The sequence below is a fragment of the Serinus canaria genome, chromosome 2, assembly GCF_022539315.1.
Source record: "Serinus canaria isolate serCan28SL12 chromosome 2, serCan2020, whole genome shotgun sequence".
NCBI classification, from domain to species: Eukaryota; Metazoa; Chordata; class Aves; order Passeriformes; family Fringillidae; genus Serinus; species Serinus canaria.
The window spans coordinates 34,986,077-35,526,762 of record NC_066315.1 but is presented as its reverse complement, the minus strand read 5'-3'; the positions used below and the strand labels follow the sequence as shown (position 1 = coordinate 35,526,762).

The 540,686-nt window shown below is 40.1% G+C and overlaps 9 protein-coding genes across 21 annotated transcripts; 5 read left to right on the top strand and 4 right to left on the bottom strand.

Annotated features, from left to right (window-relative positions):
• Positions 1–7,270: 7,270 nt before the first annotated feature.
• Positions 7,271–37,347, bottom strand: GALNT15 (polypeptide N-acetylgalactosaminyltransferase 15). Of its 2 annotated transcripts, none has more exons than XM_018909568.3 (11): positions 37,120–37,347; positions 35,632–36,177; positions 30,048–30,214; positions 29,137–29,341; positions 20,752–20,919; positions 20,021–20,138; positions 19,072–19,266; positions 14,192–14,323; positions 13,050–13,151; positions 12,063–12,200; positions 7,271–11,111 (listed from the first exon to the last, which is right to left on the bottom strand). In XM_018909568.3, the coding sequence occupies exons 1-11, from the start codon at positions 37,143–37,145 to the stop codon at positions 10,965–10,967; spliced, it is 1,944 nt and encodes a 647-aa protein (XP_018765113.1). In that variant the 5' UTR covers positions 37,146–37,347; the 3' UTR covers positions 7,271–10,964. The 2 variants fall into 2 exon arrangements, with proteins under 2 accessions (XP_018765113.1, XP_009084346.1); XM_009086098.4 differs by lacking the exon at positions 37,120–37,347 and adding an exon at positions 36,385–36,728.
• A 120,617-nt stretch (positions 37,348–157,964) lies between these two features.
• ANKRD28 (ankyrin repeat domain 28) lies at positions 157,965–277,907 on the top strand. 5 transcript variants are annotated; one of them, XM_050971630.1, is made up of 29 exons: positions 157,975–158,058; positions 182,050–182,143; positions 204,991–205,074; positions 225,659–225,737; positions 236,035–236,105; positions 238,955–239,155; positions 239,794–239,881; positions 242,982–243,124; positions 244,201–244,413; positions 250,273–250,351; positions 250,779–250,893; positions 251,310–251,392; positions 253,783–253,846; positions 255,145–255,213; positions 256,749–256,889; positions 260,110–260,221; positions 260,859–260,885; positions 261,769–261,843; positions 262,837–263,038; positions 264,462–264,549; positions 264,949–265,066; positions 265,668–265,887; positions 266,924–267,011; positions 267,107–267,190; positions 267,701–267,846; positions 268,020–268,102; positions 268,241–268,323; positions 270,622–270,713; positions 275,917–277,907. In XM_050971630.1, exons 2-29 carry the CDS (start codon positions 182,102–182,104, stop codon positions 276,201–276,203), a joined length of 3,177 nt encoding a protein of 1,058 aa, XP_050827587.1. In that variant the 5' UTR covers positions 157,975–158,058; positions 182,050–182,101; the 3' UTR covers positions 276,204–277,907. The 5 variants fall into 5 exon arrangements, with proteins under 5 accessions (XP_050827588.1, XP_050827587.1, XP_050827586.1 ...); XM_050971629.1 differs by lacking the exons at positions 157,975–158,058; positions 182,050–182,143 and adding exons at positions 202,100–203,887; positions 271,768–271,907 and having other exon boundaries at positions 275,917–276,125; XM_030226558.2 differs by lacking the exons at positions 157,975–158,058; positions 182,050–182,143 and adding exons at positions 202,109–202,351; positions 202,539–203,887.
• Positions 277,908–283,842: 5,935 nt separating this feature from the next.
• Positions 283,843–324,344, bottom strand: BTD (biotinidase). 6 transcript variants are annotated; one of them, XM_050971635.1, is made up of 6 exons: positions 324,209–324,344; positions 294,607–294,752; positions 292,941–293,150; positions 289,637–289,871; positions 287,576–287,725; positions 283,843–286,306 (listed from the first exon to the last, which is right to left on the bottom strand). In XM_050971635.1, exons 3-6 carry the CDS (start codon positions 292,952–292,954, stop codon positions 285,119–285,121), a joined length of 1,587 nt encoding a protein of 528 aa, XP_050827592.1. In that variant the 5' UTR covers positions 292,955–293,150; positions 294,607–294,752; positions 324,209–324,344; the 3' UTR covers positions 283,843–285,118. The 6 variants fall into 6 exon arrangements, with proteins under 6 accessions (XP_050827592.1, XP_050827591.1, XP_050827589.1 ...); XM_050971634.1 differs by lacking the exon at positions 324,209–324,344 and adding an exon at positions 295,001–295,111; XM_050971632.1 differs by lacking the exon at positions 324,209–324,344 and adding an exon at positions 294,930–295,057.
• HACL1 (2-hydroxyacyl-CoA lyase 1) lies at positions 294,175–314,620 on the top strand. The gene is made up of 17 exons (XM_009086093.4): positions 294,175–294,321; positions 295,257–295,361; positions 298,281–298,321; positions 298,877–298,957; positions 301,665–301,737; positions 302,224–302,301; positions 303,277–303,371; positions 303,769–303,881; positions 305,549–305,684; positions 306,817–306,922; positions 308,314–308,397; positions 308,691–308,792; positions 309,679–309,833; positions 310,984–311,142; positions 311,443–311,550; positions 312,144–312,330; positions 312,697–314,620. The coding sequence occupies exons 1-17, from the start codon at positions 294,265–294,267 to the stop codon at positions 312,727–312,729; spliced, it is 1,713 nt and encodes a 570-aa protein (XP_009084341.3). The 5' UTR covers positions 294,175–294,264; the 3' UTR covers positions 312,730–314,620.
• COLQ (collagen like tail subunit of asymmetric acetylcholinesterase) lies at positions 324,063–365,392 on the top strand. Of its 2 annotated transcripts, none has more exons than XM_018909566.3 (17): positions 324,063–324,278; positions 336,551–336,660; positions 338,535–338,630; positions 341,463–341,507; positions 342,268–342,294; positions 343,669–343,740; positions 346,153–346,215; positions 347,128–347,154; positions 347,779–347,823; positions 348,541–348,576; positions 349,444–349,524; positions 352,794–352,890; positions 354,591–354,730; positions 357,495–357,614; positions 358,198–358,318; positions 360,509–360,611; positions 362,593–365,392. In XM_018909566.3, exons 1-17 carry the CDS (start codon positions 324,173–324,175, stop codon positions 362,660–362,662), a joined length of 1,359 nt encoding a protein of 452 aa, XP_018765111.1. In that variant the 5' UTR covers positions 324,063–324,172; the 3' UTR covers positions 362,663–365,392. The 2 variants fall into 2 exon arrangements, with proteins under 2 accessions (XP_018765111.1, XP_030095743.1); XM_030239883.2 differs by lacking the exon at positions 324,063–324,278 and adding an exon at positions 328,693–328,780.
• Positions 365,393–373,553: 8,161 nt separating this feature from the next.
• On the bottom strand, positions 373,554–404,698 carry PLEKHA8 (pleckstrin homology domain containing A8). Its single transcript, XM_018909770.3, has 14 exons — positions 404,571–404,698; positions 394,445–394,561; positions 393,544–393,699; positions 391,704–391,828; positions 390,093–390,251; positions 389,130–389,170; positions 388,303–388,460; positions 385,642–385,801; positions 385,152–385,237; positions 384,464–384,522; positions 383,099–383,229; positions 382,527–382,597; positions 381,210–381,271; positions 373,554–380,298 (listed from the first exon to the last, which is right to left on the bottom strand). The coding sequence occupies exons 1-14, from the start codon at positions 404,608–404,610 to the stop codon at positions 380,101–380,103; spliced, it is 1,563 nt and encodes a 520-aa protein (XP_018765315.3). The 5' UTR covers positions 404,611–404,698; the 3' UTR covers positions 373,554–380,100.
• A 589-nt stretch (positions 404,699–405,287) lies between these two features.
• FKBP14 (FKBP prolyl isomerase 14) lies at positions 405,288–417,801 on the top strand. Its single transcript, XM_030232452.2, has 4 exons — positions 405,288–405,511; positions 408,307–408,458; positions 411,113–411,240; positions 412,548–417,801. Exons 1-4 carry the CDS (start codon positions 405,303–405,305, stop codon positions 412,704–412,706), a joined length of 648 nt encoding a protein of 215 aa, XP_030088312.1. The 5' UTR covers positions 405,288–405,302; the 3' UTR covers positions 412,707–417,801.
• Positions 417,802–425,512: 7,711 nt separating this feature from the next.
• SCRN1 (secernin 1) lies at positions 425,513–463,272 on the top strand. Its single transcript, XM_030227115.2, has 9 exons — positions 425,513–425,564; positions 436,569–436,728; positions 448,346–448,527; positions 453,595–453,797; positions 456,420–456,614; positions 458,214–458,379; positions 460,228–460,408; positions 462,561–462,720; positions 462,963–463,272. Exons 2-8 carry the CDS (start codon positions 436,570–436,572, stop codon positions 462,717–462,719), a joined length of 1,245 nt encoding a protein of 414 aa, XP_030082975.2. The 5' UTR covers positions 425,513–425,564; position 436,569; the 3' UTR covers position 462,720; positions 462,963–463,272.
• A 148-nt stretch (positions 463,273–463,420) lies between these two features.
• Positions 463,421–503,458, bottom strand: WIPF3 (WAS/WASL interacting protein family member 3). Of its 2 annotated transcripts, none has more exons than XM_050971351.1 (8): positions 503,377–503,458; positions 489,241–489,410; positions 475,183–475,315; positions 474,458–474,586; positions 472,221–472,976; positions 470,477–470,623; positions 469,655–469,756; positions 463,421–468,746 (listed from the first exon to the last, which is right to left on the bottom strand). In XM_050971351.1, exons 2-8 carry the CDS (start codon positions 489,355–489,357, stop codon positions 468,706–468,708), a joined length of 1,425 nt encoding a protein of 474 aa, XP_050827308.1. In that variant the 5' UTR covers positions 489,358–489,410; positions 503,377–503,458; the 3' UTR covers positions 463,421–468,705. The 2 variants fall into 2 exon arrangements, with proteins under 2 accessions (XP_050827308.1, XP_030082964.2); XM_030227104.2 differs by lacking the exon at positions 503,377–503,458 and adding an exon at positions 501,841–502,213.
• Positions 503,459–540,686: the final 37,228 nt, after the last annotated feature.

Sequence of the window (540,686 nt, the reverse complement as noted above, 5' to 3'; positions counted from 1 at the left end):
CACCAACCTCAGAATTTGTTTCTTGGTAAACCTTACAGGTATCCCAGTAGTTAGGACTGCTTGGTTATCTCCTGTGCATACACAGATCGGGGGATGATGTATAAAAGATGCATACTGGAAGAATTTAATCTGCCCCCTAAAAACACTCTGATTCTTGCAGATCCTTAGATCTTTTTCTTTTTTTCCCTTGATATTTTTTTCAAGTTTAGGATTTTTGTAACTGAAGGAGAATTCAAATAAATCAGCAACCAGAGTAAATGCCAAACAACCTCAGTTAAACTTTCTCAGTGTTTTAAACTAATGGACCCCCTTCTCAGGATATTGTGCCTAACAGGATTTGATTGTGCTTTCTCAGACAGAGGATTTCTGTCAGTACCTCTGCCAAATGCACGGTCTCTCAGAGGGAGGATTTGATAGAGATCCAGGTTAAGTCAGCCTCTTCATGCAGAGACAACAACTGCCAGCCCCACACAGGCTGCAGCGGGGCCACCCAAATGTCGAGTTTCCACTGAGGAAGGCCAAGTTCCCCATATTCTTTTTAATTTTTGCAGCCGTAGCAGGGCTGTGTCCTTGGGTTCTTTCCATGCCAAATAAAGTGTCTGCACATTTTGTCTAGTTCACTTTTGTACAGCTGAGGCCTTTATAGCAGAGGCACCTGCAAAAATAGAAGTCTGAAGAAACAGATCCATTTCTGACAGGTTAACCAACCTGAGGAGTAAGAAATTATTGTGCTAGATCTGTAAATACATTTGCAGCTTGCCTTGCAAGGGCAGCTTGTGAAAATTAAGCTGGCTGGGAATATCCTGAGCCTTAGGCATAGAGCACCCTCTGAGACACAGCTAATATAAAATGCTCCGAGGCAGATCCTGCCATCCAGCACAGCTGTGTAAATCTGGAGTAACATAGGCTGCTTCAGGGATGTTACTTCAGATCTACTTCACCCAACAGAAGAGCAGAATTCAAATGAATTACCCATGAAGAGAGAATAAAGAACATGTGCAGTAAATAATACATTTCTGGGTTTTCTGCCCTTCCATGACTCTCTCTCATAAATGTTTCAGCCTCCTTTTGAATGCTGCTTCACTGTGTCAGCCAAAAAAACCAGACTGAGCAAGTGCATTTCAGTGTCGTTCACATCTGAGGCTCTTAATGGCTCAGGGAGAGGCAGAAGCACAGACAAAACCATGATTTCTAAGAGCATGACATTGTCCTCACCAGAGCCATAATGCCTCAAGACACATTCTGTGACAGCTCCTGGTCAGATAGAGTTCCCAGTTTGTTCATTTTTTTATCTCTTGTAGAACTGAAATATAGATTGGAGAGAGGGGAAGCAATTTTTTATTAATAAAAATCAGTTTTGTCCCAGAGTGTCAATTGAAGCATTTCAGCATTTATGAAATGATTAATTTTATTCTGAAGAAGTCAATATGAAGTCTCAAAGTATTTCTCACCCTACGCTATCCTGCCACGCTGGGTGGCACTTGATGCCAACCTTGAGTAGTTTTGGTTCGTCCAAATTTTTCAGGGGACGTTACTTAGTGCATAATGAATCTTATTTTATCTTTTCTTTTATTCTTTACATTACAGTTTAATTCTTTCTATTAATTTTATTTCAGCAGCTGTACAATCTCTATTACAATAGCCTCAAGATATAAGACACCTGATTAGAATTAGCCTCTGTCACCATAAGGTGACCTTGCTTCATAAGATCAGGTGCATCCAGTTGTGATCCCCACAACTGGATGCACCTGAACAGTCCCTGCTGTGTTACACATGTTCTTGATGTTCCTGAGCAGATGCCCAACACTAACTTGGGAGCAAAACACCTTGGTGAGATTTGAGGAGCTATATCCACACCTGGAGCTACATCCACACCTGTAATATCCTTTTCAGAAAATCTGAAACTACTCAGTTTTATTAGTCTTCTTTCTTACTGAGGTGATTGTCCTATTTTAAACTTCTCAAATGTTTTTTATCAATATGAAATACTGTTTACTTTTGCTCATTCTTGCACTTTCCAAGTCTTTACTGTGCAGATTCTTTCCTGCATTTTCTTCCAGATGTAGCATATTGTAATTTATTGCTTGTGACTGCCAAGAAATGTCATTTCCAAGACTGTTCACAGTAAATGAGATGAGCCTCTTAATAGAGCATGGACAAAACCTCAGTTACAGATTTGTGCATCTCTCTGACATGTCCAGCTAGAAAAAGAGAAATCTTGGTCTCAGTAAACAAATGACCACCTGCACATTCTCACTATCTGAAAAATACCTCCTCCATCTTGTCAGTTCTTCTGGTACTTGCTCTCCTGTGTTCTCCATTAGGACTGTCTTTTTATTGCCAGAACCAAGAAAAAAAAGGATATGGTCCTCCTGTGTTCTTGATAGCTGTAGACTTTTTCCATATGTAGGGGGTTTACTAATTTTGCTATTTATTTTGCAGGTTTCCTCTAAACATTTTAATAATAGAGTTGCACTGATGAGACCTAGTATAGGAGCAGGTATAAATTGTTCTTGCCCTTTTTTCAGCTTAATATTCTCTTCTGTTTAGAGTGCCAGATCCACAATGGTGAGGGATTTTAACAGTACTGGCACAGCTGCAATGATCTGGCAAAGGGGTGCAGACAAAACCCAACATTTTTTGTTGTCAAGAGTCAAAATGGGAGTTATCTGGAGGGACAGATTTTCACAGTGTGCTGTATACATTTCCAGTGTTTATCAGTCTTCCTACTGAGAAGCAGAAAATTTGTGGTTTTACCTGTCATCAAGAGTCACTTTGAAACTCCATAATGAAATATCAATAATTGAGAGTAGCTGTTTGCTAAAAAGATTATGACAGGCATGAAATAACAGTTCCCAGCAGCTCTGAATGTATTTTATGTCTTGGACATTTTCCTAGCAGACTTCAGTCTTTCATTGAGTTAGGCAGTAGGAGCCCTGGATTTGGACACTTATGCACAGAAGAATAGTAGGATGTTTATTGGGGTGCTGGAGGGGAGAAAGTAGAGCTTTTTTTTATAAAATCAGTGTATCATGATGTTCCTTGGTTAGCACAAAAGCATAATTTCCTTCACAAGTGGAGAGGTCTGCTTCAGTTTATTCTTTTTGCAGTATGCTGTATATAAAGAGAAAGAAGATGAGATAATTCTTCCTGGAGAAAATCCAGAATTTTAATTAAATGGCATTTTCACATTTATTTCTTACTGGCTGGGGTTCATGGCCATACTGGCCAAACTTGCTTTCATGTTAAGAGCTTTCCAGATGACCTTCTCCAACAAATGCCTTTTTTTCTGCCACTAGAGGTCCTAAAACCAATAAAGAATGGAGACTAACATACCTATTAATTTGGGACTAGAACATTTTCACAAGCTGGACCTCAGTGTCTGGTCCCTGAAACCCAGTGTGGGGGACAGCATGTTTTACTGTTAATGTTAAGCAGACATTTGTCTACCTTGGCATGTTGTCTTTAAATCCAGTGTACTCAAAAATCACCAAGTTTTTCAAATTCATGATGTCACTTTATGATCTGTAGTCTTTCAGATAGCACACCATGTTCATAGACTTCTACATCTCCCTTTTTTTTAGGCTTCTTGCCATTTGATTCATGTTTTCATGCTTTTCACTCTAACACAGTTGCTAATTCAAAGTAAATATGAGGGATGTTTGAAAATGGACATTCTTATGTAAGCTGTTTCTGCCAATAGCTGTAACTTTATTTAAATCAACACAACATCAACATGAACCACATGAAATCTGACACCATTACAGTGGTCTAGGTCTGAGAATAAAGACTTAGGTTTTTAAAAAAATTACATCACAACCTTCAAACCCCTTTCTGTAATTAATTGCTACTAAACACAGCAACATTTGCTGATAAATGAAGTGGCCTAACTTTGAACTCCAATCAGAGATTTTCAATTGTTTATGTATCTGGTTCAATTCTGCCTCTGAGTTTCACAGTCATTTCATAAGCCATCCTCATTCTCATTTTACCTGCTCCCACTTTAGGAAGCAAATAAGTTAAGTTCTACACATGAAACTGTAAAAAAGCCTTTCCCTGTCAGGCATGTAATTAGGAACCAGTACTAGCAACATAAACCTGAGGCTTCTCTTATTGTAGTAGCCCAGCTGGGTTGTTCTGCAGTCCTCCAGTGCCATAGAAAGAAATGGATAGAAGTACTTGGGCACTGAAATTAAATTCTCCTCTTCCCATTTGCCTCTATATTCTTTCTGTTAAAAATCATCCTCATTTTGCTGAGTCTGCAGTTTTTGCTGGCATGTAATTGTTGTAGACACGTTCACAAGAGCTAGCAGTCAAAATCCAGGAAAACAATATTTCATCAAAATTTGCCAGCATATTGAAAGCAAGACAGCCCAGAGGAAAAGGTTGTTTCTTATGATGGGCAACAAGGAAGCAGAGCCCAGCACCTTGCCATGGGCAGCCGGGCCTGGGGACCTCCCTCGTCACTGCCTGTGTGAGCATCCCAGCTCTGTTCCAGAAAGCAAAGGAAATCATGGGTCTCACTGAAAGCAAATTCAGAAACCTTGGAAACTCCTCAAAATGGAATCACCACTGTCTGCCAAGTCTGAGCATCATGTTACATCTAATCTTGAATGAAACTGCCAAAATTGTATATTTTATAGAAAATGCGGACATCTTCTTGCAATTAGCAAATTATGGTCTCATTGTTCTTTTGCTTGTCGAGTTCTTTTCCAGTGTCAAGACCTATTTTGTTTCACCCTTTCCTCTCATCGCTGATTTAAGAGTTGTTCTTGGCACTAGAGAATCTTAAGAGTTCTGTCACAGGCTGCACACAAAAGGTTGTTCCAGGAGCTGGAGCTGAAACCGCACAACTCAAAGTTATTTCCTCAGCGTCAGCACCGGGCTCTGTTCCTGGGCTCGTGCGTGTGCGAATCTGTGCAGACACCACAGACTGACCACGGGTTGCTGCACTAGGAAATTAATGTTTCCTTTGCTTCTGCAAGCAAAGGAATCAACAGCAAACTGCCCTAAAGAAGTGGCTCTTGCCGCCATCTGGGGGCTTGCTGTGGCAGCCATGGATCCATCAGCTGGACTGCATGGGCTCAGGGAGCATCGGTGCTCAGCCAGACTAAGTGGTCTTCCAGGCTCTGTGGTTTGTTGACTGATTTGTAAGTGAAGGCAGCTCTTGGCATCACAGATGATAAGTTTTTGATAAGTATGACATGTGCACAAACTAGGTAAGACAACTGAAAGCCAAGGGTTTACAAGACATGTCCAATGTGAAATTTATTGCAAGGCTTACTTTTTAATTGACATGATGAATTCTATGAGTCTGCCCACTTGATATTTTGATTATTAAACACTGCTTACTCCTTGGCTCCTGATTTCTAAGCAGGCAAAGTGTGTGCTAATAAGAGGGAAAACAAAAGAAGACGACACAAATGCAATGACCTGTTGTCTCTGTAGGACATGTTTTTATCCAACATTTTGATTTGGCTATACTATAGCTTTTGACCACTTTTGGTTTGTTCAGTAATCCCAAACTAGATGTATAAAGGGTGATATATCTCCCAAGCAGCCTCCCAAGGGCATGTACTCAAGTATAAATGTCTGATGTTGTCCATCTTGAACTCCTGATACATCAAAGTACCAGCTGATTTTCTTTCGGAGCTGCAATTAAATTTTTTGTGTAATTATTACAGTAAATGATAGAAAAGAGACTGTAAAAAAACCCAGTTTTCACCTAATAGCATAATAAGAAGTGAATAAAAAATACCATGAAAAATACAGTACTAAAGGATGTAATCCTTTCTGGCTCATTTAGGCCTGTAAATGTAAGTGACATTATTAGATTATTTGTTAGCAGTCTGTAAGACTGAAGGACTAATAAATGCAGAAGCAGTCTTTTGAGTAATTGTACAAAATAGATTAGTTATTTAAAAGTATATTTAGTATTTTTATAATATGCAAATTTTCAAAAAGTTAATTACTTTCACCTTTTTCTCAATTTGTAACACAAAATTAGCATTGGTGTAAATAAATATCACAATAGTATTACCAAAGGTCATGGACTCTAAGAAAGGTCATTGTGCATCTACTTAGAAACTGAGTAATGCATTCAGCCCTCAGGCTGGTCTGTCTGTAACTTAGGTTCAAGCTAAGAAGAACCTTGCAAACAATTGTGGCACCTGTATCTGTTCTGTTTACTGAAAATTCTGCTCCAGACTTCCAGCCTACTCAGCAGAAAGATATAGAAGAGTTATTATTAAAATTAGAGTTAACATCTTCAAAATATTATAGAGACACTTCTGAAAATTTAAATTCTTATTCCTTTGGGACTAGATCATCCTTTAACACAGCATCCTACATAATGGGGTCTCTCAGTCTGTGAACAAAGAAGCTGTCTTGGAAAAGTGTGCCGTTGGATTTAACTCATTTGAGGAAACTGCAGATGGTAGCAAGTTTGTTCTTGGCTGTCATCTTTGTGCCTAAAGTCAGATGTTGGGGGAATCTTGGAAGAGCTGGGCACCGGGGTTGGGCTTCTGGAAGGGATTTAGCCTGGGTACCCTTTGGGATTATTTTCCTTCCACTTAACTGCAGTATAAAATTTATACATGACATCTAAATTAATTATCAAGAAACCCTCTCTAATCAGTAGAGAAAGCAAGCATTTCTAGATAGTAATTTACCCATATTGGTTAAATATTTGCCATTGATTACCTCTGGAAATGTACTCTGCTCACCAGTAGAAGAAACTTAGACAACTGCCTTAGTTGTGACTACTGTTCAGGTGGCCCCAGTTAACAGAGGTGAATCCTGTTCCATGTGTTTAAAGCATAATCATCCCCAAGAGTGATAGCTAATTAAAAAAAAAATTAAAAAATTAGCATCTAGAAAGATAGCAAAACCACCATGGCTGCTATCTCAAGTCATGTAGCCAGATAGTTTTTCCAAAACATCCTTCCAAAGCACCTGGTGAATAAGCAGCTGTGAGCTGCCTGAACGGTGTGCCGAAGTTCACGCTTTCCAGGAACTCTGTGTTTGGAGTACTTATTCAGACCTTTCCAATTAAACCAATGAATTATGGCAAAGGTCTGCAAAATCAAACCCCCTCTAGATGCTGACAGGGGCAAGTCCTCCTCAACATTTCTGTAAGACTGTCAGGTAATGGCTGAATGAGGGTATTGCCCCTGGATGCTTTCTGACCGGGTTTTTTGCAGACCAGCTCTGCTGCAGCATGAGGAAAACAAGGCATTAACAAATCATGACACAATGAAGGAAATGAAAATATGTTTCTCTTTGCACTGATACACTTTATTCAGGGCAGACACGTGCAGTTTGCATAGCTTGAAAACATGAGCTTAAAAACATGTTAGCCATTTGCAAAACACTCCTTTTTTACTCTCTTCCAATATGTTTGCAGTTTGAATCAAACTGCTTGAGATAAAATGAGATACAAAGTCAGAGTCTGAAAGCTCTCACTCACATGTTACCTTCCAGCTGTTATGGAAACCTAGGCTGTTACTGTTCTTATCTAGGACTCCTGAAAGTAGCTCCATTCTTTCCTGGGGATAGCAGAAATGGAAGCTATTGCATTTCAATCAGCAGTATTACAGCTCAATGAACATCTTCAAGGCAGCACCTGGAATCACTTACAGGTGGACTGAGAGATACCCTCAAGATTTCTGTGCTACAGGATTTAGTATGAAGGTTGATAAACCTTCTGTCCCCATTTAGACTTCAGGTTAACAGATGGACAGGAATGCTGCCATTGTTTCTCTGTGCCAGTGATGGTACCTCACCTAACAGGACAAACCCCGGCCTACAGCCAACATCAACTGCATCAACTGGGACGTGCTTTAAAAGTACTCTGAATAGCATTTCAAGTCTTTCTTTTCTTCCACTTTCTTTCCAAAGTCTTTCTTTCCTCTCCATGAGCTGGGAGAGGAATAAACTAGGTTGTTTAGTAAGTGCTGTCAACCAAAAGGTGACCTGTTCTTGAATCTGACCTTTTAGCTCAGCTTCATGGGTGGGTTTGGCTCAAAGCACTGTGCCTGGATTGTGAAATTCAAAGAAACAGGTGGAGTTACATTATAAGGTATTTATTTGTGTTATGCTGGAATTCCTTTGCTCTTGCCTGAGGCTTTGGAAGCTTTCAAAGTTTAAACTGCTTCATTCTTGCATTAAACATTTTGTCCTTGCATTTCTCTCCTGTCACAGGAATTAGTGGAACCTGAAATGTTGACCATGTCTAAATAGATAACTGAAAGTAATTCTATGTTTTGTGGCGCTCAAAGCATCATTGTGTGCTAGTATTGCATGAAAGATGGGTAAAAATGAGAAAAACATACCAGCATGCTTAGCCACCATTCCTTGTTGAGCCCAGTTCCATGAGAAGAGTTTAGCTGATGGATGTAACCACAGGGGCAAAGTCTAAATGACCGCAATGAGGAAACAGTGCTGGTACAAGCAACCAATCCATTTAAAGCCACATAGGAAGGAAAGTAGGAAAATCAGGGATAGATATTTTCCCTTTGTTTTTTTTTTAATTTGTGTGTACTAAGTTATATTTATATTAAAGGGAAGTGTGCTCCACAATCCATGTCCTCTTCTGGCCTGTGCTCTGGAATTTAGTTCCCTTGGAAACCAAACACACATTTACTCTGTTACTAAGTGAAACAAATGCATTAACAATTATTCCCCAAATGGTACTGCACCATAGATTTTAATTTTATTTTTTGAAGAAGTATTAGGTAACATATTTTTCTATGGTACATATATCTACAGCAAACCTTCTTTTCTAGGTTTTTAACACTATATTAAAAAGTAGTATAAATGAAGATGTCCATGTCTCTCAAATTCCAAACATTTCCTCTCTAAACCAAAAATCTTTTCATTTTTCTTTGTGATAAATATCACTTGTGGTCAATTACCACATTTGTATACGCATTTTTTAACATTTACCTAAATTCTGAAGGAATTATATTCCCAGTGTAGTGTCCAAAATATAATAAATAATACATAATTTAAAAACCTAGTCACAATTTAAAATCAAGGCATCACATGTCATTAAAACAGCATTTTACTCAGCATTTATGCAATTTAAAAAATTCTTTTTTCTCACCCTAGATTTGGGCAATGGTCAGGTATCACTTGTGTTCTGGAAGAGGTTGCTATCATCATCTTAGCTGAAAATTAAAGCATTTTCCAGAATGTCACAGGAAATTTTAAATGACACAGCAGAAATAGTAATAGATTCTGATGCTATCAAAGAAAGTATAAGTGGTAATCAAGATGATTGGAGTGATGCCTGAACACAGTGTGGAATTTTTAGCACTCAAAGTAGACAGAGAGTTAGACTCTGGGAGATGTTTCGGACAACACAACAGAGTAAACTCTTTGTGTCCTCTGTTGTAACCAATTTTATATGCTTGATACCAATTTATTATGATTTACTGAGACCAGGTAACTGGAAAGCTCTAAGAAGAATAATCTGTTACTCCTTCCTTTCTCTGAAGTTTAAACAATGTGCTGTACATTTAAAAAAAAATCCCACAATTTTCTGTCTCTTGAAAATAATGCAAAACCTAAGTGAGTTTCATTAAAGACGCCCTTCCCCTTTAATATGTACATAGGATTATGATTGATTTATACTATAAATCAGATGTGGTGTTGATGTGGGAAGACTCCCAAATCTTTGTTCTTCTTTCTTAGCAGGCTCTTGGGAAGTGTCATCATTGACTTTATCTTCAAAAAGGAAAGTACCCTAATGAGATACTGAATTGAAAGTTTCCTTGGCTAAGTTAATACTGTGTGAGTCCATTCTTGTTATTTAACCTTATCTCTCATTCACTCCTTTGAAAGACAGCAGGTCAGCAGCAATGCAGGCTCTACAGAAGAAGCTTCTTTAGAAAATTTGGTCTTTTCATGATCATCTTGAAGCCTCACGACAGCAAGAATCTATACAATTTTCTTGGCTAAAACTGACAGCTTGAAAGACTTAACTCAGGCTGCAAGCAAACGGAAGCAAATCAGTATTTTCTTCCTAGGTAGCCACTGTTGAAACTGGCTGTTTCCCTTCACTTGCTGTTTTCAGCCAGCACTTCTGTTACTGTAATAATAATAATAATAGTAATAATAATAATAATAGTAAGCTCATCCCATGGCTTTACAAGAGCAAATGGATGCTGCCAATTCTTTCTATTCCTAAATAAGCAGAGAAGTTGTTACCCTCCTACTACCACAAAAGTTTCCAGAGGAGCTGTCCTTAAATATAATTAAAACAACAATAAAAAAAGTTGTTAATATTTCAGTCTCATTCTCCCATCCAAATTAGACTGTGGACAAGGATTTAAGGAAGAGTGTGCCAAACACTGAGGACTGTTAGTAGTCCAAGTCAATTAGAGCAATTAGTGCCTAATTAAGTGTTAATTTATGCTCTGTGTAATCTCACAGAGAGTAGAAATTTGGCTCAGGTTAATTGGAAAACAAAATTTTTGCCATTGCATGTGGAAACACCTATTACTTCCATACATACAAAACCTACTTTGTTTTATATGAGTCGAGGGCACTGTAAAACAAGGCTAAACTCCTGTCCTGGTTTAGCTGGCTTCCTCTTACAGTTTCAAGAATCTCACTTTTTTTCCTGTATCCTGAGAAGTCACAGCATATACTGAAGACAAGCTGTCTGGCAATTTTCCATGTTTCCATCAAAGGGCAAATTTAAGTGTCTTCTGCAATAGCAGAGTTGAGAATTTATTGATTCTCAAAATCTCTCTATTCCCTGCTACACAGAATAAATAGAGGTTTTAGCTAGAGCTGGATTAACCAAGAGCCAGGCTTTTAAACAAGAGAAATTCCTGACTTCCCTGCATGCTACAGCAAACACAAACATCTTTTTGTCCTTGCAGGAAATGCATCTTAAATCCCAAGCAGAAGTAATGTTCAACTTTGGAGACTTGACCTCTGTAGAGACCTGCCAGTCACCTCTGACGTAGCCCATGGGAGCGCTCAAATTGCCACACCTGATTTGCGTTCTTGTTACATGCACACAGAAACAAGTCCTTCTCATCTTCACTCTGTGCTGCCTCTATGCATTTGCCAGAAAGGACATGGACAATCATTCCATTCTACAAGATGAGAGAAGAAGGGAAAGAAAGAACAAATCAAAAGTAAGGGATTTCCAGTAAAAGCCAGGCCATGTTACAGAAAATTTATATACAATATATCACCGGTAATAACTGGTTGTTCAAATATTTTTTTAAGCAATGCTCCAAACATGATGACTGGATTTAGCTTTCTTCCCAGAGCATGGTGAATATTCGTTCACCATGAAGCTAACCTTCACCTTTTGAAGCTAACATGAGTGGTAGGTACCGAGTTCTCTTCCACGACTGTTTTTTCCTGTGGCTACGGGTTGTCATCAGCACCAGCCTACAGGCTACAACATTTCATAAAGCCCAATGCTTGCCTTAGGAATCAAACAAAATTACAGTAGGACTGTTCCAGATTGCTGGATCCCTACAACTACAGTAACTGCTACTTTCCCAGGCTGTCCCAGTGCATGACATTTTTCAGTCTTGTTGAGGAGTTCCTGTTCTACTGGGTAAAGTTCAGTGAAAAACAGTGAATTCCTCTAACAGGAAGTTTGGTCTTCTCTTACCACGCAGGAGAAAATTTAATGTTTCCCATTGTAAGCTCCACAAAGGGCTCTCATTTGTGAGTGGTCAGAATTTCCAAACCCTCCCTCAGTCTGAAAGGAATGGGAAAGGATTTGCCCTGCTCTTATTTTCACAACCACTGATTCTGATTCTATTCAAATAAGGCCACTAAGACAAACAGGTAAAACAAAGACAGGATTTTAGGTAGGATTTCTGTTTGTATTTCTAAACCAAATGCTTTTTACATAGACAGTGTTAGTGGGCAAGAGTCATCCTATTTTTTTCTGAGTTAAAAAGGTACAGAAGTGAAATTTGCTCTTCAGGTACCTCATCCCTTCCTCACACACAAATCTGGAAATCACCTAGTGATCCCACAGCCACCATCAGCTGCCTTTCCCCCATGGCAGAGCCAGTACTGACCTCCTGGACATCCCAGTGCTGGTTGCTGTTGTCTGTCTCCTTTGTACAGTTTTGAGGGATAACCTTCCCGTGTCTGACATCAAAGCAAAGCAGCGGAGCAGAACCAAGCAAGATTTCCTTCATGTTATATTCAAAGTGCTGGGGAAGGAAGGCTTTGTTTGAACAATGATGGATGGACATCCCAGTTCATTTTTAAATGCTAATTCTAAAGACAGTTTCCTGTACATGTTTGTTAAGATGCAATCCAAACATGAGTTAAGAGACCCAACAGCCTTGACCCCTCAAGCAGTTCCCCCTGCTAGCTAATTCTGGCATAACTATTTACCTAAGGAAAGGCTTTGTGAACTATGATTATGTGTGACATAAACCCACCCTGTCATAAAATTTTCCAGTTTCATAAATATTTGAACAGAAGGGTGTTTCTGACAGTGTCTTCACATGCTGCAGTTTGAAATGTGCCTGCAGCTCACCCTGAGCTAGTCCAATGCCAGCTAGGGAGTGTCTTAGACTGCAGTTTAGGCATTAATCTTCAGATTTAGTCACTGGTAGGTATCCCCTCCTCCCCCTCTATATTTTGGACTTGTTATGTATTTTTTACTCACAAGCTTTCTGTTCCCTAGACACTACCAAATGTACTAAACAAATAAGCCCTTAATTTTGTCTTCTGGAGCAAAGTGTGGGTATCTGCCTCAGTGACACACGTGGATATTGGCATTTTTTGAATGGTGCTCAGCTGTGGAAGAGTGGGCATTGTTGCTTTAGCACATGCTAATTTTGAACATGCCAGTATTTCCACTAGTGTCAACCCAGCCCCTCACATGTTGGGGGCTGGGTTGACACTAGTAGAAATACCCTTACATGTTGGGGTGCCTGTCTTCTGGGAATACTGGGTTGACACTAGTGAAAAAGCCCTTACATGTTGGGGTGCCTGTATTCTGCATGGCTCCCTAGCTCTGACAGTGCCCATACACTCAAAGTATACCTTACCTGGGTGGGACTGTCACTGCAAGGGGAGAGTTCAATAGACCCTTCTGCAGTAGCTCTTCCAGGCCTGTAATCTGCACAGAAGCCAACACCAGTATTGTAAAGCTGTAAGTAAAGGTTTATACTGAAATAAATCACAATTGGATACAAACAAAATACCTTCAGCTAACATTTTGTGATTGTATCCCTTTATGATATATGATTTTGTTCATAAATCAGGCACTATTTCTTTTGTTTCAGACTTGATCTTGCATATTGATCTTGCAAGCTAATGTGATATAAAAGGCAGTGTTTCACCAAGGGTCAGTTACCCAGTGAGTTTTGTTTAAATTAGAGAGATCCACTTCTGGGTTTAACTATTATGATAATTAAATGAAAGGTATCTAAATGTTTATGCTAGTGGAAAATTGCACTTCAGTGGGACACTGTAGTCAGAAAAAACACAAGATATTCCTAAAGAAAAGAAACATGACAATTCCTATGATCCACACTCAGTTCTTATACTTTTCTCAAGCTAACTTTGAAAATAAAGAGCACATAAAATAGTAAAAGGACACAGTAAAATCTGGCTAAAGATAGCTGAGTGTGAATTAATTAGTAGACCTTGTTGCCTTGTCGGGGGAAACTCCCTTCCAGTAAGGCTGCAGGGAATAAATTAATATTTAATTAATTGTAACTATCAACTATGTGTTTAAAAAAAAAAACCAGACATTCCCTGTCCTGTACACAGTCAGCCAGGGAACTGCTATTGCTATCACTTCTGTCCTTTAGGAAGTGCAGGACTGAAGAAATCCTTTTTTTTCTCTTTGTGCACATGGGTCAGCACAGAGAGATCTTGGCTGCTGTCACTTCTGCCATCTGCACAAGGCAACACCGTTCTTTTCCTTTACTAATGGCACCTGAAGAACCTAATGTTAGGATCTTCTGAGCTGTGACACTGAACTGAGTCAGACACTCTGGGTTCAGTTCCTGGCTGGTTTTCAATGTTTATGTGAGAATTTGGGCCAGCTCTTTGTCTTTTTCTTTCTCCTCCCACCCTGGTTGCATTGCCTGTTTGGACCGAGTACTCAGAACATGGAAGTGACACTGGAGTCTTTGAACAATGCAAAAAAGAAGGTCATTCTTTATGGTGTGTTTTCTCTTACCTTGCCAGAGAACCTTGGTGTGTCTCCAGGTTGGGAGAGTTCAGGGTACACATTTGAGAGAAACCACTGGAAATTTCTACAGCCCAGTCTCTTCTGTAGCTGAAGGCGCTCGCTGCAGTCTGGCTTCTCTGCCTTTATGGAGTAAGGGAGAAAGGGCAGCAAGGTTATTGGTGTATTTGTGTTAGAGATGCTAGTAGTAGAAATGACTACACAGGAATTATTTCTACCACGTTTTCTATCCTGAATGTTATAGATACTTAAATGTATCTCTTATGACATATGCAAAGGGGGAGATCCAGCTTTAGCCTTCCTCAAGCTTTGTGCTAAAACAGCCACAGTCTGGCATTGTGACAGAAGTGTTTTGGAAGTGGCATACATTGTGAAAATAAGTATGTCCTCTAAAATTATTATTATTATACTGCAAGATAAGTCAGTCTTTGTCATATTTTTATTTTAAAATGTCAGGACCAAGTTTGATAGTTGTTGCACTGAAATTCAGTGGGATTGTATTAGATTGCCATTTAATATAGAATTTTTCCCATTGATAAAAACTCAATTTCCTGGCCTTTAACAGCCCAAATTACCCAGATGCTGTCAGTCGTCTATGATCAGAAGGAATAAGTGACAACAGAATTTAACCCAAAATAGATGACAGACCCAAGTCTATCACCTATTATCTGTCTATTATCTGACAGTTACTAATTCTAATGAACAAAGGTGTTCTGCAGCTAAAATACATAAAACCTTTCCTATGATTTCTCTATTTTCTTGAATTATAAAGACACAATATCAGCTCTCCACTTTCCTGGTAGCAACTCTTATGAAAAAAGACAAATGTACTGCAAAGGCTGACAGGCTGAATATTTGAGTGTATTTAGCACTAAAGATGACTAATGGGGTTCTCAAAACCTCTAGGCACTTATGTGTCTAATTCTGCAGTTTCAAAACCACACAAAATGCTTTTCTAAATCTCTCAAGTGCCCAAATATTAAAAACATCTAACAACCCTTAAAAGTTTCTCTCCTCTTTCATGCCAGCAGTAGATCTCCCCTCTTCATGTTTCTACTTTTTAAAAAATGCAGTTTGTGATGGGATTCCAGGAAATTGGTCTGGATTTCTTCGTCAAAAATTAAAATTGGCAATGTAGGCAGAGAATTTCCCATAAATAACTTTTTCCCCAGACCAGCTATTTCTCTGTATCCATAAAAAAGAAAGAGAAGGACTTTGCAGTATGGAGAACAAGGACAAATGAAGGGCCTTGGTGATCCAAGGTGAGGTGTCAGTCTCTAAAGGCACGGATCAATCATTCCATATGGCACTGTTTGCCAAACTTTGTTAACTCCACAGGCGAAGCTCAACGGTTGCAGTATGTTAAAGAGAACCTCATACTTCAGTGTCAGTCTTAGATTCAATAAGTGTAACAACAAAGCTTAGCAATTCTGCACCACACAAACCTGTCCTCTAGAGGTTTTCTTGGAAAAGGGAGAGAGAGAAGTAAATGCTTCCCCTAAAAAGAGATGTCTCTCATGAGACCCTGCCTTGGCTGAGGAAGGCAGTGGCAGTAAATCTCATTTTATCATACTAGTTACAGTCTGCATTTGATGCTGAATAAATGGTGTAAATAAGGTAAAGAAAGTCATTGTCCCGGTAAACCAATCTGAAAGAAAACTGTGCTTGTAAATTCAATATGCAAACCACACAAGAAAAGGAGCAAAAGAGCTGGTGGCTGAAGTAGTAAAGAGCTGGGAAGAGCCTAATTAATCTGTTTAATGCTCACACCACAGGCATTCTGTGCAAGATGTGATTCAGACAGTAAACTAAGAAGAGTTATAAAGCCACCTAAATGGGGGTCACTGGTTGTTTTCTGCAGTGAGCAATGGGGGTGGTGAAGACTCACGGAGAATTCTATAATGGCCCATAGATGGCTCTGCTCACCCTTTCAGCACAATAAATCCCCTCAGGGCCCTTTGCCGCTTACTGGCAATAATGTCCTTGCTTGCCTGTGCCTTTTTGAATAACATCCCGCTGCACTGACAGGCTAAAACATCGGCTGAGAAAGAAAGGAACACACAAAAAGGGCCATTTATGTTATGGTATGCTGCACACAGAGATCATAAAATTGATCATTTGAGGGAGCATCATACTCAGAAGTAGTAAAAATATTCTGGTTAGAATAAACTCAGGCAAAAGGTCATGCTGCTTACAGCTAGCAAGCTGTATCATTGGTGACTGTAGTTTTTAGTAGAGAAAATTGCTTCTGAGCTGACAAGAAAAGCCTTCAGGAAATTATTAAATGACTTAAAGACCTCGCTGCCCATTTTAAAAGGCTTGGTCTAGTGGCTATAAACCTTTGTGAATCAATTGACAAGCTCCTGGCCAGTGAAGTTCAAACCTGCAACACAGACAAGGAGGGAAGATCTTTTAAAAATATGTGAAAATAAGAGTAAAAAAGGAAACACAATAGTTCCAATCTCTACAATTAGTAGGCTAACTGGAGAGGCAGATCCACTGGTGGAGCATAAGGAGATCAGGCTAGGCAACAAGAGAGAAGTCACACTGATTTACAGTCATGTTCCTCTACCCACTGTAATGCAGCTCCTGCTGGATCTGCTTTCTTGGGTGATGGCCAGCCCTGAATGACTGAAGCATGCAGGACAGGTATTACTGGTGCTCACCAGTGCAGGTGAGCTCATTAAAGCCATCAGGATTGGTGGCAGCCTGGCCTGTAGTGACCAAGCCCTTGACTTTGTGATCTCAAAGAGTGTGAGCCTGGTGAGGAGCAAAGTCAAGACCCTGAACTTTGCAAGACCAAACTTCCAGCTGTTTAAGGAGCTGGTGAAAAAGAACCCTTAAGAAACTGTCCTTAAGGGCAGAGGTGCTGACCAGAGCTGGCAGTCTTTTAAAGCCACTTTTCCTATAGTGCAAGAGCTCTTTATCCTAGTGTTTAGGAAATTGAGCAAGGCCGGCCAGAAACTAGCATGGCTGAGCAAGGATCTGCTCCTCAAATAGAGGAGTAAGAAAGAAATGCACTGACTGTGAAAGCAGGGACAGGTGACCTGAGGAAGGTACAGGGATATGGTTTGAATATGTAGGGATGGGGTCAGGAAAGCCAAGGCAAAGCTAGAACACGACTTGGCAAGGGACACAAAGAATCACAAGAAGGGATTCTATAAATACATAGGTCAGAAAAGAAAGGACAAGGACAGTCTATCCCCCCTTCCCGCCGATAAGCAAGAAGAGTGAACTGGTGGCGACTGATATGGAGAAGGCTGAGTGCTATTTGTCAGTCTTTGCTGGCAGTCAGGCTCTCCATTCTCTCAAGACCCTGATCCTCTGAGTGAGTGGGAAAGGGGAAGGAAGTCCCTCACCCTATAAGGGAAGAGCAAGTGGGGGATCACTTGATGGAACTGAATAGAAGTGAGGGCTTCAGGGAGAATTGAGAGCAGCCTCCCAGTACCTAAAGGGGACTTACAAAAAGGAGCAGTAGTTTTAAACTCAAAGAGGGCAGGTCTAGATTAGTTATTGGGAAGAACTCCTTTACTCAGAGGATGGTGAGGCATTGGCACAGGTTGCCCAGAGAAGCTGTAGATGCCTCATCCCTGGAAGGGGATGAGGCATCATCCCTGAGGCCTCATCCCTGCTCAAGGCCATGCTGGATGGGGCCCTGAGCAGCCTGATCTAGTAAATGGCATCCTGGCACACAGCAGGAGAGTTGGAATGAGACGATCTTTAAGGTCCCTTCCAACCCAAACCATTCTCTGATTCTATGAAATGCAGCAGCAAATATGAATGGGAAACTGCACAGCACCTACCTGTGCTCTGCCTAAATGCTTTCAGTGAATTTTTTTCTCCTTAAAAGCCTGGGATTGTTAAATGAACAGGAAGATAAATGACACATTTTCATTCAAAACTGCTTACAAGTTTGTCCACTGCCTTGTAGAAAGAATATGATTACAAGAAAAGGTACTGGAGCCAGAGAATTCCTGAGAACTGCAGCAACATTAACATTATTAACAACATTAACTACAGCAACATTCCCCACAGCTGCAAGACTCCCAGTAAGCAAACATCCACTTGTTTGTAATACAAGGGATATAGAGTTCCTTGACCACTGCTGATCTGCCATGGAGACTGTACTTAAAAAACAGGTGACCTTCCTGTAGTTATTGGATGGTGTGTAACCTGCAGATGGTTCAACTGTAGGTGCCTGCCAGGGTTACATCACACATCTACCTGCAAGCCTGCCCTAGCTTACAGGCTGCTGGGAACCCAAATTCCTGGAGGAATGTCTAGTAAGATGTCCTCACCATGCTTCTAAAGAAAATGCAACTTGCAAATAGTGGTGTGTTGAGGTCTGACTTTCTCAGTTCAGTTACTTCTGGATACGTCAGTTCAGGGGGAAAAAACAGATCTTTTTTGTCACTAGACTACTCAGATATGTTCCCTTCCAGGAGAGACTATAATTTGCCACTTGCCTGTGAATAATACTGAATATCCTCAGGAACCATATGAGGAAAACCAGTAACTGAGAATGAACCCTCTAGGAGAGTCTTTTGAGCACACAGTGCTGCAGGCTTCCACTTCAGATGCATCACAACCCTCCATGTACTATCAGTGACAAAACAAACCACAGCTTGTTGGGGAGTCATTTGGAGAAGAGATTATACTCCATAAGGTTTGATAACTTCAGCACAAAGCTGAATTTAGGCACAAATTTCTCTCTCTCCTTCCTGATCTGACAGCTCTTTCACTGGAAGGTTAGGTTTAATAAAAAGATTATCCCCTGCATCTGATGGCTTACAGACATCCCCATTCCTTTTCCTCTCCCTTCACCTATCTCAACACAAACCTCAGAAACAAATCTCTATAGATGTTTTTACCTTGCTGATTAAGAAAGCCACTGTGTCATGCTTGTAGAAGTTCTCTTTAAAGGAGCCCAGCCAGGTCTCTGCTATTCGGATTTTGTTCCTCACAACGGCCTCTTCATAGGAGAAAGCGGGGGGGAAGTGATTTCGATAGACATGCCCAACTCGGGAGCATGGGATGATTTCTACAGAGCCACCACAGAGCCAGGTCTGAAACACAGGTGAAAGCACAAATAGAGATTACCTTATTTAGATTACTTCTATCTGAAAGGGAGAAGCTCCTTTACTCTAGACTCTGCTTCAGGAAATCCTGGAAACAGCAGGAGCATTATTATATGCTTCTTCATACATTGCTCCCCACAGACACAGAGAAGACACTGGGCATTCAGACCTCTGATTTGACCCAGAATGGCTATTTATATGCTTTTATGCTTTTCTGTGCACAAACAGTGCAGAGTAGTGGAGAGATCTGGGTGCACATCTTTTCTGGGACAATAAAAACACTATGCCCTTTGTGCCTGCAATTTTCATTGTATTTCAATATCAGTTACTCTTTGTATTCAGCAAAAATCAATGCAAAGGATTTATTATAAACAATTTGCTATTACAACTACAGGCTGGCAAAGAAATAAAGCTACTCTCCCTTTGGTGCATGTTAACATGCCAGAATAGAAGAGGCAGTTTTCAGAGGGTGCCAAAAGCAGTGACTCAGGCCTCAGGCAGATAGTGATAGCCAGCAAAACTTCCTTCTTCTGACATAATGCTCCTAACTCACAGCAGCTGCATGCTCTTGTATAGTCCTGACAGGCTGTGGAGTGTGGGGATTGATTTCTGCAGGGAAGGTTGCAGTGTCCATAACCCAACTTTTCTGCATTGTTTTTACAAATATCTTCTTACTTTTTCACTCAGGTTCCTTAAAATTGCAATAGTTAACACAGCTTGATGTTTTAATTAAGGTCCTTACCCTAATAGATAGTTCCAGGTTTTCTGCTCCCCACATAGTCATGTCAGAATCATAAGCTCCAGTATTTTGGAAGTAATGTCGATCCATGGCCACCACTGCACCAGCTACTGCAGGACTCCTGTGAAGAAAATAGTTTGGAAGTGAGCACCTTGATTTATGGATAAGGAATTACACAGAGAGTGAATATTCCACCATTTCCATAGAGAGAGTATTACAAAATGATTCAATACTGCTCCATATAAGCTTGAATGGACTGATTATCTAACCAAAATAAAGGACAACTGGAGTGTAATTCTAGGATTTGTTTGGGGAAGGGAATTAAGAGGTGAATTATCAAATAAGATTCAGAACAGTGGGGAACATTGCACACATGTACATTCAAAATAAGAGGTAAGCAGATCATGACTAAGACATCTTTTTTAACTCTGTATGACATGTCTTTTGCTTTCCCTACAACCCCCCACACCTTGTCTAGTCAGGCTGCACTCTACTTGTGTTGATGTGTGGAAAGTATTTGTCACATTGAAAGTGTAACTGCAGTCTAGTTAGAATGATTACCAAAGGCCAAGACAAACAGCACAAACAAAAAACCTATCCCTTAAGAGTTATTAATTGAGCATGTATAAGTAACCACACCTTTCTGTTGTTAGCTGGAAGATGACCCAAGATGACCCAAACTGTTCAGTTTTGCTGCTGAGCTGAGCAAGGCACATTGTCTGATGGACTGTTACCTGATAGGGCTGATGGGAGACAGTCGTACCTTCTCTTCATGCTCTGGCACTGGTTCCCAATGAAAATCTAATTTCCAATCAAAAACACCTCGATGCAAGCCCACAGAGTGATAGTACTGAAAGGTCTTCCAGTCTATGACATCTATGACAGGGGAGACGACACTGTTTCTGAAGAAGACAATACCATTTATTTCCCAAACCAAAACATAAACAAAGTCCATTCCTCTCTTAGTAAACATTAGTTCTCCTCTTTGACACTGCCAATCACAAGCACTCCTCTAAATGCTGAGTGTCCTTAGTTTCCCAGCTGACAGAAGCTCATGCTGGGATTCCCATGCTTGTTGTGTGGGAATACTGAGCATGCAATGAGGAATCTAAAAATCAATAATTTACTGATACCCTGTACCTTGCATTGTCATTTAACACTATCTAGGATTTTGTTAGGAGTTAGCCATCAGAATTCTTATAAAGCTATTTCACATAGAGGCCCCAGCCTCTGATGCTACAGGCTCTGCATGGATACAAAGTTTATAGCAGATGATTTTGGCCTCTCACCCTTTACCATCCTCTGATTTTCCTGTAAATGTTGCACACACGTCCTGAGTTTGTCACATCAGGCCAATAAAGAGTGCACTTATCCTTAGTTTGTTTTGCTGGTTGTTTTGAAAAAAATATTTATTTCTGAGCTCATAAGCCAGTGCCAGTTTTTATTTTATCACAATCTTAGAATGCTCTTGCAAACGCACTGTCACAGGTTGGAATCTACTTTTAAGAGAAAGAATAGAGCCATTACACTGTAAGTGGCAATCCTTGAATTAACTTAAATTTGAGTCTGAGTAAATTTTAAGTCTGAGAAGAGGTACTAGACATTTCCCTATGGCAAAGTCACAGTATTTCACAGTGTACTTGCACATCCTCTTGGAATTGACTGGTAGTTCAGAACAGCCTTTAGTGTTCCTTGTTTTCAAGTCAACAATATATCACATTTGGAAATTTTCAGAGTATGAAATAGTATTAGGGACTGCGGGGAAAAAGTATTGAAGAATAACATTATCCATTTCTTCTCGGTTATGCTAAAAGGATAGTCTCTGGTCTCAGTGCAAAGGCTGGTCTATAGACAGAAATTCTTCTGGAGAAAAATCAGTAATATTTAAGAGGGATTAAAGTACACTGGAAAAAATTATTGTTTTAGAGAAGGAATATCCATGTAAGAAATTATTCCCTAGGAAAAAACTTCCTGGTAAAACAGAGAGAGAAACATGAAATGGTCAGTTTGGGAGCAAAATGTAGATGTTATCTCTTCTTTTAAAATGTATATGTTGGTCAGAAATCACAAGGAGAGAAATTTGCTTGAAACATAAGACTGTCAGTGAAGAAAGGACATCTCAGAAGTCTCCAGTGCAGTGAAACATTTGTATTTTTCCACGGCAGAGGCCAGAACCAGCTAAGGAAGATGGTAGCTCTGGGTTATGTTAATGTAATCTTGAAATACCTTCTCTGCCTCTACAATCACTAGAATAATGTTTTTTTCAGTTTTAGAGTAGGGGGAAATGCCCAACTCTATTATTTTAAAGTTGACATTTCCTGTAGAGGATTTTAGACGTCTACACAGAAACAGACTACTGCTTGCTAGTTGAGAGTACAAAGATGAACCATGAAGAGGATTGCTTTAAAATAACCCAGTTTTTTTTCGTAGTAAGAGCAGACTGTCCTATGATGAGCTTAAGCCAGGACGATTTAGAATAGAAAAGTGATTTTGTTTCTCTGCTCAGGTATAAAACTATCCTTTATAATATGCAATAATAGGCACTCTTAGAAACAAGCATCTAGTTTACAAACAGGTGAGAAAATGTTATGGAAACACGCAGCATTTGCAGGCATATACATCAAGGCAGTGAGTTCCTGTCGTCCTTCCCCAGGACTCAAGAAGAAATGGAAAGAAGTGATACTAAAAATAATAAAGTTGATACCCTTCCTAATGATGTCCCTGTGATACAGTTTTGTATCCATGACAGGAGAAACCACCCAGGACTCAAGCCAGCAGGGCCCTTTCTACTGGAAGCTTTACCCACTAACATCATGCAAAGCAAACTACCTGCTTCTAAAAGTTCCTAAAGGTAGTGTCCCACTGGACTCATACAAACAGGCATTTCTTTTCTTTGATATGCTGGGGGAAATCCATCTGACAAGTTAAATGGATTTTAAATTACTAAATGTCAAAAATGAAAAGTCACTGTAACAGTAATTTCTACAGCCTGCTGCATTCTCCAGTGTATGAATATTTCTGACAACTGCCTGGTTGGAAGTGTAGATGCAGCTGCATAGTTCCCACCTCAGTTTGCTGCTGCTTGCTGAAACCCACACTATCTATTGCTACTGGTTTATCCATTCTCATTCAGACAGGACTGAGGAAATAATGACCCCAGGGTAGTTTATGTTATGATTTCAGATTCAAGAGGGAAATATCAGGAAGTCGTATTTGTGTAGAAGCCAGAGGCAATGTAGACTAAACTACTCAGAAGACCTTGACCATGCAGAGTAGACCACATGAACTGATCCAGGATAGTTCAGTTAGAGACAATGCAAATACAGACACACTCAGATATATTCTAGATCAGATGATCCAAACATTTCGGACTATCCTACATTTTCATACCATTGCAACTATTTAAAACCTGTCTTTTTTTTGAATCCACCTTAAATGTGTTGCCACTATAAAGCTCCAAACTCCAGCGGTGCTTCTGGCATGAGTGTGATTACTCACAATCACACTCATGTGAGTGTGCACCACAGTAGTAGTTCTAGTTATTTGGCATTGATTCTTCAAGATTTCAATTCAAGAAATATACCAGTAAGGACATAATGGATTCTGATAGCTTGGAGACCAAGCAATTATCCAAACTATCTTCAAATGATGACATAGAAAATTACAGTGTTTAAATTGAAAATAACTTACAGGAATAGGCCATGTTCTATCCTGGCTAAATTCAACCATAGACCATAACAAAATAAAATCTGATCTCCTTTCCCACAAAATTATACAGTAAAAACTGATAACTGTGTTTTAGAGCTACTACTTGTGTTGCTTTTTCAGAATGCCAAGATTAACAATTTTCAAGGGTATGTTTGTAAGAGTCTAATTCTAGACCTTCAATTGGTGTAAGTGTAGTATAGTTAAGATGTAGCTCTGCTGAAACCAAGAGAAACACACCTTCTTAAAACTAAATATGAGGAGTGTCTTTCTGATCTGAAATAGAAGAATCTAGTAACTTTATCTTGTGTGAAAATTGGTCAATATTCAATTTTAATCCTAATCAAGCAATGCTTGATTAGGATTAAAATTGAATACCCATTTTTTTGTTGGTATGATTAAAAAAAAAAAGCTGTTTTCTGCATATTCAAAGAAGGTTTGACATTTGTGTAGTTATAAGCGCAAATTTGCAGTAGATGGTAATTGGAAGATGTTCTCAGCTATTCTTGTTTTTAACTGGATAACTGGCAGACAGCAGCTTCTCGGCACTTTGAAACGAAACACAAAATACTGCTAATTTTACTCTGTGGAATCTGAGGGAAGGGAAAAACAGGAAATTCAAATACAACTAGCAGCAAAGCTTTGAACTGTTTGACTAATTTGTGAATATTTCAAATGCTTGGAACTCACGCAAATTACAAAAGGTCACAATTCCATGAAAAAGAGCAACCCAAACAAGAACAATTTCCTGGTTTGGGATTTCTTTACCAAATACAATTGCAAATGAAATATCTTCCCATGACCCCTTACAGTCAGCATGGACATTATGTTCTTTTCTAATTTTAAACTAAGTAACATGGGGAGAGGAAGATTTAATTAATGTATAAGTTTTGAAATATTGGATACACTTTTTTTTAAAGTGCTTTTGTATTGATTTATACTTTGTTTTGCTGGGAAGGGAATAGATTTTTATCTGTTTAAATCTTCCTTTAAATAAGGAGAAAAAGAAACCCCTAAACACCAAACATAAAAATTATGTATAATCCTCAACCTATTTCAGGGTGTGTGACAGCTTGCAAGAATTAGATAGCTAAGAAATCCAGGCAGTCCCAGTCCTGTGCTTCTGCATGCAGTCAAAACTTCAGTAAGTGAGGACCCAAGCTGGTTCCACAAAATGCTGCATTTCCACTGAGAACACCTTGCTGGCTAACTGAAGTCTTAGAAATACAGACTGCTTGAAATTAGATAGGGTTAATAAAAAGATAAAATGCAGTGAATAAGGAATGTTACAAAGAATTACTTAAATACTGCCTTACAGACCAACTCCAGACTAACTTAGGGCATAGGAACAGTCTACTCGAATGGGTGGAGTATTCATATACTAAGCACTAAGCAAATCTCTGCAAAGCAGAGTGGTAAGGGTGTGCTTTATTGAAAACTAATTTTTGAACCTGCCTTTTTTTTTTCTAAAATATTAAAATTTGTGTGTAGAGTAACAAAATCTATAGAGGTAACTAACACATTTTAACACTGGACAGTCAGGGCACTGAGCCATGAATTATGCTTAAATCTTTATTGCTCCTGTGTTTAGCAGTAATATTTGCCTTTGGCTGTAGACTCTTGTCTTTATTTTCTTTGCCTCAACTTCTTTAAAATAGGTCACCTTCTGATCCTGATCAACTGTGAAAGATTGTAAAGAGATAGCTTATCTTTCCATAACCCACCATGTAAATGCAGAATATTTACTGAATTTGAAATGAGTGTTATTGACAAATGGGGGATATAAAAGGATCAAGCAAACACAGAAATCTCAGGAAGTAGCTGTGACATGTGAAGCGTATGGAAGGCTTCCAAAACAGGGAGAGCAGCATGGAATTGCATGCTCAGATGCTGGGTTGTGTGGGCTCTGAATGGATAACATCACATTTCCCCAAGCCTGTGAGAAGTTAGAAAACAGATGGCTTATGTATTTGGTAGCTCAAAAAGCTGGGATATGGGCCACTGAAAAGTGGGGAATCAGAATAAAAGAGATGAAGAAGCTGTTCATCTTTAGTGCAAAATATTTCCTTCCTCTCTTGTGTATTACCATAAAATCAGAACTCCACTGAAAATTTCTGGACAGCAGAACTCTTTCTATTCCTGTATCTACAAGCAGAAGCTTCCATTTGTTCCTGATGGGAGCACACAGATGATGAAACATCTTTCCACTGCTATACTAATTTCTTATTCTGTTTATCAGCATTTTCATTAAAGATTAGTGACCTAGAATCACAGTGCTAAGTAGAGGAACTTTGAATTTTAGAATTTTAGAAAATAAGCTTTTTTAAATAATTTAACAGGTTTCTGTTTCCTAATCTAATATTTGAGCTGTGGTATAGGCAGTGCTCCAGCACAGAGAGAAACAGCCCTTGCAATGAGGAGCAGGGGAAAGGTCCTAAGGTCCAACTACCCCTTTGCAGACCAGCCCTCTGTCCATAGCTATAGTGCCCAGGCCTCTTTTACAGGTGGAATTCCTTGTTAAGGATATCATCAAGGTTCATTTTGCTTTCATGAAGCATTTTAAGGAAATATGGTTTGGATTTTTTTTTTTAATCATTCTGTTTCAGCCCGGTGGCCACTGCTTTTAGATCAAAGGAACAACATTTTTAAGGCTTCATGGCACAGTTCATTACATGCCCCCTCTGCCTTTCCCTGCCTTTGGACAGAATACAAAATAGCAGGTCTGCAGTCTCCTGGAGAAGATGACTATAATAATGGCACAACCGCATTATTATGCACCATGCTACTCACCTGGAATTAGCCTGGAACACAAACAGTTGTCAAATGAAATGATCTGTGGGGGCAACTCATGTAGTTTTCTAAAATTGTCCAGGTACCTACGGTATTCATCCTTGAATAATCAAAATGTCAAGGAATGCTTTAGAAACCACTGAACCATGCTCTAGGCAATATACCAAGCTGATGCACAGCTTCCCAGTCAATTTATTAGGCATGGTTCACAGAACTAGTCCCAGTCAGGGTGCTCAAAAGTGTATATTCAAAGATTTTGGAATGACTTAATAGTTTTTTTTTCCAGAAAAATAAATTAGATTGGGTTAGTGAATAAAGCCATCAGGTAGGGATATGAAATGTCATTACCTAGAACAAGTCAAACGTCTGGTATGTATTTCTGTATAAATATTTCTATGCTTGTAAAAGTGGGATAATTTTTCTTATATTTATCCTACCGTCTACTAAAAACTGTGAGTATTTCTCTTGTATGTTCAACTCACAGTGAAATCTCAATCTGGACATCTCTCAGCATCACTCTAAGATCACAATAATAGTGACACACTTGTATCAGGAGTCTAAAAAATTAGGCTTAATCACTATTTTTAAAGTTAAAACCACTCTATAGCTCCCTTAAGCTCCTGCAAAGGTTTGAGCTTTGAAAGACAGCATGGTCCTTGCCAGCAAACAACTCACTCACCTAGGTGATTGTTTTCCCATCCTGTCCCTCCAGCAGAAGTGTATGAGTCACAGTTTGATTGGTACATTAAGAAGAGGAAAGATGGATATTTCACCAATCACTCTCAACTTCCTGTGCTCTCCTCGCTTGGGTAGTCTCAGGGAGTGCACATGATTCAGTTTAACAGCTCCTCAAGTGCTAAATGAAGCCAAGTTGACTATGCTAGTGCCTTACATTTCCATGGTGAACTCCATGCAAGCATTACAAGCAATTTACGAAAAGTCATGAATTAACTTCTTTATCAAGTCAGTGTAATTGTCACCATACTTCAGCTGGAGAAAGAGGGACAGTAAAGGAAGGTGACTGCCAGGTGACTTAGACCTTCTTTTCCCTCCTCAATGGAGGATGTCACAGGCTCTCCTCACTAGCAGTGACAAAGTTTCCAGGGTCAGACACAGTGACTGATACAGCACACAAAAAGGGATGGCTTAACCCATACTATTATCCAATCAGTTTTCTATCTTTGCTTCATTAATTCAATTAGATATTAGCTAATTCACTGTTAAATTCTGCTCTCCTGGGGTAATGAATGAGCATATGGGCCCTCTAAAAGAAGAGAATTCCCTTCTCACCCCCTGGTGACAGTGCTAGAGAATCTCTGAACAATAGCAGACTTGGAGGCTTTGCATTCCCTCAGGAGGGATAATTTTTGACATTGTGGGGTTGTGGGGTCCTAACTTCTTTCTCTTCTTGTTGTAATTCTCCCTTCACTACAGCTCTCCTCTGAGACTTTTTGTAACTCTTTTAAATTCAGCAATTTCAACACCCCTGAATAAGGACTGGCCAATCAATACACACAGTAGTTTTGCTTGAACATCAAAAATAGACTATAGATCAAGGCAGAAGAATCATGAAGTATATTCATAGTAAACCATCTAATTTGTCAGCAAACAAAAAATAATCTGCTTTTCCAAGGAGGACCTTTATGAAAAGAATATTCCTGACATTCTAAGGCAGCATTACTCTTGCTTCCAGTATTCTTAATGTTTTCATACTAATGATGTAATAATTTCTAAAAGCTCATATTAATTCTCTTGTAAGCAAACATAATAAGCCATAAAAGCAGCTTCTTCCAGTGCCTGGGAAAGCCTTTGAAGGTGTTTACTATGACTATTTAACAGTCTAGTAAGAGTTTAAAGATCTTTTTTTTTTACCCTCTCTAGCAATTATTTTTTTCCCAAGTGACAAGTTAATGTACAAATTTTTCTTTCAAAAAAGTCCCTTTAATAAAAGATTTTCTGACATGTAAGCCTAGAAATATTTGCAGTGGTTTTAATGTCTTCAAAGGACTGCATAGATGAGCTAAGTTGTACATTAGAAAGCAGGCCCAAGAACCACCCTAAACATGAAATACTCAGAAATATGAATCTCTACTCTGTTACTTTGGGGTCAGTGAAAGTACCTGTGATTAGCTAGACCTGCCTAGATTGCTCTGGACGTCTGGGCTTTTTCTGTGGAAGAGAAATGACAGCCAAAAGGCAACGTTGGTACACACCCAAACTGGCTCAGGAGGACAAAGCGTTTTATTCTTGGCTCCATCACTGAGACAGCTAAAAAGCAAAAACAATGGAGTCTTGCAGTAGTTTTCTCTGGTGGATGTTTGCCGATTTACAAACAGGTTGAGACGGAAACCACTTTAATTCAGACCACCAGGAAGCCTTCTAAAGCTTCTAAGCTCTAGCTGGATACAAATTCTGAAATTTACACAGGGTGTAAAGTGAGGGTTATCAACTGTGAGACCTATCCTGCTTCCCACATATCCGAGTGATGCATATGCTGATAAGGTAGAAAATAAAAGGGATGTGACCAGAAGCAAGAAGGTAACCAAGGGAGGATTACAAAAACCGCCCAACACTTTCCAAACACATCCCTTTCAGCAGAAATCAGCATCCCCAGGGATATTTACCGGCTGCTGGAGAGCCTGGCCAGGAGGGGCTCCAGCCAGCCCTTCTGACACTCGCAGTGGGAATCCATGAAGATGAGCACATCCCCGGTAGCCCGTGCAGCTCCTAGCATCCGACCTCGGATGATTCCAAGCCTCTTGTTGCTCCGGATGAGCTTCACACCATCCAGCTTAGAGATGTATTCACTCAGAGCTGACTTCAGGGGCCCTGTCAGAAACAGAACAGTCACTGAAATGTTTTAGCTTTGATTCAAGTTGTTATAGTAAAGAAACAGGTAGGAGGAGATGCTACTTCTTGCTGGGAAAATGTTTCAGGGGCATTTGTTTTAAATGGCCAAGTAGGCCACATTTCAAATATTTCTACAGCAGCATGATGTCAAAGGGAAGTAGAAACTAATGGAAACTGAGATTCACAAGTTATGAGGCTATTCCTGTGGGAATCTTAATAGCCTCCTTTCCTGTTTTCAGCAAAAGGTGGATGCTCTCATCATCTCATAAAATACACAGATGAGAGTGAGATACTACAGGTGTTTGACTTTCCCAAGCACTTTGGATTACTTTAGCAATGTGGACTTTTCCACTCTATGCTTCAGCCAAAATGCAAGTCTGGAAATTATGACAGCAGACCTGGTCCAGTGGGAATCCTAAGATTTGCATACTGTGATCTTATTTTAAAGTAAGAAAGTTCAGAGTGGTTGTAAATGATGTGGGGGGAAAACAGAAATATATTTCAAAGTTGAAAGGCTATGCTGAATTCTAGGGATGGATAGTGAAACCTAGGCTCTGGGCTGTGCTTAGCTTGCTTCCTGAGAGTCCTCTTTGCCTCTCCTTTCCTCACACACTTCTTGGAGAAGGACAGTTTCTTCCCCAAAGTTTTGGAAAAAAGAACTCACATAGAGAGAAATGGGAGCTACCTTGCTGGCTGAGATCATCAACTAGGATGATATCCTTGAGGAAGGCCTTTGGGGCTGTATCCATAATGCTGTGCACAGTTCTCAGCAGAGTAGACCAGGCTTCATCATGGAAACAGATTATGACACTAGCAGTAGGCAGAGTGGAGTCATATTTTTGCTGTAGGCACCTGCATGAGTGAAATGAGGAAGACACTGGAACCACTGGAACAAATGTCTTTTTTTTTTTTTTTTTCTCAGAGCAAAGTTGCAAGCAGCACCTAAACCTTCAGGGGTAGAGAGCAATTTAAGATCTCAACTCACATCTAAGAAAAGGAAGTACTAAAGTGTCCAAAACTGGAATATGGGAATGGTCCATATAAAAATTATTATACAAAAAGAGGAAAGTATTCCTGTGTTCTGGGATAGTTTTTTCCGTGCTCTGTCTGCCTCAAAACCCAGAGCTCAAACAGAAATGGTCCAGAATGTAAAAAAAAAGTGAAGATAAGTAGAGCAGAGAGAGGTATAAAGCAGGTCAGCCAGTTTCCACCATTTTCCACATTTTCTCAAGTAAGAGAGAAAACAAAAATTGCAGTACAATTAAGACTAACAAATAAAATAACTCATCTGCACAACAGATCAGTATACCTGTGGATTACCTGACCAAGATCCTAGTGAATGAAGCCAACATCTCAGTCCTTTATGCAATGACATGGATCCTTATATGGGCCATGATTATAAATACAGATACATTTATGAAAGAAAATGTATTTTCACGATAAAGTTTGTACAGGTTGCTTTCCCAATGAAAATGAATCATTGCTGAATGAGACTCCCAGCTGGGAGTCAGTGTGCAATCAAACCAGCAGAGCAGTCTGGAAGTGGTTGCCATGGTGCAAAGTGGAGAATCCAGTTTTTGGGGGTTGTTCCCTCATTGTTTTTAATTGTCTTGGGCTTGGAGAACACTGCCTGCAGAGAGACTCTGCCATCTTATCTTTGTCTCAGGAGGCCACGTGGCACTGGGTAAGGAGAGGGCCCACCATTTTGTCTTGGTCTCGGGAATAACTGCGACACTCTGCCAAGGCACAGGTACATCCCCCTGCCATCTTGTCTTTGTCTCAGTGGCCATGCAGAGCTAAGCCAAGGTGGTGAATGCCTTTTGTGTGTAAAACACCTTCTCTTTTTGTATACTTTTGTTATTAGCATTGCTGCTGTCACTGTGTGTTTCTTTACTCCATTGCTGTTTGCTTTCAGTAAATTGTTATCTCAACACACAGTCTCTCCTTTGTGCCTCCCTCACCAGAGGGGGACAGGGGGAAGTTTAATTCTCAGCTGATGTTAAACCACCACAATAACTCAAACATTTAAAGATGACAAACATTTCCCATTCATCCTCACAGAAGCTATATATGAAAACCACCTATTCTGGTATGAGGGTGCACATTTTCCAGAAAATGCCTTCAAATGTCCATTGTAGATATGCAAAGACTATGTTTATATAATGCTTTGCTGACATTAGAAAGCACATTTGAAAAATCTTTATATTTCCCAAATAACAGTCATTCAGTGTCCGAACTCATTTAACCTCCAGCAGCAGGAATTTCTTCAAGGAATTACACAATTGGCTGAATGTAGCCCATTGTTATTTCTGCATTTTTGTATTGCCAAGCAAATAATTATACAGATTTTACAGTGGTTGTTAAACAATTGGCTACTCAGCAGAAATTCATGCAAGGGATATAATTTTACTGTTTCTGTTTGTTAGTGTTTTACCTAGTGCTTCCCTTCATGGACTGAGGTTCTGTGCTGCTAGACACTATCCAGACACAAAGCTGCTAATCACTTAAGAGATTCCATAGTCTGAATGATTTAATACACCTATTATTATAGATGCACTTCTGGGAATACATATTTAAAATGAGGACAACCTTAATAATTAATTGTATTTTTCATATTTTCAATAGTTCACTTTTTTTTTTGCATAGAAAGGAAAATTTTCTTGATGATTTTTACACTGTAATTAATCTATATTGTCCTTGGTTTACTAATTTTGTGTAATCAACAATACTATTACCTCACAATTTCATATAAGGTGATTGTTTCAATTTTCAGCTAGATCAAGAAAAGAATACTCTCATGACTTGGGAGTGAGTATTTTCAAGCAGTAGAATTGAGAAATAATTAAGAAAAGTGAAGATGTGATGGAGTCCTTTTACTACCAGGCAGTTTCTAACCAGAAACATTCTATAGCTATTAGCACCTAGCTGCTAGTACTGTGGTTATAGCAAGAAAATAAGGCTGTTGTGAAATCTTAATTGGAAAAGAATTGAAAATAACAGCACTTGAACACATAACCTTGGTGGCGAGTGCTTAGTTGCCATGGAGATTGGCAAAGACTTGCAATATAGATATCTAATCTTCACAAAAATGCACAAGGGTACGGGTATACAAAAATACTTTCCCTGTAATTTGGAGCAGTTTCATAGCTTGTCTATGATAAATTGGCATTTCATGAAGTCAGGGCTGTGACTGATATGAGACATAGTGATTTAATCTAATTTGTGAAAAACAAGGAATTGTCACATGCAGCAATGAACAGAGAGCAATTCTGACAAGGCAAAGGCAGAGCTGACAGGGACTCCCACTCACCTTCAGGAAAATATTTAATTGAGATTCAGCTCCAAACAGTACTCCAGAGGAAGCTATACTTTGGTAACGAAACTTCAAACTTTTGTAGATACCTTGTGAGTTTCTTTTGCCATTTGACACTCAAACCCAATAGAGGAAAACAGACCTTTCTTTTGGGCAGAACCCCCATCATAAAAGTCACAATGGCAGGCTTGATTCAGGTGTCCAAGGAAAGTGTCAGTCCAGTTGGAGCAACTGATAGAAGCAGAAAGCATTTTGAGGGATGAAGGTACCTCAGAGCATGGGCTGCTTCTCATGTGATATTTGCCATCCAATTTCAAGTGACCTGAGGGAAACGGGGTCTATGGAGGTAACTCACTGAAACATCTCTAACTGGATGGCTTCCCTCTAATTAAATAATAATAGGCATTGTGATAAACAACATGATGCAAACCGAATAGAGACACAGTCTGATTCTGGTTTGCTCTCTTTTTACACTGCTGCAAAACCGGACTGACACAGTTCTGAGCCAGGCTCCCATAGTAAACTACACCTAAAAATCATCATTGTGGTTTGTGTGTTGTGCCATAAGGGACAGGTCTGGCTTAGACGTATTCTGCTCCAGGTTTATGATCTGGATTTAAATCAGCCTCAGATGCTGACATTTGGGGTTTCTGGACTCTGTAAGCTGTTTGGGGTTTCTGGACTCCGTAAGCTGTGTGTTACTCTTTAGGCTGTAACTAGTGAGACAGCAAAATCCACCTAGGAGCTCTGAGACCATGGCTTAAAAATTACCAAGATCAGAATTAACTAAAGCTGTATCTTGTTGGATGGCCCCTTCAGCTGCCAAAGTAAAACTGTTTTTTTGGCTTTCCACCAAAGACAGTAAACTAGGGTAGTCATTCCCCTTTGAACATTACATAGTTTGAAGAGTTAGCAGTGAAGCATGCCAAAAAATAACTGAAATAACATCAGCATGTCATTATTTAATGGAGTTAACCAAATTAACACTGAACCTAGTCAATAAGTACAGAAAACACTCTTTCATTTCTCTTTCTTTGAGACTGTTCCCTTAAATTAGAGCTGCCAGCTGTCTTTGAACATGTGAAAAAAAAAATATTCTGTGTCTGATGTAAAATGTTTTCTGGTACATCTTTCCACCGTGTCCCAGGAGAAAATGACAATTGTTTTTGTTACAGGAGACAAGACACCACTCACATCCCTTTCCCTTCCTCTGGGAAGGGAAGCATATCACAGAATGAATTAGGTTGGAAAAGACCTCTGAGATCATCAAGTCCAGTCTTTGAGTGATCATCACCTTCTCAAGGAGGCCACAGCACTATGTGCTATGTCCAGTCTTTCCTTAAACACTTCTAGGTTCAGTGATTCCACACCTCTCTGGACATTTCATTCTAATGTTTTATTGCCCTTCCTTTGAAGAAATTCCTCCTAATGTCCAACCTGAACTTTCCCTGGGGCAGCTTGATGGTAGAAACAGCTCAGATCCTTTTTAAGAAGTGTGATGAGCAGCCCTTCCTGGGCAGCTGGGACAACTGACTGTCCAGTCTCCAGACTTCAAATGTAACACCTGGGGCTTCAAACGCAACATTTTTTCACAGTGGCCTTACAGCAGCGGCTGTGGTGTTGGCAGAGCTTGTCTGACACACCAATCTCCACGTTCCTTCCTCCCGGGAGTTTCCTTTCAATACTTGCCACAGAATCACAGGATATTCTGAGTTGGAAGGACCCACAAAGATCATTGAGTCCAGCTCCTGGCCCTGCCCAGGACACCCTAAGGGTCACACCATTTGCCTGAGAGCATTGTCCAAACTCTCCTTAAACTGTCCGGCTTAGTGCCGTGACCACTTCCCTGGGGAACTGTTCCAGGGTTCACCACCCTTTGGATGAAGAATTTTTTCCTAATATTCAGCCTAAACCTCCCCTGACACAACTTCAGGCCATTCCCTCGGGTCCTGTCACTGGTCACCACAGAGAAGAGATCCTGCCCCTCCTCCTCCCCTTGCGAGGAACCTGTAGAGAGCAATGAGGTCTCCTCTCAGTCTCCTCTTCTCCACGCTGAGCAAATCAAGTGACCTCAGCCACTCTTCACACGGCTTCTCCTCCACACCCACTGGCACCTTTGCTGTCCTCCTCTATAGCTTTATATCTTTCTTATATTGTGGTGCCCAAAACTGCACACGATATTTAAAGTGAGGCCACACCAGTGCAGAGTCGGCTCCACTTTTATGAGTGACCATAGGGTCACTTTTGTTCTTGGAGAGATGAAAGCCCCAACTCTTCACCCATTCATCACTTTGTAAGCCCAGTGACCCTATAGCTCTCGCAGATGGGCTGAGAGGGGGACTGGCCGAGGAGGGAAACCGCCTCTCCTACTCGCCAGTTCGTCGCGGGTTCCTCCCCCTCTGCAGCCCAGCAGCCGGACAGACAGACGGACGGACAGACGGACAGACGGACAGACGCAGAAGGGCGGGGCCCGGGGCGCTCCCTGCTCTGTCGCCCCCTGCACCTGCCGTGAGGCGGGCGCCGGTAGGGGGCGCTGCCGCCCGCTCGGCCTCAGGGCGCGGCGGAGCCGGAGCGGAGCGGGGCCGGGCCGGGCCGGGCCGGGGCTGCGGGGGCGCCGCGGCAGCGCTCACACCGCCCTCACCGCGCCCACGGGCGCTGCGCTCCGCGCTTCTGCTCCGCTCACCCAGCGAGCCGCAGCTGCCCCTCCCGCACTGTGCCCCCCTCCACCTTTGCCGCCCGCCGGCTCTGAGGGCTTGAGCCGCCTCCCGAAGGAGGCTGGGAGCGTCTCTGGTCTGAGGAGCGGAGCGCCCGACCCGGAGCGGGAGTTCGATAGGAAAGACGCAAGGTCTAGAGGAGGAGAGGTGCGGGGTATGCAGGAGGAGAGGTTCGGGGGGGACGCGGCGGCGGGGAAGGAGTCAGGTTTTCCCCCAGAAGTGAAATAGGGTGTTTTACTTACAACGGGTGTCGTACCTCAGGCAGGTCCCGGCGCAGCGCGATCCGCTCGCTGAGCACCTCGTTAAAGCCGTGCGTTTCAAGGCCGAGCGGCCGCTCCCCCGCGGCAGCCCCTTGCCCATCCTGCAGGGGAAGGGACAGCGGCTGGGACTCGGGGCCCCCCTCTGCCTTCCCCTCCGGCCGCCTGCCCTGCTGCTTCACCACGCGATAGCCCTTCCTGGCCCTGCTGTGGTTCCTTTTGCCGGTGGGCGACATGACGGCCATGATCAACTCATCCTCCCGCAGGGAGATGAAAGGCGATAGACCATCCAAAGGGTAATACTGCTGGCTCTCCTCCTGCGTTTCCAGCATCTCTTGGGTCTCCACAAAGTCCAGCTGATACCCTTCCCGGGGGTTGAACTCCACAGGCTGGAAAGTCCCTTCCTTGCTCTGGTTGCTGGGTGGTGGATTCAGCGTTGTAACCATCAGTAGTAAAAACCCCAGCATCAGAAACAGCAAAAGAAACTGCAGCTTGCGTGATCCATATCTGCACTTCTTCCTCAAGAACATACTGTTGGTGACAAAATTATACAGATGGTCATGTTAAATATCACTTGAATCTTCCTCAGATTTCAGTCCTCGGGTTGCACAAAAGCCCTGGTTTTCACTATCTGCCAAGAAAATTTTTTTGCTCCCTTCACATTTCACTGATGCCATTTCATGCTTTCCTCTCTATTTACAGAAAAAAAAATAACATTCCTATTAATATTGTACTTACTGTAGTAAAATGTAGCATGGATCCAGTGAGATAAAGTAGATCCTTTATTATACGGAGTCCCAGGTTAGTTAGGAAAGTGCATGCTTTGCTGATTGAAAGAGTAGCTAAAGCTTTGATTTTTTTTTTTTTCCCTTTTAAAATTCTAAGTTGAAAGAAATCCCATTTCTCATAGTTTCTTTCAAGGGTAGATCCTGCTTCTTCAAAGTTTCCAATTGCTGCCTGTATTGAAGCACTGTATCTCTGAAAGCAGATCTGACAGCTCTCCCCCGTTCAGAGGCTTCAAGTTAACTGTGATCAACAGATGAGAAGTAGTTGGTCCCTGACTTTGTTTCACACATAACTACGGCATTCAGTCAGGAAGCACTTTGCCAGACATAATACAGAGCAATGTGTGCGTCTTTCTCTTGGTCCTAATGCCCTCACTGTGCTTGTCCTATCAAATCAAAACTTTGCAAAAGCTGTAAGAGGTGAAATACAAGAAGCAGAATGTTGCATTAGAAAAGAAATCAAGGCACACCACAGACTGCTGTAGGTTGGAATAGCTGTAATAAGCTAAGAATGCACAGAGCAAGAATCAAGAATTTTATAAAGTCAATAAAAGATGGAGAGCACATGTTTTATTTAAGGTTAGATTTATTCATATGATAATGTGTTAGCTGGACTATTTTTAATATCAAATAAATATTTACAGCTCTAGGGATTTTTAACATTGACATAAGGGTGCCAAATTATCACCTGGCAAGCTGAAGTTGTCTCCTCATCCATAAATCTGATATTGCAGGGCAAGCAGCACTTCAAGTTTTCGTTAGTCCAGGAATAACATATATAAAAGCCTGGGCTGGAACAACAACCACTGACACTGAGAGAAAACAACTTCTGTGATTAAAAGGAGGGCTCAGTCTCTGAGGTCTGTTTGCTCATACTGCTGGCATGGGTACTACTGGGCATGGACTGTGGCATTTTTTGCTGCAGGATGAGTGCTTGTCCAATGGGAGAAGGGGTGAGACAATCCATGTGCTTCAGCATCACATGCCTCTTGGTCTGGCAGGCAGAGATCAGGGATGGATGCAACCCAGGTGTTGCCACGCCTTTTGATGCTGGGGGCATGGGATGTGGTATTTTTCATATCATGCAGTCTTTGGTGAGCAGAAAGCTCCTGCTACAAGAGGCATGTGATTACTGGAGAACTTCCACATTCACAGATTTAAAAAAGGCCCTACATTTCTAGACATTATAGCTAAAAGAATAGCCTGAAGACAGGCATGCAGTATACTCTAAAGGAAGCCAAGGATATATTATTTTTTACGTTCTTTGCTATTCCATCTAAGATGTCCTGTAAGTTCAGACTGTGGTTCCTGGAATACAGCTTCCAAAAAAATTGAGAGGACACCTACTTTCTAATTAAAATGCATCACAACTTTCAAAAGCAAGGACGGTATAGAGCACCATAAGATTGCTGGAGGCATGTAGTATCTCACTTCTGTGTGCACTCCCCTAAGCAGCTTATACAGAATGCCTTGAGGGAGTGTGACTGGTCTGCTGTGTCTTGGCACCTTCCCTACATCAGCTGTTCTTTAAAATATACAGAACTGCTTTAATCATATCTTGGAAAGAAGGAAGATTGAGCCAGTATTTTCATACTTCACCATTGTATGTATCTCCCTTTTTTAGCTTAAATTCACACAAAAGTTACATCCCAACTCACCTTCAGCCCTGAGAATATTACTTTTTATCCTGCTTTTCATAGGGAAAAAGAAGTATTGATGGTTTCAATTCAATAGGGAGGCAGCACACATTTGCATTAAAAAAATCAGAGCTCGAAAGCACTCATTTAAATAACAATGTTTCAGCCATAGAAAGACAAAATGAAATGGAAATGAAGAGACCTGTCCGAGATGTTCTCCAAAAAGCTGGTACAGCGACTTGCAAAAGGTTCAGTTCCACAAAGTCCCATTATCAGGCATATGGAATAAAATTAAATTAAATTAAAAGGAGAAACCTAAGAGTGGATGGAATAAATGGGAGAAAGCATTACTTTCTCTTTTCCTTTTTTAAATTTTCTGGGCTACCTGAGTATTTTTATTTAATGTTATTAATATTTTTTCTCTGGTTAAAATATTTTAACAAGATGCTGTAACAAGTCTGATCAAGATAATTCCAGCCTGCGGTAGAAATCGCTGTATGAATTCTGTTCCAGTATGTTCTGTATTGCTGAGTAAATCCATCTCAGCTGAATTTCAGCTGCAGATGAAAAGACACCAAATTAACAAATTTACAGCAATCTTAGACACTTTTGGGACAGAGCTGATAGGTAACATTATCACTGAAACATGCATGTGGAATCCAGCCTCTTAATATATCCTGACCATTTTAACAAAGAAGAAATGAACATTTGCAGAAGATGTTTATTCAGTCTAGTCAATTAAATGTGCAAGTATAAAACACTGGGTAGCACACTCACTGGGTAGCACACTTCCAGAGCCTCTCTTCCCTCTTTTACACAACAAGCCTTCCTGAACCAATTCCCATCAAACAGTGTTTTTCAATCTTATCTCTTAAAACAGTGGTTTTCCACTGCCATCATATGAAAAAGATATCTTCTTTCCAATGCATGAGCCTCCCTTTAGTATCTGACAGGACATGTCTTGCTTCCTTCAGTGCATTTGAAGAACAGCATCACTGTTATGATCTCCCCACACGGAAGTCAAGAATACAATATCCTTCATATTTTTCTTTACACTTCTGGTTACTCAGACATGCTACAAAGTAGGCCCTTCACTGGGATACAGAATGTGTTGCTCCTCTTGTCTAGTTGTTGATTCCGTTTCCTAGGATGCTTTCCTGCGCATCCTTTGATGGAAGGGGAAGGAGCACTACATGGCTCAGGCTCTACTGTCAGACCCAGAGCCATTGCCTTCATCCTGAGGTCCAGTCTTTTAGGTACTGCAACGTGCAGGTAGCCCACAAACAGGCTGCCCACAAAAGGTATTGTTGTCCTTGGACTACTGCTGTTCTACAGCAAACACTAGAGCTCCTGAGTCTGTGGGAAAAGAACATTTTACAGGTTGTGCCAAATACACCAGCAATTGCTCACAAAAAGGGCCAGTTTGCAGTCAGTATTGGCCAGTGCCAGTATTATGTTGACTTTCCTGCTGGTCAATCCATGCAAGAGCTGAAAGGCTTGTATTCCTACCAGGCCTGTTCAGGTAGACTCAGTGGTAGAATACCCAGTGGTATAAATACCTTCAGCAAATGCAAAGTCAGTTATTGACTTCCCTAAGAAAATATTCACCATCCTTCACTGTTGCAAATATTGCTCATTAATTGCCAAGAGCTGGGACATGAAATCAAATCTAGGCCTCATTAATTCAAAAGGTATTAGGAAACACAGTTGCCTTATTGCAGAGCAGCAAACCTTTCAGTCACTGTTCTGTAGCTGTTTGTACTTACCCTTTCCTCCCCACCTCATTTTGGCTCGCATTTTTGTGTAAACCACTCTGCATCACATACTTGTTCAATATTACGTGACATGTTATGTTATCCGTACGTGAAGAAACACCACATACTTTCAGTGTGCAGAGCCCATGTTTAACTGCCAGGAAAATAACAAAGCAAGAACAAATCCAAGGCTGGATGGAAGAAAGAGTGTGTGGACAGGTCGTTACTGACTCTTTAATAAACATCTTGGATTGATTTACACTCCTATGCCAAAAGCAGATGTGCCACTTCCATTTAAAGACTCAACACATAGAAGCACTCATGGTTTCATAGCTGCGTGTATTGTATGCCACAGCTCTTTGTGCTTGTAACAATGGCTTTATTTGCACAGATGTGAAGAAAGTCAGTGCATAAAATGAGACCGTTTACACGGTGCACGGGATTTGTGGTGGTTTTGTAACTAAGTAACTTTCCCCATTCTTCCAAGAATATAATAAGGAATATGTGTTTTTAGATCAGAAGAAGATATCATTTATTTGCAGGTATTGTAGATGGTTTGTGTGCATGGCATTATAGCAAACATTGCTCATTCAATGATATTTTCTAATAGCAAGTTAACAATAAGAACAGGTTCTGTGGAACTTGCTTTTGAAGGCTATAAAAGCTTGATAAAATCTGTTCATCACTGGCAGGGAATTTGGCACTTGAATTGTGATTTATGTTTGCCAACCTGTCAGTGAAGGAAATGCATCTGAAATTTCATTTTAAAAGATTTCTACTCATAAATCATGTCCCGTGTAAAATGGAGCATGGAATCCATGGACCCTTGCACTGCTTTTCAAAAGCAGTTCTGTGGGCATGAAGGTCAGGCACACAGGATGGAAAGCAAAGGGAATATATATCACAGGAGGGACAGCTTCTGGATTTACTGCGTCCCAGCCTCTGGCTAACTCAGAAATTGTAGCTCTCAGGACATTAAGGGCAGTATTGTGTACCATGCCTAAAACCTAGCCTCTAACACAGCCCTACGCAGCTACCAGCTATCTGTGAGGGATGAGAACTGTTGATCATCATTAACCCCCTGTCATTGTTTGAGCCTGGCACAATGCCAGTGCCCCCACGAGAATACTTCTTTCCCTGGCATCCACTGTGAGATGTGATCAGAGACAGAGCAAAGCAGGCTCCAACTTAAGGTTGAAAAGGAAAAAAAATTTATTAAACTAAAACTACAAAGAAAAACACACAGAACACATAGAACACAAGATGAAAACCTTCCAAATTTCTTCCTCCTCCCCCCACCAAATTTCCAATTCCATTACCACCCTTTAGATAATCAATTCTCAATTCCTCGAGAAGAGAGGAGTCCCTTTTGTACCACTGACTTCCCCAGGAAACAGTCGAAACTTCTTGTGTTTCCGTGTCACGTGTGGCACCGCCCGGAGAACATTTGCCATCGTGACCTCTTCCTTCCATGTCCAGTGCTCTCACCACTGCACATGGACCAGAGCTGCTTCTAGGGTTTTTCCCTTTAAGGATACTTTGTCCAGTTCCAAAAAGAGCATAGTCCCTCTCCTTTTGGGACACCTGTCCCCCCCAAATTTCACCCCCTGGAGCCGAGGGGTCTCTTGAACAGAGATCATCTTCTTCTTCTTCTTCTTTGAAGATGGAGGGCACCACCACCACCCTCCTCACCCGTCGTCTCTGTTCACACACCTCCACATCACCGCACTCTCCCGGCTCTGAGCCATCGCCTCCCCCTAAATGCAGTCTCTGTGTCACAGGAACACCAGTGGTTCTGCTGTGGCTATACAAGAAAAGTCCAGCCCAAGGCCACTCCATCATCTCCTCCCACCTAGGATTCTTCTCAACATCCTCTCAATCTCATCAACTTCAGGAGGAATCAGCATTTGCAAGGTTTCCATCCTCCCCAGAAGGGTTAAAAGTCCCAGGCTCTGCCGGTTTGCTTCATAAACTCCCACGCCTGGCTGCCCTGCTGGGCACTCCCCCCTTCTCCTTCACGCCAGCTGTGCTATCACAGCTACCGGCTCTGGCTCTCTCTCCCTCCCTCCAGGTCGGGGAATGGGGGATGGCTGCCCGAAGCCCTTGCAATGTTCTCCTCCACCCTTCGGCCCCAGCCTGGCCTACCTCCCTCCGGCTGCATGGCTCCCCTCCCCCCCTGCCCTGCCAAGCTCGGAGCCGGGCAGGGAGAGTTGAGGGTCTGCTCAGTCCCAAACCAGAACTCAAAAAGAGAAATTCCCCTGGGAGTTCACAGCTTTTAACCCCCTGTGTTCTCAGAGGTGTATCCATGCCCTCAGTGGACAGACCAGGTGCCAATATTAAAATCTGAACACTGATTGGCTTGACCACACCATCACAAAAAACTTCATTTCCTCTCAAACCACGACACCCCCCTAGAAAATACATCTGAAGTGCTGTGGGCAATACACAGGCCATCACCACCTCCTGCCTCTTAATCAACCACTATTAATATCCTCAGGCTGGAGAGGGTTCTGGATACATTTAATCCCCAGTACCCCACCCTCAGGTAATCTGAATCCAATTTTGAACTGGTTGTGACTATTTTAGTGCCAACATCCTTCACTAGAATATCATCCTGTATTGACCATAAAATCTAACCCACCACTAGGAATAGTGGGACTAAATAGTTGGCTCTAAATTGCAGGTGAAAATGGAAATAAGGTGGTTTACTCTTTCAGAGTGGCTGACTTGGCCTCTTTGGCTTTAAAAAAATGAAACAAATGACGTAAGGGAAATAGAGCCTTCATGTAGTATTAACACCAGTGGTGTTACATCAAAGATAAATTCAGCCCTACAGTTGGACGGTCATAAGAAGGAATTCCCCATGATGGGTACCCACTGGGGATCTCTACCTGCAGAGTTTCATTTGTGGTTGTAATTTACTTCCATGAAACAGGCCTTTAAACCATTTACAAACAGAAATCCCAAAAAACCTGAGTGATGCTTATGGTACCCACAGCAAAGCCTTTTTTCTGCACCAAGGACTCTTTAGCTGTTGGGCAGCTTTAACTTCATGTCTACTCCGTTTCTTTCTGCACATACAGGTGGTATATAAACAGCACGTGTCTCTCAGACACTCTAAATACGGCATTTAAAAGTCACAATATTCATATGGGAAGCCTGTCCCCATAGAAGGTATTTTTAGTTAAAATGGTGTTTAGTGAAGAGAAAAAGCTTTAAGTGGTTCTGGCATTTCTTCACACATTTAAGTTCTTATTGACATGCGGTTGCCTACAGATTGCTCCTGTTTCAAGGCATTGGTCACCCACATCACCTAAGCTGGAAATTACCTTTTTTAAATCCTCCTAAATAGTTACATATTTGTGTGTAGCTGGTATAATAAATAGTTGTTCTTCAGTTACCTGCTGAGTATTAGATGTTGGATTCATCAGGGCTGTTGGCACAGAGTATCATGAGGAGTGAATGATGTCACTCTTGCTGGGGGGGGTTGGTTCAGAGCTGAGTAAAGCACAAGTTAAGTCACTGCAGGTGTGCAGCTTAATGACCTGCAGTTGAGTAGCAAGTGTGCATGAACTGAGAACACAGAGGGCATGTTTGGGAATGTTATTACTGTGGAGGAGCTGAAGTAAGTGGATGGATGTGTGAGGTAAGGCTACAGTGGATATTATTTTTTGTACTTTCATTTTTAATATGAGGAAAACACAGAGCAAATGAAAGTAAGCTATGTTAATATTACAGGTGTGTCAGTGGGACCTATGACTTCTCTGTATTTCCCAAACAAGATTTAAATTCTTTAACAGTTTGGGAGAGGAAAGTGGAAAATGTTAATTTTTGCAAGCCTGTTTCCTTTATAAGTTCTTTTTGTTTCTAAAGTACCAATTTTAAAAACACGTTGCAAGAGTTAACACTGAAGTTATGATGCAGTTCAACTGTGTGCATGTAAAAGTTTACTTTCAGGAAGAAAGGCCTAGACTCCTTCTACCCCCACTCTCTGCCCTGTTGAACTGCAGCTCATGGTGGGATGGATATTCTGTAAAATATGGAACCATATGTACTGATGTACATCTTGAAAAATGTTTGTTCAGGAACCCAAAACAAACCCTGTGCTTTTCTTTAAATTTGTTTAGGATCATCAGTTTTTACATACAGTAAACATTAAATTTAAAGTAATATCAGAAATGAAGCTGGGCTTCATGCCTAAGATATTCTAAATAAAGTAGTTATAGCTCAGAGATGAGCACTCTCACTGGTATCTGTGGGAGCTGTGTGTGGGCTATGCATTTAAAAGCAGGATTGAATTTAGGGCAAAAGATGGAAAGGAAATACCTGTGTATGTATGCTTATAGAACATCAGTCTGTGGATATGCTATGCATGTGTGTGTACATATAACAATACAAATATATAAAATAAAATCAACCCCATCTATTCTCATATATTTCCATGTGTTTTATCCTACAATCCTGTCCTATGTGCTCTGGTTGGTTTGCGGCAGGGTTACTAAAGAGAAGAGTTAACTAATTGTTGAAGATACTTCCTTTCTTACTTTTTTTTTTTTCTGCAATAGCTAAAACCTCCTATTTTCATTCCTTTAGCAGTATAGAACTGAATTCTGAACAGTTGAATTAAGTATATGACTTTAATATGTCAATATACTTTTAAAACTTGCCACCTATATATGTTTCTGGTCAACAGTGACACTCTGGGAAGGTGCTCAGTAATGCCTGGAACTTAGAAAACCTTGTTTCCATTTTGTGACCATCACTGTGGATCTGGGTTTGTTTTGGAACAGCTATTTTCTCAGCCTTAAAATTGGATACCCAATGACCTCGATTCAGGAAATCTGCTAAGGGACATGAGACTCCTTTGTTTACTGTCTTATGAAAATACCTTCACATTGGCAAGCCATTAAAAAGAATAAGAGGGTGGAAGGAAGAGGCAAGACAGCTGAGATATCTGGTAATTTGCTGCATTCCCTGTGCAAGTCTGTGTTTCCACCGCTCTGGTGGAAAGGAAAGGAGTGTCCTTTCCAAACATATCCTTGGCAGGAGGTGAGGCACAGAGCTACAAGAGACACTTGCTACAAGAAAAGTCTCTGCCTGCCTTTAGTTTGTAAGAGTTTTCTGTGTGATTTTCTGAGCTTTCTTCTTGACAGAAACTTAGCCAAGAATGGGGATTTTGGAAGCCAAGTTTATAAGAATTAGGATTGTCATAGCAACAAGTTTAATCTCTAAAACTTCTACTTAGCAGCCTAGAAAAGGGGCAGAGGTGATGGAAGATAGAGGCTGTGGTCACTTCTGACTGCCAAATGAGAGGCAATAGGAGCAGTCATAAACAGTTTTATTACTCTGATCACAAGCAGTCAGGTTGTTAATACTCATCAGTTAATATTTTGAAAGATATAGCTGCAAAAATATCAACCAGATTGCAAAGGTAATCGAGGCAGGAATTTATGACTGTCAAGTGCCAGGAAAACTGCTGTCATTCACCAGACTCTGGACATGCTTTGCACTGCATAAGAACACAAACTGAGATATGTAACTGATTATTCCAGTTTATTTTTTGGATGTTTGTGACTGAAGTAAAAGCTTATTTTTATTCTCTTACTTAATTACTGCATATGGTACTAGAGAACTGTGATTTTTCCCTGAATCCTTTCTTTTTCATGCTGGGTCTTGATCTGTGGTTTCATTTTGTTTTGGCTTTTTAAAAAATTATTATTATTACTGTTTTTTTTTTTTCTTTCTGTTTAGGGAAAAGGCTCTCTAGGCATAGGTGGAATACTTGGTTTGTGAAGGTGGTTAGCAGATGCAGTCTGAGAACCCATCTGGGAGGTTAAGCCTCGCAGAAATTGAAACAAATAATAGAGCTGGTAAATGAGGAGAAAATTAGTTAGTAATTTGAGCAAAGTCTTTGTCTAAGTATATTGAGTGCTTCTCAGAAATCACACTCCTGCCATCTATACAGTGAGAGACTGAAAATATGAAGCAGACAATTTTGGTAGGAAGAGTCCTACTTTTAAAGGTATACATGGGGATAGCATCCTTTTCTGAAAATCCTTGTGAGTGTAGATTTATGTTATGTTAGGTGAACTAGGAACCTGGACTGTTCTTTTGCTAGCATCAATATTTTTGTCATCAGTCCCAAAAGAATAAGCCCATGTGATTTTTGGGACACTCTTTTGGGAAACAGTGGTTCAGAGATTCTTCACCAAGGGAAAAGAGAGGGAAGAAATTTTTCAGTAGATGTTAAAAAATGGTCCTGAAGGTTTCTCAGGACTTTTCCTATGTAAGAAAGGCAACATGCAGGGGAAGAGATCTTCATTAGAATCATCATGAGAAACTTTTAATTGGGGTCAAAGATGGTGAGAATTTGGCTCTGCCATATCTGAACCCAAACCCACCAGTTCCTGCCCTAGATAAGAGTCAAGAACAGCATCTGGCTATGCCCCTGGTCTGCTGGATCACTTCAATCTATTAAGACTATCACTTCTGCCTTACAGGAAACCTGTATCCCCACCCAGCTCTGGGTTATAGAAAGGCTGATCTATAGTCCTGAAGCAAAGAAGCTTACAAGCTGGAAAAGTGGCTTACATTTTAAGAGGAATTCTCCAAACCAGAAGGTAAAGTGAGTGTGTGTGTTCAGAGGGTGCTGTTCTGGAAACCATCACTCAGCAGGTATATAAGCAAAAATAACAAGTCTTTATAGTGGTTTTAATAAAGTGCACTTTATAGCACCTTTCATCTTCAAAGAATGAAATAAATTTATTGTTGGTATAAACCCATGGGGACCAATGAAGATGAAGAAGGGAGTGCAGTTGCCCCTTTACTAATCAGGGTCATGGTTCCACAGGAATATTATTTTGTACCATGTCAGTAACTATTACAAAATCTGGGAGGCTGCAGTATGAATTTAGCTGCAAAAGGCAGACTGAATCTTGTGACTGCAGACTTAATGGCCATCATTAGGTATAATATATATGCATAGCTGCAGTACACTTTTCCAAGATTCTGGAAAGATCAGTTGAGTAACTGACTACAGGAGTGTAAAATTTATACCTCATCTCACTAATGACTACTTTTATTCCTACTGCATGCAGTATGAAATTCTGTAGATCATATTACACATAAAACTGCACCTCATTCTCTTTCTCACCCTCTTGCACAGCATCATTTTCAGTGCCTTCCTTGACAGTATGGAAGCTGTCAAAGTTCAAATTAAGGAAGTGAAGCACTGGACATAATACAGGAATCCAAAAAGAAGCAATGCACTTATGCCTGTTAGTGAAGCAAAGGCTTTTGGAAATGAGAATGCAAACAATATGACATTTCAGCAGGGCATAGAGAACATTTCTTCATGTTGCCTTAGTCATTTTATGGTGTGGAAAAGGCACAAGGCCAATATATGAGGCTGGGTCTCTGTTTTCCCCTTGGCTCTACAGAATGAGAGTGCAAGCTAATGCATTTTGCTTGGCTCCTGCAAAGAAGTTCAAGGATCCCCTCTTTATCTGAGCAAGCTTTGGCAAAATCTGCTTGCATTTTGCTTTTATAGTGGGAACTTAACACAGAATTCAGATTACTAATGGCTGGCAAACTAATATGCTGGAATGTCTCAGATATGACTAATCTATGTTTCACCTCTGATGTTTTATTAAGGGGGGAAGGGAAAAAAACCCTCCGAAATACTAGCAAAGGAAGGAATAAACTTTACATTAGGTAGTGGCTTACAATACACAACCCCAAAACCTAACAAGGTGGCTACGAAACTGTCTCACTGCTACCAGTATTTTAATAGACTGTGGATGGGATTCTTTAAGCAAGGTCTCATTTAATTTGACTTGTATGAATTCTTGGTGGAAGAGCTATTGTCCATATAAAAGTAGCTGGTTACTGTGAGACTTCTTGCAAATACATCACAAAGTTTAATTTTAGTTATAGAATCATGCAGGAAGGGTAGATTCCAGACTTAGCTTTCAGATTACCTTATTAGAACTTGACTTTAAAAATGAATGGGTGGGCATTGTCTAACATGAAAAAAATTATATCCCTTCATATAAGTAACACCTTCTGTATATTTCTTAAATACTTAAAATATTTTGTTCTCTTCTGGTAATGTAATGCACCAAGTTTTTTGTTGTATGGTATTTTGTCTCTGCACTCATTTAGGCTTTTTGGTTTTTGTGAAATGATCGTCTGTTCTTGGTGTATAAACATTGCAAGGAGTGGTAACCAGGAAACCCATATTGGTATTAATGGTAACTGCAGAGTAAGCAACCAGGAATTCCTTTGGAAGTTGCACAGACTGCTCTGTTACTTGTTACTCTGTAAACAGCACTAGAGCATATGCCTTGTGGTTTGCTCTATACATGGAGGAAGGTAGAGAGAATTAGCAAACTCCTTGAAAGTTGCTTCAGAAAAATCTAGTGAATGGTGACAGAGCCCTGGAAACTGCACAAAAGCAGGATATAAGGAGATATGGACTCTTCCCTACTCCTCCCACATAGCCTTTGCTGGTGGATCACTTACTTGTGTATTTCCTGTATTTCTGTCTGTTTAGATTTCTACCTTCTCCAGACAGGACCTGTGTTATGTCAAATGTTCACACAGCAACCCTCCCATGCCAATTTTACCTTAACAGTAGTTGTGTAAAGGCTGGAGTTACTGTGGACAGCAAATTGAGAAGACACATTCTGGAGTAGGTGCTTCCAGCTTGGATCAGGATATCATACCTTGAGTCCCCAGTTAGATTGTGTAGCATCAGGCATAACAATAGCCAGAATGAGGCTCTTTTGCAAAGCTGTACAAGAAAGTGACCTAACAGCCAGATGTACATGGAACTGACTGATGTAAACTTGCTTTAGCTGGGAATGACAAATTCCCCAAAAGGAAAATTTACTCATTGAATGGGTTTGCAGAGATGTTTTTTACAAAGAAGATCAAAATGGCTAGGATGTCTCAACATAGAAGGAATTTGTTTACTGTCCTCCATTGGTTCTTCTAAATGTGGGGTCACTCACCAGGACTTTCAGAATGCTGTGGAAAGAGCTAGTGAAATGCTGTTACAGCTTAGCGTGGCTGTTAACATTTACAAAATCTTACTTGTTCTCCTGCAATATGTAATAATTTCCTTGCTGTTCACTGTAATTTTTTAAGCTTTGTCATGGATAAAAATGACCTTCACAAGGAGTTTAAATCCTTCAAACTTGCTGATAAACTTGTTCGCCTCTTAAAACAGTACAGTCTATACTGTTGCTTTAATGTTTCCTTCTAGGTGTACAGTACTAGATAGTACATGGTGAAATCACATAATTTATACAGAGATTGTAATAAAAAATCCTAGGTCAATAATGTTACAAGCATAATTCCTGCAAATGATCAGAGGACTGTGCAGTTTGTTCCTCTCCCATGCAGATGGCAATCACTACCACAAGACTCTGTCATCTCCTCTATTTCCTGACATACTTGTATAAAACTGTGCCAAAATGGACTGTCCCATGCTGTCTTCTGTTTCCACTGAACTTAAGGCAAATCCACAGGTTCCCAAGCTACCTCAGCTGCTCCACTCCTGTGGCATCGTGTAGAGTGGTGAGTAACCTGTGGTATGTGAGGATCTTGCCATTGCCTCCCAATACTCAATGTTTTGTGTGGAAAAAACGCCTGCCATGGCTAAGAGGGTAGACCTCAAACCAGAAGGGCATCGATGAGTGTTAATAAATAATGCTGGATACTTTGTATTTCTTAATGCAAGGGCTGTCTGTAAGTCAGAGAGCCAACTATTCATAGACTGAGGAAATGCAGCACAGGCTGGCAGAGGTCTGCACCCATGATACATCTGTCTCCATGATTTGTGCTCTTTGTTCAACCTGTGTCATTGGAAATATGAGATGCATGTGCTATTGCTCAATCTCTGCTTCGTGCCAAGGAAGGACTGAGGCTGAAGAATGATTTATAAGCAAAGGAAAAAGCAGCAGCAAACTTCTTTCTTTGGACCTGTTTTTGTGAGGGGTGTGTTTAGTGACAGGGTGCCAGGCCACATGTCTGAGGCCTACAGCTGTGGTAAAGGATAATAGTGTTTGTTTTTGTGGTAACAACTTTTAGGGTCACAGAGGGAGATTTGTGATTATGTTTGGAATTGTGCAATGAGTAAAGTGAGGGGCAAACAGGTTGAATCCTATTGAGGACTGTTGCTCCCAATGCTCAATCACACTTTATTCTTAGTATCCATAGCTGCTCTGTCCATGCAGGTGTGGGTAGCAGTGTGGCAACCTAGGCAGCAGCTGGTGTGAAACATCAGCATGTATGTGCCAGTGGTGCTGGCTTTCAGTTAGACAGCGGAGGAGGTGATTCCTGTCTGTCCCATGATGGGGCATGGCTGGTTGTAGTTGAAATCTTGAAAGCTAAAGAGTCAAGTGTTGCCTGCACAGCTGAACATCCTGAGTCTTGTGCAGAGCCAGTTTTCCCTCTTCTTCCTGGCTTGCTAAATATAGAAAAGGGGTGTTGAAACTGCTGGGATGACCTGTTGAAGGTGTGGCTTGGTGTGCTAGGCAGCAACAGTGTTTGGTTTGGTATTTTTTTTCTCCTCTGACCCAGCAGTCACTAGGCTTGTGTTCAAAGCATGAGTGCTTGTAGCAGTGTGGAAGGAGGGTGGTCTGCAAAGGGTGGCTTCTCTGAAACCTGGATGGAGCTGTGTTACTGTCAGATGAGGATGAATGCTAATGTACAGGTCAGAGGTGGTGAGATGGCAATTTAGAGGGTGCTTCCCTTCTGGTGCCAAAGGGTTTCTGCTGTGGGTATAGTGCACACAATTTGAGCACTTGATGTGTGTCCACATGTCTCCAGACAGCTGTTTAGTACAGCAGTGCTGATGGAGAGTCCTGGGCCAAGAGCTTCTTTCAATGTAGGCTTAACAACCTTTCATATATTTCTGCCCAAACAGGTCATATTGCAACAATATCAAGTTGTGTATGAGTAAGAGTTATTCTCTTCCAAGTTGTTAATGTATTAACTTCATGAGGTCAGTTTAGTCAAATGTGTTTTGAAGTTTTCCTGCTTGGCAAAGACTTGTCAAAGTGGCAGCTCCTGGGTTTGCTGTTTCTCTGGAGAAAACAGCAAAGACTCAGAAAAACACAACTAAACTGTACCCAATCTACAAAACTTATGAGAAGTTCACATTTATTCGGGCAAATACTCTTTGAAATGGTGCTTACTTCAAGCAGTGCAACTGTGTCAAGTCACTAATTCTAAAAAGAGAAAAGGGTGGAGAGGAAAACAGTTTTGAAGCGTTCATCTAGAAATGAGCAACTAGCTACAGGAATGTATGTTTTATGGTATATATTCTGTTTGCACAGAGATGTAGTGCTTTTAAAGTTAATCTAATGGCAAATTAAGTCAAAATAAAATTATAATCGTGAAAAAAAATATTTTCCTGCAATAGGAATGCCTTCTTTTAGGGAACTTTTCCTGGAAATCCTTGTTGCAAACAAATACTATCTACCAACTTGTTCCCTATTTGTGTTGGTTAAGGATTCAGTCTGCATCTCACCTAGCTTTGTGTCTGGAAGTCTTTCCATTGTTTTCAGTCTATGCGAAATTGGGTTTCCAACAGGAAACTCCAAGATTCCAGCAAAATCATGTTCTGTACATCACCTTGGACTGGTCTGTTCTTATGTCAGGCAAAATATACCTTCATTTCTCCTGCCAATCTCATCTCAGTGTTACACTGGGCATTTTTTTGTTTGGTTTTGTGTTTTTTTCTTCTGAAATATAAATGTCTATTGCCCTGATGCTTTCCCTAAGGCAGGAGACCACTGACATGTCTCCAAGTTGCTTTTTGACTGCTATGCGAATGAATTTATCCTAACAACAAAGCAAATGATTTCTTATATTCTGCTCTGTTTGCTGTTGTACAGAGTTTGTCAGAAATTAATACTGCAGGATGTCCCTGTGTGCTTTGCCATGTGGAAATGGACAGGGTGTCATCAGGGTTTTGTGATGGTTCGTGGATTGATCTCAGGGTGCAAAAAAAAACCGACACGGTACAAAGGGGTTTGCAATGATAATCAAAACAAATGCACCTTTATTGAATGATCACAGCAAAATGCAAAAATAGAGAGATTAAGGGAGAGAAAAAGACAGAGAGAGAAAAAGAGGGGGATATAGCTACCAAATGTACAGATGAAGTCCTTTGGTCCAGTCCAGTCAAGGATCTATCTGCCTGTTACGTCGGGGAGATCTCAGGGATGCAGTTCATCTGGACTCCAACGATACTCTTTTTCTATGGGGGTTAGCGCTATCTATACCTTGTGAGAAAACAGGTATTTGAGTCTTGTGAGTCATATGCACAAAATCATTCCCAGGACACTGAGAGCTCTTGGGGTTCCTAGTCAGATGCAGGGTTTCATCTTGCCTGTTTACAGCTCTCTCAAGCTGTAAACTCAACTCAAGCATAAATTTGTAACAGTGCAGATACTCTTGCTTTCAGCCTTCTAGCAAACAGTTGCATCAGGCAACCATCCATTCTCCTCTGGTGTGTCTTAATTTAAGACTGTTAAATATGGATTAGAGTCTCATTCTATAGCTTTCACAGTAGGTGTTTTATTTTAACACCACTTTTCTCCAAGTCCTTAATTGAGGCTAATGGGAATTGCTTGTTACATTTCTACGCTTATTGCAAATGATTTAGACCCACACTTGCTAAGCTGTAGCCTGCTGTTAGACATAGTTGTGACATTTCTAATGAAAATGATATTTAGGCTCACTGCTACAGTGTGGTCATTTTATTAATGTTTTGCACAAAAGCACAAGACAAGTACATTTTTTTTTTCTCTCCTAGCACAAAAAAATCTTTGCTTGTGTTGCCTTGGAATCAAAGACGAGCTTGCTCAACTGAACAGCTCTCTGTGTTTTTGGAAGAAGTCTTGCTAGATTCCCTCTGTGTCTCTTTAAGTCCAAAATTAGTCTGTTCTCATGGTCTGGGCTCTGGCTGATTAACTCTGTAGTGAGAGAGTGGGTACAGTACATCAGCTAGTTCTAACAGTATGATTTTTTACACTTACTTTGCTAGTGCCTCACCTAAGCTTAGGGACATCCATGCTATTTCTACTTTTCAGACGAAACAGTGTGCCTCGTTTCTAACCTCATTTAAGAGATATGCTTGCTCTTTGGACATGGATTTCTTTGCCTTGTTTCAGGAGGGGAGCTGATAAAAATCAAATCTGGCTCCTCTATGCTCCTGCATGTCATGCCAGGGAGCTTTCTAGCTTAGTTTCAAGCTAGAGGGCCTGAAGATCCACTGCCAAGTATTTAGTGAGGGAGAATTATAAAGATGACTGTAGTTCAGGTTAAAGTTATTAGATTCTGTTCTCTGTATGTTCAAGACAAATATTCTGTACAGATGTATCATTTGAGCACCCGATATCTATCATTTCATGAGGCTGCAGGTCACAACTGTGGGGACCTCATTTATTGTCTTTTGTTTTTCTGTGGAAAGTGCCATCCTTGCAATCCACTCAAGGTGTCATCTCAGCAGATGCAGTCTTTTCTCATATGGCTGTAGAGGGTGGCTTTCTCTAGCAAAAGGTGCTGTGCTTAAGCAAACCATCATCTCTACCGCTATTTATGAAAATCTTTCACTCAGGAATCAAAGACCCAAATTTAGAAGCATAAATCTTGAGATGCAAAGTTCATGTCAGTCTTTTTATGCAGTACTACCATATAACAGGTTTTGTATATTGACATTTAGTCTTAGATGGGGTTTTTTGCTTGTTTTTAATCTTTGCAAAATCTTCCTTATGTTTTGCTGCCTTGGGGAATATGACAGCAATGCTTATTTTAGATGAACATCTTAACTGGATGATTTTGACCTGTGGGAGGCAATCAGTGGAAATAACCCTGCAATGGATCTTTAGACTGTAGTAAAGCTCATCATAGGAAAATGTTTCTCCCATCTGGAGGTTTCCCTATTATGTCATAGGGGTGACAGACTGTCTGGAAGAGGGAAGGCTGTTGAAAGGCTAGGATATAACCTGCTTGACTCTATTTATATAAGACATCACAGTGAGCTGCATCTAATCTTTGTTGCTTCCGTTCTAAATGGCACAGTACTTTATCCCATTCTGAAAGTCTGCCTTTGCTCAAATGTAGTGTGCCAACATCTTATTTCAAGGGCAGTTTTGCAAAAGTTGGGACTGCTGTGTGTTAGCCCAATATATTCCTTTTTTCTTTTAATCATCCAAAAATTCAGAATGTTTCAATAACACTGAGATCATGGGATCTATTTCAATCATTCTATATGCCATTGCTGTAAAAGAGGCAACTTTTGGTTTCTCTTTCAAAACAAATATGGCTTTAAATTATGACTTTTCTCCATTTTAATGTAGCCACTATGCCATTTTTCAGATCTGACTCCTCTGTGGAACAGCCATATCTGGTTTTCACACTTAATTTTACTAATAATTTCGTCCTAGATTAAGTGATGCTTGGAGGCATTAAACTGGGTATTGTTCTTGTCTACTGAGCTGCCTAAATTGCAGATGTTAAAGTTGTATAAACCCACTGAAGTTTGCACAGCTATTGGAAGGCACAATATGAGATGCCAGGGTCAGTACAGCTGCAGTATGACTGTTGTGATACTTTAGCAGAACTACAAGCTATGATAAGTTAGGTTTATTTTCAGATTTCAAAGTGTTTATAGACATGATAATCTAAAAAAGGGAAGGCTTAGAGTTAATGGTTGACATGGATATGACACAAAGAAATAGAACTTTGCAGTGCTACATTAACAGAGTTAAAGTAGAGTTGGCAATCACATTTCATATGGAAAATTGTATTTCAGGCTTTGATATACCCTATAAAGCAAGAATAGGAAAATAAGATTTTCACATGATATTACAGGATCCTTAGCAGGAGAGGCAGATGAGGCAGTGCAGAATTGCCTGCTGCTTTAGTCTTTGTTTAAATTGCCTGCCTCTTCTTGCTGTTAACATTCAGAATAGCTATACACTGAACTCTAAAGATACTTGCTGACTCTGTATTTGACAGCTGAAAGATCCTTGGCATATCTGCTGATGCACTTTATCTGTGCTTTTATTAACATGTGTTATCTCTTTTTGTTCTGTTTAAGACTGGATTACTTCATCCAGATCCATCATAAATAGAAAGCATTATTGCAAGCACAATCATCTAGGGCATAAGAGGAAAAAGCTTTACCTTCTTGTATAAGTTGAAACTTTCTTATACAATTATTAAATGGATTTTTTTCCCATCAGATTTTTTGTTATTGTGACAGCTGAAAGAGTTTGATATTGTATTTTTCTGAATAATGTATTTCTGATTATTTTAAGAGGGTGTTTTCTTGAACATAAATGAAATCCCATCACAGCAGCTGTAGTTCTTAAAATGCTAGCTACAGAGCAACATGCTCAATGTTTAATTAGCTTTGCCATATTATTAACATCTCTTTAATATTCACTCAGAAGTACTTGGCTGTTAAAATGTAGAAAAGCTAATGGATGCATATAGCTGATTTATATGCATAAATTAGTATAAACATGAAAAATACAAACGGAAAATGTAGGCTAAATGCCCAGACAATAATTTTGACAGCCAGCTTTGCCAGACTGTGGAATCAAGCCTCCTTGCAAGCAGCCTTGAATATCAGAAGATACCTTGTGGCATGCAGGGGAAAAGAGATGTGGTTTTGCCAAATTCTGGGCTGAATGAGCTGACATTATTTGATTGCAACTGTAGTGGCCTCTCAGCTGAAGGCACTGCTCAGGTGCTTGCCTTGTGAAAGGGTTGAGACTTGCAGCTTCAGGTGAGAGGATGATTTATGCTTTGTCTGACAGCCTCTGAGTTCAGGGTTGAGAAGAGGATCTGAAAAGGGGCAACCAGCAGACACTGTGGGTAGAGAGTGGCAAACTGTCTGTGCAAGAGAATGGAATTGGAAGCAGTGACCTTGGGAGGTTCTGCTGCTGTCCCAGGTATGCTACAGAACACTCCTCCCTACTCGGTGTGGGGGTGGCAGAACTCATGCCAGGTGCTTTGCTTTGGGTGTACTTGTGTCCTCTGGATATCCGGACAAAGCGCTGCTCAGAAATAAAACCTTACCCCAAAGTATTTTTCTGGAGCAGGAGGTCTCATGACTTCTTCTCATTATAGGACAGACCGTTTGCAAGATCTGAGTCTAATTCATATCAGAGGTGATGATTTGTAATGAGAAGATTTACTGACTTACAGCTGTGACTTGTCCAGGTTTTTTTTTTTGTGACTTGTCCAAGGTTTTTTCCCTCGAATGTATGAACCACTTTGAAATGAACCATAGAGGGCAACTAAAAAAATAAAAAAGTGTCTGTCTTTTTTCTTTTTGTAGGAGTATAGGACAAAAGGGGATAAAAGCCCTCACCTTCCTTAAACCTACCTTTTCAACTGCCAGCATTACTATGCCAAGAATGCCATGGATCATATTTTTCCTGGCTCCTTTGAGGATTTATTCTGCTGCATTACTCAGTAATAAGAACAGTTCTCAGTTGTTGTTTATTTGGTGGTTACTCACTGTAAAATCTTTTAGATATTTTGAAATCCATTTTCATGTCTTCTTGTGAGTGACCCAGCAGTGAATCTTCAAACAAAATTTTGCCCTGCCAGTCTCACGTTCAACTTGAGTTTGTTAAAGTTCTTGCCACTCAGTGAATGACTTGTTTGCAATGTGCCTTTATCTCATTTGCTTTCCTTGGATCAGTTGAGGAACAAAAGAAGAGAGCAACTAATGCTAGGGGTGCATAAATTACATGAGTGGTACTTAAATATGGCTGTAAGTAGACATCTCTGGAGAATCAATAGAGAGAAACACTTCCCCCAAAGCTTGTTCTACAGTGCTTTAGGAATAAATAACACTCTCTGTAACACTTCTCTGCAGTGAAGTGGGAGAAGGAAATGGTTGGGCTTTACATCACAACTCCTAACTCACTGAGAGAGAAAACCTGTCTGATGTTTCAGACATAGTCAATATTCCTGCTTCAGCTGTTCCTGATATACTTCTTAATGTCATCATCTCCTATCCCACGGAATGCTTGAAACTGGAGGAGGGGAGTGAAGTGGAAATAGTGATCCTTGCTTCCTAGCATTTTAAAGACATGAGGACATGCTTGAGACATTAATATTTTTTTCCTCCTTCTGCTATTCTTCTCATATTCTTTGTCCCCTTCCTTTTCTTTCCTCTAAAAGAGACTTCAGTGAAAGAAGAACAGGAAAATTCACGAGCTTTCTTTCCAAAACTAAAATTAAAGGACATAGGAACCAAAAAAAGAGCTCCTTTTGTTTCTCACTGCATAAATAGCCAAAACATGTTGGCAGTCAGTCAGCATGGCGGGTAAGGTACTTGCAGGCAGATGACTGTAAAGCTATCAGATTTACAGGGCAGCTTGACGTAAATGTAAATTATGCACCATTCATATTGGGCGGGTGCTAATTGAATCCATACATCTATTTAAATTGTATTCCAAGAAGAAAGCTTCTTCCAGTTGGATGCTGGCAGGGTGACAAGTTCATTGCCTAATTTTGTAACTTTGTCTTTGTCCATATTTAAAACTGCCGAACTCTAAGAGAAGATAAGATGTCAGTGTTGGGTCCTTATCTCTTACTCAGCTGCTGTGATTCATGTGAGGTACATTACAATATGCTGAGGAATTGTATTATTGAACAAAAGATTCAAAGATCCTCTTTAGAGCAGAAGATGAAGTGCAAGGCTACTTGGCGTCCATTTAGAGAAAAAAGAACAATAAATAATATAATTATATGGCTTTACTTGTGTAACCTTGGAATGTGTCTGACAATTGCATGCCATAATTTGTTTCCTTCATTCTGAAGGCAAAACCCTGCAAACATTCCCACACTACTGTCCGACCAGAAGTAACTGTGGCACCTGAATGGCAGAGGTACAAAATCTTATCCTTGCAGGTTCAAGCTGTACTAAAGCCAAGGCTTGCTGCCATCTCACTGATATATTAAATGCCAAGCAGTTGAGATGAAGAAACTGTTACTTCATCCATCTTCCTTGACTGAATGCCCTTACATCTTGTTTATTCATGAGTATTTAGAGACATTCCTCAGTGTGGGCTGTGTAACTGCAATTTTGTCTCCTTGGAGTTTGTATCCTGGTTCGCTTACTTCATTAAACACTGTTTTTGCATTTAAGGCAATGCTGTTTGTTACTTAGTTCATTGCAGCCTGTTTCAGGGAAAAGTATAGAAACCATAATTAGAGGAACAAGTGCAAAATGGTAGGTGTGCAATAGGCCGGGGGGAGAAGCATGGCAAGAAATTGAAATTTACTCAAGGAATTGATTGGGCAGGGAAAAGAGCAAATTTTGCTGGCAGTGAGGGCAGGGGAATAAAGCCAAACCCAACTTCCTAAAATAGGAGGATAGTGATGATGGAAAAAAAATTATAAATTCCTTTATTAGTGTGTAGCATATTTGTAGGGCAGTTTCATTCTTGGGTGGCAAGACATGGCTGATTACCAGTTAGAGAGAATAAAAGAGGGAATAGGTTGTAATTGCTTAAAATTGAGTAATAAAGGAATTTGGTTCCTTTTCTGGTCAGCCCTATGATAATACTGAGATTTCTCTGTTTTTTCTCCCTATTAGTTCCCCAACAGTAATCAGAGTAGCCCGAGCTGATCAAGCATGGAGAGAACTGTTACCAAATCTTAGAGTTCTCAAGTCTGAACTCACTATCTTGCATCTAGGATTCATTTAATTCTTATTTTCAGCTATTTTGGAAAACCCACAAAGTAGTATAAATAGCACACGTGATTTCCAGCTTAGTGGAGTCATAAGGGCCCAGTACTAGAAAATTATAGAAGTAGTTCTAGAGTGTCAGGCAGTTGTATTTGACCCCTATTTCTGATACAAGATGTGAGATGAGTTGGCCTTCTGGACAAGAGGCCAACTAGGGCCTCTAGGCCCTAGGACAAGAATTAAAGGACAAGAGTTTCAAAAGTAACCTCAAACTCGATGTGCACACCAGCAGCATGTTTTCAATGCAGAGTGAGGAGCAGATGATACCTGCAGGTTTAAGTGCTTTGTACCAGAGCTGGAAAAGCAAATGCTTGTGTATCACATAAAGTTAGGTTCCAGTAAAGAAAGTAAAACAGAGCTCTTGGGTAACATGGAACATCAAGGATCAGTTGAAATCAGTTGAAATCAGCAAAAATCAGTTGAAATGGCTCTAGTTCTCACTGCCCTATGGAAACTGACAGATCCTTCACAGTGTGGGTGTAGGCTGGGCTGTTTACCATGAGGACACCTTTCTTCATTGTCTTTATTGCTGTCACTTTTCACACTTGCCCACAGGATTTTGAGTAGCAGGATTTGTAAAAGAGGTGTAAGAAATAGCCTCAAGCTTTGTTGGCTGAAAATCACCCCGGTCTGTGTGTTGGCACTTGAGAAGTGTGAGTGGAGGGCTCGAACAGGTCAGGCTGTGGCCTCTGTCCCACCTCAGCTGTGTGGGCTGCTGTGAGAATTGCTGCCCACAATGGTGGAGGAGGCTTTTAGGACAACTGTGGTGCCAATCCCTGTGCCTGCATGTACATTCCAGGAGGGAATTTGGTCTTACTGAATGTGCCCAGCCACATATGGAAGCTAACATTCCAACCACCCACTTGGTGTGACAGATCTCTCTGCTTGTATATGTCAAGCCTCACCAAAGCAGCACAAAGTGGAAAGTCTTAACTTACTTGCAGGTTCTTTCCCACAGCATTTTAGCATGTAATGTGTTATAACAATGCTGTCACATTGAACAGTATTGTGGTATTTTTGTGTTCCTTTCTTGAATTGACTGTCTGGGCTGGATTCCGATCGTGGTTACAAGAAGCTGTTCTAGATTTAGGTGGTGTGTATTGAAAGTGAAATCCAGCTGAGGGACAGGATGAATATTATGCTTAACTGAAAAGCATGTGCTTAACTGTACCCATAACAAAGCCACAACTTGTCAGCTCTGGAGGCATGATAAATTGGGTTGATTAGTGCCAGGAAAACCGTATGGGATTTTTTGTTGTTGTTGTTATTACCAGAAATGTGAAAGCAAATTTTCCATGAAAATAGGAACCACTGGTGTTATTCTGGTGTAGATAGAAACAATGCCAAATCAACATCAGCAAGTAGGAAAAAGAAAAAAGAAAGATAAATGCATATTCAGAAAACAGTTTATTAGAAATAAAAGTTTAGGTAACTGATAAAAAGCTGGACTTTTCCTACCCCAACTGCAGATCAATATTCCAAAAATCTTTCCCAGAATTAGTATGTAGACAGTGTTTATAAGCTGAAGTCTGTTCATAAGTTTAAAACTCAAGAGCAGGCATCTAGTGCATAGAGAGTTTTATTCTTTCATCCTACTCCTGTGTAGGGAGTAGGATGAAAGAACCAAATAGTCTGTCAATGGTGCATGAAGATTTCTGGCCTGTAAACAGAATGAAGCCTCTCTTTTCCAATGGCATTGGGTTCACTGTTGAGTGTGGAGTTAATGGCTGTGCAGGGTAATTGAAAACTGCACCATACAGCCCTGCCTACCACCAGAATAAGCCACAAATCCTGCCAGGCTGGGGAGGATTAGGCATTGGCGGGCTACAATGTGTTTAGCAGCATTTCCATCTTCTTCCAAATGCCAGGAAATTGCTGTATTTGTGGTCCTGTTCAGCCTTTGGTAGTGATGCATTGATTGTTCAAAGCTGTCTTTTGTTTTCCTTATCCTTCTGTCTCCAAAGACAAAGAACTATTGTGAGTCTGCACTCTCAGCTCCTCATAATTGCAGGTCACTCTATAACAACCTTTTCAGGATTTGTTTCAAAAACATTTTTGGAAACCTTTATTTAGTATTATTTAGCATCATTATGCAATTCAGTTCATCAAAAAGTGTGGATGCCATGGGACAGGGAGAGAGAAATGGCAAGTGTTTCTCACAGCGGCTCGTGAGAAGTTTTGGGGAGCTGGAAAGATGTGATAACCATTGACTATAAACAATTTGCAGGTGCTGTTTTTCTACTTTATTTTTCTGTTCCTCTCAAGGACAGTGCGTGAGAAAGATGTTTCTGTTAGTTAGCCAATAGAACAGACTCTATCGTACCACTCTATAAAAACCACGCCGTTCTTTTGAATAAAATCCTTCTTCGCCTTTGCTACGATCCTGCCTCTCGCCTGTTCCTGCCCCGACCCCGGCGCATGAGTGACAAAAAAGTACTGCTTAAGTCCTTGGCTGGTGGACATTCTTCATTCTAACATGAAGTACACAAACCAAATGATCACTTTTTAAGAACAAAAATTTTCTTTTCAATTGGTGAAGCTTCTAGTTTTTCCCCTTTTTAGAAGGAGCAAAAGCAATACATCAGCATAATGGAATGAAAACTGCACAATTGGTTCCCTTAGGGAGCAGTGATAGGCAGAGATGAAACTTGGGTCTGGCAAAACTCATTCATTTGTATCATCATCTCATGGTCTCCTTATACATACATTACTTTGTTTATTTATTAAACACTGGCATTCCTACAAAGAGAAGCATTTGTTGCATTAACTTATTAAATTTTGTGTGCATTTCAGCTGCTGGTTTGTTTCTTTCTGTGCAAACAAGAAGGAAATTTGTCTTCTTTTCTTCTTTGATGTGTGCTCTTTACTGTCTCAGTAATCTCCTCCAAAACCTTTAGTATAATGGATTAGGCATACTCATGCCATCTGGCTCTGATCAGATCAGGATTTGTGATCTGTGAATATCTGGAGGGCTAAAATCAGTAAAAGCAAAAGCTTTGAACAGACTTCATTGACTTTAGTTTCCTAAGTTCTTTGGTTAAGAAGTTATGTGGCTTGAAAGAGTGAAACACGAAAACAGCCAAAATAAATCCATCTAACTGAGGTAAGACTCAGTAGGTAATGCAACCACTCTGCAGGTGTATTATATCTGAACCTCATGAATATTTTATATAATTCTTTGTAGAATAGCTGCATACTCTTAAAAAAAGCAAACCAACAAATCAACCCTCATGAATGATTTATATGAAATAGATAACACAGAATGGGGAAGGAACTGCCTTAACAATTTCACATACAGAACACAGCAGGCCAACTATAGGTTGATTGAAAAGTGATTTTCTGTGCTGAGGTAGACTGCTACTTCTACCATAAACAAGATTCAAACAATGCTCAGCAAACACCAAAAAGGCAACAAAGCCAAAGGGGCTCCACTAAGTGTTACTTCTAAAGGTCTTTTTATCATATGTTCTCACTCTTCTCTCTGTCTGCAGTTAAAGGGGACTTTTCCCCTTCTTAAATCTGTAATCCCATAGGCACTACCACCATTGCTGATGGGCTTGGCCTTGACCAGTGGTGGGTCCACCTTGCAGTCAGCTGCCCTGGAATCCATCAGATATAGGGAAAGCTTCTGGCAGCTTCTCACAGAAGCCACCCCTGTAGCCCCTCCTGCTACCAAAACCTTTCTGCACACAAACTCAATGCAATAGGTAGCCAAAACCTTCCCTTTGAATGTCAGAGTTGCTCTGACAACTCAAACCAAAGTAAACACACAAAAGTGCTGTAATCCTGGTTCATTTCCTTGGGAGCTGACAAAGGCCAGGGTGCTCCTGCTGAAGGAAGAGCAATAGGGCATCTGAGGTATGACTCACAATTATGGACCAACAACTTTCCCATTCTCTCTTTAGGACAGCAACAGGGCAATTTCAAAGGTTCACAGCTCTTTGGCTCTGCATCCCACTTGTGCCCACTTTTTCTTCCTTTGGTAGGAACAGTTCAATTTCAGTTCAAATTCCTTATTCCAGGAGGCAAAATCTGATTTGTCGATCTTGCTGAGAAGTCCTGAGGTTTTCCTGTTTATAACCATGATGCTATGGGGATAGAGAGTATTTTCTGAACATTGCTAGTTTTCTCTGTGTGTTCTCTGTGTTTCTGATTCTCATTTGACAACAAAAGCTCAATGTTTCCTTGCAGCTAATGTTAAACCTGGATCTTTCCCTGAATGTCTTCATGGGCTTTGCTAATCACCCCTAAACACTTTTTCTCATAGGGGCTCTTTTGAAGCTGTTTCTTGGGTTAAAATGACCAAGTTTGCAGAAGACCTTGTAATTGGAAAGGGATTGAACAGAATCAAACTTTATGGTCTTTCTATAAAAGAAAAGAACAGAGTTTTGAGACTGCAAGTTAAAAGAGTAATTATTTGAAATCTTACTCCTGGGGAGACAAAGTAGTAAACACTGTTACATAAATGAGGGTAGGAATATAAGCAGCAACTGCACTGTTACAGCCTGGAGTTGTTTTTAACTTCTTGCATTTTTATTGAGGCAATACTGTTTCAGCGCTGCCTGTCCAGGGAAGTGTAACCTAATAGCCTCTGGTCCTTTGCTGCATTCAGTCAGCAATCACTTTGTATGCATTATTTCTTTAAATAAATTTTCAACTGCAGAGCACTGGTGGTGTAAAAACAAACCAAAATTATGGAGGCTTTCCCCATAATCACACTTGTGTCACAACTGACTTTATCTATCCAGCCTGTCATAACAGAGCATCTATTACATTTGAATTGCAATCTCATTTCATGTTGCTGATAAGTGTTTTTCTAGATTGCAGGGGAGGAAAAAATTTGTTTTTTGGGGAAAGTGAGATGCTGTCATAGGAAAACAGGTAGGAACCCTGAAACTGTGGCATGACCAGGGAAGTGTAACCAAGACATTTGCTGTGGCTTTTGCTTCCTCAAGCTTGCTGCTCTGCAGCAGAGCATAGGGCTTTTGCTCAAAGCCAGCATTGTCACTGCTTTTCTTTAACTTTCATAGTCCTGTTTTTCTTTCTTCCTTTTCTCTCTCATTTACCTGGAATGGAGCTCCTTTGACCCAAGGACAGTGTTGATGCAAAATCTAGCCCACAGGTCTCAGAATTTACAGGTGCCTCTAAAGCCTGACCGTAATGATAATTTTCATTATCTAAATAATTGCATTTCCTTTAAATTTTTCTCACTGTCATTTGAAAAGACCCAAAATAACCTTGTTCAGATCAGCATGCCCATAAGTTTGACTCAGAAATTTTTTTAAAGTGTTGAAGCATTAATGTGTTCAGTGATGCTGCAAAGCCTGTGCAAAGCATAGTATATTCTACTTCTGTCACTTCTCAACCTTATCAGACCTGCATTGATCTTAAAACCTGTAGTTTGTGGCATAAAGACCTATTTTCTACCAAATGAAGCACATTTCAAAAAATGTTTAAAAGATCCTCAGTCTCTTTGGAACTGAGTTGTTTGGAACTCTGAAAATAGAAGTTCACTGTTGGAATCCAACTGGAACATTCAGTGATGCTCCACATTGACTTTCCATCCAGAAAAATTTTAGTGAAAGCTCCAATGAACATAAATTTAAATGAAAGTTCTATTCCCTGGATTGGAGGCAAATAATATTGTTTTGGTTCATATTAAAAGAATTCTTTTGTTGATGCTCATGCAACATATTTTGTGGTAAGCTGGAAATACGAACAATCACCAAAGGCTGTGGATAAAAAGTTAGAAACAGCTAAATAGAAAAAGGTTGTGCCACTGAAAACCAGTAAGTTTGGTATGTTTGTTAACATCTGGATGCTGTTTGTGAAGAGATGGAATGATGGCTGACAGGGGCTTGGAAGGAAAAAAAGCCCTAGAAGAGTATTGAATTTCCTATGCCTGTTTTCATGCAGGCCGAAGCAGCACTTGACTGAACTGGTGCATTTTACAACATCTGAAGCAGCAACAGAACAATTGTAAAAAGATGTAGTGATGAAACAAGGTGAGGTGGTTCTACTACTTCTCTCTTAAATTGAGACAGAGCACGTTACTTGGCTAAAGAATGTGCAACAGATTATGTAGTCTGCCTTATGGGAGGAAAACACCCATCCCTTTCAGAGATTTCTTTAGACTTCAGGCATTTATTGAAGCCTGTGCATTGATATTTTGTCCTGCTTCATAATTGCTGGGGAAAAAGCAGTTTTAAAAAAAAAGAAGTGAGGTCTCTACAAGCAGAACTATTGCTGATATGCTGATATTCCTTCTAGCCAAAGCTCAGGTGCAAGGTGGGATACCAGGGAGATGCATGGACATCACTACTTTAGCACAAAATATGGAGGAGGAGAAAGCTTGGGCAGATAAAATCCTTAGAGAGCATCTCATGTCTGTTACTATCTGCTTCTCTACAATATTGAAAAATGTTTGACAACTCTAGGATTTTTGGACACTTTGCAAATCAGGGACGCGTTCTAAAGATTACAAGAGAGGAAAAGATCACAATGGTCCAGCTCTAATAGCATCTAATTTTGCACATCTACAGTTATAGAAGCAGAGCTCATAAAGCTCAACTTTGGAAATGTGTTTAATATGCCTTCATTGCAAGCCTCTCCAATAGCAAAACTTTATGAACAAGAAAATTCATTTGTCTAAGCACTAAGTTTGATGTTAGCTAATAAGATTTTGTGCTGGCTGCCTCATCTTATTTCAGTTTAGAAATACCTTCAGCTGATGGCTGAAACCCTGTCTCTATTGAACTCAATGATAGACTCCTGTGCATTTCAGAAGGAACAGGATTTCACTCCATATGCTTTTGCAATGGAGATTAAACTGTTATGCTGTCCATATAATAGCTTTTTTGTTCTTTGAATCAGCCAGAACTTCTTTTTATCTATGAATTATTGCCAGATCAATTTAAGAATGGTGCATGCATAAAGCAAATAGTAAGGAAAACAATGAATTTTAAAAACAAAATCCAGAAGTTTTCCATATGTTAATTGTCCACAAGCATAGCCATCTCTTTATTTATGGCTGTAGTTTAGCAGTTCTTTAACTGTTTCATTTCTTAAATTACTACTACTATCTGTACTGATGGAGTAGGTCCCTTACCATACCTAGCACAGTGAACAGGATATAATAGCAGTCACCTTGACCTCAGTGTACAATGTCAAGGATGCAAAGCTCTGTTGCCCTGTTTTGATAGATAAAACCTGGAGGAAAGGGAGATTGTTTTTTCCAGCTCAGACCATAATGTCTTTTTTCTATGCCCTGGTTCTGTTTTTCAAAAATGCAGGTTTCTGCCAAAAATGACAATTTAAAGGGCAGCACTGAAAGGTGTTATCACTTTCTAGATTCATAAGTGCCTAAGAGCAATGACTTTGTTTACAAAAAATATTGGCAGGCTTTGCTTTCTATTATGAGCAGCTCAAGATATCACTGGCATATTGCTGAGAAAGAAGCATTTCATTCAGCAGACTTTTAACTCAATAAACTGCATGGCATTGTAGGGGAGAAGGAGGAAAGAGTTGTTCTTTCTGAAAGGGAGGTGCTTTAACTCTAAAGGTTTGTTTTGCTGTAAGAAAAACCATCCTTGCCCCTTTTCTGTATTTCCACTTCCCAGATTTAAGAAGGCAACACTGACTGATCTTTTCTAAATAGTCTCTGCTCTAATTGTTCACAGTTTTCCTTCAATTCCTAGTCAACAGTCCTTACAGGATAGAAATAAAATGTGTAACAGGCAGAAGGGAGTTACCAGGGGTTGAAAATAACAATCACGTTGCCCAAGATGTGATACCAAATCATTAGGCTATTGGCCTGCCCTCTGCCATTTCTCTCTCCTTTAGGGTTTCAGGTATGCAGCTGTTTTATAAAAACTTGTATTGAGCATTTCACTGTGCAGTATGTGCAGCTCATTTATTTTGATTCAGAGTGTAATCCATTTGCTGCTTTATGAGGTTTTGGTGCATGTCTTGTGCATGCAGCTCTGGGAATTATGTTCCTGTAGGGATGTTGTCTATTAATAGCTCTGCAACGTAGAGACTGACTCTCTGGGAGGCTGCTGTGATAAAAAGCCTTATTACAGAAAGGTCATGTGCTATTTCTATTAACTCTTTTGATGCAATTGAGAAAAGTCTGTAGCCTAATAAACTGAGGATGAGACTGGAGCTGGGGCTGTAACCATGAGAGTAATACCTCCAATAGCCTTGCAAAGACACAAAGGGCCAGATCCTGTACCTAAATCCCACCAATCACACCAAACTCAGGCTAAATGAAATTAGGAAGTATTTAGGTAACTAAAAACTTTTGAGTATCTGGCCTTCTGAGCTTTTATCTGCTTGTTGAGTAGGACATATAATACTCATATTAGCACTGATGGAATCAATCTATGAATAGGGTGTGGTTGTTATTTATGCAAATATCTTAAAGAGAAAGCTACATCCAATGCCAGACTTTGGTGTTAAGATATAATTTCCCTGTCATATTTACTAAATATCTCTGCAAATCCTTCCCTAAAATAAATAACTATTTTATCTGTTAGGAGGTAATGAAGTGCAAGCATAAATAATTCAGAAATACACAGAAAATGGTGGGCCTCTGGACTCCAGTGTTGATTTCTCTGACTCAGGCTGATATATGCCAAGTTTACTTAAGATCTTTTATTTATGTATGTGTCTGTGTCTACAGTTATATGGAACTCTGCTCAATGATTTAGAAACCCTGCAATTGAATGTTACAGAACACACATCACTTTCACAGCAGTTTGTGGCAGGAATCCCATGAGAAATGGTTGAGACAGCATAACTTTGTTGCCAAATAATAATGTTTAGTGACTCAGAAAGTGCCATCTGTTATATAGACTCATAGCTTGAGCTCTGCATATTGAAATAGACCTTGAAACATCTGCAGGTTTCCTCGTCATGTTTAGGCTTAGGCATCCACCTATCTGGAATCTCCTACCTCATCCTCAACCCCTCCCACAGAGATATTCACATATCATGGCTGTTTGGAGTTTTTAACCTCCCATAGCATACTGCCAACCATATTCACTTTCAAAAATATCTCTGATGTCATGCTCTTGAACTAATGCTTCATTTCAGCCACTATAACCCGATATTTCTGTGGTGTTTCCAAGATGAAAATTGACTTTTGAAATATAGACTTTTGAAATCCTGAGGGGGAAATGAGAGTCGTACCACCTGAAGCACCAAATGCTCTTGTCCAGATTACAGTGTTTGTCAAGTGGGCTGCTTTGCTATTGGGCACCTGGATTCACCGCAGCAGCCCCAAGCATATCTCACACTGAGGAAGCAGCTGTGCAGCCCTCTCTGGAGCTGCTGTCCACTCAGCTTGGCATTGCCCATCTGCTCTAAGCCTTGCTCTCTGGGTGCACCTTGGTAGATAGTGTGTGTGCCTGAAAATGTGCTGCAGAAGAAGACACAAATGCTCTCTGGTAAAATTGCAGATCTTCATCAACCTGACTCTGAAGTCTTTTGTGTGTTGTAGTCAAAAAATTCAGTCTGGTCTCTTCCCACCCTCCCTGCTGCTTGCCACTTCTCATAGCACAGAAGTAACCCCAGTCCCAGTGAAAAATGCTGAAGGAGGAAAGTAGGTCATGGCATTAAATGATGAGGTGTTTTGGTGCCACTCTCTCTCACACTGTTGTGATCTGCTGTGCAGAATCCAAACCAATCCCTGTGCACAGGGATCTTCCAGGCAGAGGTGAGCCTGGAACCTACTGAACAGTCAGCATGGCTTGTCTTTCATCTCAGATTTTCCTTCTGTTGGGGAAGGTGAAGAAGAAGGCAAGGAACAAAGGCTGGAAGCTGAAAAAAGCATTAGACCTGATGGAGATCTGTGTAACACAGCTGTGAAATACAGATCTGAATGCATTGGTGCAGGGGCACTTGTGAAGGCACATTACATGCTCTGTTCCATTCCTATTATGTTATAGTTAGAATGTTAGAGGAAGTGACAGCCGTATGGTTTTGATGCTTGGGTTTGTTTTTATACACTGAAAATGAAGGTCAAGGAATTGAGAGAGAGCTCCAAATCACAGTTCAGCCACAGGCAATGCCTTTCTATTTGTTTATTTTGTAGATGTTCCAGTATTTATAAAGATGTTGTAGTCCAGGAAAATGTCCTAATACATTTATATGATATGATATTGGCTAAGAACAGGAATAATCTACAGCAACGCATTAGGTTTAGCCAGAAACTGACCCTGTCTAAAATTACCACAAGATTGAAGTATCTTACCAGAAGAATGGCCATGAAGAAACCTTTTCAGAAGCACAGAAGGAAGAGATTTTCCTTCTGATATTAAAGAGAAATAAGATCTCTATAAAGGAGTAAATTATATCTGCAGATAGATTCCCTCATGGACAAAAGCAATGATTCCTCTAAAACAGCTTTGCACAATAGTAAACTTTCATTTCTTGCAAATGATTTTTTTTTCTGCTCATTACACAAAAGGAGACATTGTTTAATTACTTCCAACAGTTATTCACATTTTGAATTTACAGGAAGATTTGAATTCTTAATAATGGTGATGACTCATGAATTAAACATCCCTGAGAAGCTTTCATCTCTGTCTCACCAGTGAAAATCCAGTTATTTGATCCACAAACAAACCACACTGCCTTTCCCCTGTTTACAGATGGTAATGTATCTGGTGTAGGCACAGTGGCAGATATTTGAGCAGCTGGGGCTTTCCTTTGAAAGCACAGGTAAAGGGAGAGGTGCAGGAAGAGGACTGAAAATGGAGGCAGGGCCACAGAGCTGCAGAGAGCTGAGATGTTGCTGTGGCCCTTGGGACAGCCAGAGCAAAGTATTAAAACATAGGTCCAACCTATACTGCTATAGAAGTTTTGCTGTCTTGGAAGTGTCAGTGAGAGCCTTTTCCTTATGTGGCAATAGCAGCATAGCCCCAGTGCAAAGATCATCCAAAAAATCCCTTTGCTGCCACAGCATGTTCTGCTTAAGGATTAGATACAAGCCATGGGAGCAAAAGGACTTTATTTTTGGCCATCTCCTGATTGTGCTTACCTTAGGAGGAATAGCTGGTGTAGCTGTAGCTTTTAAATGCAAAAGGGCCATAGAGCAACAATTAGAAGCATGTCTTCTCTCATTTTTTTCCAGGTCTGATCATGGCATGTGGGTGGGTTACAGATTAATTAATGATTTAATTTTTGCTAAGATAGATTAGTTCAGCATTGTTGCACCAGCATTTAGTTGAAAATAGAATTGCTTCAGTTTATATACAGCACATAAAACTGCCTTAGTACTACATGATTAAAGAGGGGTGAGTGTGACTTGAATATATTGAAATTATAAATTAAATATCAATTGATATATTGATATTGAAATTCAATATATTGAATTTATATATAACAGATTTTCAGGAGGATTTGTGGGACTTAGCAACCAAAAAATCTATATCAGGAAAACTGTAGGAAATTTGGTCAAAAGTGAACACACTTTTGAGGAGGCACATGCGCGAATAAGGTATGATACAGAATTATCATTGCTTTTCCAGAGGGATCTCATCCTGTGGATATTTATTAGAGACTTCTGTAGGGTAGTTACTAGCATGTGTGAAGAGCTGATTTAGTAGGTCTGAATGTCCAAAACAGCTTTTGCCAAACACTTGAAAAAGAGCAAAACTACTGAGCAATGTGGTTGTTCTTATATAAGTCTGCAATTCATTAAGAAACAGGAAACAAAGAGTTGGATGCTGTGGCCTAAAAATAAACACTTTGTGTCACCTGGGATGCTCCATGATATCCAAGACATCTGCATGAAGCTCTCAGACAAGACCTGGGATTTAAGGGAAATGTGCTTGTTGGCACTGTACAAACTGTACAGTACACAAAATTGCATACAATGTTTTTCTTTATACACTGGATCTCACTTGAGCTGTTGATACAGACAGTGGGTTTCTGCAGGGAAGGAGAGCACTGCAGTCTCCTGGACATGAGTGTTAGAGCCAGTGCTGCCTGTGTTGTTCATGAGTGACCTGATAATGGAGGGATAGACAATGATGAAAGGAAGTTTCAGGGAGCAAACAGAGATTGCCACAAAATGGTGTAAAAAGATCACATTTCATAACTAGGTGATAAAGTGCCATCTGACCCTCACTGCTGATAAAAGCAAAGTAGTGCACTTTGGAGAGCAGCCCCAATTTCACATATACAGTGATAGGATATGAAGTAGCTATTGGCAATCACAGAAGACCTTGGAATAATTTTGGTCAATTCTGTCAAAATGTCTGTTGAGTGCTCACTGAGGATCAAAGAGGAAAAAAAGTGTATTGTTAAGGAAAAAAAGGTAGTGTTAAGGATGGAACAGAGCAGAAAAATGGGAGAAATAGGAGTGCTGCTGTAAGAGTCAATGGTGTGCCCACCTCATGGATCCTCCATTCCTAAAAGGGATGAGTAAAGAGAAAGGTAATAAAAATGGAAGGCAACAGTGATCAGAGGTACAGAGTAGCTTCTTTCCAAGACATGATTTAATAGGTTACAGGTCTTCATCATGAAAAAGAAATTACTAGAAGGAAAGAATATGACACAGAGCTATCAAATAAAGAGTAGCAGAGAGGTTGTCAGGGAGAAGGAATTAATCTTTTTCTCCTGCTGTTACATGCAGCCAAGTGAAAAAACAGGTTGAAAAGTTCAGAATAGGCTGGGGAATTTTCTTCCGTGATACCTAGCTAAGCTCTGGCAGCCTTTGCCACAGGGCATTGTGGGGACCGAAACTCGACCCACGTTCAAAAGAAACCACAGGAACTCATAGGAGCAAAGTCCATTAGCACTTAGGATACATGAGCATATGCTTCTCCTTTGGGAAGTCCTGAAGCTGTTGATTGTGGGTGTGTGTTCTGGCAAAGCACCACTGTGTGCTTAGCCTGTTTTGATAGTCTGACTTCAGCATCTCTTACCGGTCTCTGGGCAAGAAAGGATAATGAGCTAGAGGATGCAATAGTCTGGCCTAGTATAGCTGTTCTTACTTCTCTAGCGTGTCTTTTTCCCCTGTGAGAGAAGTGCCTATTTGATTCAACAGCTCCCCTGAGATACAGGTGATAAAAACAATAACTTACATCAGGAAGTGAGTTAAGCTTCAATCAGCAGTGTCCCAGTTTTCCATTCTGCAAACCTGTGAGACAGCAAGCAATACCAGCAGTACAGGATATTAATGCTATTTCTTATCTACTAATACCTTTCACCTTTTTTGAATGCAGCATTTCTCTAAAAAGCTTCAGTGCTCTAGTGATCTCTTGAGCTACTTGTGTTTTGTCTTGGTGTGAAAGTGAGCTCTTCATCCAGAAGTGAAGGAAACTTAACAATATATTTTAGATCTTATTTGGAGCTCTGTTAACCCAGTTGAGAGAAATACTCCGTGATTATATAGATTTTACAAAAGTGGGGGGTGGATAGAAACAACACCTCTTTTTTTTTTCATTTCTGCAGTGTGAGCTTCATAATCCTCACAGTGTTAATCTTGCTATTCAGCTAATCAGCTCTTACCTCCAGCAATATATTTTGAAATAAATTTTTCTCCATTTCTGATTTCTGATGCTCCAATTCTTCAGTTTATGATGCCTTTGTGGGTTGGCACAAAACTCTCCAATTTTTGCAGATACAACTGCTAAGTTGTTGATAAGATATTATCAAGAAACTCATGTGATTATTTTTTTTCATATAGGTTTTGCTTGGTCTAGCCAGCAGGAGAAGTTATTGGGAAAAATTGTTAACCAAATGCTCTCTGGTGTTCTCTGACTCCCTTTCTCTGCCATAATCAAACAATGTGCAAAGCAATCAGTTAGCAAGTGGCCCTGTGTCCACCAAATATTTATAGGCATGAATGACAGCAAGCCCACCTTGTCCTCCCTGGTTTGTTTTTCAGTTTTGGGGTTGGGGTCTTTAGATAGATAGTTTTTTGGGTCTGGATTGTTTTGGGGTTTTTTGAGTATGGGTAATTTTAATGAGTTAGAAATGTTATCTCAAAGGAAGTTAAAATCCATATTAAAGTAGATCATCACACAGGCCACAAATAAGTAAAAAAAACAAGTTAAAATACTTATTTTTTTTAATCATAATTCTTCAATATTTTCATTGGACAGTGCTGGAGGAAACATGGTAGGGCAGAGATTTAATGGCAGAGTGAAGTCAGTGATCCTCACTTACCTGAGATCAGAGCTCTGCAGAAGTAAACAGATGCATTCAGTGCCTGGGACCACGAGGGCCAATGCCTGCTGTTGTGGGTTTGTATTATCCATATGTTTTGGGGGAACCTTCTGTCTTTCCTCTATTTCTATTAATGCTCTTAAAGGAGTAGAGAGGTGAACTCTCACTGGATTGCTTTCTTTGAAAAACAGCAATCTTGTGTGTAGTCACTGCTTAAGGATATTGAGATCTTGGAGAAAGACAAACATCCCTAAAAGCTATGAATTTATTTGGAAGAAAAGAAACCATTAAGTAGGAGTATTTGCTCTCAAGTCAGTCATCTCAGGAAAGACTACTGATGATTTGGGGACAGAATTGCATTATTGTTATCACAAATTCATATCTGGTGCAATAAATAGAATTTTTCATTTGACACTTTTTCTCCCTCAGTTTTCAGAGTAATGGAGAAAGTTTCTTTAGAATCTAGATAATGAGCTTTGCAATGAGGTGGCCTCAGGAAATGTATGAGTTAACTGTCCTCTTTTATGTCTGTCATGGATGAACAAAGAGTGGTTGGAAAATTTAATGGAAATAAAGTATCTGCTCTGCTGAATATGGAAAATATAAGCATGGACAATCAAACTATTATTTGCTATTTGAATGCTGTGGTTACATGGCATTGCTCACTTGGGAAGGTATAAATTGAATAGTTTCACGGTGCAAGAGCACTAATTATGCAGGAAGTGTCTTGGAGCAGAACTAAATCCTACAAACAGCCTTGCTATACCATCACCCCTTACCAAAGGTGAAACCAAAAATCATTCCTGTTTCTCAATGACACATCTAATAAGATCCTGTTGTGTTAGAATGCATTTCATCCTGAATGTGGTTAAAATGTCCTTGCTAGAGAAAGTCCAAGTATTTGTTGCTGGGGGTAGCCAACAAATTGACAGAGCATACTGTGCTGCCACAGCCATCAGTAAATCTCAGTATTGAATTTGAACTTGACAGTTTTTCATTAACTTTATTACTTCCCAGAAAGTTCACACTGGAGGGCTCAAATCTATTTTGTTCTGTCCCAAAAGCTCCCAATAGCTTGTGGATCTGGCCATAGTCTTGTGTTTTTCTCCTGTTTACCCTGCTCCAGGTTGGACAGTGAATGTTAGAGGTTTACAGTGCTTTTATAGCCTATTACTATTTTTGTGATTCTATAGCAACTAAAATCCTTGAAGAGGATGTGGGAATTTTCTGTCCATTTTTTTTTTTTTTTTTGACAAATATCTGTCACTTGGTTTGCCTACTCATTCCCTTGTTACTGCCTACATAGCCTTCAGGTCTGCCCTGGAAAGATGGAAAACTCACAGAGGCAGGAGAAAACCTACTCATTAGTGCTGACATTTAGAAGCTGGGGGTGTATTACACAATTTGGCTGCCTTGTGGGGAGCAGATTATGACATTTCTGCTTCCCTCTGCCCCTCACTCCCATCCCTGCCCTGTGCTTCATCATTTCTCCTCAGTTTTACTGATAAGATTGTTAAAAATAATTTTTTTGGATGCTTCACTTCTGAAAGAGATGGCAAGTAAAGAGAAGCTTGTATCTCCCAGTGCAAGGATCCAGTGGTGCAGGAACAAACTGCTTTCTCTGCTTCAGGCTGGACTAGATCCCTTGAGCTACTCAGGGCCCATCATGCCAAACACTGTCCCTACATACACATTCCTGCTGATCCCTGATCAGAATGTATGCAGCAACTGCACATAACCAGGGACAACACGCTCTCAGATGAGGAGGTGATGGGTGAAATGTCCAGCTAACTGGCTGGACAGTCACTGCATGCTGACTCCATGCCACCCAGTAGCTAGCTGAATGCCCCACTGCCCATGCAGTGAAGTTTTCCTAGAGGTGTAGGCACTAGCTGAAGCCAGAAAAGACATCAGTGCTGTCTCAAGGATTTCAAAAGGAAATGACAGACACATGGTGGGAATGCTATCTGTCACTCTAGGCATAGGTGTGTGGGTGTTATTCTGTATGCATGTTCCCAGGCTGAGGATGTTGTTGGTAACTGTATGGCACCAGTGACTGAGAGATTTATTTCTGCTTGCATCTGAGTGAGTCTTTCTGTTGAAGTTCTCTCTGAGGTGACATGTGGTGTCAATGCTTGGCAGATTGTAGAGCTCACCAATCTGGCTCAGGAAAACATAAAATCTGATGCTGAACCAAGTGAAAACTGTGTTGAATTGCTTGGGTAGCCTTACATAGAAAAATGTCATTTTGTGTCTGTGAGGCCGTATCCTTCTGTGGTCACAGCTGAGGGTGGCCATGCTGCTTTTAGTAGAACTGCTTTACCAACACCTAGGTGTCAGAAAGGCATCAGCATCAGCAGCTCACTGCTCTGCCCCTGGCTGTGCTTCCTGGCCCAGAGAGCCTTGCTAGATTTCCTTCTCATTCTTGGGAGATTTTAAGTATCCCTGGACTGCAGTTGTCCACTGAAGTCTGGTGTTAGGTTATATAAACTGCACAATGGAGATGAATATGATCATGGTACAGCAGAGTGTAGCTACAGGGCTTTCTCTGGGTTGACTTGAAGGTTGAATTCATGGAGACGATTTGAGCAATTACTGCCCTTAATTTACGCCACCAATTTTTTTCACCAATTTTTTTTTTTTCTTTGTCAGTGTCAAGCAGAAATAAATGTGATCGTGAGCTGCAGCTTGTAAACAATGCATAAATTCAAAGTCAGTGATTTTATTTCACGGTAATGTGTCAGACTGTAAACTCTGGCAAGTAGATACTCCATCTGACAAACTCTTCTGCAGAGGTGGCAATATTTGAAACAGGGTAAAAAGAACAACTGAGGGTCAGCAAAACAAGGTTCATGTTACAAATCAGAAGCTATTTGTTTTGTGAGAGAGATGGATGAAAAGGTCTTGATGTGGCTCAGGTTTTAAGCTTACGTAAAGGGGGCCATCTTTTTCCAGAGAAGCTGACATTTAACTTGATGTAATTTTCCAATAAGATACTAAAAACTAAGGTCTTTGACCTAGCAGGCTGATGGCCTGTTGGAGTATCTCCTGGGAGCCAGTGTTCTAGTAAACAGAGCTTACAAGTTCAGGCAACACTTACGAATTTCAGTACTTTTATCAAAGCTTTTTAAGCTGTTTATAATTTATGGGCAATTCCAGTTCTGGGTTCAGTTATGCAGCTTCATACCCTGTACCTGCTGGCATTTTAAGAGTGCCCTGTACTTTGTGATGGATGGCATTCCCAAAGTGCTGAGGGGACTCATCAGGGTGGTGCTGCCTCAGGCTACAGACAGCGATTTAGGATCTCTCTTACACACATTTGGTTTGATTTGATGTGCTATAGGAAGTTCACACACTCATCTATGAGACTCCTCCAGGCTCTGTTGAAAAAGTCTTCCCAGGATATTTCCAGCCAGGTTTTGCTTTGAAAGCTGCTGCTGAGCACTGCCGTTCAGAGGTTTGTATTGCTTTGGGTCGTTTGCCTGCTTAAATACCACATCCAGTGCAATGCTGTAAACAAGGGAACAAACAACTACATAACTATGATTCCCAGGAGAGAATGATCTGTTAAAAGGGAAAAGTGCTTGTTTTGTCACAGCTGAATTACTAATATTCCTATAAATTGCTTCTCTGGGGTTGTGTAACGTGTTTGGCAATGTGGCAGTAAGAGATGTTGAAATGGGGAACAGACTTAGAGGAGTAGAAATGGAAGGAAGCCAAGCCAAAATACACAGTGAGCCTTTTCCAAAGACAGGTCAGCAATGATCCAAGAGTATTCCCACAAAATGGAAGTTCAGAAGGGAACTGTAAGCAGTGGAAAATATTGCATGCTCAACTTATGTTACGAACTTCGGTCACTCTGAGTTCACTGCAGAAAAAATGTTTCTAGAGCTAAAGTTCTTTTTATTCATTTCTTTTCCCCTTTTCTTCTCCTATATTTAAATACTTTTGTGTTAGGTAAACTAAACTTGGAGAAAAAAAATTAACTGTTTTTCTAACACAGGGAACCTTAACAATAACAATACTACAGAACTTTTCACAATAACATTCGTTAGGATAATACCTCCATTTTTTCTTAGGAGGAAGGCAGCTTAAAGGAGAAGTTTTATGGGGTATGTTTCCACTTGGCTTTTATCTTTATTTTAGGCTTGAAAATTACTTGCTGTCTTGCTGGTTTCTACCATTGATGCTCTGTGCTTGCACACCCCTTCTGCGAGTAGGCTCCCAGGAAGAAGACTTTGTCATGCTTATTAATATTTAGCTTGTCTTTATTTGTAAAACTACTGTTTGCAGTTTGCATATCTGGTAGCACTGTGTTGATATCTAATCACAAACTAGATGCAACCTGTGCTTTTCTTTTGTTTCAAAATAGACAGAAACCATAAGAAAAGATCAGAGAAAGATCAGCCTGCTCTACAGCTCTGACACTACAAAGAGAAAAGACAACCTGGTAGTACTAACAGCATCAAACTTCTGGCACTGATTACACTCCTAAGTTAAGCATTATTAATGGAAACAGAGATGCTTCCTTTATTGAGAAAGGGATTTATAGCAGGAGTGTATTTTAGATAAACTGGCGGACCCTTAGGAGGTACATCTGACTCTCTCTATTACCCACAGAGAACCTGAAAGACTTATTGTAGGCATCAGCAATTAGGTCATGTGAATATCCACCTCCTCCTCAATTTTTCAGTAAATAAGGAAATGCTGTATCACACTTGTTCATGGGGTTTTATTACTCTTCAGAAAGCAGACCAGACATCTTTGTTAATTGTGCCTGCTCACACTCTTACAAATTAAAAAGGGGTCAGAAACCCTTTTCTCTTTTCTGACATCTATAGTTGGTCAGGTTTCCCATCTCTGTTTTCTTATCCCTGTGCTCAATTATTCTGTTGTCCCAGAGAGACCTTTACATGTTATACACTCAAAGTGTCTCCAGGCTAGAAGCTTCTGCACTTACTTTATATTGGAATTGAAGTAAAAGAGGGGAAGAAACATCTTCCTGACTTGAACAATTCTAGACATTCCACTGATTTGCAACTTGAGACAGGGAAATTCATTCTGCAGGCCAGTCACATTAAGGTGGTTAGCCCTGCTAGTGCTCTGATCCCTAGGCTGCTGCCATGGGAGATCTGAGGTCAAACTCGGTCTCCTGGCTCATAAAAACCTAAATAATTTGGGATGTAACAACTGCCAGTTTTGTCCTGCCAGTGCATTAACAGAGCTCTTGTCCACCCTGCCCTTTAGTGGTTACTGTACACCTCTGCTCTTTGGGCTTTTTTCTCGTGGAATTAGGTGTGTGATGCCCCATCTCTTGGGTGGCTGCTCAGCCACGCTGAGGATGTGGGAACTATGATTCCTTGCAGTGTCTTGTTTTTTCCAGGCGCTGCCACAAGGAACTTGTTTTTAGCCTTGGTAGAAAGCTCCCCTTCTCCCAGTTGTGAGAATTCAACCTTTTACTGATGTAGCTGGTTTACAGTTACAGATTTCTATACCTCTTGCCTTTTTTTTTTAATCTGTTCCTTTAAAATATGCTTTCAAATGACATGTTGGTAGTGTTCCCTGTGTGATGTGACCGTGGGGATTAGAGGTATGTTTTTCTCAAAGACATGTATCAAGAAAAGCTCATTATTTGCCTTTTCAAATTTTGTGCACTGGGGTCTCCAGCTGCTCTGGAGAGCAGCTTCCTGGCTGGAATGCTGAGTCCATCATCCTACCACCTCTACCAAGGAGAAAGAGATGAGCTGGCCTTAGAGCTCATGGAGAAGAGAACTGTCTGTTGGAAAACCCAGATTATTTCAAAAGCAAAATGTCTAGTTAGGGTGAAAAGCCTGAAGGTGTATTCCACAGAATGGCAAGTGAAGAAAAGCATTTAGTCAGATTGGTTTTATGGTTTTTATATTATTTGATGGTAATATTCAAAATATTTTGGAATAGTTTGTTGTATAGAGTAGGAATATTCCCTTCTAGCTCAGGGCAGAATGAGCCTGTGTCCTCTCCTCTGATGTTTACAGTTTGACAGTCTCATGCCTCAGTTCACTACAGCATTGCTCCCCAGATGACCTGGATGTCTTGTGCTAACCTATAATCAGAATTCCCATAAAAAGCAGCCTTGATCTCACCACAATTTGTGATAAAATGCATTGAAATAAGATTGGAGATAGTGCTTCAAACTGCAGCTCCCCAAGTCTCCAAAGAGAGAAAGAGCAAACAGCTTAATTCAAAAACTCAGAGATGTGTGTTTTAAGTTATCTTACCTCTTGATTTTTACTTTTTTTTTCTCAAAGATAAAAGTGAAAAAGAAAGAGGAAGCTGACTCTGGGGTGAGGGGTTTTTTGTGATCTTAGGAAGAACTTCAAAAAGTTGCAGCTTCCTGAAATATTTTTATACACCTTATAACAAAAATAACAATACAAAGTTCAGAATTAAACAAATTCCAACCCATAGGTGTGCATGAGAATGGAAAAAGAATAAGTCCAAGGTCTCCAAGGTCATGTTAAAAGCAGAAGTGAATAAAAACTACTTAAATATGCGTTCATCTTTGCTTTTTTTTTGTCTGCAGATCCCACCTGTAGTAACACATACAGCTCATGGAGTACAAATTATGTGCAGTGGGCATTCATGTGGAAAATCTGTATGGCTAAAGCATCCTGGCAAACCACAGTTCCTGCTGGGTGAGTTAAGAGTCTGTCTTGAAGGAATGAGGGATTCAAAACTCCCCATGCAGGTGAGTGTAAATCTCTTCCTCCTTTCATGGTTTTCGCTTTGCTGGTGGTTTTAGTTCCCAGTTACAAGCATTCATTGGAATGAAATGAGAGACTCAAGGTGCTGCTGCATGGTTCATTAACCCCAGGAGTTGATGGAGTCCTTCTTTGCTGTGGTTTCCATGGTTAGGTCTGTTCTCTGGAGTGATCCTTAACCTGCTGCCCGTCTCACCTGCACCACCATAAAGGGAAGGTGCAACCCATGTCAGTTTGCAGAAGGAGCAATATCTCATGGCTTCTGAGTCATGCCTTAAAGCCCAAAGGGGCTTTTCTTGCATTGCTGTTTTCTGTACTAAGCAATTTTCCAAACCAAGATCTCTGAGCACATTAAACTTGAGCTTTTTATTTGCTTTTTCTGTATAGTAATGAGTTGAAAGTGTTTCTGTATTATGTAATGATATAATTCTGTGTTGGTTTTTTGGGATTTTTTTTAGTTGATTTGGGGAGGTTTTTTGTTTGTTTTTGGTTTTTTGTTTGTTTCTTTGCTTGTTTGTTTGGTTTTTTTTTTTTTTAAATCTAGAAAATAGAACCCTCACTGCTGTGGTGAATTTATCCCCTAAAAATTTGGGCAGCCCATAAGGAAGAGATGGGATGATGGTGATGATGATGATTTGTTAAAATTAGTCTACCCCTGAGCTTCTGGCAAAGGATTGCAAAGTGTAATTTATGCAGCAGGCTTCAATAATGCAGTAAAAATATACTCGTAATGTAGATACACATGGCTGAAGTTAACTGCCTCTTTTAAGTTTTCCAAACGAAAAATATCCCTTTTGCTTCAGCAAGCTGTGAATATCATCTTAAGGGTGAAGCCCAAAGCAGGTGATTCAGCTTGATCAACCAATCCTTTGGGAAAAAGCTTTTGTCTTCAAGGGCCATTAGAAAACTGCCACAAGCACATTGAATTTCTACTGAAGACAAACCCCAAATCTGGTCTGGGATGCTGAGGTGTTGCTGCCTGCAGTCAGCTGGCCTCATGTCTTTGCTGTTGTAGGCTGTAAAGCACAAACATCTGGCCTGCCTAGGTAGACATGGAGCAGCTCTGCTGCCAGGACTGCTCTACTGCTCTACAGTTTGTGTGACCTAGTCAGGAGCTGTGTTACCTCTCTGTGCTGGGCAGCCAAGTACCATCACAAACTGCAGACTTCAACTGTGAGGCTTTTAGCAAGTCACAAAAATGGCTTTGTGTCTTGCCCTGGATGGTTGAAATTGCATCAGTGCACTCTAACTCTTCCAAGCCATAAACTCCCTGGCAGTTGGTGCCAGGTTGCACTGCCAATGGCTGGTAGAGGGAGGGACCCTCAGCACTCCCTGGGGTTCCCTTAGGACAGTCTCACAGGCTGAGCTGCTCCTTGGTTTGCTCACCTGTGGCTGCCCAGAGCCCACCTGCATGGAAATGTGGTAGGCACTGCCAGGGCAGTGTGCCCACCTCACTACAGGCTTGGTGCCCTCTGAGGTTGGGGCAGCACAGCTCTGCACAATGAGGCAGGGATGCCACATGTGGTTGCTAGCATCCACTTCACATGCCAAATAAAATTCCTCAGCAACAGAAAACAGAAGTTATGACAGCAGGCCAGCTACATATCCAGATATACAGGAATATGTCCTTTGTTAGCCTCATGTAGGGCTATTGGAGAGAAGTTTTGGACTTGTGATGGTTTCTTTTAGCTGAAACAAGAGGCAAAATTCTACTCTGTGAAGAGCACCTATTTTTCGAGGGCAGTCATTCATTTAATTTAAAAATATTTAGTTTATCCCCATGTTTTGCTCTCTGGAGAAGGCTCAGCGATGTGAACATTACTCATTCAAACCTCCACAGAAGTTAAACTTGATAACTATGAAGTTTCAAGGCCTTGCTCTGCACAGGGTAAATTGTGCTACTGAAGTCAGTAACACTATACACTTGCACATCTGCTGAGCATCTTGTCCACAAGTATCTGCAATAAGCCGGCAGTGACATTTATTTCATAGAATGAGATTGGATTTTTTTTATTATTGCTCTTCATATCATCCAAGATACACACATCAGAAACTGATTCTCTTCCTCTGTGTCTGTCTGTTCTCACATGAGAGCTGTCTCTGAATGTGACTAGAGTATTGGGCCTTTAGCCAATCAAGCTAATATTTTACAAAAGGACATATCAGGCAATGTAAACTGCCCTCACAAGGAAAGTTTACATGTCTGAAATGTCTAATGCTTTTTTAAACTTCTGCCTCTCTATCCACTGCCAACATTCTCCAAGAGAATCGTGCTTCCTAAGGCGTCCTTTCCGACTGTAAATTATTCTCACATATCTAGCCAGAAGACAGACTATGTAGTTGCTGGCCTGTCTCAAATGGATATGGCAGGTAATTATTAGTCTCATTAGTAAACAATTCACAATCAGCTACAAATTTTTGGTTTAATTGAATGCATGACAGAAGAATATATTAAACTTTAATCTGCAGTTTCATTAAACAAGTGAATACATTAAACTCTCTCTGCAGTTCCATAAGCAGCAGAGGAGCTAACATTCAATTCACTAGGAGTTATTCTAAGTCTTCTAATCTGGGGTTAGTGAAGAACTCCATTTTCCTTTATTTCCTGTATTCTGCTCTTTTGAGACCTGAACAAAACATCACACCCCAAGATGATCATGTTTGTGCTCTATTGGGAAGCAAAACTAAAAAAGTGTGCTAGATTTTCATCGTTCCACCTACATTTACTGCCATTCTCAGATATAATTTTTCTCCTCCTTTGGCTCACTCTGCCTCTCCACTGAGGATTATAGAGTTCCTTTAGAAATTAGCCCGTGCTGCAATTGCCAGAGAAATCCTTTTTCTGGATTCATGGTTTGCTATTTTTTTCAGCATGTAATAATATGTGCATGCCCAGGGACTCACAAAAACCTGAAGCCTCTTATTATATGTTCCCCTGCTCCTCTCACAGGTGCATAGAATTTAAATGCTGGCTATATGTTTTTAACTCTTATGCAGGCTTCAATACACTGATTTTCGCCTCAATCTCATCTGGTTTAGGTGTGGGGTTTTTTTCTGCAACACCTCTCTGTCTCAAGTCATTGTTTCGTTTGCTCTGAAAAGCTGCTCCAATCCCCACACTATTTTTGGAAGCTAAAACCCAGTGCCATGCAGAAGTTAAAATACAGAGGCCTGTGCTGTATCCAGGACCAGAACAGTCAACTCACAGAAGCAGCTTTGTAAGATACAGAGGCCTCTAGGATGAGGGCTGTGGTTTTGATACTATATATGTGCATTGGCCTGTGCCTGTATTGCTTTCCTTTGTCTCACTTTTTCTCATTGTATTTGCAAGAACTTACAATGCTCTTATTTTCAGAAATAGTGGCCTATTTCTAAAACTTTTATTACACAGGATTTCAACAGATGATAGTCCCAGGTGTGTTGTCCTGAAGGTTAACACTCCCTACCTATGCAAACTTAGCTTATCAGGTTTTTAAAATGTGATTTGAACAATATTTGACACTGTTTTTTCCTGAGACAGCCTAATTATAATTCCCTGCATATGAAGTAATATCATTCAAATCACAGCTGTCACAAAACTTAATAATCAAATTGCAATCCAATGTGTGACATTATGCTCAGCTGGTTTGTCATAGGTATTATATATAGAATTTATGTATCACATATTCTTTAGGAGATCTGGATAGTTACAAGAGTAATGCAGAACCACTACCCAGGGTCAGCATCACCAAGAAGTCCCAGGCCAGGCTTGTACCATGGATTTAATGTTTGCTTCCACATACCAGTATGTGTAATTTCAGACTGTTTTCGCTATGCCTCTTCTGTTTTAAACCAAGTTTTCAACAATGGGCTTTTAAAAAGAAGTTTTCCAACACTAAAAGCAGACAGTCATCTATGATACTTCTTTACTGTCTGTCAGTTTCTCTTGCTTTAGTGTCCTCTTGCCTGCACCAAGTTTTACATTGTCCAGAACTTGGTATAACTGTTGGTTGCCACCAGAAGACGTGGTTCTTCTCCCTCCCATTCCCTGTTGTGCACAATCTGGTTACAGTAAACAGCTGCTAAATATCTGGTCAGGAACTGGTTCAGTGAACAATTCAACATAATACTAATCCCCCACAACAACAGCTAGTTTTGTTGGATGTGAGCAAGCTGAACAGATGGAGCTGGACTGATGCATGAGATGACAGCAGATGCTGCAGCTCCAAAGGAAGATGGGGAAGGATGGCCTTCTCTTGGTGGCAGCTTATTATTACAGCACATCAGCTATAATGCACAGCTGTGCTCTATTTTCTTCCTCCTACAGAAATGGTTCCTGTTTTCAAAAGGTTTTCTCATCCTCTGCACTATAATGTGTTTAAGTGAAATATACACTTTGATATGTTTTCAACACAAAAAGAGATATTCCATTTCCATAGGCAATTGCAAACTTTTCTATTTCTCATGATTTTCTTTCCTCTTACAGGGAGGCTGTCTGAAGTTTCACCCATCTGTATTCCACATGAGTCAACTTTCTCTGCAAAATCTTTATTTTAGATTCAGATGTCACATTAATCAATGTAGTCATGTCCTGTTTGTAATAATCATCTCACCTAAATCCAACATAATATTCCAATCAGTGGAAGTATGTAGCTCTTGAATTCTGATATTTTTTCCTTTCCTTAGCTAAATTTTCCTTTATTTGGAATATATATGCTTTGGAATAGTTTAGGATAGAGTTTTTTTCCTTTTCCCAGTCTGGTGTAAAAATGTCTGGTTTTCCTGCAGACAGACAAGTTTTTCCCAACAGTTGGACACTGCATTGCTCCCACGTGTGCTCCTTACCTCCTGCAAGGTTGGGCTGCTTCAGACTTAGTAGAATAAGCACACTCAGTTGCCTGTGCTGAGGGTTTTCCCACCGAGATCTGATAGGTACAATCTGTACATCAAATTAATCTTTGTTTCTTCCAAGTTTGAATCCAGCAAGCTTTTAAAAGTTTGGGTTTCTGATCCCCATTAAAACACTGATGTGACTAAAAGATTGTAACCAGTCCAAAAGAAAGTGTTGGGCTGCACAGCTGACATCTTTGATTCTCTGGAAAGTTATAGCTACTTAAAGTCTCTCTAATGCCTAAGAAATGGGAAAAAAAACTACAAAAACTATGTTGCTTTGTGCTTGTTTGTGTGGTTTTGAGGTGTTTTGTTTGGCAGTGGGGTTTTTTTTGGAGCTCTGTACCTTGTCACAAAAAGACTATGTAACTACACAAAAAACATTGAGGAGCTGGAGTGCAATCAGAGAAGGACAACAAAGGTGGTGAAGAATCATATGGGAGGTGACTGAAGGATCTGGGATTATTCAGAGAATAGGAGGAGAAAAGGAGGCTATGGGGGGCGGGGGGGGGGGGGGCTTTACCAGTCTCTACAACTATCTGGAAGGAGGTTGTAGTGAGATGGGGGTTGGTCTCTACTCCCAGGTAACAAGCAACAGGACAAGAGAAATAAGCCTCAGGTTGTACCGGGGAATGTTTAGATTGAATCTTGGGAAAAATTTCCTCACTGGCAGAGTTGATAAGTGCTGGAACAGGCTGTTCAGGGAAGGGTGGAGTCACCATCCCTGGTAGTATTTAAAAGGCTTGTTGATTTGGCACTTAAGGACACCGTTTAGTTGTGGACTTGGCAGTTTTAGGCTTATGGTTGAATTTCATGATCACGCAATCACAGAATGGATTAGGTTGGATGGGACCACAGTGGGTCATCTGGTCCAACCTCCCTGCTCAAGCAGGATCATCCTAAAGCACATGGCACAGGATTATGTCCAGTTGATTCTGGAATGTCTCCAGTGAGGGAGACTCCACAACCTCTCTGGCCAACCTGTTCCAGTGCCTGGTCTCTCACACAGTACAGAAGTTCTTCCTCATATTCAGGTGGAACTTCCTATGCATCAGCCCCTTCTCCTTTTCTCTAGTCCTATTGCTTGGTCTTTTCCAACCTAAATGATTCTATAATTTCAGTTGTAAAGTTGTTTCAGTCCTGGAAAGTTCAGAGTAGTCCATGTTTCTTGCATACTGGATTTTTTTGTTTGTTTTTATCGCTCCCTTTTAGAAGTCTTTTTTCTATCCTTACCCCAACTCCACTAACTTGGCAGCAAGGTTAGGTGCCATATAACCAGAAGTGAGCACCAGAACTTATGCCTTAGAGGGGTTGTTTATATAACTAAGAATCATTAGCCTAAAGTTTCTGGAATGGAAGGAAAGCTGAGCTTGTCTGCTGTTGGAGCCTTCAAAGCCAGAGCTTGTCTGGCTTTGAAGGCTCCAAGTCAAAGCTCTGTATGACTAAACTCCTTCTAGACTCCTGTATTTCAGCCCAAGCCTTAAAGGCTAGATAGCCTTACAGCTAAAATAATTTGGTAGCTCTGCTATTGATTTGTGGATGAAAAAAGCAAGAAATTTGCTCTAAACTTGCAGCTATGTGATTATCTTTCTAGGAATGGCAGTCACAGCTTTTCTAAGAACCAAATAAAAATGGAGCAAAGATTTCATTGTTCTGCTCTCTGTACCAGCATTCACATGGCTCATGCCCATGTCTATTAATACACATTATGACTTTAAAAAGTGACTTGAAACTAATAAAAATAGGGATAGTTTCCATAAAGTGCTGCTCTCTTTCTTTTCCACTGAACAGACACAGAAATACTTTGGCTCATGTTAGATAACATGGTGAAAGAGAAAATGCTTTTTCTTTGATCCATAAAGTTTGGACTGCAATGTAAACCAGATGGAAAAATCCCAGCAGAGAATTTTCCTTTCTTTTGACCATTGAGGGCCATCACTCCCATCACATGAGCTCAGAGAACCCTTGAACGGCTCTAGCATATTTACAAAATGAGTTGGAGTAAGAATTTTATTGTTTGAACACAGTGGCTGCATGGAAATAATTCAATCATATACCTATCCTATTGTCTAAGGAAAAACTGAATTGTATAAAAGACCTTTCACTCTAGCATGCATCTGAGGCAGAGTGGCTGGTGCCAGGAAATCAGGAAATTTGTGGAATTTACAGTTTGACATGCTTTGTTTTCAGTTGTCCTAAACACTATAGGCAGCTCAGTGCGTCGATGTCAGCTATACTTCATAATTTTGTCTTACCTTACTGCAAACAATTTTAATAAAATGTGTATTAAATTAATCCCAGTTTAACCAAAACAGTTTCAAAAGAAAACAAAACAAATTGTAAACTGAAGTGGAACAATCCTGAAATACAATAAGTTTGTAACAGGCTATTTATCAGACACATATGTTCCACCTCTAGGTTTTGCATGCTGAATATATTTCATACAGATACATATTTGCTGAAAAAAAATACTGTTAGGGAAGCAAAAACATACTGATGTGTAAAAAAGCTATGTCAATACTTTATCTAATTCTTTAAAGAGTCTCTTTTTAAGACTGATATACTGGCATTTACTTTACACTTTCTTAGCACTTTGCTTATTTATTTATAGTTTTACTACACTGATGCTAAAACCTGTAGCAGTATTCTTATGGTCAGCTCCCAGTCATCAAGGAAAAGCAGTGTCCCAGATTGCTTTGGTTGTGTTCAGGATCTCCCCCTTCCACATACCCCTTCCACCTCATCAGACATCACCATCCTAAAGAAAGGCCCTACTGAAGTATTTACACAGAGTGGCCCATCACAAGACCCACAGAGAAATATAAGAAAGATAGCTCTCTGGAAAACTTTTATATTAAAGGAGCACAAAGCTCTTGGTGCCTGGTCTGTCTTGGCTGTAGCTGTCTTATTCACACCAGTCATTTTCTGATTGAAAATTCAGCATTAATGGCGCTGGCCATTTCTGTGGCACATATGGATTTCTGCTGGTCTCAGTAGTGACCAGCAAAGGGAGGACCTCTGTTTTAACAGATGACTCCACCAAAGGCAGGGGGGCTATAGCCTTATGTTGCTGCAGCTCCACTGTTTTTAATGGATTCATTGCAATACTAACATGAACTAGAGCTTGGAGAAGATTCAGGGCCAGACACGACCCTGCATAGTGAAAATGCTTCAATCAAACTTTTTCTGTGGTGGGACTGTTTGTTGGCTGTACAAAGAGTTCAGATCCTGGAGTGGTGATCACAGGCAGGCAGATGTACTGCATTACAGAAACTGCTGTGCTTGGCACTTCAGGGTGGTGTCTATTGTCTTTGCAGGAAGAAAAAACCTTTGCATTGATAAAGCTTTCTGATTCCAATTGTGCAGAAAGCTTGTTCACCTGGATTGGGTGCTGCATGCTCGGGTGTTAAACTTGCCAGTGTAGGGAGAGCTGCATTCCCTCGTACAAGCACATTAGATAACTCATCTACCTTTAAAGTGATCATGGCAGTTATTTTGGAGACTCATTTGATTATGTAAATACAGGTGTTCTTAGTGCTGCTCTGTTCTTAGCTCTTCAAAATTCTCATTAGTGTGTGGATTGCAGAATTTGGTCCTTTTCTTTAAGAAATGAGAATTGTCCTGCCTTGATCCTAATAGATATTTAACAAATCAGTCTGCATCCCAGTAAAGCCTATTCTGTTTAAGTAGATGCAAATGACCCTCTAGCAGGTGGCTTAGTGATCTAGTGCAGCCAACATTTGCATACCTATTTTGGGCTAAGTTACTGCATCGTGACTGCTCTTGTCCTTGTGAGCACGTTGGAGTTTTAAAGATGCTGCATAGAAATGCAAGACTTTGTTCTAAAATTGGGCCAGCTGACTGGTTTATTAGCTTAAGTAAAAACTTTAGCAACTTGTTCAGTTCTTTGCAACTCAAAAATGTGAGACTGAAATGGAGAATTTTTCCAGAGAAAGCCATGGATAAAGCTTAATGCTTCAAAATGAACTTTAGGCCCATATTTGTTATTAAACTGATGAGTGAATATCCCAACCCACTGTAAGAGAAGGCAACTGCATTGTGTCTAGTTTTATAAAAGATATATGTTCTTATATCTGCTTAGTAAGACAAAGTTAGTTTGGAGCAATAAGAAAGCATTCAGAATAAGAATAATTTCAAATTCAGTCACTCTTTCTGCAATTGTTACCATAAGGCTGAATTAAAAATTTGTAACTGCTTTTCCCAGGTGTTTAAATGTAAAAAAATGTTAAGACTTCCAATATTTTTTTCCACTCTGGGATTATACAGAATCGCAGTTTGTTGGTTTATTTTTCTCTTGTAAAAATCAGATACTGCTGAGTTTACTGTGAGGAAAATAAAGTAGCAGTTCAACTGGGCTAAAATAATAACTTCAAGCCTTTCAACTGGACTCCAAAGAGGGCAAAGTGAAGAGGCAAGTGTGCAATGTAAGAAAAACATGTAAATTTCTCATATTCTCTCACTTTTATTTTTCTAAAAATATTTCATTCTGTTGTTTCCCCATTCTTACTGTTCTGACCTGTGTGATGTAAACACTCCAGCCCAGGTTTGGTACTTAACAGGGTATTGTAAGTCATGGTCAGACAGCGGTTTTGAGGTTTGTCAACAAGCTTTGGTGACTTTTCTCTTCAGGGTTATAAAGCTGTAGTCCATGACAATTCATTGGAGACTGAGGTTTATGCCAAAGTCCCAGATTATATTGCAACTCAGCACAAGGAGGCTTGAGATCAGTCTTCACATCTTCTATATTTTCTATCAACACAAGGTCCTAAAACTGCAGGGCAGTTCTTACCCTTCCCATTGCTGCCATTTCTGGGTTCCAAATTAAATAGGTGATTATGAGGGAACAGGATAATGAGCAAGCTGCTCTCCATGGCGTTTCAGTTTGCCCACCTATTCAGGCAAGGAAAAAGGCATAAGAGTCCTGCAAAGAGATGTGGATTCTGCTTTCATCTGTCAACAAACTGTTGCACAGTTTGGGAAAGTCACTCCACTCTCTGCCCTGCCCTCTTATTGCTTATAAGTGGGACTGCTGGGCTCAGTTTTCATTTGGGGGTGCATTGAAAACCACAGACGTTGGTTTCTGTATGAGTATCCTGAAAAAAAAGATTTTCTTCTTTGCCTTGTGTAATTGTATAATGTTGCTTGAAAAGTTCTGCTGACTAAGAGAAAAATGAAAAGAAGAAAGAAAGGTTTAGGGAGGTCATCCTTCATAGCAGCCTTCTCCACTGAAGTGTCTGCTCTCCAAGGTCTGTCTCCAGCACAATACAACTACCATAAAAAAGACCTTGTTGGTGTAATTTGAAAAATCTTCATTTGAAACAACTGTAATATATGGTGTTAATATGTGGGTAGCCCTAACCAGTCTCAGAATATTTTTATACTCTCCAAGTGGGTGTGCTTTTGACTAGATATAATGTACTTAAGTGAAGGATTTGTCATCCAGGGTGATTTGTTTGTGGCATGAATATCTTCCAAGTCATTATTGAAATCATGGTCCTTTGTCATAAAGAATTTCTGTTGTCCCTTTCCTCCTTGGCCTATCATCTGCTGAAACTTGAGTTTGACCTGTTCACCCCTGAGATGATCTGTAACAGCCATGTAAAGGAGAGAATGAATAAGTGGTTTCAGTACTTTATAAAGCAGTTCAATTTCTTTAGCAATTTCTAATAAAGTAGTTCAGGCAACACCAGTGTGTAGAATAATTTTAGCAAACATGAAGATAGTAAAGTTCAAAGTTAGGTTTCCAGAAGTGGTGGGAAGGTAGGCTCAGGCTATGGTTCTGTTGAAGAATCCTTCCTTTTATTAAAGTCTTAGAAGAAGTAGAGGTGGATTTGGGGAATCTCTTGTTCTCTTTTTTTTTTTTTTTTTGTGTTTTTCCCCAGCATAATGCTTAGGCATTCAGCGTATTTGATACCTGCTTCAGTTTATTTGGGTCTTTTCTCCTTTCATAGGTTTGAAGGCAGCTCTTGCCCCCCACTGCTCCATTTTCTTTCTCTCTTTTCTTTTCTTTCCTTTTTTCAACAGGAATGTGCTTTTTATGACTTTGTCCTTTCTTTTGGCAAATTACCAGTAGCTGGATTTTGAAACACTTTTGCTGGAGTCTTAATTGTCCTCCACAAATTAGCCAAGGTCACTGGCTTTTGAATCAATGCAATCTGCAGAAACAAGGACAGAGCCAGGAGTAAAAATAAAAGCAAAATATTCTCTTGGCACAATAATTGTCTAATATACAGGCAGGTGTAATAATTGGAATGTAAGTCAGTGGTGTTGCCTATTAGATATTGATTCAAGTGGAGGCTTAAAATGTGTAAAGATTTGAATATTCCTTGGAAAAATCACATTTTTCTTTTTTGTTCAAGTACCTGCATCTCAAGTGTGTCTTGGTTTATCCTCTTCCTTGTTTGTAGCATAGCTGCAAGATAAAGGCCAAGTCTTTGAGCTAGATTGTACTTTTGGTACTCATCAGAAAGCCTTCTTGCTCCAAAAACTTTAAAATCTATTCTCTTTAGAAGTAGCATAATGAATGTTTGATTTGTGGTTGTTTTTCAATAAAATATAGTGCAAATGTTGAATGAAGAACAGAAGTGCATCTGTAGTGAATGCTGGGAGGCAAGAAAATCACATAAGACAGGATGTTCCCGCTTTTCTGTATAAGCCTGCCACTCCAAACAGATCCTTTGAAATAAGTGCAACTCATAAGGGCAGATCTGCTTATGTGGGTGTCAAACAGAACAATTTTCTCAGCAGATCTCTTCCTTATAAAAGTATATTAGTTTTGAAAACATTTTTTTTGGAGTAACATTTTATTTTATCAGAGTATTTTTTAAAAGTGTTTGGATTATAGTAGAAAACAGTTGAAAGGGCAGGTTTATATATATATACACATATATATATGTATATATATAGAAAGAGTATAGTTTTGAGGTGTGAGCAAACAAGAGATTTTATCCTAAGGAAATTACAAGAAAGTGAAGAAAAGGAAATTCTAAATCAATGTCTTAGCTCAGACCCAGACACAAACAAAGCAGATAGTGTGTAAAAACTACTATAAAATTCATTTAAATTAAATACATGTGAACATGTGCGTTCATTAAGTGGATATTTATTCACATTTATGATGTTATTGTTGTACATGCTTTAGTGATTCAAGCATGTAACTGAAAGCTGTGTCTAAGACTTTCAAAGATCTAAGTGACTTAGATCTTGTTTTCAGCAATAATATTGGCACTCATGAGCGTTTATTTCCTTGAAAGTTGGAGCCATGTAGTCCTGGGCCTTTGGAGCTTTGATATTTACAATAAGAATTCTTATTTGTGCTTGTTTGTATGCAATTAAAAATGTATTCATTTTAAATGGTACAAAAATGAATATATGACAAGAAGCAGCACTAAGAATGTCTTTCATCCGAGCATTTTTTTCTGCCTTGCTGCCTCCTCCAGGTATAGGTGGCACAAAGCACTTTGAATACAGCAGAGGTGAGGAAGGTTCATCTCTAGGGTACATCTCTTAGGCTGGAGGCAGATTAGGTGCCAGCAGCCACAGATCTGGAATCTGGATGGAAATGCTGCAGTTGTGTGATGGTGATACCTCTGCTGGCAGACTTGTCCTTTATCAGGTCAAAGTGATGCAGTCAGTGTTATGGAGAGACTGAGAGACAGAGATTGTTTGTTTCTGCTCCTGTGGCTTTGCTGAGAGCTCCTCAAAGAACAAGCCTGTGGAAGAGGGATGCCTGAAGCTTTCTACTTCTTTTTCAAGCCACACTATGCCCTGCTTGTAATTTCCATTAACTTCCAGTGATTAGTTATGAAAGGTATATCCCATACTTGACTTCTGTGAGAAATGTTAGACACAAGGTATAGAAAATATGTGTAGTGAGTCTCTTAATAGACCATCTAGTAATAACCAATGTTATTTGGGAAAAAGAGCATGGAAACTGCTCAGGAATATTTAATACTGTATGACTTGCTCTACAAAGTGCACCCAGACAGAGGCAATATGCTTTTTGTGGGAGGGGAGCCCAGCCTGGAAGGCTGTGCTAAAGGCCAGTCCTCTGGAGGAGCCAGTCACAAATATTCCCACTGTGTGAAAGGCCTGTGGCTCTGCAGTGCACCAGGGCAGACCAGGGCTGGGTTGGCATAGGTGCAGTTTAAAATACCAGCGTGTTGTGCCCACACCACAGCTGAGCATATCACTGAGGTGTGCCTCCTCCCTGGCAGTGACACAGGTTGGATGGCTCAGGCACATCTGCCTCGTGACTTGGGAGTACAGGGCTGCTCTGCTACTGCTGCATTGATCATGACATCAGTCTAAATGAGATTTTGGGCAGTGCATGCCACATTGTCCCTCCTGTAGGACATAAGAAGCCCACATGGTCCCTTCTGACCAGTACCAGGCTTGCCAGTGTGACATGTTCAGCAGGAGCTTGATCTCCCACCAGCCACACTCTGCTTTAGCCACAGTGTAACAGAGAACTGAGCAAACCCTGTGCATGCAGGAGGGACAGGCATTGCTACCTTGCTCATCAAGTCCACATATATTTATTAAAAAATAACTATCTGCATGGTGGTGTCACACATCCTTCTAACTTCACTGCTGTCTTTTGGCCAAATTTCATCTTTCTGTACTAAACCTTCACAATCACCTCAGTAGTTTGTGAGGAAACCTGCCTTTGTCACTAATTTTTGTTAAAGAAGTCATCTGAACATGGACTTTTCCAGATTGACTTCAGTCAGAGAGAGAGCATGGAAGATTTCAGATCTTGAAAGCTGAAGATCTGACCAAGTTGCCAGCAACTGGAAAGAGTGGATATGATGGAAAATATTAGCCTGGGGTAACAATGGATGGAGCAGTAGCAACACCTATAATTATGATTGTAAGTGACAAAACAGAAAGGAAAACTACATTCCAAAGGATTTAAGAGGAATTAAAAAAAAAAAAAAAAACAACCTGGGCTAGATTGTCCCCTTCCATGTTAAATTTGGAATTTTGGGAATTGGGATTTTTAAATTGGGATTTTTGGAAACAGCTACATGCCGATCTGCAGGCCTGTCCCAGACTCATCCCTGAGGCAGAATCTCTTTTTCTGCTCTCCAAAGGGGGCAGATTTTCTTTTCTAAGTAGGAACACAGATGCCTGAATTATCTTATTTCAGGTCCTGCCCTAATGATCTTTCTTACTCCTCACCTTACCCCTACCCCTGGTTAGCCTATTTGATTTGGAAGCACCCTTGGAGCTGTCTTGGTTTGTTGGGAGCAGCCTCTGGAATGGAAAAGGGAGAGATGGAAACTATGCAGCCTTTGGCCTCTGGCTGCACAGGTTATATGGAGAGAGAAAGGAATAGCAGAGATGGGTAAAAATCAGATTTGGCTGGAAGGGAAGGGTCTGCACAGAGTGAAGAATGCTAGTACCTTGCTGCTGGCTTGCTGTTTTCTTAAAATATTGTAACTGCCCTTCTGAGTTTGCTTAAAAACATAAATAAACCAGCACTGTGTTATATTAACATTTTTATAGCATAGTATTTTTAATATAACTTTTGGCAGCATGTGCTGAGAAGCAGAGATTTTCTCTGAAATGTGGGACCTCAGAAGAAAGACTGTTTGTCCCAAAGTGGCACGTTGTTTCTTGACCTTTCACAGATGTTTCATGAATTTGTCATCCTGAGCTACAGAATTGCTTTTGTTAGGATGTAGAAATAACTCTGTACTTGCAGAGCTGTTGGTGACATGACTCATGGTCCCACTGAATAGACTTGGACTAGTGCAATAGCTGGATAGAGAGAGGGATTTTTTTTTTTTTTTTTAGTCTGTTGTAGTAACAAAGGGGAGAAATTGCTCTACCTTTTGCTTTCTCCTTCTCCAACCAGTGGTAAAAGTCCTAATAAATCTATAAGAAAAAAGAGTGATGATCTGTAGTATGGATTTATTACTTTACCAGTTACTTGAATTTCTCCCTTAAGATTGCACAAAGGGCAATTGGAGGTGTTTTCCTCATTCCTAGTACAGGGTGCAGGCAAAACCAGGTAATGAAGAGCAAAGCTCAAAACAAATTATGACATTGTGAAAGAATCTGCCTTCAGTCACAGGGGAGTCCTTATAAAATCATCCAGTTTATCAAGAAAGCATAGTCTGGGATTTATTATCTAACAAATGTTTATTGTTTTTAATATCCAGTGAGTGTTTTTCAGATTCATGTCCTAGAAAATGAGACAAACATTCCTTCAAGCACTTGCTGGAACTATCTGTGGACATTATGGAGCCACCTCCTCTTATCCTCTCCTGAATGACAGCAGGCACCTTTAAGACAGCCAGCTAAGATACTTGGTGCCTCTCTTGGCTCTCATGATTGCAGGACACAAATAAAAAGCAGGTCAAGCCACTCTTCTTGACTGCAGGAACCCAGCTGAGGACAGAGTTGAGTGCAAGACTGGAGGGTGGAAGGACATCTTTGGACCAAAATGAACTCTGTTTCTGAAGGTCACTGCAGCTGCAGTGGCAGTACAGCGAGGCAGAGACAAGGTTCCCCAGGAAAAAAAGTTAACCCATCCTTGCTGTGACAGACACAACTATCATCCTGGGTCAAGGCAGCTCTGATGCTGGCAGCTCTCACCACCTTCCCAGCTGCATCCTTTTATATCACCTCTGCATCCCTGCTGGCTCCCTCTTTTCTCTCAGCTTGCATTTAGGTGAGGGATGAGGATATGGCAGTGTTGGCACCCCTGTGATGGGCAATAGGCCTACAGCAATAGGCCCAAGAAATCTTCCTGTAGCTGCCCTGTATTGTTGTCAGTTTGAGCTAGGAAGGTGTTTTAATTAGATGGTGCTCCCAAAAAAGAAGAAACAAGTCCTCTTTTGCATATTAATGAGAGAACTGAATTATCCTGGAGCTGATTGACTGTAAGTAGGGGCAACAGTTTCCCTGAGGACCCATGCAGCAAGGGATGCATGTGGCAGGAAGAGCTTGGCTCAGCCCTCATGGTTCTGGCCAAGTTTGCAGGATTATTGTCAGAAGTTGTGCCTGATGCCAGGACGGGCAACCTCAGGTGCAGCCTGTACAAGTCCTCAGGGAGACTCTTAGACTCCTGCTCCATGATGTCTTTTTCAGAGACAGAGTTCTTAGGGCTGCTCTGCTCTTGGTTTCTCGTAGAACAGAAGGAAAAGCAGTGACACAGTGGTGTGAAATCAAGTGAGATGAGATGTGATGTTGGTAATTATGGGGGAAAACCTCTAAAAGTCTGGATCACAATATATAAATCCTGTCACTTACATCCTTCTTTTGTATTGATGCAACTTTTAAGTTAATTCTTAAAATTTAAAAATAAACAACCAGTGCAATGGAGCAGGAACTAAGCTTCAAAACAAATATGTTGTAAATATTCCACTACTCCCAGGAGCAGGAGCAAGGGGAAGGGGCTGTTCCACAAGGAGAGGGGCAGTGACCACAGCACAGCTATGAGGGTGGAGGGTCTGCTCTGGGGTGTTTCAGAACACATCCTCTCCGTGGCACTGTGGTTATGTACCAGGTGTTACTCTTGGTATTTGCTTGCAAATACCAGAGAGAAAGGCTGGCCTGCAAGAGTGTTTTCCTCACTTGCCCCATTGTTCAGTGTCAGGATTAGACCAGGAACCACTGCCTCCCATCCCTGTGGGTCACACAGAAGAGGTATTGGGGTGACACAGGTGTGCAAGACCAGTGGTGTCACCGCAGGAATGTGCTGAAGGGGTCACTGGCCCCTCCCAGAAAATCTGTGTTGGGTTACCTGCTCAAGGATGGCCAACACACCAATTCACGTGGATATTAAATTCTCCACCATTACTGCTGTTTGCTGCCCTAGGCTCTATGTCAGCTCCTTGCTGCCAGAATTAAGGGTGGCCTGCAAAGCTCTCTGTCTCCGCAGCCATTAATAATGATCCACCAATTTTCAACTGCCTAAAATTTGGATATATGGTATGGATAGCGGCCCATTGGTTGTCTTTGGTAGTAAAGCACATTGTGTATTTTACAGTTCATTTAGAGTCTCTGAGGTAACTAATGCTGATTTATGTCCTCCTGTGAAATCCTAGTCTTCTGGTGTCAAAATGGCAGGCCTGCTCCATGCATGCTGATGGGACAGTCAACTTGCCACAGTGCACGTCTCTCACTTGCCTTTACAATATCCCTACAGGGCGAGACATAAAGCCTATTCATAGCCTGCCTCTAAAACCTTTTAAATCCTTCCTAACAGAGTGTGGTAAGAAAAGCAATGGTTATAGGAACAGCATCAACAGGCATTGGACTCTGAGTTGTAGAGTCCAGCCTCTCCAGTATCACTAGTCAGCAGAAATCAGAAATGTCAACCTTGGTGGCCTTTTTGGCCTCTTGTGAAGACCACAGCAAATGAGCGAGGCTCCCAGTCTGGGGAACTTGTGGGGGCTGTGTGTCACCGGGATCATTTTTAGCTGCTTTGCTGTGCTGCTTTCCCAGTGCAGCACAGCATGAGCCTTCGGGCAGCATTGTGCTTGAAGGAATTTTTAATCCAGCCCAGGTAATATAAATCTCTGGGCTTTCCCCACTGACAGTATTGCTGTGTGAATAGATGGTTAGAAAACAGAAAAACATCAAACAAGCTGTAGGAACTGACATGGTAGGTCAGACAAAAGTCTTTCCGTTGTAAGCAAGCAAAGATACTGAGAGGCATTGCTGGGGTATGTGCTCCCAGCTTCCTGGCCACCAGCTGCTGCTCAGGGACGTTCTGTTCCATCACACTCCAGTCTGCACCTCCTGGCACTGCTTTGGTTGCACATAACATTGTCATTACAGTGACTCCCGGGACTGCAGGAACGGATGGACGCTTTGCTGTGTTTATCAGCAGAAAGACAGTCGAAGGCAGTTTTGATTGGGAGCTTGGCATGCAGGTTTTATTCCCTTCAACAGGGAAGAGATGGGAACAGTCAGAGTTTAGCAGAAAAATAGAATAGTCATGGGGAAAGAAACAGAAAAAATGTATCTGATTAATTTTGCATCTGTTCTTACTTATGGACTATGCTCTTGTGTTGACTGGTTACCTCAGATTCAACATTCAAATGTAACGCGTGAATTATTTTTAACTCCAGCCCGGTAAATATCAACTATCTGCTGCTCAGACTGCCTTAGCAGATAAGTTGCCAGGCTGAACTGAATTCATTAACCAGCAACAGTAAAAACATTTACAGGACAGGAGTTATCATCAGAGGAGGGAATTAAGATATACCAAAGTGCAAGCAAACACACCCTGACATTTCGCCAATAGAAAAATTAGTCAACAAGACTATGAACTCCCTAACTGATCTGTATCCCCTCAGCTTGGCCTCCCTGATTGTAAGCTGGAAGAAGCCTCCACCCAAGCAAGCTGAAAACATCTGCTGCACAGCAGAAGCTTTTCTCTGAACATCCACCCACCTCCATTTTTCCAGTTGCTGGACTCATATGAAAGAGTTGTCAGTGCAGCAGCTCCCTCTCAGGTGATCTCAGTCCATCAATATGGCTTCATTGACAAAGTATTTGTGTGTCCTGTGGGCTCAGACATTTTGGTGAAGGTCACATGGTGAGTGGGTCACAGTGACTCTAAGTCACTGAGTCTTTTGTCTGAGTACATCCTTCATGATCAAGTGCATCCCAGAAGTCAAAATAGAGTTTTAGAGACACAGGCCTTTTAATAGCCTAAGTGTTCTGTAAAAGGTTTTTTTTTTTTTTAGAGAAAACTAAATGATCCCTTCCTTCTTGCTCATATGGTTCTTCTTAGAGCCACCTTTTTTCTACTATCCTACTCCTTCTCTGCCTCTTCCTCTAAAAGAAACTTCGTTTATTTTGCCCCCAGCATGATTTACAGTAGTACTGCCTGCTTCCAGAAAGCAGCACTCCCCTCTATTCCTGTGTTTCAGACTTGGGAGATGGAATAGCTTGGTGGCACCTTTATTACAGAATTTTTTTCCAGTACAAAGAGCAGCTTGAGCTGTTCTTGTACTTGCTGCTGCCCGCAGGCTTTACAAGGCCCCCAGAAGGTGGGGCAGCAGATCAGGCCACCACAAGGAGACAGTGGCTTCCTTTGCATCTTGCTACAAGTGTGTTGGTACCAATTCTGAGTCACCTTCTTTGCCCACCCTGCCGTCTCAGCTGTACCTCACAGGGACATTATCAAGATTTTTTCTGCCAGCTACACCAAGAGCTGCTTTAATTTGCTTCTGTTGGGGCAAAAGTACTGATGAGGACCCTATGAAAGAAATAAGTTTCTTAGTTATCTCAGGTGGGCCCAGTGGTCCAGAGTAGAGTCCCCAGCTGATGCTTTTCTCAAAATGAGATTTGTTTAAAAATGAATTGTTCAAGTTCAGTTACCTGCAGCCCCTGGGTGAATCTGTTCCTGCAATCAATGAGAAAGCTGGGCCAGAGTTAAAAAAAATGAATGGGACTGTGCATGTAAATGTAAGAAAAGGAGGGACAGGTGGAAAAACAATGTATAAACACCTCTTGCTAAAAAACAGAATTTCTCTTTCCCTGAGAAAACCCTGAGGCAGGGGAGAGATGTGCTTGGGCTCAGCCTTGCATGGATGTGGCACAGTGTGGCCTTTGGCACAGCTGGGAGCAGGGCAGGATGGCAGCACTGTGCTTGCACTTCTGCAAGGATGATGCTCTTACAGGTGGGTAGGAGGAAAATCTCTCCAAAAGATGAGTTACAGGCCTTAGTCCAGCCAAAGGTCTCACTCCTGACTTGGATCTGGAGGCCTGTGGTCCAAAAGCAGACTGGAAGATGTTCAGATCTGTGAGTGGAGTGGTTCAGGGTTTCCTGTGGGTAAGAAATAAGGCCTTGAAAATGTTTTTACATTTAGAGGCGATTGCTCTGATGAAGCCTCAGTCCACTCCAAGTTCTTTTTCTGGTTTGAATAGACAAGATCCTGAATTTCATCTGGTCAGATCAAAAGGGATAAATCCAGTCCCACTGTTGCAGCTGAGGGCTGAGTAATGTGAAGACAGGAGGGAGCAGCAGAGTCAGAGTTTTTTCTTCACTATCTTGAAATACATTATTAGAGACTTGGATGATGATGTAGTCTCCATGTATAACTTCAGAAACTGCTATAACCTGCCATAAAATGCTATAACCTACTCCCAGATCTGCACATCTTCTCAGTGCCCCTCTTTAAACAGAAATGTTCCTCTACTGTAGGATTTTTTTTACATGTTTTCACTGCTAATAGGTCAGAAGTTAAGGAAACTTAGTTAAGTGCTTGTATTTCACATAGCAGGTCTGTTCCTACTAAAAAAATACTTGATTTGTACATAATAAAATATATGGAAATAGATAGGGATGATGATGATGCAGGGAAATTCTTTGAGCCAGGAAAAGAAATTATCCATTCCGTTTTCAAGGAATCTATACAAAGATACAGATCCAGTCTTTTCTGGAGGCAGAGTGGTAATGTGGAGGGCTCATTCAAAATGAAAGCAGCTAACTTGCCAAAAGATTTTGATTAGCCAAAATTTTATGCTTGGAAATTTACATCATTTCTTAATCCTTTTCCATAAAAATATACTGCCATACGTAAGTGTTTAACATCACATTTGTAGGAATCTGATCCAGTTTAACACCTAGTAAATTAGTACCGTGAACGTTGCTTGCTTTCTGCTGCTCTGTCCGTTCCCAATACTCCGCCTGTCTGACATTCCACTCTGCCCACATGTTCCATCCCTGACATATAAAAATATAAATTCAAGATGAGAAGATTAGGACCACCCTGGAATTTTTGCTTTCTTTAATTTTTTTTAAACTAAACCCCTGTATCTTGGGTTCCATATAAGTTAAGGAAAATTGAAAGATTCTAAGAATTCATTTGCAGATGATATGGAATATGTGGGTTTGCAGCATAGATTTCTATGTTTGTGTGGAGTTACAAGGCTCATGTCATGTTTTCAGGATGGGGTCAAAGAGAAGAGCAATGAATTTGTTTTCAACACAGAAATCCTATCAGTGAGAAGGAGAGAAAAGTTTCCCAGGTGATCAAAGTACATTTTAAACCAGCTGACTTTGGGGCAGATATTAATTTGGGGAGGATTTGGGTCAGATATGAAAGCATTTAATCCCCACGTAGTTAATCCTCCCAGGAGCTAATTTAAATGGAGACTGATCTGTCAATTACAGCATTGCTTCACTACACAGTAGAACTTCTGAATTACTGAGGTTTAATTTAGCTTGAAAATTTGTTAAAGTACTCTGTTACTAGTTCAAACAAAATAGAAGCAAATGACTGAATTGAGAAAGAAATGTGGGGGTTTTTCTCCCACAGTGAGGATGGATTCCTTTGACTTAAATTGTATTTGGGGAGCTTGTTCAAGGGTGGATCTTGGTGACGTTTTTGTATATTTTGGTGAAAAATGTAGAGTCAAGGCAAAGAAAATTATCTTTGAATTTGTCAGTTTATAGAAACAGGTTTTTAAGCTGGCAGAAAAAGAAATCCAAATGTTTAGCATCAGTATTTTCTCCTGAAATCCATTTGTTCTATTGAAACAAAATTTAGCTTTTATACCTGAAGAATGTTTTGAAGAGCCTACTACTTCCTGTACTCCCAAAATGAAACATATCCTGTCACACTGACCAAAACAGTCTGTCTGACTGACAACACCACCTTTGGCTATTAATTTCTATGTCAAAACTTGATGTGTTCCTTTTCAGGTTGCCCTGGAACAGCACCTTTGACTTGAAGGTTCACATATCAAGCCCAAAGTTTCTGTTATTTGCGCAACTCTTTTCTGTGAGTCTGGCCTCTGAGAAGAGACCATGGTAAGGGCTCGCCTATGGAACTGGCTAACCAATTAGAGAAAACATTCCATTCTCAAAAATGTCCTCCTTACTCCTAAATTTAGTTAAAATTCATGTCCTTTGTATCTTGTTCCACACAACAAATGTTTTGCCAGGCTCCATAGTGATAATGTAGCAGTGTTTTCATAGCATTAGAGAAGACAATGACATAGGCAGCTGCCTCAAATTGCCAGAAGTTTTGCACTCTCTAACAAATACAGCTCATTGTTGGCTGATTAAATGTGGAAGTAATTTATCCAAATGAAATGCTAGGCCTTTTGTCAAGATTTTTATGTGGGTGTGTGTGCCTTATACTCTTAACCAATCCATCTCTGCTGGATTGGTCAAAAGTATAAGGCATGCTAAGATGGAAATCTTTGCTATGTTTGGGATAATGTTTCTTGTTTCTGACTACTACTTGTCCCTCAGATTACTGCCACTCAGCACCCGGACATTTTAAAAGAGAAAAGTTGGGTGCAGGATTGCTTCCTAAATCCACTGATGTATTTTGTCTTCTGTGTCCTTACTGTCTGCTGCTTCTGCACCACACTTTGTAGAATTCATTTTCACTGAAAAAACACTGGCTGCCACTACATTTCATTTCTCCTTGGTCAGCTTCCCATTGGGCATTTATCAAATTCCCCTTCAAAGCAGTGTTAAGGTTCCTGTTGATTTTGAAGCACTGGAGCAGATTTTTGTGCTGTATTGCCCTGTTTGTTTTGTGGTGGCAGGTTAGTTTGGAGCCCTGCACTTCTCTGTCTCTGAAGAATTTCAGAAGATGCTGGCCCCTCTCTCAGCACCTGTTCTCCCTGTTTCTCCTTGGGCCCCTTTGGCACAGAAAGGTCTCAAAAATATGCCGGAAGCACTGCTCAGTGACAAGGGGCATTTGCTCCCCTGCCTTTCTGGATGTGGAGCAGAGAAGAAACTGGAGCACACAAGAGCCACTGAGCTCTTTGGGGAAAAATTGCCGGAAGCACCAGGATGGTTTTTGCTTGCTAATATGAAAGCGCATCTTGGCATGACAGGCCAGAAGAGCAGTGAGCTACCTGAGGATCCCAGTGAATAAGATACTAAGGAAAGTGAATGAAATTTGAATGTCTCCAGCCTGGGATAGCTGCTTTCCACTAAACTGGTCAGAGCTTGGCTGTGGGATGAGGGCACAGCATCTCTTCTCTGCCGAACTGGGGCAAACCCAATCACTGCTCATCACCTTGCAGGGCAGGGCTCACCTTGGGACACAACATGCTTCTCCTTGGGGCCATCAGGAGTTTGACAGGAAGAGCAGGCATTACTCAATTTTGGTTTGGAGGGTGTCACTCACCCTCCTAGCCAAGTGTGCAAGAAATTGAAATTTGCCGTGTCGGTCCTTCCTTTAACCTCTTTCTCCTCCACATTTATTTGTCTTTTCTGAAGTTTAATGCACTGTAGTGAATTCAATAACATATGACAGTAAAGATTCAAGCTTGCATATATTACAATTCATTGCTGTTACTTAGCACTAGAAACTTCCTGTGGCTGCTAGACAGATAAAGAATGGAGCTGCTCTAGAGCCAAAGATGCTTTTCTCTATTATTCAGTTATTTTTTAACCTTTTTTGCTGTGAATGATTGCTGAAAATAGCACTGCAGGTAAAAGAAAGAAAAAAGCCCTTTATGTTTACATAGAACACCTCTAGTAAGGGACTTTGTTATACAGGAATAAACTAAGTTGGTTTTCTTTATTTTGTTCCTCTTTCTGCAAGAGCTTTTATATAATTTGGGGATGGAGGTTAAGAAAAACTTGGAACATTACTTTCCCTTTAATCCTTAGATCACTCAGCTAACTCCACATTTTGTTTTCATGCTGAAAGGGAAAAAATATTTTCCTGGCAGGTTGAGAATGATTTTTCCATTAATCTTTCCTTTTGGAGCCAAGATACATTTTTTCACAGAGAACTTATGTGACATAATACTGTACCTGGAATTTCACACTAAGCAGAGTAGAAAAACATTCTCAATTCTCACCACAGCAAGCACTCACAACTGGGCTCCAAACCCTCCAGCAAATCCAAGAAGCCAAAAGAGCTATTTAAAAAGGGGACAGGAAGGGAATATGGGGCATAGTCATTTCCCACGGGGAATGAAATGTCATGCTACTTATTAAGGCCTTTCAAAGATATGCTGATAGCATATGGTATGTAGTGGCACAGGCCAACAATTATCTTGCTTGAAAGTTATCTCAGCAATTTGAAATCCTATTAATTAAAAAAAAAAAAAGGAGAAAAAGAAAGGCACATCAGGGCAGAACCTCAAAGTGTAAATGTGAGGAGCAATAGAAATGTTTCAGATTAATGCAATTCAAAACAGAACAGAAAATGTCTCTGCAATTAAATGCATATGTACATGATCTTGGATTTATGAAAGTTGATAGAATCCACCCATCTGACTATTTTTGGCTTATCAATGTTTTCTTTCGACATTTAAAGTGTTTTCTTCAAAGCTCAGTGCTGGAGCATTTCCAGGCAATTTAATTGTCCAGATGTGGAGTGGATTTCATAAGTACTTGCAGTATAGGGAAGACATGAAGGTTTTTGCTTGGAAGACAATGAAAAGAAGATAAATCCTTTCAAATTCTGACTTGGTTTTTAAAAAGGACTTGCTGGAATCAGTCCTGAAAAATTCACAGGCCTCAAAAGGCAAGCACAACTGTCTTCATATGTCTCACCATGGTTCTGTGCTAAATTTATCTCTGGGTGCCCACGCATTCACAAGACACGGCCACTCTAAGTTGGTTTTGTACTCATGGTAAGGCCCATTACCCATCCAAAGGACTTTCATAAGAGTACAAGACGGCTGTGCTTCTCCTTAAGCCTGCTACAGCTCTCTATTATATTTCTTGTTACTAAAATCCCCCAAACAATACTGAAGTGCAGAAGACAGATTCAACAAAAAAGGTTTTTCTATCAAGTCTTTTTCAAGCACAAGGAGGTTTCTTGGTTGCAGTGCTTACCTGAAGTGCAGTTGCCCAAGCTCTCCTGTGTACTCCATGACAGTCAAGCTTGTGGTCTCCCAAAAGCAAAATGCAGAGCATTTCATGCTGTCATGGCACACTGTGGTATCACTGCCATGTAGGAAGGGACCAGGGAAGGCAGGCATTTCTTATCTTTTTGACAGTGATCTGGTGGCATCCATCCTACTAGCAACACTTAATTTGTGGAGAGCAATATTGACTGAAATGACATTCCAAAAATCCTCTAATCACAGGATCTGATTTTTTTGGCTGGCTTGAATTTTCAACTTCACATGGTTCAGCTACCAAGGAAAGACTAGACAGCTGTAAAAATCAATCTTTAGCTTTGACACATGCATAGTATCCGTTCAATCTGCCATCATGCATTGCTTCATTTAATGCTTCATTTAGTTTTTGGGCCCTGGGGCAAAACTGGCCTTCATGTAGAGTGAACACCACCCTCTAAACCTATATTTCTGCCAGCATATAGCATACCTGAGCTTGGCCTGACATTTCTAGTGACTGTAGCCCATTTCCAGGGGTTTAGTCCATTGAGGCAGCCAGGAGGGTGCTGGTAAATTCCTGATGCCATGGTACCCTGCTTATTCAGGGCTGGCATGAGATTGCTTAGTCACGTCACTGGCAGCTACCAAAGGAGGAACCTTCAAGAGTGGTTATGTGGGAGACTGTGTGTCCTAACAAAATTTTTTGAGGTAGTCAGCCTTGACTGTGCTGTGGAAATACAGAAGTTATAGTTTTGTGCTCCAGTGCCACCTGCACAGGCAGCATTTTATAGGGAGTGTGTAGAGGAAAAGCCATGAGCCATAACAGCTGCTCTTCTTTCAAAATGCCCATTGCTAGCTGAGTCATTTCGCTGCAAGCAGCCATGGCTGTTGTGTGCTGTGCCTTTGCATGAAGACAGCCCACAGAGAATATCAACTGAGTAATATTCTTCATCTTATCCTGAAGTCCCACATGCTGCTTCCTTCTCAGAAACTCATGCTCACAGCAGGGAAACTGCTGGAAATTCTCCATCTGTATCACCCAAGTCAGAGCCCTCTTAAGCTCCCCCACCCATCCCAGATGAGAGAAGCAGCCACTTCCCACAAATGAGTAACAAAAATGTTTTACTTACATTACAAATTCTAACAAATCTCAGCCCCTTTGCTGTATGTTCTGGGCTCCATGTAGGCTTACTCTTTTATTTGTATGACTTTCTGCCAAGCTGTTTCTGAGAACTGGAAGTGTAAAAAAAAATAGAAAAGTTATATGTGAGAGAAAACCTATTTCTGTGTTTGAAATCAGTTCCCAAATCTGTGGCTGGCTAAGCTTCACCCTGATGTTATTGTGTGGTTATGGATATTGGACATTCTTTTTGCTGGAATGAATGATGCCAAGATGCACCCATTCTGATGATCTGCTAAGGGAAAAAACAACTGTGTACCACTTCTAAATGCAAAAGTCAAAACAGGGAGCCTCTTTTTAACAAAATCTATCACGTTTCATCAGTGTTACAGTAGGTAGGAAAAGGCTGAGAAGCTAGTGTAAAAGTGCAGCCCAAAATAGGACCATTAACACGCAGAAATAGTAGAGAGCAAGACAAATATACCTCAGCAATCATTTTTCTCTCTCCTTCTGTCTGTCCTCTCTCCTTAAACCTCACCATTTTCCTTTATCCTTTTCGATTTTTATCTCTTTCACGCTAATTTTATTTTCTGTCTGGGAAGAAGGCAAGTGAATTTACTTGGTTCACTGGAAGAGTTGGGGCTCTGCTGGGAGTGATTAGGGAGCAAGCTGAGCAACATGCATGCATTTCTAGGTGTTGTTATAAAGTTAATTATGAGCTCTTTGGTTTCATAAGGATTTTTTAGCTAAGATATAAAACAGAGTTTGTGTCTATTTAGGGTACATAAAAGTCTTTTGTCATGACCCAAATGTCCCCATGATCAAATGTCAATTCTTATTTTCCAGGATCTCATTTTAAATCTTTGCATACAGCTAATATGAGAGTGTTACAAGCTGCTTTTGACTTTAGAAATGCCATTGTTGCAGTGGCAGGTGAAAACCACCCGGTACATCCAATATTTCTGTTTCAAAACCAGTTCTAATGCCATCCTTGTCTGCCTTAGCAACCCTCCAGCAAATGTACTTGTGTGGTAGGAAGATGTAGTGGCTAGCAACAGGCACTTATGGACTTTTCCTCCCATTTGCATTTCTTCATCAGCCCAGCTTCATAAAGGTGCTTTGGGAGCATTCACTGCCTTTACTACCTGCAGTAATGTGTCTGCTCCCTGATCCTCTTTTTATCCATTCATGTTGACTGGCACCTCAGTACCTGTGCCCTGCCCTACAAGTCTGTGAGCTCCCTGTGACAATAAGCTCAGTTCATCCAGCTGTGACAAATTGATTTCCTCCTCAGGATCTAAGTGACATCTCCTCCCACCCCTGCATGAACTCCATGCAGGTGTTGGGTGCTGCAGACTTGTTCCCTCTCCCTCTTCAGAGGCTGAGACACCTCTTGCAGGTGTCTTGGGCTGTGACTGACTTTCCTGGGCTGACTTTCCTGATCCTAATCCCATCAGGATACTTGCATGGGGCACAGGGATTCTGTATTGTCTTACTTTTTCTTGCAGCAGAGACATGTTTTACGACCATTGTTTTAGGACCATTTTAGGACATATGTTTCAACCACTTCCATGACAATGCCCCCCCTGTGCAAGACTGCAGGGGAAATATGGGAAGCCTTTTGAATTAATGAAATCAGGCTGGAATTTTGGTGGAGGGACCTCAGTTATACAAATTATCTCACAGTTTGGTAAGAAAATGAAGACCAGTGCAATTGATCTGTTGCTTGTTTGTTTGGAGTTTTTTAATCTGCCTAAATTTTTTTTTTTTTTAGTAAAATGTTGCACCATTGTTGCCAGAATAGCATATTTGAAGGTGTTAAAGCACTAAAGGGTTACTTTGGGTAAGATGACCCTCCAAGTAACTTCTGCATTTGAATTCACAGACTCACTACAGAGATGAGAACTTCTACAGTTTCTTACCCCAAAGGCTTCTCAAACTTTGAGGCTGCTCATCATCTCAGTTCCTGGTTGAGCGAGATACACAATATACACGTGTGCAGATGCACACACACTTTCAAGTGTGCAATAGTAGTTTGGAATATGTGATCCAATGCCTGTGACTTGGCCCACACATCTCCTTGTGTATCCCTCACATCAGTTCAGCTAATGGATTATGCCTTGCTGTGAAACTCAAAACAGCCTTTTCAGCTCCTGTCATCCAACAAGTTCCCTAGACCTCCAAATTTTCCATGCCTTAAGGAACATGGTTTAACTTCAGAAAGACAACCCTGAGATCCTGGGTTTCTTTCTTGTTCCAGGAAAAGCCATTCACCAGAGGTCCTTTGCTTTCAGTTCTGCCTAGAATTAGGCTTTCAGTTTAGGGGTTTCTACAAATGCACATTTGCATTTGCAGGGTCTTTGATTTCTTTCCCAGACAAATTTCAGAGCAGGGATGGCTTTATTTAGGCACACACCACCTGTATCCCTGCACAATCCTTGTGTCTGAAGGACCCCACTTCTGTGATGTGCCACTCCAGGACAGTGCTGGCACCGTGTTCTCTGTGTTCATGATGCCCCAAACTTTCAGGCATGTGCTGTATTGCAAATCTGGCTGTACCACAATGTGCAGTGGATGGGATCCTGTGGCAAACCCAGCATTTGCTATAGCCAGCCCCACTCCTGAGGTAACCTGCCAGGCCCTTATTACACTTTCCAGACTAATCTCCTTACAAATCATACACAGCTTGGTATCATACCAAGGCTATTCAGCAGGTAGCTAAAAGATCTGTGTGCTGGTCCATATGAAGACCAGGTGATTTTCAAGGAAACTTCTTTTCTAGGTTTTGGATATAACCCAGGAGGAGGCTGGTATTTGCAGTCTTCAGCCTTCTTAAAAGGCCTCCCCATCCTTTGTTTCATGAATTTAAGCCCTTGTCATGAGTTTTTCCCAGGATGAGTGCTTCCTAATACCTTGCATGCCTGGCTCCCAACCCCAATATGAGCCAGCTCCAGTGGCTTCTGCTCTCTTTTGTAGGTCAGCTCCCACATTTCCTATCTAAAACTACAATACTTTATATTTTTCTCAATCTGAACCTATTTCCAGGGTCTCTTATATGCCAGCTTGGATTTGATTGAAGGAAGTTGGCTGTGTCATTTCCTCATACATATTTATCCTAGGAAAATACCAGCTGATACATTTTCAAAGGGCTGTGGGCACCACTCCAAAATAGTGAGAGTTAGGTTCTAGCCATCTCAGTGGGTCTGGACCATTAAGGGTGTAACACAGAGTTTAGAGTGGGAAAAACCTAGAGCCCCTTCTTGAAGACATGTGCTCTGTTGCCAAAGATCATTCACCTCACAGCCATTTAGGAGACATATTTAATGCTACATCTTAATGCATGAGAGGATTTTGGGTCTCCCCAGTGGTGGGGAGCCAGTGGTACCGGGGCCGTCCCCGGAGCTGGTCCTGGCAGCCCCTGTGCAGCCGGACAGACGCCGTTCTGCTGCTCCCCTCTGCTGTTCAGCGCGGAAACAACACGCTCCCAGCCGGGCATCCTCCCCCAAACTCCAGAATATTTTCCTTTTAGCTGTTTTTCTTGTTTCTTTGGCCAGGTGTGGGAGAGGTGTGGAGGGGAAGGGAGCCGAGCTGACACTAGATATGTTTATTGTGCTTGGCAGCTGGCTGCAAATGCAAAAGGAAGTAATGCTGATTTCCTACGCACTGGGATTCTCGTTTCTGACCTTTTTTATAGATAGGGAAGAAAAAAGATAATTTGCTGGAAAAGCAAAATAAACGGGACAGAGAACCAGAACTTGTGCCAGGAGAGATACTGGCTAAATGTGCAAGGCATGGCAATGGGCTGAGGCAAAGGAGCTTTAAATGTTTTGAGTCAAGGTCAAATGAAGACTGTGGTTCACGTTCAGATTTTAAATATTAACATTAACACATCTTGCTTTCTCAGGATGTCAGTTCCTTTTAAATGGGAATCTCAGAGTAGGACCTTTATGGGTTTGATTGGACTGCAAAAAAAAATTAAAAAATCAGATGCTTCTCTTCTTCTCTTTCCCCCTAAACATTCCTTTCAAATGCTTTAGCTTCGAAATTTTGGATTCCAGTTTGATTCAAGTGGCAAGCAAAGTAAAGGAAAAGGCACTGCAACATTAGATAATTATAAATGATAAAGTGACACCCTCAGAATTTTTAAGCCTGCCAGTTTAAGTAATCATTGCTTATAACAGAATTAATCATCTAGATTGTATTGACTTGGATTTCTTTCGTCAAATCAAACTCTGCTGCCAAGTCATCCTCTAAGTGTAAAAAAGAAAGAAGCGAGCAAAATCTCCACCTGTTTTTCTCAGTGGCCCTCATGTGAGTAAACAAAACATACAGCTTGGAGAGAAGGCAGACATTTCTTGATATCTTCATTTTTTTTTCCTCTCTTTTTACTGGATCAGACATAACTTACTGCATTTTTCTAAAGCCTGAGTAGCATTTGCAAGTTCTGCACAATGGGTCAGCATTTCTGCAATTCCTGGCTTCCTTTCACTTTGTCCTGTTTTGTCAGGGGTGACGCCAATAAACTTGAGGGGGCTCAGATGTAAAAGGTTGAGACATTCTCTGGGTTAAACCCCTTTGGGAGAGCTGTAAAAGATGTGATGGCATTTGGACTCTGCCCACCTGTAAAGGTTGCAAAAGGCCTGGGCAGTCTGACATTCCCCTATGAAATGCAGTGAACAAATAAATGCTGGGAACTGAAAGGTCTCCTCCTCCTCTGCTGAGTCAGAGAGCGACGTGCAGGCAGGTGAGATTTCAGTGCTCTGTGCCCCATTGCTGTGCCTTTTGTGGCTACCTGGTCCATTCACTATTTTTTCCAGAATGGAGGGGGGAAAAAATGTACTGAAATAACAGGAAGAACCATGGAAGAACATGGATATCTGTTGTGAATCATTACACTGAGGGCCATGCTTCGAAAGAGAGGAAGAAGCCAATTTGAGCCTGCTCTAATCCCATTCTAAACTAAAGTGGCTGCTCTGTGACTCCATTCAAATCTTTCAGAAAGAAAGCAAACTTGGTCAAATGAAACTAGTTTAGGTAGGAGCATCCCTATGGGAGTTTATTGTGGTTAAACTTTAACTACATTTATGTGTAGATGTGGCACATAGAGACAGGGGTTTGTGGTGGACTTGGCAGTGCTGGATTAATAACTGGACTTGACCGTGATCTGAAAGGTCTTTTTCAACCTAAACGATTCTATGATTCTGTAAATGAATCCTCCACAATTTCACATCTTTAATGGATTTGGATGGATTTTCCCATATAGTCTGACATCAAAAAACCCCTGCTATGGCAGATCTAGGGACCATTTTGCTTCTTGAAGGCCCAGAAGGGCTTTCCAATACATTTAGTAGAAAAGAAGTTTAGTGTGAACAATCAGTAAGAGTGAAGAATTCTTAACAATATGGCCACAGGCTGTAAGAAATGGAGCCATGTATTTTGCACTCCCAGGTTTCAGGTGTTCCATTATTTGTTACTCAGAACAAAGATCAGATCCAGATCTGTTGTTTGAAAATACAGATCACTGGGAGCCCTGTGAGTAGAGATTGCCAGACCTCTATTAATTAACATAGGCTGCATCTTGTCTTTGTGACAAGTTGCAGTCAGCATGTCAAAAACTGTGCTTGCTGGCTGCATGTACTGAAAACAGGGGTGCAGCTTCCCCTTCCTTCTCAAATCATAACACTGCCTCACACTGAATATAGCAGGGGTTGCCTCCATTTGGTTTTGAGTTTCTGAGTTTCCTATATTCAAGCTTTTCTAAAATGGCAGATCAAAAGAGAGATATTACCAGTAAAACCTTTGTAATCCCATGATTTCAAAAGCAGAACCTTTAAGTAAATCCCAAAATTTTCATGTGAAAATAGCAGTTCTGTAGCTGCCTGCATTCCAAACAAGCTTGCCCAAAGGATTTCATTTAGATAGGTTATCATTCCTTATTATCTATCTAGCACTCACAGTGGCTGTAAAATCCCTAGGAATGGTGGCATTTCCATTTATTTCCATGTTCAGCTCACAGAACACATTCATGACATGAAAATACCATTGAAATGCAAGGTAATTATCATTATTATGTAACTCCTTGGCATCCAGGAGCAGAATTAACAGCCTGAGTGGTGCCTGTAAGAAAAACAGAATACATTTCAGTAAGCAAGCCTGTCATTTTTTATCTCTTAAGTAACCTTAAATAAAATTGAACTGGCTTAGTCAGTGTGGAAAAAAAGGAAAAAAAAGCAAGTTCTTATAATCTTCTCTGTGATGATAATACATGTATTACTTCATTTAAATAAAATCTCTGAACAGCACCTGGAGTTTTACAGAGAAATCCTGCACTGGGGATTTGTATGCAGCACGCTTGCATATGAAATGTCAGAATTCCATGGACAAGGACAGCAGTGAAATTTAAAAGGTGATGGATAAGACAGATGGCTGAGCAGAAGTGGTCTGCATTGCCATGGAGAAAAGCCTGGTGCTATCCTCAGCAATCACTGCTCGAGTTTGCAAGAGTCTGGCTGCTATGGAAGCATCTGAGCCAACCCTGGGTGTTGCAATATGCCAGTTTTCCAAGAAACAGATTGGTGTACACTGTGTACTGTTTTTTTTATTTTCTTGGGGGAGGAGGGGAGAATCTGTGGATTTGGGGCTGTCATTTGGCTTTGAATTTCATCTTGTCAATGCATTTCTTGACACCTAAGAAGATCTCTATGAAATAGAGATGATATTGTGAATACTGACTTAACTGCCATGGAAATTACTCCCTCCTCCCTTCTTGTGAAAGCAGAAAATCACTGTTTGCACAGAATCTACTAATTTCTACTCACTGTTCTGTATTTAATCTGTGTGAAAGGTCCCATGTTCCTTTCTTGAGACTGATAACTGTGTTAATCTCTGCTTTTCAAGGAGTTTTTTGTGGGCTTGCCTTTGTGAGGGGTCGGCACTCCCGAGAGGTCTATGCAAGAATCAGTCAGAGCTGATGCCCAAACAGTGAAGAGATTTCCCTTGGGCCAGGCTCGAGGCTGCATCTGATTATAACTAGGACTGGGAGGGAAGCAGCCCAGTAGCACAATTCAGGGTTTGGAGTAATTGCTGAGCAATACAGGGAGCCAGGATTAAAAGAAAGTGAGAATATTCCCTTAAAAGAAACATGAAAGCTTTCTGCCTTCCAGGTCTAAAATTCTCTGGGATATAAAGATCTACTGGAGAGAGTTTGAACAGTGACTCGATTCTCTAACTGCAAGCAATGGGTTCCAAAGTAAAGATAGTTAAATAAAACTAGTCTAATTTCTGATAATTGTTTTCTCTAAAGCATTTGATGGTTGTGAAAGTTTCCACTTAATTTAAGAGAATGCAGCTAGATATGAAACTATATTATGAGCATTTGAGTGGCACTGGCAGCCCATGAAATGTGAGCAATATATTTGTGAGTGGCAAACCAAAAGGATGGTGAGAGCAGAGACAAGTAAGTGTTGGCCCACTGAGCCAAGATAGTCATTTTGGGGAAATGTTGAACTCTTTGTAGGAGATTAGGATGAGTTTATACAGCAAAACACTCTGTAAAGGCTAAACCCTTGACAAGATTATCAAAACATAGCCTGAGAGGAAAGTCCCCAGCTGTGGTGAAGCTTACCGAAGCGGGCAGTTCTCTGAGACCTGGCAGCAGACCCGAGGCAGAAAGCGATGTGAATCTCTGACAGACTAGATAAAAAACATGAGCTGCACAGACTGAGACTGAGCAAACTCCCACGCCCAGCCAACACTGCATCTGGGGACCTGTACTGCTGTGCCTTGTGGTCCCTTGGAAGAAACAACAAGCCCAAGGGGGTTATAGCAGTGCCATGGCTGACAAAGGAGTCTCAGCACAGCAGTGTGTGGAACAAATGCCAGCAGATGGGATATGGATTCATTTTCAGTTGGATGGGAGCACGCAAACTTGTGTGGTTTCAGAAGCAGGGATCTTACAGTACTGGATAAGCGACCATAGGTGGGAAAAGATAAATAGTACAGAGGCAGGAAAAGCCCCTCTGAGAGTCTGATATACCCAGTATCAGTTCTGATAGCAAATAGGAGAGGAAAAGGCCATATGCTGGAGAGATGGAGGTGGAAATGACATAAACAGCAGCTCAGCAGTATTCCCTTATGTTGCTTGGGTCTAGACCACTATAGCTGAGGTCACTCCAGTTCAATTTCTGGACTGCAAGGTGTTGAATCTTCCCCAACCCTGAATCTTAGCCCTTTTCCAGGAAGCAGGTTCTGCAAAGGGAAGACACTGGGTTGTAGAATGTCTCTCTTCCCTTGTTTTGACAGGGGAGGAAAGACTTTGCCTAGAAGCAGCCCCTAGTCACGGCTGTGGACCCTGTCTTAAGGAGACCTTTAATTCAAAGAGAGGTGAGGAGAAGGGTGTCCTCTTTCCTTTTCAGTCTACTCCCTCCTGAAGTAGACCCCAGACAAATCCAGTGCAGGGGCTGGGAGAAAGACAGAAGAGACTGGAGAAGGTAATGTCTCCTTTGGAGGAGAGGGGGATGCTGGCACACAAAGCCCTTCAGGGCCCAAATCTGGCCAGCAGCTGTAATTCTTCCATTGGGATCTCTAGAAAACAGGCAGCTTCAAGAGGGAAATTAATGCTCCAGATGAAAAGTGTGGAAAAGAGAGCCGAGAGAAAAATTAATTACAAATGGAATGCAATCGTGCAATAGTAAAACTTCAGTGACATTTAATTTCTGTGTTAACAGAGCATGGTTTTGTTCTCATGGATAGCAGGGGATGGATTCAGGAAGCTGTATTAAGTTCTTGGCACTGTTTCTGATTCACTCAGTGGTCTTCAGGAAATGACTTAATTGTGGGGTCTCGCAAGTGCTGAGCACACACTGAGGAGCATTTCTTTCCTCTAAAGCAAATGGGGCTTTCTGGAGCAGGGCAAGAGCTCTTCAACTCAGAGGATCAGGGTGTGTTGATTGAAAAAACACAGTCCTCTTATCTTTGTAGCTTGCATAAAAACTGAGTTCAACAATCCAGGGTGCTAGTACCCTTATCATATGCAAAGCAAAGAGGATGGTTTGCTGGGGATCTGTGAGGAAGCCAGCTATAAAGGGCTGTAATTGAATTAAAGGATGGACTGGCTTTGCTGAAAGAAAGGGGAACAGAACCACTCAGGCATGTGGGCTCACATTGTGAAACAAATTACAGGCTGACACATCCGCTAATAATCTGTGCTTTGGTGCAATAGACAGGAATAACTCAAAACCTCTGTGGCTGGCAAAGGGGAACCAAGAGTAATAGGGGAAGCTTGTTTCCACTGAATCCCATCCTACACCCTCTGAACCAGGTCATCTGATTGTCAGCTTGGGCCGGGTGGAAGGGGACATGCCAGTGACAGGGCTGTGCTGGTGAGGCAGGTCCCCAAGGGGAACCACCTTTTTCACTAGACAGGTGAGTGCAGGGAATAAGAGGTTTTGGCTGGAGGTGGGCAGATATTAACAGCACTGGCAGGACTGAACAAAGATACCTTCCTGAGTCTGGTAAATTGTGTGTGAAATCCAGCACACACAGAATATTGCCTGGACAGAAGTACGTTCTTTTCAGAAACAGTTTCTCCGAATAGCTTCATTCTGCTGAAAATGGAGAAGGCTTCTTGTGTTCAGGATGGTTAATCCTTCCCACCTTGCTGCAGTGACATGCAGTTCCCACCAGCATTACCTTGATGTGGTCCTGTGAGCCCCATGCTGCTGCTCCCATGAACCACCACCCAGGCCATGGTGTTGGCCACCTGCAATGTGTGAGAGCTTTCCATACTGGAAGGCTCAGGTCTACTCCAAGGGATATCATGGGATATTTCCTGTATTTTCACTGAAACTGGCTGGTTTTTTTCAGTGATTCTGGTTTGCACCCCAGGAAACTACTTACCATATGTGCCTAGATAAATCCCTTCTGAGGGGTGTGGGTCAGTGTTACACACTCTGGGAGTCCTGTCCGGCAGGGCTTGGCTGCACTGCAGCCATGTGATGGACATGTGGGCATGAAACGTGTGTTTTTTCAGTTCAGAACAGTAGATATCCTCAATCAAGCAGATTTCCCCAGCTTTCCTGTGCCAAGCCTCTAAAATCCATTGTGTTCCTCCTCTGACCCCGTGCTTTCGATTTCCTCAGATACCCTGCCCTTAGAAACAGACAAGCCTGAAACAGCCAACAGCAAACATGAACATGAAGAAAATGCATCTGTTTAGCTGTGTGCAGGTCATGTTCAAGAGATCAGCCACATAAACATTGATAGAATAAATAGATTTGTTTCATGACGTAGTCACCAAGCAATATTTATATAAAACCCCAGTTACATTTTTAAGACATGGTACTAATTTCCCATATATATTTATATACCTACATACACATACATAGCATTGGTAGAAATTCTGTGTTCATATAAAAGAGGTAAAAGAAACTGTTCTCTCTACAAAACTAGAACATATATTCAAGTTGAGCAAGAAATCTTCCTTGTCTGCACTCTGATATTTCTGCTTCTTTTTGGTGGCTTCATTCTTTTTTCCTGGTGCTCTTCTGTGCACCATTACCCTCTGAATTTTTTACTGTACTTCCCTGGATTTTTGTATTATTCCATCTTCATAGAGTTATGTTGATAACATGTTTTAAGTGACAGCACTACATACTTCCTAAATAATCTCATTTTACTGGTTGTTTAACCAAAGATTTTTGAAAGTGTTCCTTTGCTTTTTTTGCTGTTGAGCTGTGATATTCCAGGAGCTCCAAAAAGAGATGTCTCTTATAACTGTGCTAGGAACTGCTGTTATTTAAATAAATTTACTTATGCTGATGCAAATGAGAGCAAAATTTGGCCCCATCTGTTCTACACAATCCAGTTCCTAAATCAGAAAAACCAGTCACTAAGAAATGACAGCTACTATTTTATTTTTGTGGGAATTTGGTGTTATCACTTCTGAAAACTGCTGAAGCTAAGAATGCAGACTAGCACACTAAACTTGTTGGTTTCACCTAGGATGATGCTGGAGACTTTTCTTTCTTAGTTTCTTGAGTAAGAGTGTATCTACCATATTTAAATGGATGTTAGATTTACATATTGGCAAAAAAGAGTAGCCTTCAACGCTGTAGTTTTTAGGGAGGATAATTAAAGCTGAGGAAAGAAGAAACAACAGGTGTAGTGCTTAAGCACTGAATAACATAGTGTCTTAAACTAAGGAAGGGCAATGTATTTTACCTGAGTAAACTATCTGGATAATCTCAAATCTACTGGCATTCATTCCCAATGCCTGAAAGGGTTCCTTTTTCCTTGCTCTGTGCTACTTGCTGGACCTCTCTGCTTTGTAGTGAACAGGCTTCATGTGGTTGTGACATGCAGCTCATGTCACTCCCTTCACTTTGGACGGGTGCTAGAACTGCCATCAATAAGTTTGCTAAAAGACTATGGGACAGAATTGTCCATAGACACGAAATTGCTGTGGAAACCAAGGGACATGTCAGTGTATTGCACTACAGCAGTGCACAAGCAAGTTCTGCTACGGGCAGTGTTTCAAACACCATGTCCTGGGAAGAAGGAACTCTTAAAAATCACAGATCATCTGTAGTTCAAAGAATCCCACAGATGGTATTAAGATGGCTCGCTGAGAGTGGTGGAATGCAGGTTTTTCCTCTCATGGTGTGTCAGTTTGTGCAATGACCCCTCTCTCTTACAGCACAATCTCACCAGTTGCATGACATCAGGTGTGATGACCAAAAAAATTAAAAAAAAGTCAGACATTCTGGCCAAATTTCCAAGCCTACATATATGCATTGGATATGAGCATCCTGGTCTTCCAGTAGGTGCTCCATATTTCCAACTCCTTTTGAAGTAAATGGAGCTGTTGCAGTTTTCTTTGGCAGCAGGAGAGAGCTCAGCTTTTGTGCAGATGAGGCACCTCATACTGGCTGTGGTGCCCAGTTACCAAAGACCAAGTGTGGAACTCTCCAGTCTGTGTTTACCAAACACCATGATAAAACCCCAAACCCAGTAAGTACATCAAAGTTAGGAGGGGTTTTTTAGGAATGAAGATCTGTAGTACTTAGATTATCATTCATCACCAAATGTCCTCAGGCCAGGGAAAAAGTCAATTAACTATAAAAAGAGGCTAAGGAACTGGACATTGTATTATTTCCTGTGCAAGGGATGTATTCCTTATCCTTTTGAAGAAAAGAGCAAATTCAGGCCCAGTGTGTTTGGATTCCAGCTAATTCGACTTTAATGAAAGGCTCAGTATTGTAATATGTAAATATGACTATTTACACTTCTCCTCAAAGAAGATTCTCTCAAAAGTGTTCATCTTTCCAGAAATTATACTTTATGAAGTGTCAAACTCATAAATGAAATAATTTATAAATAATATGTGTTTAAAATACAATAATGTGTTAAACTTCACAGATTCCAGAGGATATTTGTATATAAAAGCACATGGTGTAGAAAGGTATGGAATTTGGGTAGTGCCAAACAGAGATGCAGTTGTTTTTGACTCTGTGAGTGCTCTTGTGAGTGCTGAGATATTTCTTGTTAGAACAACCATGAGACCCCTCATGCAAGGAAAATTTATTTGCCAACACTCAGTATATATGCAGAATATATGCCTTATTTTGTTCCTCCATCTTTATACAGAAAGTAATCATTAAAAACCTTTCTGATATAATTAGTATTCTATCAAATTCTCCAGGAGTTTTCATTGCTCCTAAGTACCCCAAGTAATTACTGTGCTGGGAACTTGCCATGACCATGAGCTCACCTTGAAATCAAATTACTAATAGCAGGACTGATTCTCACTTGAGGAAGTTTTCAGAAAACTGTGACTGATTGCTGCAAAAGCCACTGATAAAAAAAACCCCACACTGGTTACCCTGCCTCCTTGCAGTGACCAGAGTCCTGGCTACACAAAGAGATGTGTTACTGCTGACCATGTGTGAGGAGGAAACATGGGAACGGCAGGATCTGTATGGAACCCGGGAGAGCCTGCAGACACACAGACTAGAGAAAAAGCAAGAAAATAGTTACTGTTACAGGAAAATAATTAACATGACAGGTGTGTGCCTTCCTCTGACTAAACTCTCTCAGACGAAATGTCTAATATATGTGATCTTAATTTGCTACCACCTCCTACTGACCTGAAGTATCTTAAAGGGCAGTTCCAGCTTCTCAGCCAGGCAGAAAGGAAATGTAGCCCTTTCTTTGGGAAGGCCATTGCATCTAGGGAAGTGTCCAAGTACTGGTGTGTAAAGTTTCTACACTTGGTTGTGCTGGGCAGTTTTGCAAGTGGAGCAAATTGGTCACTAATCCCAGAAACTAAAGGCCCAAGCATTTGCCTGCTTTAGAGAAAAATGTTTGGCAAATGCTATGGAGCAAGCCTCTCTATCTGTAAGCAGTCCTGTAGGGTCTTCAGTGAGTTTAGAGGTGTCAGGTACTCAGTTTCTTGGGCTGTCTCCTGAATGTTTATGTATGGGGCAACCCAGAGAAGCCACTTTCCTTGTCCTGGAAAGATGGAAACCTTCAAATACCTCTTGGTTCAAACACATCTGGAGTCAGAAGGCTGATAGAAACCAGCATCAGTGTGATACAGATGCCTCCAGCTGATCTGCCAAAAGCATGGATCTGTTTCAGCCCTCAACAGTTTGTGTGTTAACTGAATCCATAGAAACTTCAGACACTTTGCTTTTCTGAATCATAAATGCACGATACCTACTTTATCAAGCAAAATATTATCCACAAACTAACGGGCGTGATTTTCCTCATTTGGGAATCAGACACACTCAGGGTCATACTGTGGGTTATATGCACATCCTTTAAGGCCTATTGAAATTGATTTCATGGTTTAGGTACTGAATAGATTCAGGCAAATGATCAGGGCAGATTTTGCCCAGAATTAATAAAACAAACAGCCTTTGGCAACTGGATCGCTGAATAAGAAGCGTTAATTGAAAACCTACCATTAAATGTGATTGTTAGTGTGCCGCCTGCACAGCATCAGAGAATCAGAGATAACTTCTGGGAAACCCTCTAAATCCTGGATGGAAAATGAGTGTGAAAAGAGCAGGCCAAAACTGTGGACAATACTGTACAGGCCACCTGCCAAGAAAGTTTGCAGATCACCCAGCAAACTGAAGCTGGACATGTCCTGGCAGACAGAAAGAAAAGTGGAGCTGAAGCCAATTTTTCTCAGTATTTATCAACAGTATTATAGCACTGTAGCAAAAAAGAAAAAAAATTCCAGTTAGATGAGTGACAGGGTTTCTTTACATCTTTCTTCCCCTGAAATATATGCCAGAAAAGTGTCAGCTGAGACATCTGGGAAATCCTGAAGGACAAACTGTTCAAAACGTTTAGCCACAATCCATGAAAGCTAGATAAATCCTAGTTTGAGTGATATCAAAACCTCAGCAAATTAAGGTGTATCTGGACCAGCAGGCTCCAGTGAACTGGACTTTTTATTTCAGGCTTGAGTGACCAAAAATATAACCAAACCACTGAGAAGGAAAGAGAGGCAAATACTTTCATAAAATCATAGATTCATTTAGGTTGATGCTTGTTTCCTTGGCATAAAAATGCCTTTGGAGAGGCTGGGAGGTCCTTCACAGCCAGACAACAGCCAGCACCATTGGTAAGAGTGAAAACAGCCTTCTGTGACCTGACATGTGTTTTATTTCTGGTGAGGGGATGAAAGCACTTGTGATGCGCTATGACATTTCTGTCAGTCCTCAAAATGCACTTGATGTTCCCGCAGAGAACGTCATGTTTGTGCCTTGCAGGGGGATGGGAGGGTCTGTCCCCTCCTCTCTCCGCTGCCCCTGCAGCAGAGCTGCAGCAGATTCACATCCTTTGAGATGTGAATGAGTGCCAGTGGGCTGAGGTGGCAGAGAGGGCAAATGCTGCTGCTGCTATTCCTCAGTATCAGGTCCCCTTCACTTGAAGAGAGAAGGGGTGGGATGCAGCCTTCCATGTAATAGAAATTCAGCATGCTTGAGAACCTTTTGCAGCATTTTCTAATCTTATTGAGAAAGCCTCCTTACAGTAGTTATTTTGCAATCCCACGAAAGCCAGAAATGCATTCGCAGAGGCCAGGGCTGCCCAGCCCTGTCGGCACTAGCAGACAATGTGGGAAACAGCACAAGTGGTGAAAAGGGAGCAAAAAGCTAATGCTGCTTTGGAGTCCAGTAATCCCTTCTCCAGCATTGTTCAAGCCCCAGATAGACACTGCTTTTCCTAGATAGACAGGGTCACATCCTCAGCTCCTATCAGCTGGCGCTGCTCCACCAACCGCAGCGCAGCTGACGCAGCCGGGCTAATTTGCTCCCACCAAGGATTTGACCTGCCGTTCTCTTCCTGACAGCATCCCTTAAAAGATACATGATGTTCTGCAGGGCCAGGCTAATCTGCTTGTGGAGGAGCACCCATTGTTCAGCCTGCCATCTTTATCACCCACTCTTGCTAGAAAAGAAGCCCAGGCTGGATGCTGGTGACAGCCCTCTTCAAGCGTGGGTCTTGCTGAGACTGTGAGAAGCCTCATGCTGCAGAAAGCCCCCAGGAAGATGGGAAACAGCTGTGCCTATGAATCACCCCAGAAACAAATGATTCGCTACGGGTAAACTTGTGGAAATGGCACGGTACTGTAAAGTGTGACAAAAGCTTTTATCCCAGAGCCATGGAAAGCCTCACAGCACCCCCACCTCCCTCTTTCCCTGTCTTGGAAGTATGTTATGCTCTGGGTGTGAATACTCCATGTCTCTATTAAGTCACTTTAAACAAGCAAGTCCACTGCCCTTTCCATGCAAAACAATGCTGGATTGTGTAGAAAAGACTGCTGAAAACATTTGACAAAACATGATTTTAGTGGTCAGAAAGCTGTGATTCAGAAATAACTAATGGACTTGAGAGTGGGTGATTATTTATTTAAAAGAGTTTCCCTGTTGTACTTGCTGCAGCAGGGATCAATACAGTGAAGATAGGCAGTCCTGCAGAGCTCTAAGGCTCTCCTAGCAATGTGCTGGGACAGGAGACATGTGGACTCAGCTGCTGTAAAAACATTTACTCTGTGAAAAAAAAATTCTTGGTTCCCTGTTGAAAATGCAAAAAGATTGGTAGACACTTTGTCCCTGCCATCATGCACAAGTTGTGGGGATCTGGCCCTGAGACTTGGTGTATTACTTTAAGGAAACCATTTAGGACTGACTGACAGGCAATGTTATTGATGGAAGCGGAACCTTGTGATGATCCAGTGGTGCTTGTTGCCATTCCCAGATCCTTCTGTGGCCCCTCATATTTCACAAGGGAAAAAATTCTTTCTGCAAAGTCGGACTGCATAGTTAGAAAAAGGATGGGAGTTTCACACTTCTCTGAACTGCATGTTTCTGAGTGATGCCATGGGTTTTCCTGAGCTTTAGTTAACGTTGGATCATCTTGCTGTTTAAAAAGAAAAAAGAAGTCTGACTTAAACAAATGAGTCCAGAACTGGACTGGTTTTTATCACACTGGTTTTTTCTGTTCCCATTTTATGGCCCTGAATTTTCAAGGGCACCTTTGAATTAATCTTTGCAATTTGTTTTAAGGCCTGTCTGAATTTTCATAATGGCTGAAAATGTATGTAGAGAAGCCAAGATAATAACTTCAGAAGGAAAGGTATTGCATCATGTTATTCTACAGGAAGCACAGAGGTATGCTGAGTTTTTCCTTACAAAGACTAAACACCTTTTAATATAAATAACCTTGAAGTAAGAGTATTACCATAGCATGACTTTCACCCATACCTCCTTAAATGCCTATTAACAGACTGTATGTGTGATATGAACTGCAACAACACTAGAATTCTACTTAGCTATTCCAAAAGACAATGCAGGCTGGGACTAACAATTATACTAATGCACTGTGTTGCTTAATTGAAGGAATTTATGACATAAAATAAATGTCAGAGTTCAAAGCCAAGTATGTGTGTGTGAGAGAGTGAGAGAGAGAATATATGCAGGTAGGGCTGTCACCAGCTGGAGCACTAAATACAACCCTCTGTGATTTTACATCTGGGAAAATATCCAGAAATCCTTTCTAAGCAATAAATTATAGGCTTGTGGGACAGCAATGATATACAAGCAAAGCAGCACCTGTAATGAGCTTGCAGCCATCACTGAGACCTGGGAACCTTAATGCCCATTAATCTGAGAGGGAAGAGTAAGAATGTGCCAACAATGCTAGAAAGACTCACAACATACCCACCTTGTCTTCCATCTGAGTAAGTGCACAGACTGTTAATGAGAACACCTTTTTATTTTTTTCCCCAATCTGCTTCCTGGAAAGTATTTGCTTATCAAAAATAGTTCACAGGGTCATGCTACAATAATTTTCACTAGTCTTTATTGCTTCTATCAGCTTGGTGACTATACTGTGAACTTGGAAGTGCAGTTTCAAAAAATAATTATGAATGTCTTGATCAGTGTTGATTCATCAGTTGCATGGTGTATGCAAAAAATGTTATCATCCTTAATTGTCTCTGTGATACTGTGCTCTGAAAGGAAGATCCCTCAAAGGAAACCCTTGGGAGAAAACACTGCTCTCAGCTTTTATGGTACTAATGTGGCTTGGACTAAATTGATCAAACTCACATTCCACAGAGTAGTTTGAAGGCACCATTTAGCATTATTCCCAGTTGGCAGCTTGTTCTGTCTAGTTTATAGATTTGTAAAATGTTTTCCTTGTTTTGGTTTATCCTGTGTTTTAGCCTGTATTAATATTTAAATTGACTTAGAACAAACAAGTTCCCTTTGATGACAACAAAGATGTTTTGATGAAACTAAAGCAAGGTAAAGGCCAATTTTGGGGTTTATTCTTCCATCTTCTACTTGATACCTATTGACTCTCTTATTACATCTCCCAGAGAGAAGCTGACTGTAGGGGTTGGTGTGAAGTGCCACAAGACAATGCCATTGTACTGTTTGGTGGAAAAGTCTCTTGTGCAAAGGCTTTGATCAGCAAAGCACTTCAGTAGGTACCTAATTTTCAGCACCAGGAGTAGGCTGCAAGTACTTTAGTGCTCTGCTCCTGTTCTGCAGTCACAGCTCCTGGGGTGGCTGCGTGGGTCAGAAGAGCAAATAACCTCATGGTCAACAAGGCACATCTCCATGGCACAGATTGCCTGGCAAATCCCCCTCTCCAAGGTCACCTGGAAGGTGCTCTTTGCCCAGTCCCTTCAAAGAGAGGTCTGTGCTCAGTGCATGCAGAGCTCAGTTTCCAAACCTTTGGTCTATGAATTACATGACTTGGATTGTTTGGATAAATGGGGTGATTGATGAAGGCTTTTGGCTCCTTTGGTAGCTAAGTGTCCAAGGGGCCAATCAGCCAGCTAGTTCCTGTCTGCAATCCTTGTGTGCTCCAGGGGTGGCACAAGGAATATGTCCGGTAGTGAAACACTGTTGCTACAGAGCAGAAGGACTGTCTTGGAAACAGTTCCTCACTGAAAGGCTTCTCCAACAGTGAGACAGCTCAGGTAGCCCAGAGAGCAGCAAAAGCTCCAGTCCTGCTCTCCAAAAATGCAAGGTCCTGGCACCTCCATGGAGCCTGGGGAGCAGGCAGATGGGATCTCTGCTTGAAAGATTTCATGGGTAAGGACAGCAGGGACTGTGATGTCAGAACATGGAAAAGAAGCCATGCTAGGCAATGCTAGGGTCAGTGCATAAATCTCTTCACGTCATGTATTGTTTTTACTCCCACACTAGATGGGTCCATTCGATGCTGCAGCAGCTACCAGAGGGTTTATCATTTAAAGGGCTCCAATGCATATACAATACACAGGATGCTGTTGTATAGAGCCAGGGAAATAGCTTTCACAATAAAAGGGTTTTGCTAGAACCTAAGGCATCTGTAGTTAGCTCTCAGTTCAAAACTTCTTCTTATTGAGGGCATGAGAGTTTGCTTTAGAGTAATTGACAATTTAGGCTAGAAGGGACTGGTCTGGTCTTGTGCATAACACAGACCAAAGAATGCCCTTCTCTTAATTCCTGTGCAAAAATCATTAGCAGTGTTTGGTGCTAGAAAAACAACCAATTATAATGTTAAGCTTTCCAATTGTGGAAAATCCACTACAGCCCTTGTTAATGTTTACTTACCTTCAGTGATAAGCAAAAATGCCTCAGCTAATTTGCAGTCTGAACTCGTCTGGTCTCAACCTGCATCCACTGAGTCTTATTATACCTTTCTGTTCCACAAGAGCCCTTGTATATGAAACTGCAACATTAGCTAGAAAGAAAAAAGCACAGGGGTGATATTCCACGGGAAATTAAGGTTCAGGGAGGTAATGATGATGCTCCTTCAGTGAATACATGCAGCAGTGCATGTCACCTTGCAGAACATAGCCTGGAGCTGCATTTTGGGGTAATATACGTCAATCTCCTGGGACAGGAATTGCATCCTCTTCCAAGAGTCTAAGGTCAATTACAGTCACTGTCTTTTAAGATGTTAGAACTACAAAAAGGGTCAACATATTAAATATTCATGCTGACATTTCCTTATAGCACATCCTTTCCTGGATCAGCCATTTCCTTAGCAATAGCTCTGTATCATACTGTGCTCCCCTGCTGCCCCTCTCCCCCTGAGCCCTGTCAATTCACCTGCCCTTGAGGCTCCTTTGGCCCCTTTCCAGGAGAAATTCTAGGACGTTTCTTTTGTTACTGCTCTGCTTGGATTGCTCTCAGCCCATGCTGTCTGTGACCTGTCTGTGTTTCTAAGCCTGTGTGATACTTTCAGTGGGCCTCTGATGCCCAGCACTATCCTGACCCCCATTCTTGATACAGTTTCTACTTCATTGCACCACATAGTCAAAAAAATTCTATCAATAACCAGTGTATAGAATGTGTTGTGCAACAAAGCAGAGTGAAAAACAAAGATCTGTACAATTTGCAAGAGGAGAAATCATCACAAAGCTTAGGTTAATTTCACATGCAAATGTTTTAATTTTGAAATGTCTAAAGCATTTCCTTGTATGAATGTTTTCTTTCAGCAAAGTTGCATAGGAAATTTATTTATGTAAATCTGTCTCTGCAAAATCTTTCCCTTTTAGTAAATTGGTCCTTTCCAAAAAATATAATACAAGAAAATGAAAAAAATTGACAAAGTATCTTCCAATCTGATTATGCCTAATTATGATTAGCAAACTCATGCTGGAGGCTTTTTATTTTTTCTTTTGTCTGCTAACAACCATGTGTGCTTCTGGTGATAGATAAATAACATCATCCTGATAGAGATGCAATTACTAGTTCACATGGTGGCTCCTCATGTTAAAGTATTAATTTCCTAATGTAACCTTGGGTATCCTGTCATGCTATACCTCAGGCCTGTGTTTTGAGCAGTTCCTTTAAAAAATCACAATAAAAGGAGTATTTTCTGAGTATCTGTCACTTCTTCCCTTTGAGGTTGAAACTTTGCAGAAGAGGTTGGCAGAGAGGTTCCTAGAGATAGTTGTTGTCTGTACCACACATTTCCTCTTTTCTCTCACCATTTTTTTAGAAGGAAATTTTCACTGCAGAGTTATCCCAAATTCTTCTGAACATATACCCAACATCTTTTTAGTTTTATTCACTCAAGCCTGGGATTTGTAAGGGTCATAAATCAGGGCTTGTTTATCTGGGGAGAGTTATGGAGTCAGACCTGGCTTCAAGTTGCTCCTCCTCTTTGATGGTTGTGCTGGACTGGCTCTTATATGAATGTTTGTGAGGTGATATTCTGAGAAGGCCTGATGTGATGTGTTTAGAAAAGAAGTTCTCAGGCAGCCTGCCCAGACACAGTTTGCCATGGGCAAGAGGACAAATTCCACAATAATCCAAACATGCAGATGTGGGGATTGGGGTGACTGTAAAAGTCACCCCAATGTTGCAGTTTCACTGTGCATGCCACAGTGCCAGGAAACCCGACCTCCAGTCTCCACTTGGCCATTAAACTGATGGATGCCTGTGAGGAAGAGCCTTGCTTCATCACACCTTTGCTCCATTGCATCCTCCCTTTAGCCTCCAAGACATACTGAGATCACCACCTGTTTGGGGAGGGCACTGTTTTACATTCTGTATTGCTAGGAAGATGATGCCCTGCTTTTGGTAGGGCCTTTGAGGTGCTGCTGAAATAAGAACAATTAAAAACAAAACAACAGCCTCCAGCACAGCAAAGCGATAAAGCAAGTTTGTTCAGAACAAGTTGTGTCACAGAGGGATACAGGGATTGTTTGTATTACCCCTAGGTAAAGCACTGAACACTTGCATCCTCTGTGCAGAAAAGCAAACTGACCCAAATTCTTTGAAATTGCTTTCATTCAAGAACCACAGTTGACAGCAGAGCCATGCACCAGCACTGAGGAAAGCAGCATCAGCAGTCTTTTCTCCAGTTTGTGGGGCAGCCCCAAACCTTTTGCTTGCTCCCTTCCCAGCACTGTGGGGCTCATGGCAGGGGAGCTCACATGCACCAGGGGGGGCAGAAGGGTCTAACCAGGCTCTCTGGCCAGCAAGCTCTGCTGCTCTGCCCTCTGCTAGGAGCTCAGGCACAGCTCAGGCACATGTCACTGCTCTGGTCAAGGTTTGGGAATGTCAAATTCCAGTTTCCCTTCTTAGCTGCTGTGCCTCAGTCACACTTAGACATGAACTTGAGACCTGAACATATTTGTCCAGCTTGCTTCTTTTAGTTAGCTCCAGCAACACCCATGAGTCACCTGAGCCTGCTGTGTTTGCTCTCGAACACATCGAACACATCGGTGCAAGAGCAAAGCCACATCACAGATGCATATCAGGTATTTTGTACACAAAAGGTACCCTGGAAGACACAGCCAAATGCCCTATCACCGACCTAGCAAGGGAAGCCAAGCAGCCTGCGTGAGTCATTCTTTGTCAGGAAACAGATTTGCTTTCCACTCCAAGGTACTCACTGGGGAAAAAAGGGAAGCTGCAGCCCGTGCTTCTAGCTAGCCCTCTGGTAAAGTCTCTGAGCTGGTGGCACTTTGGTGACTTTACAAACAGTGTGGGGCTCTTTCCATCAGTTCAGAAGCTCCCTCCTCCCCAGAGGAAGAAATGTGTTAATTAAGCTGGCAAAGCTGTGCAAGCTGGGCTGTCAGGCACTTACAGACTGTCTCTTCAGATCCTCCTGACAAAGGGATGTCTCAGCACTGTCGGGCCTCAGTCAGTTAACAATGAACAAAATGCTCCTTTGCACTCAGGAGGTGCTCAACTCCACCACCTTGCTTGTTCAGTAAACAGGTTTCTAATATTTCTGCCTGAATTTGTCTCAGGCATATAAACAAACAAGGGGCAGTTTAAGTCTGTAAATTCCCAGTATAATTCCTGGGATTTATTTTGGTATCAGCTCAGGCTTTTAACTAGCAGCAACTCTCAAAATTTTCAGATCTCAAGATCAGAGAACCGAACGGGAAAACTAGAGAAACTTCTTCTAGTGAATGACCCCACATGACCTTCCACCTTACAATGACCAAAAATTAACAGGTTATTCTTTTAAAATCTTCTCTGGTCCTTCCCGGTTTTTTGCTATTGATGTGTAATCAACAGCTCTGTCATTTCAGCTTTTAAATTACAGATACCTTTGAAATTTCATCTTTGCTGTCTTAGCACATTCAAGAACTTCCTGGAAGTATTTAACGCTTGTAAATACAGCCTTAGAACACAGAAAATTAAAATACTATAAGGTGATCAGGCAGAGATCCAGCTGGCTCAGCATCCCATTTCTGACTTTTGGCAGTAATGCAAACCATACAAAAATGCTTCCCTGAAATAGTTGCATTTGCACCAGCAATGTGCTGCAGAAGGATTTCCTGACTGATGGACAGTCCTTCTCAAAGACTAGCTCTTGATGTCTGTTCTCTGTATTTATTCAATTCCCTGTGTATTTAGTGAACAAATGTTAGTGCCCTGTTGTCATGTGATAGATAATTTAGTCTTCTTCGTGGCACATGCCTGTGAAAGTATGTTTTTAATTCAGTTATATCTTTAAAGGGGACTCTTCCTTTAGCAGTTTACTAACATTGACAGGAGGACCAGAAGGGACTTCACTAGAGACATGAATCCTTGAAAGGTGGCCATCTGACTCTGGTGTCACCTTCAAACAGCAAATGATCAGAAACTGGGTGAAAGTAAAAAGTACGTGAATGTGGGACTTGGGCTCAGGAAAGCAGTGGTGTATGAACACCTGCCAGCAGCCAGATGCCAGAAATTGTAAGGCAATAGTTAAAAGCCAGTCAGGAAGGAGACCTTGGGAAATAAAAGATAAAGATTGACAAGGGTGGGAAAATAGATAGGCACAATGTGACATCTTGGGACTCACTATCCTAACAGCATGAGAAATGTGGCAATCTGCAGAAAAGGGATCCTGCATAAAATGAGCTCGTGATGGTGGAACTTCATTTGCTTTCTTGAAACTGTTGAACTGTTGATTTACCAAAACATTGTGATATCAGAGGCCATTACACTCAAATAATACATTGCTGCTTGAAAGGAAGAGCTTTAGATAGTGGTATTGCAGCTGGCCTTCCCAAAAAAACATATGTGGAGACATAAGTGGTGTTACAGAAACAGCAGGAGGAAATACAGCAGAGATGCTGTGATGTTGAATGTCTAGCCTGCAGATAGAGCATCAGAGGTCATGGCAGGGATTTCTAAGAGTGGAGACACCAAGGAATAAAATGGCAACAAAGTAAAGTGTCTTGGAAGACTCACTGGTGTGTTTAAAGGGTCTTGGTTTTAGTGATGTAAGCAACACCCAGTATCCTAGATATCTGTGTTTGGACTACTGTGGTTGGGGAGACAGTCCCAGAAATATGTGGAGGTGACAGGAGAACAGACTGGATGAAAAACCATCATTACTAGATGAAAGTTGTGAAACTGAGAAAAAACTAATGCTAGATAAAGCCTTTGATATGAGAAGGTATTTGAACACCATGGATTAGGAGTGTCTGAGAAAGAAGGAAGTGGATAAGGCAGCCAGATCCTGGACCCAGAGACCTCTGCATTCGTACTTGGGAATCAGAGACATAGCATCATTACACGTAGCAATGTTGGGAAAAATATTTAGTCCTAGAAGGAAACAAGTTCATTATGAGCTATTTCCTCAGAAGCTCAGCAGAAGGTTCTCAAACAAAAAGCAAAGAGGCAGATGTAAGGAGTCACAATAAGTGCTTTGCTGTGGTTGCTATCACCTGGCTCCCCTCTCAGGAGGAACAGCCCTTGAAGTACAGGCCTTTTCCCAGAAGTAAACATTTTTCTGGAACTAGAGAATAGGGAAATGTGAGGAAACACGGTCCAGGTAGAAGGAGAAGTGTGGGACCTCCAGATGCAGAGAGAGAGATGGGAGAGGGAGCCCACCACAACCTCAGCAGGAGGTAGGTTCCAGCTTCTAGCAAATGCCCTTATGGATGACTCCAAGTAAAGCATAAGCTGAGATCAGAGGTTGGCAGGGCAGCACCTATGTGTGGTGAATAGTCAGAAGGTCAAGCATATTTGAGTCTAACAAATTCCTGATAGAAGAACTTTTTCTATACCTTACAGAGATCTGTTTAGACAGGAGACAAATAAATCAGGCTGAAACTGGCCTGCTTTAGGGTACAGAGAAAATCAGGACTTCTTGCTTATTGGAGAAGCAATTGGAGATGCAATTTTGCCAGTGGGTCTCCCAAAATGAGTTATCTCCTACCTTCACTGCTGCTGCCATCAAGTTATGAAGCTGTCTGCTTTACCTCCATTTCAGTTCCTCACAGTTTGCCTCTCAAATGTTTTATATGCAGATTTGACTACACTAGAAGCACAAAGTTCACATCAAGTGTTGTCTTGCTCGTTTTTATTGAAACTGATAACAATCTCATTCCAAAGAGTGGAAACATTATTTCTGACTAATCAGGCCACACAAGATGACTTGCATACTACATTCATTATACAATGATTACTATTAAGTGTTGCCCCACATGGAGGATATACTCGGCAAACTCACTCAATCCTTTTAATTGTGCCTATAAAAGTGTGTAACATCCTCATATAGTTGATGCATTGTCATGACCATGGTGCTCAGGAGGAGAGATTCTATTCTTGCACACTGCTAATTGCTACAATATACCATGGATGTTGCCATAAGTAATAAATTCCTGCAAATACCTCACTGGGATTTGATCTCCTCTATGTTATACTGTAAAAAATCAATGGAATGGCACCTTATATATCTGGGGAAAAGGCACACTAAATGAATCACATCTTACTTTTCTGATACAAAAAGACTTGCAGAAAATACTGCTTAACACTGCAATACTGTCTTGGTACTGTCACCCTCACTTGCATCATATATTTTTGCAGATAAATAGGAGTCTGTTTAGCAGGGTTTCAGCATTTCTGGACAGGCATGCAAGGTTGAATCAAAAGGGCCCAGTTCTTCCAAAGTTTCTAGATAGCTTCCTCTATGCTCAGATTCTGTGATTGCTTTACCTCTTTGATGCACAAAAAAATCACAATTCTCTAAAAACTTTCTGCCAGTCATGTTGTTTGTTCTCATAACTCCAAATTGATAAAATATTTCCCTTCATTTCTGCATAGAAATAAAAAAAAAAAAAGTTTATTTCATTCTTCATACTCAAAAAGGCAATTAGTTGTACTCTGCCAGACATGCAAAACAATTGCAGGGAAAGAGAAAAGTACAGTCAGAAGTAATTGACAGACAAAGCAACAACCTTTATCTTTGTAGCAGTGAGTACAACTACCCCTCACAGTTTTAAAACTCACCATTATATTGCTGACCCTTCAAAGCAGCTTGCTCTGAATATCTTTGTTTCACTTCTTCACTGAGTGGACCCATGATTCTGGCAAAGTGAAAACTCTTTATTGACCTTCTGGGAATGCAATTTATTCCTGAGAAGACACCATGAAGCTGGACATGTAAAAGAGTTTTGTGACTGGAATAGAAATCAGGAATGTGATTTCTTACCTGGCTGTCGTGGAAATAAGCTGCATGTAAACACTAAATTCTCCTCTTTTTTTTAATGTTAAAGGGGAATTTTGTTAGAGGGCATAGAAGTCAGTTTTTATAGATAATGTTTTATATGCTTCCTTTTCCTGACTTGTTTTCTATGCAGGTAGACACACACACAAAACCAAAACAGGAAAACATGACAAATTGATTGCATGATAACAGATTTATCTCTTGTTGGCTTCTTGTAATCATGTGAAAGTCATTTTAATGAGAAAGCACATACATCCAGCCACACCTTGTATTTTGCATAATCACCTGCTGGAGTCTTTATGCCTTTTCCCCCCTCTTATACTGCTTTCCTCAGCATTTGCACCCTGATGAGGACATACAAGACACTGACTGCTGGACTATCTCAGACCTCTGAGGCCCTTTCAGTCTGGGGGTCCAAGCCCACCTGCAGCAACACCATGCGCTGACACACTGCCCCCAGCCTCTCCGGAGCTCTCACCTCCCCAGCATCTGCCAGGTCTACATGTGTTTGTACCTTTCTTTGCTGCCAAAACCCTTCCAAGCACGGGTCCCTCCCATTCCTGACTCACAGTTAGCATTGGCTGATCAGGAGTTATTAGTGGACAGTGTGTTAGCCCTGAAGGCTGCTGGATACACCCAGGGTGAAACCCCACTCAGTTGCCAAGTAGTCAACTGCACCCTGAGGAAGATATTGAGAGGATACAGTAAGAGGATAACTGTACTCTGCTTTCCCTCCCCAAAGAAGCCCTCTAGTTCTCTTATATGGCAGAGAAGTGGCATAAAGTAGAACAGATGGGCTTGGTAAAAATCCTGGGACAATGCTTAAAAATGCCAGTGGAGATGCAGGGGAAAGCACTCTGCACTTCATTGTCTTCAGGGACTTCTACACACCAGATCTGTTGAGGAAAAGACAGAGAACTGCCTGCAAGTTTTTTGTGACCATTCCCATTCAAGGACACAAGAGAGATGCAAGTTTTACAGGAACACCTGAGTGTGCATTCCAGTTTGCTGAGTTTTATTGCTGCTGCTGTGCTAAGCATCCAATTCTCACCCAAAAAGAGGCATTTTTTTTCATGAGGGTCATAAGCCTTAAACCTCACTTAAGCATGGATGCAAACAGCTTGATAAGATGCAGTCCCTGAAGATTTTTCCATGTGCCTGAAACTAAGGATATAATAAAGTAAAACTGGGATTAGAATACAAGCGCCTTTTCTTTAGAATGTCATGAAGTCCTACAGTGCTGGCCCTGCTTAGTTTGCCTCTATGCATCAATGTTAAACATTAGCAAGTTATTTCAATGCTGAGTAGGAACAAAATATGAATGAGGCATCCTTGTACAAACAAAAACTTGTAGGCAGTGTCTGTACTACACAGCCTGAAATAGAGGCAGATGAGATATAAATGGGGAAAGAGATATAAAGCATAAGCAATGAGGTTCACTGGAATGATGGGAAAAATTCAGATGTTTGCTTCACAGGTGTTCTTCCCATCTCTTCTGAAGGATTGAATTACAGGGAAATCAGATAAACAGAAAACAAATTGTGAAATGAGGATGACTAAATAGGAAAGGTGAAAAAAAGGAAAAGAACAAATCAACGAATGAGTGATAAAGAGGTAAAGCAACCGTTACAGAGGCAGCACGCAGCAGAGAGAGAGATACAAAAGGAAAACCTTTCTCAAGAATCCACAAACTTTGGTTTTGCTCATCAGCTGGGGTCTCAAGCTGGCTTCTTCTGGCGAATTTCCTGTAACAGTGGTGAAGAAAGAGGATCACCACCCAGGTCTTCTTGCCCTAAAAATTATGTCTGTGTGTACTGAGGAAAGACAGATGGTAGACTGAGATGCCTCAGTTGTGGGTGAGGGTATATAGACCTATAAAGCATAGAAAAGTTTGAATCAGTTTCCTCTGCAAACTTGTGTAAAAAAGACAGCAGAGTTAAAAACAAATAAAACCCTACTTCATACATTAAAGCATGGTGGTAACACTATGGCTTTTAAGTTGAAAAAACACAAACCATTGAATATTAATCAATTGACTAAAATTTCTGTGTTGGAAAGTAGGTAATAGACCTTTGAGGAGGTTGATAGCTCGACACAAAGGCTGGGAGAACAAGCAGCTAGAAAAACTTTTGAGCTCTGTGAGCTCCTTTGCCTCAGCAGACCCATGACTTTGAGCCCAGGGTACCCTGTTAAGCCAAAGAAATAACTTGACCAGTTATTAGAGAAGGGGACCAAAAAGCAACCCAGCTATCAGCCCATCATGTTTCTGCCTCTTTTCCTTCTCCTTTTCTGTTCTCCTCATTTTTTGTGTGCCTCTTAAAGAAAATGTTTAGCCTTGCTGTCCAAGATTAACTATTTTTCCAAAGGAGCTGTGAACCCATGAGAAGAAATGGTCTTAAAAAAAAAAACTCAAAAAACAAAAAACACCAAAATTTGCTTCAGTGGGATTAGTATATATTATGCAATGGTGGATCTGACTGTGCTGTCTTTGCTTTTCTTCAACCTTTCTCTGCAGGTAAATGCTAGATCTTTGAAAATCTGAAATACTGTCTTTGGAAATATTTGGAATCTCTGGTACCAGATCAGGAAGGCTGTACAGCCGTGGTGCTCTCCAAGGTTGGTTAGTCTTCTTTAGACAGGTTACACTATGTAAGGTTGATGTGGCTCAAAAGTCATCAGCTCAAAGAAAAGATCTCTTTGCTACCTGAATTTTCCTTTTCTTTGGCTCTCTTCTAAGTTTTATCTTTTCTCCTTGTCAAAACAAAACACCAAAACCCCAAGTATTAAGAGTCACTCCACATTGTGAAAATAAATCTTTTACCATCTTCATCACTATTGCACAGCCACTACTAAGAAGAAAAAAAAATCCCATCAGGTGGTAGGAAAAAAGGAGGAATTGTTTAAGGGAAAGCTCAGCTCATAGTTCTTCCTTCAGCTTCTGATTTGACTTTGACTCCTGTATCTTCCTCAGAGATTCAAGGAATTTGTAGTGGTGGTTGTTGATTATATGAGGAAGCAGCTCTGTCCAGCCTGACTGGAGAGCATCATGCCCAATCCTTACACAAGTCTGCTGTCAAGCAGCCATCTCGACTGCACTCCCACCCTGACACCTGAGAAACACCCCAAAATCCAGACTCTTTGCATTATATCTCAGTGTCTGGCAAGTCTGCCCACAAGAGAGGGAAGCCTGCAATGTTTCAGGCATTCACAATCATCCTTTGTTGGATTGGGGCCCAGTGCCAGGATTTTTGCTGTCTTCTGCTGGCATGGACCAACATTTGAATCCAACCCTTGATATTTAATTAAGAACAGTGTTTGGAGCATCTGTTTGCAAAAGCAGTCAGAGAGTATTCAGATAATGAGCACTTTGCAGCATGTTGTGAAGCCATGCATTTTGTTATTTAGAGCTTTCTTGGAACTGAATTCCCTGCAAATATACACAGGATGAATTAGAAATAGAGTCTAAATGTTCTTTCTTCTTCTGACCCCCAACACAGTAATGACTGTAGGGAAACGGACACTGCAGAATCACAGAGAAAATGTCTTGTGAGCCATCTGATAAACCTAAAATTAGAGCACTAGTTTGTCCAAAGAATTGGCTCGGGAAGTCAAATCACTTAAGCATAGAAGGAAGGATGCCAGAGCAGTAAGAAGCAAAAAGTACAGCTTGAATTATCCTTCCTTATTCATTATTAAAGCTTTGATTTGATGGGGTTTTTTTCTGAGAAGTGGATGATTCTTCAAACTACAAGAACATAATTACTGATTTACCCAGTGAATATAATGTTTTACACTATGAAAGTTCTATAGAAATGAAATTAGAGTTGTTTCAAAGTACAGGCCATTAAACTCACACACTGTAGAATAATAGAAATGGTCTCAGCTAGATTTTGTTTCTGATTGCAGCTTTTGCTGAGGAATAAAACCTGATGGACTGTCATTAACCCAAGGATCTAAAAGTGCTGGTTAGTAAATGAATAAACCCTGCTTACTGCCTTAAACAGCTATTAGTGAATGCCCTTTGACATCTAACTTTGATTCTTACACTCTTTCTTTGGGAAATTGTGATGGGGACCTTTTTCTTGTGCTGCAATGCATAACAGAAATGAGGATCTGGTGAATGAGGTAAAAAAAATTGAGAGATGAGATGTAAAGACATTAAATGCTTTCAGACAGGCCTTTTAAGAGCAGGGTGTAATCATAAACAAGAGATGCTATAACATTTTTGTTAATGATAAGGGACAAGCCATGATGGGATTTTAATGGGCTTCATAATGCATTTTATCAGATGTTTTTATGTTCCAAGCTGGTCTCTTCCACAAGGCTGGCAAACTCTTTCAACATGCTGAGGGAAGTCCAATCTGCAAAGATCAACCACTTACAAAAAATGAGCGTTGATGAGGTGTAGAAATAAAAAAATGCAGGAAGACAGGATATAATGACTCCAGCTGCCTGGGTAGGCAGGAGAGGGAGGGGCAGCCATTATCCAAATACAGCTCATTACAAGAGACAGAATGGAAGCAGAGGGCCAGGCCTCTTGAAAAGGACATCCCAAGAAGGTATCTGCAGACAGGAGAGAATGGGGGCAAGTTTTTGGGAGCATTGAGAAGGGCTCTTTGTGCACTGATGTCTGAGCACCACCTGAGTGCCTGTTCTCTGCAGGGATTGCATGCAGTGCCAGCAAGGAGCTGCTCAGGTGGCTGCATTGCATCCTCAGCCTGCCCTGGGAACAGGGGGAAGGCTGATAAACTATGGTAGTAGCTTTCTTTGTGTCAATAACTTACAGGCTGGGGTGTGGCATTTAAAGTGCTCTGTAGGAAGGAAGATGAGAGATCTTTATTTTCAATTATATGGAAATGCACACAGCAGTTTTGATATTTAAACTGGCATACATTCATGGAGATGGAGGCCTCAGAAATTGATCTCCCATCAAGAGTGGCAGACTACTTTTCTTCAAGGAAAATAGAAGATGAGAATTCAGATAAAGTAGCTTGTTCTTGGAGTTCTGGGATCAGCAACATGTAGAGCAGCTCTTCCTAGGCCCAGATTTCATCTGAGGCTCTTGTTTTCTGTATCTGAGTGACCAAAGAAAGCACCAGATGAGTATGTACATATGCAGGCATTCCCTTTAGCATGCCACGGGTCTATATTCATGTTTTAATGCAGGGGAAACATTCCCTTGCACATAAAGAACTATTTTCTACAAAAACATTGATATCTGGGAATATGACTTCATACTCCTATCTCCTCTGCATGGCTTGAAAGCTGTATTTACTGTCAAAGTTAAACTGCTTCTTCTTTAAACAAATCATCATCTGTGCTAAAAATTAACTTTATTATGATGCAATGTCAGTATTAGACTTTTTTATTGCCATTAAAGTTATTTGCTTACCATTTGTAATTTACTTACATGGACAATTAAACTATATCTGCTACTTAATTTGTTTCCAATCAGTTGAATTTCATGATGTGACTAGCATAACAGCATGTTATTTAAGGCTACATGTTATAAAATAATAGAAGGAAGTTCATACATTATTTAAAGATTTGCAAAAAATAGCTCTCTTAATGTAATATATATTTTTTTGGCATAAACAAGCCTCTCAGTGACTGTTTAGGCTACAGAAATGAAACTACTGCTGGGCATCTAGCCTCTAACCCTCTAACCTTTGAAACATTGAAATAAAACACATGGTTCCTAATAATAGGGTTCTTGATAACTCCCAAATTTCTTGAGTTAGACCACACCACTGTATTATAACCAAGAAACAAATTATATAAAATGATGGATGCAGGGTTACAGTCCTCCAAAAACTTCTATTCTCATGTGCTCATGTGTCCACGAATAATGTGGTTTTGATAGGGGAATTACTGCTGCTGGACAATATAACTATAGAAAAGCTTTCCAATATGATGAATTTCAGAGTCACAGCAATGAGGTCTGGAAAGGAGTCCAAGAGCTCATCCAGTTCATCCTTCTGCCTGGTGGCAGAGCCAGCCAGACCTTTTCCACATCCAGAAGATGTTATTAAGATCACTTTCTGGCCTCCTCATCCTGCCTTCAACCAGCCTTTACAGTTAAATTCTTTTTCTCCTGATATGTAACCTAAGTCTTCCTTGCTGCATTTGAAGCCCTTTAAGTCTCATCCTCTCCATAGGGAATATTCTGATAAATAATACTTCATTCCACTTTTCCAACCACTTACACATTTCAAGAGGCATCACATTCCCTCTCTAATTCTTCTCCTTGCCTGACAAGATAATTCCAATTCTTTTAACCTATGCTTATAAAGCACAGTGTCTGATAACAGAGGGTTCTGTGTTGCTCTCATCCACCAGATCCATCCTCTCCTCAGCCTGTTCTCCCTCCATGCAAGAGTAAGTTTGACTTTTCTGTTAAATTCATGAGATATTTTAATTAGAAATGGTGCGTAATTAATTAGTTGATGGCAATTCTTGTGATATGTAAACTATGTAAAGGATGAAATAGAAGTGATTATATGCAAAACACCTCTATTTTTGGTTGATTTTGTAGTGGAACCTACCTCTTACTGTCCAGTTTTTACCATTTGCACAGAAAAAATATGCTGTTACTTCAGTACTTGAATTCCTGGAGCTTCTGGTGACTGTAAATTTTTGTTTTCTCTCCTTTCATCAGAGCAGATAGTGCTATCATCCTCCAAAGGTAATATCCCAGTGAAGATCTGCTGAAACAGATCTGAAGACTCAAAATCTATTGAAATTTATAATTCTTCTAATGTCAAAAAAAAAAAAAAAAAAAAAGCATCTAATTCACAAAAACTGAGATGAGAAATAAGATATTTAAGGTAAACTAGCCTGCTATATACTTGCTTAAAAGAGGTTTCCCATATGTATTCTCTTGGAATCAATCATAGAATCCCCTAGGTTGGTTTTCCTGTATTGCATCCTACTGCAAGCATTTAGTGTAAGAGAAAAGCAGAGAATTTTTTCAGTAAATGTCTAAAAATAAAATTTTGGTTCTTCTGTTAAAAGATTCGGAATCTTCTTGCAACTTCTTAGAAAAGTTAACCTAGTGGGATATTTCCAAGTGCTGAGCTTCCTAATTTCATGAGAATCAAGAGGAGCTTGGTAGCTAAATATTTAGGCATTTTGGAAAGTCTCTTTAGCACCTGTCAGTGGTCAGGGCAGATGTCCAGTGCCATTCTTTGAGAGATTTGACCGTTTTGGTTCAGCTCAGTGAGATAAAAGTGCAAAGGACCAAAAGATTTTTCTTAATAATTTCTTATACCTTGAAGTAGTATTTGGCCCAGTACTGCTTTTTTTTTTCCAGAACTCAGCAATACACTATAGCTTACTGTGCAGATTCCAAAGAATTACTAAAAAATTCATAACATAGAAACATAAAAATGTAAACAGTAATGCTGGATGCTGCACTGTGCATGAAAATAACTGATGCCAATTCTAAATGTATACTGCTAATCAATGTAACTAAAATGACATCTTTGTCTTTCTTCCAACATGGGAAAATGAAACTACAAGAGGCAAAAACATCTCACAGCAGAAAACAAACTCAGTGTTGAAATTGGTCAGTAGTGCTTTCAACAGTCACTTGCTTAATTGTTTCTTGCTTTTCGTGCTGCTGCCAAGAACAAAGGTCATATTTAATGACTGCCTAAATCACTTGCAATATTTTTTAGACTTGGCCTAGGGGTGGCTGATGTGGATCCTTTTGTACTTGGTAGGAAAGTCTCATATGGATTACCCAGTTAAAGAAACATTATCCTTCTAAACTGATTCAAATCCCTTCACATCCTCCAAAATACACACTTTTATTTTTCTTTTCTGTTTCATGTCAAATACTGTAGTGACAGCTCAAACAAGGCAGCACTGTTTGTTTCAAGATTATAGAGCACTCAGGACATCCACATCACCTTTGAAGTTAATTTCTGAAGCCATAATCCTCTGCCAAATGAAAAAGAATATATGTCAGCATAGCATCATTGTAATGACATGACCTTAACCAGGAGTCAGAGGCAACAGCAAAAGCTGAAGGCCTAAGTCTTCTCTGTCTTGTCCCTCAAGTAGAAATGTCATGGCTCCATCACTTAGAAGTAGTGGTTTACCATCTCTGATCTAGAAAGTGAAATCAAATACAATCTCATTTTTTTAATGACAGGACACTCCTGGTATTTACATACCCTTTTCTTCTTGCTTTATCATGGGCCAGTAGTTGTGGAGTAAAAAAAAGGAAAGTATTTTGTATCAAAGCACTTCATGGTGAGGTGGAAACAGAAGCAAGAATAGAAGAAAATGCAATATTAATTTCATAGTATCAAGGACAGTCTGAGACAGGCTGTTAGGGTCTCCAATCAGTCCCAAAACTGGGGCACATGTGCTGTGTTGAGGAGGGTTGGCAGTGGAAAGCACTGGGGCTCAAGACAATGAATTTCCTTCCATCTGAGGGACCTAGGTCCTATTACAAAAGTGACCTGCTATTTTCTGTATTTTCAAAAAGATCTCAGTAGGACAGAGGGTGATCACAGAGGTGATGCCTACAGCATCATTACTCAGATACTAAATCAATTCAGAATTTCCTTCTGTTCTCTTCTCCCATGACTAAAGGTGTTCCTGCCCCAGAGAATAAATATGAGTCCCACATTTTTTAATGTTTATTTGAAAACTGATCACTGAAAACACCAATTAACTACTTCAATATGTCTTGATGATTAAAATACAGTGTTTAATGTTTAGTGCATGATGGTTACTTTCCAACATTGCTGGAGTATGTCCTTGCTGTCATTTAAGTCCAACCATCACAGCACCATAGAATCACAGAATCATAGAATATGCTGTATTGGAACAGACCCATCAGGACCATTGAGTCCAACTCCTGGCCCTGCACAGGACACCCCAAGTATCACACCATGTGCCTGAGAGTGCTGTCTAAATGCTTCTTGAACTCTGTCTGGCTTAGTGATGTGACCACTTCCCTGGGGAGCCTGTTCCAGTGCCCAGCCACCCTCTGGGTCAAGAACCTTTACCTGATATCCAGCCTAAACCTCCCCTGACACAACTTCAGGCCATTCGCTCGGATCCCATCACTGGTCATGAGAGTAAAATGATCAGCGCCTGCCCCTCCTCCATCCTTGTGAGGGTGCTGAAGACCACAATGAGGTCTCCCCTCAGTTTTCTCTTCTCCAGGCCAAACAGACCAAGTGACCTCATAAGGCCTTCCCACTCACTGATCCTGACGGGTCCCTTCCAAATCTGCATATTCCATGATTGTATGATTCACCATATGGCCCTTCTTTGGATTCCTTCTAATAGTTTAATGTCTTTTTTATGTTGTGGTGCACAAAACTGCACCCAGCACTCAAGGTGAGGTCAACCCAGTCCAGAGCAGAGCAGAGCAGGACAATCTCCTCCCTTGCCTGGCTGGTGATGGTGTGCCTCATGCACCCCAGGACATGGGTGGCTCTCCTGGCTGCCAGGGTGCTGCTGACTCAGATTCAGCTTGCTGAATTCAGCTTGCCATCAACCATGACCCACAGGTCCCTTTCCACAGTGCTTCTCTCTGGGCTCTTGTTCCCTTGGTCTATTCACACAGCCAGGATTGTCCTGTCCCAGGTGCCAAATCCCACACTTTCCCTTGCTGAACTTCATTTGATGGGTGATTTCCCACCTCTCTAATTTGTCAAGGTTTCTCTGCAGGGCCTCTCTGCCTTCGAGCAAGTCTATAGCTTCTCCCAGTTTAATGTCATTGGCAAACTTTGGGTCCTGGTTTAGGGCAAATTTGGGAGAAAACTTCCAAAAGGGTCACTCTAGAAAGCAGATTCAAGCAACTCCTCCCTCAGCTGGTTGGGAAAAAGATTTCCTTGGAGAAAAGTGGCAGAAAACAGTGTATTTAACAAGCAAAGTATTCACAAGCATAAGAAACTAATAATATTAACAATAAAACCGCTTACTGTTCTGAAGAGACGGCAAAATCAGGAATTCCTTTTCCTGGGGTGTAGCTTAGCTCACTCAGTCTCTTGTCAGTCCCTCTGGTGCTGGAAAATGCTGCATCCTGGGCCCCAGTGGGCCACAGGTGTGAGCTCCTGGTGTTTTGCTGGGTTTTTCAGTCTAGAACAGGGCTGATCAGTTCCAAGAAAAAGAAAAACCACAGTCCAGGGAACTTCTCTGTCTCAGGTAGCTAAAAAACCTAAGTAAAAGCAAAGGAGAGCTCTCTCCCACTGTCCATGCTGCAAACAAAACAGTCCATGAGAGAGAATGCAGGGGAACAAGTGCAGTTTCTGAAAACAGTTTCTGGGTTTTCTTCCCCCCCTTCACTCTCAGAACCAGTCTTAAAGGTGTACAACTTAATATCCAGCATAAACAGAACAGAAGATCGGGGCTACAACCATCATAAAGTCACCCTAGGACAAGGGTGGGGCCGTGGGGAACCCCCCTTGGGACAGGACACCAGTCTAATGTCACCCCATTCCCTATAACTCTTTGTGCCCATCCCATGAGCCAGTTGCTCGCCCATTGCATAACACTGCTATCCAGCTGTGTGCTGGACATTTTGTCCAGAAGGATACTGTGAGAGATTGTTTCAAAAGTTTTGCTGAAATCCAAAAAAGATTACTTCTACTGGCTTATGAGGTAATCCAAGTGGAATGGTGCCTTTGGAGGGCTCCTGTTCTCAGGGCTCTAAACAGTCAGGTTCTTTAAAACCTCCCAGGACACAGACTGTGCACCCTCTCTGGGCAATGCTTTCCCATGCTCAATTTGCCTCATGATGTTTCTTTATATCCAGTCAGAGCACCTCCTCATTAAAGCTACGCCTGTTTTCTCACATGCTCTTGCCATGCACCACCATGAAAACCCTGGTTCTGTTTCCTCAGAAACCTCCTTATAGGCACTGGAATTAATGTGCAAAAGCAGAAGCAAATCCTGAATAGGCTGCAATTTGTTGACAATAACATCAGACCTTTGTATTGGTGTCTTCTCCCATTTCCTCTCCTTCTCAATCCTGACTGAGCATTAGATCCCTATCCTTCTCCAGCATGCTGATCCAGCAAGGTGTGACAAACAGCTGCAAGGACACCTGTGTAGAGGACCACTGATTAAAGGCAAACTTTCATATGCATAAACAATCTCTCAGAAACATGAAATGCTACGTCACATCTTCATACTCATCTTCTGTATCATTCTTGGCTTGGAGCTAGGATTAACCATCCATTATCTCTCAGTCACAAAAGCTGGAAACCAAGCTTGAATTTATGTTTTAAATGCAAACTGGTATTCTGAAATCATTCCTTGGCCTGGGAGTATGTGCTGGTAACACATTAACCAATGTGAGAACTGGTAGCACTGCATCTATACCTAGGCATGTGCTTTCAGACCTTGCCAGACAGAGGGAATAGAGAACAGCTAAGCCTTGCATATGCTCAGTTTCCCTCAACAAAACCATAAACCAGCAAATTGTTACACTAACCTTAACTTGCACATCCAGACATTCCATTGAAATGATACACTGTAGGCTTGTGATTAGCTATCAACAGATTGTCACTTAAATGTCATCCTTCTTGAGTTATTTAAGATGAAATAAATTTAGCTGAGAACCGAGCCACACTGGGGGAAGTTCAGCTTGTAGAAATTTGCTGTCCTGTTAGCTCTGAGCCACACTCATTTTCAGTAGTGTGCAATGACATGGGTAAAACTTACCCATACTTTGTATGATGGAGACACTGCAAATGTTAATAATGATTTAATTAGTCATTTGTACCAACAGTAAAAATATCCACAATTACTCTTATTAAGCCCAAACTGGAAGACTGCCTTTCATTCCCAAGGGAATAGGCACACTACCAAATCATGGGAATTAGGAAGAAAGTGCTTTCCTGACTGCATTCCACTCCTGTTCATTATTCATGCATTTTTCATTCTCAAAAAGCATGACAAGAAATCCAAGTGCAAGAGGAAGGCATGGGGGAGAGAGAGAGAAACTGTCAGTGTACAAACTTGAACTTACTAGCACTAGCCTTGGAATACTGGTGTACTGGTAATAAATAGCATGAATCCTCAATTCAGAATTTGAAGTTTTGCTTCTAGCGGGCTCATCTGAAGCTTGTTATACTGTTTCCAGCAATGTCCAGTCTGCCAAGGAATGGCTTGCCCATTTCACATTTTTTCTCTGGAGTACTGCCAAATTCCAGGTCCTTCTCATCCACGGCAGAACGTTTCTATTTCAAGGGGCATTATTATTTCCAAAAAAACCCCAAAATTGTGGTTAACACGTGGTGGCAGCAGTGAGTAGCAAGGAAGGAATGATGAAATCAATACTCAAGCTTCAAGGAGCATAAGGTATGGCAACTTCCACAGAACTGTTGAGTTTTCCACGTGCCCGTGTGTATATTTCCGCATTCGTTATGTGTATCTTTGCAAGTCCAGGTGTGAATATGAGTTTTCCTGAGGGCATTTTATCCCACTGTGTGTGTGTGTGTGTGTGTGTGTGTGTGTGTGTGTGTGTGTGTGTGTGTATCTGAGCACTTCTAATGAGCAGCTCAGACCAGAGAGGAACCAGATGATCTTCACAAACACAAGAGCAATGTTAACACTTCTGGGCTGTTGCTACTTAGCCTGCTCCCCAAGCCTAGGCTGAGCAACTGCTCTTATAATACCTAATGCCTGCTCAGGGCTGAGGATGGGATGCTGAAGCCAAAAGTGAAATGCAGAGAGAACAGTGTGCCTTGTTATATTGGGGTGTCATGTCCTTGCTCCTTTTCTTCTAGAGTACTGAGAAGAAGGCAAACCTAGTCAAGTTAAAGTACAGCTGTATGTAGGAAATAATAAGATTGAACCAGTTAAGCAAATAGCAACTATGTTTAATATTTTCATAATTTTCCTTGGAGAAAAATAAATATCAATTATCTGAACATTGTCAGCAGTATGTCAATGTCAGGAGATTTAATTTTGGAAATTACTTTGCTACTTTGTGCTATATCTGAGCAGCCTAAAGATCAAGTATCATAGCACATCTCTGGGCTCTGACTCAAGAAAAGGCACAGTAAGTGTCAGGAAACATGAGAAGATTAGTATTTCTGTCTCATTTTGGGACCTGTGAAGCTACATTTTCAAATGACAGGCTGCAAATGGTTTAGGAACTGCTTCATGAACTCCCCTGCAGCCTGTGGAGCAGGGGCAGAGTAGGTGACTCCTGTGAGCTAAAGGACCTCCCCACCTTTGCTGCCTTTGCTCTTCAACCAGTGCCCTGGGAAGTTATGGAGGAACATTAGCATGGTTTTGCAAGCACACCAAAGAATGAAGTCTATCCCCAGAAAAGCTGCCAGCCACTAACTATAACAGTAATTCCAAGCATCTCTCACCTATCATGGAATTGGTGTCATTAGTGAGATGTCCTTTCAAAGGCAGATGAGAGGATGGGAGAACATGACAGCATATTATTGTTTTATAAACAATAAACTAAGCAAAAGGTTAACATTTGTAGGTTTTCACTGCTTTTATAAAAATACTGTGGACTGCAATTGTCATGGTCCACAAAGTGATGACAGAATTGAAGGCAGACACACTTGCAGCAAGTGATTTCAAAGCTGTTTCTCTGAGACTGTAGTATTTGTAATAAGTGTGCATGAAGAAGGGATGAAGCACTGCTGAAACACAGCAGTGCTGCAACCATAATGGTGGTGATAGGATTTAATGTGGGAAAAAAAATAGTAAGGCAGGACTTTCCACTGATGCAAGAAGTAATAGCCCAATAATGTAAACTGGTCAGCCTTGTATTGCCATTTCTTTTATCCTGACTAATCATGTGTGAAAGCTATTACTCCTGATGAATCCATATTCCTGTCTGTGTCTTCTCATGACCTGTATAAACTACTCCCACCACACCCTAAAAGTGTCCTCAGTGGGGTTTTATGGTAGCCTTAATGCTGTTGTTCACACAGGCTGATTGGTACCTAGGCCTGTATTGCAGAGATGATTATAACATTGCCAGGCTGTAAAGACAAAGGGGAGGGGATATACACATTTTAACATGTAGACTTTGAACCCCCATTTGTTGCCTGAGAAGAAGAGTTATCCTTGCCACAGTAGGTCTGTGTGAGAGAACACTAGAGAGGAAAAGAGAAACCACATGTGATGGGTCCTGCCTGAGCCAAAAGAAATGCCCTGCCAAGGCATCAGTGAGTATTTCTGTCAGAGATCCTATCAGCCCAAAAGAGCAAATGGAGAAAAGATCTTAAAGATCTGTCTTGGGTTTTCTCAGGGGGACCTTGAAATTTTGCTAGCCTGCTATGTTTCCCAGTGCCTGCTCCTCAGGATGGATCATTGCCTTGGAGGGAAACAGGGAGCAAGAAGGGAGGGAAAAATAAATATTTTTTGCATTAGCCTTGCACCTTCTGGAGATGTAAATACAGGACAAGTAGAAAAGGTAACAAAACAAAACAAAACTAAAAAAAATCCCAAAATTTTCTACAGTTACCTGTTGCTTTCTTCGTGATCTTAGCAGAATTAGGTTTGGGGCACATGTGGCAAAAGCAGATTTCAGTATTCTATGTAGTCATATGCTACAAAAATTCAGTTGCTGAGTATGACAGTAGTTTTACAGCACTGTTAGAGGATAGCAAGAACCACAGGCCCATTGCAGTTTCATTAGCATAATTGGCATCCACACTTTTATAGATTCAGCATTACTGAGGCAGTTTCAAAGGGACTGATTATGTGCTGTATTCCTTGGAGCAGAATTTCAGCCAGAGATCCCACTGGGATGGAGCAGACATGAAAAAGAGCCCTAAATTTTATAGTGTTGTGTCAGTACTACTACAAGAAAAGTGTGGTAATAAAAGAAATTTGTCACACATAGACAATTACCAGCTTAATGTATTTATATTGTTCTTTTAGATTTATCTTGATCAGCTCTCTGTTATAGCTTTCCTTGATCATCTAATAGGTTTGCTCTTTCCCTAGAAACTGAACTTCAGTGTTTTCTGTTACTTGCATGCAAAATGTGATCTAGAAAATAAGGGGTAGCATCACTCCAACACAAATAAACTACAGGTTTCTGCTAGCAGCAGGTTGTGCTCAGAGTTTTTTCTTTTCCTTTTTGCAGCAAATGCCCAAATGCAACTTAACAGCCAGCAGGGCAAAATCAGCAAGGAGGGTACAACATCATGCACTTGCTTGTCCCCAAGTCTGAGGATACAGACTAGAACAGCCAAAAAAATTCAACACCTGCTGAGAGCTCCAACCTGTACTTGGATCTTGCTCAAGTTTCAAGCATGTCCCAGCTGCCTTACAGCTCTTACTCCAGCCAGTCTTGCACTGCAACATAAAGTCATCAGGATTCCACACTTCTTTCTTTCTCTTTTTTTACCCTGGATGTGCCAGAAAGTGGGTGTACTCCTCCAGGATGATTTTGCACTGGAAGGCTAGTGCAAGGATGATTAAGAAGGCTGACAAACCAGACTTGTACTATTTTTTTTTTTTTGAAGCTCTTTCACTTGTTAGATATATATATCACATTTTAAACTATATATATATATATATTTATATATACATTATGTATCCTTATTTATGGGTTATGCAGATTTACCATTATAAAAATAAATGTATTATGAAGTAAGGAATAGTGAAATTATGAAAAATTATGTTTCTGCTCATGTTACAGTGTCTGTACCTGCAGCTGTGCACAACCTGTGAGACCTGATGGCTGCCAGCTCATCTGCCCAGGTAGGGACACTGACAACCTACTGAAGAGTTTACAAGGACAGAAGCTAATCCAGTGCTGACTTTTGCTTTCAAAGGTAGGAACCCAGGTTCTCATTCTGGAGGGCAGCTGTGACATCTTTCTGGGGAAGGGTCTCCAACACCAGGTCACTGCCATTCAATGACCCAAGAATTTCAGAGATCTGTCCTGAAGTCTCTGGGCTTAGTGGCTACAGGATCCCATGTAGATTTGTCATGGGCTGCAAATGAAGAGAGATATGTTAGTAATGGAGAGCTAGTAGTCTTTTAGACAGTCCTGTGTATCTTACCATTCCAAGTTAATTTACCCCTTCCCATACCTTGACCATGCAATTAAATTATTTAAATGTTTTCAAATTAATGGGTTTGAGTTTTTTTCTTAACTCAAAGGGGATTAGAACACTGAGTGTAAATGTTAAATATAATCACAGAAAAGACCACAGGTTCCCTTAAACTGTCTTTGGGACACAGAGAAGAAAATTGTTTTCTCCATTTTCTTCCTGAGAGCGCTGTGGGAGACAGCAAAGAAAGCATTACATATTTCTTTTGATATATCATAGAGAGTAAGCTGTGGGGTGCTGTAAAACACTGTTAAATGCAAATATATTTTGGGAAGGATGATTAGATTTAATAAGGGTATTTAAAAACAGCACTAGATATGTCACTGGGAATACAAATAGATTAGTTCTGTTATTTTTAAATTAAACTGATATTAGTATTTACTTTTTTTTTTTCCCTTTTAGAAGAAAGGAAAGACAATCTAGGTTTACATTACAAAAGGGACAGTGAGGATTTTCCTGTTTGCTCTCCAGAGTTTTCTTAACCCTGATATTTTGAATCAATTAATTGAACAGAAACAGGATAGCTGTGGATCTCAAATGAGGAGCCAGATACATATGGAATTGATGAGGTGATTAATATCACTTTCTTGTACAGGTCAAAGAAAATCTGTTGTGTCCTGCACAGAAGCGTCTGTTTTGATGGGAACAGTCACCACCCATCCCAAAGCTTCTTTACATGGTTCAACAGGAAAAAAATTACAGTTTCTATCTATGATAGTCATTAGAAATCACATTTAACAAGGAACAAAGGGCCCAGGTCAAGCTGTGAATGCCCAGAGACATCCCAGCCTTGCTAGCAGGATGTGCTTTCACACAGGCACTTGGCAGCAGCCAGTGGAAGCAGTCCCATGACTCCCACCCCTCTCTCCCAGCCCTGTACTGTCCTTGACCATGCTTAGAAGGATTATTTCTGTGACTGTGCAATGAGCTGGCTCAGTGGACAGGTCTTAGCTAAAGATCATTCAGGGAAAAAAAATTGAAAGAAAAAGTTATTTTTCAGAACTTGCTTGCCCAGGTGGCAGAAGCAGGTTCTTGGCAGTGCATCCAGGGATGCTCACATCCCCAGCTGCTTGCAGCAGCTCCTGTGAAACCACAGCCTCACTGCAAAACTCCTCTTCTGAGGAATAGGAAAGAGTGAGGGCTATTACTTTATCAACACTGTTTTTTCCTGACATGGAAGAGTACCAAGCTGGTTCAGGGGAGCTGGAAAAGCAATTGTGTGATAATGAAAATTATGGTAGTGCCAGCCCCAAGCATTTGGAAATCCTGAGTTGGGCTGGCAGAAGTCATAAGGTCTTTAAAAATAAGAAAGGTAGTATTTCTTTCAATTCTTGCTGCAGTCTTAACCTTTAGTGCATATGAGATACTGAATGCACATCTTCTTAGACTTTTCAGAGGGATGAGATTGGTACAACCACAAGCCAAGATTTACATACTGCTCAGAAAATATAACCAGCCTTTTCTTGGTGGCTCTTTATCTACCCAGCATATTTGACACTTATGTATCAGAAAACTGAATCTGACCCTGATAACTTAACCAAAAATGACCAGGCTGCTGTGGTGGGGATGCGCTGCCTGGGTCTGGCCATGATTCCTTGCTGCCAGCTCCAGGTGAGCAGTGAGGTCCCTGAGCTGCAGGCACCTGCAGGCACCCAGTGCTGGTGGGTGAGCTCCAGGGCCACTGACCTGCTGGTGTGCCACACACCCCATTTTGGGTCACTTCCTGCTCCAGAGCCTGCCCAGTAAGTTGTCATCAGGAAATACTTTTCCCTTGCACTCTGCTGATTTGATTTGGCAAATCCTCTGAAGATCAAAACCTCCCATGAACCAGTAGGAGTTTCAGATTATGTATATCTCCTCTTGGGTTAATGGGTGATCAGAGAATGCCCACATGCATTATTTATTATGCAGTTGAGGTGTTTTGATGGAGTTGGAAAATTGGCTATCTGGAGGCTGTTCCAGCTCAGCATGGATGGTCTGAGAGAAATCACAAGAATTATTACACTGGGTGAAAATCTGCAGCTCAGCACATGCAGACCTGCCAATACATACACACAGATCTAGATCTTACATTGAGATATGCAGTTTTTACTACCATAATTTTAAGTGTCAGCTTTCTTCTTCCCTCTCCTCCAGTGTGTCCTCACACTGCTTGGCCCCATGCAGGCCTGTCCAAGCCTGCTAAAAGAAAACACTGATTTCAGGTGGAGGAATACATGATTCCCAGCCAAAACCACTTTGCTTTGCACAGTACTTCTGTTTTGCATTGTGAGTCATTACATGTACCTGTGAACAATGGGCTAAGCAGTCACAGCCTGTTTTATGCAGGATCTGGCCACATCAGTGCAGAGGCAATCGCTGGGTTCCCATGGTGGGAGGGCACTGGGGCAGTCACCTCAGCCCCAAAGATGTAAATGTCTGTACCAGGTCTGAGGTGAAGGAGTTTGTGCTGGGTCTTTTCATAGCAGAGAAGCAAAGGTATCAGACACTAAAAGGGCTTTTGAGCTACATTTTATTTGTATTTCCTTGGCACAAAGAGAAGCACAATTCTGGCCAGTCTCCACGAGTGAAACTATTAACAATGTCTAACGCCAGATCCGATCATGTAGCGGAGCGGATGCATTGCTCTCACCAGATGCAGTGCAAGGCTGGCCCTGGTGGTTCTGGGTGACTGGGGAAGATGCAATGCAGGCTGCAGCAACCTGGATGAACACACTATTTTCTGGAAGTGTTACAAGTATAGCCAGATTCATTCATCTCGACTTCACCGGTTTTCCCCCAACAGAACTGTCTCAGACCCCTGAAATGCCCCTGGTGCTCAGCAGCTCTGACCTTTGGCTGGGCACTGCCACAGCAGCAACCTATTCCATACAAACCCCCCCACCCCCGCAGGAGCGACCCTCAGAAGGCTCCTCTGTCCCCATCGGGCGCTCCTGCCGCTTTGCCACGGCTGTCGGCAGTCGTGCAGCCCTGCCCGTGGCAGGGATTCCACTGCAAACCAGCCCAGGCACGGCCTCGGGCCGTCCCCGCTGCGGCGGGTGCCAGACACGGCTCCGGTTACGCGGGAGCTGACACCGACACCGTTCGGCCCCGTCCCCGCATCCTGCCACCGCCACCTGCCGCAGCCTTGCAGGGCATGATCTCTGCCACAGAAACTGCGTTTCTCCTACCAAAACGGTGTCTTTGCAGCTGAAAGGGTGTTTTGATGCTTACAGAAACTCGTGAAAGAAATGAACGGCAGGAAATCTTAGCTGGAACAGTAATGCAAATAGTAATAGCATCAATAAAAAGAAAACTTCCACATTCAGCCAAATGTCTGCTCTAAATGACAGCAGTAAGGAAATAGATATACTTATGTGGGTATAACATACAGTTATGTGTGGGTGTGTGTGTCTGAGCTATAGTGCAGGGAGGATGCCACTTATCCTTGGATCCATGCAGGTCTAACAGTGATTCTCATCCTCAGTTCTTATTTTGGAGGGCAATCAACTTGAAACCAACTGTGAAGGTAACACAGTTCCACAGTATGACTGCAGGACATAATTCTCAGAGACATAATAAATAAATTTCATATTATTTCATAGAATTGGAAAACTTGCAATTTAGTAACATGACTACACAGTGTGCGCAGCACTTTCAATACATGCTCACATTCCAGTTCACTTACTAATGGGCATGTGGGCAAACGCAAAGTCTTTCCCTAAATCAACACTGTGTTGCACAGACCAGTCGCCTGTATAGAGCAATTGCCAAATATGTTACGTGGAACTTTTCCAGTATTTCTGTTAAATTATGCTATTTCAGTGTATGTAAATTTAAATTTAGCAAATTCACCTCATGGCAATGTAGTACTCTGCAGTCAGTACTTTAGGGAATATGTGGTGTTAATGTCTTTAGTAGAAGAGCTTTAATTACTTTCATCCCATGCTGGCTGATGTGGAGGTTATACTTCCCACTTTTCCAAGAAAAGTATCATACTTTCCTATTTAGAAAATGAAAGTACAGGTTATTCAGCATGCCCTACAAGTTAAGAAACTCAGGCTGTGTCAGGTAAGGAGGGAGAGCAGATCACCAGTACAGATTCTGAGCAGAAAACAGACCATATGCAGCTTGCTGGAGCTCAGGGCTCAATCTCTGCACCTACTGAAGAAAAAAAACAAAAAAAACCCCACTGATTCCAGTACTGTAGTGGCAGACCCAACCATCAAAGAGCTGAAAGGCCTTTCTGATTTCATTTGTTGTGGCATATGTTCTAGGGGAGGGCAGGAACAGCAAATTATCAAATCCTAATTAATAATAAAGTTGGAGGTATTTTAATGCATTTTCTCTGTGCATGTCAAGTGTCAGGCCCAAAGCAGCTCCAAAATCCATACTAATGAAAAATCTCAGACTAAAATATCCTTATATTAGGTTCTCTGACTGCTGCCACTGACACAGAACTAACCCGTACCTGTGCGACTCCATTTTGTTTTAATATTTTATACAAATGGAAATCCTTTAGCAGGAGAATGAAGACAACATCCTGAAAACAGGAATAAAGTTGTCTATTAAGATGCAAAGATAAATGCAAACTGTTTGCTTCATTTTCTCTTCTTTGAGTTACAAATTTCTTGCTGTCATGGAAAACCTTTTCATCTTTCCTGAAATTCATCACTGTGGCACTCGGCTGACAAATGTATTCATCACAGTAGTGTATTTCCCAGAGATTCCTGTCTTCTGCCTCAAGCATTTTATTCCTTTAGATGATAGAAGTATTTTTCTGAGAAGAGTTTACATACATACCTGTGTGGCTGTAGGCTCACGCACATCATCAAAGTATTAAAAAAAAAATCGTACTTCCAAGAAAAAAAATCAGCTTTAAGGATGGATATTCTTTATGACAGGATCTTATTTCCACAATGGCTGCACAGTGATTGTCTTTCCACTGTGTTTGGACAGTGAAATGCTCTCTGCTGTAGCAATTAAGGAGCATGCAAGTGTATTTTATGAACTTAAAAAGTTTTTTTGGAGGTTCTCAATGTGTGGCAATGCAGCTACATTACTATATTAGGATGTGTAATAGCCATTTACATGAGATGAGATAAGGCACCACATTATTACTAGGTAAGAGTATGTGTGTATAGCTACTGCATTTTGGTTTATATAGCTGTCCTGGGAATGAGAGCTGAGAAAGTTGACCATTAATGCAGCAACTGTGGTATTGGAAAAATAAGCTTTTCTTCACTTTTCCTTATAGACACTGTTCCCTTTTTAATGGCACCTACTCCTGGAGTGTTGAGTGTGAAAGGGGAACTTGTGAAAGCAGAACCCCAACTTGTCCTCCTTTCTGAACTCATATTGTGTTACATGTAGAGGTCTCATTTCCAGGGCAATTTGGCTAGTGGATAAAATGTCTTTTCCCTAGGTTCCCTACCCCCACCCTGGAGACCACTTCAGGGCTTTATAGCCAAATACATCAACTATTCACTGGAACCACTTTCCCACAATCGAGACCAAACAAGTCTGAAAGCAAAAACCAGAGGATATAGTCAATAAGGGATCTTCATCTCATCAGGAAAGGAAATTTATGTATGCAGAAATCCTCTTCTCTAAACAGGCAGCTGGTTGCAATATTAGAATTATATCATCCACCATCAGAAAATAAGGGGTTTGGGTGCCCAGAAATTTCTCATTCAGAAGTGAAATCTTCTATTTTGCTTCTCACATGAAAATTGGCATTTCCATTTTCATACTTTCACTATTTCCACTTTACACTTTGCTACAGAACTGCCTGAAATGCATTTCAACAAAATATCCTTGTGTAGCAAGTGAAACCTCCCAACAAGACTTCTGTGGTGCATAAAGCTTTCAGCTAGACAGGGTGACTGACCCAAACTCACCCCCTCTCATTGGGCTTGGGTGCTTCATGTTGTGTGTTAGTCTTTGAAGAACTGGCCAAGCCAGAAAAAATAATTTGCAAAATCAAATCCTACTGGAGTTTCCAGTTACTCAATACTGTCCACTCTGATATACAATGAGCCTGAAAAAAATCCCAAAACATTTTGAGGCATTTGGTTATTTATGTAAACAAAGCAGAGTATTTTGTTGAATAAATAAAATGTAAGTAAAACATTCTCTTTTGTTTATATAAAGAGATATGTAAAAAAATATTCTAGTCTATAAACACTAATTTTAGGTAGGTTGATGTGAGAATGTATAAGGGTACTGATATTCACTGTGTTTTAAAAAAGTGTCATCTTGGGGTGGGCTAATAGCAGAAAATATGTTAATTGTGGTTTTTTGTTTCTTTTTTCATGCCTCAGGTATTTTTAAAGATAAAATTTATTTCCTTAATGTTTATTATATTCATTTTGGCTTCACAACTCCTCAGAACTAATAGTTTTTTAAGATCTCATTCCCAAAAGCATACAACTTCATTTCACTATGCTTGGACAGTTTGGAGACAGTAAAAAAAGAAATCATAAGATTTCAGATAAAATTCTCCTCTGTGTCAGCCCAGAGGCCAGGGTCCCTTGTACCTCTCCTATGCATCTTTGAGCCCCTAACCTGCTGAATAAAATAAATTTAATTTATGGGGAAAAAAAGTTGCATGCTATTCAAACTAGAAGAAATGTGAAGATTTCTAATATGCAATTCCAGATAAAATTGCTACTTTGTAAAATCATCTTTTGTATCCCCTTTTTACCAGTAATATTGTAAAATAGACAGCATAAGGACACACCAAACATCTTGCAAACCTCCTGCAACATTTTTCCAATCAAAATGCAAGTGATGTAATTTCTTGTCATTGCTGCCTCATTCTATATATTCTTAATTTTCTGTTTTCTCTCACTTCTTGAATTTTCCTTAGAATACAGGGCTGATAGGAACTTAGAGCTGTTTTGCTGGCGCCTGTCCCTTGCTGATTGTTCAAAGGACACTCATATTTACCCCACCCTCCTCTGGATATTACATTTGTTCCTTGAATAAAGAGGGCACAGGAGTTCTCTCATCTCCTATCTGCACCAGACAGGTATTTAATTGGTCAAATGAGGCACCATAAGCATAATGGTGCTTTGGAAGTGCCAATCGATGATATTTGATTGATGAAGACATTATGATACTTAGTATGTTTCCACTACAGTCAGTAGCTATGAACAGCCAACAATTCAAAATGTAATCTCTGGGACAGAACTACAAAACCTTGACTGGTTTAGATTTTGATGGATAAAATGTGTCACAGAATGTGTAAAAATCTTTATGATGATGCTCCCAGCATACCATTATAAAATGAGTGTGGTTTCCATCTAGCTCCCCAGAAGTGCTGATTCAGGACCATAAAGAGAAATGCATCCCTCTGTAGGAAACTATAACATTTATATTGATTTCAGACACCTTCTATTCGGTGCAAAAATAAAATTAGCCCTGCTTTAATTTAGGAGTACAGGGCAGTGTTTGGGGAGATCAGTGGCAATGAGGACTCCTGGATTCTATTCCTAGCCACAGCAGTGACTCATGCCATGACCTTCTGTAAGCCTGTTGACCTCTGTGCCTGTTTACCCACGTTGAACAATGAAAAAAGAATGAATACCTACTTCACTGGGGTTGAAGCCCTCAGTCAGAAAGAGCCAAGTATACAGGCATTCCTGGCAAAGTAAATAAATCGTGAGGACGTTTCTGATGAGCTCAGAAAATATCTCCAGCATGAGGTTTCTATGGTCTCTTCAATTTGATCCTGTTATGTATTTCAGTGCAGCACATGTCCTATCTTTAAAACCCTGGGTAGAGTTACATGCTGTGGGATAGGTTACAGCATGAAGATTTAATATTAACATTAATGGGAGCTGTGCAGTTAAAGCCTATGGCTCTCTGCTGAAAGTGTGCCCTCAGGAGAGCCAGCCTGCTAATAATTTACAAATTATCCAATTAAAAAGTGTTGTGGAAATTTCTGACTTCTGCAGACATATCTATCTTCTGAATGCTATCAGAAATGCTGTGGCTTTGGGTATGTTTGTGTGTCAATACTCAGACTTGTGTTAAATATTCTGTGAATGTTCCTAAGGGAGGCTCGGGCAGTTACTTACCCTTTAACAAAACATTTAAAAGTGCTCATTTCCTTGCAGTGCTGTTACATCTAACTTCTGAGGTGTCATTTCTGTTCTATTTCTGTCACTCTGCAGTCAAATACTGTATTTTGTAGGACACTAGCAGATCAGACAATACTGATACTGATGATATTCTCATTTTTTTGTTTCCGTTCTAATAACCATTTGGGCTGCTTTTCACAGAATAAGGCAGCAATTTATATTGTGACCTGAGTAAAAATATCCAGAAAACCCCTGCTTCTGTGTTATCCCACTTCATGCATGCAAGCCACCTCAACAACCTCTTGTGCTTAAACTGAAACAGGTATCTCCACGATCCCTATTTTTACTTCAGCATTTTACCACTTGAACTTTTTCATGCTATATTATCTTGTAAACCATAGGGGGAAAAAAGTAAAGATCAGTGGTCAGAGAGCTGTTGGTTGATGACACATTTAAGTGCAGATGGTACAGCCAGCAGGCCTGTCCCTGGATGTATCCTGACTACTTGAGCAAGGAGCTGGAAAACCAATAATGATTGGTTTTGCCTTCCCCCACTAAATCAGGACCTAGCTCCAAGCTGCACCAGGTACTCTTAGAACAGGTGAGACATTTTCATGTAGGATAAACAGTCTACATAAATTGCTCAAAATAGCAGGTGAGCTGAAAGTAGATGTTTTTTTCTGAATAACTCTATAAACTGATAAGCTTCACAGGGAGCACTTTATCAGCTCCCAGACATTCTTTCCACTTTGAAAAGGAGCAGTCTAATTTGGGGACAGAGAAAGGCAATGTTCTTGATACAAAGGCAATGTTCTTGATGTCATTTTCTCCTTCACTGACTGCACTGATAAAATTATCTCTAATTTCCACAACCATTGGTTTCTTTACTGCATAGTTATCACAGTCCTTAACTGTTTTGCATAGTGTCAAAATCTCCCTGTTTCATATTTGCAGCTTACAAAACACTTCTATTCACCAACAAACAAACAAAAACAACAAAAAACCCCTTAGGTACACAAATAATAAATAAATTTATAAGTAAAATTTTAAATAAATTAAAAATTTACTTATCATAATCAGCATTTCTGGACATATCCAGATGTCAAAAACATTCATTTAGAAAGTGTGGCAATGTTGATTTTTTTTCCCTTTGCCTGGTAAAATCGGACTACAATTCTTAACTGGTTAAAATAAAATAACCCAAACAAACACATTCCATCAGATCACTGGTATTCAAAGCTAACTAAAATAGTCAGCCTCAGCTAGCACCCATAGAAAACCCTTCTGTTCTCATGCTGCCAGTCTCCAAAAGAACGTGTCCGTGTGCCTGGCTCCTGCTGGAATCAATAACAAGACATGAGCGAAGAGTAAAACCACACAAATGAGTGCTCACACAGAACACACTTTGCTTTATTAAACATTCATTTTCCTTCGTTTAATAATAAAGTCTAAGTAGATTTAAGTGTATGTGGAGTATTAAGAAGTCACAGTCTATTTTGAAGCTACAAGAAAATCAAGAAACTTGAAACATTCATATCAGTGTAGTCTGTAGCAGTATGCAATTCCAAAAAGCCTCAGTCTCTCGAGTCTGCTATTTTTTATAAAATGAAAATTCAGGAGAAAATAACTCTTCCCATGGTGGGCTGGCTGGCTGCAACATTATCTTATGGAAGCGCAGCACAGTCTGATTTCAGTGTCCTGTCTGCTGCTTCTCCTCCCTTTCACAAGAGGTTTTTCAAGTCCCACTATGTCGCACCTATCCTGATATGTCACTTTGTGCTTGATGTACAGCGCACAATAAGCCTGTAAATTATCAAAATACAGAATCTCTGCTGGTCCTCTGCCAAAAGAGGTGAACACTGAATAAATACATTGCAAAGCCATCTTTGTCTTTTTCGAGTTAAGTGTCTTCTGTACTCTATGTGTCCACGTCTGCTCCGTCTGGCGTTCTGTCCGAGCGCCTCTCGGTGTGTTTATCCGGTCTGCTGACACTCCCAAGCACGATGCGCCTCCAGCTCTCCATCCTTCCCTTGGGCTCAGGAGCTCACAGCTGCCTTTGGTGCCGCAGCAATCCCGCCCCGGGCCAAGCCGCCTGTGCCGGTAACCCCCGTCCCGGGGCTCCGAGTGGCCGATCCCCCGCCCGGGGACTTTCGAGGGCCGCGCTGCTCCCGGGCCGTGCCCGCTCCTCTCCGCTCCCATGTGCCCGTCCCACGTTATCGCCCCGTGCCGGGCCCGCCGCGCCCGGCCCGCCAATCAGCGCCGCCCTTACTCTGTCCCGCCTCCCGAGGGCCAATCAGCGAGGCCCTTGGTGGTGCGGGCGGGCAGGTTCATTCGGGAAGTTGCTCGGAGGCGCGAGCGGCGGGGCGGGGCCTGGAGGGCGGGGCGCACGGAGTCCCCGCCCCCAGCGGGCTGGGCGCGCGGCCCCTGCGCGGGGTGGCGGCGGCGGGCGCGGGGGGGGGCGTGGCCGGAGGCGCGGCCGGCGCGCGGGCGGTGGCGGCGGGGGGGCGTGGCCGCGCGGCGCGCGGAGCCGGGAGTCGTTGGCGGCGGGCGGAGGCGGCGGCGCGCGCTCGCCATGGTGTTCCTGAAACTCCGCGAGCAGGTGGGCATTCCCGAGCTTCCCTTCCCTTCTCCTCCCCTCCCGGTGCCGCCGGGCGCGCCCTCCGCCGCCGCGGGCTGCCGTGCGTGCGCTGGTGACAGACGGCGGGCAGCGGGAGGCAGCATGGCTGCTGCCGCCGCTGGGGTCCGGGCTAGGTGGGAGGCGCCATGTGCGCCCGGTGTGGGCGCCGGTGCCCCCGCAGGGCGGGCGGGAGCCGCCGTCCCTCGCAGGTACAGGGCCGAACAGGTGGCCGCGGCAGCCCGCCCGCCTCTCGCCTCGCATCGCCGGCGGGTCCCCGCCGAGCCCCCGCCCCGGAGCGGAGGGGAAGCCCGGGAGGGGTGATGGGGCTGGGTCTGAGGGCTCCCCACGGGCCAGCCTTGCCCCGCGCCTGTTTTGGGAAGGGAAAGGTCTCTGGACAGGGCTCCCCGGGCCTGAGGAGCTGGCCGGTGTGAGGGGATCGACCTGGAGACTGCCGGCGGGAGGCGGCGTGCCCGGGAGATGGAGCTGGAGCTGGCGCCGCTCCCCCGGACCTGGAGCCGGCCCTTGCCCTGCGCAGTTTCACGTGCCCGGGAGCCGCCTGCTCGTCCCTCCACCTTTCCCTTCCAGGCCTTTAAAATCTTTTGTTCGGCCGTCGTGTCTTTGCCTCCCGCGGTCATGACAGAGCTTTCCCGAGCCCGCGCTCCCCTGCTGAAGGCGAAGGAGGTTCTTGGTGCCTTCAGTGGGTTGTTGCTCTCGTCGCATCACACCCTTCTTTGTCTGCCAGGCTCTTCGGTTTCCATCCCAGCTGGTGTAAAATACTTGTCTTCGCTGCTCTGTCCTTTCCTAGTGTCTCCCCTGTCCTACCTATTGTCTCCTGTGCGGTATCAGGATACAAAGGTGGGAGGGTCTGCGCTGCCAGTTTGCCGCCTATGAAAAGATGTTTCTTAGGAATGGTATTTTCTCGTGCTTTTATGTGTGTGAGGCCAAATTCCATGTGAAAAACTCACACATCCTGCTGTGGGTCTCCTTGTTACTCTTCCTTAAAGATAACCAACTGTAACACTTGAAGACCCCACCCCCTTCCAAAAAAAAAAAAAAAAAAAAAAAAAAAAAAAAAAAAAGCCCCGCAGTAAAAAAGCCTGTAGAAACTTGGGGGTGGTAAGGCAGCTGGTATTCTGTGTCTGTTTGTTATGCTGATCTGTATCAGCCCATCCTTACCTGCGAGTCCTTTCATTAGTTACATACACATCTGTGTTTTCACACTTAGGTTGCATGATCTCTCCGGATTTGTTCTAAGGAATATCTGATGATATGGGGCTGGGATCTCTTATGTCCTCCTGTCTTGTATGTAAACTTTGTGAAGTTTTCTCATATTGTTTTCTCATACATTTTCTCATATTGTTTTAGAACCTCATCTATGAATCAGCAACAATTGTGGATCTGGATGACAGTGTCCTTTGCGTTAGATTTTCTTTCAGGATTTGTTGCTGTTCTTCTATGGGAGACTTCCCACAGAAATAAGCACTTGTTCATCTCTTCTGTTAAATAAGCCCTTCTGTTAAAACCAAGAACTACAACCCTCTGCAAGTACTCATTGCAAAGTAGTTAGCAAAAACCCCATTATCAATATGTTAACATGAAAGTACTGTATTTCAGAACTTTTCTTCTGGGAAGGATCCTGCTATTGACAGATGTTGAAGTGAAATATTGAACTGTGGGGGACCATTGGTTTGACAGAGTAATGCATGTGAGGCTTTCAGCTTCTGTCATAATGTAAGTTTTAGTCCAGAAGAAGTAGAAGGTGGATTTTTTTAGAGGCTTCACAGATCTGTATGGGGGAATTGATACACTGGGAATGGAAGTATTCTTTCCCATAAAGGAGAGGATGCTAGGGCAGGGAAAGGATGGAAGGAAGGAAGGGAATGCTGGTTTTGGACAATCTTTTGTAGGGGGAGTGATTTTTAGCAGCAGCTGCATTTCTGCTGCTAAAGTGTCAGTTGCTTAACAAATCAGTTATTTCAAACTGAATTCTGTTATAACAGTGTGAGAATGCCAGAAAGTCATGAGGAATCATGTTAACATGAAATCCCTCAGATTTGGTATACAGAGCATTCCTGCAGGTCACTGTTGCAGTGTGCTGCAGGATGTCTTGACTTGAGGATGCTGTACCCCGAGTGTGGCACCACCTGCTTTTTATGAAAACCAGCCTGTGGGACTGTGTGAGAGAAGAGGGTTCCTCTTCAGTAGTTCATGAAACATGCTTCTTGTGTGCTTGAACTGTTTGCTTTGCTCCATAGTGGTGTGTTTGGTCAGAGTAAAGTAAGTTGTCTTGTGCATTTGTAGTCGTTAGAGTGACTCTGTCTTCAGGGGTGGCTGTGTTTCACAGGGAATTGCAAAGGCTGCTCTGTTGTTTGTACTGTTCAGCTGGTATGACGGAGGGAAGTGATTTGCTAGCTTCTTTCTTCAACTGTCAGATTAATAACTTTCTGGAAAAAAATGTGTTAACTAAAGTATTACTTAAATGGAATTATCAAGATTATTTTTCCAAATTCAACATAAACCTGTTGATTTTATTCCTTGATAATGTAAAAGGGCTTTGTATTAAATGTCAGAATTATGCTGGGGACAGGCAGACTTATGCCATACAAGAAGCTTAGTGTTTTCTTGTACTTGCTTAGTTTTTCAAGTTACTGCAAGCTGGTGTCAAAGCAGTGCTCGGGAAGTTACAATGAGGTGAGAAATTTTGCTCTGAGGCTCTTAGTTGAGCTCGGAGGGTAAAATCCCAGTTCCGCTTGCTTGATTTAATTTACTTAGTACCTGATAAACAAAACTTTGATCCTGCAGATGCTTAATGTGTTTGTGAAGCTCAAATATTTGTTTGTCTGTGGAGGCTGATTTGACACGTTTAACCTTCAGAATACAGGTTTCTCATGCACTGAGAAAAGTAGGCCTTTCCTTGGGTTCAACCACCAGGCAGGCAATACGTTGTCTATACATTTGTGTTGCTACTTGAGCTGTGTTGCTTTGCCATCCTACCAGGCAGGAATATATTTCAAAGTTTTGACAACAAAGTTGAGGGTGTATACTGCACTTTCAGAAGTGACTTATGTTTGCTTACAAAGTATATCAGGTATCAAAAAAACTCACAAGCCATATTTGCAAAAATTGCATTGAAAGTTACATTGAACGGTATTGGGCAAAGCTGATACCTGTAATGCTCAATATCAAACTGTAACTCAGGTATAGAAAAGCAATCATTCAAGTGTCAAATTAGAAGCTGTAGATTGTTTTCATTGCTCTTGGGTTTTTGTGCAGTGTTGTGCAGTTGTTTAATAACAAAGGAAGCAAATCTGCAAATTCTGAGTGTTAAACTGTTCAAGGTAGAGATGAAAAATATGGTAAATGTACATTATAATTGAGGTATTTGCTCTTAAGTTTGTTTGCTTTTGTGTTGTGTTCATATATTGGTGCTTGTATACCAGGTTCTTCTAAATGAGATGATGCTTTAACTACAAAAATGCTAAGTGAGACAAAGCCTATAAAAGTTTGTTTCTTCCTGAAATGCTGTGTTACACCTGTAAGAAACTGCACTGACAGCACAGTTAGGTCAAGGGTCACTTATGTTTTATCACAAATCTTTTTTTTTTTTTCCCCATTTAGGGTGAATGCATGGAAGGGAAGGTATGGGTTAGGGGTAAAAAAAAAAGGAGTAACTTGCTTGTGGGTATCCACAGTGATATGCCTTGGTCCCCTGTGTGAAAGCCCTCTCACCTCTGCCTAGCTAAGTGTGAAAGGCTGAGTATCTTCTGGGGTTTTTGTTATGCAATCATAGGTTCTAGGAACACTAACTGTTTCCCAGAACGGATAAATTCTTTAAGGGCTGGTGAATTAATCTCTCTTACACCTAAGAGGTAATTGACAGCTTAGTTTTTCTTAGCATGCAGGTGAAATTTGGATTGCCCAACAGCCCAGGGATTTATTCCTTTTCTGTTACAAGCCTTACCTGCATATGTGCCTATAGGTCATCTTTTAGGCTCACATCAGCCTACATCTCAGCAGAGTTTTGTTGAAAGGTGTGAAATGAATCAAAACTGGCTTGTTGGTTTGTTTTTTTTCCCCTCTGGTTTGCAGCTATAACTATTTCTGGCAAAACTCATTGGAGGCAGTGTCATTGTATTTGGTAAAGCTTTATTTTTTTCTTTCAGTGCGTCATAGTTTTAATATTATGCATTTTAATATTATGCATTTCCCATTTTCTCTGAATCTTAAATGTGTAATAGGAAGATGTCCTAGGGCTAATAATGATGGGCATGTGGAAGGATTTTGTATGGGATTTTCCTGTATGACTGCTGGACTGTGCTTGAGGCAGTGCATTTATTTCCATAAGTCAGATATGAGTGGTAAGGATCTGAGTAGGAACAACTGCATGAGGATATTAGGATGACCACTTATCTTTAAAGTCCTTGAACAGTGAGAGCACTGACTTCTTTATTGCCCATTTATATCTTTCTTGTAGCTAAGATGGATCTTGTTCAATTGGCAGTTAAACAAATGTTTGCAGTGTCATAGTGAAGGCTCTGAATGCCTCTATGGTTGCTATTTTCATTACTGCCAGCGTTAGACTTCATTCTTTTAGAATTTATGCCAAGAATAAATGTCCCAACTAGTTCCTTGTTACACTAAGAGGAGGAATGGTCTCCTGTGGTGATGAAAAGGAGCTGCTGCTGTTCAATGAGGGAGGGATATGGTGGGAATGGAATTATGTGGTATTGCTCTACAAATTCTGTTCAGATGTAGGCTAATGAGATGTGTGTTTTATTTTTGACTTTTTTGGTAGTAGTTACTTTAAAGTTACTCTTTAAAAAAACCCCAATAATTTCTTTCATTAATCTTGTAGTGGTTAAGAACCAGTTCTTTATACTCTGTTGTCCATTGCATGTTCTTCCTAAAATTTGCATCTAATCTTTTCAAACTGCATACAAGATAATTAAATTAAGAAATTGTAATTCTTACCAAGACACCTGAAGTCTTACTGTTAGTTCTCTTGTTCCCAGGCTAAGAACTTACATGTGCTGAGAAGATAAGTTTCTTTAGCTGATGGACAACTCTGAGTAACTTGAACTCTGTTTATCTTGTTATATGCAGTAATTACCAGCCCTTCCATTAGAATGTGTTGAGAGAACCTGGTTCTACAACATGTTCGTTTGGGGGGATCAGATAGCCCCATGATAACTTTGGAACTTTTGACTTGTGAACAAGCAGTTCTCCTCAGTGAGGAAAATAAACCTTTTAAAAGAAGGAGGAAAAAAAAGGTGGGGGAGAAACAAAGCAAGCCTTGATTCTGCAGTCAGATCCTCAAGGCGGATCCTGTTAACTCAGCAGCCTTCTGTGAGGATATAAAGGTCTATTCATGTAGATAGCATCAAAGGTTTCTGACCATTATTTGGAGGCAAATATCAGGGGAAAAATGAGGCAAATGGACACGTCTCTATGAAGAAGTGAACTTCTTTAGCACCCACAAGAAAAGATGATTCCTGTAGGAAACTAGTAGCTGTTGAGACTCTGAACTAGCAGTCTGCTATCTGGCATGGATTGTTATTTTCCCAGATTCCCACGGTTGTTCCATTCGCTGAAATGGGTTGTGGAATATGAATATTGAAATTAAATATATATGGTATTGTATACTTCATATTCCCCACCTCATCTTTTGTCAGCAAGTTTGATTCTCATTTGCCATTCCTGATATTTTTCTCTAATCAGCTGGGCCATCCTGAGGTCAAACTAGTATCTGATGATTTGATTTCTTGCTCCTGCCAACTTTTCACTTAGTTCTTACCTCTATTCCTTACTCCTATTTCTGGAAATTGAGTGGGAGACTCGTTGCCTTAGTTACAGTGACTAACTGTTTCAAAGTTATTTATAATATTTGTTTTTAAACAACCTGTATTACAATAGAATCATAGAACATTTCACATCAATAAAAAAGTAAACAAAACAGTACATCACTGGAAGCATGCTTACAGTGCTGATTTTTGGGAGGTTTGTTTTCTTTTCATTGTTGGGGGTGGAAGACAAGTTCTCATCTGGCATTTCAAGATACATCTGGAATAAGGTGTCTTGGTGTTATCCTTTGTACAAAGAGAAAAGAATCTTAATGTTTAAACTCCAAAATATCAGGGAATATTATTCTTTCCTTAGTACAGACATTAGCACTCTTCCCAGGGGGTGGCAATATACAGGTTTAACTCTGTTAATTCAGTTGTGATTCTGGTGTTGATGAATTATGCAGCACTGACCCACTTCAGCACAGAAACCAGAGCTAATGTAAGAGTGGTGGGACTGAGTAGCTGGGAGAGAAGGGAAGATGAGACTTATAGCCAACTGTGTGGGTGCAGGGAGATGAAGAGGAAGCACCAGCAGTGATATGCAAATAAAAGAGGGACAAAATAGTTGGTTTGTAGCATTCTTGTAGATTTGGAAACTGCTTATTAGCTGAAGCTAATGACTGAGCTGATGACTTCTGTCCTTAAATAATGAGATGCTCTTTACTGTGAATTGAATAAAACCTGAGATTTTCATTGTTTATCTCTACACTAATATATATATGTGAATTGAGTGAACAGTACTATGTAAGCAGATTGTTTTCTACATGAATAAAGTCTACCTTTTTAGGGCAGCCTGGAACAAATATTTTTCTCAGTAAGTTACTGAAATGGTATATAAGTTTGAGAAGTATGAAGCAGAAGTCTGCCTATTCTAATGCATTAAACTTCAGAACTAAAGTTACCTGGATGGGGGTGAAAGTGTTTACAATTGTAAACTGACTCATGTTAGAACTTCTGAATGTTCAGGTTTTGTAGGTAACTGCCTGTTTACATGACTTAAATCTAATTCTGACTGTGTCTTGAACTGTTGTGAAGTCATCCTAAATGTTTTATGTTTCCATATTCTCAAACAATGAACTTCACTTAATGGCCTAATTCAAGATGATGAGCATTTGCCTATAAGTCATTCTTGGTAATTTTGCAGTCATGCAATTATACTTAAGGTCCACTCTCACTTTGTGCTGAAGTCCTGTACCTGCTTCCAGCTGGTGCAGAGAAGAAAGAATTGGTTTTTTTTTTTAAATTTTACTTTGGCAAAGTGAAGATACAGCACTGCCTTAATGAAGGAAGAGAAGGGAGCACAAGCAAGAAAAGTCAGCATGACAAAATGAAAATGAAATTACAGTTAGTTAAAGCATTGAGACCAAAACAAGCCTTTTTTAGAGCTTACAGAACTTCTAGCAATCATGACGAATCCGTGTTTTGTTTCAAGATTTTGCTGTTTGTCCTCTTTTTTTTTATTTTAATAGCTCCATCCATGCTGGTCCCCTTGACAAAGGAGAAAGTTGAACCTTCCATCAGGAACCTGGTCATCAAACAGCAGGCAGCATAATAGACCAGGGATCTACCCAGCACGTAGATGAAGGAGCTGCTTGTGTCATAGGCAGCTTACCTGGGGGCAGTGAATAGCATTTTCAGGAAGTTCTGTAGTTATTTATATACTAAAATAATCTATAACTAATAAATCATTAAGTAATTTAAATCCATTGCTGCAGACTAAGTTTTGTACCATATTTGGGGTAATTGGTATTCTCTCCTTCCCTGTCCTATCTTCAGGTCATCTGCTTCTTCTGTTAGTTGCTCATGAGAGTGGGCAGATAATCTAGGCAAGGCCTTTTTTTCATCCCAAGCACTTGATGTGTCTTTCCTGCCTCAGATCTCTGTGTAGTGTCTGCTGACATTTCATTCATTCACCAGTGTGTCCCCACAAAGTATTGTTGGTAGGTTAAAAGGAAGAACATAAATCAGGAGAGGAAGAAAACCAAAAAGCTAAGGTTGTTTTCCTGGTTACATTGTTACTCATTGTTTCATATTAGTGCGATGTCCCAAGTCATGGTAGAAGGATGCTTCCAGAAACAGCATGTTAATGGCATTCCTCAGCTCTCTCCTCTGTCCCTTGCTAACTGCAGAGTTTTGTTCCATTCTTGCTGTGTTGGCTAAAACATGAGGATCGATAGAAAGAGGTCTTCTGCTTAATTCTGTGCTGCTGTGCAGTCTTTGCCAGATCAGAACCCTGTAATGGTACTGCCTGATGGCTTTTATTTCCTTTGCTCCTTGTCTCAGTTCCAGGAGCTGTATTTTGGTTTATAGCTCTGCTGTATCTGTTACCTTTTTTTTTTTTTTTTTTTTTAAACAGTGCTCTTTCATTCAGGGGAATAATTTTCAGTATTGAGGAGTACTTGTAGAAGAACACTTTCTCCTCTTCTTTCTGTCACCTGCAAGGTTGCAAAGGCCGTTACTGATCTGCAGCAGTACTGATCCTGTAGTAACCAACCAGCTCATTTATTTCTTCCTGTAGTAACCAACCAGCTCATTTATTTCTTCCAGGAACTGCAAACATTGTTTGCAGTTCCTTTCCATCTACAAGCACAAGAACATTTAAAGTTTATTATCTAATACTGCTTAGACTACAGAATGGTAAATCTATTAAAATAAAACCTTGCAAGTAAAGAATATTTTATGACCTGTCCATAGACATTTCTCTATTCTTTTTTTTCCATAAGTTTAGCAAATTATAATCAGCAATCAGGGATGTAAATAGTCAAGTTAATCTACTCCATAAGAAACAGAGCTCAAGAGAGGAGTTCTTTGAATGCTTTTATAATGAGAACAAAAAGGAAAGGTGAAGGGAGGATTTATAGAACACCAGAGAGAACCAGGAGGACAGAAAGGGTTAGGACATCACAGCTTGTCATCATCACTGAACAGGAATGTTCTTCTGATGAACTTCAAGTTTCATAGTCAAGGATCATCCAAAGACCAGCTGGTATCCAGCTACCCTGTGGAGCTATGTTTGGAATGACTTGAAGATATTGATTCCTTTTTCTACCTACTGCACCTTTTTACAGCACAGGAAGGGAACTTTCACAGCATCTATAATCTCAAACTAACACTGTGAATAATACATGGAAGAGGATGCCTCCTGCTGTTTTTCTACACCCAGAGATGTAAAAAATGTTTTTGGATCAAGTTTATCAAATTTGTTATTTTGGAAGGGCAAATATAGCTGCATGCAGTCATATCTTTTATTTCTGAAAGGTTTTTGACTCTGCATATAATGAATTTGCTTCCTTTTTTTTTTTAACTTCCAACATCTAGCCAGCCATAATTTAAAAATGGTATTTTTTATAGCATGCACTTGAACAGATTATTTATGGGGTTTTCATACCTGAAGGTTGATAAAATTTCTGTAATACTCTGCATGTGTTAAAACTGCTTTTGTAATCATTCAAGTATTAAACTTACTGCATATATAATTCAAGAATAATTACTAGAAGTGCCATGGTTCATGAGTCTGTGTCTACAAGTATTAGAAGAATTTTGCAGAAAAATTGCCATGACTGTTGAAAAATTGTTGATTATGTCTTTGCATTTTAGCCTTATTGTCATCTGGAAAGTTCTCTTTTGCTGTTGCAATGGCTGTACAAAATATCCCACACATTTAGGGTATCACACTGGTTTCCTGTCTCGACATCCCACCCCTTCCATGGGGGAGCAGTGAGATATGTTTCCTTCTATAAAGCTCTCTGCTGGATCTTACATAAGCCAAAGAAACAGTATGTGTTTGAACGGCAGGAGGAACAGCAATGCCAGCGGTGCTTTGGATGCTGTCAGAGAAGTTCAGCTCCCTGTCCCTGGAAGTTTGCCACACCAGTATTAGCAATGCTCTCCTCCATGTTGACTGGAGGTGTTGCAGAGTTGTTGGGGGATCTGTCATTCCGGAGCAAGTTCTTTAGAAAATTAGCTCTTTGCCTCTGCAATGGCCACAAGCACAAATAAAACCTGCAGGCCTAAAGCTCGATCTGCTGCAGCAGTTGGCCAGAGTGAACTGAATCTAAAGACAGGCTGAATGTACCTGCAGAAGAGATCTCAGAAGTGTCTGCTCTACCTCAGCCTTCCATGTTGTGGCAACCCTTATTATCTCTACTGATATACAGGTGTTTTGGATGTGTCCAGAAAAGCCCTGGTGCTGGTTTTTGTATGTATGTTTGTTTTATATGTTTATATAGTCATACATACATGACTGTCCTACCCACTAGAGCTCCTTTTATGATGCCTGACACATGCCTTGTTTTTTGGGAAAAGTAACCTGTAAAAGTAGGATGGATAATTGAAGAAAAGAGGAATCATTTGACCTCACGGTTTTGTGACCTGCTCTTGTGTAGAGTGTAGTGATATGTAGCCTGCCTGGGAAGTGCTTTGTTGTCACAGGATGCCTGTTCAGAATGCCAAGTTCTTTCTTTTCGTTGTGTAGCATGGCTGCAGAAGTAAGGTGCAATTCCTTGGTGTATATGTGCATTGTCTTGATTTTTTTCACTGGATAAGAAGCAATGAAAATGACCTGTAACAAGCAAGGTTAAAATACTGACAGAAACATTAGGATATGTTTTTCTTGTAGTTCTGTTTTTCTTTTAAGAGGTTAATTAACAGCCAAAACTATGCAAATTATATGACTTGGAAATTATCTACCCCTGTGAATGCCAGCATTTTCAGCTGACAGGTAGGTGAAGGAAATACAGATACATGAACTACTGAATGCAAATGTATTTCTGCTGTAGGATAGGACTGTGTGTGTGAGAAATGGAGTATCTGCCTGAATCAACCCTGTTCTTTTAAGCAAGTGGAGTAGATAAATTTTTATGAAATATTAGAGTTATGTAATTTTAAGATGGAGTTTAATGATGTGCTTCTACTTGAGTTGTTTTTTTGTTTTCATTTGCAAGGTTTCTAACAATAATGGTTGAAACTCACTGGCTTCTAATCTACTGCCTAAGGCCACGGTTTGATATTAGGTGGTAGCAGAGCTTAAGCAGTCTTTCATTCTTCTGCAAAGTGGTGAAAAGGGAGGGGAGAGGCAAATTATTTAGGTTAGCATAGGACTGTGAAGTTGTTCTTGGAAGTTTTCCAAAGCAGGAACTACAAATGAGTGTTTTGTATCATATAAACTTACTCTAATATCTGTCTCTGTGTCAGATGTCATGTAATCACAGATGATGTGTCTTGTGTAAGTGTCCTTTGGTTTGGGGGCTGGAGATGGGTGGAGAAACTTGAGTGTGGTCTGCCTTTGACCTTTCTCTCTGAGTAACTTTGATGCTGTTGGTCTTAAACTTCTGAGAATGTGTTTGGAAACTCAACAACAGGCTTGATTTTGTCGTCTGGTTCTTGATCGTTCTGGGCTTTGAGTGTGGTAGGTTCTTATACTGTGAAACCTAGGGTCTGCAGAAGTCTGCTTCTATTTGTAACACACCATGTTGACTTACACTGACTGAAAACTCCAAAAGAAGAAAAGTTCCAGTGTAACATCCTTGTTTACCACATGCACTGCCTGTCAGGATCCTCAGCATTTTCCCATCTCTGGTCTGACAACAGCGTGTCAGTTTTCCTGCAGCATTTTAAAGTGTTTTTTCCCCCTCTTAGGGTGATCACATGCTCTACCAGTGGGTTTCACAACTGGAGCTCTGAAAATGACACCAAAATGACTTTCTCTTGCCTTCTATCTATTCTCAAGAGGTTACAGTGAAAGTACAAGACCATGTTTGGGTAGTACAGTTACCTGAAAACTATATGCCAAAAGTAGTCTGAACTGGCTGCAGCCTTTTTTTTTTTCTCATAGAAACATGTATGGATAGAGGGCCCTTCAACATTTGTGCCTTTTATGCGTGCAGCTTTAATTCTTGGACACCATCCAGTGATGGCCTGGAGTCATGCCTGTTGTGACTAGTGATCCCTCTATCTCCCTGCACAGAGATATGTGCTTGGGGTAGGGAAATATCTAGTATGAAAACATGCTCATTGAAAAATGCCTAAGTTGAAATAAACTCTACAAATAGTACTTAACAAAGCATGTCAGTCTAAGAGTAAACTGCAGCCTTCTGGAATAGAAGAAAAATTTTCATCTCAGCTCAATATGAAAAGGAAACAGAAAATAGTAGTTAGTGTTTTATATTCCACACATTCACCTCGTGTAGTTGTATGAATACCTCAACATAAACACACCGGTTGTGCAAATATTTTTATCAGCAGCTAGAGAAGATAACATTTTGAATTGCCATTAATGAAAACCTTATCTATCAGGGTGGATTGTTCCTTACTTTATTCTATTTCTTGGTTTGATTGTGCTGCAATAACATTTAATTCAGCAGGTTGGGGATGAGGCCATTCATCTGACTGGTTTTATTTTCTGGAATAGGCAATGGTAAAACTACAAACCTTCGTTTAGAAGAAAAAACAAATTGGGCATGTGTTTTGACTGTGAGAATGCACTGAAAATAATTACCAGTATATTAGGGTATAATAAAATTGTTCTTAACAGTTTCCAAACAAACAGTTGCCTACGAATCACCTGTATGTTTTTGAGGACTTAGGTTACAGCCCCTACTTCAGAGTGGTTCTTGAAGCTGGTCATCAGCATCACCTAATTTTTTTTTAAATTTTTGCCTAAAAGTCATAGGCAGCTGTTCAGGGGCTGTCTCTGCTGTGGGCTGCTTCTAGTAGGTGTCAAAACCCATATGGGTGTCATAAAAATGTAAAACATAAACAAATGAGAATGACAAACATTAAATAAAGAACTATTTTGCACAGTGTTAATAAGAAAAATAGTTTGATTTTTAAAACAGCTTACCTAAGTATCAGATTATAGATTTTCTTGGTAAAAGGACAGAATATGAGAGGATAGCAGAATCTTCCTTGCTGTGCTGAAATAAATCAAGTTACTAAAAGTATGCAGAGTTTTGAGAGTACCTGTTTTATATAGCTATTAGTGTTTAAAAATCAGAGTCCGTGCTGCAAATTAAATTACATTTATGGCAAATTTCTTGTTATTCTGTACTTTATGTTCCTTGTTTATAGAAGATACAGAGTACTTTTTGTTGTGCTTTTTGTATTATGTTGTACAAAGGTTCTCAGTGATAAGACTAGACAAAAGGTTAATCTATTTTCAGTGTGGTTTATTGGCATGGATTGTGGGAATTTCAAGGGAATGTTTGAGCTTGAGTACGTAGAGAACAGGACAGGGAAATTTTTTTCTTTAAAAATTACATTAGGAAAAGTTATGAATATAACTTGCTAAGATTTAAGTATAGCATCTACTTGCTTTCAAAGAATTATAAAAAATAACACTTAAGTAGTCTATATTTCTTGCCAGAGGATTGAATTCAAACTGCTTCACGAACGGAAGTCATGAGCTAAGCACTTGGAACGAGTTTGTGAAAGCTCACTGTTTGAAAGCAGCATTAGACAGTAGCCTCTTCTGGAACAAATGGTATTTTCTTTACAATTACCCCTCTTAATTGGTCTGTTCAGTGTTGAAAATCAGAAGAAGCTGGGAAAAAGAAAAGCTTCTGCTATGAAGTGAAGTCTGACAGAACTGTGCTAATCCTAAAATTTTGACAGACTTTGTGGCCACCCCCAAGTCATTGATTCAGCTCATTAACTGTTGTATGAAGGGAATACTGTGGACTACTTAACTCAAGATATTTTTGGAATATTTTAATTAGTGGCACATGTAATTAAAACAACTTAAAATATTTTTTAAAATTTCTGTGTTTCTTAGCAGCTCTGATAAAATCACAAATTAAAAAGTATAGCAAAAGTAATAAAGTAAAGTAATTAGTGCATTAAAGTAATTAATGCAGTGTAAAGGTTATCATGTGCTATTTAAGTGCATTCAAAAAGCAAAAATAGTACTCAGGATAACTCATTTTAATTTGCCCAGATCTGCCTTTCTTCTGAACACAGGTAGAGATTAGTTGAAAAAGTGTTAGTTAGCAATCAGCTGTTTGTTCTGAAGAGTGTTACACCTGGTGATCTTATTTAGTAGTAGCTTGCTTGTCTTCTCCCTAGGGAGGGATTTAAGCAGTCAGGATTGAGACATGTTGCTGCAACATTGCATTGCTATTGTGGAAAGATGCTAGAATAATCGTTTTCTAGGGCGTTTCTTTTGTGGCTGGTTTTGGTGTGCTGGATTACACCCTGTTTAGTGCACATCATTTTGCTGTTCTGTGTTTGGAAGGTTGTCTTCATCACCAGGGTTGGAAATGACCTCTGGGGATACCAGTCCAACCCCTCCCAAGTCAGGGTCACACAGAGCAGGTGACAGAAAGATGTTCAGGTGGGTTTTAAAAGTCTCTGGAGAGGGAGGCTCCACGACTTTTCTGGGCGGCCTCTTCCAGTGCGCTGTCACCTCAATGAAAATAAGTTGTTCCTTGTGTTGAGGTGAAACTTCTTGTGGTTTGGTTTATGGACACTGCTCCTTGTCCTGTCACTGGGCACCACTGAAAAGAATCTGGCACCATCCTCTTGGCATCCACCTTTAAAATATTTGTAAGCATTGGTGAGATCCCCTCTCTGTCTTTTTTAACCTGAGAGGTCCAGCTCCCACAGTCTCTCTTCATAAGAGGAGATGTGTTCTCACAATATTTTCCCATCTGGCCCCTATCTTCACCCTGAAGAAGTGAAAAACTTGACATTTTTATGTGGCACAATTCTTGGGTTCCTGTCTGTCAAGAAAAAAATCAGACTTGTTTTATTGTTTTTAAGAGCATCTCACCTAGATAATTGTAAGTAGGCAAATGTGCTATGGAAATGAATTCTAATGTAGTCAGTGTAACAGCACTTTAACTGAGCAAGGTCTTTGTTTGGTTTGTGTGATCTGCTTTAGATTGATGGCATGACTTGGTTGGGATTAATTTTCCTGAGAATGTCTGTGTCCACCGTGCAAGTGGACTGAGCTGTAACAGTTTAAGATGTCTTTTTTCTCATCCCTTGAAGTGTTCCATTATCTGTGAAATGTAATAATATTTTTTTAAAAACTTACCCCTTTTTTTTTTCCTGTAATGGCCAGATCTTGTTGAACTTCAAAATTATGCTCTTATGTAGAGCAGTCCTAAGGTCAGCTAGAGAAAGTAACTGACTGCTGGCAGTCAGAGGTATCTGGTTTGCTTCCCTTTGCAGGCTGTATTGATGTAGTGAATCTGCTGTGGCACTTGTGCATGGCAGGTAAGAATGCCAGTTTGCCTCATTCAATTATGTGGAAGTGGCTGTCATGATTTAGGCCTTAAGCAATTGACAGAGTGCACATAAAGGAGATATTTGGCCATGTGTCCTGTCCAAGCAACTGGATTTTTCCCTCGAATAAGAAAGTCCTAGAGTGTGTGGTAGCACCCTCTGTGTTTCCTGTGGAATTACAGTGAACTGGAAAATGTGGATCTCGTTTTTCACTCAAATATTTGACTTTCAGTTGACTGATTTGTTCCTCTTGTAAGGTGAAGTGCTGCTACATCCATATGTGAAAATGTGTCTGAGTCTGTTGGCCAGTTCTCTTTTACTGTTTTGCATTTTAGGGAATGAAAGCTGTGTATCATTTAGCAGTGTTAAAATCTCAAAGCTTTGTTTTGACACACCTGTGTGGAATGCCTCTATTCCAAGTGAATTCTGACTCTCCCATTTTAAAAACATGTTTTTGTCCTGTTACAATAGCCTCAAGGCTGATAAGACAGCACCACCCCATGTGTGCTAGTGTTTATATGAAATTGCAGACTCTTAAATCTAATCAAAGAACTGCTTATTCCATATATTTTTTTATGTTTTCCATTTTTTTTTTCTTAAAAGGCCTAGTCAATAGGATTAAGAAGACAATTGCTGTTTGCATTGCTGGCCCTGGGAATAGAGAAATGACTGCATGCACTGTTATTCCCAGTGTATTATGGCACTTCCTCATTAAGGATCCAGTGAGACCATTTGGATGTACTTATATTTTTGCTTTCAAATATTAATCTAAAAATATTCTTTTTAAAGGTACTGTTTTCCTTTCAGGCAGGGGGAAACAACTCCAAGGAAACTTTTACTTATGGTGGCTTGTTTCTGTTAGTGCTTGAGTACTATTCATATTTCTATTAATGAATTTTTTTTATGCCTGTAACCTAATTTTGCAAATGCATACTTTTTTGTTTGAAATAGTATTTAGGTTTTATCATTCTGTCTGATGGATTATCTAAAATACTCCTAACCCTTCTTCCTGTTTTTCCTACCCTTGTATGAGGTAGAGTGGAAATGTTAAAGTTCAGACACATGAAAATAAAATAGTAATGATTAAAACCCATGCATCAAGAAACAGTTTGTTAAAGGTGGTGTGCTGGTAAAAGATGATCTCACAAACTGCCACCCTGCTATCCTATAAATACTATTGATCAAGTCTAATCTTTGTGCCTTGGCAGATACCTAAAGTTTGCAATTCTTTCCTCCCTCTACCCAATATCCATTTTTAACTGCTGTCTTCCCATAGATGTTCTGAAATATGTCATTGCTGTATACTAGAAAGTCTCTGTTCCATGGTCATAATCTGAGGGTTTTAACTCTTCAGTCCTCTTGTGTGATTTAAGCACTGAGGTTTCTGTGAAGACTATAGACTTTTAGAGGTAACCTGCTATGGACAAACATAGACTCAAATAGCTCCAAACCTGTGCTTTCTTCTGATATTAATGTCTATGAACATCACTTCTTGATTTGTATTTCTCTTTGAATGTGACAGGCATCTCTTCAGGTTCGAAAGCATATACTCTTTTCTAGTCTTATGTGCAGTGTTTTTGAAGAGTAGCTGTAGGTTCTAAAGAAGTCTGTCCTGGTTGTGAAGTTTCTTAATGGGTTGATTTATGTATGAACTGCTGTGACTCATAGCACACCACCTCGTTTTTATCCAGATAATTACCTTGCTAAAAGATGTGTGGAATGTAAAGATTTCTTCCCTCAGCTTGAGGAACAATGCTATTGTCTATCTGTCCTTTTGATGTTAAGTTTCATCAGAATTCATCTTCTCCTTGCTTTGCCTTCTTTCCAAATTTTTAAATGGAAATTATCTCTGAAGTGCTTAAATAATTGCAAAAGTGAAAATGAAGACCAAAGCTGCATCTGAGTGCAGTAGCTGCACTACTTTGTGGGGTTTTTTTAAGGTGTTTGTAATAAGAATTTTCAATGTTGATATGGCTTTTGGTATAAGTAGTTATTGTTTGAAATTATACATGTGCACATGTTGAAATAACATGTAGGTAAAGAATTGGATTTGTTAGAGGATCTTACTCCTCTTCTGCTTTGATCATTTTTCATTTTTAACAGTGGTGTGAACATCAGAGGATCAACACGTGTTTTCACTTATGTCATTTGGGATGCTTCATAGGTTCACAAATCCTCAGGCTTGTCAGTTCGTTATTTCTTGTTTTATGCCAGGGAACTGTTCAAGCTCAAAGCTTTTATCTGAATAGCAAATCACAGAGTCAGATTCAACATCAGGAGAACTATTAAATCTGTTTTTTAATTTACTTTTATTCAAAAATGGTCTAATACTTTTGCCGTGATCTCTGACAGTTCTGCTGATTCATAATGAAACAGCTTGAATTACTGCTTTGTTTGCCTGTGAAGCTCCTCCACGTGGTTGTCCTTGGTAAATAATAGTCACTGAGGAAACAGTAAGGGGATAGCATCCTCCTACCCCCTCAAATCCTTCTCCTTCCCCTCAAATCAGCTCAGCTCACAGCTGCGTGTGTATGTTAATGGTATTGATTTTATGTTAGTGTACCTACTTGTGAACTGTGATTACTGGGGACAGACATCACTGTGAATATCTGCTGCTACTAAACCTGCTGGGAGTTGTAAATGCTGTTAATATAACCTCTAGAATGCCCTCAAATAATATGCCTGATTTTAACCAACAAAAAATTAGAGGATCGAGTAAGCAAACCAGCGTAAGTGCAACAGTGATCTTTTTTTTTAGATTGTAAACAGTTTTCTCATATAATGAAAAGATGAAGGCATGAAAACAGGGAGAAAGTGAGATACCATTTTAAATTATTTGTACTTTTCACCCTCCTCAAAGCTTGGTATATATATATAAACAAATCATCACAAGGATTTTGGAACAGCAGATGGATGTCTATTCTCCTCCTTCCAGTCCCTGAGATATTCAGGAATATCTTGGGAAGAACTTGTTGTCCTTCCTGTACGTATTCTAGTTTACATGTAACCATGATAAATAAACTCTGTGTTTGTGCTACTTTGAAACAGTCTTTAGCATCATTTGGTACCACTGACACTCATCAGATGTAAAAGATGGAGGGTTCGGTGCTACTTTTGTTAAATTACATATCCTGAGATCCAAAGTAAAGCTTAGTTTTGTACTTTAAAGAATATTACTTTTATTACAACAAAAATAATGTTGGTAAGCTCAGCCTCCCACATAGTTTGACTTTCCAGGACTTTTTAAAAGAGTACTGAAGACACATGAACTTGGCACATTTTTCCAGTATTAATAATTTGTTTCATGATAAGCCTTAATTATGACTTCCATGAGTCCGGGTTCCCCACCCACCCTGCTGTTCTGGGAATGGCAGTTTTCTGTGGCGTTTTGCTCCAGATGCTGCTGGTGGTTTTGTCTGCCCTGGCTCAGATACTGCCACAGGTCATCCTTTTGGATGAGACTTCCCCCACCTTTGCTGAGATTAGTCTCACACTGCATCTTTGTGAGCTCCTTGTTTCTTCTAATGGTTATTGCTTTTACTCTGCTCAGCACAACTTGCTTCAGAAGGCTGCTTGCCAGTGTTGATTCTGTTGTTTTCATGATGTTTTTTTTCTTAGTCAATGCATTTGGTCTTGTCTCTATAACAAATGGTTATCTTAAATAGCTTCCCTCTGAATTATTGATGTTCTACAATGACTTCTTGCTCCAGTCTATTTATACTTTGAGCCTATCTGCATTATTCTGTGAGATAGGAATATTCATCTGAAATACAGCATTAATCAACCTCTGCAGTATTGTTATATATGAGTTTGTATGTACTTCTGTACTATTGATTTCTATGTAGCATTCTACAACTAATTATAAATTCAGAGAATAAGGTGTTCAGTGTCTGTCACTGTAGGTAGTTCTTAGTTTAACTGCTAAGTCTCCCTCTATTTCCCAGCTTAACTGCATCCATAGCATTAAGAGCAGAGCATCATATTGCTTTGTGTTATCCCTGCTATCTTGCCAGACTATCATTTGAATGTGAGTACAGATGGTATGACTCATTTACACTTGTCCTAAGCAGGCAACGTACTTAACACCAAGTATGTGCCTCCAGCTTTTGATTCCTGTGAAAATGAGTGTTTCCTTCTCACCACCCCAGTGAGAGTTATTTTGCTATGATTCAATCAGATTTTAGTTCACCTTCATTTTAAAATTAGGGAAGCAGTCTCTTTTTTTGTTTCCCCTACCTAAAATACAATTGACACTATTTTTAAAAGATGCCAGACCTCTGCTGATTTTGCTGAGACTACTTTTAAATAGGAAAAATGAAGATGAGCAAATGAATGACTCCATTGTTTGGAGGTAGAAAATACACTGAAGTACTGTAGACCTACTCTGCTACTTTCTCAGTACCTCTGGAATATAGACAACTGTTTTTTCCTAGTGTATGGGGAAGTTAGTGCATTCTGCAACTTGGGACACAGATAAATGAGCAAACATTTTTCCTTTTTGAAACAGAGTGAGTCTGATAGTGCTTCATTGTTGTCTAGATCTTTTATGGCAGTCTTGAATATGGTGAATGGTTTATCTTTCCTCTTTCGGATCAGGGATAAAAAAGAAATCTTAGAACCTGTGTGTGGTGGTGGAATGAGTGGAATATTATTTCTTTTTACACAGAATCATTCACCTTTCTTTTCTCCATGCCTCAGCTGAGGATCTGCTCTTACAGGTAATGTTGAGGAGCATGCAGTGTGTTGGAGGCACATTTGGCACTGGACAGCACTGAAGTAGAGCTGAGAGTTTGGGATGAAGTTGATATATAGTCCTGTGCCTTATTTGTTTAGCATTTCCCTTTTCATTAAAAAAACCCAAACAACTGAGTTCCATGTTGTGGAATAGATATAGATATAGATATAGAATGTTGTTTTTCTTCTTTTAAAGGCAGTAAGTTTACTGAAAAAAAGGACTAAGAGCACATTTTCCTAACTTTTTAAAATATTAGTAATTTAAATGGGCAGAACTTTGAAGTTCTTTTTCATTGTCCCATGGCTATGTCTTTCTACTTGTAAAAATAGTACAGCAGCTCTGTTTTTCAATAAAAACTTTGTTTTCTTGCAGCTTTTTCACATATATGCTGTTTCTCAACAAGAATTTGGAGAACCAGCCCTCTGTTAAACCTGTGTAGGTGTTCATAATCACAGAACTGTGAGTCTGCTCCCACCTGGAAGCTGAACACTCTTGTTTAAAGCTCATACTCCCTCTGATGGCAAACTGCTGCATTTCTCTTGCTTTCTGTGTTCACTTTCATCTCTCTCCCTTGGTCTCCATTTTATCTTCCTGCTGCAATGCTGGATTAGGCTGTTGTTTCATGTGTGTCCCACTGAAAGTGGAGTTTTAATGAAGCTGATAAAATTGAAGGGTCCTACCAGACTGCATGTATACTAGACAACAGTAAGCTATTTGGTTAGGTAAGGGGAAAGGAGGGAGAGCTTATCTTTATAAACTCTAATTTATTTAATATTTTAAACTATGGTAGTCACTCTTCTGTGGTACAAGTCATGCTTACTTCCTAATACTTGGCTTAAACTGATGACTACACCTCCCTGAAGCTTGCATACGAGTACTCTGCTCTTTTAAGCTCAAATTCTTTGTTCCAGAAATCAATTGTTTGGATAATATCATCTTATGCTTGGTACAAAAACCCCTCAGTACTATAAAGACTTCATTATTTGCCTTTGTATGGGATTGTTATTAAGAAATTACTCTGTTTTAAATCTTGTAGTTATAAAGATCTAATATAGAGAAAATAGAACTGTCATTGCAACTTGTCTGTTAATGATGTGATAGCATATGGTAATCTTATTAGTAAAATTGGCATGTAGATTACAAATAGTAACCTAAAACAAAATTTTAGATTTCAGAATTCTAGTGAAACAAAGCTGTTTATCATGTGGTTACAGAAATAAGACATTATATAGTTTGTATGTCTTTGTACATCTGTGTGTAGAAGACCAGTTGAGAGAAAATATAAAGATCCTGTTGGCCCTTTGGTAAATGACCCTTTGCTACATTACTCAGAGGAGAAGTCAGCAGAACTTTGTGTTCTCATTGCATCTCTTTCCTGCTTCAGTAGAAGTAGTTTCAAATGTTTCTTGAAAGCGTTTGCTAAATTATTTAATTATTATTAAATATTAGTAATTTAATTAAACCTAACCTTTGCTTAACATCAATTATTTATATGGGTGAAGACTATCAGTTCTTGTTCATTGTCACTGACTACAATAACACTGTTGGGTACTTACTGTGTGTGGTGTTGCCTTTCATGTGTGATGCTGGCAAGAGTTTCAGCTGGTGGAAGTGATGTAGGACTGTAATGAGTTTTCTGGTGTTTTGTCAGGCCTTTTCTGGGGCATGAAATGTAAATCCATGGCACATCTGACTCAGAGTCCCCTATTTTGTTCAGTTTGTAGGAACTGTTGGCTTTCAAGTATTGCTTCTGTTTGCTTGCTCAGCCTTGCACCTGTTTGGAAATACTATTTAGCATGTTTCTGGCAATTTTGGTGGGGGTAGGTGAACCTCTAAACACGTCAAAAAGACTGAAAAAAAGCTCTTTTAATTTTGAGCCTTTAGTATCTCCTTGAATGTGAAGTCACTGGTCTTAAAATTTTAGGTGCCTGCCTTAAATATGTGAAGTGACTAGAGCCTTCCAGGAATTGTGGCACTTGTAGGAGAGAGATTAAAGTAATAGGTATGTGCTGGGAAGCAATTTTGTGGTCGTGCTCTAGTGTTTTGGTTTTCTTTGGTGTGCTGCCACCAAGTGACAAGGTTTGATATTGCGGCTCTTGGTTTTTGTTTTGGGGTTTTTTAAAGAGTGATTTCCACTAATCACTCTCTTTTCTTTCAAACTGAAAAGGTTAGAATATTACTTTACGCTCCTGGTGCATTCGAATACAATATTCCAAATTATTATTCAGAATAACATGACTGCTTGGAAAGTCTGATTGAAAATTTCTAGGATAAAAGAACTGTCAAAACTAAGCTTTTTCTCCCCCATAATTCTGCTGATCAGTTTAAATATTCTGGATTCTGTAAATTATTGTGGAGTCTCTGTCACTGGAGATATTCAAGAATTGTCTGGATGCAATGATGTGCCATGTACTCCAGGATTGAGCAGGGAGGTTGGAGCAGATCACCCACTGTGGTCCTTTCCAACCTCACCCATGCTGTGATTCCATGATTGGAAATAATCTTCAAACTGAAACAATACAATGTAAGCACACATCTGAACATAAACATCAAGTATCAAAATGCTGAGATCAAAACCAGTATCTGGCAGATCAAAATGTATTATGGAAATAATGTTTGAATCCTACATTTAAAAATTTCAGGGTATCTTTTGATGAACAATCTTACAAAAATAATCAGTATATTAATCCAATATTCTAATTAATACTGAAAATGCTCAAAATACTTCCCTATTTGCTAATCTATACAAAACTTACTTTGCTTGGCAAGATAAAGGATGTTGGTGTATTTAAAGGGAGAGTGTTGAAGGTGGAGTGGAGTGGTCATTAGGATCTGGGGGTGACCTGACATCTGTGCAGATCACACGTCTGAGTTGTGCTGTCTACTTGACCTGCTGGGCACTGTGTGTGGACAGGAATGATGGTGGGGTGCAGAAATTAGAGAAAAGATGATGCATTTCCACTGATTACTGATACTGCTACTGATACTCTTTATCTTCTGATTCTTACAGACTAGACTGCTATAAAAATAGCTGAAATGTGAAATTATACTTTCTAAGAAAGTGAAGACGTTTAAGACTTTACAGCATTATTTGGGAATATGATTTGAAGTCTGATTTGTAGATGAGACCAGTAGCCAAGGTACATCTGCACAGATTAGCAAATCCATCCTAAGTGCTGTTTAAAAAGACTTCAAACTTCAGGCTCTTGCTAGAAAAGGTAGTCTCCTTTTATATCCCTCCCTTGGGAGTTTCCTGGCTCTTCTCTTGCACTGTTGTTCAGCAGATCTTACAGCAGGCAAGTTTGGGGGCTGAATTAGCAAAAACCAGTTTTAGCTTTCTTTAGTTTTAGTTCTCTGTAGGTCAGCTTATGGGATAGTAAGGTAAATGCAGTGACAGCACAAAGAAAACACTGGGGACATGTTACTACAGCAGTAGTTCCTCTTTGTTCTTGGCTCTGCTGGGGCTGAATATGTCACGTGCCGCCTGGTTTGGAAAGGTGACCGAGGATTGTGTTTTGACCTGAGTAATTAATTTGTCATTAAGACTTAACTAAACAATGTTGTAATCATGCAGTTATTTTGGATTGTTCTGTACCTGCTTGCCACAGCTATTTACATTCTATACCCCCTCTTTACTATGAAAGCTGAATCTTTTGAGGTTCGCTTCCTGCTCTCCCCTTTTGTCCCTCCTCAGGTGGAAGGGAGGCATCTGTAAAAGCTAGGCTTTCTTTGTAAATATCATGTGTAAAGGAGGAGGGGAAAACAATGATTCACTTGTTTTGGTCCACAGAGAGGAAATCCGTCAGTAAAACCTAATAGCAATAAAGACCAAAACAGTTTAGATGAATACATTGAAGCTTCCAGAGATCTCCTCTCTGGCACAGGAAATGTCACATGTTGCTGACTATGCTGCCAGTTCTATCTCTAAGTATTGGCCTATCAATGTGCCAGCTGTGCTTCTTATTTTGCAAAAGAAAAACATTAATTAACCAAGGTACTGTTTTCTTTGCCTCAGTAAACTATTGCAACAGTTTTAGCATACTTAAAACGTTTACTTCTGAGGTGACAGTAGTTGTTCCTGTAAAATATATCCAGTATGTGATATATTGGGTTATATTTGAATTTAGTGAAAGAGGATTTAAGTTCTGAATTTTTTTTCCTGTAAATTAGGAATTAATTTTGCCTGTGGCCATTTCAACTCCAGTGTAAGTGTTCCTGTCTCATGGTGCGTAAAGGCTACTACAGTCACATGGCATTTCACAGGGTAAGACACTTCTGTATAATTTCATTAAATGCTCTGTTTCCTGTTGTGTATTTCCTTGTTCTCCTAATGTTCTCTCAGTGCTTGTATTTATTAAAATAGCAAAATAAGTAAATTTATTTAAATCCACTGTGTGTTCAATGACATAAGTTTCATTGGCTTCCCTTACAGAACTAACCTATAAAGGAATATCCAAAGTGTTTAGAACTGGTATTGTGGATAGACTTCTTAAATAAAAAACACTTATCCTCCTAACTTTCAAAGTAGTAGGGATGTGTAATTTAGCACTGTCTTTATTCTATTTAAGGAAAATAAATCAAGGTTGTATGTTACCCCAATTCTGCCATTTTCTGGCTTGGTTTGATCTCGGTGGGCAGCTCAGCCCCATGTAAGCCCTTGCTCATTCTCCACCAGTGCGATGGGGGAGAGAATCAGAAACATAAGCATGAGAAAAGTCATGGGTTGAGATAAAGGCAGTTCAATCGTGAAAGCAAAAACTGCATGCAAGCAAGGCAAGACAAGGAATTCATTCACCACTTCCCATGGGCAGGCAGGTGTTGAGCCTTTTCCAGGAAAGGAGAAGGCTCAACACATAATGATGACTTGGGAACAAAAATGCAAATGCCATCACTCCAAACGCTCCTCTCTTCATCCTCCTTCCCTCATCTTTATATGCTGAGCGTGATCTCATACGGCATGGAATATCTCTTGGGTCAGTTGGGGTCAGCTGTCTCAGCTCTGTCCCTTCCAGCTTTCAGATCACCAGCCTGCTTGCTGGTGGGGCATTGTGAGAAGCAGAAAAGGCCTTGGTGCTGTGCAAGCACAGCTCAGCAATAAGTAAAACAACCCTGTGTTATTAATATTGTTCTCATCACAAATCCAAAACACAGCCCCATTACAGCTACTGTGAAGAAAATTAACCTCTGTCCCAATACCTGTACACTGAGTACCTTGAGCTAGTGTTTTGTATGCAATGTTTCTGTCCTTCATGTGTTTGGATAAAGGCAACTATTGTAAGTACCTATTTTGGCATATAAATAAAATGCATAGGCAAAAAAGGAGTGAAACTTGGCAGGATGTGATGCCTGTAATTTAACAAGTAAACTGTATGAGGTTATCTGGTTTGTGGCAGCACTTTTTTTGTTAAATGTATTTATTTTGATAGTACCTGGATTGTAGAAGGCCAAGAGAAGAACTGGTTTAGGTTGATAGAGCAGGTCACTGGTGATGGAAGCCTTTAGGAGAGCACAAGTAGACTTTCATTACTGCTTTGGAGCCATGGGTGCGTTTTAGCTTTGCGCCTGAAGTTGCATTTGCTGTAATTTCTTATATGTTGGGGATTTTTTGCTTCATATTCTGAACTCTGTTTTATATGTTTGTCCTGGTTTAGGGCAAATTTGGGAGATGTCCCACTTTCAAGACTAAATATCATTGTTTCATTTGAAATTACAGATTTCATTTTTTTTTAACTGAAGTATGTTTTCCCGTTTAGCCATGACAGTGGCTCTTGACTTGTCTATTACCTTCTGGTTTAGACTAGTTCAGCTACTTCCTTTCTTCCTTCTAGCATGGGAAAATAGATCAAGATTTTTTACCCTTAAAAGTAGTTCTGAAACTGGAAAAAGAGCATTAGTGTCAAGCTCTCTCCTAGGGCTAGAATCTCCCTAGAGGAGATTATCCTATGCTACTATTGTCAGTGTAGCATCTATGGATTCTCTGAACAAAGTAGTCCCTGTTGACAAAAGTCTAAATTAGAGCTTGCTTGCATAACTGCTTGAGTGGTATAAAACCACTGTTCTTCCCAACTTGCACAGGTTTTCTGTAAATTTTTTTTATATAGGTCTCAAAGAAGTAGTTGCTTTGCTCTTTATGGGAGCCAAAACACTTTTAAGCTGTAACACTCTTTTTTGTTGATTCCTCCTGCTAAGCTGCAACACTTATGGAGGGAAAGATATTTAAACCTGGCATAGTGAAAAAATCATAAGAGCTTAGAGAAGATGTAAATCCCATCTTTTTCTTGTCTGTTGAGGAAGAACTGTAGGCTATTTTGGATTTTTGGAAAAGCATTGCAGTTTATAATGCTTGACTTCAAAAGTAAATTTACCTGAGAAGCTAATGTACATAATTTCAGATTATTACTGCTGAATAAAAGCTGAGAAGGCCAGTTTTTACCAACAGGCTGCATGTTCACCAGTTCTAATTAATATGGGTTTTTTTACTGTGGTGGTCTTGTTTTGAAGAAGACCTCTACTTTGAAAGAAGTAGCACCTACATGGTTTTCTTCTGTGTTGCTACTACCAGGTTAGAAAATTGAAGGCTGTTGTCACTTAGCATGTTCTTACCCTATTCCACATACCACTTCCATGTAGACTGTGACATAGAAACAAACTGCAGTAATACTTCTTGCCACTAATGAAAAGGTGCATTATGCAATAATTCATATTATTATGGTTTGAAAGCCCCAGATTCTGTGGCAATGATATTAGGACAATTTTGGTGGAACTTTGCATTCTATATGTTCATGGTAGTATGACAGATTTCTAAGCAGAGGAATTGCTGGATGTAAGAGGAAGTAGTTTCAATTTTTCTCTCTCCAGTCTTAACAACTTTCTTGTACTGGATGAGGAAGATTGTCCTGAAATGGTAGTTTCGGTTGCTGGAAATTTTTGCCTCAATGTGTGGGACATGAACCTCACTTAGTTCATTAAGACCTTTCATGCTTATACAGTAATCCTTCTTTCTCCATGCACTTCTACTGCTTAAACATGAGATTTTCAAAATCAAACCCAAAAGCTGTGATTTGTCTTGGAGCTCTGTATGGGCAAGTCTGTTTATGAAACTGAAGCAAGTAGTAGTCATTTGCTTTTCACAGCCCTCCCAGAGCTGATCTTGCCCTGGTCTCTGTGAGCTGGTCTCTGTTGGGACCTTGGAGCCATGTCCCCAGCAAATGGGATGCTTCTGGCTGAGTCCATACAGGGCCTGGGTTTGGCTGCTGGGGGCTCCCCAGTTGGGGTGCAGTGGAAGCCATCTCCCTTGTGAGTGATGTTCAGCAAAACCCTTTACTTGCAGAGCTTAACAGTGTCTTTTGTTGGTAAGTGTTGCTTGTGGGTATTCCTGACTATACTTAAGCATTTGCAGCAAATTGTTAAAACTGGTACTGTTTGATTAAAGCCCTCTTTTGCAAGACACATTCCTGTTGAGACTAGTAGGGACATCAGATGGTTTCACTATACTCCTTTTGTTTTGTCTGCAGGTTTCTGTAGTTGCTATGATTTGCACAGAGGTGTTCAATTTGGGATAGTTACCATATGGTTAGGATGATTATGTCTTTCCAGGGTTTCAAGGTAAATTATATTCAGAATTTCATCTGAATAGATAGCCAAAGTCATGCTCAGCATCAGGAGAGAAATGGCGCACAGAACTCTTTCAGATTTTTGTTACAACAACTTCCCCAGACTGCTGAGTTTATGTAGCTATTTATTTTGGGCTGTGACTGATATTTTCAAAAGTCTCCTCTATAAGGAATTCTTTGCTATAATTTTCTCTGCTATCAATGAGGAAGAAGATGCATCTTTTTGCATCTGCTTGCTCCAGAAATTTGTAAACTTTGCATATAAAGTTGGGTCAAGTAGCCTAATTATACGAAGCATCAAGATTTGCATAGGTGCTGGGTATTGGTCATTGTATTGGTTTTTGTTCTTCTCTGCCTCCCCTGCCCTAATAAACCTTAATTCTCACTGAGAAGCTGTGCAACTGCTGTAACTGATTCTCACTTGAATATAGGAGATGTTCCTAACTTTTGGCTAGTGTGAGTAATTTGGGAATTTTTCTTCTTGAATCGGAACAATTTTGTTGATATTTAGAAAACCATGCAACTGGTAAAAACCTTTAAAAAATACAACAAAAATGCGTATAAAAAAAGTAGAACCAGCAAAACCACTGGAACATAGAGGTGCTTCAGTTTACTGATACAGGACTGTAATTAGGTTAAAAATGGGCATCCCTTAGTAGGGAACATGCTGTGGTTTGCAGAACCTCCGTCTGCTCCATCAGCCTATGCAGTCAACCTTTGCATCCCGATTTGTACTGTGTGGTGAAGTCAATAGAGGCCTCTGACAATGTACCTTTCTGAGGGGTATGCTTTAACTTAGTCCTCACAGGGAGAAAAGTGGTTATATTTTCACTGGTTTCCAAGAGTAAAATTGTTCATAGTGTTGTTGAAATGCTTCAAAGAACGTTATTTTCCCCAAGGAGAGAGGAATAGATTGGTCTCTTTCCCTGTATAGAATGGTTTGAGTTTAAAGGGACCTTAAAGTTCATGCAGTTCCAATGTCCCTTCCATCGGCAGGGACACCTCTCACCCAACCAGGCTGCTCAAAGCTCCAGCCAGGTCTTGAACACCTCCAGGGATGGGGAGTCCATAGCCTCTCTGGGAAACCTGTACTTCACCACCCTTATAGAAAAGAATTTTTTCCTAATATCTAATCTGAACCTGTCCTCCTTTAGTTCAAGACCATTCCTCCTTGTCCTATCACTCCTTACCCTTGTGAAAGGCTTATTTCCAGCTTTCTTCTAGGCCCCCTTTAGGTCCTAGAGGTTGCAATAAGGTCTCCCTGGAGCCTTCTCTTCTCCGTGCTGAGCAGCCCCAGCTCTCTCAGCCTGTGTTTGTAGGAGAGGTGTTACTGTCCTGTGTGATTGACTTAATGGCTCTCCCCAGGGCTCATTATAACAACTCAATGTTTTTGTTGTGCTGGGGCCCCCAGAACAGAACACAGCTCTCCAGGTGGGGTCTCACTAGAGCAGAGCAGAGGGGGCGAATCACCTCCCTTGGGCCTGCTGGCTACGCTGGTTTTGATGCAGCCCAGGACACATCTGGCTCTCTGTGCTGCAAGCACACATGGCTGGGTTACAGTGAGCTTCTTGTCTGCCCACACACCTGGGTCCTTCTCCTCAGGGCTACTCTCAATCCATTCTCAGCCCAGTCTCTGCTTGTGTTTGGGATTGCCCCAGCCCACATGCAGGACTTTGCACTTGGCCTTGTTGAACCACATGAGGTTCATGCAGGCTCACCTCTCAAGCCCACGAAGCTCCCTCTGGATGACACCCCTTACTTCAGTGTTACCACACCACAATCTTGGTATTGCTGGCAACCTTGCTGAGGGTGCACTTGACCCCACTGTCCATGTTACTGACAAAAATGTTTCAAAGTATCAGCCCTGATACTGACCCCTGAGGGACATCACTTATCACTGTTCTCCACTTGGACATTGAGCTGCTGACTGCAGCTCTTTGAGTGAGACCATCCAGACAATATTTTATCCACTGAGTGGTTCATCTATCAAATCCACATCTCTCCAGTTTAGAACCAAGAATATTGTTCAGGACAGTGTCAAATACTTTTCACAAGTCCAGGTAGGTGATGTCAGTTGCCCTTCTCTCATCCACCACTGCTGTACAACCCCATCACAGAAAATTTCTAAGGCATGATTTGCCTTCAGTGAAGCCAGTGCTGACTGTTGCCACCTTATTTTCCATTTGCCTAATGACAGTTTAAAGAAAGATCTGTTCCATGATCTTACCAGGCACTATGGTGAGACTGGCCAGCCTGTAGTTGCCTGGGGCTTCCTTATTTCCTTTTTTTTATATTCCCCGTTTTCCAGTCAGTAAGAACTTCACTAGGCTGCCATAACTTCTCAAATATGATGGATTAGCTTAGCTACTTCCTCAGGCAGTTGCCTCAGGACCCATGGATGTATCTTACCAGGTTCCATGGACTTGTGCGCCTTCAGGTTCCTTAGATGATCTCAAGCTCTATCTTCTCCTACAGAGGAAGCTTTTTTTTTTTTCCCAGTTCCTGCTTTCACATTCTGCAAATTGGCAGTGTGGCTGGAGCACTTGCTGGTAAAAACCGAGGCAAAATAGTCACTGAGTCCCTCAGTCTTCTACATGTCCTGGGTAACCAGGTCTCTCATATCTTTCCTGAGAGGACCTACGTTTTTCCAAGTCTTTCTTTTATTAATAATGTACTTAAAGTTTTATTTTTTACCCTTAATGCCCTTGAATAGATTTACCTCTGCCAGTGCTTTCCTAACCAGATCCCTATCTGTTCAGACAGTTTGTCTCTATTCCTCCCAGGCTATCTGTGCTTGCTTCCACCCTCTGTAAGCTGTTTGTGTTTGTTCGTCCAGAGGCTCCTTGTTCATCCCTGCAGGCCTTCTGGCTTTCTGCACTATTTCCTGAACTTTGTAGGGATACACTGCTCTTCAGCCTGGAGCAGACAATCTTTGAATATTATCCAGCTCTCTTGGGCCCCTCTTCCCTCTAGGGCTCTGTCCCATGGCACTCTACTACAGAGATCCTTAAAGAGACCAGAGTCTGCCCTCCTCATGTCCGAGGTAGTGATCTTGCTGTGTGCCCTCCTGGCTGCCCTAAGTATCTTGAACTGAAGATCTAGTAGACTTTATACCATCCTTTTAAATGCCTTTTGTTAAGAATAATAATTAAAAGGTAGGATCTGTTTTGTACTGCTGGTACCAGTTGTATTTTTTCAGTTTTGAAGAGCTGCATCTTCTCCTAGTTCCTCAACATCACATGCTAGAAATCTGGAGGCCAAGCTGCTTTGTGGTGTAGATGTCCTCCTATAATTTGGGGCCTGTGTGAAGATCAGGTTCCAGATCTGTCCCCTCATCTGACCTTTTACAATTTTATATGTCTGGTGGTTGTTTTTCTTGACTGACCTGTCATGGAATTAAACTAGAGCAACTTTATTGCAAATCATACTATTAGAGGAAAGTGCCCTGACAAGTTTCCTGGAAGAAGAGTTGATTTCCCCCTCTTTTCCTTATATCTTTCCTGTTGTTGAAGTGGCTGTGAAGATGATGGCTTATAGTGTTTTAATTTAGAAACTGAAAACCATGGTAGCTGATAAACCTTGTTTTGCTCTTCTGCCAATACAAAAGTGATGCATGTCCATATTTAGAAATACTGGAAGCACAGTGCTAGCTACAGTATTTCCAAAATGCACTTGCTGAAAGATAGGTGATTGATTTTTGGGTGGGGCATGCAGTCCATTTTATACATGTTATGGCAATTGTTTAGGCCTGGAAATTGTTCTTTTGGAGTAAATTATTCAGGAAACTGGGTCACCAGACAGCTACAAGCTATCCAAACACATTAGGCATGTACAGATAAGAGACTTTAACATAGACATTATTTGTGTGTAATGGGTACCAGAATGGTGCCTGTTTCTTTCTTTGACTTTTCAAAATTGCAGTACCAGCTATAAAATACTGTGTTGTTATATGACACTTAACTTAAATTACTGGATTAAACAGATGAAAATAATTTTTTTTCCCCCAGAATCTTAGTAATACTGGGTGGGTGGAAGTTCATTGTTGGTTTGGGGTTTTAAATGTTTTTCTTTTCCCTATATTTTTTTAACTGATTCTGGCACCTGGTATAGAAAACCTGAGTCTGAATTTTGACTGAGTTTAAAAGCTGGATGCCTGTGGCACTTAGTATGTGTGGTCTAGCATTTGTGCAGATGTTGTGGTAGCTCTTTAATGCAAATAATGGGGAGCAGAATAAGTTTTATTTTTAACTGTGTTATCTTGGATTCTTTCTCCAGTGTGCACTTCAAGATGACCTCATTTTAATCTTTTATAAATGCAACTACATGTGATATTTCCATTGCTGCTGATCAGATGGTGATAGTAATGACTGAAAAATATGCTCCTTCCATGATGAAAGGAATTTATTGGCTGCTGCTTTTTGGCAGGGTTGGGAGGGAATGTTGTAAAAATATGCTGACTGGCAGTTTGCTTGTTCCATCACTGTTAAAGCCAAGAGTTCTGTGGGGCAAGAAGTTGGATGTTTCTCTGATATGGAAAGTGAATCTTTTTGTCCTTCTTGATCACGTTTTAATGCTACAGGAATTCCACTTCAATATATGTAAAACAAAGTTTGTATTACGTAAAGAGTAAATGCTTGAAAATCTTTTCCCTTAGACTTGGTAAAGAGATGGAGTAAAGGCTTATTTTTACATTTGCTTTTAATAATTTTCTTTTTAAACATGAAAAGTTTTACAGATTTTGCCAAAACATTAATATTGTATTAATTAATGTTTTAAGTACTTCACAGAATATAATTCAAGTGGCCTTTCCTAGAAGGTCAAGAAATTTGAAGTAGCATCTCTAAAGAAATTACATAATGTAGCTGCATTTCATTTTTAAGAACTGACAATATCCCCTAAATGGCTTTGTCTTGCATATTTAGGTAAAGATAAATCATTCAAAATAATTATTTTTTTTCCATGGATATTAACATTTCTTGGATAATATTAATTCAGTTACCTCTACAGTATTTAAAAAGAGTTGGTAATACCCCTAGCAAATAACATTACAGGCCTATTACATATATATTAGTCTTTATTTTTCACAGTTGACGACTTTATAATTTTAGTTAGCAAGGAGTAGTTTGTTAGATTATCAGTCTTGAGATAAATAGTGTGTGACTTGACTATTTATATGGATATGCCACAGAGTTCTCAATCAAGAAGGAAGAAATGGCAGAGGTTTGTTGTTTTTTTCATACATGTCACCCTGTTGGAAAGAGTGAAAGGTAACACACTTCTCCTTCCAGTATGAGGATCTGGAGGAAGTAGTGAATTTTATTAATATTCTTAGGTAATCATGTGTGTATCTTTGAAGGTTTTCACATACTTCAAGGAGTAAAAGGTTTTTGCGTACTGCCAGAAATTTATCCAGAGGCTATTTCTGTCATTTGGGGAGGAACATTTCCAGTTTCATTCTTCATATGGCAGTAGTCCTATTTATCTTCCTGGTCTCTCTGTTCTGTGAAGAGTTAGAGCAGCTGTGCTTGCTTCCCTTCAGTTTGTAGGTTCTGAAGCTGGAGAGAAAAGTTACCTTGTCCTTTTGTCTTCCATGATTCAGTGTTTGTGGGGGGCAGAGTTCCTCACTGCTCATCAAAAATTAATGCTAAGTAGTTTCTTGCTGAGAGGAAAGGAGCAATATACCAAATGATGTCATCTTAGGAAGGAGAGAAAAACAGAATAAAGAGAGTGTAGACCTTAAATGTTTTTTAAATGGCCATGAGGTGTCAGTGTACGTCCAAAAAGAAACTTGGGTGATCAACACTTCTGAAAAAATCTAGGTAAGATGTAAACAAATAGGACTATTCCTAACCATATTACTGACTTCTTGTTACTAAATATTGAAGTCTTCCTAATATGTTTATATCTTATAGAAATCTGGTATTTGTTTTTCACAATACTTTTATAAAACAAAAGTTGTCTTGCCAAGAAGAAGTAAAAACAATTGCATACAAGATGCCCTGTGGCATCGTTTTTGCCACAAAACGACCAAATACTCTCCCTTTTTATACCCACTTATTTGTTGAGCGGGGTTTTGTTATTTGTACGTTCTAAGATACCTAATCCAAAAGGAGTGTTAGAGGCAAGGATGTATAGAAGGTAATGTTCTTAATATTTTGAATAAGTAATATGCAGCTCATGTGTATTGTGTATTATGTAGTGTTTTGATCAGAATCTTTTTGATTCTGTATGATAATACTCCTTTATAATGCAATTTGTTAGCTCTTAAAAATGCCAAAATTTACTTTGCAAGTTCTCCTCTAGGTGTCGTCTTAATTGAATAAATCACAGATAGAAGCCAGTGTTAGTAAGATTTTGGAAGACATGAAGCCCAAAATAATCCTGATTGAAAAAAATACAAAACCCCCCCCAAACTCACAAGTTTTAAATCATGTTGGATAATTGTGTGAAAGTTGTAAGTACCTTGTTGTGCTTGTATTTAATACATAAATTGCTTTTGTGTGGATTCGGGATGCATAATTGGTTTTGTCTGCTTTTTTTGAAAATTCTCTAGTATTTTCTTTATAGAGCCATATGCTTTATAAATACTGTTATTACTGTAGGAACAGTTTGAGTAACACAATCTGTGAAATTTCTATGTTGCAAAACACTTTTTTTTAAGGAAATTTATTAGGAGCAATTTACATATTGAATAATGGGAGGAGAACAATAATTCTTTGCATGACTATGGTTTTGTGTATTTAGAAATTATTTAAGGAGTGATATACTTGGTTGTAATAGTCTCCAAGTTTGAAAAAGTTCAGGTGTTATGAAAACTGTTTTAAGATATTTTAAGGAAAATATAAGAATGGAATGGTTCTGATACATGGTTGGTGGAGGGAGCTCGGTTGATGGGGTGTGGGTTTGCAAAGCCCTCTCATCACTGTTGCAATGAGCAGTTTGAACCCTCCCGCTGCTGTGTGCCAGCTGCAGGCCCATGGTGAGCTGGCTCACACAATTCACCAGCCAAAAAAAAAGGAAATAGGGACAGTTGGGTCATACAAGTTGCCTGTGCTGGCTCAGGAAAGGGATGTGAATGTGCAAGGATCATGTGGGGAAGGGAGGAGTGAAGAGCCTGTCTGGTGACCAGCAGTTAAAATCAGACTAATACATTTTTTCAAATGACTCTTAGGGAAAAAAAAAACCAAAACAAAAAGCCCAAACAAACAGATTTCTAGGGTGGTAAGAATTTAATTAGCATTCTAAGTTATACTCTGTTGCATTTTATGAAATTTCATTTGGCAACATATTTTTTAAGCAAAGTGCTTTTTAATCTTCTAAATACAGAATTGAAAAATTGTTAGGAAAAGTATCTAAGGAGTGAAGGTTGTGTTCATGCTCTTATCCTGTAGTGAGTGATGTGTAAGAGCCCTCCTCCTGAAGAGCTGCTTCCCTTGTGGGCATTGTGGGGAGGACTCCTTGGAAGGTTTGAAGCAGTCAGGGATGATTTTTGTCTGCAGCTGTGTTTCTCCTTGCTTCTTCTTTAGGAGAAGCCACATCTATTTTGGCAGCTGCAGAAGTTTTAGATGAGCTCTCTCATCCTGTAGTAGTGCCTGCATGTGTGTGTGTGAATATGTGGATTTCATCCAGCTGTGTTTTATAGAGTGTTTTCAGTTTCCAGGAAGGAGTTTTTTTCTTGGACATGAGGGAGGTGTGAGGGGTTCCTAAAAACTTCTAGGAAGTTTGAGATTTCCCCAGGCAGCAAATCCTGATGCTTGAGGCAGATGTTGACACACACTATTTTAAAGATAATCATAATAATTTGTGTACAGTGACACTGTTTACATACTGAAAAGAGAAAAAAAAAAAGTGGTATCCATAGCAACTGGGATTCATTTTGCTCACTTACATACAGTGTTTTGAGTCCTGGTATGTATGGAAACCAAATTTAACATGTGAGCAAGCCAGCTGAACTGTGGCTTCTGTGGTCACAGTCTATTCCTATCTACCCAAAACTGAATTAAAAGTATTGCTCTAGTAGGAATATTATATGCATTTTTAGTATTATAATAGTTAAATATTTATTTTAAAATTTGTTCCAACTCTTATAACTTATGTAAGAGAGAACAGATTTTAAAAAAGTTTTCTTTAAAAGAAAACTTTTAAGTCTTCTAAAAAAATTATTGTATTTCCCTCCCAAACTCCATCCTGGGAAAAAAGCCCTCACCATTAAAATGTGCCCCCCTTTTTGCCTCCTCTGTCCATGCAACATCACTCATTCCTGGGTGGAACAGGGAGGGAGAGACTGGGTTGTAGGCAGATTGTACCATCACATGACTAATGAGTAGGAAAATCTGAACAGAAACTTTTAAAGGCCACAGTTTTTCTGTTTCCTTTTAGAGCTATGAAATAATTCAGCCTCTTCCTTCCCTCAGTATTATGGATTCCCTCAACTTTCTACTAGGAGAGTTTCAGTAATGACAAAAATATTGAATAGGTATTTTGAAGGAGCAGATTTTGTAGTCCTTTTCTTCTTGAGAAAATCAGAGCTTTGTTTTGAATAGCAGAAATTGTGTGGTCCTCTTTGAAAATATATGCTGCTATCACTCTGTCATTCTAAATAGTTTCTTCTAGATAATGCATTTTAGTTCTTTTACTTATCACACTAAGTGAATAGCAGACATCCATTTGAAGCTGAGTAAACTTTCCTTCCCTAAGATGGTGAGATTTGGAAGTGTTCTCTTCCTGATGCCCTTCTAGTAGAGGTAAAGCAGCCTGTACTGTATAGTTGCTCCTACTTAGGTTTTATCTTTGTTCCTCACTCCAACCTGTGTTATTTCCCCTTTTGGTCATTTAACCACTGGAAGCCAGTGAGAGCTGTTTAACACTTTTTTGGATGCATTGTTCTGCTCTGGTTCTTAGTTTTTCACAGGGTGTTCATTACTTCTCACTCTTAATTGGTTGTATCTTCTTGCTTCTGTGACTGGATTAACATTTTGTCAGTTTTTGCTGCTGAAATAACACAACTGTGAGTCCAAGCAAAACATGGACTAAGATAAAACCCTGCTAATATTGCTGAAATGAGACAGGTAATGCATTGTTTGTTATAGCAGCATATCCAAGCTGATTCTTGCAAATATGCTAAAATCAAACTTAGATCAGCATAATTAGCAGTTGGAAGTTGGTGAGCTTTCTGACCTTGGCTAGCAGAGATAGATCCACTGAGCTTCTTGTGCTTTGGGGGGAGGTGGAGGGGCAAAAAACCCTCCAGCTCTTTCCTTTTTACTAATTCTCTGATAGTTGAATGGTTCTGTTGAAGGCGGGTCTGTCAGTGTTGTTTATTTTTTTGAATAGGCAACTGCTGTTTATTACTTGAGAAAAGCAACTGGTTCTGGAAATGTTCTAAACTGATGTGAGTCATCAGTGAAGGATTTAAATAGTTGAATATGATGTTTGTTTCCTCCCTTCCATGGCTCAAAATGGTATGAATCATTTTTTTTAGTGTTTCCCAGATAATAGTCTGAGTGGAAGTGGTATGTGTTTCTGACTCAAGTTCCTAAATGTTGGTGGAGCACTCTCAACCACTGCTGATTTTGGTCATGTGGGAATTCCATAGGAACTTCTGACAAGTGTATAAAAGTAAACATTTTGTAACTATGGCAACTTACCCACAAGGATTGATGTGGTTTGTGGCATAAAACTTTGAAATTCCTCTTCTGACTGGCATAACTAACATGACTTTTCTGCCTAAAATGTGTTAAGTTGTATAGGATAAAAATTCAGTCATGAGAATCACTTTTCAAGTGTGTAGAATGTCTCGTAGAATGCTAGAATTTGTGTTGCATTTTTATATGGCTGCCTGCTACTGTTCCAAAATTGAGGTGTTTTTTATGAACCCACATCTCTTTTCATATGCTTTTAGCTAATTTCAGGTTTCCATGTTCTCCAGTGTTAACTGTACTGGTGCTGATAAAATTAGCTAGCGAATTTTACAGGGGAAAGAAAAGGGGGAAAGGAAAAGAATGGGCACATGTGTTTTAAAGAATGGTATTAGCAGGGTAATCTGGATGTTACCTGGAAAGGATTAACTGATTTGTCTGTCATCCCAAGCTCATCAAATGTGCTGCAATGAAGGTTTTATATGTCATCAATATAGTGGATGGAGATTTGGATTGAATCAGAGTGACCATAGGCAGCAGAGCAATTCTCATTTCTGGAAGTCTCTCTGACTACCATTTTCTTCTTCAGAAGCTCAGCAGCATGGCAGCCCAACAGAGTTTTAATGAGGAAATTATTAACTTTATGCCAGATTTCTTGGCTCCAGTTAGAACCTCCTCATTTTCAGTCTCAACACCAGCACTGTCCAGTGCTGAATCTGGGTGTTTTGCATTGTGGTGCCTTTCCTTTAAGGGGGTTTCCAGTGTTCCAGCTAAAGAACCGAGGTTAGAAAAAGAGCAAAGGATAAAGGTTATTGGTTTATAGCCCATCCAGCTAAATGATCCTCTGTGGGGAAGCTGAGTCCTACAGACAAATGTAATGTGTTCCTAATCATCTGCTGGAGAAACAGCAATTTGTTCAAAAACAAACCAGAAAAGCATATAAATCCAGGGAAACTGGGACTTGTTCTTTTCCCATGCAGCAATGAAAGATCACACTCAGGTTTTTTTGAGCAAGCAGCTGCCAGGTGAGAATTGCTTGTTTTCCTTGGGATACAAACATAGAGAATTTGTTGCAGTGCATCAGAGACAGAAGAAGTGTATCATGCCATACATTAGAAAATCCCAAGGAATTTCTGGTATTCAAAGATGCAGTCTCTGAGAGTCTTGTGGTGCTTTTGTGTGTTATAGTGTCTGTCCTTGAATCCCATATGCTATCCACAAACCCCTTAATTCCTACTGAAGACGGAAGAGCAAACCTATTACATGGTGAAAAATAAGGCAATGTTATGTTGACCTTCTGTGATGTGGACTAGTTTTTCTCTAATGAATAATGACTTTGATTTTTTTTTTTTTCTCTGCGGGAACAGTATTGCAGGAAGAAATTTTCAAAGAGGAAATATGTAAAATCAGCACTTCCTCTGTTCTTCTTGAGCATGACTATAGATCAGTAGAAAAGTAGATCAAAGGAGATGTACTAATTCTTCTCAGTGTATGTGTGTACCCACAGGCCCAAAGGGAATTCTCTTAGTTATTTTACCAGCTGCACTAATGTAATTTAGTAGGATCATATTTTAGTTAATTTACAGGAGTACTGTGTACAATAGTGGTATAAACACTTTCAAAGCAAGGTGATAGATGATATAAAACTATGATTAGAAATTCTGCAGTTGTTATTTGCTCCAGCCAAGGAACCTGTTTCTTCTCCTTGGGAAAATGTAGTAGCATCGTTCCCTGAAGGATCAGGCTGTCAATGCCAGCTGTGACAGTGGGTTGTTCTTCCAATGTGTCTGGGTTGTTATTTTTGCTCTGCTCTTGCTGGCGTTCCTGTCCAGCCTCACCTCCCAGCAACAGGCTGGGTGTGCTGGGAGAGGGTGGTTGACATGTGAAAGAGCAAACGGGAACTGCTGAGACTGAATCTTTGATTTTTGTTTTGTTTTCGTCAACTCTGCTTTTAGAGCTGGTGTGCACAGCTGAAATTGCTGCCCTCAGTAATTATTCCTGGAAGGACACTGTGGTTATTATTGTAATTGATGCCATTTTCAGTGCCAAAACCCAGAATTGGCCGGGGACATGATACGAGCTGGAAGGAGATAAGGAGGCCAGAAAAATTGCTTCTATCAGTGTCTTTTCTGCATTTGCTCTGCCAGCAGGTGGAAATACTTTCAACAAACCTGTGGGCCTTGCTTTTTGTATTATGAAAACATTTTTAAAAGCTGTCATGCTTGCAAAAACCTTAAGTGTACAGCTAATAATTTTGTGTTTGTGTGGGTTTAACAAATGGTGAAATGTTTTGCCTGCTTCTCTTTTTGGCTAAACTGATATTTTAAGATAATATGTTCTCCATTTTCCAACAGAAGTCATCTTCTCTCACTTACCCTCTCCTAGAAAGAAAAATTGCTTAAAAAACAACCTGCCTTCTGTCCAAAATCCAGTAGCTAAAGCGGTTTGTCAAGGTCTTTGTCTTCATGGATGCAAACTTACCTTAACTGTTATGTGGATAGGTGCACCTTTTTGTGGTCTCTCTCCCTGAAACAGGAGTTGTTTTGACTTCTACTCAGTTTTACAAGACTGACAATACCACAGTCAGACTCATGTGGTTGTTATTTAGAAAAGCTGTTGGATGTAATAGCTGCCTTCTGTTTCCCAAAAGACAAAGAGCTGGCTGCTGTTGGGTGCAGCTGATAAATCTGAGCACACACATTTTCTACAAAGTACCTTGAGACCGTGAAGGACTGGAGGACCTTGAGACTGGAGAACTTCTTTTATGTACTCTGGGTTAATGTAAGAATGATTTGTTGATTTTTGTTTACAGGGTTGTACACTGAAAGTGCACAAGGTACCTCCTCCTGCCAGTGAATTTAAATCTGGCCTAAAAGAAAAGTATGCTGAGTGATATCCTAGCTAGAAAACCTGTTGGAAGATGCAGAACCCTCATATTTTCACTTTCTTTTAAGAGAAACAGGAATTGCATTTGCTTTTCTGGGTTTTGGTTTGTGCACAGTTTGATTGCTAGACTCCATATTTTGGACACCAGTGATAATTTCTTTCAGGTGTTTACTTATCATGTACTGTGATGGCTGTATGGTCCTTCAGCCAAGAGTTTGTCTGCATTGTTCAGACATATAGAAGAGAAGTCTTAAACAGAAAATTGCTTAGTAGACTTTTAACACTTTCAAGGTGCTTTATTGCTCTTTGATCAGATTATATTTTTAACATATTACTGGGTGTTTAAGTATATAACTGAAGTTTGTGTCTGAATCACAGGCATTTTTTATTATTAATTTTTCTTACGTTGCTCCAATTGAGAAAAGTTAGAATGAATGCTAAGTTATTTTTCTTCTTTGTGTTTCAGTTTTAGCTGAAATGGCTTTTCAGATACTGGATTTTATTAACTGCCAAGTGTTCAAAGATAGTATGTGACTATGTGAAATAGTTCTTTAGATTAACAGAGCCTGTATAGTTGCATGAGAAAAAGTAGGAATTGCCTATAGTATCATGAAGTGCAAGCAGAGCTATTTTGCATGTCCTTAAAAGCGAACTGGGAGTCCAGGGGTTAAAATTTATTCCAGATGCAGATGCTCTGGAATAAACAGAACAAAACTGGGAAGAAAGGTACTAATTTCTTGCTTTAGACTGTTCTCTTTCCTGACTCCACCTCATTCCCTCAGGAGTGGGGAGGAAACAGCAGAGGAGTTCAGATGAGTGACTCATGAGAAGTGTTCTAGAAGTATTGTAACTTATATTCATGGTGATGCTGCACACTCATCTCTGTCTGTATGTGCTAAAATCAGCTTATACTGGGGCATGCCTGTTTACTTAGAGCTGTAGCTGTTAAAAGCAATTTTTGTCTTATGAAGAAATACACAAATTAGGTATTAGGCCTTGCAAAGTTGATATATGACTTGGTTTTAAGTTTTTTTCATTTTTACTGGAATCTGACAGAACAATTTTCTTCCTTTCTTAGATCCTTTTGATCATACAAAATACTACCTGAAACCAGTTGAATTAAGCTCAGCCCAGAAAAAACTTTGTACATGCTGATTGGCAAGAAAGAAATCTTTATCTGAGTAGATTCTTTGATACTGATTGTCCTTTGGTTTTTGGTGTCATCAGCAGGGCTGCTACAGTCTTTTGCTTATTTGTTCCTAGAGAAGAGGGCAGATCCATAGAAAAGGTTGCTATTTTTAGCTGATTCAGAGTACATGTTTATTCTGTCTACTGTGGATGGCTGACATCTGTGTTTTAACCTGCAGGTTGCATTCTTTTAATATATTCTCTTTATATGCACACATTAAAGACTCTTGAAACTTGACTTACTTAAAGACAAGTGTAGCTTGAAAATTACAACATTTTTTTTCCTTACAGCTACCATGTCCTTAAAAAAGCCTTTATTTTCTCAAAAATGGATATCATCATTGCACTTCTTAAAATTTGAGAGTTAAGTGTGGAGATCTCACTTTTTGTGGAGGTCATCAGATCACCACTCAAACCCCGTAGACATGGCATCCTTTTATTAAGTTAGGCCATTTTTGAGCCTTCTTTCCTACTTCTCATTTCATAAGCTTTTGAATGGAAATAGATGACATTTGGAGAAGATGGATGATGATGACCTGCTGTCTTCAGTTATTTTAAGTTTTATTAATACAAACTGTTTGAGATGCAATTTTCTCTATACCTTCGCAAAGTTCTGTTATGATTCCTAAATTAGTTTGAGGAACAGAAGCTTAAATTAATAATCTTGAATTTACTCTGCTTTCATTCTCTGTTGCTATTAACTCTTCTACACAGAAAGTTGTTAGTCTAGAGAAGCTGCTGAAAAATTGAAACCTTGGTTTGGTTTCTCACAGTAGAATTCTAAACAGCTTTTGTTTTTTAGCAGACCTCTTAGATAACATTAGAAATTGCATTTTGCACACCAGAACATACTTTGCATGGTTTTTTGAAGTTGAAAGAAGAGGTCATTAGAGATGCTGTTTGCATTGAGATGAAGGCACAGCTTTTGGTTGAAGGGGATGTAACGGGGGAAAAGCCAGTTAATTGTGAGCAAAAATTAAATATCCAGAACTGGGTTTTCCTTTGGTAATGGAAGCAATTGCACACACACAGTCCTATCATGAGCAGGGTGTTTTTGCTTGCTTACATGGTTTAGATTGCTATAGAAATCAATATAATATTGACTCAGTTGTGTTGGTTCTCTTTCTAATGCAAACTGTGATGTACTGGCATTTAACTCTCTGTTGTAATGTTAGAATTCAAAAACATACAATGTTAGGTGAGATATATGTTAACTTGCTTTTGGAAATAGTTTATAGTGATTGTATTAAATCTAAGATCACTAGAATAATTATCAGAGTAAATTAAAACGTTCTGAATTTTCGCAATTAACTGAGTGTGAAAGGTACTTCCTAAGGTAACGATTGAATTTCTAGCTGACTTTGAAGCATTAATTACAAAGGTAAAAAATGGACCACATTCAGATAATTTGAACTAAGTTAGGCATTATCTCTACCTAGCAATGTGTCCACTTGGTGATTCCAAAGAAAGCATATGGAACCCTTGGCATTTGCTTACTGCATAAATGTACTGACTCCTGAAAAGTGTTCACTTACACTGAACATATGGACTTAGCTGGAAAACCATTATCTAGCAAGTGTGTGTGTGTGTATCATATGAAGCCTGAGTATGCATTTTGTCAGTGTTTTGCTTTTACACATAAAATCTGAGTTTTAATTTTTTTAAAATGCATGTTCAGTTATGCAAAAAGCTAAAGTGTCTGTTCCTTGGGGCATTTTTCACTAATAGAAAGCAAGTTATTTTCCATGTTGTGGTTGTTGTGTTCCATAGCAGACAGTAGGGTGTTGCAATAGCTGAGCTTTGAGGATGTCCATAGTTTATTAGAACTAGTTCTGCTGTGGCCAAGAAGAACATGAGTTGTCATATGTACTCAGGTGAATCTGTGTTGTTGCTTTTTAATAAATGGCTGAAATGCTAGAACAAAGCAGTGCGGTGTACAAATATTGCTTTTTTTGTAATTAGGACCAAAAGTATGAGATTTCAAAACAACTGCAGTCTATGAAATGAAAAGAATATATCTATAAAGTTATTTGTTAGTTTTGAGACATTTTAATCTGAAGTTTCATCATGAATCAAGATCTGGTGCTATATTCTGCCAGGCCAGGACCCTAGAGGTCAGCGAGCCCTTGACCAAGGTACTCTTTTGCACTTAGAATTAAGTTTCACCTGCCCAAAGTGTCAGGGGAAAGGGAGGTGTGTAAGCAATTCATTAAGTTACCATAAAGCTACGGTAGGCATTTTTGCAAAAGAGTTCATGTAAGCTTTTCCTCTCTGTGGCCCCCAAAGGTGGGAATTCAGTACGTCTGTTTATATCCAAACCATTCACACACCATTTAAGCCTGTCTTTCTCTCTGTCTGTATTCCTGTGTGAAATCTGAGTGCAAATACTTTATTGAAGAGCTATAAACTTGCTCACCATTGACAAATTCTGCTCTTAGCAGCCACTGAAGGACATCAGAATTGCCTTCATGCTGCACAGCAGGAGCAAAAACCCTCCCTCTGTTCCTGTAGCACTGAAGCTTATCCAGCAACTTTTGACAGAAGCCATTTACATAATACACCCACGAGCCAGCACCATTTAGGCAGATTCAAGCTGAAGTATTTATTCAGCAAGTTGTAGGGCTTCATATTATACTTCATTATTATGGTATATTTTAATAATATTATATTTAAATTATACTTAATGTATTTTTTTTAAGCTGAGGTTGTGTTTGTCTGTACTAATTGCAAAAACCCACGGGTTTGGTCGTTAATAACTGGCTTTTTAATAGTCAGCCTATTGCTTTAAGATTCTACTTTTCATTTAATTTTCAGAAGATTTGTGTGGGGCATTTCTTGTCCTTAGTGAGTTAAGTGAGGACTGTTTTGCTGCTCTGACCAGTGCCATATGAAAGCAGTTAAAGCGCTGGAATTGTTTACTGCCTAAAGTGTAGTTAGTCAGCAGAGCCAGTACACCACATTTCTTTGCGGCTTTTAGTGGAAAATATTAAACAGTGGCTCTTTCTTCAGTTATAGAATTTTTACGTTTTCGGCTGCGTTAGTCACCGAACTGGCGCAGGCTGCAAAGACTGCCCCCAAAAAAAGCAAACGGCGGGGTTTTTTTGGTGCCGGAGGAAGTTGCCCTGGGAGCGGTGGCCGGGTGCTCCGGTAAGTGACATGTGAGCATTACTAGGCATTGCACCCTGGCAGGCTGCAGTGGCTGCTCGCCAGGCTGCTGCTCAGGGCAGCGCTGCCGTGGCACTGCTCGGTGCGCCGCTCCTGCCCACCCGGACAGCCCAGCTGGTTTTTGAGCTTTACAAGGCTATCTGCTGATTGTATAATTTAATTTGTCAAGGAAGAAACCTGATAAGCAGAAGCTCTAACTGAAGAGGAGAATCAGGTTGGCGCAGTGACAGATGTTCGGATAAAGAAGTTGGCTCAGAGAAGATGTACAGAGTCTGATTTTTTTTTTTTTCCTTTTTTTCCTCCCCCTCAATCTGAATGAAGACTATCATGGGAACTGCATTCACACGGTGATCAAAAGAAACACTCGAGTGATGAACTGCTTTTGCAGAAGTCTTCTAAGGCAGTAATTTGAGCTTTCGTGTGCAGTAGCTAGCTTGTTTTGCTGAAGCATTCCTCCTCGACAGTATTTCTGCCTTACGTATTCCCTGATGGAGAAGCCACAGCTTCTGCCTGATGAAGGAGAAATGAACGCTCCGCTTTGCTCGTGTCCCTGACGGAGTAACGCCGGCTGCGCTGATTTTGCTGGATTCAGCCGGCAATATTATTCAAGGAGTTCATTGTCCCTGTGGTCTGACTCATTGCATGTAAATGTGCTGCAGCCGTGCTGCACGTTGCAGCTATTTTCTTGCATGGGAAAGATTTCTTTTCCTCTGAGCAGGTCCTGAATAACTGCTGAACCGAGATGTGTTTTTCTGTCCGGACTGTTTTTGACATTGAGAAAGGAAGCTGTAGAATGGCAGGATGATCGGGAGGCACGTTTATTTTCAGTCACCAGAAAGCCTGTGAGGGCTGATTTAAACTGACCTTGCAGGAGTGGGAATAGCTGCGGCCGTCTCTCTCGGGGCAATTGTTCCTTGTTCTGTCCTCTGCAGGACGGAGTTGTGTCTTCTGCAACAATGACTTCTCTGTGGGGGTAGAAGGACGCTGTGGAAGTTGTGACATTAACAAAGACAAATTTGCTTCTGAAAGGACAGCTGTGTGTGACAGTGAGTGCTGTTCTAATGGAATTGGATCTTGGGATATTTTTATCAGCTGTTCCACGGTTTTGTTATTGTGGTTTCAATGCTTAGGGACTTTTTATTTTATAAAGAACAACTTTTTTTTCAGCAGTGTCTTGAACATCTCATGGTGTTTAAGTCTGGAAAATGAAGTGTGGGGGGGGATTGGAATGTCCCTTTCTAGATGCTAAGACACCAGCAGTAGCACTCACAAGTTGGTGAGGGCCTGTGAAACAGGTGAAAGTATTTCCTCTATGGTCACTACTGCAATACCTGCAGTCTGCTTCCAGAAATACCATTGCTGGCATTTTCTTGTTTGCTTTTGCTTCCTCAAACGGATCGAATGAGTCGAGTCTGTATTGTTGTTTTGGAGGAGGAGGAAGATGATTCTCCCACATTTATTTCCAGTTTACCTCAGGAAAATGTATCTGTACATCCATCGCCCTCTGGAAACGTGCTGGTAAGGCATGTTGTTTGTTGGCATATTTCCTGCTTATAATGCTCTCTCAGATACCGATAGCTAGATTCCTAAGATAAGCATGAATATGTGCAACATTGAAACAAGATAAGGTGATAAAATCTGCATGTAATTAAGATGGAAAAAGCTGAAACTTAGTGGTAGGATTTATGTTTGCAACGGTCCTTTCTATTTCATGTAACCTTATTTATGGTGCAGCAAGAACAGGTCTTGATTCTTGTGTAATAGCAGTGGGGTTTTAGAAGGCTTGGGGAAGTGTATTTCAAGTAAATGGGTTTTCCCTGCTCTACTTCTCACTCTTCAATAGTACATTTATGCCATACCACTTTAGAAGCTGATGTGATCATTGTATTATAATCATATGCTGTGTTTATTTTGAGAACTGATAGAGTATATAGTTACATCAAACAAGAGCAAATGTAAGCTAAAATAAAAATTACCATAAGTCACAATCTTGGTATAACTGTTAGATTCAAGTTAGCACTTTCTGACAATGATCAACACTGGGGACTGTGCTTTTATTGCTTTTAATTATTTTATTCTGTCAAGTGACTGACTTAAATCTTGCTAGCATACCTCAGCAGCTTTTCTTACTTACTAAGAAATCCTGCTATATTTAGTAATAGATGTGTGTGAGTGTGAATTTGTTACCATACTTATCTGATGCACTTTGCTTTCCCACTCTGTCTAAACAGGTGAAAGACTTCCAGTAACTTGAGTCACTTGCTAATGTAAAAGGGGATTGTTTGCTTATACTGTATAGAATTTGCAGCATGTAATGACAACCCTAATTTTGTTCTAAGGCATTCTCTTTTCAGCTGTTATAAGCTTGTCTTCTCACCTCCTATTTTTTTCTTTCACGTATATATTTAATTAACTTAGAGGATGTCTGTGTATTTGAGGTTTTTAAAACTTGCAATTTCTTTGATTCTAAATACTGGTGCTGGTTTCTTTGTTTTACTGCCTGGAATGGGGTTTCTTTGTCGTTACCTTGGGTTTCTGTTATGTATCAAAAAACCCTGTATGTGTACCACTAAAACATAAGATGGGGTTTTATTTTAAGATGTGTTTTTTCTTCATTTTAGCCACCATTGGTTCAAGCTATATTTAATGGAGATCCTGATGAAGTTCGCGCACTAATATTTAAGAAAGAAGATGTTAATTTTCAGGTAAAATGAAATATAATTATCTCTGAATATATTTTAATTCTGAATATATTTTAATTTTGCTTGCTATATCTTCCTGCTGTACTAATTTCTTGAAAACTTTGCTAATTCTTGAGCTGTACATTTTATATTCTAGGCTAAGTAATACCTATACATGCACTTAATACTGGGATTCAGGTGTGTAGCTTTGCAGATTTGTGTGAATAGTAAAGACCTAATTTTATATTCCTTGTAAGTGGAATAAAGACACAAGTTACCCATCAGTGCTTGGGTAACTGCAAAGTTTGTTTATACAGTTGCATCAGACTAATTTTGAGAAAGCTATAGACTGGTTGAGTGTGATGCTGTGTAGACTTAATTGTTTTTAAATTGAATATAGCATATAGTATATATGAGACAATTATAAGAACATAGTCTGGGGTTTCAGTAGGTACATTTAATAATGGATTTTAAAAAGGGAAGCTTAATGATTGTATTAGTAAGATTGAGAAACTGGATTTTTATTTTTGCAGTGTTGCAAACTCAGGCACTGCAGACGTAAGAATTATACTGAAATGGTACTAAGTTTGTTCCACTGGGTGATATTCAAGATTTGAACAGCATGCAGTTACTGTATTTCTATTAAAATTCTAATATGCGTATTTGACACTGTGAAAGATAATACAGCATAAACTCTTTACATGGATTAGAAATTGCTTTGATTATTACAGCAAGCTGACAAAAAACCTTTAGGGCTTATGCTATAGGAATGTATATAGCTGTTTCTCCTCCAAATGCCTCAGAGCAGGAGTGATGCTAAAGGGCAAAGGCTAAGATGTAGTTGCTACCTAGGGGCCCATTTAAGACCATAGTGATTGTTTATACTTTCTTCGGGGGAGATGTAAACCAAAAGCAAATATTTAGTTTAGTATGTCTCTTTTGACATTTAAAAGCATTCTGCAGAATTTACAGCTGAGAAATGCTGTGTGAAATGTCCCAGTGTAAGGGAGCCCTCCTATTGTCTTGAAGAGCTTGAGTAGGACCTTATATAGAGAAATTTTTTTCAAATCTGAACTTTTGTTTGATAAGGTTGGACTTTTTATCCTCTTTCAGGAGTTTCATATGTCCTTAAGCAAGATTGTATGATGAATTATACCAAAAGACTTAATATTATTTTTAGTTATGAGAGCATTAGTTTTGTATCCTTCCCATGTCTGCATCTATATGCTCTGGTCACAGTGCCATTTTTATTTCTGGAAGATAATTAGTGTTGTTACTTTGTATTCATTCATGTGTTAAGTCAGGTTTAGCATTCATAGCTATAGAGCTTGTAAACAAAGTTAGATTTACTATCTTTCTCCTTTTTTTAAAACTGTATATTACCAAAGCCTCTGCTGTATTTCAGCATGTATGAGGGAGTGGTTGGGTATTGGGTTTTGTTCTTTCTCAAGTTTTGTTGAACACTTGCAAATAAATAGGAAGATAGGAAGTCAACTGATACGCTTAAATAGGAAAGCTCATATATTTGGCTGTCTTTGAAGAGAATTACTTCAGGTTGCCAGGTACTTATACTGTAGGAAGAATAATGAAAATCTGGAGGTTTTTACATTTTATGTCCTAATTAATTTTTTAAATTAAATTCCTTTCTGTGGGTACATCTCCCTTTAACAGAACATGTGTTCACTAGGTGTTAGCCTAGTAACACCCAAGGTGTGGTTAGAGTCCACTCAGGACAAATATTCCATTTTCTCACAACCACCTTCTTCAGCATAGGGAAATGCTTATCACACATGACCACTGTTTATTATCATGGGAATCCTAGTCCTGCTACAGTATTTATTATTAAATTTACATTTATCCTTTAAATGCTGTTTGTTGGAATTAAATAAGCATGTAAATTCTCCCATTGTCTGTAGACAATGAAGTAGACTGCCTAATACATTTTTCTGTGTATCTTTGTGCATTTTATTCCTGTCCTTGGGGTTTTTGTTGAAAACATCATTGGCTGGATGTAATATAACTCTACATAAGTCTAGATCCAGAGTTGCTGCCTGAGTTGTTATAAATTTGTGTGGACAGAAGAAGGGAAAAAGTGAAGAAAATGCAGTAGTTATTTATATTCTTAAAAAAGAGAAGGATTAGGATAAACTGTTTTGACACTGTGGGTTGTGTTAGACCAGTGTATACAGTGGATTTTTTTCCGCTTTGCTATCCAAATATTTCAGTACAGTTATTTGAATTCCAGAGTCACTCCCTTCAATGCCTCTGCAGAGTCATTTCCCCCTCTCAAGAGTAACTAATTATTTTGCAGTTTGTATTCTAATAGTTGAGATTCCTTCCATCCTGCCTTCCCTTGTGCATGGGCCAGACTGTAACTGGAGACCCAGCAGCATTCTATGAGTTAATTTTGCCCAAAAGTGAACTGAAGATAGGGCTGTTGCACATCTTTGTTGTGACAGTGACATTCATCTAGGATGGTTTTTTATGATGAAATGTGGGTATTTTTTCCTTCTGTTTCATCCAGCTTTATTTACCTTCTTACTTTTATGAAGTCTTACAGATTGTGAGTTGCTGTTGTGACTGTAAGATGATGTACAAATAGCAAATGGGCTTTTTTCAGGAAGAAGATTGTTTTCTGTTCATGCCACACCAGCTTCTTGAGTCACAGGCTCAGTTTAGATTTAGAAAGTAGGTATTTTATTCTGTCTGCCTTGTAATCTTTTGTGGAGAAAGAACAAATTGAGTGTATCCCTAGCTGCTTAAACTGGGGTTCAGAAAGGCTTACCCTCTCTGCAAGCTGGAAATGTGCAGCTCTTTAAAGACAAAACTGATTGATAGGAACTTTGTTCAAATAAATTGTTTGGAAGGTGTACTTTCCTGAGGCTCCAGTTAATGGGAAAAAAAACCAAAAAACCAGAGGGGATGGGGTTGCTTCTCTCTCATCTTTCCCTAAGAAAGCTTGAGTAACTATAGCTGTTTGTTTCATGAATCAGGCTTATATCACATGCACCACATATGTTAGACAGCATAGAGATTCTGTTACAAGCATGGCTTTTGCTATGCTCTGTGTGTGCTTATTTTAAAAGTTATTATTATTTCTTGGTACCATCTTGAGCTTTTGAGACTTGACAGAAAGGAAAATCTGTGTGATAATGGACACTTTTAATATCTATTAGTTAATAGAGATCCTCAACCTTTCCTGCTGTTGCTGATTAGATTAGTGTGGCTGGTTTGAATTCTACTTTTCAGCAATTAGTTTTAGCTGACTGAATGATTTCAGCATTGCATTTATAAATCAGTATTGGTTTGGAACTTTTTTTTTAAGATTTGGAGACCTGTTACTGTTGTAAACTCGGCCATTTCTGTTTGTAATCAAAACTTGTATGATGTACATTTAGTTAAAAGATCATGAAAATGGAATATTTCATCTCAGCTATTAGTTGAGAATTAGTAATTAGTAATTAGTAATTCTCTCAAGGGAATACCAGCTCAATGTCAAGAATGATTTAAAGGTTGCAAATCTGACTACTGAAGCAATTGTTCAAAATCAGAACTATTTTTCCTCCTCCTAGACCTATTAGGGTAGTATTTCTTGCCATGAAAATTGATACTTCAGGTAACCCAATATGCATTTTTTATTGCACTTGATCTTAGCCGAGGGGACAAACATCTGATCCTGTCTGGAACTGGTGTCAGTGAGCCCCTTGCTCTTCTCAAACGAAAGCCAAACAAGGCTTTTTTTTTTGGAGGATTCCCAAAATCACACAGATCTCTCACAATGCTTGAAAGTGCTCACTGTTGCTATATAAAATAGTAATATTGTCATATGTGAGAAGTGACTTAAAAATGAAGTACCTGGATTTTACTTTGTATTGTGCTATGTGAGATTAAAATAGATTTAAACTATGAAATGTTCTAAAGCTGCTTTATGTGTGAGGTGGTGTTTTTTTTCCCAACATAAAATGAAATAATGGGAAGTGAAATTCCTCATACTGTATCATTACAGCCATTGTTACCCTGCAGCAACCAGGGTTGTCTGTATGGTTTCTATTCTGAGTTATTGATCCAGCATGGCTCCTAATTTAATGTCTTTTTTGTATAGTAAGTAACCCCAAAGCTAAAATTCACCTGTGCTGCTATTTTGGGAAGAAGGGAAAAACAAAACAAAACCATGGAACCAAATGATCTTTTGTCTGTGCTCCCTAACCTGCACCTATATTAGATAGCAATGAAGTGTTGCCCGTAAATCCCAAGTTTTGTTGGTGAGGCTCACAAGGGCTATGATCCTGTAGCACCAAAGTGCTAACAGTACAAACAGGATGGCCAAAGTGTCTGACTGGTATTTTGAGTGGTAGGGTGGCTCCATGGATGACTGTTCCAGTAGAGATGTGGGCCTCCTTCTCGGTCCTGCCAAATGTGGGTTTGCATAAATTCTTCTTTGTGTTATTTGTACAGTAGGAGAATGCTGCTGGATATTGTTCTAGGATAAGACACAGCATTAGGTTATCCTGGTCTGCAGGTCACTGTATATAGTGAAAGAGGAAGAAAGTTGGCTTTTCAGTCTAGTGACGAGTCTAGGACTCCTTATACAGCATCAGGTCTGGGTACTGGACAATTAGATTAGGGGTCCAAATTATATTAGTAATTTAAGAATGAATAATGAAAATTTCAGTACCATTTAAATAACAGGAAAGGTTCTTTGAGATGATGGTTATGGTCAGCAAAGCCCTAAAAGAAAGAGGTTAAATAGAAAAAATAAGTGATGGATGTAGGGTCACCTGGCTTTCATCTTTATACTTGTTGTTTGGACTACTGGAGTAACAGGTGTTTTTCTGTACACTTGAGAGTAGAACAGGAAAGCCTGAATTACTTGGCTGCAGTATGGAAAATTCTACAAGATCTAATAAAGTTTGATGTTCTGATCATGCAAATGAATCCTGGGCCTATTTCATACAGTAAAAGATTTTTTATATACATTGTTCTGCTGGAAATTGTAATTGCTGTCTAATTCAGCAATTACATTGAAACATTTCTCATTGTAAAGAACCTTACATGAGTAAATGTCATGGACGTGCTTGAAAACAAATGAATGAGAAGCCATAATTTGTAATGAGGTAAAAATATTCATTAGGAGTTTTCTTATCTTTGTGTTCATGATGTTTCTGTAGCCAGTTATTTTATTGATTACTAATGTGGATTTTCTAATTTGTTTGTTTTTTATAAAAAGTATACATGCAGACTACAATTGTAAATTCACTTTAGTTTGACTTAACTGTGCTTCTAGAAACTTTTCTGCATTAATTGATATGCATAAAGTGTTTGAGCTATGCCTTTTGTTATCAGTGCCTTTGTAACTTAAAGTAACTGTTAGTGTAAGAATTTGCTAGTTGGGGCAACTGAAAGTTCTCAAAGCAGGTTAATGTGTGATGCTCTTTAAACAGTGGTGGTTGATGTACAGCACCATGTTTCTGTGCTTTTGGTGAGAGCAAGACTCAGAGATGCTATTTTTAACAGGGAGTGGAAATTGTTTTGAGAACAGGGGCAAAGACCTTAACAGTTTTGCAGAGATTTGTATGGGCCAGATGAAAGCAATGGGAAGGGAGGCATGTCCTAACAGTCCTCCTCTCCACTTCAGGAAAGCTGACACTATTGATCAGGAAAAGGAGTTCATAGTGGTTTTGTGATTTGGTGCACTCAGAGTATGTTTGCAGGGAAATAATTTTCCAGACCCATTCAGCTGCAGAACCCCTTGGTTCTAGAAAAAGCTTCTGGCAGTCCCAGCAAAACTGCCCTCTGGTTTTTGTATCTAAACTGGTGAGAGTAAATAGTGGTCAAAAATTAGTGTAATGTAGCAATAGCTAAGCAGGAATTGTGAAGAGTTTTTTAAACCTTCAAGTTGTGTTTCTGAAGAGGTGAGATGATGGTTTTACTAACCAGTCTATTTGTCCCAGACATGCCCCACACCCAGTGTTGGTAACTGTTTTGTCAGGTTCCTGCAGGCAGATCAGACGATTTACAGGAAGGACTTTTTCACTGGCAACTGGAATTGGCAACAAAAACTTGCACTAAAGTATTTGTTACTGTGGAGCAGCATCTTCCTGTATTCTTGGCAGGACAGACATAATGTCTGGTTTGCTCATTTGAATGCTAGGGAGGAATTAAAAAGATGCACAGAAAGTTGTAAAATATTCTGAAGAGCACAATTTATTTATTTTTTTGGTTTCTATTTTAATAGGTTGTGTTATACACTTCCGGTTTCTCAGTTGTTGCCATTGCTTAAGAGTTTCAATCAGTTATGCATTTTTGTTCTCTAAAAGTGTCAGTCACTGGTTTTTTATTGGATCTTTTGCAAATTTCCAAAGGCAGGCAAGCTTTTAATAAAGAGACACTGTAGTTATTGTAACTTGAACCATCTAGACTGACTTTGGGAAAGTGTAGCTGCAGTAGTATTTTGGAGGAGTGCACAGTTTAGGCCTATTAAAATACATTTAAGGCCTTCTCTCCAAAAATGTTGTAGTATCTCGAGTCTCTAATCATAGCAAAGGAGTATTTAGTGAAAATAGTAACTTTTGAGGTATATTTAAAGTGCATATAAATATTTGCAAGTTTTCTGCTATATTGAGAACACTTTTTTTCCTCAGAGATCGTTAGAATAAGGACAAATATAGTTTCCTATTTTTGTAATGTGTTTTTTTTATAGCTGCTGTGCATCTTAATACTTATATCTTCACATTATAGTGATCAAATCTAGAGGAAAAATTATTTCAAAACTGCTTGCTAATTTCCCATTTTATTTATTGGTTTAAAAATCTGTTCAACCTTGAAGCCCTTTCTTCACTAGAAAGGTTTCTGCTTGGTTGAACATTCTTTATAATAGGTTTTTATCTTCAATTTAGAGTGTAGCAGATTTGGGGGATAAAATAAAGGTATTTGTGAGTTTGAAAGACTTCTTTATATGATGAGAAGATAGGATATGTTGTAACTTAAAGCAGCAGTAATTCCTCCTCAGTTTTCCTGCAAATGAGAGCTTTATATTGAAAGAACACATACATGTGTATGCCTGTATATAAATGCATTCAAGTTATATGTAAAATGTGAGCTTATTTTTTTTTTAATGGTTACTTACCTAATGTTAACAACAGAAGGCATATAATGAAATGACAGTGAGAACAGGCCTCTGAAATAGCTGCAGGAGGCTGGAGAGGAAATAAAATATTCCTGTATAAACAAACACTAATAAAGAGAATTCCTGCAGTAAAATACACTGCTGAGAAATTCGGGGCAGCAGCTGCTGCCTGGCAGCCTCTGCCTGGAGCCCAGCTTCAGGTGCTGCAGCAGAGGCCAAGAAATCTCCTATTAGGCAAGTGAGGGGCTGTGAGACTTAACAAAGCCCAGGTGAACTCAGGGTGCACATAAAACACAGAACAAGCTGTGTGTGCCTATATACCCTTCTACTGCTAACTTCGAATAGAAGAATTTTTATTACCATTTAAATAACAATAATTATACCTATCTCTTTCTAAGAACTGATCCCTAGTAAGAACTGAGAGCTTTTGTAATTAGATAGAGACATTTAAAATGGTTAATGGCTTTAATTTAGTGGATTTTCATTTTGTGCAAAGCATATGTAAATATATTTTTTGAATGTATGGGTGAGAAAACTATAGTGTATAACCCCAGAGAATGATGGCAGTTTTTATCTTCTCTATCTGTTTGCTCACATACTTATAACAAAATACAGCTTTCTAATGGGAGCAAGATGTTTCTTTCTCCTTAAACCTGTGTTTGGAGTTTTGTCCAATGTGCATCTCAGTGTACTGTATTGGTTTCTGCTTCTAGATATTTCCTGTGCTAAACTTTCTAAGTGTTTTTATCAGAATCAGGAACCCCCATTTTCTGTGTGACCAGCCTGATGAAATGATGAGTCATATGAGACTCTAGCTTTACAATGTGTTCAGTAAATTGAAATTTCTTCACATCTGAATGAAGATTCTTTGAAGAATTCTGGTTTTGTGGGGAGCATTTGTGATCTTCAACAAACAGGAGCAGGCTGCTCAGAACTTGCATCTATGCATCGGCTTTTAATGTGGAGTATACTGCATGTAAGAAAGTCCAGGAATTTGTTTTTAGAAGGACATTTAGAGAATAGCACCAGCCAAAGTGTGTGGTGTTGTACTAACAAAAGACAAAGCTTGTGAAACACCTCGTCACTAAACCTGATCAATTTTTAGTGAGGTGTTTTTAAAGTAGGAAATGGAGTGCAGCACTACCATCCAGGAATATCCAGGAGTTATTTTGGAAAAGAATTAAGTACCTTGTTAAATATGTGAATATTCATGTTTTATGTCTGAAGAGATAAAAAGAAACTTCACTGCACGAAATGTAGGGAAGTTCTTTCTATATAAAAGCTGATTCTACTTCTAAAGGATTCAGTATTAGGTTGTTTGATCCATTGATCTGAGCCTGACTGAGTCCAGAGATGGAGAACTTTGGAGGCTAATTCTTCCAGGTGTAGTGGAAACTTGCTGCCAGTTGTATATTGTAAATAGTATCCATCAGCTACTCGAAAATCATTTAAATTCTTCAAACAGAATTTTTTACTGTAACTTAGCTTTTAAGTTGAGCATTTCCTGTTCATTAGTGTAGGATGTTTTTCAAGCATGTCATCTGTAATGATTAATCAGATATCTTAGTTCCTCTGTAGTGCTTTAGAGTGAATCATGTTTTTCAGCCTCAATATAAAATCTGTCCAAATGGTGTTGAGTTCCTCTTCTGGCTTAGAAATAGATTCAAGATGTTTTAAATACAAATATGTATAATTAGGCATTTTCCTTCAGAATTGAAATGTTTAATGAGAGAAATTTGCTAGTCCAGAGAGGAATAAGTTTTATGCTTTGTGTCAGTAGCACTGTCCTTAGCCTCTGCAAATGAGATTTTCAGCTGGATCAAGTTATTACTCATATTAGAGTGGTACAAACAAACCTTGAGCAGAGTCACAGGATAATCTGACCAACACTAGCGAACTGGTACTCAGTCCAGCTGGGTACTGTGCCCATACTGTCTTACGGGCAGTGGCTCTTGAAAAGTTACCATTGCAAAGGGTAGAACTGAGAAGAACATTGTGCTTACATGGCATGCTGCTGCCTTGAACAGGAAATGAGAATTATCCTTTATGGACTTTAGTATGAGTTAATATTAGTGTGCTACTCAGGCAAACATATCCTCTTTCTCATCAGGCCTAGTAAGCTTGCCCAGTACTATGCTAATGTGGATTTACTGCTTGCTAAACTGGGCAAACAAGCCTGGATGTCTGCATGGCAGTGGTTTACAGTATTGGCCAAACACTGAATTTCTTCTGCAGTAATTGGGAATTTGACAGACAGCTTTTGTTTCAGTCACTGTGATTTCTTTAACATTGAAAAATTCTCATTGGTGTAGAGAGCCTTGAATAACTACTTCAAATTTAAAAGTTTGAAGAGTTTTTAAAGTTTTAAGGGTTTTGTGTTTGAGTCTCCTGTATGATTCTTAGTGATAATGATTTTGTAGATCATGTCTAATTTGCCTTTTTACATTCAGTGATTATTGCTTAAGATTGTAACCTTCAAAGCAGAGTTGAAGTTATGCATTTCTTGGTGCTTTTACAAAACAAGCTAGAGGCAAGGTCTTGAATAGTTAGAGCTTACTGGAGCTATTCCTGGCAGTTGCTGTGCCTGACATGCAAAGAATTGGTATTTTAGAACAGAACATCCCCACTGAAAGAGCAGAGAGAAGACAAAAGTCCAACAGTCTTAATGTGCATTAGCTTCCAACATAGACACAGCCCTTAAAGATGGCATTGCTGGGAAAAGCAAGATAGGGTTTGAATTTACTGATTATTTGTAGTCATTTTCTGGATGAAAACCCTTTATGCATATGTAACATACCTTTGAGCAAGATAATTTTCTCCACTATGCAAGTTGTTAAAGCTGTCTTTCTATGGGATATCCAATCAGTTAGCATAATTTTCTTTGTCCAGTTTGGCCCTTGTACACAAGCTCTGCATGACATAGATGCATTTTTTAAGGTCCTTAAATTTTCTTTAATAAAGGATGGCTATACATCAAAAACAGTGAAAAGAAAGTGTTTCTCATTTGTTTGCTATGTGATGTAGGGAGAGCTGTCCCATAAATACCCAAGGAGGAGGACTCTACTGTCAGTAGGACCTGAAAAAGCTCATACTGGTGTCAGGTATCAGGACAAAGGAACTGAAGGTCTTTACAATGAGTTCTTGCTGAAGAGCATGCTCCAAAATTTCAGATAGAATGTCTTGATTATGGAGTTTGAGGGGGTATTTTCTCAGGCCTGTGTTATCGGCCTGTACCTTTCTATTTCCAAAACCAGGGGAATTCTGTTCTCTTTCGAATCTTTTGAAGTCCTACATTATTATTATCATCCTTCCTGACCATTAATTTAATTTCTGTTTGGATTTGTGTTAAATACTAGTTATATACATATGTATATGTGTAATTATGGTAACTTATAAATAAATTACATGATGCTGACTTGCTGTCTCAAAGGAGTGCAAGTATCTTGCCTTAGTTGTTGCAAGCTTTTCCTATAATGATAGTTATCTTCTAAGCTTTCCTGTGTCCACTTAGCCTAAGAAACAGTGCACATAAGATACTTTGATCCTAAGGTAACCAGCAGGTTTAGATGAGTTCTTATCCTCACTGTCAGAGGCTTTCTGTTGGGTTTATTTTGTGTTCAGTGTAGGGACTTCTCATTTTCCATTGTTGGATGGGAGTTTTTTTCCTCTCATTTTACTTTTGTTTTTCAGAATATATGTGTTCTGTAGGATTTTTCTTGCCTAACAATTAGCCCTTGAATTAGCATAGATGGTGTTGTATGCTGTTTGGAGTTCAGAATGGTGCAAAGGTCTCTTAAAAGGAGGGCTTGCATATTCCAACTAGATGATTACTAGCTTATTTTTGAAGCTTAACACACACCTGGAAAATGTTTTGGCTTGCTCCAAGAAGAGGTGCTAACATTAAACATACAACCTGAAAAGCACATCTTTTCCTGTCAGCAAGACAATGCAGTTAGTGGGACAAATGTTTTACATCGGTGCTTGTCATTTGAGCACTTGCCTTTGCAATGAAAAGGGCAGAAACCCCAGCTTTTCTGAACAAAAGTGTCAGTGGCCCGAACTAATGTGCTGGATTTAAACTGCGGTGGAGATGTGCATACCTTACCTAGTGTGGTGTGTGATCTTTCACTGGAGCATAAACAGAGCCTGTATTGTACTGATTTCACTCTTGGCATCTTTTCTTATTTGTGTCCTCAAACATTACAGATGATGACACTGTAAGACGAGGCAGTGCCCATGTTCCAGCCCACTCTGAGCACAGGCTGGGTTACATAATGTGCTCCACAGCACTGTACTCTCATTATGGAAAATCCATTGTTTTCTCATATTGCTGCCTTTTTTTTTTTCATGAAATAGTTTCAGAATTATCTATAATTTTTCTTACCAGCAACTCCATTCTGTTTAAAAGCTGGGGTTTTCTGCCATACCTACCAGGTAAATGTTTGCAAATCATAAAACCTGGCATTTGGGAAGGATAAAGCCAAGGGCAAGTGTTTTCAATGATATGTTATTGGTTTGGGGGATTTTGTGTCTTTTTTTTTTTATTTTGTGGTTGTTGTTCTTGGGGTTTTGAGGGTTTTTTTAGTATAGCAGAGTTTTGAATTCTGGGGTTAATGGATGAGGTTTTTTTTAATTTTAGTGGGTTTTTTTTTTTTTTCTTTCTCTCCCCACAGGGATCTAGCATGCTAAAAAATTGTCTTGGCCCTAAAAGTTGCTTTTTTTTTTTTTTTTCTTCCCGAATTAAAGGAAGGATAGTACATCCAAAGTGCCTCAGCTGCACTGGGAGATCAAGTTGCTCTTACCAAAGGGTGCAGAATAGCTCTTTATTCATTCTATGTATTGGGCAAGAATTCAGGAACCTTTATTAGTGATAAATAGGACCAGTTCCTGATGTTGGAACTTTTCTGTGAAAGGGAACAGCAGCTTGCAAAACCTGCTTAGTTATTCAGGTCCTTATCCAATATCCAAATGAATGCCTGAGTTTGCTCACAAGAAATCCTGGCCTTTGTAATTCAGCCAGAAACATTTATGTGTTGTGTAAAAATATTGTTGTGTCTACAAAGCATGTTAAAATGTAGAAGCATGTAAAAACCTGGGTTTAGCTTTTCTTACAAGCTGTACTTGTTCCCTACACAAGTTTGAAAACCTGACCAGCAGAATTATGATAGCAATATTACAAAATCGGAGTGGAACATCAAGGTTAAAGGGTAGGAGAAGATGAGTATTTCCAAAAAACACTCTGACTCAGTACTTTCAAGAAAGAATAATTGAAGATAAATGGTTTTGAGGTGAATAACTTGGAAGTGGGAGAATGCAGAGATGTTTAGTTGTTTCAAAATCTGCTTCTTGAAATACTTGACAGCAAGTCAGAAAGGCTACTTGCTGTGAACCTGTTTCGTTGAGACAAATAAAGATGCAATGTCTACCAGAACACCTCAAGCACTCCTGTTCTCAGGTGTGAACAAGGCATGCTCAAGTACTGAATCTCATTTTCAAACATCTTCACCGCATCAAAATAACTTTTTGGGGTTTTTTAACTGTATATATTTAAATGAGAATTTTTTACTCTCATGTTCTTAATGAGACATTAGCTGGCTGTAAGATCCAGCAATCATAATCTTAGATGAAGTTTGAAGCTTAATAGCTGTTCCTTGCTCTAAGTGTGACTCACTTTCTTTTGTGTGTCTTTCTTTTGGGGCCACTCCTATAAGAGGAACAGGGCTTCAAACAATTACACCTGAATGGTGTTTTGTACCTAATTTTTGTCATGTAAGACAGCATTGGAAGTTAACTCATTTAATGAAAGATGCCTGGATTGGTGTTATTTAACAACATGAATTGTTCTGAACTTTGAGTTCTTTTTTTACCAGTCTTTTTTGGTAGTGCAGTATCAACTTACATTTAAAATCTCACTTAGCTGAGTTTCTATGGACATTAAAGTTTGAGATTCAATAAAAGTTAAGCCAGCAAATTTTCTCCTGTCCTCTTCCTGTCAAGTTGCTCTGCTCTGTGCCAAAGTAAAAAACTAGATTGTCTTTTAGACAAGAGTAGTTTTGGCATCCGGTGTTTGCTCACGTGACTTGAGCTCTCGATAATTTTTGTACAATATTTATAAAAGGTATTTTCTAGTGTTATTTAAAAATACTAAAAAGATACAAATGGACTATCTTATACATATAAAATGATGCTTTTTCTGTGCAAACATAATTTTAAGATTAAGATTGCTTTTAGTGTTCAGCATTTTAGAAATGAACCAAACCTTCAATGTGCTTTTTTTAAATAAGTTTTTATATTGTGCATGAATTGTTTGCAGTGGTTCAGTAAGGACAGAGTTTTTTATCAGTTTTAGGTTTATTATTTGCCTAGAATCATTAGCTAAATGGGAAGTAAATTAACTTCCAGATATTTTAGTGCTGTTCTGTGAACTTGAGCCTAAATTCAGTCACTAAAATTTTAAAAATGCCAAGAGGCATCATGCTAAACAAGGATGTTTCTGGAGCTGCCAAGTTTGTCTGTACAGCAAAGCCATGCAATGTGAATTATTTCCTGCCTCCTTGGTGGGGATTCTCATTTGTGTGCATGCAATGTGGAATGATGTGCAAACAGATAATGTCATTCTGCTCTTCTCTAGATAAAGGTAAAACTGAAATGTTTGACTTTTTCCTGTAAAACTTGAAATATTCCCCAGGTTTCATGTTAGGAAAGAAATTTGATTGCCTGGGATGTTCAGTAATCAGAAAAGGAAAAGACAGTTTTTTGGTTATGAAATGCATTATAGTTGGTCAGTTGGTCATTGTTTTTATAGACTCTAAAACTCCAATTTGGAATAAGTGATAAATTTTTCCCCCCCTCTTAGGTTTTTACCATGACAGGTAACTTATTGCTGGAAACCTTCCAGGAGAAGGTTTCCAGGAACAAGTTTCACTGTGTTGCTCTAATTCATTCATTTCTCATGGTGGGAATGTGAATATGTCTTGGTAGTTTTTATAGCCAAATTTCTTAGCCAATTATGACTGCCATAAACAGTGAAATCAGAATAGATCAGATTTTTTCATTTTGCTTGTCCTGTTCACCCAGACTCAAGTTAAAATTTTGTCTTGTTTCTGAAATATGCCCCTATGCAAAATCTGACCATTTATAGTTGCTGAGGCATTTTGATGTTTGGAAAATCAGATTTTGGAGTGGAAAGTTAGTGTCTCCTTTGCAATTATATAGCTAATAGTCATTTCTTCTAACATGCTACAAGTATGGTGCTTCATGGTTGTTTTGAGGGTCAGTGTAAATTTACTCAAAAATATCTTACAATGGGATTTTATATTTTATTATTGCTCCTTGTGACAATTTAGAAAACTCTGAGTCTGTGCTCTTGAGGAACACAGGTGTTTAGAATGACTTATTTTCAGGTAAACTCTTGGTTTGCCATAAAATAGTGCTCTAGTAACATTTTTCCAGGCTACTTTGTTGTTCTCTTCTGATGAATCTTTTATTTTTTATTGTAACCTACAGCTGCTATCCAGTTTTTTTATGGCCTCCACAAACTCACAGTGCTACAAATGGTAGTCATGAGTAAAAAATTTTATGGTTTATTCCATGGTGTGCCAGTTTTTATTATTGTTGTTGTTTCTATTATCATTATCATTATTATCAGCTGGAAACAAGTAAAGAGCATGCACTGTTAAACTGGTACTGAAGATCTTAACTAGCAGCAAGAGTGGGGTTTGGCAGATCATGGCTGATGTGACCCTTGTTGCTCAAACCACTTCTTTTCTCCTACAGGATAAGGTCTCTCTCATCAGTGGTCACTCTGTCTTAAAGAGCAAGATGGCAAAAGTTCCTCTCTGGTATTTTGTGATTGTTTGGAGGTCTAGATTTGCTCTGCCCTCCTAACAGGTGGCATGAAGATGGTCCTGAAATTTGATGAGTAGTGATAAGGTCTTACTAGTGAAAGTTTAATACTGGGCTTTCAAAAATGTTTCTTGCAAATGCAGTACAAGTGTTCATACAAATGGGAGTATGAGAATTAGTTCAAGAAATTAATGCAGTCAGTATGCCAAATCTAATAATTTCAATTAAAATGTATCTATTGTCTGGCTTCAAAGGGTTCTTTGTGGTAAGCCATGTAATATGTATTGGTTTTGTGGTTACTGTCATGCTTTCTTCATATTTTAAGCATGCAGGGGACCATTAGTGTTACATTAGCTCTCTATATTGGATATGCATCTTAATTTTGAGATATGGGGAGAAAATAGAGGTCTGCTCCCAAAAATTATGTCAAAATTAGCTAGAAATTTGTTGATTTTTGTCAATGCAAAGTTCTGAGAATTGACTTTAAAATACCAAGAAAAAATCCAAAGAAATAGCAGATGAGTTACAGTTAAGGTTGGGTAGGGATACAGTGTTAATTTCTCATGTATTTGCAAGTTTTGAAAGTCTAGTAGTTAATCTTTTTCTTCTAGTTTCAGTAATTTTCAAATGCTAGCTATGTCTTTCTAAGACATGGTTGAGATTGAACATACTTCTGAAGAGTTAGTCCTCATTTCTGGGATCAAGTACCAAAAGTAAACTTCTAAGAACTTTAAAGTTGGAATGTAAAGGCCAAATATTTATGTGTGTTCTTTTTTTTTTTTTTTTTTTATATATAGGAACCAGAAAATTAGTTAGAGGAGACAGGTATTCCACCTAAGGAAATGATTATTCTAAAAACTGTAGCAAAATTTGCAACTAAAATTTGCAACTAAAATTGTTTAATGATTGCCAAGAGTAGCACTGGGACTTCACACTGTGATACTGGACACTGTCAAAGATTTGGAAATACTTTGTAATAACTTCTTAGACATTTTCCATGAACTCAGGGGTTATACATCATCCTGGTTGAAAAGTCCTGTCTCTCTAAACTAACTGAAAAATACACTTAAGAGTTATATTTAAACCCAGTTTCATTTGAAAGCAATGTTTGTTAAAGCTACTGTGGGGTATGTTGGAATTGAAACTTTTTCAAGATTTGTGATTATGTATTTAGGGTTGATTTCTACCAGGAACAGATGGCACTAGAAGCAGACAGATGACAAGTCATACAGCACAAAACACCTATTAAAAGATATTTTGTAACTGTGATCATAAAGTAATGAGAGTATATTAAAGTGTTATTGCAGAATTTGGTTTTGAAGAGCAGATAGCTAAAGAGGAGTTTTTATGAAGGGGGAAGTTGCATTCAGGCTATTTCAGAAAATGCTTTAATTCAAAGATTCTAGATCAGTAGATGTTGAACTATTTGAAGGGCAAATTGAAGTCATGTTCTGATGTATTCTTGGGGGAGTCATAGACTGGTTATGGCAGTCTTGTTGGATATGCATGGGATAAGAGATTTGCCTTAAAGGCATCTAGCTCCTTAAAACTCACTGTAGTTGTATGTGGTTAATCTAAATCAATTACTGAGATGGAGCCCAAACCAGGAATAAATTGTTTTATCTCAAAGGACACTTACTCAAAGGATACTTTAAAAAGAGGTAGGTTTGAAACCTACATCTTTAAATTAGCATAAATTTGTCCTTTGTAGAAGTTTTGATCCATAAAATAAGCAATGAAGCAATTAAAGCTTCTGGTTTAGGTCAGAAGAAACAAAGGTGGCATTACCATTGTTCTAGGCTAGAGTTTATTAAGAAGCTCACAGTGTCAATGTCACTTTATTCCAAATTTGGTTTTGGCAGGGTCAAAAAGCCTTCTCCTATGCATTTCTCATATTGCCACTTTATGCAAACTCTGTGCAGATGAAATGCTTGGGAAACTCAATAAATGGAATTACTGGAAATGGCAGGATTATATATTTTTCACATAATGCAAAGGCACATATAGATATGATGCTGGGGCTTTTGTGATGCAGAAGTGTCATTCTGAAAACTGATTCCTTAAGATCTGAGCTCTTTTATTGCTTTTTAGTTTAATGACAGTACTGACCAATATCTAGAGTTAAACTTGACAGTTTCTTATTGGGAATATAAATTCCTCTGTTGTTTCCATGGGAAACAAGTTTTAAAAAGGTAAAAGTTCTCTTTCAACTATGTAAAACCTTCTTAATAGAATCAGTGTGATCTGTGTCCTTACTACCATTACAGCTGATTTAGAGTTGTAATAGTCCTATTTGCCATGCAGACTTTTGAATTGGAAAATGAAGGTGCCACAACACTTGCTTTTCTGTGTTGTAAATACTGCTACAACACTGCACTACTTCGAATTAAATAGTACCAACAGTATTAGATTTTACATTCTGTGCAACAGTGACTATTATGGACAAAATCCCTTCTCTAGTGAAATTTTTCTTTTAGTGCCATTTAAATGTATGAAATTAAAGTAAGAATATTAGGGCAATATTTATATTAGTATGACAATACCAGTGATGTAATATATTGGCTTCCAAAGATCCTTGTTAAGGCTGAAAACTTTCTTAGTGTTATTTAAAGTAGTCCTTTATAAGCAGCAATTTGAATTTGCAGATGAAATTTGTTCATCAAATGGTTACTTGTTTTAATAAAAAGTAGTTGATTTGTTCAGAAGAACTTTAGTAGCATTTAAAATACAGAATTATCTTTAATTTTATTCAAATTTCATTCATTAAATATAAGTCTTCAGATAGAGCAAAATGAGACTTTTCCTTTAGTGGAAGTAAAAACTTAATCATTAGAGGTTGCTGATTGCAGCATTTCTCCTTTTTTTGACAGGTTCTGAAAACCAAGTTTTTAAATACTAAACAAAAAACCTTTTGCACAGAGACATTAAATTTTAAAAAAGTGTTTGGAAGCATCAAAAAAAAATGCCAGCTGTGAAACTGGAGGGGAAGGAAAGGCCAGGGTTTCTGTCTAAGCACCCTCAGCATGTGGAATATTTGTGGTGGTAGATACCCTGGGGCTTGGGATTGCTGAAATTCCAATCTGTGGAGCTGACTCAGAAAGTGACAAGCTCTGAGTGTCCCAGCAGTGCTGCCCTGGTGCTGCAGAGAGCAGGGATGTGTCCAACCTCCTGCCTAGGTTATGCTCCCAGTTTGTGCTCCCTGCTGCGCTGGGCTTTGAGTGTATTCAATCTGTCAGCTTAAGAGCAGCAACACTGAAATATTTGCATGGCTGGAAACTCACAGCTTGGAGTGGTGGGGTGGAAATGTTGCTTGTGTTTAAGCTGCTTTTATGTTTGTATCTTGGTGATTTCAGGATGGGTTTTTACTAATAGAGGTTGGATTTTTTTGGGAAGTATGTCTGAAACCCATCAGAAGTTTGGACCATGGATGTTTCAGGAAAATGTGTTTGTGGCTTGGTGATGAGTGTAGTTCTAGATAAACACCTCCCTTCTGTCCACTGTTTTATTGGAAGGTTTCTGATTCACTCTGTCCCATTGGTTACTGGTATAACTTCTGTCACTGAGATGTTAAAAAAACCACAAAAGAAAACAAAGTAGCAACAGCACAAGTGTGATGAACATTTTTATAATAATGAGTTTTGCCCACTGAGTGGGTAATGCAGTTTTTCTCATGTTCCTGTGTAAATGCTGTCTCTACAGAAGAATGTGCTCATGGCCCATCTTATTTCCTCTAACTCTATGATGAAATTGCAGACAGTATACTATCATACTCATTCTTATGTGTTCCCTAATCTCTAGTTTATTGGCTTTTTAGCATTATCAAAAATGCTTCAGTGCCAGCTACCTATAGGAGCTCTGCTTTCCATACTGGAGGAATAAAAACAGATTTTCATTGCTAGCTGGTCTTTACTGTCTTTCAGCTAGGGAAGCAAATTTAATATTTGTGTTACTTTTCTTTTTCCTTTGTGCTTCTGGTATTTTTCCTTTCCTTTTTTCTTGTTTGTTTTTGGTTTTTTTGTTTGCATTTTTGTTTTGTTTGTTCGTCTTTTTTGTTTGGTTTGTTTTGTGGGGGGGGGGTGTTTGGTTTTTCTCCCCTTTTTTTAAGGGTTTTTCTTTTTTTCCAAGATAGCAAGTCCTTAGTCCCAGGGGCCTGTCTTTTTTTATCCTAGATGTGTAAGCTGCATTTGAGACATCCTGGCAAGAAATTGGTGAGGTACTATGTGGTGTTAGTGATAAGTGTAGCATTGATTCCTTCGGGTGCATCAGTGTCAGGTTTGCACTGCTCAATTTGGAATTTCTTGCATGTAATTCAGATATTTTGTTAGGAAACATTGCTAATATGGTGAACTGTGTAGCTTTAGCTTTTTCTGAGCAGGGACTAGGCAGGGAGTGGGTTGTTTGGGGCAAGGGGTTGTGTGTGTGGTGGTGTTTTTGTAGAGGGGGTGGTTTGAATGCTCTGAATTCTGAAGGTGTCTTTTATGTTTCAGAAGAACTTCTTGGGTCTCAGCTCCAGTTTTGCTCTAGGAGCTTTCCTGCCATGAACTCTAATTTTATTCTTACATGATGCTAGCTGTCAAGTCAGGGTTCACTAAATGAGGTTATTCCAGCAAGGGAGAAGATTGCTTTTCACAATAAAATGTCAATAGCAAATGTGTGTTAATTTTATGATAGTCGTGACACAACAGTAGAATTAATAGAAATGTCTTGCCACTTAAAATTTCTTGCTGCATATAATCTTGATCCCTCACCCCCAGTGTATTTGAAACTCTACTAAAAGGATCTAAGCAGAGTTTAGGCCAGAACCAGGATGCTGACTGATTATCTGTCTCTTTTCTGATTTCTCACCAGCCTTCCATCAGAGAGCAAACTGGTTGGTTCTTGTTCATTTTTATCACTCACTGTGATATGATCTTATTTTTCTGATTAAGCTATAAACTGGTGCAGGGAAATTAGCACTGATCCTGAAAGAGTTACAAGATGTTTTGTGTTTATCTTTCAAAAGAGCAACTTCATTTATATATATTGTGCATGAATAAATAAGATCTCTTACTGGTATCTTCAGGAGGACCTTAGATCAGCTTGAACTAATTAAAAGTACTGGGTGTTATTTGCAGAGTGGGTTTTTTGCAAAAGAAATTTCACCTCTGTCTTCTCTTTACATATTAACAGTAATTGAAACAGTTGAAATTGGATTCCACTATTTTTGCCCTTAAACACTGTAGGTTCTTTTCTATTTTCTCTTAAAATAATAACTTCTGAAATTGTTTTAAACTTCACAAAGAAAATGTTCCTCATTAATTGTTGTATATGACAATAACACGCTGGTTTTAACTGTGTGGGACAGACTTTAGTTCTGGTGATTTATAACTGGTGGGTTAATCTAAAGATGTGATGAGCATCCTGTGTGTGTCAGGAAAACAGTGGTTGGCTCTGTGGGTGTTAAGAGCTCCTTAGGGAGAAGCATGCTTGTCTTAGTAAGTCTGACTGATGTCTTTAGAGTAATTATAGGTTTTTTAATATATATAATGTATAATGTTTGAAAGATAAACTTTAATGCAGTGTTTTTTTCACAACATAAACATGCTAAATCATACTTTTTTATTTTAAATAAAACCTTTTTTCCCCCTCTTACCACAGGATAATGAGAAAAGGACCCCTTTACATGCTGCTGCCTATCTGGGAGATGCAGAAATTATTGAACTACTTATTTTATCTGGTATGTTCTGTTCCTGTTAATGGAAAACAAATAACTCTATGCACATCCAAGCAAGTATTTATGTACATCTTAGTTTGTGTGGTTTTTATTGAGATATTTAATGTTCTAGAAATTAAAGATGCTTGTACTGAAATTTTAGTTTCCAGATTTTTTTATTAGTGTTACAATACTGTGTATTGCTGTAATTCTGCTCTAAATATTTCTTTGTAGAAAGCTTTCTCAGTTATAGCTGTTTTTATTTATAGCTTGATCAGCCTTCAATAGTTCAACACTAATTTAAAGAAGTAATAGTGTAGATGGTACAGGTAGGTGTTAGCAGCATTGCTTTCATTCTGAAATGCCCTTCAGAAAAGCAATTACATTTGAACATAAAGATGCCATCCTGAGCTGGTTGTATTATTTTAAGCGTCTTTGCCTGTTGGCTTGAATGCACAGAATATAATTAGAACCAGCTGAAAATGTTAAAATAACTTTTTTTTTTTCCTATTTATTTATTTTTTTATTTTACTAATAAAAATTCCAAGTTCTGCAAAGCGGTATACTTTGGGTTGTGGGTTTGGTTTTGTCGTTTTTCTTAAGGGTAGAGAACCAAGAAACTAAACCAAAAAACTGAAGAACATCATGACAGAAGGACTGAATTGACTGTCTTTGATCTTAGAGAGACCTACCCATCAAGTAGCTTGAGGCTGAATTCATAATACAGAGTTTCAAGCTTACATAGAAAGATGAAAACTTGTAGCAGTCCCACAGAACTACTTTAATCTTCAGTCTGCTTAATTGCAGGCCTTACCTGTGCAAAGCTGGCTATTTCTACTGCCATCAACCTCTTCTTACAAATTCTGCTTGAAGGAAATACCACTTTTAGGATTATAGGAGTTGCTTCCAGACCTTCAACTGAATTTGCTGGGCATAATTTAATTTGTTATAATTTTAGTATGATGTAATGTTTTTGGTTTATATATTACTTGTACTCTCTCTATATAAGTATATATACATATCATAAATATACATGATGTGATATTAATTAATATATCTATTGTATGGACGTACTCTATAGTGACATTTTGTCCAGAAGAGTTCACTTTTGGAAAGGTGCAATGTTTGAGAATCTAAAAAGGTGCCATTTTTCCCTATCAAGAAGAAAGGCAAGTTCTGGTGGCTCTTGAAAATATGTACTGACCCCCCTTCATCAACTAACAATGTTACAAACTTTGCAAATTTGTAGTCAGCTACTTCTGAGAGGGAAGCTTCAGTCATGTTTAGCTGAACACAGTCTGCTTACTAGATCAGTGGTAGATCAAAATGCCCCTTTCTTGGGTGAAGGGCTTATGGAAGGAGGGGAATTCTAGTTCAGGTGGGAATGAAACAACATCCTGGCTGGGGGGAAGCAATAGGAGAAGAAATATTAGTCCTGCTATTTGGGCATGTAGCCTGGGGTTAAGCATAAGGGAAAATGGAGAACAAAGAAGGGAAGTAAGAATTAGAACTGTACAAGTAGTGCAAAGCTGAGCAGTTGCATGAAGGAGAGTTTGTAGGTGCTGCAGGGTCTGCAGATTGTTCAGGGAGGATGTGAGGCATTGATATGTCCCAGATAAGATTTATTTAATGAAAATCAAGATTGGCTTACAACAAAACAATGCATTAGATAGCTGCATCTCAAAAGCTTTGAAAGCTGTGGCAATGTCAGTCCAACCTTGATGTGCTCATGTGCTGTGGACTGCAGTACCATGTTGTGCTTTTCAGCCTCCTGAAAGTCCCAGGGAGAGGCTGCACTGGGAGTGGACCAGGGTGGTGCAGTGAGGGGTGCACAGGTAGGTGTGAGTTGTTGACACATTTGTGAGTGGAGAGGCATCACAATTGCAGGGTGGAAGTGATGTCTGAGTGCTCAGACTCTTCAGTTTGCAAGGCTGTGCTGTACTTGGGCACAAATCTGTATATTACCTGCCTGCAAGCAGTAGTTTTAGGCAAGCCTCTTAAATATTTAAAAAGTATTCACCAATTTAGTCTTCCTCATTTCTGAATGCTGGATTTGAAATCTTTGTGGTTGGTGAAGTATGAGCACTGAGCTGTATCAGAAGTGCTGAGCCAGCTGCTTCTCTGAGAAATCAGGTCTAAATGTATCAAAATGCACAAGCTTTGATTTGTCTTTTAGCTCTCTTAATTGAACGGTGGGGAACAGAGGTTAAGTGTATTTATCCTCTCCATTTCATAAAGATAAGGAAAATACATCTGTTGCATTTCAGCTGGAAATCAAATCTCTCCTTTGAGGCAGATATATAATGTTACATTTTGTCATAATAGATGAGCATTAGGGAGCAAATAAAGAACATCTGTTAATGCAGCAAGGATTGAAAACTGTTTGTTGTGTTGCAAGACCTCTTTTTTACAGTTGAGGAGAGTGATGTGTTGAATAAATAGCATTTCTGTGCAACCATCTCCTCTCTGCAGTAAATTGGCATGCAAAAATTGGGTTATGTGACTTTAACTGACCTGTTGTAACATACCTGTGCAAGGGATTAAATGAAGTGTAGACTACTTTAATCCTAATATTTCTCACCTTGTGAAAGCTTGTCTTTGCAACTTTTAATGTCCTCTATCATAGCTTTGCTGGAATGTTACTAGGAACCACTTTACAGTTTTTCTGCTGTGCAAACTATTATACAAAGACTGTTTGCTTTGATGTTTTTATTCTTTCTTCAAACTAGACCTCAAAATTACTGAAGTCAGTATTAATCTTTCCACTATTCATTGGCTCATACTTGATTCTTTCTTATTATTCTCTATTTTTAAAGTGTTATTATAGACTACTTACACATAGGTTTTTAATTTGATTGGAATGTCTTTTTCATCCTGCTCCAGGGGATCCACATTGCTTTCAAATATGTATTGCGGATCACATATTGCAGTCACAATGTCTTTATATTACTTTGCTACAGACCTAAGTAACCCATATTGTACATCCTGAAGATATAAGTGATCCAGCCTTTTTGCAGACCTTTTTGGAGTTAATTTTCAGTCTCAAGAGCATTCTTACTTAGTTGCTGAATTCTTGAGATATTTTTCTACTGAATCCTAAGGTTGCTCTGTGACCTTTCCTATTGTTGTTCAGCTGGACAAGGAATCTGAAGGTGATTGTTTGCATACAGGCTCCAAACATCAAAGAAAATTGCTTTACTGACTCCATTTTGGGCCTGGACTTAAATTGCCTTTTGTTTTTTTGATTTTGAGACACTGAACACTAATAAACTTGTCCCCTGAGAGTGTTAATGTCTTACCAACAGTTTTTCATATGACTGTGGTTTGTGGAAGTTTCAATTTTCAAATAATCTCCCACTTTTGGATTGTAGCTTGATAAGCAATTAGCATTCCTAGATTTGTTGTGTAGCGAGGTGATCAAGAGGAGACATGAAGACTATTTGTAGCATCCAGAAGGATAGGGAAGAAGTTTGTGTTTTAGTCATTTGAGAATCATAATTTTAGAAGCTTTTTCCTTTTTGTATTACTCTGAGAGTAATAGCACTCATCACAGTTGTATTTTTATGACCTTTGTACAGCTCTACATCCTGGTGCACAAATACATCTATCTACTTTGCTTAATTGCACTGACTTTAAGACTGTAAATGATGGCAAACTACTGAAAAGTAGAAAAGTATAGTAGTTAAGTCTTAATTAACTGAATGTCCAGCTTTTTGTTCTTTCCAAGAAGTCCTGATTTAAAAAATCAAACCCTTCTTTAAGTATGGCATGTGAACTGTTCTGGAGAGGCTTCTTGCTTTATAAAAAAATCATTCTTTCCAGCTGTCCTATGATTTTTAATCATCAGAGTCTACTGTGCCAGGAAGTGTCATGTGAAAAGCAGAACAGATTAGTGTGATCACCCAATGTATTCTTTTGATTACTAACTTTTTCCATTTATTTTCTAAAAATACCACAGAGATGATTATTGCTTTCACTGAAATCAATGTAATTCACAAAAATCAACATTTGAATTGTCTGTTGTTTTCTTCTGAATAGATTTAGTTACTATATTGCACTGATACTTAAATACTAACACAACACATTGCTGTTTGCTTAACCCAACATTTTCTCTGCATGAAGCTCAGTGTTATGTGAGTGTGGTCAAACTCCATCTCATTAAGGTTTGGCAGCCCATGAGTTTTTGTTTCCTCTGGGTCAGGTGGAAAATGTAAGAACCATGCTGATGCTGGAAAACTGCCACTGTAGTCATAACAGATTTTGGGAGATAGTAAAGGCCCTTCAGTGTCACACCACTCTACCTCTGTTTCTTTCATCTAGTTATGAATCTCTGTGAGTATTAGAAATCCATGCCATGACAGTCACATAGCTCAGCTGCTGAAAGGCTCTTGCTGCCTCAGTCCCAGCAGAGTGAAGCTCCCTTTGTTGGGATTGCAGATGTACCCACAGGCTGAGAGTGTTTCATAGGGGCCCCTTTGACACTGACTGTATCTTTCAGCCGCTTCCTCTTCTTTTGACAGCGTTGTTGGCTGATGTTTTTCTTTTCCAAGCTGGCCTAACTTCCCCCTGGCAGCAGTAAAAGTCAATTGCTGTGAAGAAAGTAGCTCTGATGTTCTTTGAGAGAAAAAGTTCAGCTGACTCAGGAAAAGATAGAACTGTTCAGTAGCTTGAGTCAGAGAACTTCATGTTGCTCACTAAAGCCCCAGGGGATGGTGGCTGAGATGTGTCAGAAACTGAAATTCTGAAAGGAAATTGGCTTATCTTGACAAATCAATAAAGTTCTGGAAGGATGGCTTCGGCTTGGTTGTTTTCCTCCCTTTTCTGGCCAGTGTGTCCCCATGTTTTGTGGGGTTGTTTTGAGGTTTGGGAATAGTTTTGTTTGTTGGTTTCTTAAGGAACAAAAACAAAAACTGTTCTTGAAGTCTTATTCTGTCTGGACAAAAGATTCCAGACCTGTTCCTCTTGGATTTTTTTCACCATTCTACAGATCTTCTGCTATGCATTTAGCTTTTAAATAGCAAGAAGCTTTCTCTCCATAAGGTCTTAGTCATTATTTTTGCAGCAATGATTTTCCAAGTATCCAAGTTTTCAATAGGAAATTACACTCCATTTCTATTCTTGATTATTCCAATTCATATCTCAAATCTTCTTATACTTTAAAAACTTCTTTATCTCCTCCTGACTGTTTGCATATTTTTCTATGTAAGGAAAAGTTTTCATCTCTATCTGTTTATTCCTCAGTATGGTCTGAGAATTTCTGCTTGCCAGTCTAAGTGCTTCCAAGGTCATTGTCTCTAGATAAAAAAGTGGATCATTAAAAAGGAAGAACTTCTGAACCTTTTACTAGCTGTTAGGAAAAGAATTAAGTAGAATCTAATTACAGTAGAACTAGTTGTTACTCTCAGTGATTTATACCTGAGATTTTCCTAATTTCTCCAAAGATAATATCTAAAATTATTTCAGTATGCTAGTTTCTAAGACAAGGCTTGTTACTTTCCTAAATGCACTCTATAAAGATCTTATGTACATCTTTTCCTTCTAAATAGACATTTCAGAGCTTCAAATACCAAACATTGGGTGTCTGTATTGCATAACTGAATGAAAGCACTTTTGCTTTCTTTGCTTATGTTATATTGCTCAGTCACTAGCACATCTTGTACAATAACAAAGGAAAATACCATCCTTAAGTGTCTAAAAATACAGACTGCAAACAGAACAGTGGAAGGCAATTGAGTACTTAAGTCAGTACTGTGAACAAAGATGAAAATGTCTTGTCAGTTCTGTTATATTTCTTAATCTATTTCCAACTAGTGACGCATAAGTAATTCAGCCACTGCATTCATTAGTCTTCTGAGGACATTTCCAAATAGGAAGAGTTCTGGTGCAGAGGAGCTGTGGAGGAGTGTCACAGCAAAAGTTTTTGTGAGAGGAACACAGAGGTGGTGTGAGACAGGGCAGTCTAAGAGTTGTGTGGCAGTTTATGGGTGAAGGAAGAGATGCGTGGTTGTTCCTTGCAGCATTTCCTGCCCAGTCGTTCCTTGTTTGTCTTTGTAAGATGTGGTTGAGATGCTAGATCTTACTGGAATGTAAGGACATGGACACCAAGAAGTATGCAAAAACATATGGTCAGGAATTGGTGGCTAATAGCACATTTAAAAGGTGCAATTGCCACATGTGGGCTGGAAGAATTAAACCCTCCAGGATCATTCTGTAAATCAGTGCACGTATTCAATTAGAAATTTTGTCTCTTGAAACATAAATTTACTAGAAGTAAGCATCACAGAGCTTTTCGGTAGCCTCTGTACTTTATTTATTAAGTAAAATGTGTCTTTCTAATTGTCAGTCTTGCAAATACAACTTGGCAAGATGAGATGTAACATCCAGGGACTAGGGAAGAAAATTGTGTAATACTTCTCTCTCATTCCCACCCTGCCTTTCGAAGAGCAAAAGTCCTGCTTTAATATTTGCCTAGATGTATAACCTTACTGGGCTGTACTAGCAAAATCAGTGATGAAATGGGTGATCTTTTTAATGCTTTGGCTTAGTGCACCAACATGGAGTAATAATTCACTTCATTTGGAAGGTGCTGTTTTAGGGGAGGGTTGTTCGCATGATTGGTTCTTAAATTCAAGCTGAATATTTGTGTTCCATCATTGGCATTGCTCTGACAAGCACCCTTATCCTTTTTTGTAAACTCTGTGGCATTAAAATAGTTGAAATACAAGAAGTTTTGTAGTAAACAAATGAGAAGTTCTAATAAAAATACTAAGACCAGGCCCTTGACATCTGGAAGATCCAAGGCACAGAGGTAGAGAGAGGGAGAACAGCGGTTTATTAGGCTTGTTTTTTGTTTTGTTTATTTGGTTTTCTACACAGGGAATTAAGATACACTGTACTGTGCTTTGAAAGAGCAAACTGCTCATAGCTGGCATTTGAAATGTGAGAAATGCCCTGGTTAACATGTCAGCAGGTTGAGCTTCACAGGGATAATATTGCATTGGCAGTGCTGTGCAGCAGGTTATACACATACATGTGTTCAGACTCTCTTTAGGCCAAATGTGAAGCAATATCTTAAAGCAAAAGTTATTCAGTGGAGGTGTAACATTTGGTGTACATTTTTGTAGCATTTATTTTTGGTGGTCTGGAGTAGAGCTTTACCTCAGATGATCAAGGCTGTAAACTCCCTCGCTGTTGCATGCTAGGACTGTGACAGGTTTGAGAGAGCCCATGAAGGGTCAGGGAGGAACAGTGACATTTTCCCCAAATCATGTGCTAGGCAGTAAAGAACAGCCTGCAGGAGGATTATTATGTCCTCAGATACAAGGCTGTTTGGAAAAGCTCCTTTATGAAATTTAAATGATTCTCAGCAGCATGGCTTCTTGGAGATGATTAAGGGCAAAGTATCTCTCAATTAATTTAAAAATGTTGGTTTGTTTAATGTATCTAAAGCTGGAGATCTCCCAGTCCCCAAATTAATAATGCATATGTGAGGTTTGGTAGTACATTTATTCTGATTATTGCTTAAAAACTTTCTTTCAATATAACAATTTTGCAAGTTCTTTAAGAGTTTTTGTTGTGGAAGGAAAAAACAAGCTTGGTGGTTCTTTCTTAAGTCCATCAGAGATTCAGATTTATTATCAAAAGTCAACTTAAGCCTTTCCTGTGTCAGAGAATCTATAATTTTTTGTGTATTTGAAAAGTTAACTTATTTTAGTGCCTGCATTTTACACTGTTTTAATGTTCTAGTCCTAGGCATCCCTTTTTCTTTGGGTGGAAGATCACTTATGGAATGGGGGGCAGGTATTTGCTATGTTGATTTTTGTTCTATTAAGAGGACCATGTTACTTTCAGATATCACTTCAAATTTCTTTAGACATTTGTCTGGCTAATGCTTTCTTAATAATTTTCTTTCCTACTTTTACATATTCTTTTCTTTTAGTCCTAGCAAGTGTGATTAACTTATCATTGTGAAAACGTTTTGTACAGTATCTTTTTGTATTTTTTTCTTCTGGTGGAGTTTTTAGGCTGTGTGTTAGATGTACCAGAAATGTCAGTAAAATCTGAACACTTCCACACTGCTTGGACTCTAAGCACATTTTCACTGACCTAGCTCTAGCAGTTACCTAGAGCTTAGGTAACTGCTGCTTTTTTGGAGTGGAAATGTGCATTTCTTCTCTTCTGATGGGCACATTCCTTTTCCTATCTTGGGCTTCATTACCTGGATGGATCTGAGCTGACCCCAAGTCTTGCAAATGCATTTTCCTCAGGAAAATCAGGATAGTAGTTAATGGCTTAGTAACTCACTCAAGTTCTTTCAAATGATTTAAAGACATCTGTATCCTAAAGTTAGAGATAGAAATCAGTTTATGAAAGTCTTTATTTTTTGGTTGTTGGCTGTAGGTGAAGTCAGGTTGAACTTGGAGTATGATTTTGGCTCTTGTTTTTTGTGGCCATCAATTACTTGGAATATAATCAAAAATTACAGATACTTTTGGCATCTATTGACTGCATTCTCAATTACCAGTCATTACCTCATTATATTTGTGATGTCATTCATCACTTACTGTCTTCCAGGAAGGATTGCCAAAAATGCTCAGGCATTTCTAGTGACTTTTAGAATTTTCAGATTCTTTCTTTACATGAGTTCTATGCAAGACTTGATATAGTACAGTCTGCTATGGCACATGATGTGTTGCAGTGCACTGAGTCCTTAGGATGTGTGATAAAAACAGGTACTCGTGGTGTCTCCTAAACTTTTGTTAGATTGTGTTGGTTTTCTTCAAATGGACTTGGACTTTCTTCCCTATTTACTAGTCTAGTTTTTCAAAAACTTTGTATTTATGAATAGGACAACATCCTATTCTGAAATTTAGATAAGGAAAGATGGAAATCCCTGAAATTGTAGCCAGCAGTTAGATCTCAGTCTCTGTCCAGTGGGTGGAAGACCTGGGATCAAACTAGGAAGTCTGGATCCTGCATCACCTTCTGTGTTCTGTTCTTATGACTGAAAGGGATGGATTGATTAGAACCTCAAGAGAATTAACCTCAGATATTTGGGTTGCTTAGTTTATACAGCCATGATTTTGTACACACTCCTGGGTTTCTTGATCATGTGGCCTGGGAGAGACTTCTTTGCTGGTACGGATCTTTGATCAAAATACCCTGTCTCTCAGTTGAATATCCTGATTTGACCAGCAGCCTTTTTGGTATCTTGTGTCTTACTGGCCTTCCACCTTTTTCTGTTCCTTGCATAGAAAAAACAGCAATTGGTTCTGACATATCTGTATTATGTTTAACTTGAGATGTCAATCAGCACTGGTCACGTAGCATTAATCTTACTGGGTGATTCTTTCCAACAATATTTTGTAACTCTTTTTCTCAAAAATGTAAGATTTTGTCTAAGCTATCCCTGTAAAATATCAGAAGTTTCAAAATAAAGATGGGTAGGTTTCCAGTCAGGCTATAAATATCCTACAAGGTTCTATATAAATGAAATTATTAATCTCAATCATTAGGTTTTCTTGTTTGTTGGAGTTCACTGGAAGTTAAGATGTAGTTCAGCTGCTTCCTTCAGGGGAAACAAGTTCCCAAACCCTTCTTTCCTTTTATTATTAAGAAAAAAATTAAAATCCAAACCCTTGCTTGTGTCCCTTAGAGCTGTTTGTGCAGGTTTATTTCCTGGGGACAGGGAGGGCTGTTTCTTGAGTGTGCTTTCAGAAGTAGAGAGGTGTGGCTGTTAGTCTCTGTCATGAAGGGAGGACCAAGAGGTACCAGGGTGGGCTAGGTGACCTGCTGGAGTAGGGAAGATTTGTTCCCAAAGTAAGTTCCAGTAGAAGAATCATCCTCATTCTATATACCTGTCCATCAGACATGGCAACCACAAGGGAACTGTAGGTGTGGGGAGTAAATGCAGCCTCTTTCTATATTTTCATAGAGAATTTCAGCTATAATGGGAAACTATGAGATTTTTGTTGCTGTGTGAAGGCAAGGAGTTGATCTTTCTTATGCAGCAGCCTTTTATGTGGCTTTGTAAGGGTAAAAGATTATAAAGGATGACCTAGTATAAAAATATGAGTATATTTTGATGCGGAAGAGTATTATTAGTAGTGTTAAAAGAATTTCATCAAAGGGTTGACTTCAGCTGGAAAAAAGATTCCTTTTTATTTTTTTGCATGAAAAATGCAAAAAAATGCCTGGAATAAGTAATTTCATTTTACTAGAATAAGTAAATAGTTCTATTTCTGAAAATATCTTCTTGAAAATATTTTAGTCATTCTGTAAATACCTTTTAAATTTCTGTGGTTTTTATTTTTCATTACAGGAGCTAGAGTTAATGCCAAAGACAGCAAATGGTTGACTCCTTTACACAGAGCTGTAGCATCTTGTAGTGAGGTATGTTGCTCTTTTTGTCTACTTTGTGTTAAAATAAGACATCTCAAATTACCTTCTATCCGTTGTTCATTTTTTAAAAAGTGAAACTACTCCAAACATTTGGAGTTGCAGAACATTTTTGCAATGGTTTTTTTGGCCTTTTGAGGGAATGTATATATGTATATCTATTGCTTAAGCAGTGAGAAAGGAGGAAAACTATAAACTTTGAGTTCTCAGCTTTGCTCTCTGTGCCTTCCTTAGCAGAGGACTCTGCATGCAGTGTTCTTAAGTCCTGTTTACTTCTGCTAAGGTAACCAGAATGGTTCAGCATGAAGAAGATGCATTAAGATTTAGAACCATTTTTACAGCCTGGTCTTTGCATTACTTCGTATTTTTTTACATGCTTGTGTGTTCAGGCATTGAAGAAATAAATTATTCTATTAAAGGCCTACCAGTGTCTTTTTTTTAAAAAAGTGATTATTAATAGAATTGAATATCACTTTAAATTCTTAAATGGAATGTAGACTGTTTCTTGAAGCCTACCAGTTACAGAGTTGTGAGAATATCATAATGCAAGAAATTATTTGGGTATTGTTTCCCTGTGGTGGTTGTCCTAATAAAAAATTTAAATGCCTGTAGAAGATCAAAACAAACAGAGAAATGCTGATCTTGTTATGTGGAAGAGTTTATGCAAAACTGTCTCCTTTGAGATCCTGAATCAAATTGATGTTCATTTCAGTACGTTTCAAATAAAGGTTTTTTATTAGTAAATTTTTCTTTGGGAAGATAGAATTGAATATTTTAGTTTTGACAAGCATTGAACTTCTACTGTTTGATCCATGAGCTATCTAAACAAGCCTTGTTTCAGTTTTTGCTTTTGAATTCCCAGGATAAACTGCAGTATTTTGTCACTGGCATTAATAGCAAAGTTATGTAGAGATCGTGTTATTCAAAAAAACAGTGTTTGAAAATGAATCTTCAAGGGCTTCTTATTCCCAAATGCTATTTGTTCTTGAGATATTTTTAGGCTGTTCCTTTGGGAGCTGACCAAAGCACCAAATGCTGCATTCTTCAGAGCTGAGGAACAATTAAAGCTCTCCACATCAGTAATGCTTGCAGAGGCAGAGGAGTGCTGCAAACAAACTGGGATTAAATGATAACTTCAAGAAATGCAACGATGGTCATTGTTTTTTGTTTTTTTTAATATGGAAGATTTCAAACCAAACATTAATCAAAGGCAAATGAGACAAACCAGTCAGAGCTTGACAGATGCTTGTCAGAATTCTCTATTTATAAACACACTGAGTCATGGGAGCCCATGTACAGGCTTGATATATGTAGGCATTGTTTTCTAGCTGACAGACCTATATGGGTTTGGGCCACTGGATGAAAAGCTGTAATGAAAAAACTGCATAATGATTTCAGTAAAACATCTGGACTCTTGAAGTAATGACAGCTGCAATTAAACAAGGACATTGAAACTTAAAAAATAGCTGCAGTTGTGGATTTAGCTGTCAGCTGCACAAGTTCAGGCAGCTTCATGTCAAGACAGTCACATTTTTATTTATGTGTGCCTGCTGTATGTTGCAAATTTAAAAAAAAAGAAACCCCGAGCAGATTCAGCAATGAAATTCATTAATGCAAATGCACATAAAAATTAGATTCATTACTTTTATACTAATATTGTGGTGCTTCCTTCTGCAAAAAGGAATAGCTGTTCTGAAATTTCCTTATTCTGAAATGGTATTTCTTAATATTTGGGTAAAAAAGGCAGGACTTAAAATATAATTACTTTTTTAAAATACTAAATCTGCTTCAGTTTCTCAGAGAAGACCTATTCAATTTTCTCATTAAAGTACAAGCCTGTGATGCAGTATTTTCACTTTTGTGTTTGTTCCTATCTTCTTTTTTTATTAACAGCACCAGAAATTTCAACATTTTAAATATTATTTATTCTGATATAAATAGGATCAATAATGACTTAGCATTCTGCCCATGGACCTTGCTATTGTACCGCAGTGTAATTCAGAATCTCTAGTAACAACTTGTGGTAACATGTTTTAAGTTCAAAGTGATAATCAATTATTTGTGTGCTCAGTGACTGAGTTGGCAGTCACCAAAAGCAATTAGTAAATCGTGGGAAGGTCACACAGATGATGGAAAATGCAATATTCATCATTGTGTTAGTACTGCCAGAATGTTTATTTTTTTATGCATTCCAGTTGTGTGCACATCTTTTAATGGGATTTGTTTATCTTGCTGTAAGAATTACAGTCTTATTCGTCAAATTTTCACAGCTTGTACTTCTAACAAAAGGAAATGAATAATCATTTTGAGAGATGGAATTCAGTGCAATATTTTAAAATGTTTTTCAGGAGTTTTGCAACAGTGAATGTTGAAACTTTTTGTGACCATGCACTGTTTCATCTGTGGTTCTCTAAATGTACATTTAATAATCTCAGGTTTGCCACTTGTAGACTTGGACAGTTGAAAAATTTCACTTGGCAGATTGATGGAAATTCATTATAAGTTCATAGTACTTCACTGATCCTTGGATAGTAATTCCACTGATGGAAGAAATCCTAGGATGGTTTATTAAACTTCGGAAATCAGTTGTGATTACAAAATGATTTTCCATTTGTCTTAAGGAATAAAAGACCTGGAAATGGTTGATGTGATTAGGTTATTCATGTCGTTGAGAACATCCCCAAGTTTAGATTTATGATAAAGTACAAATCCCAAAGTGTCCTAAAGATTGTTTGCAAATGAACAAATGGTATAGAGTTGTTTTCCACTGTACTGTCCTTAAATCCAGGGCTTTCATTTTCAATCTTTACTGAGTGGCTTGGTTTTTTTGTAAATGCTTTCAGGATGCTGTTCAGGTGTTGTTAAAGCATTCAGCAGATGTCAATGCTCGTGATAAAAACTGGCAGACACCCCTGCACATAGCAGCTGCAAACAAAGCTGTGAAGTGTGCTGAAGCTTTGGTGCCTCTCCTAAGCAATGTAAATGTGTCTGATCGAGCAGGCAGAACTGCACTGCATCATGCAGCCTTCAGTGGACATGTTGAGGTAAAAGTTAATTTTCTTGTCTTCCACTCATCATTCTGTCCCTCACATTTCTGATATTTCTGATATTTCTGATATTTTTGAGTTTAAAGCCATTTCTCCCCCATTACCTAAAAATCTTCAACCCCTATTTCGTATTTGAATTTGTTTTCCGTATGCATCTCTGTGCAGAAAAGTTGTGGAAAATAAGTGTTACATAATTTAATTGGAAGTTTATTACATTGTTCACTTTTCTTATAACAGAAGCAAATTTGTTAAGTGGAGGTACCTTTAAAATGGAAAAGCCAGGCTATTTTTCTGTTCAGTAAATAGTGACCATAGGGAGTATTTTGTTACTGAAATTTGGAGGAAATATATCTAATAAGCTCTGACTCATTAGTCCTTTAGTAATAACCTGAAGATATAAAAGATTTCATGGCTTTGCAATATTTAACTGAGAAGTGTTTTTGTTGACATCAAGTTTTGCATTCCTTACAGTCACTTAATTGTGACAGGCAGTTTTTTCAAACTTATGGAATATTCAAAACCCATCACATTTAAATCCTCTGAAAATGCATTTTTTTTCTTTCATGGTTTTCTCTGTTGAGGCAAATTTTTTTCCATTATGAATAGAAGATTTGTGTTCTTTTTCTTTATCTCAGATGGTCAGCTTACTGTTGTCTAGAGGGGCCAATATTAATGCATTTGACAAGAAAGACAGACGAGCTATACATTGGGCAGCATATATGGGTATGTACATATTTCAGTTGATTAATACTGTAGTAATAAAAAAAATAATCTCATGTTTAGTGGTTTGACGTATTTCTAGGAAAATATTTGCATTGTAAGGTTATCTGTGTCTGCCAAAAAAAACCCATTAATAGTATAGTTCAAATTGCCTTTTAAATGTGTATTTTGTGGTGAAGAAAATCAGTTTGTTGGAAAAAGAAAAGTAAGGTGAGTAGTTCTGTTCTTTAAAAAGGAGGAACTATGTTCTTCAGTCAGCAAGTCTAGTCACAGGTGAAAAATTTTGCAGAAATGCTAAATAAAAAGTAAGCAGCTAATACAAGGGGCACCTGAAACAGAAGATCGTTGCAGCATCCTTGGGGATTGTATTTTCAAATAATAGTTCATTTCTGAAACTACAAATTCTTGCTTCGCCCTTCTTATTCCAGGAGTGAATAATTATTGTTCTCGTGGTCTTGATCAATGCCCTGGCAATACTGTCAGAGTAATGTTCTTCCCTGCCTTTTATCAGACTTGGAAAGAATTGAATGTGCCATTCAATTAGGAAGTGATCATCACAGCAATAATGCTCTTAATTTATTATTTGAAGCTGGATGAGATTACACTTCAGGTTTGATACCAGTACTTAAAACCCCAGAAGTTAAAGAAAAATCTTCATTATTGATCCAATGTTCTTTCGATATTAGTGGTTTTAATGTGGTTATATCTGCAAAGCAATGTCTGTGGCAGTCTGTCCAGCCACCTTATTGAATGTGGTTATTTGCAAAATTTTGTTGAATGAAACTTGTACGTGAAATTTCAGAGAACTGACAAGTGTCAGTGAGAGGCCAGGGACACCTTCTGCCTTGGGCTTGCCTAGATGAAAAGTCTTCTGTTTTACAGATAAGCTACATTTATTCCAATTTTAATCACTGCTATATTGTAGGCTATTTACAGGGAAGTCTCTTAATGAAGAATGTTTGGGCAGGAAAAATGTAATTTAATTGATGTCGATCTGCCTAAATTTCCCTGTAGACAGTACCGAAGAAAAAGCTTTTGAAAATCTTCAATCAAAGGAAAAATAATTATGACATTCTCCCTCACAATTTAGAGCCATTGTACATTGCTCCAATTGTTTGGAGAAAACCTTAAAAACTTTTCCACCATGTCAAACTGACCATAAAATAAAGAAGTTATGCTTTTCGTCACTCTACTATAAATAACTTCTAGGGTGATGTCCATTGTTTTGCTTCCTTCCTGCTTTTCACCCTGCTCCATTGCTGTCCAGCTGCAAAGCTGTGACTGAAATGGACTTACAGTCCTGTGTGCTGGTGTTGCCCTCACTGGTGCACCGGGATGGCTCTGCAGCACTTCTCACGTCAAGTACCTTGCTCTTCTCTTTGAGAGTCTTCCACTGATCGCTGCTTGCCTTTCCAATGCAGGTCAGGGTTTTTTTTTGGCTTTTTACCCTCTCTTTGGAGTTTTTTCTGCCATTGTTCTGTTCACTGTCTCTATTCCTTTCTCTGCTTTCCATATCTTCTGTACTTCTATCTCTCCTTTAGGGCTTGTTTTCATTCTTTTCCCAATTGTATTTGGGTAAAAAGATAAGTATTGTGTTTGCATTTCTCTTTCCCCTCTTTCCTACTATACTGAAATAATTTAGAAGTGAAATATTATTACAGCATGTCACATTGCACTGGTAAAGTCTTATGGCTTTGGTTGGTATAGCTAGGTGAAATAGTGTTTTGTATGCTGTTGGGTACTCAGCATAAAATAAGTATCACAGTGTCGGAGTGCTTATAAAAATAGCTTTGTCTGTATTCCTTTGGGTAGGCACTTCCTATTCAAACTTTTGCAAATTCTCTTAACTGCTTACCAAGCAAAGACTCACACTCTTTGTGTAGCACCTAAACTGAAAGCTGGATTTGATACTTTCTGCTTAGATGCCTGACTGGATAAGTATAAACATAAGTATTCAGTGTGCCCCTCACCACTTCTTTAACTAAGGAAAGGATGTCACCTGAAAGGTAAAATAGTCAGTTACAAAAGTAAAGCACCAAGTGTATTGTACTCTGTTAAAGTCATGCATTTCTTTATTCAGCATTCTTCGTCATGACTGTCCATGTGCTTTCAGTAATGAGTTGTTTGGCAGTTAAAGTAACAATAGAACAAGAATGACAGATACTTGACTACCCCGTTTTCATGGCTTCTTAGCAGGCAGTGTCACAAGTGCCTGCAAGCAGAGGAGGAGCATGTGGGCATGGAAGGGAAAAGCTCATTGCCCTTTGCAGCAGGGGTGGGTGCTGGTGCTGGGAACCCTGGCCCAAAGCTGGCAGTGAGAGCTACTGCCCACCACTTCAGGGTGGGCTCCCTGCCCTCTCTTCTCTTTTCCACCTGGAACTTCCTCCATGTCATGCCTTCCTCATTATCCCAACTCTTCCTCTTCCTCGTACTCTACTTCCATTGTCTAAGGAGAGCAGTTGATGCTTTGAAAAGGCTGCAGTTCCTCAAAGATCATCTGAGTCAGTCTTGAAAACAGAGCTTTACTAAATCCTGTATGATGTGGCTTAACATTTTAAATGCCTTGTGAGTAAAGGGAGTTGGATTGGGGGGTATATGTTTATGTAAAAGTAGAATATTTTATTCTTTTCGTGTCTGCATCAATTTTTCAAAGTTTCTGCCTAAGATTTAAAAATCTTAATGAGTGTGTTTGGAATTGGGGTGACAGTGGAAGATTGACAGTCACATTGTCTCTCAAATTGTTATTGTAAATTTGTGGTAAATACTTAATAATTACAAAGTTACTTTGCCTCTCTAGTTCTCAAGTCTTCAAAAAATACCCTTCTTTTTAAGCAGAAGACCAGATTGTGTTTTGAGTATACAAATTTATTTTTGCAGTGTAAATGCTGTGATTGTTGGGTGGGGTGTGTGGAGATGAATATTTTATGTTGCTTTTATAGTTCATGATAGGATTAGAAAACAAGAACAATTCTTTCTTTTCTACATTAGGTCCAAAGGAATAATTTCTTGATCATGTTATAACAATTGCAGAATTATTAAGTTTGCAAACCTGTGCTGGTTAATAAAATATGCTGCTTCATTTTATTTGTCTTTATTGTTTTAGGTCATATTGAAGTTGTGAAATTACTCGTGACCCATACAGCTGAAGTGACATGCAAAGACAAGAAATCATATACACCCTTACATGCTGCAGCTTCTAGTGGGATGATTAGTGTAGTCAAATATCTTCTGGATCTTGGAGTTGATGTAAGGAAAAATAAAATTAAATGGGATTTTTTTTTTGTTTGAAATGCTCTTGTTAGTAGTACTGTAGCACAGTGTTTATTTAGGGACAGGTTAGGATATAGTGAAAGTACATGAAGGAAGATCTCTGGAAGAACTACTTTTTCTTTTATAAACCCTCATTTCTCCATTAAAAGAAAACCTCCTTAAGAGCCTTGCAGATTTTGCACAATACTTGGAAAATAAATGTGTATTTAGTGGGCCTTTCTGTTTATTTGATATTTCTTGCTCTTAATTCACTGGACTGGAAGTCAGGAAATAGGAATTCCGATCCTAGCTTTGCCACACAATAATTTTTGAAACACAGGATATTAAGTACTTTTGCCTCATTTGGTAAAATATACATGGAACTGACTTTCCTACATGACATTAATTTTAGATAATACTAAAAATTGTGAGAAACTTCAATACTGCAGTGAATGAGACCATACTAATTTTGAAATGCAAAACAAATTAAAAGGTTCTACAGCAGCTGCCTGTAGAAGGAGTGTTAACAGTAAACTGTGAAACTGCGTAAGAAATCTACATTGTGAATCATAATCTTAGTCTTGCAAGGCTGGAGATTGAAACTCAAGCTCAATATTGAGAAGTAGATCAGAATTCCATGTCATGTTCTGTACAACAAGAAATTCTGTTTCTATATGTGCACTTAAACACACAAAAAGTCTCTTAGCTCTCCGTTTTTAATGAAAACTTGTAGTGCTGTTCTATAGAGGTCTGTGCTATGCTTTGTGTGTAGCATCTGTGCAAATTGCCACAGTTGATATTTTTGGCATGTGTGGCTTCTCTTTGAGTTGCATACAGGAAACTGGTGTGGAGACAATTGGAGGAGGTTGGCTCGCTTGTAAAGCATTCATATCTTCCCCGGGACACAGATCTCAATCAACATGCTGTATCCAGAACTTGCTTTTAATTTCTGCTTTTGAAGAGTTCCAAAACATAGTCTCGTGACTTGAGATTTTTCCTTTGCTAGAATTAAATGCTGCATTAAGTACAGCTTTTTGCCCACTAACTAATCTTGGGGTTTCTTTCTCTTACAGATGAATGAGCCAAATGCCTATGGAAATACTCCTCTCCATGTAGCTTGTTACAATGGGCAAGATGTTGTAGTGAATGAACTCATAGACTGTGGTGCTAATGTAAATCAAGTGAATGAGAAGGGGTTCACACCTTTGCACTTTGCTGCTGCATCAACACATGGTGCATTGTGTTTAGAGCTCTTGGTCTGCAATGGAGCAGATGTAAATATAAAGGTAGGTGTATCCAAAGCCATCCTTTCACACTTAAAAATGCTGTACATCTTTATTGGAGGTAGTTTTTTCAAACATACTTGTTTTGATAACATGGAGAAGTTCCCACTGATAGATGGTATATTTGTTTGAAAAGTACTGCAGCAAAAATGAGCCAGTATGTTGCTTCAAGAAACTTGATCTAAATCTGGAAACCTCAATTAGATATATTATATAGCCCAAAAGGATGAAGAAAAATTCCAATAATGTCTGGCCAATCTCGATTACATTTAAATGTCAGAATTCTGTATGCTTTGTTTTCCCTAGCCTAACCACGTAAGTAAGAGCAAATAATTTGGAAAAAAAGCGAAAGTACATGTTTTTCTTGTAAATAAGTAACAGGAACCAAATCAGGGATATTTCAGGGAAATATGTATGACCTGGCTCTAATTGCTGGAGCAGTGAAGAGATAATAATGTAAGATCTTAGAATCTAATCAATCAGGGAGATTTGGGAAGAGTGTATTAAAAATACAAATGTAAGTAGATCTGGCCAATGGAAAGTCTTAAACAGCTGGTGTTTTAAAAACTCCAGCAAAATTGTGTGAGCAGAGTCAGTATAGATTTTACATCTTTGTTTGGTCACAAGTATTTGACTGCAGAATATTCCTTAGAATCTAGCATTGTTGTAGGTAGAAAGATGTAAGACCTTCTGGTTTGTATTATGTTGATCTTGACTCTAGTAATGAAAACTTAACTGTGTTCAGAAATATTTAGTGGCAGTATCTGGTATCTTGGTAGGTTTTAGGCTGAGGGAAGTAGGTGATGGGTATGTGGAATGAAGAGTCCAGGTGTTCCTTATGGCAAAATGTATGGTTGCCTGAACTGTCACCTACATGTAGTATGACAGGAATTATCTGTTGTTTAATTTCTTGAAAAAAAATGGAAAAGAAACCTGCTTAGTAGGTTTATGCTTGAATTTCAGCACAATCTGTGCAGGAGGTGAATATTAGAGTAGCTGACATTTCTCTTAAAAATCTTGTGGTTTGTGGTTCACTTCATGTAAGCAGTGATTTTTACAGTGATTCAAGCTGATTTTCAGCTAACTAATTCCAAAATACAGTTTTATATCTATTGTTAGTACAAAACTCATAGCCAACTGAAAATCTGAGAGTATTTTAAAAACAAGCTCTTTGATGTGGAAAAATCCTAAATGTATGTTCCTGCTCACTGTTACATATATTTAGACCTGCAGCTCATTTAATGAAAATGTGCATAACTAAGTTGTGGAAAAATTCATCACCGAAGTGCCCTGCAGAAGTAAGGAGCTGTGTTACAGGGTTTATTGCCAACTTGTCCTAAAATATCCAGGTCACAGTCCATTTATTTTTGTTGCCAGCTTTCTGTTCTGTCTAATGTCCCAGGCTGCAAATGACTGAGTATTCCGTGTTGCAGGGCTGGCTGACTTTTGTCCTACATTCTTAAAACATCATTTTTCAGTAAATGTTAAATGTACTATTGGTTATATTTGTGTGTTACTCACACAAATAAAAGCAAAGGAGAGCTTATAGCACCTTCTAGTACCTGAAGGGGACTTACAAGAGAGCTGGAGAGGGACTTTGTGCGAGGGCATGGAGTTATAGGACAAGGGGAAATGGCTTCAGACTTAGAGAGTAGGGTTATGTTAGATATTAGGAAGAAATTCTTTACTGTGAGGGTGATGAGGCCTTGGAACAGGTTATCCAGGGAAGTTGTGGATGCCCCATCCCTGGAAGGGTTCAATGCCAGGTTGGATGGGGCTTTGAGCTACATAGTCAAATGGAACCCTGCCCATGCTAGTGGGGTTGGAACCAGATGATCTTTAAGGTCCCTTTGAACCCAAACACTTCTGTGATGCTATGACAAATATTAACAAGCCAAGAATTACTGTTTTTCTAAATGCAGGGCTGCAGGGGTTCATGATTTTGGGCATATTTTTGATGTAGAAGAAAGAAGTGGACAGGGCTCCATTTCAGAAACAGCATTAGCTTCAGCTATGGCTTGGTTGTAATTAAAATGTGCTGATTTTGTACATATGAAAATTCTTAAGTGCAAAATTAAGCGAGTAGGGCTATGTAGGCATCTTAAGCAATTATAACTTGAAAGCAGCATTTATCCCTAGTTTCCTCATCAAGGTGTTTCTGTTGTAATTCTGTTAGTAGCATCTCTGTGGATTTTTACCAGTATGACTGAATTTGGCCTGTAAATTTGCACCTGATGGCATGAAAAGCCTTACTTTGCATATGAAAACTTAGCACTTACACTGTGGAAAAGTGCAAGAATTGAAAAAGAAAATAATTTTTAAGTCAACTTCTGCTTCCCTGGAAAGGCCTATAAAGGTCTTGGATTTAATCAGAAAACCAATCCCTAAAAAATTAAAATATGTTATGTAACAAAGAAAGAATTGTGGATTTAAAATGAGATGGAATTGGAATGTTCTTACTAAATATTTATTTAAACCAAGCCTGTTCAGGCTTGGTTTCAATATGCTGAGGCTGGAGTTCAAAGTAGCTCTTAAAATGGCTCTAAGATCTATTTTTCATCATAATTATATTGCTTATGTGGGCTGATTCAATAATTTCCTCCCATGTGCAGCTTTTCCTGTGATTTTCGAGGTAAGAGAGTGGATGTGGATGGTAATGTTGGTGCAGACTGGACAGTACCATTACAGTGTTTCCTGCTGTGGATGGCTAAGTGGGGAGAGCAAAAGGGGAACACTCTTACTCTTGATGGCAGTTAGAGGGGAAGTTCTTGTGCATATCTGTGAGTGCTGGCCTCATCTCAAGAAGGGATTATGTAGCAGAAGATAATAGAACAGTAGAAATATGTTATATGCTTTTTATCACCTCTGGACATGATTTCCTACTTGTTTTCATAGCCTTGTCAGTGTCCACTATAGAACAGTGAATCTTATTAAGTATTGCTCATTACTGCAGCACTCCCTCTTCACTATTCAGGATTTCCATGCATGGAAGAACACATTGAAATGAGTATGTAATGGGACAGTATTAATTGTTTTATGGACCTCATTGCTGCTTGAAAATTCAGTGACCTAAATAGAAAAAGTTTTTTACTTTCAGTGGTGATACTAGAACATAAGAATTGTTGCTAGGGGGAGATTTCATTTGGAGGAATGCTGACATGATAGACCCACATTTCCTCTCCCTCAGTGAAGTTCAGTAGTCCAAGTACAGTTAATATGTGAGTAATCACTCAATAAGGCACCTTGTGTTGTGTATTATTTCTGTCTAATAGCAATTACTGTTCTTAGCAAATTTGCTATGATCTAAGTATTTTATGGATACATTTTCTCTAGTGATGGGAGAGATTTGGGTGATTCCTTTCCTATTACCACATTTAGCTGAGTTTCAGTGAAAACGGCAAAAGTTGTCATTGGTCCATAGCTGTCCTGTCATGTGCTGTGATCCTGTCTGAGCTCATTAAATCACACAGCTGTAGTTAGCTCGATATTTAGAGAGAAGACTTTAAAGACATGAAGAAAAGGAAATGGAAGCAAAGTTTAGAAAGTGCCTCCCTGCATCTGCAGTCCAATCTCCTGGCATCTCAGGAAATAGGGATTTGCTTAATAGAGCCTTGATATTTCATTGCTTAAAGAAATGTCTGGTGACTGGTTCTGGTCCTATATATCCTTTTCTAGTGTCTTAGAAGGCAATTCTGAATGCAGTCCTATACCTGGCAGTTCAGCTTCAACATGGGAATTGTCTTCATTAAATTTTATATCTGTTCTATGTTTATATGCTGATAGACAATTGCATGTTGTGTTATTCCTGGGCTGGAAAGGAACCCGAGACTGTTAGACATGAGAAAGGCACTCTCATAAAATCCCTTGTCTTAGAAGTCTATGTTAAGTGCATTTTTAAGTAAATTTGAACAGAGTAAATCTAAAAATCTCTTATTGACTGTACTGTGTTTTTACATTTATAAGTGGAAAATGATTCTGTAGCTTATTTTGCTGTTCTTTGCAAGATCTTACTTAAGTTTTCTTGTGAGAAAACTTAACCACAGTGCTCTTCAGTTTCTAATACTGTCACCTTAAGTTATTCCTGTGTCCTTGTAAGGTACGTTATGAGATCTGTGTTTTTTCAGCTCTGTCTTCTTTTTCTTCATTAGCCTTCCTTTGAGATACAGATTTATCCCATCTAAGCCAGTGAGACTGCAGGCTACTGTATCTAAGTCCTGAAATTCTGTCTGTTACTTCACTAAGCTTATTTTGTATGATAATTTTTCTTTAAATTAATAGATTCTATAGATTCTTCGGGTTAAAGAAGGATAAAAGTGAGGAGAAAAGTCACCAGATGTCTAACAGTTGTTTTAAAGTAATCGGGCACAGAGACTTTTAGTGGCTAGATAAAGAGATGAGAACTGAACTGTAGGAGAGACATGAAAGAAAACTGGAGCACAGAGGTTGCTTGGAGAAATTTTCACTTATGGTGTGTTTATTTGGCTTTTTCTTAAGGCCTCCAATGACAGAATTAAAATTGATTGTCTAATTCCTTAAGAGGATTTCAACCCCATGTTCTGTGTTTATTTGCATCTGCTATGGATATGTGGATGTTGTCTTTTGGATTATTTATGGTCAAAGAAATCTGCTAGCTGGAAGAGCTAGAGATAACTTGGCATTCCTTATCAAGTGTTTTATTTCTTCCAATCTAGGTCTGATAAGACAGTGTTTCACATAATTGTGCTGTTATGCTGCTCTGGGCAGTGACACAATGAAAAATTCCATATTTATCCCTAAAAGGGTCTACAGCAGACTTTCAGTATCACATCCATAGAACCATGTCCATTTGGTGCCAAAGGGAGTGTAAAAATGGGAAGACGCTTTTGCATATGGCAACAATTTGTGATGTTTCAATACATGTGTTCATATCATATGTTCCCCTGCCATATATGTCTGATTTAACTTTGTATTTTGTGAACATTTCATACTCCTCAAAGCCATCATTGAAAACACAGATGTGGTATGCATGTGCATTCAAGGGTCCTTTGATTTTCTGTGTCGTGTTTGCAATTTTTTGAGAGCATGTGTAGAAACGTTTTTCTGCAGTAAAGCTTTCCCATTACCTGTGACAAGTATGAGGGGAAGATCATTCCCAAGTAATACCAACAGTAAGGTGGGTTTGTAAGTGCTTTGATACTGAGCTGTTAAAAAGTGAAGTTTCCTTACGTGTTACTGTTGGCCTGCTTCAAGGGTGTCTTTCCTGGGTGAATGACTAAGTGCACATCTAAGATGTGCATTTCAAATGTATAGTACCTAGTAGGGTTGAATAGTTCTACCCTAGGACTACTTGTAGTTTGTGATAAATTGCTTAGAAACATCACTTTATAGAAATTTGTGGGAAAAATGTGAGCTTTGTAATGTGTTGTCTTCTAATATAATGTGTAAACCCCTCTAGTAAATACAGCTACTTTCTTTCAAGAAACAAGCTTAAGACATTGTTTTATTTTAGCCTTGGGGAGGGGAGGGGTTGCACATAGATTTGTTGTTGAAGTTGTGTGCTGTGATCATCCTCCTGAGAGGCATTATCTTACGGACAGAAGTGTGAGTGAGTGGACATCCCTGAGTTGTCACTGGCAGCTGGAAGACAGTGACAACTTTTCAAGAGCAGCTCTTGTGAAAAGCTTGCCATGTCATGCTGAACTTGTCATTGCCAGCATCTGTCTGGCAAAAGTGCATAGAAACAATTTAAAGGATGGAGTGTAGAGAGAAAAGAAGAAAGAAATGTCCTTTTTGTTGGGTTTTTTTTTTTTTTTTTTTTGGTCAGGTCTGATTAATTGCTGTTACTGGTGATGAGTAACAGCATTTTTTTTTTTTTCTTTCCAGAGTAAAGATGGGAAAACACCTTTGCACATGACAGCGATTCATGGTAGATTTTCAAGATCCCAAACCATCATTCAAAATGGTAAAAAGGGGAGGGAGTATTTTTGGCATAAGCTTTCCATTTTGGATGTTCTCATCCTCTTGTATTAGTAACAACATGCTGAATTTTTTTCATGTTCAGTGTCCAGTAATAGTGGTGGAGTCTGGCATATTTGTTTATAAAGTTTGATAAGTTGCACTGATGAACCATTTCTTTTTAAGAATGCAGGAATGTGTATATAGATTTGTTTTCCAATCAAACAACCCAGGTTATTTTCCATAATCCAGTTTTTCCATAAGGTTACGTAATGAAATGCCTTTCTCTCCCACTAAATCTATATGTTTTAAATCCAAACTAGTCAGTCACTGACAATTAATAATGTTATTTAAATGATCATCAGTCTTATTTTTCTAACAAAGTATCTGTATGCCTACATATACCCTTACTTAGTAATTGCTCTTTATTATAGGAGCTGAAATAGACTGTGAAGATAAGAATGGAAATACCCCTTTGCATATAGCAGCTAGATATGGCCATGAGCTATTAATCAACACTCTGATCACGAGTGGTGCTGACACTGCAAAGTAGGTAACTTTACTGACATGAATGCAAGCTGACATAATTTAGAAATATATTTATTAGGTTAACAGAACTAGTGCAGTTTTTAATATCATCTTCAACTTGCAACAGGAAATACTTTGTTTATTATGCTGTATTGTACTTGTAAGTAGCTAGTCAGTATATCACAATTTGTACCAAAACAAAGAGAAATAGTTTTCTGTAATGTATTTGAGGTAAAAGCTCTGAAAGTTTTAATAGGCTGTTGCACTGATAATGCATGCTGATAGCTTGGAAGGAAGTGCTTGAGATGTCAAGTTAGCTCAGTAGTCTAATTAGGTGGTTTGCTGAACCCACCATGCATGTGCACTTTGGCACACAATCATGTTTGTGTTATTTTAATTGTAATGAAACTGTGATACCTGATTATGGTGTATCTTAGGCGGGGTATACATGGGATGTTTCCTCTCCATTTGGCAGCATTAAGTGGATTTTCAGACTGCTGCAGAAAGCTTCTCTCATCAGGTAGGACACTTTTAAATTCTTAAAAGGTGCTTTGTACTTCATTGTGTAACTCACAGAATAGCTGTTAATTAAATCCTTATTTAGTGATGCATAGAAATCCTTATAGTTTACTAGTACCTTGGGGCCAATGCTTGTTTTTTAATGGACAGTCCATAAAGTGAATGCAAACTTTTGTAGACATAAGTTTTAAAAAACCATCCAAATTTTAATAATACATTTATAATTTCTTTAATATTGTGTTTGAGCATTTTGAGTTGGCCATAGAGGTGGGCTGACTGGTTTAAACTATAATGGAACTTCAAGGAGAAAGATTGATAATCTTTTTTATTACTTTATGGAGCATCCAATTTCTATTCCATGATATCTTAAGCTTAATACAGATCAGTCTATTCCCATCTGTTCCTGTAGTGGGCACCTACAGGAACAGATGGGAATAGCTCTGAAGACTCTGTGGACTGCTTTATTAAGAAACTGTTGCATTGTTGTTATGTTGTTAATGAAATGTAATGCAAACTGCACTTTTCTCTTGATGTTTGACTCCTCTCTGAAGATGTGGTTGTTGGAAGGTCATTACTTCTCTTGTTGGCCAGAATCTTAGGTGAATTCTCAGCTCTTTGAACCACTGCAATTCTGAGAAAGTAGATTTATCCAAATGAAGCTTCTGAAACAGAATAAGAATAAGAATAAACTAAATGATTCTGTATAAATCTGAAGACACTTAATGTTTTTTGAAAAAAGATAAGTGAGGAGGAGAGAGTTGGGGGAAAGGAAGCGTAAGAAGTTGCTTCCCCAGCTTTATACTGTTTGTTAGAGAAGCCTGGGAGAAGAACTAGAGGAGTATAACTACAGCTACCTACTGGAAAGGTTTTTTATTTACTGTCCTGTCATGGACTAACTTGCAAGAATTCACTTCAGGAAAGAACTGTCCAATAGTTAACAATATTTCAATTGGATGTGTTCAAAATGAGGGATACTGGCACTTTTTCCTTCCTGCACGTGCTGTGGTGCTGGCTGTGCCCTTACTGGAGGTTCAGTATGACAAAGGAAATCATGTGGAGAAATTGCAAGTGGTTTCTGTGGCTTTTACATGAATTGAGAAAACTTGGATGCAAATCTAGCCTGAAGCAGATAAGGACTTAAAGAGTGTGTTCAGCATTCAGGCTAAAAAGACAACATACTGCTGAGAGCTTTTAGGATGTGCTCTTGGTGTGGGGATTGGTATGTGCAGAGTATGTGTCCTTTTTGGGGTTGGGAGATGTCTCTTCTATGTAAATTAAAGATCTCTGATTTTTAAATTCATTTATATTCATGTGCAAACTTAAACAAAATGTCACCAATCTGCCTTGTCCCAGTACTGAATGACATTCAATTAGTCAGTGATGGTAGACAAGCAGCTTAGGGATGTGCAATGGCATCACAGGCTATTCTTCAAACCAAACTAGTAAACTCTCCTAAATTATTTGCTATAGAGCATTCCCTGTTGAAATGGGATAGAAGCATAGTGGTGCATACAAAACCTGTTTTAGGGGATATGGAGTAGGAAAACAGTCTTGAAATGATAGTATTTTTGAATAACATGTCTTATGTTGTTCGTTATCTATTGTTGTTGAACAGTTCTTAAAAGGAAAAAAAAAAAAAGCCAGCATTCCCAGGTACCACAAATGGAGATTTAGTGAATAAATTCCATTACAGAAAAGCAAAACTCTCATGAGAGCTTAATAGTTTTCTCAAACCAAAAGTGTAGCTTTGAAACCTGATTTAAATAGTAATCTTTCTGTCAAAATATACGGGTAGACATGGAATTACACAGCTAGTGTTTGTGATCTTGGATTTGAAGTTCCACAGCTGAGCTTTTTCAGAAAGAGAAAACTCCAGTGTTCTGCAAAGAGCCCCTCTGTAATTAACTGCTGTTTTCAGCCATCACTCCAACTCAATAAAGTTCTTTCTTTGGGAATAAAGCACTAAACTGAAGGATTAAATTTAAGTAGTTCCTATATTTAGTAATACTGACATCCCCAAAAATTAATAATCTCTGCACAACAGTGATAAATTCTACCGTATTCCTCAATTTTCATATGACCTGCATATATCTTATATTCACTAGTAAATGGCACTGAAATATTAGCAGGAAAATAGAATGAGAAAGAGCACAGCCTCAGTGAAGCTACTTGTCTTTTACCTTACCCCTTTCAGTTTTATTTATGTGCCTGTTTTTCAAAACATTGGAAATAGCAAGGACATGTTTCAAATGAAGTAATTTTTAATGCTTGAGTGCTCTTTTGCAAATAGCTGTTAAGTTTGCTTAGCAAGCGTTTCTCTTAACAGCAGATGACAGCAGTTTTGTGAAAGGTGATGTTACATAATGATTTTACAAAATATTTGCTTTGTAGGTTTTGACATTGACACACCAGATGACTTTGGCAGGACTTGTCTTCATGCAGCTGCAGCTGGAGGGTGTGTAAAAAAGCATTCATGCTTTCATATTCAGTATTTCTTTTTCAATTGCTGATCATTCTTGTTCTTTTTTTTCCTATTATCTCCTCTCTGTTTTTCCCCTTGGAACTTATGTAAACATGAAAATAATTTCAAGATGGATTCTATCTGCAAACAAAAAATTAATTAACTGTTCAGCTCAATAAGTAATTGCTGGAGTACAGTGTCCAAGTGTCATCAGCCTTACATTAGATTTATATTTGGGGATGAACTGATTCTTTTTTTTTAATTCCCATGGATGATGATAAAATTTTTAGAATTTACAGCATTCAAAGATTCCATGCCCACCTCAGATCACTGTGGGACATGAGATAGAGAACAGCAACACTGGGAAATTTGTTTTACCAAATCCCTAAATAAAAGGTCAGTCTAAATAAAATAAAAGCAATAATTAAATTCCAGAGTTTAGGTGGATGAAGTAGTCAGAACTACTTGCTCATCACTTGAGTTGTGATCCATATTGATTATTGTTATTGTATTGTAGGTTTTCTATAGCAGCTACTCAAAATTGCCTGGAAGAATTGGGTAATAAATTTCATGATACACTTTGTGGGACACAAGAACTCCATGATATTGATATTTTCATTTTTCTGTTTGAATGTTGTTTAAGTAATACTGTTAAGTAATCATTCTAAGTCAAAAGTACTTGCTCGATACATCCTTGTTGCAAGTGATAGAAGTTAAAATGCTATCTCTTCATATAAAAACCAAATAATTTGTGACACATTCCCTCTCTCATCTCCAGTTTAGGAAAGTTACCAAAAATAGTGTTTAAACAATAAACAATATAGTATATCGATTATGATGATCATATTTTTATTGAAAATTGATACACTAAAAAGTAAAATATCTATGTTTCAACTTGCATTTGGCCTTAAAAATATGCAGTAAAATCCTGCCTCTCTGCTGGAATCCTGGTAGCAAAAGCATGTGACATGCAGGTGTTATTGTTTGTTTGTTTATAAGAATTGATTTATTGAATTAGGTTCATGTTTATGTGCTTTATGCATGCCAATTGGTATCAATTAAATTTATATATGTGGTCTTGAAATAATTTATATTCTTTATTGGTTTGGTCCATAAATTATGGAATCTATTTTACATACAGAAATGTATATATCAAAATTACACATTGTAGTTCAGTTCCATTAAACTTAACATATGAGATGTTCATGTGTGTTGTAGTTCTGATATTTGTAGAGGCCAATATTAATGAAATGAAATTTGCAATCACAAGTAATAGTGTATTAATTTAATAGGAATTTGGAGTGCCTAAATCTTCTGCTAAATACTGGTGCAGACTTCAACAAAAAGGACAGATTTGGAAGGTAAGACATTCCAGATTTTTATATTGGAAAGGACTTAAAAATATTGCAGTAGCAGCTTATTGATATGTGGCCAAGTCTGTGTTCCAGTTTAAATGGTTTTTTTTATGATTTGATGTCTCTAACAAACTGGGTTTCAGCATATGTTCTCAAAAGTCACAAACATGTTTTGTAATACTGTTTTGTTAGGTGGGGGTTTAGCCTTGTTTTTAAAGACTGAATTTCACATTCAGCTGTAATTTTTGTGAACCTTCTTTCCTTATAACATGGATCTAATATGTTTGAATTGCTCTCATCCAAGGACATTACTAATATTTTCCAAATAATGTATTAGTCAAATCTGTACATCTGTGCCTATTTCAAAGCTCTTTTATTAATATACCCAGTATTTTATTATAACTGCCTCACCTTTTTCATTTCACAGTACTGATCCCTTTCTGCTTTCCTGTTTAAACTCTGAACTCTTCTGGAGTGACATTAATTTCTATTTTTAATAAATGATTGTTTCAGTTTAGATGGCAGCATCAGTACTCATGTAAAATCTCACGTCACATCATGGAAAATATGATTTTCTGGGATGTGAAGGGCAGGAGTGGGACTTAAAGAAAAACTTATGTATCCAAAGTTGTATTTTGCTTTAAATTCCACTTCCATTATTTCCTGAGAAAGGAACAATCATCTGTCACAACTTTTGTTATCGAAAGTTGGGGTTTCCTTTTGGTTTGGGTTGGATTTTGGTTTAACATTCATGTTATATAGAGGAATTATTTTAGGAGTTGGAAAATATTACTTTAAAATGGGGAGAAATGGGAAAAAGACATTTTAAAGAGCCTGACTATCTCCTCAAAAGTAAGATCTTTATAGCTGCAGTTTCTTTAAAAATAGAAAATGAAATTCTGAGTCATATTGGTCTTTTTAAAATTTTAGCTAAACTGGCATATTTAGAGATTTGTTTATGTATAAGTTTTCCCTGAGATTATGCATCAATACTAATATTTCATGGTTTTGTTCCAAGAAGACAAGGTATATGTAACAGTGCCTCTGCTATGTCAGTATAGATAAAAATAAATAGTAATGTTTTCCTCTATTAGGCAAAATTGTGGTTTTTTATTAAAAAGGTCTGTTTGCTCAATTGTTGTATTTTATTTGTGCTATATTTAGTTGTTGTGCAGTTTTTGATTTGTCCATATTTTTCCATGTGGCTTAAAATTACTTAACAGAAAATAGTATTTCTAATGTAAACTGGATTTCCCTCTCTAAGTCTACACAAGAAAATTCAAATAAAACTTCATTTAACATGAAGTTTGTGCATATTTTGGCTGGCAAATAAATCCACTATATATATAGTTCAGCATTGTTAAGTGGTCCCTAGAAAGTGGCCATATTCTTTAGTACTGTGATGATGCATTCTTCACCACAAATACTTGCTTAAAAATGTAAGGAGGATTTAAGTTTCACTTTATTTTGCATTTTCTGTCTCTATAATATTATTTTGCTGTTATTTACCATTGTACTTTTTATTTAAATGTGTACTAAAGAACTCCACTCCATTATGCTGCTGCCAATTGTAATTATCAGTGCCTGTTTGCCCTTGTGGGATCTGGAGCTAGTGTGAATGACCTTGATGAGAGGGGTTGTACACCTCTGCACTATGCAGCTGCATCAGACACAGATGGGAAGTAAGTGGCATGCTTTGTACTAAAGCCTTTCTCATTAGGAACATTTGAGCTGTGAATTTCGTGTGTGTTCTGCCTTCAGATTTGCCAAATGCATTTCTTGTATTTTTAAATATTAAACTTGACAGAGGTGTGTGCATTGTATGTAAAAGACTTGACGTAACAAATATTTCAGAGGAAAAAAATGAACAGCAGAAAAATGTATTGTAAGAATTTTATGTCCTATAATGCAGATGTCCTAAATCAGGAATTAACTGGGAATAGAGTTCTTAATCCTATCTACTGTGTAGTGGTTGAATAAATATCCTTTGTGGGGGTTATTAAATTAGTTGTGGGCAGTAGGGTCATTTTCTCTTAAAATCAAATTCTGATGAAGGATGGATATTAGCTTGGTATTTCAATATAAGATGCTTTGTCTATTTGATGTTTGAGTAAATCACAGCTGTAATGCCAAACATGACTATCTGTTGGTAGTGTAAATTTTTATGATGTAGCTATACTTTAATTAATGAAATGCATCCAGAATCTTTCATAAATCCCCTATCTCTTACATGTGTTTATTTTCTAACCAATGGTTATATTTGACATATGTATTAATGGCTTAGATGCTTATATGCAGAGTGTCTATAGGTTGCAGCAAAGTGATGATTACTTAAGCTCCAGACATTGAATATATTCAGGAGACAAGAAGAGCATCACTTCTTGTGCACACACTCACATATGCAGGTCGTGGTGTGCAGCAGCACATTCCACGTGCACACAGTGACACCTTCCCTGGAGAAGTGCTTCTTCATGCCAAATCACCTGGTTTTTTAATACAGCACCTTTTAAAGGGTGAGATAGCAATAATAATGAGGTGCTGTATAACTCAGACTGGGTTTTGAAGGCTAAATAAAGAATACTTTTACGGCCATTTAACTTATATTTGAACAATGTGCCTTTTTCATGTTAAGCCAGATTTCAAAATTAAACTGCTGCTTTTTAGAAATAATTTCAATTCCTGCTGGATCTTGCTGAGATAATTTTACTTTAATTGCCCTCTTACAAGTTGAGCTAGGATTAATTTTAGCTTCACAGTTGCTCTAAAAACCTCCAAACTATAATGGTTCTTCAGATGACATCCTTTTGCCATCTGTCTTACAAAAGGCATGGGCAGGAGTGACGATGACAATACTGCAGAGCTTTGGGAGGTAGCTCAAAGTGTTGTCTCTGGAGCCCATGGGCTGCTGCCCTTCTCATTAACATTTGGGTCTCTGGAAGGCAGGCTGCAAAGCAGAATGGCCTGAGGGGAAGCTTTTTATATTGATGCACCAAGATGAGTAGTAACAGCTGGAAAACCAGTAGTGCTCATCTCATTCAAAACAGGAATGAAGTTAAATATGATTACTGGAGTCAGAATATAAAGCCTGGGAAAAAACATGTCAGGAAACCATCTACATAAAATTGCAAAAATATTTATGTGCAATTTTATGGTCTTTGTTCAGATATCTTTAAAGACAGATTTTAGAGACAGGAATGTTTTTGTTGAAAATTATTTTCCAGTTTATTCCTGTTTGAAAGTATTTCTTTTGTATTTTGAACAAATGCCCCATTTTGCCAAAACGAGAGAGAAAAGCATGATTTCATAATTTTGTCTTAGAGGAGAGAAAGAATATTGCTTCTATTTATACTTTTCTAATGGAAAATAAATAAAATAAATAAAGAATAAATATATGAAAAATAAATTTAATTTACCTGTGCTTTCAGAAAGTTTGATTAATATCCTCTATAAGAGATCTGTTGAGGACAGTTAATTATGTGAAAGATGCAGGAGTAATCGCTCCTTGGATGCAAAAAACCATCTAAAATAATTATCTGGAAAGATTGGGTACTTGAGGATTTTTAGCAGACTTGGCTCTGTGCAGTGTATTTAGTGTATTGCAGAAATTTAGGTAGCTAAAGCCAGTGAAATGTAACATTTATTAATCACCCATGAATGCTAACACAAAATTACTGATCCAAATTTAAAAAAAGTTAGATGATTGGACAAAGGAAATGTTAGAACTGTAATTCTTACTTAATGAGACAAATTGATTTGTCTTTGGGTTTTCATAAATCTCGTTTTAATTCCAACAAAACCATGCAGGCACAGTTGTCATTAATGAAGTCTAGGCATTTATTTACTCGACAAATAAAACCTGAATTGATTGATTAAAAGCATAGATGTGCTTAACAAGTAGCTTTTTATTAGCTATACTGATCTACTTTTAAAGTTACTTGCATCCTATGTTAGATACATTATTCTTGAAAACTCAAGAAATTTTACCTTGTTCACTACATACTAAGTCCTTGTTTATGCTGGGCAAAAAATTATGGAAGTGAGAGTGCACCTCTGATAAGGAAGTATTTAGTGATCCCAGAGAGAAGAAGGGATGTTGACCTGTTGTACACTTCAGAATAATTAATATCTTCACCAGCCAGTTCAAGGTCATAATAATGACTTTGGAAAATGTTGCTGAAATGATAGACAACATAAAAGCATGAAACAGCAGGGTTATTGCTTGCAGTCATTAGTGTGCACACATGGAGTCTCTTAAAACAGAAAGCTAGGGAGAGGGTGAGCTGACTTGAGTTCCCCATTTCCCATCCTGCTGGCTGAGTGTGGTTGAAACTGGGCTGATCATATTCTGCCCTATAAATTTGTCTAGTGGAAGTAAGGAATGGTATTATACATGCATGACAACAACTGAGTATTTACTGTATAAACAAATTTTAAACATTGTGTCTGGTAGTGGAAGTGTGTGTGTGTGTGTGTGTGTGTGTGTGTGTGTGTGTTATTCTTGTATGCTACCACGAAGATCTGCTTCTCCTCTTTGCATATAACATACAGAAAAAGGGATCAATGTAGAAAAGCATACAAAATACATTGATATTAGCAAAAGTAACTGCAGTTGTGTTAGTAGGGATGAAAATAGCTATGAAACACTAGTTTTAACCAAGTCAGATAAGTCAGAAGATGCAGGATGTCTGCAGAGAAGGATTATTTCAAATTTGGAGCTTTGTGATTGACCTTTATGTTTGATGTAATGAGGTAGCTTTCTCTAGTCCTAGCCAATATTGTACATTAAATCACTGTCCCTGTGTGCTGTATTCTATTTTCCAGTTGAATTGGAACAATTTATCACTTAGCATTAAGTTGAAATTCAGCATTTAGATACATGGTTGCATATGTCAATTTGAATAGGTGCCTGGAATACTTGCTAAGAAATGATGCCAACCCTGGGATCCGAGACAAGCAAGGATACAATGCAGTTCATTACTCAGCTGCCTACGGCCATCGCTTGTGTCTTGAATTGGTAAGAGAACATATCCTGGATGAAAGGGGTCACTGCTGCTCTTACAGGGTGTGCTGGAGAGGCCAGGGGATTCCTCCACCTTAGCTGTCAGCTGGGTCAATACTGATTTGCAGCCTGTAGTTAAATTTAAGCATTTGGTATCCCTAAAACAGAAGCAAGGTGAGGAGCTAGGATGCTAGATGTTGGCTTAAAAAGATGAAAAATTCTCATGATGAGATGATGAGACAACTGGTTGAAGATGTGGGATATTAGTTTCATTTTGTGTCTTAATTTAAAATACACTATTTTTTTTTTTTTTTTTTTTTTTTTTTTGCTGGTGGCTGAAATACTATAACCACAAGTTATCCTGCTGAGAACCTTTCAGAAATTTCATGAATGTCATTTGAAAGGAGCAAATTAAAATGTGGGGAAAACCTGTAAAGAAAGGGTGCCTTATAAAATAGTTCATGCAGCTACAGTAACTAGTGGCCACAGAACAGAATTGCAGATAATAAAGCCATAGTTTTTTATTGCTCCCTTTGCAAAAATATGTGTGTTATTTGATATGCTGCCTTATACAACTTCAGTATTGTTATTAAAACTCCTTTTTTATATTTAAATGTATTCAGACATGAATTTTGGGTGTTTTTAATTACAGATTGCAAGTGAAACGCCTCTAGATGTTGTAAGTCTATTATTTCTCACTTTTTAAGTGCTACTATAGAGCAAAAGGGAACATGTAGTTTTTAAAATACTGCTTGTTTTTTAGACTTATTCAACCATTTCTTCAATGTATGAATGTATTATTTCATTTCGGTTACAGTTTAGATTTAATTGGATTTTACGATTTTAAAATGGGAAATTATTTTTTAAGCCATGTTGGTTTTTACTTTAACAGTTGGTTGACCATCCTATACATGTGCGATAATAAAAATGTAATTTGAATGTATTTGGTGTTCTTCAAATACTTTGAATGTTTTAATCCTACTAATGTTCTTAATTAAATATGGTCTTGAAAAAGACCCAGAAGTAAAACTTCAGAACACATCTGAAAGTCACAAAAAGAAATGTATATACATAGATATTTTAATGCTATAATGCTTTTGCTTTTTTTGAGTCCATTTTTTCCTGTTCTGAGAAATCCATCCTGCTGTCTGGCCTTTCATATTGTATTCTGCTGACTTTTCACTTAATCAGAATGCTTACTTGACTGATGTTTGGGGTTTTTTTTCCTGCTGCTGTTGTCTCCTGTCCTTGTCTTCTCTTTGTATTCATCATTCATATTGCTGCTTCAGAAAAAATACTAATTTTGATTTAGTTTCTTATTGAATTATTGCATTATTATGCAAAATTAAACTACTGGGGTCGGAACATGAATATGGGGGAGATGTTGCAGTGAATTCAGACTCTAAAATGTTGAAGATCAGGACATCTGTAATTCTATGCTATTCTTCCTATTTTTTCTCCTTTATTTTTCATTCTGTGTATATGGGAGACTGTAGCAATTATTGCTGAATGTTTTCAAAGGTGAGGGGGTTTTGCACTCACTCTGACTTTTTCTCTCTAAGCTGATGGAAACATCAGGCACTGACATGCTGAATGACTCAGACAACAGAGCACCTATAAGTCCACTTCATTTGGCTGTAAGTTCTCAGTTCTTTAGTGATGACAGCTCATCTGCTAGCAAACAGTTGTTGCACAGGTTTTTTCATTCTGGATTTTTTCAAAATGGGTTAATAAACAAAACGCAAACATTTGTACTAATATTCCTGAATGAGTCATACAGGATGATTTTTGCATTTCACTTGAAATTTGCTTCATGGAACAGCTTTCATGTGGAATCTTCTAATTAAAATCTGTGCTAATGAAATTTTTATAAGACTTGTTCTATAAGTAATTATGACTTTTTTAATCATTACATTGTTTTGCTCTCTTAATTGTTTAGTATGAGAAATGTTTGTCCTCAGTACTTTAGGAAAGATTTGCACAAGGAGTAATGTAGGACAGTGATGAAATTCTGTCTATAAAAAAATGTTCAAAATACAGAGTAACCAGCTCAATGTGTAGCTTTGATCTTTTCACTGAATTTAAAGCAATTGAAAAACCACTCTGTACTTTCTGAAAATACAGTCTCATGCAGTACATAAATATCTACAAAGTAAAAAATAATCTTTGATAGTGGTAAATGGTAAATGAAAGCTATTTGTACTGCATTCTTATTACAGGTGCTTTTTAAAAAAATATTTTAAGTAAAAAGCCAAAAGAAATTACTTAAATTTGCTAATGTTCCTCACTTGAAATAATCTGAGGATGATGTAACTACAATATAAAGCAATGAAACATTGTGCAGTAGTCAAAATACTGTTTTTTATGTAGATTGAAGACAGATGATTTTTTGGGAGTAGTTGCAGTTGCTGACTGAATGGATAAAATAAGAAAAAACCACCAACCTTCTTGCTGAAATTGTGGGGTTTTTAAATTAGTTGTAACTGTTGTAACTACTTCTGTGCTGCATCAGTTGCTTCTCTGCATGCTAAAGTAAGGATAGTCTCTTTACAGTTTCATTTATGTAGTTCTGTCAAGAAAGGGGAAAATGCTAAGGATGGGAAAATTAAAGAATTTTCTTATTCTTGTAGGCCTATCATGGCCACCATCAAGCTCTGGAAGTGCTGGTACAGTCACTGCTGGACCTTGATGTGAGGAATAACAATGGAAGGACACCACTGGATCTTGCTGCCTTTAAGGGACATGTGGAATGTGTAGATGTGCTCATTAATCAGGGAGCATCAATCTTGGTGAAAGATTATGTTGTAAAGAGGACCCCAATTCATGCTGCAGGTATATGCTAGCTACTAACCTCTAAAATTTTGGCCTTTGAAGTGTATAATCTGTATTGAAGTCTCTGTCATTAATGTTCTAAGAATTAGTATTTAGGAATAGAGGATGACTTTTAAGGTATATGTGGTATGCTGAGAAACATGTAGCAAGAGAGTTGCAGGCAGGAACCAGGATTAATCCAATAAATCAGTGGAGTCCAAGAGTGCTGTTCCACACTTCCATCTGGAAGGGTGCATTGTCCTTGTCCATTGAACTGGCTGTGCTGACAGGTGCAGTGACATGTCCCTCCTTCTCTCCTCATCTTTCACACAGCCCGAGCTGCAGGCCCAAATTTAGAAAGGCAAATTGCCTTGCCTGTCTTGGCAGTAAAATGCTTCTAAAATGACTGGAGTCTTGGAGAATTTTGGCAGTTTGAGAAGAGACATGAAAACTTACTTTGATTTTTTTCCAAGGATTTAAATGACTCCTGAGCATTTTCAAAATAACAGCAATCCTTTGCAGTGTTTTCTTGCTGACTTTCCAAGAAAACATCTCTAGGCCTGCCTTTCTCTGAGTCTAGAATCCACACTGGAGTCTTTTTTTTTCCCCTCGCATTAAAAATAGCCTTATTAAATTTGACATTTATAGTAATGGTGTTACAGAAGTGTTGCAGTTAAAAAGAGCATTATGTACAAAACATCATCATTCTAACCACTTGATTTGTTGTCCATGAACTGCATTCTTCTATTTGATTGAGCTTTCCCAGCTTGTGTTAGCATGTCTGTCAGCTACAGAAACATGAATTTTCACTGTGTTGTGTGAACTGAATACTGCAGCTGTAGGTCAGAAATAATTTCCCTTCCAAGAAGCAATCATTTATCTTTCATGAGTTGCATTTAAATGAGATTTCTCAATTTTCTGCTTGTTCATTTTCCTTTTTTTTAACTGCTTGGTTTATTACATCTATGCATTACATTTCCTTCCCCTTTCTAAATGTGATTTCCTTTATTATTTTATAACTATGTGCATGCTACACTTGCTAACAAACTCTGACTATGATTTGCTAGGTATGTGTTTCCCAGTGCCTTAAAACAAGCAAAAATTATGCTAATTCCTATATTTTAATGTTCCTTCTTGTGTGTATTGTGTAAGATATAGTCTAATGATTTTTAATACATGCAACCTCATTTTTGTATATATATATATACACACACATAAAAACTGATGGCAGTTGATAGTTGGAATCAGTTGTTTCTAACACTGTACAGTGAATACCTGATTTCTGAAATTTCCTAGTATTCATATTTTAATTTAAGGTATAACAATGGTAAAATTGTACAGTGGGTTTTCAAGCTGTAGTCTGAGCAGTTAGGTTACCATTCTGTTTGAGCACTCTACTCAAAGGCAATGAATGTAAGCCCCAAATTTTTATCATGTTTTACAGCTACAAATGGTCATTCAGAATGTTTGCGGCTGTTGATAGGAAATGCAGAGCCACAGAATGCAGTGGACATTCAAGATGGAAATGGACAGTGAGTTAAAATGATGGACATTCTGTTCTACACGAGTTACTGCATTTTGTAAAAGCAAAAACCAAATACTTTACAGTAGTTATTTTTAACTTACTTTAAAAGGAAATTATTGCAATAAACATGAAATTGAGGGTGAAAAATATTCAGTTGGGAGGAAACTAAAATGTGTCTTACTGCCCAGATGCTTTGAAAATGGATTCTAGTTACTTAATCAGGACTTCTGAACTGGGACATGTTACTTTATTTTCTCAAATCTAAAAAGCAAATGAGTGGAAGGTCATTGATGATGTAAATCTTAACAGTGTTGAGTGGAAGGATAGCAGTTGTTGTGCTTGAGCTGAGTGCTAGTCTGTTAAATTTCCAAGTGTAAATTTCCACTTTATTTCTGTCTCTGCTTAGGACTCCTCTGATGTTGTCAGTTCTCAATGGGCACACCGACTGTGTTTATTCACTCCTTAACAAAGGAGCAAATGTAGATGCCAAAGATAAGTGGGGCAGGACAGCATTACATAGAGGGGTAAGAAAATATTCCCTTTTTTTCGTGTCCAGTTTCCTGCATGGTAATTTCAAATAAAGACTTAATATGTAGTGTTAATTAATGTACTCATTATTCTCATCTTGCCATTTTAATTTTTAGTTGCATTTTTAGTGGCATTCAAAAGGTGCATTCTGCCTGTTTACTGTCTACCCTCAGAATTTCTTTGGACTTCTAGAACCTGCTAATCTTGCTGTAAAGTGTTGACTGGAGAGGACCCAGAGTACAGGTTTTTTTGGGGGGGAGAAGGTAGTGTTAATGGGAGGAAGAAAAGCGGGATACGTGCCACATGCCAAATATTTTGTTTGTAGTGTCTGCCAGATAAGACAATTGAATGAGCCCAAAAGATTAGTAGTTCATTCAGTGTTATTCCAAGAAAATATTCTGACATAAGTTTATAATACATTGCTATTTTCCCAACAGAATGTCTGGTTTTAGGAATAAAAATAGCAACTTATTTTTCTTATTTTGTTACGCCTTAAAAATGCAAGAATTTGCCTGAGGTTTGTTTGCTTGAGTTCTACACCTTGGCTTACAAACATGAATGTTTTCAAACTGGCCCTTTGCTGTGTCTCTCTCACAGGCAGTTACTGGGCATGAGGAATGTGTGGAAGCATTGCTTCAACATGGTGCTAAGTCCTTACTACGGGACTGCCGGGGACGGACCCCCATCCACTTGTCAGCGGCGTGTGGCCACATCGGGGTCCTGGGGGCTCTGCTGCACTCAGCTGCTGCTGTGGATGCAGCACCTGCAATGGCAGACAATCACGGCTACACATCGCTGCACTGGGCCTGCTATAATGGTAAAAGGCATCGAAATACAGCTCTCAATCGATTTGTTGATATTGGGGTAGAAGTATTAATAACTTAATATTCATCCAAAAGCAACATATAAAGTCCATCCTCTTTCAGTTCCTTTTAGTGAATGAGAGAAAATGGCAGACATGAGATCTTGTAGAGGAATATATGAACAACTAATACATAAGAGATGCTTACTTTTGTCCTACATTTTTGTCATACGCTATCTTAGTTTAATGTCTCAAGGAGTCTTTAAAGAAATTCAGCATAATACTTTTGAATAGAAATGTGTCACACACATCCCAAAAAATAACTTTCATAAGGAGTAATGGTTTCAGATTAAATCTATATTAAGCTTGCTTCATACCAACTATGGTAGCCATAAGAATCTTAAGTATATAAAAGTGATTCAATAAGAATTTTTTTTTTTCTTCACTGATACTTTTCATGGATTTGAGAGTGAGGGAGAGCTTAAAATATAGGAAAATCACTCAGCTCCTTTGCTAAAGATTTTGTTCTGTGTGTTCATTTAGAACATAGTAGGGGTTGTTTTTTATTTCATCTCTGAATGACATGATAGAAAAAAATCAAGAAGTAAGAGATTAAACCTTCATTTCACCAATTATTATTAAGTGAATAACTGCTGAGCTGATGCAGCTGGGTGATAATTTCAACTAAATGTGGAACAAAAATAAACCTCAAATGGTGGAGTTGTTTTCATAGAGACAAAATGTACAGAAGAGTTTGCAATGCAGAGGTGTAAAGAATTCAATTAGATGTTCTGAATGTTCTTCAGACAGTGTGAGGTACCTTATAAATTTCATAAAGTTTACAGTATTACATGTCAGTTTGATTTTCAGGATTCTAAGAATGTATTGGTTCCTAAATGTTGAATATTCAGCCCTATTGAATATAACCAGTCTTACTTTGAAATTTTCAATACAATGCTGTTTAATCTAATTTAGATACATATTTTTCATTGTAAGCCATAATTAGACCTTTTCCCTTCTTTTCAATACCTAACTCTTACATTTGCTTTAGGTCATGACAGCTGTGTAGAGCTGCTCCTGGAACAGGAAGTTTTTCAGAAAATGGAAGGAAATTCTTTCAGTCCCTTGCATTGTGCTGTGTAAGAAGTACAAAATTATTCTTCATAAATTTAATTGCTGTATTTAGCAAAAGATTTATCATTCTGTAAATAACAGTCTGTTTAATTCATTATAGGATAAATGACAATGAAGGTGCTGCAGAAATGTTAATTGATACACTAGGTGGTGGTATTGTGAATTCAACAGATTCAAAAGGAAGGTAAGAGTGCAAATGCAGAAGGAATGTCTGTAATGTCATACAGTGGCTGTGCTAAATTCTTCAGTCATTTGGGGCATTGTATTTGCTACTTGATGTTAATTCCTCATTTTCCCCCATTTTATTCTTTGAAAGTTTTTGTTTTATTCTCTTCTAGAAATAAATTTTAGATCTTGAAATTCTGTTCTGATTCACTAAACTTGAATTGACTTTTTATTATGCAGGCAACTTAGAGCACGTTTTAAATTTTTTCATTTTGTGGATAGAGCTTTATGCATCTTTTTTCTGAATCAAATTGTATCTCTATTATAAACTGTGTGGGTGGCATTAATTGAACCTAGAAAGTGACTTTATAAAGGCAGCAGTCACAACTCCAGCAATACTGATTGCAAAGGATCAGTGGGAGAGACTGCAGAGTCTTTTTTATTGGTAGGATCACAGGCAGGGATGCCCCTTTGAATACAGTAGAAAGCATGGCTGAACGTGGCCATATTGTCTTTTGATCTGTTGTAGAACACCTCTGCATGCAGCAGCTTTTACAGATCACGTTGAGTGTCTACAGCTTCTGCTTGGTCACAGTGCTCAAGTAAATGCTGTAGATTCTTCTGGGAAAACACCTTTAATGATGGCTGCAGAAAATGGACAGACGAATACAGTTGGTAAAGAGAAAGCTTTATGTATTTCTGCTCTTAGCTCTGTTAATCTTACTGTGGGTGAAGTAGCCTTACAGTTAATGTTCTTGTGAATATATTTTGCCAAAATTCTGTTTTCATTTTGCTGCTTGGATTTTTAGGAATATGCTTTTAGTTAATAAAAGTCTTTCTGTCCCCAGAGGTGCTGGTTAGCAGTGCTAAGGCTGATCTGACTTTGCAAGACAATTCTAAGAACACAGCACTCCATTTGGCTTGCAGCAAGGTGTGTGCACGGTCTGACTTATCAGTGCTGAGCTTTGTGTTATCAAGCACTGTTTGAAAGTATTGTTACTTTGAGAAAACACTCAAAGCAATTTGTGAAGAATATTTGTTATGTGACAGATGTTTGTTCTGTGTTAAGGGTCATGAAACTAGTGCCTTGTTAATCCTGGAGAAGATTACGGATAGAAACCTCATCAATGCCACCAACGCAGCCTTGCAAACGTACGTATCAGCAGGGAGGGTGTTTGAAAGATGAGTTCTTGGTGTGTATCTTGCTCATAAAGAGGAATATTTTTCAGATTTTTTTTTCAAACTAATTGAATTCAAGCTGTTAATAGGTACCAAGAGTTGAACCAGTTGGGAATCAAAAGGGTGTTTTGCTCATACTTACAGCTCTGGATGTTTTTTTTTTCTTGTGGGTGAATAGGATGATAAATAAAACTTACATTATTGTGATTCATGTGTGGAGTTACTGCAATCCACTGAGATTACCTGCAAAACTGAGATTTTTCTATTTTAAAAATTATCCAGTTTTTCAATTAAAAATCACTTCATTTAACAACTTGAGGCAATCTAAGACTTGGTCTTCAATGATAGCTACTTTTAAAAAAAATAACTGCCTGAAGTGTGCTTTTATTCTTCCGCATGCTTTCTGTTTCATGTTTCAAGGGTGAAATGTTATTGTCAATTAAATGTCATGGAGAGTGCACTCTTCTTAAACCTTCCTGAAGATGGTCTCTCAAATAGAATTAAACCTATTTGGTTAGCCTAAATCACAAGGAAACCTTAGAAATGTGTGGTATGTCATACCAATCAAGATGGGCTACTAAAATGACTCTTCTGCATTTTTTTCCTTTTGGAGAATGGGTTTGTGTTCAGGGAATACTTGGCACACAATGTGTAGCTGAGTTATGCACATGAATTATTAGACTGCTTCAGTAATGGTATCACAGACCATTTAGGGAATGGTCTGTGATACCACTAAAAAAAAGCCAAAAAAACCACCAAAAAACACCTTACACTGGAACTTGTAAGCAACTCACATATTATTCTGGCCTTACATCCCTTCTGTAATCTTGCCATATTCAAACTCATACAGTGCTTCCAAGTATTCCCTGAGACCTGCTTGAATTAAGGAGTTAAAATAGTAAGAATTCTTCCTTTGCTTTTGCTGCTCACCATGGTGCACCTCAGGCAGCATGAAATAACCAGAAAGCAGGAAAGGATTGATTGCCTCGTTTCTGGCTTTAAACAAGGATGTCTTGGGAGAAGGAAAAGCAAAAAGGAGATGGGAACAGATGTGGGAAAGTATGCTACCACAGGCTCATGTAATTCCACCCACATGCCTTGGCTCAAATAGTTTGATCAAGAGATGTCATGGGATAAAATAGGTACACATTTGCACCTCTATAAAGTGTTTTATATAAATTGCAAGGTTTTAACCGTTGTTTAAATAATACTGCTTTAGCAAATGTTTAATAACTAAATTGACTTCTGAACAGCTTAAACAAAGTCCTTCTTTGTGACAAGATAAGCATTAAAATTGTTGGTCTCTACATTCAAATTATTTTAATTACAGTACATTTTTCAGTATATCTGTGGGGTGTGATAATTCTTGCATTTTTAATACTTTAATGTAAGCACCATAAATACAGCTGCTCCTGTTTGTATCTTTTGCATTTCTGATATATAAGTAAGGCATTTGTTTCCAGCTTACAGTTAATTCAAACAACTTCAGGAATCTTAGAATTAATGAAGAGCAATATAAAGCAGAAGGGAAGTAAGCTGATAATTCTGTTTCCTGCTGAGTGACAGTAAGGTTTTATTTAAGCCAATGGGAACCAGTTTTGAAAAACTGTTGCATTTGAAAAAGATACAATTAGAATATTTGAGATAAAGCTACACTTTCCTTTATAGAGCAAGTCAACACAACATTGATTTATGGTTAGTAGTTTGAGGTTTTGAAAAGTAATCTGCTTTTCTTGCTTGCATTATACTGTGAAATATTTTTTCATCTCTAATCACAATGGAATATAGTGGTTTCTAGAAGGCAGATTGATGAAGTGTTTCTGCATCTCTTATGGGTATTTACATGTAGCAGCAAAGGGCTGCCATTCTGCTGTTAGAGCTCCACTGAGTGATGGCAGTGATACACAGTTACTCTCACATGTGACAGTATCTGTTACAGCAGTTGAGTGGGGGATTTATCAGCAGTAGGGTGCCAAGTGTTTCTGACTTTTTAACACGATAAAGTCCATTAGCAGGCACATCATTACCAGCAGTGCTTCCTCCCTGTGTGCTGCCATGGAAAGAAGAAAGTTCATAACTGGTATTTTAGAGTTTCTTTGCAATAAGAAAAGAGATTTGCTGAGTTTCCCATCTTAGTTATTACATCTACAGCATTTGTATAATGTGTAAATAACATAGAAGTATAAGTATGACATTTAACTAGATGCAAGCTACCTATCTTACTTCATGACTTGTTCTAAGGTTTATATATGAGTTTGCTTGTCTTCACAGACCTCTGCATGTTGCTGCTCGAAATGGACTAACGGTTGTAGTTCAAGAGCTTTTAGGGAAGGGAGCAAGTGTACTTGCTGTAGATGAAAATGGTAAGAAAAATCTAACTTTGTTTTCCTGTAAGGAACTGTGGTTCTAAATTCAACTCCCTGAAAAGCCAGTAACTCTGGAAACTCCAGATGAGCCTTGCAGTAGGTTGCCCTCACAGAAAAAAATGCATTGGTGGTGGATCATTTTACAAAGCAGCAGAAGTAGGGAGAGTAAAAAACTTTCAGAACGATGCAGGTCACAGCACAGCAAAGTTTGGCTTGCATATGTAGTTTTATGATGCACTGTAAAAGTAGTTTTATGATGCACCTATAAATGCACTAGCTTTGGCATACCAAAAATGGTCAGAAAAACATAATGCTCAAAGTAAAATATAACTTTCAGCTGTTAAGCTGGATTGAATTGCTATTCGTTTTGTCACAGTAGGTATATTGGTGTTAGCTTTTAAAAGCTAGTATGATTTACAGCTCACAGTTACTGCTCTCAAGCTTCTGGCTCTTCAGAGTTTTTTGGCACTTAGAAGTAAGAAGTAACTGCTTTATCACAAGAATAAATGCTGCATCTTGTAAAACAAAAGAAAATTAGATTTACTGACTAATTCACATATTTTCATGTAAGATATCTGTGGTCCTCTAAAGCTGTGCTTTTGAAAGCATGAGACTCTGTCTCTTATGCCATGAAAGCAGTAGCTGGGATTTGGGGAGGGGTGAGGCAATGGATTGTTTGCTTTTGACTTTGTTTGGGTTTGTTTGTTATTTTTTTATTCCAAAAGTGATGTGCCTAATTAATAGTTCTAATTATATTTCCAGTTTGGAAAGTTTTTCCTCTTTTAATGTTCACTTTGACTTTCTCTGTGTAGTTTCTCAAATTACACTACTTAAAGTGGCATGGGTGACTTAAAGATCATTCCTTGCCTAAAATAGGAGGCAAGAGTAAGCGCTAAAACAAACTCCCTCAAATGAAAAGTCTGAAAGTTTGAAAGTTTTGTTTGTTTGTTTGTTTGTTTGTTTGTTTGGGGTTTTTTTGGTTTTTTGTTTGGGTTTTTTTTTTGCTTCTCATCACATGTATGCTGACTGGAGAAATTTGCATTTTTGTGAGCTTCTCATATACAGCCAGCCAGTCCCTTGTTAGGATGGATCTTTGACATAACAGAGAGAAAACATTTGTATCAAAGTACCCTGGCAGCCTGGAGATCTAAAAATCTTCTTTTTAATTCTCCTCACATTTTTAACTTTAAAGTAAGTCTGAGCACTATCTAATATTTTTCTTCACTGTGGTTCTTTCTAATAGCATTGCTTTCTATATAAAATTTTAAGCAGCCTTGAGACTATATCAAGCAGCCTTGATGGATTCTTTTTGACTGAAGAAATAGGCAGTAGAATATTTTGGATCACAACACTGACATTCTCTTACTTCAGCATAGTCCAGATAAGTTCAGTGATCTGCCAGACAAGATTGGCATTTCATACAAAATTAGATGATATGGGAGTTTAATTTTAGTTTTAGAAAGTTTTAGTTTTTTACATGGAACCTGTCTTCATTATATAGAACATGTAACCAGCAGAGCCTCAGCTATTATGGAGTGATGATCCACTTTTCATCTTTGAATTTGTCCTTTCTGTAAAAACTACATTGACTTTTTCAAGCAGTCTCTATTTGTATCTATAGCTGTATAAACTGAGTCCTCTGCTGCTATATCTGAGCATTATTGAAAAACATGAGCTTTGAAAAAAAACAGCATCACTCCTGTTACCTGCATTTCAGTTTATAAATAGTTTATAAGATTTTTAAAACTCTGAATTTGAAGTCACGCTGCTTTTGTCATGTAGCATCTCTTAAAATGGTGAGATTATTTTTGTTTAAGATCAAATGTCAGTAGAAAAAAATCTAATCCTCTTGGTTCTTAATAGATTAAATGCAGCTGAAACAGAAAATTAACTTTCCAGTATACTTCCCCAAAGTGGTTGTATTGACTGTTCATTCTCAGCTCTGTATCAGTTCTTATTCAAATTTCTTTTTTTTTCCCATTTTTCTGCACCAGTCATGATGAAACTGCCATCACCTTCATCTCCAAAAATTCTGTTGAATTGGGCATTATTAATGCAAATTTGCCCATCTTAAAAGAAATTATTGGCTTTTTCTTTCATTTGATACCATATGAAGTTTTATTTTGTCACTCAACCAACGTTTCAGGGGACGTTTCTTTGTGTGTTTTGTTTTGTAGTGTTGTTTTTTTTTTTCCCTGAGTATTTGACTTGTATTTTAGTTTATATTGGAGATGTCCTGTTTTCTGGAAGAAATTTTTCTGCAAGTAGTTATAAGATGACTTCTGCCTCAGACTCTCATCTCTTTCCCAGTGTTAATACCTCATTCAGTTGATCCTGAGAACTCTCATTGCACTGACCTCATCACTAACCCTCTGATTTTCCTCTGGACACCTTCCTGGCAACTTTCAAGCCCCAGGGGAGGGAGCAGCTCTGCATTTGGGCAGGGGGAGCCTCAGCCTTAAATCAGTGTCCATCATGCAGACCCTTGTTTTTTGTTGTGCAAGAATGCTGCCCCAACTCACTCTATTTCTATTGCCCCATCTACAAATGAAGATAGTAAATATTTTGTTGTTGTTCTGTGAAGCCTTACACAGGTACAAGTGCAGATTATGAGGACCATTACAGGAGAGCTGAGTTATTTCAGTGGAGTCAGTTCATTTACCAACATCAACTTCAAAGGAAATATAAAGTATTTATATCTGCTGTTTCCCTGGCTTTTGAATTATTACTCTGCAGTTAAGTGACATAAAATTACAATTTGTTCTTATAGATTTGAATTTGATATAGTGTAGTTAATATAAGTTAATGTGGTGGAGGACACAGATGTCAGTCTTCTGTGGTGTAAGCAGTTACTTCATCTTGCTATGTCTAAGGCAGAAATAAAACTGGTGTATGTCATTCCTGCTTATGAAAGCCAGGAGCTTGAGACCTATAATTGTGTATTAATTATAAACACAGATTTTAGAGAACAGAGAACTTTTAACAGAAGCAAGTATTTTGTTTAATCTAATCCTTACATTGACCTTTTTACGATGAACTGGGATGCATTGCTCCAGAAGGAACATGAGTATTCAAGACCCTAGAAGTCTTTAAAGGGAGGAGGGGGGAAGGGGTCAAACAAACAAATAAAACTCTTAAAATAGCAGATGACTGCTTGTTTTCCTTCTTTGAACTTTTATCAAATCACATTAGTGAAAGGAATGATGTTGAATATGACCAGCTTTAATAAACTTACTTTGTGTGTCATCTTACCTTCATACAACCTCCAGCAACTGTAGATATTAAATGGTGTGCATCTGAGTATCAGTTCTGAGCCTTCTGTTCTGCCTTACATGCCTGAAATGCAGTCATGATCCAGGTGTGGCAAGCCCTGGCCCTTGCTTCTGAATCCTCTCAAAATGTATCTCTTCTGCAGACTGTCACTGTTAACTCTGAGCTGTTTAAGTGCTGTGGTACCTTACTAACAATGAAAACATCCGCTGCGCTGCACTTCTGTCCGGCCCTATCGCATGGTCAGCTGGTGCGTTCTGTGCTTGACTTATCTGTGTTTCCTTGGATTGTGTGCTCCTTTGGGCAGGGACTCTTGTCTTGCTCTGTTCAAAGCATCAAGCACAAGGTCTGTCCTGAGTGAAAAATAGTTCAACTGCAAGACTGTCCCCTGCTTGCTGTTTTCTTAATTTCTAGCTACAGTTATTTTCCATAATGTGCTTACTGGTTTAATACCTGTGGGCAGCTGTGCAATACAGTAACTGCTCCTGAGCTCTATTCTAAAACTTGATCTGGACCTACTCCTAAAATAAAGATGATTCCTTTGAAGTAGTTGAAACACTTGCTGGTAGAATGAGCATTGCCTTGTTTTCCCTGCCTTCCTAAAGTCTGGATAGAAGTCTATCATGCACTTTGCGTTAAAGCCATCTATCATTTAAAATTACTTGTGTGCTTTTTATACCTGAATATTGTACACCTTGAACTTGTGGACTACGAGGTAGTGCAGGACTTCAGACTCCCAAATGTACCTGAATATGAGTCTTCCTGTTGAGCTCATTGTGGGCATTTCTGTCCCACACAGTGAGAGATGCTGCAGGGTGGAGCCAGGGAGGGGAACTTGTCCTGCTCTTGGTATCAGAATTAGCTGTGATCTGTGGTGGTACTTAGGAGACTGCCCTGCTTTTAGAGCTGCCAGTGGCACCACCAAGGACATTCCCTCGGTGCTGTAGATGCACCGAGACCTGTGCCAGACCTCACCCTCAGGCGCCATCCAAATGGCTAAGCCTGAGACAGGAGCAGTGCACAGATCTCTGCTGAGGAAAATTTGAAGCATTTTTCTTGACATTGAATGAGGCAAGTACACAGAGAAGGGGAAGCTGCAGAAGGAACAATGGTGGAGGATTATTAGAGCCACAGAAACCCTGAAGAGATGTCACAGCTACATGACCTGACTGCAAATCATTCCACAGCCCGAGACCTCCTGCACTTGGGGGTTGTCATAGCAGCAATGCCTGGCAGAAGTTTGGTTGGACCAGTTGGGCAACCAAGTGGTCTCCCTGCAAGTTCTAGCCTGCTAACCCAGCTGGCATTTACTCAAACTTCTCTGGATTTCTTAATTGATACCATGCAAATAGAAATCAGACATTGGCTTTCTAATTTATATTATTGAATATTGTAATGAAGTATATCACGCCATTGTAATGAAGTGATTACACTCTGTCTTTTCAATTGACTATCCTTTAGCCAGCTTGTTACTGAGATAGCACAGTGTTATTGAAGTGCCTGTCTGTGATGAACAGCTGTGGTGGAGATTCTGGATGAAGAAACCTTTGAGCTGTAGTTTGTGCAGTAGCTCTTTAGTGAATGCTGTCACCTATCCCTGTTGCTGCTTTTAGTTGTCTCTCCTCAGCCAGGTGATTTCCTCACTATTTTCAGATCTGGGCTTTTCTCACTGGCCTAAAGTGTTTGGCTCTGCTTAACAAAGCAATTACATCTTTTTTGCAAAGCCCATTAATTTCCAGATTGTTTTTGTAATGAGAAGTTTAAAAATACTAATTGATAATGCGTTTATTTCATTTTTTTGGTTTTTCTAAACAGTGCGGAGCTAAGCAATGTAAAATACTTTGACAGCTGAAAGATTGTATGAACTTTTGGAGAAATTTGTACTTTGTGTTTCTTTCAAATGAAGGTTTTGTTTTCTCTGGATTTGTAGGTTACACGCCGGCTTTGGCCTGCGCGCCCAACAAGGACGTGGCCGATTGCCTGGCTCTCATCCTGGCCACCATGATGCCTGTTTCATCGAGCAGCACATTGCCCTCCCTCACCTTCAATGCCATTAATCACTACACCAACACCTCAAAAACTGTCACCTTCGATTCCTTGCCAATCATGAGGAGTGACCACAGCTCCTACTGTACTTTCAACAACATTGGCAGGGAAGGTGGCTACCCCTACACAGAAGAAGACGAGCTCAATGACTCAGATTCTGAGACCTATTAGAAGATACTTTTTGTAGGTCTGAGTGAACCCTCACGCTGGAAGGTCAGACTCGTCCTATCAGAAAGCTGTTGCTGTTTGAATACAGAAGGAGGACACACCTTTGAGAAGATGTTTTTTATTGTGGTTACATATTAAAAAAAAATCTGTGAGACTCTAGGAAGATTTTTAAGAGCATATTTTGCAGAAGAAGCATAAATTCTTGAATAAGTACTTTGAATCCATGGCAAAAAAAGAAAAATAAAGAATGTCAAAACTGTTTTATTTAACTGTATTCTACCATTCTGTTTCTGGTGCCGGGAGTAATTCCTGCAGACTGGGCACCCAGCTTGGTGTAAATGAACAAGACAAAGGATGCTAAATTCAGATGCTCTCAATAAACCTAAAACCATTTTGAAGGCAATAAATGAGTTTGGTACAGTAGGCATTGTTTGTGCTGCAAATTGCCAAAGGACCAAATAACTTAAAGATTTTTTTAATTAAATGCGTTTTTGTGAAAACTGGAATAGGTTATTTGAGAAGTTATTTCAACCAAACCTTAATTACTTCTGGAAAAGAAGCTTAGATTTGGGTTCAAATGTTGAATTTTATTTTTTTTTAATCATCTGAAAGCCTTCCGACACTATTAAATGTACCATAAAAGAAAGCAGATGTGCTTTTAAGTTGTATTTTCTTTTTTTTTAGGTGAAATGGAAATGGTCTGTCATACTTTTATAATACTAAAATTAAACCAGCTAACAAGGTGAAGTCAGGGTGAAAAATGTACAGTGTAATAAGGGAAGGAAGGTTGGGGGGGGGAGATGTGGGAGGGAAGAAGTAATTGTTGCACAGTTACAGATTTTTTTTTTTTTTAACTTTTGGGTTTTGGATGGAATTTTCTTAATTTAAAAATACAGTAATAACTTGAAAACTATGAAACTGCATAAAAAATTGAAATGTCTTGATAACCTGTTGTGACTGAGAGTTCTTTTCAGTAATTTATCTACTTCCTTACATCATAAAATTGTATGTAAGATTAAAATTGTATATCCCTGTCAATTTTTTTTTTTTTAATCCCAGATTAACGGGGGGGAGGGAGGAGGGGAGGTGAATTTAAAAGTATATTTCCCTAATAGAGAAAAAAGTACAGTGTCTGGTCTGTGGGAAGAGCTGTGTATCTTTGTTGTGCTCCATTTAGAAAATAAACAGCAGAAACAGGTCCCTATAATGTAGTTCAGACTTGCCCTCTTTTTTTTATTTATAACAGACTACTGTGGTTTTTTTAATTGCCTGAAGAATGAAAAACTGACATAAGTAAGCTGAAGTTTTGTCTGTTAAATATTAATTTCCTTTATTTGGCTCTGCTTTAACTATAACTGTTACTTTTCAAATTAATTTGTTAATGTACATGCAAGGAATCCTTGCGTGTCCTGGCAAAGTACAAATAAATGACTACAAACTGATTCCAATTTCATTTTTATCCTTTTTTTGTATTGTGAAACTGGAAATCTTTGATATTGTAAATTAACAGCTGCTTTTCTGAACATAGTGTGGAAACATGGGACAATATTTTGATCTATTTGATAATTTTGTGGGGTTTTTGAAGAATTAATGAGCATGTACATAGAAATAGTGACTGCTTGAATACTGTATTTACCTGCACTCTTTCAGTACTTCAAGATTCCTGTATATTTTACAGAGTATAATAAAACCCAAATGTGAGTTCTACTAATGAATAATTTATTTGTATGTACTAAGAATTAATGACAAAGTCTCTTGTCGAGCTGGTAGAGTTTACAAAATCTTCACGAAGGCTTTGCCAGCATTTTAATTCTAAAGTGAAGGTGAGCTATTTAAAGTAATTTTGATTGTTACTTCGTTATTCCTTTAGGCTTCCTTATAAATACTGCTTTCTTAACCATTTGTGCCTGTGTTCATTGTTTATCTGTGAGCAGAGTTAGAGGACTTCAGGGAGGTGGTGATTTCTGTGCTCTCTTCCCTCTGAATCTCTCACCTGTGTGGCTCTGTGGCAGCGATGCTTGTGCCACAGGCAGCACTCACAAGATCCACATGGGCCTGTCTTGGGATTCACTGCAACCATTTAAATTCAAAGGCTGAAGCAACGTGGACCAATTTTTTCCTCAAAAGCTTGTGGGAAACCTGATGAGAATGCGAAGTGGTGTGGCAGTTATTTAAAAGGTAACAGCTGCATGTTTCTGTTTGTGAAACTGTCTGATGTTAATTCAAAAGCGCTGTGAAAGGATGATATTAATAGGCCTTTATTATCTGTGCTGACCTCTGTCTGACTTGGAGATGACCTGGTATCTCTGTGTGGTGTCTGTAGCTATAGGGCACAAACTAGCAGGGGACACTCCGGTCCTGCTGGAAAAATCTTAATGCAGTAGAGGCTGGGTGACAGAAGGAAAAGCTCAGATGGCATTGGTTTGTTGAAAAGTCAAAAGATTTGGATATGAATACAGATAATGCAGAAAACAGTCCTGTTGAATGTGTTTGTTTTCTTATGCCAATCAGAAATTGTACCGTTCATTTTGTTGCTACTCGCCTCTTGAAAAGTTTCTCTCTGCATTATATTGTATTATTTTAACTTAGAGTTTTTGAACTTTTTTTGAGCTAAATATCTGTCTTTTCTAATTATGAATTCTTAAATCGACTTTGGAATTCATATTTACATGACTTGTGTATCTCATCTGTCTCATCATTGCAGTTTATTTAGTGAGCCTGTACCTTGCAATTTGCATGTATTTGTCAAAAAAAAAAAAAATCCAAAACACTATTATTACCTAGCAGTATGGGTAGGACAGTAATTGTGCCTTCTAAGTGATAATTAAGATTATGATTAGAATAAGGTCTAATTTCAAAAATGGAACATGATTTGTTTAAAGACCATGCTGCTGTGTTCAGAGACCACTTCTTAATGAGAGGTCAAGGAACAGCAGGCTCCTTGTCTCTGAAAGACAAATAATGATGATGGTGTCTCGTAGGGCTTTAAAAAAACATGTTCATACCTCAGTTGGAGGCCTGTTCCTTTCCAGAAAATTATGTTGGAACCTCCATTTTTCTAAAAGAAATCCTCCTGATTTTCTATAGATTAATATTGCACAGCTATTCTTACAGCCCTTATCCAAACAATCAATTGGATTTTCATCAAGGGAGAGCAGCGAGCCTTGGCTGGACTACTGAAGCAATAGATTAGAATAAAAGAAACCCTTTATGTCCTGGGGAAGAAAAAAAATCCAATGGACTTAAGGAACGAGGACAGCTGGCTCTGCTCAGCTTTCTGTGTGCTCTGAGTTCTGGGATGTTTTATGGGTTTTCCATTCTCAGGATAAATGTTCTGCAGGAGAAAATGCCAAGTCAGTATGAACCTCCTAGGCTGAGTTGGTACTTTTAGAGTGTCATGTTGCAGGATGACAATGCTGGGTGCTGATAAGATGAAGAATCAGTGTCTCTCACTAAGAGTGCCCTTCTGCAGTTGAGGAGATTTTTTGTGTAATTCCATATAAAATCTCTGTGTCCTGCTTTGTATTTCCTCCTGTAAGTTTTTATTGCCTTCCCATGCTTAGATGTCTCCAAAATAATTGTATAAATATATGTGGAACAGTCAGAGCTTTTATTCTAGGCACTTTTTAAACTTTGGTTGCAATTTTTGGGGCATTTTTTCTGGTAATTTATTTTGTTTAAAATTCTGACTTGTCTGTGTTGTGGTTTATGCTACCAGGCTAAAGAATTAACAAATGTTTGGTTGAAAAAAAAGTTCATATTTAAAAATTAATTCTTCAAAGTTTTGCTCCTTTCAACATCTACACAGATGTTAAAAGGAGCACTAAAGATCCCTAAGTTGTTACCTAAACTGTAGGGAAGATGACTAAAAAGGAGTATGAGATAACGTTTACAGATTCTCCAATCCAGTTAATTCTGGTTTTGAGAAGAATTGGCCTTCCTGTCTTGCCCAGATTGTACCCAACAAAACAACTACAACTACAAGTAAACACAACAACTACAAGTTGTAGTAGCTGTAGTAACCCATGTAGTAACCCTGAATAACATGCCCTATTTATAGCTACTATTAAAAAAAAAGAGAGAATGTTCATTAAATGCAGTTGGCTGGGGATGACAAAAATATTTGGGTAACTTGGGTTCTCTTTTGCAAAAAAACCAAAAAGAACTGTGGTGATCATTCTGTTGTTGATGCTGCAATAACTGGGTGAGAGGATCAGCGTGTAGAGAGATGGGAAGTGTCAGTGACTACTGCCCAAAGAACTGGCTAGCATGGCTTGAGAGAAGTTTGTCACAATCAGGGAACATTCTTAACAGTGCTGGATGTCTGCAGGGAATGAGCCCATACTACTCAATTCCATGTTTGGATCAGTGAAGTTCACATCTCAAAAAACTGAAACCTAAATGAAAAGGGTAAATGTTGATGGAAACAGCAGTTCTGCAGAACTGGAGGTTGTGCTCTGGCTCCATGTTACCACAGGGCGGGTGAGGAAGCTCCGTGAGCTTCCCTGGCTACAGCTGCAGGAGCAGCAGGAGGATCTTCCTCATCTCCCACAGCTTTGCACTGGGCCTCTGCTGATGGTATGTATCCACAAAAGAAATGCCATCACACTTTTGGTTAAAAAGCATTGATTCTCCCTGACAATAATTTCTGATAATCCAGTCCTGATGGAATCAGACTAACTAGACTTTGGAGAGAAGGGTCTCTTTTAATCTCTTCATAAGTAGTTTAAACTTCCAACACAACTTCCATAGGTCTGAATTCAAACTTTGTAAAATTGATATTAATATCACGAAAAAGTATTAAAATTCTCAAAGATGATCAAGCCAATTCATACAAATCTTTAAATCCAAGATTGATAGTTATTGCCTCTTGCAGTAATCTCAGTGATTTGTGATGATTTCCTTATAATCCTTTTTAATATGCTGCAGAAACTGGCAAGAGTAGAATTCTGATTGGGATGGAAAACCTTTTTTTTTTGTATATAAAAGTGTAACTGTGACTCTGAATCAGACAAGATAAGAATTTATAAAACTCGGGGTTCCAAACTTTACATGCTGAAACCTGAGGTGATAAATGCTCTTGGGAATGTAGTGTGATCCTTGGGGTGATCGTGTGCAGGGCCTGGAGTTGGGCTTCCATGATCTTAATGGATTCTTTCCAGTCATATTCTATGAAATGAGAAGAGACACAGCACAGGCCTCTTTGTTAACTGATGCATTGGCTTTTTGCTTTTCCTGGAGTCCTTCCCTCACTGTAATATCCATATGTTTTCAAATGTTAAGTGCAAAGGTATCACTGCATTAATTTTAATGATGAAACAATTGGCTATTGCTAAGAAACTAACCTGTTCCTGGATTTATGAGAATCTGTAAGCCTTATCACAAAATCCCTTCATTTTACTGCTTAACAGGGAAGGAAATGCGTGGCTGGACATGGTGAATGTTACCAAGGCATTCCCACTCAGACCTACTGAGAGCAAAATGGTCTGAAATGGCAGCCTTGGAAAGAGCATTTTGTTCAGTTGTTCAGGCATCTGGAGCCCAGCAAGATCACAAGACTGTTTTGGTTTTCTTTCCCAGGGGAAGATTAGTTATAAACGTGACTCAAATTTTCAAATTCTGCAGCTCATCTCACAACTGAACTTTCCTGACAGGGAAGGATGACTGTCCCTGCTTACAGGACTTTGAGATTCCTTGCAGCTCTTTCCAAACTGGTATCCTAGTCTCTTTAGCACACTATTTGTCTTCAAATAAAGCAGTATTTAAATTATCTGTGCTTCCCTGGTGTGCTGTGTATTATTTTACATTAGGATAAATTTAGCTCTCTCCATTCTATGCTATGTTTTGGCAATTTTCAAGCTGAGGTTGGGAAAGAGATCTTGCAGTGTTGCCCCATGTAACTGTAAACATAGTTGAATAATAGAGAACCTAAAGAGCTTTTCAAACTTGTCTTTCATGTTGATGGTGTCACTAAATATTTAAAGAGGAAAAAAACACCTTACAATCTTTCTTTTTTCAATTAAAAATAGATGCAGCCAGAACTCTTGCTATTCAGGTTTACAACAGAACAAAACAAAACCTGCTTTGAAGTCTTGTCAAAGGACAGACTTGCAGGATTTCTTCTCTGTACCTGACATAAGTCTGACATCACAGGTGCTCTATGTTAAAAGAACAGATTAGATAGCTTAAATAGTTTTAAAGCAGAATCCATTGGTTCCTGTATCCTGTCACGTATTTTCCATCCCTTGCCAAACTTTGTTACTCAAACTGTCTGCATAATTTTCTAAAAATCTTAAAAATCTTCTAATCTATTTATGCCTTAATGAATTCAACCTTTCTAATCTCTTCTTTTACCAAGATGTTGTTTCATTTGCTGTGGGTTCCATTATTATCTCTGATTCCTGACCTGTGTTGCCCACACCTGCTCTCCCAGGGTAGGGAAAAAGGAGAGCAAGTGACTCTCCCAAGTATTTTCATTGTTGCTGACTTTTAAAAACTTGATGGAGTGATAATTCAGTTCAGCCTGTGAATATTTGGGATTTTTATTTCACTGGCTGAGATCTGCCTCAAGGAGTTTTTGCCCAGGTGGGCCTTGTGAAGGTCTCTGATCTGAGCATATTGTGTCACCTCAGCCTCTTCCCACACCTCTTGATAGCTCAACTCCAAGGTTGTTTTCCAGCTGTGTCACCTCAGTCTCTTCCCATGCCTCTTGATAGCTCAACTCCAAGGTTGTTTTCCAGCTGTTCCTTTGATCTGCTTTCTGGTGTTTCTCTTGCAGTAAGGAAAGTATCCCAACATCCACCTGGAAAAATACTTTGCAAGTATTTCAGTATTTCACAGATAAGTACCTCTTCTTTCCTTAAGCATAGCAAATATGTGTAATGCTATTTATTTGTTTAGCCTGACTTACTGTGATAATGGTCTGCTCTGGAACTAAATCCCAAGGAGTATTTTAGTGCATGAAACTGCATGTTTTTCAGCCTCTGAAGTGGAGGGTCCTGAGAGCTGAAATCTCCAGTTGTTCATTGTTCCATTCTTTCAGTGGTCATGTGGTACTAGAAGAAGGAGCACCAACAAGCACTGCAAATGCTTTTCTGTTCTACCCTGTACATCCTGGAATTCGGCAAGAACATGGTATGGGTGCCAAAGAATTAATGATCTTTAGTAACCCTGGGGTGGAATGGAATGGCCTACTTTTACAGCAGCAAGTTTATGCCTAATGAGATACAGACATTCCCCTCTCCATATTTCTGTCCAGTATATGCTGCAGGATACACAAACCTGGTGTGCTGCTGTATCAGAGTGGTGTTCAACAGGGGCCTGACTCACAGGGATACAGACTGGAGAAGGAAGGTTTGATAGAGCCCAAGATCTTCCATAATTATACACTAATTCTGTGTAAATATCTAAGAAACCCCAAGGTAGAATATCAGCAGTTTTTTGGTTGTTTTGCTTTCTGAAACCAGAAAGTGAGTTCAATTGAAGCAGGAGTTGATTGAGCACCTCTCAGGACTCATCCATGTACTGGTGGTGGTTTCAGTCTGAACCAACTCAGACCACCGGAGCAAAGAGAGACTCAGCTCTCCTGTCTCCTGTGCTCTGCTCCTCAGCCTGAGTAACAGAGCAGCTGGAACACAAGGACTCACCAAAGGAACAATTGTGTTTATTCCATTACTCAACAGCCATTACCCAGATGAAGTCATAACAGCCAATAAGACCCCATAAAATTATAATGCTCGAGAATACATTAACTTGTCTGAATGTAACCCCAAATTAATAACCTTTGAATATTCTCTTCCCAGCTTCTTCACTGCAGTAGAACAGCACTTAATCTAGTTATTGCTCTGGAAATAAAATGGTGTGTTTTACTCAGCAGCACAAACCTGCCATCTGGCACATGAAGCATTGATGCAAAATCCTTGCTGTCCCACCGCTTATTATATGCTTTTCATAACTCCTTTTGAATAAATTCATGAACAGCGTGTAAGATGCCTTAAAGTCAAAACAGTCTTAAAAGACTGTTCTTTTAAAGAGGGAAGTTAAAATACTCAAACAGTACATAACATGGCCACTGTATTCAATGTTGTTATTTTCTTTGAACATAATTTCTTGTGAATTGTGTCTTGCTGCAGTCTAGGTTTTCACAGTCACTGATATCCTGTTCCCCAGGTTAGCTATTCTGTAAATGTTTACAACTGTAACATTTAGTTAAATGTGTAACAGGATTACAGATAGCTGAGTGGCCAGTCCATGGTAATAATTTCAGCTGGAAGTTTTTGACTCTTAAGAAAAAAAACAATCATGGCACCCTAACCAGAGATCAAAACCTCAGCACATAAAAGCTACATGTGTCTATACCTACATGATCTTGTCCATGTTATGCACAATATTTGTGTCTTCCTTCCCTTTCTTTTGTTTGGGGTTTTTTGTTTGTTTTTGGGTGGTTTTTTTTTTGTTTGTTTGTTTTGTTTTGTTTGTTTTGGGGTTTTTTTCCCCTGTTTTTTTTTTTTTGTTTGGTTTGGTTTTTTGTTTTTGGTTTTTTTGCCTTTTTTTGTTGTTGTTGCTGGTTTTTTTACTTGCAATAGTTTTCCATTCTATTAATTTCCATATTCCCAGCCAGGACCCCCAAAAACCAAAGGATTAAATTAAAAGGAACAAATTCAATTGAAATGAGAATGTTATTTTCTGGTATAAATCATCTCACCAGATCACAGCAAGCCTTTACCTTGGCAAGGCAGTTCTTTCACTCCTGGTAGGACATAAGCTACCAGGGTACAGACTGTACAGCCATTATTTCAAATGTGGGACCTGATCAAGCAGTGATGGGACAAACACACCTGAACCTCTAGCAAATATGCGTATTTAACAACTTCTGTTAAGATACAGACTCTGAACGTATGGGCAGTCAAGTATCTGTGCTAGTCCTTTTCATACCATCGTCCATAGAGAGCAGCTGTCAGGAGGCCAGCAGATGTTCTATTTTTGCTGAGGAAATAGTGGTTGTTTTTCCAGCCCATGTGATCAGCAAAGTCCAAGGTAATGCCAGATGTCAGCAGCAAAGGAAAGATGTAAGGGGTGCTCATATTTGCCCATAGCTGGAAATCTATCAGAGCAGTGGCATCCGTGACCTCCTGTCCACAAGTGCTAAAGCTGAGACCACCACACTTCACCAAGGCACAGGCCTGGACATAGTATGTGCCATGCACTGTGTGGAGCCCATCAAAAACTCCCAAAGCATATAATTCATCAGTTAGAACAGCTCTCTGATAGTTTAAGTAACAACAAAGGCTATTGGCACAAACCTGGAGCTCCCCTTTTTCCCCCCATAACGGGACAAAAGTGAAGTTGTCATACATCATTTCTGCATAAAAGAAAGGAGGTGACTGTTCCTTTCCTTTTTCTTTTTCAGATACTCTGCCAGGAGTCTCTTGCTCCTTAAAGCAAACTTCATCATCCAGTGAGGTGCTCGTAGAAGTCCTGCATGAGTCATGTAAGTTCACTCTAAATCTTTCATTACTCTCTAAATTGGTTTTATAATCTGCAGCAATCACAGGAATTTCTGCTACTATGAGCTTGCCACCATAACTTTCCATGTTGTGATAGATGAACGATTTGACTGGAGTGTATATGCCACTCCCTGTCATGCCCAAGGTAGGGTGGTGGATGTTGGCTGCTAAAATATTGACATTGAAAGCTGTTGAAAAAGCTTGTTGGAACTCTACAGCAGACAAAAGAGGGAGCTGGTTCATCCAGGCAGTTGGATAAACAATTTGCTTCAAATTGTATTGTGTGATGAGGCTCACTGCAGGCTCAAAAAAGAGTATATCAAAGCAAGTGAACATGCCAAACTTGCCAGCAAAAGGGGTGTCAAAGAACGCATAGTCTGGCTCTGCAGGGGTGTCGAAGGCATACTCGAAGTACAGGTTGTGTTTGCGGTACGTGGCCAGCAGCGCGCCGTCTGCACCGAACGCCACGTTGGTGTTGAACTGGAACCGCCCGTCCGACGGGCACCGAGGCTCCGAGCGCTCGCACGGCTGCTTGCTCCCCAAGTTGGCCACGAGGAATATTTTGTTCTTCAGAGCCATGCAGCTCAGGCGCTGTACGACCTGCAGAACAGCATGGAGAAATGCAAGCATTTCTCCAGAATGCTCGCATTTTAGAATGTGGTGGAGTAAGTTTTACTTAAGCACCTAGGACCTATTTAGTATTAATTTGGAAATTCAAAATTGAACACATTTAACCATATCCATAAAACTGAAAAGCACTGATGATTTTGTGACAAGAGCTACTGGAACCAGTAGATTTGTAGGCAAAAAGTTATTTCAGATATTTATTTTGAAACAGCTCTGAAAAAAATTGTCTAAGTTTTATTTCCTCAGAAGGAAGTAAGTAAATAAATCTATTCCAAGGGTGTTAATTTTTAGAAACTTGTGACTTTTAGAAGCACCAATGGCTTTAAAACACTGTATTTCAACTGAAAACTTTGCCAAGGCAGCACAACTGATCTGTGTGTGCTTTCAGAACAGCAAATGTCTAATAATGATCATCTGCACCTGGATGCTTTTACTATACATTTTTAAAAAGCAATTACTACCTACTACTTAGAGAAGCAAAGATGGAAAGGGATAGACCTTGCATATTACAGCAAAGAAACAGAAAACATTGCAGACCACGGTATTAATGGAATAATTCTTCCATAACACAGAGTGCTGTATCCAAGAAAGACATTATTGCAATCTCCAAACAGCATCTGAATGGCAAACTAACCTCTTGCTTGCCTGGCCATGATCATTGGCCTGTATTTACTGAGAATGGTTATTTTCAGTTCAGGTCCAGAACAGTCAGTGACAATACTATTTTTGTAACATCCAGGTCATATCTTATGTAATTATGCTTGGTCCTTGCCAAGCTGTGACTTCTATTATCTTCTAGCAGGTAAGTCCTGTTACTTGTGCTAATCATTTGACAATGATTGCTGAGTCAGAATGCTGTGATGTCATTAAGTCATTAAAGCCAAATAACAAGAAAGCACCAAAAGGGAAGATACTACTGTCTTGTTTTATATAAAACAATGTTGTTCAAACTGAAACCACACAGAACGGATCTTAAAAGAGAGCAGTTACCATTTCAGAGTTTGGGGAGGAGGAGATGACAGATCCAGATGGTTCATACACAACTGATCTCCTTGCATGAATGGATCTAAACCCTCCACTGCTGAGAATGAAACCGGCAGAGCTTGAGCATCCATGAAAACAGAATCTGGTACTAGCAGTTGTTAAACTTCTTGCTTACTTCCCTAAGCAAACCGACTTGAACTACTTCCCACTTGGAGCATTCAGTTACCCCACCCCTGCAAGCATCACCCCTACATTTACCTCTGTGTCATTGTACAAATGGGACTCTCTGCAGGGATTCCACTTCCCAGAGTGTGAATGTGGAACGAAATCCAAGTAAGGGTAAATGGAGCTTCTGGTGAAGTTGAAGCCATGGATTCCATCTTCAGGAAAAACAATGATCTGTGCCCCCTGTACGTAAAACAAAGGCGCATTTTTGGGGGGATCTCATGGGTAAAAAGAGCTAAAGAAAGTTAAGGATAACCCAATTATGTTTTGCCAGTAACGTAGCTTGAAGATATCTTTTCTTCAACTTCTTAGGAGGTGTGTAACTGTGTATAAAGAAAACTTGTTTAACCTGACACATACCTTTATCTTGAAAAATAATGCATTTGACATTATTTTAAGGGCATGCAAATAAGAGCATACTGCATCCAATTTCTTACCAAAGGTATCCTGCCTTCACACAAGTTAAGAGAATGTCATCATTCAGGTTAAAGACTGATGATGTGTCACCGACATGTTTTATGAAAAATCCTTTCCTTAGGATTTTTCCCCTCCTGAGAAACTGAGAGGCCTCAGGAACAAACTGTAAACAATTCTTATCTGCTGCTGTGGAATGCAACAGGGGAGGTCTGTGATTGGCCTCATCAGACTGTTTCCAATTAAGAGCCAATCACAGTTCACCTGTCTGGCCGGTCTCGGTCTGGGAGAAGACCTTTGTTATTCATTCCTTTCTATTCTTAGCTTAGCCTTGTAGTGAGATCCTTTCTTCTATTCTTTTAGTATAGTTTTAATATATTATCTATCATATAATAATAAATCAAGCCTTCTGAAACATGGAGTCAACTTTCTCGTCTCTTCCCTCATCCTGGGACCCCTGTGAACGAGGCGACAATGATGTTAAAATTTGTCTTAATTTTTTTATCAGAATTATGCTATTTGCAGATACACTTTTTTAAAGGTGCAGCATCACTTAATTAATTAGGTATTGGATGATCTACAGCTCCCTGAATTTTTCCAAAGCAAATACAGACTGACAGGCACATGCATGAAGAGACATCTCTAAATACCATTATAATATAGGGTTGGACATGGAGTGTTGATTTCAGAAACAGCTTCACTGTGGAAGCCACGCACAGTCTGGTAGAAATGTAGCCATGCCAGAGGCTCTGCCTGCAATTAAGGGAGATCTGAATTGTTCCTAAAAATTAGGTGGATTCTTCTTAAATCAGACACAGCACCAGTCACTCAACTTCCTGTTAGTGTTCAAAAGTCAGCCCAAACGTGTTATCAATGTGATGGCTTTGGGATAATTTTGTGTCTTGGGTGCAGGGCTGCATAAAAATTGCTATTATGCTTCTGCCCAATCATCTGAACTTCTCAAAAAAAAATAATATCATGTTTTCAAATGATATAAAAATTATTCTCTCCCAGAACAACAGATCTCTGAAAATTGCAAGTCAGTTCTTCTCTGTGTAGGGCCAGTAACACTTGCTTCCTGTCACTAGAACCAGCCTGGGTTTTCTTGGGAGGGGAGGAAAGAGGGCTGCGCCTAAGAACAGCTGGCAATACTAGTCTCTCTCCTCTAAATATATTTAGACTGAGAACCATTCCATGGTGGGAGGGAGAAAGGAATGGAAAATTTTAGTTCCACAAAGCTGTTAAAAGCAGAACATTCATTTCCAAAGCATTTGACTTTAGTTTTTAGAAACATTCAGGAATTTCCATTGAGAGCACTGGAATAAAACCAAACCCAAGACAGCTGCCAGCAAGACAAACTTTCAAGGAAACCCTTCCATTTAAGAAAACAGAAAGGAGCTAGGTATTCAGACCAAAATAGAAAATTAATTTCCCTATACTAAATAACAATGGGCGTGTTTTTCCAAGCTTGGAATAGCCCGAGTCAGGCGGGATGCTAATTAGCCTGCTTCTTTTTCAGAGCTGCTGGCAGGTCAGATCGTCTGAGAGCCCAGACCATAGTTATGGATATAAATACGGCTTCAGTTGCCTGGGAACACAAATGTGAAAGATTATCTTCAAATAGCACTTCCTCTATATATACCCAGGGCACACACAAGTGCTGCCTGGAGCTGGGCATACCTGCCTGGCAGCAGCCAGCACTTGCTGCTCATAGATGTCGAGGTTCCTGCCCATGAGCTCCAGCGCGGCGCGACGCTCCACCGGTGCCGCCGGGTTTGGGCTCAGGATGGATTCGTGCTCATACACGGCTGCCACGTAGTGCCCCTCCCTCCTCACTCTTCCTGAGACCACTTGGTAGAAGAGAAAGCAGATGAGCAGCTTCCAGCACAGAGCCATCATGGTGAATGCCATAAATCTAGAGGAAAAAAACCCAGACAGGTGGGGTGGGGGAGCTTGAGAAAAGTATCATGCCAGGAATTTAAATTTACAATTAAGTGTGGATGGTAACTGAAGCTCTCAGCAGTGTGATGCTTTTAAGTTCCTGGATGACACGTGCATGTTGTTTCTAAACCTTAAATCCATCTACACTGGTGCTTTAAACAAGTATGTCCTGTTCAAAAGCATTTAAGCTTCATATGTAGTTCTACTGATCTCCTTGCTTGGCTTCCCTTTATAATTAACATTCCTTTATAGATTATTTCACCGTATATCAAAACATCTTTGAGAAAAGTTTAAAGCAGCTCACAAATTTGCAGTTCCTCCCCCATTCAGTGACAGGAGATGTACTTAAAAGTAGCATTTCCTAAAAGTACTTGGAGACTGTATTTAGCAGTCAAGCAGAAATAGGACTTATTTTATCAACACTGAAATTGCCAAGAGAATTACACCAGACAATACTTCTGCATCTATCATGAAAATGCCTCCCCTAATGGATTCAGAATTCACTGTATTCTAACTCCACATATGAAATAGGCAAATATTTCTTCTACAGTGCAGCTTTTTTGAACACTTATAAAAATGTTGAGTGCAATTCAGATCTGCATTCCTCCCACATAATGCAGATAAGTAAGCTTAAAAATGCTTTCATAGTAACAAAAATAAATCAAAAAATCTATACCAAATGAAGAAAAATTGCATTAGTTAGCTTTTCTTAGAAAAAAATGAAGAATTATTGAGTCTGGAAGCTGGGCCACTCTGCAATATGGACTCCCCATGCAACCTTTTGACTTCCCAAGTTAGGAAAGGACTTAGAACAAGGACTGACACAGTCAATGGTTGTGCAACACTTCAGAAAGACTATAGAAATGCCTTTTTATTCAGAATTATTCTCAAAACATGATAATTCTGTATTTGTCACTAGTATCATTAAGCAATTAAATCTCTAATATCAGTGAAGTTGAAAGAGCATGCAGGAGAGATTACTGGTGCTATATATTGATAGCTCTAAGTTCAGTTACTGATTTTTTAATTGTATTTGCTGTCTGGGAACTCATATTAAAAAAAAAAAAAAAAAAGTTCCAAAACACTCTTAGTGCCCTTCAGTCTTTGTGATTTACAGCTCCCTGAATTTTTCCAAAGCAAATAAAGACTGACAGACACATGCATGAAGAGACTTCTCTAAAGCTCACCAGGAAAAAAAGATCAATTCTAAACTAATTACAGTCTTATTTTTATTCATGTCCTAATAAATGTAGCTTTGTATCTAAAAAAAAAGAAAGTCTATGGCAAGTTAACTGAAAATATCTCTTTGCTTGAATTCCAGGATGAAAAGCAGCTAATAACAATCCTCAATACTGCTTTTTTTTTCCTAAACACCAACTACTTAGTACCTAACAACGAGCAAATGGAAAAAGCATTATGTAGGACAGCAAAATTATAACCTTGGTGCCTGTGGTAGCCAGAAGAATTGTTTGCTCAACCAAAAGGTCTTACCACGTAATAGTAACACTTCTAAGGATAAAGGAGTAACTTAGCTGTTCAATGCTACTAAGCTCAACTACATATTTGTATTTCCTTGAGCTTTAATTAGCCAATGTGTCCATACATACATGCCTTAGAGGGAAAATTTATTTAAAGTGTGATGAAAACAGAACAAAACCTTGGCCTCTCTGTAATCAGATGGATTAAAGACACTGCATTTATGTAAACAGTTTTGAAAAGTGATGTATGACAAGCTATCGCTGCTATTCTGCGTGTTGAGGAAAACATTTGGTACTTTTGGGGGGTGATTTGGCAGTGCATGCCAAGAATGGAGGGGCCTTCTTGTCCTGTGCAGCTCAGCTTTGCAACTGAAATACCAAAGCACATGTGAAGATATAAAGCAGTAGCAGGAGGAGGGAGTTCAGGTGTTAGAAACCTCTCACAGTTAAGGAACATACTGAAAATAAACAAGCAGTGCTGCACTTCGCTGACAAAACTCTCTTTTCTATTTCTTGTCACCCCTTCAAAGCCAAAATGCCTATTTAGGCCAGGAATGGGTTCTAGTCAGCTGCTCCTTAATAAAGTCAACTAAGATGTAATTAGAATTCATCATTACTAGCGATGGAAAAAGCTGGAGAGTTTCAGATCACAAGATGGAATTGCTATGCATTAGAAAAACTGCCTTTTTTAAAAGCCAAACACACTTATAAAAAAAAATTAACAGGTAATGAGCCTCTGCATTTCAAAAACATGCTTGGAGAGGTCTTATTTTTCTACCACATTTCATTTCCTGGTGGACAGAAACAGTCCTAAAAGTACTAATCTGAATCTTTAACTCATTTAGATGCACAAGAGGGTTAGCCCTGAACAAGCAACTGCATAACCTCATCTGGCTGAACCTGGAGTAACTAAAATAACTAAAATAATTCCTCAGAATCCAGCCCTGAGTTGTGATTACTGCCAGTCCTATAGATGATGGCTGAGCACTTGTGTGAGTGCTCCCTGAAGCCTTTCCCCTGTCTGACAGCTTAAACAGCAGGACTCTGTCTCTCATGGATTGCTTCTAACACACACAGAGCCAGACAAGCCCCAGGGCTGGGCTTGGGTGTATTAAACTTTCCAGCCAAAATAAGGATACCAATAGGGTTTACTCAGCCCTTAGACTGTTGAGATTCCAAATATATCTCTGCCACACTCTGGATGTTTTTACTGTTGGAATATGTCACACCATCTCATAAATCTTTTCCTTGAAGAGAAGTTAATTTGCTTAGGATCTACACAGCTGTCACCTCACCTGAGCCATGACTTTAAATGTTCATTACCTAAAATGCTTTACAATTTTATCTCTTTTTATGTCCCTTTCCTGTGATTTATGTAGTCTTTCGCCTGACAGACAAGCTTCAGCAGGACCATGTCAGCCAAATATAAATATTTCACAGCAGTATTACTGTCATGAATCACAATATTCCAGCTGTAGTTCCCCACAGAGGGTAAAAAGACTGGTGTCCAAGTTTGTATGCCAAGTTTCCTCCCCAGTCACACTGCAGCCCGTTTTCCTATTCACCTTTTCAGAACCATCTGATCTCAGTATGTTGTGAAGTAAAACATCCAGTCACACTCTTTTCAACAACTCTGGAAGCTTAGAAGTCTGTCACCTGTCACCACACTTGGATGTATACACAGACAAAAGCAACACATAACCTTCTTCTTCACACTTCTACAGTCAGAAGAATTTTGAATTAATAGAGGTAGCACAGCACTAGTCTGGGTCCTCCTGAGTGATTAATAGCAAATGCATGTTAAGGTATGCCCAACATATAGTAACATAAACAGCAACATAAACAGTAATAATAGTAACATAAACAGTATTGATTACTAGGTAAATATTCAATTTGCTATGAAAAAATAAAGTGTTTTTTAGGTTGAATGATAAGCATGGATTGTGAGGTTGCTGTCATTTTGCTATATATTATACAAGATATTTTTAAAATACATAAAATATAGTGAAATTCAGGAGGTTTTCCAATAATACCTCCTGTCTACTGCTTTTATTTGCTGCATTATATTACACTATTTTATAATGTAGACTTTGTGAAGGTTTTTGCTATCTATGCCATCTGTTTTGTTATCTATGTTTTTGCTATCTATGCCATCTGTTTTGTTATCCATGTTTTTTTGTTGTTTGGCGAGTGAGGGCGAATGGAGCGCTGCTATCATCAGTGGTTTGGTGGACAAACCGGGCGGTGGCACGGACAAGCCGGACCGTGAGGGGAGGACATGCTGTCACCTGTGTCACCTCAGCGACACGTCCCGCGAAGGGCAGAGCCGGGCAGACGGGCATGCGCCATCCCTCAGCCGGGATTTCGGGATTGTGCCTCGCATTCCTCCGGCGCTTTCCCTGGTGCGCGCCAGCGCCTCACACAACCCCCGGACTTTGCCCCGCTCCGCGTTCGCCACCTCTGACCAGCTCCACACAGCCGGAGCGCTCGGGGCGACTGCCCCGGGTACCGCGCGGCCCTGCGGCTCACGGAGGCCACCGGGGCCGCTGCCGGGCCTGCAGCGATCCCTTCCTCCCTCCCGGCCGGCTCCGGGAACACCCGGCCGGCTCCGGGTCCCGCTCCCGCCCCCACGGGCCGCGATCCTCACGCTGAAGGGCCTGCGCCTCGCGCCCTCTGATTGGCTGCTCGCCCTGGCCAATAGGAAGCTATCCCGGTCTCCGCCCCGCGCCGCCCGCCAGCGGGGTCAGGGGTGGGTCCCTCGGGCCCGCCCTCTTCCGCTGTCTGATTGGCCGAGCCTCCTGTCAGTCACTGCGCGCGCCCTTCGCCCCGGGTCCCGGTCCGGTCCGGCACGTTCCAGACGGGCGGCGGAGCCGGGACAGCGGGGCCGACATGGAGGGCGAGGCGGTCAGCGGGGCGCAGCTCATCGCCCAGGCCCTCAGGGCCCAAGTAAGAGCGCGGGGCAGGGACCGGCACTCTGTGGGCCGGGATAGCCTGCCGCGAGTGAACGTGCGCGGCCGGACTCACCGCGAGCGGCGCCGCCGCTCTCCCGGGGGCGGACGGAAAGGGCTCGCCCCGCCGCTCTCTGGGAGAGAGGGAGGTTCCGCTGCACAGCCCCGGCAGCGGCCCGGCCCCTGAGCGGCGTTCCCCACGCCGACACTGATTCCCTTCTCCTGTAGAGCCTGCCCCGTTCCCGAGCCTGCCCCGTTCCCGAGCTTAGCCATCCCCCGTTACCACCAAGCGATGCCGGGGCTCCTCTGCGACTCTGCCCGTGACAGCGGGATGTGCCTCCTGCGCCTCCTTTACGGCGGCGAAAACTCTGTGTTGTCCCTAAACTCGAGATGCTGGCGCGGGTCTCGGGAGAAGACTTTGCGTTTGGCCTGCGAAACATGGAAAAATAGTTCAGTTGTAATCCATACAAGCGTAGTCTTCTCCATCTCTGTGTTTCCGTGGGCACGGTGCTTTCCCAACCATTTCATTTTGCCGTTCATTTTCTGTGAAATTGTGAAAGCACAAGGTGCCATGAGACATTTTAAGAGTAGAGGAAGCTGACATACTGAGAATCAGAAAAGTGACATAGCAGGGATGTCCCAGGTAAGAATTGCTCGGTGGAAAGCGCTAAACACACCTTGACTGAGGCACTGAACTCTTGTCCCACTGCTTATAGACTCCCAAACTCCAGGGCTTTCACAGCCACAGAGGGCTGAGCTACAAACATCAGCTGATGTTTGCACAGTGACCTGTGAGCTTCTCTGTGACTATATATGTTACATTTTAGTTTTAGATTGCCTGTGTAGTTAGCATATCTGTGTTTGCTATGTGCTTATTAAAGCTGTCTTTTGGGAAAAAACACTCTGACTTTTCTCAACTTTTTTTCTTTATAGAATATTGAATACATGTTTGGCATTGTTGGTATTCCAGTCACTGAAATTGCAGTTGCAGCCCAGGCAGTTGGAATAAAATATGTGGGAATGAGAAATGAGCAAGCTGTAAGTATATATGTGTAGTGGGATCAATCCTTTCCCTAACTGTTTTACAATGGAATAAACCCAGTTTAAGTTTTATTAGTTTTCTTACTAGAAAGAATGTGCTCTCTTAATTTTCTTTTAAAGAACCTATACAGGAGCAGCCACTGTTATTTTGGAATAATGGAGAACATTGGTCCATTGGGTTGAGTGTTTCTTTGTGCCCTTCTTTCCCCATTGCATTTTAAAGTGGCCCCTCCTTTTCTGTTAAGGGAATTGCATCTTCTTGTAATTAAAAATGCCATTCACCAATGAGGGAGCAAGGATAGGAGAAAAAAAAATAAATTTAAAGACAGCATGTGATGGAGAACAAAAAAATATAAATTATCTTCTTCAAGTGACATACTGTCAGGTGTTATCTGCCAGGTTTTGAGATGCTCCTCCAGAGCTTTTTTGTTTTTATGTAGCTTTCTACACACTTCCCAATATTATCATTCTTACTCCAACTGGTAGTATTTTACTTCTTTTTAGGACTTTATTACCTGATCCTTTAATTTTTTCCCCCGTGTGGTGTTCTTAAGTGCCCAAAGAGGAAAGTTTTCCTGTTGACTTATAAACTTCTTCTGACAATTTAAATAATTCTAGGTTTTTTCCTTAACTGTGTTTTAAAAGCTCACAGAACTGCAAACCATAGAAAGTAATAATGCTTCCAAGTGCTCAAAATCAACCATGAACATATACCTAGACTCTCTTATTTTTGTATATTTCAGCTTTATTGTGTAGGTGTCAGAAATTAAAGGGCCAAGCTCCTCAGCATTTTCATGCTATGCAGCTAGTTTTGCATTTGTTTGGTTTCCCACAGTAGTAACTCTTTAATCTCAGTAGTTTCTTGGGTAATCTGAGGTTGAAGATAACCTGGCTACTGAACTGGTGGCTGAGGCACCAGCAACTTCCCATACCTGATCTACAGCAGTTGCTAGTTTTCCTTAACTTATGTAATTCATAATCCTTAGGATTGTCCCAGTCCTCAACACAGTCTTGTTACAGTACTTCTAAATCAGGTGGTTGTGAGCTGTGTGTTTTGCTTTCTGATCCTTACATTGTTCTATTGGAATGTGAGAATTTAGAGGAATGGGTGTCTCTATGGAAAATCTGTAACATATGAGAGAGGCAAACATACAAACATATTTAAAAGGTGTATTTGAGTCTTTGAAGAACTGGGAATTCAGCACAATCTTATGTTCCTGTAGGCCACTCAGCAAATATTCTAGTTTTACCTTTGGTTACTAACATGATTAAAATTAATTTCCTCATGTGTCTAATTAACAGAGGAGATTGCTTTGCACTGCCAAATGACATGTTGTTCTATTTATTAGTCTTTACTAGATGAAGGAGGCAAAAAACATTCTGCTGATTAATTATGAGCTGCTTTTGTTAGTAGAATAAGAACAGCACAAAGACTGTTTTAAGGTCAAAATGTCAGGATTTCTCTTCTTTGGGGAGTTGAAAAGGATGAATGAAGCTGCATCTTGAAGTGAGTTTTGGTTTGTTCTTTATCCTCAGTGAATAATAGAGTAGTTTCTTGGCAAAGGGTGAAAGGTTATATATAGTATAGTCAAGATATACTCAACATATACATGTCATACTTTTAATGTCTCAGTTGTGTGGTCTGGCTGTGGAGGATGTGTGTAGAGCTGCCTCCTTTATTGGTGAAGGCAGCTGTATATGATACATGGAAAATTAGGGATTTTTTTACCAGGGGTTGAGTTTCTACCTCATTTCTAGGCCAGATGTAGCAAAAGAATTTCCTTGTAAAAGTGATAAAATTTTAACTAGTAGTGTTCATAGGAAATAGGGCCCATAAACAAGTTAAAACACAATAAAATCTCATTATGAGATAATAATCAAGTAATGTACTTGTTGATTGGCATCCTTATGCTCTTATTCTGTCCAGGACAGTGGTGGAGTCACCATCCCTTGGAATTGTTCAAAAACAACTGGATGTGGCACTTAGTGCCATGGTCCAGTTGACAAGATGGTGATTGGTCACAGGTTGAACTCACTGATCTTGGAGGTCATTTCCAACCTTAATAATTCTGTGAAAAGCTTATGAAAGTGCAGAATAGAAACACCTGAGGGAAGCATGAAGGTAAAAGTAGCACTACCAATACCCATAAGCCGTTCTCCTGTGGCCTCTGACCTAGTGAAGTTTGCCAGAGGCAGCTCGCCAGCACCCACACGCCCTTTGAACAGTGAAAACTGTGTTGCAACTTCACAGGGTGATGTGTTTTTGTATCTCTCCTTGGGTACTTAGTGGCTGTTGCAGTTGTTTACAAGACTGATTACCCAGCTCTGTTTTAAACTTCAAAACCCCCTTTACTATATGTTTATTTGTTAACAAAACACATTGTTTATGTTAGTGCTTAATCTTTAATAATAATTACCACTACATAGTCAAAGCAATCTCTTGATATTTGTATCCTAAGTTAGTTGTGAGCATATAATATGCTGGAGTTGGTGCAGCTGTGAAGGGAGTCAGGCTCAAAGCAGTGGAAAGCAGAAGTTTCATGTTTTGTTCTATTTATTTTTTCCCCTGGTTTTAGTTGGGTTTTTTTGATCTGGTTGATTTTTTTCTTTTTCAAATCCTAAATAATCCTAATGTAATATCTTGTGACAACAGGAGCCTGGAATCTGGAGAGAAGTGGAGAAGAGTCTTGAGATTTTTCACATTAATCTTCCTGGATGCTTCTAATAATGGGAAGGGTGAAGTGGAGTTTTACTTACATTTAAGCTTTTATAGTCAGGGAAGAATCTGTACCTGCTTATTTTCAGTATTTTCATTGAAACTTATGTACAAAATATCATTAAATGTAGTAGTAGTAGTAATAATAATAATAATAATAATAATAATAATGGTATTATTAACTCCAATATTTTCAACAGGCCTGTTATGCTGCATCTGCTGTTGGATATTTGACTGGCAGGTATGTAAAGAGTGTGCAAAGCTGTTAAGAAATGCTCACTAGTTAAGAATTATCATTTTTTATCTCATCACCTGGAACAGCAAGTGTCTCTGCCTGAATTAAATTTCAGTAAAATTTGTGTTGAATCATTTGCACTTCTTCCAGTGTGAGTTTTCTTAATTGGTAACTGCTGATAAAGTACAATTGAGAAAACTGTAAACATAAGTTTACCAAATTGCATACAAACGTTAGATGGCAGAGCAAAGGTGATAGAAGAAGTCAGAGCTTTGTCAGGAGAAGCCTGTGTATATTGCCCACCTCTGTGTGGGTGGCACATAATAGTTCACTTGCTTTTCTCATTGGATAGATACAGCTTCATAGTTTCTGACTTCCTTGTCTACCTTTAGTCATTCATACAAATTCCTGGCCATTCATGAGTTTTGCTGACATGAGTAAAACTTTAATCTTCTATTTTTCAGCACCTTACTAATTTCTGTTCATTATTTATTTGGTGTTCCCTGTGCTCACTTTCCTTTTCACTCTTCCTCTTTTTTTCTTTTTGTATTTTCTGTGTAGACCAGGAGTATGTCTTGTAGTGTCCGGTCCTGGCTTCTTACACATCATTGGCGGGATGGCAAATGCAACCATTAACTGCTGGTAATTTAACTGCATTTTTCCTTTAAAATTCCAATAATTGTGTGTTGTTGCTTGTTTCAGATGTTGAGCTCCACAGTATTTAGTATTTTAAATTTCTTATTACCCACATGAAAAGGGAAAAAAGGAATTCTTCCTTTATCAACCTTAAAATTAATTTAGTTACATTTTTTGTATTCTCATGGATAGAATTCTTGGTTTTGTCCTACTCCATTGTGTGTATATTAGAAAATCTACCAGTATAGCTCGTTGTATGGATGTGTTTGAAAATGAAGTCAATATTAGCCTGTAATGCTCTCATGATCATGGAGATAATCTTAAAGGTGTTTTCTAAATTTAAATTCATACTGCCTTTGAATTACTGTATTTCATATGTGAATAAATTGACAACTGCATTGTTAAAATCCCTATTTGCTCCCCACGCAGACATTTAGAGCAGTAATTAAGTATTGAATTAAATGATGTACGGAGGGATAGTATTTACTCCTATAAGCTTTCAGTGAGACGTGACAGCTTTGTCTGGTCTGCCACTAAAAGCTGTTCAGAAAGCTGTACTGAGGAATTCTGGGAAGAAGCTGTAGCAATGCCAAGCAGATGTGTTCACAGAACAGAATGTGATCCAGAGCAGTGTGAGCACTGGAAAACTGAATTAGCAGTGGCTGATGGATGAGGGAAGCTCGGTAACGGGACCACTACAAATCAAGGCTGACATTTTGAAAAGTGTCCTCTAGTGTTCAAATTTTTTTTTTTAAAAATGAGTTATTGACTAAAGTTTTGCTGTCACTATTTGACCTTAGACTAAAAAATATTATAGGAAAACCTTGATTTTGAACAGTCAGGAGTTTGATTAGAAGAAAGAAGTGTGCATGTAATTTACTTATGGATTTGCAGAAGACATTTTTGAGGGTACTTTTCAGGGTACTCTTGATACTTCCTGCTGAAAATTGCCAGCCATGCTGCTGCCTCCTGTCCTGTCTCATTCTGAGCAAGATTTTGTACCTCATTCTGGCTGTGACAATAGACTCCAAAGACAAGTGTGTGGTAGTTGGTAAGACTGGGAGTAAACGCAAGCATGCTGAAATTGCAGTTAATTTTTTTTTTTATCAATTTATTGAAGTTCTTCTTCGCAAGTCCATAAGACTTACCCTTGTTAGTTTCATTATAGTGAAATGTTCTTTCTGCTTCACTGTTTTTTTGCCTTGCTTTATAAGCACTGCTCTTCAAAATGTCTACAATATTGTGACAGTAATACAATGATTTCCTTGAGGGGAAAAACTTATTTCTAGTTAGAATTATTTAAAACTTCAAGGGCAAAACTAAATCTTTTCAAGATATAGCTGTTGGAGTTGGCTTTCTAAATAGTAGACCAGTTTTGTAATTGTATTTCATTATTGGGAAGTATTGAAATATTTAAATAAAGTATTGAAATATTTAAATAAATTTGAAAGAGGCAAGTGGGAGGAGCAGAGGGTTTGTCACTGTCAAACAGTCTTGGATAGTAATAATCATTTTGTTGAGGGGAGAGAATAAGCAGAATAAAATGTGTAGAGCAGTCACCAAGTGAGTTTTTCCATAACGAGTTTTCATGGAGGTAAGATGCAGCCTGAAGTTCTCATTTCACTGCTCCAGGGGATTCAAACTGAGATTTTTCATGTATGGCAGAGGAATGGCCTGGTTATGAAGCTTGGATCTAGATACACATATCCCCAAGTCTTATGAGTGATTAAATTTAGGATTATGCGTGGAACTCACTGTTAATGTTTCAACTTGATACATTGTATAGATAAATGCAGTCTATAAGGCCATATCTGAAGAGAAATTGTTTAAGAGAAAAAGCCTAGAAAGCTATAGACCCAAAATTTCAATATAGTGCAGATGAATATGGAGATTAATAAAACAACTTTCCTCTGTTGACTCAGCACTTAGCATTTTAAGGAGTTTGACCTGCAATTTGAATAAAAGACAGGTTTCCATTCACTGCAGGAAAATTATTTATTATATTTTGTGGAAATTGCAGTAAAAATGCTCCTGTGAAATGTATAAGCCTCATTATAAAGTAATACTGCCTTCCTCACATAGCTGTGAACTGATTTAAGTTCAGGACTGCTTGCAGGCATGTCAATTTTTTGTCTGTTTCTTTTGGTTTTGGAGTTTTTTTACTAAAAATAAAATACAGAGAGTTGTGCTCTCAGCCAGCTTACTTTGCTGTGTTGCAAATTGTATTCAAAGAAAACATAATCATTTTGAAAAATTGTATCCTAGCTTGTTTCTTAGTTCTAGTGTTTGTGCATGTTACAATATCCTTTATAAACACATATCTTAATACTTTTTGGACCAATCAATATTTTCTAACTTCTTATTAGGTGTTTTCATTTCCTCAAACCACTGTGTCACCCATATTTTCAAACATGAATGTAAACTGCCTGCAATAGGATTTGGTTTTAGAACTTCTATGATCCATGTCACTTAATATGGCCAAACTGTCCCAAAACTGGTGACCCAAAAGCTGCTGGGAAGGCCACTGGCTGACACTGATGTTTAGAATCCATTTCTGTATTCTGTATCTATTCTTGTACAGATCTGGGGATGCTATATTTATATGTATATATATATATATATATATATATGTGTGTGTGTGTGTGTGTGTGTGTGTATGTATATATATGTATAGTTACAGGGATTTTTGTTTGTTTTTACTATACTTTTCTAGGCCTTTGATTGTTATTGGCGGCTCTTCTGACAGAAATCAGGAAACCATGGGAGCTTTCCAAGAATTTCCACAGGTACACAGACATATAGCTTTCTACAGGAAGGTTTCAGTTAAAAAATTCTTATTTCTTCATTATCGTAGGAAAAACAGTCCTGAACACCAACATTTCCTAGCAGATCTTATAATGCTGTTGATTTGCTCCATCTACTGGTTTAAAATTGACACTGTGTAAATACAGCAGATTGCCTTCATGTTGGAATTCATACTCTGTTTTAGGTTTTCAGCTAGTATAAATTACCTTTGTATATTCTGAGGTGGACAAAAGCAAAATGTCCAAGAAAATAAACCAGTTTATGGGGGAAGGAAAAAAAAGCCAAAAAACTTAAGCACTCGTAGGAATGAGTATGGTTTTGACCATTTTCACCAGCTGCTACTGCATTTTTCTATGGGGAAGTTTCCACCTTGTCAGTTTTCATCTGGAATCTCTTTCATTTTATTCATGTGGAAATTAGAAAATTACTTTGATAAATCAGTACAATGGTTATTTGCCTCGATTCAGGTTGAAGCTGGCAGGCTGTACAACAAGCTCTCTGTCCGCCCAAGCAGCCTGGAAGTTATTCCTGCTGTTATTGAAAAGGTATGAAAAAGTACAAAATAAACAACAGAACATCAGGTAACTGTCTCCTGTTTAGGTTTTGAGGGTTTATTTTTGTATAGTTGTTATTCTAAGTAATTTGCTGTGGCAGAAAGGAGGTGATGGTTGATTGAGTAAATTGATAACTGTGAGGTTCTGCCTTATGAACAGCGCTGTGGAGTAGGCTAGAAATAGACCCTAGTCCAGTCAGATGCTTACTGATCCCTGCAGTGATTTTTGTTAGCTTCAGATAGAGTTGAAAAATTTTTATTAAATAAATGCTCTTAGGGAGAGCTGCAATAACTAGAAATGTAATGCTTCAGCTGTTTTACCATTGTCATGTGAAGGAGATTTGGATTGGGGCAGTGGAGATGGTTGTGTTTGGGGTTTGAGTTTGGTTGTTGTTCTGTTGGGTTTTTTTGAGAGTGAGAAAAAACATATCCTTATCTCAGTGCTTCAGAGAGGATTAGAGAAGTCTCTTGGTACTGCTGTAGCAGCCCTTCAGCCATGTCAGCCGAAATTCTGCATACAGTCATACTGTTTCCAGAAGTGCAGATTCAGCACAGCATCTACCTGCAACAGAAGAACTGGGATCAAAAGTAGTAGAAAATGGAGGCATTGGTTTTCTTAGTCTTACTCTGTGCTACTTTAAGTAGAATTCAGCATGAATATTTAATTTTTTATCTCCAAACATATCAGCTAATAAAGCCATTGTCTCATTTCAGATTAAACAAAGAATTTAGAGTCTAATACTGTACATCTGCTGAAGGGCACCAGCTGGTATATAAGAGAAAGTGTAAATAGCTGTCAAAACTTTATTTTGTTGGTATAAATCCATGGAAGCTTCCACTATGATGAATCAGCAAAATAAAACTGAACACCTTGTCTGCCTACAGCAGAGTTTTCTTGCTTTTTTGAATATAAATATTTTTAAAATCCTGTCAAACAGTGATTAAAGCTGTGATGTATGTTTTCTAGGCTGTAAGAACCAGTATGTATGGTCGTCCAGGTTCCTGCTATATTGACATACCCGGGGATTTTGTGAATCTTCAGGTGAATAAGAGCTCTGTCAAGTACGTAAAGATTACGTTCATTATTAAGTTACTGAACAAAAGAAAGATTTATAGGTCAATTTCTTTCCTAAAACAAGAAAATCCAACCTCTAAATGTGGCATTCCATCATAACATGATACAGATTACAGTTTGTAATGAAATTTGCAAAAAAGAATGAGTTAATATGGTAATATAATGATGTCACTCAGTAAATCTCTGAGACAAAACTACCTACAAGATTAAAGAGACAAGGAGGGAAAACTTCAAAGGCTGTTTTGAAAAAAATATTTCCTGTTCTAATAAATGCTGTAACATGGTGTGTAGCAACTGCAATTTTATGCCAAACAATAGGTTTTGTCTTTCAACATTTCTTGTTTTGAATTTTTCAAGAGCCTCTTTTGTTTTGCTTGGCTGCAGGTACACGGAATGCTGCCTGCCACCTCCCATCAGCATGGCTGAACACTCTGCTGTATCCAAAGCAGCCTCTGTCATTGCTCTTTCCAAGCAGCCTCTGCTCATCATTGGCAAAGGTAGAATGCTTTGTTGTAGCTTTGAACTGTGCATATTCAGGACAAGAACAGTGATTGCTTTTCCCCAGTAGTGTTACCATCTTCTTTTTAGTCAAACAAATCAACCAACCAACCAGTAGTAAAAACACAAAATTCTTTGGAATTTAATGTTAAAATCTGTTCTGGTTCTAGAATTTTTTCCTGTTCTTGAATGGTTTATTTTTTATCTAGTTTAAAGAAAAATCAATTTGTAAAATACAAGTTTATGTAGAAAAAAAATCAGATAACTGTTGTCTTTAATCCTAGAGCCAATACCAAGAAATTACTTCCAAAATTCCGAGCAATTTAAATTCTATTAAAAAAATTATATTCTCTGCTCTGGCATATATAGCAAGAATCAGAGTAACCAAAGGTCATTTTTCTGTTGGTTCTTGCTGAAAGTGCCAGCCTACCTGTGTGGGGATGTACAGTAACACAGCAGGTGCTGCTGCTGTTGCTGTTTTACAGACTTTTCTTTGTACTCTGCCAGTCTAATCAATTCCTGGAGATGGGGGGTAATTATTTTCTGTGCTTTCACTTCTTTTATGCCTCCTTGTAGAGTGTTGGCCAGTGCAGTGGTGTTTCTGTTGAAGATACAGGTCAGCTAGGAAGAGAATTAAAATAACCAGCTCATTTAACCCAGGCTGTTTTCCTGCAGATATGGGGAATGGTCTCAGTCTGTGTTTAATTGGGGAGTGCAGTGATTGAAATGAGATGGATCTTATGATTGATTAGGTAGCAAAATTGAAAACAGAAGGTACATCAGAAGAGATTATGGGATTTTTTTTTTCTCTCTGGCTGGATACACAGGAAGAAAAGGGTGTTCTTTGAAAGTGAAAGGTGAAAACTCCAAAAAAAAAAAAAAAAAAAAAAAAAAAGATTTTTTTTGTCTATGTCAGCAATTGAGAATTTACTCAACAAATGTACCTGCACTTTGTGCTATATATTGTTAGCAGAAATTTTTTTGAAAGATTTGTAAAAGTATATTTTTCTGGATCTAAGACTCATAGATTCAAGCCATTGCACAAGGACCAGTCAGTTAATCCAGGTTGCCTGGGCAAGCTTAATTCAGCAGCCATGTACTGCTGCAGCATCACAGGAAATCTGTGCACAAACACATACCTTTACAAGGACTTGTTTGTACTTCTCTCTATGCACTAAAGGCTTATGGTAGAGTCTTTGGGCAGGTTGTTATGGAACAAGGGGTAAGCAAGAAATGACATGGCACAACATAAAGGTCATCTTCTGTTGCTGCTGCAGAAATCTCTGTCCCCTAATCCCAAATTTCACTCACTAGAAAATTGTCATTTTGAATAAACAAGATCTCCTCTTTTTCCCTGCACTGCTTCATAAAAATTGATAAAATTTGATAAAAGAGTTAAAATTGATAAAAGTTGATAAAAGAGTTCAGCTGAAGTCTTACAAGAAAACCAAGCAAACAAAACTTTTTGTTGAAAATATGTGAAATTTTAACTGCAGATATCTGTGGTTTGGCATGTTTAGTTTTGAGTTCTTTAGAATGAAAAATAACAGGCAGATTTCATAATGGGAAACAGTACTCTTTCTGCCATAATGAATCAACTTAATTGAAGTGCAAGCAAATACAGCTGGTTTCTGTAGTATTAAGCAGTCTCTTTCATTTCATTCAGGTGCTGCTTATTCACATGCTGAAAACAACATCAGAAAGTTGGTGGACCTTTGTGGACTGCCTTTTTTGCCTACACCAATGGCAAAAGGAGTAGTTCCTGATAACCATCCAAATTGTGTAGCTGCAGCAAGATCAATGTAAATATAAAGCAAGGCTTCTAATCCTAACAGCTGAGAAACAACTAGGAATTTTGGTGGGCTACAGATGCCAGGGAAGAGAACATTCATACCACAAAAATTTTTTCAACTATGTTTTGCATCTCACTGTAGAGCACTGGAGATCCTGCTGGAAAAGGGATTTAAGTGGATCACTTTAGAATGCTGACCAGAAAGATAATTTGAGATATATTATATTCTGTAGCTATGAAACCTATGGCAAGAAGATGTATTAATGTTGCTAGTGTGTATTTTGTAATATAAAACAGAGCTGGCAAACAGTTTATGTTAAATGTTTAGCTTTGTACACTAGACAAACTCCTCCTTTTTACTTTAACACCATAAACAGAAGCTTGAACTGCCCATGTTGCAGTTGAAGTTTTGCCAGCTGTTGTTTCTCCGTGGTGTTTGCAATACCCTATCACTAAATTTCACTTTATTTATAAAGAAAAGTAAGATATTTCAAACTACCCTGAATGACTATGTTTAAAGTGATTTTTAACAGGGTTTTTTTGGCCTTTGGCAAAGTTAATGTGAATGGACTCTTAAGAACCCTACTATGTAGGAATATTCACAGTCAGTTTGCAGATGGAGCATTTATATACCCTGAAAGTAAAATGCTGTCCATTGCTGAGCATATTAGCTTTATCACTGTTAAGCATTCTGCTAGGAAGAATGGAGAATAAAAGAATATACCAAATATTGTCTGCCTATCTGAAAGGTAAATTAATGGCAGACTAAACTGAGAGGCCCATACCAATCTTAATTTTGGCACCCACTGTTGCCAGTGTCACAATAGTAAATCTTTTTCTTTAACCTCAGCATCATTCTAGCATCTTGTTGATCTCCTAATGTAATGATTCCTCTCCTATATACAGTGTATTAGGAAAATAATAATTAATTTTCTTAAGTTCCTTAACTCTAGAATGGCTTGGTGGTTGGCTGTATAAAAGGATACAAGGTTTTGGGGCTAAGCAAGCAGCTTAGAGAAATGAAGAATTCTGTGTGTATTCTGGGGTTTGCTGTGGTGGTTACGGTTGTTTCTAATTTTGCAAAGACAGTTAAATGTAATAGTGATTCCTTCTTATCTGCCTCTGTCATTTCCCTTTATCAGGGCATTACAGCATGCTGATGTAATCATCCTGCTTGGTGCAAGGTTGAATTGGATTTTGCATTTTGGTCTTCCACCAAGATATCAACAGGATGTAAAGGTTATTCAGGTAAGCAGGAAAATTATTATCACTTAATAGAAGTCTTCTGTGTTCTAGCATTGACCAGAGCAATTATTGTAAAATATTTTGGTAATGTATTTCATGTGGCCATGAAATGACCATGTGGCCATGAATGAGAGTGCAGTATGATGCATATAGTTATGGTAGTTCTCCAGAAATACTTATGGTATCTTTAATCATTGTTTTTACTTCCTATTTTTTTTTCAAGAATGCTTAGAATGTTGTTCCTAGCATCAAGAGCTTGGTGCTGCTGTAATGAGGAGGGCAGACACATCTATGCAGTTGACTAATACAGGGTTAGACTCACAATACTGCTGTGATCTTTGGAGCATTGGAATTTCTATGACTGAAAGAAAACTGTCTTTGAAATTGTGGAATCTTTCATACTGCTCTCTTGGCTGATATTTTTCTGAAAAATAACTGCAGATCCTGTCTTAATGTAAGAGCTCAGTCACTGAGAAATGAAATAAGAGGAAGACAGGATGTTTAACTAATTGATGCATTTGACAATTTGCCAGCTCTTAAAAAAAGAAGTCTTTAAATTTTGTCCTTAAAATCTCCTCTCCAAGACTCTGTGATCAAATAGTAGAAGTTGATTCAACATATTGACTGTCCTGGTTACACTGACCTGGAACATAGTCTAAAGTTCCAAACTTCACTTCAAACTTAATAGCATTAATTTTTAAGCAAATTTTTTAGAAATACACATTATTTTTACAAATAATACCTATTTTGTTTCCTCTTCCTAAAAAATTTAAAGATAACATTTTTTCATCTCACTTAATTTTTTTCACTATCAGAGATTAGTATTAAAATATTAAATCACTTCATTGTCTGTGTGACCCAGTCAAAAATAACGGTTTATGTAACCTTAGAGGGCTCATGCATCACTGATAGATTTGCTTCAGTAGTTGCAACTTACTTTTCAGTTTCTTCATGCTAACCAAGTTCTTACTGTCAAGTAGTATACACACAGTTTTCTCAGTGAGAAAATTGCTGCTTTGTATAAGTATACCTGAACCTAGATTTTTAGCTCACATACAATGCTGTAATAAAGTTCTACAGTGTCTGCAGGAGCTTGAAAGAAGCAAGCAGTCAACTTTAAGGATATATATGACTTTTCTTTAAAATAGGTATGTACCATAGGGTTTTGTATGTACCATAGGGTTTTGTATGTACTATACAACCCCTTTGTATAAAGAGTTTCCTGATGTCATGTCAAGGAAAGACAAAGGAAGTTACCTGTGCAGCCAAAACAGGTTATGAAGACAATGTTAGACATCTATGTATTCTGTTTGGGCAGGTTCCTCACTTGAACTGAAAAAAAAAATTCTGGTAATATCCTTGAGTTAGTGGTTGTTTTTCTTTTTGAAATACAGATTGATATTTGTGCAGAAGAGCTGGGGAATAATGTAAGGCCAGCTGCAACTTTATTAGGTGACTTAAACGCCGTAACTGAGCAGGTAACGTAATGTCCCGTGTCCTCTGGTTTTGACCTCAATTTCCTCTGATTCATGTGATGTAATTTGCCAGTTAAAAATAAAAGAAAAAACATTCCATCTGTTCAAGGAAAACCATTTTTCAGACAGTATATTTGTGTTGCATATCTAGCCTATTCTCGAATTTTATGTTAAAGATTCTGATTAGCATTACTGTGATTGTGCTGGGATGGTTCTTGGTAATGTTATTATTGATGCTTTTGTTGTCTTTTAAACATGTCAAAAGAGCCCTTTACAACATTTCAATATTGTTCCAGCTCTTAGAAGAATTCAAGAAAAGATCATGGAAGTACCCTTCTGATTCAGAGTGGTGGCAGAAGCTAAGAGGGAAAATCAAGAACAATGAGGAAAGCTTGAAGGTAGCAGGACATTAAAGAAATTAAAAGGTTTCTTGCTATAACAGGCACTGATAAATTGTCAGTTTTGTAACTGGTCTGTGTCCAGCTTCCTCAATTATTTCTCAGTTAAGTCATGCAGACTTTGAAAATTTGTACCATTCTGGTACAGGCTTACTCTTCTGTATTCTATGATTTTGTATAAATTCAAGCTGTGTAGAAATCATTACACTTTGGGATTGGATTCTTAAAGCCATTAGTAGAATACCACAGCCAGAGCTGCTGCATTATGGGCAGTGGCTTTTAAGCAATGGACAGGTACTCCAAGTGGAAACTGGCTTAGGTGAAGACACATGCTTAGTTTTCTTCTAATTGTAATCATGTTTGTAATTGTGCAGTTTAGCAGTGCTGGTCTAGGTTAATCTATGTTAAAAGCAAGTAGCTGTTAAGGCCAAGAGACCACAGATGCTTGGTATATACCTAACTTTGTGTAATTCGTATTCTGCAATTTCAGGCGCATGTTCCCAAGACTGGTATCTAAAATAAAATCATTTTAGAAGATTGCTCTTTTGAATTGTCTCCCAGCACACAGATGACAGCTCACTTAGGGTTGTCAATAATCACACCTGATAAGGAAAAATTTCATGAGCCTCTTGGGTTAAACTGAGTTTTAATAGCTTCTGCTAATGATAGGCCATTGAAGGGCTGCTGAGCTTGTTGAGCCTCTGATAAATATATTGTGTCCCCAGGACAGATACAAAAGGAGTGACCTTGATTCAGTGCCTGAAAAACCAAATACTTCAGCCTTACCTAGCAGAGTGTATTTTATTTCCATTGTTACTACTTATGTGTCTCTGTTTTGCACCCTAAATGCTATTCATGGGAGTTACTAATATCTTTTCTTTTTAAGGGATTAGCATCGCAGAAATCTCTGCCTATGAATTATTATATGGTCTTTCATCACATCAGACAACTGATACCCAAGGACTGCATTTTAGTAAGTGAGGGAGCAAACACCATGGACATTGGACGAACTATGCTTCCAAATTTCTATCCCCGTCAAAGGTGTGATATCTTTTGTTCTGACTCAACATGCTACATTTCTGCATGAATATTTTCAAGTAGCTAAGAAGTAAAATGGCCTGGAAAACAGAAGTATAATACGTTGGGAGAGGGATTAAGGAAAGTTCTCTGCTCACATACTGATGTCCTGTCATAGATTGTAACAATTCTCTGCGCACTCTGCAGCAGAATTATAATAGTTGCTCTCTTCTTATTGAAAGAGAGTGATGAGCATTGTGTTCAGTTCCCTGACCTCAATGTTTGTTTCTGTGTTCAGAGTCTGTGGTAAATATTGATGAAAACTAAAAACAATCATTTGGATTCTTATGTTGAAAAGAATTCACGCAAAGAGTTTTTCTTTGGAACACTTCAGAGCAGGGAAAACTTGAGAATTGGATTGTATATTGGGCATGCTTTGATGTAAACCTGCACGCCTAAGATGTGGGTACTCAAAATACTGCTTTGTGAGCAAAACAACCAACACCACCCATGTACTTCCAGTAGAGCTAGGGAAAGAGTGTGTGTTTTCCCCCCTTATTTAAAGTAAGTACACAGTAATGTTACTGGTTGTCTCTTCAGACTGCGCTGCACATGTCTGAAAGGAAATTCGAGCAGTTAACCCTAGAATAATCTAGTGCTTTATGTACTTTTGTATCCATTATGTGCTTCTGATGGAAATGATCTAACTAAATTATAGCTTTCAATTTGATTTCAAATGGTTGAACAGAAGACTAAAATTTGAACAGCAGTATTTAATCAATGGCTTTCAGACTAATAGTTATATTTTCAAGGAATTAAATAAAGAAATATTTCATGCTGTCTGTCTCTACAGTAATTGAATGTTTATGAAATACTGTAACTATGCAAGCTAAAAGCATATGAGAATAGTTCTTTATTGTAGCACTAGTGTACAAGACGTCTTCATTTTAATTTGAGTTCCAGTATGTTTATATCACTTAAAACATTTGCAGTTTTATCAAATGTTTGGCTGACTATAATAATCTCTATATGTGGTATCTCTTAGTAACAATTGTTTATAAAACAGTATTTGCATACTATATTGCAAAGTATTAAAAGTTAAAGTAAAGCACATGAATTAATTAAAGAGATTGAGTAGAAATAAAGTGATAGTAATTCTGTATTCTCTCTTTAGGCTTGATGCAGGTACTTTTGGAACTATGGGAGTGGGGCTGGGTTTTGCCATAGCAGCTGCCGTGGTAGCCAGGGACCACACACCTGAAAGGCGAGTTGTCTGCATTGAAGGGGATAGTGCTTTTGGATTTTCTGGAATGGAGGTGGAGACTATCTGCAGGTAACTGGCTTTTTTTGGCTCAAGAAGATGCTCTTCAGGGTAACTTTAACTAGAAAAATTTAACTGCTGATAGGTGGGGCATCCATAAAACACATGAAAACAAGCCAGAAAACATGCATGCTCATTTTTTATGTTGTTGTGATATAGTACTTTACTAGTGCTTTACTAGTGATGGTTGAATCATATTTCAGGTGGAAGTGGGAGGGTTTTTTTACTTTACTTGTAAGGAAAATTACACTCTTAGCATCTTACAGAAGGGGGCAAGTATTTCAGAATTCTTCCATATGTGTCTTTTTATAGATACAACTTGCCAATCCTGATAATTGTAATAAACAACAATGGGATTTACACTGGTTTGGATACGAATTCCTGGGAGGCGATGTTAAAGTCTGGTGACCCTGCTACACGGTAAGCATCTTCAAAGTATGTCCTTTGTAACTGTGGAAGAAGTGACCAAAATGGTCATTCTCTTAATTTTTAATGCTTTATGACCCAGATTAAAATTACATTTATAAAATCAATTTAGTCCTGGGCTAAGTTCATGTAAGTAAGAACCAGTTGCCAAAAGTAAACAGCCAACCTAATTCCAGCCTACTGTTTGCTCAACAGTGCAGCAGAGAGATGATTCTCTATTAGTTTTGTCAGGTTCCTGCAGCAGTTCAGTCCACACAGTACAGAGTTCATAGTGGCCTAACTTTCAAAATCCTGATACTCTCCAAAATTACCTGAGTACACAGGACTTCTGCTTCTGAGCTGAGATCTTTGTACAAAGAGAACTAGGCTAAAGCTTAGCTGAGGAATGACTCCACAAGGTAAGAATGAGTACGGCATCCTATAAACACATCTTAGGTGATACAGGAACCATAGTTCTTTCAGCCCAGAAGAATTCTTCAGGCCAGCACAATAATCATCTTGCACTTCAAAATTGGTGCTAAAGTAATTAAATTAGTCAGCTGGGCAATTTTCCCATGCCATTAGTCATGTTTTCCATTCTGTTACAGTGCGCCTCCTGTTTCTCTTCTGCCAAATGCACACTATGAGAAAATTATGTCTGCCTTTGGAGGTAAAGGATACTTTGTTGAAACACCAGAAGAATTGCAGAATGCTCTGCAAGCAACTGTGGCTGACAAGCAAACACCTTCTCTTATAAATGTAATGATTGATCCACAATCTGAGAGAAAGAAACAGGTGTGTATGTGTTTTCCTTTCTTTTTCTGCAAGATTCATGGTGGTGAGCTTCTGAAAACCTTAGGGACTATTATTTAAACCACAGAGGAGGCAGGATGGTTGCCAGGAAGAGAGATTGTTGTTAGATTTGGGAGATGGAATTAACAGGTCCTTTTACACCATGCCATGCATTTCTTCCTATCTGATTGTTTGAGTTTTTCTCCCTACTGGCTGTATAGTGTCCTTAATGACTGTTTCCAAAATTTAAGCTAGACCAAAGGAGATGAAGCATTTTTGAGCAGTCTTTGTATCCTGTGAATTCCCTCTTACTGTTTGCCCATTCTAATATTGTTGTTGTTCTGTGTTGGTCTGTTTTTTTGCTTTCAGGAATTTCCCTGGCTGACTCGTTCTAACATGTAGTAGAAGAGGAAGAGGATGGTGATGCAAGGCAGCAAGTTAAACAAAACTGAGTTGTTTTCTGGAAGTGGAACTGATACAACTGTATTTTACCTAAGCATTGGAACAAGTGGGATTTTAGAACTGCTGTTAGAGGAATCTCTAAATGCTGAAATTAGGTAATTGTAAAATGAGAAAGACACATATGAATGTATATCAGGCCTTCTTACAGATTGTACACAAACACTGATGATAAAATTATATCCTTTTTCTTTTACTCAGAGTAATACCTATTATCTGTGAATTAAAATCTTGAATGTTCTGGATGAACAGAATAAGATGAGGGTTTTATGCTGTCTGAAACACAGAAGTGTTTGCCAGTCTGCAATTATAGTAGCTTGATTTTTAGCCAACCACACCACCATTCTGCTTGGTAAAAACTTTGTCCTCTAAGGACCAAGCCAAAGTGTCTTGTTGTGAATAATTCCTGATTGGCCTTTATTATGCAATGAAATCGTTGCATTGGTAGTAGCTTCCTAATTTTACAGACTGATTTTTCAGCTTCTTCTGAATGTGGAAGTAGTGTATTAAAAATGCAGCCTGACTCAAGGGCTAAGCTTCTGTCTACTGAATTTGTTTTTACTAACTGGAACTTATGGTGTTCATAGGAAAAGCAAACCCTGAATTTTTGTTTGAAGCTTAACTCTTCACAAACAGCACCATGCCTATAGGCTGAAAACATGGCCATATTTATTAGTGAGATTTCCAATATTAATAGATTGTAAATCTTTATAGTCAGAAGCATTATAAATAAAACATTACCATCACCTTCTCTGAAATATCAACAGTGACACCAACAGAAAGACCACAAAAAAATCCACATGAAAACAAAATTTTTAAAAATCCCGCACCAGATTAACAACAATAAAAACTGTTAGACTGGAGCATAATGTTGATTTTTGGATGGCATGACACAGCAGCCACCAGTGTTTGTGCTGTGCCTGCCTAATTGTACAACAAAGGTTCTTCATGTAACTGGATAGAGACCCAGAGTCCCACCTGCACTGTGATGCAGAGGTGACATTTTAAGCAGATATTTGGCCTGCCTGGCATTCTGTCTGCTGTGTTTTCATTTGTTGCTGCAACTGACAATCTGACTTAGAGATCAGACTTTAGAAATCAAATAGCTCTTTGTCTATGCTTCTGTCATGACCTACAACAGTTACTATGCAGGATACTCTAAACAGATTATTTTATATTTACATCAGTTCTTAATTGCCCAGGTTCTTTGTTGTTACATGTGCAGAAGGGAATATTCTGTCTCTGATTTGGGTTTTGCTTGCTTTATTTTCTATTATTCCATTGTCAGTAAGTGTCAGTTATCTAGTGGATGGAAGGCACTTGATCTGAGGAGAGAAAGCACTGGGCTGGCAGGGATTGTCACCTGCAGTCAAATTTGTTGAAAAAGGTTTGGCTTATTAGGTATGGCACTTTGGTTTGGGTCTGGCCCAAGGCCATGGGTTACTGTTAGGCAGAGTAATGTAGGAAAGTCTCTGCACACTTGTACAGGGAGATAATATCTGAAATAATCTGAAGTGCAAAAGGATAAAATCCTAGAAGGGATACAACTCACAGAAAAACATAAATCTGCTGAGTTGCTGTGTTCTCTTGGGTACTCTGCGAGGAAGGTGGAACAATGTTGAATCTTGACATTAATTTTGTTTCATTCTTCTTGTCTCACAAATTCATTTTGATATGTTTCTGTGATTAAGCACAATCCATTATCATGGTGTAAAATATCTCTAAGAGTTAATGCTGGAACTGACCACAGTGGAGATAATTTGCATTGGGTAAGCAAATGTAGAAAATACTGGTTTATACTTGAAAATTAATAAAAAGCGATTTTCACACTGTTTATGCTTTAATGAGAGTGTTTGAATTATGTCAGCATTTTGTGTCAACTGTGGGAAATTGGCTTACATTTGATTTCCTAAATGTTGTTGAATAACTACAATAACATGCACAATTTATACACAATAACAAGTCAAGATGTGGAAAATGGGAAGAAAATCATTTGAAACCTGGGGAGGTGATAACATAATTGATAACATCAGTGTGGATTTCATTAAGCTTTGAAAAACTTAAGAAAGAATTAACACTGCATTTCTTATTGCTTTGAAATAGACACAATACCATGATACAATAGAATTTCTCAGGTTGTAATGATTAGGGGTCTTGAGATGACAGAGGGCACAAATTCCATGTAAAACCGAGGAGAGTGAAATCTCTGCTGCTTTGTTTATAAAGCTTAAGTCCTTGGTATTGTTTTACAGCAAGGAGTTGATCTAAGAGGAGTATTGGGAGATGAAATTGCATGAAAGAGAACAGCTTCAAAGGTGAGACAGAAACAAGCTGTCTCTGAAGTGTCCTAATTTTATTAAAAGGAGTGAAAAATTACAGATGTTCTAAGCTTGAGATTGCTGTTACTTATGTGGCTTTACCCAACTGGAAGTTTTCCTTCAACACCAGAACTTGGAATGAAAGGTATTGAGGAGTCTCGAGAGGAAGAAAATGTCTGGGCCTCAGCTGAGGGAAGATGCTGTGAAAGAGGCAGTGAGTGTAATTTACTGAGATATTCCAGGAGAAGTTTGTGTTTAAATAAGATGCAGTTCTGAGTCTCTTTCTTACGGTTTTCAGGTAAATCAAGAATACTTGAAATACTTGCTGTACATGTTATGGGTGCCCTCCATTAATCATTAGTACAGAGCCTTTTCTAACAGGGGCCTGCTCAGTTCTTGGGGTTAGGAAGCCCAAGGTTCAGTCCAGCAGCACTTGTCCTCTTCAAAGACACAGAAAGGGGTTGAAACGTGGGACCAACAAATGGTACAGGAAAAGTATTATAGAGATGTCCAAAACCCAACGGGTAATTTCATTATGGGACCAGAGGTGAAGCCATTAGGAGCCACAAAATAAATGGTCTGGTATGAGAAATAAAAACCATGGAATCACAGAATATTCAGAGTTGGAAGGATCATCCAGTCCAGCTCTTTAAGTGGGTGGCCCACAGGGATGAAACCCCCAACCTTGGCATTGTTAGCACCATGCTCCATCCACCTGAGGTAAGAGGTCATGTTTGTTACTGTCTCAGCACCTCACAAAATAGCATGATAAGTTGAGTATGTGTGTTCCTGCAGCCCTTGTGTGTTCAGCTTGCTAACAGGTTTAGTTTGCAATAATTCCAAACTCCTCAGTAATTGTGTTCCACTTCTGCAGTGAATTCTGTAGGCTCTGCCCTGTGAGCATTTGGGTGTACAGTGTGTCTGCTTGCCTTCAGCTGTTATGGCCACATAGCACATACCCATTGTGATTAGGAGTCAGGTGTAGGTTTGGTCTGGCCAGATTTGATTTTAAGCATTCCTTCAAAAGCCCAAGTACACAAAACAAGCAGCAATGCATCTTCAGCTCTGCCACTCTGGACCCACAGGCAACAAGCACATGCTGGCTGGAAGCTATGGTTAAAGTCTTATTAGGAAATATGTCTTTTGCACTGACTGCCTCTTATTTTATATGTTGGAATAAAATCCCCCCCTGCAGCTCTTTTCAGGCTGTTTAAAGAACTTTATGGCTGTACTTAGAGGAAAGAGGGCTTGGCACTCCTCTACTTAGTAATGTTCTGAGGTGAGACCAGGTGTCAGAGCTGCTCTTCTGTATGCAAACTAGCAATGTGGCTTCTGTCAATTTTTTGACTTGTAAGTGAATATTGAAATGAGTAAGAAACAGCTATTCTGAAGGAGACATTTGCTGTTTCTTTTCATGAGGTGATTGAAACCAGATGGACAAGCTTTAAAGAGGCCCTCAGTAAAGCAGACCCTTCCAGGTAATTATTACACATGTTAATATAAATGGGAGTTATTTCAGTGACTGATCTTTCCAGGAATCTCTAAGATGCCTGAAATAGTGATGAAATAAGTAAGAAAAGTTGATTACAGCCGGTTACAGCCGGCTTCCTTGAGTCAATATGAATGTTAAGAAATGTTGGGTTTCATTAGTCTTTTCAAGGGGGTGATAGAAAAGGCAAGTGAGGATGCTGCTGAAAATGTTGCATAGTTTAATCTGGAATTATTTTTCTTTTTGTCAGCTATAGAATGTCTGAGCAATCTAACTATCAATATTGTATAATACCTTGGATCAGATTCTAAACTGGATGCAGAGAAGGGATGCTTTTGAAGAGAGGGTATGAATTGCTGTACTTGAGATTTGGAGAAATGGATTAGCATCTTCTCTAGGACTGTATAAATGGCCATGATCACACAAATGTAAGCAGCTTAGACCATCTTTGCACATAAGTGATGGGAGATTTCCCCTAATGCTGGGCATGTTACCATATGAGGAAGATAGTGGAAGACTCGCATAAGCCTTTTTACATCTCCAGCCTATACCGCAATCTAACAGTTTGTGGCTCTTGATTCCAGAAAGCAGTCGCTGTTCCTGAGTGTGAATTTTGTGCAGTGACTACCTCTAGCTGTTGTAGCATGAAACTTGTCATAACCTGCAGGCCTACCTGAGAACAAAACTGTTGGAGAGAGAGGCCAGTTCTCCTGGGTGGGTTTGCCTACCTCTGCATACCTTGCAGCTCTATGGCTGATGTGATGTTGACACACACTCAGTGAGCCAAGCTAGAGCTCCACAATGTCTGGGTGCAAGTCCTTCTTTAATTAAATCTTCACATGAAAAATATATTTTTCTTTAAATTTGCTCTTTTCTAAGTGTTTGAAGGATTTGTCTTTTGTCTCCTTGGCATTGTCATTAAGACAAGGTGTATGTATGGCATTTTATAAGCCTTGGTGCTGGGAAGTGCTAGTACCAAAACTGGTGGATATGCAGATACTTCAGGTTCCAGACAAAGCTGGGCCTTAGCCAGGTCATAAACCACTTGCTTTCTCAGCAAAAGCAGGGATAGCATTCAAGTGTCCTGAAATTAAGTAAAAGGTATGTTAGGTAAAATAATATTTCAGCCTTGCCAGGAATTTAAATCTACCCATCCTAAGCAGCTAATGCTGGGTCTCATTTTATGTAGTTTAAATCACTGAGACTGTATTAATGATTTTGGTGCAGAAGCTGTTTTTTCTCCAAGTTTTTATCTCTGTGTGCCAAATTGCCATTTGGTGTTTAAGGTCTTAAATACAAATTAATGAAGCTTCAAAAGTAGGACTTTATGATGGAAATTCTAATGCAGCCTTAATTAAAGTTCCCTGGTTCTGCAAAGGGTGCTGGGAAAATGCTCTAGTCTAATCTGATTAGGTTCAGTTATCCTGTGTTTGGGAGATGACAACCCTGGCATCCCAGAGTAACTGGGCAACAGGCAGTGCCCAGGCATTTTCTATGGCTGCCGTGGTAACTCTGTAGCTGGGCTTCAACATTTAAAGCGCTGTAAAAAGAGAAATCCTCTCCACCTTTAGCCTGAACAAGCATCTTTTAAAATCAGCCTGAGATTCATGATCAGCTTACAAAAACAGAGCAGTTTTCCAACATAGATGTGGCTTGCCCAGCAGCTATGATGCCAGAGGACTCTCGCTGTAGTGTCGTAGTCAGCACTTGTAGCCATCCATTTGCTTAAAACACCCTAAAAATCAAAAACAATCTGCTATTTTTTCTTGCTATTCTACTGTGACCTATTTCTTTACCTTTCCCCAGCTTTATAATGTTGGTTCTTCTGTCAAGCCTTTGGGTAAACCCTTGGATGTTGTCCTCTACCACTGCTCCCCAGGTGTGTTTAGCAGCTCTGCTCCTGGTTTTGCATTCTGTAAGTCACAGGATCCCAAAACATTTAATGCCCAAAGGTATCCAGGAGAGAGAAAAACAAGCCATGGGAAAATGAGGCTTCATGTTTTTTAAAAGACAATGTGTCTGCAGCCTTTTCAGGCCCTGATTTGCCAAGGCACCCATGCACATGCTTCATTTCAGAAGCCCTTTCATTGCTTTCACTTGCAGTTACACTCATGTTTAAGTATTTTCCTGAGTTAGTGGTGCTTTGACCACTCACCTGAAGGGCACTACAACCTTCTGTAGAGGATCTCTGTGTCTGGGGGTATTCTCCTAGGCATGTCTGCACTAGTGTTTGGATCCATGTTTGTTTGCATCTCAGTGGTGGAACGGGCTGTACTGCAGTATGAAAGTCAGGAGCAGGATGCTGCATTGCCAGGCATCCGTGACACTCTCTGGAATTAAAAGTCCTGAGTTTAGCGTGAACATTAAAATAATGATGTTAATAATTTTTTTCTGAAAAAAAAAATTTTTTTTCTCTGTTGACAGAGAAAAAAGAAGATTGTACTTTGTGGTGTCTAATTCATTGGGCTCTTTGGCAAGATAGAGGATAAATCTCTTAAATTAGGAGTTGTGGGAACCAATTACTGCCAGATATTCCTGTGTTCTGTGCCTCCAGCAGCATGGCAGCAATACTGGTACAAGCAGTGAGTTCTGCAGACATTAACTAGTAGAAGTAAATAGCAATAGACAATCCAAATGAAAAGACGATAAAAAAAATTACTCTGCACACTATTTTCATCTCCTCTAGTTGCAAGTACCAAGTCCAGACTGGGTTATGCCTGTGACTTGTTTGTGAATCACTGTCTGAAGATATTGAAGACAATTTATCTACTTAGGTACTGGTGACTGGAGACCTCATCTGGCTGGGACTATGACTGTCAAGGCCATCTTCTTTGTCCTACAGGACATTTTTCTATTAGTCATTCAGAGGTTTTGCATGTTTGCCCCAGATTTTCAAAACCTGGCAATCCTGGACATATGCCTTTATTTTCTGCCTATGTGTGAGCATGTACTATGAGTGCATTGCCTGTTCTGAAGTTTGAAAGGCGAGGTTTAAAAGAAAAATGAAGTGAAAAAGAGGAAGAAGAGCACTTTTATAAAGGTCAGCATCTGAATTATTGTTTTAAGGTTGTTCTACTTAGTTGTGCCCTCCAACATTAGAAGTCCGCAAGTGTGATAGTTTTGGTAGCTTTGGTGGAAGTCACTTTGAATTATCCCATAAGCTTTAATCATGTCCTTAACTCTTTTGTTGTATAGTCTTCAGTAGAAAAAGGAATGTGCATGGGGATTACTCATTGAAGTGAAAAAAAAAATGTGAAGGACTGAGCCTTTTAATTAAATCTTAGTTGTATTTCAAGATAAACATTCTAAACATGGAATGAGAGCTGGGCTGCTCTGTAAACAAATACGCTCTGAGGAGTGTAAAGATAAGTCGGCTTCCCTAGTCACTTTTGCATTTCTGTGAACCACACAGTACAGAGAAAAGAGGAGGCCAGAAGGCTGCTGCTTGTTGTGAACTGTATAACATCCATTAAGTGCCTAATTTGCAAAAAGGAGTTGTTTTTGGAAAGTGCTAGTCCTGCCATCAATGTCCTCCTTCACCCCATTCATGCCTTGGGTGGTAATGTGAAGACTGACTAGTGCTGGCTTGCCTTTAGCCAACCACCTGCTCCTGTCCTGATACCCAGCTGGAGACTGGCAGGGCTGGAGCTGTGGGTAAGCCAAAGCTCCATCAAGTGGGAATGTGCTTGGGTTTACTTCATCACACAGCTAGGGTCTGTTCCTGTATGGGCTTCTGAATTAAATTTAAATAGACCAGCAAGAAAATGGTGAAGACACTCACTGGCTTTCTGCACTTACTATCATTTTGCTTCAGCAGCTGCCTTTGTATTTTAGGTAACACCATCTCCCCAGGTGACGTTAGCTGCGTTGTCATAGCACGAAATCCAAGTGTTAGATATAACTGAGTCAAGTGTGTAAAACTGAACAGGGATTTTTATTGTGAAAAACAATTGTTGCTAAATAACTATCTCACAAGGAAAATGTAATTATAAAGATTCTTTTCCAGCCCCTGCTCTAATTGAATGAACAGAATTCTTCTGTACTGCTCTGCAGACACAAGCTGTTATTGAATTACTGCATTAACTTGGGGTTGCTGTTTTACCTTTGCCCCACTCAGCAAAAGAGCTTTCAGACTTTTGAACTAGAAAGTCTCAATTGTATATAGAGTATCTCAACAGGACAAGGGAGAATGGTTTTAAACTAAAAGAGGGTAGATCTAGGCTAGATAAAAGGAAGAAATTTTATGTGGTGAGGATGGTGAGACAGTGGAACAGTGTGCCCCAAGAAATTGTGGATGCCCCTTCCCTATAAACATTCAAGTTCAGGTTGAGTGGAGCTCTGAGCAACCTGATCTAATTGAAATGTTCCTGCTTATTGCAGGGGTTTAGACCAGATTACCTCTCTGACCCAAATTATTCCATTATTATCTTTGTCCTTTTAACTAGAATGGTATTCATGAAAGAATTTGAGATTGATGGTATTTTAACTATATTCATTTTACCTTGCCTCGTTGATGTAGGACCTGCTAACCAAAATTGAACAGGGCTGGGAAGAAGCTTTCTTTTTAACAAGTATTCATTAATTCTTGCACAGAAAATGGTTCATAAATTTGGCATTGTCATCAGCAGATTCTTCCACACATGGAGTGTCATCAGCAGATTCCTGCGCATGCTTCTAAGAGTTCAAGTTTGGGCTGAAAAGGTCAAGCAACAACTCCTTGAACAGACAAAGTTTCCAAGCTATTTTTTTCCTTATGTGTTGGTTGCTTTTGGCATTTTTAGTTGTTGTGACATCTACCACAAAGTAAAAAAATAAAAAAGGAATAGCTGGAGAAATGCATTGCTTGGCTGAGCAAGTTCTTGGGGCTCAGGGCCTGGAAAGCAAATGTTTGTCAGGTCTCTCATGCCAGACTCCCCCTGCCACATGACACTTCCCCTCCTCAGGATTCTCTCTGCCATAGGCACTGCTGCCATGGAGGCCAGAAAGAAGCTGTGTGTCCAGGTGTTGCAGCCTTCCCATCCAGCCTGGAGCAGGGAATGTCAGTCTGCTGCGCTGCCACCTGCCCAAGTCCAATCAATAAGGCCACAGCTATTGTCCATTTTAATTCCAATGGACTTTGTCCTTCTCTTGTGAAACCACTGCCAACCTTGCCAGCAGTCTCAGCTGGTAAGGCCAACAGCTCAAAATTCGAGGAAGCAGAACACAGGACTTGAATTCTGCCATGGCCTGGCTCGCTGCCCTGTAATGAGAGCTCTCCACTAAAATCTAAAGAGGGAATGGAACTACATCATGAGGAAGAGGTCTCTTCAAATGAATATAAGTCCAAACATCTCATTTTGAGATTTTGTGGGCAATGGTGTGTTTTCCACTGAAGAGGGTGTGCCCACAGAACTTTCTTCTTTCATTGTCTGAGAGCCATTTCACATCAAACAGGCTCAGAGTGATGGAGATGCTATGCTGAAAGAAGGGAGAACATTAACCAAACCTCCATTTTAATCAGGGCTCTCCACTGCCATAAGTGGATTAAAAAGTCTCTAGTTAAGAATTGACTGCAAAGCTAACTTTATGTGTGTTTTGTAACTCTGAACCAGCCCTGGCCTTCTGTCTCACTTCTGCTACCTCTGATATAGAACCATAGAAGGAGGGGAAAGATATTCGTCCTACTGCATGATCTTAGTCCTTTCTAGTATTATTGGATTGATTATTTCCTTATCAAATAGAATTTGTTTTGTACTAGAAATTTCTACCAAAATTTTCAATTGCTAAAAGGCTGCAGGAGGATTTCAGCAGGATTTGAAATTATTCACTTGATCCTTTGACTAGCTATTGTGTTGGTCACCTATTTTCAGAGGTGAATATTTTAATACAGTCTTGACATTTTAACTTTTAAGAAATTATTTTCCAGCCTCCATGCAGACTTCTAACACAGGGATTGCAGCTGGACATTTGTGTGCTTAGGGCTTGTGATGATAAACTTCCCAAGAGCTATCCTTTCCCACTGAGATATAGCATGCCAAGAGAACTAATGGCACTCACTTTACCTATGGTTATCTTGGTCAAAGAAGAAAGAGACCAAGTTACTATCTTCACTAAGAAAAGCCAAATACTAAAAAGAAACAGACAGTGGAATAAAGTGGATAAGATTAAATTAAAGTAGAAAATATGTTATCCAAAATATTGTAATATTGGAAAGAGATTTTAGAAAGCATTATGCTTATATTAAGCATGTCCTTTAGGGATAAAATGTATAAGGCAGATGTGATTCTTCCCATCTAGCCATTACATTTAGAAAATTTTGTCAATATGTTTGCAGTGCATTGAAAGTAACAGCCAAGACTGTTTAACCGGAATTGTGGAAATATCTCACTTTGCTCTTCAGTGGAATTAGTGTCCAGGGGGACGTGTCACTATTTCTGTCAGTGAGAACTCTTTTCAAATGAGGAAAAAAATCAATTCTATAATTAATCCAAAGTATTTTCACATTTTTCTTGGGCGAAACCATAAACAGTTGGCAAAGAAAACCATCTCCATCTTGGAGAGAGTAATGTTTTTCACAGCAAAGGATGTACCCCTAATTTTCATGGAAACCACTGTCAGATTCCAGGCAGAAAGGCAGATGTCTCTGCTACTTATTCAGAGGGCACAAAGTAATCTGCAAAGCCCTGCATGTTGCAACAAGGCACAGAACCCCCAAACTTTGTACAGGTAGCAAGGGCACCTGCTGCTTTTCAGAGAGGAGGAGGAGGAGGTTTATTTTCTTCACATGGTGCTGTGTATTGTGTTGTCCATCTCCACCCCCAGAGCTGATAGTGTTTAATTCACCCCATCATGGCACTTGTTTTGTTTCTTCCCCCTGTTGCAGCCCATCAATGAACTCTGCAATCCTCAATGTCTGGCACTGTCAGAGGTACTGTCATTTTCAATGAAATCCAAAACAATAATGTGTTTGTGGGTTCATGAAGCTTTTGTGGCACCCCTCACCTTGAGCTGCACTCTGTACACGAATGCAACATGCTTAGCTACCAGGGATGAGCAGATGGTAGGTCACTGCTCATCTCTCATTAAGGCAATTAGTGACCTGTGGAGGATGATCAATCAGGGATTTTATCCATCTCGACGCCAGTGTCTGGTTGCCTGTACCAAAGGATTCTGTTTACAGTCCAGTTCTTAATATCTCCCATTCCTGCTCATCATTATTATTATCCAAAGAGCCTTTTTGCTTCTGCTAGCAAAACCAGAATCCCCCATGCCTCAGTTTTAGCAGCTAATGTCCACAATAGGGGCAACTGATCCAGCCCAGGAGTTAAATATAACTGTCTAGTGTAAGGAGAAGATTTAATGGGAAATGGTTGGCATTCCTTCTTCCTAAAGGCATGGAGAGGGAGGGGGAAAAGAGAGAGAGAGAGAGAGAGAGATCGAGAGAGAGGGAGAGAGACGTACACAGACAGACACACACGCATCCCATAGTGAGGGCAGGCAGAGGCAGAGAGCAGGCAAGGCAGAGAGGGAGAGAGGGGAGAGAGAGAGCCCCAAAGCAGCCTTGTGCCTCTGAGCTGGGCTCTGCCAGGGCAGAGCCAGCATGCTGGTCCTCAGCCCGCTTGTCCGGGGATCTTACCTGCTGCTTTTCTTCTGCTTTGCTTTGCCTCAGACTGCGTACGCTGACAATGTCTTCTCACTTTCAGCAGGTAAATTGCTTTAAGTCATTACTTTTCCTCGCTTGGAGCACTCTGCACTCTGATTCTTCCACTTTCTGGTGATTGGGAACACAGGAGGAAAAAAAAAAACCTTCGAAATGCAGATCTCAGCTGAGGGATTTTGCATTGCAGATCTGCTCTGCCACAAGTCAGGACATTTTGTTGCCTGGTCGGTTTTGCTTTTTGCTTTATAATTTCTGGTTTGAAACCCCTCCCTTCCCTTCCCCATAAGAAATAATGGGAAAGATCCTCAGCTGCTCAAAAATGCTTTTCTTCCATTGGCCTCTGTGGTGCTGTGCTAAGGCATGGATCTGGCCCAATTCATTTATTACTTGCATGTCTGCATGTTTCTTTCTATTTTGGATGAGTTTAGGTAGAATACAGCAAGGGAAAGAAAATGAATCTCAATGTATATCTGCTTCTATAAATAAAGCCCTGACCTCAATGAGTGCTGCCAGAGCCCGACTGGATGTTAGCAGAATAAACATCATCTGGCTCTGGCTATGACACTAACAAATACTCGGATGACTTACATAGCAAACAAGAGCCCACTGCATGGAAAATCCCTGCTAGGCAAAGACAAAACAAATTAGTTGTCAGCTGAGCCAGGGCACTGGAAATCCCTCTTAATAGATTTTACAGTTTCAGCAGCAAGTCTTCCCCTCGGTCACGTTCTGTGCGAAGGAAGGGGAAAGGTGGTGAGAGCTCTGACTCCATCTTTGAGGAACTTTCACCAGTTTCTGGCTAATTGCTCTCTCCCACCTCCTCTCTGTTATTCTGTATCAATACAGATGCTTCTCACTAATGTCCTGTGTTCCTTCAGTGTCAGATTTAAGATGGTTCAACTGAGGTTGGCAGGTCAGGGCCTGCTAGACCTATAGATCCTCCCCATGGCTTTCACAGTGATCAGAGGGCTGCGTGTTTTAAATCTGTACATAAAATCAACCCTAGACATGGAAGGCACACAGCTTATTTTGCTCTCAAATCCCTTTGGTGTACCCAAGAAGCCAAATGGTTTACATTCAAGCTCTCTAAGATGCTGAAAAGCCTTTAAATTTGTCACCATTTCTTTTTGATTGGGATGTGCTTTTTCTGTTATGTTGAGGTTAGTTAATGGTGAGGTACAGGAATCACCAGGATTTATTTTCCCTGACATACTCCAAATTGCTTTGCAATAACATCAGACCTCAAAACTTGTTTTGAAGACCTTTGTGTTTCTTTGACACCTGTAGATGACACACAGGCAAGCAAGAATGTGATGTTTCCATTGCCTTCTCCTGTGCCACACACTTGTGTGTCTACAGAAGGCATTTGAGCTGTCCTGTTAAATAACAGTTCAATAAGTAACTTGCCCCTAAAAAGGGGGAAGATTTGTCATCTCTGCTGAAACCATGGTAGAAGAGGTAAAAATGAAAGAAAATGCTAGAGCCTGCTCCTTGAAGTGGAGCATTTTCCAGAGGGCAGTCCTGGGCTCTTGTCTGCAAGACCCTGTTGGGCAGACCCCCACCCCACAGTCTGCTCCATGGCAAAGTCCCACGCTCTGTTCTTCTGGCCAAGACACTGAAAATCACCTTTATACCCAACAAGCTCTTAGTGAGGCTCCAGCCATGCATGAATTGTCAATGTTTGCTTGATAGTATGTGGAAAAAATAGCAGTTGGCCAAAGATTCTATCATAAACCCACAGCCACAGGGCTGGATTGAGACATACCTGTGTGCCATTATTACTTGCTAATCAGGGCTATTTGGTATAATAAGGTATGCCTTTAGTGCTTTGGTTGTATCTGCATTTTAAGAAATTTCTAAGAAAAAAGCAGTAAGTTCTGATTTTTCTGGTAGAAATCTGACAGCGGGCACAGAAGATGAATTAATTCCATTTACTCTAGAGGTGAATTAATTCTGCTTGCATTCTCAGTTATTTTAGTGATTGCTCAAATGTTCTCCGACTGTCAGCTGAGTCAATTGTTTGTATTCGGCACCAGGATGCAATTTCACATTTAAAGAATGAATTTCAGCAGTGCACTTTCAAATTCTGAAACTAATCCCATTTGGCAGAGAGAATGTTCTTAAGCGATAGCTTGTCCTTCCTATAGTTGGGAAAAAACATTCAGGTATTTTCCAGGTGTGTCTAGAAACTTCTAGCCTAAAAGTACTTTTATTTCTGTCGTCACACATCTTTGCAAGCAACAGGTCACAAATAAAAAGGCTTACAGGTCCCAAAGCAATAACTAGCAAGCAAAGGGGAAACAGCCTGTAGGGTGGAAAAGTGTTTGTACAATAATTGGGAGAAGAAGAATAATCTGGATCTTTGTTTTCTGCCAACTCCCCCTTAGAGTCCCATCAGCCTCAAGCAACAGTGCATCCTTGTTTCTAGAAGTATTTTGATGTCATGTCAGATCTGAAGAGTTGAATCTTATGGTGCTGAAGTGACATTTCTAGAGAAAATGTTCCAGGGAATGATATTATAACCTATTATAAGAGCTGCGGTTCCACATGGCAATGGAGATCCCCAAGGTGGGTAGCTCAGCCCCAGGAGACAGCAGATTATTTCCAGTCACACCCCACCCTTACACCACTTGTGTTTGTGGTGTCATTTACAGCTATTTTTCAGAGCTCTGCCTATTGAGGTTCCTGAACTGCTGCACTCAGACAATCAAGGCATGAGTTCTGTAGTCAATTTTAGTAGGGCTGTATGAACCAGTCTGCACCTGGTAAGAACCAGCCTGAAAGAAGCCACCTTCCAAATTCAGGTAGTAGAAAGACTCTCTTCCTCCCCACCTCATTTCTTCTTCTCCCCTTTACTGCTCACCCAGGCCCAAGGTTTTGCAGAGAGATGGGACAGTATTTCAATTACCAGAAGCAACCAAAGAAAAAGAGCTGCATCTCAGTGCTTCTTCTGGCCTTCTATGCATGCCACAAGTGCATCCCTTGATTCAGTTGGCTCCTACAGTCAATACTGATTCCTAGTCCTTGGGAAATGTTACAGTGGATCAGTTTAAAAGAACTCAATGGGATATCAGAGCACTGTTGGCAGTATTCCTCACACTTTCTTTCCCTTTGTCCTATTATGTTCCTGAAGAAAAGGAATATTATATCTCACTGGGCATTAGGTTCATCCCCTTTGAGTCAGGAAGGTGTAATATTTGCAGCCAGACTTCATGTGGCAGGAAATAACTCAGTTTTCTTGTGGACTGACGCTGCTGGAGCCGTGGTGATGGGCAAGGGAAGAGCAGCTGTGTGGGGTGACAGCCATGGCTGGGCAGCACAGAGAAGAGACCTTGGGGGCCACTGTGGTGCTGTGCTGTGGGCAGAGGGCATTGTGCATTTGTGAGAGGAACAGCAGGAGAGAAAGGACACAGAAACAAGGGATGATTCCTGACATCGAGGGAGGTGGGATCAGGGCTATCTTTCTATAAAACGAATATCTGACCCCATCATCAGGGTTTGGTTTTCTTTTCCCTGCAGGAACCCAAATTATTGTAAGAATGGACAGTAAAGATGTCAGGTGGATGCATTTTGTTTCTAAATAGAGTAATTGTAAATATTTATTTATGTAAAATCACAAGAGAATGACTTATCAGAGTGCTTGCAAGAGAAAGGAAGTTGCCGAAGGAATTTAAAACAAGTTGAAAAGTAAAAGCTTGAAGACTCTCAAAAGGCAGCAGCCAGAACCTGCTGGGAAAACAGCCCAAAAGGTGACTAGCAAGGAAAAATATCAGACCAGGGAAGGAAGTTTGGCTCTGTTCTGTAAAGTCAGCATGGGCCCAGGAGGTGCTGACCATCCTGGTACCATTGGTCAGTGGGTCTCTCATGGAACACACATAAGTAGAAAAGTTGGGGTTAGATTAAAATTCCTGATGGAAATGAGCCGCGGGCAAAGGCTACAGCTTCATCAGAAGGAAAGCAAAATATCATTGGCCATGAGAAGGCAATCACCCAGCTGTGGAGCTGGGCAGCCAAAGCTCTTGGGGCAGATGTTTGAGAGCTTTCTATCTTGTTTGTGATTCATATGAGCCTGAGAGGGAAACAAATCTTCTTTCAGTAGATTCTCTGTTCAATCTTCTTTCAGTAGATTCTCTGTTCAGCTTCAGAGAAGAAAATAACCTTAGGATTGACTGTTGTAACTTGATAGCCCAAATGGGTAGCTGGAAAGATAAGCCAAAAGAAGGAAGGCATAGTGTATACCTTTCTAAGCTGATAAAGAAGACAATTCCTGAACAGCCGCTGGGGAAAAGCTTGGGCTGGTAGCAAATTAACAGCCTAGTGTGGTGTGGTTACTGCTGCTTCAAGTAAATGGGTCTTTAAATAAGCAGAGTTTTAAAACCCAGCTGATTTGACTTTATCTGTATATTCTCCCCTGGTAGATATGACCTGTGAAAATCCCAGGCTGGGTGTCCTGCTCTGGTCAATGTAGATGATACCCAGGAAAGAAATCACCTTAGGACTCACAGAGCTTCTCTGGTGGTGCATGCTGCAAGACCTGTGCTGAGTAAGGTGAGAGCAGAGCAGCCACCCTGCTGCACAGCCTGTCCCTGACTCCGTGCCTGCATCCATCTTCCCGTCAGCAAGGGCAAAGGAAGGGAACACTGATGTCATCCTCAGTAGCCAAGGTCCCCCAGGGATGCTCTGAAATTCACAGTAAACCAGTGAGTAGGAGCCCACTCAGTCCTGTGGGTAAGGGACAAGGAAAGGACATCAGAGGCAGTGCAGGAGGTTGGCCATTTGCCTTGCAGCAGCAAACACAAATCAGAAGAGGACGTGGCCTCTAGTGAGGAAGCTGAAACCTGTTTGCAGCAAAGCTCCTCAAGTGCAGCCCTGGCCTTGCATACAGGAGAAGGAAGAGGCTTCTGGCGTGTTTGTGGCATTACTGGCTGACAAGGTGCTTGTATTGTCAAAAACTGTTCAGTGATAATGCAGATGAAGGGAAGGGGCTCAGTGAAATGCTGTTGAAGTAGAATATTGTGACATTCGCTTGTTGGGTTGTGAAGAAGCCCTCCAGCTGCCAGGGACAGAGGTCAGCACAGGAGCTGAGGCAGTGCTTGCTTGGCTTTCCAGCAAAGGAAGCAGTAACTGATCTGGAGGTTTCTCTATAACCTCTGAATGCTTCCGACAGGCAGCATTTCCCAAAGGGAACCTCAGCTGAAAGTGATCTGCGACTGACGTGAAGATCCAGCTGCTCCACGTTGTCCATGCTGTACCATTGCCATGCCACTGGCTGTAGCCCATGGGTATTGGACATGCTGGTGCATACTAGATCTTTGTTATGAGCAGAATGAAAGGTTGAGGCTTTAATTCCAGCACAGCAGAGCAAGCCGTTTCAAAATCAGGTGTTTTCACTGAAAGGATAGAAGCTCCACCAATAAACAATCCAAAGTGCTGCAAAATCAGCTTAGTCCCCGTGTAGCTGTAGACAGATGGTGCTTGTAGGCCTCTGCTTTCAGTACAGACAGTTCATTTGTGGGCATGTCAATATTACCAAAGCCCTGCACAGGAGGGGGACAGTCTGTGGCTTCACATTTTAGCCTCCTTGCATTTGACAATCTGTTTCCTATCAGACGCTGAGGATTCCCATGGGTGGGCTCTTGGCACAGAAGCACCAGCAGTGTGACTGCAGCAAAAGAAACTGCTAATCTCAGTTAAAACCGTAGAAAAGTATCACTTGTGTTTAGACAGGAGGACTTTTGTTGTCACAATAGACCCTGTATCCCTGCAGACTTCAGCTCCTGGTGCTAGGGTGGTGTGTGGCTGCAGACTCAGGACATGGCTGGGAGATCTGTCTGGTGCTGCAGCTTAGGAGGTGGAAAAGAACAGGGCAAGACCTTCAAATCTAGGGGGTATTGTTTGAGGAAGATCAGAAATAAGAGAGGAAAAGCTCTACAGGAATTAACAGACCCCAGCCTAGGTGTCCTTTATCTTCCCTTCTCCTCTCCAGGGAATCACCCCTTTAATAGGAAGGAAATTGTGGGGACTCTTTCTGTAGTCACACAGCTGTGATGGTAAAAGAGCATATGAGAAGACAAGATGGGTGTAGGAAAACCACAGAGGAGAACTGAAACATTGTGGGGAAAAGAGGTTCACCATTTTCCTCAGGAACTAGCAAGAAGGTATGGATAAATGTAGGCTTCTGAGGAAAGCTCACAAGTCAAGGCAGCTCTACAACTACAGTTTTCTTCTACGCAGGAAAGTGTTTATGGAGTATTTTTACCAGCTTCTTGAAACTACAAAGTTAACAATTTTTTTCCAATACAAAATCAATACATAGTTGGGATTTTTGGTCAAAGGCAGAAGAATAAAGTTGTCTGGCCTGGGAATCTGTTGCAGCAATGGAGTCATGAGGAATTAATCTAGTTGATGGCAAGAAGATTTCAGAGAAGAATTGAGAGGCTTTTCTCTGAAGTCTTTTTGAGCACACAGCAACACCCACAGTCTCATAGGAATTGTCTGGGACTGTCTGAGCATATGGTGGAGCAACATCAAAGTCAAGAACATGTTTGATCTGTGCCAGCAGTGACAGATTATGATCTTGCACTTGCAGAAGGGTGGAACTGGTGTCTCTCAGCTTTGTTGCTATTGATCTTACACAAAGTGGGAGAGGACTGTGTGGCAGTGAATGACATGCAGAAATCTTTCAGGCCATCCTGCTTTACTCTTTTGGGCTTCAGGCTCTTCTACAGATGACAGTGAATTCTTAGGCTTTAATACTCAGAGTATTTATACTGTTGCTCTGGTGTGAAGAGCAGTTGAGTTTTATAATCCAGCTCACAAAAAGATTGAGATGAGATATTGTAATTCACCAGATGGCACTGTAATTGAGTTATCCCTGGACTTGGGGGACTTGCTGAACTTCTCTGTGCCTCAGTTTCTCACACACTGATGGGGAGTGCATAGAATTGTCAGCATTGTTTAGCAGTGCCAGAGCTCTGGAGCTCTGCAATAGAAGGGAAATTGCACAGAATGGCCCTGTCATGGTTGTTAGGATTTATAAGGCACAAGTTTATTTTACAAACCCCTTTTATAACTCACTGAAGTGTTACACCCATTAGATTTTACTGGGATTTTTCATTGTTTTGTGAAACAGAATGCAGAGCCAACACAAGCAAATCCTCCTCTCTCTCTCCTTCCCTGTACTGATCTCAGTTTTCTCCTTCTGCAATCAGTCTGAGAGAAGAGTGTACAATCTTCTGGCATATGTGTTGTCCTCATCCATGCACTTACACACAGATAAAATGACCGAAATGTTACATACAGGAAGTAAAAGACCTTTCCTTTGCTAAAAAATCCCACAGGCCCCTTTGCTCTCCCACGTCTTGCTGTGCCTGCAGTGTTTTTTAGGGCTGACCTCAGAGATGCAGGCATCCCCCTCTCCCCAGCCAGGCTGCCAGAGCTGCTGAGGGATGTGGGCTCAGTGTTAGGTGGGGATGGAGGACAGAGTGTCCTTGCTGCTGTGGCCAGGTGAATATCCAGACCTACTGTCCAGGCAGTGTGCCAGGGATCTTGCTATTGCCAAGCTTTGGGAACACTGACTGATTTTTAAATTCATTTATGTATTTATGTATTTATTTATTTACTTATGAGCATACATCCACTAATAAAGTATTCCTTGCCACAGCCTGTGGCTCTTCAGAGATTAAAAATGGGGCACTTTCAAATTTTTCTGAGATTTTTCTTGACTGAGCTAGGTTAACCTTTAGAGCTTAGTGGTCTTTTTCAGCCTAAAGAATGCTATGATTCTGTTAAAAGAAACTTGCAAGGTTTCATCTGGATTTCTTCATTTTCTAGAAGTAATTGAAATAATTTCTGATCTACTTCTGTTTCTTAAAGAGTCTGAAGCCCATCTTAAGCAAAGGGAAATTAGTAGCAGGGCAGAGCTGCATCTCTGTGTCTCATTTTGTAGCTCCCATGGGAATTTCATGGGTCACCACATCCTCCACACAGACATCATTACCTAAGCTTGATATATTTCTTTGGCATATTTAATGTGGTTTATAGGAAAGGATATATTGCAGCCATCAACTACAAGGCTCAAGTTCAAAAATTTACTGAGAGATGCAGCAAATTCACTAACTTGACTGTTCAACCCAGCTCCAAACACAGCTATATTCTCATCTCTGCTTATATGTCCTTAAAGCACTTTTTGGGTCAAAAAGTTTCATAAAACTCTCTTTAAAGAAGCATGCATTGGTAATGCTGGCACTTATCTTTGGCATTTTGAAGGAGAGCTCAATACCTGCATCTGCTCTGTAAACAAAGGCACCTCTAACAAGCTCTTAAGCTTTCCTAACTAAAGAGGAAACGTGCCCTAGTTTTTTGCAGAAGATGTCCAGACTGGAGCAGGGTGGCTGCAGTCTGTGGTGCTCTGCTGTCCTTGCAAGGAGGCTGAGAGGAGCCTGAATGAATGACAATAAAGCAGATGAAAGGCTCAGTTTCAGCTGTACATTCATTAACTGGCTGATCTGCCCAGCTGGTTTACGATTAATTCTGAGTGCCACTGAGTGGGAGAAGCATCTGTGATGGGCGTCAGCCATCAGAGGGCTCCGTCCAGCAGAGCCCTGCCTGTCACAAGCTGGGCAAGCCACCAGCCCTTCTGTCAGGGTGAGACTTTGGGTAATAGCTCAGCTTCCCATCAGGGCTTGCTGGATCAATGTGGTCATAAATAGGAAGGGAAACACATGTTAAGTATCCTTTTCCTTTCTTGTCCTTTCCTCCTGGCATTCAGCCTACAGCTCTGTGATTTTAGGACGAAAGTCACTTTCGTGGTTTATTTATGATTTTTTTTTCAGTGAAATCTTGTAAATCTGACCTGAATCCAGCAGAATATCTCTGGTATTTCTGTTGCAGCTGTAGGGTTGAAGATTCCTCTAGGATCTGCCCTAGGATGCCTCATAGGCCTCATATGAGCCACACTCCAGGGGGCTCAGCCTGGGTGAAGGTTTCTCTCTAGCTCTGTGTTGTAGCATCTTGAATAAGAATTCCAAAATCCCAGCTACTGTCACCAGAAATCTGCAGCAGCAAAATGAAACATCATACCTTATCTAAAAGTATGCTGTTTTCTGAATCTACCATCGACAGTATACCCATAGATTTATAATGTCACTTTCTGGAACTGGATTAGCTCATAGCCTTGACCATAAAAACAACCTGAGAATGTAAACATGTTCTGTTTCAAAGGTGATTATTTTTGATTTTTATGTTCTTTGAAAACAACTGCCTCTTGGACAAGTCCTAAAAGGATTTTTTTCACTTTGTCTTTTTTTCTTATTGAACATGTTCTTTGGCATTGCAGTTGTTGAAGAGCTTCTGTATGAGATGTGTTGTGAAGGCATGCTCTGTGTAGGCAGGCTCTTCATATTTCACAGAAAACGATGACAGTCCTATTCTTGGGCTGAGATTTTTTCCACTGATGGGGACTGGAGTATCCTGAAGCTGTGTTTAGCAAACAAAGCTAACCTGGAGCCTAAAAATACACATTGCATTTGCAAAGAGCCTGTGAGCCTGCCAAGGTAACCCTTTTGTGATATAAATCAAGGCAATACTGTAATAGTTGTACATCTTAGACCCATTGCAGTTACTGACAAAACCCATACCAAGGAAATGTGGTGCTCACTGGAAGATCAGATTACAGCAGTCCTACCTGCAGTCCCTTTGTGAATCATTGGGTTTTTTTGCTCCTTCTGCTGTCATATCACCTGTCATACCTGAGTGGGGAAGGTTCCTGGGTCTAGAATCAATCTTTTCTTAAATATTTGCTTGAAAAATGCACCTTCCAGAGCATAGCCAGGGTTACTGATGGAGCCCCTGAAATATTAACTACCCAGCTCATGACATAATTGATACCTGTCCTATACAGCAATACCTTTACTATTAATGGTATGTAATTACTTGGTATATAATAACAGTGTCTATTAGAATTTAGTATCTATCTATAGGAACAGCATCTATTAGTAATAGTGTCTAATAATATCTACAGTAACAGTATCTATTACTGTTACTGGTAGTTAGATTTCGCTTGTCTCCTCATTGAGATCAGTACATGCTATCACTGTTCATACCAGCAAACCCAGAGTGGGCTTCAACCTAACTTGAGTTAAGTAGCATAAAGACTGAAATCAGGGGCTTCTTTTTACCATCTCACTTAGGTATAGTGTTTTTCACAATAAAGCTGTTCCACAGATTTTCAGGCTTTTCTTCTAAAAAAGAGAATACACATTTTTTTATAACCCAGGACTGAAATTTACTCATGAGGATGTGACAAGTATCATATATTAGACTATAGCTCTACATCTATATTTAATCCTGTATTTACAAAATATTTAAAGAACAAACTTTTTTTTTTTTTAAGTAGGAGTACAACTGCAGTAATGTAAACATTTTTTTCTGCAGAAAAAGAGTTGCTGGAAGAGATCTCTAAACAACTAAGCCACATCAGGCTAGTTTTGATATTCTTATTCTCATTGAATGATAATAATCCTACTGAAATTTTAACTAGACCATGAAATGAGGTGATACTAAGAAAGATTATATTGGAATGTGGCTTAAAATAAAGTAATAATCACACTTTGTACCCTGTTAAATTACAAGCTGTCCATTACCTTTATACTGCACTATTTTGTCCTAATGCAATACATTCAAATTCAGTCCTGAAATGCAGACAACCACAGAAGCTGTGTGTTAAAAATTGAAAAACTTGTTTACAGCTGCAGAACAGTGACTGAATTCAGGTTAAGCCAATATAAAACTCAGCTCTTATTGTCTTGGTATTTTATTACATGCAAGTTCTGGAGACAGGTAACATACCTCTGTTACTTTTTAAAGGGCACTGGAATTTCAATACATATTAAAGCTTTAAATTGAAAAATATACCTTCTTTTTAATAAATATATCTTCTGCCTTTCACTTAAATTGAAGTTTTTGACTGAGTTTCAAATTTGTGAGGAGAAGCTGAGAAAGAGCCTTCATTATGGACCCTTCCAGAATTCAATTGATTCAGATCTCAAAGATATCATCACAAATAGTGTTTCAATAGTGAAAAAAATATCTGAATGATATGAACAACCCCAAATGCTCCTGAATCCCACTCCTCTGGGCAGCTCTTTTCTGTGCTTTGGGACTGAGAAAGCACAGAAGATGAGAAAATACCATCCCCATTAACATGGGGTGGTGGAACTGAGGTAATATATTTTCTGAGACATTTGAAGAACTACAAGTAACTCTGCTCTTCCCTTACCTTGAGATGTGACTAATATCCAGCCTGCAATTGATTTGCCCTCAAATCTAGCAATTTCATCAGGTTTGTCTTCCCAGAAACTTAATTTAGAGATTTTCTATTAATACCAGATACTTCACCATAGGCTTTTCTTCTTGGCTCCCTGCCACCCTTCAATTCGCAGACACCCATTCCAGCTGCCACTAGCCAGAGGAAGAGACCAACAGGCATAAATAAATATTTGCTATCTTTGGAAAAACCTTTGAGGAAGGTTCTCACTCTGATCAGAGATGTATTTCCCAAGAAGTAAAGAAGATTCAGAGGAAAAAATACAGTGTATAAATGCACCATCTTAATATCTTCCTTTGTGAATTTTGATCACAGCATATTTTGATGGAAGTTTATCTCTCAGAAAATGTTAAATACACTGCCAAACACAGCTGAGGTCCTGTCTCACCAGTCAGTCAGTGACAAAGCTGTCAACTAAATTTGGCTTGTGGGGTATTTATTCTTAGGGATGATGCACAAATCAGAAATACAGCAACCTGGTTGCAGCTCCAGAGGAAATACAAGTCAATGTCTTGTGGAACAGCTTCTCACTTCCCACTTAGCACAGAAGTGCTTAAAGTGATTCAGTTCACAGGGAAGGTGATGGCCAACAGCACTGAGTTCTTTCCTGGTGGCAAGTGGGCTGTAACAAGGACCAGAAGATGCTCTTTTGCTGTTTGTAAGAGACTTCTGGAACAGAGGGTAGAGAAAACAATAAATGCTTAATTCATTTTCTGATGTGACCAATCTGGAATTTTCGAGATTCTGCTCACGTCAGAGCCACATTTAGAGCTTAGAACTCTCCATAGCCTTTGTCAGAAAAAAGGAACTTGGAGACTTAAGGGTCCACCAGGTTTCTTAAATCCCTGCTTGGATTACAGCATTGTAATCGATGCATACAGGATGTAGGACAACACTGTGAAATGGCAACTTCTCTTATTCTGTAAGAAGTTATTGTGCTATTGTTCGTGTATTATTATTCAAGACTACAGATGAGTGTTTGTGTTGAACAGACCTCCCTTGTTTGGAACAGAAGAAGCAGCACTGCAGAGCATGCTGCCTCCTTGGCCCTCCTCCACCACCCTTGTTCCCACCACCGTACTTCAGGCACAGCTGGGGCACTGTAAGTGTGGCTTTTCCTTCTTTTACATTAGTTTCTCTTTCTTTTACAAGAGTTTTACTTCTTTTACATGAGCATCCTCTCAGACACTGCTTCATGGTGTCACTTAGCAAACCTGCCTGGCTGTGCTGATGTGGCTCTGTGAGGACAATCACACAGCATCCCAGACTGGGGCTTGAAGTAAATATCAAATGGATCAAGGAATGAAATGAGGCTGGATTTGTTCCTGCAGTTAATTCAATGAACTTTAAATATTTTCCTTACTCTGTATTGAAGCCTTCTTAGAGTGAGGCAATCCTGAACCAGAAGAAATGGGGGTGCAGTAAACCAGTAAGGACAGAAAGGCAATTTTCCATCCTGCACAAAGATTTCTGGGTGTGTGTCCTGTTCTGCATAACATCTGTCTTACCTAGTAGGGTGAAATGAAGGTCCTGAAATCCTGCTGTGAAATCCATCCCTCACCATTTCATTTTGCAGAAACACATATGTGTTTGAGAGGTATGCTGGTATCAGTTTTCACTCACCCACCTATGCACAAACCTGCCATGTGTGGTAAAAGTCCATACACATGTGCTGACATGAGCATGTTCAGGATACAATGGGAATATGATATAGCAATTTCCCCAAGTACTCTTGCTGCAGGTTCTGCTAACTACAACATATCCTTCATCCCAGCATAAAAGATTTTTCTACCTACTCAGTAATTCCTGTTCCTTAATTTTAAGATTCGTTTACCATATGCAAACACTGCAATTATTGCTAGTGTTCTAGATAAATTATTATTATTAAATAGTAAATAATGTAAATTAATGATAATATAAATAATAATAATAGTAAATAATGATTAGTAAGATGTCAGGCATGAGTAACCCCAGAAAAAGTATGGTGTAAAATTCTGCATTTCCTCCTGATTGATCAGGATTGAACTCAGGCTGCCGTTCTCTCCAGACCTTTGCCTTCCTCTCACCTCCCCCGCCTGTGCCTTGATTTCCACAGAGATCCAAAGACAGGATCTCTTTAGGAACATTGTGTACTCCTTCAGTAAGAATGAGACTGGGACCAGGGTCCCTGAGATTCCTTCAAGCAGCTTAGGGAGTAATCTGAGCCGAAAATCACCCTTCACACCATCTCCCCATAAAAACATGATATGAAAAAAAGCAGCTACAAGCAGGGTGGGAGCCATGTGAATTAAACCAGGAGCAGTTTCTTCTTTGGAGCCTGTAGTCAGAGCTTTACTGGAAAATGGCCTTTTCTCTAGGAAGTTGGACATCAGTTTGGTCCAGTATTTCTGGCTCAGGGTTCATCTGTGTTTCCAGGGGAGATCACTTTTGTCACAGGACATAAATAAGGCATTTCACTCATGAAAGCTTAATGTTGAAGTCAGAAGATCAGACATCCATTGATCATTTAAGGCACTGGCTCTGCTCTGCAGTGAATGGATGCCTCTGGGTCAGTATCTTCTGGAGTGAAGTTCATGCTGCCTGTGCCCTCCCTGGGTGGAGTCTCTATTTTTAGAGCAAAGATGCTATTCCTAGAGAGGAGCTGCTGCAGGCAAAGTGGGACAGAGAGGGCAGGGTCAGGTCTAAGAATAGTCCAGGGTCCCACGCTGGCTCACAGTGGCAGCCTGGCTGCAATGTGCCTCTGGGAGAGGAAGAGGAGGAAGAGGAGGAGGGGAAGGAAGCATGGGGCAGGAGGCTATGCTGAAGTGCTAATGTTCAGGCATCCATGAAGAAAACCTTGTGACAAGCCCCAGACTTCTCCCAAAGGGAGCAAATAAGCTCTTCTGAGGCTGTACTGTATGGTGCCTGGAATTTTATGCATTTCTCCAACAGGCTACATGTGGCTGCATGTTCACTCATATGTTTGATATTTCATAGAAGCTGGATATGGAAGAGTTGTGTCATGAGCTCCAGATAATACAGGCTTCCTCTCTGCCTGAATTGCACTGCTCTGCAGGGCCTCCTGGCCCCCAGGTGAGTGATGCATGTGTGGTAGAGCCACATTGTTCTCTCACTTGCTCCAAAGTCCTTACAAAGCTGTGAAACACATGAAAATGCTTTTTACTACCCAATAAGCATGCCAAGCTCTGGCTAAATTTCATTTTGATATGACTTTGCATAAATCATGTAGGTTTTTTACCCTATGTTCTCATCCCTGCCTTACACACTTCATTCTGTTTCAAGTTCACCCTTCATTTTTTGTGGAGTTTTAGAGTGGGTAGCACCCATCAAAAACCACAGATGTGTCATCACTTCCTTCAGATGCTTCTTGTCAGTTTGTTGGGGTTTTTTTGCTTTAGACTCTGTTCTCTATTTTTGTGAGGACAAGAGCCTGTGGAGTGGATGCACAAAGCATAAAATGGCCTGGGATGTTAGCAGAGTACATCCCTGAGAAGGCAAACATCTACAGTAAGATCAGGGACAAGGAGGGGCTTAGCAGGGCACTGGGATGGGATTCAGGAGGTGCAGGGTCTCCTAGCCTGACCTGCAACATTTCTGCCTCTGACTTGCTGGATAATCTCAGACCAGTTTTTTGACCTCATACCTCATTTTCTACAATTTATTCTTTCAGAAATCTTCAGAGGAAGGTCAGAAATCTTAGAGCCACATAACAGTTTGAGTTGGAAGGGACCTTTGAAGGTCAACAAGTACAACCTCCCTACAGTGAACAGAGACAATACAACCATACCAGATTTCTCAGAACCCCATCAAACCTGGCCTTCTTCTTCTGAGGGAACTTCCCACCCCTAGAGGGAAGTTTATATGAACATCTCTGTATTGTCAAGAGGATCATCCATTTGCCTTTGCATTCCAGTTCCCTCCAAAGAAAATTGAGAGTTTTCATGGAGAGGCACTTCCAGTTCCTGCTGGGGCACAGGCAGTTCCAATCCATGTGCTGTGCCTGGTTCCTTGGGACAATGAGCTTCCTCAAGCCCCCTGGGTGCCAGTTTATTGCCACACAGCCAATTGCAGACACAGCTCGGGGCCTGTGCTCAGCAAAGCTGTGCCTGAGGCTTTGGCACCCAAACACTATTTTAAAAGTATGGACAACACATCAAAGTAAAGGCTCAGTTATGTGGCAAAAAGCTTAGCTTTAATTATTTATAAGTCAGTACTCTAGAAGATAATTAGAGAGTCTAGAAGTTTCAAGGTGAAAGCCACAAAGTCTTTTTATAGAATCATAGAATGGTTGGGTTGGAGGAGATCTAGTTCATACTGCCCATGAACTTTGTCTTTATTGTTTTGCCATTTTGTCTTTGCTGAGATGCTGGGTGGGGAAGATTCATTTAGCTCATGAGACTGGAAAAGTGAGGTCAGAAGTGATGCCTCGTGTTTGCCTAGTTCTGTCCTGAGGAAAGTCTTCTCTGCATTATGAAACAGCCTTGCAGTGTGATTGGCCATGATCCAGAGTTGCTGTTCATATGAAAAAAACACTTGTTATTTCAGTCTTTGCTAGACTGTCTTTAAAAAAAATTCCTCTTGATAGTCTCTGACTTAAATTGCAAGAAAGTAATTTTAATTCTATTGTTCTACAAAGTCCATTGCTATAAATAATAATAATCTTGCTACCAAATGACCTATGATGCCTCCAAGAACATTTTTAAATAGAACAGGCTGGCAGGTTTTGTCATAACAGCAGACAGTAGGATGGGTATAACATGGCTTTGGAATTTTTAATTATGAATTGCAAGACTGTGCCTTGTAGAGGGACAATGTTAGAACCAGCAGTCTTTTGAGAAATATTTTTGTGACAATGGCCACCTGCAAAGAAATACTACCATTACAAAGACATCTAGTAATTTCTTCTGAATTCTTCTGTAGCTTGCAGGGCTTTCAGATGAGTTGCAAAAGCTCATACTGTTGACTCATAGCTGAATTTTAATGAATTTTCATAAGAAGGAGAATTAGATTTGTAATGGTATAACTTTGAGTGTAATTCCTCCCATGTGTACTCAAAGGTAAAAATAAATAAATAAGATAAAATTTGGTCCTGACTCTAATAGGGCACATTGATTTTCACTACTGAAAACCTTAAATAACTCTACTGACTAAAGCAGTTGGAGTAATTTGTGTCTGAGGTTAGATTTTGCTCCTCTTCATGTACAATTTGATCACATTTTGGACAGTATAAGACGTGCAGGATCCAAACCTGGAGTGAGTGATTTTCACAGCAAATCTAATGCTTCTCTGATGCAAGCTCATGGGATTATTTTCCTTAGTCATTTAAAAGTAAAAGATGATCTGCAAACCAAAGCCTTCTAGAAAGAAATCTGTTTTCTGGTGGTTTTTTTCTGAGAATGGTGTTCAAGGTATACCTGGACTAAGAAGTCTCCTGAAAGGAGAATCAGCCTTGTTTGACAGAGAGAAATATTTTCAGAATTCAGAAATGGAGTAATCCCAATGTCCATCCCATCCTACAGAGCCCATCCCACATGTTTTATGCTACTTCCCTTACCACCCTCTTTTGTCAGCTGATGTGGTGTCTTCATGTGCTGGTTGCTAATTCTTCAGGACTCTGATAACTTCTGATAACTTTTCATTTGCCCAGGCTTGTTTTTCTTGCAGGTTCTCCTCATTTATGAGATTCCCCTGCCCTTCCCATTCCCATGTCAGTCCAACTCTCCATCCTGCTGCTCAGCAGCGGCACAGACCTGGTGTTTGGAGGCCACATTCAAACACAGCACCCAACACCTCAGGTCTCAGGAGACACATACAGGGTCTAGGGCTGATGGAACACAAGCACCTCTAATGCAGTTTAATAATAGTGTTATTAATAGTGTTAATAGTGTTAATGTTCCTCCCTAGGGTCCACAAGGAATTCCTGGTATAGTGGGACCAAAAGGGGAGAAAGTAAGTGGCTGCTGTCATGTTGTTTGATGTGCTTTTGAGGAGCAAAGAAGCAGGGGAGGATGTTCACTTTTTTCTTTGTCTGTTTAGTGAATGGTGGGCCTTATGAATGGAGGGTTTAGCTTTAATTTGAATGTAAATCTGTGAATTGGCTTGAAGGTATAATTTTAAACTCAGTCTTTCTGGGTTCATTTTCAGTCTTGAAGTACATTTTGTGTCTTCTTTTGTGACCTATGTTTAGGGGATGCTTTGAGAAAGCATCTTGGGTGCAAAACTCAGCAATCTTACTGACCCAAAGGCCCTTGAACTCCCTGTCCCTCCTGGAGAACATCAGGAGCAGAGCTCTCCCATGCAGTCTAAATTGTATGGGACAGCTCAGGTATTAAAGCTGGCCTATATGTTATTTTTTAAGTTGTGCAAAGATTTGTTCTGTAATGATGCCAAAGAGCCTTACAGCTGAAGCTGAGCAGCTAAGTGTGTGATTTGTTATACAAGGAGTTGATATAGATTTAAGGCTGAAAACACAGGAAAGACCAAGGAGCTCCAATACAGTAATTCTTCTCATTTTACCTCTGTAAGCACAGTTTTGAGCACAAAGATATTCACAGTGTTTTGTTTGGTGGTATTTGTTTTTTTTGGGGGGGGGTGTGGGTTTGCATGTTTCTTTGTTTGGTTTTTAATAGAAATGCATTGATGCATTGACTTGAGAGCCACTGTGCTTCGTGTGGTGACTGCAAGACTGAGATATTCCTTTCTCTGGCAGGGGGAGATTGGCAGGCCTGGAAGAAAGGTATGAATAAAGGTGCTGTCTCAGAAACCCATCCAATATTTAATAGCAGCTGCCAGAGAGGGGTGCAGACAACAGTTCAATAAAATTTAGCTAATGTTGAAGTTTAGCCTGTTAGTGCTTCTCTCACTGGTACCCAGGGTGGATGGTGGGCATCACTGGCTGCAGGGCTGGAGAGCTGCCCCAGCTCACTTGAATTTGACAAATTCCCTGAGTAAAAGCACGGAGAGAAGCCAAAGACATTACCAGAAGTGTTTGTGTGGACAATGGGAAGCAGATTATGGGAGTTATTATAAAAGATATACCAAAAAAACCCCAAAGCAAAATCAAACTTTTTGCTCATCCAAAGTCTAAACAAGGCTAAACCAGATACCCCTGAAGGAGGAACAGCCATTAATGATCACCCTTCCAGAGCTCTGGCACCAATGCAATATGCTGACTACAATCCTGTGCTTGGGGACATACGAGCCATGATATATTGTCAAAAATATGTGCCCCTACATGTGATGAAACAGAATATGTTATCTCAGTCACTTAGTACATCCATTTAATGTAATTAACTTTAAAGACAGAAATGCAGGATGAAATCAGAGATATGCAGGGGGTGGTCACTAACTAGGAAAAGAAGTACCCTTCTAATAATAAACCAAGGATTTTGACACCTTTCTAATAATATACCAGGATTTTGACACCAGCTACCAATCAGTAATTCAAATAAATAAAAAACATATAAACAGAAGACACAATTTTCTTATCTATTTTCAAATGTCCCACAGTAAACAAAAATATTATTAACATAAATTCAAGGGTTCAAAACAGTGTCTTCGAGAGAGTAACAAACCAACCTACAAAAAAGTGCTTAACTTTAAACATAGTACATCAAAATTTACTCTTCTGACAAAAACAAGTAGGTTCCGAAAGAGAAGTCACTCAGGCTGGAAATAAAACTCTTGTTAAAAGCTGTCTGGCCCACAAAAGTTCACTCGTGGCCCTGAATGTCATGATGACATTTCTGAGATCATATTGTCAAGCAGTGTAATGCAGTGGAAGAGCATTAATCCGCAGCATTTTAGGAGACATTCGAAGAGTGACTTACAAGCAGCAATTAAAACAGATAAATAACTGTATGTGCATATGGAGTTATTGCTAGTCATATAGTTGTTAATAAAGAGCAATTATAGCTAGCAATGTAGGAATGTTCAGAATAAAGACCATAGTAATAGGAATAGTTCGTTAAAGATTTGGTTCTTCTCTCAATACAAATTGGATTTGTATGGATATAAGTGCACACAGGTCTTCTTATCCCCTGTCTGCAGCAGGGACCTGTGTAGGAATGGTGTTTTTATGAATCATTGTAAGCAGTGTTTTCCTTTCAAGGGCAGACCAGGTCCGCCAGGTGTCCCTGGGATGCCAGGACCGGTAGGATGGCCTGGACCTGTGGGACCGAAGGTAAGTCTAAAGTCCACATGGAGCAAACTGCTCAATATCACCATCTGAACAGAAGGGTTGTCTTGGGAAATCTCTGAGCAGCTACTTGCAGGGGGCTGGGAAGCTGTAGCAGTGCAAAGACAATCTGTGCTTGTCCCCTTTTTTACACAGCTCTGCAGAATCTAGGGCTAGGTTACTCCACCTTCAGTCCAGACCCTGTAGCACTTCTTACATGGATTAAACATGTCAAAGGGAAATTGAAAGTTATTGTCATGAAGACTCACTGATGTCTCACAATCACACAAATCAGTGTTTCTAAACTGCTTGCCATCATTATGACTATTCTTTATGAGGATCCCTTTGCCTGAAGATGTTCTGTGAGCTTGTGATCAGAGGGAAAATACCAGGCTGATATCAAGGGAAAGAGGCGACAAACCATGAGAATGACAAATCGCATCTTTGAAGTTCATTTCCACACAAGCAAACATTAATTCCTGTTATTTCTATTAACCAACAGCAGCAGAAACGACAGGACATGCTTTGCTACTGCAAAGTGGCTGTTTCACCTACATTTGTTATAAAAAAACCTCAGGATAGTCCTTTAATAAACACTGGCTTGTGCAAAAGGTATAACAGCTCTTCATAGGAGCTGTGGTTTATGGAGCTTCTACAGGGACTTTTGAGACAATTTGCTTTTCTTCAGTCCAGGTTGTATCAAGCTAAAGGACTGCACACAATGCCTGCTTTTTCTGGTAAATCATTGACTCCTCACTTGCTCTATGAAGGTTGCTGCCCCCGCCTCAGAGGATGTGATGGATTAGCTCTTGATACTGCAAGAATAGTAGGAGCTGACTTGTGAATTTAAGCCACATCTTGGAAGCAGACTTTCAAGGTCGTCCCAGCTGTGTTAGATGAAGAACATCATATTATAGTATGTGGGAATGTAGGCAAGCAGCAAGAACATCATATTATAGTATGTGGGAATGTAGGCAAGCAGCAAGAGTTTGTGCTTAAAAGAAATCAATGTTGAATTTGAACTGTGAGATGGGAAATGGTTCCCCGCACAAAAACATTGTGTGCTACGATTTCTCACAGCAGGAGCAGAGAGGGCAGAGGAAAGGTTCAATCAATTCCTTCCTTCATAGTCTTAGTGAAGGAAGAGAGGAAAGCAGACAGAAAACTCATACACTCAGTCTTCTTCTTGTATAGGCATTAGTTTTATTTGTGTAGTCTTCCTAATTTTGATTAATCTTCTTTGTCTCATTAGTCTAGATTAGTCTATTACTGTGCTTTTTCATCACACTCCCAGAAGCATCCCTCATATTCAGAAGTAATATTTTTTTCCTACACTTTATCTGCAAGTCCTTCTTGCTGTTTGATGGTGATTCTTCTGCTTTTATTGTCTCTTCTGATACAGCTCTCCTCTGTTCTTTATGTAGGCTCACAGTTTCATTTCTTCTGGTCTTCATAAATTTCATTTTCCTGCCTGTCAGTGAAGGCTCCAGTTGAACACAGTGCAGAAGATCTCTGTGGTCATTTCAGTTGGATGTGACTCTCTTTCCTTTCTCCCTGTCTCTGATCTTCACCAACTTACAACATTCTTCCTCACCACAGACATTTGCTGCATCCCCATCTTGCTGTAAATCTCCAGTAAGCTGCTGTTCCAGGTTTTTAAACTCATATCCACCTCTGTGGGTATTTGCCATTTCTTCAGCTGGGTCTTCTTCTCTTCTCTTACTTTGACACAGCCTAACTTCAGTCCCTATTTCTCGTACTTCGTTCCTTCATGTCTTGTCTGAACTTCTGCAGGGGCAGCAGCCAAGGGGAAAATCCTCTCAGTTTCTGGGACAGTGAAGGCCAAAGGAGAGTAAGAGCCAAATGTATTCTGCTGGTAGCACTGCTGCGTGTCTGAGGGTCTACTGTCTATTTCATGCTAGATGTAATTAGTTGACGGCAGCCAGACAAGTGGTTGTAAATACTTTTTCATGATGTACCAGCTCCAAATGACTGTTCAGCACATGGTGCCTCAGAACTGCTGCAAAAGCAGTCACTATGCCCCCACAAGCTGTGAGGCACGCAGCAAAATGCCTTTCTTTTCTGCAGCTCAGTGGAGGTGATGCTGGGCAGAGACAATGCACCTTCATGCAGAAAAGGATGCACTGCTGATGGTGGTTTGCTTGCATGACCTGTAATAACAGCTGGGAAAACCGAAGCAAAAGTTACCCACACAAGAATATTCAAAGAGCAGAAGAGTAGGATGACATGTGAGGGCTCAGGCAGAATACAACTGTAATATAAACCCCTGTCCACAATGCTACACCAAGGTCAGGCCTAACTATTTGACATAAGACCTGAACCACTGAACTGTCACACATTCAAATACGACCTCATGGGAGAGCCTCACTCAATAACTCTCTTTATTGAACCCTTTAGGGTGAAAAGGGAGAGTTGGGTGTGATGGGATTGCCAGGTACAAGAGGACCAATGGGCTCCAAGGTTTGTTAACCAAACTGCATTTTCAGACATTGGTTTCTAACGCTCTGCTGACAGCTGCTTTCCTCATGAATTTTCTGGAAAGCATTTATCAAGATATATGTGCCTAATACAGATAAAAAATATGTTCTAAATCAAGCAAGGTTATGCTGTCTGTTTGGGCTTGGCTGTGTTTTTGGCTTTTCATAAAAATGCTTTGGTATACATTTTTGTAATTTATTTTAAAAGCAAGCTCAGATATAATTGTATCCCACTAGAAAAATTGACATCTTGAGCATATCTGCAGCATTAAATCATGTCTGCAATGCTTTCTACCCACCTCATAAGACTGTGAAGATCATTTTGGTCCCCTATTAGAACTAGGCATATTACTGGCATCTGGAATAAATTATGCAATTAGTTTATTCAAATAAAGGATTGGAAAAAAAGAACTGAACACCTTTGTTTGTTCTATGTTTCTTCAAGAGAAACTCAGTTTTATGTTAATGATCACACTAGATTACTTAAGTAAAACTTAAGTATGTTCCAGGGGGGAAAAAACAACAAACAAACAAAACAGAAGAGGAAGATTATTGTTAAAATTATTTCAGATTATTTGTTGTGTCTTCTAATGCTTTATTTACTCTCAGTTACAATTTATTTCACTCGTTTCAATTTCAAAGCATAATCAAAGCTGCTGGCTTTACTTGGCTTTTTTCATAATGGCTTTTGGGCTGAGCTGTCTTGCCTTCAATTCATATTTCACAGTTCTGTTTCAGTGCAATGTTAGGAGCTGTAAATATTCATTTGCCTTTATGTCTTGGTGCAATTAATTATTTGTGCTTCGTTCTTTTTCTTCACTTCAAAGTTTGAAAGTCCGGCTTCTTGGGTGATCTTGAAAGCGAGAAGCATTAAAATATCTATCATTCCCTTTAGGGTTTTCCTGGAACTAGAGGAGAAAAGGTCAGTGTGACAACAGCATAATGTATCATTTAACATTTGGAAACACATTTTAAAAAAACTGCAACTGTAGAAACGAGGTTGAATTTTGATGAAGTCTAAAAGTCCCACTGAGAAATGAAAACACGTATTGAGAAGGAGCACAGTCTTGTGTCTTGAGCTGGGGTGCTGAAAAAGTGAGTTTTACACCCTGTATCCTCATGAACAAGTTGCTACAGTGAAACTCACTACAGGCTCCCCCATCTGTAGCATGGGTAAAATAATCCTTAATTGTCGGTCTGGTTTAATTAGCTGACACATGCTTTGGCACTGAGACACTTTGTACTCTAGGATCCTTCAGTGGGACCTGAACTGGGGAAAGAAGCCAACTGGGGAAAAAAAACATGGAAAGTATTATGTCCAGGAAAGCATATATTTAAAGTAATTATCTGGGGAGAATGACTCCCTTTTCCTACAGTCCTTAGCATTAATTCAGTTATGATATCAGTAATGAAGCATATCTCTCACTCTGAAGATATTACTGTACTCTGTTGACTTCAATAATGCATTGTATGGGAAAAAAATATTTTTTGCTTCCCCATGAAATGGTAGTAATTAGGCTGTTGTTCTACTGTTATCTCTTTTCAGGGATCCAGAGGTGACAGAGGCGACAAAGGAGTCAAAGGAGACCCGGTAATTTTCTTTTCTAGATGGCTGTGAATGTGCATCTGAGGATCTGACAGGGAAAAACAGGAGGGGCATGGAGGAAAGGAGCCTGAAAGCATCTTCCAGGGAGGGCAGGAGTGGTGAGGGAAAGCAGTGGTCCCATCAGCAATGAGGGCAGTGGGGCAGCTCCATGTCCCTGTGCCCCCAGCCCGGTGCACAGGGGGTTAATGAGATGCAGGAGGATTTTCCTGGAGTCACCCCAGCCCCTCCTGGGCTGTGCTGCCCAGAACCATTGCAGCTCCCAAAATGCTTTCAGCTGGTCATATGGTAACACTGGGAGGGGAAGAGGGGGGGAGATTAGTGGCATGGGGGTTCCTTCGACTAAGAAAGGAAAAGCAAACTGCTTTTGGTGGAAATGGAGAAGTGCCATTCCCAGGCAGGCTTTGGGACCTGTCCAGGTAGCAGAGCTGCCTGTAGACAAGAGAACAGATGGGATGATTTTGCCAGAAAAGCAGAAACTGGCAGCGGAGGATGAGACAGAGGAGTAATGGCACCATACAAGGAGCTTTATAGTAAAGTTTAGCTTATCAATTCACCTACTGCATTACCTGCAGTGCTGAGTCAGTGCAGGAGTTCTTAAGTGATAGCCACACATGGCACTGTTTTTATTCCTTCCAAGGAAGGTGCTGCTTTGTCAAAGATCACTACACATTTTCTGATTATTTTTCTCCTTTGACTTTGTAGGGAGAAATAGGCTTCCCTGGAATGCTGGGACAAAAAGTAAGTGGGTGTGATATGTTGGGGAGTTGTGTTAAATGCTGAGACAGGCTCAATGAGTGGATTCAGGGATTTCCTGGATGGCATGAGACATTGAAGGTCTTGCTTGACTCAGAGACCAGCATTGCCTGGACTTGATCAAATTCTTTAGGCTTTTTAGCTTGAGAGAAAACTGAGATTTAGCTCTTTGGTGCTGTTTCTCTTTCCCCCCTAGATTATTCCTTTAGTTATAATCTCCCTTCTATTTAAATGCCCTGATTGCTAAGGTTTTATTCAATTGAAACTCGTAGATATTTCCTTCTTGATACTCTGAAGCAAAATGGCACTACTGTATATAGTAGTGATAACCCTGAGCAGTTTTTAAGTCATCATTATTCTGTACTTGAAAAACAATCAAAATTCAGGTGCTGGCTTATGGAAAACTTAAAGGTGGATAATTTTAGTACACAATAAAACCATGCCTCTGAAATTAGAAAAGAAATTAATAGTTGCTTCTAGAGAGATGAGAAGATGAGTGAATTTACCTTCCTTTCCCTAAGTATTTTCACCACATGTGCATCTTAACAGCAAAGCAAGATATTGCAAAGGGGTCAGAGAGCTCTCCAAGTCTCTAAGTGAGTTTCTGATCTCATGTGGCCTCTTCCTTAGGAAAGGATTTTTCAGGGGTATGTGGGTAAATTGTATGAGCATCTTCTTACTTAACGTTTGTTTTAAACTATTTTATTATAATTTTGGATTTCTAAGAAAGAAACGGTGCCAGCATTATCTAGAGGAGTCATGTGAATGAAAACCATGTGTATCTGCTGTCTTACTCAAGGCAGGTAAAACCATGTACTTAACTCCTTCTTCCTTCCCTCTGTACCCACCAAGGGAGAGATGGGCCCCAAGGGACAGTCTGGAGTACCAGGACACAGAGGACCTATAGGAAGACCTGGAAAACGAGGCAAACAAGTAGGACCACGTTGTTTCCTCTTCCTGTGACTCATGGCATCTGTGTGACTGTGTGGTCTAAGCTCTGTACCATGCACTGTGCTGCACAGGGAGTGGAGAGAAGCCCTGGAACACCTCACAGGCATGCACAGGCTACACAGGAGTTAAAGCCTCAGCTTTAGGGCTGGAGTCTTTTCTGCAGCACTCAGCTCCCTGCCCAGGCAGCATGGGAAAAGCTGGTTTTATCCTGGATGGATAATGAACTCATTTAATACAATTCAAGCAGATCTTGAAGGCTTCCTTTGAATCCTAAGGAACACCCAGCTCCACCTGACAGCTAGAGAGCTCAAAATTATGCTAGCAGAGCTACGTTTTCAGAGTTCCAGCTGAATTGTAAAGACTCAGAATTGTGTGTAAGTTGGATACTGACTCCACCAATGCAGCATTTCAGTGGTAGGGGCTTAGATGGAAGTAGTTTATTTGCAGTCTTGTTATGCCCAGCATGGCAAGGAGAGGCACATCCCTGCTTCACTGCTGCTCTGATGAGAACAGGTAATATTTGGAAGTGACAAAGTAGCCAATGTGGGAAAAAAAGACAAGTTGGGTGTTAGGGAGGAAGTAATAGATCTCCAAGTAAGGGAGGTATGAGCAATGTAAGTCTCTGAGATGACCCAAAAGAAATATTTTTTTGTCCTAGATTTGTCAGGTGTTAAAAGCTGCTGTGTGCTTTTTGCTGGTTTTGAGGGGTTTGCTCTATTCTTTTTTTTAACCCTGTTTTTCTGCTCTGCCTCTGTGCTGTGGAATATCTTTCCACAGCATAAGACAAGAGAAGATGCAGACCCTGCAGATCAACTGGAATGCCGTGCACTCCTTATTTGACCTTAGACATTTTGTCACCTTACACGGTGGCTTAATATAAAAGTGGTGACATAAGCATGTCATAATTAAAGAGAATAATCAGTGTGACTAGAAGACCTATAGTCTGCCTCTAGATTGGTGACATAAGCATGTCATAATTTAACAATCAGTGTGACTAAAAGACCTATAGTTTGCCTCTAGATTGGTGTTTCCAGTCCCAAGGCTCAGCGCACAAACCCCTTTCTGGTGCCCTGAGAGCAATCCTAGCACTGATTCAGCATGAAAAAGGCTTTCCCTCTCTATAACTGGTGAACCTGCTATTTCCTTTCTTCTTTTCTAATCCTTTGAAAAAAATAGGGAGTGGCATTTTAAGGCTCTGTGGGTCTGGCTGCCACCTTTAAGTGCTGCAGAGGTCTGGCTGTTTGTCCAGCTGAGAGGATAGTTTCCACCAGCATGGGGCCATTTCCTGTCTCTTGATCCAGCTGACATGCCTAGATAAAAGCAGCTAAATTAAGCAGGTGTCACTTCCACTTCCATTTCCAGATATGTCTTGATTAGCTCACTGACTTCTTCAAGTCTCCCTGCCTCTGGGACAGGCTCTTCCTGACACGTGGCCAGGAGCTGGGAGTCACAAGTCACAGCCTTACACAGCTGACCGAGATACAGCACCCAAAGCTTTATAACCTGGGAACTGACCCCGAGCAAACCCAAGTTTAGGTTTCAGTCTTGAGAAGGAGGAATGACTTAGGGCTTTAGGTAGTGCTAGTTTGGAAGAAAGGGCATGAGCACAAATATTGTCAAGGGGAAAAGCTTCTCCCAATGCCGTGGGCACGTGTGAAAGATAAACAAGGCAAAAACATTGAAGATCAAGCCTTGCCATTATTATTTAATCCATCAGTGCTAAGCAGGAGGGTATTAAGCCATCATCCCTCCAAGCAGGGGACACAGAAAACAGCTTTTTTTTCAGTTAGCACATGTCTGACTGGCACCACCTTTCCTCTGTGAAATTGCTGTTGTGCGGGGGAAGATTTCCCACAGTCTTCTTTGGGGCTACAAAATCCTGGTCTGCTAGTTCTGTGTTGCATAATGTACGAAGTAATTAGAGATCAGGATCACTGACATTCACATAAATCCTGAAATATTTTTATGTCTCAGAGCTTACCTAATAGGATTAAACAAAGCAAATATTCAATTAGTTTTTTATAGGCCAGGGCAAAATCAGCCTTCCTCTGCTGAAATGGTGCAAGCGACATTCAAACATATCCATGGGATGTAACATATTATATAACAATTATTTCAGCATATATTAATATATATGCTTTGCTACTCTTAAATTAGACATGCAATCATTTACTGTATGATTCTGAATGCACATTAACCTGGAATTGCACCATCTTCAAGGAAATAATCTCCTTTGTCATTAAGAGAAAGCTTACATAGTGCTTATTATTTTTATTATGCTAAATAACATTTGCTGTTACATAAAAATCAAGTCAGATATTTAAGCTTTAAGCTATGTAATATACTTCTGAAAGATAAGCTGAGAAATCCAAGCCTTGGAGAGTATATGAGCAGGAAGATAAATATAGTTATTTTTAATAAGTGTCACCCTATTAAATTCAGGAGCAAAAACTGAGAAGGAGCCAAACAGTTCTAGGTTGAAACTCCCAAATGCCTTAGGGTATGGCTGCACAAACAAGCTCCCAGGAGGCAAATTAGGGCTGATTTTTGAGAATTTCAGCTATTGTGTGTTAACTGTGTGTAAGGCCCTCTCCCACTCAGAGGTAATTTTGCAGCATTTGCTACTGCTGCCAGAGGGCCACCATTTCTCAGCACGGGGTTGCTAAACATTAAGCTGCACTTGTAAGGCCAAGCCCTGGCTTGGCTTGTGATGATTTGTTATCCTAGCTATACCCATGGTGAAAGTCAGGGGGATACAGGAATCCAGGAACCTCAAACATTCTGAAAATAGTGTGAGTGTCAAAGTCATCAGTGAGCTTCTGAAAGGCTGAGCCCTAAGACTGGGAAATGTCGCTGTGGAAGCCCTTGACAGCTCCTCAGGGATTTTCTCCTTTCTTTCTCAGCGGCACTCACTTCTAGAGAGTTACAGGGGTTAAAAAGGCAGCCTTAAAGAAAGGCTATCAAATGATTGAAGTCAGAGCAGGGTGATTCCTGATTCCTCCCAGGGCAGATCCATGTGGCCATTCCCATCTGGGAGCAGAAGTCCTGCCTGGCCATGCCTTTTTGTCTCCACAAAGGAGAGGAGAGGACAGCCCTGGTTCCCCGGGGTGGTGTCCATGAAGCTCATGTTTCTTCTGGCAAATCTCTTGGCTTTCTTAAATGGGAAGCCAGTGCTGGCTTGTTACTAATGTTTGTTTGTTTTATTAGTTACTAATAGCTTAGCCATGAAATGGATGTCACTTCTCTTCCAGGGACTCAAGGGGGACATCGGGCCTGCGGGTGTCATGGGCCCACCCGGCAGGCCCGGGCCTGTGGGCCAGCCAGGCCCCCCTGGACCTTCAGGAATAGGTAAGCTGAAAATGAGGTGACCTCCCCAGGAGTGTCCCTGCTCCCCAGCCACCTCCCCAGGAGTGTCCCTGCTCCCCATCCACCTCCCCAGGAGTGTTCCTGCTCCCCAGCCCCTCCTGACTCACCAGGCACACACAGGCCCCTGCACAGAGTGCTGCAGGGCTCTGTTTTCTTCTCCATCCACGGCAAGGAGAGGATTTCTCCTGGAGGCAGGTCACGCCATCCCTGTCCATGACTTTAAAACCTACTTTATGGCTTCTGGTGTTTCAGATAAAACCAAAACTAAATCCTGTGTGGTCCCTGAGGGATTTTTGTAGATGGGGATGATGAACAGCCATCTGGCAGCCTTGGAGAGACTAGGCAATCTCCATCATCAAAGGTCTGCTTCTCCAGATATCCTGGCTTGCAGTGAAAAACTGTGATTTCTAATCAGACAGGACGTGTTCACCCTCAGCAGCTCTGCAAGGGAAAAATAGATGAGATTGAAGTTACAGTGTCATTAAGGAAATAAGGGAAGAGAATAGAACAGGATAGGAGTCAGGGGAAAAAGAGAGCAGTGGAGAAAAACTGTCTATATAATTAAATCCTTGAGATCTATGCTCACTGCAGTTGTGTGTGTAGAAATTATGAGAAAAACCTTGTAATAACATACTTGTACATCCTCAGAGCTGTGCATGCACATGAACCCTGGCCAGCTTCTTGGTCCAAAATGGACAGGAAGGACAATACATGACCCCAACACACAATGTCCCCTTCCATTTTGCTTCACCTTTTCCTTCCCTTGCTTGCATTAGCAGACAGGAGGTCTCTTCTTGTGGTGGTGTGGAAATAGAACATCTGTAAAGCTGGGCACAGCTTCAGAATCTTCATATATCTCACGTCTCCCATTAAGAAGCATCTTTGCTTGAGTAAATTAGCTGGAAGCTTTCAGAAGGCAGAATTTTTACCGTGCTGATGGGAAGGCAGCCAGGACCTTGAGATTACTTTTTCAAGCCTTTATTCCATCCACAGAAAGTTTATGTGTCATGATTATTAATCTTTTTCCTCTAGAATATAAATTCTGATCCTAAAATACGTTTCTGTAGTGATGTCACTACTTGCAGTATGACCATATTGGCTCATAATCTAAATCTGCAGAGCAGTGCATCCTTGCCAAAGTTTGAAAGTCAAAAAGCAGTAATTTTTTTTCTTATTAATGTTTAATTAAAACATTAAAAAGCTCCTGTATTTTTAGTTGGGTTTTTGCTGTCTAGAAACCTGTGAAAGAGCATTGCTCAAGTGATTGTACAAAGACACAAGTCCAATCTGTTGTGGACTAATTCAGAGACTTACTTTCCAAAACTTGGTGTGTAGGCGCTGTAGAGTGATCTGTGGGTTCATCCTCTCCTGAATTTCTGTAGCTTCAAACAGGCTGACATTTATTCTAAGCAAATGGTCTCTCTCTTCCTCTGTAAAACTGGTAGAAAAATTCAGAAGGTGATCTGAAATAATATGACTGTGCTAAAAAGCTGGCATCTTTCTCCTGAACTACTGGAATTAGTGCCTCCCTTTGGTTCCCAGTGGAATTGGTGGGAGCTGTGCCTGTCTGAAAACTTGGGTAAATGCATACATCCACCTGACCTGTACTTTCTCCCCTAAGGTTGTGTGTGTGTGGTGTGTAGTAACCTCATAACAAGGCAAGCTGGTCCTCTGCTTCCTAGGGCAATTTGCAATTGGACCAAAGGGAGAAAGAGGACTTCCAGGGCCTCCAGGGAGATGTCTCTGCAGAACCCCACAGCAAATGAGTAACCCATCATATGAGCAATCTGTGTTTGGACACAGCTACCCAAAAGTTCCCGCGGTAAGCAAGTTTTCTGGGAGGGAGTGTAAGCAGCTCTGAAGTGCTTTTATTACCTGAGGTGTTGTACTCACTAATACTTTTTGTTTAATATATATATATAAGCAATGTGTGATTTCTAGTACCCAAAACCTCTGAGATCCAGAGGTGCAAAAGAGTTCAGCTCTTAACTTGTGTGATTGATGTGCTGAATTGCAGCTCTTCCCAAACATCAGTATGGTAGCACTTGTTTGGAAATGTTTTTCAAGTCTAGAGGTGCTCTCTTTCATGTACTACTGTATATATGTAATCTGTCCTTTTTATTTCATGAAATCAAAATTCATTTCAGATTGGTCAGTAAAGTAAGCATACCTTTCTTTTTTGTTTGGGGGTTTTTTAACACAGTGATTTCAGAATTGAATATTGGGATCAAGCATTTCATGTATGCAATAGAGCTTTCTCCCAGAGCACAGATCCTCAATAACAGGAGTTTCCACAAACTGTGAGAATCAGGTGTCTGGGCTCCAGTCTGCAGACATGCACATTATGTGGCTGATTTCCATCTCTAGCCTTGAAAGCATTTTTATCAGCAAATTGGACAAAATATTTTAAAGGACAAGGCATTGGTGAAATATGACCTAGTAATTTTTTATCATTGATTTCTTTGGGCTTTGTAACTACTGTTTATGCCCTTCTCCTTCTGCTGGGCCCTGCCTCATTATTCTGTGCAGTGCAGCACTCAGTCAGAGATAAAGATGCTCCCTTGGTGCTGTGTGCCAGCATAGCTCAGCTACTCCACCCATGCAAGTGGAAATGGTGCAGTGTCTGCTTGTCTCTGAATGCCAATGAGCAGCAAATAGTTTTGTCAGACCCCACCTGTCACAGTGTCAGAAAGCTGTCACAGTGTGTGGAAGGGACACACTCACAGCACCATTAAACTGGGTCATTGAGCTCAGCCTTTTGCACAAGTTCTTGTCAGCTGTGCCAGCTGCTTGCTCATCCCTGTTGCATTAGAAAAAACCCTCCTGTTGTTTTTGAAAACATAATGGTGAGAGATGAATGTGCTGAAATAAGGGTGCATATTACACCACACTGCATGCAAAAAAACCCCATCGTGTACTTTGCAGCCTGGAGAACTCACAGGAAAAGCTTTAAGGCTCTCAATATAATGTAGAGGTCTCATTACCCTCCTTCTCCATCAGGTACAGTTTCCTATCTTAAAAGATAGGATCTTAAAAGATCTATTACTATCATTACTTAAAAGATAGTAATGATAGTAATAGATCTTAAAAGACAGTAATGAGAGTGTAAATATCTAAAATACCATACACTATCACTATGAGCTCCCAGGTGCCATTTGTTGCCAGGAATGTGGGATGGCAAAAAGGCAAGGCTTAGCTCTGGAATTGAGGCACTTCCAGAGCCGCATTCCCTGTTTTCCTGCCTGCCCCATTTGTTTTACTCCCTCAAGAGTAAAGAACACTTTAACTTAAACTAGAGCTTAAACATCACTATTGTTTATTCTGTCCAGATCCCCATGTATCAGTTTGAAGCCTGTCTTGGGCCACTGGAAAGCTCTTGTCAGGGTTCTACAGCTGCAGATGGAAAAGATCCAGAGAGGGTGCCCTGTGCCCTGGCCCTGTGGTTTGCCAAAGCAGCACAACCTCAGTGCCACCACCCATGCACCCAGCAGCTCCTCCAGAGGAGGGCAGAGGCTGGGAAGCAAAGTGCTCTTTTCTGTCACTGACTTAGATTCATTCAATTTTTTAAAATCTTGTGCAATTTTAAAGGCTGACATCTGTAATGGTTTGAGACAGCATAGTTTTGTTATTGATTTCAAGGGAAATTGGAGCTCTGGGGCTGTTCCCTGAACTCCTGAACACAATTATAGAATCAGTTCTGTGCTGGTTTCCTATTTATTTGCTTCCTTTCATTCAAGCTGAAGGCATTTCTATTCAATGCTTCTTTAATGAAATTGGCCTTCATCCAGGGTTATGGGAATGTTCTGCTATGTAAAAATTTCAAGGTAACTTGCTTTTTAGAGAGCCAGTTCTGTTTATGTTGGTGAGACTCAGACTCAGACCTAAATGCGTTTTGCACAGAAACACTCCCTTTGCTTTTTTTAAATTTAAAAATGGCTTGAATCTTACAAAAATTAAATTGATTAAGCTGCTGAAGGAAGAGATTATTTCCTAATGTCTTTTACATCCAATTTCAGTGACTGAGACATTAAAGAAATGGGTAAGAGAGCAGCTTGTCCTAATTTTTCCATTTTGAACTAATTTTTTTGCAGTATAATTGGAGACTTGGCTTCAGACCATAGTATATGCATATAAAGAAACATGCATTTTAGTGTCAATTAAATCTAAAGAAATAACAAAGAGGTAAAAGTTAAGTGAAGGTCATATTGAGCCATGTATTATTTATTTTGTAGCCACAAACATGCCTAAAAAGTTATAGCAAATCCACAAAAAACACTTATGCCCACTTGGATTTTGCAATTGCCTCAGCATCAAACCATTTGAGCATCAGAAAGTTCTTTTCAGCAGTGATTGTGCTACACTATTTGTATGATTTTTACTTGAGGATGTGCATTTCAAAATAGGGGCCCAGGAAACACCATTATTTCCATTGCTGTATCTTCTCACCTCCTCTCTTTCTGAAAACAACTGAGCCATTTTCTGTATATTATTTACCTATTTGAATATATATATGCCAAACTAGATTCTGTGATAATCCAAAGAGTTTCTTGAGAAGGTTACCAATCACCTCTTTTTGTGTGCCCCAGATTTTTGTGGTGAACAATCAAGAAGAACTGGACCGGTTAAACACTGAAAATGCATTAGCATTTAGAAGAGATCAGAGATCTTTGTATTTCAAGGATACCTTTGGATGGCTCCCAGTCCAGGTGAAAATATGACTGTGGTCTCAGAAAACCCGTGAGTGTATGTTTCATTTTGAAATACAGAACATATTTCTGTACTTAAGGTGTCACACAGAATCAGTTAAGCAAATGGGGAAAAGCTCAGTTTTGAACACTGACACAGCTGTACATAATTCAGTGAATTTTATTCACAGGAGTCTTAATTACTGAGGAATTGACTCAGCAGTGTTGCAGGTTTTGCTAACCTCCCTGTGAACCACTGGTGAACAACCTGGAGCAGAGTTCAGGGAATTATGGTGATAAAAAGAGTTTTTATTTAATACAAAATTCGGGAAAACTCACCAGGGTACAGAGTTGCAGAACTAAAACCCTGCAAACCAAACTCACATATTTCCTTATTGCTTCAAGGAGCTAAGATGAGTCCTGCTGAAATTAACAACAGGATCTTTCTTGGGTCTGCTGGACTTTGGATCAGACTCTGTATAAACCAACAAATAACAAGGCATAAAAACCTGGCTGTGGGACCTGCCCCCCAGAGCCCTTCTCTGCTTGCTGGCCAGGCTGCTGCTGGTCTGGTTCAGTAACCACTGTGTGTTTGCCTGCTCAGCTCACCCCTCTGTACCCCATGGATTACCGCTTGGAGGAGGGGGGCACCTGTGGAGATGGCATCGTGCAGGATGGGGAGGAGTGCGACGATGGCAACACAGTTGTGACTGATGACTGCATAAGTAAGTTACAGCACAGCAGGAGGGGCTTCTTCCTGCCAGGGAAGGTGCATTAGTTGTACCACAGGGTACACTGCTGGTGCATGGGAGAGCTTGTGTGGTTTGTGAATCAAGGGCGGGCCTGGGGAAAGGGAGGCACGATGGCCACAGGGTGAAAAGTGAGGCTTCCATCCATGTGGTTGGCACACACCACACAGGACAGAGGTGACAGCAGCACTTCTCTGCATCCTGGTTGAGAGACAGTGTATTTCGAGGGCCATCCAACAGCTGGTTTACACACACACCTTTCCTGGGGCTGCCAGCTCTCTCTAAAAGCTGTAGCACACCTTTGCAGTGCAGCACAGCCCTTGGGATAGACAGTGGAGCCCTTGGGATAGACACTGTTTCTTATGATAAAATAGATCCTGAGTCCAGAAACATCACTTTGGATTTTGTTATTTGCTTGCATAGGGAAGGTGTCAGCCCACTACCTTCACTATCATGTTTACATAACATTTAATTCATGTCTACTCCATCTTCGTTCCATTTTGCTGATTGTTGATAGCAAAGAACATATAAGCATTTGGGCAGCTGTGGCAACCTTCACTTCCTCCTCTCAGTTACTTTTACATCTTGAATCCTTCTCCAGAGCACAGCCCTCACCATGTCCACATAGAAGGTTTGGTGCTCTGTTGTTCCCAGCAAAGGGATGCTTCTTCACACTTCAGAGCAGTATCACCCAACACTGAAAGATGCAATTTTTCATTTATATATCACTCAATGACTTTGAAAATGGGGTGTATGCAGTGGCCATGCCCTGTGCAAGTTACTCCATCCACCTGTCCATCACCACCCTACCCCTCATGACTTAGGAATCCCAGTCAACTTCTCGATGACAACAGGAAAGAGATTTCAAAGGCAATTCCATCTCAACAGGTCTAGGGAGACACATAAATAAAATCCCTGCTAAGTTTGCCTGACTGCAGAGCACTCCAGAGAGACGGCAGACAACATCTCTCCTGTTTCCAGACATGAGGAAACGATTAAATTAGAACTTGCAATCAGCTGTGGGGAACAACCATGTGGCAAGATAGTGTTCATTAGTTCTAGTGCCTGCAAAATTGTGCACTCTGTGTCTGAGGGCACTTTGTGCTCTCTGTGCTGTGCATTGTCCAAAGCCTCAGTGGAGGCCTTGCAGTACACAGATTTGACACTGATGTGACCCATCCTTGAGTTATTTGGAAATGAGCACATTGTCGTCATTCTTCTCCTGTAACTGAACCAAAAGGAAAAGGCTAGCAGAATGTTAAATGGATTTTGTTGGAAAAGAGGCTTGTTGGTCTTAGAAGCATCAGTTTCTGACAAACATATCCTTGGTGCAATTAATTAATCATTTCTATTTGTAAATAACTCACTTCAGCCTCTTAAAAACTCCCTGTTCCTGAGTGTCTGTTTAATCCTTGGCTTGACACCAATGGATTCTCCCAGAAGATGTCGAAGGGATTTTAACTAAATGAATTTGTTCATGTTAGAAAGTCATTTTCAATATGCTGAAGATATTAAAATCAAAGTCCAATTGCTAAAATGGCGAGCAAACCCACAAATTGCTGCAGCCTACGTGTCAGTCACCATGAAAAAATGTGACAAATCCCACTCACGCTCAAGTCAGTAGGAGTCATCAGTGGGAAAATCATGATTTTGGCAACATTTATAAGTTTTATTTCTTTATAGACAGGCTGCATAATTTCGTTCATATGTGGAAACTCACAGCAGACAAAGAGAGATATTGCACAGAACTGGGGAATGGTCTAGGTTGGGAATTTCAAACCGGTTAACCACCTAAGATCATTTTTTTGAGATTGTGACTTCCCCGAATCATTTATGTGAACTGTATTTTATGTTTCCCTTAACTTGTTTTGATGGTAATTATCTATGGCAATAATAAGTTTCAAATAAGTGCTGTTGTAATTACTGATTCTGTAATAATTATTTTTAGTATTTATCCATTCTTTCCCTTCATCACTGAAATTAGCCTAAAAAAGTACATTCTTTCTAGTGAAGAGCACTGCTCCTTCTAAGACACTCCTTACAGAATGCCTTCCCCATAATGTCTTGCTTTATACTTAACCCTTAAAAAGCTTATTCCAGTTACTTCACCTGTTTCTTTTACATATGAAGTGCCTGGAAGGTGTTTATTTCTTTATTTTTCACCAGGGTGCCGCCGTGCTTACTGTGGAGATGGCTACAAGCACGAGGGGGTTGAAGACTGTGATGGGATGGATTTTGGCTACCTGACATGTAGAACATACCTTCCTGGGTAAGAGGAGGTCTTCACTTTGGTTTGGTGGGTTTTTTTGTTTGTTTATGGAGCAGGGTTTTGTGTGTGTTTTTGTCTTTCTTTTTTTCTCTTTTCCAGCTTTAAAACAGAGGAGTTTTACCCACTTAAACCTTATTCCACTGGGACCACTGCAAGCAGCAGGGAAGAAAGAGTCTGCCAAATTATTTCTGTATATCATTGACTTTAAGGGCTAAATCTCATTTCACAGTATGAAGTCCATGCCTCTTACTGTACAAAATGAATGAAGGTCACACTGACCTATGTTTGCCCATTTCTTGGCAAGATTTCTTTATCTGGTCACAATAATGTCCAGCCATAACCTTAGAAAAGTAGGAAAGACCGTGACAAGACGATCACACTGAAGGAAAAAAACCTCACAACATCCAAACCACAGGCTGGTACCAGCCTCTTGCTGCCCTTCCCATTAATGGGTACTCTGGGGGTGTATTTGCTTTGAATCAAGCAGTCATCTCTCAGCTTTTTCAAAGTGCAGGAAATTCATTCACCAGCAGATGCAAATCTATACATCTGTGTGGCAAAGTGCTTCATTTAAAACATCTGCTTACTGTTGACTTGCCTTCTCTGCCACTGTTTAGGCAGCTTCCTCTGGTCAGCGTTTTGCCTCCAACAGCAGCACCTCTATTTAGCTGTCAGGTATTGTTACTGGCTAACAGGAAACATTTAATTTGCAAACTAAATTACGTGCAGAGCCCTCATCATTCAGGGAACAATAATGTGCTAATTGACAGGAATAAGAAACCACAGGATGTCTTTGTAAATCTAGTGCTGTGCTAATCCTTCCACTGTAATTGTTGGAGCACTTTTGGTGTAAGAGATTACTAAAATCCAGACCAGTCAACCTGACAAAACTAAAACATTTTACAGAGACCTCATCTTCAGACAGTGTGGAGTTGTTCTCTACTGTGAAAACTATTCCCTTCTAAGAGTCTGAAATTTGGTGCCCAACACAGCACCACAAAAGCTTGAAGAAAACTTTATAAATTTCACTTTGCTTGTATATTCAAGTTGTTGAAGAGCAACTGAGATATTTTATTTTTGTGTGTAGTCTGCAAATTATCTGCCAAACTAAAGAAAAAGCTGTGAATCATGAGTAAGTGGGCTGCTTGTGTGAGTATAACACTCCCATGGGAGTTTTACCCCGAAATAACCTTTCCTCCAAGAGCTCTGCTGCAACTGATTTTCCCATTTTTTACTCTTTCCAGCCCACAGATCCCTCCTCCTGTTTCACACACCTTCTCTTCAGATTTGATGTTAGTCTGAGAATGTGGGTTATCCTAGGATGTAGTTTTAAAGCTGCACAGCTTGACGTTGTGGATGGGTTATTCACTTAGACATTCTAGCAATAAAAACTCATTTAAATTCTTATTAACAGTTCTGATCAGGTCTTCAGTAGGTACAGCCACTGCTCAGTTTAAGACAGTAGGAAGATAAAATCTCTGGTTGTCCTTATTTTGCAAGGACTCTTCAATTTACTCTTTTAAAAATTATTTCTAATGTGGGAATGTGTCACTCTCATTATTTCAAGTACATGAAAAAGAAGTTAGAGGACAGGCACAGTCATGCCTGCTGAAGCTGTTGGGAGTAACTGGAATAACACTTAACTCAGAGCCTAAGATATTTTGTTCCACAGCTTCCGTGGGTGAGCGCCAGGACCTTTTGCATCCACCCCCATGAAATGCTCCAGTCCTGATGCCAACAGGGATTTTATTTTTTTTTTTTAATTGACATTACTGCAAGTTAATCTTCACTGATAGTTTCTCCTGGACGCCTGTTTTGCTGACAGAGGAGAACACAGTCGAGCACTGATGAAAATTGCCCTCCTATTTAGTTTCCCATATGCTGCTGCATATGCAAATTCTTTACTCCTACAGAGAGCTACATCCATGAACTGGATGATCCATACCGTGTTTTGAAACTGAGATATTCTCTTTTATTCCAGGTCTTACGGGAAATTGCGCTGCACTTCTTACTGCTACATTGACTCCACACAGTGTCGATACTTCACATGAGGCAGCAGAGGTGGGCAGCATCCCTTGCCTAGGGGGTGCTAGGTGCTACACTATCACCTATCCAAGAAGGACTGGGACATAAAAAAACCACCCACCTCTGGGAAAACAAACAAAGACACATCATGCTGCTGATAGCCATTCTGAGATTTTTTTTTTTAAAGATAGGTTTGTCAGATAGGGAAAAATAGGACCACTGCATCCTGTCTTAATAGAGAAATTAATGTCAAGCTGTGTGTGCCAGTGAGACTTCATGCGGCTGGGATGGCAACTTGCTCTTCATCACAAAAGCAACATTAAACTACTGGAAGCTGAGTTTCATTAACCAGGAACATCATGTAACAATTACCTCGACTTAGCACTGTTAAACCCAAATATAATCTCTTCAGGGGTTTTGTCTTAAACCCTTCTCTGCATAAACACAGAGCATATCTTGGATGCAGCGTTAAGAGGGACTTTCTCTTTTATTACAATGTGAACTTCGCAAGTGTTGTATCCACTAGAGATGACTTCAGCAACTCTAAGGTTACCAATGCTCCTTCATTGGTCAAAGGACTTAAAGTTCTTTCAGAATCAGCAAATCAGTCAAATAAGCTGGTTAACATCACCCTCAGGCAAAGACGTTGTCGGTGTGTGTCTGTGCGCTGCAAGCAGGAGGCCTGCAAAACACACCACAAAAGGACAAACTGGACAAATAAACTGTGAAATAGCCAAGAAGTTCTCTCCCAGGAGAAAATCAGACAAGGAGGGAAGATAAAAAAGGAACATACTTCTGTATTTTTCTCCTCTGTGCTGAACTGGCTGGGCTCTGCCTGACCCCGGGGGCTGCGACAGCATTGGTTCCCCACCCAGAAACCACGGCCGGCCATGCACACATTGTCTTCTCTCTGGTGCCCACACTGGAAGGTCTTTGCATTTGCAACCTGCTGTCCACCCAGCCCTCACTCAATTCCCAGTTATCCCCTGTGCTCCCTCCCCCTGTGCCACTGGCTGATTCTGCACCATGTGCCCCAGTGTGTGTTCTCCCTTTTGTACCACCGTAAATCAGACCCTGGAGTCGTGCATCCATGGATGTTCGGTCATGCTGTGCAATGTACATGTGGAGTTTTGGTTTTTGGGAAGGTCTCTCAACTATATCAGCTCTGATTGGAGTCAGGGTAATTATATACTTATTTATTAGCAAGTAGTAAAGAGCAAGTTTCACATGGAAAGCATATTAAATGTTATGTGAAAAAAAGTCTATAACAGCAAATGAAACCAAGAATGTGCAGAATTCAGGACTAAAAGCCTTAAAACAAGGCATTATTTTCATACAAGCCACTCTTTCCTGCTTTGTGGTAAATGCTGTACAGGACTGTGTGAAATGTGAGTTATCTGTGCCAGGGACAGCACTGCAACAGCTGCACTGACTCTGGCACTTCTGTAGAGGTTACATAAAGGTGGATGTTACAAGGATAATGCATTAAAGCAATCAAGAAACACATGCAGCTTTGACCACCTGCCTAGAGGACTTGAACTATGCACGTATAAAGTGATATTGGAAATCACAAATTAGCAACAAAAAATGAAAGAAAATTTGTGTATCTTCATGGTTATCACTTACCTGGGCTATTTGTGTTGCTATGAAGCCAAGTCACCATCATTTGTAGCCCAGTTCAACGGTTTGATTTTATTTTTTTTTTTTTTGTTAACTGAGGTCTTAATAAAAGGTCCAGGAACCACTGGGACAAGAAAATTGCCAGAAACTCTGGAAATCTGGACACTAGTACAGCTGCCTTTTAAGTTTCCTGTGCTAGTGCCAGCAGCAGGTTCCAGCAGCATCACACCACGAGGAGCAGGTTCTGGTTGTTGGGAGGCTTTCGAGGACAAACACACTCCCAGCAGCAATCCTGCTAGCCATCCCTCCAGCTGAACCCCTGGCAGAATCTGGGGTGGAGACACTCCATCTGAACTACCCACCTTCTCCAAGGAGTTAATCTCAACCCCCCAAAAGGCTGGAGTCTCTGAGAAGCTGGTAATCCCAGTGGCCTCTCACCTTCATTTTTTCATTAAAAGCTCCTACCTCCAAAGGACATTGAAATAACAAAGCTATGTGCATGGATCATAGAAAATGTAAACAGGAGATGTGGTCACCCAGGTAAAACTACTGTGCTGCTCATGTTCAGAAAGGGGCCTTTCACCCTGGTCAGGCTGGGAACAGCATGGATTTTAAATGGACAAAGCAATGTAAAATACAAGAAAACAAACAAAAAAAAAAATCATGCTTCCATTACTGTCATGCTCCCCTCAGAAGATAAAGCATGAGAAAGACACCTGGGAAGGTGTAAAGTATATATGATTTAAAATGCTGCCAAGAAATCTTTGCCCTCATTACTCACATACCTGATTTATCATCATTTGGGTATTCTTCAGCTGGGTGATGCCTGGTCTGCTGCAAATTGTCTTCCCTCCTTCTCTGAGTTTGGGAACTTAAAACATTGTGCCAAGACAGGTTCAAAAGTTAATTGGAATATTTCAGTTCCTTGGACTTTTGTAGCAGCATACACTTTTGGGAGAGTTTTCTAATGATTAGTATGCAACTCAAGGCAAGTACAAAGCATTATGCCATGCACTGTATTAATGCATACAAAAAAATCTGGCTTGCACTTAATATAAGATTAAATATATGTAATTGCCTACTGTGTATATTAGCAGCTCATGTCAATAAATCATGCTACCTTATTTCCCCTATGTCCTTACTTTCACTTATTTAATTTTGTGCTTAACAGCATGGGTTTTAAATATAATTACCTAGTTTAAGATGCTGAGGAGGGAAAAAACACCTCTTTTCCCATGCCTGCTGCCTCTCCCTGCCTGCCGTGGGATCCAGTTCTGTGTGGGCGCAGTGACGCGCACACAGCCTGGGAGTGTGACTGTGCATCCCTGCTCCTGGGCTTGCCACTGCCTCATCCCCAAACTGACCCCTGCAACACACCATGGGCAGAACAGCTCCACTTCCACTGATTTCTGGTTGGAACCCAGAATGTACTTGGTTTTAATAAGGCTTTGGGCTGTGGTGTGGGGGATTATCTGCTCCTGCTACCTGATAATGTATTTACTGGCTGCTTTGTAACTCTGTACCAGAGGCTGAGCTGATGGCTGTGAAACAGAAAGCAACAGCCTCAGGTGCTGATGGACAGTGGGCACCCAGGATTTGGTCACTCCTGGAAACTGGCACGCAGGCTTTGGGAAGAGGGTCCTGCCTGCTTCCAGAAGAGGGTCCTGCCTTGCAGCCTGGGAGTCTGTTGTGCCAAGGCTTTTTGTGTATAACAGGGAGCTCCAGAGAAGGGCTGTCCTTCCTTTCCCCAGGGGAAAAGGAAGTGTATTGACAGACAGAATAAATGAGTCTATTTCTGCCTGTTCTTTCTAGAAGCTCAGCTTCTGTGACACCTCTCTGGCACCCAAATGCCTAGGTCGTTTCTCCCTTCCCTTCAAAGTGCTCAAAATCATAGCTGTCAAGTCTGTCCTTGCCCATAAATCTGGCCATGCCCCTCGTCTCCTTCTTTCTTTCTTCTTAGTTCCTCTAAAGACACCAAAGTTCATATTCTTTGTAACCTCCTGAAAACTCTGCAACACCCTTGCTGCTCTGCTGGGTTTCATCAGCTTCTCTTTCAGTCTCTCACACCATCCCTCTTCTAACATCTTCTGCTTGTGGCAGCCCTGCCATATGTCACAGCAAAGCCCCTTGGTCACGGTCCTTACCTTCTAAAAATTGTAGGATGCATTTCCCACTTCAGCCCCACCCATTTGTACAAGGAGAGGGGGGATTGGTGGTTATCCTTAAACTGCAGGTCTCCAAGAACTGTTCTTGAGCACCAGCTCTTTATGAAGATTAACAGTAGCAAGTCCCCACTTAGCTGCATTTGGGGACAATTCAATACATTTGGCTGCCACATGCAATCAGGAGATGTATTTTAAAAAGATGACCAAAATAAACCCAAGATAAGTTAATCACTTCTGTGCTGTGGTTCTTTGCTGATATTTAAATCTTTCACGCACAATGCTGCAAGGAGATGTTTAAAGAGCTGTTGGAAAATTGACATTTTAATTCACAAAAGGTGAGGCAATGAGAGCACTTTCTCAAAGACTTTCAATTTCTCTCTCTGATAGCTTTTGCCTAAGGAGATGGAAATGGCAAAGCAAGGGTCTCTTCCCAGGAAACCATTTCCTTGCAAGGAAAGCACAGAATAATGGGCTATTGAACTCTGCTACAGGCAGCACAAGGTACTGCCTAAAGGACAGGCAACAGGTGAATGCAAAATTTAGATCAGGAATTTGGATCAGAGTAACTGATGCTGATTAATCTGGTAAGAGACCATACAACTTGCAGACCATTAGAGCACTGTCAGGCCTTAACCAAAGAGAGAAAAGGAGCAAAGCCTAAGCAAATGAGCCATTGTGTCTTTAATGAACATAGTCAGTGAAAACTCCCCTCAATATTAATATGTCCAGGTAGATGCCCAGCGATGTGCTCTATGCAGAAAGCTGGTGTCACTCCAGGGCCAAAAAGGCCGGAGCAAAGCCTGGGCACATGCTTTCATTGCATCAGTAATTACTGGGGCATTTAGGAGGATGGCCCTGAACCAGCCCAGCCAGGGAAGGCAGCATTTGAAAGGATGGTCAGGCCAAATTATATTAGAGGAGGGTACTGATGGAAATTACATTAGTGGCTACTTCCCTCTCTCCATCCCTGGCAAAATCTTGGCACTTAAAAGGCACTGAGTTATAGCCCTGGCCTTTTACAGCTTTTAATTCACTCTGACAGTTTCCCTGAGCGTCTGAGGGAGGGTCCAGTTTGGATGCATAATCTTCTCCAGTGACAGAGAAGAGGGTTTAAGCAGACATATTTTGCTGCACCCTTCCCACACACAGCTGAGCAAGTGGCCCTCCTGCATGGAGTGCTGCCCAGGATTTTCTTTGGAAAGGAGTGGAAGGAGAATGGTGGAGCTGAATCCTGCAAAGCCACTGACAGCAAAGGCAAGGGGTGCAGCAGGGCATTGCATGGAGCAGGAGCCACTCTGGCCAGTGTGGCTGAGCTGGGAAGGGGCCTCATGCTGCCACATGCACCAGAGCATCTCGTGTTCTGCCTGCAATGCTGTTCCCAGGGCTAATGCTGCTGGTGGTATCTCCTGCAGGACACAGGGAAGGACAAAGCACTCCCTGAGCTGTTCTGCAGGCGCAGCTGGGAGCCTGCCTTGCTGGTCTGCCATAACACAAACACAGACGTTCCACAGAGCAGGAATCTGAGTTAATGGCACAATAAATCAGCCAGGAGGAAGAGGAGGTAACATTAACCTACTCACACAGCAGCATGTTTAGTATATTTAGCAACTTGGCAACTGATCACCCTCTCTTAGCCGGTGTAAAGTGTCACCATTTAATGAGGGAATAAACTGACATCAGCATTAAATTCAAGCCCGTGGCAAGGTGTCTTTGACCCTTGTGCCAGGTGTGGAGGAAGCTTTCAGATTTTATCTTGAAGAGCAGTCAGAGCCCTGTCAGGGTCTGTAGCATCTTCTGTAGGGTAAACAGGGGAGTGGGTATTGATGGTTATTCACTGTCACCCTCCTGGGAGGAAGAGACACCCAGTGGAATTTCCCACTGAGCCACCTCAGAGTGCTGACTTACACCATGGAAAAGCAGGCATGTAACACTTACTTTCCTTTGCCTTCCCAACCAGAGCACCCCCAATTTAGTGGAGCAAGGAGAGAACTGCTTGAGAACTCCATCTGTTCCCCAAACCCTTTGTGGGATCCCAGAAACTCTTAGGTGACTAATTTTGTTGGAAGTGAAGAGCTACCATTGCTCCCTGCCTCGCCCATTTCAGTAGCCCCATGAAACTCATCATGCATGAGTTGGGAGAGGCTTTGCTGAGCCAGTCAGACATCTGGGGCAGGTTATGTTTGCTGCTTCCCATGCCTTCCTCTCAGAGGTTCTTTGATGGACAAATGGGGATATAGAGGAGCCTGGCAACCCTGATGCTTTCACAGCAATGTAAATTTATTTTACACATTTCCGCTGGGTTTGACATTTTACCTGCCTGGCACTAGCACTGCTCTGAGAACAGGATGTGCCAAGAAAGAGAACATTGAGGACTGCTCAGATTTTGACTTGTTAGCAGATTTAAAGGGGAGGATGACTGATGAGAAGTGAGAAACAGAATAGTTCAGGCAACTGAACTGTACAGAACTGGCTGGTTGAAATGTGTATACTGTGGCCAGGATCTACAGAGGGTTGTGAAATACAATGAAAGGCTGGGTGTAAACTGTGGTGCCCCAGTAGGTTCAGATAAACCATCATAAACCACGTGGTGGCTGTAGTGACAAGTTACTGTTATGTGTCATTTGAGCAGAGGTTGGTTGTCAAACCCAGCACAGCCCCAAGGCAGAAGCATGGGACCAGTGGGAAAAGCTAGCAATGCTGCTGGCCTTGGTGGGTGCAGGGAAGGGCAGAGAGGCTCACTCTGTGCCAGGACTTTTTGAGGAAGACAATATCTGGCGTGAAAGGTTGTGGGATTACAGCTTCTAAATAAAGCTCTGAGAGCTGTACCTGTTGCTGCCTGGGGTCAGCAAGCTCTGCCTTATGCTGCCTGAGACTGAGCTGTTGTGCTAACTTCAAGATGTCAAATGTTTGTCCTCTGCTCCACACTATGACATTATTTGATGAGCAATTATGTCCTGTAGGTTTGTCAGGGAGTAACCACGTGGCAGGGATGATTAAACTGCCTATGGAATAAATGGAATAAATAGCTTCACATCAGAGGGTTTGTACTGGGTACTGGCAAAGAAGAGAACCCTAAGGATGTGCAAATAATGTGTTTATTCCTCCTGTATTCAGCAATCAAGTATCTGTCATGCTGTTTGCAAGGGCACTCCCCTGCTCTCTCTACCAGTACTGCCCCTGTATTCTGCAGCCCTGAGGATGGCAGGGCTCCAGCTGCAGGGTACAGAGAGCTAAAACTTCCTGCCAAAGCCACCAGAAGGCCGTGGGGGGGTTTCAGCAGCACGGTGGGGTGATGCCCAGTGGCTCTAGTTCCTTTCTTTGCTTGCAACACTCACATCCACATTTCCCAGCAGGGTGGTCTTCTTGGTGAGCACATCTTTATGTGAAGGCTGATGACTTCTTAATTTCTGCTGTAACCACAGCAGATGAATTGCATCAGGGTTTGGGAGTGGAAGGAGTTCCCCCCACAACCTCAACACCTGTGGCTCAACTGAGGCTGAGGGACACAGGCCTATCAGCTGTAATTTACCAATGTGGTTATATATGTCCTATATTTATTTATAAACAGAGCTTTCCAGACCCTGCTGTGGTTCCACTAAACTTTGAAGAAACTTCTTTAGGGCAAGATTCCCTCAGCAAAATTTTTTTTTGTCTATTTCTGTTTTAATAAAAAGGTGATAACAAACAGCTATTTTTGAAAAGTTCCATTGGTGTAGGAATATCCTGGTTTTATGTGTTCTTAGACATCTCCATCAATAGAAAAGAAAGGAGAGCTCCATTTGAGATGGCTAGTAGACAAAAAACATGTGATTGTGGACAGATAAATCCTCTCCCTGGATGGATAACAGCTACATATTCACAGGCTGGGAACATTGCTGGATGATGTAGGGCTAAGAAAATGTAAATTAATATTTAATTACTTTATCCAAAGCGGAAGAGCTTGGACAGGAGGGAGTCCTATTTCAGAAGGAGCGTAGTCTGGATATATGAACTCTCCGCACAAGACTTACATAAGTAAACAAAGTGCTATATGAAGAAACTTCTGGGCTGGCTGACAAGAAGAATGTCCAAGTGCTTTGAAATAGCCCAGGGTTTTCCCCAGATTCTGTTCAGGGGCTGGATTGAGCCCCAGGCCAGAGCAGCCTGCTCAAGGTGACTGATGAAGTGTGAGGTGGGGATAAGTAACAGTGACTATACTCTGAGAGCGCACTGTTGATGGAAGGTGACAAAATATAGACCCTTAAAAGACTCGTGGGGAAGGAAAGGGAATTTAGTAAGTTGGACTGAAGAAAATAAATAATGAAATGTCCTGGCATGGTCCCCTGAGTGACTGGGATGTTCAGAACATCCTGACAAGGAGAGGAGCACGTGAAAGAAGGTTCCTGTGCCCGGCTGGCACATCTGCTGGGGCAGAACTGTCAGCGCCTCACACCACAGCCAGGAGCACAGAACGAAGCTGTGAGGCAGAGCAGGCCTCTTGCTCTTGGTGAGGGGTTTTTGGCAAGCAAGCCTCTCCCAGCTGCCCCAGGGCTCAGAGTGGCACAGGCTTCACAGCCATCCACAGCACCCTGCTGCACCCAGCCATGCCCTGCTCATGGGGCAGAGCTGCTCAGTTGGACTGGGAAAGCTGCTGCTTCCTTGGGTGCTACACGGAGCACTGGGCTCGAGCACCTGAGGCCACAGATGCAATGTCACAGCTGGGAGAGAGCAAGGTGGGCAAGGGGCAGCAGAGCAGCAGAGGTGGCACTGCCCAGCTCCTTCTGCCTGCACCAAGAGCTTGGGTCCAGCTGCTAAGCATGACAGCAAGTGGAAAGCTATGACCTATAGGAAACTATGTGAAGCACATCTGATCTCTGAAGACTACAGATGAGCTGGTGATACCAGCACTAGAAACAAATGCTAAAGGGATTGGAAGTTATTTTGGCAGAGAGCCATAGCTGGAGCAGGAGCCCTGGTACAAACAAATTGATGCAAAATGCATTTCAGAGTCTCAGACCTGTTTGATTTTGGGAAAACAGGGAGCTGTTCTCTCTTTGGCGTTGCTGTAAGGCTTTGCTCAGGCCACACACCAGTGGATCTTGCTGAAAGCAGTGAGGTACAGGCAGAGAAAGCAGCCAAACACTGCTGGTTGGCACCAGCAACCCCTGGGGAAGCAGCATCTTAGTGAGGCTCCTTGCTGACAGCTCTGGAAGGCTGTGTCACCAATTTCAGCTTCTCCTGCTGCAGGCAGAACTCCTGCACTCAGGGTGACACCTCCCTAGTCATGGGTAAACAATGAAAGACCCTGGAGAAATTTTACCAGACCTTGCAAGCTAGGACACCAGCAAAAAAATACAGGCTGGTAAAAGGTGAAGGCTAGGGAAATGCCAGAACAAAACAAAAGCTGAAAAAGCCTTCTTCCCTAATCCCCAAAGTTGGGGCTTGAGCCTGTAGTGCCAGCAGTGTAGCTCTGAGAATCACCCCCTCACAGGGGCAGGGAAGCTGGAAAAGCTGGAAACTTCCTAAGGCTCATTTTGTTTGGGTTTTTTTTTTTTTTTTTTGTTTGTTTGGTTTTTTTTTTGCAACACACAAGAAACAAGTCTAAAATCTTGTGTTAGACACAGGAGGAGTGGAATAAATATCTGTTCATTAAGAAATATATTTGGGTCAATGTATTGAAATATAAGGAAAAAACATATGGTGACATCTTGGACAAAAGCATTTCAATAGACAGACACTTAGCTTGCTTGCACCAATGTCTGGTGAACTGCAGCATCTCCTGCAATTCCTCCTCTCAGTCCTGGTATTTGTGCTTGATTCTTACTCTGTCAGTTCTCAAATGATAAAACTTTTCTTTCCATGGCGAAAATTCAGGGAACAACTTTGCATAAATGTGTTAAACTGATGTTTAAAACCTGTACTCCCGGTTTTGCTGTAGTGCTGAACTATGGTCTCATACTGTGCATTTCAATAGCTTTTTATTTCCTAGAGGTCAGCAAAACTGCATGCCAGCCCCATGCTGCCTGCAGAGTAGGCAGGGTTTCCAGCTGAGCTAAAAAGGAAACCAGCCCACTGAAGGCTGCACTCTGCCCTGTTGCATTGGTCATAGCTTTGGTGCTGTGAGCTTGCACCGTTTTTCCCTCTTAAAATCAGAAACCACAGTTTTTATCCATACACATGAACCCTAAGAAAAAGAATGTTTAAGTATATTTTGGTTATTATGGAATCTGATATGTCCTCTTAGACATTCCCAGTTTAACATCAGCACCTGGATGTTCCTAGCGCAGCACACCAATTTCTTATTTTGAACCATGGATCTAGATTCCTGCAAGGACAGGAATTTAGCAGCCAGCATCACATGCCCTGACCTTTACTAACAAATATGGCAAACTGTCAAAGCTGGGTCTCTTTGTGCAGTTCATCTGGGATCCTGTAACAGCAACAGATGGACTTTTCTAATCAGCAGAAGTTGCAGTGAGGTGACACTTGCCTGGGAGGTATCTTTTTGTGCGTGGGATTTCTACCAGAACAAGTCTGTGCAGGGGTGCTGGTCTGTGTTTGGCTGCTCAGGAGAATGAGGCAGTTTGCAGAAGGGACTGACAACTCATGCTCAGCTCCTGCTGAAGCAAATACAACTCCTGGCCTTTGCAAGGATGATGCTCTGGGGCCAGCTGCAATTAGAAGGGTTCAGAATCTCCTGAATCCCATGGGAGAGAGCAGCTCTGGCTGAGCAATGCTGCTGCAATAGGATATGTGCACCCCACCCCCTACCAGGGCTGGTGAGAAAATGCCTCTGCCACAGCCCAGCTCTCTGCGTGGTTGTTGCCATTAAACAGGGGGACTTGCCCTTGCTAGAGTGACATGACTGGGCATCACAGATCTGCTGTCAGGTCCATGGTGTCTTCAGATGAAAAAAGAAAAGGGAGAGGATAGAGATATGTTCCACCCTGGTTAAGGAGTGCCAGTCCTTACCTGCATCTCAATAGGACCACACAGGAGTTGCTGAAATTTTTGAAACCTCTATGGAAGAGATTCAAGGCCAAAGACAAATAATACATGTAATTTGAAAATACAAATTCCTCTCCCCCTACCCGGCTGGGTTTTGTAACTACAATCTTCCCATATTTACACTGGCCAAGGACCCACAACCATGTGCCAGACACAGCTTTTATTCTCACAGTCTGAACAGGCTTCATGTGTGTTAACATTCTTCATACAAAGATACATACAGGCAGTTTCTGTCAACCAGAAACATACTGGTTTCAACTGTTCACACAGTAACCATAACAAATGGAGTCCTGAAGAGCACTTTAGGCCCTATATTGTAATAAAAGAAACAAAATCCATGCAAGGAGAAAAGGAGGTTTAAAAACATGCTTATTTAAAATAAGTTTATTATAATGAAATAATATAAAAGTCTGTCAAAGTCTTAAAAACGCTCCAAAAGAAAAGACAGACGCTGTATGATTTGAGAGATGATGCAGACTGGAAACTTCAGAGTATTTCAGACTGAACTGCTTATGACAGCACACTTTGTGCAAAGCTTACACTGAGTGAGGTGATTTGGGGGGCACGAACAAGCCCTTAGAATTCAGTAAATTTAAAGTGTGAGGCAATATACCTTCTCTTCATCTTGAAATATATTTCAGCACGTATATGTTTAAATATGCAAAGTAAGGCTTACATTAAGCTTAGTTTGACATTGATAAAAATGTATGCCCAAAAACTGGCTTGAAAAAAAGAAAATAGGAAAGGAAAAAATAAAAGCAAGCTGCCTTGGTTTTCAGTTTAATTATTGTATTCTGGGATGCAATTTACTCATTTAGTTTCAAGTAGACATAAATCTCAAACTTTCAACATGGCTTTGAATAAAGGAATCAATAACTTTTGGACACCTTGAATGCTGAAATGCAAAAGGAAGTTGACATACTTAATGTTAAGCAGAAATAAGGAAATGAAAATAAGAAGTTTCCTATTCAAAAAATCCAGCCTTAGCATACCCAAAATATGTGGGTACACCAAGAAAGGGATATTAAAAATGACAATCTAAGACTGCTTTTTGAAGAACTGCATGCCAGTGGCATGGTGCACGTGTGTGTAAGTGAAGCATATCCCTATGTCATAACTTCAAAGCAAGTGCTTTAATCCTTGTGTCAACTGTGAGCAGGATCAGCTATGGCCTGGGTTTGCTCAGAGGCAGTAAGTGCACTATGACACCCCTCCTGCACAAGGGAGGTTTTATATTGCTTGGAGCAAGCAGAAGTTTGCAGGGTTTGTTCACCAGGGGGCTACTGAAGGCATCAACAAGGCATGAATTCCGTTATTTCACACTGCTTTTTCTGTTCTGTTTTGTTATCTGTGCTATGCAGGCAAGAGGAGAGAAATAAGTACTAACTAAAACAACAAAATAAAACAACAAAACCAAAAAACTTTGTGCTTTCATTCCTATGAGGCAGAACATCCAAGTCTGAAATGCCCCAATTTACACCGCCTGCCAAAGAATTCATTTCTGAATATCTGAGTTTATATTTGCATGCCTTATAAAACATCCGGCTTTGCTCTGACAGCAACAGCTTTCACAAAGCAGATGACAATGGATAGAAAGGAAAGACCAGGTGGGGAAAAAGGTCAAGACAGCCAGGTAGGAACAGGCTAATGATCTTTTCTGGTGTCTGAAAGGCAGTTTAAGCTTCCCTAAAGGTTTTCACAAAAGCTGAAGTGACAATGAAAAGAAAGGGTGCAGTAGGTACTGCATATGGACATATGTAGCACTTTTTTCTATAATGGCCCACACCCCTTTGCCAAAGCAGGCTGCAAACACCTGGTGCAGATTTTGGGCATACTTTTTACATGTCCAACCAACTAAGCAACACTTTTCAAACTAGGAAAGATTTCAAAAGCAAACAGCTGTAAATTAAATCCTGATGATGCTTTACAAAAAGCTTTCAAGTGAAGGTACATGGCCCTTAACTTTAAATGCATCTGTTAAAGGGAGATCCACAGCACAACAGGGTCAAGATGGGATCTTTCAATGACTCATTATGTTTACACTAAAGCACTTGAGTATGCAGTTCGTATTCTACAATTGTAATGTCACAAAACTTCAACATGGAACTAACTATGGTGATTTTGAATAGCAGAGAGGACTCCAGAACACAGCTTGTTTAAAAAAGAACACATTAAAAAAATCACAAAATAAATAAAAGAAATAAGAGTATCCGATTGCTAAGCAGAACTCAACGGAAATTGAGAGCTCTGCTCTAATGTCAATGCCATTATACAACAAAGATGTGTTCATGATCTCTATTCAAATATGCTGACTGCAATTATTCAGTACTACATAGCACTTCTATCAGATTGCTTTGGAATTTACCATGTCTCAGCAAGGATGCACACTGTACAGACACTGCCTGTCTCACATGCTGTATCAGACTTCTACACTCAGCTATACTAACTTCACAAAAAGCAGCCTTACTCCCCCCTAGAGTAAGGCTGTGATTACTCTTATTTCACCTTGGGTAAGTAAAATCCCTGAGAATATACAACTGTCAGACACTGAAGGAAACAGCCAAAAGCATTTCTAAAGAAAAGGGATGCAAAACTTCAGACTAGCACAACTCAAGAAAGCAAAGCAGTTCAGGTGAAGTATAGAGAGCCAGGGTGCTGTTATCTGAGAGTCATGTGGATGTCTATCAGTGTGCAGGTCAGTTGTTCATAAATGTCAGCCATTAAAAAAAACACAACAAAGAAAAGAACTCTAACCAATCAACAAACCAAAGAGATGAAACAGAAAACACCGACCTTCTCTCCAATTCTAAATTTGAAGGCCAAAAATTAGTTGCTTGTTCTCTGCAATAATTCTAATGCCATCCTCTCTGCTTGCCAAACTGACACCACAGAAAAAGACAGTGAGTTGTCCACCAGTGCATTTGCTTCCACTGGGCCATGGCCTACTACATCCTGAGAAGTGTAACTTGGAGCTCAGCTCTGCAACATGCTCCATGGGTTTCCTTCTCAGTGGTGGTTTGACTGCAGAGATAGCATTCAGAAGTCTTAGAAGTGCTCAACGCCCTGCAAGAGCAGTGCATGGAGAAGTGCAAGTTTTGAAGGCAAGGAGACCTTGCTCAATTCATTCTCTGCAAGGCCCCTGTGTAACAACAAGCACAGAGGGGTCTCCTGAAAACGTTCTCAAGCACCAATTCCAGAGTTCAGAAAAAACAACTTTACACAAAACAGTAAGATGAGAAAGCCTGCTCTGAGGCAGGATGCCATGCTGATTAGAGAATAAGTAATGTGGAACACTCTCCTTGCTCGTTGGATGACAGAAGAATGGTAGAACTTAGTAACTGGAGCTAGTGGCCCAATGAAGCTGCTCCTTGCCTACAAAATAAAGCCTCCTGACTTTTTGAAACAAATTTTGCATCTGATGCACACCCAACAAACTAGTGGTTCTCCTCCTAGTTAAAAAACAAACCAAAACAAAACGGAAACCCCAAAAATACCCCCAAACACTCTGATCTGAATATACTTTCCTACTACTGGAAAAACCTAGGGCAAAAAAGAATTCAATTTTTTTTCATGATCTGACAGCTAATTTCTAGAGAAGAAGGATCTCTTCCTGATCTTCACATAACCTAGCTGATATTGTGTGGAAATGTGGTCTTCTTTCCAGACCATTCAGCTAAAAACTGTTACAGTGAAGTTTCCCACAGAACATGAGGAAACCACACAGGGTGAAAAGTTGGTTGTTCTCCTACAGGGGTGGTTTCTTTGGATTCATGCTTAGAAGTTGCAGACAACCAAATTCCAAAAGCTCTGAGCTTCATTTTTAGCACTGTGAGTAGTGAAATAATTGAATAGAGCTTTGGTCAAAAGTTTCAACTTTGTACTCACACACATACTTAATTTAAGAAAATCCACAAAACTAAAACCTGATTCCTTCTGATCCCTCTTGAGTACCTAGGAACTACAGATGAGTAAAACTCAGAGAAGAGTAAGAAGTCACACTATTTAAACAGTCTCCTGGGAACCTGGAGAGATCCCAGCTGACTGGAAGCTGGCAAGCATTGTCCCGATTTTCAAGAAGGGGAAGAAGAAGGACCTTGGAATTACAGGCCTGTCAGTCTCACTTCAGTGTCAGGTAAAATCATGGGAAGGATCATTCTGGGAGGTATTGAAAAACACCTGAAAGACAATGCAGTCATTGGTCACAGTCAGCACAGCTTCATGAGAGGGAAGTCCTGATTGTCAAAACTGATTTCCTTCTATGACAGGGTAGCCCACTTAATTATCTAGGAAAGCCAGCCGACGTCATCTTTTTGGACTTCAGCAAAGCTTTCAACACTGTCTCTCACAGTATCCTTCTGGACAATTCAATAACCACGTTACATGATCAGTGAGCAACTGGCTCATGGGTTGGGCACAAATGGCTGTAGTGACTCATCAGGCTGATGTCCTGTCCCTAGTGGAGTTCCAAATGGTTCCATCCTTGGCCCTGTGCTTTTCAACATCTTCATATATTACTTGGACACAGGACTGGAAGGGATGCTAAGTAAGTGTGCCAACACCACCAAATGGGAGGAGCTAAACTGAGATTCTCTTGAGGGCAGAGAGGCCCTGCAGAGAGACCCTGAAGAATTAGAGAGAGGCACTCACCAAATCATGAAGTTTAGCACGGGCAAGTGCCAGATTCTGCACCTGGGACAGGACAGTCCTGGTTGTGTGCACAGACAGGAATGAGATGCTGGAGAGCAGCACTGCAGAGAGCTCAGGGCGTCCTGGTTGATGGCAAGCTGAATCTGAGTCAGGAGCACCCTGGCAGCTGAGAGGGCCAGCCCTGTCCTGGGGGGGCAGACACAGCACTGCCAGCCGGGCAGGGGAGGGGATTGTCCGGCTCTGCTCTGAGCTGGGGTGGCCTCACCTCGAGTGCTGGGGGCAGTTTTGGGTGCCACAGTATAAAAAACCCATTTAACCTGTCAGAGAATGTCCAAAGGAGGGCCACAAGGATGGTGAAGGGTCTGGAGGCTCCCCAGGGAAATGGTCACTGAGCCCATCTGAGATCAAGTAGCTTTTGGACAATGCTCTCAGGCACATGGTGGGATTCTTGGGGTGTCCTGTGCAGGAGCAGGAGTTGGGCTTGATGATCCTGACCCCTTGGGTCTCTTCCAGCACAGCATATTCTATGACTCTATTAATGTCTGATTAGATTCTTGGTATCTTTCTTTATACACTAAGTTTGATGTTGGCCTTCTCTTCAAGTATCACATGCTTTTCTTAAAGCTCACAATGCTAGGTTCTTTAGAAAGGATCAAGTATTCACTGTGCAGAGGCTCCTGTCACAGAGCAATGCAGGGCAGCAGGTCTGCAATACATTCATTTTACTAACAACACTGGTTTTAGCCTAGCAAAAGCCAGCACTACTTCTGTGAGTATGGCAACACTGCCTTCTGTATTTATGAAAACTTACTAATTCTAAGCACCTCACTAGCAGAGTCTTCACCACTCCTGCACATGAGTTAAACTCAGCTCTTTGTACAAAGCCATCCAAAGCCCTAGGTCAACACAGAGAGACCTTCTTATGCTTTGGAGTCAAGAATTCAACTAGAAATTTTGTTGCTAACCAGCCAGAAGAAGCTCTTCATTATTTTTAATAGCAGCAATGCTAACAAACACGTTTTTATCTGGCAAAATTGGAAAAGGGGGAAATCTTTCCTAATTTTTAGTCACTTCTAAATAATTTCAAAATTTGAGATTTGTAATTGGCCCCATGTTTAATAGCTCCATCACAAATTTTAGCTTCCACTATACCTTACTCATGTCCCCTTGCATGAGGTTTCTGCCCATAATGACAGTCTAGGAAGGATTTTAATGATACCTACTTTTCAAACTGCTAACTCTATTCAACTTAAAAGCAAGTATTATAGTTTTGCATGAATTTGATTCAAGAAACCCCTAAAACCTACAAGGTTTACATGGTAGGGAAGCCACAGCATGTACTGGAAGCTGGTCAGGGAACACAACATCTTGTTTCAAAGGCTAGACCTTGGGGCCACTCAGACCACCAGCCACATACACCTGTGGTGAAGCTCTCCATAATATTTGGATTAAAATGTTTATTTAATTTAATAAATATTTATGTCATGCAAATATATTATTTGCATTAAAGAGCTTCAACCCAAATTGAGGGACAAACTCACCACATTATAAGCTGGTGTTAAGCTGTCCTTCTTTTCTGCCACCAGGGTATCAATAACTCTCACTATCCTCTTACACCATGGCAGGGAGTGGGCACAGGAAATGGGAGAGTCAGAGGCAGCAGCACCTGCCTGGGTGCCAGCTGGTGACACAACAGCTCTGCTGCATGAGCAGGTCTCTCCTTAGGTACAGCAGCAAAGGCCAAATTCTGCTCTGTTACCTTTATGAGGTGAGGAGAAGAGGAGGTGCACAGGTAGAAGAGAAACAGTCCAAAACATTCATCATGGACACAATGATCATCCAAAGAGAGACAGTACCTCTGCATTTAAATGCAACACAAGTGCAATGAAAATATAAAAATCACACATACCCTTCCCCCAAAACACTCAACACCTTTCCCACCTGAAAAGATACAATGAACAGAAATGATGTCCCAAAACCAAAATGGAAGGAATCTTTGTTAACAGACACAGTCCCTGAATTTTTAAGATGTGGTCTTGCTGTAGTTATACCACCTCATCTGACTCCAAACCATGTACTTCATAGAGAGTGTCCAAGATATTTAGCTGCTTTTCCATGGCTGGTAAGTAAATGTTGAGGTCCCTCTGCATTCCTTTGTAAAATGCTTCTTCCTGAGGATCGCACTCATCTACAGACAGAGCTGCCACAAAATCTTCATACGTTGGAGCTGCCCTTAAAGCTAACTGGGAGGGGAAACAAAGCTGTTAGATTTGCAACATAGAATGGGAAAAGAAATACAATTAAAGCCATGAAAAATTTCTAAGACTTCCCCCTTTGAATTTAGACTGCACAGCTTCCATTTAATCATGTGTACATACATATATTGAGAATTTTAAATAGAAGGGAGGTTAACTTCATAAAATATTAATTTTTTATTATTTTTGTGTAGATCCCCAGTTTAAGATATCTTCAGAGATGCAAGACTTTTAGAAAGCATCTGTGTATTATATTTGGTATAAATAAATTGAGCACAGAAATCAATTAAATACAAACCCCAAATAAAGAATAGTTTGTTAGGGGAGCTCCTAACCCAGTGTTACACACCATCCCCAAATTCTCAACACACTCTTTAGAAAGTTCTCTCCAACAATTCTGCTTCTCTCAAAGTCATGATTGCCTGGATGAGGTTTTCTTTTTTCCTTTTGTAATTTCAGTAATAATTTTCCAATGACAGACACAAGGGGGAGCTGCCAGACTGGATGAAAAATTTCCTCTATCCAACTCCGCACACACGCTTTGTTAACCCTGTCTGAATGCTCTTCATATTCAAAGAGAGATCAATCTTCAAGAAAGCAACTTCAAAACCTCTTTTCTTCCTTTAATAGCCCTGCAAGACTGTGCTCAAAATCACATAATTACAAAATTGTGCATGCAAGTGCAATCTGCCTGTTTCATCTCTAGAACTAAGGCTCCACCCTGGAAGTCCAGTACTATACATAATGAAAGCCACAATCCTCACTTTGAAATTAAGATCTGGCAAAGGAATCTATTCATTTTAATACGTAGAATTTTAACACAGTTTACTAATTACACACAATATAAGATCACATGGACAAGACCCCCAGCTCTACCATCAGCCAAGATAAATACTTACAGCGAAGACCCCGCGGACAACCCAGCCATGGTGCTGCCGTAATGTCTTTCCATAAGCATTGTCTTAAAGGGGAAAAAAAAATAAAAATCAAGAGATAGATGTATGCCAGTTTTAAGTTTGCATCACAAAGAGAACAGGGAGCTTAGAAATGACTATTCAAGGGTATATATTCCTGCTACTCAACGTTAAATAATGGCTGTTTCTGAGTACCGAAGTTATGACTGAAAGGAGATGACAGATTTGGGATTTCCACACTGGGGTCTCAGCTCCCCTGCCAAATCTCCTTCAACTCATCCACAGCAAATAAGTGTTCCAACAGACAGGAAGGCTAATGCAAAGTCTAAGAAAAAATACTGTATGGAGTGAAATTCCAACAGTAAACCAAAGCTGCAGTGGTGGTATAGATATAAAAGAGCTTTTCAGGGAAGAAAGGGAATGAAAAAGTAGAAAAAAACAGCAGCATGACTCTGCTGCAGACACAGAGCAATTCAAGGAGCAGTTCAGTGCTGAAGCCTTCAGACTCAGAAGGTCAAATAAGTGTCTAATCACTTTCCATGGAGTTTAACACCCATATCTGGTAGCAATGTATTTACAGCCTCACTTCCAAGAGCGGCTACATACTTCAGTGTAGTAGTTATTTTTACTAATCCTGTAAGGCAACTGCTTTGCTGTGTAAAAGAAGATAACATAAAAAGCTTTTAAAAAGCTATTTTGAAGTTGGTTTAAAGGATTATTACAACATTATGCTGCGTGCATATAGAGAGGGTCTTGCCCAGGAGCAACCAAGTTAAGTCTAAGAGGAGTTTGTATTTTGTTTAGTACTTACTGTGGCCAGTAGCTTGACAAAGAAAGTGTCAGAAATTGTGTACTCGGAAAAAATTCTTCTTCTTTGTTACAACCTCCCTTTTAATTTATGCAGGCAATTTACAGCCAAATTGGCAAAGAGGTGATTTCCAAGAATGATGGCAAATCACACAAGAATTAGAAAACTAACAAAACAGCAATTATACATTTGGGAGAACTCCCACTGCAAACCAGTAGAGAAATCTGAATGAGTCAAAGCACTTGACTGTCTTCTCTACCAAAAGTATGCCAATTAAAGGAATCTTTATTTGCTAATGAATTGACATTTACCAGTTATCTTAGTAACCCATCTCAAGGCAGCCATTTTTAAAAACTGCAGTTTTCAAAAATGTTGTCTTAGAGATCACTTTCCTCATCAGCCACTGAAGAAAAGACACAGGTTCTAAACAAGAAGGAAAGCAGCCAAGTATGTCAATTTAGAAGCACATGAAGAACAAAGCAATTGGTACTTACTCAGAGCTGTTTGGATATTCTTTTCTCCATTCTTCACTTCTGTCAAAAACCCTTTCAAGAACTTTAAACCTCTGCCAGGATGAACCCATGAAATAAAAAGAAACCATGTTTATAAGAAAGTAATCCAAAGTATAACAAAGCCCCCAAAGTTGCAATACAACTCCAAAGTGCAATAAAACTCAATATTAAGGAGCCAATTTCAATCTGAACAAAATTGCAGCCACCTCCTCCAGCCTCTCTCCCAGTCCAAGGGAAAACCACTTTGCTAAACATTTCTGCTCCAGCTTGAATTCATCTCCTTGATGCCCCAGCCAAGCAGGATCAGTCAGTCATTCACAGTAACTTCACTTTTACAGAAAAGAAGTTTGCCTGCAATGTTTTTTTCAGGCCTTTTGGCAAAGTTGCAGTGATACAACCACAGAAAGCACATTAATCTTGTAGCTCGCCAGTTTAGATTGATGGAGCCTGTGGGAAGTAACCAGCCTGCCCCATGTACATAAGGCTGCCCTGGTGAAAGGCCCCTCATTGCACCAGCAGTTCACAGTGAAGGCAGCTACCAGGCCATTCATTACCTTTTCAGCCACAGGAGAGCCTCTGTGGCAGAGTTTCTAACTTGTGCTACACCTGTGTTCACTTCATGGAGCACAATCTTCTGAAGGGTATCAAACTCTTCTTTGTTGGTTATAAATTTCTGGTTTATTTTCTGGAAAGAACATAATAAGCAAAGCTTTAGGTCTTTCAAGGCCCAACAGGGGCCTATAAACACCACCTTTTTACCAGGACTCTTCCCTGTGAAGAGACACTACAAGGATGTCACACACTCCCCCATGGATGGCATGGCATGGCTGCTCTGACACCCCGGGCACGTCACCCCAGGGCACACCCCAGACACATCTGGCTAACACAACAAAATAAAGCATCTCAGTGAAAAATTCACATGGGACCTACCATTTCCAACAAAATGCTTGAAGTTCCCATGACATCCTCTCCACTGGAGGAAAGGAGTTAATTCAACCTGCTCTTCAAGCAAAGTCCCATTTGCCCAGAGCTTCAACTAAAAGCAAAATTTACCTTCTGACCACTGCAAACTCTCAATATTACATTTAGCAGTGCTCAGCATGCCTATGGTTTCAGTTTATTCCCAAGTTTTTATACACAACTCCTCACACAAAAGAGAAAATATATAAAAGGCATACAAACAGATTTTTTTCTACATTAAAGGAGTAGGTGCCTATCACCTGACAATAAATATTCTATGTTTTAGGTTTTTAAATAGCATTCCTTTCTCTTCCTATTTTCAGTCTTCCAGTGGTCACCTTCTATAAGATAAGTAACCAAACAAATCTAATTGTATACAATATTGCTTAGCATACATTCAGAAAATATGTTTTGCTTTTATTATTCTTTTTCTTGAAGAAAAATGCTACAAAAAAATCTTGCTATGAACACATTTTGTCTCTTAACCAGTATTTCAAAGGTTCTTGAAGGTTCTTCAGAAGGTACTTGAAGCTGGAAGAACTTCCAGAACAAGAACCAAGCCTGCATGGGCTGCCCCAGTCTGCTGAGAAACTGCTTCTTAATCCTACCTGATTGAGCAAAGGGGCTTTTCCCCCAACCCCTCCATTTGTTTTATAGGTTAACATGAATTATAACCTATAGAGCTCAGGATCAAAGTAATTTCATTAGATGTAACAGATGTTTTACTTGGCAGTCAATCAAGTATTTTATAAGTTTGCACACAAGTGGATTTATTAAACACAGCATGTACTGTCAGAACAGAATTAGGGGCATTTCAGTGCTTTAACCTGACAGATGGTAACATTATGAAATATTAAATAACCTTCCACTACTGAGTCCTAGCACAAAGATTCTTGAGCACTTGTGTCTAAAGTAGATATTTTGTTTAAAAAACAAAAACCAGTGCTAGAAATAGTTACCTTGATGTTGCCTACAAAATCCATTTTAACTGGAGCAAAAACAGTTGGTCCCAGCTTGTCTAGGGAAAAAAAGAGCCATATTTTAAAACAGTCTCTTTTTCCAGTTCTCATGTTTTAGAAAAAATTAATTTCATTTACTCATTTAATAAATGGCAGGAAAATACTAAACGAATGACAAACTGATGTTTTTCTCTGGTGGAGAACTAATCCATCCCAGTTGCTACACCTGTTAAAATACTCTGACCTACAGTTCAGAAGTCTTCTAAAGGCTGCATGCTCACAGGGCCACCACATCCTCTAGATGGCAGGGGCCAAGCTGGTGGGGGGCTGTGCTAGGTGAAGATCAAAGTCTTTGGAAAAATCAAATAGAGAGTACAGCGGATGGTGTGCTGTCAGCTGTACTAGACTGTAAGGCATCCATGCTGCTTTTTTGATGGGGAGAAATCAGTGTTCCATACAGACACCTAGATTGCCAAACAGCTTATATGTGGGTCCCATCTAAATGAGAGTGGATCCACTTTAAAGCAGAGGGGTAAGACACATGTTCTGGTACCAGTTAAACTGATTCTGCTTATACTGGTTCTATTACATCCCTTTAGTGAGGAAACAAATTTTCCAACCCAACTGCTCCACCTTTGCTGGCTGCTAGCAGCAGTCAGAAGGAGTCAGAAGAAAAGAAGCTGCTTACCCAGAACAGGCACGATTGCATAACACGACTCCAGGAACTCCTCTGTTGGTATGCCCTCTTCCTCCCGAAGCTCAATGTCACTGAACCTGGTGTCCAAGACAAGCAGAAAATATTGTTACCTTAACAATTCTTTTCATGTAACTTTCAAAAGCAAAATTAGATTTCCTGTCCAAGTTATTTGCATAGAGGGAAAACTTAAAGACATGAAACCACCAACATGGCTTTACTATGTTAAAGTAATTGACTACAGAGAACACATACTGGGTGGTGTGCAAGCAAGGCCTGCAATTACAAACAAAGAAAAACCTCCCATTTAACGCTGTACAGCTAAATTTTACAAAAGATATCTTCTTCAAATTACTGTGCTGTAGGCAGTCTTGTCAAATAATCTCAGTAAGTACAGATTTACAGACAGAAAAGTCTAAAAAGTAAGTAAATTTAAGGCTTAACATTAAGTTGCAATAATCCTTTTAATTGAAATCTATACTACCTGTTGCTCATGACACTGAAGAAGGTAGGAGAATCATTTTCATTTCTTTCCTCCTCACACAGAGTCAATCCACTTGAAGAATTTGTTTCTGACTGCAGCATCTTGTGGGCACCACAGCCTTCTACAGCTTGCAGCTTGTCCTCTCCATCATCTTTAATGTCTAACATTTATAGGAAACAAAAGAAAAAAAACCCAAAAACCAGTTACATACACATATTGTTATTCCTTTTCATCAAAATGCCTATTTGAAGGAAGGCACTTGGATATCTGGATAATGCAAGTTTAAAAGCATCCCTGCCAGTACCACTGCAAGTTTGGTAGATGCTCAGACTACATTTCAATCAGTCATCCCCCCATTTCTTTCCATCAGACAGAACAAGCACCAGGCTGCAGTACAGGTGAGCCCACACAATCTCAGCAAGGACAGTCTTGTGAGAAAGAAGAGCACTGAAGAAGCAGCAGGGAGCTAACTCATCTCCTTGAAAGGAAGATTACTTTGGTGCAGCAGGGAGCTAACTCATCTCCTTGAAAGGAAGATTACTTCTCACATGGTTGTAACTTTCCTAGTATTGCTGAAGTGCCACAATGCATTTTCAAAGGAAAGGAATAATAGCAAAATGTTTACTCCTTCTGATAGGTAAGCAAACTGGCTGCTTAAATGGACACTTATAGGTTATCAAAGGTTGCTATGTTCTCCTTGATTTCTATAAATATCTTTAAAGTTTTGCAGAAAAAGATCCAGGTACATCTTCCCTACTGTGGTTGGGTTTATTTCTTCTTTGAGGCCAAGTACATCTGTTTCACATACAGCACAAGGAAGACAAAGGAAAGACAAAATCTTTCATATACATCTCATACGTGGTAAGACCTTCTGACCTCATAGAGAACTGCAGAGAACAAGTAAAGAAGCAAAAATGATTCACAGCATCTGCATCATACAAGCCATAGCTACAGCACATCTTGCTGCCAGACTGTCAAACTAGCAGCCTGAATTTCCCAGGGAACTTGTCTTTCCAGGAAAGGAATACTCTTAAGTGTCAGTGAGGATTAGAGAGAGACATGAAGTGGAACTGAGCTCCTGGCTGAAGGGATCAAGCTGCAAGGAACTCTTTTCCTCCAAGTGACAACTGAAAGCAGGCTTACAGCAGTGCCAAGTAGTTGCAGAACCACTGAACAAACCTGGTGCTGGGTGAAAAGAAAACCCCTCATACCCAGACCAGCCATTCTCTGGCCTCAGACATCACTGACATTCCCAAGCAAAGTGTCTCTGCCAAGGAATGACAGAGGTTTGAGTGATGCCGCTCATCTGTCCTTCACCAAGCCACATAGGCTGGGGAGTAGAGAAACAGCCCAGGTCTGCAATGACACTGCAAGATTGCTATGCAAAAACCCTTGGTACTCAGAAGTTTCAAATTCAAACACTGTAAACCCTAAATGACAGAAAAATTTGCTATGGGACTTAAGTGCTCAAGCACTTTTAAAGACTGGCTGCTTTTAAAAAAGGGGAGAGGGAAGAAAAAGTATCTGAGACAGGGCAGAGCTCCTGGAGTCAGAGGGAGCACCCAGGTACAGCCATCAGCAAGACAAAGCCCATGGGCTGTCTGGGTCAGCCCACCATATATGGATGGCCCTGCATATCCTAACTCCTCCCAACACTGACAGCAAAACTCTGCAGCTCAAATATCTGTACCCAACAGGGTACAGCCTTTTCTCTTTTGTGCACAGGAACCACAGTAGCTAAATGACACCAAAAACTTGAATTAATTTGATGTCCTTTTTTTTCAGTGCTGTTTCATTGATATTATGCTAGATGGTATCATGTGTGTGTTATTCTGCAGGGACTTGCCTGCCACATTATGTAGTACCAACACCAAAAATGGGAAAAACTCCAAAGAGAACCCATAAGGGCAAAATGACTACCATCATTAACATGGACTTAAAAACTTCTGTGACTCACTGACTGCATATTTAAGTTTTGGAATAACAGCCAGGCAGAGAAAGCCACTGTTCAAGAACAGTACAGTCCATTCAAGAGGATGTGCAAAAATCATGTTACATGAATCTCCAAATTAAGTTCAGCAGCCCTTAACAATCTAAGCACATTGGAGGGAATTTTATGCTGAATTAGTTCAACAGTATTTCACTGAAATCACGCACAAATCTAACTTTCACACCATTGCTAAGATACAGCAAGAAATAAGAAGCTTTCTAGTATACTCTTAGTTGCAGAAAAAGGTTTAATTTTCAGTAAACGTTTGTCAGAGCAATCAAGAGTGACTAAAAGTTCAAGCCCTCAGACACGCACACAAAGCTTCCATGGCCCCTTCTGACACTGCAGCCCTACATACTAGCAGGGAATGATGTGTCTGCCCACAGTGCACAGAGAGCCCAAGCCCTGCCAGCCTTCAATCTGCACCTGGAGAGTCTCAACTTGTCCAAAACCAAATTTTTGATCTCCTTCTCCATTCAGTCCCAAGTTAGCCTTCAACAAATGCAGCAGGAGCTATGCTGAGAAAACTTGCAAGAGGCAGTATCAGACTAAAAGACTGATATTCCCTCTCCTGGGAGTCAGGGATCAGCAGGCTCACAAGGAGCCTACACCTTCCTTAACTTAGACCTATAGAATAGTCATGGTGGACAAAAGACTGTGCATATACTTACCTGCCAAATCCTTTGCTATATGATCTTCAACATAAACACCACCAGCCCCCTCATTTGTTTCCAAGTTTAAACATTCCATACTTTTAATAACTGCTTGCTCTTGATGGTTAACTTCTGCTTTTACACAGCCATTTTCACAGGGGTTCAATTCCACCTGCCTGAAGAAAGGGAAGAATAATACTTAGTGCATAAAGCATTGCTTGGTAAGCTTCTTCCTGTGACAGACAAATAACAAGTAAAAAATAGCTGACAGAAGTTACAGGCTGTCTGAGCAAAGACCTTGTTTAAAATAATAACAAGAATGAGGCAGCTTTTTGCAGCAAAGAGGATTAAAGACTCAACCTCAGCTTGCACAGTTCAAGTATATTTACAATGATCTTTATTAAAAAGGTACATAATAATATGATTACAGAAAAGAAAATTGCAGGCAGGTACTGTAACTTGTAGAATATCCCCTCATTATTACTTTAAAACATACATCCTTGCCACCTACTCCAGGAATAGTCTGCTCACCATCAATGACTTTTATGAGCTTATGGAGTGGAACCTAAAATGCAGGAAGGAGCACTGAAGTGGGACAGAGTTGGCTGGTGCTTGAGCAGTAAGACACCAAGTGGACTGCAGAAAAAAATGAAAGGGAAAGGGCTGATACAGAGGAGACATGAAGTGGGATGAGCCAGATCCCTTTTGTTTCACCTGCTTCCAAGTAGGCAGCTCAGAGCAACACAATTCTGCCTGCATCCAGTAAGAGGAGTAGCAATAACGAAAGAACAGACACTACCAAACTCAGATCAGAAAGAGACTGACAGCAAAGACTTCTGTTATACCTTTCTGTTGAGGTGTGACTGGACAAGACAGAGTGCTTTACCTGAAAGATATGGAGAGGGGAGAACATTGTTTAAAGCAAGAAGACTGTATCATGTTTCTGAAACTTCACATTTTACCAAACACAAGTTGGAGTCAGCAAAAAAACCCTCCCTAATTCTCTGACCTGGAGGCAGAATACAGACAAATGTGAAAATGGTGCTACATTACTACACCATTACAATACTGTAAAGAAAAAAATAGAAAAGAAAGAAAATCAGAAGATTTCTTTCAGAAGTTAGCAAGTGTCAAGTGAGACACCATACAGTATATGGAAGAGAAACAACGCAGTAAGCTTTCTTTGTAACTTTTTTACTTAATCAAAAAGTGTTGAACAAAATAGAAGAAACATGAAGCTAGATATCAGGTATGGGGAAGCAATCTCATTTCTCAGATGCAGTCATGCATCTACTTTCCTACATAGATCTTAACTTCCTGTTTGCCAGAGATGCTCCAGTTTTCCATATATAGTTATGGATCCAGGAATCAACAAAGTGCCCTTCTCATTAGAAAGCTAAACTCATCAGCTCCCACTGACATATTAGCACATATCCAATACTGCTGTAGCTTAACAGAGTAATAATTGCTGTGAACTCCCACATGGACAAACCTGTTGTGGAGCCAAGTTATTCTGAAACACCACTGTATGAGTTTCTGTGAAACACCACTGCGTAACTTTCAAGCCCTGAAAGTTAATGTTTAATAACTTTCACCTGTCATTAAAGGTTAAGAGATTGGTCACTGCTTATTTAAAAATGGCCCTACCTCACTTGCAAACCACAATAAATAGCAGAGTATGTCCAGTGTAGAACCAGTAGCTATGATATGGGTAAAAAGGCATTACCTACTTCGACAAATGCTACTTTTGACAAAAGGACCCATTCGCATCCCTGCTGAGGCCGAGAGAAGAAGATACTGGCCATTACCTTGCTCGTTCTGAGAATTGCTAAATTTGGGGATCCAGGTGGGGTCTGATGCAATAACTCAGAAGTGAAGGCAGTATTTGCAATCTGCATACATTCTTCAAGAGTCTTCAGGAAAGTGTCACATGTTGATTTCAACAGAGCTCCCATATCAATCTCACTCTGCGGGAAGAAATCAATTGGAAGAAATAAGACTCACCACCGAAGATCAATTTGGAGCTACTAATGTTCTGCAAAGCCCACAGCTGCTACAGTTGTGATTTCTGGTTAACATGAATTAAAATTCAATGTGTCAGCTGCTCACAGAGGTCTGGCATCACATATTACTGTGGCTACATCCCCTTGCAGTACTACCACTCTTTTCAGCCTCTCAGTACAAGCAGCTTAATATGCTTGTGTTTTGAAATCAATGCCTCTTAGTTATCTTATTGGTGTTAGAAGTGCATGAAATACTAAGCCTCAAGATATTCAATAACAGCATTCCAGGAAACACCACTGACAGGAGATATGAAAAGTAAACAAATTAAATAGATGTAGAATGATCTGCAGATGATCATTTCAAAAACCCCATCAACAAAAACTTATTGGAAATGACAAAAATGCAGAATGAGGTATCACATTGCCTCTTCATCTCTGCAAAGCAAGTTATTGTTACTGAAATGCTTTTAGCAATAAATCTTTGCAGCTAAATGCCAGTAAGATCAGGCAAATAGAGTCTTCCCCCAGATGCATGAAATATGAGCAGGATAAACACCACACCACAGATCAACACCTGTGAGCTGCAAGTTCTAACAGTGCCTTTTAGTCATTTGTATACATCATGCTTCTGTCCTGTCTTTAAATATACCTTACACAGTTTGTCAGGTATCTTTACAAAGACGGTTTGGACACCAAACCAAACACCAAATGATTGATGTTTGGACACCAAACCAAAGGTTTGATCAACCTTCAGGTGTTTTGCCTGCTTGTTCTGCATCTGAGGACCTATCTCTCCAGTGGGAGGCATTCTGGAACTCCACACCAGCTTCTCTAGCAATGGAAGTACATTCTTCTCACACATTTCTCTCTCAAAGCAAGGGGCAAATCACAGTCTTTAGGAGATCCCTCTTAAATGAAACTTCTTTGGTCACAAAGATTTGCAAGGTTTGAAACTTTAACTTAAGTGAGGCAAACCAAGCAGTTCTTTATATTGCTTTTGCTCTTTTTGTGATCAGCAATATCTCTTGACCTTTTAAGGGCTTTGGATGTGTTTTGCTGAACAGGATATTAATGACTCAGGCAGAAAAATGTGCATTTCATGAAAATTATCTTTTCATAAAGGATCTTTTGTTTTTTTTTGATCCACTGTAAATGCATGATCACCTATAGGGGTGTTACTGCCTAGATCACGGATATTAGATCTCGTCTCACTACTTGCCAGCCCAACAAAGGGCAAGTCATTTGCAACAATATAGTAATACTCCATTTGAACAAGAACTGCTGTGTGAGCACTTTATTTCCCCCAGGTTCTCTGCAGAAGGAAGTTGCAACATTAAGTAACTGTGAGTGAATACTACACTGGGTATCCAGAAAAGCTCATGTGCCCAAGACCTTACACATATGGTCTATCTGTACCTCTGGTTCTGACACACCAGAAATGCTGGCTTCCTTTGTTTTATGCACTTGCTGAACAAGGAGGTTACAGTACAGTCTAAGTTCAGACATTTTGGTCTTCAAGGCTTCTGTGTTTTCAGTGAACTCTGAAAATTAAACAAAAGAAAAGTTGAATTTACTGTATCCAGTGCAAGGCAAATACACAATATTTGGTCTTAGCCGGCCTTTTAAATAGGAGAAAAGCCCTACATATAATATTCTTTGTTTTCACAAAGTAGTTTAAGCTGTAAGCAATAGCATTGTTTAGATAGGGCTGTAGGTAGAAAACAATGGACATAAAAGATGCATTCTGTCCAACAGAAAGGGATTCATTTAATATAGATATCCTTGAATCATGGGATGAACAAGATTGGAAGACACCTTTGGAGACCAGCTAGTCCTACTCCCCTGTTCAAGCAGAGTCAGAGCAAATTACTCAGGTCTAGTCAGGTTTTGAACAGTGCCAAGGAGGGAGACTACACAACCTCTTCTGAGCAGTCTTTCAGTGCTCCCTCATCTTCACAACATAAACATTTCTGCTTATGTTTCAATTCAGTGCTTTTTATAAAAATTCATGCACATCTTCTCTTGTTCATTCAGTGAGAAGACTCTGGCTTCATCTTTTTTATGCTTTCTCACTAGATATTTCCTTTAATCATCTTAGCAGCCCTTTGCTGGACTCACTCCAGTGTGTCCATATGTTTCTCGTTCTGAGAAACAGAGATTGCAGAACTGAGAAGACTAATCCAGATAAGATTAACAGTCATTCTGAGATTTTTCAGAAGTAATGTTTTTGATATTAGAGTCCCCAAATTACAAAATAAATTGTCTCTCAGTAAGACTAACATGGCTTAGTTCTGCAAATGCATTACTAGCTTTTCACCCTGTGCTACTGTATGTCACTTTGGAGATGCAACTTGGTTCTGCTTCTAGGCACTGCACATGAGATCCCATCTGGTGAAGGACTCTACAGTAACATCTTCTGCTCAGTTCTGACTCAGTTTGAACCAGTAGATGCAAAGCCTGGAGAAAACACACAAGGCTAAGAGGAGAAGCAAATCCTCACCTCAGGGAAAGGAAGTGCTTGCCACCCCCTGCATTTACTCAGGACATGAATAATTTGCTGTTTTCCCATCTTCTGTATAGTCACTGTGCTGAGGTTACACAAGGTTAAGGCATGAGGACTCACAACACAATGCTCTATGACTGATGCCACATTTGTAAGCAAGAAGAGTTTTCACTGGGGGAGGGAAGTGAGATTGCTGATGAAAGCCAAGTGGTAAGTGAATTGATTTTCACAGCCTGACCATGATCAGATTTAAGTTTCTGAATACTAATAGATTTAGAACCCAGTGCAAATCTTTTCTTAATTGCTGAGGCAATTCTCAAAGTGCAGAAGACAGCCCAATTAGAATATGGAAACATGTGAGGAACTCCAGAGCTGAAGAGATACTGGTGTGAGAGGCTGGGTCATCATATTTAGACAGCTGTACAAGGTGGGGGTCTTACATTCTTGTACAGTCTGCATCACAGTGACCCCTAGCCAGGGATTATTTACTTACTGTGCTTACAGAACCCATCAGCACATGGTTTTCAAATTATTTTTATTCAGTGTATTTTAAGAAAAAACACAAAGTTTCCAAATCTCCGCCCTGAGAATTAATACCTGAGATTTCTAGTTAATATTCACACATGTTTTAGCTTTCAGCATCACTAAAGACCTGAAGCACAGGCTGGACACTGAGGTTGTATGTACATGCACTAGGGAAAGCATGGGGAAATATAAAGCAAACATCATGTGCCAGCAAAAGGGTGTTCTTGCCTTTTTCCTTTTGTGTCCTGCTGTCAGTCAGACAGGCTTTGGCAGTTCCAAGTGCAACCAGCCACTTTTGCCTTTCAACTGCATTTCTTGCCTTCAGATAGAAGTACTGTTCCCCTGGGATAATCAGGTCCATTCGTGTGTTATCTGCAGGATGAACTGAAAGCAACATAGATTTCAGACCAGCCCCCTGGCCCTTCCCACCCCAACCAAACATCCCAACAGATGTGTTAGGTGGCAGGTCAAACAGAAAGAGGAGAAATCTATGGTCCCAACTTCCCCCACTGCCATTTTATGACTTCTCTTCTGAGTTAGGGAATGGACAGGACACACATGTGTACAGCTATGAGAGCCAGTTTTGTGATCAGTATAATCTAAGAGTCTTTATGGAAAGGGCATCCTTTTCTGGCAATCCTCTCTCTCAAGCTTCCAGTCCTTAAGTGAACCTCAAAAATGTGGCAATATGACTGAGCAGACCTAGTACTGAAGTTTATTAATTATGTTTCTAGCTTCAGCTACATGTTTATGAAGAATCATTTAAAGCTGTGTGATGCTCCACCACAGCTCTCCACTTGCACGTAGAATACCCATGATATTAGAGACTTGCAGTTCTCTCAACATTTTCAAAATACAATAGCATAAAAACTATATTTTTATAGAGTGTATTTTAAGAAAAAAAACAGTCTCCAAATCCCTGCCCTGAGAATTAATACCTCAGATTTCTAGTTAATATTCCCAAATATCTCAGCTTTTAGCAGCACCAAAGACCTGAAACATCAAGTTACTGCAAATACATACCACAAAAATCAAGCTCCCAAATAGCTCTTGTCACCTGACATTCCATCTTGAATGCAACATCACTGGACAAACTTAATGCAGCTGAGTGTTACTGTATCTTAGTTACCTTGAATTTCACAAACAGCCATTTGGATGCTTCCTTTACAACCCTTCCAGGCATCTTCCTGAGAGTCATAATAGGACAGGATGCCACCACAGAGAAGGAACCACCGAGGCTGCCAGCCTGAAAAACAAAACTGCATTTCTCAGTTACGCCTCTCCCTGCAATTCCACCATCTCTCTCACCTGAGACTTGCTGCAACTATGCCCCCAAAGAGTCTCAGTCCTGGAAAACTAAACCCTTTTATGTATTAAGATTTGTGGACAGACTTGGATGTTGTAAACCATAACCCCTGCTTGATGGCACCTACACATCCTCTGCACACAGCTGGACCACAGCAGCATGTGTCTTGAGATGCCATATGTCATTTTCAGTAGTTTTGCTAACACAGCATCACTGACTCACTCTGTCTTCCAAAACCACCTTCTCAGTTCAGCACCCCTCAATTCCTTCTACCACTCCTGAACCCACCTCTTCACTCTTCCCAAAAGCCACCCCTGCTGTCTGGCCTTACAAGTCTTCCTCCCTTGAAGGAAGGGCTAGCCAGGTTATCTTCAAAATCAACGTGTAAGAATCTCTTAAAAACCAACAGATGAACAGAGGCAGATCTGTTGATTTCTGAACATTCTGAATACCATCTTTCAGTGAAGCAGTTTTCAACAGCTTTTGAAACTCCTTGTGCTGCCCACATAAAACATAGTCTTGAATTACTGACCTGCACTTCTGGATACCTTCCCAGAGAAAAACCAAAACAAGGCTAGACCCACACCACTACTTCTGGGTAAACTTTTGCCCACCCTGCTGCCCAACTTTAGAAGTAAATCATCCTTTTTTTCTACTTTTGGAAGCACTACAGCAGTATGAAAAGATAAAACCAAACACAACCTGACAGCTGCCATTTATGTCTAATTAAAAACTACAAGCTCATTAACTTAAGAAGAAATGAGGCAGCAACGTCACTGGAGGAAAGCAGCTTTCATTTACTGAGCTGTAACAAGCTTCCCTGGCCAGGTCCAATTAATTGAGATTCTGACACTCCCACATTGTGCCAGCCAATGATCTCTGGAAGAAACACTTGGACAAGACCATGTGGGCCACATGGCTCTTAGATATTTTGGCAGGGGCATCATATAGATATTATAGATAGATATTATAGATATTCACTACTGCTGTCCCCTGCACCAGGGCTCTGCCAACCAGAACTATACCACAGGAGCCCAGGCTGGGCTTGGACTGATATCACATTGGAGGAATGACAGCTCCTTTCCCGCTAAAAACTGGTTCCTTAGACAACTGCTGAAGCCAAGCACAACACAGTTTAAGATTAGAAAGGCCTAAAGCCTCAGGCTAACAGCAGGAGTATGGTCTGCCATGCTGCCCTCCCCCGCTTTTTTTTTTTTTTAAATCAATACCACTGCATTCAGCTCAACCCAGTTTATAGATTGCTGAATCCTGTGTGGTGGCTGGAAAACAAATTAAACATAAATAATATTGCCTTCCCTTCTAGATCTCTTCCATTATTTCCCATAAGAATATAAAAATATCAAAAATCCGAAGTACTCTCAACACTTCTGGGAAAAAAATCACAAGAATGAGAAATAAAAAAAAAAAAAGAAATCAGCAAGACTAGTTTCTATTTGTCTTGCCTCCAAAATAAAGCAACTATCCTGAAAGTCACTACTGATATGTGGGAACTCACAAAAAAAGGAAGTGATTGTTCAGCAGAGAGAAGCAGTTAATTGCTTCAGACACTCAATGGCACAGAACCAATTCTTTAAATAATGCACAGTGCCACAGTCAATACAAGCCTCTAATTCACTCTGGAGCTCCTGCTGCTGTGCATGAATCATTTCAGCCATGGCCCTACAGCTTACAATTGCAGCTGATGCTCAACCAAATTGTGTCCCATCCATCAAGGGCTGTGCAATCAATTAGCCAACATACAAATCACTCTGCCTCCATCACTTTGGAGGCCGGTTAAAAATATATTATGAATGAATATATTTTTTGAGACTTTTGTTTGGCTGGTTGTTTTGGTTCTGGGTCTTAGGTTTTTTTGTGGGGAACAGAGCAACTATCTGTATTCCTTTGCAGAAGCCAATTCTTCTTTAATTATTAGATACATATTAAAAAAGATTGCGACAGACAATTTTCACCTAGGACAATATATATTTTCAGAACTGAATTGTTACACTAATAAAAACACATTTTTGTAAGAGGAAAATAATTCAAAAAAACCTCACAGCAAGGTTCTGTCAGAAGATGCACTAACCACCTGGTACTCACTGACACAGAGTCAGCAGCCATGGGAAGGTTATCCTAAACAACCAGCTAAAAATAGCATGTGGCTGGCAAATCATAGGCACTGCACGGGGATTCAATCTTTAATTACAGGAGCTTCACTTCTGCAGACAAGTGAAGAATGGAGGAACGAAAAAAAAACCAAAACAAAAACCAAAGCAGCAAAAAGATACTTAGGCGCTTCCAATAACACAAATCTTGGGTTTATTCAGTGTTATTTGCCTCCTATAAATTGTCATAGGAATATTGCAATTTTTGGAACTGAGCATTCAGATTTCACCAGATATGAAAAGGTAAAGCTAGACCTTTTAAGGTTTTACTGGTGCCAGCATTATCACAACTTTGAAGAAGAATTTAAGTCCATTATACTGGTGGTGCACAGGCAGGAAGAAATACAGTTGGTACTTCCAACATCTCATTTCAGAGGCACAGTACCATTAACAGTAAAAATTGACCTTGGTGGGGAAGGTATGTACAAAAAAATCCCCAATAAAGCACAAAGCACAATAAAAAGTGATTAGTAGCTTAAGGTCTCAGCCATAGAAGAGAGTGAAGATATTCCAGATGACTTCTCAGGCACTGGTTAAAGTACATATTGCACTTCTGTGTGAAACTTAAAGTTAGTGCCTGCAGTACCTTGAAGATTTGATACTGTCTACTACAAAAACAGATATTTAAGTAGTCTGTGCCTGCTAAGGATTCACTACTTCTCGAGAAGTTTCCAAAGAAAGAAAGATCTGCCTACTTCTATCACTACACTTTAGGAAATCTGGATGTAGCTATCACTGAGCAAACTTGACATTTCTTGATAACACAGTTGAAACTTGGACATAATTCAAACTTTAATGTTATACAACTCAGACTCCAGACATGCATTCCTTCCAAAGTGCCAAGCCTGAAGAAAAGAAAAACAAAACCAACATTTGAAGACGTGTAGATCATGTCAGACATCTACCAAGCCAAGCCGTCTGGGAGAATTACATACTCAAGAAGCCAAACTGATGACCTGGAAAACAAGCTGCAATTAAGAGACACCACTTCCACCTGCATTTCTAAAATGCATAAAGCCCAGACATCCAGTTTTTTATTATTGCTTGCTTCCCATGAGAATTATGTAACACTTTATGCTTATTAATTTCTTGAGCTTCAGAATAAGTTTTTGTAAAACTTTTGCAATAGACAGTCCTTGGACTCCTTGACCCTAATCTAGACTTTAACTGCAGATAGGAGATAATGATGAACTTTCCATGTTACAACATCTGTCTAATAGGAGGAGTTAAAGCCACCACCACCTCCCTACTGCTTATAACAAGGGCAAGATCCAAGACTTAGTTAAAGGTAGCAGAGCAGGACAGATTGCTGTTTTTCTGTGCAGGGTCACAAAAAAGTCCCAGAGTGGCTGCCCTGATAGAGCCATCTCACAGTGAGAATGAGCAATATCCATTGTTTCATCCCACCCTCAGCAAGTGTAAACTGTGCCATGTGCTCACTGTCCCACCATCTCCAGCTTTATCTCCCAAGGGCAAAAGCACAGCACATTGTCTGCCCAGTGCTGTGTCGGTGACCGATAGCTGGACAAGAACTGCTGAAAACTCAGCTCTAGCAGGGCAAAAACACTGTCAGTCAACCAGGTTTCTAGTCAGAAAAAGCAATTAGCAAGAAAGGATCTTACACAGATCAAACTTCACACTCTTCCCCTTTTTTCTCATTCAAGGAACAGAAGTAAAATATTATCCTGACATAAGCATTTTGCATTCAAAACTGGTGCCTACTTTTTCTATACAGCCACCTAAGGCTACCCAGAATTTTGGGAAGGGCAATCCCAGGTGCCGGAACACATTTTGCAGCCTTAATTCTATAATAGAACAATTTGACAGGATAAAAATCCAGTGTGTATCCATGAGGAACAGCAGAAAGGTAGACAAGAGTGTGCAACAATCTATGCTTCTTCTGTGAGCTATTCTCCTGTCACCTAGAGAGCAGCTTCTGGAAATGCCCATGTTGCAATTTTACTCTGATTATGTGCATATTAACAGCAGGAATCAATATAAAAAACCCCTTAAGTTAATGAAGATCAAATATTTAGCACCTTAACAATGGTACCACTTTTTAAAGCACTCGCTTGAGGGACGATAGAGGTTCAAGTGAAAGAAGCAACAGCTGGAACAGGCTTTAACACAACGACCTTCTCCCAAACGATTTTTCTCACAGGGATTCCATGAAGTCCATTTTTGTTTCAGTCACAACTGTCAGGGCAATGTCAGCAGCATTGAAAGAGCATCCTGTCATCACAGGGCAACTGGGTTTGTTTGCAAACGATTTTATGGCAGTGAGCAGCCAAGGCACAGAGAGCACAATGTACCAGCCAGGCATTTTTGAAGGGGATGCAGTGAAAGGATGAAGGGCAGAGAGGGGATTGTGGTGGAGACAGAAGTTCAGTAACACAGGCCCACTGATCAGACACTAGTTCAAGTAACACCAAGCTCCTGGGAGTTTTCTCCTTTGTTTATACTTCCCAGCCCCAGCAACCAAACTGCTCCTCTCTCTGACCCCTGGGGTGATTATCAGGCCAGACTAAGTTAACACACTGAATTTATGTAAGCACATACAGATACCACATGATGATATCTCCTCACCATCAGTCTACCACACCCTTGGTTTCTGTCCTACCCAGCCATTTCCTCTGACCACTTACTCACTTCAGTGCAGAGGGACTGAATGCAGAGGCACCGGTACTGCAGCATACCTGGCAGGGAATGCTGCACCATGGAGGCTCTGCAGCACTGCTCTAACACAGAGGAGAGAGGGGACACTGATTTCCATTCCTGCAGCCTCATCAAACTTTTCTACTGTGAGCAGATTACATAATTCCAAAAAGGTTGGACAAAAGCAAGGTTGCTGCATGAAGAAATACAGAAGGAAAGGAAAGAAGATAAGGAGAAAGGTCGAATCACACAAAGACAACTAAGCAAAACCCAAAGAGAATTAACTAATCAGTCCCTGAAGTATACTGCAGGGAAAGTCTCATCCAGCCAGAACTGGCTGAGAGTCAGACATTCATCTAAACCAACACCTGGATCCTGAGAGCAGCCACAGCCAGTAATAGAAGGCAGACCATTGCCCTGAAGGCAACGGAAATCTCAGCTGTCTAGGTCCACCTCCACAAAAACCAGACTTCTAATTTTATACAATCAGAACCTGGACTATACCCAGAGGCTAAAATGAAGGGCGAAATTATAAAAGGCTTTTTAGAACCAAGTCTTTTTCTAAGTGTGAAGTTTTTGATTAATTCCTCCATATCTGAAACAGAGGAGCTTATTTCCAGAGCTTGATATCAGCTGGAAGGATATGTGCCTCTCATCCCAGAAGGTCAGATTTCCTAAACTCCCAAAACAAAGACTTGCTCTAAGCAATATTATGGACATCCAGATCCAAGATACAAGAACTAATGCTTTTTCTCATTTTCTTGAGCTCTACCCCCAAGTTTATTAAGGAACTCTGAATCATTAGAGACAAGAGCAACTTAAAGTTTTATGTGAAAGCTGAAATATACTGCTTGGTGTTGGCTCTTGTTTTATCTTGGGATAAACTGAAAAGAATCCAAAGTACAACAATAAACTGAGAGAGGACGATTACATACAGGTACATGGGGAGAGCTAACTGAAGTATGTGGCATGATGCAGTGTCACTGGTGATGGCATGAAGGTGAGTCTATCATGCCTTGAGGAAGATTAATCACTTAGGGTTATAGAATTACTCAGCACAAATAAGAAAGCGAGTATTTAAGTATCAGGAAAAGCTTAGTTTTGTAAAGGAAAGTGATCAAAGCCACTTTATGGAGCATCTAACAAATACCAGGTAAGCCAGTGGAATCAGTCATCATTTTCATCTAATGAGGAAGCTGCCTTTGAACCCCACAGCCAAGAGCTGATCCAGACCATTTCTTCCAGAGTTGGCAACAATTCTGCCTGTGGCCAGCAGTTCCAGGTAGGGCGTGTGCCTACACTGAAGATCTAAACTGAACTGAATTTCAGCAGAAAAAAAAAAATCAAAGTAAAGGTGGCAAGTTCTCATGCACACCACTGAAGGGAGGTATTCCCCAACTCCATGCTGCTTCCCAGCAATAGCTTACTCATAAATCTGATGAGAAAAAGAATCATCAATGCCTTTTACAAGGCAAACTCCAAAGACTAAATCAATTTATTTTATTAATCAGAAGTTATGCTCAACAAAGAGCACTCATTGTAGGTTAAATTCAGAGAGTCCCATGGGAGGCAGTTTCCAAGCAGCCAAGAGCAGCCTTCACGTGCAGTTCAGCTCCTCTCTGTCCTTTCTCTATCCTGCCAGCAGCATTGCCCAGCTGGAGATCAGTCACGCTATGACACTGCAGCCAGGATCTGCCTTTGATTCTGCCCACACCAGAATGGTTTGTGCTCAGCCAGGACTGCAGGCAGTGACAGCACAACAGACCGAGGAGCTATGGGGAGGGCACACGGTGACACTTTTATCATTCCAACTGCTTACTACAGTAAGAGACAATAGTTACACACCCAGCCCCCACCAAGCAAAGCGAACATCCGATAGAGACTTTTGGCAAAGGATGAAATCTAGGAATTTTTTAAGATCATGTTACATGCTTTGACTATAAGCTCAGCTGAGACCAGCTAACATGCCTGCATGATTTAAGTCACCCTGCTCTGGGTTTTGAGGATTAATAATTTGAAGTTTGCAGATGCATTATATATCTGCCCAAGAGAATAAGTGCTGTCTCACCTTATATGACAATAATTCTGCTTGCAAAGTTCTTGCAAAGTTCTTGCAAAGTTCTCTCTTAAGGTTTTAACCAGTTTAGAGGGGGAAGCATAGACAAGAGCAATCAAAAGACACACACCGCAAACACAAGATTCCAACTGATTTTCATAGGCTAGAACTTTGTGAATGTATAGCTGATCCAAAGCAGGCACGCTTCACTTGAACTTAAACAAAAGTAACACACTGAGAAACCAATATCTGGTGGCCATTGCATTAGGGGACAGAAAAACTCTACAAAACTCAGTTTTCTAAACTCAAGAGATTTCCAAGTTAGCACTGGAAGCCCTGCACACAGAAAACACAATGTGAGTGCAGTATCAACACCAGAGGAAAAACCCTACCTTCTAAGCAAAAACCAGGTAATACTGATTTAATTTTTTCTAATCTACATAAAGCAAACAAGTGCATTTATTACAAGCAAGATAACTTGTTTAAGCAGTAAGGCAAACAGATCTGTCTTTCACTTGGTGGCAATCATGGTGTGCTTTCTTTGCCCTTTACCCAGAGAAAACCAAACTTGTTTCCTATTTCGGAATCCTTCCTTCTGTCAGTAACTATGTAATTTGCAACACAGATCTAACTCTGGGCCCAAGAGCTGGGAGGAAATGGGTTGATGTGGACTTGACCTCTCATGATGGCAATGACATAAGACATTACGAAATCAAAATTCCCAGAAAAGACCTAATTATCAACAAACTCAATCAGCTCCTCTCTCACAGCAAGAAGGAATAGCAGCTCTTTTCTACGGTTTTATGCTTGTTCTTTTTTGAATGTTCTGTCTCTTCTCTGACTGTGAGGGGTCCTTCTCAATCTGAGGTACATCAGCACTGTGTTATTGGCACAGGCACACACCAACACAGAGGGATAACACACAATTTCCCCATTTTTGTGAGCATTGTCTACACTTTACTGCACCTGATTCATCAACCTTGAGCAACAGGAAAAGCATACTGGGGGCAGAATACTGGCAGAAATACTGTTCTAGATGACCTGTTGAACCTTCTTACTTCCCTTAATCCCTAAAAGGAGGCTTTCCTGTCTCTCACTCTCCAGCTCTTTGTTATTGCTACAATGATCGCCACATTCCAGAATGAATATTTTTCTTTGGGGTGGTTTTTTTTTTTTTTTTTTTTTTTTTTGGTTTTTTTTTTTTGCATCTCTGCATAAATTTGTAACTAAATGGCTTCAGGGCAGGAAGTATTCATTTTACAGCAAAAGAAAGCACTAGTATGTACAGACAGCTTGCAGAACAGCAAATTTACTGTTCTCAAACACACCATGGGCCTTCTACAACCTAACAAAAGGCAGAGAGTGACCTTGACCATGACACTTACTGGAAGAGTCAAGTTTCAACCAAGAAATCAGGAGGATGCTTCAATATTCCATCACAGATTTTCTCTGTGTTGACAGCAAAACCTCTCCTGGTTTTCAGCCAGTACAAATCTTACATATGCAAGGAAAAGTTTGCTTCAGTCTGCATTCACTTGACTGAGGTTTGCAAAGCATCATCCTTCTTCATGAAGGGTCATTTGATTAGAAGTGCTTATCAACATGGCTAGCAAAAGAAAACTTAATTTTGATGAAAACAGAATACTTTTTAGTCTTCATCTTACCATCAAAACAGAAGACCAGCTGATCCTATCCTAACAGGCACACTCAGGCATAAATATGTCAAATGCCAGTCAGTTATCTAGAACATGCATTGTTTCCCACAGACACACATTCCCCGGTCTCATGGCATGAAACCAAGCACAAGGGTTCCAGACACACCCCAGCATCTCAGCAATGCAAAGGAAAACATGTAAAACTTTCGATCAGCTGAACCACAGGTGGTGTTAGTATGGGGAAAGGACTAACATCACCACCACAGTTCTGCAATTCACATGAAAAAGGCAAGCATGGCTGCTCCTACTGCCACTTCATAATTCAAGAGCATCCACAAATAATTAACAACAAAAGGAAAAAAATCCACGTCTGTTCACTGAGACCTGACAAATTTTGATTCTCATCTCAGAACACCTATTGCCTAAAGGGGAAAAGTCACAGCAATCTTCTAGCACAGCAATAAATCCAGCCTCATGCACCACTGCTGTCTCCCCCACCCCATCCCTACCACATGAATTAAACACTCGCTCGTGCTTCAGCTCTTTCTTTGTTTAATTTTGATTTCCTACACTTCCCCAGCTAACCAGAGTGGTGCAGCTGTTCCAGCCTCTGGGGAGAAAAGTCAAGCAAGGCGGCAGCCCTTACAGACACATACACCGCTGAGCAACACTCGCACCTGGCAATGTCAAGGCAGTCCTGGTTACTTCTCTATGACCTCCAAGTTCCCAAACTGTTCCCACAAACCACAGAGAGGTTTGCACCTGGCAGGACCCCATCCACAGCCCCAAACCACACTCCTCTGCCCCACCGGACTGGAAGGCATCCTGCAGTGGACATCCCATGGGAACACAGGGGGCTTCTGACTCCACCACCTTCAACCTCTGCCGAGCAAACTCGGGCCACACACGGCTGCTTCCAACCTGCCATGACAAGCAAGCCTTCCGTGGCACCGGAACACCCGAAAAATTAAAATTTGGGCCTAGAGCTAGCCGGACAACCCCCCTCCACCTTTTTCCTTGTCTTTTTGATTTTCTGCATGCCTTCTCATCCGACTCCCCCAAGTGAGACTGAATGGCAACACGTTTTTCGCCCAGCTCTAGGACTCGCCTCGATAAAAGTTCCACGGAGGTGTGTGGAGAACAGGGAAGTTCGCTGCTGGAGATGTGACCCAGAGCATCCAAACTACCCAAACCACAACCCACGACCCCTTACGGGCACTGGCACCGGGACAAACGCCGGGCAGTGACAACAAGGCAGCGCCGGGGCTGCTCCCCTGCACGGCGGGGTCAAGAGGCAGCACTGACCCGCACCCAGCAAGCACCGTGAATACATACATGTATGTACTTGTATAAATACATATACGAGAAGATGACGGCGCCCGTCCCGCAAAGGCTGAGCACCGGCAGGCACTCACCGCTCAGATAGTTGGTCCACTTGTACAGGACCCCCTCCATGCCGGCCGGCCCCCGGCCCCATGCAGCGCGGCCGCCCCCCGGCGGGGTCACGCCGCCCGCCGCCGCCCGCGCTCCGCCGCGCCGCCGCCACACAGCGCCATCGCGGGGGGGCGCGCGCCCCGCCCGGCCCGCGCCGCGCCCGCCCCCCGCCGCCGCCGCCACGCTCCCAGCGCAGGGAGAGCCGCAGCCGCGCAGCCACGACACGGCCCTGAGGCGCTACGTCAGCGCAACCCGCGCTGTGAATCGCGGCTCGCGTGACCAGCGGGAGTGAGAGGCGGGCGCGGGGGGCAGGAGCGGAATGGCCAGAGCAGGTGGCCTCTCGCGGCCAATCGGAACGCGCCCTCGCCGCGACCGCCGCCCAATCAACGGCTGGCAGCGGCCGGCTCTATTGTGCGCGCGCTCCACGGGGCTGCTCCGCTCGCCGGCGCTCCCGGAGCGTCCGGCCCGCCCACCCCCCCCTCGGCTGTTCGGGCCTGCCGATTGGATGGGTTGAGAGACGGATAGGGGCGCGCCCCAATGGGCGACAGCTCCTCCTGAGCTGGCCCTGAGGAGAGCCAATCAGCGAGCGCGACGCCCGTGCCGGACCGTCTGGAGCCGGGGCTGGCGGCGGTGCGCGCCGCTGCCACGTCGGACGGACCGGCTGGGCTCGGGGCACGGGATGGCGGCACGGTGAGAGCGGCGAGGCGGCGGCGATGGCGGCGGGGCTGCTGCTGCTCTGCTCCGCCCTGCTGTGCGCGGCGCTGGGCTGCGCGGGCGCGGCGCTGATCCCCCCCGCGGCCGACGTGAAGGTGGAGGTGCTGCACAAGCCTTTCCTCTGCCACCGGAGGACCAAGTGGGGGGACATGATGCTTGTTCACTACGAGGGCTTCTTGGAGAAGGACGGCTCCATGTTTCACTCGACGTAAGTGAGCGTCTTCTCCTAGCGAGCTGCGTCTTCTCCGAACGAGCTGCTGGCTGAGCTTGCAGGGGAAATATATGTGTATGTGTATATATATATATAAGTGTGTGTGTATAGGTGTATATATATATATGTATATGTATATCTATGTGTGTATAAATATACACACATAGATATACATATATATATATGTATATCTATATCTATACACACACATATATGTGTATGTGTGTATATATATATATATATATATATATATAGGGGTGTATATATATGTATATATATATATAGAAAATGTCTACTGTTGGACGTGACCTTAAAGATTCCTTGACCCTTCACTAGATCAAGTTGCTCAGAGCAGCCGCACCCGACGCGCCTTTGAACGCTTCCCAGGTTGCTCAGAGCCCCATCCAGCCTGGCCTTGAGCACTTCCAGGAATGGGCTGCCAACAGCTTCCCTGGGCAGCTTGTTCCAGCGGCTTACCACCCTCACTGTAAAGAGCTTCTTTCTAATATCTAAACTGAGCCTGCTCTCACTTTAAAGCCATCACCCCTTGTCCTGTCACTACACACCCTTTTAATAATTCTCTCTCCATCTTTCTTGTAGGCTCCCTTGAGGTACTGGAAAGGTACAACTAGGTCACCCTGGAGCTTTCTCTTTACCAGGCTGAACAATCCCAGTTCTTTCAGCTTTCCTCACCAACAATCTTGGTGCACCTTCTCTGGACTTGCTCCTTTATGTGTGTATACGTACATACATACATACATACATACATACATACATACATATTTATTTTAATATAGGTGATCTCTTCTGGTCATGCTTTCCTGAATCCAGGCCTCTCACAGGGCTCCACAATCCATCTGCGAATAGCTCTGTGGAGGGGCGTTTTCTCAAGGGCAAGAGGTTTTTTGTTTGGTTGGGTTTTTTTTTTACTCCTCCCTCCCCAAATGCTCAAAAGCAATGCATGAATGCCTTATTTGTTTTAGGATAAAAGAGCTTAAATAACACTGTATAAGCTTGTTATTGGGGTCCCTCCCACTGCTACCTGTTCTCAGAAAGTTTGTTGTGAAGCAGTGTCTCACAGTGCTGTACAAGATGAACACCAATAGTAAGGCGAGTCTTCTTTCCCAAAGTTATAAAATAAATCTTAGCATTTGTTTTCTGGTCAGTCTGTAGGAAGAAGAGCCATGTGGCATTTCTTAAAAGATGGGGATGTTATGCATGGAGCACCTGTCCTGTGTGGAAAGGCTGAGAGAACTGGCACTGTTCAGCCTGGAAAAGAAGAGGTTTTGAGGTGACCTAATTGTGGCTGAAGAAAGATGGAGAGAGACTTTTTGCAAGGGCATGTAGATCAAGGGGGGACGGCTTCAAACTTAGAGCATGTTTAGATCAGGTTATTAGAAAGAAATTTTTTACTCTGAGGATGGTGAGACACTGGAGCAGGCTGCCCAGGGAAGTTGCTGACAGCCCCATTCCTGGAGGTGTTCAAGGCCAGCTTGGATGGGGCTCTGAGAACCTGGTCTAGTTGAAGGTGTCCCGGCCCATGGCTCATGGAACTGGATGATCTTTAAGGTCCCTTCCAATCCAAACCATTCTATGATTCTGTGATTTAGGTGCAGGTTTGGTATATGATCTCAGTGGTTTAATAGGTCTTGTGCTATGCATAAATTTCTGTTTGGTTTCTAAAGCAAACTATTAGTTAACAAATAAAACAAAGTTGTATGTGTCCTTCCACTAGCGGCAGCACAATCACAGCTTTTCATTATTCTTTACCTGCCCCCTATCAGACAAGTCAACATACCAGAGCCACAGAAATGCAAATAGGAGGAAGAGCCAGAAATTCGAGGGAGTCTGCTAAGAGCCTGCAACGACTTGCTAATGCTGGATGTCCTGTAAAGCATCAACGAAGTGTTAATAGTGGGAGACAGCAAAATATTCAAGTCTCTGCTGGCTGCCTGAAGGCTACCTTTGTATATGAAAAAATAAAAAAAGACAGTTTTGCATGTTTATGCTCTTGCAGACAATTCAACTAAAATCTCACTAATTTTCTCTTGTAGTTAACCTGCCTCTTTAAAAGGACTTCTAGTGCCACACTAAAGTTTTTGCTGCTGACTAACTTCTGTAAGTGTTCTGTTTTCTTCTTAAACACCTCTCCTGCATGACTAGTAAATAGAGCTTTCAAATTCCTTTTATGTTAGTAGAGTGAAAGCAGTCCGGGTTGTACCATCTGGTTAAATCAGAAAAAGTTATTGTCTCCCAAATCTAAAGTTGAATGTTCTGCATGCAGTGGTTTCTGGTTTTTTTCTAGACTGTTATGTAGTTGCTTTGTTGTTTCCCCCCCCCCCACCCCCCCAAGTGGCTTCTTTTGAAAGAGATGAGGCTGATGCTTCTGAGCATGTTAAAATGTATATTGCTATGATGACCGTGCTGGTCTGTGATTTGCAATTTACAATGGCCTTGATCGTAGATTTTTAAGAAAATGCCTTTTCTAGTCTGATCAGTTTCCAAGTGGAAGCAGGTGGTCAGAGAAGTGGAGGTGGAGATCTGGGTTGGTTAGTGTTGTCATAAACACACAAGGTAAATGTTGTTTTATTTCTTTCCACTTCCTAAAGAACCTTGTTATCCAAAGCATAAGTTTTAAAGACTTTGAAAGTGTAGGTCTTTCATTTAAAAGGTGTCAAGGAGCTGAGTGGTGCTGTGTTTTTAACTCTATATCTACATCATGAGCATATTCCATCAGCCCTTTGTGGAACTTGGTGTTTAGGTATGAAGTGTTTTGTTCCTTTCTTTTCCAGTCACAAGCACAACAACGGTCAACCTATGTGGTTTACACTTGGCATAAGGGAAGCTCTCAAAGGCTGGGACAGAGGGTTGAAGGACATGTGTGTGGGAGAGAAAAGGAAGCTGACTATTCCACCAGCCCTTGCTTATGGAAAAGAAGGGAAAGGTAAAACACCTGAAGCACTCTCCTTGCTCTAATTGTTTCTAATATCTGTATTTTACTGTTATTCTTGGCCTAAGAGGTTAGCAAGCTTTCAAGCTTTCCAGGTTGATTCTGTTAAAGAAGAAAAATTGAGGGAGTCAAGTGCTCTTTCTCATAAATTTGTTTCCTACAGTAATATCCATTAAGTGGCTATGTGGTGAATGCTCGGAAAAAAGCCCCAGAAACTGATGATAGCTGCTGTGCTGTATATTCTGAGTGTCTTTTCTGTTAGTGCTGTGTTCAATAGTGCCCTGCTTTTTCTTTTTGTTTTTAGTTTGGTTTTGTTTTCTCCCTTCTTTTACAGTCAAGTGGAGGTGGTTGCTTAGGTTACAGTTGGCTTTTTGGCTGTTGGATCTGGTTTTGTGGTAATACTTCATGAATGTGCATGTGCAAGACTCATTCTTGCTTTCAGGTTTCTTTTAGAACCCTAAGAAACTCCCTGTACTGCTGCTCAACCAGTTCTTAGATGATACAATAAGAAGTCATTTTTCCATATAGGGACATTAATTCTTTTCCTCTTACACCTATTTTCAGTTTGGGCAGTTACCCACAGTAAGATGTGCATGGGCAGTCACGTTGTCACCTACTGAATATTCACTGACAGCTGTGCAGACAGATATAAACATCTCAACTTCTCTATTACTGAGGGTGTTGGGGGCTTTTCCATTCAAATATTTCCAGATTCCTTTAACAGGAGGGCCAGATTTGGAATATGCAGTTACATGAGTGACAGCTTGAATGGTTCTACTTCTGCTTATGGAACTTATTTTAGTTAACTTTTTTTAGCAAGTATTATGAGTATTTATGTCATGAGAAGAGTTGCAACAAATGACCTACAGTAGTAGAAGGTTCCAAAGCAGGAAGGATAAATGTCTAGGAACATACAGTCTTGCTGATGTTCTCTCCCATCACTATGAGACTGTTTTGGGAATGAGGACTGTTTGTGTGTCTGTCTTCTGGCAAGTAGGGCTGCACACAGGCTTAGGGCTCCATATGACCTCATGCCAGGTAGTATTCATACCTACAGCACACTTCATACTCTCCTTTATTAAATGTACCCGTTCAACACATATCTTTCTAGAAGCCCTGGTTTACAGTTCAAGATACAGTATTAGAAGTAATCATGTTTCCAGTAGAGAACTGGAACGTGGTGGTTGTCATTTAGTCCTTATGCAGAGCTCAGCTGTCAATTCTTCCACAAAAAGATGTGAAATGCTGCAGTGCTCATGTAGTCATCACAGGCCTAATTGTTTGATGAATATGTAAAGCACTGTAGTTGTTCTTCAAAGACTTGCAAGCCTCACCTCTGTGTTTAGTGCAAGAAGGTTAAACAGCTAAATACTGCTAACTGCTGTAAGAAATTACTTGCTTTAGGAGGACTTTGAAGTATTTGAGCATAATTATGTTGCTGTTTTCAAGTGATACCCTTGAAAACAGAATTATTTCATTTTCTTCATATTTTCCTTCAAATGCACATAATTTCACTGGCCTCCCACCTTGGTTGCTTTCTGACTCATCATTTGAGTCAGATGCCTTTTTCTGTAATACTCAAAAAAATTACCTGTGTTCCAAACCCTAAACAGGCACTGTGCCCTGTATTTCCAGAAGATTCTGCACATTTATTCATCCCAGAAATCTTCAGGCCTGTTTGTTGCTGCAGCTCAGGGTGTATTTAACACCACAGCTCCAAAGTGGTAGATGTGGATTTTTTTTCCCTGTCTTCTCAAGGCACAGAAATATTTTTGGGGTTCTGCCGTCCAATATAGAGATATATTTGGTCCTATTCAAGCCCTCTCTATGTAAAGGAGCAAAGTGATGTGCTGAAAGGTCTTTGACAGTAGCTTGAGCCATCAGCATGAGGGCATATCACATCTCTGTCAAAGGCAGTGCCTGATAAACTGATATCCTTGAGGTGTGGTGGTATGGGGAGTGCTCTGTGGCACTATTAGGAAGTTACCAGTCTGTTCACCTATATCAAAAATGATGTTGTGATAACACAGGCCTTGTGATCAGATTTGGGTGCTTGGTTTCTGCTGTGTGTTTGGAAATAGCTCGGTGCTTTGTGCCCTCACTCCAGAGACTGCTGTGGGAGACCAACATCATCCCTTCTGCAAGAGTTTTTCCACTGGCAGAACAGCAGATACAAGGTATCAGCTGGAATATCAGAGGAATTTTGTGGACTGATGGGGTATCCAGAGGACTAAATTCTCCCTTCCTGCTGCTCTGTACTTTACTCTTGGCTGTAGTCTGTCTGACCGTACAGTCTCCTTTACTGTTTTTCAGTTTATCTAGCTCTGGCCATGAAAGAAAAAAGATTCAAGAACATTGTTTGACAAACTTGTGATGGTAATTGCTGAAGAAGAGCTTGCATCAACACCTACTAGTCTCCAACAAAACAGTTGCATCTAAAGTTGCATTTATGCTGTAGGGGCTGCTCAGAATCCAGGCTACAGGCTGACATGGTTGTGGTCACCACTGTTACAGATACTTGCCCTTACTAGTTCAAACTGCAGGATGCTTTGAAATGACTAGGCATGCTGGAGCATTGCTCTGACACATGAGGCTTTTGTATGGCATTGAATATATAGCTGGTTTTAACTTTTCTCCATTTTGGGCAGGAAAAATTCCACCTGAGAGCACATTGATTTTCAACATTGACCTTCTAGAAATTAGAAATGGACCAAGATCTCATGAGTCATTCCAAGAGATGGATCTTAATGATGATTGGAAACTATCCAAGCAAGAGGTGAGTGGGCTATCCTTCTCTTGTGAGCAGATCTTACAGGATAGGAGAGTGGAAAAGAATGCACATCTATGCTACACTGCTCTGAGCCTTCATCCTGGTGAAAATTCTGGACTGGAGGTTCAAAAGGAGCCTTGGTAAGCTGAGGATAGACATGTGACTCGTGTGCTGCACGCTTGTGGAAGACTTGGATAAAGTAAAGCATCTTAGAAATAAAACCAGACTTCAGGGCTTTTTGGATTTAATTGCTGATTTATTAATAAACTGGGATCTCTTCTGCTGCAGGGCAATCCTGTTTCATAGCATTCACTTGGTGAAGGACATGTATTCAGCACTATTCACCATCTGTTTGCCTCTCATTTTCAAACTTCTGCTTTTTCAGTGAGTGATCCACAAGAAGCTAGTATAAACCACTGAATTCTTTTTGATTTGGGTCTGGTACCAGTTTACCAGACTCAGAAGGCTAATTATTCATTTGTATGTATCAGACAGTCAGTGTGTGTAATGTCTGCATATGAGGAGTATAAGCATTAGCCCTAACAAGTCCCAGAGACTAAAGTGACTAAAACAGACCTGAAACGTGGCCCGTGGTTCTTACACAAGTGGTGTCTGTTTAATAGATGAATATGTTGGTATTGTAATTTTTGTAGAAGGCTCTGTGATTCAGAAGACTTGGGATCTCCATAGTAAAACCTTTAAAACTTATGAAGAGCAATCTGATGTTGTTGAAAACACTGCTTACCATTACTATCTAGCTTAATGTAAGTAAGTGTTCCAGTGGTCTGTTTAAAACCTACCTTGAGTTTAAAATCCTTAAAAAATCCTTGCATCCTTAAAAATTTTGAGATAGCTAGAAATCTTTTAATGTATTTCCCATTGGAGTAGCAAGCACTGAGGTTGTGGACAGATTTCTGTATATATCTGGAGTGGCTGTTTACATGTACTGGGTTGTCAGGGTACTAGAATGTGGAAAAGCTGTCTCTGACCAATTGGTAGCTAATAACTTCTGCCCGGCTACTTTTACTTTACTGTATAGACATCAGAAGACAGGCTGTCCTGACTCATTTTTTGAGTCAAATACCAAGGTATGGCAACAGCTTTGCTAGTTTTACTGTCACTTCTATTACTAAAGACCCTTCATTCAAAGAGACTGCAGAATCAGTTAGACAAGTGTAATTCTGGCAGTGGCATAGGAGGGGAGGTATCTGTTATCTAATACCACCATCCTGAGCATAGTGTCCCTCTGTTATCTGCAGTAATCAACTCTTTCATAAGTCTGAAAATGTTCACTTTCCCCTTTTGTCTAACAGGTGAAGATTTACTTGAAGAAAGAATTTGAAAAGCATGGAGCAGTGGTAAATGACACCCAGCATGATGCTTTGGTTGAAGACATATTTGATAAAGAGGATGAAGACAGTGATGGGTTTATATCTGCAAGGGAATTCACGTACAAGCATGATGAGCTGTAGAAAGAAAAGAGTGGCATAATTTTTTTGGACAGAAATAGCAGTGACTTAGACTGTCTGGTGCCCCTGTCATCTTAATTCTGTGCTTCGGAATTGACAATTGCTGTTGGCAAAGAAACACTTTGTTTATAGAAAAGAGAATTTCTGTTCTGTTATGTACAAATGTTTTAAACTGTTTTAAAGTGTGAAAATGTTCCTCCTCTTACACAGCAAAGACTTGCACATCAGTGTTTTTAAAGTTTTGTATTAAATTATTTTTCAGAAATGAAACAAACTTTCCATTTATCATTCATTATGAAAATCAAAAACCAGCTCAGTGACTTTCTGTGATTTGTTTGTGTGCCAAGATCACTTTCAGCAGCTGCCTTACGTATCACTTGTAGTTTGTGGCTTAATTACTTGACCTTCCTTCTTGAGTGTCACTGCTTTAAAAGCAGTTTGCTGACCTTGGGGTTTTTTCCTGCAGATTTTCAAAAGATATAGTAGAAGGCATCAGCATTTTGTTTGGCTGAGAAACTGATACAAAGCTGAATGAGAAGAATGATTATCATGTGCTGATTTTGCCCTTCTAAAGGGAGAGTGTTACCCCCATGCCAATAATTGTCTGCATTTTTCATTAAATTTTGTGAACAAAGCAGGAGTTAAATGTCTGGCTTTCACTTCTACTGCCAGCAACATTCTAGGAAACATCTGTAATTTGGAAAGCAGCAAGTTGTGCTGCAGTGCAGAGGTGGTGTCCTTTAAATGTACAGACACATTAGTTTCAAAACTCAGACTTGGCATGCACCAGTAAAGCTCATACCTTTCTCTCACAGTTTGAGGAGTAGCTTGAGCAGAATGTTGCAAGTTTGAAGTTTTTCTTCTTTGCAGAAGAGAGAGTGTACTGACAGGAAGATCAGTATGGTCTGAAGAACAGTTTCCATGGACTTGTCTGCAGCTGTTTAAGTAGCAGAACTTGTTTCATTGCCCCTTGGCATAATTTTTTCACAAGTAGAACACAAGTGATTTGAATTTTCAATTAAAAAGTGAATTTTTAGGAAAAAAGATTAAGTGCTGTGTCTTTACAGAGGTGGAGATCATTAGGATTTCAAACACAAAATTGGAGTTGAAAGATCTTTCTGGAAAAGAGATATTTTACAATTGTCCATGGTTTCTTATGAGAGGGCAGGGTATCTCAGGGACAGAATTTATTCTGACATCACTAACCTATGGGTCTATGAACACAGCATTGTACTTGGAAATTGTTGCCCAAAGCTATGTAAGGAAGCACAAGAAATCCAGCTGTATGAAAGTGAGATTGCTGCATTGCACTAACCTTAACTACTGCACACTGCATTCCAGGCTCTTGGTGCTTTAGGTGCTTTAGATGTTTCCCTGCCATCTAGTGTTGCAACTGAGGATTAGAGGACTGCTTCATTGAACTGAGCTCAGCTGCAGAGGGGAGAGGCTTGTCAATAGTGACAACTGGGGGGGAAAGAAAAGTTGTGAGGGTATGCAGTGCTGGGCTGCTCTGTTCTAGTTTTCTTCCAACATCTGACATTTTGTGGGTGATGTTCTAAGTGACAGGAATTGCAACCATGTATTTTATTTTCAGTAACCTTAGGTCTTTTTCCTCAGTGATTCCATCTGCTTTTCTGACCCCAATAAAACTTTTACTTCTAATGCTGTGAGTTTCAGTTAAATAGCATAGGAAAATGTATCCTTTCTGTTTTAGGCTCATTTCCTGCCCTCATTCTTTTATTGTGAAGAAATAATGAATAGTCACTACCTGTTTAGCTGTTCTTACTGGTCATGGTTTTGCAAATTGATATTTTTTTCTCATCACTTACAAAAAATCAAGCTTGCCTGACTTCAGATTGCCCAGGGCTGGTGACATGTTCTGTGCTGGCTGTCTTGAGTTTCCCTACAGTCACTGGAGCACTTGGCACCTGGGGCAGCTCATTGCATGTGTGTTTTACCTTGTGTTGAGGTAGCTGCCTTACCAAATAGAGTCTTTCTCTGTTGACTGTGTGAGGAAGCTAAGCAACTATAGCCTAGGCCAAGGGAGGATAACAGGATATGAAGTTGATCCTTAAGCCAGTCTTGCCTAGATGTGGGGACTGGCAAGTACCCAGCCAAAGGGGAAATACTGTGTGTGTATCCTGCTGGGAAGAGCAGAACTGAGACTTTCATTGGGTCTGAGAGGGTTTTAGATCATTGTTTGCAGTGTTTAGCACGTTCTCAAAACATCTGGGGAATGAAAGCATAAAAGCATGGAATAAAATTTGCCCATGTTACTGACCTAATATATTAAAAGTTAAGATTAAATAATGGGGCACCAATATGTGACTCCAGCAAGGGCCAGTTGTTTCTTTTGTATTAAATAGGAGTTTATAGTCAGTGACTGCTGTGAAATGTACATAGATATAATCTTCTCTTGGATTTTTAAAGCATTTAGTAAAAATAACTTTCAGTGAACATACAGTTATTTATTAATGCCAGCAGAGTGTTAAAGCTGCAAGACCAAGATGCCTTATGTGGTGTTGTGTATAGGTTTATGCCAAATGAGAGTATGGTTTTTCTTAGTAATTTGTTTGAGAGCTGTGTTAAATTCTGAAATTGAACTGAAAATGTTTTTTTTAAAGTGCAGATTCAGCAGCAGATTTGAGAAGTTACTTCAACTTGATTATCATTTGCTACCATTAAAAGTCCTCCTGTGAAGATGAAAAGCTTTCTTAGGTAGAAATAGCACTGCCTATTTTAACCTCAATTGCATTTGCTTGTTAATCCACAGAACAAACTGCTGCAGTGCCAGCAGGAGCCAACCAACAACCTGCAGGACACCAGAGGCAGGCAGCTGCCTGTCCCCTGAAGTGGGGAGGAATACTGAAATTTCAGTGGCACTCGGGAACATTTTGGTGGCTTGTGTGTGAAGTGTGAGGTGTATTTCCCCTGAAGAAACAAAGTCTCATTGCATATCTGTAAAATGTGGCGCTTGAAAAAGTGGAGAGGGTTCAAAACAGAGCACTTTCCTTCTGCATCCCATAGCTTTCTTCAAACATTTCTTGTTGTTCTGTGATTATTTTGGAAAATATATGGTGATGTTTTTTAGAACTGCAGCCTGTCATTCACAGCCAGTACCTAACAATTACAGTGGGAGTTGCTGCCTTCTGTAGGTACAGAAGAAGCATTCAGAGCACATTTTATTTGAAAATGTGCGATAAGAAATGCAGTGACACAAGAAAGCTTTTGGCAAAACTTCAGGAATGGTGCTTTAGTCTGAAATGTTTTTTAAAGTTTTCTTTTTTGAGATAAACTGACAAGGCAAACAGAATGGATCACTTTATTTGGTCTTAAATCTTTTCAGTAACTTATGTCATAGAATTATAGAATCATTTATGTTGGAAAAGAGCCTTAAGATCATCCAATCCAACTGTTAACCCAGCACTGCCAAGTCCACCACTCAATAATGTCCGAATGCCCCAGCTACGTGTCTTTTGAATACCTGCAGGTGTTTCAGTGGTTCCTCCACCACTGAAACACCATTCCTGGGTGACCTCTTCTAATGCTTGACAACCCTTTACATGAAGAAATTTTTCCTAACATCCAAACTAAACCTCCCCTGGTACAGCTTAGGGATGTTTCCTTTTGTCCTGTGCCTTGTTACTTGGGAGAAAAGCCCTACCCTCACATCACTGCAAGCTCTTGTCAGGAAGCTGTAGAGAGTGAAAAGGTTTTCCCTCCTCAGCCTCCTTTTCTCTGGGCTAAACACTCCCAACTCCCTCAGCCTCTCCTCGTCAGACTTGTGCTCCAGACCCTTGAGCAGCTTCATCCCCTTTTCTGGATGCACTCCAGCACTTCAGTGTCTTCTAGTGCGAGGCCCAAAACTGAACACAGGGTTTGAGCTGCAGCCTCACCAGGGCTGAGAGCAGGAAGACAATCACTGCCCTGGTCCTGCTGGCCACACTACTGTGATCCAAGCCAGTCTGCCAGTGGCCTTTTTGGCCACCTGGGCACACACTGGCTCATGTTCAGCTGCTGTAAACCAGCATCCTCTGGTCCTTTTCTGCTGGGCAGCTTTCCAGCCACTCTGCCCCAGCCTGTAGCACTGTCTGGAGTAATGTAACCCAGCACTTGGGGGTTGAACCTCATTCACCTGGACTCAGCCCATTGATCCAGCTTGTCCAGATCCCTCTGCAGAGCATGTCCTTGTGCTGCCAGGAACATCCCATGCATAGGGTGTATTTTGGTATCATGGTGAGCACAGTATGTTAGAGAGTCATAAAGTTGCAGTGTTAAGTACATATTGAACAAATTGCTGCCATAATTTCTTCTTCATGATATCTTGAATGAAAGTGATACATAGTTAGTTTCCTGAGTACTTGGGTGTAAAACATAAGTTGTTCGGGTCAGCCCTTAAATTACATTTGTCGTAGGTGCTCCCCACATCCCATCCTTTGTGCTGTTAGATACATGGTGTTCTATCCCTTGATCCAGAAATCCTAGTTTCAGGTGCAGGTGAGTACCAGCAGGATTGGGAAACTCACTGCTTTGGGGCATTCTGAGAAAAGACACAAAGCTAGGGAAAACATCAGAGAGAGTGGGATTATGTAGAGGGATGTGAGAAATGCAAAAAGATTTTCTTTCCTAGATCCTTTGGCATCTGGTTAGTTGGAAGAAAGAGCACTGGCAGCCACTGTTGTAGGGACTGCAAGTAATAAGGCTAGTTCCTGCTTTGATTTTGATTAGAACTGCTTTGGACAGTTTCTATATGGAATTTAAGGCAAAATTTAAATTCACACTTCCAAGGTTTGTTAGAGTTTTCAGAACTGTATGTTGAGTTTACTTCTTGAAAATACATTGGCCTCATCATAGAGTTTTTGCAAAAACCCCCAAAACACAGCCCAAAACACACTACCCCAAACCCCTTAATTTGTCTTCAATGCTGAATTGTTTTGGTAACAGGAAATAGATCAAAACTGCTTATATTTGTATAATCCTGGATAATTTTAGCTTCACTTGAAAGTTAATCGTAATGCTTACATTCTGTGTCCTAGTTTTCTCCTGGTTCATAGGAAAAACAACTCTCTGACAAAATAAAGATCTTTCTTTAGCTATACTGCTTCTGTTTTCATGCCTGTGCTTGATTATGTCAACAGTTTCACACAAGAAATATAATTGACAATTTCAGTGGGAGACTGTACAGGGACAAGAACTTGGTTATCATCTCTTCCAGCCTGGAGGGGATTCAGATGGAGGCTCCTACTGCATCACATTTCTCCCTCCTGGGAATTTTTGTTCCAAAAAAAGGTTGGTTTAGCTAGGGGTTGTACCTGGTCAGAGAACATGTGGTATTTCTGTTGAATCAAGTAAAAAAAGTAGGAGCTTGGTTTATCTGAGAAAGTTGCCATGAAAGAGGATAGTTTGAAATATAGCAGGTAAATAATTTTTTTGCAATTTTTCTGAAGGTCATGTTCCTTGTAGGCTTGAGTTTGTCCAAAGGGATAATATTTTTTTTTCTTTTTACTTTTTTTTCCCTTTTCTTTTAACTACTTTGCATCTCCATTAGGTTAACAAGGATAAATCCACTTTTAAATATTAGGGTCTGACTGCAGAAATCCAGTGGAGCCAACTCTTCAGAGCTCCCCAAATCCTACCTATGTTTTCCTCTAAAAAATCTGAGGCTGATACTAACTACCATTAAGAGCTGCTCTTCATTTTAGACACGATGCTTCTAATTTCTAGTTTGTGTCATGACCTGCATAAGGAGATTAAATGATGCAGGATAATTGATTCCTCATCTGGGATTCAGACTGGAAGCATTAAATCAGTCCTGTCCTCTTTCATGTTACTGCCATTGAAATTTCTTTAAAGCAGTTATGTTTCCTCTTCTGACACTTTCCCTGAGTAGTGAACTAGATAATACCTATTTTTTGTGTGTGTGTTTGGCCTGCTCTCTCTCTGGGAGTAAATAGCAGAGTTTAGCTCTGGTCTCTCTAATCTGCTGGGATATCTCTTTTAGAGAATAGATTTTCATTCCACAAATGCAGTATGAAAATGGTTTTGCTGAACTTGTGTCCATCTCTGGTTATGGACTAATTGTAGTTGAAAGAAAATCATGACCTGCTGGATTTTACTCTTACCAACAATGACCACAATACTTAAGAGAGACAAGACTGGTGGCATTCCTTCATTTTTACAGAAGGTGAGAATTTACCTTTGCATCCAGTATCTCAACCCTTATGTGCCATCATGTCTGTACTGCTGTTGTCACTACCAGCAGCTGGGTTAAAACCTGGGCTTCACATGATCACGTGGACATCACACTGTGCAGTGCACTCTTACCAGAATAAATCATGTGAGGTTCCATTTTCTTCATGTAGGAAAAGCTGAATCTTTACTCACATAACTCATTTTATACAGTTTTCACAGACCTTGTGTGCAACATCTACTGGCTGGTAGTTGTCTTACTTCATTTATTGGTCAGAAGATGATGTGTGTGTACATGCTAAGGTTCAGGTTGTTTACATTTTTCTTTAGTGGGTTCTCATGGAACAGATCTAATGTTTATGCAGGTGCACACTTATTTTTCACCCAATAATATGGTTCATTATGTTAACGAACTATTCACACCAATATTGTTTTCACAGTGGAAACTTGCAAAGTACTAGCAGCACTTAGAAGAAATGACAGGCTAGCTATTGATTTAATAGAGCAGGCCTGATTTTATGAGTCCTTTCTTTTATCATTTTTCTATCTGTCTGCAACACACTCTGACATAATCCAATGCTCCACCTCTGCAAAACAGTCTGAAGCAAAGTTCCCAGACACGTGGTGCTCACCTTGCAAACAAGTACAGACTGCAGTGGGAGCACACATGGCGCAGAAGCAGCCAATGCTCCCATGCCTTTAGGACCAGATTCTGCTCCTGCCAACCCCAGCCAAGCCCAGCTCACCATGGCACCTTTTGAAACAGCCACAGCCTGCAGCAATGCAGTGCTGTGGGGTGGGCTCTAGGGCACCAGTTCTGCTCTGCCAGACCTCTGCTGGCTTTGGACCTTCACACCTTGTTTCCTGAGCAGGCAGCTGTCAGTGGGATCTGTCAGAGCCTCAGGACAGACTAGAGTGGCAGCAGCCAGGCTCATGCTGTCACACCAGTAAAGCTACAGGCAGGCTTGGAGAAAACACCAGGGCCCTTGGGCTGTCAAGGAATAGCAGAGAAGATAAACAGGGGAATATCTCTCCATACCATCCAGTTTTTCTTGGCTGATATCCATTGCAAATATGAGGGAGTTTAGAAACTCTTGGGTAATTTATTATTTACATTTCTCTGTTAAAATACGTACATAAAATGCAACCAGCATGAAACTTACAATACAGTGTGAACTTTCTAATTTTGACTATCTATTAACTACTATCTTCCAGTTGTACCTTGTGGATAAGGCCATTTATATAAACAATATGGACTCTTTTATGACAGAGGTACTCAGTTGTGAACATTTTAGAAAACACATTTTTCCTATCCTTTCGGAAGTACAGCAGCCAAAAGCACTTATTTTATCTTAGTTAGAAATATTTCTGTTATCAGTGATCTCTTCCCACCTTGCAGATATCTACCCCTTCCATGAATAAGGAAAATGGCTTCATCATGGAGAGAGGTTTTGGAGTCAAAACTCCTTGAAGGCATATTATAAAAAACCAAAACAAAACTCTCAGAGTTTTAAGTCTGCTGAAAAATGCAAAACTGGAAAATGCTGCAGCAAAACCATCTGTAGCCCAGGAAGGACATGCCACTGCTCACAGTCCCCTGTGAATGATGTATATGGAGGAGAGAAAAGGTTGCTGACCCCATGCATAACTTCTAGGAGTACTCAGCAGACCTGTTACTGTGGTTACTAACCAGAGCCTACCCTGAATGAGTGCTATTTGCACGGCACCAGATGGCTGATAAATCACACAGGAGAATTTTCTGTCCCTTGTGTCACTGTCCGATCTTTTCTCCAAGTGCTATGATTTAATTTTCAGCAATTCACACACAGATTATTTAGCCATGACACACTAATATAAGACATGATGACACTAATATAAGACATGAAACTGCTGCAGGTGTGCAGGAGTGCAGTCACTTTAATGAACTCCTGTATCACCCGTACAACACCAAGAATGTATTTTGTCTTATGTATTGACGTTCACATTGCTGCAATTTGATTAACAATGCTAAACTGAGAAAAAAACCCCTATACCTGAATTTTAATAAAATTTTAATAACATAGTTACTGTAGCACATTTATTGCAGAGGGAAGTGAGATAACTTTTGCAGTTCATTGACCTGCCACAAGCATTTCTGTACAGGCAGCATCAAAAAACCACAAAGCATAGATGAAGATTAAACATGCTTATTTCATAAGGTAATGCTTTTTCCTCTGTATTTTCTGCTACTTCATTGTCATTACTGCCTTACCCTCTCAGGATGACAGTCCATGTGCCTGGACTATTTATTACTATGAGTCTTTAGCTATTGTCAAGTGCTTTAGCCTCACTGTTACTAGTGGCATTCTAACACAATAAAAAATGCCAATAATAATAAATGTGTCTTGTGATAGACTTCAAACATAAATACAGTTACAAAAATAGAGTTACAAAATAATAGAGTTCAAAATAAATAGAGTCACAAACATAAATACCCTGTCTCAGATTTCTGTGAATTGAAATAAGGAAAATGACAAAATTTGTGAAAACCAAGCAATAAACTGATGATCTTTTGATACAACATTACTCCAGGAATAGGCAACCTTCTTGACTGGGCAATGGAGCAGCTTGGTTCTGCGGATCAGTGCTGTTGTGCCTAACAGGTTTCTGGACACTGAGAGTAACTGAGCATGCCTGGAGTCCTTGCAGCACTCTGTCCCTGTCACACTGAGGAGTCGTGTTCTGTTCTGTCACTTGTGTAACAGGGATATGAATCACCTTCTGTGGTGCATGAGTAAGAGCTCAGCATCCCAGGCTGCTGCTGTGCATACAGTCACTTTTTATGTACAGCTGCAGCCATTTCCATAGATTAAACTTCAATGGTATAATTGGATGAAGAGGCTGCAGCCAGGATTTCTCCTATCTTCTTCATTTTGAACATTCACAGAGCTCAGCAAGTGACATCTTTATTTCACATCATAATCCAGCACCTGCCATCCTTTTTCTTTGTTATGGACGGAAGCCACCTTTAGTGTGGGAGAATTACTCTCAGTTCTCTGGTCCAGTCTTCTGACAATATAGAAATACCCCAAAAACCCAAGTGCCAAAGATACTTCTTGCTTTTTGGGTTCATTCTATGACATCAGTTGAATTTACTGGCCTATGATGTAACTATCACCTAGGTCTCTTAGGCATTTTCAATGTTACCTACTCTTCTGTATAAAAGGAGCTCTTTTCTTCCTGTAGTTCACTGTAAAAGGAATCATTTAAGTTTAGTGGGATGCCTTCATGGGCATAGGCTTAGATTGCCTTTAGCAATCAAGTGCATTTCTTCTGAACAACCAGAGTTCATCTGATTTTTAGGTACTCCAAATCAGTGTTCCACCAGAAAGAACACAACTAAGATGGTGCCCTGAAATTACAAAAATTAATACCAACAAAAAGCTTTTCTTGGCTGTACTACCCTTCCACCAAAATCTATCATTTTAAGTCTCTTAATATAATTTCAACACTTAGATGGTATTTTCTACCATCTATATTAAGTCAGCCTCTCTCCTAAACACAGTTTATTGAGAAAACTAGTCCCATCTGCTATATGTCTGCATGGCTGCTGACTTGAACTTGCAGGGGAAAGTATTTTGGAAATGATGAAACAAAGATTAGTGCTGCAGTGTCTTGATGATTTTGGGGCACTAGTTCTGCTGAACTAGCTTTGATCTCCAACTAAGGAGGTGGTTAAAGAAAATCAAAAACCCACTGTAACTTAAGACGTATGTTTCAGTGTCTGCCATTTGTTCTCTTCCTTTCACATATAAAACATGGAACAGAGATTCTTTGAAATTCTCTTTTCTAAAGAGGTCTCCTTCCTGCTCTTCTTCTTTGATTTTTCATCCCATTGGAAACCAATCTTTTACAAGAGAAAAAAACCCCTATAAAATCCATACATTCTGCTGTTATGTTTTTAAAGAGGAAATAATCAATAGATTGGCATTGTGGCTTTGTCCTAATTATTATAATTCTGTATTTTCTGTTTACTCAGCAATCTCCATTCAAAGACTTTAAAGATGCAGCTCTGAGTAAATGCTCTCCCCATTTCTTGTGTGAGGCAATTTAATTACTGTGAGGCTACAGGATTTATCCAGAGCCAAGCAGCAAGCTTATGGCAGAACAACATAGACCCCAGGCTCTCTTGATTCCCAGTACTGTGCTCTAACCACTCATCCTTGCTGCTTTACACAGTTCATGACACCTTACACAGAAAGGAAGCATCAAGGATTTCTGTGTTGACAGTATGTAATCATTCTGTAGACAGTCTAATAATTCTTAGGTAGATTATACTCAGCCATAATCATCTCCAGTGTAATTAGAGAAAAGACTTAGTCATCTAAGTGAGCATAATACAGGTAATATAAGTGGTGTGCTATAGGATATAATCTGATCCCATTTCTAAATTGCACCTGCTCTTTTCATCAGCTGTCTTTCTGATTCTAAGAAGCAAGCTGCCTGTGACGCAGTTCATCCTTGATGTAACTCCAGAGCAAGGAATTTGGGTTGCTATGTTCAACTAAACTTGTTACAATTAAATTGGTATAAAGTCCTCAGCTTTTCAGTGATTCAGATCACCTTTCAATCATATATCTCAAGCAGGAGATATACAGTTTCTCCCTGTTGTAAAACACAATGAAATGTAATTCTGATGGCAGCAAAACTGATATCAGAGGAAAACAAAGGTCTTGCTTAAAATATAAAATGGAAACCCTTAGAGTATGAAGGGCTTCCACATTGCTAATGATCAGCCCTACTTTTTAATCAAAAGCATTGAGCCTAAGTAGTCCCTATTCAGGCTACTGACATACCCCCAAAGGGTGCAATGCCACAGTGTTTCACATTCACTGAGACTGGGAACAGCCAACTATTTTCTCTCTTAGTTACATAATGAAGCTGCAACTTTTGGTCTGCATTTAAGTTTGACAGCAGCAGTGTCTAATGCTTATCCACAATTTCTGAACAGATGCAGACTCATGGTGCTGTTTGTGGTAATGAGAGGAAATTCTTTTTGGTGCATAGAGTTTCAGAATTTTTCCTTCTTATATTTTCTTTAAATGTAAGATGCCATATGCAGATTCTGCCTGGCTTTTTGTTTTCTCTTTAGCCAGGTTGCTAAACCAGAACTAACAGGCAGTGTGATATTTAAGCGGTACAGCTTCACCAGCCTAACACACTTGCTTCTTTCTGCTCTCATGGTGAAATACTCTAGTTTGTAATGCTCTTTAATACCTCTACTGGCTCATCCTTGCCTCTCTGACCTTTACCCTTGCTTCATTTTAACCTTCTTATCTTCCCATGAAACATACTTGGCAGTCTCTACTGCACATTAAATGCCTGGTTTAGGGCAGGAATTGGTGGAAAGTGCAGCAAGGTTCTTCTTCTCACTGAAGATAGGGATAGAAACATGAAGGTGCTGCCTTATACCAGTGCCATGTGACCATACGTGTTAGACCATATTTAGCAGTTTAACCATTTATGCAGGGACCTGCATGATTATACGTAGCAGTTAAACCATTTTTACCTCTGCATGGAGGCACAGATTGTGTGCTGAGGATGGAGCACAGAGGACAGCTCCATTTGGGCAAGTTTGGGCTTGCCCAAATGGAGCTGTGCTCCATTTGTGCTCCATGCTTGCCCAAATGGAGCTGTGCTCCTCTGTGCTCCATCCTCTGTGCTGAGGATGGAGCACAGAGGACAGCTCCATTTGGGCAAGTTTGGCAAGGAGGGCAGGCCATCTGCTCCACATGCCACGGCTGAGGGACGCTGTGCTGTGCATGGGGCCCCCTCAGAGGGACAGTGGGTACTGCTTTGCTTTGGGCTGCTGCTGGTGCTGCTGCATCCAAAGAGCTGAGAGGTCCCTGGAGGTTCAGCTGCTGGAGGGGCAGAAGCCCACTGTGACACTTCACATGCAGCAGCAGGGAATTCCTCAGTTATGAACCACAGAATTCATTCGGTTGGAAAAGATCTCCAAGATCATCGAGCCCAACATTTGACTGATCACTTCCTCACCAACTAGACCCCCAGCGCTAAATGCCAGCCCAGATGTTTCTTGGAACGCTTCCAGGGATGGTGACTTCACCACCTCCCTGGGCAGCACATTCCAATCCTTAAAAACCCTTTCCTTGGAGATACTTCTGATGAGGTAATCTCCTCAGCCTGGCAAAGTCTGGAGAACTCCTTACGCAGTGGTTTGACTGGTTAACGAGGCAGCAGCCATACTTTAAAACTCCCAGTTCATTTCTAGACTTAGCTCTGCGAGAGACAGAGGAACACAAGTTAGTCATGAGACTAAAACTGAATAAAAAAGCCCCTTCTCTTTCAACACTCTCTCGCTACTCAAGACGGTCTGAGGGATAACGTGCCGAACGAAGGCTGACGGCTCTCCGCAGCATCACGGAACGGCTCGGGTGGGAAGGGACCGCAGTGCGATGGTCCAGAGCCATCCCAAAGCAGGCGGCTCGGGCTGCCCGGTACCCTGATACCCGCGGTGCGGGAGCGGCCGCAGCTCGGTCGGGTCGGGTCGGGTCGGGCCGCGCCCTCCGCCGCCGCCGGCCGGGGCTCAGCGTGCGGCGGCTGCGCGCGCAGGGGGCGGGGCCGGGGCGCCGCGGGGCCGAGCGGAGCGCGAGGAGCGGGAGCGGCGCTCAGGTACGGGAGCGGCCCCGGCAGCGCCGCGGGGCAGGGCGGCACCTCCCCATCGTCCCCCCATCACCTCCCCATCACCTCCCCATCACCTCCCCGTCCCTTTCCTGTCCCCTTCCTCCTCGGAGCGGCGCGGCCGGGCTCGCGTTTCACTTCTTGGTGCGGGGGAAAGTGTCGCGGTCCGCGGGCAGCGACCTTCTCGGTGGGGCGAGCCCCGCCAGCGCCGGGCGGCCGCGGTGAGCAGGGAGGGAAGCGAGGAAAGAGGGAGGCAAGGAGGGATGTAGGGAGGCAAAGCAGGAGGGAGCCGTGGGGGATGTCGCGGGAGGGGACCGGCGGGGATGTCGCGGGAGGATGGCGCAGAGCCGCTTTCCCGGAGTCGGTGCGGGCGGTGTCCCCGGGGCTCCGCGCACCTGTCCCCGCGCTGGCGGGAGGCACCGCGCCGCCGGGCGGGGTCTGCGGGCCTCCCGCGCCGTGGCTGCGCCGCCGCCTCTCCCGGGCCGGCGGTGCGGGGAGGACTCAGTGCTGGGAGCTGGCATCAGCAGATGCTGTCCCCGGCTGTCCTTTGCCTTCCCGGTTGAAGCAAGGCTCTCCGGCCTCTCGTCTTCGCTGGCTGCACTCTCTCTTCGCTGCTGTTTTCCCTTCTGTTCTGTAAGGACTCGGCGAGGGTTGTTTCCCCCCATCTTTTTCTTGAAGGTGCCTTTTCATATGGTCACCTTGAAACCTAGATGCCTGCGTGTGCCTTTCTAAGCATACTGTTACGCTCAGGTATGTAAGTGCTGGTTTCAGTCACTGATGAGCAGATAAACCTCCCTGCAGGTAGATAGATCCTACAAACTGACATCTCTATTTGTGCTACTGTAATAGTGGTACAGGCTATGATTAATCTGCCTTAAAAAGAAAATTCTCCAGTACTGATAGTTAAAGAGGAAATAAATCTTATTAAACCAGATTCTCAAATGGAAGACGGCTTAGAGCCTTGATGCTATGAATGCACATGCTTGTAAATCTATCCCTATGAAAAAGTGTCACGGAACTGAGAAAAGCCATCCATATCTGTAACATATGAAACTTTAATAAACCCAGAGAAAAGATTGTGCTGTAGTAAACTTGGTAAATTTTGTGATGCAAACTATGTGTCTGTACTAGCTAGTTTAAAAGATAATAAATATATGGGCTTGTGAGAAATGGAGTGACTGGCTCATTTGTCAGTTTCAACTATTGCTCTAAAAGCTGGTTTAGAATTAGTGATTTAAGGCACCTCCAAACATGCTTTTTTGTTCATAATATGCACTCTAAATCTTCCAGCAAGGCAAAACAAAATCTTGAAAACCCTTCAATCATATTCTACTTAGGAAGTAGATCTCTGGACTAATGAACTTTCAGCTTTTTTGAGGGGAACCAACACTGAAATTAACTTAAACCATTTATAATGCTGTAAGTAGCTTATGTCCCATAGCTTACAGAAACAGTCTAAAAATGTTGTATTGAGGCAAATGTGGTGGATGAAAATCCTTTATTGGTATCAGTCAGTTTTGTCCTCCCCAGAATAGTATTTTTAATGCTTAGAGCTTGAGATTTTTAAAGGTTTCTTCAAGTTTTGAAAGACATTTGTAACTTTTTTGTTGTTGTTGTTGTTTGTTTGTTTTTTCTTTTTTTTCTGGTAAAGTATGGCATGATTTAAGCTCCATTTATTTACTTGTGCCAAGGTTGGTATCTTTGGTAAAGGGTGCTGAATTTGGCCCTCCACCCTCTCCTTCAGAAGTCATCAACTGTGGATGCTTTACGCAGCTTGCACATTGGAAAGTTTGCTAGATGTTCAAAGCTTCTAGTAAGAGTTTCTTTATTATGAACTCGAAGCGTTGTGAAGATGGACATTGTTCCCACAGTGTATTTTTCTCTTTGCTGTAAATTCAGCAGATGGAGAAATAGAATTGCTACCCAGACCTTTGTCTCTGTTTCTGACAATGCTCTGTGTTACCTCCTAACATTTGCAAACTCTTATGGATAGTGTTGCGACACTCTCTGGTTTTTGGGGTATGTTTAAAACTACAGGGAGACTCCCAGCGAGCTACTTTGATGCTTTTTATTTTGCGCCTTGTTGACATAACAATGTTGCTGATGTGAAACGACGAGCAGTCAGCGCGCATTAGGCAGCTGTGTGAGGAGCTGGGCAGCCTCCCTTGGGCAGGGACGGAGACCCGACCGAGGCACAAAACGCGATGGAGCTGCATCCTCACAAACAGCAAAAGCTGCAGTCAGCGACTTCTCATTGGGAACTTGGGTGTTGAACGAAGATGCTTGAGATGCCAGCAGCCCCTAACGAGACAGAAGCAAGAGAACTGGTGCTTCTCTACAAAATGGAGAGTGTTACAAACATGACCCTAAACTGCTGGCTGGGATAGGAGCCACAAAAGGGATAGAGTTCTGTGACTGCTTGGAGAGTTAATTAAGAGCACTGACACCCACTCAGTGAAAAGTCTGTATAAATAATGAATTTTCCCTGTATGTGCAGCCTGTGATGGAAATGAGTCTGAAATCTGTTGTCTTCTGGATGACTGACCCTGATTTGTTTTTAAATGGAACTACGTTTTCATTAACATAATTCAGATGACGTGGGGCAAAAAATAAGATCCTGTCTTATTTTGAAAGATGCCTGCTTTGAAAGCAAGGACATACTTTGGACAAGGATGTATTGCAGAGTTAAAATAGAACTGGTTGGTCAAGGGATTGTAAACTTTTATAACAGCTGAAGTCTCACCATGTGTTGGGACTTAAAGTGCTGAAGAATTTTAGAATGCTTACTTGATGGCCACTACCTGATTTTTTTTTTTTAGTCAGTCTAAAGCAATCTGGCAGCTGTTGGCAGGAATATTCCAAATTTTCCCACATACAGCAAGAGAAATATTTTCAATTCCTTCCAGGCCTATTATGCATTTGTTCCATTAAATGACTGAAGGGAGCATACAGCTTAGTAAAGCTTTGAAGTCTAACTTGATTTTATGCCTGTGTAGGGAATTGTTATTTCTCATAATTCAAAAATAAAAGTAAATTTACTGGAGAAAAAGGCCATCCCAAATCCCTGACTTAAAGTTTGACCATTTTGAGTAAATTCTTGAGAAATTTTCAGCATGTAGGTATTGTAAAAAAAAAAAAAAAAAAAAAAAAAAAAAAGAAGAAAGTGTTAAGCATGGCTTGTTAAATTTCAGCCGCTGATCAAACTCCTCTTGGATAACTTGTCAGGCACAGCTTGGAGGGAGAAACAATCACAGTTGGATGTGGCACCTTCAAGCAGTAAATTGGCATCATCATCCATTGGTAGTTAGGAAAGAGTCAAACAATTTGACTTAGGTCTGATAATAACACCCAAATGATAGGGACACAGGCATCTGGCATGGTTTTGTGTTTTACATTCAGGAACAGTCTCTGCTTTCTAATTTCTTAATACATGAAACCTTCCTCTTGCCTGATAAGTCATGCATCAAAACTGTCCAAATTGTCAATAAAAAGAAGAAAATAAACCTTTCAGTGTTTCCTTAGATGGGAACAGTATTATTATTGTGCCTTTCAGTTTGCTGTCTTTGTTCTGTGCCTGCAGCTGAATGAATTTTGCTTTTCATTTCTGTTTTTGGAAGCACTGCTTTTCTGCAGGGTGCAGAGATCACATGTCTCTATGTGCATAAGATGCTGGGCTTGATTTGTAAATGGAAATACAAGCTTGTCTCAGGCACAAGAAACATCTTAATTTAAAGTTAAAGTAGAGGTAGAAAACCAACAACTAAGCCCTGAAGTAAGTTTTCACAATTTTAACAGACCTTTCTTTTGCCACCCCATTTAAAATATGGAAGAGTTGAGAGTAAATGATGCATGGCCCATTCCATATATTCTTCCTCTCCTAATGAGACAGCCTTGATCCAAATCTGAGGACCCTTGCTCATATGTTGGCTCTCTGTTTTTTACTGTAAATGTTTCTTGCAGATTAGTTCACTTACTCTTTCTGGTTGCAATGAAAACAGGTTTATTGAAATCTTTAAATGTTACTGAAATAGTTCAGCAGTATTAGCACAGCTGGGTTTCTGTTTTATAAAAGCACAAAATATAGTGAGGAATAGTCATCCTTTAATACACAAAACCACATTATGTGTCTTCATAAAAGGTTTAATGTGCTCTCTGGACCTTAAAAGCAGCTCAAATCTCTTTTGCAAGATAAATATTAAAGAAGATGCTGTCATCACCAGGATATAGTCCGAACTTAGCAGCAAGGAGTTTAGCAGTCTGTATTTCTGCAACCTAAAGCACCTGTTAGAGACCAGCTTTAGTTTGAAGAAACCAAAGAAGTGAGGGTGGAAGTATCAGGCTACATGATCAATAAAACTGATCTTCTGACCAAACTGCTGTGGAGGTCTGAGACGAAACCCTGGTGTTGACACTGCCACACTTGTTTTTGTGGACACCTGTGCTGTCTTGAAAGCATTATGATGATTATTTCCAGCATTAATAATGGTACTATTATTCTAGGACATTAATAATCATAATATTAATCTAGAACAATCACAGGTTGTGCTTGAAAAATTGGGAATCAGGAGAAGTTTAGTCTTCACCCTGTACAACACTTTGATCATGTCTGAGCTTTGGAGAGCTTGACAGTTATACCAACAAAGCTCTTGAAGGGCTTTGTTGACAAAAAATGTTTGAAAGATGAATCTGTGTGATGTGTCTGTGGAACCTCACTGAGGTGAATGAAAGCAAGGTGTGCTGTTCCTTGCTCCATCCCTGCTTGCTAGCATGGCTGTGCTGAGTAATGAACACAGCAATTCTGCTCCTGGGTGAAGGTTTGGCCTGATCAAGCTGAAGTTTTGCCAGCTTCTGAGTCAAATCAATACAAGGCAAATTTGACAGCTGAATGCTACTAATCACAGCATGAGGTGAATGCTCTGCTGGTGTCAGGTCTGACTGCTTGGTCTCACTGAAGCTTAATATCCTTAATATCTGCTTCAGTGTTGCTCCGGTTTCTTTCAAAGAGGATCTGTATTGGTGGCAGCTGACTTCTCATGCAGCACCTTTTACTTTATCCATGATAAGGACTAGATATTATTGATTTTTGAGCAAGAGACTAAATTGTGTAGAAAACAACTTCTACATAGGGGCAGAACTGTTTGCAGACCTACATCACTTGAAATGTCTTAAATGGTGTGTTGCTGGAAAGGACTTGCTCAATGCAGGAACAGCTCCTTCAGATCTTCAGATCTTTGTCATCTGGTATAAATTTTAAATGAGATCAACAATAACTACTAATTAACATTTTGGAAACTCGTATTAAATCCAAAGGGGTTTTATGTGTGATGTTAGCTGCATCTCTAGCTTTCCCTGAGAAAAAGTTGCAGCAATTAAAATTAGGTGAACAGCAATTTAAAGAGAAGGGTGAAGAGCAAATATTGGTTTAGTTCAATAAACATCAGTTAAATTTCAAGACAAACCGTTCCTTTCACCCTCTTTGTCACATCAATCCTTTTTTTCACCCACTGCTTCCTGGTGAGTGCTGCACTTTCATTATAAACCTATTGTTTTGTTTTTCAATTGACAGAGAAGACAGAGAAAAGAACAAATTCAGATGTACTTTTATAAGTTTTGGCATTACTTTAACTTGTTATAAGAGCTTCAAGATCACAATAATTCATAAAAAAATGTTTATTTTTGGTAATTTTTTTCTTAAAAAGAGCAACTGAAAGCTGTTGTTGGTGAGTCAATTTTCAGATACTTTGTAGCTTTGTAAAACTATTAATTACTTTGTGCTGAATGTATTCAGGTTATTTAGGCAAGCAAGGAAAGTAAGTTGACTTTAAAAGTCAACATCTATTTGATGTGGGATGATAAGGTTATTTTTCTGAGAAGTAATTTTATTGTAGCAGTCAGATTCTTGAGCTTTATAAAAGATTATTGCAGTGCCAAATTACATCTTTCAGAGAAGTACACAGTGTTACTCTGAAAAAATAACAGAATAAAACCCCAAGGAATCTAAAATGAGTTACTATGAAAATCTTCCTTTCTTTAGTTAGGACTCTGTCATGCTAAGCTGAGAGTGCTTTGTTGTGGATGCACAGCTATTTCAGTTTTCTTGGGCTGGGGGAAGGAAGGCTCCAAAGCACACTGAATTATTTATGCCTGTCTCTATTTTCTTAAGAGCGTGGCTTCAGCCTCTGACACTCATGTTCATGAGGTGGAGGATGGGGTACTGCAGTCTCTCTTCCATGTGTTAATCTCTCTTCCAACATTATTTGTCTGTTCATTTTTTTGTGAGTGAAAAATGACCTCTAAATGAAGTTTCCATTATTCCAGATTGTCACAACCTCTATGTACAGATTGAATAGTGATTTTATTCTGTGTTGAGCACTTTAAATTTCTGATTGTGGATAGATATTTACTAGAGTTTTTTTTTTTTACTAGACAGAGATTTTATTTATAATAGCGTAAGTTGTTCTAATTGGAATTAATGCGTTTTTTTTAATGTGTCAGCATCAGTAAGATCCTCATGTAAAATGTTTCAGGTTTTGATATTTTCAACCTGAAAGTTGGTGCTTTATGTTTATCAAGATTGATGGGTTAGTTTTCTTGAGGTGATGCTAGGCAATAACACACCCCTGTTCACCCTATTTCAGGATCACAGCAATGTTCAGAAATGTTTATAAAGCCCTGATAATTGTTGTACCTGTTGTTTCCCTTTGTGGTATTTGGAGCCAGACACTGGTTCAGAGAAGAGCAATGAAGCTGTGAAGAGTGAGTCCTACGAGGGAGCTGTGGGTGTTCAGCCTGGAGAAAAGGACTCAGGGGAGTCCTTATTGCTCTCTACAGCTGCCTGAAAGGAGAGTGTAGCTGCCTGGGCATCAGCCTGCTCTCCAGGCAGCCAGTGACAGGGGAAGAGGACATGGTCTGTCCTCTGGACCAGGGGAGGCTCGGCTTGGGCATCAGGAGGAATTTCTTCACTGAAAGGCTTGTTAGGCATTGGAACAGGCTGCCCAGGGAGGTGATGGAGTCACCATCCCTGGGGCTGTTTGAGAAACCCCTGGATATGGCACCTGGTGCTGTTGTATAGCTGATGTGGTGCAGTTTGCTCAAAGGTTGGACTCGATGATCATGGGGGTATTTTCCAACTGTTTTGAGTCTATGATTGCCCAATGATTGTTACTCCTTTCTTTCTGCATTAAAATACTTAGGAAGTCAGTACTGTCTGTTTTACCACTGACAGCAGTGGTGATATATCCATTCAATTAATTTGGCTTGTCAGGTGTTAAATGGGACTTATCACAATGAGAAAAGATCTTAATAAAGGAACTTGTTGACTAAGTCTCCTTTATAGTGTCAGAAGGCAGGAGACTAAAAAAAATATATGACCAGGTGGAATATTGCATCCCTGCTGCAGCATGCTTTTGTCAAATAAAAAGATAGCAAGTGGAGTATATTAGCTTGTGTCTGCTGCTCAGAACTCTTTTTTCAACCTTTGTGCCTGCAGTGATTTGAGCTCAACCAAGCATGATGCCTGTTGACTCCCTGCAACTGCAGCAGTTATTCCGTAGTGGCACAGCACAATGTACAGCTCTTTGTCCATTTCCAGGGCTTCCATGTGCAGGGTGATGCTGGATGTAGCCTACAATGGTCTGTGCAGTCCTCATTTCTCTGAACTTGCCCATCTATGAGTGTGATGGTTTGCAATTGAGACAAATGTGTAGGTTTACCTCTGCCTACACCAAAATGTAGGTCTGAGGTATGGTCTGCTGAGAAAATCAGGCCACTGTGCTTATCATGCTCTGTGGTAAAGAACTGTGTGGATGGGTAACATGCTGTTCTTTGAGTTCTATTTGCAGTCATTCCCTGTGTTTTCTAAGGTTTCCAGGATTGCCTTTCACTGGAGGAGCAAACTCTCTGTGAAAAGAAGTGTAGGAATTATAACAGTAGGTGGTTTTATAAGTCAGGCTGATTTATCAGAGGTACCATGAAGGAGTGCTCTTTTCCTCCTGTGGGTGAAAGATGTGTGTTCAGTATTGAGCAAAAAGATGGCAAATGTATGAAAATGAGTGTGAGGAGAACCTGAAGCTGAATAAGGAAAATAAGAACATGAAGCAGGCAAGTAGAAATGTCCTGCTTAGATAGGTGGCTGCTAACAGACTGTTTGAGCTACGTGATGGAGGAAGATAAGGTACAGTAGAGTTCTGAACAAGTAGAGGTTGTGGGTATATCTGAGAAGTGGCCATCATTGTGATCCTCAAAATGAACGAAATGAGGTTCAGGGAAAAATGCTGCCTAGCAAAACTGAGTAGATTTAAACTGCAGCTGGTTGCTGGATGGCTTCCTTCTCTGAAATGTCATCTGGGATCCTAGTGCAAACTCCTCCATTGACAGTCTTGTTTTCAGGATAAGGTTAAAACATTTGAGATAGTGTTTGACTGTTGCATACTTGCCTGGATGAAATACACTGTGTTTCAGTGACCTCTAGTTACTGGGCAGCTTGCTCATGCTTATGAAATATACTGTGTGTTGAAGGGAACTCTAGTTATAGAGGAGCTTACTCATACTTTCATGCTTAAAAAGCATTACCAAAATGGCAAGTTTGTTTTTGGTTCAGTAACTGTTGGCATATTTAAGGAAAAAAAAAATCCCACACTTACTCATACTTTCATACTTGTAAAGCATTACCAAAATGGCAATTTGTTGTAGGTTCAGTAACTGTTGGTATATTTAAGGGGGGAAAAAAATAAAATCTCACACATACAGTTGAGACTATTTCTTTCAGGGAGGTTTCAGAATTCGAAGGGCATTGGAATTTAATTAAGCTTTTAATTATTTTCCCTATCTACTCAGACTGTAAGTATGTAAATGTCTGCCTTGCATACCTTTGTATTTGTTCAGTAACAGAATGCTGAAACATTTCCCATCTTTTTAAGCTTATCTCCCAGTATGTTTAGGTATTAAGTTAATAAAAATTAGTATTGTATATAATTTTAGCCTTTCTTGCTAATGAATGCTTGAATGGTTAATGTTTTTCAGCTGTGTCATTTATTTCAAATAAATCTGCTGAGTTAGTGTTTGGAATAAAGGAAATACTTATTTTGAATAGCGAGATCCTCACTAAGTCTGCAAGTTGTTGAAGATTTTGGCTCTCTTGGCAATGTATCAGAAGACAAATTTGGTGCACTAAAAGATGAGCTACCTGAAGGCAGATGGGAACTCCTAGAGTTCTGGAAAGGAGTTTCATTGATATCACCACCACAGCAATACTCCTGCTTGGAGTAATTCATAACAAAGTACTGGATGGTTTCATTGGTGGTGGAGGTTGGGCAAACACTCCACGAACACACCAGGTCCCAGTTAAACCACAGGTGCTCTGAGGACTTGCAGGCAATGAATGACAACTGAAGTGGGGCTTTGTGTCGTGTCTGTGTGCAAGACACTCCTGTAGAACCAGCAATGTCCCAGATTTAGAGGCACAGTAGGCAGGTCTGCAGCCCAGGTGCCTCTGACAGATGTGTTTTATCAGCTGAAGTAATTCCAGCTCAAAGTAGCCTGTCCTTTCCCACTGGTCAAAACTCTGCTTATGAAAAGGGATTTGTTTGTTTCCTAATGCATTTTCAGCTCAAGTGGATGAATACAATTTTACCTAAATGGAAAGATTGTGTGAGTTCCCTGGACAATTCATTGCCTCACGTTGTGTTGGTAGAGAGCACTTCTAACATGGAACTACTTGACCTTTTTTTGCAAGGTTGAGCATCTGTGTGACCTGTTCATAGCCCACAGGCAAACAATTACCATTTTATGGATTACAGTCTTTATAGAAAAGGAATTCTTCCTGTTTTATTATCTGCTGAGAAGTATGTACTCAAATGGCACTGCTAAAAAAAAAAAAAAAAGCCAAATTTGAATGGTTTGAGGCATGTGCAAGCTAATGGTAAAAAAGCAGCTATGCACACTTCCCCATGCCCAGCATTGTCTTGCAGATGAATTTGGGGGAGGAAACTCAGGTGCTGGTTGTTTCTAAGGAGCACAAATGTGTGCAAGTATTTTACTTCTTCAGGATATTGTGGAAGATGATGAGAAACATGTTTGTTTATTTGCTGAATTTCTATTGCTGTGATAAGACATCTGTGTTGGGTGCTTTTTAAACAAGTGATAAACACCCCACATTTTTTTTTTTTTTTGCAGCCATATGTGCCAGAAGTTTTCCTGAATGGTTGAAAAAAATGTCAGATATGGCAATAGGCACAAGACCAGCTACAGTAGTGTAGTAGTCCTGAAACAGTTTATATTTTTTCTTAATATATTGTCATTGCAAACAGTTAAAATTATCCTATAAACATTTCACATTAGCCTACATAAACAAATAAGCAGCAATCAATTAACTTCAGGTAAGAGCAGCAATGCAGACAAACCACAAAGAAAATAAAGTGCAATTAGTGCTTCAGTCTCTCTCCCATCTGAGTAGATAAATTGACTGACAGTTTTTGATGTAATTATGCTGTATCTTTGTTCTGTTTCCAGTTATACTATTGTCCTCTTTTAGGAATCCCTCAAACATGTTTTATCTTTCCTTTTTAAAAATATTAAAGTGCATGTGGGCAGAGGGAGTAAATTATTTAAAGTTATTCTGTGTCTCTGCACTTGTCTGAGTCAGCAGAATACATCTAGGTCATACATTCCCAAGGAGCTCCAGTGCAGAGTGTCTTCTTTCAGTGGGGACTAAGCAGGCTCATCAAGGCACAGTTCTCTTGCCTTTTCTCCTATTTATGTCTTCACAAAGCTTGGGTGAACAATGATGCAGATTATTATATTTTTAAAATTAAATTCAGATAAGCTTCCTGCGAGCTGACCCATTCTTCCCTTATCACTGGACAGTCAACTGGCATAGGGAGTGCATTCCCTCTTAGCTACAGGCGCTACCAGTAGGCTGAATGATTCTCTAATGTGTGCAGTTATGGATAAAAACCCCCACAAGTTTTGTTTGTTTATGCTTTCTTTCCTTCCTAGGATGGCTGCAGCTCCTCCAAGCTACTGTTTTGTAGCCTTCCCCCCCTGTTCTAAAGATGGGCTGGTGGTCTTTGGGAAGAACTCTGCACGGCCCAGGGATGAAGTGCAGGAGGTGGTCTACTTTGCTGCTGCAGAGCATGAGCCAGGAAGCAAAGTTGAGGTAAGGGTGAATTGTTGCATTCAAACTGTGAGAAATCACTGTTACTGGAAGAAATGAATACTGTCTTGTTTTCCCATCAGATTGCGGAGTCCTTGCTCACTTCACTCAAATCTCTTGAGTAGAAAAAGACAAGATTTTTTTTTTTTGAAGTCTGAAAATGAAACTCACAATGTAACTTTTTTAACTGGGGAAAAATCCATGACCTTTACTTTTTCTGGCAGACAGGCAAAACTGGTCACATCTCAGATTCCTGCACCATGTAGTCAATTGATTTACTTTTAAGGGAAAAATGTCCTGGCTAACTGGAACTAGGTGCTTATTTTCAGAGTTCGTCATGTGCCAAATGAATTATTCTCATTCATGGTTGTTTGGCAATAATGGGGCTTGGCTTGAAAGGTTGAAAAATAGGTAGCCAGAAATCTGGGACTTAAGGAACTTGTGTTCTAATAAGGGAATGTGAGAGGAGGAGAATGAGAGTGCACAAGCTTTGTAAGCCAGACTTAACTTTTGTTTGTGCCATGGGCTCTGTTGGCATGTTCTGCAGCTGGGCACCTGCATCATGGTCAGTTTTTAGTGCTGTGGCTTTTCTCTGAATCCAGGCTGAGATGTGGAGTCCTGAAGCTGGACACTGATGCCATGGATGCAGGTTGAAAGGGACCCTGCTGGAGGTTATTGTAATTGTAGTCTGTCACTGCAGCCTTTTTCTAATGACAGGAGAAATGAAAGAATAAGCAGATGTGGAAGACTGAAGCAAAGGGACAGATGAGCCAGAAGACAGGAAGAGGGGAAAGTGTAAAGTGAAGGTGGAATGAAGAGACACAGGCATCAGAAGGAAAGACAAGGATCTGTGCAGGCAGTCATTTTATCAGAGGAGACAGAGCCTTGTCACCGACATAGTTTATGAAAAATCCTTTAGGAATTTTCCTCTCCTGAGAGCTGAGAGGACTCGGAACAACTGTAAACAATTCTTATCTGCTGCTGTGGAATGCAACAGGGAGAAATCTGTGATTGGCCCCGTCAGACTGTTTCCAATTAAGAGCCTATCACAATTCACCTGTTCGGCCGTCTCGGGCTGAGAAGACTTCAGTTTACACATTCTTTGCTATTCTTAGCTTAGCTTTGTAGTGAAATCCTTCTCTTTATTCTTTTAGTATAGTTTTTATATCTTATATATCATATCATAATAAATCAAGCCTTCTGATGCATGGAGTCAACTGTCTCCTCTCTTCCCTCATCCTGGGACCCCAGAAAACCCTGAAACAAGAGCCTGACGTGGCATTGCCTGGAGCTTTTAGAGTCCCAGGTTCTTGCTCCGTCTGGCAGCTGGGAAAGCAGAATCTGTGAGGTTCTCTGCACTCAGTTCCTCCTGGCCCTGTGGCTCTGCAGAAGGCTGAGGACAGGAGATGTTCTGCACCAGGCTGATGTCTCTCATCCAACACATTCTGTTGGATCTAGTTGCACTTACCCAGAAGATATCTGAAGGCCAGTGCCACTTTTAATGCTGTTTTTCAAATGGGATGACTTCCAGAGGGTTTGGTGCTCTTCTTTCTAACTGTTAATGTTCTCTTAATTATTTTTGCTGCCAACATCTAGTACAACTTATGCATTATTAAATGGTTTAATTTTGGATACAAAGATATCCCCTCCCCCAGGAGCACTATGCACAGTTAAGTGCTGTAGCACCTTGTAGACATGTGCTGGCACATGTAACAAAAGTGTGACAATGAGACACAGAGCAGTTTGTTTTGGAACACCTCTTCATAGAACAGAAAATTAAAACAAAAAAGTTCTGTTATTGGGGAAGAACAACTTTGGAAAGCTTCTCTGTTTTGTACCCTTAATGGAGAATAATTTGTAAGAACTTACTGTAAGAGTTCTTTATCCTCTTGGACTCTTTGCCCCATATCTTACTTTTTGATGAGATGGTCATAATTGGCTGAAGCATATAATTAAGCTATATATAATCTATTATGATTTCTCTTTCACACCATGATTAACTGGTTTAGTGCCTGTTTTTTAGAATTCAGTCATGAACTCAGCTCTTTTGCCTGACCTTTTAGAAGTAGAAAACATAATTCCTTTTCATAGCACAACACAGTTTGTAGATTTAGTCTGCTAACAAGGATCTGCAAGCATTCTCCTTAAATGCTGATTTTTGGGTTTTTTTAAATCAAGGTAAAGTTTCTTGCAGTGTGGATGACATTTTTTGATGACAGACTGGAGTGGGCCATTATTTTTCTTTTCTAAAGTAGGGGCTTGAATCCTAGTTAATGGATACTTTGGCTTCTGCTGGTCTATGCTACTACGTAATTCTTCCTTAGCTACTCTGAGGTTTTTCAAGTAAAGTTGTGTACAGCAACATACAGGCTCCAGATGTTTGCCAAAATTCTTCCTGTTTCCTCCTAGCACAGGATAAAAACATCATCATTTTCCAAGTAATTGCTTATCACAGCCTCTTCATCACACTCAGCACTAAGTATTGTTAATGTGCTTTTATTTATTATTTTTTTTTTTTACTCATGCATATTTCGGGTAGAGTAAGCTGGTTAAAACACAGAACTGATTTTACTTGTTTTGTTAGGTCTAAGGTAGCTGTCTGGGAGGTTTTCACAGTCGTTGTGTGTTGGTAGTGAGTGGTACCTCAAAGACAAGAAAACTCTAAGGAAAGGCTTGAATCCAGCTGCTTCCATTGTTAAGTACCAGGCATGCAACATTATCTACCTCTGGAGCAAACTTGTCAGAAGTAATTAACTGATGGGGGAGTGAAGTGTCAAACAAAGTTTCTATAGGTAGCTTTGACATACTCAGGATTAATACTTTATTCTTTAAAACCCATGAAAGCTGCCAATACTTCAGTTATTGTTGGTATAGGTTTTCTTTTTTCCTACAGCTTTCCTTCCCCTGCACTTTGTAAAACTAACTAAACAGCTCTGAGAAACTAAATGTATGATATTTACAAATGGAAAAATGTGGCTGATCAATTTCACACTGCAGTTTTTCTAAGTCAGTAATCCTTTGTGCCTCTGACTAGCTCTTTCTTTTCATCCATCCTACTGTTTTGCGTTTCTTTTTTCCAAATGAGCAGCTTTTCTCTCCATTCTGTATTGTATATCAGCTTTGGTTTATTTGCCTTCAGTGGACAATGATAGTGGACTTGGTTTTCATTATGTTCTGGTTTTTGCACACAGTGTGTATAATTGTGATTACCTGTTTGTGGCTGCACTCATGTTCTGAATTTCTGTTAAGAGGTGGTAATGACATGGGTTGTTCTACAGAACTTTGTCATGGAGTTTGTATCCTATTTATTTCCTATTTCTGTTCTCTGCTGCTACCATTTGCAACTGTGATAATGCACAGTGGAACCCAGAGTGGCTCGCAGTAATTCAGTGAGATTGCTGCCATAAAGGAATGGGAGGGCTGTGCTGTACAGCTCTCAGTTAGTTTGTGGCAGGGTCCCAGGGGAACTCAGTGAATACTCCAAGTCATTTTCAGCCTGATCTTTGTGGCTCAATCTACCAGACAAGTAACCCTGCCTCTAGCTCATCAACATAATTCCTTCCCTCCACGTCAGCAGGTTCCCAAGACCCTGAACAATGGGGCTTTTCATTAAAGGTCCCTTCTGTGGATGTGTGTGACAACTTTCTCAAAAGTTTGTTCTTCCTTTGCATTGCAATTTTGCAGGGGCAGATGCTGATCAGCCCTCCTCCTTGTTGTAGTGATCAGCCTACTGAATTTGTGTGAGCAGGTGAAACATTGCTCCCCTGAGCACACAGAAGGTCCTTTTTTAAATTCCTCTACTAAAAGGGTGTTCTTTTTTTTTCCCAGATGTGGATTTTATGAATTTGTCACGTTAGTGAGAATTAAGATGCAAGCCCCTCTGTCTTATTTTTAAGGTAGATTTTACTCACTAGATTTCTTTTATTCTCTATTAACCTGCTGTGGTTTTCCTTCTGCTGAAGAAGTCTTGGCTGAATGACATTTTTGTGGATTAATTTCCCACGTGGATTATTTTTTTCCTTTAAGATCCATCTTCCTTTCCTCTAATTTGACCTTTTATTCATGATTTCAAAGTAGTTATGGTTTCTTGCTTCACTACCAAGCTGTAAAAGCTCTTTCACCTTAGCAGCATGCACTTCTTATAGAGGAATGGAAAGGGGAAAGTAGAAAGGGTAGACTAGCAAAGAAGTCTATAAAACTCTGGAATATTCAGATTTTTTCTAGTATGTTGGTATTAAACACAGACCTGGGCTAAAAGCCAGCCCTCTGTGGGGTAGGAAGAATTTTTTTTTTTTTTTGTTCTCTAAAACATCATGACACAGTTGTGCCTTAGTTATTCTTTTGTTTTTCTCTGTTGGCTTTTTGTTTTTTTCAATGGATATCATTCTACCTCCCCTTGCTCTGAGTTTTCAGAGGAGCAGTAAGGTGTTTTTCTCTGCACTGGTCTCAGGACTGCAGACATAAAACCTCACCTAAAGGAAACTGATGGGTGCCTGCCTGGTGTCACAAGACAGTATAAAGCTTGGAAGGCAGACTCTGACTGTGTCAAAGTTGGCTTAGTATCTTGTTTGTGACACAATCACCAGGCATCACACCAGTGCTGCAGTTCAGTTCTGGGGTGCTTTGGTTCCCCTTTTTGCCAGTTATTTGGGTTATCTGCATTGTGTCATGGGCAAGGTGTTCAGAGTCTGGTAACAGAGTCAATCAGCCGCAGGATCTATGAGAATTTGCTCTTTGGGAAGCCTCCAGGTCAGAGTGGCAGTGCCAACTCACAGTCACATTGCTGCAGGTGTGGGTGTAAACCTGGGCACCCCCAGTGGCACTTCCATGGGAAAGTGGTGCCTGGCAGGGAAATTTGGTGAGACACAGCAGTGTTTGTGCCTGTGATGGAGTGTTTTGCTTACTCTGTGTAGACAAATGAGGTTTTAGCCTGAAGGTTTGCAGTTCAGAGGGGGTTTAGGAAGCTGCATTCCTGCCTCTCTGCTGAGACACGCTGCTGGCTGCTGGGCAGCAGAGCTCCTGCACACACAGGCTGGAGGCTTTGTCCAGGCCACCCTGCTGAGCTCACCCTGAGAGCTAAAGGAGAGGCACCAGGCAGGCAGACAGCAGCTCAGAAAAGGAACTGGTTGCTGCCTCCAGCTCTGTTGCTTGGCTAACGTGAGTGTTTTCTCTCTTCTGCTCCATTGCAGGCCACTGGCCTTTACACTGATGTGTCTGACTTTGCTTTGTGGCACAGTGCTCACCCCAGCAGCACTTCAGAGGTGGAAGCCAAAATCTCTTGGATGTTTCTGCCCTCTCAAAGCCTGTTTTTACTGTGGGAGTGCTGCTTGTTTGTTTTCTTCTGCTACCAGAGCAAAACTGGTTAGCTTGAGCTATTCTTTTTTTGTTCTTAATAGTTTTAATTCTCCTTTTTAATTGCTGCAGACAGGAAGAGGAGGGGAGAGTATTAGAATTGTGTGGGGCAAAAATCTGTCAACTCTTCCATCTTGACCCAAACAATTTAATTGTGTCAAAACATATGAGTGAGCAAGTATTTCAAATGCCTGGGATATCCAAGAATTCCAAGGGATGTCTCTGTGATGGGCTCTTTGAAATCTGTTTCTCACTGTTTTAAAACATTAAATTAATAGACTTTGTCCACATTTCAGTTTTGCTTTTGCTTATCCCCTGGGAGACTGCTAAATTTGTTCTTGAAAAACAAGAGGTGCATTCTTGACTGCTAAATCCACTCTGACATACAGAGTCTCCAGCAAGTGTTCTCAGCCTTGGGTGCCTTGCTGCATTCTGTGGCATTTGATTTGTTTAAAGATATTTAAATTTTGTTTTGCAGAGCACTTTTCCATACAGTGGCTCACATGCCTGAGGCTCCTTGGTGGCTTGATAGAGCAGGTTAGAGTCAGTCAGAGGGTGCAGATAGTTTTACTTTTTGTCAGGGGAATTGTTTAGCTTTTTCTAGCTTCTGTATTTTTTTTCCCTAGAATAAGATCTATTATCCTTATACACTGCTAGAGATAAGATTCAAATTTTATAGTTATTGGTTGCCATGAATACAAACAGCTGGGAACAATATGCAAATACAAAGCACATGTAAAGTGCACTAGGATCTTCATAAAAAGTGAAAAAACTGTTGTTAATTTGAAGAAGAGACACTTTACTGTGGCAGAAAATGGCTTTTTTCTCTATTTGTACAGTGAGTAAATGCTTTTATGTCTGGCTACAATGTGAGGATACAAGCAGTATCCTCAGTGTGTGTTTCTGAGAGCTGGCTGCACTGAGGATTCCTCCTGCTGCTGCAGAGGCTTCTGCTCACTGTCCTGGTTTGACCTTGTGAGCACCAGAGCTGGGCTGTCTGCTTGAGAGGTGCCCAGGCTGGATTTCCCCTGGTCTGTGGCTGTGCCCTTCACTGTGGCACCAGTCCTGCTGCTGTAGGAGATGGCATGGCCGTGTTTAATGGGTGTGGTAAAATCATCCAGGTGTCCTCCACTCTGTACTTGGTTCTGCCTTCTGTGTAAGCAAGCAGTGGTAACAGCATTGGCTAACCACCTCTTTTGTCTTGTGCACTACTGCTTGCATGTTTCTCTTTCCAGGGAAAGGTTATTCCCACTTCTTTGAGCTCTGCTAAGTTTATTTCTGTAAATAAGCAGCAGAAGAATTGTCTGTAAAGCTCATTGCTGGGCACATCTGCAGTAGATAGTCTGAAGAGCTTTCTTGAACAGCTCTGTTCTAGTTTTCCAGATTGCCACTTCACCCTGAAGGGAAAGCCCAGGCAGCCCATGTCACCTGTGGAATCACCTGTCTATCCTTTTCCAACCTGTCAGTCTCAATGCCTTGCTGGCCAGGGAGGCTCAGTCTGTGAGACTGCCTCAGCAGGTTTCTTGCACCCCTCTTCTGGAAGGGGTTAAAGAAAGCAGCCATGGTGCAACTTACCGAGTTGTTGCAATCAGACAGATATTTGCCTTCTTTCAGATGTGTGCTATGCTGTGGCATTGCTTGAAGCAGTGAAGCAAAGAGTTAATGCCAAGTTCCAGCCACAATCTGATGGCAGGGAAGGGGATTGGCCTGGGATCTCTTTTGTATCTGGGATCTTAATGCCCCTTTTCAAAGATCATTTCTTTCTAAAGCATTCCCTGACTATTGCCTTTGTTATCCAGGGCTGAAGCCTATGGGATTTCATTGATATTTCATAATGACCTGACAGACAGTGCTAGGAATTGGGCTTCTGCAGCCTTGGTACAGTAGAAACTGCACAATAGTTTCTTTTCATTAATGAAAGAAGAAATCTCTTGTGTTTATAACTGTCCTGTCTGGTTTTGGAATATCTCCAACTTATCTGCATGCCCTAGCTAGGCTGGCAGATACATTTGTGCCTTGTGCTATTCTTAGAACTCCCTGGATGAGATTTTCTTCTTGATACTGTAAGTGAAATAAAAGAAGCATCATTAGTTCCCAGCCTGTTCAATTTTCTTTAAAGTTGTTGGCTGCATCTCTTGTGTGTGAGGTCTCTCTTCTTCAGTTTTATATTTTCTGATGGGAATTTACTGTCACAGGGCAAGATGCCAGTTATGCCACTTTCAGGGGATTGAATTCTAGAAAATCAGTGGAGCCTGACACCACTCACTCTCAGCCTTTGCCACCAAATTTGTCAGTATTCTTCTGGTTTTAGCATTCATACTCAAAGGAAAATGTTAGTCCAGCTGAGGCTGGACATTTCAGGAATTTTGAAGAGAGGGTTAGTGGCAAGCAGAATCACAGCAGTACCTGATGTCTGTTTTATTTGTCATTGCCTCGTTTGGCCCAGGGCTCAGTGGAACAGGCTGCTCTGCTGTTGTGCTGGAGGGATTTGCCAAATCTGTGGGGTGCAGCAGGGGGGACAGGGATTTTGGAATTTTTGCCTGTTTTCAAAATCCTGTCATCATCTGAGCTCCTGTTTCTAGAGATCTAGTGGCCAGTGAGGTTTTTTTGGTGGATGGTGTTTTCTTTCCCCCACTATTTCCTTGAGTGCTTTAGCTGTTGAAAGGATATGTCCTGGTTTCTGTGGAACAAGAAGCAGTGGTTTGCTGTGTTGCAAATCCAGTGTCTGGCTCTAGTTGTCCTACCTGTACAACTTACTTGTCTTGGCTACAGGTGGATAGCCCAGTTCCTCTTGTTTCTTGGGAAAGGATTTTCTGATGTTATTTTTGGGGAGGGGATGGTGAAGTTATGAAGATTTCTGTTTAAATTAATAATCTACTGTCACCTCTGGACCCTAATTTTTTGAGAAGCTCATACCTATTATTATAAATATGAACCAAGCTCCTGCCTTAATACATAAATCCCATAGAGTGCCTACTTTTATGCTTACTGGAGTAAATAATTATAGAGGGAAGGTAAAATGTCATCAAGGCTTATTCAGCAGTGTCAATGACCATGACAAATGAATAAGAATCAAGTCAATAGTACTTTTACAAGACCTGTCAGTAACTGTCAGATTGAAATGGTTTTTTGTTATTTAGGTCTTCTGAGACAATTTATATAAATAAGGCAAGGCTTGAATGTTGTCTGTGTACCTGAGTATGGAAACTGAATATAGCATGAAAATATGCTCCATGTTCACTTTTTTTGGGTTGGGGGACATAAAGAAGCAATATTGAAGGTGACAGCTGTGTTTTGAGGTGTGTAGTGTTGCCTATGGATGTTTTCTGGCCTCTGATCATGTAGTTACAAAACAAACCCACATTATTCTTACAGAATGCTCTGGATTCCTCAAGCAGGAGCGAACAATTTCCTCCTTCCCTTTTCTCAACTGCTACCATTGACAATAAGATCTTTGCAATGAATAGAAGCTTTGGTAGTGCTTGCTTTTGGAATGAGACACCAAGTAATAATTTGCAAGGATAGCCTTGCAAATATGTTTTGCAGAGCAAAGGCATTCAGCATTTTTTTAGCTTAACTATCACTTTTCAGAGTGTTATCATTTTTCCTTCTAAAAAAATCAAAGAGTCAGTGTAAGCAAGCTTGTATAATGGGGCTATTCAGCCAGAAAATGCTTTGCAAGTGTGGGTGCATGGAGTACTGGAGTCTCCTCCACACTGTGTCTAGGTTTTACTTTCTGTTGTAGGACTGAGGAGGTTCATGGGTGGCTTTGCAGGATGGCTACAGGCAGCTGACCACCTGTGACATGTAGGGGGCTGAGGCTGCAGACCTGGGGCCTCAGAGCTGCTCTGGTGCTGTCTTCACATATAATCCTCCCCTGCTGCTCCAGCTCCCCTTTGCACATCCAACAAATACAGCTGTTCCCTGTTCACACCCATGCTTTGGGTGCTTGTCCAAACAGCACTGACCTGAAGCTCTGAAATAAAACTGTGCTGAATGTCAAAAATGAGATTTGTTTGCTGGCAGCTCAAAAGGAGAGGGGGGAGTTTTGGTGAGAAATGTCAGTTATGGCATGGCTTGGTTACACAATGAAGCAAAGAGTGAACTGTATAAAGAGTTTTTATTAGTCAGATCTTAGCTCCTGGCCTGTGCCAAAAGTTGTTGCACCTTGATAGATGAAGAATTTGCCTTTACAAAATGACAGTGTATTACTATATAAGCAATTTGGTCAAACAGCCTGGTCAAATATTAGGGATGATCTCCTATAAATACAGCAGGATCTGAGCCTGTCCTTAGACTGAAAGAGTTCACTGTCCCTCTGATTTGTGATGTTTTGTTTTTTGTTTCGTTTAGTTTTGACCTAGGTGCACACATTACATACATTACACACATAATGAAGGTGGCAAGCTCATTTCTTGTATCCCTCTTGCATGGTCAATGTGAAGGACTCTGAAAATCCCATTTCTGACCAAAGATAGTCCATTACACATTTTAATTGCATGCTAGAGGAACTATTACTGTAAAAATCATTGCTCAAGACAGGAGGCTGAAGATGATCATGCTGTATAATCCTTAAAGGCAGAAAGAAAGGCTTGGAAAAAACCAAAGCTTCTTAAAGCTCTGATCATTTGGACTGATTTCTTTGGCTTTAGATTTTAATATTGACACAGCCAGGCAAACAAGGCAAATAACTTTTAGTCCACAAGTCCATTCTGATGATTCTGTTTACTTTGATATACCTGATCAGATATTCCTCCAAAAATCAGATATTCCTCCAAAAACAATTTTAGGTTTCTCAAAAGCAAATTTTGCAGAGTTTGATCTGTGAAAAACTTGATGTGAGCTCCACAGTAAAACGTAAACCCCATATCTTTGGTTTGCACAAACCAATGATGGATCGAGCTCTCATCCATGCTGTCTGGGAAAACAGTGCTTGTTTTGAAGGCAAGTAAATGTATTTGCAGGGCAACATAATTTCTTTCTTCCATGCAGTTACTAGGACTTCTCTGCAGCTTTCCTTTGTATTTTTGACTTGTCAAAGTACATTTGCAGACATCTAATTGAAGCCATTTTATTTAGACCGTTTAAAATAGTAAAACCACCAGTTTAAGCAACAGCAATACCCATGTTTTATTTCTGTGACTATTTATCAAAGTGGTTTATTGTACCACTGAATCTTTTCAAGGCTTGGGTTTTTTTCCCTCTTTCTACCAGTTGTCTCTGTGTTGGGGCAGCTGCAGGGGAGTCAGCAAGGGAGAGGAGGAAGCCTTTGAATGTATTTTGTCCTAGTTACCGTTGTTACTCGGTGTATGTAATAAAGCACTGGAGATGGTGCTGAGGGTGTGGAAACTCAGGGCACCAGGAATATTTCTCTGTCTGCTCTGGGGGGCCCTGATCCCCAGGGGAGGACTGACTTTGACCCTCATTCATGGAGAAAGTCTCCTAGACTTCAAGATAGACTGGAACCCACAAAAGTGTGAAATAGATTATAGAGAGCAGTGTAGGTGTATCACTTGGTCAAAAATTTAGGTTTTGGGATTTTTAGTATGTTATGGATGGAAGCAAGATGGAGGACACAGGGTGTTGTCCTGGGTTTCTTCTTCATGATGCTTCTTCCTTCTTCTTCTTTGGCATTTTGTAATTGGGCAGAAAAGTCGGCATTGCAGGGTCTGTGGGATCAGTTATTGGGTTAAAAGGGAAAATAATCTAGGTGTCAGTTCTTAATTGGATGGTTTAGTCTTAAAAGACCTTGGAACAAGAGATTGTGAGCCATTTTGTGCCTTCTAATGAAAAGCTGCCGAACTCACAGTAGTGAGACTGTTTTAATGATAAGAAATAATAAACACTTGAGTCCAAACTGTCTCAAGTGCCTTCAATCCAGAGCCAGAGAAACCCACAACTGGTACCCTGACATTAGGGGAGGTGGTAGAATGGCTTGATTTTGTTACTATGTGCAGGTATGATCGGTGCTTTATTATTGTGACAGTACAGTCTGTCTACTGCTGCTTTCCACTGATTCTAGCATTTGGGTCCTGCTTGTCTCTTGGAAGCCTGCAAGCATCAGCACATGTATTTTCCCAGGCTTATGCAATGTAAGGATGTGAAGGTTCAAACATGACACTTAAATATTGTTTAAACAAGTTCCTTGTTCATTCACAAAGCAGGGACCTTTTAAATAACGTGTGTCCTTTCTGTGCATTGTTTTGTTTCAGTCACAGCAGCAGATGAAGCCATTGTGTAACTTTCTCTCTCCCTGCTGTCTCTGCAGTGCACGTACATCGAGATTGAGCAGGTGCCCAGGACTCACGCTGTGGTGCTGAGCAGGCCCTCCTGGCTTTGGGGGGCAGAAATGGGAGCTAATGAGCACGGAGTATGTGTGGCTAACGAAGCTGTCGTGACCAGAGAACCAGCTTCTGAGTCTGAAGCCTTGCTTGGCATGGATCTTGTCAGGTGGGTGTCCTGCTGAGCTGTGAGCAGCCTTTCATCGTCAGCCTCAGATGATGCTGGTACCAGGTAACAGCTCTGTGGTGTTGGCATAAGGAGATTTTAAAACAATATAAGCAGGCTAGGTAGGGCTCCAGATACAGCTGAGTGAAAACTTAAAACGCTTGCAATCTGAATTTAGCTACCAAGAATGTGCCAGTCTGTTGTGGGTTCACTCAATCTACCTTGTCTACCTACCCCACAGTCCAGCAGTGGCTATTCTGACAGGGTAAGAGATATGATTGCATTGTTAGTAAGGAGCTGCTAACTAATTTGTAATGTCAGATTTCTGGTGTGCTCTTCATTCTCCCCCACTTTACAACAGCCTACTCTGACCTGAAAAGCTTATTCTGGGCTTATAGCCAACTGTAGGCATAGCAAACCCCTATGGCTTACTTCAGCCCATGCATTCCAAGGCAAGGCATTGCCCTTATTCAGACACTGGCACACAGACTCCTGTGAGGCTGTTCATTGATGGCTGCCCGCCCAAAAGGCTTGTGCTGCACTCTGAGTCTCAGCCTGCATGCTGATCTTGTGGTGAAGAGAATTTAAAGGAGGCTTGGGTGGGGAATGAAAGCTGAAAAGGAAAGAAGAGAGGACGTGCGAACTTATTACAAAGAGAAATGAAGCAAATGGACTCAACTCAAAGACCAAGCAGGACAACAGCTGCATATTTAAGTAAATCAGTCTTAGACAAAATAGTTCTACTGGACTTTGCCCTGGGATACTTAATGAGCTGACTGAAGCAGTTACAGGTGAATTCTTATTTTTCTTGGGGACTCGTGAAAAATGGGAGAGGTTTCAGTTGACTGGAAAATTTAAATGTTGTGGCTATGCTTGATATTGTTAAAAAGAGTTGTTCTAAACCACCTTAACCCCAGTTCCTGAAGGAGAAAGCCCTCAAATATCAAGGAGTTGATAAATGCACAATAATAACTGGTAGTCAAGAAAAATCCCGTCAAAACGTTCTACTTTACTCCTGCAATGAGTTAATATATTTTATAGATAAAAGGATAGGAAATAGATACCTTGGCTTTTAAGAGGATGTTAAAACCTTAGGAGTTATTCTCATGGGCAAGCTAGGAAGCATGAGTTAGAAGAACTTGTTGTTAGGTGCACAGCTGCCTGAATCTGTAACTGTAAGTGTTCTCTAACATGTCTCTGCAGAAATGGTGTCTGCTTCCAGCTACCATAAATCAAGAGGAATATGGGCCAATTGAAGAAAATGCAGTGGAAATTGGAAATGTGATCAGAGAGCTATAAAATCTGACCAATGACAAAATCATGAGGGAATTTGGGTTAACTTTCTCTTTGGTATTTTCTCTAAGCCCTGTATATACTGAAGGAATCTGTGGAGAAGCTGTACCTGAGACAACTGGTAAATTAAATTGCATCAAAGGAGGCTGAGTAGATGTGAGGGGCTGTTTAAGAAAGTGCAGGACAACCTTTTGTGAAGAAAAGGACTTAGATGACTTTCTGCTTTTTTTTTCCCCTGTCCTACCACTGTCCTTTTGAAACTTTAACAAACCATTGGTTAAAATGTCAATTTCTACTTATTTCTTACATTCTGAAAGGACTTTAACATGTTTAACATTCAAATTTATATGTTATCCAACAGCTCTAGATTACCCACACTAGCAAATCAGGACATACCAAAGTAAGGAGGCACTGCCACAAACTACACAAGTAATCATCACCTGTAGGTGCTACCCTCCCTCTCTTCCTTCTTACCTGCAGAAGAAATTGTAGTTCAGATGCAGGGAGAGGGTGCTTCAGGCAAGGAGAACCAGAGATGTGCTGTTACCATCTGCTGCTTGTTCCAGCCTCAGTGATTCTTTCTCTGATTGTGAAGACTTGGCCAGTTGAATTAAGTGTGTCTGTTTCATGTCACCCCATAGAACAGAGAGCCATCAAGTACAAAATGGATCTCTGTAGGCTGCAGGGAGGGGGCTGGCACCAGCCCTGCCTCTTTGATAGAGTATCACACAGCATGTCAGGAGACCTGAATGATTCTTAACAAACTGATAAAGTTTTGTGATGGACTTCAGGGTTAGAAGTTGGTACTATTCCATGCAGGCTGGTCCCCATCCCAGTTAAATGGAGAACATGGATCTAGTCACAACATACAGAAAAACTGAGAGAAAATATGCCCCGGTACAAATTCCTAAAGAATCTTTTATTTTTTTCTGCTAAGGATTTATTCAAAAGCTGATTTTTGAAAGCTATGCTAGTATTGCTGCATTAGTTAGCTTATCAGGATGATCAGGATTTTCTTCAGGTATTCTTCCTAGCTGCCTGCAGTTTTGGGGTTTTTTTTTGATGCACAGTTGCAACTGTAAAGCACTGTTCACTTAGGGAAGCATATTCTTCTGAAGAGTTCATGTGCTGTTTTGCTGATAAGTTAGGACAGCATTATCATACAAAAGAGAAATATGGAAAACCCTGTAAATTACACCCTCAATTTTGCATTTTTGTCTTAATTTTAATCCCTATGTGTTTGTATTATTTATTTGTTCTCTTCATCACAGGTGCAATAATTTTTTCAGAGCCACACAGAGATGCCAATCTTGGCAGGGAGTCAAGAATGCTCTTTAAAATGGTATTAATTTGTTTACCAATTTCTTTCCTTAGAGACCTCAAAACTGAATAAAGTAGAATGTCATCAAGTATGTTAGTTAATTTGGAAAGCCTGCATTATGTAACTGATAGGTGAAGTTGAAAAGCTTAAGATAATGTTGTTTTGACAATATGACAGCATATTGGAGATACTTAGGCAGTGGATTGTACTAAATCACTGCAATTTTATTAATAAGTAATTCAAGCTCTCATCTGGCATTGAAATTGCTTCTAACTGTTCTTCCAGCTCACCTTGAAGGGCACTCTGAAGTGTGCTAGTGGGAGGATTATGCTGTGGTTGCCCAGGACACTGATGCTGAGATAATTGACAAGACTTAATTTTGTGGAAATGAGTTGCGTGGTTTTTGTGTAGGATGGGTTTTTCCCTTTTATTTTTTTTTTCCTGTCCCTTGTGACTGACAGATAGGAGCTGCCAAGCAAAAGCAGAGCTTAGACCTTTACTTAATGGAAATAAATGTAACATTGGAGCCATTTATTAAAAAATAATACATAAAGGGTTCTTCTTCAGCCCAAATCCCTGCTGTGGTTTGGACAGAGGAAGCTAGGCTGTGATCATCTCAGATGGAACATTCCAGGGAGACATCAAAGTTTTAGTGGGATGTTATGTCTCTTAGCAGGTTTTGATCTAATTATAACCTAATGGTTTTGGTCATTAATTGGGGAGAAGGGAGCAGATTATCACTGAATCTAGTGACTGCATGGTCACCAAGGTAGTTTTCAGTCCATTCACTTACTGTGGCAGGGACTGCTCTTTGGGAACAAATACAACATGCTTTGGGACTGGCTTTTAATGATGTCTCTGGTATGTGCAAAGACTGGCATAGCTGTATTGGCCTGAAAAAGCAATTGCACCAGGGATGAAAAGAATGAAGGAAAACCATAAATGCAGAGGGATTAAAGATGGAGTCACCAGTACAAAACAAGTTTCAGCTAACAAGAAAATATGAGAGGGAAAGACCCTATAAATGCAAGTAAGAAGATTCTGGGGAAGGAACTGTCACTTTAAGTTAAGCCTTAAAATTCTAGTTGGCTCATGGCTCCTCTTTGTGAGTTAGTGATAAATAGGTGCTTCTGGGAGAGATGAAAACACTGCTTTCAATAATTCAGCCTAAAAGAAGGCTAATGGTAGCCAAGTATTTAACAATGCAGAGCCACTGCAGGGAAGTACTGAGCTCAACAAATCTGTATTCAAATTATCAGGATGTGATTTGTCTACTGTAGTTTTTAGGAAAGAAACAGAGTAGTGTTTTCTTGTCAGGTGATTTCAAGAGAAATGGAAAGAGCTAGGATAGACAGTATTTATGTCTAAAAAAAGTGATTTTCTTGGAACTGTCCATCAGTCAAAATTATTTTTCCATAGAGCAGTTAGAGAAAGACAAACACAGAGGAAAATATTAAGGTGACAAAACAGCAGAGAGTTACCTGGACTGATCCAGGTAACTCCCAAAGGATGGAGGCAGGGATAGGCTGTTGTTTGAAACACTGCATTTCCTCATTACCAGTAATTGGATTTTGGAACCAGTGAAATAATTTGATTTCAACTTCTGGTTACTGCTTTTGTTGTTGATTCAATTAGGGCTGTAAATTATATCAGGGGATTATTTAATGCCACTTACTCAAGGCAGGATACAGTCATTCCCTATGGCTTTGTAAAATTTATTACCACACTTCAGTTTGCTTTCCTGTAAAATACCCTTGCTCTGCTTCAACTTCCTTTTAAAATTCTGTTCTTTCAGGCATGTGGTTGCTCTTACTTCTGACAAAAGCCATGTCTGGTATTCAGACAGATTTTTGGGGAAGCCTCTGCTGGAGCTCTGAAGTATGACTGTGCACAAATGCTTGTCTTTGCAGCGTGTAGTATATAAGGATAACACCTGATTTCCATGGCCAAGCAGAGCATTGGGAAAGAGAGGTTGCAGAGAGGCTGTAATATTGAATACTCCTTCTCTTTTTTAATACCTGGTAATATTAATTTTCAATTATGTTCAATTTCCCACCCTTGTACAGAAAAGTAACCTTGGTACAGCTGTTACTTAAAAAAAAAATACTTGCAAATTGTCCTTCAAATGTATTCTGCCTGAGGAGGAGATAAAGAGAGCATTGCATGTTTACAGTGCAGCTGAGATCATTGGTTGGTAACTGGACTTTTTAAAAAAAAATAAAAGCAAGCTATGATAGGCTTGAGCGTAAAGAGCCAGCATAGAAAATCAAGACTAGAAACAAATAATTCTATAGCTCATCCTTTAGTAACTAATTAAAGCAAGAACTCTTATATTAGGCATACCAGGCACTTCAATATTTTAAACTCAGATGAATGCTGGTGTTTAAAAATAATAACTTAAGGAGATCTTACTGTATCATTCCTCTCTGAATCTCTTTTTTACCCTTTTCTTATAGACTTGGCCTAGAAAGGGGAGCAACAGCTAAAGAAGCATTGGATGTAATAGTTGCTCTGTTGGAAGAGCACGGACAAGGTGGAAATTATTATGAAGATGGGAGTTCATGCCATACTTTCCAAAGTGCATTTTTGATTGTGGACAGAAATGAAGCCTGGATACTGGAGACTTCTGGAAAGTATTGGGCAGCTGAAAAAATCACAGGTTAGTTTAGAACTCACAGCAAATCCTATCAAAAACAGCTGTAAAGAGTTGTCTTGGAAGAATTGCTCTTAAAGTCAATGAGTTTAAATAAGTGGCTAATAAATGCAAGTGTTTGATTAAATCACCAATTTTAGTTTTCTATATTTGTACTATTCTGACTTTTTTTTATGTGTTGATTTGCATTTGCTGATGAGACTTAGCATTTTCTGTGAAGATGGAGATTGTTGCCTTTATGCATAAACTATGTAATAATAATAATAATAATAAGTTTTATATTTGATAGGTGTGTTTTCCAAGATTTATTTTCTGTTTGGAACAGGTCAGATTTTTTTTTGATGGAGTTGATGCCCAAATTCTTACTTACAAATGTAAAATATTGTGAGGAAAGAAAAAACATTGATAGTTTTAAAAAAAGGGCTTTTTTCAGGTGATAAATTGAATGGGTTGCTTTATTTATTGCTTTTTTATTTAAAGGAATGGTGGTTCCTTTACTGAAATAGATACACTCTCTTCGTATCCCTGATGCAAAACAATAATTTTCTGCTCTTTAAACTTGTAAATGGTTTCTTTTTCTGTATGTGTGAAGCCAGAGCTGCCAAACTAACTTCTAGAATTCACTGGCTCAGTGGATGAATCTATTTAAAATTTTTCCAGCATATATGGCCTGCCTTGATGTTATATGATTGTTTAAGCTCTGTATTTAATTTATTCTCATCTTAATTTAGAAGGGATTTTTATTTTCATAACAGCAGAGCTTTTTAAAATGTACTCATGTTTGAATGAAGTGAAAATCCAGAGTGTTCAAGAGGACTTTTGTCATCCATGACTCGAGCTATGACAGATCCATTCAATTCTCTCCTCCTTTCCCCCTAAATCATTAAAGGTAGGTGACAGCAGATATGGGAAGGAGCAAAGAAATATCACAATGTTGTGTGATGGCCTGCTGTCAGTCCCTGCCACCAAACAGGAAGCAGTTTCCTTCACAGAGGTGGTGTTTTCCCAAGTAAAGCTTGCATTTTAAGGATACCTAGGTTATCTGGCACGAACAGATACCAAACATAGAGGAGAGAAGACTGAAAATGCTGTCCTGATGAAACCCCAGTTCTGGCAAGCAGCTGACTCTTGAGGTTCCTAGGATTATGCAGTGACAGCCTGCCTTCTTCTCTTGACCTGCCTGCCTGATAGTTGAAGAACAGTGGGTTTTATTTAGCAGTTTTAGCTGCATCAGCAATACATAACCTTCACATCCTCCTTCCCAGCAAATAAACTCTTGCCTTCATCTGCTGCTTGCAGCTTTTTGAAATGATTCTGCAGCTCTGTTCTGGTTTCTACCAGCAGACTGCTCTTCAGGAGGTCCCTGTGAGCTGCAGATAAGTAGTTTCCACCTCCTGCAGCCCTGCAGGAAAGGCTGCTGGCTATGTAAGAACTCTACATTTCATACTTTGTTCAGAGGGGTCTTTTTTGCAACCACAAGTGTGCCTCTTAAGCTTTCACATGAATGCACAAATGCTGTTAAAATGGGGAAAATGTGTCATTCCCCAGTGTGAAGGCATATCTTTTCCTGACTATCCTCAGAGTTCTAATATTACTGCTGCAGGACTGTAAAGCTCATAGTGAGTGTTTATCAAGCAACTCTCTGAAAATAATTTAAGAATCAATACTTCAAAATCCTTTCTAATAATGTTCCTAAGTCTCAGTGGAAAAATATATTTGATTGATAAACTTGTTTTTTTGTGGTGGATCAAACCCATGAAATATTATTTTACATGAGTTTATAAATGTAATACTTAAAGAGCTCTTTAAAGGGTGGCTTGCCTAGCTGGACATGAATACAAATATCCTCATCACTCAAGTCAACAAAATTCCAAGAAAAGTATGCTGTTTGAAAGGGTGAGTCAGAATAAGCTGTCAGTGACCCTTGTGTAAGTCAGAATTGGATGACAGGGACTTTTTTGCAGAATGATGCACAGAATTTCCTGAAGTTGTTACCCATTATTTAAATTGCATGCATGGGGCATTGCAAAAGCAAGCTACATTTTTGGAAGGCAGTATTAAAAACTTCCACAACTACTGGTTTTGTTTCTGTCTAAGAAATTATTTGTGCCAAATTCCAAAATCTGTGTTTATTTTAGTTTATAGTTTTACTTTATCAGCTCTTTCTCTGGCTTCCAATACATTTGCTTTATTCTCTCTGAGGAATATCTGCAGCAACCACTGCCATGCTGTGGATATATGGTTATAAGCACTGCAGTATTTTTTGATAAAAGGAGCTTCTTATGTCTGTGGGGGGAATATGCCATTAGAAAAAAAATTGGGTGCCTTTGGCATTTGAATACCACCACTGCTTTGTGGTCAGAAGGTGTGAGGTGGGGATGGTGAAACTGGCATCCTGTCTAAACCCCACTGTTAATCACAGGTGTCAGCAGGGCACAGAGGATTGAGCTCTGCAACCTGCAGGGATTGGTAATTCTGTGTATGTGTAATTATATGGCTGCACAGTCATGCCAAATGTACATACTAACCAATGGATTAATTTGTTTCCTAATTGATATGACATTTTCCTTCCAGCTTCTCCCAGGAAAACTGTATTAATGCTCTCTTTTAATATGTGGCTCTTTCCAGAGGGAGTGAAATGCATTTGCAATCAGCTTTCATTAACTACAAAAATTGATGCTGAGCATCCTGAACTAAGGAATTATGTGAAAAGTCAAGGCTGGTGGAATGGAGACTCTGACTTCAATTTTTCTGAAGTGTTTTCTCTTGCTGATGAGCATTTAGCCTGTTGTTCTGGCAGGGAGAGCCTAGAGAAGCAAGGTGGTAAGTGTTGAACTATCTTTCTGTGGGCACACTAGGTTTTTTAGTCACTGCTGCCTCCTTTTCAGGCATTCTGTCCAGAGCTACATGTGACTGAGAAGACCTCTACATGTAAACTGTGTAGGAAGGAAGATCAGAACTAAAGACTGTTCCCTAAATTTGCCACTGTTTAGGATGAAGCCCTTGATGTCACCCCCAAGGTTTCAAAACAGGATTAAATTACAAAGTCACTTCCTTCAGTACTCTGATGTGCCACTGCATCTGTACTTTGCTGTAATTTTAGTGACCCTACCTAACACTAAAATTATACTATTAAAAAAAAAAATGGCCTCACATGTCAAAGATTGAGCTCAGTGCAATCTGCATTTTGGGGAAAATGTAAATTTAACCTTTTGGGGAAAGTTTCAAGTGCATAGTTTAAAGAAGAGCAGTTGCAAACTGAAGTCCCTTTTTCTTTGTTGAGCAGAACAAAGCTACTGGAACAGGCATTGTGCTATTTTCTGCAATCAAAGGAAGGGTTTATTTCCAGACCCGGATTTATTACTGACTTCAGTTTGCTGCACCTGGCCAAAATATCTCTGAAATGCACAGCATGCAGCAGTGCATGGGACTGTGTGCATATCTGCTCTTTCATGCATGAAAAATAGCACAAATTATTATTTTCTAAAAAGCCCTTTACTACTGATGTGAGTTTACTAGACTGTAGGCATTTTCACATGTTGGTAAATGCTCTGAAGAGTGTAGAGGTGAGATATTTGTTGCACTGCAGAGCTCTTGCTAAGGCTGTAGAATTGCAGGGAGTGGGGTTAGTGTCCGAGGCAGATACAGTAACTCTGAAGGGCTATAGGTAAAAGATCTTAATAAATCTGGATTATATCACTAAAAACTCTGAGGGCCCCTACAGACAGATGGCTATGGCTGAAAATCTTGCAGGCTGCTGAGTCATTCTGTGTCTCCTGGTGTGTTTAGGCACCTGTGCATGGAGGTTTGAGTCACTGCAGAGACTGGGAAGGTATAGGGAAGAGGCCTGACTTGCCAAAGGAGTATGTGAGAAAACATGGAGGGGCATTGGGGGAAAGCTGGGGTGAACACAGGCAGGAAACATGGTGAGAACAGAGGATTCTTGTAGAAAAGGGTTTGGGGAAAATCTTGGTGCCTAGGTCTGCTGCTGTAACATTCTGTGACTGTAAGATGATGTTTCGAAATTTCAACTGAGAATGGAAATTGAGAAGTGGAAAATCAGAGTGTTCTCATTCTGTCCTGCTTGGGTAGAGAAAAATGGACATTTTAAGTAAGTAGTCTGTTCATAGTGACTGCTAAAGCAGTATTACAGCCTTCTTCCTGAAAATATACCTCTTTAATAGCATTTCTCCCTACCTGGCAATTGCCATGCCTAATTAATGCTTCTTACTATTCTCATTTACTAGCTAGGCACGTTCTTTCTGAATGTTCATTGCTTAAGTAGAAACTATTAACTGGGATTTGTGACATGCCCATGTCAAGTGTCAGTGGCCATTTTAGGCCAAAGCTTGTTCAGGCTAAAATCCTTACCTGGGCTCCAAGCCATTGAACACTCAGGAATTTTTTCCCCCCTCCATACAGGTGACGTTTCTGCACAAGCTATGATTGATGTCCTGCGTGACAAGGACAGTGGTGTCTGTGTGGACTCTGAATCTTTCCTTACTACAGCTAGCATAGTGTCTGTTCTGCCTCAGGACCCTAGTTTTCCCTGTATTCATTACTTCACTGGCACGCCAGACCCTTCAAGGTAAGCCACAGCACTGGGCTCCCTGGGGTGCAGAGCAGTGATGGGTTGAAAGGTAACAAACAAACCCTGCCACCCAAACTGGAACATGCTTCATGAGCATGTTCTAACCAGAAATGCAGTCAGTGCTCCGAGATGTGCAATCTGACAGTCCTGTGTTACTGAGCTTCCAGGGGAAATGCAGTTTAGGGAGGGGCCAGGAATGCCAGTGTAGTTGCTTTCCACTTGGAAAGTTGTTGAGGCGATGAAGTTGGAGACTTCATCATCTCAACAAGTTACTTCTCTTGAACAGGTAGGTGCAAAACTCCAACAAATGTTTTAACTATCAGAGAGGGGGTGTGTACTCTAGGTAACTCCATATGACATCAGAATGTTAACACAGCAAAACATCTGCAAGTTGCTGGGATCCCAAGCATGTCTTTTATTTGAGGGACAATTTCCAGTTGGTTTACATGGTGTCCTTTCTAGCTGAAAGTAGCTGAGGAAATTAGGGAACTCATGGGTCAGATCATCAAAGAACTAATGAATTATCTTGTGTTTTAAACAGAATCCACTTGGGATTTGCAGAAATTAAACTAAACCACTTGCAATTTTTCAGATCTGCCACTTGCATTAAGGTAAAGAAGTTATGGGGAGAAGAAAATGGTGCCCTTGACTCTTTGACTGTCATTCCTGTCAGAGGACTGGTAGCAATCATTAGGTTTTACTGAGGGTTGTGGAAGTCATCCATGCCAAAGGGACTTTCCACCCACCTTGCATTTTGCAATTCAGACTTTCAGGGTTAAGTGCCAATTTTAAACTTGCTTACCTAAACTTTTCCTTGACTTGATGCAAATCCTCTGTGATAAAAAGGAGCAAGGCTCCAAATTATTTTGTTGGGATCTTTGTCCATTTCAAGGTCAAAAACCTTCTTTAAAAGCCTTATTTAGAGACCTTTCTTGCTTTATTCAACACTGTAATGCATTAAGAAAGAATTATTTTAAATGCAGCTAGTGAGTCACGTAAATTCTTAGTCAGCAAGGCTTTGTGACACTGATGGAAAAGGGTTGCAGCACTGAACCTGCTGACTGTACACAGGCAGTGGTTATTAATTGTGTGTTGCAGAAGTCTTCACTTTTGGCAGGTTCTTCACTGCAGAATGCAGGGTGCTTTGTTGTTCTGTATCTAAAGAGAAGGAAGGCAGTTGTTCCATTCCCTTGCCAAAACTTATTTTCAGCTTCTCAGGAATGAAGATTCTGTATTGGTGGGGTTTTTTGTTTGTCTCTCTTAGGAGTTTAGATCCAAATTCAGTGCTAAAATAGGTTGAGAAATGTCACAATATTGGTAGCCATGTCTTCTCCCAGCTCTTGAAGAAGAATACTAAAGTGCTGCTGTTGATATGCAAAATCCTCTGATACTGAGCAAGATATGTAATCTTTCCTGCTCCATGCAAGTGTTTTTTGCTGATTTTAATAAAACTTAAATCTGGAAGGAGGAGGAGAGATGCCAGTGGAAACAGAGGAGAAGAACTGATGTGAGGCTGAATGTTGAGATTTGTTACAAAAAAAAATTGGAGGAGAAAATCAGTTCTACTCTTCTAAAGAAGTGGCAGAACTGGCATGAGGACACCAGAAAATCTTATAGGTAAAAGGGGTAATAAGTTTTTGCAATAATTGCCAAACCCAGTTCTTTTAAAGCACGTAGATTTGTTTTGCTTGACCAGTACCAAGTCTCTAACCTTACCCATGCTTAGTGTAGATGAATTACCTATGCTGCTCTGTATGTGTTGTTTTAAAATAACCTAGTGAACATTTCAATAACATATATGAGATGTCTCTTATTACTGCAAGCAGTAATTCTCATTTCTTTCAGGTCCATATTTAAACCCTTTATTTTTGTTGATGATGTAAAATTAGTACCAAAAGTGCAGTCTCCTTCTTTTGGCAATGATGATCCTGCTAAAAAGATACCTCGATTCCAGGAGAAACCAGATCGTAGGCATGAATTGTACAAGGCACATGAATGGGCCCGATCTCTCCTGGAGAGCGATCAGGTAAGAGCTGTGGGACCTGGAATTAAAGAACTGAAGTTGTTGGAACCCTGAATACTGAGAGTATTTGGCTTTCTGTGCTGAAAGGAACAGACTTTCAAGAGAATATTACATTTGACTTGAGACTATGGAGAAGGCTTCTAAAATTGAACAATAGAACTGAGATTATGGGTGTGTAGTTTGAATAGAAGTCAGTGTAGATTCCCAACTCCATACCTTAGTTCACAGTCACTCACTGAAAAACATTCTCTGAATATTCTTAGAATCCTTGTGAGTTTAGCTTGAATAATGATGCCCTCTGAAGGACAAACTGTTCTGCATAGTTTTTGTTGTCCTGAGAGTAGAGCTCTGCTCCATCACTTTTACAAAATGAAGAGTCAAACTGTTAAGCTGATTATCTTGTTCAATCCCCACTGTGCATATAGTCCTTTTAGTGATTAGAGCACTGAATCCTAGTGCAACATGGTGTCAGAATTATGTGCTAGGAAGAGGGCAGGAATGTTGTGATTTAAATCATATGCTGGATTAAGAACTGCATAGTTTGGAAAGGAATAATTTGCACATGACAGTTTTGTAAGTCTTGTGTTTTGCAATTCAATGCATTTCTGTTAATTTTTAACTGAAAATGCCATATGAGGAGAAAGGACACTTTGCAGTGCTGAAAACCTTCCATGGTAAAAACTTACTGTTGAAGATCTCTTACACAAATAATTTTGGAATAAGTAAAGTCAGGAAGGAGTTTATTCTGTATTGCTTTTCCAGATTGAAAATACAACTTGAGATACAACCTTTGGTTGAGATACAACTTTTGGTGTCATTGGGCAGTTAGTTCAGTAACCTCTCAACATTTGCAATTACAACTACTGCAGAAACTGGATAAGTGGTTTTAAGGAAGTGAAACAGAGGGAAAGATCACCAAGGCACAAGCTTTGTGTCAAGCTTTTATGGGTATTCAGGACCCTCATATAGTTGGGTTGAACTCCCACAGAGGACTTGCTTTTCTACAATTTTCCTCTGTGTGTATTTGCTTGGGTCAGAGTCTTGCTATGATCATAACAACATTCAGACCTACCCACTATTGATAAAGGAAGCTAGGATGACCTGTGCTAGTAAAAACATTATTTAAATGCAGTTTGGGCTAGATTTTTAATTTCTTGGAATGGTGTAATTTAAAATCTATGGCCTCTGGTAACATTGTTTTAATGTGCTGCTGGCTCTCATACCATTATGCAAGACGTTGACTTAGGGAAGACCTGGAAGAGGCATCTTAGCATCTTGTGGAGTCTTGCCTGTTAAAGTCCCCACAGTGTGACACCAATAGTTGTGGTAGAAAAGAAAATGCATTTTCTACTCAGGTTTCACGCTATGAAAGCTGCCCATCCAAGAGCCTAAACCTTAGATGAGATGCCCTACTCTTTCTGGACAAAATGCTGAGAAAAAAAACCCATAAAAACTCAGAACCACCACTCATTCTAAATGACTTTGGTTTCCCCTGAAACTCAGTTTTGAAAGCTGCAAGCAAAACAAGCAGCGTTTCTCCATTAAAAAAAAAAAGAAAAAAAAAAAGTAAAAAAAAAAAGGCAGAGTTTAAATAACGTCTGGATAAAATGAAATCACACCTTTTCCAGGAGTAAATTTTCTAGAAACACAAAGAGCAGTAAATTAGAATGGCACACAAGACCTCCCTGGGATGTGGAGTCTTAACACTGTTACATGACACATCATTTCAGATCTAGTCATCATCTTGCAGGTGTTGATTTGTGGGATGCACGTGCAAATACCACAACCTGTACAATTCTTAGGGCTTCCAGTCTTCTCACATAGTTCTGTTAGTGGGATTACAAGCTTAAGAACTTCCTTTACCTCTGTTATATGTACAAGCCTTGTATAATTTTCCTCTATCCATCTTTCACCCTCTTCCTTTTTTGCTTTAAACTTAGCAACTCCTTTTTGATTATTTTTCTTTATGCACAAAATGTCCAGGACTGTTCCTTTTAGCCTTTGGCCATCCAAAATAACTAATAACAGAAGTGGTTTGTACTTAAAAAGGCTTCTTCTTTTTAAAAATATTTGAAAATATCTCTGTAACAAAGAGTAAAATGCTTTCATGAGCCTGTTTATTGGTTAACTGAGTTTGGTTGTTTCATGCCTTTAGGATAAAGGCCAGAAACTGATGAGGATTATGTTAGACCTTGAAAAACAAGGTTTAGAAGCAATGGAAGATATCCTTTCTCGTACAGAGATTCTGGATCCAGCTGAAGTAGTGGATCTTTTCTATGACTGTGTTGACACAGAACTAAAGTTCTTCAAATAAAGTAAGCAAATGATTCTTTAGGTACTACTCTACCAGTGAATGTGAAGTGTTGGATCTGATTCTGAACCTCCTCCTCCTTTACACTAAGCTGAGGATGTTAAGAATTGGGTTCAAACCCATCTTTCTACTTGCTCAGCTTGTCTCCAAAGTCCCTTTTCCCTATGCTGCATTGCAGGTGATTTTTTTTTTTTCAATGTCACTCTTGCTTGGAATGGATTTTCAACAAATTTTATCTCATTTCAGCTACAGTGGCTATTGTTAGCCTTTTCACTGGAAGACTGCAACGTTCTTCAAGCCTTGAAAGAAAGTCTTCACACTTGTGATTTTGCAGGAAAAAAACATTTATAGAGGAAAAAAATGTTACTTGCTAGCTGTATCCAGTTAACAAATTGCTTTCCTTTGTCCAATCTTGTGGTGTTCCTGTTTGTGTATGTATATAGTGAAAGGAGAAAGTCACTGACTGGTCCAATTACTGTGTGCATGCTGGCTAATTTAGTACAGAATGTTAAATCATGTATGTTGGGCAACCAATTAAAGTAAAGATTTAACTTCATCAGGCTAATTGCCATATTGTCATTGAAAGCAATCTGTCCCTCTGTTGCTCAGGACTAGGCTTGCAGCAAAGCTGACTTGCATTTTTCTCTTCTTGCTAATTCATACAGAGTTGAAATGGTAGAGTTGAAATCACAGTTTGAGATGGGCAGGAAGGTAAGTTCTGGCTCCTGACCGTGTTGTGCTGGCCTCGTATGGCCATATCTGTTTGCAGTAACTCAGCACCTGACATTATACCTGTACACATTATCAGAATTCAGTCCCCAGGTTAAGTTCTGCCCTTGACCTCAGCCAGCTTGTGTTTGTAGTGCAGCTGGCTGCTGCTCCAGAACTGAGTCCTGAAGTGCAGAGCCAGCCTGGATGCCATAGAGATCTACACATACTGGCTCTTAAGATGCAATTAATAACGTGTCAGATTTATATACCAGCTACAGATTTGGAATTTTTTAAAGGAATAGATGCTGGACATAGATAAGTACCTGGCTATTCTCCATCTTTCTGCCTCTGTACTGCCGAGCAGTTCCTAGTTATCTCTGTTGTGAGACACATGGCTGATGAATCCTTTAGTACCAGTGAGTTGCTGGTGGGTGTGGCAATCCATCTGGTTAGGCTTAGAAATGGCTGTCCTATGCTTCCTTACATTAGGTGCTCTGCTGCAGCATGCTTCCCTTCTTCCACAGTCCTACAGGCAGACCTGCTTCTCATTGTATTTTCTTCTTGTTCAAGTGAGATAGGGCACACACAGAGAATTAAACCAGTAAACACTGTGTCCAGTGAAGCTGGATGGTGGGTTTTTTCATACAGAAGGTTGAAAGAGGATGTCCATGTCTTTAGTAAGTGGAAGTTAACATATGGAGCTAAAATCCTTCACTGTTTGAGAAAGTGGATGCTAAAGAACCACAGGTATTGAGGAAGTAAAAGCTCCTTAGAAAGCAGAAACACCTCAAGTTGAAACTGTAAGAGTTGTGCATCAGGGAAATAGTCATTGCCATATTGGCACACTGCATTCTCAGGATTTTTTAAATGAAATTGTTCCATTCAGACTCATTACTTTGCTATTGTCTTATATGACAAAGGGCAATTGGACAAGAAAACATGGGCCCTTTTCACTTACAGAAAACAAGGAAGAATATATTTTCTCTTGCGGCCTACCTAGTAATCTCCCATTCACAATGAAATCCTCCCATGCTGTCAATCCCAGGACCAACTCCTGTGTCTAAGTATTTTAAAGTGTAGACAATAGGAGAAGGAAATATTCAAGTAGACTCTAAAATTTAGCTGCTCTGTATGGTAACCAGAGGAGGGGCTGTGACTGCAAGAAGCACACTTGATTTCAGAGAACATTACAGGGGATGAAGCCCACTGAAAGAGACCTGTGCTTTTTCCAGCTGCCCATAACTGAAGTAAATGGATTTCCCATGAAATCACATCTCCTGATAGGAGTAGCTGGGTATTTCTGCACAACCAGGGAACAAGAATAAAATGATTGCCCCAGTGAGAGGACAAAAATTAGGATGTACCACTTCTCACAGTTATTTTGCATGATCTCTAATCTTTGAGAGCTGGGAGGGAGGCAAGATGAAAGAAGTGAGTGTTCCTGTTAAAAACATGTCTCTTATTTGCCTGTTTCTTAAGAAAGAAGAAAGCAAAACTTGCAATTATCTCATGGGCATTTATGTCCTTTTGTGGAACTGCTTATATGACAGAATGAATAAATTGTTTTGAGCACAGTGATCCAGGTATTAATTTTCTAATAGTATGTTGATTTTGCTTGAGTTGTATAGTGCATTTAAAAACCAAAACCAGCTGTGGTACAGCAACATGGTTGGGTGCAGTTAGTAGAAACCAGAGCAACTGCATGGTCTTAGTATTTCCAGTGGTCTTGAACAGAGGTGTGTCACAGTGGAAGAACACACTGGGACCTGTGGGATCAGCTGCCTCAGGGTGACAGCCAGCGTGATCCTCTGTATCTCCAGCTGCTTCAATGGATCTTGAATGACAAATATATGAAAACATTTCAGAAATGTTAGCAAACAGGCACAGGATTTCTCATTTCATCCCTGAAAGATGCTGTTTATTTCTAAAATACCCAAACCATAATAAAAAATGGAGTAAAATTTTCTTCTCCTTTATATATCTGCCGGCAGGTAGTCTAGAATTAGTTTTAAAATCCTTAGGAAAGTATTTACTACAGAGCAGTACACAAATTTCAGAATAAATGAGAGCCAACAATATGCCACTTTTAATAATACTATAACAAAATAGGTTTTAAAGCAGTATTGAACTTTTCCAGTTGTTCGAGAAGCAATGTAGATTTGACCCTGCTTGTTACTACATTCATGCATATTTATCAGATAGCTACAGTAAGTGACACTATTGGTCAAAGCATCACCACTTTTTTTTTTTCTTTTCACATGATGTACAACAAGTTATCACAACAGGCTAGAAAAACTAAAAGCAAACTAATGTTGCTTTCTTGGAGTTCTATGGGTGAAGAGCTTCTTACTCCTACACCATCTCACACCATGAATGTGCATGTGTGTGGGAATAGTTACAGTATAACTGAGCTGCTGTAACAACAAAGAAAAAAGCAGGGATGTAAAGATGCAGTTACCTGTCTTTTCCAAATAGTTGTGTTCAAAGGCAACACCACAGGGAAAGATGATCAGTGATCTATAACATTATTTCATCTTTAACTGAGGGGACTTGATGGCAATTATATAAATTAATGCCGTAACTGTAATAGCCTGGCTGTTAGCACCAGACTCATCCTGGAACAGCAGTATTCTTTTTCAGGCTGGTGAATCATGGAATCATTTACACTGAAAAACAACTCTTGAGATCATCCACTGTTAACCCAGCACTGCCAAGTCCACGACTAAACCAAGTCCCTGTGATGCCTTGTGAAGAAGACCTAGAACAGAGACTAGATGGAGTTAAAGAATAAAGTAGGTATTTATTAGAAGGCCTCAATGGATGTGCCTTGGGAAGTACAAGAGCCCAGCCAGAACTACACCAAAGATGAACCCAAAATGGTCACAAAGTGGATGACCAGTCATGAGGTCTCTCACTTTTATAAGTTCTGGTCCATTAGTATATGGGAGTTAATTATCCAATTATAGCTTTAGATTATGAAGTCCCATCCTTCTTGTTTTTCTCTCTTCATTCCACTGTTGTTTACACTCTTGGGCCTGAAATTTGAATCATTTGTCCTTGGTCCCCAGGACCAAAGGTCCTTTGTCTACCTACTCTATGATGAGAACTTACTATCCCCTAATATGAAGCTCAGAATTGCACCCTAAAGCAGTACAGAATCTGAAATGTGTAGAAGCTAAAACCTGAGGCATCACCTGAGTGCCTTATCTACAAGTCTTAAATACCTGTAGCAATTAAGTGGTGACTTCACCACTTCCCTGAGAAGCCTGTTCCAATGCCTGACCACCTTTCTGGTGAAGATGTTTTTCCTAAATTAAATATAAACCTCTCCTGGCACAGCATGAGGGCATTTCCTCTTGTCCAGTGCCTTGTTACTTGAGAGGACTGACAGACCCCCACATTGGTATTGTGTCCTTTTGGGTTAAAGAGAGCGATAAGGTCCCCTCTGAACCTCCTCAAGCCAAGATGTTGTTGGCCTTCTTGACCACCTGAGCACACACTGGCCCCTGTTCAGCATGTTTAGCCACTCTCAGCCAGCACACCCCAGTCCTGTAGTGTCAGGCAGATTTCCAGCCACTCTGCCCCCAACAGTGCCTTGGGTTGCTGTAACCCAGGTCTAGGAACCCAGAAAAGCTGTAAAAAGGGGATTCAGTGGGTGGTTGGGATTAAAAGGGATGGTTACAGGTCATCTGGTCCAACACCCCTGGCCAAGCAGAGTCACCTACTGCCAGTTGCTGAAAACAAAGTCCAGATGGCTTTTGAGTATCTTTAAGGAGTGAGATTCTACAAGGTCTGTGGGCAACCTGTTCCAAGGCTCAGTCACCTGCACAGTCAAAAAGTGCTGTCTGATGTTCTGACAGCGCCTCTTGTGTTGCAGCTGCCCATTTCCTCTGGTTCTGTCACTGGACATCATTGAAAAGAGTCTGGGTCCATCTTTATACCTCCCTTCAAATATTTACATACATTGGAGAGATCGCCTCTCTTTTCTAGGCTGATCAGTCCCAGCTCTCTCAGCCTTCCTCACAGGAGAGATGCTCCAGCCCCGTCATCACCTTTGTGGCCTTTTGTAGGACTCTCTTCAGCATGGCCATGTCTGCTTTGCACTGGGGAAGAATCACTCCCCTCACACTTCCCTGGCACCACTCCTCCCAATGCACAAAAATAAGGGTAATAAATGCTAGAAATAAACATCTTAGGACCAGATTTGAACATCTGTGACCCAAAGACCTTACCCAAGGTCTGAATATTAAAAGCAGTAGTTCAAGTCTTGTCTGCTGCTAGATTGTTACTTTTCCCAACCAACTCTATTTGAGACAACAACCACTTTGGGGCTGAGTGTTCCACATGGTGTGTTTTGGGCAATGAACCTTCACTGCTAGCGAATAGTAGTAGCTCTAAAATGTAGGTTTTGGACTCCTCATCCAAAGGCTTTGTAATTGCTGGGTAAAGGCAATCTGTCACAGAAAATGTAAATACCCACTTTGCCAGCAGGAAAAGACAGGACATGTGTCCTTACATACACTCATCATGGCACATGTATTCACACACACCATTTCTTTTTCTTGCTTACAATAGAGAAACTTCTTTTCCTCTACTTTGGAAAGGTCCAGGTCCTGTCATCTTTGTCAAGTCCATGACCACCCTACCCAGCTGGGCTTCTTCAGACACTATCCTATAAGGATATGTAATCTTAAGGAGGTAGGCTCATTAGCAGCCACAGCTCCTTGGCATCTCCTCTTCATGCTTCATGGGAAAAGGGTTGTGGGCCCACCTCTTCATAAAAGTGACATCCTGCTGCAACCTGAGGCCAGGCAGAATGGAAGAAGTGAAGAAACATGAAAACAGACTAAAGATAGCATATTCGTTTGACAGTTCATTGAAAAAATGTCTAAATAATAACTGGAGAATTTTCAAAAATTATGATGGAAGGAGAAAAAAGAACTACAGGCACGTAGCACAAAACATTCTGAGGTAATATTGTCAGCACAATAAGAATGAGAATTGTTTCAACACTACAAAGAATTTAAATTTTATGCTGCTTTGCTTAAAAAATATTCACCTATATACAGTAATTTAAAAGCCTGTACTAACATTCCTGTAGTATGTAGGCCAGTTCAAAAGGTATAGTTTATATTGTTTTACAGTTTATAGAAATGTTAATATTGCAGTACTTGTGAATCAAGTACAGTCTATCACTGCAAGAGGGACCCCTTCTGTCTTATATATTATCTTGATCTTCTTTTTTATTACTAGTCCAGAGAACATCAGAAGACTCTTCTCATCTCACGTGTGTTCTTAATGGAGGATTTTTAGAGGGATCTGTAAATAGATAGGACAGATTTTAAATAAGTATTTTTGGATGCAGTTATATAGCAGGGATGCTGCATTTATCTGCTACCCCTCGTATATACATACATATGTTTACATACATACACACATATATTGCTTGTGCTCTGCAGCCCTTCAGTAAAAAGTCAGAATATACAGCAGACAATTTAGCCTGACTGAGGCTGCTATGAATAGTCATGCTAAGTACCTTAGCATGGAAACAACAACAAAAAAACAAGGTTAATTAAAAGTTGGAGATCTAATAACACAGAAAACTGGGTTTTATAAAAAAGCAGAATATGGGCATAAGGTCTTTTGGCACTTTTAAACTACCCATTTTCAAAACTGGATAGCTGAACTGTTCTTACAAGAGTGACCCGATTCTAAGTTACTAAGTTAAGGAAGGAAGAAAAAAAAATAAAGCAAGGTTCAGCCATTTATCACTTCCTGACAAAGTTCAGGTACTAAGTCTCTTTGTTATTCAGGTGTGTAAAGCACCATGCATAGGATTTAAATCAAAATACATAATCGAAGACATGGATCATGTAATCTTTCTCTGTGATTTCACGAGTTAATGAACAAAAAAATCAAACTCAGTAGCTGCCCAAGTCTGTTTTTCCAACATGACTGTTTTTAACACCACAGGCTTTGCAAATTTAGCAATCTAAAAACACAGGCGGCACGTCCAGCCACATCATTTGTTTTTAGCTAAGACTCTAAAGTAACTAAGTGCTTTTCATTATATCTTTGGTCCCTGTTGCCACCGTGACAAATCCCATTCCCCTCTTGTGCCCGTGCTAGCAGTCCAGTTATGCTAATCCTGGTTCGGTTCTTTATTTTGCATCCCCATTTTTAAATGTCTTGATAATGATCAGATCTTTCCATGTTTACACACTTACCTCTGGGTATCTTGCTGGGATATGTTTTCTGAAATGGTTTGAATTCATCAGGTGGAGGGAAATCTTCCACAGAATGGAAAGTAAATTTCGATTCAAAGTCATCTGTCAAGTGTCAGGGAAATAAACATTAGCTGATGCTGGAGAGAAACTTAAAACAACAACAACAACAAACAAAAATACCCCAAAAACCCCCCAAAACCCCAAAACCCAACAATGTTGCCACAAGTAATTTCTATTAAAAATGCTGGCTGATTTTTCTCCTGAAACTGATAGTGGCTCATTCTGTAGAAAACATCTTGATGAGTACTTCTGTGAGCCATCAAAGTTTTTTGCCTTAATTGCAATCACTGCCTGCTATTAAAACTGAAGTTAAGCTTCTGGCTACTGTTCCAGTTTTCTGCATTGATGGTATTGTGGTAATAGAGGTAGTTTAAGACATGTAGCTGTAAACAAGAATGAATGGTCAATTCATCAGACCACAAAAGTAATTCTTTCTGGTCTTTGCCCTATAGGAGTGAAACCTCTAAATGTCCATGATCTGGTTTGAAGAATGGTAATATAAGCACACTATGGGAACTTTTTATATTTTTAGGTAACTTTGCAGGGAGCGCGTGCTTTTCTTTTCTACTGACTGAATTCAAATCCTTTTTGAAAAAGCCTAATTTTCTATAATTGTATAAGATTGTACAAAAATGTTTCCATTATTCTACCGTGTTATTGCTAGGACAAAGTCTTGAGTGAGTTTTTGAGACCTGAGGCACACACAGGCTTTTGTTCTAAAATTATTAACTACAGAAAAAATATTTAATTTAATGATATTACCAATGATGTGCATATTTCCATTTTTAAGTGGTGTGTAGGGGTCATGAGCTGTAGCCCAGGCTGAGACTCCAGACTTGCTTGTAAGTTCAGTTGTTGGGGATCTTGCAGGTGGCTGTGGAGGTGTGACCAGCTTCCCAGCACCAGTTCCTTTTAAAAAAACCAGGAGACCAGCATATAAGCATCATCATGACTTAACCCAACAGTAAACTACACAAAAAAGGGGGGGGGGGTGTAGAAAGAATGCATTATGTGGGGCAAACATACCCAAGCCTGGCCACAGATTTGTAGCATTAAGTAGTAAATTCAAGTGGCTACTGGAATTGGCTGGGGCCTTCCATTTCCAGTTCTAAGAAAAGTGTGACATTCTGAAGTGTGGTTTTGTCCCAGTCTGGAATGGAAGATTATCCTTCCACTTTCACAAGAACAAGCAGTCTCTCTTTAAGCAAAGGAAATCAACAAAACAACCACACTAGGTGGTATGTATAAAAGAAAATTTCCTGACGCTTTGGCAGCTATGGAATAGAATTATCATTAGTCTTGTGCATTTCACTGTGGAGTTGCAAGGGCCATCAAAATTTACATCTGGAAGACCACAGGAGTTGTGTGAGTGGGAGGGATCCCAAGGCCTCCAAGTTAGCAGCCTCTCAAAACTGCTTATTCTCCTACATAACAAGGGACAGGCAGGGTAATTTTATGGAAAACATACAAATTGAACTACCATGAGAAATGGGCATCTCCACACAGTTCATCAGAGAGTTCTGAGCAGCATTAAGCAGCTCCACAAGATCTGCTGTACTTACACGGCCTTTCCCCTGGATCTCAAAGGGAATCTGTAATCTTTCTCCTGATGCATGGCTGCTAAAATACATGGTACAGAACATTCTCTTTCAGATGTTCCCTGTTAAGTAGCTGTCTCCATTTCTCAAACCCACACAGATTTAGGCTCATGCTCATCTTTTTTATTCTTTTCATTACATTAGAGGAGTCTAACATAATTTCACTTTATCATCTACTCAAGGAAATACTGGATAATACCCCACTTCCCAAGTAATTGGAGAAACCTTTGGCCCAGCTACCTTGATTGCAGGAGGCACTGGCTGCTCCCCTTTGTTGAACAGCAGAGGGCTGCAGCCAGATTTGCTTTTGCTCACCTATGGGTGGTAGCTGCCCCATCTCTGTTTCATCATGTTCTCTAGTGTTTCCCAGCTGTTGCCAATATTGCTCCTGCATGGGTACAGCTGTAGAGGGATATCCTAGGCAGGCTGGCACATGAGCAGCTGCTGACCTGGCAGACACTGTGGTGTGTAGTCTGCTCCCCGACCTGAGCCTGTCAGGTACCACCCATTGCACTGCTGGAGACACATCAATGCCAACACAAAAGCCAGAAGCAGCCCAGTGGTTCTAAGACTTCATCTCCACTGATGAGCATGTCACTTCCAAGAGTGGCAGCTTAAACGATAAGGCATGTGTGCCCAATGCTAAGAACTGCCTGGGATCTCAAAAAGCCAGATGTTTTGGGTATTCATCACAAGCCGTGCAACCTACAGGTATTCCTCCCGCATGTGCTCTTCATCCCTGCCCCTCCATGCTCTCCAGTCAGTGTAATAGAATGGTTTGGGTTGGAAGGCAGCCTTGAAGAACTAAGTCATCTTCAAGGTCCTGTTCCAACCCAAATCATTCCGTGATTTTCCCCGCTAGCCGAAGGCAGGTAAAAGCCTTCTTCCTTCGGAGGTGCCTCTCTCACCTGCGCCTCGGCCGGGTCTCTTCTTCCTGGTCTCCACCCCGGCTGCGGGCTGAGGGGGGCCGGGGGTGGGTGGCAGCGGCAGCGACTGGATGTTGCTTGGCTTATGGAACTGTGACAGCAAGTGGGGAGATTTGGGGGGCAGCGGAGGGGGCACGTCGGCACCGCTGAAGGCCGGGGAGGGGGGAAAGGAGAGCCTGTTCGCGGGCGGGGGGTGGGCGTGTGGCGGCGGAGGAGGCGGCGGTGGCGGCGTGGGAAGGGGACAGTCCCTTCCTTCTGCCGGCGCAGCGGCGGCCGCAGAGGCCTCGGCGGCCCTGCCTGGCCCGCCGGGGGGCACGGGGGGCAGCGGGGGAGGAGGAGGAGGAGGTGGGGGCGGCGGGGGCGGGTGCGAAGCGCCTGCTTGAGGCTTGGTGGGTTTGTCAGCCTGAGGGGGAGGCAGCGGAGCCGGGGGAACAGCGCCGGGGGTGACCGCCTTGGCAGGGCGATCGGCCGGAGGGGGCACAGGGGGAGGAGGAGGGAAGGTGAGGGAAGGCTTGCTGGAAGCGGGGGGCGGTGGAGGGGGGGCGGGCAGGCTGGGCCGCCCGGGACCCGCTCCCGCTGCAGCTCGGGAGGTGCCGGGAGGCTCCGGTGGGACAGCTGCCCTTGGAACCTCGGCCGGCTGTGAGGGGGTGCTGTTGGCCTTGGCAGCGCTGCTGCTCGCCGGTGCGGAGGGTCTGGGTGATGCTGCTCGGCCTCCGGAGAGCTGCCCAGGCCTCCCTCCTGGAAAACAGGTATCACATGTTACACACCCGGATTGCGTTCCCACTCCTCATACCGAACAGAAATAAAGGCAAGCTCTTCATCTTCCCTCCCTAGTGGATACCTGGAGGGATCAAACTCATTCACCCCGGTTGCCCATGCTGTAATGCAGCTTAGGAGGTGATGCATTCCAGTGGGCACCAGGGATTCTGTTTAGTTATATGACGACGTGCTGGAAGACCTTGCTCCCCTCCATGCTCCTCAGCTTCTGCAGAATGAAAGAGTTTAAGGAGAAGAAACTTTTCTGCAGAGTCTGGGGCCCTTCACACCAGCCTCATCTTGCCTGGTACAGCCGGCTGGGCCTTGAGACTCCCGGTGAAAAGTACACGAGCAGTATGACACACATCAACTGGCATCCTTCAAGTTAAGTACCTGCTTAGGATCAAAAAATTCACACAAATGTTACAGAAACCTCAGCTCCACAGATAAAAGCCAAGTTTTTAAAAGCAATGCCTGAAAGGCTTTCTGGAAGGCACAGGTTCTGGTGTTTCCTTTTTAACAGCAAATGCCTGAAGACTCTTGAACTTAAAAAATGTCTTTTCCTGAGTAAATGTCAAGGATTTATCACGAAGCAAGATGTCAGAAAAGGCATCTCATTCGACACTCGCATAGCCTGATGGGCATGGCCATAGTTTTAAGAACAACTCAAAGTAGTTACTACCACTGAAGCTATGTCAAAAGCCCCACCACACACAGTGCTATGCATCTTTGGCTTGCCTTTTGGAAGCAAAAAACGTTCAGGTAGAGCCAAGTTCTGTCTTTCCCTACAAAAATCTACTTTGTTCTGTGCTTCCTGAGCAGGCACCAGCTGCTCAGCAGTGCCAGAGGTCATTACTGTGACTATAAAAGTCATTTCTCATTGATACTGGCACTTCTTGAGGTGAAAGCAGCAGTGGGGCTCCCCATGTGCCTTCCTCCTGTCATTGTGAAGCAACAATACCCTTATTTTTCAGATCAGTAAATTACCTTGTTGGATCAAAGCTATACTCTATAAAATCCAGAAGGCAAAAATCTTAAATATGAATCTTTAAAGTCATACACAGGACTGTAATACCATAGAAATATACACCAGTGGAGGAAAGGAAATATGAATTTGCCATTTGTTCTGAAATGGCTAAGCTCAGATTTCAATACTGTATTCAAGACACAATTAAAAGCTTTCATTAAAATAACATAAAAACCTCAGCTACAGAGATCTATTTAATCTCTTTCTTGCCAAGTGTGGAGAAAGCTTTTTATTTATGTTTTATGAAATAAGGCACCTGAGATCTAGAAAGGTGGCTTCAATCACATTATTAATTGAGCCCTCCATGGTCACATCATGAATTAAGCATTCAGAAGAAAACCCCAATAAAAATCAATCAGAAAAGCTAATCCCAAATTACTTTCCATCCCAAATTTCTGCCCACCCAGCTCTGCTTTCATACAAATGAAGCCCTTACCTGTCATGTCCCTCTGGCCTGCTGGTCTGAGAACAGGAAAGCCACCAGCAAATAAACCTCCCAGAGGTGGCTGAGAGCCACCTTTATTAACAGCTGGGTTACTTCCATCTCTATTAGCTCCTTTGGGTTCTGTTAAAAAGAATGAAAAATGCAGGGTATATCAGAAAATAATTTCATCCTTGCCCTGAGACTGCTAAGGCTTGGTGGCAACAAAAGCCAAAGTTACCCTGTGTTGTTATTCAGGAACTGCCATCCCTCTCTGACCTGTATCTTGGAGCAGAGCACCCTCTGGTGCTCTTCAACCTCATGCAAATAGTGACACCAAGAAGCAGCTGTGTTAGGCCTAATACTGAACTTATGCTTCCAGAAATTTTCAGTGGTATTTTTGTTTTAATCTAATAAGGAACAATTCTTCAGCTAGAGCTAACAATTGCCACCTAATTATTTTATTGAAATGCTTTCAAGGATTTCATCATTCATTATTTATTTTGGAACAATGCCTGTTAAGGTGGTAACCAGTTGGAGACTTATCATGAAGTGTTAACAGTCACTGATCTCAGTGCACATTTATAAAGTGTCCCGTCACTGCATCCTAAAGCCATAGGACGATGCAGACCATTGCTGACCTTCAAACCTGCCCTTCAATTTGAAACTGTCCATCTGACCTCCACCCACACCCGAGGCTTTAGCAAAGCTCCCCCAGAAGCTGAGAAGCACACGCTCACTTTCAATCTGCGGCGCACTGCGGTCGTTGATTTGGGTCACTTTCCTTAGGCGAGTTCCCTGCTGGATATCAGCCAAGAGTGCGTCTCGTGCTTTCTGCTCTTCCTTCCGCAATTTTGGTATCTCTGAGCTTCCCTGTTGACAAGAAGAGCTTTAGATGGGAGGTACAGACAAAAATGCATGTTTAGAAAGGATACACAGGCAAACATGAAATAAGCCCTCCCTGGTAGCTGTCACTCCCGAGCCTTTGAGTCGAATCAACAGGAGAAGCATTTGGTTGTGCAGGAGGCAGGAAAGCTGAAAGTTTAAATATAACACAAAACTAATACTAGTTAGGCTAATACTGTTGAAAGCAAATTACGAAGCATGCTTAAATGAAATGTGACCTAATTTGGCCCTTTATGGCCTCTCTCACACAACTCCAGCTCCAACTGCCTCTGTCAGCTCTTATCATGCTATTTACAATGCTTTACATCAAAGTTTTTATGTGTCAAATTATAATAAATTCCTGGTTTATCCACTTTTCTTAGGAAAAGAGATAGATAAATGCATGCTGCACTTTTATTTGAATGTGATCCTTAACTTATTTAGACTGTCACTCTGTACTGGAGATTAACACCAGTTTAAACAGAACGCCTTTAGAATAATACAATTTTGTTTTAGTAACGTTTCTATCCTAACCAAGCTTGGTAAATGCAAAGTCAAGTTGCAGTTTAAAGTTCTTTAATAAAGCAAACAACATTTATTCTTTATTCTTACTTCTTCAGGTTTATCGCCATATATATTAAAAGAGCATATATTTAAAAAAATCGGACGTTTCATTTTTTAAAAGCAGATAGCAAGTTTATCTGTTATTCCTAAACCTATTGTGATTAATACAGCAGTCTAATGGAGGGAAATCTTCACATCAGAGGAGCAATGTTCTGCTTGCTTCCAAAATTCCCAGAGGTTAGATAACTCCTTAAAGAGAACGAGTAGCAGAAATGTTTCCATAGCCCTTAATTTTAGCATCATAGTTGTAATAAAGCTGAACAATACCGTCACACTTGGAAAAACCCCCAAAGCCAACCCAGCCTGGTAATGGCATTCTGAAAGCAAAACAGAAACTTGAAGACACTTAACTAGTTGCTTCATTAATAATGCGTCTAACTCGCTAATCCCAAGTGAAGAATTCTATCAGTACGATATTATTCGTAGTTATTTTTGTACTTGCTGAAGAAATCCAAACCCAGCCAGCGGGATTTGCTCTGCCCCGCTAGATGGAGCTCCAGACCGCCGCTAACGCTGCCGCATTCCCGAGCCCTGATGTAAAAACTCGGAATTACAACCTGGCTGATATGTAACCACGTGCTATTTTAAAATGTTAGGAAAACCCCCGCTCTGTTACGTTTTCCTCGTCTGAAACAGCGCTGCCTGGCCTCGTACTTGCAGAGCAGGGAGCCCCACTGTCCATTACAGGGACCCAGAAGAGCTGCCCGTGTCAGAGGTGTTAGACCATGTACCAGCCATAAACCATTTCCACTCCCCTTCTCTGGAAGCTGACAGTACTTACTGTGAAAAATGGAAATACCATAACTGGAACAAGGGTGATTCCCTTCCTCACAAAAGCTCTTTACCAGTATCTTCAACTTCTTGTCTCTCTACTCCCACTAATGACTTTGCTGTGGCAGGACAAGCAGGATCTAGAGGGATCTGATCAAGAGCTATGTTTAAAATTAGACCTAGCAGCTGTCTTTCATTTCCGGGTTCAAGTGTCCACATATTATGCCAGCTGTCCACTTCACCTCCCAGATCTACTTCTCTGGGCAGGCAGGCTATTAGAATACAAAGTCTTGATTCCCAGACAGCTAATAGGCTAAAATAACCAACTTGTGGTGACTTGTGGCAAGTGACCAATAATTTGATATCAGTGTAACACAAGCTAGACAAACACTTGTGGCATAAAAACCAGGAATATTGTTCTGCCATTCCACAATGCAATAACAAGCTGCCTCTCTCTTACAGCAGATTCCCTTACTCCAAGCATAACTCCGTCCCATGCCCCAGCTGTTTCTTCTTCCTCTTCATGTGCGTAAGAGATTCAATCTTCCGTGCCCAGCCTGGTGGACTCGGATGATTGATTAGTTGCTGAGGAGCTTGATATGGATTCTCTTTTTCCATTACAAAGTCAAGATGGTCTGGGGTGTAGTGTTGCCTGGTTGCACAGTGGTCAGAGCTCCTTTGGATTTCTTGTTTGCTGCCTGCACTCCCAAGGCCAGTAATAGTCCTTGCCAAGGGTCATTTCACCTGGTAAGTGTCTCACCATCTACTTGTGTCCAGCATTTGAAAATTTCTGGATTTACCATATTGTTTTTTGAGACAACCTTCCTTTCTTTGATGAAGAAATAAATCTTGGATTCACACTCACGCTGTGCTTGCAATCCATAGCACAAGCACAGATAACAAACATGTAAGTTCTGCATCAAGAGAAAAACAAAGAGGAACTCTTATGGCTGTCAAATCTTCAGCCCTGATCACATGCAATTGAAGTGTTTCAGCAGGAAGACAAGTAAATTTTAAGTCACAGAGGAAAAACAGCTGCAAGACAAAAGATGTAATTCTTAGGCTACTGCTACTTTCTACCCCACCATCTGCAGGGCAGCCTCACTTATTTACAAAAAGAGAAACATCTCAGTATTTCAATGAAAATCAGAAGGGAAGTGGAGAAGAATGTGAAGATCATTTGTTTTATCAGATGCCAGAGCTGCCTCAGGTAACACAGAGTGAAATTAAATTCCATACTTTATTTACAGGAATTGGTAAGGGAACAGCGGGTTCTCATTACCTTAGCAACCACTAGGTTATTCTGCTACTATTTCAGACACAATGAACGTCACGTTCAGTACATACTTAGAAACAGAATGGAGCAAACCACGCATGTAAATAGCCTGAACATAAGAATTACTTCCTTTTCATCTCACCCAACTCCATCATGTTTTGTCTTCAGTGTCCTAAATTACACACTCAGCTATGATATGCAGTAAAGTATGGGACAAATGTTTAGGCAATCTGTCAGGTCTTCAAAATACTTGTAAATAGGAAAATACCATCAAATCATACTTTTAAGAGTGATGTTTCAGACTGTAAATCATCAATGTTGGAAAGAAACATTTCAGAATTTGAAGCTGGTAACTTAAACTAGTGGAAATATGAATGAGGACAGCATGAATATAGAGAGAGAGATCTAAACCACTGCAGCTTGAGGCTGTTTGAAAAGAACGACAAACCAAAACATGTTTCCCCACTGCTGAGGTGGAGGGGGGAAAGGAAAGGGGGAAAAAAAAAGTACAATATAAAAATGTCAAATGTAAGACTGAAAGTGGCTGGATTACAAATAATGGTCATATCTCTGAAACTAAAGCCTGCATTTCAAGTCCCACAAACCTGGACTGGAAGGGGGCTCCAGCAGCAAGGCGGAATTATTAAGTATGGCAAGGAGGGATAGTATACTCCTCCAATATTTCTCATCCTTTCAGAAAAAACAGTGTGAGCAAAAATGGAAGCACAAGCTTAGTTCTAGTCTCCAGATTTTTAAAATTACATTGTGGAAACCTGGAGGTGCAAAAGAAAGAGCCTAAGCAGTGTTCAAAACACTGGAGGCAACAGCTCAGATTTCAGCAACTCTGTTTTGACTGTCAGCCCTGAAGTCTGAGGGGTGGTCTGCCTGCACACAACAACCTCTACTGGGAATGGTGGTGAGGACTCAGGCAGCAGAGACAGGCATTTGGTGAATTAATGTGAGATTATCAATCTCTTGATAATACTTCAGATCAAGTTTGGATACTTTCTAGCAGAAGTGCTTTTTGTGAAGCACAAGTCACCAGGTCCTGTGCAGAGCTACCTGGTGATGTGCAGTGGAGTGCCTGTAGTGGAGTGGCACAGCCAGTGGTTTGTGTCAGCTTCTTCCAGTGGATTGCTTAGTTTAGAAGAACAGCTCTCTATTTTTACACTTTCACTCCAGGTTTGACCCTGAATAATCACAATCTTAACACCCTAAATTGAGTATTATCAGACAAATTAAGAACTGAGAGACTTTGTCTAGGGAAAACTGACTGAAATGCATGGCAAGGAGCTCCATTTCTGGATACACTCTGCTGTGATACTTGCATCACCTTCAGAATGTCACTTTACATCCTGCAAGACAGATGGGAGCATTGACCTACCCTCTGGGCTCCTACAATACTTAAAATATTTAGGAGACATACGTGCTCAGATAGTAAAGTGATGTTAATGCAGAAGACACCAGCCATTTAAAAAAGTTTATATTAGCACTAATTATAATCTTCAGATTTCAAAGAGTACCCCTGAATACAGAAAAGGGGAAATCCTCTGGACTCTGGACAGATAGCTCAGTCACAGTTCATACATACTGTTCCAAAAATAGCTTGTATTTACTCTGATTTTAAATGTGTTCTTTAATGCATTTGTAAAGTACTTCAAATAATACAGATCTACATAAACAGGACAGCTGCAGGAAAAATGTACCTCTAGCCTTCTGGACAACCCAATAAGCCAGGCAGCCATGGGCCTTTCTTTCAGAGTAAACCCATCAGGTGATGTGAAAAGATGATCCAGTACTAAAACTCTAAATTAGATAGGAGCCATAAGTAAGATAAAATAAAGCATTATTCCATCCAAAGGCACTGCATACTTTTACCCAGAGAACTTAAAAGGACCAAGTATTTACACTTCTAATGTGCAATGAATTGTATCATCATAGTAGATTCCTTCTCCTGGTCATATTTTACAGGAAACACTGGAAGACAATTGTGTAGAAAATTATTTATTTATCTGAACTAGATAAAAAACTAAACCAAAAAACCTCAAAACATATTTAGCTTTTCCCTAATTATTTTGTGAGACATATAACGATAACATTAAAGACCAATCAATACATTTGACATCAGAATTTTATTATGGGCAAAAGGAAAGCTCTCTCTTTTGCTGACAATATAAATTATTTCTATGAATCTGGTGGCAATTAACCTTCTTCTCTCCAATTCCAGTTTTTCCCAGACAAAATCCCCCAGATTTAATGCCGAGATCAAGCACAGGTACTGGCAGAAGGCATAAGCAGCATATATTTTAGTGGAAAAAGAGATTGAGGATACCCCTTGCTTTCTTATTCTTCTCTGCCATGCTCAGCTAAACCTGCACAGATCCATGCTCAGGCAAGTGATTTTCACCACTGCAGCATGAAACACCTCAGGTTTGGCTTTTAAGGAAGGGAAAGATAGTGCAGCACGATAAAGACTAAGCAGAAGGCTCTAGGATAAAGGATATTTGATCACGGAGACAAATATTTATGCGGGGGAAAAAAAAAAAATTGTTCCTGAGCCAGTCCTGGCCATTCTGGTATCCAATCTATCATGATTCAGAGACACAATTTAAACTAAAAAATGCAAGAGAAAAAGCCTACAAACATGACAGTGGACAATTAAAACCAGCATCTAAAACAGCAGGTAGGGCAAAACAAGCAAGAGCTGTGGAGGCAGTGTAGTCAGTAATGTGATAGTACCAGCTCTGATCAAAGAAAATGTTTGTCAATAATGAGAGACAACTAAAACTTCTTAACCTTAAATAAAGGATGTATAAAGCATCAAGAAAGAGCAGAGCCACTGGAAATATAACAAAATTCTCCAAATATTATTTCAATACTAACAATAACCAAAATTCTGGTGTAAACAAATACAGATTTTTCAGGAAAGAGGACAAAAAAGGTGAAGCTAGCTGCCTAATGCAGTATGTGCATCATGTCAGAGATAGCTGAGAACAGGAGAGAAAAACACAGCTTGTTTGTGGTTAGTAAATCATCTGAGGAAGGATGATGAATGTTCTTACTATCCATATGGCACCACAAGACTTTCCAAGCAGGGAAGAATGAAGGGAGAGATGATGACTGGGTCCCCATCCAGCCATAAATCTCCTACTCCTTTGAAGGAAAGCCAGGCACTGAATTGGTGCTCACAACAGTCTGGAAGAGCATGGCCCTTGAGTAAGGGGCCTCAAAGGGCATGAGTCTGTTAAAATACCCTTCTGGGACCACTGATGATAAAAAAGAGTGGTCCAAGAACAGGGGAGACCTGCTTGCAAGAAACCTACTCTGTAGCTTCCTTCCACTTAACCACAAGCTGCTGACCACAAAAGTTCCATAAGGAGATTCCTGTAACCACGAGGATTAAGGTATTTAAATGAATTCAGCTCCTCAAAGACTGCATCCTTTCCAAAGGCAGAACTGACAGAAAAAAGTAATATTGCCAGTAAGATGCCAGAACAGTCTAACAAACTACAATGTTGTAACTTTTTATTAAAAGAATGAGGTTCTTTTGGAACAAAGTAAAACATGGAAGTTGGCCAGAAATCTCAGTGTAAGCTGACCAGCATGTCTTCTTTAACAGTGCACAGGATTATAAAAGCCATCTATCCAATGGTAGCTCAGCATGAAATCTGAAACCCCAGAGGAATTTGGAACTTGATTCCAAGATCAATCCACTATTACTAGTTTAGAATTATGCCAGGAATTAATGATTTTACATTTGCAGCAGAAATAGTTTGCCCAGCGGGCAAGAGCATTGCTTTTACAAAGAATTCTCAAACCAGCAGCTAAAGTTTCCACCAGGAATGTGCCAAGAAAAGCAGTAGCAACAAAAAGAAGGAGCTTATTAAAATAATAAACTCAGTTTCCAGCACATCACAAACAGGAGTACCATAAAGAAAAACACTGTCATCCTTCTTGTATTTTCATTTTCACATACGCATCAGGTGTGGTTTCACTCATGCACTGTCAAATACAAAATAAAATAATCAAAATAATCCCCCCTTCCAGTTTTAGCAAGTCTCAATAACAAAGTAGATGTCTTCTTTTATTTTAAATATTTTAAACTGCTTGTTTCTAAACAAGCTTGGGAGATCTGCTACCTGACAGTTTTGGTTCTGTTCACAAGAGAGTGCTGACCTCTAATTTAAAACTTTTTAATTATGGGAGACCTCACCACAGTGCAAGACTCTACCTGCACAGTCATTTGCAAGATCAGAGCTACATCTGTGTTTCTGCTGTGCAGCATAGGACAAGACTAATTAATTCCTGGCACCTGGTCTGCCTGGGCAAACATGGCACTCTCTCAGCCTTCTAGCAAGCGGAGCTTCAAAGGCTTCCCATGTGAGGGGTCACTCTCCAGCCAACTTTTCTGAGGGAACCCACATGAGGGGACCTGCCAAACTGCTTCCTGGCAGCTTATGAAATCATTGTTTCAACAGAATGACAGGACCAGCACTTGACAATTTCACCTACACCCAGCTCAGTACTGATTAACCATAATCTCAGTCTCCATGGCACAAAGTTCTGCAGTCTGAGCCTGCCAGGTTGAAAAGGTCATCGAGCAATGTGTGTACTTAGATAGGCTAAATCTACCCCGACCTTCTTTCTCAGCTCTCAGCTTGGGAAGTAGTGCAAAAGTTGTTATGGATCTCTTCCTGGCACTACAGCCACCACCTAGTCCTGGCTTTAGTCCCAAGTAGTGAGGCCTTTCAGTGTTAGCAGAGCCTGGTGCCTGCTCTGCACCTGCTTGAAACAACCACCACACACAATGGCAGGGAACAGAACACAAAAACCAGCATAGCAGGAGCAACTTACTTCTGAATCTATGTTCCGAGTGCTCATTTCAAACACCACCAGGAATCAATGCCACTGTACCCAAGAAACCCTCTGCCCCTAATGCTAGCACCACTGTATCAGATAATATAAAATCTTGTATACTAAAGGGTTCAATTGCTCCTGCCTCAAATGGAGCAGGGGGGGTTATTCACTAGGGTGTACTTAAGGTTTTCCAGTGTGGGTTGCTAGATTTCTGTACCTGAATTAAAAAAAAAAAAAAAAAAAGCAACAGAATAAGTAGGATCATTTGTACCTGCTGAGCTTTTCAGTAGGTATTTAACTTTCTGACACCCACATTTTAAATGTAAATTCTGACTATTCTTGTACTAAAAGAAAACATGCAGTAACAGAAGCCACCAAAATGAAGGCAGTATAAAATTTAAACTACTCCAAAAGTGTTTCCCAGCAGTCCAGAAAGATCACAAGTCAAATACCAAAAATATCCTGAGACTGGCTTCAAAAGCTAATTTTCGACTTCATTTTTTGATTTCTAAAATTTTAAGATTCAAAGTCCCATGACAGCCTCTGCATCAATGAAAAGAAAGGGAAAACTTTTACATAAACAAGAAAATCTGAGGGCCTGGCATTGCAATGAAAATGTCAAACAGCACAAAGGTGAAAGCATTGCCATGGGAGCTGGTGACACTAGCACTGTTTATTCTCTGTCTACCATACCAGAGTCCCCAAAATGACAAGGGATGCCATGAGCAGTGGCAACAAAAATTTCAGCAGGTAACAACCTATACACATCACAATTTAATCTCTCTCTAAGAATGCTAGGCTATTTCTCATACTCAGTTAACTGTGCAGAAGCTACTGATCATTCTAAAAAGCCTTTTAGCATCCACACAAAATTATGGTTAACCCAAGAGAGAACAACAAGAAACTGGCATCTTTTGCACTCTCACCTTCCAGCCATTCAGAGAAGTCCTATTCAAGCATTACTGTAATTTTGAGTTCTCTTTTATTAAAAGGCTAAAAGTACAATATTGATTGACAGACGGAATTTAATATGTAGCCACTGCATACACTAGAGATGGGGTACTGACTTTTAAGGGCTTTATTACTTTGTGATTAGAGCAGCTAGACTGCTTCTGGTACCTGGGCTCGATTATTTACAGCTGGTAAATCTACCCTGCAATTTCCATACTTGTACATTAAACAGATGAAAAACAAAGAGAAAGAATGCTCTTCAAATGTGTTCCACTGCATTCAGACACATAGAACACATGACATTATGAAGAAACCTGCAAAACAGAACTCATTCTCTAAATACATTTAAAACGGTGACATAAGAGTTCTCAAGCAAGTTCTCTTGAAGCATTCAAGAAGATTAGCAGCTAGGACCTATATGCAATCCATGCCCCTGTACCTGTCCAGATGAAACAGAGCAATTACAGCCTAGTATTTACGTTTTCTTTTCATCTTCCCCACATTTCACAGCTCCCACTTCCCCTTTCTGTATTTCTTGACCAGAGGAGTAGAAAGCTACAGCAGCAACACTTTGAGACACCACAGCTATGCAATCCAAATTTTCCAAAAGCTGAAAATTAAGTCAAATAAACCACACAAAGACACAACTTTTTTTTTTCTACATGATTGACTCTCACTTCTTTATGAAAGCAGACTGGTGTGAGATATGATATATTATTAAAACACTATAAATCAGTATCCTTTATTTCATCTGGAACAAAGCACTCAAAAATTTCAGCTGTGCTTTGTCCAGCTCTTAGCACAGTCTGTATGATCAGTCACCAACAAGATTACCAAGCCAGCATTTTCTCTCACTCCAGTGTTTTACTTATCAGCAATAAATATTGTGCTTTAGTATCTCCCTAGGCTCCATGACAAAGTACTAAATATGATCTTACAGCTCAGATAAAATTATAATATACACATTCCTAACTATTTTGCTATTGGTACCATGCACAATGCTGTTCTTTCAGTATTACACTTGCATGTCTAGGGGTCTGAATAAAAACTTGAGAGATTATTTTAATTTTTACAATAAATAATTAGCAAGCATGACCAAAAATGTATGCATTTGAGTGCTCCTATGTGCACATTCGCTCATACTATATTTGGTAAGACCAAATCAAAATACCATAAATCATCTTTATCTTCAGCCAAGATGTTTTACATATGCTGTTTGTTCTCTTTCCAAAGAACAGTAGTGCTAAATGTCATAGGAGCAAAACCAACTCCCACACAACTTCAGATGAACACTGCAGCTCTCTGAATTTCTTGTGAAGCTGAAGGAACAGCTCAGCAAGGTTTTCAATCTAACAACTGCATGAAGGAGGGGAAAAAAACATCCTCCCCAAGGAAAACTATCCCAAGGTGATGTTTTTCTCAACCTTGGAAATCCTTCTGTGTAATTTAGGATTTTATCATAACATTATATCATGAGGAATTGCTTTTCTGAGTTTTCTATTACAGAGTAGAAAATAAGAAGATAATAAAAAACTTGCTAAACACTAACAGGTTTATCTACAACAGTAATTCTGTTTCTAATTTTTTAAAATCTTTAACTAAATAAAATGAGGTAATTATTATACTTAATCCACATGCTATTCTAGCATTCATCATTGTTTCAAGGTTCACATTTCTATCTTACCAAAGTAAGCATACACTTTCTCCTTCTGCTACACTTGTTTCTAGTGTGCCACAAGGCAGCAAATAAACACCTGGTGCTACTTTATGAGCTTTAAGCATCTCATCAATTGTGATTTTGGGGGTTAATTTCTATGCTAAGACTCTATTCGTAACAATTCTAAAGAGAACAGAAGTATTTTCTTAAACTCCACAAACATATGAATCATTAAACAAACATCTCTGAGTAAGGCACAACCCAGCAGGGCTGCTACACATCCACACTTCCTCCAATATTAACATTTTAATAGGTGATGACTGATCTTAACATTATAAATTCATATATACAGAGGCCACACAGCAGTAAGCAGTCTTCACTGCATGTAATAAGTGAACAGGGTTTATCAAAGCAAAATTCTCTCTTGATCTTTTTCTTGGGAAATTAAGTAGAGAAAAATTTTAATCTGTCTCAGTGGTGATACCTACTCCAGAAAATGTGACAAGCCAAAACTAACCTGGGTGCCTCATATGCTGAGCTTAAAGGCAGGAGTGGTAAAAGAAATAAGAGTGGGAATAAAATTAAATTTTTTGTGAGCAGAAAGCTTTAAAAAACCCCAAACCTACCACCCTCTTCCCCAAGATCACCAATAAAAACTCAATTAAAAAAACCCACCTTACATGGCACACCCTTAAACTAAAAGAGCTTTAGAAAAAGCCTCCTGTCTAAGTGTGCTTTGTTAAGGTGTAAAGGAAAATGGAACATGAAGAGAATTGAATTCTGTAAGCCAGTGCCAGAAAATACATCAGAGCATAGTTTTATTCTGCCTACTCACCTCTCTCATGACCCCCAGAAGGTAGGCATTTGAAGACATGGTCATTAATCTAATTAGCTGTATTTGCATTTTGACTCAGCCACCTGCATCTGCTACAGCAGACATCCCACCATTCCCTCCTGAGAAATCAAAGAATTTGTTGCCTTTTAAGTTTGGTCTAACAGCTAATAGCTTTTTGGCTATTGGACACAGGTGGCTCCTAGCATGTCTTAAATACTGCCTCCAAATCACTTTGTATTGTCTTGTAACAACTTTTGTGAACAAAATTCAGTACAAGTACTTACAGAATATCAGCAAGTCCAAAAGTCTTAGAAAACAGTAGGGACAAGGTCAAAAAACACTAGGAAGGAAGTTTCTTCTGCCTTAAGGAGTCAAGAGGACAAAAAAGTTATGTGCCAACAGTGATTACAATTTCCATGAAGGACTGCAAAATTATTTGGGATCAAGGCTCACAATATTTGCAAAGAAAATGTGCAGAGAAAAAGATAATGCGGTGACTACTTCTGCTAAAAATCTCTTGATAGTGAAAGCAAGAGGAAGGTATGGTTCTCATCCATAACTAGAAAAGCAAGATAAATCCATGGTACCCCTGCAACAGCATAATGAAAAAGTATAGGATTCTAAAACCCCCACCTACACACAGACATTTTTCTTTTAACATAAATCACATAAATTAAACTAGTGGCTCACCCGCATATTAATAGTAAAATTAAAACCTAACTTTTAATTGCTGACATGCAAATCTTACTCTGATATAATCATACCAGTATAATAAAAATCACTGTGCTGTTTACTTTGGAACTTTTCCAGCTGTTGGCCAAATAATAACTTATTTGCTTTGAAGGTTTTCCTTAAAGCTATAGGCCTGTAAAAATTTTCCTTCTTCCATCCCCTAACTGTAGATCTAGCAGCTGTAAAAACAGCTGGGCAGATTAGCAACTGTAAAAGACAAATGCCAATTTCTAGAAAAGGGCTTTCCAGTAAAAGAAAACAGGGTCTGTAGCAAGTTCCTGAAGACTCCCCAACTATAAGGTTTTACTCTGTAACCTGGCACGGGCTGGAGAGCTGCCTCTTACTCTGTGCTTCTGCTGAACTCACCAGACAGATTCCTTATCCTGTCTCTCATTCAGTTTTGACAGGGAAAAGTAATTTTCCTGTTGCAGAAAAAAAAGTGTCCTGCCGTGCTATTTTATTAATTATTTGTGTTGATTCATATACTCTTTTTAGTATCAAGACTTATTAAAAGCAAAGCTTCAATATCAGACAATAACTTGAAACACATCTAGTCTGTATCATGACACCAAGATGGAGCTGACTCTAAATTCTGCTTGTCTTATACAGAGATCACCCCATTTGAAACAGAGTGATCCAACTACAATGTGAAAACAAGCCTTCTTGTATCAAAACCCTATCATGGGAGTGGATTTAGTTGTCAGAAAAGGGAAGGGGAAGCAAAAAATCCTAAACTTGTTCATAATGATCCTTAGGGGTCCTTTTAGCTTTCTCAAGTCATTTATAATTGGTGTATGTTAGAGGAGTCTAAAAATGTCTCTAGATACTTTATGATTTAAATTTATTAGGATAAGAACATTTGTAGCTTCTGTTGACTTTAATTGCAGTTGTGAGCATTAAGCTGCTCACAATATGCAGCCCACTTATTTCAGCATCTAAGTATAGGTTGTGTACCAGCCCAGAAGAATTGCTAATTGGAAACACTTCTCCTGGTGCCAAAGTTGAATCTGAATGCTGAAAAGAATCAAACAGTGCTTATTTGATTTGCTGTCTTTTTCCTCCTCCTCTTCATCTCCACAACTCATGGGGAGTTTTACAAAATTGTTCAGCCTGTAAAGTAGCAGAAAGAAACTTGCAAAGAAACCTTCTTCTGGAAAAAAACCAGAAAATAAGAGCATTATGAACAATATCAAACAAAACCAACCAACCTTCCTGAGAACAAAACAGGCAGAGTTGCCAGGGAATGCAAGAGAGAAATGTAGTTCTTAAAAAAAAATAAACCTGAAGTACATTTGAAGTATTTTAAATACCATGTACTGTTTTGCTACACAGTCTAACATATTCTGCAAATAACGACAGCAGTGACAGAAAAATATATGAAAATAAGTCAGGAGAGATTTTATGACTTGAACACAACCATGCCAGGTTCTGCTCTTACAAAAAAAGTCTAAGAATTTCAATGCAGAAACAGGTTATGACTAACTGATCACAGAATTCAAGTAATTACTTAAACAGGTTTTACCATAGGTACAATAATTGATTGTGAAGGTATGAAAATGTAATACCCTGAAAGTTCACCCAGAGCATCCTCCTCTTATTGCAAACATTCTGGCAAGGCACATGTTCTACTTCATGACACACACAGTAATGATCTGCTACAAGCTGTAATTGTTCCTGCACATGTACAAAAGAATACTGTGCTGTATCCCCAGGAAGACACCATGTGCTAGAAAGGGCAAAATGTAGAGCTGAACACTGTGAGTCTTAATAGGAGCTGCAAGAAAAAGGATGAAGAAATTAATACTTACCATCTGTACATTACCAATACAAAAATGAATTCCCTTTGGCTAGAAAAGTATTCACAAATGTTAAATTCTCACCATATGCACTCTAATCATCTCAAAACCTTTTGATCATGCACTCCTAGCAGTAAAAAAATTTTTGAGCATGCACCCCAAAACACACAGGTTTATTTCTTTATAAAGTATACACATGTATGACTGCAGTTGCAGTATTTTCATCCCACATACCAATGGATCATCTCACACACCCCACTTTGGAGATCACTGCTGTAATGAACAGAGCCAGTGCCAGCAAAACAAACATCTGCTCCAGATATTTGCTATGAATATCCATGCCAAAATCCTGTGGGCTCTGAGCTGGCTACTACAGCTAAGCTTTTGCACACAGAAATGAAAAGTCAGTCTTACCAGCGGTGGTGGTGGTGGTGGTGGAGGGGGCCCTCCAGAAGGTGGTGGTGGAGGGGGCCCTCCAGAAGGTGGTGGAGGTGGTGGAGGAGGCGGTGGCGGCGGCGGTGGCACAGGCATCCGCTCAGATTTCTAGCTTCACGCAGTTGTGAAAAATATTGCCAGTCTATGTCCTTGAGGAGAAGGAAGGGAGGAAAAGGAAAAGTGGAAGAATTAAAAGCAAAAACAGAGTGGAATGTGTTTATACACTGCAAGCTGAAGATCAGCCAAAATATCTAGCTCTCAGCAGACTGAAGACTTTTATACTGCACTCTTTCCAAAAGTACAGCACGAGCAGCCTCATTACAGTTATGATGACAACATACATCTAAAGAGCAAGCTCATGGATCTGGACCAGTGCCATGAGTAGCAAATGCATAGATGCTAGCCTGTCCAACTATTACATCTTGCTTTAACCTAGCCCATAGCCCTGAAATGCAATTCTGTAGAGAACAAATCACAGTTGACCACATGTAGACACTCCTGCTGGGACAAAAACTCAGTTGACTTTAAGCCAGAGATTTGCTGCTCCAAGGAGAGAGTAAGGGACTTTATAAGTCCCTCATGATTTAATAATAAATAAAAAAATAGTTCTGTAAATTAATGCTTCAATTACCAAATTATATAATATCAAGGATCAAACATCTCAAGTGTTAAAGTCAAGTGGTTTTCCTGCCATTTTTAAATGTTAATTTTCATATTTCTTTAGTAATACACTAATAAAAAGGCACATATCTTCCAACAAAAGCTATATGCTTTTCTTTAAAAAAGAAATCTTTTGTGGAATGACAGTGCATCACTCATTGATTTTCATACCTAACCATGCCTTCAGCATGACTCAGTCATCATTAAAGACAACAAGAAACCCCTGTATTTCATTAGCAACTTTGCAAATGAAAGTACTAGGCAGTGCCAAAGAGAGGCCTATGCAAGCCATGCTTGAAATCTTCCTTTGATAGTGATACTTGGATAAAGGCTCCCAACAATCTAATTTTACCTTTTGTTCTACATCCATCATGTCATGATTATTTTCTGATTTTTCACAATGTCATATGAAACAGTGTCAAAAACCCTACAATAACACAGGATATGTCATATGCTTTGTCTTTTCTTTCTGCAAGGCTTTATCTTAACAAGAAATTACATTTGTTTCTCACATTTACTCTTTATACATCTCACTAGGTCATAATTTGTTTCCCTGACTCCTGAAAGGTCTTAGAAACATTTTTCACATTTTAATGTTTTACTAGAAATTGATGTTAAATTAAAAAGACCACAATTCCCAGAACCTATTCCCCTTCCTTCTCCCTTCATTTTTAAAAACAGGCACTCCATGCTTTTCCAGAATAATCTGTGTAGGGAGGAGGCATGACAGTTAAATCTGGAAAAGTTCAGGAGAGGAGATAACATAGAAATGAGGCAAAGTTACATTCCTGAGTGGAATATCTGGCTGTTTGCTAAAGGGTTAGATTGGAAGAGGCAATGAAATTAAAATGTACATGCAGACTTGTTCACTTCCTACCTAGTCTACATGAATAATATCCCAATAATGTCTGAGTATTTTTCTCCTTTTCTATCTTCTATCTTGTAAAATACTTAATGAGAGAACAGTCAAAAATTAAACATGCAGAGCCTCTGAAACACTCACTTTCTCCCTTGAGAGATTGCTATGCAAAGGGCTGGCTGATCAAAGCACCCTGATCTGTAACAGAATCGGTTACAATCACTTTAACAATCTCCTAATGATGCTTTCCAAGAAAGCTGGCATCACAGCATCTCCATCATTCCACCCTCATTGTTGCCCTATTCAAAAACCCATCATCAGAAGATATCTTTTTTTCCTCAATTAAGCCATTCAAAAACACGGACATAAGGAGAATGAGTCTTCCCAGCTAATAATATGTTTCGGGTTAGTATCTTCCCACCCTGCAATACAGGCCTTTTGTCTTCATTAAGGATTTAGAATGGGAAATATGCTCTTAGTCAAATTAGGAAAAAAAAAAATACAGCCCACGCTTCTGTGGCAGACCACATGAATGGCAGCAGGAGGTAGAGCACATTGGAGGCAAGCAGCAGTGGGAGAAAGGAAATGGGAATCAGCTCCTGCTATTTAAAAGTCACAATCTGAAATGCCATCAGATGACTTTTCTAGCTGCCTCTCTACCAGTCCCTGCCCCAGCACTCCTCCAAATGATGCAGCCTAAATTCAAGGACTAGAAACTGCAGAAACTACAACCCAAAATTCAGTGACGAGGAAGGGTTCGCCATGTATCCCACTCCCATATACTCCTGTCCAGGGGCATTGGGGAAAAATGCATTCTGTGAGGCTACAACACACAGCCCTTGAATGAAATACTGGAGACACCATATAGCTTTCCTCCCATGTAGTTTCAAACCCTCTACAAATGAACCATCTTTCAGAAAATCCTGCTCACATGCCTTCTTTAGTCTCTTACCACAAATTTGGAGGCTCAATGTCCTGACCTTGGCATTCTTTTGTGTACACATTAAAACTCATGGTTTTTATACCAGAACTATTACAGGATAATGCCTACGCAATGAAGAACCATCTTCCATACAGAGGTTCTATTTGTTCAAGTGGGCTTTTGTCTGATAAAGACAGGAATCTTCAAGCTAACTTACAATAAAAAACATTTGGCTCTTAACATTTAGCCATAACTACACAATCTACACTTTTTAATATGTAAGATTGGGTATGATAACCTCTTTTGTATTACTGCAGCAATATCACATGGACTGTACTGAAAGAAAATGATGGAGAAGACTGCAACACTTCCAATATATCAACATACATTATTGGAGGTCTCTGTTCCTTGGTTAAAGGCTGTATTTCATTTGCCTCTCCCCTCACTATATTATATATATATACACACACAAATATGTATACATATATACATACACACAGACATATATATATATACATATATATACACACATACACACACACACACACATATATATATATATATATAAAATCCATGGTCAATAATTTCACACAATAGCTTCAGAACATGCCAAGTTTATGGATTTTCACATAAGAATCGAAATAAACTCTGGATTAAAACCAAAAAGAGGAGGATCATCTTGATCAGTTCCAGTGTCTGGTAAGAGCCAGGTAAGAGGGAAATGCTACAAAGGATCCTTAAGGCACATGTGCCCTTTCTCCACTCCCCTAAATATGCATACCTATAATTAGAAGAGAGGGGTCTGAACTATCCCTGAGGGACAGAAATAAAAAGATACAGTTCAAAAGGCTGGCAAGGTGGAGGGGAGAAGCCTATATGTTTAACCTCAGCTTCCTAAGGCAAGAAGCAATGTAAATCTTACCTTGACTTAAATATCACAGAATTGATTCAAACAATTGTAGAATTTATTGAAAAAAAAAAAAAAAAGAGAAGAAAATCCAAAACCGTGGCTTTTCTAGTCCACTTCCCTACCAAAGCAAGGTTGTACATTTTTTTCTAGTGCTTTCTGAAGTCTAATTTTAGGTGTCCCAAATAATGTGGCTTTTATTATTTCCCTCGGGAAGCTCTTTCCCAGTCAAATAACTCTTTTAGTTCAGATTGCCTGACATGCAGCCTAATTTCTCCTTCTCCTAGTTTGATCCCATTTGCACTCCACTGCAGATGACTCTACCTTGTTCCAAGCAAAATAGTTTCTCCTATTGCTCAGCATCAGCTTGTGGAATATAAGCACTGTAATTCAAAAGTACATTTGCAAGGACTTGTTATACTTTTTGAGTTGTTTTGCTTCTCACAAGGCAGTGAACTTTTCAATAGTCAGAGAATATTATTACTCTTCTCTGATCTCAAAACAGTTGGTCTTCTTTTGTTCTGTTGGTAAGGATAATTTTGAACCTGGTAATTTCAGGTGTCACAGACTGTTCTTTGCGTGTTCTCACCGCATGTGCTTGAATAGCAGCTGGGTTTAAGAACAAGACTGCAGTCATCAATGTAAGAACTCAAGCTCCAGATTTCTGAAGGCCCAAATCAAGTCTTCACCCAGACTTTAATTTGAAGTGTCAGACAAGACAGAGGAGGTACAGATCTTTCTTCTTCATGAACTGGTCTCTCAATCTTGTGCTGGATTTGCCTGTGGGAAACTCAAAACCTCTGCCTAAGCTTTTCTGTAGCTTTGGTCTCACTTTATTCAGCTACCAGACATGCACAAACTCTGATCCAAGTGCTTCCCAAAGGTCTCCTCCTGAAGTATCACTGCCATAGCCTCAGTGCAGGGCTCACACTAAAACAAAATCCAGCTGGGAGCAGAGATCCACACTAAAAAACAGTGGATTTTGGGCAGCAGCTCACATGTCTCCTGCCACACTGATATTCAGCAGAACCATGACAGGTATGCTTGCAAAAACTATTCTAAAATACCTTCACCCATCAAGGAAAGGGATGGCACAAAACAGCTGTACCTTTAATTTAGTACAATGTCAAGAAGAGAAAAAGACAGAGGGAAAAAAAATCACAATTATTTAAATGTGCATAATATGTATTTATACATTAAACTCCTCTAAATAGGGGTATATTTTAAATGGCCAGTGTCCCTAGCTCTTTAGGTGTATAGCCATTAACATGAAACAACAGCTGGAATTGAAAATATGACCCTTATAACCAAATTGGAGAAAGGACTGCAAAATAACAGATTCATTACTACTGGATTTGCAATCACTGCAGTTGCACACTCTGAAGTAGGTAATTCACCTTTGGGGAAATGTACAGGTTTTCTTCCTTCAAAGGAAAAGCTGAGAGAGATATTTCAAAGGTGTGCAGGAGAGCTTATCTATAGTATTCATCTTACTTTCTTGATTAAAAACTTAGCAAAAAGAGTAGACCACAACCTGTTTTTATCTTTCAAACAACTTTTATATAATCAAATATGATCTTCTGATTACCTGTACTGTTCTGAATTATAGCTTTTAAGTCCTTATATTTCAACAGAAAAGTCAAATAATTTCAAAATTACCTGTGAAAAAACAGCATCAATAAGCATCTGCTCAATTTTCATGATCTCAAAGGTAGACAATTAGCATAATTTTTAATTAGCAAATTGTCCATTTGCTCCTGCAAAACATCACTGAAGAACAGCTGAAATCACTGGTATGAGATCTCCACAGATCTTTTAAAGACAGTACAACACATGCAGATAAAGGGAGATTAAAAACAGAGAACAGCAGATGTGTGTTACACAGATCAACTTTGCTGCTATCACTATCACACAACTGGAAAAGATTTGGAAAAAGCTTCTGTTTGGAATGAGCTGGTCCAGATTCTAATTTTAAGATAAGCAAACCATTTAATATTTAAGCATTGGATGCTACATTTTTTTTCTTTTTATTAGAGTGTGAATGACTTTTTCTGTTACAGAACCCACAAGAAAGAATCAAGGTAGAACCTCTGAATATTCTGTCTCTTTTTCACCCTACAGTGATAACCCTATTCACAAAATAATTTATAGTCTGCTGCATTTGAGACATTTAAGAACAGCGCAGAAATGTCAAGCTGTTAGAATCTTCATTTACAGCAGGAAGGCAAATATCCATACACAAACCCATCTTACTATATATATATATATATATATATGTTAAGATTTTCACACGTATATTCCCACAGTTAAGAAAACTCCAGCCTTTCACCATCTAACAGTTGTACATCAGAATTGTGTACAACTTGAGAGAAATTTCTGCTCTCAGTCACCATTTACATCGCTGCAATTTAAGACAGAATCCGACTTTTTCAATTCCATTGGAATGTACAAACCTTAAGGAAGGGCTCTTTCTCCATTAAATACCTAACGAAACACTTCTAAGCAGCATTTGTCTTCTACAGGGTCTGTAGGACTGTCTCACAGCATGTAACAGTATCCTGAATTTAAGCCAAGGACTGTAAGTTCCCCTCAGCTTGGACTATTTCCACCAGGCTTAATGCAGTTAAGGGCTGCTTCCCCTTTCTGCCTGAAAAAAGCCCAGCATGACTCTTACTCTGTCAGATGCCTGATAAAATTGCCACAAACTGTCCAGGGCTGACCCAGCAGAGACTACAGGAATTTGAAGATGCCTTGCTTCCATGTGTGCTGTGGGCAGATCTCTGCTGGGTTCCCTGTGGTGCTGAGGCCAGAAATTACAGTGCTATGTCTTGACAAACCTCCCTTCGGAGGCAAAGTTGCACAGATGACTTCACATCCCTACATATGACTATTTCAGGGTGTAGCTTCCTCTGCTCCATGGGGATCTGTCAGAGAAGACTGATTGTAAGGGAGCAGAATAAGGGAATTCATCATCCTCTTTTAAATAAGGACTAAGAGAAAAGAACAACACATACCAAGAAGAAATATGTCGTGCCTGTGGTAGTGTTAACCTGAAGTTAGAGAGCTCAAAGACAAATGAGGTAAATTATAAGTAATTAGGACTTGCACAAAGACATAACTTTTCAAAGGAAACAATTTATACAAAGGGTTTCCTTGAAATTAATACTGCATCATCCACACAAAGACAGACATGGCTTGTTTCACTGCCAGCTATACAAACAATGGTGAATTTGATATACAGCCATTAGCAAAGTTAATCATTGGCCTAAGCTAAAGAAAGTGCAGCTCAGTAGACATTCAAGGTCACAGCCACATTCTGAAGACAACTGTTTACTCTTATACTCCTCAAGAGTATCAGTGTGAGCAGCACTTGATCTCTCTCTGTAGAGGTAATTTTATTTTTCAGGTTAACATCTGCAAATTTTGCAGCCTCTGCTAAGAAGCTAATTGTATGTTTTCACATAATTGTTAATGATCTATTCCTTTATAGTTATTAATATATTTATTGACTATCATTTTTTTTTACAGTTGTTTGAAAAGTATACCTGTACATGGAATGGTTTCTACAAAAAAAATTCCAAACATTGTTTAACCTATTCCCTTAACAGAAGAAAGTTTTGCTTTCCAATTTGGTAGCTAGCATCAAAATGGAAAATGCAAACAAGGCAGTATTCAGCATCTTGCTCTTCTATATTTTCTACAGACAATTCAAACCTTGTTTTAAATGGCCAGTCAAGTGAAAAGAATTTGCAAATATGGTTATTGGAAGACTAGAGGACTTTAAAAATCCAGTTCTTAAATAATTCTGAAATTTCCACATTCAACTACATGCTATTTTATCAGAGGTCCAATTTTCAAAGCTTTACAACTTGAAAAGATAAATTTATAGAAACCTGCATGTGTGTCATGTCAGGCTGATAGCTCTCAGCTTAAAACACAGTCTAATACTGACAATGCCAGAAAAAGAAATTCTGCAATTCAACATGCACCATGCTTTCCTACAACACGGTTTGAGGCTCCAGCATGGACTGTGGTCACTGTATGTGCTAAGGAGAATTGCCTTTCACAAGGGATGTAAAACACAATATCTGGTCACCTGCAGGAATAAGTTGCCAGGGAAATCCTCACCTCAAAGAGAGAATGGGAAACTTTGATTCCAGTTTTCAGTGAAATGGTGATTACCTAATTTCCATTCCAGCTGTAAAAATGTTAGCCCTAATGGCCTAAAAAACTAAACTATAACTTCTGAACATTCATTCTCACTTTCATGGCCTTTTCTGTCAATCCTGTTGAAGCTGCTGTCCCATTTCAGTGACATAATTGATAGCTTCATCTCAGATGTTCTTTACACCAGGGTAAAGCTTCCATACTTACAAGTATACAATATAAACTCCTATGTTATTAAGAAAGCCTTGCTATGCTACCACAACATTGCATTTTTGTAATTTTAACTAACTAGTTGATCTGAAAAAATAATATGCAATATATTCTTATTCTCCCTTAAGCGTCAAAGCTGAGATCAAACTGCCTATGTGCATAAAGGTGTAAATATCTTTCTGGTACAGAAAATTGTTAGCTGTTTTTAAAGGAAGTGCACAAAGTACCTAGCTCCAATCTTACATCCATTTACTCAGGACAATGATTTTACTTTGTACAATGAACAACAAATTGCAGTCATTTGCAACTGCAACAAAAAAAAATTCCTGATAAAAGATGTTTTGATTTGTAGGCCTAGTTCTGAATTGCTAATAAAACAAAGTGCTGAGAAAAAAAACAATATGAGTTTATTAAATTGAAGTTTCAGCCCTTTGACTTATTAAAGGTCTTCACTGGTAATTCCCTGGGAAAGCCACTATATTTAGAGAGGAAATTGTGATTGATACCTACCTGTACACATGGCATAAGCAACGAACATCAGGGATTCAAAAATACTCAATTAGCTTTGCTGCCTGATGAAGAAGGAAAATTATTCTAGTGATTTAATGCCAATAGAAACTTTTTTGCATTTGTATCTATCATAGGTACAAAGGAGAAGAGTGGTTTTCTTTGAACAGCTCCCAAGTATTCCTGCAGAGCAATCAGAATCAGACCAAGCAGGTTAAAGATGAGGACTCACTTGTTTCCATGAATTTTGGTGTCAAGTTTTATGCTGGCTATGGACTTCAGCTTTCACATTAACCAGCCTGGATCTGCCCCACCCTCTTTCTTTATTTCACTTTGTGAATATTTCTCCCCCTTCTTAGTGGTTTACCAGTCTCTCCATTCTCACTCTCCACTTTCTTTGCCCTTGTCACCATTCACTGCACCTTTTGCCTGCTGTTGTTGCAAGGTAAGGCAAGAAGAGGCATTTCATTTAAAAGGTAGAGTTGTTCGCCCTGGGGAAAGAAACGCTGAACATGGAGCAAAAGAAAGTAACTCTGCATGATGACACTAAAGGTTCAGCACAGGCTGCTGAGAAAAACAGATGAAATGCAGAGCTAGGCTGACCCAGCTCTGAAAAAACTCAGAAAATGTGATTCTAGGAGATATGAGGATGTACATCCTGACTAAAACTGGTGAGTATTTTTTTTTAGAGCAAATGTACAAAGCTCCACCTGATGGATTGGATAAAAGATTGAAGTATTGGAGAAATCAAGCAGGTCAAACAGTCTGGGCAGAGGAAAGGAGCAAAGTAATCATAGCATACTCATTGTGCAGCTACTCCAGGCCTTTGCAGCTCTTGGTACAGTCTGTTCAGAGCAAGCCCAAGTACCCCCACATGGGACTGCATAATTTATCCTACTGTTAAGTCAATCTAAACTCATGATCACTTGATCCAAGGATATTCTGTACAATCCGCTTTTGCATAATTTCCTTGCTACTTAGTCATTTCAAGGCTAAAAAAGGCTTTCATTCTGCACTAAATGCCCTGTTAGGCCCCACATATACCACTCACACAGTACCTTACAGAGATAGTCCCCACCCCCTCTGCCAGTTTACTAGGGGCTAATCCATCTCTAATTTTTATAATGCCAAATTTTCCTTTGTTTTCAGTAGAAGTGAGATCAGTTCTTTAGGGTTTAACTCTGAAAATACTCCAGGATATACTATCTGCAGCAACAGAAGCAGCATCACTAACATGTTAAGCTGTTCACACTCACACAACTGACCAATAAAAGCAAATTTCTGTTCAAATCCCAGGCAGAATTTGACAGATATTTTTGCAGTAATTTACATATCCCAAAGAGAAGCAAACATTCCCTCTGAAAATAAATTGCTAAACCCCCAATCTGTTTTCCTGGTATATAAGTCTGGCTTGCCTTTTATGCTTCTCATGATTTTCTTTATGTGTCTACTCTACTAACACAGCAGATATGTAGATTTTGAACAGATATAGCATTATTTATTTTCTTCTTTAGCATATAAAAATGTGTAACTGACTTGGACAAAATCCAAAAACCTGCCAGGACTATTTTATACCCATCAGTAGTGCTGCTGCATACATATTTTTCTCTCACACAAAACTATGCCAGTTAGGAAAGCAGTAACATAATAGCTCTAAAACAATGGGGTACAAAAGAGAAACAAAAGACCCCAAGACATCCTTTGTGCTTGCAGTACCATATTCTGTCCTTCTGTCCTTTTTTTTTTTTTTTTTTTTTTTGTTACTTATAATGAAAAGAGGAAAACATGATATAGTAACTAGAAGTTAAATGGTACAGCGGTCATTTACAGACCTGTGCATGGCTTGTGAAAGGCACCAACACAAAGGGGTTACTATCTCTAAACCTATTCATTCACTTCCTTCATTTTACCCCTCTCTTATGAATGAAACAGGAGCACTGTAATTTCTAGCCAACACATCCATTTGTCAAAGCAGGCACGGCAGGTGCCACCAGGGTAAATGGAGGATATAGAATATCCATTACACAGAAGCTGCAGAGCAGACACAGTTTGTTTAGTTTTCTTAGACACTTGTAAGAGCAGGGTCAGGACTGAGCAAGCGCTTTCACGCTGAATTTTCTGTTCTTATGCTTAGAGAACTTAATCATGTAGGGACTTTTGGCCCAGTTTTCCCCCACTTTTCACTTTAGCACTTACCCTGTAACTATAGCATAGCTGCTATGTAGCTCTGCTCTGCTTAGGCTGGCTGCAGAGTGACACCGTTCGCACCACAGAGAGTTATCTATTTATTTGTAACAACAGGAAAAGATGACACAGGGTCAATGCAAAGTAGAATTAGGCTCTCCATGCATGATCATATTTGAGAGAGAGCTATTTCTGGTAGTGAAATCCATTTCAGCTGTTGTTTCAATTACCATTGCATGAAAACATGCTTTTTGCATCTTGTGAAAATCCTTTAGCTGTTTTACATTCTTTCAAAGCAATCCTAAGGCAGCTTTACAGCTGTCCTGTATGTAATGAAGTATGAATGAGTTCACTTCACAATACTCAGAAGTCAAATTAAGGTGGGCGTATTCAAAAAAATACAATTTTGTCTGAAAATACAGTTTCTTTCCAATCTGGAAGCCCCAAGGACGTTTTATTCTGTTTGCAAATATAGCACTCTTTATATCTCTCCTCATCCTGGCTAGGAAGCCACCAGACAACCCTGATGCAGAATGACCACAGATAAAAAAGCAACTGTGAAGTACCATTAAGTTTTTGCTACTATATGCCCGTTTTCAGAAAGCTTCAGTCTCTCAAAGACAGTAACTACTTTGTGTAAGAACATAGACTAATTGAGGAAGATCTATTAGAACAGTGTTAAAGGCAGTCCAAAAAGCTGCATCTCAAAACTGCATAGCAGCCACTGGTAACTCAGTGTAATTTGAGTACTAAAGACTTCTAGATAGAAGACTTTACTGGGTATCTCATTTGATTGCTATTTAGATACTAATTTCATATACACTCTGAAGAAGGTGGGAATTTTTATTCTGGTGCAGTAGAGCCTAGCATCATTTTCCCCAGAGCTTCAACTTTTCATGTGTGATCCCATTTATTAGAACTTAAATGAACTGCATAAAATACCCACATAATAATGCAGCAGATGCTCACACACATGCAGTAACTTATGGAGCAAGAAAGCTGAGCTGAGCCTGTCCAGTCTCACCTACTTTACTTGACTGAAAAGAACTAGTCCCAGTCACAGAGCACAGAGAGCACAATAAGCTACCACAAAAGCAAATGTGTCTTAAAAAAAAATGTAATTATTATAGGTGAGTTATTACTTATAAACAAAGAGATTTCATATCAGTCCTTTCCCTGTTTTGCTTCTCTTTGGAGCTAAAATATTTTAAAATATTAATAGTAAACTTTTTAATACTTAGCATAGGTTAATTTTTTTGTAGATGCAAAATAGTAAATTGTGTTATTCTACTTTGGAGTTCTCAACATCTGTCTCTTAAAATGTCCAAATATTTTTCTATTTGTTATGACTAAGATATTATTTTCTGTTCAAAGTCTTCTTTTCAGAGGACATCGAGTTTCCCAAAATACAGACCTCATAAAGCAATAAAATTACTAAGTATAAAGATAATAATGCTAATAACTATTAGCATCTGGTGATATCTCCTTAGGACATTCAACAAACAGTGCTGACTTTTATGGTGTGACTGCTGATATGTGACAGTGCTATGTTTTGATTTACTGTTAGAAACCCAACTAAGTACTTTCTGCAAGTTCAGATTTAGTAGTCATTATGTACAGACTCCAAACACTGACTGTACATTCCCCTACTGCAGTAAGAGAAATTGAGATGTTACAGGATCTTTATTTCCTCTTTTAGGTGCGGAAGGAGTGAGAGAAAAAAAGAGGAAGTTGCTTTGTGTTATACTACATGATTTGATAAATATAGTCATATGTTGCCCTTTCCAGTGCAGTACAATCACAGAATCTGAATTTCAAGTGCATCTCAATTATTTTCAGGCATGGATCCAAACCAGCAATAACTTGAGCACTGCAGTTAATGAATTAAACATTGCATCTGCCCCTAAGCAACCAAAGTCTGTATGCAAAGCTGGTCAAACTATTTATACACCCCTGTCTCTAAAGAATATACATTCTTTATTAAAAAAGACAAAAAAAGTTTCATAGCTCAATTGCAAGCCCCATTCCGTAACCTGCATCTTCTCCAGGAAAAACATCAACTCCCACAGCATTCTTTCTGGTTATGAGTCTAACCCAGATTTTGCCATCATTATCTACAGCAAAACAGCCAAAGCAGTCTATCAATTAAAAAACCACACTTACACAATCTGCTTTAAGGGTCCCACACTGAGCTCCTCATATGTTATCTTGCACACGGAAGCCGGTACCTGACAGCAAAGCAGACTCAACCTTTCCACTGCACGCAGGGCAATGTCCCGTACGAGCCGTGGGTGGCAGCAGCGCCTGCACCGCCTGCGCATTCCAGCCGGGACACTGCTTTGGGTCACAGGTTCACGCAGCGAACGGGAACCGTCCCCACGCACACGAGTGCCTAACAAGTGTCCCAGCTCCGACTGCCATCGCGCAGTAAAGTTGCATTCATTTCCTTGATCGTGTGCCCTATGGCTTGTCCTTCAGTACAAAGCACGCGAACTGAAGATGTTAACAAAGACTGTACAAACACACGTTGTGAAATCAACAGGAACTCGCACCGCATACACAGATGGAGAAACTGAAAACACTGATTGTATCAGGAAGCAGTTCAACCACTTGATTCATGCAGCGTGCACAGTAACAGGTATCACTGCTATCGCAATTTCAGCAATATGTCACTTTCTAAATTAGCAGGAGCACTTGCAGACTTTAGCCCATAAATCCAGACCGCCCCAAGACTGTTCTTTGCGGAAATCACCAAACTTTACCTTGTATCAGTTTCCTCTCCTAAATCAGACTTACTTTGCTATCTTTCAGAAACCTCACTCAGTAATATTCCACTTTCAGAACGAAACAAAACAAAGGCACGGAGGTCTCATGTGTCCTCCCTATTCTCAAACACTTGAATTTCTTGAGCGACACAAGCCCAGCCCCCCTTCACAAGCCCAGAGATGCAGGCTGTCACATAACCCATCATCTTTACGTCTTTGCAGACTCCGAGCATATCCTAAGAGAAATAAAAAAATCCGCGTGCTATCCTTTACCAACACATTCCCTGTCACTCTTGAGTTAGCGCCAGCAGGCTGATGCGAAAGTCACTAGATTTTAGTCTCAATTTTATCCATGTTAATTATTATTAAACCTTTAAGAGCTTCTTTCCAACACTTCTCCAGCATCCCCCCCCCCCAATATGTACACAAGTATTTAATACTTTAATACGGTACTTTTCACAATCACTCAGCCCTGTTTTCTCGGTTGACCTATTCCAGCACATCTACTTCAAGGACGAGAACTGGGAAAAAAACAAAACTTCTTGCCATCCACCGCCGCCGGAAAACACAACAGAGCACAGCACAGCGCACAGCCCGTGCCTGACTTCAGCCACGCTTCCTCCTCCGCCGCCGGGAGTACCCACATCCCAGAGGCGCGGGAGTCGCGGTCACCCCGTGCCCTCGCTGCCCCGCCGGTCGGACGCTGCCCGGGGCCGGGGCCGAGCCGCGGCACCAACTTTGCCCGCCGAGTCGTCTCTGACCCCGCGGCACCGGGGAAGCCCCAGCCCCGGTCCGGGCCTCAGCGGGGACCGAGGGGAGGTGGCGGCCGCGCCCCTGCCCGGCGCTCCCGGCTGGCCGAGCTGTGAGGGGGCCCGGGGCACCAGGGACCCCCAGCCCCGCCGCCGAGCCCCCGCCGCGCCCCCGCCGCCCCCACCTGCTCGGCGCCGCTGCCGACGGGGCCCAGGCGGCTCCTCCCGGGCAGAGGGCGCCAGGTACGGCGGCCGCCCGTCTCCCCTGGCGGGGGCGGGGAAAGGAGGGCAGGGATCTTAGGATCCTGAGGGGGAAAAGCCCGCCCCGGTCTTCATGAGGGAATAAAAAGAAATGTATATATTTAAAAGTAGTAATTTAACACACATGCACACTCATACACTGCCCGCCCACCCGCGGGCCCCGCTTTCCACCCCCAGCCCTAGAGCGCGGCTGCTTTGGTGCGAGGGTGAAGTCCGGCTGCACCCTCCCACGTGCTGGTGCCTCGGCAGAGCCAAAGCTATTTCTGAAAACCCACGTGGATGCCACAATGCTGCCCCATGGCATGGAAAAAAGATGGCACTACCCCATCCCTCTGCCAAGTCACTTCTTTCCCGCAATACCCTGAGGGCCTTGCACTTGGAGCTGGCTGGGCACCCTTGGCTTTTGTATCTCTGATTGTGCACTAGGGGAAAAAAATAAATCTTGTTTTCTTCTTATTCCAAGGCTGCTTTAAGATGGGAATATTTAGGTCTTGCCTTAATGAGCCTTCCATGTTTCTGTCAGGGCAAGGGAGTTGCAGTGGAGGAGCCTCCCAGACAGCTGGAGGAATGGGGCACCTTGAGTTTGTCATGTGCAAGTGTCTCAAGAATGATGATGAATTAACTTAAAAATCATAATGTGGGCTCTGGTCTGCCCAGCAGCCTTTGGATGGTGTTTTCAGGTGGCTGAGAGGCAGGCCCATCTTCACTGGATTTCTCTGGAATACCTGTTTAGCTGTAGAAATATAAAATGGTGTTTTTCATTGCCATGCTTACTTATAAAGCAGTCCAGATAAGTCAATGTCACTTGGACCTGACTGATGGCAGGCAATGTCAGCCTGAGATTGGTGGAAAGTCAACAATGTGCTGTTGTGGCACTTCTGCTCATCAGGGCACGGGCACAAAAATCAGTGCTCTAGATCTCCATGTCCTGTCTTTCCAGAGGTGTGAGTTTGGTTTATTATTATGAAAATATCCTCCTGAATGCTTGCTAGACTAAATAGTTTTCAGTCCTAAGTATCTGCCCCAGTTGCTTCTACAGCAGTCAGGGAGCTCTAAACCCATTTCTAGCTGGTCACTAATTTGAACTTCAAAGCACAAAACAAAGCCAAGAGAGTCATAGGCAGTACTCCAGAAAAATCAAAATGTCAGCATTTATTAAAAAAAAAATAAATATATATAATACCACACTTGAAAACTGCTTTCATTATTCGTGCAAATTAGTCTCAGCTGAGACTTGATTTTAGATTGCTGATGATGAAATGAACTTTGTCCACCTTTTGGATTAGATAGAAAAAGAACTTCAGAGGAACAGGCTGCAAGAGCTGCAGGAAAAAAAAAAAAACAACTGGTTTTGTCCTTTTTCTTTCATTTAATTTCTTTCACTTCCCAACAAGGTCCACATAATTTCTGCAGAATTTGTCCAGTGCAGCAGCAAACCATTTCTACCTATGGGGCTGGACTAACCTAGTACAAAGTTTGCACACTGGTCTGGTCTGAAACAATCAGCTTTTCCTGTGGTACACAGTTTGCTCACATTTAAAACACTGCAAGAGGTACCGCTGCCTCTTGGCTAGGTAGAGAAACTTGTCATGCATTATATTTCATTCAGAGAATCCTACTGGATTGCATGCCTAGGAGTTATGAAAGTCTCCTCCTGTTTTGTCTTTGGGAGATGTAGATGAAAAGGAAAGAGGAAGGAGGTGCTCCCTTTCCAGTGCTGAATTGGAAGGAAGGTACTGGAGCGCTCGAAGGCAGTGGAAGAGGCCAAAGACTTCTGCACAAACTTCAAGGAGTTCTGTGAAGGCCAGTGCACTGAAACACTCATTTATTCTGTTTGTCCACATGTAATCCTCCTCCTCCTCCTCTCCTGCTTGTCTTCCTCCCAGCTGTATCCAGGATCACAGAAAGGGTAATGCAGCACATCCTACATTATCATATAGGATGTGCTTTTCCTGGGTTTTATTATCTTTCCTGGATTTTATTATCATTACTAATTTAAGATTATTTGAAGTGCTTTAAAATACTGAAAATTTGCTTCAAACACTAATATGCCTAGTATTGCAGCTAACATTGATATGCTTTACAATGCATAGCCATAAATGCAATTTTATTTTCCATACATTCTGCCTGCATAACTACTAAAAATTATGTTGTGTATCCCAATTCTATTTTTACTCTTGACAAATACTTTTTAGCATGGGTCAAACAATACATCAATCTCTTTAGAAAAGGAGAATCTCTGTATGTGTCTTAGACTTGGGCTGCTGGTTCTCTGTAGTTCCTTGGTACCATTTCACAAGCAGCTGTAGGGGTTATTTTGGGTTTTGTTACAGGTTGGTAACATGCCTCTGAGGTTGATCTGGAGAAGATTTTCTGTGTTTGTGTTGAGCAGCATAACACTCCTGGCCTGTCATCTTTGTCTTCCAGAACAGACTGCTGGTACTTTTCTCCTACAGCTGCTACACCTGGTACTTTTCTCCTACATTTCTTTCCTTTGCTGTGTCCTGCACAGCTGAACCCCACCTGAAGGTCTTCGGCCTTGTCAGACTTAATGAAATTTTGCACCCTTTCCATTTCTGGTCCTGGCCCTTCTGCTGAAAGCCAAATTCATTATGAGCCTATAGTTTCTAAAACATAGCAAAAGTGTAGTCTAACAAGAATACAAATGAATGTCAGGATAAATCTAACCTAAAACAGGAGGAAAGAGAATCTCTGTCTTCTATACAAAGAAGTCATGGCCATTAAAGATGGGAGAGTTCTGAATGGCCTGTGGTGAGCTGCTACAGTATCTGATGGAGACTGAGAGAAATTTCATTTTGATTCACCATGTTTTTACTACAAACAAATAAAAATTAGAACAAAACCCCACATATAACTTCATAGGAGTGTTCTCCTGTTCATAACTTGTTCAATACTAGATGATGATCATTCTTAGCAAATATATTATTGACCATCTCTAAGTTAAAAATACTTTACTGCACTAAAAATGTGTTTATGACACTGTTGTCTTTAAGACTACTCAAAATCCCATACAAGAAAATGAAAAGTACCTGAAATAAATGAAACCAATGAAAAGGAGGTAGTGTGTCCCAAACAGAGAAAGAATCAGAACTATTTGGCATGGTTACTGATTTTGAGAACAACAATCTGTGAGGCTTTGCTGGCATGTGCCAACATAAATACTTGCCAAAGAAGTGCTTATATTTATCCTAAGTACTTAACACTTCTTTTCCCCTCCAGACAATATAAGAAAAAGCTGAAAATCTTCTTACACCATTTGTGCCTTGGTGTTTTGAATAAGAAGCACATGTAAAGCTTTCTGGTCACCACTGAGCACAAACAAAAAATACACAACTTTAACACACAAATAAAAAAACCAACTTTGATCAAGGCTAAATACGTCTCAAAAATGCAAATTCATTTGTATTTGCCTTTGTTTATGCATGCATTTCTAAAATATAACAAATATACCCAGAGGTCAAGGCATTTGTGTCTAATGTAAGAATAGTTTTTGCATTAAAAATGCATGAAACTTACAAACTTGAGGCAAAAAAAAGAAGAAAAGCTTCCTTCCTTTCTAGGGTGCCATTCGACTACACTTCTTGATAGCTTTCAGTATTTGAAAATAGTTACAATAATAGTCTCAGCCATTGTGTTTGATGACTTTGTTAGCTTTAGAGCTAACACAATTAACAGAGACATTCCTATGTATGAACAGAGATATTCCCATATTTTTGTCTCCAAATATTTACCTTTCCCTTATTATTGGTAAAAATAAAGTGCTTTCCATAGAGAACAAATAATAGCGCAAAACTTTAATTTTCTCTAATACATTTTAGCAAGAAATTCCTAAAAGTGCATGATTTCCTTGTTACAGAACAATGGAGCCATGTTTACAAATGCAGTTTAGACAGCAATATTGAGGAAAGCTGTAGACAAATAATTAGTAGAGATGATTTCCCTAGAGAGGGGTATTAGTGTTTACTTTTTTCCTGTGTTTTTAATCCAAATCCTAAACCCTTACTCCTGATCTTGTTGAGCAAGCTGTTTGCTGAGTTCATTGGAAATGAAGTCTAAATACATTCAGGCTCCTAGTAAATAATTAGTGCCCAATGTAAATTCTTTCTCTAATTGCATTTCTTCAGCTTATTTCTGTTTGTGCTGTGGGATGTCTTAAAAAGTATCTCTTAGGAAAAAAAACTTTGGATTTTTTTCGGGGCTTGGTTCTGCCATTCATTTTCTGCATGACCTCTATGAAAGTACTTAATCACTTTTAATAGTGCGAGTGGAACAAGAATGCATTCATTAATATTTGTGAGGCTGCCAGATACTATGCTGTTGCAAGCATTTACAGTACCTTAAAAAAAATTATAATTGCACTCTCCAGCTGGTTAATGTTTATCCAGTTACTGAACAGCTAAACAAAAAGCAGAGATGCAGACCTACTGTGTGCTCTCATTGGTATTGAATCTGAAAGGAATTTTTCCATGTTAAAGCTGTAGAGTTAGACAGTAGATGAAATACCATTAGCAGGCCTCTGTAGAGAATAATGAGCTGAAAGCATGCCCGGTGCTAGTCTGCAATTAGGGTGAAAAGTGAAATAGGGCAAGAATCAGAATACCATTTCAGGCTCTCACTTTTCAGAGCGTGCCCTTTTCATCCCCACCAGGGGGAGCCCACTTGAAGTTAATAATTAGGAGGCACAAATAGTGTGTTTGAAGAGGATGCCTTCCTTTGCTTTCACTTTTTTGAAATAGAAAGATACTTTGTGATCTTTGTAAGACTTTCCCCCCTCGGCTACCCCTCCCCTCCTTCCAACCCCGCCTCCTGAAATTCCTTTTGCTTCAGCTATCACACTGTAGCAGAGAAGCAGCATGAGTGTTTTTCTACATGCTGGGCCTATTATTCCGAAGACTTCTGTTTTTAAGCATTGATGTCAAGCATAGGATTTAGCTGAGAGTTTACCCAGAACAGCAAATGGAAGTTCCTACACCATGGCATGCACAGCTATTAATGCTGCATGTGCAAGTAGTCAAGGTGAGGTGAGAGTTCACATCTTGAGTATGAGTGACCAGATTGTCCTTATAGCTCCTGGTGGCAACTCAGGCATAACTGATTGTTCTCAGCAAATTCCTGTACTTCCTTCTACTCTGACTCCAGAGTGCTCCTCTTCTCTGTCTAGTTCACCACCAGTCAAACCTGAAATACTGTTCAACTCTGCAGTCCTTAAAATCATGCTCATATAGAGGTGTTGGTCTGCGTCATTGGATAATAGGAGGCATGCAGGCAGCAGTCCTCATGATTTATTTGCATAAGCAATTTCAGCTTTAACATGTAGATATATTATTGAAAATCCTTCAGATTTTCTTTAAAGTAATAATTTGGCCCTTTGTGTCTAAAGAAATTTATAGCCTTGTTTGAAACTAAGATTTCTCTATTGAAACCGACAAATCCTTTACTGTGAGGGTGGTGAGGCAGTTCGAGAGGTTGCCCAGAGAAGCTGTGGATATTCTTTCCCTGGAAGTGTTCAAAGCCACATTGGGTGGGGCTCAGAGGAATCTGATCTAGTTTAAGGTGTCCCTGCTCATGACAGGGGGTTGAAACAGGATCATCTTTAAGATTCTTTCCCGCTTAAGCCATTCTATGATGTAAATAAAATGTTAGTAAATTCCTGTTCAGCATTTCAGTACTTAACAACAAAATCTGAAATTTTACGTTCTGCTGCAGATGAAAAACTTTCATAATACCTGTAGGAACAAGTGGGTTTACACATATTCTTTACAAGTGGTGGAATCAACCATTTAATATATGTTTAAAAGCATTTTTCTCTTTGAAATGTAGTTGCTGTCTCTCCCAGCCCACTTACAGGACTTTAGACTCATTGTGGGGATCTGAAGAAGGGCATGCGCTCTGCTGCGCTGTGTGCAGATAGGAGTTTCAATCAAGTTGTTAAGGGGGAAAGATTGCACTTGAAGGACTATCATCAAGTTCACTGCCAATATTCCCAGCAGCAGTTGCTATCACTGTGTCATTTTGCTGAAAGTGACATTATTATTTCAGTCATTCAATGAGGTAAAATTCAATAATAATTTATTATCATGGACTACTTCTAAGTGTAGGATTCCTTCTCATATAAAGCAAATAATACAAGTTATGGTGTGACATTCAGGAAATATTACTAACAGCAATATAGCAAGACTCAAAAAGATTATAATGGATAATTGCAGGAGGAATGGCTGGAGAGGGAGAAATTAGTGAGAATCATTGAGAATAGAACAGGCATCTTGCACTTAGGAAAATATAGCCACAAACCATAAGCAAGAGAGTTTCACATCTGGGAATACAGTTCCAGGAATCTGTTCCTCCAGCCCTGGGCTGCTGTTTGGGAAGGCACTACTTCCAAAGAGGGGAGCCTGTGTCAGTGGTAAGGAGAGAGAGAGAAACAAGCTTGCTGAGTGTCAGAGGGCAGAAATGCTGCTGGACTGGAGTTCCAAAGGGAAATTACTTCTCTAGGTACTCCTGGGAGGAACTTGAGTGGTTTTCCTTTGTTTATGAGGTTACTGAAGGCACCGGGATGGAGGTAGCTATTGGAAAGAAGGTTGCTGGGAAAAGGGGACAATCAGATAAGCATATGGAGGGAAATAATAATTTCTGTTTGTGTATTCATTGTTTACTTTTCTTTCTCTGTAGTTGTATCCCTTTCAGGCCAGACCTTCAAATTACAGAGCTAGCAGAAAAATGGAAATGAGGAAACAGAGCAAGTATCTATGATCAAAAGTATTTCTCTCTCCTACACCAGTCCTGAGCTCACTCATGCTATAGAAAATGCAGGAAGCAGGGAGATCAGTATAGAACAATGCATTGCATAAGTTTTCTTTCCACAAAACACTTTAGAAAGTCTTCAGAAAAGGCATTCAAGGCCTCAAATGGGTGGCAGGAGCAGTGCAACTGATGTTTTTACCTCACTACTTTATTTTAGAATAAAACTTGACAACATGTTGGCAGTAAGTATCAAAAGGAGAAAACTTCAATCTCTTCATTCTCTTTCTTCTGTAATATTTTTTTTCCTCTTTCCTTTCTCCTTTTTCTCCTTTCTTTTCTCTTTTTTTTTTTTTCTATTTATGGCAAACTGACACGATAATTTCTGGGAGTTGGTGGTGTTCCCATAGAAACAGCCTTGATTTGATGATATCACTGCAGGTTGCTGCTGTTATTCTGCTATGTTCTAATTAAAATAAAATCTTTGTAGATACATTGTATTTAAATCTTCAGACTATTTTTTTCTGTGCAATTGGCTGGTATAATCTCAGTTTTTTTATGGCCAGGTTTGAACCAGGGCCAAAAAATTTATGATGATCAAGACACTGTTCTCTTTGAAGCAATCTTTTTGTCTCAGTTCTCCAGCATTCATAAAGCCCAAGTGGGCTTTTATGCCTAATAATAGTAGTTATAAGTGGCTTTAAGTGATTTGTGGAATAAAAGCTGTAACTGTTACGTACCACTGAGGAGCTGCTTCTTTTACTCAATGTTTAATACTTTGTAATAACAACTGTTTTTGTTTCAGGATCTCAATGCACTTTACATTATTATGACTTAAAGTGCTAATGAATTCTGCATTAAAATCCAGATGAAAAAGTATCTGAGAAAAAAAATCTCCAGAGAAATAGTTCAATTGCCTGCAGTAACTGTCCAGCAAGTTACAGAAGGCATGGTGTGTCAAAACCACTCTTTTTCATCTTCTTGTTTGCATCCACTTCTCCTGTAGGGCACAGAAAAGGCTTAATTGCCTACTCATCTGTTCAAGATACTGAGATGAAAATAAAATTGTGGGTTTTGTCTAGTTTGTGAAGTGAATTAAGTTAAAGGATGGAAGTGCAAAGCAGGATTCCTTTGAGTTTGTGAGAGATTGAGAGAGACCCACTGCAGCTCTTATTGATGCTGACAAAGATGCCTCACCCTCTTTAACACGTGCCAACTGCTGTTTCAAGGTTTGCGACCATCTAGTTTGAGGTGGCAAAACACCCAGAATACCCAGCCCTCATTTTCTGATTTCTCCACCTGTGGTAATCTAGCCCAAATAACCACAAGCATTAGTGCTCCTCAGTAGAAGGCAACACGAGTAACACCACAAATTTCATCATTCTCCAGGAAAAACAAGATTAATAATCTTTTGCAGAGGAGATGGTAATTTATATAAATGCAGAAGTCTCACAAGTGGAAAACATATGAACAGAATTTGGAGCAAGATTTTTTTTTTTGCTTTCTCTATCAGAAGCTTGCCATCGATCTCCCTTTTATTTAGTGCTATTATTGTGCTTTGTCATTTGGTTTTAATCATATATTTATCAAGTCATTATGTTCATCCTCAGATAAACTCTTATAAGTAAAGAAAATTTACCTGAAAAGGGTCAAAGCTGAACACATTCTTTGAAAATACTGGGAGATGAAATGTACCAAGGCAGAGATCACATTTTTATTCTGAGACTGAAGGATGATGTTTGTGGTAGGATCAGAGAAAACTGTCTGAGGATCCTTGATAGTACAACAGTAAAAGAATACAAGAATATTTCCCTTAGAAAATGTTGCAGTATCCAGAACAGCCCAATCAACTCATCTTGTAAGCATAGGATATACTTCAGCTCAAAAGCTAAATGAATAAACAGAACCAGCCCAGATGAAATAATTTCTAATTGAATTTCCAAGGTTAGCAAAGACAGTGTGCAGAAGAGCAGCTCAGCACTAATCAGGCTGATTATTCTGGTGTTCAGCATGAGAGGTCTTTGGAATGGGAAAGGCTTCCACTAAAGCTGCTCAGGTATCCTGCAGTTCCCTTCCCCTCTGCAGCAGGGCAGGTGCTAAACGCCACAGGTGCTCTGGAGCAGCAAACGTGGTGCAGAACGTTTCACCAGCCAAATTAGTCTTGACACAAAGGGCAGAATGACCCCGTGGAAAACGAGCCGCGGGCACGTTGCTCGCAATCAGCCAACACCTCTGGCTTCTACTGCACTGCCAAGTCTATCCCAGCCAACTGGAAAGTCACTAACAAAGCACATTTTAAATGTTTCCAGGCAACAAGGTCACCGTGTCTTCCTCAGTTATGCCGTTTCCTTTTTACCCAGCAGGCAACCACTTTGTCTTAAGAGCTAATTTCTACCTTTTCTTGGCCTTCTAGGACTCTCCAGTGTATTGCATACCACCCTTTTCTCCTTCTGGGGGGCAGTTTTTGGAGGGCTCAATAAAAAAGAAGGGATTTTGATGCAGAATCTGCTGAAATCAGAGGTTTCACAGCAAGTAACTTCCACCTCAGCTACTGCTTTTAATATACTTAGTGATTTCTAATGGATCTTTTTTCTCTACTCATGTTTGAGATCATCTATGTCTCTTTCATCCTGATTTATAACTGATCACTCCTTTATTTCACATCTTTCTAAGATTTTCCAGTTTCTAATTTGTCTTTTGAAGAAAAGACAGAAAAATCTATTTCATTGGACAGGAAAACATGACTTTTTTATTTTATAGTTTGTAAACAAAACTTTTCTTTTTTTACAGATGGTACATTTCTTTGTGATCTTTTGTATATATAGTTTGGAATAAAATGAGATTTATTAGGCAAAAGTGTTTTGCTTACACCAGATTCAGCTTAAGCCATCTCAGCATCATCAGAAAAAAATGAATTTTCCTGCCTGCAGTTAAAGCCTGGGTTCATTCTAGCACAGGAATGGAGGAAGGGAATGAAGGGAAGGGTAGGACTATGGAGAAAGTGGGGAAGACCGTTCAGGAGCGCCAGACTTGCTGCAACCAGAGGAAGGGGTGGGGATGACAGCTGCTTATTCTGAAATAGTTCATTCCCTGCTCTAACAGCCCTGCTCAGGTTTTCAGGCTCCAACTTTGACAAAATGAGAGGCAGGACCATGGATGTCTGCTGCCTGTAGTACTGCTCTTGTTGTCTCTGCTGCTTATAGTTGACCCAAATCCACATACAGCTCTCACTTAGGGTACAGGAAGATGATGTTCAGATCCCTTTCTTGTCTGATTTGAAGCAAGAAATTGTATTTAGGTCTGATGTTGTACAGGAGTGCCTTGGTCATTGATTTAGGAGTGTTTGAACTTCTGCTTTTGAAACTATTCACTTTGTTTAACTCTTGTCATTGGAGCTGGCCCTGGAAGACACACACAAGAGCCTTGAGCTGCACCATTCTTTGCTCTCTGACCTAGAGGACATTTGACTTCTAAGAACCAGCCCTGTGGGAAAAACTGAGAAAAAGTGTTTCCATGAGTCTGTCACTAAACCTGGATGTTGTTCTTGGTTCCCAAAATACAGATTTATTTTTTATTCTCACCAAAACGCCCATTTCCTCATTCTGCTTTGCACACAGTTAGTTCAGCACAAAACTGAAATTTATGTTTAGTTTTACATTATGTTAACAACAACATCATTGACTTTCACTCTTCTTGTAATGGTTCCTTTCTTTTATGTCACACTAGTGCAGGGTCAAGATGTTGTAGGAATTTGAACACTGAAGGAAGTGGTTTTGTTTCTCTTCCTGAGCCAATATCTGTTTTCTTTTCCTGCATTTCTAAGTTCTGTCTGTTTTTATGGAACTCTGCAAATCTGATCTAGTGTGTATTTCTGCAATCTTAGGGCTCACACATATGACTGAGGTATGAGAGTTAAAGAAGTTAAAGAAGTTACTGCACATCAACTAAGCCATGGCAACTGTCCTGCATTCAGGCTTAGCCCACAGCAAATGCGATATAATGTGAGTTATCTTAAGCCTCTTTCAAGACAGACTTATCTCTCCTCTGTACTTTCCCGGGAGGCTGCTGGGTGTCATTATTCCAGCTGCACTGATTTGGCTGTTTGGGCTCTCAATCCCCCTATCCTGTGAGTAATTAAATCACCTCCTGCTACATATTTAACCTTGAAATTCTTTCCTTTTTTTACTTCACTTTAATTGGCTGTTGCTTCAGCTACCTTATCATCCTTTGCTCTTACGTGAAAGCCTGCACTAAACATTACAGGCTGGTTAGAGGAAGGTTTTCAGCACAGAGGAGAGCAAGAACAAGAGTGGATGCAGACAAGTTTGTACAGAAAGGCAGAGAATCCCTTTCTGAACAAATGGCTGCTATATAACTCACCTGACCACTGATGCACGAGACTCCAAAGGCCTGATCAAAAGTGATGGATGAAGAGAGGAGTATAATGGGTGCACCCAAGGGAATGACAGATGCAGGGTAGGGGTCTGCAGCTGCTGTTTGGGGGTGACCTTGGTGCAGTCTTACTCTGGTTATGGGGCAACTCTGGCAGGCACTGCCAGGGCTGCAGGCCCCTTGTCAGGTGCATTTGTGTTGCAAATGCTGGAGCTGCAGACTGCAGCCAGGCAGAGGTTAATGCAATGCAACAGGGGCCTGGAAAGCTGCAAGTCTAATTATTACAATTGAGCAACTGAAGTCAAGAGAAGAGTGTGACTGCTAAGGGCTCAAATAGCAGACGAATGAGCAGAATGTCTGTTGTCCACCCAGGGACTGGGACAAGCCCATCTACAGCCTTAAAAGAAACAGTCTGACCTGAGTACCTGTCATTGCTGAGGCTTGGAGTTTGTGTGCCTCCTTAGGGCTTGGGAAAAGTATGTAACCCTTTAGAGAGGGAATGGTAAAAGAGAATACCCAACAATATGCTGCAAGATACAAGAAAGCAAATAAATGTATACAGAAGACACTTGCAGCTTGAGGGTTATGGGATTCCAGGAGCTGGACAGCTGACCACTGCTCAATTGTCAGTAAACCATTTCTGTTTGTTATCCTGCCTTTATAAAGTCAGCCTAGTCATAAATCTTCTGTCAGCCTGAGCTCTGTGGCTGAGCAAGGCTGGGAATGAATTTGGTTCCTGGGAAAAATAGGATTTGAAATCAATCTAGGAGCAGGCAATTGTGGCTTAGCAGCTGCACCCTGGGGAGGCAGGAGCTGGAGTGAGGCCTGCCTTGGGGAGCAGCCAGGCAGGGTGGTCCTGTGGGAAGAACTCATTTGAGAGTGCTCAGTTCTCATGTCATGAAACATAACAGGTCTGAAACAAGTTAACAGAACTGCTTTTGAATGAACCTTGTCTCATCCACATTTTCAGCCCAACACACAAAAGAGGAACTAAATCAATCTCAACATTCAAAACTCAATAATGCCCAAACTCAACCCTCTTTCCAAAAATGAGCTAAATATGGGCCAAATGTGGATCAAATTGTTGCATCTCAGGGTCTTCCCTGCAGCTAATAACTCCAGGAATATTAGTCCCTTATCAATTATGTAATGAAATGCATCAGATATTTAGTAGCCTCCTCCAAAATGAAGACTACCTGTCAAAGACTGATGGGACTGGGTGCAGCAGAATCCTCCTGCCAAGTCACCAGGAGGCTGCCACATGTTCAAAAGAGATTAGGGCAATCATGGGACACCTACAAAGTCTGCCCTGAATAATGCAGTCAGGTTATTACTTTCTGTAAGAGTTTTAATGTCTTCAACAGATTGTTCATTGCAGCATTGGGTCTGTGAAGAGAAGACAGTGAGCCTAATTCACTATTTCATTACTTTAACACTAATGAAATAGTATAAACACATTATAATCAAGGGAGTTGCACAGTGAACAACCAAGCATTGCCTTAGACCCATGACCAGATCCCTGTATTCTGAGACAGTTGCCAACATTGTGACTATTTTCATCGCAACAGAGAAATAAAATCTACACAAAATATGTTAAATTTTCATTAATTCATTATATGAATATGTAAAAAGCAAAAGGTTTGACAAAGATAGAATTGTCTCTGCTGTAGCAGAGTATACATGCACCCAAACACAGGACGGTGCTGCTAAAGAAAGCTGATCCTTGTTTTCTGCTTCAGTCTCTCAGTGTGGCTTAAACTGACAAAAGGATTAATAACCTTGTCACATCACAGAGGTTACAAGTCACAAACTGACACTGCTCCTATTCCTATCACTGTAGTAATGAGAATAAAGGCAAAGAGACTAAGAGACCACTTTGAGAGTGGTGTTCATAGCTATTTATTCATTAAACCAGTAGGAGTTTAAACACAGCAGTTCATTGTTCAGCCCCATGGCCAAATTTCCTCTGCTAGAGGTAGCCAGACTTGGCTGAACTGAAGAGCAAACCCCTTGTGGGATGTGATACAGATCCCATCTGTGCTTATGCACAGAGGTGTTTTACAGCTCACAGCTACGATGTCAGTGATCTTCAGCTCAAACTGTAGCAGCACACAGATCCCTCAGGTTTGTTTCCCCCAAGGTCTGAGGTTCATCCCTCAATGCATCAGTCAAGGCAGCAGCCTGCACACAGGCTTTTATTGCAAAAAAGAAATTGCATGCGAGACCTTGATATGACTGAGAAGATGGCTTAGTAAATATGATTAGACACCACCACATCCCAGACAGCCGAGATCAGCCCCTTTCGCGTAAAAGCTGTCCACACAGTAGACTGGGACATTAACTTTGAATGTACCTTCACCAAGCAAAGCTTTACACTAATCAAGGGACTACAACTGCGTGATCAATTTGAAGATGTAATTATTACAAGGTGCATAAATCAGGTATTTTAATCCAGCAACAGCTACGTGAGTAGAGGACAGATAAAACACTAATATGGAGGTGCTTTGCATCTTTATTCCCTACTGTTGCCCAGTTAACCTCTAGGATTTGCACTGTTTAAGCTGTATCAGCTTAAAACCAAATATAATTAACATGCTGTCATCCTGCTAAAACAAGGCTGACCTAGTCCCTTCAATTTAGAATTTATTCCCAACCAGTATTCCTGTCCTGACCAAGGCTGTTTCCATAATCCAGTATAATTCTCACAGATTTGTATGCACAAAGGGAGGATGGGGCTCCTGTGAGTGATGGAGTCTTCGTTTCCCACACTCTTTAGGACTCCATGCTGTTCACTGCACAACAAATTTCAACTGCACCCTGTTCCTTTAATCAACAGGAAGCAGGAAAATATAGGTCTGGCATTCCTCCCAGGTTTTAAACAAACACATACCTAGCTACATGGTCTTATGAACATATCCCAACACTGAGTAATGTTTGCATAACTACATGCATGATAAAGCATTGGGTATTTGAGTTTTGCCACAGGACAAATGAATTGTAACAACGGACTGTGGCATAGTGGCCTCATCCTGAGCAGAGTCTCTGATGTCCATGGGGTGACTGGACCTGGACCCTCTTTTCAGGTTTGACTTTCAATGCCACTGCCACAAGTCAGACTTAAGCATGCAATTGGTTTTGAAAGATAAAGTTATTTTAAAAAGCAGCAATCTTTAAGAAAAATTCCTTTTGGGTCTGCTCCTGAGAGGCACTTGATCCTTGCTGCTCAACAGGGAGCCTGTTAGCAGTATCAGTTGTTTGATGAAACACAAGCCAAGGTTCCCAAGACGAGTTTGTCTGTGTTGGATCACTGGCTCAAAACAGAGTATAATACAGTTGGCAGGAAGCTCTTTATTCCAGAGAAAGAGTGAAAAGTTGTCTTGTGTATGTGTGTGTGTTTTTGTCTTTGGAGCTGGTTGCATTTGGTGATGTGTTTGGTCACGGCACAATGAATCACCAACCCGAACATTTCTTGATGGTTCATGGATCACTGGAGATGTAGAAGACTTGCTTTGTTTAAGAGCCCAGAAGGAAGTTAGTCTTTGGCTATTTTTTTTTTTTTTAATTTAATAAATCACGTGGAACTAGAGACTTGTCCCACCCACTGTAAGTGCCATTTATGTAAGCACTGAATTTTGCAAAGGGCAGGATCCTAAATGCCCTTGCTTTTGTTAGGTGGTGGAACACAGCCTGCAGAAGTTCTGGATGAAATGGTTTCTCATGAAGTACAGGAACACGGGAGGGGAACTCCATGGACCAGGAACTGGCCCACTCTGATTGTGGATCCTGTAGCTAGTTGCATCTAAATACAAATTTTCTGAAGACGATGTTTTTTTTCTGCATAGCTTGCTGGCTTTTATAAATAGCAAATAATGTTGGACCACATAAGGCCTTATTATTGAAGAGCCCTCAGTACTGTGGAACACAGGATGAAGGTGGTCTGAAAGCACTATTTAAAGAATACTGCACTTAAAAAAAATTGCTAGTTGTGATCCCAAGAATTAAGGTATCTTGAAATTATGTAAAAAATGTGTTGGTTTTGCAGAAGAATCAATAGTGGCAATTTTTTGTGTGTTTTTCTGACTTCTATTATATAATTCAGAAAATGCTTTTGAAATGGCAAATAAGAGTAGATAAAGTAATTGCAAAGTTATATTTAGTGGACTAAACATTAATGTCTATGTAGATGCAGCAAATGAAAGTCTTGTTATCTCTTCTTTCAGGGTTTCAAGTCAACATTTTCCTTCTGTGAATCAAGAAATTTAGTTTCAAGCAATAGGTTTTGGTAAACTTAGTGTGTGGTAAATGGAAGAAGAGCTAGTTCCCAGATAACTTTTGAATGCCTCCAAGAATGGTGACTCCACAACCTGTGCCACAGCCTGTGCCAGTGCAGGTCTTTCTCACAGTGATGGCTGCACTAAGTGATCTTTGGAGGTCCCTGCCAACCCAAACCATTCTATGATATGAAAAGTGTTTCCTGATATTCAGACAGTGGGCATAAACACTGTTCCAGTTTATGCCCACTGTCTTGTCACTTGACAACACTGAAAAGAGATCCATCTTCCTTTGTTCAGATATTTGTACACATTGATGAGAAACCCCTGCTGAGGCTTCTCTTCTCCAGGCTGAACAGTCCCAGGTCTCTCAGCCTTTCCTCATACTCTGCAGCCTGGGATACTGTTGGACTCCTGCTGCAAGGGCACACTTCTAGCTCATGTCCAGCATGTTGTTCAGGACCCTCTATGAGTAATCTTGTTCTCCCTAAGCAAACACAGGGTTTACAAGTCACATTTATTAGGCCAGAAAAATTGTGAATAATAGCATACTAATTTTTAAGAGACTTAGCTCCTTGAAACCCAGCCAGCTGAAAAGGTAGATGTGTAAATGCAATCATTTCTATTGAATTTTATAAATGGTTATAAGTCACAGTTGTGCAGTTCAGGTGGTTCTTGTCTTCGTAATAACCAATGTCAGTGGTTCAAATAAAAAGTTACCTCCTTAGGGCTGTTTCTTTCAGGGCATGGTAGTGAAAGCTATGTCATCTACATTTAAATGGATTACCTACTTGATTAATTCACTCTAAAATAGGAGCTACCTTTGATTGCATGATCCTTAATATTTACTTTGCATGTGTTATTATGGTGATATTTTGATCTGCACCGTCTTTTCCAGGCAGCGCCATACACCTGCTGCCTCCGGGAGCTGGAAAATGGTATTGATTCCCTTTTTCCACTTGGTGGCGATCTCTTAAAAATTATGGAAGCTAAAAGTATCTTGCTCACTCTTTTAATTTCATTATAAGTAAGTAAAGGAAAACTCAAAGATAAGACTTTAATACATCAGAATAGCAGTCATAAGGTCTATCTAGGGGAAAACAATATTCTAGAGTCTGCTTTTAAGACATAAGTCATCCCAGCAGATCTGGCTATGCTGAAAACAATATCATTTTGTAATGCCACCTGTACCAAAGTATCCAAGTATTACAGAGTTTATTATGACTTCTCAGAAGAAACAAAAAGATGTAACTCACAGCTTCGAGGAATTGTTTTATGTGTAAATCCTCTCTGACTGGCATGTATTTCAAAGTGAATTGCAGCTGCTTTACAGTCACTGTTAAGGCTTTTGTTGTCCCTGACACATAGACACATAAGCAAAACTTTTCTGCTGGCACTCTGAAGTGACTTTGTCATGACAGCAAGTCCCAAATATGTACCTATTTGTTATAAGAATAAATAAAGATTTAGACTCGCCTAGCTCTCTAGGAATGCAATGTTACATTAGTTAATCAACCTTTGAATTTGTCTTTTCTTTTATAGGGTTTTGCAAATACTGTAGTACTGAGAGTGAATGGTGATTCTTTTCTTGCAAAAAAGTGCTGCTTCCTAAATTCCAAGCTCTTCTGATTTTTACCATACTTTCAGTACATGCAGTGCTGTTGTGCATGTTCCTTATTATCCTTCTCTGCATTTAACAGTAAGAGTGGAGTACCTACCCAAAATACATTTAATCTCATTCTCTGACTATTGTCCAGATTAGGAAGTCACCAGGCAGGCCTAACCTTTAATGAAGACCTACCAACTGTGGTTCTGCAGGTACACCAATTCCTTTATCATACCCACAAAAAACAAAAATGGAGGAGACAATGTGAGCAACAGGACAAAGAAAAACAGAGAAATGTTTTTGAGAAACCAGCAATTAGCAGTTTCAATATACTGAGGGTATGCATTGTCCACAGATAACATTTCTAAATGGGTTTATCTCATAGCCTTAAAATGCCACAGCCTAAAAAGTCTGTATAGAAGCATGGTTGTTTCTTTTAATTAGTTGAAGTTTAGTTGAGAAGCACAGCAATTTCTTTTAATTAGTTGAAATTTAGTTGAGCTTTTCAAAGGAGCAGTGGGTTAGATAGAAAAGTAGCAGCTGGTCATGCATCCCCCAACAAACCTCCAGGTTTGAGAAAGTTTGCAAAAGTGATATCTCATAGATGGGTGCATTATTTTACCGCATCTATTCAAAGAAGTATTGTAGTTTAGCTATTATTTTGATTGATTCTGAGATATGATTGAAAAAGTCTTTTATTTCATAGTTATGCTTCTGGTGAAGTTTTTAACAAGTGCTTTAAAACTCCAATGACAATGAGCTGCATAGCTCTGCAGTCCTGCAGCAAAAAAAATATATTTAATAGAAGGTGACCACTACCTTTTCCTAACTCAATCAGCAGCCACAAGGCATGCCCATTTCCTTTTGACAACAATTAAATATAGAGATATGGATTTCAGGGAATAAGATAAATAAGTTGAGCCTGGACTCTGCCAACTGCAAACAAAAGCACACGAGCAAAGGTTGGCACCACACCCCACTCGCTTGTTTTCATTTAGTCAGCTTAGTTACAGCTGAACAGCTTGAGATATGCCTTCCTCAGTCACAGGGCATGCTGGGGAGATCAACAGGACCAAATAGACATGGGTCTTTGGATCTCCACAATTTTCATCTCTTGCTTATCTTAATGAGATAAGAAAATGTGTCATAATTTTTCAAGTTCATACGAAGTGTTCAAAGTATGAAACAATAAAAAAGCAGTATCACAGAAGGCAAGAAAAAGCCCTTAGCCTAGCTATAAGATGGGAGGAGAGCAGCTCCTTTGCCGAAGGACTGTTTCCAAAATGCTTGTCCCTGTGTAACATTAGTATAACAATCATTCCTGCCATGCATCTCACAGAGTTATGTCTTCATTGCTGGCTTTTGGATTTCTTTAGGAAATTTAACTCTCTGGGTGCCATGGAGGTGCAGAACCACCCTTCTGAGGAATCGCTTGGCTTTTGGCCAAGACATTCTTGCTGTCACTGAATAAAATGGAAAGGAATTATGACCACAATAAAGCATTCAGCTTACTAATTGCCATGTAATTGCTGCTCAGAATTTCCATTGCATTAGCTAGCAATGACAGTGTTGCATAAACACCTGAAAGCACCAGCTGACTCTTCAGGACGAAGGGAAAGTCAGTGTCTGGCTTCGTGAGTTCCTGTGCATGTTTGGAGGCACTGCACAGGAAAAGGCTTCTCTTCCCCACTCTGCATGACACATAGCCAAGAAGCATAGGGATATCTCCACCAAAGGTATAGTCACTGAGTCTAGGTGCATCTTTCCTACACACCTAAAATCCCCAGAGGATGTACATTTCTTCCAATACAAGAGTTCTCTGACAGTGGGCTTCCATCTTCCAAACGGAACTCCTGGATTTTCTGTTTCCACCCCCACAGAGAAACACTCCTCTCAAAATGTTAAGTTTCATTAAAAATGCAGTCTGGAAATGCAGGATGAAAAAAAGAAAATTAAAACAAAAGCAGAGAAGAATCATTTACTTCTACTTCTGTTCTCTAAATGGGGAGAAGAATAGCACACAGGGAGAGCTGAGGGAGACAGTAGGGCTGGGATCATAGGCAGCCTTGCAGTGCAATCCAAAGCCAGGACACAATCCATCAGAGGCAATGGCTTCCCACAAGCAGAGTGTGGTTGTGGTTATAGTGGGCTGAGATGTAGCTGCTGGGCTGCATTTCAAATGCTTTCAGAGCAGCACAAATCTTGATGTGTCCTCTTCTGTGTGCATGTCAGGAGGGCAGACCTGCACTTCCCATGCACTGCTCTCTCTATCTCTCTTTCTGGCACTGACAGGTTAATAGCTAATTCACATTATGTGAGTCTGACTTTATTGTCCTCTGCAGGCTCTAATAAAAAGAAGGAAAACTGATCCAGAAATCCCATCAGTATTGTCCCATGAGCAAGAGTCGGGGTGCCTTCCCTATGAACTCTGTGAACATTCCCTTTCCTTCTGCCCTCCTCCATCACCATTCTGTGGCACAAAGCACGTAGGCACTGCAGAGACTTTAGGAAGGGCACTCACTCTGTAAGCACATAACACTGGCAGATGTCCCAGTGAGGTGTGGATGACATTTTGCTTAAGGTAGCACTAAGGACTACATAGATTTAAATCTGTTTTCTGTCACAAGCTTCCTGTCTGATTTTGGGAAAATTACTTCATGTGCAAAACAGGGCATAAAATTATTTCTTTTAGAACCTGTTTGGGGTACAGACTTTCTCTCTGAAACATAGGTGCATAGTATTGACTACAAAGAAATGTGGATTTTATTGAGAGCCTCTTGACATGCTTGTAACATATAATGAATAATAAAACAGTAGTCATGGGAAATTTTCTTAGTAACCCATAGATTATTTGGGTTGAGGGATTACTTTGGTTAATGAATCTGACTTCACATACACCATGAATTAGGAGGTTTTGACAAACATCTTCTTGCTTGAATTAAAGCCTTTTATCTATAAAACATTTTATTACTACCTTAAAATTGCAACGATTTTATAAAAAAATTACATCTTATTTATAATCTGGGTTTGCTGCCATCCTGTCCCAGATCTTGTTATATCTTTGCCTGTGAGATGAAGGAGCCTGAGATCAAAGTTTTGTCATGCTGTGGCTCCTTTGTTAAGCTAAATAGATTGAACTCTTCTTGTCTCACACTGAGGTCTATTTTCCAGTGCTTTAATCATCCTTGTGTGATCTTACATGATCAGTCTTCTCTCTAATCATTCCCAGACAAACGAACTAGATGTTCCTTTAGAAGTGGCTACACCAGTGGAATGATGGAGGCAGTTTGCCTTCCCCACTCATTCTCACCATTCTCCTGCTCACACATCAGGGTTTATGGTACATACTTTGGCCACTGGAAGCTTGCAAAGAGGGCTTGCCTTTCATGGTCTGAATACCCTACAGTTTCTGTAGGAGTTGATTTTGGTTTCTATGTATCATTTGATGTGACCAGAAGACCCAGACTGGTCTTTGTGCATGACCCCTCTTAGTTTTTTACCCACTCTCTCCAGTCTTTGTGTAAGCTCAAGACTTCAGTAATTGTTAAGACGGGGAATTATTTTTTTCTTCCATGTCACTGATGGAAAATGTTAAATTACATGGAAATAAGAGCCAATTCATGTCAGATTTTACTGGCAACACAACCATGTTCATTTCCTACTAGCAGTGAGGTTTTGTACATGTCAAAATTAACAATTAAACGTTTTTACTTTTTGTTGGTGTTCTTTTGACTATTAATAAAATAGCTAGTGTTTTTCCATGGATATTTCTGCACATAACAGTTTATGTACCTTACCAGTCCTACTTTATAATCAAGGAATTTAGGGATCAATTTCTTCTCCTTGCAATTTCTCCATCTAGGCTTCAAAACTGAAATCTAAACACCTTTGAGAGAGAAAGGCTAGTCCCATCTCCATCATCCCATCTCCATAGTTCTGTCAAGGGGCAGGGAGGACGGAGGCACAAGTATACCTCAGAATCAGAGAATCACAGAACAAATTAAGCTGGAAAAGACCTCTGAGATCATTGAGTTCAGCCCATGAACCAACACCACCTTGTCAACCAAACTAAGGCACTGAGTGCCACATCCAGTCTTTCCTTAAACACCTCCAGAGACAGTGACTCTACCACCTCCGTGGCCAACCCATTCCAATCTCTAATCACCATTTCTGTGAATAACTTTTTCCTAATACCCGACCTAAACATTCCCTGGGGCAGCTTAAGACTGTGTCCTCTTGTCCTATCACTGGTTGCCTGGGAGAAGAGACCGACTCCCACCTGGCTACAAACTCCTTTCAGGGAGCTCTGGAGGGTGATAAGGTCAGTGAGCGCCAGGACATGACCAAATCCTTCTGTCTAGAAGGAAGCTGGACAAACTCCTGATCAGCAACAGTGAGGGCAGTGGGGTGCAAGCTGTTCTAGCAGAGGTTGTGCTCCCAAAGGAGCATCTGCACCTACATCTTCCTGCCTAAGGGACATGCTCTTCTGCAGTCTCCCTCCTGCCTGCTCCCTCCTGCCACAGGTTTACCCAGGCAACTTTTAACCTGCGTTCCATCTCCCACAAAAATCAGAAGTCTGTGAAATCTGTTTACTGGGAAGCAGTGAAAGCTTGTCTTCATCCTGCTGTAAGGAGACCCACCCACATTACATGAACAGATGAACCTCCTGCAGAACCAAATGGGTGGCCAGCAAATGCCAGTTCTTTCTCCATGCTCTGAAACTCCTCAGCCAAAGACTTGCTGCTATTTAATAATTGGATTTTTATTGCTAATCGCTAACTTAAGTTGGCAGATTTACTGCTCCGAGGCTGTGCTTGCTGCTGACAGATGGGAATGTGAATATCTGCTGTCTCCTTGGATTTGTGCAGCTCTAGGGTGGGCACTGTGTTGCCTGCTGTTTAAATGAAACATCCAGGGACTGCTGCAAGGGGCTGAGCTGAAACATCCCCTCGTGTTGATTCATGCCCGTTTTAGGGGTCTGTAGATGCAGACCAAACTATCTAAACAACATTTTTAATTGGTTAGGAAATCAGTCGCTGCAGCTCAGGCAAGGAAAGGTAAATGTTTGTGGGCACAGCGTGAGAAGTACTGGGAGAGTGAAACACATGAAACTTGGAATCCTCCCACACTGGTTTGCTCTGGACCCTGGAAACACCTGCGCTCACTGGTTCTTGCTGAGATTTTATCTCCTACTTCTTCATCAGAGCCAGTCGTTCCTCTTAAAATGCACTTTGCAGAAGTCATTTATGGCTTCAGCTTCCCCAAGGCCAGATGGCTGCAGTCCTCAGAGTCACGGTGGAAAGGGCCAAGTTTTGGCATTTACAACCCCTTACAAATCTTACTGCTGAGAAAGACCCAACATCAACTCCAACAGAAGGTTTTCCTTTATATTACTCTACCTTCCCATAGTACATGCCAGGTATCATGAAGGTGTTATGGCCTTTGCTGGTGTCAAAAATATAGGCCCATAGAGGGATTGCAGTTATTCAGCATGTTTCCCAGGACCAAACAAATGTTTTATGCTTGATCAGCTTCATATAAATTTCTTTCCTTGGTGGGAATGCTCCTCCTATGTCCATAAAACAGCCATCAGATACAGACAGCACTATTTCTCCCTTTACAACCAGCTCCTTGGAAGGCTGGAAGGAATCTGCTGAGATCCCTGGCTCCAGTCTCCTGCCCCAAGGCAATGTTAGCTATATTTCTGAGAAGCCCTTATCTTAAAGCTGTGTACAGCAAAGACAAGCCTTCCAACCTTTGCTTTTTCAAATGTCAAGCCTAAGCTCCCACTTTGAAGTCGAGACCTGTTACTCCTTGCATTAGCTACCAAGGACACAGGAAGCAGATTATTCTTTCTTACAGCAATTTTATAGGTGTTTCGAGGCCATTATGTTTCCTGTTCTTTCTTTTCCTTTCTAGATTAAAAACCTCTAATTTCTCTTGTCTGACCTTGTATATCATGCTTTCTCGGCTTCTGCTCATGCATATTAAGTACCTCTCATAAACTCTTTTTACTTACCTTCCCTTTTTCTTAATGCCTGAATGATTCAAACTTGGATGAATACTCCAATTGCAATCTCATCAATGCAGAACAGACTTGAAGCATTGTTTCCCAGGCCACTACCCTTGATTCAACACTTTCTCTGCAACAGTTTAATAGCATTGTTTGTGGGTAAAAAAACGTCATGGTGTTTAAGGGACTTGAAGTATCAGCATGGCATTCCTGGTCACAGGGTCAGAATGCACCTTCAGGAAGAAAAGGACTCAGAAGCCTGGACACATGAAACAATCATTACTTTTCTACAGGTTTTTTTTGTTGTTGATGTTGTTCTGCTTTCAGACTTCCTGCTGTTTCTGCAATAAACTGGAGCACAGTACATCAAATGCATTGTCATTAAAATTATAGGGATCTTATGCTCATTAAGGATATAGACTCTTTGGTAAATTACTGTCATTCTTCATTTCATTGAGCTACTTCTGTGATGCAGCTCATCCAGACTGCAGCAATTCTTGCTGCCCTGGTTGTTCTGCTACCACAGCCTGTCATTTGTATGCAGTATTTGCACTACCTTCCTGGTAAATACCATAATAGAGCAAATCTTCCTAACAGCCATATTCCCATGGTGCCTACTGATGGTTTCCCTCTAAACTGATGACTAACCTCCTCCCTGTCTTCCTTCAGTTCCTTAAAACCTGCATTTGAGGTCAGCTGAAACCTGGAAGAGACATTTCAAGAACAGCTAGGGGAATTCCATGCTTTTTTCCCACTGATGACAGTGGGAAAGCTCAGCTGTGAAACATTGCTTGGCCTCTGCATTATGTGAAAGGTTTTAAGATAAAATGGTCCATTGTTTTAATAGAGGATTTTCAATTTTAAAGGCTGCTGTTTGGAACTCCCTGAAAATACTGGGACTCATTTCTAAACATTTTGTCTACTTGTGTGAGCAATTCCATGTTTCATTTTAACAGAGAGCAAACAGCAGTCACACCATGAAAGGAAAAGGACTTTAAAGAAGAATAGTCCCACACTTTGTCCTGACTCTCTCTGAGAGAGCCTTCTTTCCATTGCTTTTCTTCATTTAAATGTTCTTAATTTAAAATAGAAGACATCGAAACGTATCTTGGTAGTTTGTGGAGAATATTCCACAGGAAACACTAAGGCATTTAAACAGATACATGAGCATGAGGTGATCACTAACTAGTGCAAGAAGCAGTGACTCATGGTTTGGTACTCAACTCGAAAAGTAATTTAAAGTATTTTCGAGGAGGAGCTCAGTTTTTCCTGAGAAAAAGATCTGCCAGCAGAGAGGTAGAATTTAGCATTTTAGCCAGGGCCACCAGCTCAGAGCTTGGCAGTTCCAGGATTGTTTCTGCATTTTAATTTCTCTTGGAAATATCCCATCCATTTACCAGGAGGCCACGTTTCCTACCCACTTTTCAGAACTCGGCAGATGACAAGTGAAGTTATGTGACTCATCACGACCAGCTTTACCTCCATGCTCTCCTTCAGCTTTCCCTTCTTGCCCTTCTTTTGCATTCACTGTTTACATTCACAAGCCATTTCACAGGGGCACAGTTGTCTTCCACTGAAACTCTGGTCATGGGGTTATATATATATATATTTTTTTTTTTTAATGTGAAGTAATTCATTGTCTTCAATTCCAAAGCCTGTTTGCTAAAACATCTCCAGTTACTGATCCTCCAGCTGAACCAAAACATCCATTTCCATAGCAAAGGGCAATAGCAGGCACCAGCTTTGCTCCACCTGAGTTGCCAGCTTGCAGCTTCCCCAAAATGCTGTACTCTCTCTCCCCTCTCAAAGAGGGAATGTATGCTGATCAGTGACTAATGCCTTTGCTATTGAAAGTATGTGAACTTAACCTGCAGGGAATATTCCAGAGAAAGGAGTGATTTCTAAGTTAGCATTTAGGATTTCAGAGGGTGACATTGTTGTGAGTAATGAGCTCATGGGAAATGCAGTTGCAGAAGTGAAGTTTGCCAACAGGAACAGGATTATAGAAAGGGAAGTTCAGTTGAACTCAACCACAGCTACAGGAAGGTGTTGATTTTTTTGTTTTTTTAATAACTGCTAGAGTCTCGGCTATTCCTTCTGTAAGTATTTAATCTTTCCTTAATTCAAAGCACAACATATAAAAATAATGTGAAAATACAGCACAGCAGAGACATGGAAAGGCTCGCAAGAATAACTTTTTTGTTGCCTTTTGCCAGGGAAAATTTTTTAAAGCATTTACATTTTCTTCAGGGAAGTCTTCTCATTCTAAAAAATGAAGCTATTCCAGTGTCTATCTGCCTCATAGCCATTAGTTAACTCATGTTTGTAAAGCACTTTGAATTCCTCATATAATGAATGTTACTACATAAATGGGAAAATGTGGTTGATCTCTGTTGAAAAGAAATCACTCTTTAGTCTGGATCTCTCTCTAATCATGAAAAAAACCCCTTTTTCTCAGCCCTCTCTAACACAAGGGTTAGGGTTGTTAATTTATTGAGGTTGGTAATATTTGGTAAAATCTTAGTTCTTTGAAGTCTGATTTATTTTCAGAGATTAATCTAAAACTGTGAATTCTAATGCACCTCAGACTTGCAGTTTAGGCATATCCTAATTTTTAAGATCCTATACAAGAATTTTTTAAACCAGACCAATTGGTAGCAAGACCCTGATCTCAGAACAACTATTTGACTACAACAGAGAAAATGACCTTTAAAGTATCCTAAGTTTAGGACAGTCATGGCGCCAAGACTCTGCCATGACCTGTGTTATGAAAATAACATAATCTGTGGCAATATAACAGTACTGAGTTAGTACCAATAGTCTGACAGAGCAGAGATAACGAGCACACCATGCTGCTTTAAAATAGCTCCCTGCCATACATTTACAAGGGAATGATAGATGGCTTGTATACTTTTTATGGGACTCACAAGATAGGATGTATTTTCCAGCACTATCTGATGTGCAAACTTAATTTCAGTATTTGCCTCTCAAACAGACAGATTATGGTGCCCAAGTGCAGCCTCACTGGATCTGAGCAAAGGTCTGTCCAGGCTGGTAGCTGGGCTCTGTGGCAGCCAGTGGCAAATGTTTAGGAAAGGTGTGTAAGAATAAAGCAAGTGCACACTTATACTTCCTCTGGTATATCCTCACAGATCCTACCAGACTAGCTAGGATTGACTCAAGAGAGGTATTTAATCCATATCTTTGTATTTAATAGTTCAGATGGCTTTATTTCATCTGCAAATTTATTCATAATACTTTCCTCAACTTATACTTTTTGTCTCCACAACACCCTATGGTGAGGAGTTGCACATCCATTGGCTGTGAAAAATACTTCCCATCTTCTTTAAACCAGCTTTCTCAAGCTTTTGCATAGTGAGAAAATAATGGTGTTCTGCTCACTTTTCTTTGCTTTTTTTGGTTTTGTATAGGTGTGTTATGTCTGTTACGTCACTATTTTTGCCCAAGCAAATCTGTCTAATCTCATCTTGAACAAAAACCTTTCCAAGCCTATGACAGCCTCTTCACCTTTCTATACACCTGTTCTAGTCCTACCATCTTTTCACAGAAAAAAGGACCAGAACAGCCTTTGACAATCACACTGTGGTGACATCATGAATTTGCAGTTTTCATGCTTGCTCTCGGTTCCTTTACTAACAAATCTTTACATTTGATTTATCTTTCTGGACTGTCACAGGGTACTGAACTGGCATTCTTGCTGAAAAAGCCAACACAACAGTTTTAAGCCCTCTTTACTGCATAGTGATAATTTCTGGAGAGCTTACCATTTCAAGGGTTATTTTCCTTGGACCCATTACTGTACTGACATCTGTCACTCTATTTATCAACTCTTGAGACTGTAGTTTAAACTCTGACTTTTCTGAATAATCAATAGTCTTGTCACCTTGCCCTCCACTGCCTTTTCACCAAGAGCTGAAAATGCTTCCAGCACTTGACCGTTTATTACCCTTTGAAAGTTTTGTCATTTAAAATATTATTGATTCATGAGAGGAATGTTCATTTTTCAATTAAATAATTTACTCCCCAAGTAACAAGGGAGTTGTTCCACTCAATTTTAGTTGCTGTGGAAGACAACTTTTCAAATCCACACCCTTTTTATACTTACAGCTTCAGTTTTCACACAGAATAATTAAAGTATCTTTCTTTATATATAACTGCTCTGGATGCTGCAGTCAAATATGTATAATTTTAAATACATATGGTGATTGCTGCACACTGAAGTTAAAACATTGCTTTAGACATATAGTCCTATGGTCCAGTAAACCTCTGCATGTGTCTACACGTAATTATTTGTTTTCCAAAGCAGCAGGAAATCAAGATGTCTCTGCATATAAATCTTGGACAATAAGAGCAGAAAAAACTCATAATAGTTCTCTTGTCTCTGAGGCCAGCAGGGACTGTTGGTATACTCCACTGAGTATCAGATATCAACAGTATAATAGGAAAGCTTTTCTGTCCTTAGTAGCTTTTCTCAATTGGGAAATTAAATGTCCTTTCATCCACCAGCCATGGATCAGGATTAGCTTTAGTACATTTTTACTTAAAATGCTAATAAAGGATTTGTTAGGCATTGTGTTGTGCTTATAATCCAAATAACAATGAAAGACAGAATGAGTGTCAGCCCTGCCCCCAGTTTTTTAGTGGGCTCTTTTTCTTACCATACCAAAGCAGACTGCTTGCCCGTCAAAGAGCACACAACATGCATAAATATTTACATCCAAAACTGTTTCTTAATGGATCTCACTTCTGAAGACAGTATACTGGCACACCTTGTTCCTTTCTGGCAGGTTACCCTGCTGCATCTGCAACCAACACAGAGCACATGATGTCCTGCTCCTCAGCTGCTGCTCTTCCTGCTCCTTCAGCCTTCCAGATCTGGCACAATTTACAGTTCAAACCAACAGCATTTCTACCATTCATGGCAAAATAAAAAAGAACTGTATTCCCCTGCTCTGTCTTGGGGAGAGACAGACTTTGCCCTGCAGATTTCTGGCTTCCCCCTCCAGGTGCCTTCTTGGACATTTTCAAGAGCATATTGTCAATGGGTTAGGGGTCCCGTGCCATCCCTTCTGTGGAGCAGGCAATGTGCATGAAGGCAGGGTGGGAAACATCCCTTGATCAGCTTTTCTAAGCCAAGAAAAAGCAGAGCTACTCAGCACATGCAGATGGAAAATTAAAAGTCCTTACATGGAGAATACTGAGTCAAGGACCTTTCACCTATGCCACAGCAGCTACACACAGCTGAGCAGAGGACAGAAGCAACCCCACCTTGTGAAAGGAGCTACTAGGGAAGGTGGCAGAGAGAGATTAAAAATTATTTTGGTGCCCACTGAGATTGCTCCAGGCCCAAGACAAAACCATGTTGATACACTGAACTGGTGAGAGTTGTACTATTTCTTAAAGCTCTCCACCACTTCTGGTAAGAGTGAACCATTCATCCTTTGTAATGCTTTAAGCACCCAGACATACTTTCACACAGGTATTAAGAACATCAGATTAAGTCTTCCTCCCCAAGGAATCTAATAAAATTATAGGCCTGACTTACTCCTGATTTAGTTATATACAGTACTCTTAAATTTAAGCATAATTAAGCTAATCCTACCATGTGTTATTAGTTGTGGATAGCAGACAGCTGCAGGAAATCTGTGAAAGTTGTGTCCTTAGCTGGGTTGTCACTGTCAAGAGGTAGGCCTGCAAATATGAAAATTACCATTTATACCATCATTGCTAATGCATAAAGCTTTAGGATATTTAGGTTTAACATAATTAAAAGCCTGATTAAAACCTCTTGGAATCTCCTGGTTGTGTTTTCCCTTGACGTACCAGTCTGCAATTTCAGCATGCTTCTCGAGACCTCAGAGGGCAGAGTGAGTGTGAAGACTGATGCATCGAAGAGCAAAAGATTTAAGTGTTATGGAAAGCTTAAATCCTCCAAACAGGATCATTCCTGACAGAGAATCAGAATCGATAGCAGCGGCTATTGTCAGTGCCCAACAAATAAAGCCTGTAAACTGCATGTTTTCAAACTCAGAGGAGGGTGAGAAAAAAAAATAATTGTGAGTGGCAGATTCACAATTCCTACCGGTTAAAACCTCAGTAGTTACTAAAAGTCAGTTGATGATTTTCTTGCCTCACCTTGGTGATGCAATTTACAATAGCCCCTGCTCCAGAGGAACTTGGAGTTCCTTAAAAAAAAAACCTTGAATTTTTTTTTTTTTTGGTTAGTTTGTTTTCTGAACAGATTGTGAAGTACCTATGACAAAAGAAGCATTTTAAGTGATTTTTTTTCCTTGGGCTTACTACAGCAGTGTAAAAAGACAGCCAGTCTCTGTGACATTGAGGCTGCCGCTGAGGAATCCCGCACAATCACAGAATATTCTCAGCTGGAAGGGACCCACAAGGATCGAGTCCAGCTCTTAAGGGCATGGCCCATGGGGGGTTGAATTCATGACTTTGGCATTATTGTCACCATGCTCTAACAACTAACACCTAAAAACATAAACCATGAACATAAGCTATCAAAAGCTACTATGTGCCAGCTCAGGAAATAATCAATGTTAAGCAATTTTATGTACATGTGAAAGGGTAAGCTTTACATGGCTGGAATTGTAAAATTCTCGCTCTTCTTGCAGATTACACTTTTACCAGGGTGTACTCTAGATCATCTTAAGGCTACAACATAACTGATTTAAAAAATATTTCCCTTGGTATGTAAGTTTAAAATTTGGAGTCATCAGAAAGAGTACATGAGTGTAAAAGCTACTTTCTACTGCAAAGGGAACACTGGAGATGACAGATCTGGGTGTCTCCATTGGGAAGGAGATGAAACCTCCCAAGGGATGTGGGTGAAAAGCCTTTCACATCAGCCCTTCCCTGTAGCAGGAAGGACATTGTCAATTACAGTGTAATTCTGAATATTTTATTGTTTGAACATTGGACAGTTTAATTGCCATAAACACCTGCATGTAATTTCACTGTGCATATGCCTGGAGCCTTCTTTTGTGTTTATTGTTGGTTTGTTTGGTTTTTTTTTTTTTAAATATTGAACATGACAAAGCATTTTAAAGATACTTCATGTTCTAGTGCAAGCACAGGAGCTCCTGCCAAGTACTCGTTCACCCCTAGGAGCAGAAAGTCATCCCTTCTGTTCATGCAGCTCCCATGCAGAGGAATTCAAAAGCATTTAGGAAATACTGTCTGCCTGTGAACAAGGTACATGGTGTGAAAAAGTACAGCCACAATTAGAGAAAATATGGCCAAGTTATAGCTCATTGCAGCAGTTGCAAAAGGTACCTGTTAGGCTTGAACCAGAGAAAAAACAGCCCTGACAAGTGCACCTTTAGTCTTTTGTAAAGGGTCATTGCTCTGGTGCAAATTACTTCTGTGTGATAGCACAGCCATGCTCCCTAAGGAATTTCAGTTTTGGACTCCACTCCAAACTCAAAGCTTAGGTGCTGGGTTCAGGTGAAAGTTCTAAGGGCAGTCATGAGTACTTTGTATCCTACCTTTCCGCTGAACCATGCTTTCACCAAGGCCACCTACAGAGCCTAGGCTTGCCTCTTGAACTCATATGCCAGCACCATTCCTTCCACAAAGACATGGAGCTTACTTTCATTTTTTCTTTAACAAGACACAGGTTTTTACCAGGTCAGACCAAACATCCATCTAATCCAGCACCCTCTGACAGTAACTGATAGCAAACATTCCCTTCTCATCTCCTGAATAGGATGAACATGGGATAACTCTTCTGCTATGTTCTCCCACTTCTGACAAGACATCAACACTGACAGTTTGAGAAATTCCCATTGGGGGTTTTAACCCTGTCTTTGTACTGGAATTTGCCTAATAGTTTTTGAGCCCCATCAACAGCCCTGAGATACCTAAGCTGACATTTAAAGCACTTACAAGGAAGGTGGCTCCCTCAATTATGTTTTCCTCATGTCTGAGGGCACTCAGCCCTACCTCTGTCACAAGAGATACCTGGGGCCATAAATCTTCCCAGTCTATTGGATGGGCAGGTTTCTCTAACTACCTGATACCACAAGGCATCTTCCTCTTCAGGCATAATTTTAATAGCCTCTGGGCAGGTTCAGGGTGAAGATTAACAGCACAGGCTTACAGAGCAGCTGTAAGAAAGACTGATTAAAATGGCACATGGGTGATGTATTGCCATAAGCATAAAAAGAGGACTGCCAACGTGCCTGTCCTAAAAACCAATTACATGACAGAAAAGGCTGCACATTCTCTACATGTTGGCATCTCATCCATTGGAAAGGATCAAGAGCCTCAGGTTTAAAGTCCTTCAGAGCACACACCATTTCCTACTGGAGTGTAAGGGCAGCTAGATCCCCCATAGTCAGATGCATCTTCAGATAAGATCCTGCCACTCATACTCACAAGAATTTAATTGTTGTGTTCATCAGCAGATACAAGCATTAGACCAGAGAATCCCTCCCCATAAATTTAGCCCTGTTTTATCACCTAAAAATGACTTTTCTCCAAGTTCTCTGCTTAGTCAAGCCTTCACTGAACCACACCCCTTCTCAAATCTGTCAAACATTTCCAAATGCTATTGCCACACTTAAAGTCAGATGAAAACAGGTGGTAAAGCTGTCACAGCAGCAGGCAGCAGAAACACAGCCCCCACAAGCAGCTTTGATTTGGCAAAGAAGTTGGAGAGGCACTTCTCCAGCATCCCTGTGGCATTAATGCTGCTGGTAGTAGCTTTTACTTCCCATTTTGTTGGTGGAGCAAGTTCTCTTTCCTCTCTAGGGACTGCCAAGGTCCTGTAGGAGACATGCAGCAGACTCAGCCTCCTCAGGCCCAGTGCCACTGAGGAGTCACACGGGGTGTGCAGGGATGCCCCAATTCCCAAGCAAGACAGGAAGGACAGCATTTTCAAAATGTTTCCTGCATGCTGACTGGCACAGGTCCATGTCTAAAAGCAAATCCCTCACACACTGGCAGCTGGCAGCTGGGTGTATATCCTGAAAATATCCCACTTGCTAGTGCTCACTGGGCATTTGCATGCAGAAGTTGCCAATCTCCAGAAGCCAAATTTGTGCTGCCATTTTTGCCTCTTCCCTAATAGCAGGCACTTCTTGGTATCACTTGTAGGAACTGTTATAGAGCTCACAAATGCCATAAAGAACCAGCAAAGCCTTGGCAACTGACCTTTCCTCAGCTTTGGGAGCAAGCCCTGACAACATTTTCAGTGATGGTTCAGACCCCAAAACAAGTTAAAATTGTGCTGCTGGTTTCTACGCTGGATTAAAGGGTTTCAAAACGTGTTGTATGACTGCTGCTTGACATGGGCATTTGTTGAAGCAAATATTTAAAAAAAGAGCTTGGATAGCTCTTAATTAAATAGGTTTGTATTGTGCTCTGTGAGGGTGTGCCCCATCCTGGCTGGCAAAGCAAAACAGGTGAAGGCCAAAGCAGTAACTAACACTGAAACACAGGGAGGGATGGGGGTGCTCTGCACACCTCAGGACTTAAAAACCTCTTCAACCTTTGGTCTTGCTCTCAATGCAAACAAAAGCACGAGAGAAGGTTTCATTGGGCTTTATAAAGAAGCTGTTTAGCAGTAAAAGCTGATCTACAGGCAGTGGACAAAAGAACAATAGCCCTGCCGAAATGCTACACGGGGCTGAGGTTCTGTAAGGAATAATTTCAAGTTGACTGCAAAAGATCAAATAGCAGCTGGAAAGCAAGAATATATCAGAGAGGAGGGGAGAAAGCAGCTACACTGCTTCAGCCCAAACAGCTGAAAATACAGAATAAAAAATACGTATGTTATTAGGCAGCTCTTTTGCATTGTTAATTCCATTTACCTTGGTAAATAAACCAGAATTTTTCCTTTTTTACCTTCTCACCTTAGTATATTTTAACAGTTTTGTGTAACTACACTCCCTTTTTATGAGGTTTTCCTGAAGCTTAGAGACACAAGGGGACTGAGACACCATTGAAGTAAATGGAATCAGACACCTCAATGCTTTTGTCAGGGTGACCCTTTGACCACACTGGAAATCTGCAGCTGCACGAGGGAAGACACATTCCCACACCACTAGTTTACATTCACATCCTAGGATATAACTGAATTGTTTTTCCTACCTGTGCAAGTGGGACACCAATGCCACCGATGCAATTCCACCTCTGCCCATCTCTGGTGCCAGCTGAAGTCTCAGCCATGCCCTGGAAGTCACTGTGCAGTGGTGTGTTAAGTTTAAGTCATGTTAAAACTCCCACATACCCAAAGGTTCCTCTTAGAAATCTAAAACTTGAGAAATCCCATTTGACACTCTTGCCTCCACTTTTTACACCTTAGGTACTTTTGGCATAGTCTGATTTCTGTTCTCAGACTAAATGAATAATTTTGTTCACCTACTTAAAAACTTTACTTTAGCCCTATTTCCTTTCTTTAAAGTAGGGATGATAGATGCCTTTTTTCAGGAAGATGAAAGGATCAGTCTTCAGGTGAGCTCACTTCTCCAGAGCACTCCACAACTGTAAGGTTATGAATTTGAGTTTAGATTTATGCATAAGTCATAGGTTTATCTTCTAATTTTGTGGAAAACTTTTGCAGATGACAAGCTCAGCCAAATTCTTGTTTCAGCAGAAAAAAAGTGAAAAAGCAATCAATAAAACTAGGAAGGCAATACACAATGTGTTAGAATACTCATTAAAAAGGTATCTGTATGGTAAACTATTACAGCAGAAAAATAAAAATATATGGATTAAGAAAAAATAGCTGTCATCAACAAAAACAGATAATATTTTAAGTACTTCATCATTTAAAGTGGGACCTCAGCTTGCTAAAGCTTATGTGATTTCAGTCATGCCCCACAATGACTGCTGTTCTAATGTGATTCTTCACTTTCTCACTCTTTGCCATTTCAGAGGCAATTCAGCAGATGTTAATTAACACCTGTGATAGCTAATATATTACCTAGAGGCATTTTCCTATCTACTGTTAGTCAGTGGAGAATTTAGCCAGGAACAACCCATAACTTGCCAGCCTTGCAGGAAGAATTAAACTACCTCTAAATGCTCAGTGCAGTATCTAACCATGGGCTTGTCTCTTCCTCAAATGTATGCCAGTGTAAAACGCTGTCCTTGTATATCCTGTACATTTCATAAATTCCACTTCTCTAGCTGTTTTAGGGTCTAGCAAGGAGATTATTACAGCACTGGTATAACATGAAAAGAACACAAGAATAGAGAAGTCAGAAAATATGGGGTTTTTTCTCCTTCTCCTCCCCTTTTTGCAGTGGTCTGAGCTACAGCATTTCTAGGAAGTACAGTTGGCAGGATTTCTCTTTGAAGTTTACACCATGCTCCTAGGCCTGAACTCAATGATGTTAAACAGGACAGGTGAACCAATTCCGTTTTTTGGAAACTTGTCACTGAAAGGACGTGCCAAGACAAACACAACCAAGAATGCACAGACAATGAGGCTCCTTCTGTTTCCCAGGTAGTCATAGCTCCAGAATCAAGACTAAGGCTCAGTTCTGCTCCTGTTCATGAAATTCAGTGGAAAAGAGCCCAGAAACAGATCTATTTTAACTTTTCCTTTTCTCTTGGCCACTGAAGTGCTTCCCACTCTCCTGAAGCTCTTGAGAGATCTGTGGATGGTTTATCTGCTCAAACATTTACAGACTGAGGACAGAACAAAGACCCGGAAAGCAAAATGAACTTATGTCAGCAGGGGGGAAAAAAGGTGAGTCACCAAAGTTCAAGTACACACTACCTCAAATTTTTCACTTCAACAGGCATACAAAGGTATGGTTCTTATTTTCAGTAATGGGGAGAGTAATGCTCTTTACCTCCTTATGTAAAAGGAACTACCACGACAAACAATAACTTTGGATGAGGGGAAAGACCTGAAACATTGCAAACAGGCAGCAGGAGATTCACAGCACGCACAGGCTTGTATCTGAGAATGAAGTTTATTTCCCACATCCCAAAACATCTGATAGTCTGGTCACTAATACTCTGAAAAGAACCATTCTCTCTCATTTAACTCAGAAGAAACCTGATGTTTTGATCTGATGAGGATTGCTCACCAGGGTAGATTTTTTCTTAAAATCATGCCCTACAGCTATCATGGAAAGCCACTTGCTATCCCCAAAACACATATTACCTGATGTTATATTGCTTTATCTAGATAAAATGGGTAATAAATCAAATTCATAAGCTGCAGCTGCTAATCAATATGCTTTAGTTGAAGACTACATTCAAATACTTTTTCTTAGAGCTACTTGTGAATTTCAGATGTGTCATTAAGGATAAAACTGATAAACTACTTCACTACTGCTTGTGTCTATAAAACCGAGCAACTTTATCTCTTTTGTTGTATTCTGAACTGAAAAATCAGAGCCACCATGTTTCCCATCTTATTTACAATAAATTAGAGATGAAAGGGAAAGGTTTGCTTTTCAAAATGGTGTAATTATATGGTGTCAAATATCATTCTATAACCAACCCTCTCTTGCCCCAGCCTTTAAAAGACATCTTAGAAAATACCAGGTTTGGGTTTCTTAGTTTTGTCCTACCAGATAGAATCCCAAGAGGCAGCAAAATGATCTTCCAGTTTGTGGCTGCATTTGAAACAGCTTGTCTTCTGATATCAGCTATTTAAATGAGCCACATTAAACACGGACTTTAAGGTCGAGCATCCAGCTGCACTGGCCAGGCCAAGGCCAGGAGTTCTGTCCTTCAGATTTTAGCCTTCATATGAGGCTATCTTGCTCAGGGACAAGAGACTTGATATTTTAAATAAAAAAATATCACTGCTGCCATTACAGTGAAGAGAGAACTAAAAAAACAACAAAGAAAAAAAAACCCACGCCACCATCACCATAAAACCCCCCCCAAAACCCAAACAAAAAAAAAACCAAACCAAAAAATCAAAACCAAACCAAACAAAAAACCCTACACCTTCCCCTCTCTGCCCCCCAAAAAAACCAAACCAAACCAAAACAAAAAAAAAACCAACCAAACAAAAAAAAACCAAAACCAACAAAACCAATCCTCCAAGCAGTGAGGACTTCTCTTCCTCCAAACAGTCAGGTCTCCTCTCCATTCTTCCTGTTCAGTTTAAGTCATACCCTGACATAACATCTGAGGTTAGAAGTCTTAAGGCTTTCAAGGCATTTATTCCAGCGTTTCCAATTTAGGATCATTTTCTGCAGGTGCTCCCTATAATCTTTGTTGAGGTCCAGACTGACCAACCTACAATAGCAGGGAATGAATCACCAGGCAACCACTCAAAGATTTATTTTTAGTTTTGGCAAGAGTAGGAATAAGCAAGCATATACTTTGCAAGTTTATTTGAAAAGTTCATTCTATTTGCTAAATATTTATCTTTTGCCCCAAACCAGCAATCCTTAGTATCTGGGATAATATTAAGTAAATTGCACTATAACTGACATAGCTGAGGTTCACCTCATCTGCTAATTTCTATTTATTTTGTCAATAAGTCACTGTTTACTTTTAAAAATATACAGCAAGTACTTTTTCAGTCACCCTATTTCCTCAACTTTCTGATCCATGATCTTTATAAAGAAGAAGAGAAAAATACCCATACTAAACATGCAAACTGCCTTTTAATAATCCACTGGCCAGAAATGCTCTATGGTTATAAAAGAGCAAGTATTGTCCAATATATAAGAAATTATTTCCACTTCAAGGATTAAAAACAGTAATTCAGGGGCTCCATAAAACACCAGGGTTTTTTTTTCTGTATCAACTTAATTAATTTACATGTCTACAGATTAGTTAAGCTTTTTTTTGGTGCTCTGGCTGAGAAACTAGAGGACTATTTCTGTGCAACAGGTTATGGCCAAGAGGCCTTCTGCCTGCTGCTGGCCCTGCTACGTGGGTGAGCACTAAGCTGCAGGTACCGCTGTGCACAGAGGGCAGGGAAAGTGAGACGAGGCAGCTAGCCCTTTTTCTCATGGATCTAGTTTTTCAGTGGCTGCTATCATATTCATTGAAGCAAGGATTTGACTGAGCAGGAAGATAGAATTACATCTCCTTCCCACAGCTCAAGGTCAGGATAAAGATGGAGGAGCACTGTGAGGTATTTTACCTGCATTTATTGACTTCGTATTCTGATGGAATTTCCAAGATGAAAGTATCATAAGCAAGGATTAAGAAATGGCTAATATT

Excerpts from the sequence above, each read along its gene's own strand:
- FKBP14 (XM_030232452.2), top strand. The coding sequence starts at position 405,303 with ATGGCGGCGGGGCTGCTGCTGCTCTGCTCCGCCCTGCTGTGCGCGGCG. Across the intron at positions 405,512-408,306 it reads GGCTCCATGTTTCACTCGAC|TCACAAGCACAACAACGGTC; the intron begins GTAAGTGAGCGT and ends TTTCTTTTCCAG. Across the intron at positions 411,241-412,547 it reads GGAAACTATCCAAGCAAGAG|GTGAAGATTTACTTGAAGAA; the intron begins GTGAGTGGGCTA and ends TTTGTCTAACAG.
- COLQ (XM_018909566.3), top strand. The coding sequence starts at position 324,173 with ATGCTGGTCCTCAGCCCGCTTGTCCGGGGATCTTACCTGCTGCTTTTC. Across the intron at positions 347,155-347,778 it reads CTGGAACTAGAGGAGAAAAG|GGATCCAGAGGTGACAGAGG; the intron begins GTCAGTGTGACA and ends ATCTCTTTTCAG. Across the intron at positions 360,612-362,592 it reads TGTAGAACATACCTTCCTGG|GTCTTACGGGAAATTGCGCT; the intron begins GTAAGAGGAGGT and ends CTTTTATTCCAG.
- SCRN1 (XM_030227115.2), top strand. The coding sequence starts at position 436,570 with ATGGCTGCAGCTCCTCCAAGCTACTGTTTTGTAGCCTTCCCCCCCTGT. Across the intron at positions 448,528-453,594 it reads CTTGGCATGGATCTTGTCAG|ACTTGGCCTAGAAAGGGGAG; the intron begins GTGGGTGTCCTG and ends CTTTTCTTATAG. Across the intron at positions 456,615-458,213 it reads GAGCCTAGAGAAGCAAGGTG|GTGACGTTTCTGCACAAGCT; the intron begins GTAAGTGTTGAA and ends CCCTCCATACAG.
- WIPF3 (XM_050971351.1), bottom strand. The coding sequence starts at position 489,357 with ATGCCTGTGCCACCGCCGCCGCCACCGCCTCCTCCACCACCTCCACCA. Across the intron at positions 469,757-470,476 it reads TGGAAATATGCACATCATTG|ATGACTTTGAATCGAAATTT; the intron begins GTAATATCATTA and ends GACACTTGACAG. Across the intron at positions 468,747-469,654 it reads TCCCAGCAAGATACCCAGAG|ATCCCTCTAAAAATCCTCCA; the intron begins GTAAGTGTGTAA and ends ATCTATTTACAG.
- PLEKHA8 (XM_018909770.3), bottom strand. The coding sequence starts at position 404,610 with ATGGAGGGGGTCCTGTACAAGTGGACCAACTATCTGAGCG. Across the intron at positions 384,523-385,151 it reads TGCAATCGTGCCTGTTCTGG|ACAAGCTGGGACCAACTGTT; the intron begins GTAAGCAGCTTC and ends TTTTTTCCCTAG. Across the intron at positions 383,230-384,463 it reads ATTTTGTAGGCAACATCAAG|AAAATAAACCAGAAATTTAT; the intron begins GTAACTATTTCT and ends TGTTCTTTCCAG.
- ANKRD28 (XM_030226558.2), top strand. The coding sequence starts at position 203,771 with ATGAGTCGAGTCTGTATTGTTGTTTTGGAGGAGGAGGAAGATGATTCT. Across the intron at positions 263,039-264,461 it reads GACCCCAATTCATGCTGCAG|CTACAAATGGTCATTCAGAA; the intron begins GTATATGCTAGC and ends CATGTTTTACAG. Across the intron at positions 267,847-268,019 it reads TGGACAGACGAATACAGTTG|AGGTGCTGGTTAGCAGTGCT; the intron begins GTAAAGAGAAAG and ends TTCTGTCCCCAG.
- GALNT15 (XM_018909568.3), bottom strand. The coding sequence starts at position 37,145 with ATGAGGAGACAACTTCAGCTTGCCAG. Across the intron at positions 30,215-35,631 it reads CCTGAGGTACGACACCCGTT|GTGCCTACAGCAAAAATATG; the intron begins GTAAGTAAAACA and ends TCACTCATGCAG. Across the intron at positions 29,342-30,047 it reads TGATGATCTCAGCCAGCAAG|GGCCCCTGAAGTCAGCTCTG; the intron begins GTAGCTCCCATT and ends TGTTTCTGACAG.
- BTD (XM_050971635.1), bottom strand. Across the intron at positions 287,726-289,636 it reads TGCTGGCTGCTGCCAGGCAG|GGGGCACAGATCATTGTTTT; the intron begins GTATGCCCAGCT and ends TTTTACGTACAG. Across the intron at positions 286,307-287,575 it reads ATTTGTACAATGACACAGAG|GTCGTACAGCGCCTGAGCTG; the intron begins GTAAATGTAGGG and ends GCTGTTCTGCAG.
- HACL1 (XM_009086093.4), top strand. The coding sequence starts at position 294,265 with ATGGAGGGCGAGGCGGTCAGCGGGGCGCAGCTCATCGCCCAGGCCCTC. Across the intron at positions 294,322-295,256 it reads CCCAGGCCCTCAGGGCCCAA|AATATTGAATACATGTTTGG; the intron begins GTAAGAGCGCGG and ends TTTTCTTTATAG. Across the intron at positions 312,331-312,696 it reads AATCTGAGAGAAAGAAACAG|GAATTTCCCTGGCTGACTCG; the intron begins GTGTGTATGTGT and ends TTTTGCTTTCAG.